This window comes from Fundulus heteroclitus, chromosome 18 (assembly GCF_011125445.2).
Source record: "Fundulus heteroclitus isolate FHET01 chromosome 18, MU-UCD_Fhet_4.1, whole genome shotgun sequence".
NCBI lineage: Eukaryota > Metazoa > Chordata > Actinopteri > Cyprinodontiformes > Fundulidae > Fundulus > Fundulus heteroclitus.
Window position 1 is genome coordinate 3,314,727 of NC_046378.1, and position 576,716 is coordinate 3,891,442.

Consider the following 576,716-nt stretch of genomic DNA (forward strand, 5'->3'; position numbering starts at 1 on the left):
CGAAGCGAGCAGCTCACAGTTTGGCTCTTTAACTCGGCTGGTGTGTTTAAAGTGTGTAGTCACTTTATTGTAATTATAATGTGGTAAAACTTTGTGTGTATGCCCCTTAAACACACTGCTCATAGGCAGTACTCCCAAACAAAAATAACTGTAGGGCCTCAGTGTGACCAAGGCTCAATTATCCTTATGGTATAATAATAATAATAACAACACAAAGGGCTGTTTTCCCTCCTCTAGCATCAATGCACAAGCATCTAGAACATTTTAGAATTATGGTAATATTTCAGGAAGCTGAAACTGATGAGAAACAGTAAGATGTTTATTTTTCTGCTTTAAGGGATTTGAGGATGTACATAATGCCTTATTGGGGCCATTGCTAAAATGTAATGTTTTCCTTATTTCCTGTACACAAACCCAAACTCTTTTGATCAATTTCTAAGTCTTTCTGGTGTTTTATGATTTGATATTATCTATAAAGTGCACATTACAGTAGTTGAGAGAGGCTTTTCTAGGATTCTTTGGCCTGTCTCCCCCATGCCTACTCCTGGCTTATTTAGATTAGATAGATAGGGGGAGAAGGGGGGCACCAAGACTGGTAAGGCACCCAAAGAGTCGTGCTTATCTCCAACATGCCTGGGCAGGGAGCAACATTACAACTATTGGTTGGTAAGCATTAAGATGGTGGTTCAGTCTTGTGGTAGTCATCGGGGAAAACAGAAATTTGCTTTTATTTCAAATTCTAGAAGCAGTTCTTCCGTTGCCGATAGATTTTCTTTGTTTGTTTTTTTTTACAAAAATTATAAGAGATTCCCTAGTACAATAAATCTAATGAGGTCCTGATGTAAAAAAAAAAAAAGTTTTCCAAAATGAAAATAGTTAATTCATCTGAAAACCTTTAAAGAATCTCTGTTAATCAGTGTAGATCAGTCCAGTTCTGATCTTATTAGTGTCACTGTTTTACATTTTGGAACACATGAGTAGTTGACAAGACTTTAAAATCATTTGCAACAGCCCTTTAGCCATGTTTTCTCACATTGCTTATACTTTGTGATTGAAAATGCAAGTTAAGCATTAGAATACTATTTTATTTAATACTTGCCATTGCCCCTAATGGATCGGCACCATGGGTAATAAGCCACATTTGGAGTCATTGTTTAGCCCACTTACTTATATTAATCTGCATGTGTTTGTTTCCCAGGATGCTCATTTGGAGGTCGATTCTACTCCCTGGAGGACACCTGGCACCCAGATCTCGGGGAGCCCTTTGGTGTGATGCACTGTGTCCAGTGCCACTGCGAACCTGTGAGTCTTGTTATATTCTGACGGGACGCTTTATTATGTTAGATTCACTGTGTCTCGTGCACCAAGTCAAAGGAACATTCACGCTGCTCATGCTAACTGCTGTATCTGTTTGTCTGGCAGCAAAAGAGTCGGCGGGGGAAGGTGTCGGGTAAAGTGAACTGCAGGAACATCAAGCAGGACTGTCCCAACCTGGACTGTGACGACTCTGTCCTGCTTCCAGGACAATGCTGTAGAACCTGTCCCAAAGGTAGTCAACATCTCTCTCACACTCAGCTCCTGCTTCTCACAAGGGATCAAAATTTGGGTTGCTCTACGTGCATGTAGCTTTTAGCCTGCGGTGCTCTGGAAATGTTTTTTGCCACTTGATCTTTTCCACATTTTTAACGTTACAACCACAACCACAAAGATTGTACGTAATAAAGGAAAACTTTACCTGTTATTAATTTTGTTTTCGAATAGAAATCTCAGAAATGTGTAGAGCGTTTGTGAACATCCGTTTCAAGCCTTGCCAAAGATTCTCAGCTTAATTTAGGTATTCACATTGACTGAGATATTCCAACACAACAATATGCTTTTATGCAAATCATTGCTGCTCTGCATATATGTTTAGGGGCGGTAATCTGCCAGAAGGTGAAAATCAGCCCCAGTCTTAAGCTTTTTGTCACCTGCAAGAGATGTTTGGTCTGTTTAATTCTGCTCTTGCACAGTTTTTTCAGTTTATTTGGAAAGCCATCAGGATTTGTAGCTTTGCCATCCACTTTCTATTTTCAGATGATGGATCGAACAGTACTCAAAGCTTTTTCTATTAGCCTAACCATTCTTTAAAGCTTCCACAACTTCTTCCCTGGCTTATCTGCTGTGCTCCTTGTTCTTCATGATGCTGTTTGTTCACAAATGTTCTCTAACAAACCTCTGAGGTCTTTATAGAACAGCTGTATTTATACTAAGATGATTAGGGATCTTCTGAGGATAATTGGTTTTATTTAGGGGTATCAAAGTAAAGGGGTCTGAATAATTATGCATTCTACATGTTTTGTTTTGATTTCTGACATAATGAATCACTCCTTTTTCTCTTCGTCTTCTTTTTTGACCGCTTATGCATTGGCAGTGTTGTAGTCACAGGTCAACTAGTTGGCTCTCAGAGCAGCTGTTGGATGACCTCAACTGATTTTGGATTCATTTGTTTTTGTTTTGTTAAATGCACATTTTGTGACCTTAAAGCTGCAGTATGGAGTTTTGATAAAACTGTCTGCCTCTGATTGGTTGTTTCTGACCAGGAGCGGTGTGTTTCTGCCAATGGCAGTTACAGGAGCTATAGGAGCTTGATTTTCTTTCGATCTGTCTCACATTTTCCTGTCAACACATAATGACAGTTTTAATAAATATGTAAACAAATACATTTCTACAAAGGTTACCTGCTACAGCTTTAAGTGAAAGCCACTCACCTTGCCTCCGCACTCCTGCATACAGAATCCCACCGTATTACGGAGTTACAGAACTGCTGTGCATAGACTAACATACGCTGGGTGGGTGTTTTCCTACCATGTGAGTCTGGTAATGGAATGGAAAGTAACGGTGGAGCACTGTTGGACATTATGGTGTGTGTGTGGTTGTAAGAATTTTGCACCCCCCTCAATATGTGTGTGTGTGTGTGTTGTGGTCAAGTTTTAAGTAAAAGGTCGAGTGTGTTTGTCTTAGCCTTGGCACCATTGCACCTGGTATGTTTGTGCAAGTGATGGAAAATGTGTGTTTGTATACGCACGTGTGTGTGCCTGTTATTACATGGTGCACCTGAAGATACAGTATAACTAAGCAGGAAGAGGTGAGAGTGACGCAATCCAGAAACCTTCAGAGGGGTGAGGAAGGACTGGGAACATGTGTGTGTGTGTGTGTATATATATATATATATATATATATATATATATATATATATATATATATATATATATATATATATATATATATATATATATATATATATATATATATATATGTGTGTGTGTGTGTGTGTGTGTGTGTGTGTAAATCCCACAGTTGTAAAGCAGACAGTTCAACCAGGCTGGTCAGAAACACTCTTGGGAGAAATAACATTTGGGTGACTAAGCGGCAATATGTGGTTTTCATTCTCAGAATATGTCAGAGGGGCTGTAATTGGCTGAGCAAGCCCCCCTGCATGTGTTACTATGTGTTTGTGCATGCGTGTGCTGAGCTGTGAGGGCTACACATTACATCAGGATGCGCAGCAGTTTGTGAGGAACAGTGGGTCTTTGTTGAGATCGCACGCCAGTGTCGCCTCCAATACTCTTGAAGCTCATCAGCTGTTAGACACAGCGCTGGGTAGCTGTTCCTGGCCAAGAAAGGAGGGGGGAGAAAGACATAGCTGTCAGGAAGATGGAGACATCCGTATTAGACTGGTCATAGGTCTAGTCAGTCAAGATCAGTGTCAGTTCTAACAGATCTCTCATATCCATTTGTCACACTTCTTGCTCTATGGTTAGGGCTTGGGGTTCCTATGTGGGCCAGACTTTGACCTAAAACACCCAAAAGCAAATCCAGAACCTGTTGGGGGCCTTAAATAACGCCTGTGGCCTGGGGTTTTCTTGGCATCCCTGAAAATGAGCTTGGGAAAGTTGCAGGGAAGAGGGATGTCTGGGTTTCCCTCCTAGATTGCCTCTTTGACCCATCTTTGATAATTGGGAGGTAGTTGATGGGTGGCACACTGACATCTGTTTAATGAAGCATATTTTGTTAAAATCTGCAGGTTCAGATGGCAAACAGCAGGCTGACTCTATGCTGGAAAGCTTTGAGTATTTCCACGAGAAGGGCAAAGAGGACGACCTCCACAAATCCTACAACGACAGATCCTACCTGAGTTCTGAGGACACAGGCCTCGGAGAGAGCCGCACAGGTACATCTAAAGCCCCCATAGACAAATAGATCGTTCCCAATTCATCCCTATGTTGTGCAGGAGGGGAAAGGTAGATGAAAATATGACATATTATATATTTGTTTCTGCCACATCCATGTACAATGATGCCTTTTTGTTATCCTCTGCAGACTTTGTGGCGTTGTTGACAGGAGTGACAGACTCATGGCTGCCGAGCTCCAGTGGAGTTGCCAGAGTCCGTCTTTCTCTGACCAGAACCACACTGACCTTCTCTGTTACATACCAAAGGTGAAAACAGTTTTCTGAAGAAGAAACAAGTATTTTGTTTGTTTTGCCTTAAAGGTGACCTATTATGCTTCCTTTGAAACATTTAGGATAGCTGTTCATTACAACATGTTCATTGCATTTTTGCACAAAATCCTTCTCAGATATAATTTTATTAGGATAAGCTGTAGCTGGCTGCAATCCCCCCCCCCAACTCAATGTTTTCACTAACACGCTATGCTTGTGAAAATGGCTGCCAGGATGTGCACAACAGTACAGCTGTAAATCTTTGATCCTGAGTCAAGGTGCTCGCGCTTTGCTTTAATATTTCTTGTTTTTACAAGGCGACTGAAATTTGGTCCTCAACTGCATGACCAGCTAGCATAACAGCTGTTGTTATACGCAGCATGCTAACTCGCGCTGTCTACCCGGCCACCGTAATGACCCTCTACACACGACATTTTTAATAATTCTTCAAACGCTGAAATCGGGGACATGTCTGGGGACAGCTTTTCCGGAGGACAGGTTGTCCAAAACTGAGACTCTCCCCAGAAATCGGAGACATCTGGTCACCCTAGCAGTAGCGTTAGCTTGTGCTAAATGACAAATCATGTTCATGCTGAACAGCAATGCAAAACACACAAGACAAATTATTAAGTACTTACTCTAGAGACAGAACTTTCCTTCACTAGATGTTTTTTTGGTAAATTTTGCCGTTAACTATCGGTAGTTTTCAAAACAGTCCTTTGTAAAGTGATTTGCACAAACCACTGTTTTCTTTGGCAACATGGCTGGGACATAGCCATCAAAACATGTACAAAAAGTGCTTCTTTTTATTTTTATTTTTATTTTTTAAGAATAGGTCACCTTTAACCTATTTGTATCTGCTGTATAAAACATAATTTGTTATGACTGTTGGCAATATGGAGCAGGGAAAACAAAAACAAAGTGTTCTCGTAAAAATGTGCCAGATCTTCTTGTTACTGGCTGTTGTTATGCTTGCATCTCACAGAAATTTTACCCTCACTCTCCAGAATCGGCCGGCCCACTAAAATAGCCATCCTGGACTCAGATGGGACTCCTGCTTTTGAATATAAAGTCCCCAGAGGACAGGCAGACATGGTAAGACGTTACGTCCATGAGAGCAGACAAAGTTGTATTTGGTTTCACACACACACGTGTTTCCTGAGAGACGCCATGAAATCAAGCAGTGACACAATTGCTGCTCTTACAGCGGGACTGTGTGCTCGGACTCTGGTTTGTTTTCTTATAACGGTCTACATCATAAACCCTAAACTCATCCTATATGCCTCTATGCCCCATCTCTGAACTTTAAATTGATTACAGTGATTATCAGCACACAGCCACCCACACCAACAGTTCAGGTATAAGTCCGTTTTGTCTCGATAAATCAGTATACCTATACTTGAGTGGATGAGCCGTAACCTCACATGCTTGTTCACATGCTCCCTAAGGTTTGCCAGCATTACTACATGTGATTTCCTGCCAAAGTACACACATCTTCACATTCCATTTCAGACACAAACACTGTTCAGCGAGACAGGAATCCCCTAAACACAGGTCCCAGAAATTGGCCTGTTATTATTTTTAGATAAATGTCAGTGTCAATCTCCAGAGGACCTCAGAGAAAACACTACGGCCTTGGAAAAGAAAAGAGGAGGGGGTTGTAGAAGAAGGACTCTGAGGGAGAGAGAGAGAGAGAGAGAGGGGGGGAATTTTTCACACGTTACATCACTGCTTAGCGAGGCGACAGAGAGTATTGCTAATTAAAATGGAGATTACTCCTGAACTCGGAGTTATGAGGTGCCGGCGCTCTGCCACATTTCTTCCCTCCGCTCAGAGGAAGAAGTTTTGGGTTTATGTTAAAGCGCCGCGGCCAAGAGTTCAGTGCACAATCACTAAACTTTATGGATCTAGCAGATGGCAATGTGTTCCCTGTCTGTTTTTATTCACAGTGTTTCGCAAAAGTATTCATGACCTTTAAACTTTTCCCGTATTGCCAAGTTACACCAAGCTTAATGAATACTATTGGGATTTTCTGTGACAGAGCAACGAAAAGTAGTGCGTAAAAGTGACGTTAAGATATGTTTTCAAATAAATCTCCCAAAAGTGTGCTCATTTGTGTTCAGCCCGCTTGAATCAATGCTTTGTAGGACCACTTTTGGCTGTAATTACGGCTGTAAGTCTTGTCGGTATATTCCTTTACCACATAAAGAGGTGGAAAATGTTTTTGCTTGATCTTGGTAAGTTGGGACAAGCGCTGTCAGAGTGGATGGGGAACATCTGTGAACAGTAATTTTCAACATATGCCTCTGATTTTCAATTAGATGTAGGGCTGGACTTTGACTGGGCCATTCCAACTCTGACCAGCTTTAATATCTCTGATAAAGAAAAGCCTCTCCACAGCATGCTCCTGCCACCACAATATTTCAGAGATGGGAGGATGTTATGCAGGATAAAATAGCCATGTATATGTATTAATTTTCTTCCTTGCCAGTGGCTTTCTTCCTGCGATGAGATATCTAAAACTTGGGAGATTGTTGTATAACCTAAAGCTAACTTTCCCTGACCTGTCTGCTGAGTTCCTTGGTCCTCACGATGTTGTGTGTTCTTTGATGTTCTCCAACCTCTGAGGCCTACAGAGAACAGCACAGGACACTTTGTAAAGAAATGTGAATGCTATTATCATTTTTCGGCCATTAAATAATTATGCGGTACCTTTTGTTGTGTCTATCGCATAAAATCAAAATGTGCAAAAGGTGTGAGGAAAAGCGGAAAGAGGCTCGATATATTCTAGATTCATTGTTCATGTGCATTTGCGTTCTAAACCTCCGCAACATTGCGCCGTGTTCGGTGCGTGTTTGTGTTTGTCTGCAGATTTGTGGAGTATGGAAGAACTTGGCGAAACCTCTCCTGCGACAGCTGCATTCTGAGCAAATGCGCATCAGCATGACCACGTCCACAGGGAGACGAGAAGAGGTGGTGGGCAAGATCATCAAACACAGGGCGCTGTTCGCCGGTGAGACTACATGTTGGGGCTTTCAACCCAGCCGCTCCTGTTCTTGTGTCTGTTTTGGTCACGCGCTGCTGTCCTCAATGCATCAGCTATCTCTGGTCTTAAGCAAAAAAAGAGTTATTGTAAATACATGTTTAAATTTGTGAACAGAAATCTCATGCCGACGTGTATGTGTATGTGCAGAGACATTCAGCTCAATGCTGACCTCGGAGGAGGAGAATGCCGGGATGGGCGGCATCGCTATGCTGACACTGAGCGACAGTGAGAACAACCTCCACTTCATCCTCATCCTGCAGGGTCTCATCAGACACAAGGACAAAGGTAAGGGGGGGGGGGGCACAGAGGAGGGGGACATTGAAGCTTAGACATGGACTTCAAATGAAGGTCCCTCAGTTAACAGTGAGAGACACCCTTTCTCCTCAGAGCCGGTTTTGGTGCCAATCCGAGTCCAGCTGGTGTACCGCCAACATGTCCTACGAGAGATCCGAGCCAATATCACCTCTAACGTGAGTAACAATTACACATCCATCATAATCAGTTCGGTCAGAGAAGGACATTAACTTTTAAATAGATGTCATATGTGGTTTTAAAGAAAACCGTTTTTATGCTGATTATTATTAAACAGTAAAGGAGTTTAAGTTCAAAGGTTTTGCTCAGAGTGTTGGGACAATTATGACACATCGACACAGTCCCACTCCTGCTCCCCCTCCCCTTCCTTTCCCCCCCGACTACTCAAGGAGACGGATGTGGCTTTGTCACCACATCCTAGCGATGTTATCGCCGCCGCTCAGATCACAGCTCACCATCCCGATACACGACGGGGAAAATTTATGGAGGTGCAGGGAAACAAAAGGAGAGAGAGAAAGTGTGCGTGTCGAGAGTGTGGCGAGAGACAGATGGCGGCAGGGGATGAGACCCAGAGGAAGCGTGGGGGTGAAAGAGGATGCACCGCTCCGCGCGCGCGCACACCTCTCACACATGTCAGTGGTTAGTGGTCTGTGGGCTCAGATGAGGGAGAGGAGGAGGAGGGTGGTGGGGAGGTGATGAAAGGTGCGTCTGGTTTTAATTCTGCCAGGAAGAGACGATGTGTCTCTTTGGAACCGAGTGTTTACAGAACGTGTCCGTGACAAATATGTGTCGGGTCTGTGTTTAGCCACTGCTTTCTGACCTATTCAACTGTCCAATGGCTAGAAAGCCTAAGTCCCAACTGTTTAACATTTTAACACATTACAACTGCGAACATCAGTGAAACTTATTAGGATTTAAAGTAACAGACCAGCAGGAAATAGTGCACAATGGTTAAGTGGAGGGAAAATGATGCCTGTTTTGTTTTTTTTTCTTTTATGAATCAAAGTCCAATATTAAGAAAGCATCAATATGCTTTCTTAATATCCTTAAATAAAGTCCTTTGCAGAGTTTGACACATCTGCTGACCAGCATTAACCAGAAGGTGCTGTGGTCAGATTAGACCAAAACTCTGTAGCATAAAACAGTAAATCATAACATTCATATATTAAAGTGGTCCAGTCAAAGTTCAGACCGAAATTTAATTGAGAATCTGTGACAAGACTTAAAAATCCCTGTTCATGTACTTTTGTTCCAGTTTGACTAAGCTTAGGCTATTTTGCATAAAAGAATGTCTAAAGACAAAAGACTGGTAAAGACAAAATGCTTACATTTGTAGTCGCAGCAAATATTACCTGAATACAATCTCATGCCATAATTTTTTTTATTTTATCTAGCAAAAAAATGCTTTGGGTAACTCTAGCTTCTAGAGTCCCAGCAAGAACATTAAAGTCTGTCGTTGTATATAAGTATATATAAATATCTCAAGAGGTGTGGATACTTTTGAATGGAGCTGGAGGTCCGCAGTCAGAGAGGCAGCCTTGTTACTGCTGGGTTACTAACCCTGCTCCATTCACACCAGACCCCAATATATCCATCTGCACCTTGCCTCCCCCTCATTATCCCTTCCATTTCTTTCTCCAACAACACGGCCCTCTCTCTCAGTGCGGGCCCCCCTCCTCTCTTTCTCTGCTGTTTTGGCTGCTCGCTCTGTGGATTTATGCCTCATGTATATTTATATTGAACTGAGGCCTGAGGGTCATAAAAGTAACATTTCTTTAACACTCATACATGTGTCCAATTAATCCCGCATTTCTCAACTTCTTCGTGGAATACTGTCAGTCCTGTTTCAAATCCCGGACCTCTCGGCGTGAAACCAGCTGAGGCAACGCGGCCCGCGTTCTTGCCTCGGGGGCGATCGGTGCGCGTGCGAGCGAGGTGATTATGGGGTCGCGTTGTTGCGTAGAAGAAATGTTTGCGTCCTTAATGGATTCGAACTCTGCCGTGCCTTTGTGACTGTCGTTTTTTATTTAAACCCCCCCGGGGAGATTTAGCGGCCACAAGGTTTGTTTTGCTCTCTGTTCCCTTTTTGTTTAGAATAAACAGAAACAAATGGAGTTGGACACAAATCACGAGCCTGTCTTTTATTTGAAGAAGTCGGGGACGGTTACTCTGGCGACATGTCAGCGTAGCATAAACCACATGTCAACAAGATCTAACACTTTATTGTGACATATTCATTCCTGCTTTTGAAGACGGTATTTATTTTTTTTGTGAAATATGTTTTTTATGGGTTTTACTCTCCCACTTGCTGGGACGCCGATCAGCATTGGGTCTGGTGCTAAACCATTGCAATCTGTGCAGGATCCAGATTTTGCAGAGGTGCTGACAGACCTGAACAGCCGAGAGCTGTTTTGGTTATCTCGTGGTCAGCTGGAGATCGCCGTGGCAGCCGAGGGTCAGGATCCCCGGCAAATCTCCGGCTTCATCACCGGGAGAAAATCTTGTGACGGTAAGTTTGTGCAGTTGAAGGGGCCTGTAACTGGTGGGTTGCCGGTTAGAATCCCCGCTCTGACGGTCTCAGACGTTGCGTCCTTGGGCAAGACCCATCACCTGGTATGCTTTGCGCCGGTTGTGTGGCAGTGTACAGTGTAATGTTCATGCCAGCGAGTTAATGAACATTACCAACTCTACGATGACGTCTGCCGCGCCTTGTTAGTGCGCAACAGTCAATTAGCACAAGTTTATAAAAACATTATTCACTTTTTTGAATATTGATTAAAGTGTTAAACTTTAAAAAGGCCTAAGAAAACTGTTCTAAGTTTATCAGAAAAAAATCGTTACAAGCTTTTGAAGTTTAACACTTTCTAAAAGTTATTAAACTAGTGTGTAAAGTTAAACATTGTTCTTAGTCAATCTTGGCTGCTGTTCCTGTGTCTGGCATCTTTGGGTTTGGATAAAATGAGTCCACAGACCAGCAGGAAGGTTTTTCAGATGTCATGACGTGGGGCGCTGCTTCATAGTTTGATAGACAGCCGATGCGGCTCTATGACGGTGTCTTTCTTTACATTTCAAAAAGGCACGTCGAGTCACTTTTTGACTTTTCAGAATCTGACCCAGTCAAATGCAATACAGGACTAACAGTGACCAGGAGAGAAATTCAAAAAATGCTCATCCTAGTGAATGAGTGAATGCACTGTAGTGTAGAGGGCTTTGGGGTCTTCGGGACTTGATAAAGTGCTTCACACATACAGGCCATTTATCATTTGCGGTAAGAAACCTAAATGCTGACTTAGTTTTAGGGGTATGGGTGTTAGACAAATCTTAAGGAGCACAGGATCGTGAAAAGGAAGGAAAGTGGTGCATGGTTTGTCATGTTTTGCTTTGATCCAAATCGCTCCATCATAACCATGGCTGTTTACGTGGGATCGTTGTCTTGCTGGAAAGTGAAGCTCCAGCCCAGACTCAAGTCCTTTGCAGTCTCAGGCAGGATTGTCTCTGTAACGGGCTTCTGTTTTCCAGCTAAAGAGAAGTATCGTTAGCTGGAAATCGACCTGAGCAGTGGGTCTGTTCAGCTCCTTTACAGTTGGATTACATTTATGGTGTTTAGAGTGAAGAGGGCTGAATAAAAATGCAGATATTTTCTTAGCTGAAAATGTTTGAAGTCATGTTGCTTTTCCTTTTACTTCACAGTTTGGAAGTGAAAGGAAATTGGTCTATTGCAGAAAGTCCCAGCCAAATACCATCAAGTTTGTAGATGTTAGGAACCAAATCGTGAAAAGGTTCAAGGGCTAGGAATACTTTTCCAAAACCCCTTCAGCTAGTTTTGGGCAGCAGAGAAACAGGAAAAGAAAAACAGTTAAAAACATGGTTTGTGTTGCCGTGGTGCCGTGGTGCCGTGCTCGTCCATCTGTGGCTGGTTTTGTCATTCTCCATAAATACTTCCTTTCTGCCTCCTTTCTTTCAAGTCTTATCAATGTGGGCAAAACTATGTTTATAGACCTTATGTTGGACTTGGTTTCTCACCGAAGCTCTGCACACGTGTGTCTGTGTGTGTGTGTGTGTGTGTGTGTGTGTGTGTGTGTGTGTGTGTGTGTGTGTGTGTGTGTGTGTGTGTGTGTGTGTGTGTGTGTGTGTGTGTGTTTAAAATCACAAGAAACGGGTTTGAGGAATGCTGCAGAAGGCCTAAGTGTCTGCAAATATTAAAACATGAACACATGGCCTTTTCTGTGCGACTCATATTTGAACGTAATCACTACCATTAGTCCGCCCGGCGCTGCGAAACCCTTTGATTTTAGTTTTTATTGTCACAGACCAGGATTTATAACAGAAAAGATGCTTGTTTGTAAAACGTGTACACACACATGGCTGCTGCCAAGGTCAGCGTACTGGACCTGATTCACCGTGTCGGTGTTCCAACATTTTGATTAGCAGTGTGTGACGTAATCTGCTAGGAATTCAAGCCCAGCGTTTTTCTCTCCCTCTCTGACTCCTCCATGTCTCAGTCCCTTCGTCCGCTGTCCTCTCTGTGCAGCTTTGGCATCAGTTCTCATGAGTGGCGTTCTTCCCTCTGTGTCTCATATTGAAAACTTTCTCTCCCCTTCTGTTACTCATTACCTCCTTGTCCCCCTCAGCTCTGTCTTTTTCAGGCTTGCTTCATTCACCAAACCATAGCTCAGTCTCAGACATAACCTGCAGCAAGTTCTTATGCAAAGTTCTTTGCATGGTAGAAAATGTTAGAAGAAAAGCAGACACAGCTTCTGCACCGTGATTAAATTTGATCTTTCACAAAAAGAGATGAAGCTATGACCAGACATAACTCTGGTGTGTGCTTGTGTGGCAGCAGAGTACCGGTAGGCGTTATAAGGCTCCGTCCCTTTGTTCAGCCAACTAGAAAACTGTAACATTACACACATCTTTGCTGCATCTTACCTAGTTTCTCTTGTTTGTGTTTACTGAACACTGATGAGAGAAGAGATAAGGTGCCTGTTGTTGTTATATAAATCTGTCTTTGTTCAATTCAGCTATCCAGAGTGTGATGTCCAGTGGCGATGCACTGATCCCAGGGAAGACCGGCGGGGTCGGATCGGCTATCTTTAACCTCCACGATAACGGAACGCTGGAATACCAGGTACCAGTCTGTTTCACTCTAAAACAATGTTGGTGTTTCCGTCTCACTTAACTTTCTGCTATTCCACAGCAGTAAATGTCAGATTTCAGGTTGCACAGCTTTAGAATTTGGGACTGCATGCATTTATTTCCCTACTGGTTGTCCTGCTGGAAATACGAAAAGTAGAAGTCCCCCTTCAGACTGTGTGCTTGCCGTGCAGACTAAAGTCTAAATGTTTGCTGTGAAACAGGTTTGTTCTTCAGGTTAGATTTCTGTTGATGATAAAGGTAACGCGCTGAAAGCGCCTCGTCTAAGGTGTTTGAGTTCTGCACGGTTCAACTCAGTCTACTAAGTTTTATTCAGTCGTGATAAAAAAAAACAACTACAACAGTCTCAGTACAATAGTTTAATAGTTAATCAAGAATTTCTTGAATTTAGATTGAGGAAAAACAGAACACAAACATTAACAACATTAAGGATTAAAGGGGTAAGCAGCATGCGGGTGCTGCTAACCTAATCTGAATATCTGGTCACCAGCAGGTGTGAGCACCTCTGTACAAGCAGAGCTTTGGCCTCTTTGTTGCTGTTGAGGGTTCAGGTTTGCCGAGTGGGAAAGACATCAGCACTGACTTGAGAGAAGCCACTGTTTCTGTCTCCAAACAATGGGATGCTCATCATTCTGCTGGGAGAAAGCTAGATAACCAATGAACAACATCTAAGGCAGGTGTCACCCTAGGTGTAGGTCATGCAGGGCACGCAGAACTCAGACTCCACTGAGCACCAAAGCAATGTTCAGATACAGGTCACCCGTTCACCTATATCTGATTATAAATAATGGGTTTTACAATGCTTCAGTGTTGTGTCTGCATTTTTTCAGTGCTTTTCAAAGTATTTGTAATATTCCTGAAAAGCACATGTAAATATTTCTGGGTGTCCTCCGTCCTGCAGGTTCAGGTTGCGGGTCTCACGAGCGACGTCGTGAGCCTCACAATAGAGCTGAAGCCCCGGCGTCGGAACAAGCGCTCGGTCCTCTACGATTTAACGGCGGAGTACGGCAAAGCGGCAGGGCGGGCGGCGGGCAGCTGGAGTCGACTGGAGGCCCGGCATATCCACATGTTGCTGCAGAACGAGCTCTTCATCAACGTGGCCACGGCACACAACCAGGAGGGGGAGCTCAGGGGGCAAATCAAGGCCCTGCCGTACAGTGGCCTGGAGGTGCCAAGACATGGTGAGGACCGCCGGAGCGGTGAGGGCTGGAGTTGTGGCAGACGCATTAATAAACTGCTTTATAGACAACAATAGAGTGAAACATTTTGTCCTGCTCGCTGTGTCTCTTCCAGAGCTGCCCACTCCCCTGGCTGGACATTTTGTGTCCCCTCCAGTAAGAACCGGTGCATCCGGCCATGCCTGGGTGTCCGTGGATAAACAGTGCCACCTGCACTACGAGATAATTGTGGCAGGTCTTAGCAAGGCGGACGACCTGACTGTGAACGCCCACCTCCACGGGCTGGCTGAGATCGGAGAGCTGGATGACAGCAGCACGAGTCACAAGAGGCTGCTGACGGGTTTCTACGGCTCTCAGGTTGGTCCGTTTACACATGCCACCGTAGATGCAACTACCCGGGTCAGACGTTTAATGTTTGATTTTAAACCAGGAATACTGGAAGTCATGTTTCATATTAACAGCCATAAACGTGTTTGTGTTGCACATGGAAAGCCAAACAATGCTAAAGTTTCTGGTGAAAGAAATCACTTAAAAACATCTGTCCAGAACAATCTCTGCTCCACACATGAATCCAACAAACCTTGATAAAGTCTTATATCTTAACGTGTTTCTCTGTCCTCCAGGCTCAGGGGGTTTTAAAGGACATGAGTGTTGAACTACTGCAACATCTGGATCAGGGAACAGCCTTCATCCAAGTCAGCACCAAGATGAACCCTCAGGGAGAAATACGAGGACGGGTATGTGATGACAGCTCACACTGTCACTAATTTGAATGTCTTTGTGCGCTTCAGCGATATATTCAGCCCCAAACACGTGTCATGGTAATTCACATGAGTGGCTAATTCTGTTGCGTGTTTCCTTTGGGACCGGAGAAAGCACTGAGATTTAGCCAGGACAATATGGCAAGTAAAGGCTTGAAAAAAATGAGAAGCGTTTGATGTTTGCTGAAAGGCTGTGAAACAGTCGGAGAGAGGCCTGGTAGACCTTATCCACCAAAGGCTTTTACCACCATAACATCAAGTGTGTCCCTTTTTAAGAGGCAGGAGTCCTGCAGCTTCTTCAACCACCTGAATCTCTCTGGGTGCATGCGATTGTTTTCACTGCCAGCTGTTGTTTCTCCACCGAGCGTTTAGTCGGCTTTATTGGCCTACAGGGACACACAAACACACCACAGTCGGCCGTAAACCTCGCAGGTGTATTGGTTGATCACTCTGTGCGGCCCTCTTTCATCCCAGCTTTATTCTCCGCTCACTTCGCCCGCCGGTTCTTATTTTTCGGGCCCTCCCTCTTCATCTGACTCCGTTTGCTGTGTTTTATTTGCGCGCCCTTTCCATTCCCAGGTCCACGTTCCCAACACCTGCAAGCTCGGTGCCCCGGCGGAGGTGGAGGAGGCTGAGTTTGACGACGTTTTTCTGAACGACCCCGAGGAGCTCAAGAAAGACCCAAATACCTGCTTCTTTGAGAACCAGCACCATGCTCATGGCTCGCGCTGGACTCCGAGTTACGACAAGTGCGTCACATGCAGCTGTCAAGTAAGGAGAGCAAAAAAAAAGGAAGATAAGGCAGATTGTTTGATTGTTTGAATAACGGATGTCTTGATCAGGATGTTTTGTCCCAGATGCTGATCTGAGTCAAGAATAGGCATTAGGATTAGGAGATAGAAACATCTAATCTCATACTCTGTTTCAGTCAATGCCATTTAAAGGAGAATAATGCAATTTGTTCTGTCAACTTCACAGGCTATGCATTAATAATATAATTATGTACCTTGTAACTCACTCACCAATGATGTTCCAGTGCTGTAGAGTTATCTGTCTATTTTTCTGGACAGAGACAGATGTTTTTACCCCAGCTCTGTCACTTGTTTGTGTGGAACTCTACCCGACAGCGTTTTTCATTAACTCACATCTTGCTGCACATGACAATGTTTGACCCTTTGGGGCATGTTTATCTCTGTTTTGATATATACTCGTTGATCATTCGGTTTATGACATATCTCAGTGAGGTCCCGGCGTCTCCAGGTGAAACGCACTGAAAGGAGTGGTTCCGCTTTAAAGACATGTTTAGGGTTGTCTAATGTTTCAGCCGCTCTCTGCGCTGCTCCCCTGGCTCTGCTCCCCTGGGTTTGCTGGGAAATCTATAGACAGGCAGAGCAAAGTCACATAAAACATGGACAGACTGAAAGCTGCAGCAGAGGAGCTTTATTACGCTTAACATGATTGTGAAGGTTCCAAAACAGCTGGAAAACCCCAAACCTAGATTTGTTGTACCATCAAAATCCTGAGCATGGCCTTAAATACACATTGTTTATAGCAATGCAGATGCCAATAGGTCACAGTGGTGCAGCAGACAAAATCTTTAACAGAAGACCAATAACAGGTATCAGAAGTTGAGTTTGATCAGGGAATCTGGGCCTTCTCATAAAAATAAAAGTTTTGATCGGGACCCCGAGCAGATAACTAGAACTGCATCTGGCCATTCCAACTTGATGACGTTATGTGTGGAAATGAATGATTAAAACCCTTTTTTTTTTCCATCTGTAGAAGCGAACAGTGATCTGTGATCCAGTTATCTGTCCAGAGCTGACTTGCTCCAGAACCATTCAGCCCGAGGACAAGTGCTGTCCTGTCTGTGATGGTATGGTCAACATTATGCTTGTGTTTTTTGTTTTTTTACGTTAGTCGTTCTCGTCAAAGTGTTCTCCACGGCCATCTATAAGATTCAAACCACTTATCTTTTTATGACCGTTTCCCATATGTACAGAAAGCAGGGAGCCTAAGGACGTGAAAGCTCTGGAGACCCTGGAAGAACATCTCGAAGGTGGGATTACACATCTACTTTAGAACATATTTACCCTCTTGTGTCTTGTATGTTTTCTGACTGCTCTCTGTGCAGTTTTATTCATGGGATCATAGCACACACGGATCCCCTGGTATACCTCGGTAACCCTCCTCTCTTGTATTTTCCACCACTCAGGTTGTTACTTTGAAGGCGACCAGAAGATGCATGCCCCAGGAACCACATGGCATCCCTTTGTTCCTCCCTTTGGATACATTAAATGTGCTGTCTGCACTTGCAAGGTAATAAACATCAATAAACATGCTCACATCTGGCTGAGTTTACATCCCAGAGGCGCTCTACGGATCATTTGTGCTGTATAAAAGACAAATCTCCTCTGTTCTTTAAGGATGTCCATACTATTCAAAAAGGAAAAAATCAATACTTTTCCAAGGAAAAGGTGATGTAGTGGAGAACTGTTTCCAATCTGTTGTTGTTTTAACCTCAGGGATCTACAGGGGAGGTCCACTGTGAGAAGGTGACGTGTCCCGTGTTGACCTGCAACCACCCAGTGAGGAGGAGCCCCTCCGACTGCTGTAAGGAGTGTCCTGAAGAAGAGAGGACGCCGGCGGGCCTGGAGATCAGCGACATGATGCAAGCGGACGGCCCACGGAACTGCAAATTTGGAAAGAACCTTTACCAGAACAGCGACAGCTGGCATCCCTGGGTGCCACTGGTGGGCGAGATGAAGTGCATCAACTGCTGGTGTGATGTAAGCACAAGGGATTTCCCCCGAAAACAAAGTCAATCTGATTGTCCCCCCAGCTAATGCACAAGCCCTGAATGTTGCTCTCTGATTCTGTGTTTCTCCACAGCATGGCGTTACGAAGTGTCAAAGGAAACAGTGTCCGGTGCTGACCTGCTCCAACATCACTCGTACAGAGAGCTCATGCTGTCCCGAATGTGGTGGTGAGCAATTCAGTATTTTTATTAGAGCGTAACAGGGGACTGAGAAAGACCGTAATAAAAGGGCAACAGTGGCGCGCAAGCTAGGAGTTCGGCCGGTTCGAACCCCAGCTCTGACCGTCTCAGTTGTTGTGTCCTTGGTCAAGGCACTCTTTATCTCCTTTGCCTGCTGTCGATGGTCAGAGGGCCCAGTGGCGCCGATTGTCTGGCAGCACCGCTTCTGTCAGTCTGCCCTGGGCCAGACTGACAGAAGCGCTCTTGTTTTGGTCTTGTTGCCTTCTTTTGAACTCGATATCATCTCATGCATTTTTTTTTTCAACCTTCCCTATAGATCAAAAAGAAGAAGCTGTTCTGATGACAAAAACACCAGGCAAAAGACGAACCTGGAGACAATGATGAAGAGGAATGCCCCCGCTCCAGAGATGAGCCCCAAAACCCCTTTTTCTGGAAAAACAACCCCCCCCCCTCCTCCTCATCCCACATGGACATATTCCCACAGCTGCACACTGGGATCCCCCGTATCTCTCCTGACCTGACACCCACCCTGTTATCAGCTTCAAGATTGTAACAAGGAGAGCCTTGCAGAGACTAAAGTTAATCCTAAAATACGGACTTTTTAAGCGACGCATTGAAGCTTTGGAGGGAACCCTCCTAATGTTACTCACATGCTGCCTTCGGAGCTTGTTGGGAGTTTAACCGTTGCTGAGCGGGTAAAAGGCGAAGCTGTTTATCGGACTGAAATCCAGCTGGATTGTAAATAGCGAGTGTTGGGAGAAGAAAGCAGTTTGTATCGACAGAGCTTCTTTCTGAAGCACAGCCATAGCTACTGCAGCTCCCAGTGGACACAACGATGGAAAGTGTTACTTATGATGGGCCGAGTGTGTGAATGTAGGTACCCGTGTCTGTTTCTTTGACTTTCTTTGGTTTCTTTGATAAAGTGTGAGCAAGTGAATAGAGGGAGAGCATCTGTGGCCACCTGCCTACAGCTTTCGTTTGTTGTAAGAAAACATTTCCACTCTGTATGACTCTCATTCCTGTCAGGGTCACTCCCCTTTTCTGGGATGGGACATTAAAACGCCTTCTGTTTATATCATTTCGCCTCAGCTTTGGTTCTTCCTGTTTTGTTTTAAGCTATGTTTTTTTTTTTTCTTAGGATTTTCTTTCCCCAATCTTTGTGAAATATGAGGCAGGTTTGTATTTTGTATTTATTGAATACTGTTGAAACAAAATAAAACAAGGGTTTTCTTATCAAAAGAAGAAATGTCTGCTGAGTTTTAAATGGTGTTGCTGTCTGTCAGTTCATAAACCGAAGAGGAAACCCTCAGAGAGGTGGAGGCCTAACATTCAGTCGGACAGACTTTGCTGATTTTAGCTGATTTTCTCAGCTGAACGTCTGAATCGACATGAATTTACTTGGTTGATGTTGGATGTGAGCTGATTCATCAGGCAGCTTTCAGGCTCCCTGAAGTGGAGTAAACCTGTGGATTTTGTTGCAGGCAGCGCGTTTCCAGGTCTTACAGTTTTATGGAACTTGTTCTAATTGTCTCATGATCAGCTGATCAGGTGGACGGACACAGCTGTCAGCCTCCAGCTATGTGATTTAACCGAGTGCCACTGATGTCTGGACGGGAAAACAGCAACAAACCTAACAATGGTTCCATGTGAAAGTGTGAACAGTTTAGATCCAGCAGTGCAACATTTTCAGCTAGTTTTAAATACTGACTTGGTGCTATTCCTTTCTTCAAACCCGCTGCAGTAAAAAAAAAATTCTAATACCATCATTACTGAAAATGACGTCACAGAGCTACCCTCCAAAAAATTCAAACCACCTTTTTTGTTTATTTTCCTTTACCTTCCATCCTTCTGACTCTTTTAGTTTGCTTTCTTTCACTTATGAGCTTGCTGAGACAGCCGGCACATGTGATCACCAAGGTGTCACACACACACACACACACACACACACACACACACACACACACACACACACACACACACACACACACACACACACACACACACACACGGAGAGAAAAAGACAAACACAGAGAGAAATCACACAGACGGAAACATAAACACGCGTTCACAGACTCACACATGTCCAACCTCTGGAACACACGCGTTGCTGGAAGGCCAGCAGTGTTTCCAACACACTGCTGTATGGTTGTGGCTGCTGCACTCTTCTGGTCAAAATACATTACTACACTTTTTATTTAAATCCTAATATAATATAATATTCATGATTTTTTTATTCATTTACTGTGGTTGCACGTGCCCTTAAAGAATATGTGACGTGTGATTTGGATTGTAAGAAACCGGGAGAAAACCCGTGCAGAGCGAGCATGAAGACTCTTTAGAAGAGTTTTCTAATTTAAAAAAAACATCCATCTTCACTTTCAGTTTGCTTGATGACTATTATCACAGCACTGTAGGAGCTTAATAGGGACTTATATTACTGCATGTTTTAAACTTGTCTGTCTCTTTCTTCACAAGTTAACTATTGTGGAGTAAGTCAAACTTTGAACTGGAGGAGGAACCAAATAAAACTTAGTGAAAAGAGATAATGGTCACAGTGTCTATAAAACACATTCTTGGCTACATCTTAAACCTAATTCTCAACTATTGTAAAACCAGCAACTACATGAAATGAAGAGTTGGCTTGCAGGTATTAAACCCGATTCAATGGTCGACTCAACTTAGTTGCTTTTTACAGAGGCCTTCCTTTAGAAAATAGTAACATTAAACTTCTGTTTTATGTCCTCGCCTTGTCATTCATAAAACCAAGCAACTCGATCAGATCTTAGTACGGGTAAATGCTGTGGAAAAGGTTTTTTATCCCCTTAGAAATCTCAGTTTTCATGTGTTGTGATCACACATAAATGTTTCAGATAAAAGGAATTTTAAAAGCAAAGATAAACTGAGTAAATACAAAAGGCCCTATTTCCAACAAGAATTTTATTTCTTAGGGCACAAAAAAACACTATCCAAGCCAGCCTGGCAATGTGATATGTATGTATGTATGTATGTATGTATGTATGTATGTATGTATGTATGTATGTATGTACAGGACTGTCTCAGAAAATTAGAATATTGTGATAAAGTTCTTTATTTTCTGTAATGCAATTAAAAAACATGAAATGTCATACATTCTGGATTCATTACAAATCAACTGAAATATCGCAAGCCTTTTATTGTTTTAATATCGCTGATTATGGCTTACAGCTGAAGAAAACTCAAAAATCCTATCTCAAAATATTAAAATATACTGTTAAACTCCAGCAATGTAATATACTGTACAGTCCTGTATGTATGTACTGTATGTATAAAGTAATTTCTCTGAACGGGTTCTTTTTTGAAACATGTTGTCTCATCTCTAAAAGACTTATGCTATCTGAGAAGTTAAAAGAAACTCCACAAGCATGGAGGAACAACAAGGGAGAAAACTGGTTGCTCATATGCAAGAGAGGACCATCATCCTAACAACTGATTGACCTTGCATTGTTCCCAGAAGGCTGAGTCATACTCCCAATAACAGCATTGAGATGCATCAGGACATGATAAATTATAATTGCTTCACTTGTTAAATCATGATTTAGATGTGATTGTGATCATTTGGTTGAATTTTACCTACAATTTCCTCGCATGATTACCGCCAGATATGTACCATCAATTACTTATTTAAACGGAACCTGTCTGACAACATGAAGTAGACTAAAATATTTCATATGTAACACACCGTGGTCTGATCTGAACATATTTCAGATAAAAAACTAAGAAAAAAACCCAGACATCCATCAGTCTGGAAAGAGTTACAGAGCCATTTCTAAGAATTGGGTACCAGGGTATGAGGCATTATTCATGCATTGATAGGGGGAAAATAGAAGGTTTCAGGAAAAACAACATTGAAATGACAGTCAGAAATAACAGTGGTGATGATATGGGCCCGCATGCTGCATCATGACTTGATTCAGCCGACTCAATTATAAATTCTGTTCTCCAGAAGAACCTAAAGGAAAATGTTTGACCATCTTGTTAGTGTAAGCTCAAGCAGACTTGTACTATGCAGCAGAACATTGATTTAAAGCACGCCAGTAAGTTCACAAATCAATGGCAAAAAAATAAATAAAACTAAATGAAGAATGTAGTAAACGTTCAGTTGAGATGCTGTGGCATGCCCTTATACAAGCTTTTGAAAACGCTCAACTGAATTGCAACAATCCTGCAAAGAAGAGTGGGCCAATATTCCTCCACAGCAATGTAAAAGACGTACTGCCATCAAAAACGCACAGATGTTGCTGCCAGAGGTGGCTCAACCACTTAGCTAGGTCTAGGGCAGGGTGTCCAAACTTTTCAGCTTGTGGGCTGAAATTGTCACGTCAAAAAGACAAGATGTGTAACTTCTAATGAATATAATCTATTAAGTAAAAGTTATTAGAAAAAAACGGAATATTTACAGTATATATCTACATTACTAGTTGAATACAACAGTCTGCCAATATCACTGATGTATAGCATTTGCTAAACCCTAAAAGTTCCTTGAGAGTATCCTAAGTACCACTGAGCTCACAATCAAGAGACTGCTGCCATCTCAGCAGTGTTTAGCTGTGACAAGTAACCCTGTTAGTAACTTTAACGGAACTACAAAGCCAGGTCACAGCAATAAAAGTAATGTTATACTCAACACTGCTGTGACAGTTGACTGAATTATCATTTTTTGCATATTGTAAGATATACACACCAGTGAATAGAGCAGACAGACAGCCAGGCAGGCCTGACCACTGATAGTGATCAATGATTGTTTTATCAGCGCTTGGACCTACTCACAGTTCCTTTTTTAAAACTGGCCACAGATGCTTAATGATTTCTGAAACCTGAAGAGTTTCCTGAAAACATTGTGTGAAATTTCACTGTTCTGATCGTTCATATGTAGCCAGGTGTTGACAGACGGTACTGTTGCCTCACCGCAACGAGGAACTGGATCGCCCAGTGATAGACTGGCAACTCGAGGGAGCATCCCGCCTCTCGCTCAGCGAGAGCTGGAGAGAGGCAGCAGTGACGGTGCAAGGATACGCGGTTAGCCCTAACCCTACCCCTAATCACATAATGTCAGGTCCTGGCCCTGCTGATGATGTGTGTGTGTGTGTGTGTGTCTTTGCAGCTCACCTATAATCAGGTTCACCACCTGCACCTGCGACCCTCTGCCTCTATGCAATCAAGTCACTCCGTTGCACCTGTGCTCCTCTGCCATAGAGAAATCAACTTCATTAATTTACCTGTATTCCTGGCTTAAACATCCGGTTCTCTGTTTGTCCGGTCTGGTGTATCATATAGAGGAGTCCTCAAACCATCACCAAATTGTTCCTGGATTGTTAGACGGAGTTGTTCTTGAAGGGCGTTCTGAGCTTTCTCTTCAGTCGTGGGAATGTTCTTGGGCAGATTTGGGCAGATTTGTGAGGAAGCCCGCTCCTGTGAGATATTAACCTGCTTATGCCAAGTGTCCCCATGGGTGAGATTACTTAGTTTTAGGTCCCTGGGCATTCTGTAGTTTTACTTGTGTTTTGCTCTTCCTTTGTATGGTTTATTATCTGTGGGTTCTTGTTTCTGTCACCAGTTAGTTATCCTTTGTGTTCCACCTCCTTATTTATTAGTCCCTTGTAATCATGTTCCTTTTAGATCTCCGTGTCCTGCCTGTCACGTGCCTGGCTTGCACCTGTCATTGATAAGTGTCTCATTGTCTCCACCTGCGCTCCTGATTTCTCCTTTGTCCTCCCCTCTATTTAAAGCCACCTGTTTCCCTTCACTAGTGGTCAGGTCCTCTGTCTTTCTTCCCTCTGTTCTGCAGTCGCCAGTGTTCCCTTGCGTCCTTGTAAGTGCTCCATTTACGGTTAAATAATCATACTCCATCCTTGTCTCAGCTCTGGTCTACATGTTGGTTCAGCAACAAACATACCAAACCTGACAGCTTAAGTGTTGGTACGACCCATGACTCCTTGGAGGCTTTTTTGTTTCAAATTATTTGTCTTTTCTTAGCCCTGTGATAGGCTGGTGACCTGTCCAGGGTGTACCCCGCCTTTCGCCCAGTGACAGCTGGAGATAGGCACCAGCACCCCTCGTGACCCCACAAGGGATAAACGTGTTAGAAAATGGATGGACAGATGGATGGATGTCTTTTCTTACCCAGACAGAGTTCCTTTCTCATAAGGCATTGGCCTAATGAGATTTCCACACTGGTGCACCATCTAGTAGTGCACTAAAGGAATTATGAACGACTTTGCCGTAATAGCTACTATGGAAGCCTTGGAGTATAATAAGTGTGACAATATCAACATGCCCTCCTTGCATTAACTACCGCTAATACCGTGTTAAATGTTTTTTGGCTCGGTTGCCTAGACCGCTTGTTTTTTTCTAAAGTTGCTTGTAAATTCCGTGAGTCACTGTGCTTTGATCTAATATCTGAACGTGCAGTCGCTTAAGTGACTATAAACACCAGTAAAGAGACCCGGCTGGTCTTACTGCTCTACTACAGACAGTGAACAGGCCGGCTGATATCCCTCCACGTACTGTGCTTACATACCCTTTAGGACAAACTAACTTACCTGTCCAGCAGGTAAGTTAGTTTGTTTGCAGATTGGTTGTTAGTTAGCAACCTCCACATCCGTTCTGAGTCCGTGCTCCCTCAAAATTATCTCCACTCCACCTGGTAGTCATAGTTACGCCAATATATCTTGTTTTTTTCCCCCAGTTAATACTTTTTCTTTTCTTGGTTACTTTCTCTTCCCTCCCACTGGACACAGAATGTGGATGGTCCTCCATTTCAACAGAAAATGGCAAATACAATGATCCATGGTTATCCTTTTCTACTCCTCCTCCACCAACAACGTGTCTTCATAAAGCAGACAGATAGGAACTGCGTATGGCTGACAGTTTGTTCCCTTTCGGCTTCTGAAATGAGAAATACTGACGGAACATGCCGTCTCCCAGTGGGTGCACCGACACCTATGTATTTATAAACTACTAATTCTAAGTTATGAGAACGCTTTCATTTGTGATGTGTGTTAGACTTTGCCAGAATATGTATTTATAAAATCAATACTTGCTAATTAAAAGTCAAATTAGTTCCACACTATCCCTTTAAGTTCCCTTCAACAACACATACTGTTACATTGCCACAGTTATGATATACTCGTGACATTGCTTTGTGTACTAACCTTTCCATTTAGATGACCAGATTTCATCTCTTAATAATCAAGTTATCTGGGAGTTAATAATATGTTTAATAATATGTTATTTGAAGACCCACAAGTCTTCAAATAAGGGGAACACAGTGCCCAACTTCACTCAGAAGGATAAATCTGATCAAATGTGTCCTGTTGGTAATAATCTTATAAGTGTGAACTGAGTTTACCAAAGGAAATGCTATAAAAGTCAAAGTAAAAGATGCCTTTGACTGCCGCTGCTGAACAGGCTCCAGCTGAGTGAGCAGAGCCTCATCAATATTTTAGCGCTGCTGCCCTCTGCTGTGAACATCTGAACCGACATTTTAACACCTGTAAAAATGAGGATTTACAGTGTTTAACTGGCTGTACTTTCACGAGCCATATATAGCACTGTAAAACGCTTTCCAAGCTTGCAACACAGCTGCAGCATCCTTGAGGAACATTATGGACCTCTTTACATTCGCTGTGCTCCACTGATGCAGCTGAAAGAGAGAGAGAGAGTCTTCCCACAGTGAAAGGCAAAGTTACAGAGGGGATCATGTTTTTTTTTTTTATCTCTGCTGATTGCTACAGCCTGATTAGTTTTCCAACCTTCAAACTGCAGGTAGGTCACGCTGAAGCTGGAACAAACAGTTTTTATCATATCAAAAGGATTTTGACTGTAATCTCTTCAGAACCTCCCCTCTGTGTTGAGCCTGCGCCTGCATCAATGAAACCCCCTCAGGGCCGGGGATGAAAGGAAAACACCTGATGCTTCATACTTGGCCAAACACCTCGTGTTGCAGAGGGCAAAAGCTTTTTTTTTTTTTTTACCTTCTCCCTTTGTAAAACTTGCAGGACGGTTGACTGAAGAGGTCACTCGCACACATCTATCAGCTTCCGATCACGGAGCGTACCAGCCTCCGCTGACAGTTTGGAGTTGATGATGGATCCCTTTGTTTTTAAAGGTCTGCTAAGTTTCTTGGAACATGACTTTTGGAGATCGTTGACTGAAGGAGGACCAGCACATTTTCAGTGCGCCTCTGCACATTTCTTCTGCTTTTGTTCTTATATCAACCTTAGATATTTCAGATAGTCACACAAAGTTTAACAACAGACAAACAATGCCTAAATAAATCCAACATGTGAATTCATTTATAAGAGAAAATAGCTATGCACACCAACCTGGCCACATGTAGAATAACGATTGTTGTTTAAACCTAAAACCTATGTTGGTTTTATGCCAGATGCAACAGACCTTTGTTCTTTTTGCTCTGCAGAGCCTTAGAAACCTTCCCATGCTATTTCTGTCCAGTCTGTTTCCTATTGCTGAATCATGAACTCTGATCTCATTTAATGTCCATGAGGCCTGCAGGGCTTTAGTTGTTGTTCCAGGTTCTTTTGTGACCTCCTGGAGGAGTCCCTGATGTGCTCCTGGAGTAATTTTGGCCACTCCTGGGAAGGTTATCTGCTCCATGCTTTCTCAAGTTGTAGATAATTGTTCTCACTGTAGTTCTCTGAATCCTTATAAAGGACTACGCAACCCTTTCCATTATAATAGATGTCAATAACTTTGTTTCTCATCTGTTTCAATATCATCAGATTGGAACATGATTTGTTTTGCTCTTTGAGATCTCTTAGCCGACTTCATGTTGTCAAAGAAGTTTTATTTTAGTGTTTTTGTGATTCTACCAGTCAGAGTAATCAGGCCAGGTTGTGGCAGGTAAAATTAGGCTGCACAAGACCCCCACAAGATAGAGTACCTGAGAGGCTAATAAAACCCTGTTTCCACCTAAAGACCCAGGATTTAAATACTTGGGTTTTTTTTCACCCGGGTGAAAGAAATCCTGGATAATTTTTGTGCTATCTGTTTCTACAGCTCTGAAATGTAAATCAGCCTAATGATGTATTGGAAAGAAACTGGACTACACCTCCCATCCAGCTGGAGGCAGACAGTAATACTAAACCATAGGCCAAATAAGTAAAGTCCAACTAAGATGCCCATTTCTCGCCATTTGTTCACAAAACAAGATGAAGAACCCACAACTAGTGTATGTCTTCTTCCTTTGGTCCATTCTGAGTCACAAAAAGTACGCTGAAATCTGAATGTCATATAAAGCAGAAAACACGCAGGTCTTAATGAGTCTTAATGAGTGTCCGTCAGGGCCCGGGACAACAAAGTCTTTTTGGGCCCCACCCTCTACACCAGTGACCATCACTGGTCAGCACACACCCTGCCCCTCTATAACACCAGAGTTCAAAATCCCAGGTAATATCTGATAGTACTTACAAAGGAAAATTGTTTGGTGTTAACAAAAAGCCAAAGTCACCAAAGCTCAGATGGGATTCCACTAAAAGATTCCAGTGGTGTTAAAAGGTGGACAGGTTCACCTGGAGCGGCTGTTCGTGGGGTTTGAAACCAGATGGATGACGGACAGAAGGCTGAAGGTGAGGAACAAGTTAAGTTTGGGAGACAGGTTCCAAATTTATTCTAGGCAGGTACCTCTAAAGAGAACATTCAGGTGTAGAGTGATCAGCAGCCAGTTCCTTAAATACTGCAGCTGATGATGATGAACTCAGTTATGTTCCGCCCTCCAGTGGCCACCTAGAAGATTGCAACAAGTAGCACAACCCCAGACCCTGACACAAAAGCTCCATCTAAATACCCTTAAGAATAGCTCCTGCTCCTGGCTGCTGCTCCATAATCCTTCACAGGGTCAGCAGTAAGAACTCTCCCGTGTGGAACAAAGTACCTTAGGACTGTTGTGCCGATTTCGGACAGTCTTTAACTCCAACATCATTATGTGACGGAAACACACATGAATGATGCAAGTCAAAGACTCAGAACTACAAAGTGTGCGCTCTCTTCTCTCCAGACATTTTCATTGATTTCCTTAAGGGACTGTGCTTATATTCATGTCATGCAAAGGATTGTAGAATATCTTAAGACTTCTCAGCACCGGCATGGACATTCCAGGGTTCCAATGCATAACTAGCCACAAGACGAAGCTTTCAGGTTCCTTTTCCTACTTCCTTTCTCACTGATTGCACTTTTCGGACAGCACTTATCATGGCGACCACTGACGCACTTCCGCTTTGGCTAAAGAGTTCTTACTCAATAAAGGTATTCGGATGGAGCCAAAGGCTGCATCTGAAAGGGTCTAACTGATAAATGTTGTCCGAGTCAGTAGGAAGGAGGTAGGAAAAGGAGTCTGTATGCTTCCTATCAAAGCTTCTTTAGCATAGGAAGCTCACAATGTCCCTGACCGGTGCTAAAGAGCTATATGGAATCCCACAATCCTTTCCATGACATGATATATGCGCACAGCCCATTATTAATCAGGGACTGGATAGCAGAAGGTGGTACATTGGTCACTTGTCTCATTCAACAACATTTTAACATGAGTTGTTTGCAAATGATGCAGTTGTATTTGCTCTGTCTCTGAAACTGTGAAAACTATTCTGTTAGCATTAGAAAACAAATCCCCTCTCACAGCTTCTCCCACAGGATGAAAACCTTTCTCTCGTTGCTGCAGAGACAAATCCAAGCCAATACCTGGGAGGACAGGAAATCTCCAAAATTGTGTGCCTGTCAGCTCAAATTTAGTTACGTTCGTCAAGTGTTTTATTTCTCTCATTTGATTTGAGAATATGATTCTTATACTTGCGGAGACAGGAAGAGTGGGAAATGCATGCATGATTGATGAAAAGAAGAACATTTTGATTTAACAGAGTTGCGCTTCCAGGTGCTCTGTGAATAAGAAGGAAAGTGCAGCCTCAGGATTCCTTAATTTGGAGAAGCCTCAGTGAAAATATGCAGCGTGTGTCAGAATGAAGAATAGAGAAAGACACCACTGTCACCTCCTGACGGCTTCTTGAAGGATGGATGAACAAATGAACAGATTAATAAATGAATTCATTCATTCATTCACTCATCAATGAAAATTCTCTCAAGAGATTAAAGTGCACAGCAGGATTGAACATCACTAACTATTAGCGATGGCTCGTCATTGTCTCGGACATATGGTGCAGAGGATGGTGAGTGGAACTGAAAGGTCATTGAAGTGTACTCTGCTTTGTTCAGGATCTGTTTCAGAGCAGTTGCGGGAACACGGAGACTTCTCACAGCCTCTCCGTTAACTTTCTGACGGGCTTCCAGCAGACAAACAGCATCATTGCATCAACAGCAGAACCACCAAACTGCCACAGCTTTACCCTTCCTGCTATTACTCCCACTAAGATCACGTATCTCACATTATGCACTCTTTTCCTATTGTATATACTTAGAAAGCCCCCAAAAATGTGTATTCATTGACAAATACTTTTATTTGTTTACTAGTATACAATGAATTGAGAACAAACTGATATGATGAGTTTATGGAAATATTTGTAAAGAGTATACCAAAGAAGAGCCTTTGACATTTTAGGCCCGACAGTGATGTTGTATTGTAGCTCTAAACATGTGATCAGAAATAGGTAAGCGGACACAAGCATTTTTTTTAAATCAGGAGTGTGTGATCCTCACAGGGGGCTTCACCACAGCAACACCTTAGTGGAGTATTTAGTTTGTCTGCATAATCCTAAAACGTCCTTTTGTTTTCAAAATGCAAGTTTTCATGAATCCCATAATGAGAGGGCTTCACAGCGAGCCTTCACTGCAGCTCTCTCCTTGTTCAGTGTCACACAGTAACTATAAAGGTCTAAACATAGCCTCAGTCCAAATGTATTCATCCCTGATTTGTCCACAGGTAGGCTGCATCTGAAAATGCCTTTTGGGTGAGGACTCTTCAGCCAAAGCGGGAGTGCGTCAGTGGTATTGTCCCTGACTGGCCCATATACTAGAACACATTACAAAATACAAGAGCGTAAATATAATATTCATAATTAGGGCTGAAACTAACAAACTATTAACAAAAAAAAAAACCTGTGTCCTAAACAACCAATAATGTCTGTTGCACTTGTTCTGTGTAACTACAATGAAACAAAAGGCCAGACTACAGACCATCTAGGCTACACAGGCAAACACTGAGGCGTACATTATTTGTCAGGTGAGCGCACTGTAAGTAATAATTTTTAGTGGCAAAGATGAGGACACTGGAAGGCCGGACAAACTGCTGGAGATTACCAACAATACCAGCCATCCCTGCACAGCGTCATCAGCTGTAGAATAACGCAATACAGTTCTCTTTTTATCATGTCCTTTTTATAAAATTCTTATCTATATTTTCTTTATTTAGCTAAGAGTTTATTGTTTTTTATATACCTGTTTTCAAATATACTGCTTATAAAATAAAAGGTAAACTTAGAGTTACATTGTGTTAAGTGTTCCCTTTATTTTTTCAGTAGTATATTTGGTGTTTTTCCTGTTTGTAATCTTATTCTGCAAACTGCTGGAAATGAAATTTCCCTGAGAGTGAAGTAGTCTAAATGAGTGTGTATGGATAATCTTAAACTTTTGGCCTCCACGTGACTTCATGCTGGTCTCTGGGTGCAGCTCCCTGCACCCGTGGGCCAATCTGCACTTTTTATGTCATTCCTCATCCAGTCTGATTAATTCATGATACCTGTCAATCAAAGCCACGCCCTGGCAGCTCAGATGCACGGGTGCAATCATCACACACACATTTAAATGGAAGAGTCAGACAGCAACAACAACAATACAGGAGAAAGGGCCGCAGTAAACGTCATTTATTTATAACATAACAATTTCACAAGGTTTTTACTGGAGGAAAAAAAAGTGGATAAAGGAGTTTGAACTTGACCAACCAGACTTCAAAATCCAGTAGCAGGCAAGGGAGCGTGGACAGATTTATGAAGTAGAGTTTATCTGATTATTGACCCTGATGATAAAATAATTAGTTATCAGATCAGTGTCTTACTTTTTTAACACCTTCTCTGAAAATCATTATAAGTAAAACTTGGGTGTCTTTTTCGACAGCTCCCGCTCCTTTGAACGTCATTCTAGGCAATTGGTCCAAATCATTTATATCATTTAAGGAATATTTAAAGGTTAAGATAATGGGAGTCACAAAAGGAATTAGAAATGGGAGTGTGTGCTTTTGGTCTTTTTACTTCAGGTTTAGATCGCCTTCAGACCGTTCAGGACGCTGCAGCAAGACTCTTAACGTGGACCAATAGAAGAGGAGCACATCACCCCTGTTCTGGCCTTTCTGAACCAGCTCCATGTACGGGATACATTTCAAAATGTTGGTCCTGATGTTCAAGGCATTTCGTGGCCAAGCTCCTGAATATGTTCAGAACTTATCATAGCCTCACTGTTCCTCTTGGAACAGTGAGGCTATGATCACCTGGTCAGGTGATCTGGTCAGATCACCTGACCAGAGGTTGTTGGTAGTACCACGGATTCGTTTTAGAAATTGTGGAGATTGGGCTTTTCAGGCCAAGCTTAGAGGCTCTGGAAGTCCCTCCCACTTTCCCTGCGCTGCATGAACTCCACCAACTCTTTTAAGACGCAGTTAAAGACATTTTTATACCGTCAGGCCTTTAACTAGACCGCTAAGTATATTTTGATTTGATGTTTCTAATTATGTGAAGCATTTTGTGAATTTGTCTTTGAAGGGTGCTATATAAATACATTTTACGTTGTTACCACCCCGATCTCTTGTCACATTTTTTAACACCAGTCCCCAGTGGTGTTTCTACAGTTTTCTTCCTCATTCCAAAAACCCTCAGAGGCTCCCCCAGTCTTCCTGCAGCAGTCCTTCCCTGCTGCAGTTGAGGCTACTCCCCATACAGTCAGGGTGGATGTACATGTGGTATTTTTTTCTCTAAAATAAATCACTGCATTCAAAAGGATCTCACTCTGAACAGTTGCCCACTTCTTAATTTTCATTAACTAATAACCACAGTTTTTGTTATGATGTTCTACAGTAAATTTGCCCTTTACAGTACTATCCCTTATGCAATTTTTATATATATATATATATATATATATATATATATATATATATATATATATATATATATATATATATGTATGTATATGAAGCTTCATTGTTTCCGAGCCTTTTAACCTGTGACGTCTCCAACTTGGGGAACTTAAGATCTAGATAGATCTAATTCCAGATTCCAAAACACAGTGACTTGGATGGGTGTGCTTTGGGACCTCAGCTGTTGTCTTGTCATCTGTGTGCAAATAGAATGAACTTGTGGAGAGCGCCACAAATTACTTTATTGACTTCTCAACTCTCTCTGTGCTTCACGTCTGATGGATGGCTCTAAGAGAAGACTCGGGGGTCGCAATGTGGGGTCCCAAAGACAATTAGTGGCCCGGTTTCTCATGACGGTTGGTTGCAAATGGAACTCGCTAATGAAAGAAATCTCAGCATGAGATTATTTGGTTGGTTGATTTATTATTTTCACGGGGTCACACACAGCCGTCTGTACGGCTAAATTTAACACAATAGCTTTTGAAGAACAAGTCCATCTTGCGCTGATGAAATGTGGGCACAGTCAGCACCCCACATCCAACATCAGAGGAAGAAAATGTTTACTTTTTATTTTTTATGTTTCCATACATGTTTCAGATCATAAAATACATTTTAATCAATTAAAGAGAACCTGAGTAAATACAAAATGCAGTTTTTAAATATTGATTCCATTCATTAAATAAAAAAAACTGTCAAAACCAAGCCTTTTGTTTAAATAATATTGGTGACCGGGAAAAATCCCAAAAAGGTATGTCTTACATTAACCAAAAACACCTTGATGATCCCCGAGACTTTTGAATAAATATTCTGTAGACTGATGAGACACAAGTGGAACTTTATAGAAGGTGTTTGTGCTGTTATGGCTGGCTGTGTTAGTTTTAACACAGAATTTCAGAAAAATCCCATCATACTGAGTCTGACAGCCACACAAGGTGTGATGGTCTGGCCTGCTTTACTACCTCAGGGTCTGGGTGACTTTCCTTAATTGATGGGACCACAAATTCTGCTATTTACAAAATATTGTCCTGTCTCCAAAAAATAAATGGAAGGCATTGGATGGCATAATGAAATTCAGGAGTTAAATTCTACTGAGATAATGTGATGTGACCATACGCTGACCATATGCTCAACAACCTGCCAGTGTTGCTGAGTTTAAGCAATTCTGTAACGGACTGTGAGTCAAAATTTCCCCACAGTGATGGTAAACACTCATTGGCAGTTATCTGAAATGTTGGATGGCAATTGTTGCTGCCAACCAGTTATTATGTTTAGGAGGCAATTACTTTTTCACAGTTGTCCAAGTTGGTTTGGAGAGCTTCTTTCTCTAAATAAATTAAATATTTTTTGCAAACTGCATTTTGTATTTACTCAGATGATTATTGACTGGTATCTAAATGTGATTTATGTAAAACAATCAACTGTGATAGAAGAACAGGAAATACTTTTTCACGCCACTGAACATTTTTAGCTTCATTATTTCTCAACAAACTCTTTAAGCTCTCCTTCCTCCATGTTTGTTGCATTCACAGCCTGATCTGGTGCATAAATATGGAGCACAGTCTCCCACCTGGGATTACTGCTCAGACAACACAAGGCTTTCCTTCAGTCCATGAATAATCAACAAAATCAGATAATGCAAATATTAACCAATTTTTCGAACCAGATTCTTGAAATTCTCTCAACTTCCTGGTCAGTCAGCAACCACTGAGCTATATTATACACTGGAGTGCTAATCGCCCGCTGTTAGAACGAGTCGCTTTGAAGCCACCAGCCGCCATATTGGTACTCCCTATTTCCCCCCAGTAACTAGGGAATATGTGCGCTACAGCATCGAATAACGAGGATTTTCTCATGTTCAGGGGGAGCTTAAAACTTTTAAAATGTCAAATGCCATATACTTTTATGTTATGTTCTAAAACTATCAAGTACTGAGAAAGTCATGTGCTGAAATACTTAGCATTTTATTCATTTAAATATATATGTTTAACATTTCTAAATATATAAATAACAATATACAAAGACATATATTTACATATATGTATACATATATATATACTTATATATACATATATATATATATATATATATATATATATATATATATATATATATATTTTTTTTTAATATGAATAACATGTAAAATATTTCAGCACCTAATTTCCTAGTAGTTGATAGTGTTAGTACATCCACTGACTGTAGAATTACCTGTGAAACGTTTTCACACAGCCAGAAAACTGCTTGTTGTTGCAACCAATCCTATGGGATTCTGTGAGCGTAGGGAGTAGCAAGATGGCGGCCAGTGACTTCAGTTTTTCGGCAAAATCAGCACTCCAGTGTATAATATAGCTCAGTGTCAGCAACCCATTCTCCCTCTGCCTCCCCAGCTGACGTGGCCACGCCCACGCCCCCTGTTGGCCAGGTAACGATTTCTCCTACATCTGAAGTGTTTTCAGGAGAATTAGAAAAATGCTGTGGGTTCCTCTTGCAGCGTTCAAAAGAATGCTCTCTCCTGAAGCTAGGGATCAACAGTCAGCTAATAAATTGTGGTCCCTCAAACAGGGTATTCATTTAGAGGCCGCTCTCAGTGTAGGGGTGAGAGCTCTTGCAGCTGCTTCTGGTTGGGACTAACCTGCGCTTAGAGGCACATTCAGGCATGCTCTTAATGATGAAATGAAGCACGAACTCTCAAGATGAAATGAACTGTTATGGAAATATACAATCAGTTTTTGTATTAATCATGTATTTTTCTTAAAGCAGTAAGAGTTACCTAAATTTTAAACACTATTGTTAAACTTTGTGGCCTGGAGTCTACAAAGGATGGAGTCTGCAGGCTCACTCAAAGCTATACATTCACCCAACCTTCTTGTGGGATACCAGGCAAGTAAGAGTCACATCAGGTTTTATAGTGGGTAACCTTCAAGAAGGTTTATGTTTTAAAAGTTTTTTTTATTGCTCTTTAATGTTTATCTTGGTAAGCTCCTAAAAACATCTGGCAAAATGTATCAAGAACCCAGCTCCTTAGTTGACACTGGGATGCAGATCTGTTTTGCTTGTGAGAAGATAAGCGCAGATAGAATAAGTGTGTATGACATCATTCAGTCACGTACTCAGTGACTGAGTATATAGATGCACCTCTGGGCTGTTCTTCAGACACACGCCTGCAGCCGACACGGGAGGGTGGACTCTGTGGTTTATTACATGAGTCTTTAGGATAAAGGTGTAAGTGTGTGTCTCCCCTTGGAATTCCAATTGTAATAAATATATGTATATTCCAAGTGTTTTGTCTCTGATAATTGTTTTCTTCCTTTGCTGCCAAATCTACAAACTAGGTGAGGCCAGACCCTAGAACCCAAGATAGATAGATAGATAGATAGATAGATAGATAGATAGATAGATAGATAGATAGATAGATAGACAGACAGACAGACAGACAGACAGACAGACAGACAGACAGACAGACAGACAGACAGACAGATAGATAGATAGATACACACACACACACACACAAATATATATATATATATATATATATATATATATATATATATATATATATATATATATATATATATATATATGCTGCAAAAAGTAAAGGGAATATTTGGAGTTACATTGTGTTATTTGTGTGGTCCCTTTATTTATTTTTTTGAGCAGCATATACTCCAGGCAGTTGCCTGATTTGCAATAGCTCAAAATATGATGGATTGAAAAAAAAAAACAGACTTATTTTAAGATAAATATCTAAAAGGGGAGATTTTTATTTTTTAAAATAATGTGTTTTTAAAAACCATTTAGTCTTTTCCTTCCAATGCGGATTCATACACTAGGCTACTTTTTGTTGGTTTGTTCTAGTAAAATATGTTGATGTTTTTGATAAAAATGCGCTAAAGTGCAGGCTTCGGAATACTTCTGTAAGCCATTGCAGGGAGTCGTAATTTAACCAAGCGTCCGCTGTTTCCAGAGGACAGAGTGAGTGGATCGTGTTGAGGCTTCAAAAGCCGCTGTGTGGGAACGCCAGCCGCTGCACTCCCGGGCGCAGCAGAAGCAGACACTTCTGCTCATCTTCCGAATGTTCCCATCTCAACTCGGCTGGAGAACCTCCCACAGGTAGCTCTCCTCCGCGCTCTCATCCCGCACCAGCGTGGCGTGCCTCCCTCGGAGATGCGCTCGAAGCTGCGCCCCCACCACTCCCCCTCAGCACGCCGCCTCTCAGGCTGTCCAGTCCCGTGGAAGAGCGCGCCGGGAGTCTGCACATCTGGATGGACGGGCGAGAAGCGAGGGAGGCTGCGTCCATGAATCCCTGTATCTTTCCTGCGTGCATCTGATTGTGTGACTGTGAGGCGATCCGGTGTTCTGTCTGCAGCGGCAGCACCCGCATTGCAACAGCGCAGCATGTTGCCAGCCTCCAAAGAGCAGCTTTGTGTTGTCCGTCTGTTTTGTTGAAGAAATGCGGACATTCCCGAGCAGCGCGCTATCAGCCAACGGCTGCGTGTGTTTCCCCACATTTTGACTGCGATCTGGAAGTTGAGGCTGCAGCAGTCGGCAGGATTCCTCCCGCCTCGCTGTCACTGGTGGCCGCCGAGAAACACTCAGTCAAGTTCTCAGAGGAGTAAACTGTTGCATTGAGTCAACTTTGTCTGTCAGTGTTGGGATCTGGGACCTGATCGGTCTCCGGCCTTACCTCCTCCCTCCTCCATCCTCAATCTTCACCGTCAGCGCTCTGAGCGGGAGAGATGGAGAGCAGCAGGTGACTCACCGCTCACCGCCGCTTCAGGACGCCTTCGCTGGACGCACTGGGAAACCAGCAGAGAGTCCCAGGACAGGACGGTGAGTGCGCTGCGCACCGTGCGCCCTCCTGCATGCCTGCCGCGGAACGCGCTGTGTGTGCGTCAATCAACGGCAACAGGCCACACGGTATTTAGAGGGGCGGCAGGAGTGAGGTCCGCCCTTTTGGCCGCTCCAGTTCAGCTCAGCACACGATTATAGGCTGGACGGGACAGAGAACCAGTAGTTTACTGCTTTCACATATTAGTGGAAACTACCAAGGAGATAAACTGTCATTTAACATCTGCACTGTTTCAGACTTGTCCCATTTTTATTGCAGTGAAAACCTGCTCCCATAAAACTTTACTTTGGTTACAAATTCAGGTTACACTGGAAATACATCGCCATATAGGAAGTCACTTTTTATGTGGACAATATGGCTCACCGCCCTAGGAGACATTTGGGGGTGGGGGTGGCTGCAAGAGCATTCAAAATATTAAATCAAGGGGGTAATTGGTCAAAACCTTTTACATTCATACATCCATTGTCTTTCGAGATCGGGTCGCAGGGGCAACAGGTCCAGGAGGGAAACCTAGACATCCCCCTCCCCATCATCCTCCAGCTCATTCTGGGAGATCCCAAGGCATTCCCAGGGCAGACAGGACATATACACTCTCCAGCAGGTTCTGTTTTTTTTTTTTTTGTTTTAATGTAACGTCTTAATGTACTTTATTAGTATTCGTCTGACAATCCAAATGAAAGCCATTGTTGAAAGAAAGAGTTTCTGTGTACCAAACCCCCATGCAGGGCACACAGCCACGTTTTTCTGGTCAGGTGTGAGTAATAATAAAAGCTACGTTTGCACATCACCCTGAACACAGTCTCATTAAAAATCATAGGTTTTGCAATAGATCTTTTTCTTTGTTTGAAAGAGGGAAGCTTTGCAGAACCTCCAGCTTTTTTCACAATGTATTGACTTAGAGACTCCGAAAACAAAGGTATGCTTTTTTTTCTACCGATTTCTCAAATCCAATTGAGAATCTGCGTAAACACTTAATATTTGCTCATGACAGATATTCTCCAGCCAATCCACTGAGCTTGAGCTCCTGAAAAGCATGAATCATTTTAATTTCATGTAACAATAATACTCCACAACTGAGGTTATTAATCATATAAAAGGACAGATATAGTACAATAAAGTTTGTGTTTGTAACCTGGCAAATAAAAATAAGAAGTTCTAAAGTTCTAGGTGTGTGAGTACCTTGGCAATGCAGTGTAGATGCTTTCAGTACGGTGGCCCTGAGGTGCAAAGCACTACATTAACAAAAACATTACAACATTAACGGAAGCACTAAAACATTAGGGAAAGCACTACAACATTAACAAAAACATTACAACATTAACAAAAACATTACAGCATTAACAAAACGGAAGAGGTACGTACCAGAGGGAAACCTAAGAAATCGCTGATTGGACTACAGCTTGTTTTTACTTTTGAATCGGATGTTATTCTAGCTTTAATGTGTATTTCAGTGACTTAAATATTGTGAACACATTTCTTTAGCATTCAAAGAAGCTTTTGTTCAGAATCATGGTCTGTAACAACAGGGATGCAGGAGAATCCACAGTTTAGCCTTTGGCCCCTTCAGTCATTCAGTGTAGCTCCAGATACGGACATTTTGATCAGGTGGGTGTGATGCAGCTGTGGACTGATTTGCTCCTTGTTTAGGATTTAAAAGCTACATCAACCTTTTAAATCAGCTTTGTTTTCTCTTAAGTGTGGGATTCCACTGGGTTCTGTTCTTGGCCTTTTTTAAATTGACCTTTATTTGCTTCCTTCCTTTGATTTCTTCCCTCCCTGCTATGCTGATGATATGCAGCTTTGCAATACTTTAAAACGGCAGCGTCTTTCACAATCTTAAAGTATTGTTTCAAAGTGACAAACTCCTTTTTCTCGGATAAGTTTCCCCAGAATGAAGAGACAATAAAGGTTTCTATGTGCCCTGGATTGCTCACATTGAAGCTTCTGTTTAAGAATATAGTGTTGACTTTTGGTGTTAATTTATCATTTGAACATGTCAAAGGAAAGTGTTCTTCCTTTTTTAGTGTTGTTAAAAAGTCTGTTATTTATATTCAATTCTGAGAAAGGGGTGGTTACTCCTCCTTTCCTTTCACATAGATTGCTGTAATTCCTTTTTTTACGTGCTTGAGGAGAACTTCTCTGAATTATCTGCAGTTTGTCCAAAGTGCACCTGCTAAACCTTTGAATAGATCCTTTAGTGTTCCCATGTCCCACCTGTACTGAATACAGTTAAAGGTTCTGGTTTGGATTTTTTTTAAAGGTGATGCACCTTTATACGTTTCAGATATTGGAACTTGTGTCCCCACCTGTACTGATGTCCCACTTTTCAGGGCCTCCTAAATGTCCCTAATTCAAAGGTAAAAAGCTTAAGACAACAAAACCTTTGCAATAGTAGCCCCTGCAGTCTGGAACTCCTTATATTTTTAGACTGACATTTGCATTGCTTATGATTGAATTTTACAGTAGATCATCATATTTTAGCTTTTCATTATATCTATATTAATAAGATTTTAACACACTGTATGCTATAACTGTTGGCCTTTTTATTTTTATTTTGAAACGTAATATACCCTTTAAAACACTAACCTACATGCTAGTTTTTTTAGCCTTATCTTAGCCAGATCAAGTTGCTGGGCCTGAAGCAAACCATTGATGAAAAGGTTCAACTTCAGAAAAACTGTAATAATCCATTAAATTGCAATTTACTCACAGTCAGCCAATTTACGTACACACAAAGAAAGGATGGATGGACATAAATAATTATAGAGCTCCAGCAAAAGTTATATAAAGACTGCAGCCTTATGTTGTAAAATACTCAAATAAAACAAAATATATCAATCAAATGAAAAAAGTCAGTACAAGAACTGCTGAACAGTAAATAGTTTAATACCAGCATTGAGAAGTCTGAACACAAGTAGAAGAGAGAGGAAGGAAGAGGAGTTAAGCAAAGATTAAATGGGGGAGAAATCAAAAAGGGATCAGTAGAGCATAAAACATCTAACGCTGTTTCAGGCACTAATACTATTTTTTCATGCACTGTACAAAAAAAAAAAAAGACTTATGACCAGTAAAACAAGATGTTTTTTAATCCAGAAAGGTTATCTCAAGCCATCAAACATCATTGCTAAAGAAGTTGGATGTTCACAGAGTGTTGTACATCTAACCCTGTTAATGGAAAGTTCAGTAGATGGAAAAAAGTGTGGCAGGAGAGGGTATGAGCCTTCAGAAAGAAATAAGATATAAAAGAAATAAGAAAACTGTCATCTTGGCTGATACGGTTTTCTTGCTTTTAAGAAAGTGCAGACTCCCAGCTGGTTGAGCAACACATGAGGAATTAGAAACACAATTTCAACATTTTAGATCTGATACATGGGCATTATTTATCAGATCAGATATTTTTATGAATCGATTTGCTGTGCAATCTAGCATGAAACTGTGCTTAAATCCAAGCTGATGTGCAAAGTCAGCAGTGTAGGATTTTAACAAAATCCTCCTTGTTCTTGATGGCGACCTGTGGGAACTTTGGAACATGTCAATACAAAGTGTGAAAATGGTTGAATTCTCAACTTTATGAAAGAGCTTTGTTCCTGTTTGGAAATCCTCACACACACACACTGGGTCCATCCAGATATCCTTATTGGTTGAGGACTGTTTGGCCGTAGCAGAGGTGCATCAGCAGTCGCCACGAGAAGTGCTGTCCAAATTTTGCAGTCAGTAAGGAAGGATGTAGGGAAAGGAGGCTGTAAGCTTCGTCCCACAGCTAATTTAGCATAGGAACCTCGCTGGAGCTATAAGGAATCCCACAATCCTTTGTGTGACATGACGTATAAGCACAGCCAACATTACAGACATTAACGAAAATGTCCGGAGAGAAGAGAGAGAGCACACTTTGTAGTCCGGATTGGACTGGCATCATCCATGTGTGTTTCTGTCATGTAATGCCATTGGAGTTAAACGTTGTCTGAGATTGCCACAGCAGTCTGAAGCTCCTTCCCTCCCCATGATAGACTCCTTACTGTTGACCCCATGAAAGGTCAAGGAAAAGGAGCAAGAAACAGGAGCTAGGAGCTATTATTAAGCTGTTAGACTTGCACACAAACATTTGCACAGGCCTGGCCACAGTGTGGTGGCTGCAGCTCCGCGTGTCATAAGATGCATATGATAAGTGCCCATCAGCAGCTGGCTTTCAAATCACAAGGCTCTTCTAGCAGCTTGTCATTACACGCATATCAAGTACATTTTAACAAGGGATCATGTGGCCTCATTTTTTAAGGAAATAAAATAACAAAAAAAACACCATCTCTAATTTGTGCAGATGGCATTCTCAGTCATGCTTCTTCTACATGAAGGAAACTAAGAAACTGTCGGGTCAGCGTTGAACCTGCTGGAGGCAACAAGTTGGCTATTGGTTCCAGCACTGAGGGATCAAAGACAGAAGAACGCCGAGCATGAACTCCTGCAACTGAACTTCATCTGTACCTCCATTGTTCCACTAGGGGGCCTAAAACAACCATGAGCTCACCCACCTAACCCTGGAAAGAAAGAAAACATACTAGCAGAACCCATTCATTCGTAGCAGGCATTTAGCTATTTATACTGAATATTTCTTTTATTTTTTAATGTATTTTGTTTAATTTAAGCAACAGTTGTTGCAATCTATTGGCCAATTCTACTTCCTTATCAACCAATGACCTGTTGAGCAGATGCTTATTCATGTGTGGAGGACCTTTTCATGATTTAGTGGAACTATGAAGCCTGATACCTTGGTTCACTGTGGAAATTATTCTAAAACCAGCTTCCAACACTGCTAAAGTCTGAAGTTATAATTTCTGCTGCTCAAACTTTGACTAGACCACTCCACTCTGAATATTTATACTAATTACTCCTGTGCCAGATTTCTTTGTTTTATTTCTTGCTTTTATATCTATTTTCTATTCTTGATATGTTTCATGTTAAATTTCAGGATCAGACAAAAATAACTTCATCAATTAATTACCCTATTGCAAGCAACCTTTAGCTTTTCTATCACATAGTAGTGCTCCTTGAGTAAAGTACCCCGGTAATGCTGTGCTCTTTTCTGTCTCTGCTCTGTCTTCTCTAACCCCCAGTTGTTCAGGGCAGAAGATCGTTCACACTGATCCTGGTTCTGCTGCAGGTTTCTTCCTGTTAAATGGAAGTTTTCCTCTCCACTGTTGCTACATGCATGCTCGGTATGAGGGATTGCTGCAAAGCCATGGACAATGCAGACGACTATGACTCTATGCAGTCTGCGGGGTTTCCTCAGATAGAAAACTTTTGATCAGTCTGTCTGTATGGTTTGATTGAACTGACTCTGTAAAGTGCCTTGGGATGACATGTGTTGTATATTGGAACTATATAAACAAACTGAATTGATCTTAATTTTCTATGGTGAAATGGCTATCCCAGCCATCCTGGCCCTGTGTGCAAAAGTAATTGCTAATCTCTGGTTGTGCCACCCTTGGCGTCCGGATGATGTCTGGGTCACTCCAAAACCTTTTTGAACCATTAACTTGCTGTCGTTTTGTGGCACATTGTACCTTTACATCCCTTTCAAAGCAGTTTATCCTGTCAGTCCACAGAACATTATGTCACAAGTGTTGGAGATGATTATGACTGGTGTTTTTTTAGAGAGTGTTGGATTTTGGCTGAGAACTTGCCTCTCTCTCACATTGATTAACCATCACCACCGATGGTTAGATAGAGCAGGCTTGGCACCACTGAGCCAAGCCTGCTCTACAGTGTTTATGATCTTTTGGGTTCTTTTGGATGAGTTAATTTTGGTAGGAAGGTCACTCTTGGAAGGTTCACCACTGTTACATGTTTTGTTCTTTTTGTGGATATTCCCTCTCACCATTGTTCTCTGGAGGTCCAACTATCTAAAAAAATTACTTTGTAACCCTTTCCAGGAGATTAAAAGTCAATGACTTTGTTTGTCACCTGTTTTTTGAATTTAGGTCAGAAAAAAAAAGTATTGTGCTTGAGATCTCAGCCAACTTCATGTCGTTAGACGTGTTCCGTTAAAAGGGATCTGATCCGGTCTGTGTATGTTAAGAGAAATTGAACCAAAAATGTGGTTAAATGTTGTCTGAAATAAAAAAAATAGTTTGACGATCAGAAACATTTAAGTATTCCTTTTATTAGGCACAGACATCTGGTCCATTAAAGGAAAAAGTTGGAGTGGAGGACAATATTAATGCCAGCATTTTATACTTTGTAGCATCAGGCTATTTTTTTGTTCAGCCCAGGACAAAGCTCAGTCCTTGACTGACCATTGAACTGTGCTGAGTAGGTGGGTGAGAGGAGTGTAATAGACAAGCTAGCATCTATCATGGAACACATCTCGCACCCCCAGTGAGGCCATCGGAGGTCAGAGCAGCTCATTCTGCAGCAGACATACCTATTCACCATGCAAAAACCCTAATTATTCAGATCATTCATCTCCATGGTAATCAGATCAACAGATCAATGGGGCAGTTGCTATTTTTCATATTATCACAGATCATATCTGTGAACACTCATCTCGGTATCTCTGTATAATGAGTCTTCTAATTAATCTCTAGAGCAGGGGTCTGCAACTCTTTTCAGTCTAGGATGGTCTTGATCAATGTAGGTGCTGTGCATGGACCTTATTCCATGTCAGTACCTTCGGGGTGGCGTGTGTTAGAGGGTGATATGGCAGTGGATTTATGCTCCTGTCCCATCCCACTCCAGCAGAACTTTTTTTGTCCCATCCTAATCCCGGACCAGAGTAAAAATAATACCTTCCCAATTGGCTGACTTCAGAATGGTTCCTGCTCCTATTTTCTCTTCATTTATTCTTTTGGAAATATTTTGTGCACAGAAAATACATGTCATCATGAGGAAAAAGCAGCATGCAGAAATCAAAGTAGCATCTCTGGACATCAGGTCAAAATCTGAGCACAAGCAATGGAATACTGAACCTAAGCAATCTCAAATAGGTTAACAGGTGGGCTTAGGTCAACCAAGTGTGGATTTCAATCCTATCATAAATTCATGGGCACAGCTAAAAAGATGTGTGTGAGTGACACCTTCTGGAAACTCTTTTGTCTCGACTGGAAAAGGTGAATATCTTTGTGATACCAACAGTGAAGCATCCTGATGCAATCAATATGTGGAGCAGTTTCTCATGCTTCATTACAAATCTGCTAACAGCAGTGTCATGAATGAAAAGTGGAGCCAGAATACCCAGAGAATATTTGGGGATGATCATCATAGTGGATCTGTCAGGTTTTCACGAGTCCGACTGAAGCGCAGACAATAGCTCGGGACATGCATGATGAGTCGAAGATGCTTTATTAAATTAAAGTGCCAGTTTACAATCACAATCAAGTTTATTGCCAAGTGGGTTTGCACTTACAAGGAATTTGACTTGTTGTTGATGATGCAGACAATATATATATATATATATATATATATATATATATATATATATATATATATATATATATATATATATATATATATATATATACAGAGCTATATACACAGTAGACTGTGCATTAATGTGACGCAGAAGGTCTGGAGATGCTACGTTGGTGTAGCTTGTAGGTCCTGAACAGGGGAGAGAGACAGTGTCCGGTGTCAAGGGCGGCTCTTGGCCTTGTTGATAAGGCTGGTAGCAGATGGGAAAAACTGTTCATGTGGCGTGAGGTTTTGGTCCTGATGGACCGCAGCCTCCTGCCAGAGGGAAGTGACTGAAATCAGCCACAATCTTCTCTGCACGCCTCAGAGTCCTGGAGGCGTGCAGGTCCTGGAGAGATGGAAGACTGCAGCCAATCACCTTCTCTGCAGACCGGATGACACGCTGCAGTCTGCCCTTGTCCATAGTGGTGGCACCAGCATACCAGATGGTGATGGAGGAGGTGAGGATGGACTCAATGATGGAGGAGTAGAACTGCACCATCATTGTCCTTGGCAGGTTGAATTTCTTCAGCTGCTGCAGGAAGTACATCCTCTGCTGGGCTGTCTTGGTGAGGGAGTTGATGTTCAGCTCCCACTTTAGGTCCTGGGAGATGATCCCTGGAAGCGGAAAGACTCCACAGTGTCAATGGTGGAGTCACAGAGGGTGATGGGGGTTGCTGGGGCTGAGTTCTTCCTGAAGTCCACAACCATCTCCACTGTTTTTACAGCGTTGAGCTCCAGGTTGTTCTCCCTGCACCAGGTCACCAGATGGTCAGCCTCCCACCTGTAGGCAGACTCATCACCATCAGAGATAAGTCCGATGAGAGGGGTGTCGTCCGCGAACTTCAGGAGCTTGACAGACTGATGACTGGAGGTGCAGCTGTTGGTGTACAGGGAGAAGAGCAGAGGTAAAAGAACACAGCCCTGGGGGGCCCCAGTGCTGATGAGCTGTGGGTCAGAGTCATGTTTTCCCAGCTTCACGTGCTGCTTCCTGTCAGAAAGAAAGTCTGTGATCCACCTGCAGGTGAGAGCATTTCCTGAAGCAAAGCTGGGATGATTGTATTGAAGGCAGAGCTGAAATCCACAAACAGGATCCTGGCGTAGGTTCCTGCAGAGTCCAGGTGCTGGAGGATGTAGCGAAGGGCCAGGTTGACAGGATCACAGGAACCAGGAACACAGATGGATGAAGATGGAGGACCTGACAATGTGTCTGACAAAGTGGACTGAACTTAAAGGGAAAGAGATGGAGGGAAACAGTAGTCAACAAAAGTCAAATCAGGTAAATCTTATTTGGATAGCACATTTTTAGATAGAGATAGATAGATAGATAGATAGATAGATAGATAGATAGATAGATAGATAGATAGATAGATAGATAGATAGATAGATAGATAGATAGATAGATAGATAGATAGATAGATAGATAGATAGATAGATAGATAGATAGATAGATAGATAGATAGATAGATAGATAACTTCACCATCTGGTGACAATAGAGGTCCATTTTGATCCTGGCTGTTCTGTTACACAGTCAGACTCAACTGAATTTATGTTGTCATCAAAAATTATTCTAAGTATAAATATCTGTAAGTGTCTGCCTTCTAGTATGACTTGATTATCTTGTACCGATTTATTTGGATAAATGTCTCTACATTTATATAAAGTTTATCTGTGCATTTTGCCTCTACCGTCATGACAGTAACAATATAGAGCAGAGAACAAATATGTAACATGCTCCTACAGTTGCACATTTCATGTCATGGCTGGGGGGGGGGGGGGGGGGGGGGGGGGGGGGTGCTAAGTGCTATCTGAAAAAATATAAACAGATTCAAATTTTTAATTCCATCTTAAAACAACAAATTCTGGGATATATTTATGCATTAAAATAGACCAAATAAGCATGGTGATGGCCTGCGCTTTTATAGCACTTTGTCTTGCCCAAGGACTCAATGAGATGGTTAGAGCGGGGGTTCGAACCAGCAACCCACCGGGCAGACTCCTAGCTCCTGCGTCGCTATTGCCTCTGATTTAAGCGTGGTTTTTTTATGTTTTGGAGTTTATTGCCTGTGAGGAACATACATTTCAAATGCATGTTATTATTCAGGGCTGTGCAGTTTTTAGCAGTGTTGTCTCACAGCACAAAGGTTCTGGGTCCAAACTGGCTCCAGCTATTTAATTCAGGGCCGTGCCCTCTAGTTAAGTCTCGTTGAATATCACTTTGTTTTCTATATATTTTATGGTGACTTGCCCTAAAATTAATTGCCCATAGGGACATGAATAAAGATCTGAATCTGAATAACAGTCACTCAATTGTTATTACATAAAGTTCTTTACAAATGGAAAATAACCAGGAAATGACATTTATAGACAAAATGGCAAAGCTTGTTCCTTTGAAAGAAACTGGTTATAACGTCCTGAAAGTCATGTTACAACTTTTGCTTCTTTTTAAAGAGTTACATTATTTTCCAGGATGCATTGTGACGAACCAAAAATGATTTATTTCCTTGGGGCAACATGGTACCATGGAGGAATAACACTAATATAATTGTCTCCTTAATAATGTGAAGTTCCTTCAGAGTTTACAGAGAACTTGTGTTTTTGGATATTGCACCCGTTTCATCTGTCAGCTACTAACAGAGATGTTTCTTATTGGGCCAAGTCATCTTCCCCCTTCTCTCCTAAGAATCTCTCCCTCACCTTCACTCTTGGCCTCTAGGCATTTTTCATTACTGCTGTAGTTTAAGTCAGGCTATTAGACTGCTAAAGTCAAATACCTGCAGGACTTGTTTTTTTTTTAATCAAACGTCAATCTCTATAACAAATCTATAACTCTAATAGGGCTGTCAGAGAGCATAGAAACACAGTGAGGCAGTTCAGACCAAGACAAGCGTGGAGGTGAAGGTGCCAGATGGGTGGGTGTGGGCTTTCTGAGTTAACTGTATTGATCTAGCTTATTCTGTGATAGTCCGACAACTCCAAAGATAACGCCAAGATAACTCAAAATTACTTTGCAGCATCATATGGATGTTACTTTTGCAAATAAAAACGTTTTTGACTCGATTCTTCTGATCCAGCAGCAGAGGTGGAGCTTTGGAAATGGAGACTGCCTTAATTCTGCGGACACAAATACGCTCGAGTACAGGAATGTGTTTTTCCATTTGAGTTGGATAATTATTTCTCTGGTTGCTTGTGCACTCACTGCGGATGTTGGAATGTTGACCACATCTCTGTTCATCTCCTGAGGGAACACTGATGGTGTGGTAATAACATGCAGCACCCAGAACATGGAAGTAAAAAGACTGCTAGTTGAACTTATTGCCACGATGCATTTGAGGAGGGGGAGGAGGTAGGTTCAGCTGTAAGATGCATGTTCAACAAAAAACTGAAAAATCCAAAATGTCAGAGTCAAAGATGGTGTAACTCTGTTAAAACGAAAATCTCTCTAATGGACTAACCATGTCATTTCTGGTGTTATGCATCATTCTCTCAAGTGCAGCACCACACTGTCACGTGACCACAGTGACCAACCAAGTAGCAATATAAGCCAATAGTTTTATGCGGTTGGAAGGCCAAAAAGGACATATGGGGAGAGCTGCTGCAGGCGGCAACTACCACGACCTTTTAAAGACGTGCGAGAGAGATTATTGGAGAATATGGAACGTAAATGGCCAGGTAGCGAGCTGCCAAGATGCCCAGATCCTGAAACAAGAACACAAGGATTCAGACTGCCCAAATATCATCCTGAAAGATTTCCCTGCTCTGTCAGGGCTGGCAGGAGGCTTAGCAGCCAGTTAACTTTCCTGCCTTTTTATTAAAAACTCTCTGCACTGCCCTGCTTTGGGGTCTTTTCCAGCAAAGGCTGCGTGACTCAGTTTTTTTGAGAAAACCACTTTACACACATGAACTACCTTCTTATATTATATGGATCAAACGACCCATGTGCCAATATTGAACTTTGGGTGAGAAAACTTGAACTGTGAATGATTAGTTTGCACAAAAATATTGAACTTGAATTGAATTAATTGTGCTACTGCACTGTAAATATGTATCATGAATGGCCATTCAAGCAGGTTACTAATTACTGTTGGTGTGTGCTTTGTTTATCACTGTAATGTATGGCACCGGCAAACTCAGACTTCAGTCTGTGTCTCTGTGTCCATTGTCCACCCTCCAAACTGAGTCTTATCTACAGCACAAAATCCAAAGGTGTACCACATGGAGCGAGACAAAATGATCAAGTATGCAAAACAGAAACAATTGGTGTAGAGACACAGAAATGATAACATAAGACAAGGGAACATCTGCTGAATACCTAGAGTTAGAAGAGGTTTCTTTAGAAACAGGAGACTTAAGCAGTAGAAAAGAGTTAAAGAGCCTTCGTCCAGACCTTCAGAGGTTAGCGTTGAGGCATTGTTGAGCCATCAGAAGAGAAGAAAGCTTAAAGGTGACAGTCAGTCGTTGGACTGTGGCTGGGGTGTGCAGCAGTGAGCAGTTCAGAGTTTGAACTGGAGTCACAGAAAGGTGTTCTGGAGTCCAACGCCCTCTTCAGAGGGACATGAAGAGGCAATGCTCTTGAAAGGTACTGTATGTTGAGGGAGATGAAGCAGTAACAGCAGATGTAGAAGTGTAAAACTCCATCACATGCCAGGGAGAGGAGTGGGGCTCACACATGTTGGATGGAGAGGCGGGGAGCTCTGAGGAGAGGTGTGACAGATTACCAGAGGCTGGCTAAAAGGTGGGACATCCGTAGGCCAGGTTTTCTGGTCTTGATGGCAAGTCCTATACCACAGAAAGGCGCACAGAATATATAAAGGCTGCAGAATTTCAGACTGTTTCAGATTTACTCTGACTACAGTCATGGCCTGATGAACATTTGGTGACATGTTTCCATGGTGAACTTGAGAACAATTAAAGACATGGTCAGCGTCTGAGCCAAATCCTACCTGGTGCTGAACCATTTTTGTATCAGTGGTGCTTGGAGTTGGTCTCAGTTTGTTAACTGCTGCTCATCTTTTGGCTTATCAAACAAAACTGGAGACAGAACTGGTGAATTTCCTGGCCACAGGTCCAACATTTTAATGTTCAGATCTTTGAGCTCCTTCATTGTTACGTTTCCCTCATGACATTACAGGGCCTCATCATGCTGGAAAACACACAAATCATTACAGAGTTCTTTCTGGATTGTTAGAGGCACTTAATCTTTTAGAACATTATGATCCCACTTTTTTTTCTTTTCTTTTTTTTTTTTTAAACAATTGGAAATGAGCCCACGCCCAAGGACAAGAAGCAACCCCACACATGAACTGTACTAGGATGCTGTTGGTACAAAACAACTGCTAATAGAGTTCAAAACAGAATTTACAGTGGTTCTCACCTTTTCCTGTCAGACTAATTTTCTTCTCTAGATCAAAGATTACTAACTAAATTCAGAATCTTCCAACAGGCTGCCAAGGTCTCTAGATCCCACATGCAGCATGTCCTCGCAGCTGTCCTGATCCTCTCACACAGTGCTGCACCAAGATGCCCACTCCTTCTCCAATGCATCCTGTGCTATGGTGACCAATCTGCTTTGCTTTGTCCAAACTCCAGTGTGTGTAGCCAGAGCGCCCGCAATGCTTAAGGTGGGAGAAGGACAAATCCTTCTCCAAATCCTGTCACTGTGTCTCTCGCTGGCCTTTAGACTGCCGTATCATGGAACTAACAGCTATCCTCCAACAATCCCAGAATGCTAATTTTCTTTTTGCTAGATTCAAATACTCCTAACTAATGTCAGAGTGTGCCGACAGGCTGCCAGAGCTTGGAGAGCCAACACGTTTCAGGGCAAACAGAATTTGAGGTCCAAAAGAATAAATAAAGAACATTATGTGCTGCAGTTATCCAGAAATTGCTGCAGAAGCTTCTTGTTGCACCCGGCTGAACTCCAGAACTTTCTCTGCAGGTATTACTGTCACAGTCTGACATCACTTCCACATCTTCAAACATTTGCAGAAACCACATTTATGTATATGTTGTATTTTTTCCCGTGCTTTACTATAATAATTTTTGATACAAAAAGTGCAGTGGAGGGCTCTTTATGCAAAGTCCACTGACACATGCTTCTGTAAATAGCTTTGGCTAAAAGGAGAAGCTTTAAGTAATCTGTCAAATCAACATAATTTGTTTGCATGCAAGGTATAAAATTATTTTGCTTTCTCATTTAAGTTTGCAATCATGTCTTGTTTTTTTCTTCTTTGTTGTAAACCTACATTTCTAGTATAAAATAGGTCCAAACATGACCTGCTGCACTGAAGCAGGGTGATGGCATTTGGATCAGTGGCTGGGTTTGTAGTGTCAGCCTGATATCCCATCCAAGAATGATGTCAATGTTGGGTCTGAAGCCTATATTGGATCGGGTCCATCTCTATGCATTACCTCTTCTGTCGCCTCCTATTCTGTCATAATTTCCACATGCTTGACTTCTCTTGCTGACCCCTCTTCTCATACCCCTCCCCTGGCATTTCATTCCTTCCCAGCAGAGATATGAGAAGAGATTAGACATAAAGGAGATAGAGGTTCAGAACCAGGTAGTTTCAAAGATTTGCCAGAACCTACTGCAGCTATCTAAATATTAGTTTGTTTCAGGCTGGTTGTGTATTTCTGTATTTCCGCCAGGGAAGGTGCATACTTACAGGCGCTTGTGCTTAGGTACACTTTCTACTGCAAAGGACATTGCTCCTTCCTCACTGTAAGACCCTTGTCTGCATACTTCTAGGATTTAGACGAGTATTTTTTCTGAGATTTGTTCACAGATTACAGGTAGTATTCAACCAGAATGCACAACTTAGAAAAATGAGACGAACCTATGATAGATCTGGAAAAAGATTTGACATGATTTGTTTAAAAGTGATATATATAGCCGTGTTATATGCTTAAAAAAACACATTTAATCATGATAAAATAAAGTTATATACACCAAGCCTCCATCCTGATAATGTTTTGATGGTCCTTTTTGTGGACAAAAATAGCCTCGGCACCAGGTGCGATGAGTGGATATAAACATACGTGGCGCCATCTCCTGGCAGTCTAGAAGAACCATCATAATGCCGGCTTGCTTAATTAATAAAACAGTATTAAATAATGCCAGACCAAGCATGACCCTCTGCAATGCCTTACAATAAAGCGGCAGCTCGCCGTGATCGAAGCCCAGCCGTTATTAATTAAATATACCCATCGACAGCAACTCTAAGAGCCTCATATCAGAACATTTATTCACGTCAGTCAACTCTGCGGTCACATCTGAGCCTCGGCAGGTTTAGCATCTGCTTCAGTGAACAACGTTCATACTGTCTTCCCAGCGACATTCCAGTCTTTTCCCTCTTGGAATCATATATTTTTTGCTATTTTTTCACTGAATCTTGGACCATTCTTCATTGTTTTTAGGGGCATGCTAATAGCCGTTAGCCTCTTCCTTGTTTTAACCCCTGATGCACATGCACAGTGTTGTACTTCCTCTGTTATTAAAAATAAACACGAAAGGCTTTACTTAGTTTTTGATGGAACAAAAACTAAGCGTAAAACACCAAAATAATTACTCCTACACCAGCAGCTGATAATCTTTCATAAAAACTTTGTATGCAACCAGAGTGAGCTACTGATTCAGCTTAGTCCTCTAATTGTAATGGATATTTACAACAACATAGGGAGGATTAAAGTAAGAAGCTAAATGTGCTTTCATGCTGATTCTTATCTTGCCTTGTATGTTTGGGTAGTTTAACACATATTGTATGTGAGTTTTTTGACTGTGCTTCTCCACGGCTTTTTATGGCCACATCCATAACCTTAGAGCTCCTTGTGCATCATATTATCTAGTTAAAGTACATATTTTAAATAAGATATTTATTTTACTGTCAAATGCCACCACAGTTCTAGTGACTACACACACTGCTTAAACAACAACCCTGACAATGTATACTGGTGTACATTATCGTTAGCTAATAATACAATCTGACTAAAAGGTTGTTAAGAATAAAATCTAGTTGAATGATCCGAAAACTTCAACATAATCTAGAATTAATAGGGCACATGTTTTAATTGTGAGACTGTTCTTCATCAGCACCTTTGAATGGTTTGATTCAGAATGATCTAACAAGGTCAAACTGACTGTCCAGCACCCTGGACAGCACCATCCCAGGTGAGGGTTACGAGTGCTGATGTTCTCTGAGTGCATTAAGGCTCTAGTCTTAAGCCATTTACTAAGGATATCTATTGTTTTCAACACAAAGAAGGAAATCACTCCATCCCCTAAATGTTCAGTCTTTGTCCTAATTTCCCAGGCCTAGTGAGAGACGATCCAGAGGAGTCAGAGGTCAGAGCATTGTGCTAGTGTCCCAGAGGTTTTGGGTTCAATTCCCAAAGACTGCAACTCTGGCTCCCTGAGCAAAACCCTTAGCCCCAGATATTGCTCCCCAGGCACCATACAGTTGCAGCCCACTGCTCCCCAAGGGTTGGGTTAAATCCAAAGCAAGTTTCATTGGAATGTACAGTATGTTGCAATAAAGATGAGGACTATTATTATACTACAATATAGAGCTAAAACAGTGAACCAAGAAGATCTAAAGACCTGAAAAAACAAGTTAGTGTTTAAAACATTCTCTGGTAACAATCTGATGTTATTAGATTGCAACATTTTAACCGTGGCCTTTACAGAAGTGACTGGAGTTTTGGTCAGATTTTATCATTTGACAAAACCAGCGTACAAAAATAGAAATATTTGGAAATGGTCAAGGATGTTACTTTGGAAGTGCAGAATAAGAATGTTGGTGACATTTGATGATCAAAAAACATTAAATTCATCCATCCATCCATCCATCCATCCATCCATCCATCCATCCATCCATCCATCCATCCATCCATCCATCATCCATTAATTTTCAACACTCTTACCCCTATTGGGGTCGCCAGGTGTGTCAATGGGCGATAGGTGGGGTACTCCCTGGACAGGTCGCCAGTCTATCGCAGATTCAATCAATCATTTATGATTTTTTAAATATTTTAATTTACGATTTGACTTGAATTCACCATGAAGTTAAAACGAGTGTAAAAGACGGTGTAGTTTGTGGAGAAGTAAGCTTCAATGGGGAACCTCGGCTGGACACAGCAGTGCATTAGTGACTAATGGACCCGGCCCATTTTAAACATCTTCCACAGTACCTGAACAGTGGGATAACTTTACTTTATCTTTCTGTTTGGTAATGTAAGACTATTATTTTAAGCAATTTTTACTAAGCAGTGAAAATTGTATTTCTAAAATCTGAAATCACATGAAAAATGTATTGTATATTAATATAACTAAGAAAATATTCCAGCATTTAAAAGTGTCAAAATCTGAGATATAAACCTTAATGATTCAACCCCTACTGCCGGGTATACTCCATTTTCTGCAGGATCTATGAATGCTCTGGGACTAAATCCACTTAAGCTATTCAACTATCTGTCAAACAGCCAAAAATAAGTGTCAGCAAAAAAACTGTATTCAAGATGGCAAGGTCAGAGCGGAACAAAGACTTCACAAGGCAGCTCCCACATGCAGAAAAAAGTGCTCTGTCACGCTGTGGATCTGTAGAAACAGGTGAGGAGGAAGGTTGGAACAACAAGTCTATTTGGAGTGAGAGTTAATGTTGACAAAATACATATCTATATCCCGGATGATTGATTCTCAGTTTGACCCCAAACCTCTATTTAAGTCAGACATTTCCAAAATATGGCTGTATTAAGTTTGTGTGGACCCCCCTACTTGTTTTTCAAGAAAGATTTGGCCCCCATCACCACAGGTGTCTGGTGCAGATGGAAACATATTTATTATATATTTTCAATCAGGGCTTATTCATTACAGGCAATAAAAAATATTTTTAAATGTTAGGTACAACGCAAGGTATTCATAATTTAATACCTACACTTTTTAGGTTGTCTTTAAATTTCTAGTAAACAGGACCACATCTATGCGATGAATTTAATTGAAATGCAGACTTTTGTGCATTAAAATGTGCTTAGAAGTTTTTTAATTAAAATTGGCTTAAACCATTTACTGCCAAGGGCCCATTGGTAGGCCCTTGAGCCCATAGGAGCAAATAGGTTTTAGCAGAGGCTGACTGTTAAGGGGCACAGCAAGTGTTTTCAAAGACATTCTGACACAAATCCTGTTCTTAGCTCTTAGATTGCAAGAACAAACAATATTAATTTATTTTTTAGTTGTTTTTCAATCGAGCCTAAAGTAATTTGCAAACTGGGTGACTATATTTTAATGCGGCAAATTAGTAAGACACCCAGCAAAACTTCTGGAATGACAATGATTTACACATCCTTTTTCTACAGAAAATCTGACAAATTTGTTTCATTAAAATGATAAAATTTTATAGAGCAAGTTAAAAACAAAATCACACCCTTAATTTTTGGAGGGTCATCTTCTTTTATATGCTTTTATTTGGCCCCAGATTAGTTTTGACTTGACAATTTTGGCCTAATGTCTTTGAAAGGTTTGAACACCCCTGATCTAAGTAATGACTTCTGCACCTGAGGACTCCCAAACTAATTCACAGCTTGTCAATTAAGGGTGAATGTAGAAAAAGACTGCTGCACACGGAGGTTACAGATTTCAAGCTAATTAAGTCATTCACAGTGAGCAGGCTTCTGGAGCCGGTAGTATTTAAAAATGCAGCACATTCTCTTAAATGTGAACGCCATAGCGTTTTCATTCTTTCTGACTTCCTCCTAGCAGAGGTTCCTGCAGCCAAATATATTTTAAAAAAGCTGCTTATTTTAGAAAGCTGCCCAAAGGGGAAGCAGTGTGGATAATGACACTTAAACAGGACACAGATATAATGTGTCAGGGATGTGAAGCCACAGATTTAGGAGTAATCTGAGGTGATTTAAAGGCATCACTGTGGGTGTGTTTCTGCTGCAGGAGTCTTTTCCACGAATCGGGCTTTTTCTCTGAGCACCTGAGGTTGAATGAGAATCTCTATTTAACTCGGCGTGCATGGTTTTCAGAAAAAAGAGAGTAGTTGGAATTAAGCAGCTCATACTCAGAAATAATAGAGAAACTCCTCACAGAATATCCTTCTTGTTGTGACACGACTTTACAAACCAGTTCCCAGTACTGATTGTAGTGCTCACATTCTACTGTACATAAATGGAATCACTGCAAACTCAGTGGAAATCTGCATCTACAACAAGCTGCAATGAAGCGCCAACAGTTGCAGCTCCACACTTTGGAGGATTAAACCAAGATATTAGCAAATGTTTATTTTCAAAGAAACAATAATCCTACTGGAATTAGCATTTATTGGAAGACAATTTCTTTTTAGTCTGTACTTCTCCAGGGAAGTACTAGTACAAAAAATCTGGATCCTAAATATTATTAAAGTATAATAAAATATATTTCATCATACTTTAAAATATGACCAGTTTTGTTAAAATGTGTTACAATTTTAACTAAGATGGAAGGCATTGACATAATTTACATTACAGTAAAGTAGTGAGCTTTTCATCTTTGATCACAGAATGACTTAGCAACACAGGGAATAGATTTATGGTGGTACTGGTAATAGAATATTTTATTGTTTAATTATAAAAGTTTGTCATAAGAATGAGAGCCTGTGTTATAAGCAGATTGCTTGCATAAATAAAGATAAAATAACAATCAAATAGCTTATAGATTGGTAAGATTTACCAAGACATTGTTATGATAGTGATGGTAATTCTTGCGGGATAAACGTTAGGACATCCACATTAAACAGCTGTGCAAAATAAAATGAAAAGTCCAAGGTAGAAACCTGCTCCTAGTTACTGAATGATGCCAGGATCAAATTACACAGCGTTGCATGAATTCTTGTGGTATTTGTGCATTCACAAACACACGACAATCCATCTTGTCCTGCTCCCATCTCAGTCGTTAGGGCCCGAACCTAAAACAGTTCGGGCCAATCATGTTGCAGTATCATGGTTTAAGGCGGGACATACAGCTGTAATGAAAGCAAGAGCTGCCACGCCCACAGCCAAACCAACATAAACATGGCTGCGCAGGAGGACGCACGCGTAGCTGCTGTTAACACATCTGTTTGGTCAGAATTCACGATTTCTTCTTTAAAAGAATGTCAAGGAGTGCCTTGACCAGCTTAACTTGTGGTTTCTCATGGCGCCTGCTGCTTAAAGTTTTATTTGATACTGTGATTGGCTAAAACCAACCTTTGGTAAGTGGGCACCAATCTGCTGAAGTTGGATTGGAACAGGCCCAGATTGATACTGTGCAGAACATAGAGTGCTACACATTATCTATCTGGCTGGCCAGGGTACAAAGTACACTCACTGCACACATAATTAACACTGCTTTTATAAAAGGAGAGAGGAAATTAGAAGCTGTAGAAATTAGTTTTGAAGTATGATAATTGAAAATCATATCACGGTATAATTGGTTAAGACTCATTCTGAGTGTTGTGTCTCAGCTCATTATCATACTGACTTAAAAACCTGTTGAGGCACAAGCCTAAAAGTACTTTGACCTGCAGAATATCAGTAGACTGTGTGCTACAAAGCCAAGTTGCTAAAAAGTTAAACAGGGAAAGCAGATTATTCACAAAAGTCCTGCTAAAAGTTAACTGACTTAGTATTAGGCCACTAGTGACTCCTGGAGGCAGACCAGTCCTGCACTGCAAAGACAAAACTAAAACTAAGTCAAATTTTCTTGAAATTAGTGTATTTGTCCTTGATTTAAGCATGTAAATAAGATGTTTTGCCAATGGAATGAGATTTTTGCGCCTAAAATAGGAACAACTCATCTCTATCATCTTATTTCCGGTGCTGTATATCTAATTATCTTAGTTTAGGGGTCAAAATACTCACTCCAATGGCAGATAATCTTATTTACCTGCTCAAATCAAAGACAAATACACTAATTTCAAGAAAATTTGACTTAATTTTAGTTCCATTTTTGCAGTGTGCATGCAGTGCAAAAATCCTTCCATGCACGGATCTAATAAGATAAGATAAGATAAGATAGGCTTTATTGATCTCACATTGGAGAAATTCACATGTCACGTCGGCTATTACACATCGGAAATCCTACCATGATGATTATTTAAACAGTGACAATTTTTGCTCCAGAGTATGGGCTGACTTTCCTGACGTTTTAGAGTGTAACCACTATTAAACCATTAAAAGTAATTTTATTTGTTAAATCGTGGTTTCATAATCCCCTCATTTATCAGACATATGTGGATAAATAGAGAAATGCATTGGTCCAGTTTATTTAGAAATCTGTGACGGGTAAACATTCCCATGAAGTTGGGAGTGGGTGTTCTTATTTCGTTTAAGAAAGGCAGCAACATGAAACAATAAAAGTTTATCAGTGCATTAGCTTTTGACAGTTACTTTGTAACAATTTGCGGGTAGATGTGACCTTTGTTCTCTTTGTTTGACTGAATCTGAACAAAGTTAACACATTTTAAAGTGAATGTATAGAGGCTATAGTGCACTGCAGATTTATTCCCCAGCAGGAGTCCGGCAGCACAGTACTAAGCAGAAGCAACACATCAGTGCAAATCATTTACCTGATTTACTCTGAACCTCAAACATTCTTGAAAATACAAAAGAAGAGTTCAAATAAATGTTAAACGTCCCTCAAAATAAAATCCTGTGAAGACAGAGTTGACATGTGTTTGTCTGGCTACCCGTCTCTTATTCATGCCAGTGCACTGTGCCCCCCCCCCCCCCCCCCCCCCCAATATTTTATCTTATTTTAATATTTTAATTGAACATTTTGGTATCTTTCAGCACAAATTGGCTCACAGTGATTAATTAAAGAAAGGAGATTCTCTACCAAACACATCTTACGCTGTGGGTTGACATGCAAACAAAGATAAGGGCAGTGGTTTAACCGGCCACAGAAGGGTTTCTGAGCTCAGCAAGCATTTTAGGAATAAGAGGGAACTCTGGCCACAGATTAGAAAAACGTTTTCCAGATGCTACAGCTTTTAAGTAGTGCACCATTGTCGACGATGCATCCAAAACAGACAACCTCTCCTTCCTCTGTGTCGTTGCACCTTTCTGGCAGATCCGGTGGCAAGAGTTTAGCCGAACAACATCCTCAGCAAAACCCAACGGATGAACAGCGCTACCCATTTCCATGCAGGTGGAAAGTTTGTTTGGCAGCTGGGTAGAGCTGATGTTTACACACACAGTGGAGAGGAGAGTAGTTTATTTTTTGCAGCCGTAAATCCTAAGGAATCGTTCTAATCAAAAGGCTGAACACCTCATATCACCCGTAAGGTTTCATGAAGAGGGCAAACTTTTGCTAACTTTCATCTCCAATTGAGGGCTCGGTGATGGAATCAAAAAAGCAGAGGTCAGCTTCTCTGCACAGAGCTGATAAATGGCTTTCTTTATTCACGCTGCAGTGTAAGGTCACATTTCATGGAGCAACTCCCGACTGCGTTCAGCAACGCCATCTGGAACCTGTGTCACTGTATCGATTACGGAGGCGTGGCGATTTCTTCAGGTGAAATAGAGAAAATATTTAAACTAGTTGACAATTCCATGATGGATTCAGATAAAAAATGATGCTCATACATTGCCCTGTTAACATACAGACCTTGCTCCAAGAGAGGGATAGGAACACAAACCTTTTAGATGAGGACCAAACCCCAACGTGTGCCTGCGGGGCCGAGAAGGTGGTGTTCTGTTTTAATAGTCTCCATTAATCGCTGAATCTTCATAAGCTTCTTAAGATATTTCTGCTTTTCTTCCCCAATGTTATCTGCTGCACCTGCTGTAAAAGTTTTAGATCCGATATATATTTCTTATGTTATTTTATTCAGCCATATCCTGCTTTTCTCCAGATAGCAGCAAACCTTCAATAACTAATCAAAGTTTTAGTAGCATTGCACACAGAGGCAGGGGTGGTTACACTTCTGTCTTCCCCATGGGTGTGATTGCTTAAGCAGTGACAGTGGTGATAAAAAAAAAAAATGGGGGAAAATTAGAAGTCGGGGATTAAAACACACCAATGAACTCTACTTGAACATAAATTCACTTGCCTGCTGCTAGATGTTTAAGTCTGGTCCAAATACCTGTCAGCTTTTTTCCTCCACCAAAAGCCTTGAGAAATCATTGTTTTGTAAATAAATGGCGTAATTTTCTTTCACTGCATCATTCTCTCCAGGCCCGTCCTGTTATTGTTGTCTGACTCTTCAGTTTGCATTCATATATGTATGGGAGACATTTGCACACCTAAGCTGCCAAGGGTGTGACTTTGACTGACAGGTTTCATGGACTGTTTTGATTGGATGAAGAATGACACAGAAAGTGCTGATTGGCCATGGGTGCATCCTTCCCCATCCCAAGCCCTGAATTTAATCTTTAAATTACCAATTAGAGACCAGAGTGAAGTCACATGGAAGCCAGAAGGTTACAAGTATACATGAGCTCATCTGGCCGGCACCCCTCGCCATTAAAAGGTATGCAATCAGGCCTAAACAAGAAAATAACCCCAAATAAACCCAGTATGGAATAGGACTGCTGAAAAATGAGAAGTCAGACACATTTTATGTGAGAATACGTGTAATAATTACCTTTATATTTGTAATTTATGTTTACTCTGGCAATACTTTATGTAATTTTTATGTGGGATGACACCATAGCGCCCCCTGTTCACAAGAATCCACTGCTATTACTAACAAGCCTTCTTGTAAAATACGTTGTTGATATGATGATGTTGATGTTGATATTTTTTGCGAGGGGGTGGGGTTGGGAGTGCTTTAGCCTGCACAGTTTAGCTTTTCACCAAAGTTTGTGACAACCACTGCACAATTATCAATTTTTTTTACTGATTTAGGCTAAGTATTTTACAAGACACTATGTCATCAAAGAGACTTTTTAGCTACAATGTCCAGCTGTAAAATTAACGTTATATTCATTCTCTTCTCTTACATTGATTATAAGGTAAGAGAAAAGCAGCAGAAGCTAATATGTTGGAAGAATATCTGTGTGCATTTCACTCAGATTCCCCATATGACTTTCCTTGTGAAAGTTCCACTAATTCTTACATACCCACAAGGGCAACTGCATTTTGTTCTTTAACTCGAGGCTGAAAGAATAGAAAGTTCTTGGTGGCCAGGGCATTTCAGACATGACAAGAACTGAAGTGCAGAACTCATATTAAGTCTTCATAAGTGTCTCCCATTGCAGCACAGCCACTTCATCTCTCCCTGACTGCACAGACTTCTGCCCAGGATGTGCATCAAGAGCAAACTACAAGAACTCCCAAACCACATGAAGTCATTTAGGTCTTGCAGCTCTGGTAGAAAACAAATTTCTTGGTTTTTACAGAGTATGTACTGGCCTTAACTTATATGTTTATTTTTTATCTCTCTTTTTCAAATGTAGTTCTTTAAATGTTTTTCACCAGTAAATTTTAAAATTCAACCGGTTGCATTTTAGAAACCACTATCATTTAGTTGATATTGTATGATTGGTAATGAAAAATGTTTTTTATATGTCTCTATTATGGCAGACATGTCAGTCTTTTTGTAATGTCATCAAAATCATGTCTGTTAGAGCATTATTATTATTATTATTATTATTATTATTATTATTATTATTATTATTATTATTATTATTCATCCATCCATAATTTGTCTATCCCTTGTGGAGTCGCGAGGGGTGCTTGTGCCTATCTCCAGCTGTCAATGGGGGAGAAGCGTGGTTCACCCTGGACAGGTCAGCAGTCTGTCGCACTATTATTATTATTGTTATTATTATTATTATTATTATTATTATTATTATTATTATTATTATTATTATTATCATCATCATCATCATCTTGGGGCAGCAGTAGCCTTTATTTGCCAGAAGGCTGACAGGAAATGAGGTTGAGAAAGAGTGGCAGAGATGCTGCTAGGGTCCAGGGGCTGGGACTCAAACCCAGGACAGCCACATGCAGGAGTGAGGTTTCTGTCCATGGGTTGTGTGTTCCGCCCCTGTGCCACCACCGCCCCCAGCTGATTTGTACTGGCAACATTTATGTTTCGGGGGGTCAGGAAGTTCATTATCCAGCTTCCAATGCTCTTCAAATCTATTTTTACTCTGATAACCCTTCAGTATACTGATGACAAGCTGATGATGCTTTCTTTCTATATAAAATGAATTTGCTACGTCATTGATTAAGGACTGACGATATCTAAAACCTTCCTATTCTGCCCTTTTTTAATACAAAACCACTTTTCTATAATAGAGATACACTTAGCACTAATTACAGTCACAAGCATCATTAACTGAGGAGCTTCTTCCACAGAACGTTGTTCTAGACTCTCACTGCACGTCACTTCGAGGCTTGAGTCAGAAAATCTCTTAAAAAACAAAGCAGTGAGTCATAGGCCGTCCGCATTTACGGTGGAGCACGGAATCCTGACGAAGGGGTTAAACTTGTTAGGCGGACTGGCTTTGTTTCCACTCTGCAGCAAAATTACCTGCCAGTTACCGTGAGCTTATGACCAGAGGTGAAAACTCCCTTTTCCTGCTTCTGCTGCAGCTAACATACGCATCAGGCCTACTGACATTTGCCGACAGTTCTTTTTAAAGCTCAGCAAATAATGTGAATCTTCACCTTTAATGACTTCTTATTATGTACTCAAATCTCTTTCTTTCCCAAGTTGTCTGGAACAATTTTACTTTCAGCTCTGGTATGTTGTCTTGCAAAAGTGTTCATACCCTCTGAACTGTTCAACATTTGGCTGTCTTAAACAGGAACAGGTAGCCTGGTCATAGTTGAGCGCTAGATGGACGAAGCTATATTCAGGGCAGTTCAGTGAAAAATGTATGTTCAAAGATGATCTCTATACACAAGTTAGAGCTACTTTTACAGAAAAGTCCATCCCTAGATGAGCAAAGCCTTTAGAGGCGTGCCCTAAACACCTACAGCTTTATGGCAACTTAATTTGATTTTTTTTTTTTTTATTTAGATTTTTATTACAGACTCAGAGTCCAGATTACATACAAAGAGAATACAAAGACAAAATAAGAATAAAAAGTACAAAAAATAAATTCCAAAAAAAAAGGTAAAAAACAAAGCAACTGGACTTGTTTTCCGTAGTTGAAGACGTTTCGCTTCCTCTCCCGGAAGCTTTCTCAATTCAAAAAGTCTGGAGTAATGATGAGTAACAAGCTTTATACCATACCAAACAAAGGCCTGTAATGTCTTAGATAACATGCGAATTCAACCGAAACAGGACCACCCCTTAGTAATGGGCGGTCGTAAAAACCATTAAGCCAGCGGAATGGGCCGAAACTGGTCCACTCCTCTGTAACGAGGAGTCGTTAGAGTTGTTATTGGCTTGGCTTAAAGGAACAATGTTTTAATCACCTGAATGAGGGTGAGAGTTAAGTTGACGATTGGCTGGAATTAATCCTATAGCTGTGTTGTAAGTTTTTGAGAGTTGGAACCTAAGGCCTCCTCCTCTGTTTAAGGTTGGTCTTTCTCTCTTGACGTAGATGGCTTCCTTCACACCCCTTTCAAACCATCTGTCTTCTTTGTCCAAAATGTGAACATTTTGGTCCTCAAAAGAGTGTCCTTTGTCCTTTAGGTGTAAGTGGACAGCAGAGTCTTGACCTGAGGAGGTAGCTCTCCTGTGTTGAGCCATGCGTCTGTGGAGAGGTTGTTTGGTTTCTCCAATATAAAGATCAGAACATTCCTCACTGCACTGAACTGCATACACCACTCCGCTCATCTTAGGTTTGGGGGTTTTGTCCTTGGGATGCACCAGCCTCTGTCTGAGGGTCCTGTTTGGTTTGAAATGTACTGGGAATAACAATAACACTCTAACGACTCCTCGTTACAGAGGAGTGGACCAGTTTCGGCCCATTCCGCTGGCTTAATGGTTTTTACGACCGCCCATTACTAAGGGGTGGTCCTGTTTCGGTTGAATTTGCATGTTATCTAAGCCATTACAGGCCTTTGTTTGGTATGGTATAAAGCTTGTTACTCATCATTACTCCAGACTTTTTGAATTGAGAAAGCTTCCAGGAGAGGAAGCGAAACGTCTTCAACTACGGAAAACAAGTCCAGTTGCTTTGTTTTTTACCTTTTTTTTTGGAATGACCATGACCTGGATGACTGAGAATCTTCACCAGCATACAAAAAATAAACTATACAAACACATGACTTCTAGCCTTACAAGAGGCAATCATACCAATGTCTCCAGAGTACAGAAGAGTACTTTATTGCACTATATTTAACATTTGCCAGCAGTAGTATGATTTTATTATTAGATTCATTCAAGCGACAAATAAATCTATACATAAGTTTTCTCAAGACAGCCATCAAAGTGCTGACTCGGGCAGATACAAACAGTTCACTGGCACTGGACCATCTGGGTTTATTTAACAAAAGTCTAAGTGCATCATTGTAAGCCACCTTCAATTTTTGAAGACTGGCTTTTTTAAAATTGCACCACAAATGTGCAGTATACAGTGATGTACAATATGATCTAAACAAGTTCAGCTTCACTTCATCCGAACAGAATCCAAATTTACGGACAAGAATATTTGTCTGAGCGTATAACATTCGAACCTGACGGTAAATGTCCTCATCATCAGACAGACAATCTGTCAACATATGACCAAGATATTTCACTTCAGTTGAGACTTTCAATAAAGACCCAGACAGTTTGAAATTTGGAAATAGTCTATTTTTGTCCTCCTTAGTGCGACAGATCAAGATGGTGCTTTTTGAAGGATTGAACTTAACATCAAGTAACTCACCCTATGCAGAGCAGACATTAAGCAGCTTCTGAAGACCAGCTGAACTTGGGCTAAAAACCACTAGGTCATCAGCATACATCAAATGATTAATAATAGTATCACCAACCATGCAGCCGGTTCTACACAGGTTTAGCTGCTTAGAAAGATCATTCATATAAAAGTTAAACAAAATAGGAGATAAAATGCTTCCTTGTCTGACTCCATTGTTGACATGAAAGGATGCAGACATACAGTTGTCCCATGTCACTTGCATAGTTTGATTAGCATACCAGTAGGACAGATCTTACTATATACTTAGGTACACCAACTTGGCACAGTTTTAAAAATAGTTTTCTATGATTAACACGATCAAAAGCCTTAGTGGCGTCTAAAAAACACAGAAAAACTGTAGAATTTTTGCTGTTGTAATTTATCAGTAATTCTTTTAGTCCATATATATACACATATCAGTGCCATGTTTGGGCTTGAACCCAAATTGATTTTCAGTAGACATAACTATCTTAGCAAATTTTGGCAGAAGAATAAGTTCAAAGACTTTAGACAGTGTATTAGCTAGGGCTATAGGTCTGTAATTATCAGAGCTGCCAATTTTACCAGCTTTGTTTTTAATCACGGGAAGTAAAAGAACCTTCATCAAGGATTCAGGAATAAAACCATGCATAATAAAACCAATAAAACACAAGGCTAGCAGAGGGACAACCCTTGAACTGGCAAATTTGAGATGTTCAGCTGATATAAGATCCATTCCTATAGATTTATTTACAGACAGTTCTTTAATTGCTTGATAGACCTCGTGTGTTTTGATAGTTTCTACAGGGCTAACTTTGTCAACCTGGAAGGGTTCACTCTGTACACAGGTGAATAACTTGCTGTAGTGATGTTGCCAAAAATCTACAATCATGTTCGCCCCAGAAACACCATCAATAGTGTAAGGGAGAGAGGATTTATTGTTATTGATAGTTTTAACCTCGTTCCAAAAGGTTTTTGTATCCTTTCCTAAAAACTTTTTTGCCAAGGAATCAGCCCTCATGGTTTGCTCATTCTGTTTAATGAAGCGTAATGCATATTTGTATTTAATTGAAATGCACAGCCCAATTTTCACCTTTTTATTTAAGTTGCTATTAAAACCCACATATCATTATTAGAATTATAATATCTTTTGTTAGTCTATCACAAAAAAAAAAAAATCTAAATAAAATACATGTTTGTTTTTGAGTGGTACCAGTGGCCTTTATTTGAAAGTTGAGGGGCAGGGGGAAGACATGCACCAAAGGTTCACACGCCAGGAATGGAACCCGGGATGGATACATCATGGACTACCCGTGCGCCACCACCGTGCCAACATTCAAGGTTTTAGTAGTGATGTGACTACATGTTAGAAGATTCAGGACATTTGGCTACTTCATGACACTCCATTAATGATTAAAACGACATTTTGGGCCAATAGCTGTGTGAAATGACTCAGATTGAAAACATTACTCACTTCAGATATAAATTGCACAGTATAAATAGGTATCTTGAGACAGTAAAGTGCTGAATTGATTATTCATTAAACATTAACATGTGTATGAAGGGATTATTTTTGTCCCAGTCTCCTAATTTTGTCAGTCTCTGGTTATTCCGATCTTTGTGCTAATTGTGGAATATTTTGTTTTTTAAAAGTTACAACACATACTTTTTATCTTATGTTGCAAGTATAACATGCAATACATTTTTATTACATTCCAATTAAGGATCCTACTTTACATTTTTTTTTTATTTAGATGAATTTCAGTTGTTTCGGTGCAAAATCATAGCAGAAAAGCCCTAGGCTGGGATTCAAACCTAGAAAGAAAAACACAAGTGCTGCTTTAGCATCTTGTTCCTCTATTAATGCATTTACCATAAAATTGTTAGAAATAATGATGGAGAAATAGCATATCGGGATTTCAGATCCCCTCCAAAGCAAACTAAAAGTTTCACATTTTACAATATCTTTAACCTTTCCAGCAAAGTCAATGCTGATACAAGTTGATATGATAGACCATCAAAAGGTAGCTCACAACTTTGATATGAAAGGAAATGACACATGATACTTTTTTGATAAATCAAGATGCACATAGAATAAACAGAATCCACATGGACTAAAATGGCAGCAACTAAAAAAAAACATACACACGAGAAAAAAAATAAAAAAACAGAATGTAGACCCTCAACCAGCTCAGAATCAGCATAAACAGCAAATTAACAAATAATCAAGAGCTGTTTTGAAGATAAAACAAAAGAAATCTTAGTGCAAAATTTAAAAACTGAAAATGTGAAAATCATAAAGAACAAACCACTTCCTTTAATGGGCTTTTTTAAACCCCCTCTGCATAATCAGTGGTAATAGCAGTATAATCACACTGTAAACTCTGAGCCAACAATTGTGGGCAAACTGCCAGGCTTGCAGGACCGTGCAGCAGCATCACAATGTTATGTTGAAGTGTCGCATGGAGCGCCGCAGCACGTGGCACAAGGACCCTTTTCATTTCTTTATTGTTATGACTCGCTAAAAGAGCACCCAGCTGTTGATCTGTCATCACAGAAACTGCACAGAGTCAGCCAGCAGAAAATCATCGGTGTAAAGCAGTGAGAGCTGGCACCTCCACCAGCCACAGAGACGTCGGTTTCATTATTTCAGCTTCATCTCTGACTGGGATTTCAGAATGCAAATTCATTGAAAGGAAGAGTTTTTGTTTTTCTTTTGCCTACAGTCAAGCCTGATTTAGTCAACCAACATCAAAATGTCATACTAGGATCAGGGCATTTAGGAGTGTGTTAAGTTTGTATTTTTAATTCCAAGCACACTTTGTTTAAATGGCTCAGGTCTAAATGTGGACACTAGAGAGCATGTACCACCAGTGGTGCAATAGAACCTTAAAGGCTGGCTATGCTCTGACATTTCAAGGCTACCCAGTATTTTCTGAGCGTCCTGTGGCTGATCTGCTTGCATAACACCCCATCTCTACTGTCCTCCTCCTCCTGTACTTTACCAATCCTGTAAATATCTCTTCCACTCCAGCTGCAAACCTTCTGCCTGATCTACCTCTTTTCCTTCATCATATTCCACACCCTGTGTCTGAGATATCCACCTTCTCTCTTCTATATGTCAAAACAGTCTCAGCTTTGTCTCCAAGTCCAGGTTCAGCTTCAACTGTCACTTATAAATTTATGTCTAATCCCCTCTCAGTGAACATCCAACCATCTCCAGCTTTTCCTCCTCCTTTCTTAGCGCTATCATTTCAAAACCTTCCATTATGGCAGGGGTCACCACCACCTTCTCTTTTACTCCAGTAGGAATTGTGCCACTGATCAACCCTGATACCTGCTCCCATTCAATCCACCCAACCTGCACTCTTTTCTTCCCTTCTCCTGCGAACTGCTCCACAGGAACTAAAGCATTGACACCTTGCAGCTTCACTCTTTCATCTGTTTCTCTCTTAGTCACTGACACATTTATTCTGTTCTGCTTTGCCTGAGTGCCAGTGCTCTATTTCAGAGCATTCCTCCAAAGCAAACATTGTATCTGCATGTAGTTGTCATGATGGCCACAGAGGACCCAGCATCCAGTCAGACAAGTAAAGTATGTTAGAGAAGGTTTATTTATGGACAGGCTTGATGCAGTGAAGTCCCTGTGAATTTTGGCACTGTTTCACACTTGCTATGGACACATTGCTCGATCAACACAAAACACACGGTGCTGCATATTAGATTGAGCCAGGTATCTTCTACTTGGTGCTTTGTCAGGACCAGTCAAGGAGGTTGTTTCAAAGCAAGGTGAGCAACCAAATTTACCTAGTTTATTTCAGTAACTCATTTATTCTCAACCATGAATCAGTCTTTTTATCGCATATTCCTGTTCAGTGTAACATTCAGTGTCCGTAAGGCTAGGCTATTTAACTTTTGAATGTTAGCTGCTAACTAACTCTCTGTGTTAGTTTCACCGTTGTTGATTTCACCAGTGAACATTCAAAGAATCACGTTTTTAAAGTTGTTATGTTACACGGTTTCCTTTTGTTTTATGTAATTAGGACTTTTGTATCTCATTGTCAATATGTCAGGAGAGTGCTTGAAATCAACACAATTTTTAACCTCCAGAGTTGGGAAGTCTAAATATTTTTAAAGATCACATTATAATAAAATGAAATCGATTTTTTTTTTTTTTCCCAGTGTCCTGTCTAGCAATATGGCAATAGGAATTGATGTCTCAATGCCAGATAGAGCTCGACAGATTTTGCTTTTACAAGTGGAGCAAACGGCTTTCGCCATAGTGCTCCACTTGATTTATGCTTGTAAATAGCTTTATTATGATTCCTGCAAGGAGAATTTCAAATTATATGGACATGACAATGGGAGAGTAAAGGAAGAACAAAAAATGAAAGAAAAGAAAAAAAAGAGTAGAGGTGAAAGAAAGAGGAGATAAAAGGGAGAGAATGATAAAACCTTCTTTGTCTGCTCCATCACCTGGAAAGAGACACAAAAAGAACAGCACAACCAACAGACATAAAGCAACAGATACACTCGAATAACACCTAGATGCCATTGCTAAATCATATATATTATTATGTAAGCTGACATGTGTAATGAGATATTTGAAAAAAGAAAGTGAAAGAACATAAATAAATAAATAAATAAATAAATTATAAGATTACTGTATATAAGTGAACACTTAATACCTGGGACCCAGCACCAGTGGCAGATGTGAAAGTGCACTAGTTTAGGTGAAGATTATCCAGAAATAGCTTGATAGTGATTGTGGAGAACCGAAGACCCACCTTCCCCGAGCACAGAGGCAGGCGTCAGGGGACCCGTAACCCCGGACTCCCAAAGGGGTCCCTAAAGCAGGTCGCCCAGGAGGGGCCGACACAGGATATCTGCAACCCCCCCCCCCCCCCCCCAAGGAAGGAGCAGAGACGACCCCGAGGAAATCCCCTAGCCACCGCAATGCCGACGCCCTCAAGAGCCGCGGGGACGAGCCCGTGGGCTCCGCCGGCAGCTAGCCCCGCTGAAGTGGTCCCGGCCATGGGCCCTGAGGGCCAGAGGCCCCAGGGGCGCCCCGCACCCGCGACGGGGGCCCCGGCCGCCCCCCGGGGGGCCAGGCCCCGCGAAGAGGCCGCCGGGAGTGGGCCTGCGCACGCCCGGGAGCCCGCCCCAAACCCGAAGCCAAGCAATGCGCCAGGGGGCCAAGACGCCCGCCAACGAAGTGGAGGAGGGCAGGACGTGGGGGGATGGGCTCCGCACCTAGCGGAGACTTGAGATGTTCTTGGGAGAGGGAGCGGACCACACCCATACCTGGAAAAAAAAAAAAGGAAAACTCATTCACCCCATCCCTCCCTTGTGCCCCACTCACCACACACAGAGAAAAAAAAAAAGACGCTGTACACACATTCTTACATAACACTCACATCCAACACTGACCAAAAGGGGGGGGGGGTCACCCCAAATCGACTATACGACTGCCTGTGCCCGACCCCCGGCCCCGGCCCCAGACCAGACGCCCCCCGGACCGGGCCCCCCCCAGAGGGCGGGCCAACACGACCCGCACGAGCCACCCTGCCAGAGCCCCCCCCTCCCCCTAAATACCTAATAAACCCCCTCCCTCCCCCCACCTTACTTTGCCATCCCTGCCCCCCGCCCCTCCTGGGGGGAGCGGAGGCATCAGCCCCAGACCTGGCAAGCCGCTGACTACCCACTGCAGCCCCCCGCCAAGACCCCGGACACAGTGGCCCGCACCTCCTCCAGGCCCCAGACTCCTTGCCGCCATCGGAGAACGGGGGTGTGCAGAAGACCCCGATCCTCCCTACGCCTGCTCAAATGTTGTGTTGTTGCATGTTGTTCTCAAGTGCGTTTAAAAACTGGGAGCGCCGAAGGGGATGCACGGCACAGCCCACCCCCCTTCCGGAAGGTAGCTGTTGCCAGCGCACACCCTCCAGGCGACTGCCCAGAACCCTCAATGTCTAAGTGGGAGAGGAGGTGAAGGGAGCCGTCCGAGGTGAGGCCCACACAACATAAGCCCCCTCCCAGACGTCTTCCCCCCACCCCCCCCCCCTACCATGGCCTATATGAGTGTGCGATGTGAAAAATGTTTGAAGTGAAAGTGTCTAAGATGCATGATAAAATTGGGGAGAGGGGCGTCACCAGAAAGTGGCAACCTCCAGTAACGCCCCCTCCCTCAGGACCTACATGTGTGGCGGCGTGATGGAGCAGGCAGAGGGAGGAGTCCGGGGATGGGGAGCAAATGACTGAGAAGCCAACCCAGGGAGCCAGCTCCCCTACTGACTCCAATAGGCACCCCCGCTCCCCGAAAGCCCCACCTAGAGAAGGGGGCCTCGCCAGCGGCACCACCGTAGCCCGGGGGCCAGGGAGAGGCCGCAGGGCCCGCCAGCCAACCACCCACCAGGACCAACACCTCAACCCCCCCCAGCCCACCCACCAAGCCTACTTAAACTAAATAAATAAATAAATAAATAATAATAAATAATAATAATAATAATAATTAAATAAATAAATAAATTAATTAATAATAATAATAATAATAATAATAATAAGAGGGGGGGACCCTGGCCGGCCGGCCCGCACGAGCCATCCCAAACCCCACCCCCCAGGTGAAACCCGCACCGGAAGACGACACGAACCAGGGCCGGGACAGGGGGCCGGACACAAGCCCACCAGAACGTCAACTCCCCCCAACCCCCCCCCCCCCACCCGAAGATTTAATCCCTCCCCAACACTAACGTTCAAACAACTCACCATACATTCGACAGTAGACATCCAGGCTGGGTAGGTCCCTACTCCCCCTCCTTTCCCCCTCCCCCCACTGGCAGAGTGCCTATCCAATGAAGGAGAAGAGCATCTGCCCAGAGATGTTAATGACCATGCCCCCCTACCAGCTCAACGGGCCCCGAGGCCCCCCAGCGCACCAGAGGCCCCGTGCAGGGGCGGACACCCGGGCGCGCGCCGGCCCACACCAAAAGCGGCACACCCCCCGGAACCGGAACCCCCGAGGCCCCGCCGGGGCCCCGCCGGGGCCCGCGCCCGAGGGCGGCGCGCCCCAGGGACCCCAGACCCCCAGACCCACCCCGGCCCCACCCAGCGGCAGCACAGCTACCAGGTCAGTAACCCACGTCCGTCAACACGCAGCTCCCAAAAAGCGCCGCAAGCGGCTGCTGTAGGCCACCCGTAGGCCTCCCAAACTCCTCCAAGATGGGGGCAACAGACCCCGGAGCCGGATCCACCAGGCGCCCTACTCCAAGTGCCCCCAGGGCCCCAGGAACCCCTCCATCCAGCCACTGCGCCCTGCAGGAAGCAACCCACCGCCCCCTATTCCACTAAGTGATGGTGTTGATCAGAGGAGCCCAAAGAGACCAATCAGATGTGGAATCAGATGCTGTCTCTAGATTAATATGATCCAACAAAAGATCTCTATACTGATTGATACTGAGATTTTGTTTACTTTTCCAATTCATGAGGATAGTTTTCTTTGCGATACATAAAGCAGTAAAAACCATGTAAACTATTTCTTTTTTCAGAGGACTTTCCTCAAAATTACAGAGCAGGCAAACTGATGGGGAAGGTGTAATTTTACAGCTCAAGCACTTTGATAAGTCCTTACATATCTGTGTCCAGAACCTCTGGACTGGTGTGCATAACCATAACGAAATCGATTTTTTAAAACTCTTAATTTTTTTATATATTCTTAAAAGCGACATATCTCGTTTTCTTAATATAGTTAATATCTCTATATGGTTCTTGGTTCAATTAAAATATTATTAAATCTGATAATTTTGGCTGTACCTTTATTCAGTGTTCATTTGATCACACGTGAAATCCGCTCTATATAATCTATTCATGCGGGTCAAAAAGAAAAGAAAAAGAAAAAAGACGAACGAGCAGACAGCTGTGATGGACTCAGGAAGGTGGATTTTTGGTTTCAGCAGACAGACATGCGACAATCTAATAACATAAAGCTAATATTTTCGTGACACATGTGGAAATGACCACAGAGCCGTTTACTTTCTCATAACGTGTTATATTGAGTGATCAATCGAGTTTTAACCAACATAGCAATCCTTGATGATTGCACTAACAAGTGTTACATTTTCAGTTTTTTCACACTAACTGAACGATAATGTAACGACACCATTGCTACATTTCATTAAGAAAAGTAAAACATCTTCATTTCCACGCCTAATAGGTTGGAGATGAGGCAGAGTTGACTGGATTCATTTTTCCAGCTGAATGCGCTCCTGACACAGGGGATACAAATTCTGGCGGGGATAAGTGATAAGTCGTTTGGCACGACAATCAGCGTGTTAGAAAATGAATGAAGGATGGATGGATGGATGGATGGATGGTCTGGGCTATTTGTTTTTCCTTGCCATCAAGATCTCAGCCAGCTGGCACCAGAAAATGCTATTATTGGGCTTTCTTCATCTGGAAACAGATGCAAACAACACCTTACAGGCGCAGCCATGATGAACTGGTTGAACTTCCACAGCTGACAATACAGCGATCTGATTGGCTGAGCAGCAAATTTCGAATCACGTGACCTCTTGGACTGGAGCGCTACAGTTTACTTTTTTTTTTTTTTTTATCGGCTTAAACTTATTAATGTGCAAGTGAAAATGTGGGAACATTGGTGTTTTGAGATCACTGCTATGTGTAGCAACTAATCCCGGTGGAAGAAAGTTGCCCCCTGACAGTTCATACGAAAAGTCACCGTACAGATTCTGGCCCACGGCCTATTTGGATTGTTTGTCTTTGAGTTATTGTCACTGATTCATAGTGGGCAATCTATTCCACCAATAGAGTAAATAAGTATACTTAAGAAAGGGCTTCTTGAGTGACTGAACATTTCTCAGGGCAGAGGTTTATATTGGGGTGTCTAACATGAGGGGTCAGCATATGTTTTTCCAGATAGTGTACAAGTGAAGGGTTAGAAGAAAAAGGCGCTTAGAATGAAGTATTTTGTAGTATTTTGAAAATATAAAAAGAACAGTATTTTATTTTGATAATTTTTTTGGCTGCTGTATTGATACATTTTTAACGTGGGTATATTGTATTTAATTTGGAAATACATTTTGATGCATTTGTACCCATCCCTGTTCAGCTCCTCATGTTGACTAGTCTCCCCTCCTCAGCTCCCCACTTTTACAGCATCTTTAGATTATCCTGTGATACTGTTACCTGCATTCAATGCCATGCTCCACTTCTCCCTCAGTATATCTACTCATCAGTTCCTACCGTTCCCCACTGGCTCCACCTACTAAACTGCCTGCTACTATGCATGTACTCTGTCTATTTACACATACTCCTTAACATGATCCTCAGTGTCCAAGACCTCCATTTAAGTTTTCTCTATTTTTTTTTTTTTATTAAAGAATCCCTTTGCTTGTCAGCTTAGTCTCTGCATTTGGATGATTTCACAAGCCAAGCATGACAGATACAGTCATCTGTAATGCTGGAGCGTTGTGAACTCGATGTTCAAGCCAACACAGAGTTACGTTTACAAAAGTTTATCGTAATTAAAGATGGAAGTTGACAGGAGACTGATAAGTTGAACAGGAACTGAATGACCAGGGGTCTCGTTTCTAAAACTTTGCCTGGAATCCATACTAAAAGTGTATGTACACCAAGAAAAAGAAAATGGCAAGTGGCACAAAATATTCCGATTTATTAAACCATGCACGTAATTTTCCTTTATAAATCACTGTAGCTGAACGTTGGTGTACCAGGTTCCGCCTCAGGTTCTGCCCTCAACACATTGGCATTCAACCATAAATGTTCGATGCAAAGCACCTCATGAATGTTAATGTGGATTAAAAATGGGTCAGCTGGTTGTTTTTTCATCAGGGTGACGTGGCAATCACAGAAAACTGTGGAAAAAAATCCTAGGAGGAATGAGAGGTCCCCACCCTGAAGGTTATAGCAGAAAGCAATGCTGAAGTAGCCAGTCATCATCATTGGTCAGAAAGTTTTTGTCCGCTGAAACCGCATTCCTTCCTAATATTCCCCTTTACAAGGTCTTCCAGCAGTACCAATGCATCCACCACGCAGCATTACGCACAAATATATTTGACTGTTTACGGAAATTAAAGTAATTGCTACGCCCCTTGTCACAGTTTATCCATTAATCTCACCCGGCTGATCATCAGGGAGAGGAATGGGATGGTAGAAAATCCTAATGAATTGTTATGTGGACTTTTATTTCAGATTTTAGACAGCTTATAAATATTGTATTTATTTTAAAGGTGCTTATTTATGTGTCAGAAGCTCCAGCATGAATAGCACAGCGGTTTTAAATGCTTATGATGAAGTCAATCTGTGATTAAAGTCTGATACAGAGTGAAATTGAACGTCAGAGGAATCATGATGCAGTTTGGCTGCATCGTGATTCTCCAAAATGAGCATACGCCTGGGTCAGAGCTGCTGTGAGGACTGCTCATTTTCCCAGCAAGTTTTTCTTTTTTAAATAAATCCCAACTTTTGCACTAAAATGGTATGCATGTTTCATGCCCCGTTTTGTGCATATGCAAACTTTATAAATGAGACTCCAGATGAAGCAGGCTGAGACTGACTTGAACAGGTATGCAAGCAAATGTTGTTGACAGAACCAGAATTGTCCAGAAGCTGGCAGAGCCAGACTCACCAGAATTTGCAGGCAGAATCAGATTTGGCCAGAAGCTGTAGGCAGAACCATATTTGAAGCGAGAGCAGAGTGTTTTTACAGAATATCCAACGGCAACATTTTTCAAGGCAGACTAGTGAGGGCAGCGCGAGGACTGGTTCCAGGGATAACACAGGCAAAACAAAGAGAAGTCGCTGGAGAAAACAACACATGCAGGCGATGAAACTAGATGAGACGCTCTGGCAGGCAGTGGTTGAACGAGGCAGGTATAAATAGTAATAATAATAAATTTTATTTGTAAAGCACTTTTCATTGTTAAAAGTAGAGATGTACCGATCCATTTTTTTTCCGATCCAATCTGATACCTGGACTGAGCGTATTTTTCCGATACCGATATTACTGTTGAATGAATAAACCCTATACCTTGCCATGTGAGTGAAGTCATCTGGCTTGAAAGAAACATTGTCAAAAAAAAATGTTGCAACTGTCGTAAACATAAAATAGGAGTGACTAGATTGAAGTAACTATATTGCTGTGTATGATATTGATAAAAAAAAAAGAAATGACTGGATCGGAATGCTGGATTGGCATCAATCACCTGATATCCAATCCAGCTAATCGGTCAATATCAGAACCGATATCCAGACTGGGTATCGGATCGGTGCATCTAATAAAAAGCAATTCCAAGGTGCTACAGAGAACAACAACATTAAAAACAGCTTTAAAAGCCAAAGCACAGCAATACATTTAAGAAAAGGCTTTTCTTTTAAATTTAGATCTTTTTAGGCTTTTTTTTATTTTTAAAGAGTCTGGTGTTTGAGGAGCCCTCAGGTGGTCTGGGAGGGAATTCCAGAGGTGAGGAGCAGCTGACCAGAAGGCCCGATCTCCCATAGCCTGGAGCCTAGTCCCGCTGGGATGTAAGGCGGCTTTGTTTCCTGAGCGGAAGTTACGTGAGGAGGTTTGTGCTGTTGAGGATCTTTGAGGTAGGGCGGGGCATTTCCACGAATGCACTGATGGTAAGTAGGCAGAGGAACAGGTGGAATGACTTAGTGGCATCAGGGGGAGCTGATTAAGTGCAGAGCGGTGGCTGGAATGGTGACAGGTAAGGGTGTAGCATGGAGAAACAGTCAGTCCAGAATAGTCCACAAACAAAAACAAAACCCCCAAATCATTACAGTTAATGGTGATTTGGCATATTCAGCTTAATATCTTGTGCAACTTCTGGACACAGGAAAATTAGTATACAAGTCATGATGAATTAATCAGTAAATCATTACCAAAATCCATGAACTATGAATCAACTTGCTCATTTCATTAGATTGGTGCATGCTTTAAATATAGTCAATTCTGAATCTTATTTCACTATTGCTTCATGCATTACTAATGAATGCAGAGTGTTTGTCTGTTTTCATGTTGAACGCCTCTTATTTCTCATCCCACTGATATCCTGCTCCCGTTGATGGGGCTGGTTCTCTGTTACCGCCACTACTGTTGCTCAATTAGCCATTAAACACTTCCTGAATGTGCTGACCAGCTGGAGCTTTCACTCACCAAGAGACTGTCTGTTCATGGTTGAGAATATCTCTTTGGTTGCTCTCCAACATGTCTGCTTCAACTTCCACTTAGATTCAATCAGAGTTTTTCCTTACACCTCCCTGTGAACACATCACCTCTGGAGTATTCTCACTACTCAGCAATAATGATGCCTACCTCCTCATCAAATTGACAGTCCATCCTCCTCTGTCCACTGTCTTGGTAGCAAATGTCAGAATACTCACCTGTGCATCACCATTTTCAGCTCCAGGATCACATGCAACACCCATTTTCTTTCACATACCTTCTGCAAGAAAACAGAAAAGATTTTTCTCTAAATGCCTTCCATAAAATTATTCATCCTATCTTCAAAGCCTAGAAAACATACCTGTGTCCTCTTTCAGTTCATCCTGCACCTCATTCAATGTGCCACTATAAGTGAGATCTAATTTTAACTTACGTCCATGTACATCATAGGAAGTGTAAAAGGTTCCATTATGATGTGGAAGCATTTAGGTAAATCAAACTGGGTTACCTTAGATGGTAAATGGCTTGTACTTGTATAGCGCTTTTAACTAGTCTTGATGACCTCCAAAACGGTTTACACCACAGTCTTAGTCATTCACCCATCTGACCACCGCCAGCAGGCAATGCGGGTGAAGTGTCTTGCCCAAGGACACAACGACAGAGGCATTTAGGGATCAAACCAGCAACCAGCCAATTGCAAGACGAACCCCTTATCCTCTGTGCCACCATCGCCCCTTAGTTAAAAAAGCTCACCAGATCTATTGCGGATCTCATATTAATCAAATTTCATCTCAAACACCAAACTCAGGGAGCAACGCCAAACACATCAGTCACCCAGGACAAACATAGTGTCCAGCTAGAATGTGGCTTCAAATATAGTATATTTATGTCACAATTTGTCAAGTAAGGAGGCCGAAGTCAAGAAACATATTTTAGAGCAGCGCTTAGAGTCCTAAGACACTGGCACGTGACCCAGGGATTTAAAAGTACTTTGTAACACTCACAAGGAATTAAAATTGATTTTATGAGAGAGTGCAAAACATGTCTACAACTTGAAGATTTAATTTCTTTTACTGGAAAGCAAAAAACAAACAGGTGGACTTCATTTCTCTAATGACATCTCTTTTGAAGGTAAATGGTGGCACCAGAAGATATTAGAGTGTTCATAGCAAAGGGCTCCTGTTTTATTTATTTATTTATTTATTTATTTATTTATTTAATCATCATTTATATCACAAACACACAATCTTGTGCCAAATATGCCCATTAAAAAGATTAAGAATTTTTAAAATTATCAGTTGGAAAATAAACTAAGGGGTGAATACTTTTACAATGCTCTATAGATGGCATCAGTTAAGCATATTTTAACAGAGCTCAGAAGACTCTAGTTGCATCACCCTTAACTTTCATCTATCCCCCTCTCTGAGCTTTCTTCCTTTTTTTCTAAGACAGTTTTAATATATGGCAATGGCTTGTGGGTTTTGTTGCATTGTTTGATGCCATTAATTTTGAACATCTAATGAAGTTATACAGTATATGCGTCACACAGTTAAGATTAAGTATGTGCACAAATTGATATAAGAAAATGGTAATAATAATAATACTTAAAGTATGATTCTGTGCCCATGTCTTTGGTGGTCCTGTATAAATACTCCTTGGCATGACTCCGTGTCTGCCACTGCCTACCTGACTCCAGATATCGCTGCACTTTACTGGATTCCACCTACAAAAAATAAAAATAAAAAGGTAAGTATAAGAAAATACACAAAAAGCTACCAAAGCTTCAATTCAACCCAGTTTTTTTCTTTAATCACGAGCAGGAATGGAGCCATTTTTAGAGCTTACCATCTGAGTTTTCTAAGACAATAAGAATGGTCTGGATGTCAGATTTATTTCCTCCGATGTTGATCTGTGAGCCAGTACAATGGTTAAAAGATTGTCAGCTATGTCTGAGAATGTTACAGAGCAGCAGGAGCAGGATGTGATGCAGTGCAGGTGGTTCAGCATCCAGTACAATGAGTAGGCTGTTTGATGATGTCTCTGTAATGAGGAAAGAAGCCATCTGCAATGTGAAGGGAAAAAGTACCATTGGTAAAGCTGGCTCCATGGCAGACTGACATGTAAAGATGATCCAAACACAAGAGGGGACTGGCACCAATTATGTGAAGGCTCCTGTTATAAAGTGAGTTTGTTGCTCCTGACTGTTGAACACCATGGTAATGACCTGAAGAGCTGTCTGAAGCCTTTCCGAAACCTTTGTTTTGGCATAATCTAAATACAGTGTCCCAGTAAAGGAACCTCAAAACAGTTGTGAAGCACGGAGGTGGAAGTGTCATAGTTTGGGGATGCGGTGCTGCAGCAGAACCTGGCTAGCGCTCCAAAGAATGGCAGCAAATCCAGCGGGATGTGGCTCAGAATTGAGAAATAGAAAGTTAAAGCCCAGATCTTGGTCTCACTGAGATGCTGTGGGCTAACTTAAAAACATGAAAGACATCCCTCCAACTTCTCACAGCTGAAAATGGAGAGTGGGGCAAATTCTCCCGAAACTGGTAGATGGTTACAAGAAGCATCTCAATGATTATTTCAAAGGGGGTGACATTAGTTATCATGGATGAGGTGTTTCAAGTTATTCCTCAATCAGAATCTCTAATTTAAGACATTGTTAATTTTTTTGGTGTTTTCTTCTAACTGAATCACTTTCTTTTCCAGAAATAAAGATAAGAAATATTAGAAATATAAATATGTGTAAATACAACACAACACAATGAATACATAAACCATAATAAATTGTTCGAAAAGGAATGGGATGAAGTATAAACTTTTAAGTTTCCCATCCCTAATGATTCAAGTGACCTAAGTTGCTCATTTAACTAATTACATTCACTCTTCCATATTAATCTACCTGTTTTTTATCTTTCCTCGTCTACATATTTATCCAAAAGTAATTTTTTGTACCTTCTCTTAAACAAATTTATGTTCACACTCTGCTTTAAACACGGCTTTAAACTATTCCATAACTTCACTCCACTACTTGATATAGTCATTCTTTTCATCGTTGTTCGTACCATCTTCGTTCTGAATACTGCATCTCCTCTAAAGTTATATTTTTCATCTCGTTCTTGAAACAATTAATTTATATTTTTAGCCACAAGTTTGTTTTTTACTTTATACATTACTTGCGCTGTCTTAAATTTTACCAGGTCTGTGAATTTTAATGTATATAGCTTTAAAAATAATCGATTGGTGTGCTCTCTAAATCCTACTTTGCAGATTATTCTTATTGCTCTTTTTTGTAGTGTACATATGGATTGTAATGTGCTCTTATAGATGTTGCCCCAAACTTCAACACAGTAAATCAAATATGGCAAGAACAATGAAAAATAAAGCATTTTTAGAGATTTTGGGTTCAATATATAACTCGCCTTACTAAGAATAGCACAGTATTTGGCAAGCTTATTTTTCACATAGCTTACATGTGGTTTCCAGCAGATCTTGTGGTCTAAAATCACACCAAGAAACTTTATTTCATTCACTTTTTTGATTTCTTTATTATCAATTAAAATGTTTCCATTAATCTCAGAATTCTTTCTTCCAAATATAATAAACTTTGTTTTGTTCAAATTAAGAGATAATTTATTTTTGTCAAACCAAATTTTAAATTTATTCATTTCTGTTGTAATTAGCTCCAAGATCTGCGGTAAACTTTCGCCCGAACAAAATACATTTGTGTCATCTGAAAATAAAATCAATGACAGTGCCCTTGAAACTTTACAGATGTCATTTATATAAATGATAAATAAGTTGGGGCCCAGCACTGAACCCTGTGGTACTCCACATGTAATTTCCAAGAGCTCTGATTTATGTTCCCCTATTTGAACAAATTGCTGTCTATTTCCTAAGTAGCTTCTTATCCAATCTAACCCAACTCCCCTTATCCCATACCTTTCTAGTTTGGTCAGCAATATGTTGTGGTCAATGGTATCAAAAGCCTTTTTTAAATCAATAAAAAAGTACCCAGAAAGAACCCATGCATGGGCAGAGAGAACATGCAAACTCTATACAGAAAGACCCCAGGCTGGGAGTTTAAACCCAGGACCTTCTTGCTGCGAGGCAGCAATGTTACCAATTGTGCCGACCTATTTTTAAGCCCTAGGAAAACATTTTAATTGGGGCATTTTCAAACTGTCGTTCTAAATTTTAGGTGCTGATGTTTATATTCTGTGTGAGAAGTCCTGTGCTCTTGGGAGGTTTCCTGCTGACCTGAAGGACCTTAGAAGTGGCTTTTTTCACTTGTGCCTTGGGCTGGCTCAGGGTTGTACACGTTAAAAAGAAAATGCTCAGACAAAAGATAATTAAATATATAAATAAAAAGAAAGAGAAAATGTTAAAAAGTTACAGGTGTATCACTACTTTTGCAAGACACAAATTGAAACATATCTGCAAATGATGACAGTAAAATAAAATGATGTGTTTTACTTATCCCTCTTCGGCTGGCAGTAACTCAAAAGGAAGCTGCTTCATAATATTAAAAGACTGCTGAACATACCAACGCTTCTTCTGACTGAGAGTGCTATTCAACCAAATTATATTACTTGAGGCATCCACTTGAAAAAGGCAATTTTCAAGTGGATGTAGCGGAGGTAAAACATTTTTTTTTATTATCTTTAACATGATTACAATTAGCTGCGGGAGCTTGCCATTTTCTAAAACTTCCATCAAGGTTACATAACTGTTTAATAGCGAAAACCAAAAAAAAACAAAGTTGTTCTGTTTGGTCACTTAGCTCTGTCTGGTTCCTCCTTAAGGGGAGTGGTACCACCCCTCCTCCTGAGCATTCAGGTGACTAGGAGAGTAATGGCATCTTCCACTGGTCTGGTATGTCATTACAGGTCCTACGGGTCTGTCATGTTGTTACAGTATTCAGCAGAATGGAATGGACAAGCTGAAATGTTGGAAAATTACCCTCTAATACAGTTTGTGTAAGGTTCACATTCTCCACCTTGTGTTAATTTGCTCTGCCATGTGTTGTTGTTCGCATATATATATATATATATAAAATCTTATCTAACACAGGCTTTCTGGCATATTATAGGACCGACTAGGACCGAATTTTTAAAATGTGTAATTATTTTCATAAAAAGATGCCACCTCTTCGGTCATCTGCTAAGAGAAGAGGGGTGTGAGCAAGCATTTATAAGGAAGTTGGATCATTACAAAGAGCTGGTGCCGAACAGCAGAGATGAGCCAGAGATGATGCCAGACATGTTTGTACCCTTTGGAGATCGGATGTAGAGGTTTCCCTGCTGGGAAGGTAGGGTTTATAGAAAGTGAGAGAAAACGAGCTGGGTGAAGATTGGCTGAGGCAGCAAAGAGAGCCTCATGTTAGCTTGTTAGCTCGCGATAAGATTTGCCAGCTCGGACCCGGAAGTTTACCCATGAGGTGAGACTTAACAACTGGATGGAACAGCAGGGAGGAGTTGAACTCGCCACCTCTGCTGACCCGCCATTTGGAGAGAATTATGTTTAAGGGTCTAAACACTGCATGATTGTTGGTAACCATCTGATGACACAGCTTCCGGCTGATGGCTCCGGATATGCCAGATGACAAAAGGAGAGGTATCTTTTGATGTAAAAAAAAAACAAAAAACAGAATCTATGGAAATCCAGTGACTGGATGACGACCACCCAGCCTTTCCTGGTGGATGGAGAGATGCTAGTGATGCTGGAGAGACAGATGACCTCCAGGAAAGACTGGCATGGATGTAAGGGGCTGGGAATTCCATAAACTGCACTCACAACAGGACACACACTCACAAGAGGGCACCAAGCAAGCTAAAGAAACTACGAATGGAACCCCCTGAGTCTCCCGATTTGTTGGTTTTGGCCAGGATATGTGCAAGGACAAAGAGAAGGCTTAGAGGTAAGGTACCAAAGGTATAATGCTCCTGCGGTAAAATCTGCAAGAACTTGAGGGGCCTTAAATTACACACTACTCATTAATTACAGAAAGATGCGTCTTTGTCTTTGCAATTTTATTCAAAGGCATAGAGCATTTCGATGTCTCTGTCCCGTTGCAGTCAAGAAACAGAGCCAGAGGACAAGGGCACACTACATTTTTTTTACATTCTGGGTTAACATAGAAAGTGGGAGTAGTCTTCTGAGAAAATAGGAGTTCACACACTGGTATGATCCAGATCTTATCTAACACACCCCTCTCTGTGTCCTTGGTTTAAGAAAACACAATAATAAATCTGTAATCATGTGAGCTTCTTTCACACGGGAAAGTTATGCAGGTGCATCTAGACAAGATATGATCAGAGTTATATACATCAATTACATTTTCCACAACAGTCTCTGTTGCAAATGACATATACAGTAAGTTGTTTAGGCAGAACAATCTGGGAAAGATAGCCTATAGGATTTTTATTTATTCTCTCACAGAATAAATTTTTATTGACAGTACTAATGCAATTGGAAATCCCCCAATTTGCATAAACTGATTGGAGAAAAATAAAAGCAAAATGATTTAATTTTGGCAAAGTGGTTGTATCCTCTAAATCTGTTATTTAAAGAGTCAACTTTTTAAATTTTATGAATATGTATGTTGAGGACCAAAGTTAACAATGGTAATAAATAATACTATAAGTTGATCCTCATAGTATTAAGCTTTTAAAGATCAAACTTTGGGTAGAAGGGACACAGGGCGGAGGTGGAGGACAAAATGAGAAAACTCTAGGGAGCGTCTACAGGTTGCACAAATATGCTGGCACAATGCCAATAGGAGGCTTAAAAACAAACAAATTGATTTCAATATTGGTCCTGAAATAAATGCAGTTTTGATGAGCTCTAGTTTCTTTGTACCAGTTAAAAATCGCACCACTGCATTTTGGACTAGCTGAAGGTATAACAGAGTAACCTGGCTAATTCCTGTTAAAATAGAGTTACAGTAATCCAACCTGGAAGTTATTAAAGTAGAGATCACTGTGTTTTTATGCTTGTCTAAGCTTAAGGTGGTCCTGGGAGGGGAAAGAAAGGATTAATAATGTTCTGTGTATTGACAATAATATGTGTAGTAACAATAAGATCAGATTTGATCAATTAAAGATTTCAAACTACAGATGATCAAATAGTAGGGAGCATTTTGCTGATGAAAAACGAATGGTGTATTAATATTGGGAGATGTGCCTACACCTTACTACCTAATACTGGTCCCAGTAACGCACTTACAAAGCAGACATGCTCTGTGTGTTACTTCTCCAGTCTCTCTGCCTCACTGACCTTTAATCACCAACTAGCACTCCAGCTATACGGCAGCTCCAACACAATCTAGTCAGTGTTTGATCAAACATTTAGTTTTTCCGTGGAACACCACGTGTCCTAGTCAATTCCCTTCATAAAAAATGCAACACAAATCTCAAAAACAGATTAAATAAAATTACATTTTTGGAAAACACAAATCACACATTATTTGTTCACATCTTCCCACAGCTTTAGAGTAGGAGTCATCCTAAATCAATCTAATATCTCTGACAAAATATGTCCAACTGAGGATTCTGTAAGTGTGTTTTACCCCTCATGGACTGATTTATCACACTTAGACGCCTCCAGCCAACAAGCTGTCCTGCGGTTAAATAATAGCTGTTAGGTTTTTGTGAAGGGAGGTGAGTGATTGCGTTAACCCCATGACAAACATAGTGTCATGAATTTATTAACAGAGAACAAGTGGACAAAAAGAAATATCAGGTTGTTGTTGTCACAGGGTGAAAATACTTGAGTCTCATGGATGCAGCACAAGTTTCACATCAGGTAATTTTCCATTCTCACTTTGGTGTTGGACACTCGTAGGTTAATGTTTCCTCCTCATAATACCAAAAAATGACAACAAGATTCTTATTTCCTTTAAAATATAATGAATTTTAATGGTACTTTTTGTTACCAAATCATTCAAATAAAAAAAATCACCTCAATGAATAAATAAATAAATAAATATTGTTTGCTTGTGTCCACTTTACAATACAAAGATCCAGACTGAGCTAAACTAGACACGATAAGAACTATTCGTCCATCTAAAATATAAGGCCTTTTTAAGTTTTGTGCTGCTAGCTTTCAGAAGGTTTCAAGCATTGTCCAGAAAATAGAAAATGTGAGCAGTCTCCATTCAATTAGTGGAAGCATTGGATGCACGACCTGGTTCTTGCATGCGATCCTCAAACTTGCTTGGCTTTAGGATTGTTGCAAAACCAGTTAAAACTGGATACAAACATAGCTCTTGCTCCAAAACCCATATCTATTGTCACATCTCAACTTGTAATAAGTCAATATATTCTGTTGTGCAATTACACACCGTTTTAAAGTTATTTAATGTTTAATAAATAACTCTCTGTCTGTTAGGTATTTATATTGTTATTGTTATACTGTTAGGATAATATTTGAAAGGGATGATTCGAGCACTGGCGGTCTTTTAACAGCAAACTCTGCACACATGTACAATAAATGAGTGACAACTTCTTTTCAAGTTCAAGAATTTATTAACAGAAATAAAATGAACATCCAGAGAACATCACTGCAGTTCGTCTGAATTAAAACTATATTTCAATCAACAAATCCTCTCTACCAGGCTAGTGAAACTTAATTAAAACTACTAAGCACAATGGAGATAAGACAAGCTAAGCTAAGGAACTATGTACTGTACATACAAAAGAAACAAGAGACAAAATAAAAGTGGGTAGTCATCATCATCAGAGTATCATCCCGATCCAAACAAAGCATTATTTAATAAAATAACATTTTAAAGAATAATTTTCTCAGTAAGAATCTGTAAACTTTAGGGATGCTTGATTTTATTAATGAGATTATACCTCCAGGAGGCTAGGAGTCGCTGTAGCAATCAGTCGCTAAAATAGGTTACTTCTTAAGTTATACAAAACACCTTTAAGTCGACATTAATATTCCATATTAATGTGGTGATAATGCTCATAGCATTATCAAACGATAGTGGAGCGAAACGAAACAAACCTTATGTTTGAAACAAATTGTAGTTGCATATCCGGGAAGAGCGAATGTTACCAGAAGCTAATAGCATTAGGCTAGCAGACATTCGGCGCTAATTTTAAATTTTTTTATTTTCGTCACAATGAGTGGACCGGATAACATACACATTAATATCCCATCAATGTATAAAATCCTTGTGGAGATTACGTTTCTTATAACCATAAAAACACACTCAAATAACATCAGCAATGGCATGGTATCAAATTGCTAATGGGAGCTATGTCGGTCAGCTCCATGTGTTTTAAAACACCATGTTAACGCATTACGTAAACCTTCTAAATAAACCATTTAACTTTCCCTGTTAATTTCTCTGCCAAACCTGTCGGTGCCTCGGTGTGCCTCGGTTCACTTTGGGTGTCCAAGGGAAAGCAGTGGTCCAGGAAAACGTTGGTTATCTCAGCAGCGGGCTAGCAGCTCTGCAGCTAGCCGAAATGTTTGTCGTTGTAGGCCGGCCTGATGTCCTGCATGCAGTCTCTGAGCTCTCTGCTTGTCTGGTGAGGGAAGGCGACTGAATCGCGCCGTCTCGAGTCAGCTTTCCTGTACCAGCTGAGGACAAATAAACAAAGCTGGTTCAGCATTCTCTCACTCCAGCATTGCGCAGAAGTGAGACTGCAAACTTATCTTTAATCCGCCCGGTCAGGTCCCTGAACCCAGTCGGGTCCTCTGCTCCGTAGAGGACAAGTTTCTACTCATCGCTGTCCCAATGACACAGCGGGAACTGAGTTTCACAGAAGCACATTTTTACTCAGCTTGTGGGTCTGTCGAGCCCCATGAGGCCCACATGGCTGGCTGGTCTCCCCACCCACCCTCTCCTCCAGAGTCCCAGGCAAGAAGTGGGAGAAAAAAAAGAGGTGTAGTCTGCTCTATAGCAGGGCATCCAGCTGTGAGAGGCTGTCTCTGCGTGGATGTGTAGAATTCCTCTGCTTACAACCCATCCCGACTTCTCCCCCATGGTACATGTTGTCAATTCAATCTGAATTCTAGTCCATGGCTATGTGGCATAACAACTCATACAAACATAATCCATACAAACATCTCAGTTTGTCTCATCTCTTACTGCTTTATCATGGACAAGTGAGACTAGTGAGAACAGTTGACTTAACCTTCCAGGTTTAAGCAGAATGTTTAGTGGGGGCGCTGTGACTATTTTTCATACCAGACTCTTGATTTTTGTCTTAAATGAAGAACCATTTAAGACAATGTTCTTACAACACACACTGCCTCTGTGTCCTTGTTACCTTGAGACTGTAAAAAACTGCAACACGAGCATGTCATAGGGTGACCATTTCGATAACACCAAAAAGGAGGACATTATCCGTCATATCAATAAATTACTATGGAGTACATAGGAGCCTGGTATACTAACAATTTTGAGTGGTTTAAAGATTAATTTTGTGTAGCTGAATTGGTTCATGGTATTTGTATTTATTCAATACATTGTGGTGTTCATAAAGTGACCTCTGAAGTTAATCATTTTAAATGCAGAGTGCCACAAAGCATGATGTGTGGACTTAAATGTGGAAAAACAATTAACAGGTAACATACATAATAAAAAAATGCTTTAAAAAAGCCTAAATAGCCTGTCATGTAAACAACAAAAGACTCACAGAGAGGCCGTCCATCAACAAAAACCAGACCACAGACCATGAACATGCTGTGGAAACTCCAGTCAGCGAGCTACAGCATGAAAACAAAATGCTCCGGGCCAAACCTTCAGACCAGGAAGGGAGAATCAGGCACAACAACATCAAAATTGTCGGTGTCCCCGAAGGCAAAGAGAAAGGGAGGCCGACCGAGTTTGTCTCCCATTTAACTCCTAAGCTGTTGGGGGATGACATTTTTACCAAGCCGGTAGCCCAAATCACCGCAGGGCTCCAGATCCAGCACGATAACTACTTGGGTACACCTTCCGCAGGATAAAGAAAAGATTCTGCGGCTCGGGAGACAGTGGTCGATGGATTACAGAAGTCAGCGTATTTTGATATTTCCCGAGGTGATGACACAACGGCGGCGCTTCCGTGAGGTGCTTCAGTTGCTGAGGGAGAAAGGAGAGTCGCTACTCGCCGTGCTTCCCGGCCAGGCTCCCCGATCATTACCAGGATCAAGTGAAGGTATTCAGCAACCCAGTTGAAGCTCAGAACTTTGTTGACCAAAATCTCTGAAAGGCTATATTTTAATTGTGCAGTGAGTCTAAACATGTACTGAGTTAACTCTTAATGTGACATTTTTTTACTGGTATGCTTCACCTGTTCTGTGATGTGTGTGTCATAGAGGGGCTGTAAGTTGGAGGTGTTTTTTCTCCTTTTTTTTCTCTTTGCCTGGTGGTCCCTGATGTGGATGAGGGTAACTTTGCTTCATTTGGGGAAGCACTGGTTGGGGGTTTTGTTCATGTATCTGTTAACTGTTTACTTGAACCTTTTTTGCTGCTGGCTGCCAAACTTAATGATGACGTTGTGGGTTTTTTTTGCAACGTTGTTATCTTTTGCTGCTTTTTGTTTAATCTTCTCACTCCTTCAGGGTACCTTAAATGATTAGCACATTTGTCTCTATATCCTTGGTCTCTTGGAATGTTCGTGGTTTAGGCCACCCGATAAAGCGAGGTAAAGTTTTTGCACATTTGAAGTCACTGAAATCTGACATAATATTTTTGGCAGAAACGCACATTAAAGCCACACAGCATAGAATACTTAGAGCAAACTGGATTTCACAGGTCTACCAGTCACTTTTTCATCTAAGGCCAGAGGTGTTGGAATTCTTTTCCATAAATCCGTACCTTTCCGTTTTCACTCTTCCATAAGGGCAAGGCAAGGCAAGGCAAGGCAAATTTATTTGTATAGCACAATTCAGTACAGAGACAAACAAATGTGTTTTTAATCTTGATTTAAAAGAACTCAGGCTTTCCACACTTTTACAGTTTTCTGGAAGTTTGTTCCAGATAAGCGGAGCATAGGAACTAAATGCTGCTTCTCTGTGTTTGGTTCTGGTTCAAGGTATGCAGAGTAAGCTGGAGCCAGAAGACCTTAATGGTCTGGAGGGTTGATACACTGATAACAAGTTTGTGATGTATTTAGGTGCTAAGCCATTTAGAGATTTATAGACTAACAGAAGTATTTTAAAGTATATTCTTTGAGATACAGGAAGCCAGAGGAAGGACTTTAGAACTGGGGTGATGTGCTCTACTTTCTTAGTCTTAGTGAGGACGCGGGCAGCAGCGTTCTGGATCAGCTGCAGCTGTCTGATCCACTTTTTAGGCAGACCTGTGAAAACACTGTTGCAGTAATCAATTCTACTAAAGATAAATGCATGGATTAGTTTTTCCAGATCCTGCTGAGACATTAGTCCTTTAATCCCGGAAATGCTCTTCAGGTGGTAGAAAGCCGACCTTGTAACTGTCTTTAGATGCTTTTGGAGGTTCAGGTTTGTGTCCATCACTACACCCAGATTTCGGGCCTGATTGGTGGTTTTTAGCTGAAGCGATTGAAGCTGTGTGCTAACTCTTGATCTCTCCTCTATTGGTCCAAAAAATATTACTTCTGTTTTGTTTTTATTCAACTGAAGACAGTTTTGGCACATCCATGCATTGATTTCTTCTAGGCATTTACTCAGTGCCTGAATTGGTTCATAGTCACCTGGTGACATGGTAATGTAGAGCTGTGTGTCGTCTGCATAGTTATGGTAGCTGATGTTGTTTTTTATGATCTGAGCTAGAGGGAGCATGTAGATATTGAACAGGAGGGGACCTAGAATGGACCCTTGGGGAACCCCACATGTGATTTTGTCATTTCTGATGTAAAGTCACCTACTGATACAAAAAAGTCCCTGTCCTTTAAGTAGGATTTAAACCAGTGGAGAGCTGTACTAGAGAGGCCAATTCTAACTGATTCAAATTGCAGGTTTCTAATTTTATATGGCTATATCAATTTATTTCACATTGTACTGGTTAATATCTACGGACCAAACACAGATGACCCAGCTTTTTTTCACAAGGTGTTTGATCTGATCCTGGATGACAATTCAATTCATATATTGATTGAGGTTGACTTCATTTGTCATCTGGATCCATATCTGGTTAGGTTCTCCTCCGCTCCCCCACCCAAAATCCTTTCTGTGCAAACTTAACAATTTGATAAGGTCGTTGAAGGTGGTGTATCTGGACACTACAGCACCCATCTGACCACGAGTACTCATTCTACTCTCATGTACACAGATCATATAAACAAATTGATCACTTCTTAGCGGATTCTAGATTGATATCAATTATTGACCACACTAAGAATCACAGCATAATGATATCAGATCACAGTCACCGTTAAACTTCAACTATCTTATCCTGGGCAAGCCTGTAGTTGCTATTTTAACCCTTCTTTGCTCATAGATTAGGAATTTAAGGAATACAACCCTTCGCACATTTCACAGTTCACAAGAGATTAATGAAAATGGGGAGCTGAATGATTCAATACTGTGGGAGACTCTCAAAGTATATATTAGAGGTCAAATTATTTCTTATGAAACACTGAAAAGGAATAAGTGAGGTAGCCCACAAACATAAACCTCTTAAAAAAAGTGGTCTTGGTCAGCCTATTTTTGAACACTACTATTGAGCAGCTAACTAATGGGCTCTTACCTATTGGAAAGGTGGAGGCAAACTAACGGATAGGAGCCCTTTGTGGTTACAACTAGAAGCATCTGCAGTCAGAAACTCTTCACTTCCTGCTCAAGTATTTTCTGGTTCTACCCTGGTAGATGGATCAATTAAACAAAATCTGACCTTGAAGCATGCTTTGCGAATATTGAGCCAGATAAAGGTGGCCGGTCAGTTTCCCCGTGTTCCCTTAATGCTCCAATATGCCAGAATCATTCATTCAAGCCTGGAAAACTTGATGGGGTGTTTACGGTCTGGAGGGAGAGGGGTATCAAAACATTTTTTAGATCTGTACATTGATGGCAAATTTGCATCTTTTACTCAATTAAGGACCACGTTTAATCTTCCAAATTCAAATTTCTTTCGATGTCTTCAAGTCAGACATTACACTAAGGAAAATTGCCCACACAAATATGTAATTCACTCTTACCACTTATCCTTTTCTTGAAAATCTCTGGCTCCCTCCAGACCAGCTGCTGGTATCGGAATTTGTGAATTGCTTTACCAGTACTGTTGTTCAGATCACATTAGGGACGCCTAGGCCAATGACCTGAATTCAGACCTTCAGACTGGATTTCCTTATTCATGTGACTTTCCCTTGCTCTGGGCGGGTGACAACTTTGTCTGAACAGTATGGCTATCTAGTTAAAAATGCCTGGCAGCCTTTTTTGTTTTGTTGCTCTTTGTTGCCATTTTTTCTCCTGTATTTCCTGTTACAGTCTGTGTAAAACTTGAAAACTATAAATAAAGTATTTTTAGAAAAACCTGAATGTTTAGGATATAATTTGTTGCTAAAACAGTGTAGGTGATGTTAGAATTAAACTATTATTGAAAAAGACTTTAATTGGTATCTTGAGTAAAGGTTTTATAATGCTTCAGATTCAAAATCCTGCCATATGATTTTTACTGTGCACCCATTTCCCCAGCAAAGGCCATTTTACATAACAATAATAATAATAATAATAATAATAATAATAATAATAATAATAATAATAATAATAATAATAATAATAATAATATGAACTGATCAGAAATATTAGTTTAGTATTACTAAACTAAAATGATCACTTTGTCCTTAGTCTTGTCCCTAATAAAACAAATCTATCCATCCGTTCATCTATTGTCTACACCTGCTAATTCTTCCAGGGTCACACAATACAAAGACACATAGGGCAGACAACCATGCACACAATCAAACTAAAGGAAAATTTAGAGAGACAAGTTACCCAAACAGTTATGTTGTTGGACTGTAGAAGGAAGCTAGAGTACCCAGGGAGAACATACAAACTCCACGCAGAAGGATCCCAGGTCAGGATTGGAACTGTTCAGTTTTCGCTGGATCCTTAGTTAACCATAGTTAACCATGGTTAACATGTCGGTCTATCTGTCTACAACCTTACCTGAAGTGCAGTGTGTGTTCTGTTCATTACAGTTACTTACCTTTTTGATGGCTCTGTGTCGCCTTCGCTGCACTCTTGGTCTGCGACAACTGCAAATCACGACAGTTTTATATCTACAAATCTATAGCTGCCAGAAATCATGCGCCTGCTTCAGTGAATTCTCACTCTTTCTTACTGTGCTTACAATATGCACAACACTGAAGGGTGTCCATTTCTCACTGAATGGTAATGAAAAAGAGCAAAAGAAAATTTAGTTAAGGCGTAACCAACAGAAGAATTTTCTTTTACTTTAAGAGCAGCCCTGGGAGGTAAGCCATTGCCCATTTCATAAACCACCACTGTCAGCATCCATGAAACACCTCTAAAACGTGGTGCTGTCTTATCAGTCCACTATATTTGGACTAACTTTGCTTATGTTATGGGGTGAAAGCACAGTGGAAAAAAACTATGGTTGAAGTTCTGGATAACTCAAAATCACTTATTATCTTAAGCGGAGACCTTTTTTTTTAACTCTCCCTTACACAGTAGGCAACACTCCTCAGCAAACCCTAGGCTACCATACAGGTGGAGTAGGAGAGACGAGTCTTTCAGCATATAAAATACATTAACAGCACGGTAATCTAAACTAGTTGACTCACATCATCCATGTGCGATTCCATCATGTAATGACGTTAGAGTTAAAGGCTGTCCAAATTCGGTACAGCAGTCCGAAGCTCCTTACCTCCCTACGATAGAGTTCTTACTGTTGACCCTGTCAAAGGTCAAGGAACAGGAGCTATAAGCTATTATTAAGGGTATTTGGATGGAGCCTATGCTTTGGAGCTGGAAATGCAAATGGTTGGGACTGATCTCTGGACTGGGTTTTTAAAATTGAAAACCACTGGTCTAAACAAACACCCTAGGAGAAATTGAGGAAACTTCCTCTGAAATTCAGGCTGATTAACTTCCTGTAGATAAAGGGTTTGGGGTAGCACCATGGCATCACAGCCCTCCACCTTATTCCTTTAACCCATGATTTGTATCAACTTTGTGGCCAGAATTCATTCATGCAAACAAACAAATTGTCGATAATTTAAAAGAAAAAGTGTCTTCCCCCTCTCTGTCAGCCTACTTTCAATAAAAAGTGCCACTAATGCCACGAAAAACTTTAAAAAAATATATAATAAAAAAAACCTGTTAAATATACATTTAAAAATGTAAAGATAACAAGCAGTCCGCACCATAAAATACACAGGTAGGTTGGTAAACTGGTTTACAATTTTAATGTATTTTTTACTGAAAGATTCTGGTAACCACAGCTGCCAATGTTTTTCAGTGAAAACATGTCTGTAAACCAGTATCAGCAGTTTTAGCCTATCTACTTTGTTACAATTTTTTTGTACCCTGTGTGTACCTGCAAGACCAAACGAGGAAAGGTTTGAGGGACTTTTGTCACCATCCTTGTTAAATATCGTCCCAAAGAGATAATTGGTGGTGCCTATCTCAAGCGCTGAATGGGCGAGAGGAGGGGTACACTCTAAGCAGGTCACCAGTCTGGGCAACACACAATCTGTCTCACATACATTTCCCAGTAAAATACATTAAAGCTTAAGGTTGTAATGTGACAAAATAAAGGTCCACGTGGCCTGAACAAGTTTGTAATCGAACAAGGTTAGCTGTTAGCCACCTTTTCATAATATTTTATTGGCTCATTTAAAGAAAAAATGATCAGGAACAAAGTAACTGAATCTTGCAGTCCTACAGCCACCATGACCCAGATCCGGATAACTGGTGGAAAATGGCTGGCTGGCTGTTCCTGATTCTTAGTATTTGTCTTTATCTCATGCCTCCAGTCATTTTCCAAAGCAGATTTAGAGCTTCCTGGAACCCTTGCTTTACTTTGAAAGAGCGTCTTATGAGAGAAAGGCTTGTTGTTGATATGAAACGCCTATCACAGCACTATTTGACAGCATAAGTAAAGACTTTCCGTCAAAACTGAAGTTGCAGAGGGTGCTTACCTCCTCAGTAACTTTAGTTTGCTCTGATTGGTTGGGTTCAGAGTTCAGCAGCCATTGTACGTTAACTTTGACTTTATCTAAAATTAAAAACAACCACAACAGCAACATGAGCAACAACTATTATTGTTTTTATCAGATAAAAATGAATATGCCTTTAAGGAAATGTGAATCGTAAAATTTCACTAAGATTGACTGATATTATTGAACCATATTCTGGTAAATGTGTGACGTAGAGCAAGCTCACATACAAGCGTTTAAGCATCAGGTGATTGATTTTTAAAGGACTTTCAAACACGCGTTGCACAAAGCAGTCAGTCTAATCATTAACGCAACAACACACATTTTGTTACAACCTTTAAAGCTTGTGTGTGTGCTTTTTAACAGATTTATCTTAAGGTATGCTGACAGCTATGAATAGGTTTCCCATATTTGTTTCACACCAGTGCCAGGGAACATCAAACACTTCAGTTTCTCAGTATCGAGTTTCTGGAGACAAATTGAATCAAGCACAAGTTGGACGTCAGAAAGAGCTATCCTTTGCTCAGCTGACCTAAAGTTAAAATCCGAACTTGTATAACATCTAACACTTTGAACTATTTTCTGCTTACTGATCCACAATACAGTGGATTCACAAGATATATATTTTGTACCCGAAGGTACAGTTCTTGGAAAAGTACAGTATACAAAAGGATCTTCTGGAAGATACTCTAGGCTTTTGTGTAAATTTGTGCTTACAAAACGATCTCACACTATTAAATGTACATGGATCAGGCTTATGACTCATTTTCACGTAAAAACAAATGATATATTCTTGGCACTTTTTATTTGGTGCTATGTATAATAGAAAAAGTTCACATTTTGTCTTCAAAGGGTTAGAAGGAGCAAATCTAAAGATTTGAGCGATTTTGACATGGGTGAGATTATGATAGCTTCTGGGTCTGAGCATACTTTCCCATGTGTGGGGATATTCTGGTCTGTAAGGATCAGGATCTACCAGAAGTGCTCAAAGGAAGGAACAGAGATGAGTCAGCAAAAGGGTTATCAGACAGCCAAGGCTCACCTGTGTTGTTTTAACAGTTGTTTTTGCTGTGAAGCACTTTGTAGTTTTTCTTCTGTGAAAGGTGCTAAAAAAATACGTTTGTGTACTTTTACTTACTAATAAGCTCTTAGGGAGTGAAGGATGCCTGTGAGGCCTGATCTGTGATCAGCTACTAAAACTGAAATTAATAAAGAAATTAAAACAAGTTTTGTTTGAAACTTGTCTAAATACACACTTCTTGCCATTTGATGCTTACAGAGTTGCGTGACCACAGACCAGTGAGTGTACCCACTGCCCATGGTGCTGCTTGAGCAACGCTAAAAGCGAGCAATCAACATGTGAGCATCCGAACTGGACCGTAGAGCGATGAAAAAAAAGGTGGCATAGTCTAATGAATCACTTTTTTTTTCCTATAATGCAAATGGAAAGATAGGTGTCCATGTAAGTGTCACTTACCCAAGGAAAACATGGCACCAAAAATGCACTATGACCCAATAAAGTGTTTTGGGCAATATTCTGGGGAGAATGTACCAAAGGATTGCTAAAGATCGGGTGCACCATTCCATGGAAACTGTATTTCCTGATTGCTGCGAGCCATTTTCAGCAGGACAGGGTCCTGCCACAGAGCAAAAAGGATTTAGGAATGGTTTGACAAGCAAAACCATTTGAGTGTGATGTGTTCTCCTGACCTCCAGATTCCCAGAAATTAAGTTCACTTTATCATCTGCACTGGTGTTACAAATCCAATTTATGGGGGACCCATTTCAAACTTTGCAAGACTTTAAGAATCTTCTGCTTACATCTAGTCCATGCTAGCATAGGCATGCTGCATGATATATTACAAATATATGGTCATCATGATATTAGTGAGTGCAATATTCATATTGAAAATTATTTATGCAATAATTGTTGGCTAATATAGTACAACTGTAATTAACTTACATTTTAAATGCTACTGTAATATTTAGCCAGCTGGCTCCAGTCTCAGAGCAGCAGATACTGTGATGCCATGCATCCTTGTGACCGCCTGCTTAGAGTAGCTCAGTGTATCAAGTTCGGTGTCACATAAAACAGTATGATATAAAGACTTCTTACCGCAGAGAAGTTTGTAGTGTGACATCACGTACCTGTATGCCCGGAGTCCATGCAGAGTACACCTCGAGTACACCTCGAGTATGCACGGACCTCCAGGGAGTGAAGTATGCCCGAGTATGTGGGGGCCTTTTCAAGAATGCACATCTAGTTTCGACATTACAGTCAGGCAGTCTTGTAGACAACTCAGGGGTCCGATCATATAGTGACACAGTGTACCATAATGCTCTGAATATCCACTGAGCAGAGCGGCTTAATTCCTTCCTTACCAAAGTTGTACTTCAGCATTTTGACAGATTTCTGAGTGCATTGTATCATATAAAATCAGTCAGTAAGCACTACGAGTACGGTAATCATATATAAGGTGCACTGGATTATAAGGGGCACCATCAATTTTTGAGAAAATATAAGGATTTTTAAGTGCGTCTTATCGCCCCGAAAAATACGGTATATGTTTTTATTGACAGTTATCTTACCCCAAAAAGAGGCTTCTGTAGCACTTAATGGTATGCAAAGGAGGTCATAAAATGATTTGAATCAGCTGAGCTGGAACACAGACACACCTAAAACTTGCAGGACAGGGGTACTTGAGGACCAGGGTGGGGAACCACTGATGTAAACTATAATTTTCTAAGTTAATGTCTCAAAAATATTAATGCACTATTAAAGATTTATTGTACGATAATCACAGATATAGTATCATCTGTTATTTAAACCTTTAACCTGTAGCCTAAATCAGCAATAAGATGCAGGTAAGAGACTTTTTCAGAAAAAAACTAATTCTCAGAATGAAAGATGTACATTAGTGGTGTTGAACGTTTTTTTTTTTCATGAGCTTGGGCTGAGTGTTACACAAATAAACATGTTCACACTCTTGACAGCATTCCATTCAGCTGAGTTACAGACCTGCTTCTGTGTCCACTGCCTTGTAGGTATGGATACTTCGAAGCTTTATGAACCTACTATAACCTGATAAGTTCTTGCAGGGACATGTCATTGAGTCTGCTGCGGAAAAGGCCAACTGCTTTATGTCATCCCAGCCCACCCTGAATCAAAGACAAGGTTTTAGAGGTTTACATTTAACTATTCTGAATAAAGGTTACAATGCAAATATGCTCCCACACTAACAGTTGGGTAAATGTCGCTTAGCAAGTTAGATATTAACCACACATTACTGTAGTAATCAACAAGATTCTGGCATATTTCTAGAGGGATATTTTCCCACTCCCCTTGGTAGAGTTTGGTAGAGTTTATTTCAATTAACTGGTTTCCTGTCACGCTATTTTATGTAACAAAGTCAACACATTTTCAACAAGATTATGGACAGAGATTTATATATCCTATAAGTTTGGTGTTAGACCTACACATGCCCAGCTTTTGACCATCTTTTCTCTTGCTTTGAGGGGATAACTTGGAGACAGTCCACCTATTTCATTGTTTCATCCACTTCATTAAATGCTCAAGTACTGGTAGCAAAACAGCCCCACAGCATGAGTCTACCATCACCATACTGGACAAATGGTATGTTTTGGGTTTGAAAGCCTCCAAACATTGTTCTGGTTTTTGTGGCCCAAATGGCTCAGTTTTTCCCCCTCCTCTGACAATGTTTTCCCAGAGGTCATCTAGCTCCCTTCTGGGCAGCAACAAAATCTCAGTTAAGCAAAGTGTCAGCTATGGAGCAGGAACTTCTTTCTGAATCAGTGCCGTCTATGTCAATGGGAATTTAAAGCGTGCTTCACTGTAGACAGTGATACTGGTATTGCTGCAGTATCCAGTTCAGAGTAGAATGAGTGTTTCATAGACTTCTCTTGAACATCCAAACAAATGCACTTTCATTTTTAGGTGACAGTTTGGATCCTCCTTCAGATCCTGGCAAAATGGTGACACACCAAATAACTTTTTTTAGAGTTGCTAAGACTAATACTTGAAACATGAAGTTGCTTAAAGATGGCTCCAAATGAATCTTATGACTGATGTAAAACTGCAGTGCGAGTTTCTTGGACTTTTCCAGTTGGTCAATCAGTGAGTATTGTCAAACAAGTCATTTTTTACTCTGGGAAAGAGAACCTACCAGCTGCAAGTAATAATTACCAGAGAAGTTAGGCAGTGGTCTTGTCAGATTAGGCGCCACTTATTAAAAGATTGAGGTGAATGCATAGCTACATTACACAAATAAAACAATAAAAGCCCAGAATTATCAAGACATCCATGCCGGCAGTGACAGCTTTCCCTGATAATGACTAGTAACTACAATCATGTCCATCCGTTCTTTCTCCAGCAGTAAATGGGCAAGGGCCAGGCGACCTGTACACCCTGGACAGGTCGCCAATGTACCACAGGGCAACACACACACACACACACACACACACACACACACACACACACACACACACACACACACACACACACACACACACACACACACACACACACACACACACACACACACACACACCAAAGGGCAATTTAGAGTACCCAATTAACCAAACAGTCATGTTTTTGGACTCTGTGAGGAAGCCGGAGTACCTGGAGAGAACCAGTGCATGGGAGAACATGCAAGCTCCATGCAGACCCCAGGTCAAAACTAGGGTTCCAACCCAGGACCTTCTTGTTGCAAGGCAACAATGCTACCAACTGCATTACTGTGCCACCCCAGCTAAAGACATATGTTAGTAAATTAGAATATTACTGATGAGTTAATTCATTTCACAAAGTGAAACTAGCTGTATTCCCGTTAATTCTGTTCATTTTGATTATTGCTGACAGCTAATAAAAAAACAAAATTCAGTTAATCAGAAAATGGTAACATTACAGTGCAGCATTTTAAAATAAATTACTTTTAATACAGAGAGGTGGGCTCAAAAGTGTGTCCATGAACTCTACAGAATATGCGCAAAGTACTTGTTTGGGCCTCTTTTTGCATGAACAACTGTGTCAGTGTGAAGTGGCACTGAGTAAGTGAGCCTATGGTCCTACTAAGGAGCTAAGGAGCCATGGTTGCTTAACAGTGGTCTTAACTTTGTGTGTATTATTGAGTCGATTGTCTGTAATTTCCTTTGACTATACCCCATAGATTCTCTGATGGGAGTTTAGGTCACAGTCATACCGTGCCCAATGAAGCTGCTTTTGTACTTTTTGTAGTGTGGGCAGGTAGCGAGTCCTGCTGGAAAAGGAAGTCAGCATCTCCATAAAGCTTATCAGCAGAAGGAAGAATGAAGTGCTCTAAAGTTTATTGGTAGACAGCTGCATTGGATCTGGACTTCAGAAAACCCAGTGGACCAACACCAGCACCCCCAAATCATCACTGAGTGTGGAAACTTTACTATGGACTTCAAAACAACATGGATTATGTGCCTCTCCACTCTTCCTCCAGAGTCTGGGACCTTGATTTCCAAATGAAATGCAAATGTCACTTTCTACCACCAAGCAACAGTCTTTATTTTTTCTCCTTAGCTCACAAGATTCTTGTGATATTGTTTGTAGTTGAGAATGCAACATTTGTAGTCCTGGTCCTGGATAAATCTGAGTGTGGTGACTCAGAAACAGTGACTCTACCTTCCACTCAAACGTCCACTAACGCCAGCTTGATGTTTTTTTGGCTCACTCTCCCTCTCACTCTGGCAGATGGTGCCAGTAAGTATCCACTAAACAACTGTCATGTCTGACCTGTGATTGTGTAGGCCTTAACATGGTCCTAACATAATTTGTCTATATTAAAAGTCATTCTAGTTTGTCTTATGTAATATTCTAATTTCCAACAAAAACAGAATGTGTAGCAGGGAGGTCAGGTTAAAGGTGGGACTAGGAAGAGGTGAGAACGAAGGAGATGGAGGGGGGGGGTGGTGGTTAGGGGTTAGGGAAAGAGAGGGTGATGGGGAAAAAGAGAGAGGGTGAGGGAATTAAAGGAGGTGGAGGAGAAAGATGGATTTGGGGGAGAGAGAAAGAGTGTAGCCCTGAATATATATTTATTATTATCACCTTATAACTGTTAAGGTAATGAATGACAATTGTATGTAGCTAGCAATAATTTACAGAGCTAGCATGATTTGACAGAGCTATTTTCACAAACAGTTTGGCTCTATACAAGTTACTTTTCAATAAAATATTAAATAATTATCTAATAACCTTTTTCAGATAAACCCTGTTAAGGCTATGACTAGTAGCAGTGTGACCATGGCTGCATATAGTCACACTCTTTAACAAATCTACCAGAAGATCTTGAAAGATCATCTTACCTTGTAGTCATTGTGCATCTTCTCTTCTACACAAGGCATCATGGACAGAAAAAACATTTTATTAATGACAACACTGGGCAAAATATCCAGGTTGTGGTAATGTACTCTACATGCTGCAGACACATGTATGTGGCCAAAAAAAAAAAAAAAAAAGATTATTACGCACAAATGGTTTGCCCAAAGTGGTGATACTGCAAATTAAAGGATATAATTCCAACCCTTTTTTGTATTTATATGTTTATTACATTATGAAGATGTACAGCAATAATTTTGGGGTAAAGGGTTAAAAATGAAGTTTATCACTTCAGTCTATATTAGACTGAAATGTTGTATTAAATTATGAAGTAAAGCATCAAATGCAAAGACAACAGTAGCCCTAAACACCCCGAAAACACCATGTTTTTTTTTTTTTTTTTTTTTTTTTGGCGTGACAAAAGGCAGTTTTGTGAGAATCACCCACTGGTCATCTTCTGATGGCTACTTCCAACAGATTAACTGACCAAATCATCTTAAACATGGTTAGATGGGCATGAGAAGAGGTTTATTGCACCAATGACCTCCACGGTCTGCAGAGCATCTTAGGGATACTGTGCGAGGAGAGCATGCAGAGAAAACATCTGCAGGATGAGGCCTTCATGCCAATACAGACCAGGTTCCCAGAGGAACAGATTTAAACAGTGGTATTTAGACAGTTGCATTGGAGAATTTGGGCAATACCGGTCCGACACTGTACCAACAAAGTGTACCTAATAAAGTGGCCGGGCGGAGTAAAGCTATGCTGTTGCATAAAACGCGGAAGCCGCAGCAGTCACCGTCCACCTAGGCAGAAGAACCTCACTGATATTTTAAGTGGAAGCTATCCCTTCCTGTTCGCGAACTCACGTGAATAACCCACGCGGCTTTGATTGACTAGACGCGGAAAGGAGGCCGGGCTCCACTCCGCATTCAAGTCCCGCCTCGCCTTGAAGCGTGTTTTTGTCCTGGAACCTTAAGCTATAAAATGAAGGGCTTCCCCACTCCGCCAGGGACAGCGCGTGAAGCTAGAGTTCACCTGGTGAAGTGCCGCGCGGACACTTGAGGCAGTCTGATGCTTTAACAGCGGGCGCGCGGAGAGAGACGTCGCTGAGCGGGTTCCCTTCCAAAGCGAGAACAGTCACCGGGCTGAGGACGGAGCAGAGCCATGGCGGGGGACGGTTCGGACCAGCGAGCCCTGCAGTATGAGCAAACTTTGGTGAGTGCCACTTGTTGCCGGCCGCTCTGACATTTACACCACCGGGTTCTGACTGCGGTCTCCCGAGCCGGGGCTGACGGACCGAACCGTCTGGCCGCCGGGGCTGACCTAACCTCCCGCACACATCTGGGTAGCTAAACTGCAGAAAGTGGATAAAAGTTGAAATGAGCGAAAAGACAAAGACGCGGGGGAAATGACAGGAGCCGAATGACACATTGTAACGTTTGCGTTCTAAAAAAACACAAGTCTGGGTCTGGGAACCGGGGGGGAGGCGACTGACACAGGTTTCATCAAATTTCAAACGAAGTTCAACCTGTTGGGCTTTCTCCGCTGTGTGTCGCTTATGTGTTCCTCGGTACTTTATTCCACGTACACAGGCGAGGCGACAGGCTTTTAAGATGTTAAACGGGACACATTCATTGATTTGTCGCCTGCACAATATGGGACAGAGAGCCGAGCTGCGGGGTGTGAAAACATCTGGATTCAGGTGCTGCCCACCTTTCCTGCCTTTTTAAGACTAGACTTTGGTCAAAAGTGCAGCAAAATGATCGAAAAGGACCTCAGGAAAGTTTGCAAAAAAAAAAGTAATAAAAGCCTGCAGTTATACGCTGAAGATGATTCACACGCTCTGGCAGACTTGGATATCAAATTTATTTTATTCAACTAAAAAGTTTGTTGCTGAATGGCCGTCTCCCAAAACATAATAAAGCAATCTATAAGACATTTCTGGGGGGGGAAAAAATAACTACTTCTTGTTTTATTTACATTACTGCAAAAGATTGATGCCATGCCAGGGAATACTTACACCCTTAGTAATGAATGGAAAAGCTGTTATTGACAGTGCAGCAGTCAAACCCTTCTACTAATTGCAGTCAGACCAGCTATTTGCAGGTTTCCTCTGATGTTTTGATGATTTCTCTTCGGGGATGAGCTCAACCCATTTGTGGTTGAAAGACTTCCCTGCAATCACCCTAATCTTCTGCTCCCCTGACAGATTCTTAGTGGGGTTCAACTCCTGGCTTCAGTCAGAATTTACAACTTTAAAACCAGACTCTAAATCTAAATCCTCCAGGGGTATGACACATGTTGAGCCTAACTGTACATTTGACATTCAGTGACTAATTAAACTTAATTGTATTTATTTTGAGGGGCTATAAACTTTATTGAACCTGTCAGGCTCTCAGCGTTGCTGATAACCAGCAGTGCGGTGTGCTCTGAAAAAATAAATAAAATAAATAACAAGGATATCTATCATTTGGTCATTTGTTTTTTATCATCCTTCCTTCAAATATTTGCTAGATGTGCTGAGCAGGCCCCTTAAAATAAACTGTGACGTGTGCGCTAAATGTTATTCAGGCGTGATTAGCGGCATGTTATCTTGATGGCTGTCCCAGAGGTTGCTGTGCGTGTCGGAGGTTCAGCGCGGCGGCTCCATTGAGATCAGACAATGGACGTGTTCATCGCGGCGCTGCTGCTCAGGCGAGCCTCGGCGTGGACACGATGTTCAGTGGCGGAGATGCAAGTGGCAGCCTGTGGGACAGTTGTGCTGTACGGCCAATAGTTATGCACGCTGCATTACTATTGGCCGTCTAAAATAAGATCTGCATGCAGCTTTGAACTGTTATCAAGTTGGATGTGTGACAGCGGTCACACGTCCACACTAATGCCTTCAGGAAGCATTCAATGTGTCTTCATACAGACCTGACACGTTTTCAAGTTTTAGTGTGTGTGTTTTGTTTTTGTTTTTTGAGAGTGGGGGGGACTTTATGTGATAGATCTACAGAAAATGCTGCATAAGTGTAAAGTGGAAGTGGGTATTTTAACCTGATCTTTATGAATGAAACTCAAAATGTGGCTTGGCTTTGTATCCATCTTCCCACCAGATCAGATCGGATGCTTTAGAAAAGCACCCCCCCCCCCCCATAGCTTGATTCTGCAACCATAACATTGCAGTGTGTGGAAGCCCTGTTCCTGCTGGTATCCCATGCTGGTTTCCCACCCCTCACAGCATTTTGCATCTATACCCAAGGTTCATCTGAACCTTCCACAGGTTTGCTGTGTCCCCTACTAGCTGTTGGCAAACTGCACTCGCTCTGGCTTTCTTTCGACAGATGCTTCCTACTTGCCGCTCTTCCACAAAGGATGCATTTGCAGACCCTGTTTAATATCCATTTTATAATGGACAAATGGCTCCGACTGAGAAAGTTGGTTACATATTGCTGCCGTTTATTTTCTCTGTGAGGTATTGTGCTATAACCTGAAGAAACTGTGTTAGAACGGGCTTTATCCTTCACTTCAGAATGCTTGGAAATCTCTTTTGTGGAGCACAGATTCTCAGCACGTTCCTCACACCGGTAAAGAGTGAAATCAGCGCGGAGGCCGCAGAACTTTTCTGGATGAATCCTCTGTCGGTGCAAAAGAATCGTCGTTTTATTTCTGGCTTTATACGGCCCAGAAATGGTGGCACCGAGGCTTTACATTAAGAGCAGCCGCAGCTGTAACACCACTCTTTGGGCCTCTGTTTCCTTTATTTGAAAAAGTTTCTTTATGAAAGGAAAAAGCCCCCCCTCCCCTGTTTGTGTGTTCTGGTAATCTGTGTGTGCGGTTGTGCGAGAGATTACACAACTTGCGACCCGCTGATTCAGCACTGGACAATCCGTCACCCTGGCAGGTCTCGTGCTCGGCCCTCCGGCCCTCTGCAAGGGAGAAAAATAAATAAGTAAATCTCTGCTCATCCTGCTGCAAAACGGCAAATCAAACGGAAACGGCTGCAAAATGAGAGTAACCTCGTTTGCCATCAGCTCCCCCCCCCCCTCCTTCCATCTCTCGCTGTGGGCTGTAGTAACATGGTGTCTTTGTGTGATATTGGCAGCCGTGACGGTTATGTGGGTTTTGTTGTGGGCAGCGGATGCTCAAAGAGGCCAGTGTGATTCGGTTGTGAGAGGGAATGAAAAAGCTGGCTGTAGAGAAAAGCTGGCGGGGTCGGGAGCGCCGAGCACTTGGAGGGGAAAACCTGCCTCAAAGTGCCGTTGACATCAAACCGAGACGTTTGCTCGCATTCATAAGAGCCCGATCTTTGGATAATCCTGCTGTACACTTAGATTATTCACCCTCAAACAAGGCAATCAATCATAAGTCATTTGTTTTATGGCCAATATTAGACTTATGGTCTCATGTGATCAAAGGTAACATTTTATCACGTACTATATAATCTTGGCCTCTTTTTGAAGTGTTTGTGTGTTTTGAAGTTAATAACTCTGACTTCACGTGGCACACATGTGTTCCCTACCGATAAAATACCTCTTTATCTTATTTTTCATCAGAATAACTTCAATAAAAGTGCAAATTTATGGTTGACACACTTAATAATTGTATAATCATCATGACAAAAAACCTGAACCTCTCCCAGCAGCTTAATTTCATTTGCCCATCTCTGTACGGTGCAATGAAGGCGTCGGATGAAAGCCTCTATCAGGCAACAAACTGATGGTACCATAAGATGCTAAAAAGGTTAAAAATTGGGATACCCCGGGTTTTGTGAGTTTTTGGTTAGAAAACAAGGACATTTATCCAGTAGGCAGCACAGATTTATTCTGGGATGGACAGCTTAATCTCGTTGTTTTCCCTCTCATGTGTCAAGTTCACTGGTCAACTTGGAAAATTCCAGTACCTTTTGACACGTGCTGCGTTTAAAACGCGCATCATGCAGAACGTGATTGATGGTTTGCTAGCTGCCTTGTTTCCCGAAGGCATGCAGGTGAGGTGACCCGGCCGTCAGAAAGCACCTCCTTTTCAAAGCAGCTCTCTACATTCCTGCTCCCGCATGTCTTTGAATGTTGTTGAACAGCCAAGCTTGGGGACGTTTGAGGATGTTTACAGTGGAACTCGGAAAGTGTGAGAATATTTAGCTCTCTGGGGTGACCTGGTACCCATATGGTGTTGTAGGGGCGGGATTCTGCCGTCCTGTCATGTGTCTATTTGATTACAACATAGAAGGGGTCGGTGCGATTTTTAAAATGCCTCCACCGAAGCAACACTCACCCATCTCTCCAGACAATACCTCCTATTTCAACAATACAGAGATTAATTGCCTCAAACAAAAAAACAAAACACATGATTTGACTATGAAATACATGTAAGAAAAAAAAAATCATACCCTCTGGGTTGAGAAAACGTCTTCTGGGCGACCTGCTGTTTCTCTGCTGCGTTTTTAGAAATCTCCTTCATAACTGAACCCAGGTGACTTTCCATCACTGCTGTTGTTTGGCGCCCCCAACAAGCTAGCAGGCATGGCGATGTAAGAGCTAGCTAAATAATGACCGTAGTCTGCCTGAACTAAATACTCAGACTGGCAAACGATCTTGAATAATCTCTAAGATTTGACTCAACTCAAATGGCGTGAAAATGGTTCTAATATATGACTATAATTGTGGTTTGTGTTTTTAGGATCATTTTGTTATGCTAGTGTTTTTGTTAGATTCCCGTAGGAAAAGTTTTTGGACTTGGACCTTTACGGTAAACACTCGTTTGCGCTCTCGTTCCGAACGGTGCAAACAGCGACCAGGAGAGCCTGTAAGTTTTCTGGGTGGGGAGGAAAAGGTGTAATAGATGTTGAACAAACATCGCCGCACTAGATCTAGCAAAGGACCTGTTGGTCAAATACGACCGGTGAAACCAAACTGTAATTTTCCGTTCAATTGAACGTGGAAAAATGTCCGTGCTACAAACGTCAGAGCTTACGCATTTCTTCAGCGGGGGAAAATTTTTGGTTGTTCATCTCGTTCGGCTTTCTTCCAAAGCTTACTGGGTGTGTTTCCTCTACGTCGTACATAACGTGAGGAATTCTCATAGTCTTTAGTTAGCCATTAAAGAAACCTTTCATACTGCAGAACAGGCTTGATGGACATTTTTAGTGGTTCTGAAGCCAAGTTCTTCTTTGGTTTGAAGCCAAAAATTGCTACACTGCAAATACAGAACTAAAAATAAGTCTCATGTTCTTAAAATGTGTGTTTTCGTCCTTGATTTGAGCAGGTAAATAAGATGATCAACCAATAGAATAAGATTGTTGCACTTAAAATAGGAACAATTCATCTCCATCTTATTGCAAGTGCAGTATATCTAATTATCCTATTTTAGGATAAAATACTCATTCCATTGGCAGATAATCTTAATCTTATAAAACACACATTTGAAGAACATTTTACTTATTTTTAGATTTGTTTGCAGTGCACAACCTAGCCGGACAGCATTTTGGTTTTGTTCTTACCGTGTCTTGGGATCCTTTTTTGGGCAAAGTGACTAAGCAGAGAAACATGGAAGTGAAACATCTGCAAAGAGATCGTCTTCATGGCTGCGGGCACATGCGTTCATGTTGTTGGTGCCGGCTTTTCTGTGGCAAAGCGTCATTTTGAACCTCTGGTTATCTTTTACCATTAGATTTTCTGAAGCTTTCCCTCTGGTTGATGTCATTTTAGTGGATTTCTAGTGGAAATTTCCCTTTCCTCTGGCTCTCCAGATCATCTTACCTCATGGGTAAATTCTCCTTTTTGTTTTTGCAAGATAGGTCAACAGCTCCTTGACCCTTTCTTGCTCGGTGTGAAGACAAGTGTTTGCTTGACGTGGGCCGGCCCTATCTGCAGATAAGCATCAAAGGCTCTTCACAAAAGTCGCCCCTTTGTTGCAAAAATACTAACAAATTGCTTTTATTTACTTTATTTCTTATCCAGCACTGTTTTGCTTTCTCCTCAAACAGCCATGATCAATAGCCCCGGTCAAGGGTCGTGCTTGAAGGAAAGTTTAGGCCAAACAATTACACAAAGAAGGGTTGGGCTCAAAGCAAGGAGCTACTTAATAACAGGGAAGCTGGCAGATGCTCAATAAGGTGGAGCAACGGTTGGCCGTGTGTTCAGGTGAAATCACAATGGTGTGCGTTCCACTTGCTCTTTGTTCTCCAGCGCCTTGGATGTTTTGGCTTTTGTTGATGATTAATCGCCAAGAGATAGAGAAGTGAGCGACCGGGCCTGAATGATTACACACGAGCCCTTTTCAAGTGTTGAGGCAAGCCTCTTCATTAGTGCCACTAAAATCATTTCAACATGTTTTCAAATCCTTAAGCAAAGATGGTACGTAGGAGAGAAAAGCCAGATCTCAGTCAAATGGATGGCAGCTGAGGTGTTGCTGTCTGAGGCGTACAGCCTGACCGACAAGAGGTCCGTGTGAAGCTTCATGTTAAATGCAGAAATGAAAAGGGTTAGTGTTACTGTTGGGGTTCAGTGTTTAAGTATGGATCTCATTCAAGCATTCTTCACGTCTGGATGAGGATGGAAAAAAAGTAAATCCTCAGGTGTTCTTATGAAATAAATGTGATAGGATACCCAAGTTTTCCATCTTTCCACCCCTCCATCCATCGATTTTGTTGCTCTAGTGTTGTCCCGATACCAACATGTATTTAGATACATTGATACTTTTTCAAATATCAGTCAAAAGTTAAAAAAAAAATAGTCAAAAGTGCATGGATTAGGCCATACTTAGACAATTTTTATTAATTAGGAGATCAAAGTCTTAATACTGGCAGAATAAAGGAGTGATGCTATGAGGGTAAAGTTGTGATATTACCAGAAAAAAAAAAGATTCTATAATAGGAGGAAAGCTTTGATAGTTATCAAGATCTGACGTGATCACCTCAAACAAACTGCAGACACAACCTGAGCCGAGCATTTTAATGCAGGGGAAAGACTGCGCTCTCTCTCCAAGCAGACATTTATTTTAGTGCAATGATGGTTCTGTGAAAAAATAATATTAACATCCCACTTTGTAGAGGAGGGCAGGATCAGTGGCAGCTTTGGACATGTGTGATTCATGTCACACATGTCCAACACCTGCTTAAAGATCTTGTATTTATGTCTAGAAAAGTCACTAAGTCCGAATTATTTGACTTGAAGTGGGTAAATAAGAGAACATTGTCTTCAAGATAAAGCCTGGTGTCTGCATAACTTACTCACTGTCAGTACTGTTCTTGCTTGCGAGATTACAATGTGCTGAAATCAGTTAAAATTATTCCAAAAGAAATGCTTTAATGGAGCTGCAGAGATCCATAACTCATCAATGGGCCGCGCAAAACCATGCAGAGCGCTGCAGATGCGACCCGGACCGTTTGGACGGCCCTGTTCAAGCAGCACAGCAGCCCTAAACATACAGCAAGAGCTACAATGGAATGGTGGAGACCAAATCCTATTCAGGTAGGCCTGGCCATGTGGACCAAAAATACTATCTCAATCTGTTTAGGCTGAATGCTGATAGACAATATTTATCTGTTTTTTCATAAAGTCATTATCAAAAGGCATCTCTGAATCAAAGCTTTATCCCAAATGTCTGAGGCACAAACAGCTGTAGATAAATATGAGATACAGCTGAAAAATAAGCTACTGGAATACAAGTATAATTTTAATGCAACATAGAGCATCTCAATACAAACAATATAGTCCCATTTTTGTTTTTAGAAAATCTTGATATTTTTAAAATCTTCATATATTGTCAAGCTCTATGTTGATGTGTTAGGCTCAGTCAAAGTCCAGACCAGATGGGGTCATTTTGATAAGATTAGGCACAAATTTCAGTGTCGAGATGTGAAATGCACTCCACAGTTTGCCAGTTAAAAGAAAATCTATCTTTAAAACCATATACGATTTTCCTTTCATCTAAAAGTCAGTGCTTTGTGTTGGTCAATTGTAGAAAATCCCAATAAAATACTTGTGGTGATTACATGGCAAAATGGGGGAAAGTTGAGGAGTAGGAGCCCTTTTGCTTAGGTGACTGGGTGTTCTGTATGGTTGCTCTCTGCAAACCCAGTTCCACAGAACCAGCAGCTGATGGGTGGATTAAACGACGCTATGAACCAAGAGGGTAAAATTGGTCGACTTTGCCTAAGGAGCTGCCTTTTTAGAGATGATGTGGGGATTTCTGACCAAATTTGGACCTTGGATGTGGATTCAAGTGTTTCCTAATATCGAAGCACCTTTCATATTCAGTTTTAGGGTGAGTTCTTCTGAGCTTCTGGTGTTGTCCTCTCCACAGAAACACGTCCACCTGACCTGTTGCTGGCAGCAGTACTTGGTGACACTCAGATGAAAACTGTCTAATACAGGCTCGCCTCCTTTCTCCGCATCCGTTACTCCTAATCAGCAGAAGCCGATCTTTGCAGTGTTTCACATCCCGTCCTCTTCAGCGCCATTCCTATGGGCATTCTCTTTCCGATTCAAGACATTTGATGTTGTCTCTCCAGATGGAGTCAGGCCCCGCTGGCCTGTAGGTGAACAGCATGCAAGTTTGTTTTTAGAGCGTCCGTATTTCCACAGCCCTGTTCAGGAGTCAGTTGTTCTTGAAATACTTGAAGTTAAACAGTGTTTTGCAGCTCATACATTGTTTTATATTTAAGGGTTATGACTATAAACTGTCCAGCGGTTAGATGGAGAGCACAGCTGTTGCTTTATCAGACAGCTCCTGTAGATCATTTAATCAGAAGTTTACCAGAACCATTCTTTCTTTTTTTTCTTTTATGGTTCAAATTGATCCAGTGGGAACAGAAAAAGGCAGGTTACCTTGAGGTGGCCGCTAGCTGTGATAGTCTCAATGTTGACACATCAGAGGATGTTCAGTTCATTATCAGCTGTGTGGTTATGCGTGTCTACGCTGAGATTATGCATGTCCTGAGCTGAGTTTACTTTCAACAGCTCTCCGAAAAACTCATCTATGTTGGTGTATCCTGTTGAGGACATAAGATTACAATCAGCTGCATCTACCTTGGCTGCTTGAAGGCCTTCAGCTCGTCCATATGGGATACAGGATACTTGTAATGAGCTTGTAAGGAAGATCCAGGAGCTGCTGAAGGGAGAATAAGGCTCAGTGGAAATGCTGTTTGCATTCATAGTTCATCTGCTAGTGTGCATTTTGTAACTGAACTATCTAGACACGATAAGTTTATTTATAAAGCACTTTTCAGTAGCAAGGTAATTCAAAGTGCTGTCACTCACAACTTTGGCCAATTTTACATCTCTAGTTAAACTTGCTCCATCTATGGACTGGCGGGAATAGTACAAATATCTACGTGAGCCAGCGTGTCAGAATGTGTGTTCAGCGTGGTTTGTGCTTTTTTTTATGTGGAGGTATTACATGAGACTCCAAGGTTAACATTCAGTATGTGCCCACATTAGTATGACCTTATTTACCCTTTAAATACAATACTATTTACCTTTAGTAAATGTAGCTGAGAGTTATTGACATATACCCCACTGTCCTGTTAGCTTCATCATCCAATGAGAGAGCAGCTCTTTGGCTCATTTCCTCTTTGTTCCTATTGACCTGCTGTCATTGGTGACCTTCCACACTGTGGCTGGTTGCCTCTGTTTATATATCCACACCATCATCAGTCATCCTCTACCAGTAGGGTTCCGGATTGGCTTAGTGTGTGTGTGTGTGTGTGTGTGTGTGTGTGTGTGTGTGTGTGTGTGTGTGTGTGTGTGTGTGTGTGTGTGTGTGTGTGTGTGTGTGTGTGTGTGTGTGTGTGTGTGTGGTGAAATTAAGAATCTATCAGAACCACTGGACGAGTGAATGAAAGTGAACCATGTAAGATCAAATCATCTTGTAGGAACAAAACATTTTGGTTTTAGTTTTATTTATTTTATTTTATGTTTTTGGACCACTGAATGGTGATTGAGCTGGACGGTGATGCAGTTGCTGGCAGTGCTGGCCTTGGCTTCCTGACACAGTCCAAAAACATGACTTTTGAGTTAATTGGTCTTTTTATAAACCCCTTTTCTGTGTCACCATCTCTTGGTGTCTGGGACTTTGTCTAGCTGAAGAAGTGACATTGGGTTGTAGCCGTTGATGTTTACACCTCAGTCAGTCATTCACACATTCACACCCTGTCGGTGGTGAGCTATGTTAGCAGCCACAGCTGCCCTGGGGCAGACTGACAGAGGGGAGGCTGCCATACAACGGCGCCACCGGGCCCTCTGACCACCGCCAGCAGGCAATGTGGGTGAAGTGTCTTGCCCAAGGACACAACAACTCAGTCAGAGCGGGGGATTGAACCAGCAACTTGCCAATTGCAAGATAGTGCTCTGCTGTGGTAGAGGTCCGTTTACCCTTAAGGACACCAGAAACCCTCCTGATTTTATTCTGTATCAATTTGATACTTGAGCACAAACTACTGCCTGCTTCACGGCTAACTTGCTAAATTTTCATAAGCTGTTTAATTTGCACATTCACATGGATTAGATGCTTAACTTTGAATAACTTCAGAATGGAAGTAAAATAAAACTTGTATTTCTCTAATATAATTTTTTTTCTTTTGTGCCAAAGTGTAGGGACTGTGTTAAATAATTGGGATTGCAAAATTGTCTGCACGCGTACCTTTCCTCAACGTTGTAAAGAACTCTGTCTTCTGTTCATCAACTCCAAATTAAAGCAGTGGCTATGTCGTTTTCCCCCCCGTCTAATTGCTGCTGGCGTGCCCTCGGTGGAGTGGAATCAAACACACATTTGGCTGTCCATAGGCTTCTGAAAAAGTTGATCAGCTTCGCCTTTGGCAGCAGAGGCATAGAGCTGATGGACTGGAGAGCAAGACAGGAGATGCTTTGATCCATCGAATACTGGCTATCAACAAACGCAGACAATCTAGCACAGACATGAGTCTGCGTGTCACACTTGATAAGTCCCTGTCAGCATGTAGCTGTTGGGCAAAAGGATACTCTGAAAGAAATCCCACCTGTTACTTTCTGCCAAGTTTGTCACACACACCGCTTGTTGTATGAAACTAGTGGTGATGAAGAAAATTGTGCTGTACAACTCGCACAGTTACTCTTTTTTTTAACTGTTCTACTACAACTGAACCGAGCAATCAGCATCTGGGCAAGCAGAACCTTTATAACAGGCCTGGTAATTCCTACAAGAGACTCTGAATTTGTGGACATTCCCGCAATGCTTGAATTTGGCATCAGGATGAATGATTTTGCCATTTTTGCATCTGAAAAAGCTGCTTTCATGTAGAACAAACATTGAGCTCAAATGAAATTATATTTACTAGTGTCTTTTTTGTTAAAATACAAGCAGTTTTGTTTTTTTTTGCTAATTTATTTGCTGGTGAAATATGTCGGGACAATTTCTCAGCATGATCAGCTGTGAATGGTAGCCGACCGGTCAGAAACTCAGAAGTCTGACCTTTCTCTCATATTTAACCATTTAACCCTGCACAGTGCTCCTTTTTAAATAATTATATTGCATGTGCCGACTATTGCTAAGACACACTTTGGTGTAGAAACAAAACACACAGTACAGTTGACATATTTTAGACACTTTTGTGTTCTGATATCTGCTGGCATCTTTCACCACTTTGGAATGCTAAGCCTGCATCTGCTGACTCTGATTTTTGTTCACACCCCTAATGAGCCCCGATCAAAGCAGTTCATACGTGGCTGGTTTACAGTAGCGCTAATGCTGCTAATCCCACAAACGGCTCAAACAAACATCTCTGATGCCTGGTGGGATCGGCTCTGGAGCAGATATTGAGTTGTGATGGATGTTGGACATTTAAGTATAATCTACCTTACTAATGTACAGGTGGGTTTTTGATGCATTTCTGTCTGTCAGGGACTCTGATGCAAAGACGAGCCCTGCTTATGCTTTTTTTTTTCCCCCATTTATGGCATTTAAGGCATATGGCGTCACTCCTGGAATGTTCCTTTTATGTCAATGAATCCTGTTGTTTTTTTGTTGACTAAAAGCATTCTGTAAAGGGAACTAACCGATGAGCAAAGTAGAACAAAGGTTTCGGAGCTCAAACTAAAGCTCAAAGATTGTCAACTAAGAAATGCACAGATATCATGTAACACTTTGTTGTCTCTGAACAAACAGTCTTGTATAAAACACGTTTTCCATGATGAGCCAGGTCTTGTTGATAGTGGACTGATGACAAACGGGTTTTACCTCCTGTGTCTCTAGAAGTCCTTACGTCTGCCATCTCCAAGAACAACTAAAACTGCTTTCCAGAAAGACTTACCACTGAATTCCCAGAACTGCCTTATCTCTCTGCCTGTCATAGACTGAATTGGTTATTCTTTGATGGTCCTGTTAAGTTATTGCCTTGCATTACAAAAGAGCTGCGGTCTAAATCTCATACCTGTTTGTTGGATATGCCTTGCATTTCCTGAGCCAGTTTTTCTAATCTGGGTTCAGCTTCTATAGGTTTTCTGTTTTTTTTGCCTTCTTCTGCCCAAAATATTTTCCCCAACCAATATAGCGTTTGTGCATTTGATCTGTCCCTGCTGTTGTTTTTTTTTCTTTTCCTGTAAACAAATTCCGCAAGATTCTTCATCCCTGGAGAATGACTGGGTGCCTTTGAACGTCCCTCGTCACTCTAACCGCAGCACAAGATTAGTCCTCCCACAGCCACACACACACATACACACACACACACACACACGGCATGGAAGGGCCCACTACGGATACCCTGCATAGACTGAACAACACGCACAAATGGAGGATGCACTTTGAACACACGCTGACTCCTCCGCTTTGTTAGAAGGGCTGCCCACTGGTGCCCAGCTGCAGTTCAGCGAGCGACTGCTTCGTTCAGGAGCTGATTCGCCTTTCACTCTCCTCTTTTTACATTTTCCCTCATTTGTTTGTTTCACATTCTCTGTTATTTTTCACCTCCAAGCTGCACTTCTGGCAACATTGTTTTCAGTTTGCCCAAATTTAATGTTATTTTATATGGTTGAAATTGCAGTGTAAATAAATGTTTATACCTATAATGTATTGCCACCAATTGCCTCCAGAAATCATCACATTTTAGTCAACCAGCATAAACGCGGCTTGGATGTTTGTTAGAGGGCACTAGTGAACACGTAGCATCTGTCTGAGACCAAATAGCCTCAGACAGATCAGGGTGAAAGTTGTGGAGAAGTTTAAAGCAAATCTGGCCCTTATGGAGGAGAGAGTAGTTATTTTTATAGTTTGCCTTGTGCTGTGTATGGGACACAAGATACATGTGGTACAAAGTTCGGCAGATTTGACATCTTATCTGTCAATTTGTAAAAAATATTAATTTAAATGCAGTTAAGCAGAAAACTAGCATTCACCCTGAACGCATCATCTCCATGTTGAAACATGGTGGCAGGAACATCATGCTGTGGGGATGCTTTCCTTTAATTTGAATTCAATTTTATTTATATAGCGCCAATTCACAATACATTTCATTGCAAGGCAAAGTCAAATTTCGATCAAATCATACAGACAAATTGGTTTGTCTGTATGAAAAGTTTCCTATCTAAGTGTGACCTCAGGTACCGGACCACAAAGAAAGGTTGTAAGGATTAACAGAGGCAGAGGTTCCAAGTGAATATGGTTTATTGGTTTTACAAGACAATGGGAACAATTAACAAGTTTTACCGTGCAGGGAAGAATAACCACCTTAAAACGTAGGAGCCTATGCTGGCCTGGAATCCTGATGGCCGAGAGGAATAGTTAAAAACCCCAATTAAATTAACTAGACCATTTGGAGGAGAACTTCTAAAAAAACAAACAAAATACACCTCGGTGTCTCCCAACAAAAACACACTCACACCACAAACCCTGGTGCATACAACACAAAAGAACTCTCCTCCCACTAGTCCCCTCAATCTGATCTGAATAAAACCGGCATAGGACCTCAGGTGAGATAAAACCAGTCCGGGGAGCTAAACAATAAAAACCCTCCTCTGCATTTGGTTAAAACGAGGAATAAATAGCTAAAATAGGGTCTAAGCAGTGATTAAAACAGTAAATAAAAACACAACTGAAACAGTAGCAGGCCAACCTCTAAGGTGGAACCCAGTCCATGGCAGTCTGTGCGTCTCTCTATCACCGCCTTGCCTTTTGCCAGAATCCTTGCCTCAGATCTGATCTTCTCAGAAATCTACCCCCCTTTAAATGGAACAGCTGATTACCTGCCTCAAGTACCAGCTGTGCGCTGTCAAGCATCCTCCATATATGGGCAGGAGGAAGGGTGTGCAGCACCATGCTTCTGGGCCATAGTGCCCCGGCTACATAAGGAAACCCAGTAGATTGCATCAAGTCTTGACAAGCAGCATTCACTTGTCATGAAAGAGCGTAGAGCCATGCTAGAGGACAGTTGTCTGCATTGTCCATGGCTTTGCAGCAATCCCTCATACTGAGCATGCATGAAGTGACAGTGGAGAGGAACACTCCCTTTTAACGGGAAGGAAACCTCCAGCAGAACCAGGCTCAGTATGAACGGTCATCTTCCTCGACTGACTGGGGGTTAGAGAAGACAGAGCATAGATACAATAAGAGAGACAAAAAAGCACAGAAGCACACATTGATCCAGGAATCCTTTCTATGTTATATGGTAATAGCGGGTGAGCCGTCTTCCCTGGATGATGTCACAGCTAACAGAACACCAGACCAGGTGTACCTATTGTGAAGACAAAAATGACAGAGAACAAAAAGTTAAAAGTTGAAATGACAACAAACAATGTAAATTGGAGAACAGTAGGATAACTCAGCAGAGTGGGAGAAATAGGCCCTGATGTCCTCCAGTAGCCTACGCCTATAGCAGCATAACTATAGAGGTAGATCAGGGTAACATGAGCCACTCTAACTATAAACTTTTTAAGATTAGTCTTAAAAGTAGACGGGGTGTCTGCCTCACGGACCAAAACTGGGAGTTGGTTCCACAGGAGAGGAGCCTGGTAGCTAAAGGATCTGCCTCCCATTCTACTTTTAGAGACTCTAGGAACCACCAGCAGACCTGCGGTCTGAGAGCAGGAACAGGTAAGCTGGAAGGAGTTGAAGAGAAGAAATCAATGCAGGGTGGTCCTGGGGGAAACATTGTTAGACCAACTAAAACCTTGGGCCAGAGGTTGCTGTTCCAGCTGAACAATGAGCCTCAACCCATAGTGAGAGCTACATTACAGTAGACTTAGTTGGATCAGAGCATGATCCTCCAGACATCAGCTATTGTAGAATAATAAAAAAAAAGTATGTTCACATGTTCTCCATCCGATCTGAGCCGCTGATTTTACAAATGCATGCAAATCATTTTGAAAATAATGGATGCTTTAGAATCCACGTAATCATTTGTGCTGCTTCATGTTGTTCTTGCAGATCTCAAGAATCTCAATGAAATACACAGAGGCTTGTGAACGTGATTAAACAAGGAACATTTTAAGAGAGAATGACTTTGCAAAGCACTTTAAATCCATTTACTTTTAGTTCATATTAACAAAGCTATTAATAGCACTTAGGGATTTTAAAACTTAGTTTAGTTTGTTTTGTAGTACCAAGCATCTCGTAGCACGATTCAATATTAAAAATAATCCAGTATGAGCTCCCAGCTGTACATTGAGCTGACCCAAATACTCCACTCCTCTTCCAGGCTTCACTTTTTGATGGATGTTATTTTGTTGTTTCACAGATAAACTGATTCTATTTTACCAAATGATGTGCAGTCCTTAGCTAAAATATTTAAGGTAGGACTAAGACAGTTGTGTCTAGGCTAATATTGTTCCTGCGGCTTGATGCCATCTGGGAACGCATAATTTAATTTCAGTCTCCTTTTGAGGTTGAACGCTTGAAGAGGTCTGCGCTAATGTTTCCTTGACATTCTGCCAAATAGTTTATTTTGGTGTCTCCTGAAATATCCAATCGATTCATTCCTTTGTGAAGTGGCCAAACATTTCTTATTGTAATGTTTTTATTTAGGTCTCCTGAAAAGCACCGATTTAATTTTTTTCCCCCCTTCCAACGTGTGTTTAGAACATGAGTTTAAATGGATCGAATAAATGACTCACATCGGACCAGGGTTAGATCATCATGTCAACTTGTAGTATTATGCAACTTTTGGAAGCTGCTTAGTACTTTTATAATAATGTATAATCTGTACTTTTCAGTCAGAAACAGACACCGGCAACAGTGTGTTTACAAAGCGAGTCCCCTGATGTCTGGTGCTGCTGTTGCATCATCCCTCTTTGACCTGTCTGCCTGAAGAACCCAAGGCTGAGGTGTCTGCATGTTGTCTGATGTCAATCTCTGTAGCGTTAGCTTTGAGGATCAGAAGCAACCAGGACAGGAGGGTTATATCACATTTGGCATTCAGCTCTGAGAACATGCACACAGACTCATGGCGGCTAAGTTCACCTTTCCGATCTGGGCCCACAAGTGTCATCGTCTGAGCTCTATCCTATGAAGTGTTTTTCCAGCACTTGAAGTGAGAACACCTTTCCCATCTTTGTAGAAGATGATCTTTATAAAAAAAAATGCAAACACATTCCCAGAATATTAACTACCGCATCTCCTCCGCTGCTGAAGCTTTATTGACATCATTGCTTTTGCTTAGTTCTTTCCAACAAGCTCTAAAAATCACTGGTTAAGTTTTTTTTTTAATATATTGTACAATTTCCAGTTCTTTCAATCATATTTCAGAGAAAACATCAGCGACTGGAGTTTTCTCTGGCTGCATGAGGCGTGGAGTCACTGAGGTGATGTGCACCTCAGTGACTCCACTTATTCAAGTAAAAGATAAAAGAAATGTTTCCTTCTCTTGCAAGAAAAAAACAAACCAAATTCAGCCATATGAATAATAAAAAAATGCCTGCCCACGCCTACTCACAGGGTAACTTTGTGAAGAGTTTAGGCTTTGGAAAATCTTGGATGAAGGACTGGAGCATAATTTAGTGCCTAAAACTGCGATTCCCAAACGTCTGTGTCCCAACCAGGTGGATCCATCCCCAATCCCCCACTTCTTCAAAAGAACAAAACAAATGCAACAAGCTTTCTTTTTATAGCCATATTAAAGGTGGCATTTTAAATCATGCTCAAATGACCAGAACACACAATTTTTTTTTATTACAAAAGTTGTAGTTGCAGTGACAATAACAAAACCATCCTAACAAAGGTTATGAAAATAAAATTGGAACATAATTTGAATTAAACTGCAATAAAGTTACACGCTAAAGACTATCCTCAGCTCCCCTCACCCCCACCGCCGGTTGCTGGTTTCCCTGTTCCGGTCTGAATTTTCCCACCAGCAGCAGCGTGGTTATGACATGCGCATCAGTGCTTGTAGCGGTTCACATTCACAGCACCATGAGCAGCGCTGTTTGTGTGTCTAGGACTTGGTGCTGTGCAATCGATACAGAAACAGAGACCATGTCACTCAGTTTATTCTTGTAAATAAAACTTTCTGCCCAAATTAAATTTTCCCTCTACTGACGTAAACAACGTAAAGTGAGGAGAGAGATGGAGAGAGATTTTCTGATTCCTGCTCATTTTCTTCTCCCGGATCTGTTGCAATTCTCTGGTCTGTTGCCTCCGATTCCTCTCTCTCTTGGTTCCCCTCCTCCTTTATCACTAACTTTGACCTTAGATGTCTCACCTGACTGCCTGATTTCAGCCAATTGGGCATATTTGTGAGAATGAATGAAGTAGAGGGCACAAGCTGGGTGCGCATATACAGCACAATGCATAGAAGATAACTTCTATATTTCATCTTAAAATGTAGCGTAGAAGACTTCTTCTTCTAAACAAATGCAATTTTTGTGGGAATACGTTTTTATTTATTTATTTATTAAATTTACAGTTTTTAATTGTAATTTTTATAAAGCAAATGCTTGTTTACACGTCTTTATGGTCTGGGGAAAAAACACAGTCAGACCTCCATTACATTTGTATGCCCCCAGCGGCAGCTCATGCCACCCCCCCCCCCCCCCCCCCCCCCCCCCCCCCCACCCCCTCAATGGTGCACACACCCACTTTGGGAATCCCTGGTCTAAAAACAATGAAGACACATGTTTTTGTCGTTCAGTTTGATACTTGTTTTTCCCTTTTGTGATTTATTGCTACCGTGCACAAAATGTGCATTTATATCTACATTTATTGCATTGCTTACTTTGACGCAGCATTAATGCAGCTTAGTTGAATGAATATGGACTTGGTCTTAAATCTTTTTCATTAACTTTTCATCCTGGACCTGGACTTCTGTTACTAAGGTATGCTTAGTGGACCGACCATCCATCCATCCATCCATCCATCCATCCATCCATCCATCCATTTTCTAACACTATCTATCTAGTTGGAGTAGTGAGGGGTGCTGGTGTCTATCTCCAGCATTTAATGGGCGAGAGGCGGGGTACACCCTGGACAGGTCGCCAGTCTATCGCAGGCTTAGTGGCCCAAAAGGCCTTAATTTAATACTATAGCCAGTTGCTGATGTTGAATTAGGACATTTAGCAGAGCTCAGATAGGACTTGGACAACCACACTCTTGGGTCACAGCACCACTCTGGAGTGTTTTGGGCAGTTTCCGGTGGAAATGATATCTGCAAGATGTTCCGAGTTTTAATGCAGGGCACTCTCTCCTCCCTTCCACATGGGAGAAGCGCTGCATAAGAGAATGAGCAGCATTGTGCCGATTAGACAGCAGTGCCACCTGATGCCACCCCTGGGCGACCTGGTTGGTACATTTCACAAAAGAGATCCGCTGAGGGACTGAATGAGGATCGGGGATGTAATGAGTGGGAATAATAATCTCTGTTCTGCTGCGGTTCACCGTTATTAAAATGTTTGGGTTGTAAACATCATCTGAACCTCCTGCTACCACTGAGGATTCTGTATACCTTGTCTGTTTGCGCTAGTTTCTGCTCTAAAGTGTTAATGAGGTTTTTGGCATCACCAGGAGGGAGAATACAAATGTTAGCAATAAATCTTGTTTCTGTAGAAAATGCTTTGAAACTGTAGTACTTGCTGACATACTATGTCCACACCGGATACACATAGCAGACGACTTTTTCTGTAGTTGGATCATTTCTGCAAAAGAAATCCCTAATATCAGCGAGAAAAACTGAGACCTGGAAGGAATTCAGATTATTTGACGCGTTTCGTTTTTGCATTATTATAGTGTTTGAACCCAAAGTTCCATAAATTGTTCCATAAATTCTCCTGGGTTTTCCTTACTTGATCATAAGACTAGCAATATTTGGCTCATCTTTTATCCAATATATAAAAGTGGAAATGTTAAACAAATATGCCTGATACTAGATTTGTTCCTAACACACAGAAACTTCTGTCATGACTGACCCTCACATTCCAATCATTTCTTTATTACATTAACAGAATAAGATAGATAAATGTGACAGTGTTTGAAATTGGATTTTTAAAAGTACATCTTTTAATCTATGTAGTTAAAGCTGTGTGTATGTGTTGCTGATAAAAGCCTTGTAAAGATGATTGCAGTTCTCTCTAAGATGCTGTTATTATAATTAGTTGACTAGCAATGAGATCATGTGTGATGGAACAAACCCTTTCATAATACAACACACTTTTAAAGTGAGATGTATAACCCTTCAGTCTGAAATGGGCCACAGATTAGTGTTCTTAGGATTTAATAGCCAACAAAATTGGTTTTGGTTTGAAATTTGCCCGGTCATGCTGTATTTGCTAAGATAAGATAAGCTTTATTGATCTCACATTGGAGAAATTTACTTGTCACACATCGATCAAGAAAAAATAAAATAAAAAAATAAAAATACAAAGGAAATAAAGTGGAGATTTGGGATGACTATGTACATTCAGGGTGGCTTATATACAAATGGAGTGACGTTGTACATTAAGTGGTACCAGGTAAAGGACAACAGTGAGGTAGTGAGATAACTATGACAGCTGAAGTCACTTATTTAACAGGATTATTGCACAGGTTATTGCACAGGGTGTTATATAGTAATTGCACTCTAGTTATTGCAGTTATAGTGCAGCATTGTATAATCGGATAGCAGCAGGGATAAATAACCTGCAGTAGCGCTCCTTTTTACAGACAGGATGTCTAAGTCTGGCACTAAAGGAGCTGCTCAGCTCCTCTACAGTCTGGTGCAGGGGGTGAAAGGTGTTGTCCATGATGGATGTGAGCTTGGACAACACCCTCCTCTCAGCCACTTCCTTCACAGAGTCCAGAGTGCAGCCCAGAACAGAAGTCCTTCTTCACCAGCTTGTTCAGCCTCATTCTGTCCCGCTCTGTGCTGCCAGGGGCCCAGCAGACAACAGCGTAGAGGAGGGCTGAGGCCACCACAGAGTCATAGAAGGTTTTTAGCAGGGGCCTGCTCACTCCAAAGGACCTCAGCCTCCTCAGGAGGTGGAGCCGGCTCTGGCCCTTCTTGTATAGAGCGCCGGTGTTATGTGTCCAGTCCAGCTTATTGTTGACGTGAACACCCAGGTATTTGAAACTCTCCACAGTTTCTATGTCCTGTCCCTGGATGTTCACGGGGGAGTGAGGTGGGGCTCTTCTCCTGAAGTCAATCACCATCTCCTTGGTCTTACTGGTGTTTGAACACAGGTGGTTCTTCTAACACTAGTGGACAAAGTTCATGATGACTAGGGCTGGACGATATAGAAAAAAAGCTTATCGATAAAAAAAAAATGCATCGATAATTATTGAAACTATTTAAAACCATATTTTATGTGCAGCTCTGCCTGGACATTTTATGATATTGCTAAATGATTTAATTTTAATAAAGAACACAAACAGAGAATTCCAATTAAATCTTTATTTAACCAACTTTTTTAACCATAACATCATTTTTTTTTAAAGAAAGATAACTTAACAGACCTGAGTTATGTTATTAAATACTGACAAAGAATAAGCTAAAGTGACCAGTAAAATGACCAAAATAAATATACCAAATAAATAAATAAAATAGCCTATTTAGGTGGGAATAGTACACTAGTTATTTCTCAGGTTTCATAATTGAGAGGCTGACGCATGGCTGAGGTCTGAGGTTGTGGCGTGTAAGGAAGACACACACTGCAGCTCATTTTGCACTGATTCTCTGCATTAGTTGCACAATTTAGGGAGCGCTGTTAGAGAAAAACTTGCAGCCCGGAACTTTATATCGCGGATCAAGAGTGGAGAGTAGTTGTTTGAAGGCAGGTTTTTCAACTGCAGAGAACAGCAGCATATCCATCACTATGAAGCATGTTACTGCATGCCTGATGTCCTTATGCCACTTGGACGCTTTTTTCATTTTATCACAAAGATGGAAGCCCAGTTTGGCTGCTATATCTGCTTTGTTTTGGAAGAAGTTACAGAAGATTTCTCAGAAGACACGGAGCCACGCGGGGCTGACACAGCTCGCGCTGCTGTGGGTGTGAGCGGCTTACGTGAACAAGTTGGTTGCGTTACCAGACTTTGTTTTTACCGGTTCCTTGCAAGTTTTACAAATCACTGTGGTTTATTTCTGTAACACTGGAGAACTAGTAAAACCCCGTTTTGGGACCGTTTCCTCTGCCGCTCCTTGCTGCGACATATTCACGTGCTCTGTGTTGTGGTTTGAGAGGGCGTTGCTTTGTGACGGCATGCCTGGGTCCACGATTACGATTGGTCGAGAGGAAGCAGTGACTGTAGCATCAACTAATATAGGCTGAAAGGAAGGAAGGAAAACTGTTTCTATCAAACTTTTATCAACCATTTTTTTTTCCCTGTTGCGCCACACGTCTATCGATCGATATATATTGTTATTGAATTATCGTCCAGCCCTAATGATGACCGACCGGCACTCCAGCTTGTTCCCTTCAGACACACAGCCCATGATGGCTGAGTCATCAGAGAACTTCTGAAGGTGGCAGTTGTCCGTGTTGTAAGTAAAGTCCGAGGTGTAGAGGGTGAAAAAAAAACAGAGACAGAACGGTGCCATGGGGGGCCCCGATGCTGCAGAGTGCCACCTCTGACTGAGGGCGGTCAGTGAGGTAGTCGATGGTCCAGGCAGCTAGATGTTTGTCCACCCCAGCGTCCTCCAGCTTCCCCCTCAGCAGCACCGGTCTGCTGGTGTTGAAAGCGCTGGAGAAGTCAAAGAACATGACTCTCACAGCGCTCCCAGTGGTCTCCAGGTGGGTGAGCGCCCGCTGCAGCAGGTAGATGATGGCGTCCTCTACTCCGATGTTGGGCCGGTAGGCAAACTGCAGCGGGTCCAGGGTGGGGCTCACCACGGTGCGCAGGTGTGCTTGGATGAGGCGCTCCATGGTCTTCATCAGGTGGGAGGTCAGGGTGAATGGTCTGAAGTGGGCCGGTTCCCTGGCGTGCAGTGTTTTGGGAACCGGTACCACACAGGAGGTCTTCCACAGGGTGGGGACCACCCCCAGGCTGAGACTCAGGTTGTAGATGTAGCTGAGGACCTCACAGAGCTCATCTGCACCGGTCCTCAGCAGCCTGGGGGGGATGCCGTCCGGTCCTGAGGCTTTCCTCGGTTTCAGCCTCATCAGCTGCCCTCTCACCTGCGTTGGTGTGACTGTGAGGGGGGAGGAAGGCAGAGCCGAAGGTGTGGATGGCTTGGAGGTTGATGAGAGTGGCAGTGGGGGGGGAGGGTATGTCTCTGGGGGGCTGGGGGTTGGAGGCGTGTGGAGAGTTGAGGGCAGGGAGGGGGCCAGTGTGTGGGGAGTCAAACCGGGTGAAGAACCTGTTTAACAAACTTGGTGTCACTGTCTGCAGCCCTGCTGGTCCTCTGCCCAAAGCCGGAGATCTTCTTCAGGCCTCTCCACACGTCCCTGACGTTGTTCTGTGCCACCTGCTCCTCCATCTTCTTCCCATAGTTCTTCTTTGCAGCCTTGATCTTCCATTGGAGCTCCCGCTGGACTCTACGCTGCTCCTCTCTGTCCCCTGAGTAGAAAGCCCTCTTCTTCTTGTTCAGGAGGACTTTCAGCTCAGGGGTCACCCATAGGGGGGTGTTCGGAAAGCACCGTAGCCGCCGTGTAGGCACAATGCTCTCCACACAGAAGGTCATTTAGCTAGTGATGCATTCAGTCAAGCTTTGGAACATGCTCCAGTCTCTGGTTCTGAAACAATCCCTCAGCTTCTCACTGGCCTCATCTGACCAAACTGTCACTAACTTCATCTGTACTATTGTGCTATTGTGCTTATGAATTAATGTTGATGAAGTAGATCTGTCCGTCATCAGCGTTTTGCTCTTCATGAGCTGACTTGACTGCAGGTCGTACCTCGTCTACAAACGGGAACTAGATGACAAAGTTGCCAAGATTCAATTTAAAAAATGAATAAATAAATAAATCACAGTTCACAATCTGAATCTGGGTTTCCTCCAAGCTGAGGTTGAGCTCATGCAAACATTAGTATAGTTGTGGTTGCAAATGGCCCATGCAGATTAACTCTAATTTAACTAAACTTGTGTGATCAGCCAAACTCCTCGCAGCTCCTCTCTGCTCTGTCTGGGTTCCCACTGCAGCAGGAAACGCTTCATGTCTTTTTTTACTACAGGTGGGTGTTAAGCTTTTTGTAAGCTTGTTGCCTACGGCTGTGTTCATCCTCCTGTGTGTGTGTGTGTGTGTGTGTGTATGTGTGTGTGTGTGACTGCGCAGCAGCACTTGGTGTGTGGTGTTCTACTGTAGCAGCTCATACAGCGACTGCACCGTAGGGAAACTTGTACTATATTCATGGTACTTGGATCAATACATGTTTTGCCTCCTCTACCTTAACAACTCTGTCCCCTCCACCCTCTCATAAACTGTGCGTGGCTGCTAGGCATCCCACATCCCACTGCCAGGGTCGGCAGCTCACGCACATCCACTTCCTGCTAATCAGTTGGCCCAAGCTCCAGCAGATCTGCACCTCCGCTCTGCTCCGCTCCTCTTTAACGGAGGAAGAACAGCAAAATGCCACAGGCCGCACAAACACAAAGTCGCTTCTACCACAAGAACGCCACATGAACGTCAGATATTTTGTCTGGCCTTGTGGTTGCGCAGTTAGAGAAATGCATGTCATGACGCAGAATTTCACACAGAAGACACGCGACCTTGGCAGCACTGTGCTGTTGATGCAATACCCTGGTTGTCAGTCAGTCTGATCCTTGTTTCACATATCAACTTTTATTCATTTTCAACCCTTTCTATGGCCTTGCCCTATAAGCGTAGCCTTTACCAGTAACTGTCCTAAACCCACCTTAGCCCAGAAAAAAGGGAGGACCAAAAAAAAAGTCCTCACTTTACGTCAAAGTCTTCACTTTATTCATAAAATGAGCAACACATGTTCTCACTCAGCTGCAAGTACAAGTGTACACACATATAAAGATATGAATGTGGACATTGGTTACTGTATCACTTCTTGTAATATGCATGAACTGATAAAGATTAGCCCGTGTTAATACCTCACTGATTTAACTTGGGCTTTTAACTCAAACAAGCAGACCATGTGGGTAAATAACCAACACTTAAGATTTTTGGCTGTTGCTTTCGTTGTGAGGCATTCAGATTTGGATTGATGTGCCCAGGAGAAAGACATCACTGTGGTCTTCCATAAAAGATCCAGTTGACCTGATGGCAGCTGTCAGATTGCTGCACCCACGTGGGAGTGTACCTCAGGCTCTTCTCACTCCCGACAAGCAAAGACGTAATGGCAGCGATAGTGAAGCTCACGGTGTTAAGAGGCACTTGTGCCTTATCTACCAACATTAAGGCAAAAAAGATGAGGAAAAATGTTCGTACGAGTCGTAAATCAATTTATCGAGTTATTTCAAGGTTACCGCGGACAAATCAGCATTAAAGATAAAGTTAAAATAGCCAACTTATACGCACCTATGTATATTAGTAACTTAAAATAGTGCTTGCAGACTGAGCTATCATAGCAAGAATTTACATTCAAAATCTGTATTAGGAATGTAAAGTTTACTCTACAGTACCAAATAAACGCTTTGTGCAAAATCAGTCCAGGGATTCAGCTTATGCAACCAGAAAGTCACAACATGCATACATTCACCAGAACACATAAAGCACAGCAGACCTAGTGATGAGCATTGCCCTTTAATTTAACCACTTAGCGTTTATGAACAAAAATGAAGGTACCTCTGCACAGGCAAACATACTTTAGTTTTCGTTAATCACTGTTGTGTTCAGCTGCTCATGAGTTGTTCTGTCCCGTTGACGGGGAAACCAGGAGTGAAGTGAGGAGTACGGCTTTGCTAAATGTGGACATTTGCCTTCATCACTCCATCTGGCCGTCTGCCTGACCCTAACAGAAGGTCAGCTACACAGCCATAGTGAACCTTTACATTTACGCTTTAAAAGTGGACCAAGAACCGAATGTTATTCTGGAGAAGTGTTTAATTTGGACAAGTTAAACAGCCAGCAATTATATTCTTTTATAGCAAGAAATGTTCTTCCATTGACCGCTAAGAAGGATATAAATAATTCTTGATATGCCATTTTTACTTAAACATTTGTAAAAACATTTTTTATTGATAATTATTTTATATATTCTGATTACCTATTGTAAACAGCTTCTTGGTTGAAGAAAAGTTATTTTAAATCTAACCCTAACCCAGACAACAGCCAGGGAGAATGTACTTCGAGTATTTTCCACAGTGGAGAGTTTGCTCTCATAAAAAGGCATTTTAATTGATTGAGCTGTTGTAACGCACCACTTTATATTGTAAAAAAAAGTAATTAGTTAGATTACTCTGTTGCTGAAAAGCATAGCAGTTACTAACGCCGTGACTCCCAACACTGGTAATGACTGGCAGATCACAGTTCAGGAGCCATCAAGCTGAAAACTGGCTAATTTCCCTTCCCCTGCCAGTTTATCTGTGCATCTCACTCAATACTCTGCACTCGTAATGAAATATTTCCTATGAGCTGTGCAGTTTTTCATAACAATTACTCTCCTCATTGTCTTTCGTCACGCAATTGCATATCTACATATACGGTGGTATTGTTGAGTCCTACCATTAAAAAACAAGTGATCACACTCCCCATTATGTATTCCAGCTAAATAGCCATGGAGACCAGATGACCTCATTTCTAAAATTCAATCATTCAATTGCAAAAATGGAGATCACTTCGTTCTTGCTAACTCTAGTCTTGATCTGGTCATTCTTGTAAGTCTGAGTTAATGTCTGAGAGGTGAGAAGTCATTTGGAGTTTCTGCAACATGTAGGAAGGGTATGACTTGTTGTGTGAGCCAAGAGCTGTTAAACATTGAGGTTATTTTTGGACACATGCAGGTTAAGTTATAATCTGCAAGCTTGGGAGGTTATCTACCTCAGGTCATAAAAAGAGGACAAAGTGGCTGACCTGAGGAAGTGAGTGACTTTAAAATAGTTTAGAAGTATTTTTTAGCACCAAGTCTACCTGGAGGTGTTATTTAACCCATGTGCGCTTTAAACATTTTCCGTACTAGAGCAAAAGAGGTCTTACATACAATTAAAGTTCTTAATTTGTTTATAGTGCTTTCAGGAAGGAAGGAGTGTCACTTTTTACATCTGTACTTACCTGACAAGCACTTGGACATGCCCATTTTTTGGAAGGAGCACAAATGTTTGTGCAGGAAGGAAAGGTAGTGAGGGGATCTGTGTAACCTCTCTGGCATGTTCAGATGGCACTGCAATGACAACAGGCTCAGCTGGGAAACCCAAACACCCACATGCCCAGTGACGCACTCCCAGCTTTTTCTGGGTGTTACAAGACTAAAATGGGTAAATAAACCCACTAGTGATTTCTGTCTGCCTTGGGATCACTTTCTAGTGGGATGTGAAGAGATAATCTCCCAGGAGGCATCCCTTTGAGATGCCTGAAACGCCTCATCTAATGCTGAGGAGCAGGAGCTCTACCTGTAGCTCCTGTCAGATAATGGAGTTCCTTACGTTTCCTCGTAGGTTGAGGACAGCCACCCTCCTGGGGAGTGTCTTCATTACCCCAGGCGAGCCCCAATTTGTCTGTCCATCTCTTGCTCCATCACTTGTTAACATAACACTAAGAGGAGTAGGTTATGGACCCAGTAATAAGGTTTTACTATAACTATCAGTACTAGGACAGGGTTCGAGTGTGTGGTTTTGCTGCTTCAGTATGCATTCACAGCGTTGCAGAATGCGGGGCGAAGGGGGAACCCAGACAGAACCCTGTCATCGGGCTGTTCATCAAGCTCATAACAGCTAGCGTTCGTAGCCCGTTATGCTGAAACGTACTGGAGAGAACCCTATAGGGCAAGGGAAGTCCTAAAGACCAAATCAATCTGTTGATTAATTTTTATGCTTTTTATATTTATTTCTATTTTTTTATATATATATATATATATATATATATATATATATATATATATATATATATATATATATATATATATATATATATATATATATATATATATTTTTTTTTTTTTTTTGACAGACTTGTTTTTCGATCTAAACCCTACAGACCTGGATGTTCCCTGCAGTTCATGTGGTCATAAAGTTTAGGGTCTGAATAATCGACACCAAGCGTCCCCCCAATTCTTTAACTTCCTGTATGTTTTTAAGGAGCGCTGATCAAAACCTAGCTTGGTTGGAAATAACATGAATGGTTTACTGGTTTGTGATGAGAGAGGGAGGCAAACTGCAATCATGCTGTGCACTGATAAATCAGTGAGCTGGCTCTTCACACACATGCCCTTTGAACTCAATAAAGTTGACAGAACCATTCCTTTGACCCAACAAGACTGCGTCTCGGCCTCTGTGCTAGTAGCTTGCTAGCCACAGTAACTGACTTAGCCCCATTTTGATGGATCAGTTTGATCAAGAAAACTCTACTTACCTTGTAAACAAAATCCTGCAAAATGCTACAACGCAGCACCGAAAACTCATAGATGCTTGACCTTAAAAGGAGATTAATTAGGAATGTATTTCTAAGCGTGATTGGATATGTTAATTTCCTTTCTCTACCGCTTATAATTACTTATCCATATGCAGCTCCATACATCAAGACTCATGCTCACACACCTTCAGAGTCTAACATGAACAGCTCTTCAAGCAACCACGGATTTATAAGGGGGTGGCTGAATCAAGAGAATTGATTTAATCAGTCAACTATGGGTACGCTTCTCCTATTGACATCCCCTTGCTTCAAGATTGATTGGTGTCATTAGCTTTAAATTAATTGCAGCACACACCTCTCTCCTTCTCGCTCTTTATTTGATTTTTAAAAGTTGAGATGTATTGAGAAGAGAGAATGCATAGGTGTCTACAAGACAAATCAATACAGTAGTTGCAGTAGTGTGGACAGGTGTGGCAGTTAAACAGAGTGGAGCCACATTTACCACACATAGCTGTTACAGACCCACACATTCAAAATTACACAGTCATCAGCGGACCTGGGAAAGCTCTTAGTGAAATATGGAATGATGGGGATGGGTATCATTAAGGATTTATCAATACTACTACTCTTAACAATACTCATCGATCCGGTATTTTATCTGTACCAATATCAATACCATTTTATTCAAACAAGACTGGTTTATGTTTGAAACATTTGGAACATAAAAAAACAAAATACAAGTACAAAATAATCAATATTTTATAGAAATAGAGCAATAAAAAACATTATATAAATAACTTTATCTATATATAAAAGGCTAAAACACTACCTTGAATAAAAAGTATGTTGGAGAGAGAAATATCTATATTGTCCAGACAAAAATTATTAAAAACACTCTAAATATGCTAAAACAAGAACTCTATAAAATAATTTCGAGTATAAGATATTTTTACCTAAATGCAAACATTGATAACAGTTTTCTATTATCAATTTTAACCAAAGGATAGCAGATGCCCCCACAGTGCGTGAGCTGAATATATGAGAGGCTGTGTGAATGAGTTACAGGGAGGGATCCATTTAAGTGCAACAGTTTCGAAGAAAAACATACCATTACCTGTTAAAGATTTATAATATATTTACATCCTGCTTTGTAATCCAGTGGAAGCTTTGCTCATACGTGACACAGTTTCAATGGGAAACAGACTTCAAGCTGAGTTTTCTGCAGCAGCACAGCGATGCTGACTGACTGACCGCCTGTCAGAGCTTTCAAAGCGGGATGGTCACAGCTGATGGTTTGCTGAAGAGATGGTAAACTCAGAGCGATCGGTGCTTTTACTTGTTGCCAAACTCTCAAATAACATGGAAACAATCACTAGATCCATTGCTTTTCACTTTTGAATAAAAAAGGCACTAGAGCAGCCAGAAAAGTTGCTAAATATTGGCAACAGTCAGTGTTGATAGACGTAAGCGAAGCAAACATGTGAGAGCAGAACATTGGCCCCTCCCACCCGTCCCTTCGGCGTGTTTCTTAAGGATAAGATCAGCAAAACAATGTTGTTTCGGTTGGAGTCTCCCTGAAAAGTTGAGTGTGACCTTTTAAAAATACCGTTAAGAGGACCGATAAGGCTGAAGCTTGTCGGTCTGTGAGGACCGTCCGATGTGGCTCGGGCCGTTTTGATACCAGATTTCTGTACCTATCCCTAGTTACCAGTACGGACATTTGAGCTAGAATAGTCAGAGTTCTCCTTAACTTTATGTAAAATCTGCTTTGTTATAGATATTGTCATTTTTAAATCTATATAAATGCAAATGTGAATAAACAGGAAGAGTAACGGAATAAAATAAAGTTTTAGATGCAGCTCACTGGTGGATTGTGCTGTTTTAGAACATGTGGTCCTCAGGGGGCTACTTGTTGCCCCCTGGTCTAGACTGTAAGGAGAAGCACGAGGGCAAAGACCATACAGCAGTTCAACAGGACAGGTTCCACTCAGAACACACCTCCACATGGTCTACCAGAGAAGTAGAGTTCATGTGTTCAGGCTCAACCAAAGGTTGTCTTTTGAGGGGGAGGGTCAGCCCATCTGTGCATAAAACATGGCGGTGGTCCCAGAGAGAAGCCTCTTCTAAAGGAGATGCAGAAGAAGAACCAGAAACGTACTTGAGGACATGGATTACTGGAACCATGTTCTGGGGTCTGATGAGAGCAAGACAACCCTGTTTGGTTCACATGGTATCAAGTATGCGTCGGTGAGGAGACAAGTGTCTCACTCTATTACCAGAAAAAAAGCTTACCCATAAGAAAACATCCCACTTTGCAGAGGGGGATCAGCAGCAGCTTTAGATATGAGTGATTCATTTGAAATGTGAACACACAGAGGAACGGTTCTCCTTGGGCAGGCGGGCTGCAGGCAACAGCAGTACCAAGTCCTGACTTCAGAGCTTGGAGGGGGGGAGGGGGGCTGGCAGCAGCACTCACTGCTCACTAAAAACACTAAACTGCCGACCCATTGATGCTTTTACGTGTGGTAGCCAAAGTCTCCAACAACACAGAAAAGTTGCTAGGGTCGCAGAGCAGTATTCCAACATGATAATGACCCCAGATCCAACCCAAAGACACTCACTGAGATACTGTAACTTTGTGTGCAATTTTTACATATCAGGTTAGACGTAAAAGCTTAACTTGGAATGAAATAAAAAAGTACTGCTTCTAGATGGTTATTGTTTGATATTTTAACTCTAAATCAGGATTATCTTTAAAAAAACATTCTATACATTGAAAGTTTCAACACTTCTATATAAAAAAACTACAACTTTTCCTACTGCTACCATGCAAAAACGTTTTTGCAGTTATATTGTCTATAACAATAATGTTTTGATTTCGGTTTTTCTGCACTTTATACAGAATCAAGGCATAATGAGCTAATTAGATGGGCGATCCACACAAAATTTGAGATTTGGCAGTTGTTTTTTTAAAGTTGGGTAAAAGTATATTAACCTTAATTTAAACTGCTAAACTAGCAGTGCACAGCAACAAGTGGGGGCAGGGCACATTCTCTGGCATCTTAACAAAAAGACCAAAATATAGGAATGAGATGACAATTTCTTTTTATTTTTTTTGCGGTTTTCTCCTGAACCTGGTAGGACATGAGCAGGAACTGTTGTCAGAGCCCTGGTAAGCAGGCTGTTTATAAAAGCCACTATAATGTTTTGTGGTTCACAAATGCTATGAAGTTACTCAGATTTCTTCTTCTTTGCTGCTCCCAGCTTGAGCCAAGGGCCGTTTTGTAAATGGGAAAGTTCAACCACAGCTTCAGCACGTCTCAGCCGTACAAGCATCCAGTAGCTGAAGGCAACATGTCCCCCATGTTGAGACAATAAAACGGTAGAATATTTTTTAAGAGCAGAGTTTTGAGCTGTAAGGGCTTTTGCGTGTATGTTGGGGGGTACACTTAAGACTGCTATTATTGAAAAGGATCAGCGGCCTAATATTGGTGTGTTTTTGATGGGGTTTTTGCTCCAACAGGGCTGCAGGTGAGCCTCTCTCTGCAGAGGGTGGACTAACAGCCCTCTTACTGCGGCTTATAGCCATGAAATCCTCTGTAGATGAGATCCTGCACATGTTGCAGTCGGCTCTGCTCCCTGCATGGCAGAGGAATGATGAGCTCTGGGCAGATTTAGTTAAAGATTGCTCTGTTTTAGGTGTGGAATTTGCTGCAGGACACATTACCTTTGACATGGTTTAAAAGACAAACCTTGAGCTGGATTGTTTAAGGGCTGGGCTTTCCAGTGGTTTTCAATATATTCTGCACCTTTTTCTCTATTATTAAAAAAACAAAAATCTATATTTGTAAAAGTTATATTTGTTTAAATTCAAAATCCATAACCAAATCTCAGCTTACATTTATAGTAGCTTACATCTATTTTTAATAACAGATGTAACGGTTTGTTCTCTTGTTACAAAAAAAAAGAAGAAAATTACTAGGTGCAAACAGATCTTCATTTTCCTATCTGGACTTGCTGTGGTCATGGCATCAAATGTAGTATACTGTTTCTATTAACAGTATGCAGTAGTTTTATCAGATTGATGCATATTTTTGTATTTAAATGAATGCTTGGCTCATTTCAGATGTTTATCTTCATCATAGCAGAAGCTGGTTTCCCGTGGGATTTGGCAATAAAGATGCTCGTGTGTTTATTTTCAGACATCCATTACTCATCTCAAAAGTCACCGTCAGCTAAATGGATTCAGTGGAGCACTAGATGAAGTGGTTTTTCTCTCATGTGTCCAGGTGCTTGAGCTTAGTGACTGTTTTGGAGATGGAGGGCTTATGGAAGGTACACCAAAATAATTTTCCCATGGCCACGCATCAAACACTGATGCCAGATCAATAAAGTAGTTTGTTACTGGGATTATTTGGGAGCTTTTCTTATTTAGAGCGACAGTTGGCTATAAAAGCAGTTCCTAATGTCTGCTAATGTCGGAAAGCTTGCCTGCAGCATGATGGAGCTCCTTTTCTCCATGTGGTCAAAATAAGCCCAATAAGCTTATTTGACCAATTTTTTTTTTTTTACACTAACCCATACGAAAACTAACATACCCAACTAATCCTACAAGAGGATTTGAAAATAAATATTGGCAGTGCACTGCAAAAACAGATCTAAAAATAAGTAAAATGTTATTAAAGTAAGTGTATTTATCCTTGATTTGAGCAGGTAAATAAGATTATCTGCCAATGGAATGAGTATTTTAACCCCTAAAATAAGATATTTAGACATCCTGCACTTGAAATAAGATGATTGAGATGAATTGTTCCTATTTTAAGTGCAAAAATCTTATTCCATTGGCAAATCATCTTATTTTCCTGCTCAAATCAACGACAAATACACTAATTTTAAGAAATTTTTACTTATTTCTAATTCCGTTTTTGCAGTGTGTGCAACCTAAAGGATAACTCGCCCCCAAATCACCATTTTTTGCCAATAAACTGTTAACATAGTCGTCTTATAGTGCTGTCTACATATTCTGGTAATTTTTTGACAAATTAGTGCAGGATTAAATCAGGATTTGTTGAAATCAGCGTGGCATCCTCCTAAGGTTAAACAGATATCTTGCATTGAATTTCGAATCTTATCGGAGTTGGTTGAAAAGTTTTTGTGACATCGTTTGGAGAAACTGACGTCAGTAGCTCTGCAGCTGTGGGGTACAAAAGCAGCTCCGTCTTAAAAAATAAATAAAAATGTAGGTCTGTCTTGTGCCTCTGTAGTGAGCACTGTTGCACTTTTCAGACCCTCTAGCAATTTTATTTTCTTCAGAAATGCGACTAGCAACAAATCTAGTGACGTTTTATGTTATTGCCGACTTTTCTGAAAGCTCTGATTGTTCTGCAGTGACTGTCGAGGCAGCAGCGACTTTGCGGTGAGCCACTTTCCTCAGCGCTGTCTCACAGGCAGACAGCTGCTGCCTCGTCCTGAGACCCACCTGCAGTCAGAGCAAAGAGAGCAGAGAGGAGAGCTCTACACATTGCAAATGAATCATGATGCGCAAAGCGGACGGAGATCCCGTACTGGATTACAAAGCGGGAAATAGATATGATAATATATGATTGGACCGATCCTGTCCTGCACTGCCTCGGCAGCACCGGCTTTGGGCATTGCTGAGTCAGCGCCTTGCAGCTCAAGCCTATAAGGCTCTGGCCCACTGGCTCTGCCCTCATTCCCTTTCCCGCTTATCCCCCGCCCACTTCGATGGAAATTTTTCAAATTTGTCTGGAGTGGGATTATGCTTTTACATGTGGGCTGAGTTACACTTCAGCCTTTTTTGTGAAAATAATCCCAGATTTCCAGTCAGATGTTTAAAGTTTAATAATTGAATCATGAGTCATCAAAGTATCCCTAAACAGTCATATTTAACACTATTAGGAGCTAACTATATATGCTCACTAATGGGCGAAGAAAAATCTGAATTGCTGATTAGGGCCTTTTAGGCTTAAAAAAAAACTAACTAATACTGGTCAGTAGCTGATTGATTGGTGCATCTCTACCCACAGCATTGTTCTGCTGTCATTGGTTGTAAAGCTACGGCTGAAGCTGATCTGTGGGTAGTCTTTAGGTGATCAGATGTTGATCATGTTATGAAAATGCTTCACTGAGGTCAGAACATTTTACTCTGTAGAAGCATTTATGTAACAGGAACTGTTACTGTTTGGTCTCTTACAGCCACACCACCCCTGCCTTTACCATTCATCCCACACATTGAGACATATGGAGAGAAAATGAGGCCACCTCAGTGAGTGTGTCATTGGAGTAGAACTACTAGCTGATAAATTCCCATTACGGGAACGCCTTAGCCGACAGCGGAATAAAAATAGCTGAGGAGGAAAATCCTCTGCTCATCATCCCCAACCTTAAAGCGGCATTTCAGCCACTTCAGGGAATCATAAAGCTCGTGGAAAGACTAAATCAGCAATCTAAACCAGGGTATTCCCAGAGTGGGTGTTGGGACCCCCCTCCCTGGAGGTTAAATGATAAAATGGACTGAACTTATTTTGTCATACTGACCACTGAAAGCGCTGTAGGTTGATCTAGCTGCATGTCCACCGTGCTGGTCACAGTTTCGTTTTGCCCAATTCCTGTAATTCGCATCGCTTGAAAAGCTTTGTTTGTGTTGGCGACCGTTAATTACATAACGTTTAAACCAGCTGCTCCATTTACCTTGTTCGCGTTGGATGTGAATGCACCTCAATGTTCTTTAAGAAACCTGCAGGCCTTCAGAGAACTGCTGGATTTATATTGAGATTGAATTACACACAGGAGTCTGTTTGCTACTCAGGTGTGCTGTGAAGGCAACTGGTTTCACTGGAGTTTATTGAGGGGTATCAGTGTAAAGGGAGCTAAAAAACACAATACCGTGCACCCCACATTTCAGACTGTTTGGTTAAATGTTTAATCACTATTATGCCCTATGTAGTGTTTTGTTATATGCAGTCACAGTAAAATACCCTGAAGCTGTGGTTGTAATGGGATAAAATGTATAAAGGTTTAGGGGGTATTCCTACTTTTTGCAAGGCGCTGCATCTCTTGTCAGGGCTGAGGTAGCCGGTGGGATGTTTGTAGGTTAGGAGGATGGAGACCCCATGTTGCCTGAACTGACCCCATTAATCCACCTCCACATTCCCACAGCTGGGCTGCACATAAAACGTGACCTTCAGGGTTGGGCTACATGTACATGGAATCATAACACACAAGGTCCTGCAACCACCAGCAGTTTAGGTAGAGATGGTCTCTGATTTGTGCCGCCTTACTTTAGTTTACAACCATTAATGTACAGGCTCATAAATCAGAAATAACAGTTGAAACCAGCCTTAGTTTTATGGTCCATCATTTTTATAGTTTGAATGCTTATAAAGTCGTTGCATGTAAGTTTTGATTTCTCCAACCTTTTTAGAAGGAGGTCAGCTGAATAATGTAAACATTGGTCTTAACATGAGGAACAAGGTACTCCTCTGAAAACACCTCACATGTTGACTTTTAGATTATTTTGAACTGATTGTTTTGCTGCGTGGACAGTGATTGCAGTGAGGAAGGGTGGAACATGAGTTTTACTTTCAGACAGTGAAGGTGAAATGATGCGTGGAAAGATGATGCATTCCCAGTAAGAAAATGGGGGAGACAGTGAGGACTGCAGGGAGGAAAGACATTTGAGCACAATGAATCGTTGTTTTCTTTCTCTCTCTCTCTCTCACACGTGCTCAGTCTGGACGTGGGAAGACTCGGCCATGGCACAGGCCTGTACCGGCCCGAGCTTTCACACAAACACACGAGAGCCGGGGACACAATGTCCAGCAAATTCATAACTGAAGTCTGGCCGAGCAAACACAGCTGTGACAATAAGTGTCACAGTAACTCGCGCTGATGGAGGGATGCACAAACACTTTTAGAGTGGGAAAACAACAGGAAAGGACGTGTCTAAAAAGAACCAAAGGTAAAGGATCTCTCAATCTCAGCTTCTGAAGGCAGAGTTTACGAGATCCTGGGAAAACCTGAGCTGGTCGTGCAGTTTGATGGAGAGTGAAATATGAGAACCATAACATAAACAGGACTCCAGTGTGAGTGAAGAAGAGAAAGCAGTATGTGGGAAAATCTGATACAGAGCCAGGTGAGACAATGAATAATAAAAAAGTTTCAGAGAATCAAGCAGCTGCAAAGCCCCAAACACCCACCCCAACACACACACTTTCACACGCAACTTTACCCAGAAGACGGACACTTTAGTATAAAGTGGGCCACTTTTGTCAATATGTCAATATTGGTAATGAAATTAGGGCTGTCCGAGACAATATCCCATCAACGTGTGTGTGTGTGTGTGTGTGTGTGTGTGTGTGTGTGTGTGTGTGTGTGTGTGTGTGTGTGTGTGTGTGTGTGTGTGTGTGTGTGTGTGTGTGTGTGTGTGTGTGTGTGTGTGTGTGTGTGTGTGTGTGTGTGTGACAGCGTGTGAGAGCGACACAAACCCGCAGCCATCAGCATAAAGCTGCACTGCACCACATCGGCTGTACCCCCCTACCCATTACTTTAATAACACCTTTAACTCTAACTATTGAAGCTCTCCTTACGTACTAAAAAAATAAACATTTTAAACTATTGGGCTAATTATATACAGTATGTGTGAATATTATATGTACATCTAATCCACTTTGAGTCCAATTAATTATTTATCTCTAAACAAAAGGAATCAGACGTGTCCCTTTTTGTCAAATCATTTTTGCACATTTCAGTGCAGAAAATATAATTGTCAAACCTCTTTCCATGTAGGAAATAGAACTTGACTGTTATCTTGTTTTATTAATTTTTAACAATTTTGATGTTCAAGAAATGACTTGCTTTGCACTCTGCAGATGATCAACATTGAGTCGAGGCCAGGAGTCAGTATTTACATTTTTTTTGTCCTTACACCAAACCAAATCATTTGAGATATAGAGTCCCGGTGCAGAGCAGTGACTCACATTTCCTCAGTATTATATGGTTTACAGCAAGGATGCACTGATATGGAAATTTGATATTGATATCTGTTTTTAAAATTGCTCTTATGGCTGTTAATATTTACAGTATGTGTTTCTCTAGCCTTTTGACAACATAAAGAAATTGACTCCATTGCTGCCACTGCTTCTCTGCTTCAGTTAAACACCTGTCAGTCCTGCGCTGCGTCACCTTTGCTGTCACATGGCCATACCAACATCTAATGGCCAACCACAACCCCTCTTGAAACACAAATGGCAACAACGTGGAAATAAACATCTGTTATTAATATCTGCCCAAATGTGTCTATGGGACCAATACCGATAGGTTACAAATCAACTAATATCGACATTGGTATTGGTGGACGTCAACATATATTGTGCATCACCGGTTTACGGTAGTACTGGGGTTGTGTGACGCTTAACTCGCATATAATGTTCCCAGTGCTGTAACCTGTGGGGTGTGGATATCCACAGAGCTGGCCTTTAGCTGTTAACACCATTGTGAAGGGTGAGAAACCCAGAGTTGCACAAATGAAAACAGATCTTCCAAATTCTGATGACGGAGCTTGCGGGGGATGTAACGGAGATAAAACCACCAAAGGTACAACAGCTTTTGGGATTTAATTGGGATATCCCTACAATAACAGTTTATCAGAGCAACAGCGCTTCAAAAATACTCCGACTTAATCTTACATTGTCAAGTGATTTACAAGTTGATCATTTGTCCTTTTTTAGTGTATTGTGTCAGGAGCCAAACGCTGTGCAGGTCGGTGTTAAAAGTCCATGAACGACACCTTAGTGCACACACAGACGAGTACACACACACGCTCACAACTCATTTTTAGATCTGTGACTAACTTCCTTAGCTTCATCATGTGAGATGAGATTAGTTCAGTTCAGTTTACTCACACATCCCAGCCATGCTGGAACAATGAAAGCATTTACCAACACATTGCTGAGGTAGAACTGAAGGAGAACAGAGAGAGACAGAAGGGAATGGGGGGGGGGGGTTATCCCAAGTAATCCTTTCTCTTCTGGTATAAAGCTGCTTCTAAACATCTGAATAACAAGTCTCTAAGCTGCCAATTAAATGCAGAACTGGAATAAATACATACAAATACAGATGGCCACACATTGTTATGGATTATTCATCTATAGTTCAGCCAGATGTGTTTGGTTCAATCTGAAACATAAGGCTCCTATTTACTCTTTGCCGATACCTCTAAAAAAATTACAGTCAGTTGAATTCACAGGTCACCCAATGGGTCCACATGTGTGTCAGTTAACCTCAGTATAAATGCAGCTTTTATGAGAAGGCCTCAAAGGTTTGTTAGGGAACACTGGGGAACGAGGAGCATCAAGAAGACCAAGGAACACGGCAGACGGTTTAGGGAAAAATGTGTTGAAGGTCGCTGCCTGTGCATGCAGGCGTCTGCTAAAAGTGGGCCATAGTGGCCGGTACTGGTGACAACACTTACGTCGCACAGGATGTTTGGTAGACAGGAGAGAGAAGAACAAGTTGGGTACAAACCTGCTGGCAGCGCTACAGAGGAATGGTTTAGAAACTTTGTGTTCAAAGTGTGGACCAGACTGACTTTGTGCGGCCCCCGACTGACGTTCTAGGAAGCTACAAATTTGGCCTGGCAGCACAAGTGGATGATGCAGATGGAGACTTTTTATTTTTAATTAGAGTAAAATGATTACCAACAAGTAAACATTTTATAATGGAAAATATACATGCAACACAAAGTATGTTTTCTTTTCTTTTTTTTGATCCTTTTGAGGCTTTTTGCATTCTCTTCATTTCAGTTGTAAATATGATCACATCTGTCCAGTGGCTTTAGTTGCACCAAAGTGTGGGTGACTTTGTTTAAAGAAATCCTTTCAAAAGAAATCCTGCATTTCATTTTACAAAACTCTTTTTAAGTGTTTGATCTCCAATGATTTACACATCCCGTTCCTACAAATCTGACTGCTTTATTTGTTCAAGGTTTTAACTAAGCATGCCTTTTAATTTTTTGAGTGCCTTTTGATTTGACAATTTTGCCCACTTGCCAAAAGGTTTTGATACTACTGATGTAGAACAAAGCCTGATCATATGTTAGAATAGCCCAGTCAAAGTCTAGACCTAAATCAAATGTAGAAGTTATGGTCAAAACTGATAATCAAATACATTATATCCAGGCTGACAGGTCTTGAGCCGTTTTGCAAATTGGACGGTGCCAAGATTTCGTTTTCTAGACTGAAATCTAGGAAAACAGTTTGGTGTGGGTACATTACACCTTGTAGATTGAGTTGTTACGGTAATTACTGCTCCAAGGCTTTTGCAATAGGTCTTGAGTTTTATTTGCAAAAAAAAGTAGAATTAATTTCATGTATCATTCTTTTTCCGCTTAACAATTATCCATTGGTTTGTTATTTTACCAAACTAATGTGGCAAAGCCGTAAATATTTTTGAAAGGCACTGATGTGTCTCCTCAAGAGGAGCCTTGCCCTGCTTCACAGGGCAATGCCAGATCTCTGATGGCTCATGAAGCTCAAACACTTGAGGCAGAAGTGCGATCTTCTGCCTCAAACAAAGTCCTCTTGGTATGCTGCAGAGAAATGAAACGGGTCCTATTCAAATCCAGTTATACATGGTCCCGTCTGACTAAATCTAGTCAGTTTTTAATCGCATGCAGCCCAGCTTATGCTATTTCACACCAGTTCTGCATGAGCCAATTAAATCCTCTTAAGGTTCATTTTTACATCTTGGTCAAGCTTGGTGTGATCTTTTCAAAGTCATCTGAATAAACTCACTTGGTGCCAACTTCAGGAACAAATCAGTACGAGTCCTGGCTTCAAAAAGTGCCAGGACATCTTAGACCTTTGACGGCGGGACAAAGGTTGGATACAAGTGAAGTACTTGGAAGGAGCCAGCGTGGACTTTGCCAGTAGAGCAGGGTATGCCCAAGTCAATATGGGTTTTCTTAATGGGGCGACAGGAGGGTGCACCTGCTGCTCACATGCCCCCACTCCACAGGTGAATGTCCGTGCTTTGCTGCGTCATGGCCAGTTTTTGTAGCTCTGAGCAAGACGTGGCATTAATGCCAATGTGCAGCTGCGCACTGAGGCTTCTGGTGCCAGACACGCAGACAAAGAGAGCCAAAGGGACAAAGTTGGTTTGTATCCGTGCTTCGTTTTCTCAGAGGAAACCTGCAGCTTATTGGATGGAAGCAGAAACCCGGGGGATGAAAGTAAAACGAAATGGAACAGCTGGAGCAGAGATGATTTCTTAAATGGACTGTTGGGAATGAAGAATTTGGTACGTGTGTCGGACAGATGTGAGGACCTGCATCATTAATTACTCACGATCATTCAGTGTGGCCATCTATACTTTTTCATTTAGCACCGGCTCCGTACTCCTTCTGTGGTCCTGGGCTTAGTGTTGCACATTTACGCTCTAAATTCAGCTCACACTGTAGGCTGGTTTCTGTACACAGGGTCAAATGTCACAACTCCACACAAACACACACGCGCGCACACACACCAAGCCAGCATTCACTTCCTTTACCTTTCTTTGCAGTCCTTGCGTGGCTGCCATACACCTCCAGCAGCTTTCTTGCCCATTTGTCGTATGTCCACCCTTCCTTGTTTTCTTCCTTCTGTCTGTGCAGCTCTAAATCAGTGTGAGAGAGGCCCAGACGTTGGCATGGCAGCCTGGCACAAGCACACAAGACTTTTGAGGTGCCCCCTGGGGTGCCCCTCCGGAGGAATGGGAAACTGTTACTTACTGTACATCTCTTTCATCCCACTTCTGCTCCTCGGCTTTTCTTTTGGACGTCCTCTTTCTCCCTATTGAACATACCGTGTACAGTCCTGCTTTACAGCCAGTTTATGGGAAGAAATATCTTAAAAATTCAGGAAAACTAATAGGTTCACATATATTCTTACCAAAGGTTTGGACAGTTCTGCTCTGGATGCGTAGAATTGGCTAAAGGTCTAACTCAAAGTGAATCCATAAATGTACGCAGCAGTTTGGGAAGTGAGAGTGGACCTCAACTGTGTATTCTGTGCATCTCCTGGACTTCTGTTAGCCACTGCTTGTACCCCCTTAATTTCTCCCTCAGATAACTTCAGTGAAATATTTAAGGAAAAAAGAATGAATTCTGCTGAATTGTGGTTAAGAGCAAAATAAAACTATTATTTTAAAACTAGTATTGTGTTCTTAATTGTTTGTGGCAATATGTTGCAAGTCTTTGTGGGGCGGAGCTTTTTGACATAATTTTGTTGGATAAAAACACAACACACTTTTGTTTTCCCCCAAATCCCCAAGATTTGCCTTTAAGTGTTTTTACTGCCTGGTTTTAGCTCAGGCAGCGTCCTTCTCCTCTTCACCAGAATGCAAGCTTTCCAGTTAAAGGTTGGAGATCAGGGGAAACCTTCAGGGTGTAGAACATTATATACATCTCTGTTGTGAAGGTGGTGCAGAATGGCTGACCGCTGAAGAAACGGCAAGCTGACCGAGCGAGGACGGACAGAACCTTGGCGAACAGAGGATGGTCAGCGAACCAGATATCCATACAAGCATGGATCTAGTGTTAATATCACAAAATGCCTGTTTAATAGCTTTGACTTGCAAAACCATAAATAATCAAAAGCCTTGAATCGTAGAAAGCGTCTGCATTTCTATTTTCTTGTTTCCTAAAGACAGTTTTTATAAACAGAAAGAAAGTCGGACTACCTCTTTATTCAAGAGATTAGGATTATCATGACCTCAAAGACTGCGATCCTGCAACAACTTGCTCTCAAGATGAGACCAATGCTTCTTTGTTTAGTGTCGTTACTTTTAATGTGAAAAGTAACGGCACTCTCAGTCAAGTCGCGTTTGTCTTTTTTTCTTTTTTCCCTCCTTCTCATTGGTCCCCACTCACAGAGATTGCTAAAAAGGTGCTGAAACACTTTCACGTCCTCCCCTACCTGTTGTTGTCTGGATTAATGTTTTTAAATGGGAGCTCGACTATCAGGACAGAATAGCAGTTTATCTGCTCTCTGTCTCGGCTTTTAGAGCGCCTCTTCTTTACCCACAGCACAGCTCGCACACACACTCTGTCCGGGAGCTCATTAGTCCAAGTGAGTCGTACCGCACTGAAGGCAAGCGGTCATTTGGGCTCAGCTTGCTGGACGGCAGCCAGTGTGTGTGTGTGTGTTCAGATCACTTGTGCTGTTCATGTATATTCTGGACTGCTCATTTCGGGTCTCCTTTTTGCCGGAGCTAGCTTGTTTGTAATGGGCTTTGAACCTCACGCAATGCTGCGCAAGACAAGAAGAGAAGCCACTGGTCCGGCTCAGTTTTGGTGACCTCATGTTAAATTAGTACAAAGATGTATTCTTGTCTTTTTATTACTAGATCTGTTTGCTGATGTCCTCAGACAGCAAAGAAAATGCCAGAGTTTAAAAAACTATTCTCATTGGTAGTTGACACTCTAGCCTAACTTGGCCACTTGATCGGGAAACTTTGGACACCTAATTTTGCCGTTCTGGGTCAGATGACCTAAAATCCTAAATATTAATCCCTGTTATCTTGTAGATATGGGCCAGCTGCCGTTATGGAGGTATTCCAAGGTTTTCAAACTGCTCAAGTCGCTCAAGTCATCGTGTGGCTAGTGCAGTTTAAAGAGCTTTAAGGGGCTGCCACAGAGAGTGATGGCATTTCTCTGGCTATATGAAATGGAGTAAGAACCTAGAGTAATGCAGCACTGCTCTTTCCCCATATGTTGCTTAGCACTGCTGCTCAGCTGGTTTAAAAATATTCCCCTGATTACAGAAAGACAAATTCCATGGTCTGGCAATTTTTCCAGTCAGGAAAAAAAAAAAATCACTTGTAGTTAATACAGTAGATGCTTTGTTGAGTTAAGGTCAGTCTGCAAGGGAAAGGCACTTTTTCCCTCACTCCTGACTAACACTTTGTATCTTCGGCTAATCACTGATTTATCCGCAAGTCCCACGAAATCCACCAACTTGTCTTCTCATCTGGACTAAATGAATAAAACAGTTTAATTGCATTGGCTTCTCTCTGTTCTAGGAGAACTTCTTTAAAATTTTAGTATTTTAAGAGTGTACTGGACTGGCAACACAGTAAACTAAAGCTCTCTGAAATAGTCCCAATTAGAAATGATCCCACCAAAGTGGACAAAGCACCAGACCGGCCCAGGACTGCGATCCATGAATAAAAGTTTCTCAACATTTCTCTTTTGGCATGCTTTCTGCTCTGGTTGGGTACGACATGCCGGGTTCTTATGCTTGATTCTCTGTAAAGTTATATAGCGGTTGTATAATGTTTTCATTCATTAGCTTTCTACATTGTGTTATATTTTTAATTTGCCTGAATAGCACTTTGGTTCAACTGAGGTTGCTTTTCACTGAGCTCCAGTTTTTAATAAATGAAATGAATGTAATGCTCTAACTGTTTTATATTACTTTAGCAGTACTAGATGATTAGATTAGTTGTGCTTTCCTGTATTAAACAGAAACGTTTGTCATGAAATGCTTTTTGGTGTAATTAAAGTTGCGGTAATAACGACTACCAAGCGGTAAGAATGGTATCCTGGCCCGTGTGTGATGTCATGTATGATGTCTGTTCTTAAGGTGGAAGTACAGATGCAGCCAATCAACTGTAAGTGACACGTTTCTCAACAAATCTTTTCAACAGCAAACCAAAGTGGTGATTGATGCAAGTTTATGAGTCTCTTATCCTTGCTTATCATTCAGTCTCAGTTTTTATCAGCCAGCCTCATTTCCAGTTGTTGTTGTTGTTTGGACGACATCATCGCTGTGCACCAAGAGGGTTTTCAGAGCCATGGACTTCATTATATCCTGGGGGTCATCCCAGTTCCTAATAGCTTTGTTCTTGTGTTTACTATGTGCCTTCCGTGCCCTCTCTCTTGCCCACATAATGAGGACACTAAGTGCAGGACAACCCCTTCATCTGGGATCAATTTACCAAAGCAGCCAGGCTCGGCCATGTGGCCTTTTCTGACTATGCTCGGCGTAATGACAGGCTTTCAAGCGGTAATGTCTTTGTTTTGGATGGGTCTGTTTGTTTTCTTCCTCCACTCAGATGCAAATTTCAGAGGGGGTGCATCTGAGAAGGCTTATTTTTGCCCTGTTTTTGGGTCCTTGGAGTTTCCGTCCCGTTTGAAGTCTGCTCGTTTAATTAAAACTTAGGCTTGACCATCATGGATGTGGCTGAGAATGCCATGCAGAATGCCATCTTTGCACGAGCAGCGGTTGGTATTCGATGCCAGAAACCCCAAATCTGTCCCACTGTTTTACCATTTCTCCCATATTGGGCTTTTGCATGGAGCCAGCGAGGTATAGGGACTCCTCACAGTCCATCCATCTTCTTCTCTACGAAGAGGAATGTGAGATTGAGGCTTGAAAAGGCATCAGGAGGCCTTTTACGTGTGCTTTTGAAGTCTGCTGATTTTGTTGCTTTGTTGCTTTGAAATAAATGGAGTCACACAGCATTGTAGCAGATTCTCTCCACAGACCAAACTATTGGCTGTGGTTCTGTATGTATAGTTGAGAGAAAAGAGGGCACTGCCTCATTCTCCTCTACATTTTTCCTGATCAGGACACAATTAAAAAAACTTGTTTTTAGCAGGTTCTAAAATGATTTAAATCAAAACTTCTGTGGCAACGATTATTCGGGAGGGGAAGCCATTTAAGATGATGATGATGATGATGATGATGATGATGATGATGATGATGATTATAATAATAAGAATAAGAATAATAGGACAATCCTTTTTTCACAAGATCACACAAAGTGAGGCTCAAAGAAGCTGCAAAGGCTCCACTGTAGATTCCACTGCAGGAGCAACCCTGTTCTCACCTCGTTGATGAAGGCCTTGTAAGAGACCTTGTAAAGGACGTAGTGTGTAATGTCAGTCACCTAGGACCACTTGAAGTGCTATTTAGAGGAGAAAAATACTGGTAGAAGATTGGATCCCTGAGCAAGACCACTTGCTTTAGTGTTAAGCGTCTTGATTTTTTTAAATAAGAAAGAATACAGTACCATGTAGTAGCGTTGTCAGCTCCAGAAACCCGTTATCTCTTATTTTAAGTGACTATAAGCCACCAAGTTTAAAGTGTGTTTTTCAAGCAATACTGCTGTTTGGACGCTTTATGCAAGAGGATGGAGGTGATCATGCTGACATAAAGCAGAAACACTCGTTGGCCGTCAAGGTAAACCTTTCCATGTCTGACCAGGTTTATAAAGCACTCACCCTACCACTTCTAAGCAGGAAGCAAATAAACAAACACCATTTGGTTGATTGCACTTCTTGTTGCACATACTTTTAATCCAAAAGGAGAACGTCTCTTTGGACTGAAGTGAGTGGAGATGCACATTTCACAGGTTGTGGGAAGTAGGGATCTGACTATATGGAAAGGCAGACTGTTTATACTTCTCCTGGAGGACCACGGGGAAAAAAACTGTCAAAAGGGGTCAGTCAGTAGTGAATGGTTGATAGAAAATGACCTAAAAAAGAGCGCATTCACACATTAATCTTCAACTTAAAGCTCTGGTACCAATGAATGAGTTCTGGTAAAACCATTGCAGTCTGTGTAAAACACTTTGTACATGTTTTATATGACCAATGTTTTTAATGCAAGTTGTATTTCTTTATTGTTGCCGGTGATGCAACTCTGCTGCTCCCCTCTTGGCCAAGTCTCTGTCGTAAAACGAAGGTTTTATCTCAGTGGGACTGACCTGGTTAAATAAAGGCTTAATAAAAAATAAATTACAACCCGTGGCTCTGTGAAGGTACGGGCGGCGTTCCATCAACACGTATGTAGAGCTTTTATACAAGCAATAGGATGCATAGTATGAGGAATAAGTGGGAACTAGGCGATAATCTGGACACTCTGGGTCATTTGGAAGCGAAGCAGAGACACGTCCCCTGTCTGGACCCGGCAGTGGTTCTGTACAGTTAAGCAATTATTTTCAGTTTTGTAATGATGACTGTGCACGTTTAGCATCTGAGCCATTGTTTAATGTCAGTGTTTGAGCTGCTGGGATCTCATTGACCTTAGTGACACATTTGGAGGCCCTTTCCAAACAGCGACCATGCTGGATGTGCGACAGGACTTGCTCAACATCTGCTTGCAGCTGTGGGAAACGGCAGCAGTGAACCTTCCCTCAAGTTGGCCGATTTCTCACTTGGATATGAAGGTTTCCTGACTACAACCCCTACCTACTTATATGCCCCATGAGCTAGATCGCCCTGGTCCTCCCTACATTCCCTCCCATACCTGCTTCCACCGACTGTGCTGCAGGTTGAATTCCTGTCTGAGAGTCAGCCTGCTGTAATCATTGACCCTAATTAAACTACAGTGAGCTGTCTGGCCTTGTTCACATAAACTCTGGGCAGGTGTATTCAGGTTTGTGTGAGTGTGCCTAAAAATAGCTTTGTGTTTGTGTACACCGCAGACACTGTTACACGGTGCACCAGTGGAGCTCTGTGTGTTTGCGTCTATTTGGGTGGAAGCGTGAGTGGGTGTGCGCCCGCATGGTATTCAAGCACTTTCTTTAGTCAGGCAATAGGGGCTGAGTTCCAAGAAACACAGCCTGCTTCCAGGCCCTGTTTTATCCCAACATGCCTGGACATCTGAGAATTTAAGCACAAATAGCTCTGCATCCGTTGCTTTGCTCTACAGTAAGAATAGCGGTGTTTGAGTCAAACAGGGAAGAGCCTTTATTGTGCAATAGACAAATCTGCACCTTTTTATCAGCAGTGGTTTTATGAAGACTTTGGTTGGTGACAGCATGATGCTGCTACCTGTGGCTAAGTGGCTAACTATCTGTCAGGACTAGGAGAACTGTGTATTCAGGATGATGTACAGTGCTAGTTTGCTAGTTTTCAGCAATGTTTTGCATGTAGGCCTAAAATTCTTTGTCCCATCTGAGCAGAGCATGACTCGCATGCTCGCTGTGTCTCCTGCATGACCTGTGGCACACTGCAAACATATTGCTTCTTATTGTTTTCTATTGCAATGGCTGTCTTCTTGTCACTGTGCTATAAGGCCACATTTGTGGAGAGCTGAACTAACAGTCGTCCAGTCAGCAGATTCTCCCAGCCAGCCGAGCTCTGACGATGCAGCTTTCTGCAGCTCCCCCAGAGCTGTTCCCCTTTGCTGCTTCTGATGATTGGTCACGTTGTCCGTTTAGGAGGAGGGCTATAACTTGGTTATCTAACCCTTTCCATATTCAGACGATGCATTGAATAGTTTCCATTTACAAGTTGTTATTGTTTTATACCCTAACCCTGCTTCAAAACACCTGCTGGCTGCTGTGTATCTTGTTCTTCATGATGCTGGTGTTTTCCCCCACTAATGTTCTTACCAAACCTTCAAGGAACAAAGGAAGCTGTATTTATGCTGATCAACTGAAGTGTGATTAGAGCGTGAGAAAATGTTGACGTTCAAGACTTCAGCAAGCTACAGTGTTTGACAAAACGTCCTGTTAACTTTACTGAAATGGTTTTAAAGAACCTTGTTTTGGGTGGCAAGAGGAAACCAGCAGTCGTCTTGTTCCTGTCTGACGGTGCTGGAAACAGAACAGCAAGTAAAACTTGGAGCTTCCTGTCTCTTGGACTGCTGACTTGACATCTTCTGAGTGTGAGCATTTACATACAGTCAGAGTAATGCATGTGTTTTAACGGAAGATTTTTTTTCCATAAGTCGACTATGATAAAGATGTAAGGCCTTTGAAAACCAAACATTTACTCTGGTTTCTAGATATGATGGCCACAAGCTCCGGACAGTGAGAAGTCCACTATTAACACTATACTGTCAACATCAGTGCACCACATGTCACACTGTGTGTCCACCCTTAAACCAAAGATCCCAGTCGTCTCAAACTCACATCCTCCAGGGCCGGCATCCTGCAACCTGTAGACCTGAATCAAAAGGCTAAACTACTCCACCAGCATGGAGTCGAGCTCTGCTAATGTTTGTGCCAGGTGTTTTGAAGGAAAGACTCATGAAAAAGCTTTAGGCCGCCGGTCCTCGAGGACTGGAGTTTGAGACTACTGCTCTAAAACTTGTGGCGGAGCAGGAGGCTTCTGTGTTCTTCAGTAATTATGTCTGCATCACAACTAGGAGCCTCATCTCTTCATCTGTGTGCTAAACGAGTCCCTTTCCTCCTCCACAGATGTATGGGCGTTACACCCAGGAACTTGGGGTGTACGCTAAAGAGGAGGCGGCCCGGCTGAGGGAGAGCGGGCAGAGGCGGTCCATCAGCGAGCGCAGCCGGACCCTGGACCTGCTGGAGTACGACAAGGGACGCTGCGCCAAGTGCCGCAGTAAGTACCAGCAAGAGAAATGTGGGCCACGTGGCGCTGCAGGAATAACTTTGGAATTGAAAGGAAACATGGTGTTCATCTACAGTTGTTGTTTCTGCCTCTGTTCAATTAGTGATTGTTTCAATGACAGAGGATATTATTTATTTCTTTAAGCCTTTATTGACAAAATCTGAGTCAGAAACTCTGCAACCACAGATTAAAGAGTGTAGATCTCAGCTGAAGGTGAAGATTAAGGAACTATATAAAGCCTAATGGGCCGTTCTCTCGCCTTCTCTGCCTGGTTTTCAATAGCTCAGAGTCAGAAACACAATGCTGGGAGCTCCTCTTTAGGTCTGACCTAGACAAGGTTTCTCAGAGGCTCTAGCTGAGGGAGCTCAGATCATTATGGATGTGAGATCAGGAAGCTTGTAACGCGCCATCAGACAGTCATCAGAACAAGAATTTCTTGCTGGTGATGTGTCCACAGCACGTGATTATTCAGAACCTTGCAACACATTCGGGATTCATGTGAATTTTCCATTACATTACTCTGGTTTGTTAGTAGTGATAACAAGGGTGTAAGTGTGTGTGATTTAGTTGCATAAGGAAATTAGATAAGACAGGGCACACAGCAGGATAATGTGGGCCGTAAACAGTTAGCGGAAATCTCTGAGATCCACGTAGAAGATGGAAAAGGCTCCTGGCTTCAGCTTACTGACTAGCTCTGGTTCTTTCCTCCCTGGGATGTCTAACCTCTAAGACAAGTACAAACCACACTTTACTGATCTTCTTGTCTTTACAAAATGTAAAATCAGAACTATTTCTCTCCTGTCATGAGATTATTCCTGGAGTCTTAAAAGGAGCATTTCGGCCACATCACCACCTTCCTGCTGTCAACACTCAACAACCACTACCTTGCAGTTGCTGAGATCCTTTAGGTGACGTCGTCTACACGAGATGTAACCCACCTGTTTGCTCTCACCTCCACTTTTGTAACCCCAACTTTCAGTTCTAGACTCTAGCCTTTCCTCATCTCTCTCTGCCTACCAACATGTCTTCCTCCTCTTCTTCTTTGTTGACCAACAGTAGCCCAATTTCCACAGGTACGCTGTCGGTCACCAGCACCATTGGCGGTGCACCTCAACTGATCCGCTATAGAGATCATGTTATTGACTCCCGTGGTAAATTTGCCAAACGTTTGACAGCGGATATCCTTCCTTTTGCACCCCGCTTTGCATTTATCCGGGCTTGGGACCGTCCCACAATAGGACACAGGACACTGCGTCCACTTTGAGACGGCATTACCTTCTACCTGTGCCACACAATGCTGTAGCTGTCCATACTGCCGTAAGAGTCGACGTTAAGGCATCACCGTTTTCTGAGCTGTGCAGCGGATATTTTGTGTAAAGTTTCTTTAGCAAAGGTTGTCAGCTGTCTCACGCCACCTGATGCAGAACTACTGGGACAATTTCCCAACAGCTACAAGATCCAGACTATCTCCAAGACTGTAGCACAGGGGATAATGTGTTGTGAAGTCTTACAGGATGAATATTACACCTATCATGAACTGAATATTACATGAACAGATGTTGCGTTCTAAACTTACTGGATCTGTATTGTACACACACACACACATATATATATATATATATATATATATATATATATATATATATATATATATATATATATATATATATATATATATATATATATATATATATGCAACCAAAACATTTTATCTCTGAAACTATGTTGAGCTTTACTGCAACTGACCTAATCTCTTTTTGCTAATATTTATTTTCTCAATAAGGATTCCCAAAGTTTGCCTGTATAAACATCTCACGAGCCTCCTGTCACTGCTTATTCTGTGAAAACAGAGAGCCCTCTAGTGTTGTCAAAGAATAACTGCAGGCCCTTCTCACAACGATTTGTCCTGATGAGCAAAGTTGTGTTTGCGTGTCCTCTGTGCTCATCTTCCTGATGAGCTTCAGTGTTGTTTTGCTGGCAGCTGATGAATCAGCTTTCCATTAGTCCACCACCTCTTGTTCTCTTTAGATGGATCCGAACCCAAGTGAAGGTGCCAGTGATTCAATTGATTAGTGACTCAGCAGGCCGCCGCAATTATGAGAGATGCCGTTTGGACAGCAGTTCAGCCATACGCTCACTTGAATGCCCGTAGGAGCAAAAGGCAAATAGAGACACATGACGAGGAAAAGCTATTAAACAAGTAGAGGATGAATGTACATGGAAAACTGACACCTGCACACACTTTGTCATTCTATGGGTTTTATGCCTGCAGAGGGTGTGTGTGTGTGTGTGTGTGTATATACACAAACATCAAGAAACACACAAGGCGTAGATTTATCTTTATTTTATGCATGGCACACACACACACATCCTTGTTTGAAATACAAAGTGAGGACCATGCCTCGACTTCCATAGATTTGTATAATCTGACCCATTCCGTTTAATCTGAATGAATTTGACTTTGTAAAGTGCCTTGAGACATGCTTCATGAATTGGCGCTATATAAATATAATTGGATTGAATTATAGGGCTGGCCGATAAATCAATTTAATCAATTAATTTCAATTTCCAATTTATTGATGTTTAATTTTGTGAAAATCTGGATTTTATTTTGCCAGTGCACTCTGTGGGCTTCCATCAAGAGAACAGCTTGCAACGCTGAATTTATGTTTTGGAAAATATATTGCCAAAATATTACAAAGAGGAAATTATTTTTTACCATAAGACGTGACACTTTATTGATTTACTTATGTTTTATTTAGCTTGAAGTTACCCAAGTGAATTGAAGCCTGTTCTAAGCTCATTAAGCAAAACCACTGGCGGCAAATATATTTGATTTTCATTGTTTACAACAGCAGGGCCGCCATCTTGTTTTATCAGCATGTTTCACAACTTGTATTCAGTTACACTTTGAATTCCGGTCGGTTCCCTGATGAAATGCTTGATTTAAAAGCAAGTTTTTAAAAAAAATAAAAAATAAATACATTATTCAAAAATTTTATTTTTGAAACGAAAAGGAGGGGGAAAAATTGATTTATCAGATGTAGTATAATATAATTGGAGATTTTATTTTAAAGCCATATCGCCCAGCCTTATAGACTTCCATTCATTTTCAAGCCTTTCTATGGCCTAGCCCTGACCTTTACCAGCATATACCTAACTCTACCTTAAACCCAATTGACACCTTAGTGCTAAAACTAACTCCTAGTCCAGAAAAAAGTCATGTAAAGTGAGGATCTTTTACTAGTAAAATTTACTAGTAAAATGTTCTCGTTCAGCTGCAAGTACAAGGACACACACACACACACACACACACACACACACACACACACACAAACCACAGCTGAATAGATGACAGCCTCCATTGGGACAGAGATGGCTAATGATATGCTGACAATGCTGCTGGCTGCACCATTCAGCATTATTACACAGCGACAAATGAGGAAGATCACACACATGTGTGTGTGTGTGTTTGTGTGTGTGTGTATAAACTCCACTCCAGACATTCTTCACAGTGAAACACAGAAACAGCAGAGCAGCTTGAGCAAGAGGTATCCTGTCTGTACAGTTGCATCTCAGAAAAATGTGAATGTTGTGAAACAGTTTGATATCTTTTTGTGACTAATTTCAGAAAGTGAAAGCCATACATTATATTGCTTCATTACACATTTAAGTAAAACATTTCAAGCCGTTATTTTGATAATGATGGCTTACAGAAAATGAAAATTAATTGTCTCATAGATTTAGAATATACATCAACATCAATAAAAACAAGCATATTTGTTGTATAAATGTTATGCAGTGTTCATGTTATGGCCTATGCAATATTAAAGGTATCAGTATATCAATATAAAATTATATTTTAAACAGTAATGTCAGGCTTCCGAAAAGTCTGTTTGTATCTATGCACTCAATACCTGGTCGGGCTTTCTATTTGCATGAATCTCTGCATGCATGGAGGCAACCAGCCTGTGGTTCTGTTGAGGTGTAACACAAGCCCAGGTTGCTTTGATAGCTGCCTTCGGGTCACTTGCCTTGTTGGGTCTGGTATCTCTCCTCTTCCTCCACACAGCAGCCTATGGGCTCTCTGTGGGGTTCAGGTCAGGCCTGTTTGCTGACCAATGAAGCACAGCACCACCACGGTCACTGAACCCGCTTTTGGTATCTTTGGTAGTTTTGGACTGGTACCAAGTCCTGCTGGAAAAAGAGCAGTTCATCCTTCTGTATGCTGACACGTTGTATGGTGATACTGATTTTGAATATTTCCTGGTAGTTGGCTAGGTGCTCTGTGGACTTCAGAAAACCCAGCGGACCAACACCAACAGATAACATGGCATCACTGACTTTGAAACCTCAAATTGGGCTTTAAGCAACATGGATTCTGTACCTCTCCACTTTGACCAGGCATAAAAATATCGTTAAACCTCCTTAACACTAATCTCCAGCTGTGCTTCTGTTTTCACTGGTTTCAGGCTATAATCTGAACTTCTTTGACTTTCTTATTGAAACAGTTACTGCAGTAGTTGGACCCTAGACCTGCAGGACCCTAATGGCCCACATTTCCCCTGTAAATTCTACAATTTCTTCATTTAAGGCTTCATCTGCACCAGTGGCTGCACCCCACATCTATCATTCCCTTACAAGATTGGGTTCAGTCTTGCATCAGCAGCCAGGGCTTCACCTTTGACCTTTTCAAGGCTGCAGAAAAGCTGAGTTGTTCAGTTTTATGAGACTGTTCATTTGTTCAAGATCAAACAAGCAGCAACTTGTTAGCTTGTTGAGATTAACGTGTTGCAGCTTTAAATTATCATGTGATCCAAACACGCGTCTGTCCTGTTGTCACATGAGCGCCGTCATATTTAGTTTCTATTTTATTGTTAGAATTAATTCTGCAAGGTTTACTTGGGATGTGAGAGAATTGCTCAACTATTAAACAAGAAGAATAGGTAGAGCATATTATAACATCAGTCTCATAAGACTGCATCCAATTACTGTCAGCATGTAACTTTATCTGGCCTTTCGGACTCCCAGTTCAGAGAAATAAACGGTTAAACAGCGATGGACAAAATACAAAGGATTTGTAAGCACTGTGTAAATCGCCACAGGTAGAACAGTTAATGCAGCTAAAGCTGGAGCCGGCTTCAAAGGCTCGTGTCGGCACTAAGCTGTGTAACACCACTCACAGTTTGAGTTTTTTTCAACCTTTTTATTTTGTTTGTACAAACAAAAAAGAGCAGGATTGATGGGGGGTAAAATTAAGGCCAGGGTAATTACTGCATCATGTAGATTGGTCATAACTGGGCTAAATTAGTTCTGCGTAGATTAACCGCTCAAACACCGACATTAATGAAAACTGGGAAATTTTTTATCCTGAAATTCTATTTTTCTCAGCAAGCTAATTGTGTATAATGATTTAGTGTCTTGGGAGCTGGAAGTATTGTTACACTCCTAATTTTGATTTCTATTTTACTCCACTTAACTAGTCTTTCTCCACTGTAGCCTACATCTCTGTTTGTTCCAGGTACTTTTAAACTGTTAGTAGTGGCAGCCACAAGGTGCAACAGAGAGATGATTAAAATTTCAGTTGTACAGCACCTTTTCACAAAATATCTTCTTTAGGCAGGGAGAAAACAAGCTAAATTTTCATCCATCCATTGTTCTCCATATAAGTTAAGTTTGTATTCAACAAAAGACTAACGGAATTCAAGTCAATTTTAATTGATTTCTCCCTAAATAAATCTAGTTTAAGTCAAGAAATAAAGTCTTATAAACCATAGTCCAATGAATCGATTTATAGCCCGTTATTCACAAAGATTTTTAGAGTCCTCTCAGAGAGCTTCTGCCTAGCAGTCTTGGCTTCAGAGTGATTCAGATAGCTGCTAAAATCAATTCTGACAAAGGCGGTGACAGAAATTTTTGTCTTAGTGAGGAGGTGTGGTTACCCCTGTTGCTATGTGTGACGCTGCCTTCTAAGAGCTGTGATTGGTTGATACAAGAAACAAAAAAAAAGACAAAAACAAATGTGCTCCTAGTAATCAAAGCAAAGAAATTAACAGATTAGACTGGATTAAGAAATGTGACATGATGAAATTTAGCAAAATTTAAAGAATTGTCACACAGCATCAAAATGTTTCAATACACCTTATTTACATCCTCATCATTTTGATTTGCTCTCTATTACTCACAACACTGGTGATTTTACTACTTTATCTATTTTATATTAATATGCACTCACCTGTCAGCATTTTACTGGCATTGCCTGCATATATAAAGCGGCCGGCAAAACGGCCTACATAAAATGGAGAAGAAAAGGTGTAAAAACCAAAGGAGCAGCACATCTGTCCACGCAGCTCCAGGGAGGAGACTAGAGGAGTGTACAAAGGTAAACTTGTCCCGGGGGCACAGTGGGAAGAGGTGGACCTTTAAGCACATTTCCACAGATCAATGCATGTTTTTTTTTTCTGTACATCTTGGTGCTTTTACTAATCAGCCTGGAAAGTGAGAAGCTCTCTGTGCAGCAATCGAAGGTTGGATAGGAGAAGGCATCACACCAGTGAACTTCATATGACCATTTAGGCTACTGACATTTAGGCCACTTCTGCTTCCTAAGAACCACCCTTTCTCGAGACCGGAGATGCTCCTCACACATACATTGTTGGGATGAATGCTCAGCAAAGACTCTATTTCCTGTGGCAACTGAAGACTTCCACCCTTCCACAGGATCTGCTGGTCATTGCCGTCATTCAGACAGGTCCAAACTGCAACGGACAATTATCTCTGCAGAGTGGATGATCAGGGTTAACCTTCCGTCCATCCAGGACTTGTACAGGTCTAGGGTCAGGAAAAAAGAGGCGGCTAACTTCTCTGCAGACCCCACACATCCTGCACAGAAACTGTTTGGACTTTATCTTCAGATCAGCGCTATTTGTTAAAACCAGCTGCTACAGAGACAGTTTCTGTCCCCAGGCTGACAAGCTGATGAACATTTATAGGAGTTATAAGTAATTTATTTACTGTAAAATCAACCTAAACTATTCTAATTTGTCACCTGGGATGCAAGTAACATTCTTTATAAACCAGGGGTCACTAGCCTGTTTGAAACTGGGAGCTACTTCATTCGTGTTGCGTCATACGACAGGCTGACCTTTGATCTAGTCAGCTTCACCTTAACATTATGTAAAATAGCCACATTTTTAATGCTTTGTTATAGATATTGTCATTTTTAAATCTTTATAAATAAAAGTGTGAATAAACAGGAAGAGTAACGGAATTGTGCTCTTATTGTAGAGCAGGCTCATGGACACCATATGGGGCCCTCGGGGACTACTTGGGTCCCGTGGGGGCCATGTTGGTGACCCCTGCTATAAACAATAGTCCTCTTCATCAACAATGTCTGAGTCACATTTTTCTCATTTCAAACCTAGAGGTACGGTCAGGAACTATTTCGGTTCAGAGTGTGGCCTGTGTTTACTCCCTGGTTCCTGAGCCAATTTTAGGAGATTTCCCAGGGTTCCCAGCACAGAGCGCAGCAGTTGGTATTTTATCTTGGCAAATGAGCAGCAGCCTGCAAACATGGAAACCAGTAAGAGAAGCGGACCAGAAATGGAATACAACATCATACACCTGTCCTGTGGAAGTAGACATTCACAGAAGGTGACACACACCGTTTTAAAAACAGCCTATTAGATTGTTGTGATTGGCAAGCTGTTGTACCGATTTAAGCCACATGGTGTCAGTATTACTTATAGCTCCTAGATTGATATTATGCTTATCCAGCCATTTGTTCTTCTGTTGTTGAAAATGTATATATGCACTAGAAACTACAAACTAGAACACACAAAATATCTCTAATTACCTTTGTGTGTATTGTACTTAAAATGCCTCTATTTAAAATAAAGTGGAACCGAAGCCATATGTTCCTTTTTGGATAAAACACCTTGGCAATTTAGCTTGATTCTGATTCTAACAGGAAGAGAACTCCAGCAGAACCAGACGAGGGTAGCCATCTGCCTCCATCAGCTGGGGGTTGAAAGGATGGCAATTAGAAACAGACACAGTTAAATAAGCTAAAGCATACATACATGCTGCTCAGTGAATGGCCCCATGGAAGTTGTTCAGGTCTTTACATCTGCTAATTTAAAAATAACAAAGTTAAAAGAGGCCAACATGTTCAGACTTTTGTTTGGAAAGTGTGCAGCTGTAATGTAGATTTTGTTTTTTTAAGAAGTTTTGCAGAAATTTGAACATGTGTTCATAATTTAAACCTTTAGACTGGTTGATTCAAAAATGAAATAATGAAGCATTCCCTTTTTAGGTAGCTATTAAGTGGAGGTTTTCCCTTGAAACAGTCTGGCCTCATTAAACCCGGTTGTTACTCTGAGCTGCAGAGCTGAATGAGTTTTCTCCCCCTCAATGCCTCCATTTGGAGAGCATAAATAGGAAAACAAGTGCCGCAGGAGTGAGCATATGGTATTTTCACCAACTGTTGGCTGTTCAACCAGCCGGTGCAGTCTGTGGGGAAACGGCTGCTGCTGTGCACCTGTCAGTCAGCAGGGGGCGGCGTTGAACTTTACAACGTTGCATTGGGCGGTAGGTGGTAGGTGGAGGAGCTCCGGCAGAGATGAAAAGTGGAAGAAGTGGGGTCCTGGCAGGGCCTCTTTTTCCTCTGCAGTTTATTTATTTATTTATTTTTTTATTTAATTTTTTTTATCAGTGTGTGTCCTGTCTGTAATCCTTGTGCATTCGGGAGCACCTGTTCACACTTCATCAATGGATCCTTCACAAATGCTGGACATGAATGCTTATATATTCTTCTAAATGCTATGGAGGGATTTAATCTCTTTATCTGAGAAAATCATTCAGCTTGAAAACCAGATCTGACGTTTTATTTTTTCACAATTTTTGCACTTTTGTTTTAAAAGTGGACGGCTTGAGATTGCAAAATATACCAGATTTAAAAAGTTGTTACACAAGAGGCATGATGGCTAGCTCTAGAAGACTTGAGCACATTTTGTTTTACAATCACCCCCCACCCCTCAGAATGTGTGCAAAATGTTCAGCCAACATCCACACAGAAACACAAGCAGCATGCAGCAGTTGAAGGTAACTCACCGTGATGGCGCAATTCAAATGCTCAACGAATAGTTCAATATGCCACTAGGGAGGAGTGTAACACCACCTGCCTCAGTTTTAAACTCATGGTTTCATATGCTTCGATCAAGCAAGACAATAATTATTTTATACTTTAATCAGTAGAGAACCAGGATTTAAAAAAAAAAAGATGTTAGTTTTTATGTTTCGAAACATCAAAGACGGCCTAGTAAAGAACTCAATACAGATTTGGTTGGATTATTTGGATTCCTGGCAATCAGGTGTTGTACATGTCTGGGTACATTATAAAACATCAAAGCCAGGATTTTATTAAGGATTACATTTTATTAAGGTTGTTCTATGGTTTTAATAAGACTGGACTGATATTTGAGAACAAAAAACACTTGCATCTCGTTGGGGTTGTTTGATAGATGATGCAATCCAAATTAGGAGCATTCTAGACCTTAGCTAAATTTTCTCTGGCACCAGTGGTGTTTACATTTGGCTTCAAGTTGTTTCTGGTGAACATTTAAATTAAATGTTGCAAAATGCTGACAAACCTTTGGTCAGTCCTTCTTTGTTCTGCAATGTCACTGTACTTGCTTAAGGAACCTTAACGTTCCTTGAAAAGCAGACATTGGTAGTAGCTGGAGTCCACCCAGTTTTTTGTTGTTGTTGTCACTTTCAAACGTTGCTCAACAGGCAGTGGCTCTGTCCACTTAGCTCTGGACATAAACATTCTGCATGTGTTCAGCTTTAGAAAAGTGTTTTCATTTAGAATATGTGTGTGCAGAACCAATAGGGTGGTATTGGAGATTTTCTGTACGTGTTCATGTACCGTTACACCCCTACTGCAAAGTCAATTCAATCTGGTTCTTACAACATTAAAAACTGCAACAGCAAGTCTAAAAAGTTGATATTAGTCAGGCTGTCTGCTCAGGTAGATTACCGGCAGCAGCTTTACACACAATTTGCTCGTTTTTCCTGTGAGGTAAAACTAGCTGCTTTGTTTCAGCCAGCTGACTGGCAGTGCATAGCTGCAGCTGTGGGAGGGTCAACGCTGTCTGACTCTGTGCTCGATACAGCTGGAGATAACTCCTCCCACTTTGGCCCTTCCTCTGAGATCTAATAAAGGGCTATTTAAACCCTCGTGGTGATGTGACAATAAATTGCTGTGTTTTTGAAATTGTAATATCTTTTGACTTTAGCCTACCTAGACTCCAGAAACCAGCCCATGCTTTTTTTTTTCTCCTTCATGTTCATTGCTTCCTTTGTCTGTGGAGACAATGAGAGAGATGGGGTTACCTCCAACATTTGTAAGCATGTCAGACTCCACATGAACAATTCTCTCTCAGGCTTGTTGTTCACTGCTGATGACATTAACCCCCTCATCCGTGCCCAGCTTCCCAGATGCAACACACACAAATGCGCGGTGTTAGCAGCTGTGACCATGAGGTGATGAAATCCACACAGCTGCCGTTTTGTTTTGCGTCTCCTGACTCTCCCCTTCTCTCACTTTCAATCCACCTTGCACTGATATGTCATATAATTGGCTCCAAGACGACGCACACGCATTTTGCCTCAACAGGTGTGATGTCAGCACGAGCTCAGCATGGTACCACATGTTGCCATGGTGACCGGCAGGCACCTAGCGACCAATGGCGTTCACATGCTTTTGTTCATCCATCTCATTTCTTGTCCGTGTTGTCTCTTCGCCTTCATCGCCTGTCTTCTGTCTGTTCCTTTGTTCCTGCGTGTTCCTTCACCTTCCTTTCTTTGAACCTGATAGGAGTTGGACTGAAATGTCAGGTCAGAAAAACCACCTGATGTAACGTCTAGGTACAGACATTTTTCAAAGGACACACATATTCACACCTAACAAGTGAGACTTCGGTCTTTCAGACAACGCTCGTACATCACAATCGAATGGAGCAAACTGTTACCTGTCAACCAGGTAAACTACCACCATGCACAGATGTGACAGGAACATGCTCCATTTGCATAAAGCCCACCAAGATCAACATCACAGCAGCGCTGGTCTGCGATGACACAAAGTTCGGTGCAGCTCCGACCTCGTGTGTTGGAAGCTATTACAACCTTCGTCTTATTACAGCAAGTTAGCACTGGACTTAAATGAATAACTTGCCTGAAACAACGTCCAGCTGAATGTAAACCTCACAGATACTGGAGAGAAATCAGCTGAAGTCCAAATCCTGCTGCCTGAAGCATTCAACCAGCCCAGAACGCTGCACAGCAAATGGGATGCAACAACACAGTGGTACTGTGGGGATCAGAGGGAGTTTCACTACAGCAACATTTTATGGACAACACTAGGTTGTCTAAATATCAAATCATCTCAAAGAGGTTCCAACTGCTTCTCAAATGTCTGCAGAATCTTTCTAAACAACATTAACCATTTTCAAATGGTTTTATTGTTATAACCGCCATCCATCGGCTATACCACCTATGATTTTTTTTAAATAAAAAAATCAAACCCAATCTCCAGTCAGTTCTATAGTTGTCATTCTTTGTTTCTCCTAATTGGTACATTTTTGGTTTGCTTCAATCTGTTTTCCGTTGTTGTTGTCCCGTTACACCTCTATATGGTCTTCTTTCTGTTTTCATCACTGTAACAGTAGATCATTGATAAAGTTGATCAGCAGGTTGTCCTGCGGTATTACTCTGACCTGTGATAGAAGAACACATTCTGCCTGACCATGTGCATTCAGCGGGCTTTTAAACACTACAGGAGCCACGTGTTTTTGTTAATGTGTGGGATTGTCGAGCTCCATGATGACGCATGACGGGAGCATTCAGACGTCATTCACATTCAGACCAGCCAAGTCCAGGAAACAGGACATGTCGCATGCATGCAGGGTTTCACTGCAGTGTGTGTGTGTGTTACAGGTGTTAGTGGAACTTTCACTTTAATATATCAAGTAACCAAGGAGACTGGAGCCTGATCAATATTTGATACTCTGACACTTGAGCTGTGTGTGGTTGTGTGTGCTGCTGTTACATTGCTTTTACTACACAGATTGTGGCCCAGGTCCAGCTGGTTTGTCAGCACACTGAAAAGTTTCTGCCGGGTAAATTGCCTCACTTAGATTTTGCTACCTCTGGGATGGCCGGTGGAGCCAAGATGGCACCCATTAAAGCTGGGACCAATCACGTGGTGATGTCATGTGTAACATTTGCACAACTGTCCCAAGGTGGTTGCAGCCTACATCGGGTTTCCTTTCCACAGCGGAAACCCTGCCAAAGCATTAGCTTTCCCTCAGTCAGGTGGATTAAGACTGGTGGGTAGTGTGTGTGATTTGGGTTGTTTTTCATGAGAAATGTTTATTTGAATTAAAACACATCTGTATTGCTAAAGATTACATTGATGACAGATTAGGGTTGTTATTCTGTCCATTGCATTTTAGCCGTTAGTTACCCTACGGCATAAAAAATACTTAAATTAATGTGCATACAGTTAAATGCATGATGTGAATAACTGTGTCCTGTCACTGTTCCATGAACATGAATACCTCTTATGATTGGGTCATGTATCTCACTGGGTGGAATTTGTATTAACGTCATAGCAGAAATAATGAACATTAATCGATGATGGTGGGTTCTGAAATATAAACAAAGAAAAAACAATTTGATTTCTCTATTCATCTTTTATATTAGTCTCAAACATAAAATAATCATACATTACCTATGTACTACTGGATTATAGTAACGCCAGTTTGTGTGGGAGTTGTTACTAATGTAAGACAATTCAAAATTAGCTATTTTTATTATCAGTGACTTCCAAAATATAAAAAAACAGTATTTTCTCTATGCTGAGTGATGTGAGGAGCTCATCTTTATAGAGAGAGTGGGGCGTGCGCCGATGCCAGTGGTAGTGACCACAACCCTTATATGGAGGGCTTGGTCCTCCCGGGTTCGATTCCGGCCTGAGGTCCTTTAACACATGTCTTTCCCCCTCTGTTAAACTCCCTTTCCTGTCAGCCTACTTTGTAAAAAATTTGCCACTAGTGCTGTAATAGCCCATAAAAAGAATGAATAAAAGAGAGAGTAAGACTTTTAGCATATACCGGTAAGGACAGCAAAGTTTTCTTCTATAAAGGGTTCAGCTTCTTTTGTGAAACATGCTGACTTTGACGATGCTATGAGTCTGTTGGAAATCTCAAAGTTGAACTAAGGACCTACATTTTCTTGGGAATATACACAGAGGCCGCTGCTTACTGAAAGGGGCCTCGTCACGTACTATAACTTTACAAATTTCTACGGGAGTAGCTCACTCTGGTTGCATGAAACTGGTTGCATGAAACGGTCTCCAGAATCCCCTGAATGTTGTTTTGGGGCCTACAGTTTTTCTATTGTTAAGTGATTCAGACAGACTTCACTATTTTAACTTTCATGAAAGGTGTGTAAAAAAGAAGCCTTAGGCCTTGTACACACATAGCAGGGTATTTATAAAAACTGGTATCTCCCCCACATCGTTTATAAAAAGATCGTACTCAGTTTTCACCCATACAAACTTGAATAAATTCACCACTGACCGCTGTTTGAAACATGCCAGACGCATAGGGGGCCATGTACCGCAAAGCTAAAACCTATGCCAGCCAGTCAGAGTCCTTCAAAATAAAAGCAATGCCGAACAGCATTGTGCCTGTGTGAAATATCTGACCTCCAAGCACTTTTCTCCTTTGCGTGTCAAAGTGTTGGAGCAGCTGTGCTTGTAAAAACAGACAAAAGGCCTCAGAACCAGCTGTACTTTTTAATAATGTCCCATGTATGCTTTTACTTTGAAGTCTCGATATTGAGGTGAAGACAGAAAATTCTTTGGAAATAAATGACCAGAGCTGCTGTAGGTTAGTGAATTTGTCCAGGTTAACATTGATTAGACTCATATTGTAAACGATCAGTCACAAAAACAACGTAGATATCAGCTCCTCTCTGACGGCGTTAATTTGTCACTCCGTTGTATGGCCAAGTCAATAACGATGGCTGCATATACTGTATGTGACGTCAGCGAGGTGATGCACCGAACCCTTAAACTCTGTCTTGTCATATACACACACAGGCTCAAAACCAGTTTTAGAAATTTCCACTTAGGCCGAAGTTTTCAGAATCATTTGTTGTTGTTTTTTTAGTTTTTATTTAATTGATGGGGAAAAAAGAATCATTAGTTTTTAGGGACGTAAAACGCCGTTAACGCGTGGATAAAAGACAAAACAATTAATCAACTGGATTAACTACCTAAACATGTTTTATGAGGATTAGAAATGCATAAAAAAGAAAATGCAAGTATTTGGTATTCCTGTTTAAAAATAAAATCAAATTTTTTGGGGTTAAATTGCAATAACATAGCATGTGGACACTTGAACAGTAGCAGTAAAGGAAGCATCCAGGGGCCTGGTAATGAATCAGTCATTTAATTCAGGTGTGTTGACATGTAATGGAAACCGTCCCATGAGGCCCAACCTTAGACATCACTATGGCAGGGTGTCCTACTTTCATTGCTAAATTTTAATTAGTAAAACTGTATTTTTGGAATGTATGAGTGTGTTTGTGTCTATATATATATATATATATATATATATATATATATATATATATATATATATATATATATATATATATATATATATATATATATATATACACAAACCAGAAAGCTTGTTGCTGTGTTCTGGTTTGCTGCAGGGAACCTATCCTGAGTAGATTACATGTTGCTGCTGACAACAGTCTGGCTCTTTCTTTTGGACATCTATCATCTCTCGACATGGACTACGAGGTTAGACCATCCATCCCGACGGCCGTCACCAGTGAAACTCACTAGGTTGCCAAAGTCATTGAGTTTCTAAAGCCATTGGGAGCTGTATTAAAGAATGATGCTGCACCCAGTTCGAATTCCTCTCAGCCTGTCGAAACACTTTGAAAAATGCAAGACTGTGGGGGTGAATAATGTGAGGAGAGCAGGGTAAGATGGAGCATGCAGCCACGAAGAAGGGTGGTGTCTGGATCGTTCCTTTAACTTAATAATAAACTGGTGAAGAAATAATTGATCTAAAGTTTAACCACATTAAATAAGCTTTCAGAGGCAACTTGTGGTGCTTTTCCCTTTAAGACAGCGTGAGGCCCAAACTGCAGCATGCCCACTTCTCCAGCAGTCGACAGGAGATTTAGTAAAAACATATTTTGATGGATATTTTGATTAAGTGCAGTTTGGGCCACAGTGCAGAGGGACTGCAGTTTTCCAATGAGGTTACCTCATTGCTGTTGACAGGCTTTACTGCTGCTGCATCCACACAGGGCAGGGTTTTATTAATGCCATCGTTAATTTTTAATAGCTGTGATATCAGCACATGCTTTTTACAGGACAAGTCCTCAACGTAACACTAAGGTTTATTATACGTCCACAGAGAAGTCATTTTGCTACCGACATTTTTAAATCTTGGTTCAGTTTTTTTATTGCCTCCTTTCTTTACCTTTTTGTATTAAACCTGATTTCTTTGTTGTTTCTTCTTCCTTTATCTCATTATCCTCCCTCTCACTTTCCCTCTTTTTCCAACCTCTCCTTCACTTTTTCCTCTCTGTTGGCTCCGACCGGTCAGCTCTCTTGGCTTCCCTGTTGGCTGACAGTCCATCACCTTTTCTCATCCCTCTTCTTAGGCTGTTTGCAAGCTCAAGTGTAAGGGTTAGTGTGTGCCTGCTGCTCCACCCGTTTGATGTTCTGACTTATTTCTCTCTAATCCTCAGCGAGACCAGAGCCTGTTCCCCATACTTTGCTGATTTGTAGCCAAACTGGGCTGAAAGGTGCAAACTGTTTACCTTTTCTTTCTTTTTTTTCATAAAATATGCGGCGTCAGGGGGAGGTATAGACGAAGGCAACTTTAAGTCAAAATACATAACATGTAAAAGTAATCCGTTTGCTGTGTTTTGCATTTATAATAACCGTGCAGTGATGGACTGATGTTGTGAAGGGCCTAATAGCAGCCAGTCACAAGTCTGTGATCAAACTGTAATTTATTCCAGCACCGCCTTCACATTTATGTCAATTGGCTTAATGTGTGGAATCCAAACATCCGCAGGTGATTGTTAGCATGCATCAGCGAGTCTCATATTGGAGTGCCATTCTTTAATCACGCCTCAGTCTCTCAGTTCTTCATGAAGATAGCATGCAGTTCAAAAGGATTAGCACTGCTTTTCTGCTTTTTTCTATCGGGGCAATATTTGAGCAGGTCCTCCAGTTACTTGCTAAAGTGCTCATACACCTTGAACTTTCATTTCTACCCAAAACGTTCATGTTTTATTTGATAGCTTTTGTGTTTGAAACATCATATGCGATGCAGAACTGGACAACATGCTAAACATTATGTTTGGTTGAACACCCTGAAACCACCATCCCCCTCCGTGAACCGGACTGACAGCATCCTGCTGGGGGGATGCTGCTGTTGGGCTGAGGGAAATATGGATGTCGTTAAATACATGGCAGTCCTGGAGAGAAACCTATGGAAAGACTTTAGACTGGGGTAGAGGTTTGCTTTTCAGCAGATCAGCCACTATCGCTTGGCTTAGAGATAATCATATTTATGTTTTAGTGGGCTTTAAAGATTGCTGCTCACAGATGCTTTCTGTTCAATCAGACTGAGCTTGAGCCATTTCCTCAAATTTCCTCAAAGGACTTACAGCTGTATTAGCAGTGAAAGATGGTTCTACAGGACTTAGTGGGGCTGAATACAAATGCATGCCACTCTTTACGGATGCTTTGTTGTCAGAAAAGTTTGAAATACGCAGATCATTCTCATTTGACCCTCTAAATGTTGTGTTGGTCTATCACATGAAATAAAATAAAATGCATTAAAACATTAAAGCTATACCTACCCCTGCAAGAACGTCAGAGGGTTGGAATACTTTTGCAGACCACTGCAAACTTGATCCTGCCACAAAGTAAAAGACGATGGTTACAGAGGCTGCCAATGAAATCTTCTCCTGGTTTCCATCCTTTCTTTTCAGACTCTCCCTGTTTATCCTCCGGTGCCTCGTATAAACATCTCAACATGAATCTTGGATGTCTTTGGGCTCGTATTGCCCCCTCACTCTTCCCGGTTTAGTTTTTGCATTTGTTGAGCTGGTGTGTGTAAACATGCCCTACATCCATCACAAAGTGATGACATTATGTAGTTTACTTTTCCATGCAGTGATGAAATGGGGGAAAAAATGGGGTCTTGGAGGAAAAAGTGCATATACCCAAACTGCTTTGTACATTGTGTAACACTTTTTATATGGTTTGTCTGTTCTCCAGGGTCAGGGTACCCGTATGTTCTGGAGGCCCCAGCCCAGGATTTTATCTCTGGTAAACAAACAACGAAATGTGTTATTCCCAGTCTGCCCCCATCAACTAAAAACTGAGTCCTGAAATTCATCTCTTTATTACTACAGCTGCACTGCTGCTCCTTCAATAATCCATACTAAATGGTCGTTAAATGTTGCTGCATTGCTGTAATGCTTGCAAACAGTTTCCAGTGCTTTTGTGATGTGCTAATCCCCCTCATGCTTAATAATAGAAAAAAAACTCTGCAGACTTGAACATCGGTGATTGTCTCAATGCAGGAATAAAGTTTGATAATGCTGCATAACGAAGCCCCGAAACACAGCAGACTTGTGGCTTCTTATTAATCAACAACCAACGTGAAAAAAAAAAAAAAACTCACTATGCCTAACATTACTATTTTGCTGTGTCAGAAAAAAAACTAACTCCACCAGCCTGGTCTTATTACTGCTCGCCTCCAGCCCTAATGTGGAGTCATAAACAACATCTTGATGTGTTTGTGTGTGTTTGTGTGTATAGGAAAGAGGGAAGGAACCCTTGTGGTTAGCTGGGCTGTAAACAATGATGATCAATTACTTTTTCCTCATGTCTGACAGCTACACTTTGTGAAAGTGATCATACTCCATTACACTCTTTATTTATATACATATATATATTGTTTTATTACACCCAAAACTTCAGTGTATTTTGTTTAAGATTTTAAACAGATTAACACAAAGGAGAGCATTTTGTGAAGAGGAAGCAAAAATTATACTTTTATAAAAATCTTTTTTAGAAACAAAGTATTTTTAAAGTCCAAAACTGTAAGTTGTCCTGGTAACAGATTCTTCCACCTGAGCTATATGGTCCTGCAGCTCCTCCAGAGTTAACATGGGCTTCTTGGCTGCTTCTCTGAGGCTCTCCTCACTCAATGTTTCTTTTCAGGCAAACAGGTGGATAGGTTTGCAGTTGGATGATACGCTTTCCATTTTTAGATGATGAACTGAGCTTGGAGAGATGTTGGAGAAGTGTCATTGTTTTCACCTAATCCTGCTTTAAATCTCTTTGCAACTATCTTCCTGACATTCCAGCTGTGTTCCTAAGTCTTCATGTTCACCAATGTTCTCTAACAAACTTCTGATGCCTTCTGAGAATAAATTACAAAATGGCATTGAAGAAATATTTAAGCCACCCTTCTCAGAGCTTTTTTTTTAAAAAATTAAACTGTATCCTGTTTTCATCCACTTACGTTTTTTGAAAATAGTTTTGATCTTTCAGATAAAATCATTAAAATACCCTGATGTTTATGGTTTTAACTTTACATAATGTGAGAAAGGTTAGTAGGAATGAAAAAGTGCATATACATTTCAACATTTGTGTTTCTCCTTGTTTTCTGTTTCATTACTAGTATGTTGTGCAATGTGCTAGTTCAGTGTTTTTATATATAAAAACAGTGCTAGATTAGAACAGTGCTAGATAAATACATAGGATATGGATTATCCTGTCACTTTTGAACGATAGTGCAGGTACTGGGTGTGCTGTAGATTGGCTCTAAGACTAGTTACGGTAGCGTATAAAAGTCTAAATCAGCACACTTCTGTCTGCAGAGGACTGCAGGGAGGAAGTGCTGACTCTGCGATGTCAGAGCTGTGTGTGTGTGTGTGTGTGTGTTTATGCAGGGTAGGAAAAGGACAAACTATAGCGTTATAGAAAGCTGGAGAAATGAACGGATGCTGAGCAGTAATAGAAGTAAGATTTGAGATGGAAAGAGGTGGAAAAGTTAACACAGGAAATGGAAGAAAAGAGATGAGTGGAGGAGTTGATTGCAGAAGTCTGAAGAGGAGACGGATGAAATGAATGGAGATGGAAAGAGAGGGGCAGAAAAGAGGGAATGAGAGGAGCATTGGGGAGAGTCGGCAATGCATCCTGTGGCTTTTGGTTCACCGGGCTGCTTTCCAGGAAATGAAACGACTTACCTCTCTCATGTGAGATCTCTCTAAGCCATACACACACAAGAGGGAGATTAATAATTCTCTAATAAATTTAACCTACACACACATACCTGCCCACTAGGTGCACGGTTAAAAAAATAAATAAAATTACTCCATAAAGTTAACACCATGCCAGGAGGGAAAGAGCTCAGCAATGATCTTAGAAATATGACCAAGTCTTCTAGTAATTGGGATACTATTTTAAGGCAATTTCTATGTGATTAGGAGTCCATTATTCCACAATGGGGAAAAAAGACCCATAAATTGACAATATTTAAGAGTGTCGCCTATCTTCCCTGCTTTAAATGTCCATCAAGTTTAGCCTCAAACCAGACTATTTGATTTTCAAATAAACTATCTGGGATGGGTCGTGATGAATGATGAAGTCCATTTAAAGACTTCTTAAGTTAGTTGCTGGTAAGATTTCCATGAAGATGAAGGAGAGTTCCTAAAGAGTTTGTAGCATCTGGGCCAATCACTTTAAAGGTGCTTTTGATCAATCTAAGAACAGGGACTCTGAGTTGGGCTAGTACTGCAGCCACGGGCCCAGGGCGGCATCAACACGAGCCCTTCTGTAAACCAGAGTTTTCCAGAATTAGCTGTGTGGGTAAATAAAGTTGTAGGTCGTCCAGCTGGACAATGATCCCAAACTATAGTAACAAATGTACGACGCAGTTCCTGGAAAATAAAACCAAGGTGTTGCAATGACCCCATCAAAGCCTTCCCGTGCATGAATCCGTACACTCAACGGATGAGGTATTTGCTTTTTATCATGACTATACAATGCAGAGGTGATAATATAATCACCCCTGAGACAGTCTGTCTGTTCAGTGATTAATAGTATTTCCTGTTACTAATGCTCAGTAAAATGTCTACATGTTCACGTTTATCGCATCAAGTGGTAGCTTGTTTCTGTGATTCATCTTCTAATCATAACAACATGAAAACTCTATAGTAAAATGACTGAATATGTACTGAAATTAACGGTTCCTGCAATTTAGTTGATTTGTGCCTTTTTGATTTCTAGTTATTGATCTTTACCAAATCGCCACCCGAGGAAAGAAGGCCACCTCAGGAATCAAAGGGTCAGAGGAAAGCTGGTTGTTGTCATTTCCCGAGACTCAGGGGAGACAGAAGAGAAGTGACTTCATGGAAAGAAGGGAAAAAATCAGTTGGCCTAAGACCCTAATGCATTCATTAAGGGTGATGTAAGGACCATTATATTGATCTTGTGTTTATGTGAGGCTGACAGCGAAAGATTAATCAATGACTTAAAGGAAGAGGTTCAGAGCTTTTGCTCAGAGTTTAAAAAGCAACAGAGATGCACCAATGCTTTGTACTAAGCCCCTTTATTCTTATACCCCTGGATAAAATCCAGTATAGCAAAGTGACTTCAGAAGTCACCTAATTAGTAAATCTGGTAATCTCTTTGTATATAAATATTTATATTCCAAGCCTAAAATAATTAAGGGATCTCCTTTTGGCAGAAAAACATCAAATCTAGCATGAGCAACAATTGCATAGGTTGTATCAAGAATGACCCAGTCAGAGTTCAGATGGAAGTTCAGTCTTGAATCTGACGAGACTTGAGGGATCTGAATTGACGCTCACAGATGTTCTTCTGCCAATCTGACCGAGCTTGAGCTAAGAGGAATGGGTAAAAAAAAGGAGTATCTAGACATGCAAAGCTGGCAGAGACAGCTACCAGGCGTTCAACCTTTAAAACTTGGTAGCTGGACTCACAGAGAAAGGAGGTTCTACAAATTCCTGTATATTTAAGCACTATTAAAAAAAAAACAGATCTGTTCATCTGCAAGAATATCTGGATAGTTCTGATCACTTATAATTTTCTCAAAGCACATTGCATAGGCGTCTGACGGATGGACAAAATGAATGAATTGATCGGTGCTAACTGGAGCTCCTGTGATCTGTTTTTGTGAAGCAGTTTGTAGCAGGCCTGCAGTCAAGGACATTTAAACTAAGCTTTATTTATTTAGTTTTATAAGCGTTTGCAAACTGCACACAAGGATCAATAGTGCTGCAGCTGCAGGGGGAAACTTCATGTTACCCACTCCATTGCTGTTGTGCTTCCTGCTCTTTTTGTTCAGACACAGCAGAATCGTGCTTCTGAATAGTGTAATCAATCTGTAACTGTAGCCAAAGGGCAGATGACCCTAAGGCTCAATGTTGTCTTACCGTAGTTGACGGATAAAGTCAGTGTTTTGTTAGATATGTTAAAACAGAACATGAATTAAACCGTGAACCAACACAGTGAAACTCTATTGCTCTGCAGATACATCTAGACAGAGATGGACCTAAACAAAAGTAAGACAATATCACCATCCTGATTAATGTAATTTTGAACTGGTCAAGTTTGGTATTATAACTCAGTCATACTCTTTTAAAATGGTCTAAAGCTCATAGGTCAACTCTAACTGTAATGGATTTTAAATTACTGTATTTGAACCACTGCCTCTGGCAAAAGAGGAAGAAAATCCTTCTTTCAAAGTAATATTTTAGGGTTTGAAATGTTTTTCTGTTCTCAAGCACATTCCCCGATGGATCCTAAACAGATTTTTAAGAGACAAGGCACACGCAGAATAACCAATCATTTTCAACTGGTTTCCTACAAATAAATGGAGACAAGGTTGTCAATAAAAAGCAGGAATATTGTGTGACCTGAAGCAACGGGAAAAATGTAATAAAAAAGAGCTATTTTATAAGAGGCAGAATGACAGTCTCTGTGTGTCCAGTGTGATTATGTTTGCTCCAGATAATATGGAATATACTCCATATCAAAATCCAGTAAAACTTTACAATAAGATACACAAAAATTTGGTTAACTACTAGGGAGCACCCTGGGAACTTATCACACACTGAGTAGTTAACCAGTACTTACTAGGGAACACACAGCCCAACCTTATTAGCCAGTACTATATCATATAAATTTGATCTAACGGATCAGTTTAAGATGGCTATTATTTGTAAGAGTTCAAAGAGGTAATGGTTACTATTGGATAATAGTGAGGTACTGATTGAGTAATGATTGGTGGTCTGGTACTGTAAAGGTTGGTTCCTCAGTAAGTACTTGGTATGATGTTTCACTACATGAAGTTAACAAAATAATAGCCAGGAAATGATTTAGTACTCAGTAAGTGTTACTCAGACATAGTTAAGATGACAGCAGTACAACTGTATACAATTTCTGATTAATAGGTTTACTAAAGATATAATCCAATAACATCAGTAATCACTGGGAAACAGGTTTGGGTGGAGGGTTTATTCAGAACCCACATGGAGGATTTCGCCTCTGTTTCGTTGGTAACAAACCAGTAGTCCCCTAATAAGGCTGGCCTGTGTGGTAACCAGCAAGTACTGGTTAACTACCAACTAGTGCATGATTAGTTCCCAAGGCTTTCCTTATTAATCAAATTGTGTCTACCTTGTTGTAAAGTGTTACCCAAAATCCAAAAAAATAACTACAAGTATTTGGATTTTGTGCTGATGGTTGGTACCCAGGGTTGTTATTGGAGCTGTAAAATGCAGAAAGATGAAAATGGAGGAAGATACAAAAATGGAACAGGCCAATTTTTCAAAATTCCATTTAAACTCAAATAGGCTGTTAGTAAACTCTTTAAAGTTTTGAGACTATTGTGCTAAAGTCAAAATCTTGGATTAAATGTAGGTTCTTGTCATTTTCTGTCAGGCATTCATAATCTCCTGACCATCTAATGGCATAGATGAAAAGCCTTTCTGTCTTTGAATATCAAAGGGTTTTTGAGCAGCATGTACCTCTCACAAAACTGGGTCCATTCAGATGGACACAGTGAGGCAGTCATTTTAAGGGGGGCGGAACAAAGAAGACCCCCCCTGCTTCTCCAGACGACACTGTGAGGAGACCATGAAGATGCAGGAAGATGCTTGAAGAAGTGCAGACCCTTACTGATGCTGACTGCAGCCCAATAACCAGAATACCAGATAACATAAACCATCTCAATGGCCACACCTCCTCCTATGCACCAAACTTGCCCTGTTGGTGTAGTCTGATCTAGAGCGCATGAAGGCACAAAAGTGAATGTCGAATTAAAATATTACAAATTATGTTTGAAGTTATGCAGAAGTGTTAAAGCGCACTGCTTTAACAAACAAATTCAGTGATTGAAACTTTCATTATAGCCTCGGATGTTTGGTACGCGATAATCCTCCTGTAATGAGAATTAGAATCCAAAACAGAAACTCTGTTTACTTCTTGAAAACATCTTTAGTGTTAATTGCAAGATATTTGTCATCCCCACCCTGCTTGGGCTTTAAGTAGAGAGAGAAAACAGTTTGCTGCCTAGGTCTTAACGTTACCCTCCTGCAGACAACTTAAACACACACCCCCAAAGCCTGCAAATAAAGGACACCCAAGCTGTTTATGTATAATAAGTTGGCTGATTTGTCCCAGCCTCCAGTCTGGGATGGTACATGTGTGTGCGCACAGATACACCATTACACCTCATTAGGCAGACATTGTACCGTAGCCATAAGATTGGTGCCACAACAGTCGTTACTCGGCGAGTGATTGAGCGCGAGACGAGACGCTTTGGCTGCTCGCTGGGGACCGACGCAAGGGCTGTTACAGAACATTTACATAAGCATCCCCTCCCGTTTCATCTTATTAGCATAGAGAACACATCAACACGAAGGAAGGAGCGCAGGAGGAATGGATAGAGGGATTAATCACTAGACGAGTTGGGGGAACGAGATGGGAGCGCAAGACAGAGATGTTGCATTTGGAGGGAGCACAGGGATGACGATGGTCTCATTAAGTAGCAGAGTAAACATTTACTGATTCATAGTTTTCTATTTTTATTTCTTTCACGACATTTCCTTCTCGTCCGTAGGGGCCAATTTGTTATGTAAGCTTTAGCGCTTTCCTTTATTTCTTAATCTCAATTTTCACTTGTTGCCTTTCTTCCCACCCCCGAGTTCTGCATTGAATTGATTACAGAATTAGTCATTTCGACTGAAATACGATTTAATGCTTGTTTTATTCAGGACGGGCTATGTCCGGAGGAAGCTTTAAAGAGGTGAAATCTTTAAACACCGCTGACCAAGCTGGGCTCTTGTAACCAAAACATTATAGACCACTTTCAAAGATTTTTAAACTTTAATGTTTTTCCTGAAGATTTATTAATACACCTGGATTATGCCATTTAATACTCACACTGTAGAATCATGACTCTCCGAATCTCTGAAGCCCAAAATCTGGGATAGTTTCATGATGTATTTAGCAGTTCACCTCAGTAACGATCAATGGCCGATAACACTAATAACTCCAAACCCCACCCCCAAAATACTTAACAGCCAGTTATAATGATGGCATGATTCCCCTGGACAATGCCAGCTATACTATGTCAAATGATGTACCCCCCAACTACAAATTCCCTAACAGGACATATAGGTTAACAATAAAATGATAACAACCCCTATGGAGTGGCTGTGCCTGTGGTCAGCCTTAAACGAAGATAACTCCATTAAGCTGTGCACACTTACTGATTGCCAGGTGTAGCCTGTGCCCAAAACACTGTACCTGTATCCATCTATTGAATTAAGCAGCTTTTCTGTTTGTGCCATTGTCAGTAGTAATGCCGACAAGGGCCTCTTCCTTGACATCCCATGCAGACAGCATCGTGCTTAATCCTGGTTCAACCATCTCCCCCGTAGCAGCTGGAAATGATGCCGTCTTAAGGACTCTAGTATGCAGTTTCTATTCATCATTGATATAATGTTCAGTCAGACTAACATACGGGTCCATCGTGCCACTGAACCAGAGATCAGATGTGGCTGCAAAGTACTTAATAGCTGCTCCTCTTCCTCCTCCACCAGCTCTACCTCTGCTGCTGCTTCAGCATTCGAAATTTCCTTCATTCTCTCAACCTTACCGTGTCTTTCACTTCTTGTTACAGACTGGGTGGAATGGAGTCACGTGACTACATACTGTACACGTAGCGCAGATTCTTAAAGGGACAGGACCATAGCCTACCTATACACGGCAAAAAAACTACTTTTAATTATTTTAAATGGCAAAATGACGTCTGTTATTGTGGTAAATTTTGTTATCTGTAAATCGCCCAGGCCTCTTTCGCACATATTTTGTCTTCATCTGCTTAATTTTTTTCACTTGCACACAGATGATGCAAAATCTGATGCAGCAAAGTTGAGACGCTTTGTATAAATCCTCCAAATAATTGGAGAGCTTATGAAAAACCTTTAACTTAATTATGTGTGTGTGCAGTTATTGACGGCAAGCATCAGTTTTAATTGAGTCCATCCTGAATCGGTCAGCATTGGCATTTAAAACTCAAACGATCGGCATGGTCACATTTGTCTGTCTGTGTTCCTTCTGATCTAATTAAGCAGGTGGTCTTAAACACAGCGAGGCGTTTCTAATTGAATCTCTGCCTCCCGCGTGAAGCTTCCTAATGAATGTGGAGCCACATAGACACGAAGAGGGAGCATGCCTCATTGCCATGACCAAGCAAAATTGATGTATTAATGGTCAGCCTTTTACCTCCATACACCCTTAGAAGGCTGTCACCTTGCATAATACATGAGGGGGGGTGATTTGAAGAATTGGGTTTTATGTGGAAGCGATAAAGAGGACTCTGCAGCGGTGGTGCTTTTCTTCAGCGGTGTGAGAGTGTTGGCCCTGCTTTTCCTTTCATTTTCACGGTACTATCACAGCAGGATGGGACCAGTGTTGGTGTCCTGACATGTTTTTTTTTCTGCCAAAAAGACACACAAAACCAGTCTGCTGCTGTTCATCTAAGTATTCAGAAGTCACACAAATGTTTAATTTAATACACTTTTCTATTTTATTCAGTGTTCCCCGTCTTTACACTTTCCATTGCTCAGAATTCCTTCCTGGTGATGGGGCTTCGGTCAGCTCAGCCTCCTTTTTTAGCTTAAATCACAAAATTTTAAATTGGATCTCGGCAGTAAATTGATTTTATCGATTCATTTAAATTTACACTTTATAAAGATTTCAATTTTGGGAAAATATTTTTTTTTTATTTTTTGCCAATGCGCTCCTTGGGCTTCCTAGAAACTTTGCCCTATAAAAAGGGGGAATTATTTAGGTAATAGGTTGCAGTGTTAAATATATTTTTAAGAAACATACATCATCAGAATACTCTTAAGATGAGGCGCAAGTTAGTTTGAAGTTACACAAGTGAAGTGAAGCCTTTTCTTAGATGTATGCTCATGTCTAGCTCAGTGTGTAATAGCACTAGCAGCAAACATTTTATATTTTCCCAGATGATTGAAATAAAAGCATGTTTTAAAAATGAATTTCTCTAATTTGTTTTTATGAAATGAAAGAGGGAGAAAAAGATTTAATTAATTGGATTTGGTATAATCCAATTGGAGATTTAACTTTTAAGCCATATCGCCCAGCCCTAGGATTTGTTTATATACACCTAGAAATTATTAAAAAATAAATAAAAAAAAAATAAAAAAATTCTGCACACCAAGCCTCTTCAATTCCCTCTGACTTCCTGATTTTCTGAAAGCCCTTTTAAAGTCATGTTTGATTGGAGCAGTTTTAGTGCAGCCATAGTTTGTGATTAATTGGCAAACAATGTATAGAAAGGAGTGACGCATGGCCGCTCTCTAATGTGGCTCCCTAATGTCAGACTGAGGAGCTTGATGCACCGGGTATCCAAGGCAACCTAAATTAGTCTCAGCAGGTTTGTGGGCATTATGTCTCTTGGTGAGGAGAGACTGAGCAAGTGGGCATGTAAGAATAAAGAGGAATAGAAGGAAGAAGGGCAGAGAAAGGAAAGAGCGTGCAAAGGATGAGTGAAGAGCTTCAGAAAAGACCTGAGAGGGAGAGATGAGATTAGAAGCCAAGTCAGAGGTTGAATGTGATGAAAAGATGGATGAAGGGAATGGAGCGGGAGTCAGGCGATAAGAGTCACCGGGAAGCAGCATGCTGCTTATTGCATGCCATGAAGAATAAAGGCAGCAACTAGTCTGCAGGACTGCTGTGCTTCTGTGCTTGCTCAGAAAAAAGCCATCAAGCAATACCAGCACAGTAGGCTAACTAAATTACACCTCCAAAGAGCCAAAATTACACTTGATGTTGGAAACGTGCACATAAACACTCTGCAGAAGCACAAGGAAGCCAAGCCTGTATGCGCGCATACTGCCAGACACACAAACACACTTTTGTTACATTGACTGGATGACAGAAGGGGTCCAGGAACACAGACGGCCCGTGGGTGAGATGACGCACAAGCGTGCACGCGTGCACTCACACTACCCATAAGTCTAAATATACACATGTACAAGGCCTGTTCCTCTGATCTGTCACAGAAGTGGAGATGGAGTGATGGAAAGCAAAGGCAAATCTGTGTGATAGTGGAAGCACTTCTCACAGCGTGTGTGTGTGTGTGTGTGTGTGTGTGTGTGTGTGTGTGTGTGTGTGTGTGTGTGTGTGTGTGTGTGTGTGTGTGTGTGTGTGTTAGACACCTCAGTTCACAGCTCAGGGTGTTAATTGGGGAATGTGTGCACGTATGTGTAGCTGTGTTTTTCTTTCAAATCCCTGCAGCATCTTTTTTCTCACCCCTTCATCTGCTGTCCCTTCCCTCCTTCTCCTCAGTCTGTCATTCAAACACAATGATTGGATGCACAGCACCTTTAAATGTTTTTGCTTGTTCTTCCCATCAGTTTCTGCTTTATTGTCACATACCGTAGCTGTAAAAAAAAACAACTCTCCATACACCTAGAGATATTGCTATGGCACATCCTAAGGAGTCTCCATGGCCATTTCCTGCAGCGAGGGCTGAGAACATGTCTGAATGCCCCAAATGGGCCAGCCCCGGTGAAGTCCAACCTGCAGTGGGGGCCAAATCTGACTATCTGCAAGAATACTGACACAGCTATTGCTTTGGTCACACAGGGTCAAGATGGTCCTTAAAAGCTTTCTTTGCATCACATACAGCTTCCCTCATAAAATATACAGTCCAGGGGCTGTGCGGGGAGCAGATTCCAGATGTGTGGACTGGACATCCAAACTCCCATGACGACCCCACCATCGTTCACCTGCTGAATGAATGCCATACGGAAAAGAAATGCATATAATTCAGAAAAAAAATGTTAGGGGAATCCCTGAACATGTCACTCATCCCAATACATAAATATTTTGACTGAAAATAATCTGTTTAAATTACATCAAATAATATGCAAGTAGTTATTTTGGATCACAGTGCTAGAGTTGCACAATATTTGACAATATCCATGCTGGCAGTATCCTAATCAGAAAGGACTACTCATTTGATGGGATGACCTGATCTAGATTTTCATGGACTATTGCTCAGGGAGAGTGGTGGAGATTGTGATGAATTGCAATATTCAGCACTTGTATGGAAACCATGTGTTTTTTCTAACATCATGCAGCTCTACTGCATCCTTTGGGTTTGACAGAATAAATGCATCATTGATATTCTTATGGAAAGTAACGGGACTTAAAAGGGCCAGTTTTGGGAAAAAAATTCCCATCGCTGAATGCTGAAATGTATGTTATCTGAAACGATAACATACATTTAATGTTTCCATTCAGGATCACAGTGCACAGGGTAATAAAGTAATGACAGAATTTAAGCAGAGTTGTTCAGCTCAGGGAGCTAAAGAAGAAGCAATAGTTGTAATAAATTATGAATACTGCTGCACTCAGACTATTGATTTTGCCATCTTCTTCTACTAAAGGAGTCTAAGTGGAATTTTTTTAGGTAAGTGAAAATCTGCTGAAAGAAATGTCAGGGCTTTTTTTCTGCAGAGGACAAAAGAGAAGCCCTGGTTTAGAAATTAGGCAGCATAAACCTTACTGTGCAAGCACGCCCTCATGAGACGCCTGTATTTCTCTGTCATGATCAGTAATCTTGTTTGTCTTGTACAGTGTACCATGGGTGAATTAGTTCTTAAAGCAGTATATGTAACCATTGGTCCTACACTCGTGCTTTGCAAACGTGTTCAAATGCTTGAACTTTTTGCATTTTGTCAGATGGTGTGAAGATGCATAATTTCAAATCGAATTGAGATTTTAGTTTTGAACACCTCTTCAATTACTCTTTCTATTTCAATCCAGTATTGCTTTGTTAAGGGGCAACCCCAGAACATTGGGAAATTATCTGTTTTATGGCACCACAAGATCGCCAGCATTGGGTATCTCCATATTTTCATCTGTGCCAGAGTCGCAAAATACCTTATTGTGTTCTTCCAGCCATACTCTCTCCAAACTAATGAATTTGTGGTTTTCCATTGATATCAACTTTGTTGTGATCCTTCCCTAGCACCTCAATATTAGCTTCCCTCTCCCATATTGCTTTCACATATTCAGTGTTGTTTGCTTTCAAGTCCTCCAGAATCTTATACAATTTGGAAATAGCTTTTCGTTCCATCATTGACTTATAGGCTTCAATTATAACCTTTATGATGCTTGGCCATGTTGATTCTAGATTCCCTTTTCTAGTTTCTTGTCCTAAATAATGTCATAGTTGTAGGTATCTATGAAGATCCTGATTCATGAGGTTGTGCGTCTCCTATAGTTCCTAAAAACTCATTAATCTCTGCCTTCTTTTTTTTTATTTCCGCCAATTGTTTTTTGTTCTTTTTCCAGTCTTTTTAAGTCCGTTTGTAAACTTTTAAGCATTTCCTGTTTATTTTTTTCCCTATATGCAGCTCTAGTAATCATTTTTCCTCTCATAAATGATTAATATGCATTCCACAAAATTAATGGAGATACTTCCCCATTATCATTTTGTTCCACATATTCCTCAATCTCCTTTTTAATCACCCCCTTAATTTTTCCAGTTAGCAGAGTTCAGTCTTCAAACAGTTGTTGTGTAATCTTTAAATATATTTGACAGTAATCAGACCGGTCCATCACTCCAATATCACAGGCTTCTATTCTACACATATTCCTTGTATAAACTAAAAAATAATCAATCCTTGAATGCACAGAATAAGGGGCCGAACTATAGGTATAATCTCTTTTAGTGGGGTTAAGTTCTCTCCATATGTCTGATATTCCAAGCTGTGATAATATTTCCCTGATTTTTTTTTTTTTTTTTTTTTGGTGATTGCATTATTCTGCTGAGCTCTTCCTGATGAGTTAAATTGTTGATTAAGCTTTTGATTTAGATCACCTCCTCCAATAAGCATCCCGTCTCCTTATGTTGTCACCAGATCAAAGACATGTTTAAAGAAAAACCAGTCTGAACCCAGAGGGGCATAAATATTTTATAAAGTAACTAATTCACCTTCTAGTCTACCCACCAGCAAGACATATCTACCCTCTATATATTTTATTACCTTAATTGTTTGGAAACTAATTACCTTTGAAATCAAAATGAGAACTCCCCTTCTATGGCCTGATTTGTACGATAATGAAAACTCCTGAATATAGCCATTCCTCTTCAAGTTTTCATTCTTTGTCTGTTAAATGGGTCTCCTGCAAAAGAAAGTGCCCCTACTCCTTCTTTCCTCATTTTGCTCAACACTTTGTTTCTTTTAATTGGGCTACACAAACCATTAACAGTATAGGAGGCTATCTTGATATGATTATTCAGTGACACCATTTTTTTAAGCTTTGTTTTGTGCCATTTGTATTCCAGCCTCTGTGCTACAACAACCAAACTTTGTGAACAAAAAAAATTTGAAATAACAAAGAACATTTATGAACTCCAAAACTGAGGTCTTACAGACTCTAACCTTTTCTGAGCTCAAATCCAACTTGGAGGGAATGTCCCTGGACCCCTCATGACCTAAAACTGCCCTGTCAATCAGTCCAATCTGTAAAAAAATTGAATCCCAATACAAAACAAAACCCCGACTTGTACTTAAAGAAGATAATTATCTTTTAAAAGACTCTTGTCCACAGCTGGAAACATAATTTTATCCACATTATCCACATCCTTCCTTTGTGGGAACAATGTTGAAGCAGAAATTTCTATTGTCCCATAATGTACCAGATATGGCCAGTTGGGTACTTTAGATAGATGAGCTTACACTTGGGACGTCTCTGTGGATCTTCTAAAAGCCAGCAGTTTCTCCTTGTATCCCAGTGTGGAGGACTGCCTGGTTCTGACTGCGCTCTCCTTGGACGGAGCGCCACATCCGACATTCCATCTTCTCAATGGGATCCTCTGCTGGTTTGATGATGCCAAGCCAAAATCCTCTGATGACCATGTCTTTAGTTGCTACTGCTGCTGAATTGTAGAGGCAGGTTCCTCTCTGGTAGAAAACTTGAAACTTTGCAGAAATCTGATTTTGTTCTCTCTCAGAACTCTCTTTGCTTCTGCATATTCCTTTTTTCTTTCCATTACATCAGGGGCATAGTCATGGTCAGCATAGACTCTTTGACCATCAAAAAGAAAACCTTTTTTTTCTCCCAAGCCTTCTTGATAATGTCCTCTTTACACTTGTAGCTTAAAAGTTTTGCTATTGTTGATCTTGGTGGTGCATCCTTGGGTGGGCTGGGTTCTAGTGCTCCATTGGTGGTAATTCTACCTTTTCTGGGAGTAAGCCTTCCACAAACTTGCTCATGGACTTAGCCCCGTTTTTGGCACCCTTTTTAACTCCGTGCAATCAAATGTTATCTTTCCTGTCCCGCCCTTCTTGGTCAGTTTATTTGTCCTGTAGCTGTCTTTGAAGTTTGAGGAGTTCACACGCCACTTCCTCAATGCTTTGCATCCGCTCCTCTGTGTCTCCAATTCGTCTTTCTGCTTCATCAATTCTGCTGTTCATCCTTCTAAGGTCTTCCTTGATGTTGTTGAGGCTATTTACCGTCTCGCATCTAAATTCCCTTATCTCCCACACAATACCTACCAACTCTGACATTTTCTCGTGTACTTGCTCTGTTTCATGTATGAGCTCCTCCGTTAGTGGCGTCTTCGATACAATTCGCTCCAATGCTAGCTCCAGATGCTCTTCGACTCTGCTTAGTTTAGCGTTTCCAGCCTTTCCTATGGTTTTCCATCTTGACATTATCAGCATTTACCACAGGCAATGGGCTTTTTCTCTTTTATTTTTTTTTTCCGGGAGAGCTGCTTGTCTAAAATGTCGGCATATTGACCCCGGAACCTGAAGCCAAAATGCTCTTTTTCAGTATCAACCCACTCCTGGACTTAAATGCAGCTACAATCTGGGAAATGCTGCTTGGTAACATGTTATTTTGTCTTCCTACAGTCTGCACAGTTCGCTGCCAGAAATTCCTGATCTCACGGGTCGGGGAGGACTGGATCTTCCTAATCCTGCTTGGGCTGGTCATGGCCCTCGTCAGCTGGGTAGTAGACTTCTGCATAGCCATCTGCCTTCAAGGTAAGGGAAGAGAGAAGGTTTTTTTTCTTTTATAAGATTGCTCTACTTGTCTGATTTGACGCTCGAGTGAAACATTAATAAGGGCCTTGTTAAACTCGAATGTCTGTGATCAAAAATTTGAGGCTTGACAACCGATTTGAAACACTTAGAATGTGTTTTTCCTTTAATGGAAAGCGATTTCAGGTCTGCCAACACAATTCATCTTCACTTTGGAATATGTTGCAGACTTCTCACTTTACTGCTGAGTAAGTAACAGGAATAGACTGACCTATATTAGTTACTTAGATGGAAATACGTGCCAGACTCACTTTCAATGAACATGACAATCTCTCACAAAGGTCAAAACTCATATCCATCACGGTTACCTGATGTGAAATGCAAAGAACAGATTGTAAAATGTTCCAGTTACCCTGGAGCCTTTTGGAAACTCAGTGAATGTTGATGCTTAGGATAATGATATACTGCTAGAAGGATTAGAAAGATCTTATTATTCAATCCAATTTCAAAAAATATGTAACTCATTATGGGGGTTTCTTTAAAAAGTTGTAGATCCTGATGTCTGCAGGCAGCAAGGATCCTTTATAGCGGTCTGTCTTACAGTGGCTCTAGAGAAGCTTCTGACTGAAGAACTCTGTTGTTGTAAGACAGTCTGATGAAGAGGATACTCAGGGTTGTCCATAATGTTCTTTATTTGTGACCGGCCACAGCAAAACCATGAACAAGTCTCCCCGGGGCCGTTTTGAGTAATTCACAGTCAGAAAAAGTGGACTCTAAGCTTTCCAAGGATGTCAAAGTTGCGGAAATCAAATGAAGTTTGAAAAAGATATAAACTTTTGATTGTTGGCACTCTGCAAAGATGATTAAGGAGAAAACAAGCCTCAAAATTTCTTCAGAATCACCCCAAGCCAGGGGGGTGTTAGCAAAAGCTGTTCGTTTGAATTATTTAGCATACCTTGGAGCAACAACTCCCACCCCTTCATTGCCTGTCAATAGAGCGTCCAAATCAAGGGTCCTACATTACACTATTTGTGTTAGATCTGTGCATTGAACAAACATCATATACCGTCCAAAATATTACAACACCAAATTGAATGGTAACACAAAGACAGACACTCATACAAACAAAAAAACTAAGTACAAATCATAAACAGTAATCATTTACAAAGGTGTTAAATGTCAAACAGTAAGTCTGATAGAGCAATCTTCCAGGTTTAGCAGCAATTAATACTACAAAAGAAGACCAGAGTTTAGGGGTTGGTGATATGCCTGTCTGCTGATTACGCAGGAATGAATAGAGATGTTCACACCTATACAGTATGTTTTTTATACTATTGAGCTACGTCTACGGTTGAAACAGCAGAAATATATATTTTTTATGTTTTGTGTTGTATTAAAAACACTTACCAAATAGTCTGGCACTTCAATCATGTTTGGATATTAAAAATGGAAGGTTGAATGATACACAGCTTTAATTCAGTATGATGCATTATAATAGTTTTTTCATAATAGTTTTTTTTTTACCTTTTAAACTCACCCCATATCTGATAAATCCCATGTTTTGGCGCTCTCTTTCTGTGTCTAAATAATCCATCCATCCTCAGGGAAAAGTTTGCAGTTCAAGAGTGTGTCCTAAGTGCACAACTGCACCGTAGTCCAAAGCGTACTTCATCTTCCTCATTTTCAGTTAACATCATCTAGAAACTAGGAATGCTCTCCATCTGCAAACGGTATTATTTACGCTGATTTCTCCTGATACAGAATCGTTTTTAAAGTTTACCATTTTAAAACCTTTGAAACAGTAATTTTAAGCATTGAAGGGTTACTTAATAACATCAAGTAGCATATTTTGCAATAAAATGAAAATCTGTTTGTTTTTTTTTTGTCACAAATTGAAGGTTTTTCACCTTTTTTCTCAGTTTGGCTCCACTGACTTGTTCATAGTTTTGAGGTGACAGGTCACATTTTATGAGGAAACCCTCTTTGCACAAGTATAAGGGTACTGTGGTGTAGGGAGAATTTATAAAAGGTGAACAGAGGTAGATTAGGGGGGTCGGCAACCTTGACAGTAACCTACTTTAACCTCCACAGTCTAACCCTGCATTAGGACATGACCTCTCTGGTTTTTGCATTCTTTGTCTGTGCTGCGGCTCTAAATTAGTTGTGTTTTTTAACACTCCTGCTCTGGCTCTACCATTGTGTTTCTACAGCACAGAAGTGGATGTATGGTGGTCTTGACAGTAACGTGTTCCTGCAGTATCTGGCCTGGGTCACATACCCCGTGGTCCTTATCACCTTCTCTGCCGGCTTCACTCAGATCCTCGCCCCGCAGGCTGTTGGTATGTCACACACGGAGGCGTTACACAGAACACAATACAGGACAGAAACCAGAAACACAGACACTGTCCGCATTTATGCAGAACTCTGGGACAGTGTACCCTTCTTTCTGTTTACTGAGTATTAAAAGATTATTTGTTGGCCTCTTCATAACCTTTATATTTGACCAGAATTTTACAGCTGGTGTATCATTTCTAAGATTTAATAGTTTACATGCTGTTCCAGTTAGAGGGTCACATTCAATCAACATGTATAGCCTGCAATAGGGGGCATTTAAAGAATAATGACCTAACAAACAATCTTTTCTCTAATTTACAGAGTGGCTCAAAGTTCTACACATGAGTCCAAATATATACAAGCACCTTCATAACCTTAACATTTGGATAAATATCCCTTAGTAAGTGGCACATTGACGATGTACCATGAATGAGCCACCATTGAGCAATGCAGCAGTACCACTGGCAATAAAGCAGCCCCTCAGCATGAAGCTGCCTCCCCCATGCTTTACAGTGTGTACAGAGTTGTTAGGTTTGAAACCTTATTGTGAGGAGTCCATGTGACTCTATTCAAATTGGCGAGGGGTTTGAGTTTTTCACAGTTTTGTGTTTGATCTTAAAATTCATTGGATTTTTAAGATCAAACTTATAAAGCTTATCTTGAACAACTTATAAAGCTTATCTTGAACAACTTTAATGTCCCTGATGACTGCATAGGAAACTGGAACTGTCTGTAGTGTTTCTGTCAGAAAACCTCACATTTGTTCCTTAGAGCGTCCTCTCTGTCTCTGTCCGAGTGTGGAGAAGGAGCGTAAATCCCCCACCAGTCTTCCAAATGCATCAGTATGTCCTGGCATTCACGTTGGGTGCATTTGAATGCAGCACAACGCAGTGTGTAAGTACACTCCTGCAGCTAAGGAGGAGACTTGACTGTCACTAATAGAGGCTAAAAAGATGGCTATGCTCCTAACAATCTAAAGCCTTATCAAGCAGAAATTATGTCAACTATTTTCCTCTACTGCACAGGGGAGGGTGGAGCCAGAGGAATAATTACATTTTAAAATGATAAAACACCAGCTTGAGAATTTAGGGACTAGATAAAAAATGGACTCACAACAAGCCTCTCATTTATGCAAGAGCTAACTCCTGAGCTGTTAGATTCTGAAGGCTAAACATCTAATAAAAAAGAGGTCGTCTGGGTTGGGATCAGGGTGAGGGGTTGGGGCCATACTATGGACCGGGTAGGTCGGGTTTCGGAGACTGTTGGGGTAGATTGTATCTCTCTTTGCAGGTGTAGAATCAGACTCAGAGGATATTATATTATCTCCTTTTCCTCTCTATTCTTTTTCACTTTCTCTCCCTTTTAGCATTTTGCCTCCTCTGTTCCTCTCCTTTTTTCTCTTCTACTTACCTGTTTTTGTGTCCATTGAACATGAAATAGTCCCAGCATAAAATCTAATAAAGCTTTCTGCATGTATAAATCAAGCGGAGCACTATGGCAAAAGCAGTAAGGCTCCAATTGTGAAAGTAAAATCTGTTGGGTTCTCTTTGGCATTAAGACAATTCATAACGTTACACTGCCAGACAGGACACACACACATCCAAAAAAATAAGCCATCAGCAACATGTAAGATGTTTTTTGCTGTGCTAAAGATGAAAATACTGTATAGTTGAAGGAAAAGTGGGAAAAGGACGCAGGGATTCTGATTTCACAGGAGAAATGGGAGTAAATTTGTTTTTTTCAAAGTACTTCAACCTGTTCTCTTGTCTGGAGGTAACACTGTTGGAAGAACAGCATAAGATATTTTAAGTCACAAAATGAGGAAAATATAAAAATGGTGGGACAGATTGCTGGAGGAGTTTGTGGATTAAGAGGAGCTTATTTTCATCACTATTTTGGCACTACCTACAACTGAATCTGGATGGGCAACGTATCAGTAAAATCTAGAACTTGCTGTTTGGATGAGGAATACTACTTGATTTTGTGAATATCAATCTTGGTCAAGTGAATGTTGAGAAATACAAGGCGATATAACGTTAGAAATTCTCCACGTGAGAAACCAATAACGAGGAAATGGCCCTAAGATTTTTCAAAATGGAAAAGTTAACTTATCTTTTGTAGACTCAGTGACACGTTTTTTTTATAGAAGTCGAACACCAATAGATGAGGATCAAAACCCCTAACGAAGGCCAACTTGAAATGATATCCTGAAGCTTTGCTTTCCCTTACGTCTCTCTTTATGTGGAACTTAAGTAACACAAGGGTGAGCTGGAATTACTAAAAAGTTACAACTTCTGAAGGCAGGATGTTTATGCTGGATTTGATTGCAGAGGGCTGAATACAAATATACAGAATATCAGATAAAAAAGGGTATCATCCATCCTTTTTCATTTACCTGGTAAGACTACCAGTGGAGATGGGTACCAGCAACCCCACAGTCTCACACCCCCACCCAGAACGACCCTGTAAGAGATGGGCTTGTTGATGCGTTGGATGCAATAAAGGAAACTTGTTAGACAACATTTAACATTCTGCAATTTTCTCAAATATTTAAAGTCCTAGGACGTAGTGGTGAGTCATAACAGGGCAATTTCAGTTGCTCATTACTCAAAGCTGATTGTCCAGCTGTAAGCACCTCCTCTTCTCTCCTGCAGGTTCAGGCATCCCCGAGATGAAGACCATCCTGCGAGGCGTGGTGCTGAAGGAGTACCTCACTTTCAAAACGTTTGTGGCCAAAGTCATCGGGCTCACCTGCGCCCTGGGCAGCGGCATGCCCCTGGGCAAGGAGGTAACAGTCCCCAAAAAAAAGGTCCCCACTTTACATCAAAGTCCTCACTTTACTAGTAATATGATCAAAAAAATGTTCTCGCTCAGCTGGCAGTACAAGACCACACACACACACACACACACACACACACACACACACCCTGAGGGTCTTCAGCTGGCGCATCACTGCAGCAGTATCTGTAGTTTTGATTCAGCGCAGGCATCTTCCTCTTTATTTGTCTCTCCCATTCTAATTTTTTCACTCTTAATCTTGTCAGTTCCACGTCAAGCTCTGGTCTCACTGAATTTTAACTTTCTCTGCAGACTTTCTTGTTGTTGATGTGGGTTTTTTATTTTCATAGAGCTTTTGTCATATGTGACTCAGCACAAAGATGAAGGCTAAAGTGGTGCTTAACCTGAAGTGATTGCATCTGTCTCATGTCTTTTATGCTTCTTTCTGTCAGGGTCCCTTTGTGCACATCGCTAGTTTGTGCGCTGCTCTCCTCAGCAAGTTTATGTCTCTGTTTGGAGGAATCTATGAGGTGAGTTTCACAAATTGTAGTATGACTCATATGGTTTTTCCTTTTCCCTCTTCTGCTCAGTTCATTTCAGTCTGTTTCATTGGTGGTACTAACGATATTAAGATGTTTACTATTGCCCTAGTGCCCTGTAAAGCAAGTTATCCAGACCGTTGGAACACTAAAGACCACAAAGTAGTGTATAATTGTGAAGTGTGGGACCGGGGACTGAAGATATCTCTTGGAGGATCTCCTTCATCTGGTCTCTGTATCCTCTAATAAGGGGGACGTGTCTAAGAACTTGGGGAAGATGAGTACATTACAATGACTGAGGTCTCCAAGGTAGTTAAAAAAGTCAACAACATATTCCCTAAGATGCTGAAGGCTCTGGTTATTGTGGGAACATTAGTGGACATTAGTGATATAATGCCAAGGAAACAAAGTCCAATGAGAACATAGTTGTGGAGAAGTTTAAATAGGGTTAAGTTATAAAACATCATTTCAAGCTTAGAACATTTCACAGAGCTCTGTTTAATCGCAAGGTGTGAAAATGGAAAGACTATGCGACAAGTGCAAACCTAGCAAGACATGGCTGTCCCCCGGCAGGCCTGGCCAGCAAAGGAAATTCAAAGAAGTTGCAAAGAGGCTTATGGTAACTTTGGAGGAGCTGCAGAGATCCACAACTCATGTGGAAGAATTAGTTGAAAGAACAGTTTAGTCATCAATATCAAAAGTATGAAGAGGTTCAAGGAGGCTGAATGGTTTTGCAAGGCACTGTATACAGTGCATTAAAGTTTTACATACAGTTTAGATAATATACACACACACACAATTCTAAAGGTTTTTCATTCAGAAGACTTGAAATGCAGATTTTCTCCCTCTTCCTTAGGCATTGCTATAGTTACATAAAGTCAACATGCATTGATAACGTGTGTTATAAATGTTTAAATACACTTTATTTGTCAACAAGCAGCATATTTTTCATGTATACAACTTAGTTTCTAACAGATTTGTATTTCAGTGTGGGAAGTGGGGGGTTTATCTGTCGGGAGAGCAGCGTGAGATCTTAAAGCAAGCAGAGAGTCTCTCTGACTCTCATCTTTCCCTGTGATGAGATGTGAGCCCCTCTCTTTGGGGAATTCTAGTGTTGGAAAAATGGGAGGGTTTGAGTGCAGCACTGAGGGTAGTTGTATTTAAAACTCCCTCTCTCTTCACCTACTATATGGTCACAAAAACCCAATCAGCAAGACTCTGTGCTGCAGGCCATCTTTTTGTGTATCTTTTACAAACCCAGTCAAAGCATCTTTGTAGTATCGTGTTGTTTCCAAGAGATGGTTGGAAGGTGCTACTGCAATGTCACACAAACAAAGACTGAATAGTAAACCGCCTACAGTTGTTCTAGAAGATTATGAAATATAAATAAAGGGAATAAATCTAGTATTTATGTTTGAAAACGGATGCTTTTCTGAATATCAAGCAAAGTATAGGACCTCAGGTCCTGGAAAGGACTCTGTGATCAAAAACCTCGTCCCATTTTTTGAACTGACTTTAAGTTCCCAATGAAGACATTTTTGGATGAATTTGCATCACTGTTGTAACTTGCGTATCTCAGCAGGCTTACATCAACCTCAACAGTGATGGTAAAGCAGGACATAGCTCAGGCGTATAAATACAGACACTTCCAAGCCACTGCAGTCACACATCTCTGTGATAATAAACCCAAAGGGCATCTGTCCTCACAATAATAGTTACAACTCATCAGTATCACTGACTCAGTATGAGATGAGGGTGACTGATAGCAGATGGCTTGATCTGGTGTTGGTGTTAGTGCCATAAAAGGCACAGTTTGATGTCATTACAGAGCAATTACCTGGTTTTCTATGTTTTTAGATTTGTTTCATTTCAGAGGTTCCTTATTGTGATTTTCTATTTAACCAGGGACACGTGTTTACATACGCCGAACTACACCTTTCAGTGGTTCTGAGGGTTCTAAAATGCGTTTTAGCTGAACGAGGCAAAGGTATATGAACTCAGTTACATCGGTTAGGTTGTGCCGCTTATTCACAACATGTCGTCTTAAGGCACTTCACAAAAAAGTCCGCCTCCACACAGATTTCAAGTCAAGTACATATATTCCAAATTGATCCTTGTTCTCAAACAGTGCCGTCAGGTTTATTGTTTAAATTTGTTAAAATCAAAACCAGCATCTTGAATCGAGTCACTGACTTGCAGCATTCACTCCTCCTGGAATGGCATGTAGCCACAGTGGACCATGGCTTGCATTGTGTCATTAACTGAGCAGCACTTTCTCATACGCAGCATGCATGTAGGGACAGAAAGGAAAACTGCCCTTTAACAGGAAGAAAGTTCCAGCAGAACCAGGCTCACAGTGAACGGCCGTCTGCCATGACCGACTGGGGGTTTGTTGCAGATCACTAAAGGGATTGTCATCAGTGATTATGATTAACTGCAGCTTGTAATTTCTGACAGTTAACATAAAAAAACATTTGTTTGATAGAATATTGGGAAAAACTAATTTACTCCAGGAAGATGCAAACTGTTCGGATGCATCTCCACTTTGCCAAGGTCTGGAAGAAAACCATAATGGTCACAGTCAGATAAAATGGTTCGGCTTTTTAGCAGAAACCCAGGAAACACTGGTACTTGATTCTGCATGGAGTCGGACTGGGAGGGTGGAGGTAAAACTGAAAATGGCCGCTGCCCACGTGTAAAATCCAAAGGACTATTGGAGAAAAATGTTTGAGCTTTTTGGCCACAAGGATTAAAAAGTATGTTTGGAGAAGTTGAGGGGGAACATTCACAACTCAAAGATCCCTTTATCACCTGTCGAACACAACAGTGGCAGCATTATGATGAGGGTCTGTTTCACCAGATGCTGCCTCAGTGTAACCTGTGAGAAACACCAGAGTTATTATTTAATATAATAGCTGCTGCATTTATATTTGTCTTCATTTAAAGCCTTACGTTCCTGCAGTTTTGTAATGCATCTTCTGATGCGTCATGCTTCAAACATTCACATTATGTTGCCTTCATCTAATGTTCCTAGTGGCTCCTCGTCCCTGGAGAGCCATGTGTTGAATTTTATAGCATTCTAATATAGAGTGTGCTGCACGAGTGAAGTGTCCCACTGCAAGTGGATCTGGTCCTCTCCACAGTTCTAAGTACAGAATGCTAATGCAGCCTGTGGGCTGTGAAAAAGCAGCTTTTCTTTCCAAAGTGCTCTACTTACAAACATAAAAAACCAGGATGAGTGCCTCATATGCATGTGGAGAATGTCATTTTCTGTAGAGGGCTGGTTGGGCCTATTTGCATAACATGTTTTTATTCAGATTTGTGAATGTGAGGTGATGGAGTGTAAATGCTAAAACATTAAAAAGGTTGTTCTGATTCACACCGTTTAATCATTTGATCTCTGCGTGTTTAACTCTGTCTCTCGCTCTCATGCCACACGAAGGAGCCGGGTCTGGTAGGGATTAAGGTAAATCAGATGCACGTTTTCCAGCATGCCTCCCTTCCTTTCTCCTATTGAATTGACTGACACTGTGAGAAAGTTAAACAGTCCATTAATCAATGTTTCTCACAAGAGGTCAGACGTTTTAAACACTGCAGCTAAACCAAAAGTCACCTGTCATTCACCATTACTTCAATCCTTTTTTGGGGGCAAAAGACAGGCAATACACTTGTCTAAATAAAAGGAAAGAAGTTGTTTTAATTTATCAGCTTCTGTGAATTTCTTGTACCCACTTTAGTTGCACCCCCCCCCCAGCTGAAATATTCAAATCCATCAAAATTTGGGTCAGCGTAAGCTTCAGTTCCTCTCTGCTGTGAAAAAACGTGTGTCTGTCAGAAGTAGCACCACTTGCAAAAGCTGGATAAGCTTCAGTAAAGTGAGAGAAATATACAAGCCTCTAACCTGTCTTTCGCATTACAATGCTGCTTGAAGGACTTCAGTCTCCTGGGAACCAAGGTAGGTAAAATGAAAGGGTCAAAGAAAGAAAAGCAAGTAATAAAACTCCATTTCTCAGGATGCTCCTTGGTCCACTTTTCCTGCAGGAAAGCCGAGCAATCCTTTCATTTGTTTTAATTTATTTGGCTTACTGGGTTTTACACTGAAACTCTTCACCGAAAGGACTCGTCATTCTCAAAAATGCAAAGAGCTAACCAGATGTTTCTGATGTTCTATGAACATTTGTTGGAGACATTATTTAAGCATAAGTTCAGTTCCCTTTTTTAAACTCGTGCCAATGCTGCTATATTTGGCAAAGCTTTCCCTGATGAATTTTTTTCTATTGGAATTTCAGCTACTATTTGGATACATATATATCAAGTTGGTTTGTAGTTGACAGCATTATTAACCAGCATACCAGTTCAGTGATTTGTCAGAAATATATATACATATATAGAAAAATAGGTAATACTAAGGCTGAAAAATCTATTGTGCATTCACATACAAATGTATCTCATCCTGTGTTTCAGAATGAGTCGAGGAACATCGAGATGCTGGCGGCAGCCTGTGCAGTGGGAGTGGGCTGCTGCTTTGCTGCCCCCATAGGAGGTTTGTTTCCAGGGGGAAAACTGTCACTTACTGTAAATTCTATCAAATTAATCTAAAAAATTATTAAGCAAATAAATGAACAGCCTTTGACCAAAATCTGCAATTTTATGCAAAAATGCATAAAAAGCATTCTTTAACCTCGAAAGGAGGTTAAAGGAGCTATAAGTAAGACTGACACCTTGTGGCTCGAATTGGTATAACAGCTTGCCAATCACAACAATCTAAAATGCTGTTTTTATGTATTTATTTTAAGTACAATACACACAAAGGTAATTAGAGATATTTTTTGTGTTCTAGTTTGTAATTTCTAGTGCATATGGATATATACATTTTTAACAACAGAAGAACAAATGGCTGAATGAGCATAATATCAATTTAGGAGCTATAAGTAATACTGACACCTTGTGACTGAAATCGGTACAACAGCTTGCCAATCACAACAACAATCTAATATGCTGTTTTTAAATGGTATGTTGCTATGGTGAATTTTTACTTAAAGGGGATATTATGTTGTATTCTGTTCTATTTTGGGTCTGCTTCTCTTACTGACTTCCATGTTAGCAAGCTGTTGGTCTTTTGCCAAGATAACATACCAAATGCTGCACTCTGTGCTGGGAACTCTGGGAAATATAATAAGATTTTGTTGACGAACCAGGAAGTAAACATGGGCTACACTCTGAAACAAAGTAGTTCCGGACCGTACCTCTAGGTTTGAAAGGAGAAAAACGTGACTCAGACATTGTTGATGAAGAGGATTGATTGTTTATAGGGAATGTTACTTACATGATGTAGGTTAATTTTATAGTATAATACCTTATTGTTTTTTGCAAAAAATAAAATGTTGACGATTAAATTAAATTAAATATTAAATATTCAAACAATATTCAAACAACATAAATAGTCTAATTGAGATATATTAAAACATAGGTTTGTTACAAGACAAAAAACTATTTTGAAAGACCTCAGTTTAAAGCTTTTAACCATGGAGCTAATTTGTTAAAGTAAAAATCACTGAAATATCTGATCCAAGAGTAACAAAACTCCCACACATGATTTTTTCATTGTATCTTCATTTAATTTAAGGAACTTGCTCAAGGAAGTTAATTTCACATCACACACCGTAATGCATAGTTAATTTGGATAACCATCACACATTTGGATATATCACCTTTATTTCCATTTTTAATTAAGAAACATGTCTGTAGAAAAATGTCATAACTGAGTGTTTCTACCTTGTGTTGCAGGTGTGTTGTTCAGTATTGAAGTAACATCCACATTCTTTGCTGTGAGGAACTACTGGAGAGGATTCTTTGCAGCTACCTTTAGTGCCTTCATCTTCAGAGTGTTAGCTGTTTGGAACAGAGACGAAGGTAACATCACTGTGCTCAGACTATATCTATCCTCTCACTTCCAGGGTCTCAACATCAATTACTTGATTACAACTTAAAGTACTGCTACTTGTTTACACACATCTGACTAATTGTATTGCTAAAAATGTGAGAGATTTTAAGTTCATATCCTGGACGAGCCCCCAAATTAGTTAGCGTCTGCAACTTAAAATGGCTCAAATAAAAATATTTTTTATCTGTAGTTGTACATTTGTGCATATGGTGAAAAACTAAGATGAAGCTCTATTTAAAAGGTTTTGAAATCTATATTTCAAGAAGTAGTCATAGAAGGGAAAGTCAATGTCTTCAGTTTTTCAGGGGTCATTTTATTAAGGATTAAGCTATAAAATAAAAAAGAGAAGCAAACCAAAGCTTCCATGGTTTCTGCTATATCCCATGTGGCTCAGTGTCATGTGGAGAGCAATCAAGATACCAGTATCTAGTTTCAAGGTAGAGTTCCAGGCTGTGTTGTCAGACCAAACTTATTCTTGAGGTTGTTTGGCCAGGAAATGTGTTGGTTCCTTCCGTCTGCATGTCCAGCTCCACCGCATAGACGGGGATTAATGTTTAAACCAGTGGTCTTAAACTGCAGTCCCTGAAGGCAGTTTAGTGTTCTACAACTTTAAGATGTGTCTCTGCTTCAACACAACAACACAAATATGAGCTCATTAGTAGACCTTGACCGCATGCTAGTGAGATAGTTTAGTTTGATGCAGATGTGTAGGGCAAGCGACACATCTAAAAGTTGCAGGACACCGGAGCTTGAGGATTTGACTTAGAGCCCACTGGTTCAAATTCACTTTGTTGAGTGAACAGGATGAACGAAAACTAGACAGCGTTTTTACTTTGACGCTGGATTTACCCACCTCTGGTGACAACATGGTTTGACTCCACTATCATTAAAACCAGGAGCCCCAATCATAAACCAGGCAAAACTAGTGTTTGGATTAATGCCCTGAGCTTGTTCATCTAATGACTAAGTTATCACACAGGAATTGCAGGAGCCATAAACCCAATACTCCACTCATACTTCTAAAAAGTAAAAAAAAACAGTTTCTCATATTCTGAATGCAGCAGAATATGAGAAACTGTGGTGGCAGATGGAAATGTATCATGACTGAACAGGGAAAAGAATTAGTTTTCAGCACTGCACTGCCAACTCAACAAGCTGTGGGTCCCCAGTGATCTGCTAGCTACTACTCGGTATATTTCCTGCACCTAATTTTCTCTAGCCATCTGTCTACTGTGGGCTGGCTGTGTGAGGGCAGGAACTGGTCTGCAGGGCATGTTGGCTTTTTGTTATTAGAAACATAGTATGACCTGCTGTTATACTTGCACAGAAAGCTAAAACACCTAATTTGTTTGTGTAACATGTTTTGCCTTGTTTTATTTTCTGACTTGTTATATTTTTCTACTCCCACAGAGACCATCACAGCACTTTTCAAAACCCGTTTCCGTTTGGATTTCCCCTTTGACCTCCAGGAGCTTCCTGCCTTCGCTGTCATAGGGTGAGTGTTTCCTCCAAGTCATGGGTCTGCGACCTTGGCTCAAGACCCACAAGATGATCTGAAAACCTTCTATAATGCTTAATAACCTGGGCTAACAATCATGAAGAACCAACAAATGCTTTTAAATGTAGCTATAGTAAATAAATGCTGGAGTTAGCATCTTTTCAGTACTTTCACAACACAAATTATTCTGAAATAATTCCATTGAACTTTCACATCAGAATGATACTCTAGATTTAATAAGAAAATAACAATAAAAATAGTTTTCTTTTTTTCCTTACATAATTTTCCACAAAGATTAACATCCCATTGAAGAAAATGCAGCCATACTTCTTTGGCAAAAGTTAAAACCTAAAAATAGAATAACTGGCAGCAAATTCCCTTATAGTAGGTATTTATCAAAACTGAATTCTTATTTTCAAAAGGTCATGTAACACTAGTTTTATTTAGCTGGACTGAGGGCGAAAAGGGCTCCTTTGACTGTAAAGGTTGCAGACCCCTGCTCTAGGCTGTTCACAGCTTGCAATCAGTGATCATTGATAGACTTAAGGGGAAAGCACACCGGTGGCGTCAGGCATTCTTAAGGAGAACATAAAACACAAATGCCACCACATTCTAGTGCCCAAAACTGTTCTTTAGCACTTGAGTGAAAAGGTTGAAAAATGTTTTCAATGGAAAAATATACACAACTCAAAAACTCGCCCTTATAAACACAAGGACACAATGAAGATATTTCCCAATTAATTTCTTGAGATTGGGTCTTCTAGTAACAATGTTTAAGTGAACATATAAAAAGGAAATGCTAAGCTAATAATTTGAAGTTGTTCTTTTAGATTTCCATTGTGGACATTTGTATGGCATAATCAACAGATGTGTGTGTCATAACTAATTTATAGCGTGCAATGCCACCTGCTGGCATAACTACATAACTGCATTTGACTAAAATTCGGTGATCCGTTCCGCTTCAGTGCAATTCTGTGTGACAAAGGTTTCCCTATACACTGTGAAAAAAGCTGCCATACACACAGTACTACAGTTGTTTGTTCAGTCTATCCTCTCAAATTAAAGTATGGTACAAATGTAAACCTACCAAGACATGGCCTGTTTAGAGTTGGTTATTGTTATGTGTGTTACTGGCCTCTGCCAGCTCAACGTTGTAAAAGGGATCTCCATCTCAGTGAGACTTTCCTTAATTAAATAAAGGTTATATACAAATAAAAAAGAAACAACTCCACAGCTCTGTAGGGAGAGTCTGTTGGCAGGGCAGTTATTAGTCAGGAACTTTACAAATCTGATCCATACAAAATGGTAGTAAGATAAAAGCCAATGCGCTGAACATATGGACCTACAAGGAAAGGTCCACACAGGACAAGGAAAGCTGGCCAGAATTGATAGAAAGTTTGGTGGAGTTAAACGGAGGACAATCCTGAAAGAAAACCTGACAGGAACAGAGGTTCACCTCCCAACCAGACAACAACCCTAAAAATAGAGGCAGCGGTATCATGCAATGCTTCAGCTCAGAATCACCACTCAGGTTGTTAAAAGTCCTGCTAACCACCTAATTATTGGATTCAGGTGTGCTGAAGCAGAGACGCGTGTAAATGTTGCAGGAAATGAGCGCTTGAGGACTGGAGTTTTATGCCCAGATTTACATCAACGCACTCAAGGGTTAGAATTAAGCCTCCACAAATTTAGTGTTCTTGCAATACCGCTGTACACAATATGCATATCCTAAGATTTGGATACTTTTAGAAAATTCTGTAAATTCTGGGTGAGAAGTTCTCACGATTAAAACATATTTTTATGGTTTGCTAAATGGTTGTTTAAAACCGATTTTGCCAGGTCATTTACACGTTAGGAGTCATCTTTTTTGGTTAAGTGCAGAAGGAAGCAAATCAACAATTCCCTGTGCCAAAAAAAAAAAATGTTGTCCTTCAATCTTGACTGGTGATCCCATTTATTATGGCACCTTGTTGAGTTTTATTCAGGAGCTTCACTTCCTGTAGCATGAGGAGGGATTTCCTCTGGGATGGGCTGCATAAGTGTCCTAACATGGATAATTCAGTCCTGTTCAGCAGCTGCCTGTGCTATGAGGGATGCCCTATTTTATCCTGTCGTAGCCTCGGGGCTTTTTCTGGCTGTGAATGATACAGAAAGCCCTGCAAAATAGCTGCTGCAAAGACGGGAGGGATGCTCTCTTCCTTCCAGGCCCCGTTCTTCTACCTCCTTCCATCCAGATGAAAGCCTGTGCTTGTGAAGAAGCTGTTTACAGGCTTCAGAAGAACATCGCCCTTTTCATCGTTTGGTGCTTTCTGTGATCCCTTATGTCCGAAATATTCATTCTAACTTAGACATCAGTGACTCCTGTGCCTGAAACTGCCCCTGCATTGCTTAGTCTCAGTTTTACGCCTTTTTACGCTTTGTGCCAACATGTGTGAGGGACAGCATGCTTATCCGTTCATCTTCCTTCACCAGGATCCATGTAGCGGGGAAAGTCGGTCATTGTTTCAGTCAAACAATGATTGACATGCTGCCAAGGGCATGTCTTGGAAGAGTTACTTCCCATTCTACTTAATGTTTGTTTCACCTTTGAGCACCAAGTATTTGGCTTGGTGAACCACAACCTTATTACTGCAAACAAAAACATTCACTCATGGAAAAACATGCACTCCCTGTTGAAACCTCCAGAGGCTTTAACATACTAAAACGTGCTCATATTTGCATTTACCATAGTAGACCATTATCCCGGCAGGCTCTGTGTGATTTTTATGAAGCTGTCGGAAACGTTTCTTCAGCAAATCAAAACTTGTTCATTTGACATTTCCAAGAGAGAATGGACTGAATGTGTTCAGCATCTTCTCGGTCATTTTCATGTGTACAATGTCCTTGTTCAGTAAAATGTAAGTCAGGTGTTTGTATTTAAGGTATGAATTATTGTATGGGTCTACAATAAGTATGGATTAGTTTAAGATTATCATAGTAAAATAACCATGATTAAAATACCTAAGCATTACAGAATCACAGTATTTATACCATATTTTTTAATAAAAATGTATGCCATGTTCTTTATGGGTTTTAGTTTAAAACAAAATTATCAACGAATTGTACCGCTGCTGAGATGGCATACACTATTGATTATAACACTTATTATCTATAACATGTATTTCTGCTAGGGCTGTCAGTTTTAACGTGTTAACTTTGTTAGACCATAACGCCGACATTTTTTTTGAGGCACATTAATCACGTTAATGTTTTATTTTCCCGCAGCGCTCTCCGAAGTGTTTTTTTTTTTTTTTTTTTTTTTACCCTCGGCGCTTTCCGTAGTTCCAAGAATGCTAGAGACTGTAGCAAAACAGACCCAAGCTCACTGTTGCCAAGTCCGCTTATTTCATGCGACTTTGGGCTTCTTTTTTCTAAGGCCACTTGATCTTATTTATTTCCACATTTTAACTTTATCAAAAGCAATAGCTATTTCCACTACAGCTGTTCAAAAAGGGAGCCAGCAACATAGGATGGACTTAGCTGGCATGACTACCTTACATGGTCTATTATTTGCCTTTACACTTAATTATCTCCAAAATTGTTTGTGGATTCTTTACCAAATACTAAAATACTTACAAAATTATTTTTTAAAGTGGAGTGGTGGCCTAGTGGTTAGAGCAGGGCGCTTACATTCTGAGATGGCTGCAGGGACCCGGTTCGAACCCTGCAGACTGCCATTATGGGTCCCCGAGCAAGGCACTTAACCCAGATTGCTCCCCTGTAAAGCTGCCCATTACTCCCATAAGGATTGGGGAAATGCAGAAGACAAATTTCATTGGAATGTCCAATTGTAGAGACAAAATAAAGATTCCTTTTTTTTGTTAGTAATCAACTACCAGCAGTTAGTCCTACAGTAGCCTCTGTTTGCTGTTTGAGATGCACAAGTAACATCCATACATCTATTGCCAATACCCGCCAATCTGTCCAGGGTCTCGTTGGGGGGCGAGCTGGCACCTGTGTCTCTTTGTTACGACACTTAGAAACTCTAAGTTACGACATTCATAACTAAGAGTTTCCTTACAATTCAGTTTATTTGCATAGCACCAATTCACAATACAACGCCTCAAAGCATGTTACAAAATCAGTTCTATGTAATCATATGGATAGATTTTATGAAAAGTTTTCTATCAAAGGAAGCAGCAGATCGCTTTGAGTCATTGACTTGCGTCGTTCACTCCTAGATGAGGCTGTAGCGACAGTGGACAGTTGCTGCCATTGTCTATCAATTCAATTCAACATTTGTTGTTTGCTGTTGTTGACTGCTTTCTGCAAACTGATGTCCTTCAGGGCATCAAGACATTAACACTTCCATTCCGTACTTCCATATCCAAGCTGCATTTTTCAAATCATATATATATATATATATATATATATATATATATATATATATATATATATATATATATATATATATATATATATATATATATATATATATATATATATATAATTTTGAAAATAATTTCAGAAAATAGGACTCTCATGTAGGTAATGCATTTTTTTTTAAATAAATGTAAATGCAAACCTTTCCACAATCCACAATCGTTCTTTTATTATGGGGACTTCCACAGCTGCCTCCTTTTCCTGATCCTCTGATCCAGGGAGATATTTGTTTCTTGCTCTTCTCCAAGCCTTCTTTGAAGGAACCTCTATGGGTGGTTTGCATTAAAAATAAAAAGTGACAACAGGTTATGGAGGGCTTCAAATGACTCCTCCATTACCTAACACCTCCTCAAGCAGAACCTCCTCTGCCCTAGCTTTAACTTTTCAGAAACTGTAATTCTAACAGCTAAACGCTCGGTTTGTTTTAAAAAAGAGGCCGGCCAAAAGCATACCTGCTGTGTTTTCTTTATGCTTCGCCAGGGGGGTTAAAGACTACCTCATCATCCTGGTCATTATTTATTCAAAGGTATTTGATGGAATTAATAATGCAGCAAGATGAATTTATAAGCATTAGACCGTCTGCGTAGCTGCCTGTTCTCCACACACTTCTTTCCGGTTTCTCTCTCCTCTGGCTTCCATAAAGAGGACTCCCACAGCGCTTTTAAATGCGTACTTATATAAACCTCTCCTTTGGCTTTTTCTCCTGCTCCCCCGCACATCCCCAGCTGACAGCGTCTGTCTCACTGTTAGCTGTAATTTTCTGTTTTTATATTCAATCATTTTCCTTCTGTCATTGTATGTCTTTGTTCCGCTATTGTCCTCTCTTTCTTCTCTGTATTTACATTATGCAGTTCCTCCACATCATCTCCCTCTCTGACCGTACGTGCTTTATGACTTCACTGCATCACATTCGCACTTACTCCTGACACGCGCCTCCAGCGCATTAACAGCCTCATTACGGTCCCATTGTTTTTACGGTGGCCAAACGCACTGAGAACTGCGCACGGAGGTGGTTCTACAGACTTGATGGCTTGCTTTGTTTACTCTTGAACTAATTTATTCCATTTAGTTTCACTTTGATCATACAAAGTGCTCCCTCATGCCAAGTAAGGAAAACACAGAACTAAGTCCCCCGTTTTCTCTCTCTGCAGTATTGCCAGTGGATTCGGTGGTGCTTTGTTCGTCTACCTGAACCGACTGATTGTCCAGTTCATCAGAAAACAAAAGACCATCAACAAATTCCTCATGAAAAAGTAGGTACATGTGATGAAGTATCTGAAGGATATTTCAGAAGGGTTGCACTCTCTACCCAGCTCCAAGTTTTCTACATTGTTTTGAATGAGTCATACCCTGTAGGATATACTAGTGGGCAGGTATGAAACAGTCTGCTGTATTTGGGGATATTTTAAAAAATCGCCTTCAAAGGTTTTATTGTTTTGCTTTTAAAAAAAAAAAAAAAAAACTACTTTAAGTTAAAGGTATAAACAATCAATCATTATTAGGGGTGTTATAGGCTTATGAGATGATACAAAATGTTATGGGAATGAACCTCCTATTTGAAGGTGAATGTTTCAAGCTTGACCACCTGTTGTACCTATGTATGACTTAGTCTAGTTTGAAAGGAAGTAGTAACTGAGTTGCCCTTTGTTGACAGTCAGCTGTTCACAGGAAAAGCTGACTAGACCCAGTCAAAAAAGCATTTTGGACCAAGCATGTGGCAGCATGTTGGGTAGAAAAGAGACAGACTATGAACGATCAGCAGGAATGCTGCGCCTGGCTAACTGCTAGCTTCTAGCAAGGCCACAGCACAGTTACCACCTACATCAGGGTTGCCTTTCAGCCATAAAGGGCTATTTCAGAGTTGTTTTTTTTAATGAGTGGCATATGTTTTGGATTCTCAAGTAAAAAATTATTCAGTTAACTAGATAATTTTACACTGAAAAAAGAGCCTTTAAAACTCAATGTAAGATTTATTAAATGTAAACTTCAAAACACAAGCATTTTATGTTTTTGGTGATATTTGGACTACTTTATAATACAAAAAAACGCTGTATATATTCTGCAATAATTGTAGATTTTTATAACAGTTTGATCTTTCTGAAATCTTGCCAAAAGCTCTGGCTCTTGAAAACCCAGTGTCATGCAGTGTGTATCCTGTGAACTGGCTGTATCGTTACATTTCTACTGTAGGATATTTAAGTCCAGGCTTTTATGATTTTCACATTTGTGAGCCTAATCCCAAATAACATGGAAAATCTTTAATTTTCCTGTTCTGAAAAACCAAGTCAAGGTTCCATTGATTTCAAACTGTTTTAAGGAAAGTTTGTCCAGCGTCGAATTATTCAGTTCGATTTACATCCAAGCTCAAAATTATTCATACCCTGGTGCTTTTTACTTCAACTAAGAACTTTTTCTGATGGGAAATGAGACAGACATCTGTGGAAAGATAATAATACCATGCAAAGGAGTATGTGTTTTGAAAAATAATTTATTTTTATTTACAATTGATAACAAAAAGTTGCAAATGTAAATGGAGTTATACTCTATCCACTTTAGAACTTGATCCAAGTTCTAAAATATATTTATTTGCTATAAAACCGAGTAAGGAGAGAAAGTGAACTAGTTTACGTGGCTCATCAAAACCCAGGTTTGCTATTGTCAGTTTTTGCAAAGCATTTTATCTTTAAATGTTTGTATTTTCTGTCGAGTTTTCAATTAGGCTTCTTTAATACAAAACTACTTGTTTTATGGTTTTAAATTAATAATACATATACAGTGATGAGCTTGAAGGACACACCTTCATATCCACAACAGTATGAGCTTACACTAACTTAACGGACAGTCACGGGTTAGCCATGGCAAGACAGAACAGATGTGTGAAAGAGAGTGACCCAAGTGGAGCTGTGAGGTTACAGGGTGCAGAGATAAAGCAGGTGGAGCATTTCAAATACTCGGGGTCAACAGTCTAGAGCCACAGTTTGGAAAAAAGTGAGGAAACTTGTCAAAGCAGGTTGGAACGGGTTGAGAAAAGTGTCAGGTGTGTTGTGTGATAAAATTACTGGCGAGAATGAAAAGAAAGGTGTACATGACGGTGGTGAGACCAGTGATGTTGTGTGGTTTAGACAGTGGCACGGAGGAAGAGTCAGGAGGCAGAGCTGGAGGTGGCAGAAAGGAATATGTTGAGATTATCTTTGGGAGGGATGAGGATGGATAGGACCAGAAGGAAGACCAAAGAGGACATTTCTGGATGGAGTGAAGGAGGACATGAAGGTATTTAGCCTGAGAAAGGAAGATGCAGATGATTGGGTTAGATGGAGACTAAATACTCGCTGTGGCAACCCCTGAAAGGGAAATGCCAAAAGTAGAAGAACAGATGAAGTCACAGGCTGACAGCTACTGGATATCACTTTGTAAAACAGACTTTGCACCCCTCATTATTACTTTTATTTATTATTATATATCTCAGTCACTTCTGCAATAATAAAAGCTATTAGGTAACAGCTTTTGAAAATGTGTTTTATAAAAATAAATTGTCAAATCATTCTCTCTTACAGATTATAATGTTGCAATTAAACCTATGTGACAATAATTACAACCTGTTTTTTAAGGGAACAAAAAGTGAAAAATGTACAGTTGAATAAAAATGTATTTCTATTGGTTAGCCCAACTATTCAGAATTTTTTTTTTTTTTTTGCACCTCTTGTTCTCTCAGACGACTGCTGTATCCAGCACTGGTCACTTTACTGATTTCAACGCTGACATTCCCACCTGGATTTGGACAGTTTATGGCCGGAAAGGTATGGTCGCCACACCTTTCAAATGTTTGGATAGAGCTAATAAGAATAGTATGCTTAGCAACAAGGTTTCTGAATGTGTTGTTTCTATTGTTTTAACTGTCTTTTGTATAAACCACCTAGAGTCACATGGCTGCAGTTTTTGAGTTCCAATCTTTGGCCTTTATTCATCGAGACACATTTCAGACATGTGGCACTTTGTAATTAACCGGATGTAAACATGTCAGTCCGAATTGTTATACTTACTGACAAAAATCTGTCAACTGTCCATAAGGATTGAGCCAATTTGAAGTTAATTTAGTACGCCTGACAATCGGCAATGGTAACATAGATAATTCCCATTGTTAATGGTAGGGTCATGAGGAGCATGATGTGTTGGCAGCTTCCAGAGCATTCATCAGGCAGTCCCAACAGTGAGTGAAGGTCAGCTGACAGAGAAGGCCTTCTTGGATACATTAAAGACATACCCAGCACTTTAAGGAGTTTGATAGGCATCACATTAAGGAAGTGCTTCAGGTTAATGCTTGGCTCATAGAGTTGTGCAGTTGCTAGGTGGTCTAGCGTTGGAAACCTCATGTTTGACATGTATAAAAAAGGGTGGCTAGTCGGTTGATTTTCAGCTTGATCTGCCATCATGGTTGGCGACCTACTTTTTGTCTTATTTTTTTTAAATCAACACTCATCGTTGTTGTTTTTTTCAGTTTCAATTTGATGCTTAAAAATAAATTTGAGGAACAACAAAAGTTGTAAGAAGTCTTTTTAAATGGGAGCTGATCATCCAGCTGCTACAATGGACTTTGGTGGATGCTGTTGATTTTGTTTCTTCCTCATTTTGGACCAGTTTAGGTTATTCCTCACCCATCAGGAGTCATATGCCACAGACTCAAAGGGTCTTTACTCTCATGGGATTACACCAGGCCTACTGTTTACCATTAAATGTTGATAAATGTTATTGTAGCTAACAGCTTTAAGTAATCCAGAAAGAAAAAAAAGCTTGTGGAAGATAAAGGGTAGAAAAGTGTCTTTCTCTTTTTTTGGCCTCCGGTTATAATAGGGGGTATAAATGTGTGCGTGAGTATTAGTGAGTCATCAGTGTACGATGGAGACATGGACAAACATATTGTCCTTTTGCTCCTGGGATGACTCATGAGCATGTGTTTGTGCCTTCTCCCATTTTATCCCCTTCATCCGGTTAATTATCGGAATTAGAAAAAGAATAGGCTGTCCATCCTTTATACGTGCGCACACACACACACACAAACACACACACACACACACACACACACACAAAGGTTGGTACACACAAGTCTAGAGAGACGAGTACACACAGATTTGCTGCCTCTCCTAGCCATAGCTCCTAATAAGAATGTGATAAAGACTTCTGAAGCTCTGCCCATGCTGGCGTACTCCTCTTAAAGCTCTTCTCTTTGGAGTACCCACTTAAAAACGTGTATCTGTGATCCCTTTGTCTTCACGGCACACTCTTCATCATCATCTCTGGCAGTGGGGAACTTTATCTCCAACACTGTCTGCAGCTGATGTGGTTTTTAAACGGCTGCCACAGTATAATCCCTGACAGATATTGTAGAATTTAAATCTTTGGTGACATTTTGTAAAACCTTGAGCTCATCATCTTTTCCTGTGCTCACATTCAGAGGGTGGAGTTTGGACTAGCGGCTACTGCAAGTTTCACATGAACTGCGGGTTATTTCTAGTCTTCACTAAAACAGGAGTTAATTATGCCCTGAGTCAACAAACATGCCTACCTGTAAGGAAGCAGGTGTGAGTGAAAATTATAAACAAATATCACGACAAGTTAAAGGACAAACTTCCCTAATTCAGCTTGAAAGAACCTACTAATGCTTTGTACTTGTGTTGGTACTGCCCCCTTAACCAGATATCACTTAGATCCTGCTGGGCATTGCTATCTATACGAGTTAAATATGGAGAAAAAATGTCAGCATGTCAGCGACGGTCATGTCCTTTCATATCAGACCCAATTATTCCACTGTTAAAAGAAAAAATGGTTGGCCACTATAACAGTGTAGTTCTTTAGTTCAGGGAAAATGAAACTGGGTTTATTGTAGTGCCATCTTTCTTGGTAACTGCTTCTCTACATTGCTGGCAGATGGTTTGTCTGGCGTTCTTCCTCCATCTTCTTTGCACAAGAGACATGGATCTCTGTGGATTCTGCCTCAAGTTCAAAGGAAGACCACAAAAACAACAAAGCTGTTTGTCTTTCTGCAGATATACCTCAGTAATGGTTCTACTCCCCCTGATTGAATAGTATTCTACCTATAGAGGTACATGGCAACGTGATCAATATGTTTTTGAAGAGCTACTTATATGCTCAATAATGCCAGTTCCCTCATTGTTAAACCAACAAATTCAATATTACTGAAAAACATATGTTGCACACACACTTTCACCAACATTTTTGTTTTAGGAATTATCGTCATTTCAGTGATGCAGAACTCTCCTGATGCCCACAAATATTGAATATCGGAAGAGATTAGGGAAAAAAGACACTGTAAACTATTCAGATTAAGGATTTTAATCTATTATAGATTTTATGTAATCTGTCATAGTCTGTGGACTGATTTTAATAGAGGAAAAACACAACAAAACAGAATAAAGGCGTCAATCTTCACAATCCATGCTCTGAAGGATGCGTTTTTAGTTTGCTGGATACTCCAGTCCTTATGTACAACTCCAAGTGTCATAGATTTTGAAATGGAGTAGATTTATTTTTGCCTAGATGCCATATAAGTAGTGAAATAGCCCTGTAGTACTCTCTGAACATTGGAAGCTAGTTTCAGAGAAGTTTTGTTATGTGAATTGTGTAATCTACAGATCACTATTCAAGCACTTAAATGTTAATACTTTGTTCTTAAATGTACAGAATTTTCTAAAACCCCCAGAGAAAATCTAGAAATGCAAGTTAAGTGGGCAGGAATCCTGATATCACCAAGTGCTGGTTGCATTATTTTGTTACGTCACCATGTCTTCCAATGTGTTCAAATAAAGAAAAAAGGTTGGATACACAATAATGTTGCTGGTATTGGGGGGGGGGGGGAGCGTACGTTCAAGTTTGAGTTCCTCACTAATGAAAGAAACTACTAGAACTACCAAAACTCGTGTTGGTGTAGATTACGCATTTCGGGTTGGTATGAAAGTAATTTATTTCTTGTCTGCTTCCAAGAAGAAAAGTTGTGCAGGATCTCGCCAAACTATTGCAAGTTCTGCAAAAGTGCATTATATGGTTGCCGTTGGTTCCTTCAAGGCCCCTTTCAGGATTTAAATCCCTAAACAATACTATAACAATCAGGACAAGTGCATGCAAACTTGCATCATGCTATTACATTTTCCAAAATAAATTACATTGGATGGCTAGATGGTACAAGTGCTGCCCCCTGCTGCTGAATGGTAATTATTATTTTCTCTGATTTATAGTTGACTCAAAAGGAGTCTCTGGTGACTTTGCTGGACAACCGGACGTGGGCCAAACAGGGGATTGCTGAGGAATTCGACTACATTGGAAACTCCCAAGCCTGGAAACACCCGCAAGTCAACGTCTTTGTCACCCTGGTCCTCTTCATCGTCATGAGGGTAGGAGCAAAGATCTGGTGCCAACATACTGTGATCTCATAGCCTCCTAAAAACTGGCTTATACTCCACAACAGCTTAGCAGTGCCGTGTAAATTTAATCATACCCCCTGTGCCATTTACTTTTATGTTATGATTTTATGTTACATAGTAAGACAAAGTGGTACGTCATTATGGAGCAAAATTGGATGTAGTTTTCAAACCTCTGACAGATCTGAAAAGTGTGTCGTTTGTATTCTGTCTCTATGAGGTAATACTCGGATGAAATGAGACCCATCTAGCCCTGTTTGCTGTTTAGGGGGCTCCTGAAACCAATTTGGTCCACAAAATATTATTTAGAGGTATCTATTACAACATGTGACACATTGTCGTATAGTTATACAGAAATTATTACCTTTATAAGGCACTGGGATCTTGTCCTCTATTATGGTCTATTAGGTCCCCTCTTTAGTTATTACATTTTGACATCCGAAATTCTCAAAAAACAGAAAAGTCATCAGAAAGTACAAATTGAACATCAGTATGTAAAGGTCCCTCATCTCTGATGTCAAGGGAGGCTGTTTGGATAAAAAAAAAAAAAAAAAAAACTTTAGAAAGTGGCCTATCTCCCTCTCATTACAAAGTTCTTTTCCCCTGCAGCCATTTAAAGTTTTTGACCACTTTGACCTCTTATCTCTGAATAAAGAAGCTGATGGAATCCATGTAAAATGAAAAGACCAGAGCATACAGAGTGTTCAGCCGCTGACCTTAGCTTAGTCCGTTCCGTCTCAATCTCAAGGTCAAATGAAAGCTGTTGGGTTTAAGGAACAGAATCCAGCTTTACTGAAAGTGTGGCTGTGTGATCGTGTTATTGTGTGTAAAAGAAGATTACTGGGTGAAACTTCCTTTGGATTCTCTTAACCTTGTAATGGCATGCTGTACGTGTCCTGTTTGTAAGACAGACATTTGGTGGTTGTAGATAAAACTCATTGCTAAAATGTTGGCGGTGAGGAAAATGCTTTGTGGATCTTTAAAAAAATCTGTTTAGATTTTTTAATCGTGTCTGTGGTGTACTAGAGGAGATAACATTCCAAATCTTTTATGGGCAAAACATTAGTCCGTATTTACTGGGTTTATTCTTCAGTTATGTGGGTCATCGCAGCAGCAAAGGGGCTTAAGTTAGAGGAAACCGCAAACCAACCAGAATTATTCTACATTACGTTTTCACTTCCCTTTGACATGCTGTAAATCGATTCTGGGCCAAATCTTGACTTCTGGAGACCTATTCTTGTTGTAGTAATGCTTTGAATTCGTCAGTTTGTTGGCCTCTGTTTTTCTACACGCTCTTTAAGATCTACCCACAGATTCTCAGTGGGTTTAAGTGGGTGGTGGTCTGGCCACAAGGGGAACAGTAAATATTGTGATCTTTGAGGCCCTTAGGAAATGTTGGAGAATGCACAAGAACATTAAGGATGGTGGAAAAAACGTCTCTTTAATGGCAGTTTGATCCCAGTCTTTATTCATGGCAGTCTTCTAAGGGAGAATCTAGAGTATTCCCCCTTCTGAGAACCAACCACACATGGATTGCTTCATGATGCTTTACGGTTAGAACAGCACACAATTCCTGGTACTGCTGACTTTTTTCTTTAGACAAAATATTTTTCTGATGATATAAATCAACCAAAAGGAAAATTTACCAGGGTTAATACCACTCCCGCTTTTAATGATGTTGATGTTTTTCATAGCTGCTATCCTTGTCATAAAGCTATTGCATCATTCTACGTGAGTTTTCACACATCTATTGAGGAACCTTGGCAATGGTGGTAACGCAGTTCTCTAGTAAGTTTCTCAAGAGGAGATGACACTGAAACCGTTTTCGCTGCAGCAGAAACTGTCAGGTTGAAGCTTGGAAAGTGTAATTCAGGGCTAATATCCTTAGTAGCAGTTTGACTACATGTGAGAATTTGATGCAGAGCATCTAAGGCAGCACATGTTCCTTTGACAAGAACCAATACTAACACAAGACGACAATTTCAAGGCGATTCATCCCTCATCTTTAGATCGATTAGATTGATAATGCTTTTAGCTGGAGTCATTCAAAGCTGCACTTGATCTTATAGGCTGTGATGTTAGAGACCTGCTAATGCATACCATATCATTTTCAATCTTTGAATCAAAAAGAAGATAACGCAGCAGGGATCTTGAGTAAGGTTCTTTTTTTAATTCCTGATATTGATCCAATTGTCATTTAAGAATTAGCTTTTGCTGAGCTTGATGCCAATACACCAGAGCCAATGCTTTATTAGCATCAATGCCTTGTATAGGATTAAAACAATTACCAGCTGTAAACCTTAGTAAAATATCAGACTGCACATGGTCAGTTTTTACATGGTCTCTGTTAGCATTGGGCTATGTATTAGTGAATGACCTTAACAGTGGTGTTTTGGACCATATCATTATCATTTCCTCTTGATGCTAGCCATGTTGTAAAAATGGTAAATGGTTTGTACTTGTATAGGACTTTATCAAGTCCAACAACCCCATAGGGCTTTACACCACAATTAGTCATTCACCCATTCACACACATTCACACCCTGATGATGGTGAGCCATGCTAGTAGCCACAGCTACAGTCTTCAACAAACTCACTTTTTGCTTCTGCAGAGGACGCTATTCTATTGTTAGGATGTTTACGCTACATTTTATTGTGAATCATTGATGATCTGTTTTGTAACACATTTGAATTCAGTTGAGTGATTGCTGTTTCAGCAGCTTTCTCCAGTCAAGAATGTGACAATAAGGCACACTTAAAATCCTTAAATTTTCTCAAAAATTGGCTTTATGTTAGAAACAGGGCAGTAAAGTCCAACTACTCTGTTGTCACAATAGAGACGGATAACTCTCTCTGTCAGGAGAGAGCTGTGTACGCAGAGGGGCGGAGTGATATTACACACTTGGGAAGAATATTTAATGTGCCTTTATAATCCTGTGTGATTTATGGTCTGAAAAATACGGTAGTCATTTTTCCACAGTAAACATCATTCTAGATACTGGAAAAGACTTCTGTCGTTTGACGTAATCCAGTTTTGTTAGATAAGCATAGCAATTGGTCTGCAATGCATTTCTGTTAGTCATGAAGACAGAAATGGGCCTTTTTTGTATCAATCTTCTGTGTTTGCAGCAGACACATTCGGTAGTTACAGACCATTCAGCACTAGGAGGAATCAGCAGTAGAGTTTGATCTGGGACTTAAACGTTGATCATTTGATGCTGCTGTGACTAGGACATTTCCACTCCTGGGATTGAATTGAGACATCCCTGCTGTGTTACCTTTAAGTCAATAGTTTTGCCAATAGCATTTTTTTTGCCACACGTTTCCTAGGCAATAGTCATATTTTATGTTGTCTCTCAACTCCCTAAAAGCTGTAAACATATCTGTTTGTGAAAAAGCAGTGGAACAAGAGGGGACGGTCCATCCCTGCACAATTTGAATTGAAAGTAAGTCATTGGAGGCTTGTGCAGAGCTGGGGAGCAGAATAGCCGCCACTCTGCTCTGTTGTTGCTGTAACATGATCGCAGTCTTCGTTTATCCCACAGAGCTGATGACAGAGCTCACCGGTGACAGGTGCTGAGACAGACGTTCGAGATGTAAGGAGCAGAAATATTCACCAGAGGATCGCTGTCAGTTATCGCCGCAGCTGCAAAACTCTGCTGCTTTATGATAGGAAATGTTCGAGAGTCCGTATACTTGAGGTATAGACTGTAAAAGACCATGCTTGGATGTGCTCAGGTAAGGGGAGTTAAAGGATTAATGCTTCAACTCCTCCAGGTTCTAGTGAGATGGAAAGGAGAGACTTGGAATATCAATATCACACCAGTGCAATATACTTTGTGAGAGGAAAAGAAGTAGGTATAGCTCAGCTCTATAGCAAATATTTTACCTTCCAGCGTCCTGTGTCTCGTACACTGTCAAGCAAACAGAAGTTTGAGCCACATGTCACACAGGCTCATCTGTGAACATGCTGGTGCTTGAATCCTGATTGGATTATTTGCTGCTGTTTTTGAAGAAATATAAATGTTTCTTTTTCAATAACAAATGAGTACAAGGCTGAATGTGAGTTTGTGGCTGTACTCTGAATTTCATCCATAAAGTAAAGTACCCACAGAGAACAGTGTAAATGTGTGTGTGGGTGTGGAAACAAAGAGAGTGGGGCCGTGAGTGCATCACGTGGCCCCTGCGCTTGATGTGCGGGTGACTAAAGACAGATTTGAATCATTGCACATGTAACTACAGCTGCTGTTGTTGACTTACAGAGAGACATCTTCAGCCAGTTCATAACAGGCTCTTCAAACTAGAGGTCGACCAATTTGGGCATTTCGTTTGCTATTAATGATTAGTTTTTTTAAGTTATTGTCGACCGATTGCCAATATTTTACACCAATTATACTTAGTTTATTTTGCCTTTATGACTGATAATAGTTTATTTACCTTTTGAGCAGGGTTATGATGTGTTCTTTCTCCTGGACCTTGTACAGTAGCAGGCTGATGTAAGCTCGTTGAAGCTGTAGCTTTTTTTTTTCCCTTCTGTAATTCTATGAACCTAGTGGTGCAGACATATAAAGGTGGCCACAGATTAGTCAGAGAAGTTGAGCAATCAGAAGAAGTGTGCAGAAGTATATTTACATATAAATTGGACACTTTCCCCAGTATTATTTTACTTTATAACCTGCCTCTTAGACAGTTTGTAGCTCATATTTGCTCATATTTTAGCCATAAAGAGAGCAACAGACAAGATGCCCCCCCCCCCCCCACACACACAAACACACACACACACACACACACAAACTTGGTGCAGAATTCATGATGTCCACTATTGGCATCAGCTCCAGCCCAGTGTTTCTCCACCATCCTTCATAACAGTGAGTCTGTGTCGAAGCGTACATGTACACTGTTGTGAGCAAACAGCCCGTACGTGTGTGTGTGTGTGTGTGTGTGTGTGTGTATGTGTGTGTGTGTGTGTGTGTGTGTGTGTGTGTGTGTGTGTGTGTGTGTGTGTGTGTGTGTGTGTGTGTGTGTGTGTGTGTGTGTGTGTGTGTCAGAACTGCATCCTAGGCTGTGGAAATGTTCTCCTGTGGCTCCGCCAGTGATGCACACATGCACCACAAGTAACAGCTTGTGTCAGTGTGTCTATGAGCATGTCTCCATTTGCGAGAATCCACTGTTTTGTTTTTATTTTATTATTTTATTTTTTCAGAAGTTGGCTTACAGCCATACTAACCACTGTCCTCTGGGGTCAAGCTGTAGCTCTGTGATGGTGCGCAGGGCACTGTGCACTGTTAACACAACGGCGGCGGCACTGAGCTACCAAAAGATGTCGGTTTAAAAATCAGCAATTCAGGTGCTTGTCAAGACCCATTGCACACACTATTAAAATGGCTGCACTGTGTATATGAATTAAAAGTGTTGCAAAAACAGGACAAATATATGAAGGGTCGAATAGTTTTATAATTTATAATCACTTTGTTTTCTGTCCATGGTGATGTGACATTAGATAAGTCGATATCCACTGTGACTGCTGCTGAGCACAATGTCCAGGAAAATGAGGATAAAGTCACACAGGGAACTGTGGATATGTAACACTTACTGAAGGTTCTGCTGTCAGAGTTATGTAAGCAGAGTGACGGATCATGTGATGGTTCTGCAGTAATGGCAGAAGCTGATTCACAGCAATTGTTTCTTAGCATTATGACAGGAAACGTCTCACTCAGAGTTTTCTGTCTCCATATCTTTAGAAGGAGCAATGTCAAGCAGAAGGTTTGATTATTTAAAAAAGTAAGCGTGATTGAGTCAACTTTTTAACAGGCTTCTCATTCACTTGCCCCCCGCCTCTGTGTTTGTGTGTCCTTTAGCAAAATGTTCTCCTTTCAGGATCATTTCCCTCATTGCAGTGACATCCATCCTCTGTAGATGTGTACACTATGCCTGAACAAGGTTAATAAAGTAGCAGCACTTCATGTAGGTGACCCAGGCAGTGCCATGCAAAACCCAGCCATAGCCTTTAAAATCTTTTGTCCATTTTGTCACACGACAGCGACAAACTTCCATGTATTTTAATGGGACTTTATGTGACAGAGCAAGGGAAGGTAGAGGAGAAATTGTTTTAAAGATGTTCTACAAATAATCTCAACTCACAGCCTTTGCAGAACTTTGACATCTTTAGGAGGCAATTCAGCCATTAATCCAGCTGTAATGAAGCAGGGACACGTGTGTCCTACCACTAGATTGTAGCTCTAGCTGTATGTTCAGGGTTGTTGTCCGGCTGGAAGGTGAACCTTCACCTTGTCCCAAGTCTTCTGCAGCCTCCAACTCCAGTCTTTCTTCCAGAATTGTCCTGTGTTTAGCTCTATCCCTCCTCCTATCACATCTGACCATGTAAGATATCAGTATGGATTGTACAGGTACATCTAAAAAAAAAAAAGGAATATTGTGGAAAAAATGTGTGAATGTTTATCACTCATTTCATAAAGTGAAACTCATATCTCTATACAGGTTTGTTACACATAAAATAGAATATTTCAGGCCTTTATATCTTGTCATAGTGATGATTAAGCTGTAGTTTATGAATGATTCAGTGTCTCAGTAAACTAAAATATTGCAAAAATGTCATGTTTCTGAAAAGTATTTTTATTTCTATGCACTCAGCACTTAGTTGTGCCCCTTTTACATTATTTAAGAATCAGGAAACTTTATTGTCCCAATGTGTCACTGTGAAGAATTTTTGGAGAGACGTTGGTTCAAGAAGCACACAAACAATATATACAGTATGTTACACACACAAACATATATATATATATATATATATATATATATATATATATATATATATATATATATATATATATATATATATATATATATATATATATATATATATATATATATATATGTTATTGGGATGTGTAACACAATCAATCTTTTCAGCAGGGGACGATAGCCCTCACAGCTTTTGCGAAGAAGCTGTTTTTGAGTCTGTTAGGTTTGGATGTGATGTTCCTGAAACATTTCCCTTATGGATGTGGGGTTAACAGTGCAATGTCCAGCTGGGCGGCTGTGCTGTCCTCACCACCTGTGCTAAGTCCTTCCTCTCCTTCACTGTGCAGCTCCCATACCACACAGTTATGCTTTATTGCATCAATGCAATGTGGCTTAGAGGCAATCAACCCGTTGTTCTGCTTAAGTGTTCAGGAAGCCCAGGTTGCTTTGAAAGCAGCCTTCGGGTCAGTTTCTTTGGGTTTTGAGCTATACCTGTATGTATAAGTTTTGTAATGTACAAACAAAATGAAGAAGTCAAAAGTGGCAACATAGATGTAAAGGATAGCAGACCACAGTTAGTGTATAGCCACGTTATATACACCTATTAGCCTCATCTGGTCCGCAAATAATTAGTGTAATCAGTGTTGAAGAACAACTGTAAATGTGCAAAGAGACCACAACCTGTCAGGGTTGTAACAGGATCCCTACAGTACCATGTGGAGATCCACCAATTTTCACTGTAAGGGAAGAACATTGGGGGTGTTATGCAGTTCTAGTCATTTCCCACATGGGTCTTCTCTGATCAGAACACCTTCTCCCCAATGCTTACTGTATCCTGCACATGGCTATTGGCAAACTGCAGATGCAATTCTGTTATTCTTTCTCCAATTGCTTCCTTCTTATCACCTCTGTAAAGCCCAGATCTGAGGAGTTTGTAAATAATACAGGGCTCCCACCTGGGCTGTGCAGATCCTCCAGAGTTACTCTTTGTTGGTCTATCACACACAATCCAGATGAAATGATTGAAGCTTGTAGCTGTAATGTGGAAAAAATGGCAAAACCGCTGAGAGGTATGAGTACTGTTGCATGTTAAGGTAAGGCATAAATGGTAAATGGAATGTACTTGTACAACGCTTGATTACGTCCTGAGGACCCCAAAGTGCTTCACCCTCAGTCACTCATTCACCCATTCGCACACTCACAGTGGCGAGTTATATTGTAGCCACAACAGTAGCAGGTGAAGCGTCTTGCCTAAGGGGGTTTTGAACCAGCAACTCACCACTGTGTCCCCCACGTAGTTCAGACTAAACACTCTTTGGCGCCGTCCACCTGAACAAACCTTGTTGAGCAGTGGAACATGTAATTGTTGTCATGCACTGACTCATGTCCTCCTTCCTGCCTCTATCTCTGTCACACTGACACACACTCGGCATTCAACGCGAGGCTGTAATGGCTCCATCTAATTACAGCCTTTGGTTTTGCTAGATTCAGCCTGGTGATTTTCAAAGGCGAGATTGCTTCTTCTCTGTAATGAGTAGCTCTTTTATTCAGCCTGGCAGCCATCTTGTCTTGTTGGTCCCTTTTTTTTTCATGCTGAAACTTACGAAACACTCTGTTTCCAGCAATGGAGAGGAAAGGTGTATGCACAGGTATCCACTGTCAGGGATCCTGATCAGTTTCAGGCCACCTAACATTTAGCTACTTGTCCTAATTAAACAAAGAAGGTGAGATGTTAGCAGTTCCTGTGAAGGGTTTAGCTGCAGCGCAGCTCAAATACACGCCGTGCCCTCACAAAGCTGCAAAGCAATTTGGCGCGCTTAATAGTTAGATGTTATTTTTAGTCTTGTGCTATTATGAGCTCTTGGGGCGATATGGGCATATTAATACAGGTGTGTGTCCTCTGCTGTCTGTGTGAAAATGGCAGTGTGTGTGCTTTATAGTGACACACAGCTGGCTAGACTGTAATTGGAGTGGGTATCAAAGAAGGGCCCCTGAGGGTCCCAGAGGCCCCGAGGAGAAGTACTGTCCTCTGAAAATGTTTTTCACACAGTAGCATAAGGTGCTTCCTGCTGACTTGGTATAAATGTCCTCTGATGTGCGTCATAACTGATACCCTTGACATCTGGACCCTTCTCCATACATTATGTAAATTTCCAATTTGAATCACTTTTCTTTGATTTAAGTAACATAAAATGAAAATCTTTATACTAGTTAAATGGAGAAGTTGTGTTGTTCTGTAGATCAGAGCACCTTTATGTGTTAGAGTGGCTGAGTTCAAGTCCAGACCTAAATCCAATTGAGAGTCAGAAACCTAACCCGAAAACCGACACTTTCAGTCTCTCTCTTTCCAGTTTTCTTGTTTTGCATGAAGAAAGCTAAACTTCCATTTTGTAGATGTGAAACGCTGGTAGAGACATAAGCTGGTAGAGACATACTCCAAAAGACTTGCCTCTGAGTGGCACTATACAGACTTATGGGGGGTGAATGCTAATACATGCCCCTCTTTCAGATGTTTATTAGTAAAACAGTTAGAAAGCTATGCATCCTTTTCTCATTTCATAACTTAAACGCTTCACATGCAATCAGAGAAAGCTGCACCTGAAGTGTTTATAATTTCAAAATGCACTTCATACATTTCAGTCTGTTGTTCTCTAATATGTTACAGAGAGACTTTAAAATTTTGAATGGTTGTGTACTTGGTATGCTGGTGCGTACCTATCTAGTTTTAAAAAATATCCATTCTGGGTAACAGGAAAGGAAACTCTTTACACAGTAACACAATTCTAAAACCTTGATCATTGTCCTGTTTCTAGTATCTTGCTGTTAAGTTACTTAAAGCCTTCATCTAATGCCAGTTGCATCACAAGTCAACTTCTTGTTAAGCTGTAAAGGTTTAACTCCACCTATTAAACCATCAATTCTTTACAAAGTTATCACTTTGTTTTTTGTGATCTGAAATGTGCAAGATAGTACTTGAAAATACTTATTTTCTGGAAACTTTAAAGGAATGTAAGTTTTCCATCCTTTATATTCCTAATTATTATATAGATTTTGATGCACTCTGTGTGTTCTGTGACTGTGAGGAGAACCGACCTCAGATTTGATTGAATTTGCAGCACCTAATGTAGCTTCTTTGTAATATTCTGGTGTTGGCAAATTATCCAAACATAAGTATGTTTAAATAATGGTTGACATCCAAAAACATTCACACAATGAGGGTTTTATGATTGCACCTGCCGTTGAGGTAAATATAGGCAATTTTACCAGCCTTACCTTCAATACAGACACACAGTCGACCTCATTCTTTTTATATCATGTCTGATGAAGGGAAATGGGCTACAAGCCTCACTTCAAACATGGCCAGTCACTAATGATAATAATGATATACCCTGGCTAGGCTGTTTCATAACCACTTTGACATTACAATAATTAACTTCCAGCTGGGCTTGTCTTATAACTTCAAATGGGTTGTATTACATTGAGGGACTACAAAATCTGGCATTTTAGGTCAGAAATGGTCTGACAATGTGGCAGATTGGGGAGATGGGGGTCTCATTCTTTCAATGTGTCCTCCCCACTCTGCGTCTGTTCTTATCAAATAAACAAGTTGAGGACTGTTCTCTTATTAGAAACATATGGCAAACACTAAACGTTTCCAGAGTTGATTTTATTCTTAGCCTGTGTTTTGACAATTGTTATAGGGAAATAGGGTAAAAAAGTGTCAATGAAAAGTTCAACATAAGAACAGTTTTCCTTCCTTTTTCCTTCTAGCCCATCATGTAGGTTAATATTACAGTCGTTACATCCTCTCAAACAATCACAAAAGCCGACCCAGGAATGCTCTGTCACCAAGCCACGCCCCCATCAAAGAGTTCAGAGGGCATGCGTCTTTTTCTTTTTTTAAAAACTTGCAGTTTTGGTAAAAAGTTGGTTGAAAAAAGGGTTGAGTTTGAATTCAGTATTTGTGTTCTGTGTCTAAAAAATAGGTCGCTAAGCAGCAGCATAAAATGGCCAGGACTGCACTTAAAATACATGTTCAGAATGTTTGGATAATTATTGATATTGATCAATATAATTTATATTTTATCAATGTGCTTTTATTTGATATCTTCCAGCCCGCGTACAGATACACTCTTAGTTGCTCATTATCAGGGATCTCAGGGATTTCACTTATATAAAAGTTGATCTCAGCCAATCCCCTGCAGACTTATTTAAATATTTCTATATGTCCCGTTTGAGACAGTTTTCTGTTTGCTTGGATCCAACTTGGTGTGATGTTGCAAACCTTTACAGACCTTGCCCACAACTTCAGTAGAAATAATATCCATTATTGAATTCTGAATTGAATATATTAACTACAGTACTTCCTCTTCCTTCAAATAGTATAAGCCTGAAGCAAATCTATAAATAATACATCTTATTAAAGCCACCTTCAAAATTCATACAGTTCATTAGAAATATTCTAATTGGATTTTGATTTAGGATTCCTTCTGCATTTTTTGGCAGCTCATTGAAGGTTTTTAAACCATCCAAACTATTTACGTTTCAGAGTTATTTCCTTTACTAAAGCCTTGGCTTTCTGAAGTCTCCAATCCATTTGTGGTTGGAAATCCTCAAAATGTCTGATGGCTGTGGGCCTCTTCTGTGAGACGTACAGTGAGTCGATTAAAATCAGATTAAATGAAAAATTAATGATTCCTCTGGCGGGGGGAGTGAGTCATTGCTGCTGTGCAGGATTTGTTACAGTGCTGGTTAGGACATAAAATTGAGCGTAGCATTAGTTTTGGCAGGGATTGTAGTCAAGCTTAACCCACGTCTGAGCAGCTGATGTTAAAGCTAAACCTTCATCAGCTGATATTTTCCCTTCCCTCCATCAGTTTGTTGGTTAATCTATTCAAGCGCTTTCTTTTTAAACTGTTCCTGCTTGTCATGATGTTTCTGCTGGTATGCATATCGAGAAAAGACTTGGACATGTTTCAGTTTAGAGAATTCATGGTGGTCTTGATTCCTGCCAAAATTTAAACCAACAGCATCCATTCCCCAAAATTAGCTTCTCCAGGCAGTAGCCTCAAATCGCAAAAGAGAGCTTATTTGCTGAAATAAACAGAGTTTTAATCTCCAAAGAATCCTGGAAACCAGGTCTGGCCGTTGCTCTCCAATGCTGTGTTTACAATCCTGTAGGACAAAGTCACACCTGGAAATTGACTGGAAGAACCTGAATTGGTCCATTTTTAACTTAACTGGGGCCATCTGGTTGGAAACTCCATTCTGATCTTTCCTGACCAGTGATCACACCAGACTGATCACTATCAGCTCACAGCACTCTTGAGTGTGGAAGGAGTTACTGAGTGTCAAACGTAATCATTTCTTGTATTTTAAACAGAAACAAACAGTGTTGCCTGCTGTTAGCTGAGGAGGCATGACAGTGAGAGAGTTGCATTAAGGATGTGCATTCTCTAAAGCAGGGCAAGTTTATTTGCATAGCACATTTCAGTAACGAGACAATTCAAAGTGTCTTGTTACTGTTAAGGATCAAACATGAAACTGTAATTTTAGAAACGCTAGTCCTGGTAAATCTCTTATATACATGATGTCACAGCTGGTTTACACTGGAAGCTTTGCTTTAAAATACCAGTCACTGCTTTACAAAGACTGCTCTCTCTTCTACGTTTTTGGTGCTAGCTATCCAAAGCGTTGGAAACATTGGATGTTAGGTTTGGCCACTAAATTTTGATCTGTGCATTGCTGTCTCTGAGGTTTTACTGTATCTTGAAGAAATTACGTTTAAGTTAGGGCTGGGCAAGTTAACGCGTTAATTTCGCGTTAATTCATTAGACTATTAACGGCGATATTTATTTTATTGCGCATTAACGCATGTTGCTCACATGCTTTCAGTCAGTGTCAGTCAGCAGGCACACGGCAGCACTCTCCCGCTCCCCCTCCCCTCTCGTACATGGCTCAGCGACGCCAGCCAATCAGCACGCAGGCTCAGCCTGGCCCGCCCACTCAGCTCTCACACAAACTTAGCAAAGAAACAGCTGAGGGAGACCACAGCAGGGGAAAAACATGAACAGAGGAAGTAGCACCGTTTGGCTTTATTTTAATACCGTAAATGAAATCAAGCTGTATGTTTTGTAAAAAGCCGGTTCATTTCAGTGGAAACACAACAAATTTATCTAAGCACGTGAAAAAACATGAAAACGTCAAGCCACAGAAACGGAGAGAGGAGACGAAACTTCTCTCACTGCCCCGACAGACCCACAGACAGACGTCTCTGACTGAGGCGTTTCAGTCCTCCAGGGAACATCCAGGTAGATCAGTGGATGGATGGATGGATGGATGGATGATGGATGGATGGATGGATGGATGTTACTGGAGCCCACACATAACATGTAATTAAGACCTTGAAAGAACCCAGTACATATATTAAAAAGTGTTATTTAAGTTAAGATAACATTAGCTAATCCTTTTTTATCCCACGACGGGGAAATTTATAGGATTAAAGCAACAGGCAGGTGCACACAACACAGACAAAATTACATAAGGATTGAAATATATGGTGGATTAGCGAAAAAACACTGAACATAACATTATTATTATTATTATTATTTAATTGTAATAATAAAATAAAAACCACAAAACCCAAAAGGTCAACAGTTTCATGATACATCAAGCTTAGGGACTGGCTAATATACAGCAGGTCAAAAAAGGCCATAGTTTGGCTGCAGTGCTGCTGTTCTCTTATGAAGAAAAGATCAACTAGTGCACTAAATTCAATAGATGGGTTGAAAATATCCAGTATAAAATAAGTGCTACAAATGTTACAACACTTTTGTTCATATGGCAGCAGAACATTAAAATAAAAGTGCTCTTTACACTACTTTTGAATTCATTCTTGGAGTTTGTAAATACAATGCGATTAATCGCGATTAATCACGATTAATCAGGGCGATTAATCGCGATTAAATATTTTAATCGTTGCCCAGCCCTAGTTTAAGTATAGATCATATTGATAGTTCCTCCTTGATAACCTTTTTTGTCCAACAAACAGCTTCCATGTCACCGTACATCACATTATTCCAGGAAAATGATGCAGCTCTGTACTTTTGCTTTAAACTCATTATGCATCCTTAAGATTAAACCTACAGAGCAGGACTGTCAACCAGCGAAAACACTCAATCTGTTAGATGACGTTACTATAGACTGTGTACTTTGCCCAACAGTGAGGATGCAGCACTTATTAAAAATACATAGAGGGACAGTAGGAGCCAGCAGGGGTCGTTTCATTAGGTTATCTCAGAGGCAACCCTGAGCCAGGGGGGATTTGTTGGCCACTGTAACTTTGCAGACGTCAGAGTGGTTGCCATGGTAAGGACTGCTGTCCTATGGGGACGGAGACGACGCAGCCGGCAGCATCTTGTCACGTTCACCTGTGTTCAAGTGGGTTTTTCTATGTAAACAAGCAGCTGGATCAGATTACCCTGTAATCTACACCCTGCAGACGAGGTGCCCTTTACTGATTTCAGCTGAGTAAAGGCCGAGCCCGACATTACAGTTATATCAAGACTAATGTGTACAAAAGGTGTCTGTGCAAAGTCACACTAAGGTATCTTGCCAGTGATCAGACCACTTCCGTCTTATTTCACTCTCTGGTGCCGTTATTTCCCAGTTGTTCATGGCCATTGTGAGTCAATTATTTATACATTTTGCTTTTATAGCATAAAAACAAAATGCCATTACTCTCTAATACTGTAGAGGGATATTAATTTATTGTTTGTTCTTAAAGAGTAATCACTGTTAGTAATCACTATTCTGTTAGACCACAGAAAGGGCATTTGTTGCCCACACTTGTTTAATTCCTATCCATTTTTGTCACCATCAGTGTACATTGTGCTTCTTGTGTTTTATTTAAATGATTACCCAGCTCTGTTCTAGTGTCATTGTTTATTCTTCATCTCTCCACAGTGGTTAGCATTGTCTGACATTTTCAAAATGATTTTTTTTTAGAGAGGGGGCTTTTTAAACCTGTCAAACTACTTGAGACAACAAGAGATTGTTGGAGGTGGAGTGACGCAGACTGTAGGTGGCAACATAAAGTGGAGGTTGGCACATTATAAGAAAAAAGATTGATTTGACTAAAATCTTTTGTGATACACTGAAGGATTTTCCGGTTTAAGAACAAGTGTCCTCTTTCTTTTTCGACCATTACATATTTTTATATTATTGTATTATTCATACAGCTGTACTTTTAAATCAATAAGTCCCACTCCAAAATAGAGGATTTTTCTTTGCATCAAAAGCAGTTAGTACTTTTTATAAAAATATTCTCACCGTATGATAGCCATGAGTAAAAGTACATTTCACAGCATAATGGTATTTAAAAAAAGTGCAAAACATAAATTGCAACATGACATCACTTTTAGTCACAGCAGACAAGTCACAGTTGTTTTTATTGCTTCTAAATTAACTTATTATTGCATTTTTATCTACATTTGTTATCTACAACATCTACATTTGTTAGTTTGATTTCCAGACAACGACATGAATAGAAATTTGAAAAACCATTAAGTTTGGTAGTAATTTTTAACCCCTTATTGCAAATAGTGTGACACATTTAAAACAAGCCAATATTGGCTTGTCTAGTAGTAGGGCTATATGCTGGGTAGCCGGCCAGCACTCAGCTGTTTGACAAACAGCTGCTTTACGTTTTCTTTGTGTGTGTTTTGCATTATCTATTTTTGGAAATTCCTTAGAGTGGTAGATATGATGGTAAACATTTATACCTGTAATTTAAATCATACTATCAATTCTTTTTTTTCAGGAAACCTATTTGCCTGTCAGCTGTGTTTAGTTTCTTACTTGGTTAAGTTTAATTTTACTGATTATTTGGTAGCCATGTTTTCGGCTCAGTGTGGGTTTTTAATACAGCCCATTGATGTCCAACACCTACGCTGTGACACACTCTGTGGCGATCTCGTCAGAGCTTGTGGGCTTGGCCTTAAATTTAAGTCCACAGATCCTTCAATATGCCATATCTCTCATTCTTGTTTCACTGTCTGGGTGGAAGAGTAAATACATGATGGAAAAGGGAGTCTGAAGAGTAATCCAGTGTCTGCTTTATTTTCCCCGTGAGGCTCATTTGGTGTAATCAAATGTTTGTCTGTCTGGCTGTATGGAGCTTTGATTCTTGTCAGAGTATGTGTTATGGTGTGTGCCGCGAGGGTGTGTGAACACCTACGCACATATGTGTGTTTGGTCGGGGTGTGAAAATGGTGGCAGTGCAGGGTTGTAGGACGACATGCATTACGTCACCATGGCAGCCGGCCTTAATTACTGCTAACTATAGATGGAGCAGAGGGACCGGAGAAAGGAAGGAGAGAGACGGAGCAATGAGAGTAATTAAAAAGTCTATTTGAAACCAAGAGATTAATACAGCAATGAGATTTGTCTAATGGCTTGTACAGTACTCCAATTCACATGCTGCACTTTGTGCTTCCAAATGTTTAATGTGACAAAGTCTCAATTTTGTGCGGCAGAGATGAATAAATGGGTTGCCCTATATTGAACCAAGCAGTGAATTAATAAACCAAACTGACCTAATTAGAGGAAGAGTCATTTCAGATCATCTCACAGGTTGATCAGAGAAAAGACATCAACCTTGGGTTCTTTTCATAGCTGATCATAGCTTTTGATTCTTAAGTGTTTGTAGTTTGGGTTCATTTACAATGTCAAAGTAGTATTGGTCTTAACCATAAAGAGAGGTCCTTGCCTATAAATCTAGATTTTATTTTCAGTTAATAAAGACCTAAAAGCGTAATCTTTGCCTTTAGCTGTACTATGGCTGGGTGATATAGCTTAAAAATAAAATCTCTGATTTTTATTATACCAAATCCAATTAAAATATGTTTTTCTTCCTTTTCATTTCACAAAAATAAATTAAATAAGTTATTTTAAAAACTTGCTTTTATGTCAAGCATTTTGTCTGGGAGCTGAGCTGAAGTCAAAGTGCAACTAAATACAAGCTGTGAAACATGCTTGTAAAACAAGATGCAGCCCTGCTCTTGTAAACAATGAATATATAGCAAAATGTTTGCTGCTAGTGGTTTTACACAATGAGCAAGAACAGACTTCACTTGTGTAACTTAAACCTAACTTACAAAAATAAGTAAATTAGTAAATTAAAGTGCCTCATCTTATGGTAAGGTTTCCTCTTTACAAAAGTTTGACAATATATTTTCCTAAACATATATTCAGCATAGCATGCTATTCTCTTCATGGAAGCCCAATGAGTGCATTGGCAAAGTAGAATTCCAATTTTTCCATAAATTAAATCTTGAATTCTAAATTTAAATTAATCAATTAAGTAAATTTATCGCCAACTCCTAAGATGAATCTAAATCTTACGCTCCAAATTATGAGGCAGTTCTCATAGAAAGAATAGAAGAATAAAAATATCTTTACTGTTCTATAATGGGGAGATTTTGGTGTAACGGTGGTAAAAACACAGACAGGGTACAGCAGACTTACTGAATTACGTAATGTGAATGAAATGATAATTTTAATGTTAAGCAGAAGAGACAGAATTCATCATAAAGGGAAAGAATATTGCACATTCGCAGTAGATGACACAGCTTAGTCAGGTAAAAATGCAATGTTCAAGTTAAAATAGAAGAAAGACAGGAGCCAATTTACCAAATATGAGAAAACTGTGCAATATACAAATATAGTTTGCATGCTGTGAGTGCAGCTGTAAGCATGTGCATTTACCTACATAAAATGCAGGAAGATGAGAAGCAGTCAGTTTGCATTATTCGGATGCTAATTATTTGTTTTAAAAATAACAAATCCAAACCTGTGGTGACTTGTCAATAGGGAGCGATCCGGTGCCTCCTCTATCAAAATTCCAAGAAAAAATGTAAATAGAAAACATCAATTACAAAGTAAAAAAAATAATTATTCTAGCTGTTCTCTCACAAAATGGCTCAGACCTTTGATTTTTCAGCATTTCCATTCCATTTTGAGTTCATTTTGGGTAATTGTTTTATGCAGGCCGCCTAGTGTCAGTGTTTCAATGTCGAGGCGCACTGGACAAACATTTGTATGTATGCTTGCAGCCTATTGGCTTCCATGTGACATCATGCTGGTCTCTGACTGGTTGGTAAAGATTCTCCTTGTGGCATACATCTCTGTTCCCAGGCCAATCAGTGCTTTTTGTGTCATTTTTCATCCAGTCAGATTAATTCCTCATGCCTGTCAATCAAAGTTACACCCCTGGCTTTAATTGGAGAAAATAAATGGATAAAGGAACCTGGATTAGACCTTCCAGACTTAACAATTCAGCCGCAGGCAAGTGGCCATGGATGGATTTATGTCAAGTAGAGTTTATTGTGATAATGTATGACCTCTAGTGCCCTAACCCTGGAGTGTTAAAAACTGTTTAATAATAACCCTATATTTTGTATGTGAATAAGCATCTGCACGCATGTAATACAATGCATTTTTTACTCGATTATAAATGGTTAAACTGGGCAGCTGAAATGTTGTCTCAGCTGCCCCTTCTTGCGGCAAATAGTCCAATCCAGTCCAGTCTGGTCTGGTCTTGTGGGTAAATGTCTAAGTAGCATCCAGGGTTTCCTGCAGCGCTATCTTGGCGAGGCGGCCGCCTCGCCAAACTCATGCTACCGCCTCGCCAACATTCCAAAAAAAAAAAAAAAAAAAACTTGATATGCTTGCATGTTTATTTGAGGTTAACACGCGGTTTTTTGTTGTTGCTTTCGCGCGTGCATATAGTGAATGGCAGGGAAAAAACACATGGATACCCCCCCCCCCCCCCCCCCCCTCCGCCCCGCTCCACGAGTCGGTCCGTGAAAAACTTGTCGTCTGTTTTCCTTGTCTTGAACCACTGAATAACATTAGCTTCTGACTAAATTGATGGGGTGTTACAACATTTATGGTTGCCTTTGTTTGCTCTGTGTCAAGGATGTAACGACTGATCCTATATTAAAACTGATCAATACTGTGCAGAACTTACATGAACGTTAATGAGAGAGCTCTTGTAAGGTCTGCGTAGCTGACTTTGAAGACTCACACCTGTTGATTGTCCTTAAACACAGGCCCACCTACACACGGAGCACTGCTCACACATTATCAGCACTGGAATTTTGTGTGTGTGTGTTCCTCTTGCCTAATTAGCCATCCTTTCTCCTTGCCTGCTGTGGTGTCAGCCAATCAGCAAAGTCTGCTCATTACCAGAGCTTTATTTCAGGCTCTTTGTCAAATAAAGAATAAATGTGACAGTTCTATCTAACCTCAGCAATAAGCCTCGCATTGCCACCCCCTCACTGCTGATCAGAGATTCAGCTTAGCTATCATGTCTGGGCACAAAGTATGAGACTTGGTAGCTAATTGAAATGCCACCCTCTTCTTTTATTTTATGTCTTTATCTTACTGTGTGTGTGTGTGTCTGTGTTTTTTTTTTCTCCTTAGTTCTGGATGTCTGCCCTGGCCACCACCATCCCTGTGCCCTGTGGAGCCTTCATGCCTGTATTTGTCATCGGTAATGAGCAATTAACAATATGTGCTTTAGAACAGTGAGCAGAGCTTTATCTTTTTGGAACAGGTGAGAGTAGTCTTTTAGGAAACAACACATCAGCCTCATCAAAGACTTGGCTCAACAGCTAAAACTGGAGAGGGACAATAATTTAATTTTGATGTTTTTGAAGGTCTAGTTATAGCATCGACTTGTCGTCATTACCAGCTTTAACATTTTGCTTTTGGTGCACCCAAAAGAAGGTAGTGACTGAACAAACAGTCCTTACATCTGAGCAATGAAAAAGCCATCAGTGCAGGGATTATTTAGATGCAGGATCAGTTATGGCAGAACTCTGTTTGCGTCCTTATTGTAAGAAAATCATTTGTAAAAGAGCAAGTAGACTGAGTCTGCTGTTTTTTTTTTTTTTTTTTAGATATTTGTAGATATAGAGATTTAATATAAATTTTAAAAATACAGAAACATGCAAATAAACAATTAAAATTTAGGATGGAATTTTTTTGTACAATATAATAAAAACACAATTTCTTACCAGGAATAAATAAGAACACTTTTAAACTTATTCCCATATAAAGTGGCTAAAATTACACACATGCGATGACAGAAATGTTTATCTTGGTGAGGAGGTGTGGTTGACCCTGTTGCTAGGTGTGAAGCCATCTTCTAAGAGCTGTGATTGGTTGATACAAGAAACAAAAATCCAAAAATGCTCTCCTAGTAATCAATGGAGAGAAACTAACTGATTCAGACTGGATTAAGAAATGTGACATGATGATGAAATTTAAGAAGATTTAATAAGCATCAAAATGTTTGAACTCACCTTATTTACATCCTCATCATTATTTTGATTTGCTTATGTTTACTCGGCATACTGGTAATTTTACTTAATCTACTCCACTCTTCATTCATGATGCAATATTTTTCCTATTATTAATTTACCCACAATAAAGAGCCGCACCTTTAACCCATCAGGCCGCTGAAACGAATGAATTTCCCTCTATGGGGATGATAAAGTCTATCTTATCTACATATTAATAATTGTATAAATATTATAGAAGTTTATTTGCTCATTTCATCCACTGTTTAGGTGGTGGATCAGCAAATTAAGCTTACGTTACACACCCAGTGGATTTCCTGCTTAAGAGCTACTTTTAGTCTGTGCCTCTATTCTTTATTAATACAGGCACAGATCTTCTGGAATAAAGTTCTTTGGAAAGATGAATCAAAAGTTGAAATGTTTGGACACCAGAACAAAGCACATGTTTGGCATAGACTAAAAGTAACATTCCAGGAAAATAAAGGCTCATACGATGGAGCATGGAGGTGGAAGTGTCACGGCTGGGAGACATTTGGCTGCAGGAAGATCTGACGGGCATGACAATTATAGAAACCACCAAGATATATAATATGTACCAGTTCATTAAGAAATCTCTTCCTCCTGAATGGGAGGTAGAGATTTCTGGAAAACCAGCTGCTTGTGACTTTTCCTTTTTAGACTCTAATCCACCAACTTGCATCTCCTGTGTCCATCTGATGCCATTTATTCTATATTTTTTCTGAATTCTAGCAATCATTGCTTTGCAGAATAACATGAATCTTTACGTACTGTTTACATGTCTCCCTACTGCTGTACTCTTATGATGGACATGTAGCACTGCAGAATGAAATATTTAAATGTGGCTTCTGTGTTTTTGGAACCAGATGCAGTCCTTGTGTTGTACAGTATTTGATGTTTATCGCTGTAACATGTAGACAGACACCCTAGGCCTGACTGACTTTCTTTAACTGTGTGTGTGTGTGTGTAGGAGCAGCCTTTGGCCGTCTGGTTGGAGAAAGCATGGCAGCCTGGTTCCCAGATGGCATTCATTCAGATGGGTCCATCTATCCCATAGTGCCAGGAGGCTATGCTGTTGTAGGTATGTTGAAGACTCATTCATTTATTAATGGATAACTTAGTTTTTTTCTCTGTTTATGCTTTTGAGTAATTATTTATGTGTTCCTTCGTTCCTACAAGGGTTGGAGTTGAACAGAATAGAAACTAAAATAACCTATAATAGTATAGTAAAGAATCAATAGGTTTATTTGCCATTGTAAATGGCAAATAAACCATCAGTGTCATCAGTGTCATCAGTGTCATCGGTAATGAGCAAGAATCAGTGGTAAACATTGATTCAGCAAATTTTTAAACAACGATCACACATATTTGATATGTCTTAAAGTTGAGTGTGTAATAATACCATTGTTGCTGTGGTGCCACTTGTTGACTGCTGGTGCTGATTATGCCTCTGCTGCAGGTTCGGCGCCTGCCGTTTTCTTTTTTTCTGGGCTTGCCGATGCTGTTTTGCTGTGCTGTAGCTGATGACTCAGCCCTTTGCACGGATAACATTGTGATGAGCCTCTTTCATCTCACAGCAGAGCTCGCTCTGAGGACTGAGCATTAGGACGGGCGGAGGGAACAGCAGCATTTAGCTGAGGGTGGAGGGGGGGGGGACAAACACTTGCGGCTTAATTAAGTTACGGGAAAGAACAATGAAACCGGTCTGTGCTAACCCTCCAATCTAGCACCTGTTTCCTCATCCCCTTTTTGTATTGCTCTCTCTTTATTTTAATTCTCTCCCTCGCCACTGTTTCCCTTTTTTCCTTTGTTTAAATTGGACTCATCCATTTTCTTTGTTTGTATGAAGGTCTCATTCACCCCATGCTGCTTTGTCTGTTTTTTATACCGCTCTTTTTACACCACTTGCGTGAAGGATAAAAATGTTTGAAGCAGAGATTTCCTCTTGTATTTATTGAATTAGTTGTGTGGCTTGATTTTTGCCTTATGGGTATATAAGAGAAGATTGTGTTGGGAAGAATGGGAATTTGTTTAGCTGAGCTGAGGGTTTGGAGAGTAGTGTTAGATCTGCTAAATAAAACTGATAACAGGAGGATTCTTAGGAGGGTTGACTAAACGTATTTCATGTGCTACGTTTAGTCATGGCTTTTAGATTCCTTGTATTGTTTTTACAAATGTTTGACTTATGATTTGTGCAGAGATTCACCGATCCGTAAGTGTTGGCCCATTTCTAATTCCTGGGTTTTGTAAATCCTTAACCTGCCAATACTGATTTTTAGCCCATTCAGATTTTGTTGAGATGCTAATTAGCAGTATTCAGAATGTTGTTTTTTTTCTTGCCTTGTTGCCGTGAGTTGTTTTTAGTCATTTATATTAGAAGGGATCTGTGAGAGAAACAGTTTAACGATTATTTTACAGCAATGACCTAATGATTAAGCAGTTGACTTTTTAAACAGGTTTTTCCCAAATAGAATGACTGATATTATGAAAACATCCTTGCCTTGACTCTGAGATTTTCCCAAAGGATGACAGTTTTTTCTAAATCCAGCATGTTGTGTTACTGACACTGGTTGAAATTCGAATACAACACACGTTTATTGTACTACAACAGAGCCTTCTTGTTATCTGATGGAAGTCTCGCTCTCTTGCATCCTGAGTGAACAACTATTTTTTAGGAAATATTATTTAATTTTAAATGGCTTCATACGTCTCTGTGCTTTTTGTGCTGCCCATAACGACTACCCGTAAAACATTACCAGCAATCAAATGATGGCTAATGCAATCAGCCCCTTTATTGCTTCTTTACTAGTGTCTTATCAAAACCTCTTTGAATGTATCATCCTGCCATTGCTCCTAAAAATTATCCAGCCACTCTATTGGTAAAGGGTAAGAACTGAACCTTAGTGATATACAGGCATTAGAATCAGATTCCACAACTCCAGAAACACAAATCTGTTGCTAATCCTCTATATGGCAGCAGAATTCAGCTCGGATGCTTTTACTGTCAGCTCCCTTCCCTACATAAATCATTACTTTATGAAAGATATTAGTGTATTGCCTTTATAAACAGTTAGAACATTCACACAGACCAAACTTGCTAATAGGTCAAGGCACAACTTCTCTCATGAAAAGAAGGTTGTACCTGAATATAACTGATATTTACAAACTTTTTGTAAAGTACAGTGGTGTGAAAGTGTGTGTCCCCTTCCCGGTTTCTTTTACTGTCAGTTCTTTCTTCTTTTTTGTATGTTTGTTTCAGAACATCAAACAAATTTATATATTAGTCAAAGACAACACAAGGAAACACAAAATACAGTTTTTAAATGAAGGTTTTTATCATTTAGGGAAAAAAAATCCAAACCTACATGGCCCTGTGTGAAAAAGTGATTGGTACTGAGAATTTCACTCACCCCGCTGTCCTCCCACATCCACAGGTGCTGCAGCCTTGTCAGGAGCTGTCACCCACACTGTTTCCACCGCTGTCATTGTGTTTGAGCTGACTGGTCAGATCTCCCACATTCTGCCCGTGATGATAGCTGTCATCCTGGCCAACGCCGTGGCTCAGTCTTTGCAGCCGTCGCTCTACGACTCCATCATCAGGATCAAGAAGCTGCCCTACCTCCCAGAGCTGGGCTGGGGTCACCACGAGTACGTACAACATCATATACTGAAGAAACAGCAAAAGCAAATTTGCACTAGCGCATTTATTTTCACAAGTAGTACACTGTACGGGAGGTGCAGCAAGCGAAATGTACTTAACAATGTGCTTATAGTCTAATCTAAAATCATGCGGAAGTCTATTAAGATTATAGTGACACTTTCTTTAGCTTAGACTGCAGGATCTGTTGGGGCTCTTTCTTAAAAAATACTGATGAGATGGTCTGGTTCAGTCTTTTGATTCTTAAAATTAGTGAAAACATACATTTAGTGTAGCAAAAAGCAAGTAAACGTTTCTGTGAATACATTCCTTGTTATTGTAGGAAATACTTTATTTTAACTATCAACCCTTTGTGCTCTTTTTGAGAGATGTAGTTAAAGATCTTTCGTAGCCCTGAATCATCGGTTATTTGCTGTAAAGTGGACTTTAAGAAACAGCTTGTCCTCTTTAAAGATAGACTATATTTCCGCTTGTCTGTCTTCACCCATATGAGTGACATCTATTGTGTTTAGGATGCTGTCGACCAACTTTATTAGCTTTAACAGTTTCAACTCTTCTGCAAAGACTTTTCTCTGGGTTTGGAGTGTGTTTATGGGAATTTTTGACCATTCTTTTAAAATCTCATTTGTGAGGTCAGACACTGATGTTGGATGAAAATCTTATCTCACAGTCTCCGCTCTAATCATCCCAGTGTTGTTTTATCGGATAAAGTCAGGCCTCTGTTCGTGGAGTCAAGTTCTTCAAATAGCAAAGTCCCTCATTCTTGTCTTTATGGGCCTTGCTTTATGCAGTTGATGCTCACTCATGTTGGAACAGGAAGTAGCCATCCTCAAACTGTTTCACAGATTTCGAAGCATAACATTGTTCAACATTTCTAGGTATGCTGAAGAAGAGGTATTTTCCTGGAACTAAGAGGCTAAGCCCAGCTCTTAAAAAACTGATATTACAGATCCCTTTGCTCCAAACTGAATTCAGCTGCCAAAACCCAGACTTGTATATTACTTTCCCAGATACATTACTGTACTTCTCTAGAGTGTTATTACAGATACATCTCAAATAATTTGAGTACTGTCATATTGTCACTCATTTCAGAAAGTCAAACTAGCATATGATACAGATTCAATAAATATAGATCAAAACCTGGTAATTATTGTAAATAACTAAATAATTGTTATAGTCTACAGGTATTGAAAAGTCAGTGTCTCAGAGAATTAGAATATTGTGAAAAAGTTAAGCATTGGAAACTTGTGGTGTCACTAAACAGTTAATTAAATACAAACACCTGCAAAGGTTTCCTCAGTGAGCTACACAATCCTGGGGAAGACTGCTTACTGGACAGATGTTCAGAAGACAGACTTTGGCACCCCTCACAAGGAGGGTAAGCCACAAAAGGTCAAGGCTAAAGAAGCTGGTTGTTCAAAGTGCTGTATTCAAGTATATTGCTAGAAAGTTGAGTGGAAGGAACAAGTAAGTTAGGATAGGTGCTCCAGTAACAGGGGTAACCACAGCATAGAGAGAAAGTTTAATGGACAGAGGGCATCCTATATCACTCTTCATGGTGGAAGTCACTGAGCTCCTGAGAGCAATGTATTCTTTGACCATTGTTTTATAGATGTCTGCCTGAGTCTGTGCTGGTTTCTGGCCAAGAAGGTTATTGAAACTCCAGAATTTAATGATTGCTTACCAGTTTAGTACAATATTGATCAATATAGAGGCTTTTACATGATTTCACACCTCTGAATCTGGACTAAAGAACAAAATGTGTCCTAGGCCTAACTTGAGAAGCTTGAGGCCCAAAGGCAAATCTAGTCCTTTTTGTATCATTACCTGGCTGCGAACATGCAGTACAGTAACAACCAAAACTAGAAATCAGAAGATGCCATACTTTAAAAGCCAAGCTCTCCTCAACCTACTGGTATACACAAGCTTAGCACAAGCAGATTTAGTTAATTGTAAGTGCTTTCCTGAAAAGCAGCAAAGCCAAGGCATTTTCTGGAAACACACTGGAGCCAGAGTCTCTATGGCTGGGCTTCTTGTTTAAAAACTCAACATTTATAACACTGAAACTGATAACATTATATTTGAACATCTTTGTAATCTGATGTGGTACATTCAGCATGTATAAACTTAAAACAATGATACAATGTATAAATGTGAATGCTTATCTTTCATTTATGAATTATTTAGATGTGTAACCAGGTTTAAAATATGTTTGTTTATTTTTAGTTTAGGTGCCGTGTTAAAACTTCAAATGGTACAGTCTGATGGATTTGAATCTGTTGCAGTTGCGGTTTATGGCACAGGTGAACCGGGCAGACAACCGGGGCAGCACTTTTTTCCTTGACACATAGGGAGCACTATGAGCAGTTAAAAAAAAGAAAGAGAGAAAAGAAATTAAAAATAATCTGCGCCCCAAAAGCGGTTTCCCTTTATCTATCACATCACTTTGTGAGGAATTGGTGCCCTGTGAAGTTGAAGGCGCCCTGCTTGCTGTGAGAAGATGCTGCAGACCTGCACACGGCTCAGAGGCTGACAGGCTGGAGGCTAAATAAGACGAGGAAAGGCCCTGGGGAGGTTCACCTCTGGGTCTCTCAAATGGACCGCCGGCAACTGGACTGTGGGGATCCACTCTACAATGCAACGGTCTAACGGAATTAGTGGGCTATAGTCAGTCAAACCATGGGGCTGGGTGGCCAGAGAGGTTCGGGAGGATTCCCAACCGGCCGGTCTGTTTCAAGCTGAACCAGCCGGTGGTTGAACTGTTTTATTTAAAAAAAATAAATAAATCTACCCAAAAATAAAACACAGCCGTGGTGATGCATGGACGCAAAACCTGCCCTCGCAGCCACAGGTTGCACATTACAACATCAGGCTAAGTCAATCTGATATTTTGCAAGATACAAACAGCCCCTCATAACTTTAAAGAAGCAAGAAAAAAACTGGAGCGAGTTAAAGTAGCAAAGATGCTGGAATGAAAGGAGAAAAAAAATGAGTGGAGTAGAGAAAATGTCTGCAAGATGCAGCCTGTGCACAAAACAAACCAGTTAAGTTTTTACCGCCTTTTTTTTAACTGTGGGATGGCTGTCCTTTTCTGGACGAGCTCAGGTCGGCGTGATTCCAGTCATCCAGGCCAGTAATGGACCGAGCAGCAAGACTACAGGTTAGCAAACATGCTACATGGTACCATCCCATCCCAGACTTGGCAGATATTAGAAGTGGGTTTAGGATGTGTTCAGGGGACACGGAACATTAAAGGTTACACTATATGTATATAAATAATTACTTTATCAGTTCATACTGGCTGACCAGGAAAAGAAAGACATTACAGGAGAGAGTCTGTGTTCAAAGGATAATATTTCAATAACTATAGGCTACGTCCTGTTTTCGTGTTTCTACATTAACTGTTTTTACAAGCTCAGGAAAAATAGAAACAAGCTGAGTAATGCCCTTACTGTGTTTGTGTGTTTAGTGCTTTCCTTATATTTATTTCTTATTGTTTTTATGGCCGAACACTGCATTCTATAATGTTTATTATTGTTGCTGTTATTGTTAGTTGTGGCTGAGGAGGCCATGGAAATGATGCAGAGACAGAATAATGCCAGTCCTAGGAGGAGGAAGAGGAGACAGATGAGGAAGAACAGGATATAGTGAAGGAGAAGGTGATGGAGGAGGAAGGAGAGGAGGGGGAACCACCTAAAAAATAAACAGCCAGGTACATGGCTGGGTTGGTAATCGGTGTTTTCATTAAATCATATAAAACCTGAAAGGCTTTTTGACATCTTCTAGCTAATAGGCTGAAAAGGTTGATTCAGTTCTATTCCAGGTTGAATTTGAAAGGATACCTGTAGTTAATATTTGCTTTGATTTATATGATAAGCTGCTTTTTTAGAAAATATTTATAAACTGAAAAGTAGTTTTTTGTCTTTGCACACACAGTGAGGGGTTTCTGCCCGGGGAGTAATTCAAAATAGAATCGCCACTGATCTTGGCACCTTAAACGAACATGGGTTAAGGTGCCTGATATTCAATAATTTCTGTTAGTAGTTGTTAGTATACTGTATATCATATGCATAGCAGGTGCTGGGTGTTCCCACAGATTTACCATTCTATATATTTACGCTTAGCATTTAACAGCTTTTCTTGGAAACCTGCAAACTGCGTCAAGGGAATAATAGCTTTCATGCATAATTTACTAACTAGTCTGCAACAAGGACAGAGCAACGCGTGCCCCTCTGAAAAGCTTTTTTGGGTAAAATTATTCAGTCTGTCACGTCACTTAACCACCACCTCAGTTGACCCTCCTGTCTGTCACTATCTTATGTAGTCTCCACTATCTCTGTCAGTCCCTTCTCCTTCACCTCTTCAGATTATCTGCTGGTGCTGGTCACATGTATTAGTACCCCTGGTAGAGATGTCTAAAAAGACTTCAGATCAAATCATCCAATGCATGAGCATGTTCACCCACTGCATTCTTTTTGTAAGACTCAGCCTTCACTTTGAGTAAATTTATTCAGTGGGACTGCCATTGTATGTGGGCATGGGTGACAGAAAGAATAGTCTTCTATTATTTTCTGTTCATAAAGGATTTTTGCAGCAAACGTAACAAACTGTAGGCGAAGTGTACACCCACCTACCAGACTATTTTCTGAATTCCAGCGTTAGTTAACACATCTATTTAAAGGACAGCCATGATTTGCTCATACAGATTTAAAACCTAGACATACGTCCTCAATTCAGTTTATGTATATCGTGCCTATCCACAACATGTTACCTCAAGTTACTTAACAACAACAAAAACGAATAGTCAACAAGGAGATCTGTAGACTGCCTGCCTCCATAGGGTCCTGCAGCTAAGATATTTCAAAATTAGTAGGATGCTGCCAGCTATCAATTTTAATAGCTCTGAAAATAATCATGAATAAAAAAAATTACAGTTGTATGTGTGAATTATCAAAAATTTAAAAGTAAACAAAGCTCTGTAGGCTTGCTTACTGACTGCAGTGTAAAACCCAAGCAATCAAATTAGCCCATTTGCATTTATCTTTAGACTTTTAATAATTTATTGCCTTTTAGTCATTATTTATACATTCTTCTGTGTAAGAAGCCAGTACTGCATGGCCCATCCTGAACTGCCTGATCCACTGCGGAGAGGAGGCTTCCAGAAGGCTGCATGAAAAACATCAGTCAAACAACTCTGCACTGCTCCTAAAGCAGTAGGGGACTTAGAGCTGCTCTGAAAGAGATTTTTTTAAATTGTCCAGTGGCAGATTACTTCTTCTGCAACAGTTCTCAGTATTCGATTTCATTTGCAAAGTGAGTTTTTCCAGTGCTTTGCTAATCTACCAAGGCTGCAAAGGCCTAGCATGTTCAAGTGTATAGGATCATTTGAACACAAGCCAACATAAGAAAACTGTTGTAAAAATGAAATTTCTCACTATGGAAGAGCTAGGAAAGGAGAAAATAAACTGTTGGACTGATGAATGAAGTGTTTACTTTGAAGCTACACTGTGCCCTAAGGGGTTCAATTGCCTATAGACAATGGATGAATGGCTATGTGGCTATTAAAATGTGGATAATTATGCCTAGTTTCCTAGCGTAGACCTAGTTTTTAGTGTCATTGAGCTGAGCTAAGCATTGATCTCCAGTCATGCACTTTTTTTTTCCTGTACTAAGTTGGAGACCATTATGGCCAGATTGATGTAAAACTTGCTCTGTATTCCAGTGGTGTTGACATAAAGTCGTCTTTCATCAGCATAGTACTACCTGTAAAACCATAAAGGTAGAGGTAGGGAGAGTAGGATCATTTTGAATAGATGTCTTGAACCCAACAAAGCATAAATATCTGAAAGTTAATGTGTTATTGTTCATTTCTTTCCCAGTAAGTAACAATGCTACCACAGGCTGACTCCATTTTGTTTTTCTTAATGTCACAAAAACAGTAATAGTTGTATCTTCTTCAAATAAACTTACTTGTGCTAAACTTAGGGCTTGTTCACATGGAAGGATTTTTATCCCAATCTTTGCCCTGGTCTTACCCTTCTCAGAGTCGCCGACTGTCGATGTGGCTCTTAAAATGATCTTAAGAGATAATCCCACCATATGTGGTGTGGTGAGAGTGATCTGGTTCATTCGGTGGAACCTTGGGACTTCTCCAACCTCAAATCGATATATTCCACATGTTGGATTGTCTTGCCCCAATATCCTAGCCTGTCTGGTGTTTCCCGAGGACAAAGGAGCATGCAGCCTGTTGAATGTGAAATGTATCTGTATCAGAAAGCGTGGTGATGAAAACCCCGAGACAAAAAAACCCAACTCACCTCCTTAGTACAGCAAACCTAAAGCCCCCGGTTGTGTTGTCTCCACTCCTTTAACCAATGGCTTTACTTTTTGTTTTTCCTATGTTAAAATCAGTCCACAGACTATCGCCATTATTCTTCCTTGTTGTCCATGTTTATTTACTCTGAACTGATGTTTGATTGTGAGAGGTTTGGCAAGATTTCCAGTCTGACAGCTGAATGATCCTGAGTGAAATCTGTTTGTGTGTGGTGTGTTGTGCTCGCCGTCTGACCAGACACCACACACTGTATGAGCAAAGATGTTCTTTCTTAAGTTTTCACCTGTATTGCCTGCTGGTCATGGTCAGAGGGCCTGGTGGTGCCGATGCATAGCCGTCTGGCCTCTTGTCAGTGTGTCCCCGGGCAGCTGTGGCTACTAACATAGCTCACCACCTTCAGGGTGTGAATGTGTGTGTGTGACTGACTGTAGCGGGAAACACTCTGATGACAGGTTATCTTGTCATGACAAAGTTAGGAACAAGATGGTTAATCACAATGTGGCTTGAGGAAAGAAATGACCCCAAACACATCAGATATTAAAACCTGATTATGTTGTTTTGTTTTCAATCGCAGAGTTTTCCATCTATGACTTCTACAAACACATTATATAGGTAACGCTTGCATATTGCCTGCTGCACAACACGCATGCAACATATTGGCATAGACTTTATTGAGCTACACTGATACGAAGACAATTGGATTTTTTTTTAGACTGGATTTGCAAATTTCATTCCACTGATTTCAGTACTAAATAAGGAAATCATTATACAACTTCTCATCACAGCTCTATTGTCACTTCCTTCTATGTTTTAACACGTTTTTCCACCTCACCACCTCACAGCAAGGCCCAGGTGTAAAACCTGAGCCTTGCTGAACCTTGTTAATGTTGGTTGGAGCATGTGTACCTTCTAACTGCAAAAATAAAAGTGGTGCAGAGTCTTCTTTTAAACACGTTTCCCAGATGTCAGTCTTGTTTAACATCCATGGGATTCATTAGGACAACCAAGTGAACCCGGCTTTCAAGTTATATAATTGATACCTAATGCAAGATGCCTGATCAGATTATTTTCCCAGCTATTCCAAGGAAGGCTGGTTGAATTAAGAGAAAAACAATTATATTTCTTCCACCTTTGATGCCTCAAGGGAAATTTGCCTTGGCAGCTGCTGTGGCCAGTTCAGAGGCAAGAATTTACATTATTCTCTCTGATCCACATGCAAATTAACAAGCTGTCAGCAAGAACGGTGCAAAGAATATTTCCATAAGGCTTTTTTTTTTTAATGTTCAGTATGTTATAGGTCTTATGGTAAAGGAACCAGTTTATCTTTTCCTTACTAATTTGACAAAATGTTTTATTTTTTAGTCCAAGCAGTGAGGAATGAATTTTGAAATATTTAACAGCAAAATCTTTAGGATTTGCTCCAGGTCCCCTAACTTTACACACTTTTGTGAAAAAGCACTCTCTGTAAAAAATGTAAGCAGCTGCAGTGCAGCTGGCAGTGGAGGGAAAAAATGCCTCAAAACTAAACTTCAAAGTGATTGAGCTGTTTTTAGTTATTTAACATCCAAAGTAAACGACATGTAATGAGCCTCTTTAACCAGCATTTTACAGTTTACTGAAAGAAAACAAAGCCTGCTCAAGGCTTTCTAATGCTGGGATTATTTTTTATTTATTGCACAATTAACCCATTTAAACCTCTCAATATAAATAATGTAGTTGATCAGACATGGCCAAATTAAGACCTACAGGGTCAGAGTTTTATACACCAGACGCCAAATGATTGGATGATCAAATATGTACAGAAACAATCATACTTCCATGGGTTTTGTCAGCAACAAAGTACACACAAGTATCAGGGGTGTCAAACTCCGGTTCTTGAGGTCAGCTGTCCTGCAACTTTTGAATGAGTCCCCGGTCCAACACACCTGAATCAAATTGCTGAATTAGCGCTTCAGTATGCAGTCAAGTTCTCCAGAGTTCTGCCAGTGACCTGATTATTTGACTTGGGTGGGTTGGACCAGGGACACATGTAAAAGTTTCAGGGCGCTAGACCTTAAGGACTGGAGTTTGACACCCTTGCTATATGGTGGAGGCAACAAACACTTGAAACAGCCAGTTTCTAAAACTGTGACTCCAACATTATTTTTCTAAAGGGGAACACAGAATGCAGGATCCTCTCTGCTATGTCTGTGCTTAACATTTATTTACACAAATTTGTTTTAAAACAGCATCTTTTTAGTCTTTTCAGTTCCCAGCTAACAACTTCCAAAAGGTCTAGCTATTCCGTTTGTCGTCATGTTGGTCCCATTTCTTCTCTGCTGATTTTTCTTCCTCACATTTTCCCTGAACTATTTTTGGAAAAACTTAAGTAACAACTTGACTTCACACTGAGAGGTGCAAACAAAAAGAAACGCTACACAACACTTGCACGAAAGCTCTACAGAGTAGTTGCTACCAGCTGGAAGTCTCCACTGTTGTTAGGATGATTTATTATTTTAGTTTTCTTCATCTGACGCAAAGATTGATACTGATCAACCATTGTGCTCTGCAAACCGTGTTAGATACTTCTTCTGGGATCCGATTTTATGTTATTGCTGTAATGCATGCTTCATTCAAGGTAGTAGAAGTGCCTTTAAAATGGTGGGAAAAAAACTTTATTCAAGACACTTATTTAAAAAACGAACTGATTAAAGAGTCTAAATATATAAGTTTAAATATTTTGTGTATATATGTATATATACCATATTTTTCAGACCATAAGGTGCACCGTGAATTAACATGTCTGTGTGTCTGTCCACATATAAGAGGCACCGGATTATAAGGCACATTACATATTCTTCCCAAGTGTGTAATATCACTCCGCCCCGCCGGTAGGGTGACCAGATTTCCCCGATTTCCGAGGACAAATCTCGTTTTGGATGACCTGTTCCCACCAAAATATTTACCAGGTCTTGCCGCTGTCTCGACGTAGTAGAGCTTTGCCGAACGCACCTTCCCTGCCCCCCATCAGCAGTTCAGATAAAACAAACCAACCCCCAGGCAGAGATTCTGTGCTTAACAAAATTTCCTTAAGTAGGAAAATACAATGGCCGCATAACATAAGCAGCGCGGCTTACAGGCGTATTTTTAAAAGTGTAAATTTACACCAGACGCTGCAAAGTTCACTCCACAGCTGCGTGATTCTGCGGAGATAAGAACTTTCGTCATGGAAAAATAATTAAAGAAAGACAAATTATCAGTATATGGGCATGGTATTAAATTATCAGTAATATTTCCTATTTTTTAATCCTAAAAGTCAGTGTCTTGACCATATCTGATTAGAAATCGCATATTTTAGTTTGTTAGCTTGTCACAGCTACATCATCCATGCTGCTTTACATTCGATGACTCTTATTTTGGGATACTTCCGGAAGGGAACAAGATGTTTTCCTGTTTATTCCCTGCCAAACAGGAGCATATACACGTCTGAAATTAGAACTTCAATATAATTTAGCCGTCATGTAGCGTTATGCTTCTGGTGTGCATTTTTTGACTGATTAAAATGAAAAGCTAACCTAAGCGTAGAACGCACATATGCTGCTGCTTTGCTTTACTTTACAACGCGTCTGGTGTGTTTCATCCTTAACACCGTTCTCTCCTAAGAGGGAGAGCTATCCGTCTGTGTTGCGAGGACAGAGTAGTTGGACTACACTGCCCTGTTTCTAACATAAGGCCAAAATAAACAAAAGTTTTATATTGAATTAACTTACTAGGTTTATTGTTGCTAGCGTGCTGAGCACAGGCTGCCTCACATGAATGCACTTCTAGTCTCGACATTGAAGTCAGGCAGTCTTGTAGACAGCTCAGGGGTCCGATCAGTCAGTGACACTGTGTACCGTAATGTTCCCGAATATACATTGAGTTCAGTGGCTTTGTTGCTAACCAAAGTCGTACTTAAACATTTTACCAGATTTGTACTTAAACATTTTGTACCACTTTTTTTTCTTTTTTCTCCTTTTTTTCTCCTTTTTTCCCCCTTTTTTTCCCCCACATTGTACCACATTAGATCGGTCAGTGAGCAAACTTTAATCATATATAAGGTGCACTGGATTATAAAGTGCAACATACATTTTTGAGAAGATTTAAGGACTTTAAGTGCACCTTATAGTCCGAAACATACTGTGTGTGTGTGTGTGTGTGTGTGTGTGTGTGTATATATACACACACAGGCACAGTCAGTTTAAATACATCCACCAGGCAAATATTTTCTTCATCCAGTGGTCTCATATAGAGAGCTTTATTGATAGGATTTCTTCATTTTCTTAAGAGGCATTTTGGACTAGCTTTGTGCATTATATGTATTGAATTGGAGCTTGGAAAGCAGGGCCATCAATTTTGTTTTTTTGCATCTGAGGAAAGGTCAGCGCAGTGAGTTGTCACGGAGGTTGGGCCGGAGTCTGTCCTGGCATGGCTGATGGTCTTGGCAGCGGAAACCATTAAGCGACAGCTGTCGTGTTCACAGGTTTTGGCCGGCTCCAGCAGGAAGAGAAATCTGAGTGTTTATAACTGATGTACTGGGGGGGGGGGGGTTATTTTGCTGAGCCAAGAGGTACTTGCACAGTGTCACCCAGTTCCACACACGGCAGTGCAGTAACATCTGAAAGATGTTGACACTGTGGCTTTTTATCGTGTTGACTGGTCAGCTGAAAGCCTGTGCAGTCATCAAATCTGCAAGGGCAAAAACTTAAAAATATTCTAACTCTTGCTTAGTATAAGCTTTTATGGACAGTTGAAAATAAAGACTTGAGAGTCATTAAATGTCAACACATTATCTGCTAATGAATACAGTTTATTTCCTTATCTCTTATCTCAATAAAACAGTAGACTAATTTCTTTATCACCTTGTACATGGCATTTACTCTTCTTTCCATCCATGCTCATCTCAGGAAGTATAACATCCGCGTGGAGGACATTATGGTGCGGGATGTACGGTACATCACACTCAACTGCTGCTACCGAGACCTGCACAACATCCTGATGTCGATCCACCTGAAGACCCTGGCACTGGTGGAATCTGCTGGTGAGACAAAATCCATACATTACACACAAAGCACAGAAATCTGTTTCCTATGATCTGTTGGTGTATTATGAAATCACTGTTCTCCCTCTCAGCTAAATTTCATAATTTATGAAATTTAGCTCAAACTAACCAAAACCATCAGGATGTGCAGCACCTCTCCTTTGTGTTAACAGCCTTGAAAACGTTGGTAAAACATCAACACCAATGAGCCAGAGTACACATTGTGCTGCCAAGGTTACCGTTATACAGCCCAATATGTCCCCGTCTGATGTCTTCATCAGTTGTGGTTTTCATTTGCCTTGTTTGTAAGCGAAGCTGTAGTTAAAGGGGTTATGACAACAAATTACATTTTTCTGTGGTTTTTGGGGGTATAATATGATATTTTGTGCATCGATGAGGCCGTGCGAATGTCAAGAGCGGATACCAAAGGCCCTGCTCAGGGGCAGTCAGCTTTGTTTCTTTGCTCAAAAACTGACAAATCAGAGAACGGGTTGTCTTTCTACATAATACATATTTTCCAATTAGAGCACATCATCAAGCAAACAACGTTCCTCCCCCCTCCTCCCCCAGCTGATACACCTGGTGGCTTATTTAATGATGCGAGTCATGCTTGCATGTCTGAGTACACCACTTGAGAATAGAATAGCTACCAAAAAGGGGAGCCGTTATGCAAGAGGGTGCTCAAAAATGCCTGGAGGTTTCCACTTACTCCCCAAGGATGAGTAAATCACAGAAGAGTGGCTGAAGTTCATTCATGGGAAAGTATTTGATACCATGTTCAGCACACTTTACTGAAGACTGTTTCCTTAACATGGGTGCATTCATGTCAGGGTTTTCAAACAAAATGTTTTTTTCATTTTTTATTCTGTACCAACACTGAAGGTGGCGAACACAACTCTGTCATTACCTATATATTTATTTAATGTCTAAAGGCTGTAAATGTAAGGAAGGTGCTTTCCTAATTGTAACTGAAAAATCAGGTTGACTGAGTGAGTGATCAGCTAAACCTGCACAACGTTCCTGTCACAGCTGTGCAGCGGCCTATTTGGCTTTGGACTTTGGTCCCACTGTGTAGATGATGAATTTTGGCGCCAGGTTAAAGCCTTTGTTCAGCTTGGCCTCGCCTGTCCAACATCCTGCAACACACCAGCCATAATACCATAATATGGATTTGAGTTGCCCCGAGACTAGAGGTGTAAATGGAGGGAGCAGGGACGTGTGGGGGCATTTAGACAGTTTTCCAAATTTGGTTGTAGCCAGTCAGTCAACCAGGTAGAGCCACATTTTACCGTGCGCGACCATTTTACTGAGGAGGCAAATCTGGCCTGCCAAAACAACCCCCTACAAATGGGTGAAGTTATGTTTTTTTTATGAAATTCTTTGGAGAATTTACATATGCAGCAACATCAACTACATGAAGTGGTTTATACAACGATGTCACCACTCATTTAAAACTGTTACAAAGCCTGTGTAGCCAATGCAGATCCTTCAGGTGACAAAAATGAAAGATGGCTGTTGATTAACTGTTTTACTTGGTAGTTCAGCACATTGGGTTTCAATAATTTATTCATCCATCTGAGATCATCTGACGCCGTTCTCAAATGGTTTTCTTTCCCTGAATGAATCCTATCACATTGGAGCAAAACAACTCGATTTAATGAACTATATCACGCTACAGCTAAAATTGTATGACCAGCTGAACAAGAGGTATTAAGTTTGTGCTCTTTGTGTGGTAGGCCATGGCTCTCTGGACATAACTCTTTACTGCCCTTACAACAGACCCAAAGATATTAAAGTCTCAGATCAATCTAAACGGTCCACTTATGGCCTCTATTGCATGTTCTGATTCCTGGTGTCCATGGGCAATCTCTCACAATGTCCCACCAATCATCCTGAATAAACTGTCCAATGGTACAATCCCAGAGTGGACAGAATCTGATGGTTTCTGTCTCCATGGTAGCAGAAACTGCAAATAATGTCAGATATTAGCTCACTGGCCACTGCTGTGTTTCTGCTATGTTGATTGCAAATTTGGTCTAAGAAGTATGTTCCGTGGTATGCATACTGAATCAAATAACAGTACATCTGAGTGGCGTTTTAACTATTCATTTACAGTGAAATATCTTTTTGTCTTGCTCCAACCACATTGTTCAACGTATTTTTCTTGGAACTTATGTGGCAGACCAACACAAAGCCAGTAGAAGGAAAATGAAGAAGGGTTTTATAATTAAAATCAGAACATGAGGTGATATCTATTTACTCAGATGTCCTCTAAATACAATCCAGCGCAAGCACCTGTCTGAGGCGGTAAGCTGAATCCACCTGTGTGTGTAATTTAGTCTGTATAAATCTGTCTAGTGTGTTCAGGCCTCAGAGGTTTGTTAGAGAACAGTAGTGAACAAACAGCATCATGAAGGATGTGATAAGAAAAACATCTTAAGATACCATACTTAACACATCTGTACCATGAAGAAAAGCCATAATAAGTCATGTTTTAGGTTTACCACAAACCACGTAGAGAACACAGCAAATATGTGGAACAGGGTGCTCTTGGTAGTTAAACTTTTTCACCGCATGGTCACTGCACATGGTTGTAGCTGCATTATTCTGTTGGGATTGTTTTCATCATCAGGGACAGACGAGATGGTCAAAGTTGATATTAAGATATATGGAGCTAGCATTGCAAGCTAACTTTGAGGGTGACACCGCATCCAGAGCAGTCAAGAATCTTGTCTTATCACCTGTTACGGTGGTGACATGTTTTTGGTGTTTTTTAGACAGACACCGGCGCAGGATGCACACAAACGATATATACAGGCAGACACTACAGACATAGCTTAAAGCATAAAGGTATGTTAAAATAGTCAAGTCAAAGTCCAGATCTAAGTGGAATTTACAAAATGGACAAACCTAAAAATTAATTTAGAAGTTTAGAATGTGACTGAGCTAGAGCTAAACATTACAGGTTTTTAATGGTCATAGCTGGCACAGCCATACACCAAAATGCATGCAACTGAAATTGCAGCAAAAGTAGACATGGGTCAACTGTAGTGCAGGAGCTAGGAGTCCGTCTTGTAACCTGGGGGTTACTGGTTCGAACCCCCACTCAGTCATTGGGCCAGACACTTCATCTGCTTTTCCCTCTGTTGGTGGTCAGAGGTGCAGTGGTGCTGACTGTCTGGCAGCCTTGCTTCTGTCAGTCTGCCCCAGAGCTGCTACAATGTAACACCACCGTCAGCATGGGAATGGATGAATGACAGAATGTAGTGTGAAGCACTTTGGGGGTCCTCAGGATTTGATAAAGTTCTATAAAAGTAAATTTACTATTCTGCAACATTAGGGGGCTGAGTATATATGCACACCACACTTTTCAGGGCTTTCTTTGTTAAAAAAAAACATTGAGAACTCTGTATCATTTTGCTTCTATTTCACAAATATATATTCACTATTTCGTGTTTTGTCTATAACATAAAACCCATGTGTGGTTGTGCATATGAATATTCTGCAGTGTAGACGGTATATGCAATGTAGTTCAAACTGTCTTTTTTTGGAAATTGAGTCATGCTTTTATGAGAAATCTTTGGAAACAATGTCTCCAACTACTCTTGACCCTCTGGCTCCTGTCAGGTTTGGGGTTTTGCATTTAGTCAGCTCTTTCCTACAGCTTCATTCTCGTCAGACTTTGTTCCACACATCAGCACAGCATGCATCAATTTTTAAAGAGCTGAATAACATCTTAAAGAGGTTTTGCAAATCAGAATTCATAATACAGTGTGTCCAACATGTCGGGGACCACATTGTTCATTGTTGCTGATGTTGTACCCCTGTTGTGCCCTCCAGCTGGTATTAAACTCAAAATTTCTGCAATCTCAGTGCTGTCCTAATCAAAGTGACTGATTGATAGAAAAAACCTGCCTGGGCACAGCTTGCTGATGGCCTTAGTCACCTCATTAAAGTGCAAATTGGGTATTTCAACACTGTTTCAATTATACAGCTGTACAGGAACAATTAGCTGCGGCATTTAGCCTAACACCTAATCTGCAAGCACCGTCACAAAGGCAGTTACTTAAAGCAAGCAACACATGCACTCTTATCACTGGACATTTGCTGCATCCTGGGCTGCTGTTATGCAACTATGCTGTACGTCCATTTGTTTGGATTTCCTGGCCCTCTGGCCTCTTGTTGTGACAAGCTCTTTACACCACCTCTTCTTTTGCTCCATTGCCTTTCTCCTTTCCCTCTGTTGCACGGTATTTCTCCATCAACTAACCTCCTCACTCTTTTTATCCTCCCAGGTTTTTGTATCCCTCTTGAACTCAACTCACACATCTTTGTCTCCTACCCCAGAGTCAATGATCCTGTTGGGCTCCATAGAGCGTGCCCAGCTGCAGTCGCTGCTCTCCCAGCAGCTCAGTCGCAGCAGACGGATGGAGTACATCAGAGAGCGGGCTGCCACGGAGAAAAAACACCTGTCTGTTGTGTCAAACAACGACAGTGACGACGGCCGCCAGCGGGCCAGCCAGGAGGTCCGCTTCCAGGTGAGAGGTCCTTATTGACAAGTAGGATACGTAGACAAACTCTTCTTTTCATGCGTCAAGAGAACACACTGTCTACCAAGCAAAGAATTACTTTGTACTGGAAAACTTGTAAATAGATTCCACCTGTATGTGATTTAATCTCCGTATTAATCCAGCTGTTCTGTGAAGGTCTCAGAGGTTTGTTAGTGAACAAGTATTTTGTCATTTTGTCTATGACCTTGGTCATAGAGAAAGTTGTGGAGAAGTTTATGCCATGGTTAGATTAATAAAATGATGTTAGAACTAGTCAATCTATATTTTTAAAGTGTATAAAGCATATACCAATTTTAAACCTAAGATATGGCTTTCCACCTAAACTGTCAGGCAAGGAACGGATAAATTACAGAAGAAGCTTTGAGGCCTTTGTTACCTCTAGAGGAGCTGCAGAGATCCACAGCTCAGGTGGGAGAATCTATTGAAAGGACAGCTTTTAATTGTACTCTTCAAATCAGATTTTTATGGAAGAGTGGCACGAAAAAAAATTAAAATTAAAATCCGACAAAACGCTGTATCACAGAAAACTAACCCTGCACGTTAGACTGAAAACACTCAGAAAGCAGGCAAGGCCGGTTTATTTGTCGCACATTCCAGTAACAAGAATATTCGAAGTGCTGTACATGAACAGAACATAAGAACACATTAAAGGAGAGTATATAGCAGCAGGTCAAAATAAGACTGGAAATTTGGACTGCAAACTTAATCTAATGATGTTTCAGTGAACTGCAACAGTTTCAATTGAACGTTAATATTAAAGGAAACTCTAAACAAAAAGGTTTTTAATCTTGATTTAAAGGAACCCAGGGTTTCAGCACTTTTACAGTTTTCTGTGAGTTTGTTCCAAATAAGTGGAGCATAAGAACTAAATGCTGCTTCTCTTTGTTTGGTTCTTGTTCTAGGTATGCAGAGTAGACATGAGTGATCTGGAGGGTTGATACACTGATAACAAGTCTGTGATGTATTTAGGTGCTAAGCCATTCGGTGATTTATAGACTTACAGAAGTATTTTAAAGTCTATTCTCTGAGATACAGGGAGCCAGTGTAAGGACTTTAGAACTGGGCTGATGTGCTACTGAATAGGAAGGGACCCAAGATGGACCTTTGGGGAACTCGGCATGTGATCTTTGTGACCTCTGATGTTAAATTACCTACTGACTCAAAAAAGTCTGTGCCCCTTAAGAAGAATTTAAACCAGTCAAGTGCTGTAACAGAAAGGCTGACTCAGATGTTTCTTTACACTGTGAATCATGGTGGAGGCAGGATCATGCTGTGAGGATGCTTTTCTTCAGCAGTAACAGGAAAGCTAAACATTAAAAAATGTAAATTAATAAAGCAACAGCAATGCTAGTTAGTATTAATGTAAAGGTGGGAAAGCTAAATGCAACATGATGGTGGAATAAAACCTTTCTGGCTCTTCCTCTTCTGTTCTTTTTCGTTTGTTACAAATGGTTTATAGTAAAAGGATAACTAAACACTCTAAGCACAAGTTAGAACAGGTTTTCTTATTTACTTTAGAAAACGATAACAGAAGTTTTTAAGGCAAATGTCAACTTATTCTGTAAGTCTTTATTTAAGGACATAGCACAAAACCTTGCGGGGATGCTTTATTTTAGGTCATCCAGAATCTGCACCCACCAATGTTTAAAAAGCACCTCAGGTCCTAATGGATTCAGCAATTAGAAGTTTATTTGTTTACTCCGCAACGCTTGGTGTCCCACCAATATTACCCTCCTAATGCAGACAATCAGAGAAACACTTCTGTCTTTCCCAGAAGATTGTGTTGAATAATGCATTCAGTTAGAGGAAAACAGACACACAAGTGTAACTTTAGGGTATCTGGAAACTTCCCAGAGATCTTTAGCTGTAAATAGTTTAACTTCTTTCACATAAGCATTCTGCTTGCATTGCTGAAACTACACTTTTCCCCCACTTTCTGAATGTCATTAACATAGCTGAGTGGAAATGTTTTTAGGTCATGAAAACGGCAGAAAGGAAATCCACTGAAGTCATGAAATTCTACATCAAGGCCGACCCCACATGCAATCTCTGAACTTTCTTTCCCTGCTGGCTTTGTCTTTGGATGCATTTTCTTTTCTGTCTTGCCTCCTTCGCCCCTTTGATTTGTTTCTATCTCATCACTCTGCTAAAAGCACATCCATTTGTCTAATGAGCCCAGTGTTGGTAAGAGCGGAGGAGCGTTAAGGCAAGGTTAGGTGGTTGAAATCTTATCTCAATGTCTGTGTGTGCATAGATCTCTACTGAGGAGTCCACCTTCAGTCCAACCCGTCCAGCTTCTCAGAAGCCCCTCAAGCCTGCACTGAAAAGATCATCTGTGGTGGAGAGACCCACTGAGCTCCCCACAAGTAAGTAGCTACTAAAGTAAAAATAATCTTTTAATCAAGGTATTACTACAAGATTTCTACTGTGAGCCTAAATTCCCATTTGTGGAGGCACTTTACTCAAATACCCCAGCTAGTGGCCACCAAAGATGTCCTGACTATTAATTGTTGGATAGTGCATAACCTTCATGCAGACACTCGTACTACAGAAAGCACAGAGAAAACAAAGTAATCAAAACCTGCCTGCCAATGTGCTCAGCAGTTTCAACAATCTGTTTTGTAGCTTTGGGGTAACAGACCTCTGATGTTCCAAAGGTATACAGTGAAAGAGAGAAAAGCTCCACAAAACATCTTTTGCTTACTGGCTGGAGTTAAAGCTGAATTGCCTGGACTGATGTCGATCTCAGAGGTGTATGACATGAGGGGAAGTCATTTTAATACTTTATCACACCAAATTCAGTATGGGGTACTCAAGCAAATTACTAAATATGCACTACTGAATCAACCATGTACTTTAAGTTTGATTACCTCTATCGGTGTTTTATAAATTTTGAAGTTCTTGAGATGCCCTGTTTCCTTGACAGAGTCAACTGATAAACCCTTCTTGTTAACCAGGCTAACAACACTCACGAAGAAGTCTACTGTTTGGGAGCAGAAAATATGGCCGTACACCATGGTCTAACAATGAAGTTAGCTTCTGATTCTGAGCTTCTTATTGCCGCTAAAGATTATTTCACTGTTCATTTAGGTATTTTGGTGTGCAATGGATCATTTCTTGTACAGGATCTAAGATCTGTATCCTGGTCATATATTGAACACAGGATTGCGATTTAGGAATCCTTTGCTTTATATTTTTATTTAAGTAACAAGGATTCTTGGTGTTCCCCAAAAATCTTGTTAAAATCCTGTCTTAATCTGTATAATGTGTATTGCTTGTGATATTCAGGGGTCTCCATACAGATGTTGGCAGATTGGCATGCAGAATCCATATCACTGTATTTTTCTGCCTTGATCAGGCAAAAGCTGAGAGAACTGATGCTCAAAAGTAAGCTTCTTCAAAGGAGGAGTTCAGCATTCTCTGAGATGCTCGGTGAAGAGTAGCTGCTCCTTCACATCATAGAGAAGGTGCTTCACACATGTCGCAGTGTGATGCATACACAATGACACTGAATCAGCTGGAGACATTCCAGATCAGAGCTGGAGGCGTTGGCAGGGAAGAAAGCTGTAGAGAGTTTCAGTAAAGACGACTGTCCCGACAATATCAGTCATGAATACCCAGTAGAACCTAAGTGGCTGGATCAATCACGCTCTTGATCAAACCGGCTCAAGCAATGATTTTGATTGTTTCTAACTTTCTCTTGCAGGCCCTCATGATCATTCCGGCATTGCGTTGAAGAGCCTGTTCTGCTCCAGTCCAGACGCAGAAGCTCTGGAGGTGAGAGAACCAGTTCCGTGTATGCAGCCAAATAACAAGAGCACCATCACAGACACACACACACACACACACACACACACACACACACGGTGACTCACATCCTGCCGTTCACACATTCCGTGCACCCACACAGTCCTATCCTATCTCTCACATACAGTCCTTCACGCTTTACAGTACAGTACCTCCCACTCTCTCTCACACACATATTCAGAATACACTCACACAGAATCTCGGGTGGCTTCAATTTAAAATCTTACACTTTGTCTCAGCCTTGTTGCTCTTTATTTCATCTTGCAGCATCCTGCTAATTGATTGCTTCACTGCAGTAAAGTTCTGTCATATCAAAGTGGAAATCTTTTCCAGAAGCTTTTTCTTATTATTATTGTATTTGCAAAGTCCAGCTGACGTTCAGGTTGTTAACTTTGTATGCTTGCCTCCGGTCAAGAAAAACAACAATTTGGAGAGCCCCGTGTCTCCTGAGCAAAGGAGGCCATCCAAACGAGTCCGGATATCAGTTGTGGTAAGAGCCACCGTTCTGGGCTCCCAGCATGCCTGGAATCCGCTCTGCAACAAGTCCATCCACCGATCGACCAATTGTCACACAGCCATTCCATTTCAGGGCTAATCCCAAATGCCGATGGACCGTGATCTGGGCTGAGCTCAGCCAAAGCTGTCCCATCGTGCCAACAAGTGTAGAGCATCCGCTTTCTGATTCCACCTGTAACCTGACCACTGACCTTTCACTGCTTTTAATTGCTGACATTAAAGCCTCTGGCTTTCATCCATGCAGCTTAACCAGTTTTCATTGGTCTGTTGGTCAGGAGACGTCATGCAGAACACTTGACCACTAACATACCACTGCTGCCTTTTGTTGATTCCATTACTTCAAAGTGTCCTGGCAACATTGGTTAAAAAAACACCAAAGCGTAAACACATAACTAAAAGTGAAGAAATTACTGTAAAATTTGGTTCAAGAAAGTAATTGGGTAAATAGTATTTTTCCATAATATTCCACAGAAAACTGTTCTTAATGTGGTAATTTGGCTGACCCATAAATACCAAAGAATGATATCCAAAAGAATTAACATTTCCCAAACTTTACCATGTAATTCCTAAACCTAACCACTCATTACGTTTTTTAAACTTTGAACACAAATTTGTTTTGAAAGCAAGTTAGAAAAGTGAAAATGATTAGTCATTTAATGCTAGATCTGTTTAGAGGCAAGACATCAGCTGCTGTTCTACATCTAGGAACAGAAACCAACTTAACGTGTTATATTTTGTTCTAAATGTCCAAAAACATTACAGAGAGCTGATTGTACATGGCGACAGTAAGGTCCAATTGGGAAAACTACAGCAAACAAGTGGCGTTCTGGTCAAATGTTCAGTATTTTTCAGTCAAGCATGTTGTTCATCAAGTGTGTCACCCGAGGCGTCCAATCAGTGACAGCTTCCCAGAGCAGGCCCCGCCCTGTTTCTGGTGTGACAAAAAAATCCCTCACAATCTCTTGTAACTTCTTTGAAAAACTGCCAACCCATGCTTAAATTTTACAGAGGAGCAGAAAAGGCTGCCAGATTGAATCCTTTTGTGCATGTAGCATTATATATCATCATATCAGGTATTTGAATGGTTAAGATATGGCAGCACCAGAAAAAAATAAAATAAAAAAATGCATCCTCTGAAAATGTCACACTGTGGGATTTAACCCATTGTGCAATTACTCAAGGAGCAATGCATGCCAATCAGTGAAATGAGCATCTGATTGTGAATCCAGAAAAATGATTCCACCGGATCAGTCGGCTTTGCATGACAAACAGACAATTTCAGTTCCTGAAATCAAACAGTTTATCTTCACATAATTGGGCGTTCTGTCTGAATGCATTCACATCTACCTGTTTGTAAGCATCCCTAAGCATCCATTAATACTGTTCTCCACTCATCCCATATCATCTCATTCATTAGGAGCCACCTTCCGGCCTAAAGGGCTTTTCTGTGGTGAGCACGTTTATTTCTCCAAAACATTCCTGCATGGCTTGTGTATTAGAAAGCAGCGGTACATATAAGTTAGTGTGTAACACCTCAGTTCAGATTCTTGCTGATTGCAAACTATGTTCCTGTCCTGCACTTCAACAGTTTGAGTGGAAAGTAAGCTGTGAGGGTGTTTGTCTAATATCACATTTAACTTTTTAATTGTAGTTTCCTTTATAGTCTCTGCAGGTTTTGATACCATTTGTTAGGCTTGACAACAATACCAGAAATTTCAGTGATGCTATCCTCCTGGTGGATGCAGGGACACACTCGTTAAAATTAAATGTTTATTTGTGCTTATGCCACACTTGGCATTTCGGTGTTATCAGCACCCACTGTACAAGGTTAAGCTGCCCTCCGTCTTATTGTTAATGTTATATTCTGTACCAGTTTGTCCATTTCGAGCATCAAAAGCGCTGATTTCTTTAAACTAACAGTGGTTGGAAACGTTCAGCTCATTCTCTAGATCGGCCAGCTACATTTAAAAGAAACTTTCCCTTTGAAGATGACTTCATCAGAATAAAAGCTCACATCCTTTTTCTGTCAGTTTCAGTTCATGTTGTGTTAGTGTGGCTCTGTTAGAAGCATTATTGATTTGTATTTGAAGTGCTGAAAGGGCTCCATCAGCCCAATTATTGAAGTGTACAAAATGTTAATCATTCTACAGCACAGGGATGTCATGTCATTACTCATGCATCGCTTCAGGCTGTGTGTGTAAAACCAAAGTATGCTGCTAATAAATGACGCTGATCAGTTTTGTGCACAGGAAACGAAAGCCACTGACAAGTTTGTGTGCTTCAATCATGCACTTATTCTATCAAGCTGGTTAGCACCAGTACCATATCCAGTTCTTCTCCATAATACTATTTTCTCAGCAATGAATTTTGCTATTTGTTTCTTTAATGCTGTATATGGCCACACAGTAGAAGTCACACACACCTTAAAGGAGCTTGCCGGCTGTTTCAGTTTGTCAGATCAGTCCATTCTAGTTACCCAAGGAATGATTTTGCATCAGTTGTGTGGCTGCATTTACAATGGCATGTTTTCCTTGGTTTTCAGGTTTCATTGTTAGATAATGATCCTAACAAACTAATGTTCAAAACAGTAACAAATGCTATCAATCAATGCTCCCAATGCCTGTGAATCCCACTCCTGATTCCCACTCCTGAGTGGGACCAAGGCTATGATGATGACAGTATTTACCGTTTGAACCAATAGGAAAATTCAACTGCAATAGCCACTGTTCAACCCTAATAGGGGTTGTGCAGTTTTACCAGTTTGATTATGTATTTTATTAACAATTATAACTGCCAATTATAATTTGTAATATGTTATTCAAATCAAAGGGTAGCTACAACAAAAAAAATTAAAATGGTTGTGATCAAAGGCTATCAGCCTTTAATGATTATTACTAGCAATTGGCTTATTAATTAACAATTATCAACCTTATTTAACCTGGGAGATGGGTGTCTAACCAGTTGTAGAACTGAGTTAGGCTTGCCCTAGTGAACGTTAATAACCTTAAATTACAATTGCAATTGAAGTTATTAATCATTAGTCGTTAACCATAAGCAAATGAAAATGTCTAAGTATATTTGGTGAACTCAAAAGACAAATGATTCAGTGCTCTTAGAGACCATTCGATCACTGAGTTAAAAATAATCAGACAACCATGATTAGCTTGTTAGAATTTATTAAACCAATAATTCCCTCTTACAGCAATTATTATTATTATGTTTAATAACAATACTTATTAAACATAATAACAAAACCATTACTAAATAAAACACAATAATAGAAAACAAATGAAAATAAAGGTCAGTAAAATGGATTAATTGTAGAGGTAGCAATCTGTAATTAATTTCAGTTGATTGAGTCCTGCTTAACTACACATTGAGCAATCAGCATCAAATAGCAGCATTTGGGATGTAAACAGCATTGAAAAGGATTTTGGCTAATAGCTTTGAGGTAGTGTAATGGCGGACCCAATCTAGGCCTGAAGCTTAAAGGTGCACAGCCACGTTATTTGACTTTTTTTGTTTATGTCAGTAGCTCACTCTGGTTCCATACAAAGTTTTTATGAAATATTATCTCGTCATCCTGACATATTACTTATTTTGGTGTTTTATGCTTTGTTTTTGCTCAATTTGTTAGTAAATAAAGCCTTTTGTGTTTATTTACAATATTAACGGAAGTACCTACCGCGCATGTGCATCGTGGGTTAAAACAAGGAAGCGGCTAACAGCCAATAGAATCTACCGATCAGCACAGCTCTTTCTCACAAGACCAAAACAAAGCAAAATAGCAGATTATAACATAACTTCAATGACACATTACAAATATTCACCAAATTTCAACAGACTCCCTTTGGAGTACTCATGCATTAAACTCTACTTCTATTAAGATTCTGCCCAGGCACAAAGATCGCTTTTTAAGTGTGTAAAAAAAAAAAAGAGAGCTCTCTTTATTTTGGTTGCTTCCCACGGGAATATTGTTGATGCACAGCTAAGTGTCCCTTTCGGCCAGTCTTTTTGAAGAGGGGGGACGGTTTTCACTGGCGTGTCTGGGCAGGTGAACGCGCTAGATTTCAGCTGCCCAGACACCCGTCAACTCGTCTGGGTGGCTGTAGCCGGCAAAAAGGCAGCAAAAAGGCACAATGCTATGTTGATTCCTATAGGACGCGGGATTTCCGCAGTCTTCTACTCAGAGTTAAATTAAAGTCTAGACCTCCTCGTTATCACCACAACAGAGGGAAAGGTGATGTGGCAACTTTGGTCTGGCAAAGTGCACGCTCACGGGCCCACCACGCAGAGTTCAGCTGAATTTTTTTCCAGTACAGTGGAGCAACTGTGTTGCCTGCTGGGAGTTGTAGTTCGTCACATTTTAATGGCATAACAGAGCACAGCACTAAGATGGTTTTAAGCTAAACAAGTTCACATCAAAATGTAACATGTAATGTTGCGCGGTAACATTAAAGTAGCATCTTAAAGCCCGGTTATACAGTGTATCTAAATGATTTTGGGATGATTACACCTTATGATAACCTAGATACAGTTTTACAAACCCTAAAACTACCCTGAACAAACAAAATCTGACATTGCTTAGAGAACTTTTTACATAATTAAAACCCTGATATGCTCTATATGATCTATACAACATTTTAGAAGGAAGTTGGATCATGCCGAATTTTGAAGACCTTCATCAATGTGAACCCCTCACAGAAGCTTCTATGCTTTTAATACCGGCTGGTTTATATTTCTCAAAGTAACTATTCTGCACCTGTACCATGGTCTGTTTATCTACAGCATGGTCACAATGCTCTCAGACCTAACTTGTCTTGGTGACAGGTTCATGTTTCCCTAAAAGTGCAGCCTTGGGCAATACACATAGTGGTAGATCAGACTCCCCAGATACAGAAGCTGATACTGCTCTGGTTCAGTTCTTGACCTTTGCTGCATGTCGAGCTTTTCTCTCTGCTGATAGCTGTAAATAAAGACCACTGGTGCTACAAAACATTAAAAAACCTGCATCTACAAAAACCAAGTTCCTTGGCTCTCCGCCCAACCAGCACAGCCAAGCCTGGGTGCAGTTTTGGGTTTTGTTTAAAAAAACTGCAAATCATTGTCTAATATTTGAAATGTTACAACTATATTACATTTTCTAGCTAATTTAGTCAATGCTTTGACCACGGGAGGCAAATTTACACACAGCAGTTGTACATCACATCAGATTTTCAAGTCTGTCAGTTTTTGTTTATAGTGTTTATTATTAATTGATGGACAGCAGTCAATCTTCCTCATCTGCCACCGCCAGTTATGATTTAATCAATGATTGAAGGGTCCCCCTGTGAAGCTTATTGCCCAAGCCATGCTTAGACAGATGGAGCAGGATTTACACTAAGGAATCCTTTTATGTTTAGTAGACTAAGGAGCATGTTGGACCTTCCCATATTGTTTAATTCTTAAAGAAATTGATTCAGGTTTTGCATCGCTGCAGCAGCCCTGTTCTCGGTTGTTCTGCCTCTCTGTGATTTGTGTTCCTCCGTCGCACATCTGTGTCATACTTGACGACTTTTTCAAGACCCTCCTCCTGTTTTGTTGCTCTGTCATTGGGCCCACAGTCCTCCCCGCCCTGCATTGTTCTATTGTGTCTGTGAAATATTGATGCAGGGCAAATGACATCAGGAGCCTGTTGCAAAGATTGATGTTTCCCCCCCTTGCTGTTTTCTCTGATTATTCTTCTCCCACTCTTACTTCCTTTATCCCTTTTTATTTTAGTTTAGTTTTTGCTGACAACTCATCTCTTTCTACATCCAACGTTTGTTGAGTTTATGGGAATTATTCATAAATATTTTTAGTCTTTTGTTGAAGTGAAGCATTAATGCACTAAAACACGCTGTCTTTACCTCTCTGCTCTTCCTGCCTGAATTAAAGTTTCAGTAGTTGTTTAGCCATTTACTCTGTTGCTTTAGAATCTGTTCCGAAAGAGAAAACTAAGACCAGAAAGGGATAGCGAATGTTTAAAACAGCACTAGATGTCTATAAAGTCTTTGATCGTCACAAAAATAAGATGCTTTGCTTCCGTTTGACAGATAAGCACAGCATGCAGTGCTTTGGGGAAAAGCATCCGTTCAAAGTTTGATTTAATTGGCGAGCAAAGTGTTACACAATCATAAAGTGAAAGGAAAAACACATGAGTTTCAAACTTTTCTCATTCATTAAATCTGAAATTGCCAAGGGCATTTGTAATTAGCTTCCATTCCTCTCATACCCCAAAATAAAATGCTTCAGAAGATATATAGTACTGGAGTGAGTTTATATATACTTTTGTAAGGTAAAAATGGCTGCAACGTGTCTGTAAAATAAATCAAACCAGTGGGCCAAACACACAATTATTACCAATGACTAAAATCATAGAATCTACAGAAGCTTATCAAAATGGAGAATGTGGGATTCCACAACTGGTTTAACATGTTTATCCAACATTATAATGAAAAATATCTCCAGAATCTGACAATTATCCCTGAAGCAGAGAGATAATGAGCAAAGTCCCCACGACATCTGGAGCCTCCAACTGCCGAGCCTGATTACATACGTCTCCGTGTTTTGGCATCCAGCTGTACGGACTTTGGGACATTCCATTATAAATGCAGTTTGAAAAGGGAGTTCAAGCTTCTTTCTTGCTCTACTTTACAACTCTGCTGCCATTGATTTTTGTTCTGTCAGCATAGACATCAAAATTGATGGTTTTGGCTTGCTGAAACTGATTACAGCAGCTGTTTATAACATCACATTTGGCCTAATTAGAATGCAAATGTGTACAAAGTGGAAGTTTACAGATCGGGAAAGTGAGAGTTTGCTTTCTACAAATTGGTTATTGCATAAAGTTTGGTAGTTAGACGGTGTTTCATGTCGAGGCAAATGAGCTGTTTATGCAAGCTTGGTCTAGGTTGGGCTAAAGGATTTGTGGGGGGACTAAAAGGTAAAAATCTTTTATTTAAGGCTGAACTCTGAAAAACCTATGTTTGTTTCTCCATACAGAGCAGCATTATGTTTCTTTGAGGACGTGAGGACTGGATAGTGACAGAGTGAAGCAGGACATTAGAGATAGGAAACATGATTTATTCTGGTTATGTTATAACTGGTCATTGCATTTGTGTGTAACTTTAGTTAAACAAGATAAACAAGCTGGAAGGGTGAACGTATCTGGAGAAAATGAATGCATAGTGTACTAACCCCACCCCCACCCCACCACACAGTGCAGTGGAGACAATACTTGGTCTCATGGCCCCAATGACACAAGGTTTCACTGATCTTGTCGACAGTCATTTAAAGATCTGATCCTCAGAATTTGAAGCATACAGAATGTTTTTTTTTTTTTTTTTTTAGAAATGTTATGGATCATGAAAATAAAAACAAGCACAGTCAAACGTAGATACAGAGAAGCATTTCAATGTGGAAAGAAAGGCTTGTTCTAACCATTGGCAAATTGTCAATAACGTAAAAGGTAATTTACGTTCTGGCAGAATGTGTCTAACTTTTTTTTTTTTCGTATTCTTCCATTTGGGGTTTATTTGGAGTTATGTTCATATGTTTCAATGGCAAGTGGCACCGGACAGATGACTGTGGACGTATGTTTTTATACGTTTGGTTTTCTTGGGACTGTAGCTGGTTACTTAACTTTTTAAACCCACCTTCCCCATTATCAGTACTAGCTGAGCCACACCTATTTTATCAGTCTTTAAAAGCGGTCACGTTTTTTTTCTTTCCTAAATACCTCGAAAGAGGTGGTTGTAATGTTTATCAGAAAGTCCCTAATTTTTTTTTCACAAATACTTTTGGTTTTACAGCATTTTTAACACACGAAATGCCATTTAACTGTCTATCACACATTGCTGACTCTCTCAGAAAGATGCTTCGCCAACTGACCCCAGGGTCAGTATTTTTAAAACTATTTTTAAAGTCTGACTTTTTAAACAAGATACAGCATGTCTCTGTCACACCTGTGGTGGTTGAATAATCCCAGTGCGTAATGGAGCTTACAAAACTTTCACTTGCTGCTACTCTGCACACAGTGAGCCCAGGGACTTTCTCACAAGCTGCAGCTGTGACCAATTAACAATGTAACTTTCTGCAGCCCTGTTTTTGTTTTTTTTTTGTATCACCATAGCAAGGCAGTGGAGTGAATAAGTCATTCTACAAGTTTTTTAAAAAGCGATGAGTCATGATTTCTGGCTTTTATCGATTTTACTTTTACTTTATTGATTTATGCTGTGCACAATGATACATGTTGATAAAACACAGGGGAAATCTTATTACCAAAGGCTTTTACATGTGCAGAAGGAGTCCCACAATGGAAATCAGCACTTTTATTTGACCTGCTTCTCTTTTGAGGTGAAAAACACATTTGGAACAGTTTTGGCATGTTTGAATAAATTGTGCATAAGCCTCTCTGCTCCCAAAGCCAATCAGAGGAATTTATCAAAGTCACACCACCGGCAGCTTAGATGCGCAGGCAGGAGTGTCACTCAAACATACAGACGAAAACAGAGGAATCGGAGAACAACAACAATAAAGGAGAGAATTGTACAGCAAAAGAACATTTGTGAAATTATTTACGAAATAACTTCTTGGGGCATTTGCTGAAGGAAAAAAGGATAAAGAAATTTAGATCTCACGTAAAGATCAGTAGCAGGCTAGCAACCATGGGGGGATTTATGGTCAAGTAGAGTTTAGTGTTGTAATCCCCAAACAAAGGGTATACTTATACATAGGTTGTATTTAGGTCACTGCAGTGTTTCTGTTAGCAGCAGTTTGTGTTGTACTTGAACTTTTCTACGGCTACTACTTTATCAATGGCTTTATTCTGTTGGTTCAAGTCAAGTAGTAAACTTTGTAAACTGTTAACTTTGAAAAACAGGTAGTGTTTATGTACAACTTTATAATTAGGCACTATTTTGGTTTTTACATTAAATTCCATAAAACTTTGAGGTTTGTGGAAAATTTCAAGAGGTATTAGTAATTTTGCAAGACATTGTGGATTCTCAACATCATTTCTACCACACACGCAAACCCAGACATGGATAGACATTTGTGATGCGCTACGGGAAAACCAGGAACAAGTCGTTAGGGCACAAACGGAGATAACAGAGAAAAACCTTGAATTTTTTGAGAAAGTGATTTTCGTTTTATTGCAAAATGTGCTCGTTGAAGTTATGCGTATCTTCTACATATTTTATAATCTACACTTTCTCATAATACGGCTGCTAATATTTCCAAAAATTCCTGTTTTGCATTCCCAGACTCACCTCTGTGTGTTTCTCTGGAAAACACGAAAACCTCCTGTAAACAGTGTGACACGTGTCAAGGACAAAGACTGTTACCCCATATTTGCCCATCCTAGAGAACGTTTTACCCCTGGAACAATGGCATGCATCGCCGAGGTGTCCTTGTGTTGTGCGTCAAACAGTGTTATCATAGAGACGGCTCAGTTGAAATGCTTGCAGGTGTTTTGAGAGCTTGGTTGTTTAGTATTATAAACTCCAGGCACATCTGGCCTCTGCTTGCATTATGCTACAGTAGGCAACAGTTGCTAGGGTTAGTGACCGGTCAGCCAGAGCACCAATAAGGTTGAATAAGCTCTGAGCTCCCATCATGCCGTGGGCCACCCTCCATCTCTCTATTGCTCTGGCACACATTTGTTCTTCTTCATTCCGTCCTGTTAATGTAAACGGCCGCATTCAAGTGCATGTTTATATTATATTTTATTTCACAACCTGGGCGCACAGTGACGCAGTGGAACAGGACTCATATTTCTGGTATCTTATGACCACATAGCAGGTGAGCAGGATGGTAAAGGAGGTAAAAAAGAAAACTTGCAGCAAAGCATGTGGTCACCAAGTCCTCATAATAGTAATTACACATTTATTTATTATGTTGTTTGGAAGTGATTTTAAAAAACCAACTTCATCGCAAACACAAATATGGAATTTGCTTAACTCTATTTGGGATTCAACGGAAACCACGCGCTTTGCTCAGAGGACACTAAGACTGGGCTTTTCTACAGCAAACCCTCAGGTTAGGAGGATGAATACGTGGAAAAGAGCCTCAAGCCCACTGTTATGTATTATGGAGAAAAATTATGCTTTGGGCCTCCTTCTCTTTCAAAGTCCTGGGAACCTTGTTGGTGGGGCTGACATCAGGAACTCTCATACCAAATAAAAAATGTCAGTCTTTTAACCTAAATACTATTGAAAGCCTTTGGAGCAAGGTGAAGAAAACTGAAGACAAAAGATCCTTCTGATCTACAGAGAAAATCCAAAGAGGGATGACTCTGTGTGCTCCAAACTTGTGAAATGCTACCTTTTCTCCACGGAATCAATATAATGAAATTAATGGTTGGATTTTAACTTCAGTGTGAGAGTATGCTGCTGCAATAAAGTTTGAATTATTCAATGTTTATACATCTTTACTTAGTATGCCAATATGTCTAAATCTGTTTAGACAGAGCCATCAATATACCGTTACAGTAATGGTCTCCTCGCCAACTTCTGCAGGTTTTAATGTGGCTGGTTGCAAAGCTTGTGGTTGTTGGTTCAATTCCTGGTTGTCAAACAAAGATACCAGGCTTTCTGTTGAAACTGGGCCTGGACCTCTCTTTATAATCATCCGCTGTGACAGCTCCTACATCACATCCCACACGCTTCTAAATGTATTCTAGTTGTTCCTTTAGTCTCATCCCATTTCTGTCCATTTGTCACAAGGCAGTGATGGAGTATAACATGTTTCATGCCTTGCATGTGTCTTTGTCTTCTGTGTGCAGCTGTAGCCTAAAGGGTATGACTGAAAATTAGCAACGTTTATAATAATAACCCAGACAGAAAATGGAGCTGTCTGTCTACCATTTGTTGACATGGTGTATTTTTGTATTTTATTATTTTGTTCTCTGTGCGCTCCTTCGTGGGACTGTGTAAAGCTAAAACATTAAAAACACACTGACTAATATTTACTGATTTCTCTCTTGTTGCTTCTCAACAGGATGATGGAGATGTGGAAGACGACATGACACTTAGAGAGGTAAGACACACAGAGGGTCAAACTTCCCAACCAATAGGAGTACTCGATCATCAGGAACAAATACATGTACATATACATTTTCATGGCGCTTACAAAGAGGGCTCTGATGATGTCTTTAAGATAATCTGAGTTAAGGGGTTGAGAGCTAAGCTATGCACCCTCCCACTCCCACAGAAAAAAAATATTGTCCCGTCCCGATCCTGGGACAGAGTAAAAAGGGGGGGGGGGATCCTGTCCCATTCCACTCCCTGTAAAAAAAATGTGCACATGACCTTAGATTTTTGTCTAATTATCTCATTTCTAAGTATTAAATCTGAAGCTATGTATAGTTAGTAGGCATGCTTGGGTAGCCTTTAAAATAATTTCTTGAGTAATTGTTTGAGTAGTGCTGCTGTTTCTTGAGTATAACGTTTAGACAATCTAACTACCTGTAGTCAGAGCTGTACTGAAAACAAAGGCACATAAAGGTGCTCCCCACCCAACACAACAGCCCTCCACCCTCTCTACATCAAACATTTGTCTGCTGCAAAATAATTTACACAATGCTGACACATGTTGTGTTATAGCAGATGCATTTGCTGAAATATGTCCTTTATTAATACATGCCTGTGTTTAATCCCCATCACTTAACCAACACTGCTATAACAGAGTATTTTTTTCATCATGAGACAAATAAGGCTATTCTTAGTTCTTTATTCAATCAGCTAGTTCTAACATCTTCTGCTCCTTCTTGCCAGGCTGTTAGGAGCTATTCTGACCTCCTCAATCTGTCCCCACTGGTTCATGTCTCTCTTTCTCCTCCACTTCCATCTCTTTTCAGATTAATTGAAAAAATAATTGATAGATTAATAAATTACTGAAATAATTGATAGCTGCAGCCCTAGTTGCAAATCAATCATATTTGGACTTTCACCATTTTTTTCTACCGGGTACCGGAATATCTGCCACATAATTTATATCTATATTTAAATACATGTACCAATGCTGCAGTAACAAAGCTCTGTCAGCCAGCCCGTTAGCAACTTTCCCAAACAACCACACATGTAGATTTAAAAAAGTTATCTTGAAATGGTACAATAGTATTTGGGATCATGTTTTACAGACTGTTACTCTGCTTATTTTGGAGGTAATGGTTGATGCTGATGTCGCACAGAGGGATTTCTTTCATGTTTCAATACAAGGAGCTATACATTTTGATTGAATCTTACCACACTTCCAAGCTTATATTGTTCTAGTGAAATCTCAGCTTGCACTTGATGACTTCACAGTCCAACAAACCTTGGCCCTCCGAGTTTTTCAATGTGCCCGAATGGGTCAATTACCCTGCAGTCTTATATTTTTGGATATGACATCATTCATAATTCATCCATCAACAGCACCTCTCATTTCCTCTCTGTCAGACACACATTCCTCACACTTTTTTTCCCCCTTTGCTCAGTCACATATCGTTCACCTTTCATAAATCTGCCATGTCACTGCTACTGTCTTTGTCTCCCTTTGTTTGCCTCTGGTGCTGAGCAGCATTTCAGTGTAGCCTGCCTTTGATTTATAGTCATTCAGCGCTGCATCTGTACCACTAAATGGATGTGGTGTGTCAAATTGTGGTTTGGAAAGTTTGATGCTTTTGTCATCTGATCAAAGACTGATATTAGTCATAAAGACTTCATCTGCTACATGTCATATTCTGAACACATTTATGCTTCACTGTCACAGCCACAAAGATGTTCAGCCAATAAAGTCTGGCTCTAAATGGGAGGCTTAGCTGTTTTTACTCGAAATAATATTTAGCACCTGTAATGCCAGGTAATTGTATCTTAGCTCACTAAATTTTACCTTAGTAAAGACTATACTGAATGTCCCAAGCTCCTTTACTATTGCAAAACACTTCTCTGTTTTTATTGTTTTTCTGTTATTTTTTTAATTTTATTTCATTTTTGCTGATCATCAGTGATCCTCCAAATCTGTGTGATTTCCAGATCACAGAGTGGGAGGAGAGACAGCTTGATGAGCAAGTCAACTTCAGCACCTGCAAGATTGACCCTGCCCCTTTCCAGCTGGTGGAGCGCACTTCCCTGCATAAGGTCTGATTGGAGCTGCAGCTGCTGTTTACCCTCTTTGTGCATAAATGTGCATCCTTTCTGCTGGGCGCATTTCCCACTGTTTAGAGGCATGAACCAACCGCCACTGTAAGCTGCACAGAGCCTTTCGGTGTTATAGTATTCACACCCCTTGAACTTTTTTTTTATATTGTCATATTACAAATGTCAGTGCATTCTATTGAGGTTTTATGTTAAACCAACGCAAAGTAGCACATCGTTGTGAAGTGGAAGGAAGAGAATACATAGTTTTCTAAATATTTTACAAATACAAATCTGAAAAGAGTGGTGGGCATTTGTATAAAGACCCCTTTACTCTGACAACCCTAAATAAAATCCTGTACAAATATAAAGTATAACTGCTTTCAGAAGTCACCTAATTAGTAGTACTCTTCTGTGTGTAATTGAATCTTAGCATAAATCCAATTGTTCTGTGAAGGCCTCAAAGATTTTTTAGTGAACATTAGAGAACAAGAAGATGGTCAGCATCATGTAGACTAAGGAACACATCAAACAGGTCAGAGAGAAAGTTGTGGATTAGTTTCAAGTGGAGTTAAGTTATAAACCATTTCCCAAGCATTAGACATCTCACTGAGTTTAGTCCATCATCTGAAAATGGGAAGAACCTACAAACATATGGCCATTCCCCTAAAAATTACAGGCCTGACAAGAATAGCATTAGTCTGATAATCTGTGGCAACTCTGGAGGAGCTGCAGAGATCCACAGTTCAAGTAAGTAGAAGAATCTATAGCACTGTGCAGCATAGAAATGTGCCAATTTGTTTTATACTATCACCTACAGTGCTGGTAAACTACTTGTAAGTTTGTTTTGTATCAACTTCATGCAGCAAAGGCTGGCATGAGCAAAAATATCCCCATGTTTTAAAAAGAGAATGCAAAGTCATGATTTCAACATTGTTTAGGTGAAATGCACCAGCAACCAAAATGGCTATAACAATTTTTAATACATCCAAACTATAACCAGATATTCTTACTCAACAGAATGTATTTGAAAGTAGTCAAAGACTCTCAGAAGCTCAGTATCAGTCTTTGTATGATCAGAGTGTCGGTTGTTTAAAACTGTTTCTTAAAGGAAGACACACCACTGGGAGAGGTTTTCAGCTTTCATCTTTCACGCGCGGGGAAAAGCGACTCAGATTCAAAGAGCACCTGAAAAGAATCCTAAAAGGCTTTGTGTACAAGCCAGTCAGTATTAGAGCTGGGAACAGAAAGACGGTTTGTTTGCCCTTCAGGGGGAAAATGTTCAGTGGAGACAAACACAAAAAAAGCTTAGCAATATTTTTATCTAGAACTTTCTTTTTACTTACAGTTAATTTCTAACGCTGTGAGAAAAGGAAACATGGTCTAATTTAGAATATGGGGTTTTGTAAAAACAAAAATCAATAATCATTTGCCTGTTGGGGCTTCCATACTTGGGAGCAAAAAAGTAAATGAAAGTTCATTGCAAAGTTTTTAGCTTTTTTCCCACAGACTGAGCTAATGTTTGTGTGACACCTAATGTTATTTATTCCCCCTTCATTCCTCTGCTGCAGGGTGAAAGTAAACTACAGCAGGGCTGCATCCAGACCTCACTAGGAATACTGTATTGGTAACATTTAGCATCTTACAAACAATGGAAAAGGACAGTCACAGTTAAAGTCTGTTCCTGCTGAGTGAAAAATGGAGCTTCACTCCTTCTCCTGATTTAACTTTTTTTTTCCCCCTGCTACACATTTCTGCTCCCTGGAGGACGCCCACCACCCGGCTACAGCCACACAAACACAGCTATGGGTCGAAAAACTTCCTACCAAGCATACATGCACAGAGCTGCTTTGGCTTGCCAGCGGCTGTAGCAGCACCTAATGTCCCTCATTTATAATGCTACCTTGGCTCTGTAAAGTCTTTGGGGCTCTGTATGAATACTCTTTAAACATTTAAGGGAGAGGGGACCTGCACCAATCCATCTCGCTTCTCTCTTTTCACTGCATGTTGCAAAAAGCCAATATCACGCACAATCTCCCTCAGTATATTAAACACTGCCACTAGCTCAGCTACCTACTGCTGCTCTCCAAACCAGCTGCGTTTGTGTGTTAAACTCTCTACCTCCCATCTATCTTTAGCTTTATTGTTGTTTACAACAGCTCAATAGAGTCGAGATGCGGTGACTGTGCCGGCCACCCCATTATAGACTGGTGCATCACATTGACAATGTTCAGACTGTATTTCTGAATAAATTCTAAACTATGTCTAAATGACCCCAGATTTTTCAGCAGTAATGTGGTGTTGAGTTATTAGTTAGCTGACTTCTGAACTGGATTTATTTTTCTCCTTTTGGGGGTAAGATTAAGGGAGCTTAAAACCCACACCTTTTCCAGGTTTTAATTTTTTCTATCTTGCATAATTTCCTTTCACCTCAAAACTATGTGCTACTTTGTGTTGCTCCATCACATATAATCCCATTAAGATGGTAAAGTTTGTGGTTCTAACGTGACACGGAAAGATTTATGGAGTATGAATGAATACTTTTGATGGGTAAGAAAATATCTATATAGGTACAGAATAGTGGAAAATCAGATGATTCTCTAAAATATTTTCTCACTGATAGAAACTTAAATTTACACTTAAATAGATGAACAAAGCACAAAAACAGTAAGAATAAATGTTTTGTGTTAATATTTAATATACATGAAAAGATGAAGGCAGATTTTCTGATAATCGACTCATTTGTTCATCAGTGATAGGTGGTAGGTATTCTTTTGACATCTGGGTCCCGAAGGATTTTGGAATACATATAAACACAGGTTTTGACCATTGAGATCTTTAGTTGCTTATAATTACTGTGCTGCTGATCAGTTCATTGTGAAAAAAAACCTGTTCTGTATCCTCAATCAATGGACCTCAATTAGAACTGATGCTGCTGTCTTCAGTAAATCTCCTCAGGGATATCTATTTGAAAAACTACATTACAGCTTTCTGTGGCCTAAAAACACTCAACAATTCTTGGCAAAGCCTTTATGTTCTTTGCACTATGGGATCAATTTCATACAACCCATATGGAGAAAGTCTCCCTTGGATCTAAAACAAAAGTGCAGCTTGCCTCAGTAATGAAAGCCATTTGATCCAGCAGAAAAGTGGTTGGACATTAAGTCTTTTTACTTTTACTCTAGCTGCACTAATCCACCCTACTCCAATGTGAAATCACCACTACAGACAGAGTCAAAGAAAACTTTGTTGATCCCCAGTAGGTAAACAAGTAGCCATGATAGTAAATACTATAATCAGGCAACAATTTCAAACATAGCCGAAATATTTTTTTTTACCTTTTGATAGTATTTGCAGAACATGCTAGCACTGACACAACAGTTGGGTTTTGCAAACTTTGTGGCAGCAGTTGTTTTGTGCTGAGATGTTACATAGTTACTAATTTATTGTGCTGAGTAAATAAATGTATATCAATTAGTCCCTTGTCAAAAGTATTTTCTATACTTATATCATCAGAACTGGTAAATCTGTGAAAGAGTTTATCTGAAGTAATCTGATCCATCCAATTAGCCGATTGATTGCTGTAAAAGTTGGGCAAATGTGCTAGAATTCATTGACTTCTTGTGTTAGCAATGGTTCCCTTCAAAGGAAAGCATTTAATTATCATTTATAATAGCCACATATGGGAAAAACAAACTGCTTTCAAAGATATTGCCCCTGCATTAACTTCATGGTGAGACGTTAAATTTCAGTGAAAAGGAGGCTTCGGGAAGTCTAAGATTATCCAGCAGGCACAAGAATTATCTCCTAATGAAACAAGGGCTGTAACCAGTGCAGGGTATCCTCACCATCAGCAGGAAGTACATCTGCACTTACAGAGTAGCAAAGACTTTTGGACAACAACTGGGAGAGTCAGAAAGGATCCATTTCATTCTAAAAATCTTTAAGAAGTAACTCAATTCTGCAGGCAGGAGAAGGGTGGACAGCAGAATACTGGTGCAAAGTTATTTCCTCTGACACATCCTTCTCTCAGTATTTGGCACATCATGAAAATCCTTTGTGTGAAGAGAAAAGGGTGAATATTTCTGCGAGTCATGTATCAACAGTGAAGAACATGATACAGTCTATATGTGGCTGCCTCAAGGACTACAGCTGGAAATCAGCCACTGGCTAAATCTGGTGTAGTGCCTCTACTCTCTCGTATGAATCATGTCCGTGTGCATGGTCCTGAATACATGGACTCAAAATATTACTCAAAGGATTTCTGCTGGTTATGATGAAGAGTGGAGTTAGAATGTTGTTCAACTTTGTCCAACAATCTAGGCACAATTTAGGAATGATCAGCATGTTCAGCATGAAACTGAAATGAAGATGTTAAAAAAGGGACACTTTGGACCTGTGGGCCAGAAACTATTCCAGATCTTTTCCGATTGAGAACAATTGCTCAGTTTTCAGCGGGCACAATTCAACAGATTGCCATGATTCTCATAGTATGACAACATTGAGTAAATATACCACAACATTACAGTCTATAGACTGTAAATTAAAAAAAAATTATATGATCTAATTGCTTTTGTTCACAGCAGAAAAGCAACGTACTGTAAAGAATAGAGCTCACCTTTTGCCACAGCAGTAAAATGGCTTTCTGCTAAAAAGAGAACTAAAGCAAGGATGTCAAAAGGGTTTGTTGTAGACAGACTGGAAGTGATTAAGAGGATGCTGTTATTGTTGGTCTGGACACAGGAAGGGGAGTATGAGCTACAAAACGGTAAACATTGAGCTTACTGAGCGGCCTGCTCCCAGCGAAACAGCTTTGTTTGTCATGTGGTTTTAATCTTTTTGATCATTATTTGAGATAGTGTATCTTTTTTACTGCTGTTTTGGTGTCTTGCGTTCAGAGTTGAATAATCATTTAAATTGTTTATTTCTTTGTTGATGCATGCAGGGTTTTCCCCAGAAAACTGACAAAGCCTGGCAGTAGTTTCATTTAAAATAAAGAGGTGATGCGGGACAGTTTTGGCAGATGTGAATGGGGCAGTTTATATTATACATTATTTAAAGCAGTATCTTTAAATAATTATTTTTTTAGTATAAATTATTTTTGAAACATTGATTGTTTTGACAACCCTACTATATACCGTGTTTAGTATCACTGTTACTGATGTATTTAAAAGAAGTATTTAAAATAAATAAACTAATTATACTTGGCCTGGCGGGGGGACATGTAAAGCCTTGTTTCCCACCAGGTATAAATACGATGGGGGGGCGGGGGGGGGGGGGTACTCTGCACATTCTAATGTAAACAAACAGTATGTTGCCTTCCAGAGCGCTGGTGATATTCACAACATGTTTCTAAACTCTGCTATTACGCTGAACATTCCTGTTGTATTTGTAGTAATAACAGAGAATTATTCAAACGTTGCTGAGAAAAGTCCTTTAAGTTAAAAAAAAGCAACACTAAGGAATATTAGTAGCAGATTTGTAGTTGTTGTCCTATGGCATTTTTGCACCATTTTGTTGTTCTTCTCTTGATTAACAAATAACAAACTACTTAAATGTTCATTGCTTCTTTGCAATATAACGTAGGGAAGATGTCTGCCAAAACCTTTGAGTATGACTCTACAATAGTATGGTATTAGCATTTAGTGACACAAATGATCTTAATGAAAATAAATCTATCTCTATTTCTGTTTTTGCTTTTTGGGCTGTGAATTAAATACAGATTAAAGGTAGGCATCTTCAGTGAACATCTTAAAGTTCAACCATTTAATACCCAACTTCACAATTACAGAGTAACAAACATAGGCTAAGAAGAAAAGGGATAAGCAGATTTGTTAAGTGTCTCGTTAGAATACTACTCCAGTGATTAAACCACTTTGGCAGCAGATTTTCCACATTTATGCAGTGAGCAGCTTTGCCCCTATAAGAGCAGTGTTAAAGAACACATTGTTTGGATCTGGTGAAGATGTTACTGTTCAGAAAGATCAAATTGTTGATTAGTGTCAGCCAGACAAAAAAAAGCACTAACAGAACTGTTTAAACTCAAATTATCTGCAAAACTGTCTGTGGCATTGTTAAAATATGAAAGGTTAGTGGTAAATATTGAGTAAAGACATTGGTTGGATAAAGGATTCAAGTGGGGGTCAGAGACTATTACACCCACTGCCTACAACAAAGGTCTGGTCGGGTGGTGTCATTGTACTGGCAGGGTTGGTATATGTCAGGGTTCTACAGCGGGCTAAATCCTGGTTCAGTTCTAGATATTAATTTAGCTGACTACCTGATAATACAGAATTGATCTTTTTTTCTGTGTGTAAAAGCCTTCCAAGGACATCATCATTTAACCTCATTCAGTATATTTATGAAGACTTTTAGAAGCAGTCGAAATTCCCCTTCCTGCTGTGATATTGCTGCATGTTTTTTAGTAAGAGCAGAGTGAATAGACAGCACTTCAGGAAGTGTAAGCTGAATGTTTAAAAAATTATTTCATATCTGTTTAGGGTCAAGCAACAGCGACATTAATCAACCCCTAAGACTACAAATGAGTCATTTAGCTGGATGGGAACAATATGGACGTGTTGGTAATAGAGCTTTCTCCTCGTGTTTCTGAAACAAGTCCACCAGCTTGTTGCTAACCTTATGTAAGTGCCATTTGAGAGTACCTGCCGCTATTAGACCCACTTGTCTGAAGGCAACAGTCTGCTCATCTCACAGTGGCCCCATAACATAACAGCGATTTAGACGAAAAGCCGGCTAAAACAGAAAGGCTTAGTAGCTTTTTATGTAAGGTTGACTCCATTAGGGATCTCTGTCTGGGTTCAACATAATGGAAAAGTTCTCAGTTCATATTCTTGTGATTTATAGTTTCCATTAGACAAAAAATGGTGTTCTCATAGTATGAATACATTCAGCAAAGTTACAGCGGTTTCACTGTGCTTCTGCAATAAGATAATTTATTACATGATCTTATTGATCTATCAAGAAGTTATTGTGCTAGTGCTTAAATCATATAACATGATTACAGGTTTAATATTGCCATCTTGGGTATTTATTTATTGTGTTGATAATTAGTCTCATGCATAAACAAAATAGTGTTAATTTCTCAGAAAATTTCAAGTGCTTATGTTTCAAGATATCCCATTTTAAGGCTGTTCGTATAGAGTGCCACTGGGGACATAAACAGCCGATAACAGCTGGTTAATTAGATGGGCTATCTGCTCTGTCGGTGAGTCTGCAGTCAGTTGCTTAAAGCCCACTCTGCCTTTTTAAAAATTCGTACAGTACTTGATTGTGTCACACTGTGCATGCTACTGTCCCACTGCAGAGTAGAATATGCTGGACTGCACGATCTGTTGCTGCAGGAGAATTGCATCAGAAAGTTCAGATTATACTTTCATTACAGTTGGTTGCTGAAAAGAGGGGAAGGTTGAAGAAAAGATGTGGAGGGGCCCATTGCTTGGCAGAAGAAGACAATAATTAGACTTCTGCAGCTGTCACACTCTAGCATTTTCACTGAAAAATCGACACTACTTGATATTTGTCTCAGACTGGCTTTAAAGTGAGCTAAATCGATGGCTTAGCGCCTCTGTCACACTGAACAGCCACGGACCACTGACTTAGGCTTATGACTAGAGGTCTTCTCGCAATTCTTTCACAACAGACAAGTTTGCCATTGATGGCTAATGATTGTACAAGTGGGACCCTACAATAGCTTAACAAACAGCATAACCTCACTAGGACTGATTGGTGACTTTTCCAGGAAATACCTCAAAACAGCCGCATTTGCCTTACAAGCAAAGGAAATATGCAGGAGCTTTCCTTCAGCTAACTGACTAGCAGTGCATAAACTGTACATCATGACTTTTTTTGGTCAGCTCTAACTATCAAATAAGAAAGATGTGCTGGTATAAGCCTTCCAGCAGCTGAATTTCCCTGTATGTGATTATACGGAATGTTTTGAGGCAGACTGATAATGAACCACAGGACTGAACCTTTCAGTGTTGGTTCTCCTGTTCAGCTTCGCCTTCCAGTTTTCTCACCTAGCTATTTGGCATCTCCACCCACAGATCCAGAGCCAACGCGGCTGTTAAACCTCAGTTCTTTGTGAGCCCCCTTGTGTTACCTATTGCTCTGATAAAGATGCTTTGCTACAAGATTTGGTTCATTATCGTTCCATAGCTAAGATGACAAAAGCTTTTTTTTATGAGCAGTTTAAAAGGATCCAATTTTGCGACTGCAGAGTTAATTAGCTTTAGCTAATTAGCAATTCAGGGATAGTGTTTTTATTTTTTTTTTATCCCTTCTCAAAGCATGAATGTTCTTAGAAATGTGGCCCGGGGTTGTCCAAAGTCTGTGCATCCAATTTAGCAGAGCATGTTCAGTGAGTGTCTCATGAATGAAGTGTTGGATAATTAAAGTCAGTGGTGCATTTCCCTAAATGAGCTCCGTTTCAGGCCTGAACCCCTGACAGTGCTGTCTCTGGTTGGCTGTAAAGATTAACACCATGTCTCGCTCTCTCTGTAGACTCACACCATTTTCTCCCTGCTGGGTCTTGACCACGCCTATGTCACCAGCATCGGACGTCTCATCGGGGTGGTTTCACTCAAGGAGGTAAGCGTTCTCTCCTGGTCCTGAGGCATTTCATATATAATTGTTGCATTAGCGCTGGCAGCACGTTTGTTTTTAAAACTCACTGTGCATCCATTTAAACAGACCTTTCAGTCATCTTTAGTGATTCCTCGTTCCTCCGCCTGTGATTTACTGTGACAGACATAAGGCTCCTCCAAATTACTGTCTCTTATCTTTTGTCTCCGTCTGTTCTCTGCTCACGTCCCTCTCCTTCCATACCTCCTGCCTCCCAAACGGCTCAAAACCGCTGTCTTTTTGAATTGGCCAGGAAGTGGAGAGAGGGTTGTTGCTAAGTGCAGTCACCATTTTCTGTGACATTTAAGGTTTTCTGTGCTTTGTTCCATGATCAGACAAAATGTCCAAAGCAGAAAAAGGCTGTCCTCCACTATAGACCTCCCGGTTGCATCACAGCCAATATAATACATACACTGAAGAATAATCACAGGAAGCTTTGTTGCATTTTTTATATAGTGCATTGTTTCCCACCTTCACCAGACAGACTGTTGTTTTTACAGTCACCAAATAATTAGTTTAGCCTCAAACCTGTCAAACTTTGCTTGAGCTGTCGGAGCAGTTAAGCTTTCTTTAAGGGTCCTCACACTCCTGTTGAGGAGACTGAATAGGTTATGTGACTCTAAAGCCAGTACATTAAAAAATGCAGAAAAAAACAATAACATGCTTTCCAGCTTTCAACTGAAAAAGTTGGTGAATCTTTGGGAAATAATCTCTATCTGTTTTGAATAAAAATCTGTTAAAAACTGAAAAAAAAACAATTGGATAAAATAATGATTGCGATCTGTCATTGATAATTAGTAGGCTATAATAAAAAAGATCTCAGATCTTTTATTGTGGTGAATAAATGGGAAGCTTAAGATGGAAGCTGAAATAGCTGGGCAGTTTATATAGTTAACTAAACTAAATTGGCCAATAGAAACAGTATTTAGTAAGTTTGGTGGGAAATTTTGTAAATGAATTAAATCTCAGTAATGCATCTTTCCATTTATTTCTGCATTACTCTTAAGATGGAATAAGAGCTGACTCTTATCCCACCCCCCTCATATTTGGCTGTGAACTGCTGCTGAAAGCTGAAGGTTGTGGCTCCATGATGCCTACAGAACCACATCAGCTACTAAAAACAAAGATGAAACCTAGACGTTCACACACCAGACACACTCTTCCTGATGCCTTGGGATTCTGTACTCACAGCAGAAATAGTTACTGGCCACGGCAGGGTGCCTGAGTAGAGTCTAACCGGGAACAGCTTGCTCGGCTTTATGCCAAAAATGGACACTTAGTTATACATAGAGTAAGCTTTCCCTAAACCATCCATGGTCCTCCTGCCAGAATGCATTGAGGGACACAATTTCCAGATCATGTAGGATCCTATAAAAACTATTTTATTTATTGCCAAATTCCACTTTTCAGTTCAACAAATTGCCATAGAAGCTCACATTTAACAGCTGTTATTCAACTTTCATACATATGCCTGAGCTATGTGGTTCAGCAGAACATTAAGTGCCTTTATAAGGTATTTCAAACTATTTACCCTTCATTCAAAGAACAAAACCATTCTTTGTCCAAAGCAAAGAATTCCACATAGTTCACCTTTAAAAAGGACATCTTCCTACTTCAGAGCTGAACACAACATGAAAAATGTCTCCAAGAAACCTGCAAACAACCTTATGCACACTTGCTTAATGAACAGGACCAGTGTTCATTTTTATTTTCTCTGTCACAGACATTTCCATTAAAATACATGATTTTGTATTTAGCTCTCGTGTTCTGGCAGCACCGTGTTTGCAGCGCTGTTCCTAATATGAATTCCAGTTTTCTATTGTTCTATATAAATGTCTTATCCTGCAAATAGAGCATCAAAATCTTCAATAAACTCAATAAACTCATGCCGCGCTTTTACTGATTTAGTTGAATGTTATAAAAATGTTGTGTGGATTCATGAAAAATCCTAGGGTATTGCTCTGCCCCAAACGTTATGGTAAGCTTGGAGTTTTTTTGTTTGTTTTGTTAGTTATAGGACAGACTTTTTTTTTTTGCTGTCTGAATGTGTGTGCGTTAGTGCGTGCGATTGGGTGAATGTGGCTATAGTGTGAAGCACTTTGAGTGGTCAGTATGACTGGAAAAGCACTGTACAAGTTCAGTCCATTTACCATTTGCCATAAATGTTTTGAATTATTAATAAATACTGCAATTTCATCCACAAAACCATAGAGCCCTACACATGGACTGGACTGGGTACATTTCCAGTCTACTTTTCCACAGTTAAGATGAAAGTCACACTGCTCCCCCTAAATCCAAATTTCAAGAACTTTTCAAACCCTACCTTCCATCTTTGCCTTTAAATCGTACTTATTAGCAAAATGCCGAACAGATTCAGAGTCAGGTGCCTGTTCCTGTCAATCACTCACCATCTCCAGCACTATTGGAGTGTGTCATTTCGCTACTTCTCTGGATGCATTCGCAGCATCGGAGTGTTGCATGGTGCAGCTCAAAGGGGGCTGTTCATCAGGTTAATAACAGCTAGCACTAGCTTTAATGTTGTCTGGAAGGTTTATAGCTGCGCTGATGCACATTCAAGATCTTTATTTACTTTTCTATGTTGCTCTCAAACATCCATGTTGTGCTGACCGTTGCACTAATTTTTAAGGAGCGTAACGGTCTAATTTCAGCGTTCAGCGGTCCATTACGCACAAATGCACTGGTGAGAACCCTGCATTCACTCACGCACTCACACCCTGATAAGCTACATTGTAGCCATGGCTACCCAGGGACAGACTGACAGAGGCAAGCATCTCGATACATTCATTGTAGTTCAGACATTTTGCACATCTGTGTGGCCACTAAAGTCTGCATCATATCAAATTGTCTTCAGTCTCAGTCCACAAGTCTTTGTAGATCAATGCATAAAAAGCAATTGTCATACATTTTAAACTGATTTCTTCTTCTTCTTCCCCTACAGTGCAGCTAGCAAATCTTAGTTTTATCTCTTAGCCAAAAATTCATTAACAGCTTTGTTTTTGGTACCTTTCTTTTCTAAACGTCATGTCTTTGTCTTTGTAGCTCCGCAAAGCCATCGAGGGCTCGGTGACGGTGAAAGGCGTGAAGGTGCGTCCGCCTCTGGCCAGCTTCAGGGATAGCGGCACCAGCAGCAGCGAGAACGAGGCAACTGAGCTCCACAAGCTGTGGGACCGCCACAGGAGCGTGTCGCTGCCAGGGGACCAGGTCACCTCAGAGTCCGATGAGAAGTCTCAGTGAGGGGACGCTGGGGACAAAAAGCAAGAGGTGCAGGTGGGGGAGGAGGAGGTGGAGGATGCATGGAGGTCTTTAATCTCCAAAGCCACAAACATGCAAAACTCCTCAGGGCTACAGATCATTATTTAATTGTAGAAAGTTCTGCTACGCCGGCCTTCACCCCTCTCTCCTTTTTCTGCCACTCTACCTCCTCCAGCACCACCTCCTCTGCTTCTCTACCTACCTTTACTAGTGCTTCCTCCAGGGGCCTTGCAATGACCCAGCCAGACACTCCACTGGAAGAGCTAAACACACAACTGTCCCTGGCTCTCCATTTACCCTTGGGGTCCCACAGTAGAACATGTCCATCATCTCCAAAGCTGGGACTGTGTGTTTTTTTTGTTTTTTTTAAAGGGATTTTTTTGGTAGACTTTTTTCCTGTTTGTGTATGTTTAAAGTTGGAATCAAGGTTTGGAGCTGCAAAATCTTTTGAGCAAGTCTTCCACTTGACCTCTGAATTTCCCCAGTGACGACGAGGAAGAATACTGTAATGTGTGCTTGATCTGGAAGTGTGAATGTATGAAAGCGGAAAATGTGAGTGCGCATGAAGAGAAGCGTAGCAGATGACTCTATCTTATAGGATTTTTTTACTGCCTTTAAAACAAATTTTAGTCTGTGTTTTTTCTGTGACGAAGTCTAGTCCTGACAAATCAGGTGGTCTGAAAGAATCTCTACAGTTTGTCTCAGTACCAAGTATTCAACTGATAAGGGGACAGATGCTGAAGTGGTCATCCCTTCACTGCGGGTCCTAACGGTTAGGCCGAGTACAGCGAACCTGTCGGCACCATAATGTACACTCCTTTTCTACTGTAGCTCTGTCCTCAAGCTCCCACAGTGGACATTCTCTGCAAATTAAATCTGACTCTCAGTCAGAGATTCGCCGAGGGTCCGGGAAGATGAAGAGGGGAGGAAGGAGGAAAGGCGGGGAGCAAATGAATGTTTGGAAGAATGAAGACGTTACCTACCAAGCTGCTCTGGATGCTCGTCAATCTGAAGTTAACCGCTGCATGAGCTGATATTACATCATATCAGAGAAACAACACAAACTACACTTGTATACTTATATAACGGTACAAGATGATACACTGATACGATATTTAGTGACAACTAAAAAAATATATATGACCAGCGGGGAGCATTTTCATTCGTTCAGTCGGACACAGTAACTAGAGTTTACCTGCTGCATTATTACTAGATTATTGTTAACCAGGACCCTGAGGCATGAATGTGTAACTGTGCCATGTTTTCTGATCCCTGACATAACGGAAAACATTAAATACTTCATAGTTAATAATTCATGCCCTCCATATTGCTCCAGGCTTCCATGTTCCCTCTGTTCATTTCTCCCAGCTCCTCCCTCTTTTCCAGTCCCATTTGCAAATGTTTTAGTCCCAGGCAACAATTTGTGCTGCCATTTTATTACATTTAAAAACACTCCCAGCCTCTCAATGACTTTTATAGGCTTAAGTGCATTTATATAGATTTTGGCATCTTTCCTTGTTAGGTTCTGCAGAATCGAAAGCATTTGCGGTGACAACGCATGGCTTTGCATGACAGACAGCATGAGGCATTTATAAATTGAATGTACCAAAAGCAACAGAGACTAGGGGACGGATGAATGATGTCATAGATTTGCCATCCTGTGCCTGTATTTTCTGCCATTTTGCAGCATCTCCCTCTTATCCAGTAACTTTTAGTCATTACCTGATTCTGAATAGGGCATGGGGTCTTTGGGGGTTCAGAAACTTACAGATTAATATATTTAATATCAATCCTGTTATGAGATCATGATTTAATGTCTTAATCGATCGTACTTGTTGTCTCTTGTTTCTGAAGAGATTTTTCATCTTTTATATTTATCTCTCGTCATTTTCTAATGATTTAAATGCTATTTTTTTATATTTAACATGCTGTCTGAAACATTTCTACGGTTCAGATTCATTTGTGAAGTGCGAATACACTAACAGGGCGATGGCCTGTGGCGCGTGCCTGATGGCAAACAGAAGAACCAGAATAATGAAGTTAACTTTGAAGGAAGGAACTCGCTCGTTCCACAAGTGCCTCCTTCTCTTTATCAGCGGGACTAAACAGCGCAGAGCTGCTTTTCTCCTCACACGCATGTAGACCAGGCACTTCTCACGCTCGTCCCCAAATATGTAAGTGGCTTGATGATGTTTCACGGCAGTGTGCGGCTGTCACTATAGCAACCGCGGTGTCTGCTCACCCCGCGGGGAGCAGAGCTGAAAGCGCTCCACTCATTTGGTTCTGTTCATTTGTTTGCGCGTCTTCCTCGGTTTTCATTGTTCCGCCGTGTCTTTTCACCTCGCCGCTGACGTCTCGGCTCATCTGTGGCGGCGCGAGGTCGCCGGCTCTTTATCAGCCCGCATTAATCACAGTAGAAGTTGTACATTTTCTTTTTATTGATGGATCTGCTTGTGGGTAATTGATTTGTGCAATAACAGTAGTTCATCTCATTTTCTAGTTCGGTTGTAATTGATGACATGAATGCAAGATAACCTTATTTTTGTAAAGAAATCTGAAAAGAGTAAAAAGATTTATGTATACAAGAAGAAGTAGCATGGTAAGGTCTTTGACTGTAGAGCAAGGTTTCCCAGAAGCCTCCGGAGATTAAAATCCACACCACAACATTCACTTGCACTCTGGATGCCTCAGTTTGGCTTTTTGGAAACCTTCTCTGAAAGACTGTGTGGTGAAGCTGCTGCGTGGACTGTAGCTGATGCTCTCATCCAAGCCTCCCTACACGCTGACTCCGAGTCAGTTTCATCATTCTCTCTTCCCTCCTCTCCTCCAGTCAGAGCGGCTTGGATGAGCCCAGATCCTTCATCCACTCCTTTACGGACTGTACATTACAGCAAGCCATGTGGTCCAAACCAGAGCGAGCAGGGAACAAAACTCCAGAGCTATTTTTCAGATGGAAAATTGAAACATTGTTTTTTTTGTACATCACAATGAATAAATCTGATTTTAACAAACAAGTGTTGGTGTTGGAGAGTGCTTTCTGTCTGCGCGTTTCAGTCATTCTGCAGCTGCGCTCCTGTCCTCTGTCGCCTCTTATTCCCCTTCAGCGACAGCTGGAACGCACCTGAACGGACGCTTTTGTTTTTCTCTCCTATTCCCCATGGAGACAGACACAACACAGCGCTGCACAGACTTTAAGATAGTTTGGTTTGTCATAGTTTATGCCTCCAAATGTAAAAGGCTTTTTTTTTTCACTGCTTATCCACTCTAGTATCCTAAAATTAACTTTGTTCTGATCTCTCAATTCTCTGGAAGTCTAGATTGATGCACAGTAAACAATTTAAGTATCCTGAACACAAACAAAGACTGTTTCTGTTTTAAAATACAAAAAAGTAAGGTAATCAGTGACAGGAATTGTCACTTCTGGGTCGCCTTCTTCGGCCTCTGAGGCAGGACCTCAGGACCTGTGGATGATACAGTATGTCTGACATTAAAGTATCAGCCGTGCATCGGTTTGCTCCTGCGAGAGAGATCTGCCCACTTGCCTTGCAGAGTCAGATTGGGAAATTCCCTCCAGCTTAAAGGATCAGTGAAAGGGGAAACATTTTCCAGCAAATGGACTTATGGTTGCAAAAAATATTTAAGTAGTTTGGTTTACGACACATAAATCCACAGGAGGAGATTTTTAGTCCTTTAAAAGTTTTAAATCAATCCCTTGTTGCTATTTCCACCTTCATCTATCTCTAACCCCCCCCCCCCCCCAAACCCCCCCACCCCCTTATGTGTGACTGTAAGTTGTAAAGATTGTCACATCCGTTTCGTGTAAACAAATTATGTCACTGGAAATACTGCTAAATGACACATAGACCAAAGAAGAAAAACATGTGGCTACACTGTTTTAAAACTATGAATATCTTTTGTAGGGGCTAAAAAGCACACGGTATCAGCTCCGCTTTGGTTTAGAAGTCATGGAAAAGTTAAATGAACAGCATGAATGTCAGAACATTTGGTTTCGGCGTGTCAGTACAAGATGAGTAGCGGCTACCACTTATAACCACTTTCTCTTGAGGCACGCCTGTTTCTGCCAAATTAGTCTGGGGTCAAACTAACAACCAGGCAAGCATTTATAATCTCCTAATTGACCTCCAGCGATCACAGAGAACATCGGCGCAGACCTGCTGTGAACAGAAATCCACCTGCTAGTTTCAAAGGAAAACCATGATACTCTTTGTTTTGCTGCATTGATTTATCCCCCATGGACCCCTCCCGCAGAGAAGCATTTGTTAAACTATATTCCTGTTAGCTGTTGACAAAATAAAGTGCAAAAATCAATCAATCCAGCAGAGAGAGAGAGAGTGAGACAGAGAGACATCCCTTTCCTTTGTTCCTCATCTAAATGTCCTCAGTAAAACAATTCCATTAGAAACGGCTCAGACAGGTTTCTGTATGAGGCAGCCATCCCCTTCAGCTATAGGCTGAGAACTACTCTCAGCTGACTGCAATGAACAGGGAGCTCACTATTAATGATGTTTGCAGACATATATGAGACTACTTAACAGATCATAAAGTAGTTTCTTCATGTCCAAACCAGGCTTTAAAATATCACATGACAGCTGGTTGACAGAGGTCCTCTATTTGTTGACTCACTGCCACCGGTGTAGTGCAATACAAGCTCAAGTTATCACCCATCCACCGCTGTGCTTTTGGCTTAATGTCTCTGAGCTGATATGCTCAGTTTGTTTTTTAGGTAGTCCAGACCCTGTTCTAAAATAACAGTGATGGTCCAGCTAAAAGGATATTGCTCCAGCTCTGATCTATCTAAAGGGCCATCGTTCAGGAGGTCTTGCTTGTCAAGCGTCTACTGAGACGGGGTTCCATGTTTAAGAGAGAGGATGTGTTCTCCTTGTATCCCTTCCCAAAAAGCCCCAGAATAATAATACCTGTAAATGCATCTCAATCTATATTCACTATACATCCATTAAAACAGGAATAAAGACTGATGGTGGGACTAGAATAGATGGAAACATCTATATTAACATAATACGCTAAAGTGTTATGTAGATCAAACACAGCATATTGTCCTTGACTACTAATGTGTTCTGTTGCATTACTTAATGGATTCCACATGGTCTGTATGGACAGCCGGTGCATTGCTCCGAGCTCCTGTTCAGTATTCAGCCAACACAATGTTACATTATCATATAGACCAGTGTCTTTTATTAAATCCATATACACCTCTGTGCCATGGCTAGAATGGTTAGACTGGAATAAAACACATTTACAGAACCTCAGCAGCAGGTGGTGATACCACTGATGAACCACGTCCTTCAGAGGATTGAGACAATCTGGGATCCTTAAGTCATCCCCTACCCCCTAACCAAATAACAGGCGTGGAGACTGAAGAAAACAAACCAATATGGGAAATCTGTAAAACAGAATTAGCAATTTTATGAAACTACTGCGGCCCATTAAGTCACACCATCCCAGGTGATCCCGATATGTCCCAGCAGTTGCTTGAACTACAGAAGCATTAACATATGACGAGAATTATCTTCGAGAAACTTGGAAATAAGTTCCTTTACCTTCCATTAAGGCATCTATTGTCACATCAAAAATTGTTTCTTCATCTTTACGTGAGACATGGTTCCATTATGCTACCCTGAACCTTAACCCCTGGGAACCAGTTACCCTGAACCCTCAAACTCACCGGGACTGTCCGTGTGAATTTTGACAACAGCGTTTTTTCTGTATATTAACTGTGATCTCTAACGCTAATAGCTCATACTTTTTAACCGTAGCTGTGATTTAGACCTGGACATTTCAACTACTTTTACACCCCGTCAACACGATGTGTGCTGACGGCATCAGCAGACGAAGATCTGTTCGTCTTTATAACAGAAAGTTGGTGGTGGTGTGGCAAGAGTTATATGTTTTTTTTTTTTTTTTTAAAGAAGCAGCGCCGGCAGAAAGTCACCAGGGTAAATCCAGAACCGATTTTTAAAAAATTATAAACACTTTCCAATAAACATGAACAGTCCTGGTCTTGTATATTATTTTAACAAGGAAAGGAATGTTGACAAAAAGCTCAGGTTGTAAAGGAATGGACCAGGTTCTTGGGTTTGAGTCATGCTGACCTGGTGTTCTGTTTTTTCCTTTTCTTTTCACTTTTGTCATTTGAAAAATGTCAAAAGTAAAATTCTTTACATTGAGACATGCATTAAATGTCTAAAACCCATTTTAGACTTGAAAAAAGCTTCCACCTTTCAACCAGGTGATTATTAAACCTTGCCTGGGCATCCTGAAATCTTTAGACATTGTTTAGAAGTATTTTCATTTAGAAAAATTCTCATGAACATAAACATTTTGATTTTCAGCTGTAATATTACAGCTGAAATCTCAGCGATATCACTTTGTGTAAAGTCAACCAAATCTCTATGCAAAGATGCATCTGTAATAATGAGTTTTTAAAGGAGTTTCACACACTCCCCATTATAACTAAGGGTTCCACAGCCATAGCTTCTGGTTTCTTTATACAGCAGTTATGCTCTGAAACAAAATCCCTCCTCACTCAAAGGAAATTTGTAGGCGACTTGGTTCTTTCAGATCTTTCCACCTTCCAGTCCATTGATGTTTTAATTGGAGCATATGAGCATAAACACTGTAAAGAGTCAACCCATCTATGATGTTTACCACCCTCTCAACACAATGGTCATTTTAAAAGTACCACCTCACAATAAGGGTCATTTTCATTAGTTTAAAAAGCCCTTTATTGTTGCTTGGTTGAATACATTTTTCTTAAATCCCCTTTTCTATACAGCATGGATGTTGATGTGGCTAATATATTTCAGTACACAGATCAGAGCAGGGAGGGCGAACATACCTCATGTTTTCCAGGCTTTATTCTCTATAAATGAACATGCAGAGCCAAAGACACTAAGTCTGGTACAGCTCCCTACCTTCATTAAATAATCTCCAAGCTGAGCAGATTCACTGAATATTTCCTGGACCAGTTTGGACCTAAGCGAACGGCATCTGCGCATGTTTTTGCACTCTCCGTGCCCTTCTGTTTTCTGCCTGTGTGAACATTCACTATATGTAAACAAAGACAACAATCTGTTGTTTTGCTGTCTGAGGACAGCATCTGGGCACTGATCGTTACCGAGTGTTCCTGTAAAAGCTTAATGAGCTGAACATGTTCATTTGTTGGGCAGGCTGCTGCTCGGTCCCTCAGCGGGTTGAAGCAGAGAGCAGTCGGACCTCCTCCAGAGGTGTTTCAGCCTGCTTCTATGTGTCCATCATCCATGTGAGTGTGGAGAATATGTCTCATAGTTTCTAAAGTCGCTGTTGCACCTTTGCTCTAAGACCCACTGTGATTGATGGCATGTTTATAGCAGATTTGGCCAGTGTGTTGTTCAGCTATAAGTGAGAGCTCTGACGACATAGAGGAAAGAGACCTGTGTACAATACACATTTATGGGATTATGATGGGTGAAGTACTTGTTTACAGCCGCCAGACCTCTTAGTAAATCCAGTAAATACTTTCATATCAGCCAAGTCTTATACCACCTCCACTGGCTCCCAGTGGATTTAGGGGGCTGCTTTAAAATACTTGTTCTCACCTACAGGGCTCTGAATGGCTCCTGGTTATTTGTTTCAGCTTTTAACCAAACAGTCTGCTGCTCGTGGCCTTCGATCCCGAGCCCAGAATCTCCTGGTTGTTCCCCGTACAAGGCTAAAAATCAAGGGCCTTTCAGTCTGAGGCGCCCAAACTGTGGAACCATGCTTTTAAAAATCACCTGAAGCTGTCTTTTTCTACCAGGATTTATGACATTAGTTTATTGTGCTTTTTGTGCTTGTTTTTATACTATGTATATTTTCAGCATAACTTAAGTCATACAAAGATCTGTGACTTTGTCTCTGTGAAGGGCGCTTTATAAATAAACTTCTGTACCTGGTTACACAGCCTCCTTTAGTAAAGTGTTCAACAAAAGTGTTCCCCGCTAAAGCACTTACTGATCTGTATAACTGTGCTGTGCAAGTCAACGGTGTGATAATCCAGGGTGCAATGAAGGGAATGTAGTGAAACGCCTGATGTGTCATGAATGAAACTATAATCCATATTGATTGATAACCCTCCCTTGAAATAAATAAAACTTATCACAACAAAAGCACAACATTTTAGACGTAGCATTTCACCAAATGCAAACCAAAATCCAACTAATATTTAACATCTTGTGGAAAAACCTTCAGCAGTTGCAGGAGCCAGTTTCTGTGTGACATGTTGTTCTTTCAGGTTTGTGGGAACTTGAACTTGCAGAGTGCTTCTCAGTTCCTGTGAAAACGGTTCTCCTACTGTTCTCCAACTTTGCATTATTTATTATTACAACTTCTAAATTTTTGTTCTCTCTCTTTTTTTTCTCTTCATAGTAGGTACACCTGGTCTGGTGTTCTGTTAGCTGAGACATCATCCAGGGGAGACAGCTCATCCACAATTACCATATGACATAGAAATGCAGACGATGGTCCAATGTGGCTATACGCTCTTTCATGAGGAGTGAATGCTTCTTGTCAAGACTTGATGCAATCTGCTGGGTTTCCTTAGATAGCGCTATATTAATAAAACCAAATTGAACTGAATTAAATTTAAGGAAAAGCACACTGAAATAAATCCTGAAAATCTATTTTGTAGATTGTAAGAACCACAGGACAAGGAGCTTTCAAGAACATTCAGCACCACTCAAATATTTAAACAAATCTAGGTCTGCAATTGAGCCTGTAATGCTAAGCCAGTTTTGACTAGATGAAATTCATAATGATCTCAAACCAGGTATTGTTTTGTATAAATCATTAACCCTTGAAAATGGAACAGATCAAATAAAAAAATACCTTGACATTCCTGTCCAGAATGAGTGTATTTCTGTGTAAGCAATAAAATGCTTTTGTTCACATCAGATAACAGAAATATAATTCTTGCAGATGCATGCATGTGTTCTGTGGAAGCAACCAATCAGAGCTTTATCTGTAGGTGACCTGTGTATTTGGATGGGTCTAAAACTCAACAAGCCACCCAGACTAATTCCAAGAACACAACCTGAAACATGAATTATTGGAGTGAAAGAAGTCTGATACTTTTAATAAAACCAGAATGCAGCTGTTCTGTAAACATGTTTATTTCATTTGGAGCTTCAACATCGCAATCTGTCGCCTTGGCAGATGTTTGATGCTAGATGGATGGGCACACTATCTGAACTGTGGTTCTGCTGTGTTTTAATCAGTGATACATAAGATAAAAAAAACTTTCTGGGAGAGTAAAACAAGGTGACATTCATTCATAAGTAATATTCATAGGTAAGCCTCGCTGCTGTAGGTAGGGACTCCCAGTGGCTCTGGTCCACTCGGCTCCGTGGTCCGACGCACGGTCACCTGCAGGGTCCCGTCGGGTTTCAGGGTCCCACTCACTGACAGGGGATCCATGTCCTCAGGGAACAGGGATTTATGGGTGAATGTGTTACTGATGCTTCCATCATCCAGAATCTGCGGAAGGAAGACAGAATGTCAGAAAATGAGAAGTAAAGAGGAAAAAATATATGATGATAGGAAGACAGGCTGAGAAGAAACAGGAACACTGGGTGGTCAAGAGAAGAGCGAGGATGGGAAGAAGCCTGAACCACGTGAAAGAAAGAGGCAGGTTTGTTGAAAGTGGGAGAAAAACAGTGAAATGTTCAGCATTTTAAATGCACAAGTTAGGACCGAGTTTTTGTGGTCATCTGTGGTAAGAAACTAGATTTACTTCAGACTGATGAAGTTTTTGCTTCTGCTGTCTGTCATGCTATGACTCAACAGGCCAGTTTGTTCTGTATGAGGAGCCTATTGACTTCTGATGATTATCCACTACTCCACTGATTAAAAACTGATCTCAAAGGAGCAAATCATGAAATTTACATAAAATATTATACAACTCAACTTGAGCCAAAAAACTAAACAAATGTGATTTGTGAAATATAAGGTCTCTCCCTCTAAATACTCTGTTAGTTAATGAATTGATTTATGTTTATTAGACTGATTTGTTTTGTCTCACAGAAACCGGGCTGCAAGAGGACTACGTTAGTATAAATGAGTAAATTCTCTCTATTTTTTTAAATTTCCACATTCCCAAAACTACAGGACGAGGAGGAGGAGTAGCAACTATTTTTCAATCTGATTTATTAATTTGTCCCAGACCAATTAATAACTACAATTCTTTTGAACATTTAACCCTTAGTTCCCCTCATCCAAACTGCAAAGCAATAAAACCTCTTCTGTTTGTTGTTATACAAAGACCTATTTGGAGAGTTTCAGTCAGGCTTCAGAGCTCATCATAGCACTGAAACGGCTCTGGTGAAGGTCACTAATGATATTCTCATGGCCTCAGATAATGGACTTGTGTCTGTACTTGTCCTGTTAGATCTCAGTGCTGCATTCAATACAATTGATCACAATATTCTCCAAGAAAGACTTGAACATATTGTAGGGATAAAGGGGAAAGCGTTAGGCTGGTTTAAATCTTATCTGTCTGACGTTTGTTCATGTTAACAATACATCTTCTTCAATCTCTAGGGTCACTTGTGGAGTACCTCAGGGTTCAGTCCTTGGACCAATTCTACTTACTATATATATGTGTCCGATTGGCAAAATCATCAGAAAGCATGGGATTAATTTCCACTGTTACGCTGATGACACTCAGCTATATTTATCCATAAATCCTGATGAATCCAATCAATTACTTCGACTAAAAAACCCGGATGACCTTAAATGTTCTACTTTTAAATTATGACAAGACAGAAGTGATCTTTGGATCATAGTCTTTAAAAAATAAACTTCTTAATCAATCACTTAACCTGGATGGCATTAAACTGGCCTCTGGTAATAAAGTTAAAAACATTGGAGTTATTTTTGACCAAGGCATGTCATTTAAATCCCATATTAAACGGGTTTCCTTTTTTCAACTCCATAATATCGCCAAAATTAGAAATATTCTGTCCAGGAGGGACACTAAAAAACTAATCCATACATTTGTTACTTCAAGGCAGCACTATTGTAATTGATTACTATCAGGTCATCCACAAAATGCAGTTCAAATCCTTCAACTGATCCAAAATGCTGCAGCAAGATTTCTGATGAAAATTAAAAAGAAAGATCATATTTATCCTATTTTAGTTTCCCTTCATTGGCTTCCTATTAAATCAAGAATACAATTTAAAATTCTCCTTCTCACTCATTTATCAGAGTTCTGATTACCCCATATGTTCCTAACAGAGCACTTCGCTCTCAGACTGCAGGTCTGCTGGTGGTTCCTAGAGTCTCTAAAAGTAGAATGGGAGGCAGATCCTTTAGTTATCAGGCTCCTCTCCTGTGGAACCAACTCCCAGTTTTGGTCCGTGAGGCAGACACCCTGTCTACTTTTAAAACTAATCTCAAAACTTTCCTTTTTGACAAAGCTTATAGTTTGTCAAAGTATATAGCCACTTATAGAGTGGCTTAGGTTACCCAGAGCTATCTCTGTAGCTCTGCTGCTATAGGCTTAGGCTGCGGGAGGACATCAATATCTATCCATCTCACTTACTTCTACCATCTTACTTTTCTCCAATTTTGCATTATTTGTTATTTTAACGTTTAACTCAAGAATCAATGCAATCTGCTGAGCCTTCTTAGATAGGAAACTTGTTTTTGACCAATCTGTCTGTCTGCATGATTTCATTGAATTTACTTTGAGATGACATGTGTTGTGAATTGGCACTATGTAAATAAAATTTAATTGAATTGAATTGATTAAAGATTTATTCCAGATAAAGAAAGATGGGATGGTTTATTTCTAAGATGTAAGTAAATGCAAGTGTACAACAACCCCTTAAGGCCCACTTTAATATTTAGCCTGTTAACTTATTTGAAGCCTCAGCAGAGACAAGGAAGTTCAAAAATTGCACGCTTGCAGTTTATTCATCTTCCTAAAATACAGAATAAATGACCTTGTCTCGTTTTCCTGCAATAAACTGCATGTTGGGCTCGAGTTACTGGTATGTTTCCCATTTTGAACTAGAAAAGCTGTAACAAGCAAAGAGGGATTAAAAACTGCATGGATTGTTTTGAAAAGTAGACATCTGGGTATACTTTGGATTTTATGAATTTAGCGCAACATAATAAGAATCTACTTCAAACACACAAGGGCCTGATTTGGTAAATAATTACACTTCGTTTACACGGGATGTCACATTCATCCTATTTTTCCAGTGACGTGTGCTTGAAATTGTTATGGTTCTGTTATCTGAAAATAATGATATGTTTCTCCACTTTTACGCACAGCTGACATCCCATTCTAACGGATTATGCTCCACATCCAGAGTTTTTTCAAAAAAATTAACTCTTTTGATAAGAACTATTCTAATTGGACTCAGTTGAAGAATTTAACCGGCTCAGATTCTCCAAATTCTTAAGCAATTATAATGAATTAGAGTCTTTTAAGTAAAATCTGTCCTAAAATTTGATACTTTTAGAATACTACTAATCTAGGTTACTCCTCTAACTCATCTCAGCTCTTAAGGCTAATCAAGGTGGGGGGAGGGGAGGATCATGCTAGACTTCATTTTATACGATAATGATACTATTCATGGTTTGTAGCAAAACTGATGCAGGGAATTTCAAATATCCCTGTTGACCACTAAAGCTTGTCTCAAAATTTAGGGTGCTGGCTTTATTTTGAATCATTTTATAAAGAGCATATTAACCTTCTGTGCATGAATGACGACTTGGCAGTTGTAGGCCATCACCACTATATCATGTGGCTCGAACTGGCTGAGGTCAGCTGTCATAGAGTAGGAGTCACCGAGACATCGCACCCCATTTCCTGTCCCACTCTGCCTGTTGGCCACGGTGCCACCTACAGGAGGAGCAGATACAAAACAGCTTTTTGAGGTAATGTAAATTGTACAAGCCTAGTTTCCTTTTTTAAAAACAACAAAAAAAACACAAATTTTATAGATTTGCTTATGTTTAGTAATTAGATGTTTGATTTATAAAAAGCATTGCCGGCAGGCAGGCATTTTTGTGAAGCATATATTTTTGAACTTTTCTTCTTAGTGAGAAAAATATGTGTATGTAGAAAAAAGAAAAACATCAGCAACTTCTTTGGGTTTGGTTTAATATTCTGGAAAAATTCTCCCTAAACATGTTAACAGATTCGTGTTACTCAGATCAAAACCATGGACCAAATAACTGTTTAATCTGACACATTTTATCACTATAAGGTAAAACCGTCATTAAAATAGAAAACTTTCTAAAAAAAAAAAAAAAAACGCTAAACCTCCAGGATTTGTTACCTGATGAGGGGCTGACCTCATTTTTAGCTGTTCCCTGACTCTCTTTACTGTGTCATACACAAGAAAGAAAGGCACATCCGTGGGTAAATGGGTGATATTCTTACCTGGAGGTCCATACGACGACCGGCTGTGTCTGCTGAAGTTGGGCGGACTGCTGGGCCCCCCGGGGCCCTCCTCCCCGAACAGACTGGAGCAATTGGTGGAATCAATAAAAGGCTCAAAGAGAGCTTCCAGGGAATCAGACGATCCATTAAGTGATCCATCTGATCGATAGGAGCTGGAAGTGCTATAACGTGACGAGGAGCGATACGAGGAAGAAGATCTCTGGCTGGAAGTTGTCAGTGAAGCCATGACTGAGGTTTACAGTAGCCCTGCAGAACTGATGAGAATGCACTTCTGTCCCAGATGCAACCAGTCTGTCCTCAGGTCCGCTTCTCAGTAACAGCTAAAGAGCAGCCTCAGAGAAGTTGTTCACCAGCAGCTACTGACCTCATACCAACCATCTGGGGGTCTTTGCTGTGGGGTTAAATAAAGCCCTGCTGCATTATGGGGCATAGTGCCGGCTACGATGCAAGCCATTCTGACTTTAGCCTTAAATGGCAGTTTGTCCAGGCACTTGGGCCAAGAGTGTAACGGACAAACTGATAATGAGTGGAGACCGCTTCCTATTGTCACACGCAGAGATAACGGCCGCCAGAGCTGCTGCAGATGTTTCTGGCATGTAGCCGGAAATAGAAAAGCCGTTGAGAGGTCAGGTCGTCCATACGACTGACCCTGCACACAATGTCAGACATGTCAGGCTAATTTATTTTCTAATCTGCAAACAAATTAAAAGCATTGCAGATCTGAAGCGGAGACTGCTTGTCGAGGGGGCAGGCTGTGAGACAGCATAAAAACATAAACTGTGCTTTGTATTTTTGAATAGAGTTTTCTGTGCAGGTAACCATCTTGGAATGGATGTAGAAAGTTGCCAGAAGGCCAGGTTTTTGTGATGTTAAAAAAAAAATGTGTTGATGATCAATCATTTTCAGGGTGTTTCTACAGTTAATGAGACATAAATCATGCACAACACAACTAACAAACGGCTACATTTGTTGGAGGCAAAACTATGTTTTGAAGTATGTGCACCCTTAAACTACACCTTTTGATTCAGTTTCAGCATCCAGTCTTATTTGAGTCAGCCAGCATCCCACACTGGCCCTAATATCGCTTCACTCTGCCAAAGTTCTCCAGATCTATCAGACTGTTTCCTCAGCCCTCAAAGATTTCCTGTCAGATTTAGTTTGGACTCTAACGAAGCCTTTCCAAAACCAATTCCCTTCAGGTGAGGCCATTCTGTGGCTGATTTGGATGTAAAACTTGGACTCGCTGACATCTGAAGGTGCCTATCTCCAGCAGCCACTCTCTGGAGAGGTCGGCAGTCCTTCACGGGACATCACAGAGACGCACAGGACAAACACCTGTGCACCGCATGGAAGTGTTACCAAAAATCAGAAGTTTAGTTTCATCAGATAATGACCTTACTGGGGACGTTTGTGAGATCTGGAAGCTTGTCTTTGGAAGAAAAGGCATTTTTTATTTCAACCCTGCATATAGTGTAGTCTAGGAAAATACAACCGGTCCCTCGGCACTACCACTGACCTCAACATGTTCCAGAACCAGATTCCATATGGTCTTTTTTACCAATCATGGTGAAATATCCTGTTGTAGAAGTGTTACTGATGATCCATATTTGTTCCATCTATTGATCTCCACTGTACTATGGTAGCTGTTTTTGGAACCCTTCTCCTGACTGCTGACTGCAAGGGGATTCTTTGCAACCTCTCTGCAAACTTTACCCAAAGGATACAAATGAGCAAACATCAAGAGACTCCTCCTGGCACGCCTGAACTTTATTTCCTGTCAATCAGATTCAATATGGCTGACGACAGGTGTTCGATTAAGAAGGCTGAATGCTGGAACTGAGTTAAAAAAAAAGCGGTCAAAGGTTGAAGGGGTCAGCAGCTTAAATAACCAGTTTGTTACAGCATTTTCTTTCAGTTTAATACAGGATAAATCTGTTGCATTAAAGTAGAAAAAGATTTTCAAATCATTTATCAGGGTCTCACCGCAAAAACCTGGCAGTATGTTAACGGGGGTGTGAAAACTTTCTACCTGCGGTAACTCTGTGATGAAGTGTCTCATAATCACTGACATCCACGACTGACACAGAGGTGAATAGTTTCAACGACGTATGATTGTGTGCTCGTGTTTTCATTTAAAAACTAGTTTCAGCTGCATTGTATTTTGCCCTGCTGGACTGTTCAGCCTTAGCCATGCCAGGGAGGCGCTGGGTCAGCTATCAAGCTGTACTCCTGCAGCTGAGACAAAGCTACATCGCTGTGACCCAGTGTGATCCTGGGCGAAACACCGGTATCTGTCACGGTGTAAAATAACATACATTAAACCCTTAGAAGGCATAAAAACTTTACTCTGTATAAGGTGCTGCTATCAAAAACAGAAGGATGATAGAAAAAAAAAGACAAAGTGTGAGAAAGTGCATACTCAGCTGTTTCCTGCAGCTTCTCTTAGAGAGCAGCGGAGGAGTTCATCCTCAGCTCCCTCTCTGGGGAGCGCGTATCTCCTCTGGGAATGGTTTTAGCCCTTCATGACAGAGCTGCCTCTCTCCTGACCCGTACCAGATGGTGAAGCGTCGGTCGGAGCACCACGGCGGACTGGGAGTAGATAAAACGATGGTGTTAATGAGGCAAAAAGTACACCGAGAAAATCATGAAAGGTCCTTTTAGGTGAGCATGAGTGAATCATTGTTAAATCAGCCTCAATATATCAGCTCCTGGCAAGCATTGAGGAGATGTAGAAAATTACGATCCACACAGAGCATAATGCAGTCTTGTCAGTTTTAGGATGGAGTTAAAATATTTCTGATTCACGACCATCAACCTGATGCCAAAACCTGGGAGAAAATAGACGTGTCCCAATATGACAGCAACTTCTGCATTTATTTCTTTTTACCATGTTTACCAAAAAAAAAAAAAAAAAAACTCAACCATGCTTGTTATCATCAGTTGGGAAATATCAGCATGCGTTAGAAACCAGGCTGGTTTAGCCTGTAGCTGAAGAGGATCATTCATGCTGGCTCCGCATGAAGAATGAACGGATCAAATCTGTCCGCCTCACTGGGATCGTGATATATTTGAACTGTTCTTTTTTCATGCTGTAAAAACTGACATTTGCCTTAAGTTCAATGCACTTATTTTGTCCTATAAACAGAACTTAAGTATGTGTGTTTTCCAACGTTTAACCTATTGTTGTAAATTGTCCTGACTTTTCTTAAGGTAGGAATAAGCTAATCTGAAAGTTGACTTTACTAAAAGTTTTAAGGCAGCTTCTGATCTTCTGTTTCTACGTTTAAGAGGTTTGACATTTTTTACAGCATATTGTTCCTTTTAATAGTAGTACTGCTGCTTATATGTAGATCGAATTCATCATATATTGTTTGTAAATATGTAAACAGTAATATTTAAAGGAAATATTTAACTTGTTGCACATTATTAAGACGTTTCTTCATATAACCGGTAACAGATGGATGCATAATGCAAGAATTGTGTGCACAGGTTTAAATTAATTTAGGATTTCCTTCTAATCCATCATAAAGCCAATAACAGCTTTTTACATAATTATGGCTAGATATTTCACAGATCTTAGGAGAAATAGTCAAGTTAATTTTAATAGACTGGTATCTTGGCACGGCTACAGCTTCAGAGTGTAGCTGCTCCTTGCTTGCTTGCTTGGATTTTTCACTACGTTTAACTTTTGTCACCTAGCCAGAAACTACAAAAAAGGTTGGATAAAGCAGTTTTAGACTGAAGAATTTACGTATTTTATTCTTATATTTTCCTGTTTGGACTCTGAAAAAGACCAGCCGATGCCAGCTAATCAGCACAAGATGCCTCCCTTCACCTCAGAGGACTTTGACAAGCTTGTACAAAAAAAAATTGCTCTAATGGAAACAAAATTCATCAACTTGAAGTAAGTTCGTAGGTAAACAGATTTGGGAATGACACAAATCTCCCCATGATTTCGAACAGTGACAACCAGCCCAGCAACTCCAACTTACAAATCACCGATGGAAATGGCAGTAAACCCCCCTGCAGCCCACCTTGGAACATTCTGGGCGCAAGGCCAAAGAATCAAGGAAGAACCCCACAACTAGACAAAGAGAACTGGCTGATATTACAAAGGAAACAACGTGCCGTTATCAGGAGTAAACCTCCTGGAAATGTTGGAACTCCAAAACAGATTGGCGGCACTTCAGCGTTGCATCCAGGAAGGTAATCCTTCTCCTGACAAGAGTCTTCATTCTAAACGATCTCCTCCCGAGTGTGAATTTACTCATAACACTCACTGAAGCCCTGGGTGACGTTTACAGAAGAACATCTGACGTATTGAAGGAAGATTACATTCCTCTGTTAAATATAGTTAAAGATCTTGATATCAAAGTGTTTCTCAGCGGACCCCTTGTGCTCATTTATTGTGGAGGTGAGATTTTATTTTTTACATTTCTGATGCTTGACAAATTTCCGGATCCATGGAATTTATCAACAGTTTTCTGGGAGAAGAGACATCTCTTCACCAAAGACGGAGTCACTGAAAACTGAAACAGAAAGTGAAAAACAATTAAGCCTGAACAGAGTTTTATTTCTATGCTTTCACAATTTACTAAACTAAAATAAATCAAACATGACCCCAATGGAAAAATGTCAATGTAAAACATCAAGGAATTATGAGAGGATAAATTAAACTTCCTTGCTTTGATGCTGTTGAGTAGGTTGAGAAGCTAGAGCATCTAGCATTCTGGGTCTGATGAGACACAATTCCACAATAACAGAGAGACTGGGAAAAATGGCTTCTATGAGAGTTCTTGAAGGTTTGTGCCAAATGTGCCGTAAATGTGACCCCAAGACTTTTGGGCAAACATTTTGTGGACTGAGAATAAAAGTGGAACCTATCAAGAATCAAGAATCTTTATTGTGACTGTGTAACCATATTGACATTTTGATGAGACACCTGCTCAGAATTCACACAGATTCACAGAGAAACTCCTTTGAACGCATCAACAACACTTCCTGAAAGGCTAGAAGTGTGCAAATAGTCCTTATTGATAGGTATGTGTCATGTTGCATCTAAGTAACGCAGTACGCTTCTTACCGACAGGCAAACATGGTGGTAGTAGTCTGGTGGTTTGGGACTGGTTTGCTGCTCCAGGATTTGGATGACAGTAAAATGCTTCGCACCAGAACCTGAAGGTTTAAATATTGTGAACTTAACCTAAAGTGCCTTTGGGTTACGCAGCAGGACATCAGATAACTCCTTTCTGAAAGGCTCAAAAACACTTAGAATAAAGGTTTTTAGAGTGGCATAGTCAAAGTCTGGACTGAAGTCTGATACAGATTCTGTGCCATTGGAGCCATTTGTGCTTGAGAATCCCTCCAATGTGGCTGGACTGAAGCAATTATGGCAAACGGTTTGTAAATGACCTTTATCTACAGGAAATGATCTGTCTGTGTTTGTCTTTGTGTCATCAAAAGCCAAATTGATGATCAGCAACATGTACATGCAGCAAAAAAAAAACAAAAACAGAAGAAATTTGGAAGAAATAAAGAACTTTCTCCCAGCCCTGAAAATCTTGGCTCTACCCAGAGCTACAGTAGAGGCTGTGTTCTGTAACATATGTGTTTATGTAAAAGCATTTTATACTGAACCTGACACATCTATGTGAACTTTTCTTTACCCACACAATCAGACCAGTTATACTATCACTGAATTATTCATTTCAGACATTTTAATATGTCTGACGGTAGCATTAACCTGTCCCATCCTCCCAGAGCTGCTCTGAGATGACACTCATTGTCTTTTATGGATTTTCTTATTTTGCAGATTCTGGTATAATTGAGATCATTATTGAATGTTTCATGGCTGTGGAGGGACTCCTTTACAAAGTGCTTAAATTGATACAGCTAAAAATATCTCCTTCAAAGAAGCAGCTTTCGTTCTGCTTTCTTGTCTCTGTGTTTCAGACAGAAAAGGCCACAGAAGTCTTCAGGTTCAGCAGTAAAACCTCATATACCGGGATTTATTTAAGTTGTTGCCCAGATATTACTGCATATCTTTGATGCACAGGCCGAACGACAGCCACTCAGAACCGAGGCTCAGAATCAGATTTTTCAGTGGTGGAGATGGGATCCGATCAGGGCTGCCTGAGCCAGGGGGATCAGACGCTGCTCCGTCCTGCTTCACAACCCCGACAAGATGAGATTTAGAGCCAAAGAAAGGACTTTTCTTAATGATGCTTATATCTGCTCTTTTTAGTGCCTCGAACAACTGTTAAACCACATACAGTATAGGGTGCTTTGATTTAAACAGACTATCCATTCCCTTTGTTACTTATTTTGACTAAATGTTGAGGATTCTATGGTTTCATGTTTGTTAAAACCTGGTTAATCACAACGAACCTCCCATCTCATGAGTCTTTCATCATTCACATCCGTACACTAAAAATACAAAGTAACATTGGCATTGGCAATAATCCTGACAGTTATGCTCACACACTGTGGTTATGTGTGCCGGTTCAGAGGTTGTGGGGCCAGATATGTGAAGACTTGTCAAAGTGTCTGTGATGTCTGAGATTTCACCATCCCCCTCAGTTTGCATGCTGGGTAACTTGGCTTTCACTGCCCTATGTATCACTAAAAAAACTATCATCATGAATTGAAAAAGTAAAATGGTTCTCAGTATGAATCAATATGGATCTCTTTTGTTGGATTATATCAGCCTTGAGGTCCTCCAGGGTGGCCTCCAGTGACTACTCTTTTGGGGTCTTTACTGGCAGACATGGGTTACTGGCCTGGTAGCTGCGTTGCTCATGGGTGAGTTAGGGGCTTGGGATTCATTGGCTTTGCCGCCCTTTGGTGAGGGTCCTGGCGTGGCCTTGTGGGCTTGGGTCCTGGGGAGTATGTCGCAGAGGGTTTGGACAAGTGCATGCTTGGGTGTCGGTCCCTACCCGAGGCCTCTGATGCTCTGGTGGGCCTTGGGGCCCCTCAAGCTGGTGGGGAGTTTAGTTGCTAACATCTCATTGCAGTGCTCTCCCCTACAGGCCATTCTGCTGGCACGGTGATGTGCGTTTCTTTATTGAAATATGAAATGCATTAATATATACATGTATTTATTTGTAATGCCACATCCCTCTTTGTTTAAGAACATAAAAAAGTGTTTCAGCATGAAAGCATCTATTTATTGACTTAATTCATAATATGACTCACCATGTCTTTGTTTCACAGCATAAAATGAACTATTTCAGTTTGAAACCATGTAACTTACAAGACCATGTGGCCTAATGGACAAGGCGTCTGACTTCGGATCAGAAGATTGAGGGTTCGAGTCCCTTCATGGTCACTTCTGAAGGATTGGTTTGCAGTTATTGTTTGCTTATCAGAATGATGTTCGTAAAAGACTTTCTCATTAGGAAAATTAAAGTTAGTTTGTACTAAGCTAGACAAAAACAGACGGTATTGGGGGCCTAGTGGTTAGAGCATTGTGCTTGTGTCCCAGAGGTTCTGGGTCCCTGAGCAAGACCATAATGCCAGATTGCTCCCTAGGTACCACACAGTGGCAGCCCACTGCTCCCAAAGGGGATGGGTTAAATGCAGAGAACAAACTACATGCTACAATAATGATTACTTTTATACAATAATATGCCATACATTTGTCTGTTAAAGGTCATACATTTATGAAATACGTTGTTTAAACATATTTCAGCATTAAAACATGTTTTTTTGTTTTTTTAAGTGTGATATCGTCCTAGCCTGACATGGTCACACTCAATTCTAGTCAGAATTTGAGTCTGATACTGCTCCATAGAGCTGTGATTATGGGGCGTGTTTCGAACGAACCAGGAAAAAACATTCCTCTGCACTCGATTGGATAGACCTACAACCAATAAGAGCAACGGAGTGTGTGACGTATGTTAAGCGACGCATAGTTGTTGTCAACGGAACTCAACGGTTAGCCTAGCATAAGAAGATGAGCGTTAAAAGATTTTTGCCGGTGTTGCAAAAAGAATGTAAGGATCCAAGGAGTCCTTCAACACACGAACCTGTCGATATCTTCTAGAACAGACCTAATAGAAGAATCTACACACCTCAACTCTCCAGCGGCAGCCATCGTTGTTGTAAACGAATTCAAAGAGTGTGCTTTGGTGACGTGGTTACGTTACTGTTGATCATCTGTCCATCATCGTATAAAGCCTGCCCTGACAATTTGATTGGCCCGCCAGGTTTGGGCGAGCATACTCGCGCTACTATTGAGCAATGCCAGACCGAACTTCCCGACCTAAAACGTTGTGGGTGGGACTAAGTTCGGAATGGCACCCAGGCTAATATCGTCCTGTATCATAACCACATCTCTGCCATTTGCAACAAACCAAACCTTGTGAAAAAGTAAAAGTTCAGGGTGTTATGATTTATTTTAGTCAGGCAAACAGTTTCCTCAGTATAAATCAATGCACTGAGAGACCCATCCAAGATGGCAGCCATGCTGAAAGGTCGACCCCCCATTGACTGGATCTTGGATCTTGGATCTTGATATACAGATAAACTTTATAAGTAGCTTCAGTTGTCACTTTATACAAATTGTATTAAACAGTACTGCATATTTTTCATCTATCTCTGCAAGCGTAGAAGCAGACTCTGAGGACATTATCTTGTTGCTCTTTTTCCTCTACTCTATTTTTGTCACCTTTTCTCCTTTTAGCGTCTTTTCCTCTTCCTTTCCTTTTCTTTTACCTTTCTGTTTCGGAATCCATTGAACTTGAAATAATCCCAAAAGACATATCTAAGATCATCAGTAAATAAAATCTAATAAATATATATCAAGCGGAGTACTATAGCAAAAGCAGTGATGCTCCACTTGTGAATGTAAATTTATTGGGCTCTCTTTGACATTAAGACAGAAATTCTTCGTGCTACACTGCCAGAAGAGGGCACGTTAAAAAAAAGACCTCAGGCTGGGGTTCAAACCCAGGACCTTCTTGCTGCAAGCCAGCAGTGCTACCAACAGTGCAAACCCAGTCTCAGAATAAATGTAATTTCAAGATTTGTGTTCTACCTCCAGACATTTAAAATGTCCTTTCTTCTCATGATCAAGGATTTCCTCCAAGGCAGTTTCTTCTTCCCATCGTTTGCTTTAAACTTTTTTTTTTTTTTTTGTTGCCACACAGCATTGTATGTTTCAAAGATGTGTTTACATTTCATGTGGCTTTTCATTGCAAAAACATTTAATTTCAGAATTTTAAGTCTGTGATGTCTGTAGGGTCACAAGTATAAGAAACTACTTTTATTTGTTAGAAACAATCTGTTTTATCTTTTAGTTTCCTAGTTCTGTTGATTAAATAGTCCTTCAACCTTAAGCAGCTTGTTCACGGAGAAGAATATTTGTATTAGTTTTTGTTTCAACTCAAGCATGGCCACCTCTCATGAAAAACCCTTTGCTTCTGCCAAATGGACCAGCCACCTCCCATGAGAGCTGTGATGTCATGGAAAAGTGAAATATGCCTGCAGGATCAGCAGTATTTACCATTCTTCCTGTTTTATCTGTCTGTTGCTGCCATAAAGTCTTAGCAACGATCATGTCTTTGTGTCAGGGAGCTAACTGCAAATGGATTTAAACTGTGTTAACTGTGCTTAAATGGCGTTAATGACGTAACTGCAGTAGTTTATCGCGTGATCAGTCATAAAGCACTGTACTGTACAGAGAACCACTGACAAAATGACTTGTGGCCAAAATCCGGCAATTTTGATTCTAACTTAATTTCCCCCTTTGTAGCTCGTTTGAATCTAAAAGCTTGTATATTTCTCTGATCAGTAAATGCTGAAAAGGCAGCAGTAGCAGGTCACACTGACGGGACTCTCTGGTGTGAAGGCTGGTCCAAAACAGAGGAGGCGCAGAGCTCTAAGGAGCTATTTAAAAGGTAATCGTGTTTCCAAGAACTCTAGAGAGTGAGACTTAGAGCAGACAACAGGAAGGCTGCTCTGTTTTATCCTTTTCACGTTTCAACCTCTCTACCAGGGAAATTTGGAAATGCTGGAAGCCTTTCAGAACTGCAGGTTTTGTGATGCTAGCTGCGCCAAACATGCCGTTCCCTAACATGAGCTGCTAAAGACGCTTCAAAATGTAAACGCTGTATTTATTTAAAACATGAAGGAAAATTTTAATTCAGCTGAAATCAGTATCAACAAGTTAAAGCTTTACAAAAAGCAAAGACTGAAAATCAGCCATAAACGTCTCTACAGCTATTCAGGGTTTAATCTTAAGAAGACCTCCACCTCACAGAAAAAGACACTCACAAGATTTGCATTTTTTGCAAAGAACAATAACATTTTTATTTATTTTTGAAATAATTCAGATGCAGCAAACAAATATATTTATTTTTCAATCCAAGGTGGTAATAATTACATTCAGCCAAAAGAGAAAGAAAACTATTCAAAGAAAGAAGAATCAAGACTGAGATTTGGACGGGTGAGGGGGAGGCGGGTGAGGAGGTGGGTTTGACTGATGCTGAGGGTGAAATGAACCCCGACGTAGACGATGGCTCAGAACACTACATTCATCTTTTTCCTCTTCCTTTCAGCCTCTGCGTCGCTGTCTCTGTTGGGGAGGCTGTATGGCTTTTCTCTCTGAACCCTCTTGGCCCTCTGGACAGTAAGTCTTGTTCTTACCCGTCATTATAGGCTGATGTGGGTCAAACACAGACCACAGCTGTCACTTCCTGCTGCAGTTTTGACTCTGCCTTGGTTTTGTTGGCCAGTTCTGACCCAGTATTCGCTGATAGGGTGTGAGGAGAGCGGTCCCCAGGCCCATCTGCTTTGTTCTGAACAGGTAAGTAGGTTACAAGGTGACAGGGGCGCTACCACCATCAGAATATGTGCACGGCCTCCTGCAACACCGTCCAACAGATGTTGCGGTGTCTTTTTATGGCGCTGGTTCTCTCTGCTAGTATCTCACACACACTGAATCTGGAGCACTTCTCTCTCATAAGTATCCAATGTCAGCCTTCGCCTGAAGCAACGAACTAAAACCGATTGCCCAGGGACATTCACACGAATGACGAGCAACATGTTTGGATAGAAAGATGTGACTGAGTGGGGGACAGTGAGGATTTCCTGTTGTTCTGGGTGACAAACTGTCAAACAAAGACACAAGCATTTTCTGGGAAAGCTGACCTCAAAAGCTGCCACGTAGAAACTTGTGCTGGTGGCAACGAGTTGGGGAGAAAGGGTTTGGAAAAGAGTGAGCGGATGAGATGAAGGGGAAAAGGGAGAACAAAAACCGACAGACAGGGGAGAGATACACATCTCCCGATGTTCAGTCGTTTTTCTAATTGTAGGCTAATTGCCTTTCGGCAAAGGTAGCACTTAAACGTCCTCATATTTACGTAACAAGCCCCCCGTGGGGAAGGACGGAGCGACTGAGGGAGAGAAAAAGAGTGAGGGCGGCAGAATGAAGGGAATAGACTGTAACAAAGGGAGGTGGGAGGAGAGAAGTGGAAATTAGAGGACGCTGATGGAAGGATGGAGAGGGGGCACATTCATCAGGCTGTCTGGTGTATCAGCAGCACATCTTCTGCTTCTATCCAATCTGTTCTCCTGGGTATGAGCAAATAGTGTCACGGTTCTCAGAAGCACACAGATCATAAACGCACACATGTCCATGATGTCCAGGATGCCCGTCTTTGCCCCGCAGAAGCAACGGTCCCGTTCAGACAGACATGCACAGCGAGCTGATAATCAGAGTGGAAAACTGAGGGAAGGTTGTGGAACAAAGGCAGGCTAGCGTCACCACGCTCGGACAAAAGCTCGACCTCGCCTCGCCAGCATCGTCCCGTCCGGCTTTTAATGTCAAGCTAAAGGACAGTGACGCAGGTCGGCCCACTGCAAGCTCTCATCACTGCAGGAGGTGCAACAGGATTGTCTGACGTCTCTGTCTAACCCATTCACTTCACTGTGATCCCTGTTCCATTTGGACCGTGGTCTGAGCGACACCAAGGAGGATGTAACGGCGATGATGCAGTTTGAGAGGTCAAAGGTGATGTATGAAAGGCACAGCTTCAATGGTTCCCCCTGAGTTGTCACGGTCTTGTCAAACACTCGACACGAGCCCCCGCTGTTGTCTGTAAATTAAACCAGCTAAGGTTCGGCCTCGTACAGGAGCTCACCTACGCCGAAACGCTGTTTTAAAGGGAATCGCTGCATCGGAGGGGTTTTGGAATGAATTCATGGTGCAAGCTTGGGCCGCTTGCTGACATCTTACGAGACACAATCAGACGCACTATTTCACAAAATTTCAAGATACAAACAGAGTCAGGATTCTTTGAAGAAAGAGCAAAGAAGCGGGAGTCAAGTCTGTGCTTGGATTACGCTGTACCGTAGAAAAGAGTGACTCACTCCAGGGTTTCTCTTGAACACGTGTGCACACATGCAGGGTGAGAGTGAAAGAGGAGGGGGACTGGACACGTAGGCATGGGCTGGTATCAGATTCTCAGAGAGCCATGGTTTCACAGGCTCAGGGGTATTAAAGCAAAGATTTAAAACAAATATCATCCAGTCGCCTTTTTATTTGAAACAGAACAGCAACAATTCATTTGGATGCTTAAATAAAATAATGTTAGTGTGGTTAAAATAACTGTTCCATTGTGAAACATAAGTACATACATTTAAATGTTAGATTAACTTTTCAATTAGTCAGGTTATCTGCTCAGGTAGAGTCTGTAGCCAGCTGTTGTACACCAGTGCTTCTGCTGACTGTTTGTCTTTCCATGCCACAACTTTTCAAACAGCTAGCTTTATCTTTTGTGTAAGGAAACAGAGCAACCAGCAGGGTCCAGCAACAGGTGGGGGAGGGACTGTGCTGCAAGCGTCAAATAACTGGAGAAACCTTTGGTAACTCCAATACTTTGATATCAAAGTAGAACTCAGTGAAATGTTTCATTCACTTTGACCAATTTTCGCCACATAAAAAGGACTTTAAACCATCCCAGAGAGCATTTCTACAATGAAAATCCATGTAAAGATTGTCTAAGTAGCCCATACAACATCTAGCCTACTAGTATTTGGTCTGTTTTTTTAACTGGTTTTGAACATTCATAAGAAATCTACATGTAGACCTGCTATATGGGAGAACAAAAAGCATTTGAGAAAGAGAGGAATGAGAAATTAAATTCAGGATCACTAAGGGATTGTCTTTACTAGCTGAGCTGCACCAACACGTACCATGAAAAGTGATTTAGGGAAGCGTGAATGAATACATTTTTAAGAAATATTCTGTCTGTGCTGCATCATCTCCGTGCCATGCGCAACTTGGTTACGGAGGCGCTGCCACTGTGAGAATGTCTGGATTCATGACGATTTTAATGAAATCTAACCGAACTTTGTCTCTGGTGAGAACCACAGAGTGTCGTCCTGTCAATGCAAATTCTGTACAGCTTGAATTCCTAATGGATGACATAAACAAATAAACTAAACTACAGCCCTTTGCTGTACATCATTACCCCAAGACTGCGGTTTAAAATCTATTTGGATTGAATCAAATGAGTGCCGATGGGGTTCAGACAGTAATTTCTGGCATTTTCCATGGTTTGCAGATTTGTTTGTGGATGTCACAAAAAATGTTTTAAAGTCTATCAGGCGGTTTTGTTTAGACTAAACCTAGAAGATTTGTATAGGCTTAAATCAAGGTTATTTCTAGATTTTACCCCGACTCATGTCTAAATGAGGTCCAGGTTTATGCTCAATATTGAAATGAGGTCTGTTTCTGACTGGAGTAGGTCATTTGGAAACATTTAACCACCTCTGAAAGTGTAATTCTTAAAAACCTTGATCTATCGGTACAAGTAGCTGGACCATGTTGTGCTATGCATACAAGCATAAAAACTGGAACGATCGATAAAACATATTACCATTATTTAAAAGAGGAAAGTGACAATTATTCCTAAATCTGCTAAAAAATATTAGCCAAACAGTGTTATATATAACTTAATAAGAGTGATGGATGGAACTGCTTTAGTTTTTCAACAACAGGTTGGGGAGGGACTCTATGCTCCTATTCTAAAGGGTACAGCTAAATAACTGTCTGGCCACTCCAGACCTTTCTCTGGGAGCTCGCTCATGGATTTTAAACCGTAGGAGCTCTATGAACGGCCTGGAAACCATAACTTTGGCATTCTTTGGTACCGGAAACCAGCCCGTGCCTATGTGCATGTGGGAACGAATGAATCCATGCCCTGGTCCAATGGGATTTCCTGAGTTGTATGAAAGACGCTTTCTCTCAGGGAGCACATCAACATGGAGAGGATGCTGGAGGCTCTCAATGTGTCACATTAACATGTCTTTTTGCAAGCATCATAGAAAGGAAGAGGACAGGGGGAAAAAGGCAAAGCTTTTCAAGAGTCAACATGAGAGGAAATACTGAAGATCATTAGGAAGCTTTTAAATGATGGAGAGAAAAACAAGAGGTCTTCATGAAGAGTATGATAAATGGCCAAAAAAAAAAACAGTATCACAGTATCCTCTTTTGAAATACAAAAGAAAATGTTTTCACATTTGTATGTTGTTGTTTTTTCCCAGTAGACTATATCACACAGTGATAACAAAGAACAGGAGAAATCTACAGCCACATTAGCTTCGTGCAAAAAACCACATACACTGGCACGCCGCATATAGGCAAAGAGATCAAAGCAAGACAATGCATACAAAAATATAGAAAAATCTCCAATGCAACTCATCTCTGCACAGGAAAAAATGCCAAATGTCCGTCGCTGCGGGAACTTTCTCTCTTTGTGTTTCCTGTCTTGCTGCTGTGAGTCCTTTTGTTTCTCGGGAGCAAAGTTCAGGTGTCCTCCGCAGAAAACACCGGGAACGCCGAGCAGCTGTCCATCATGACGATGACGTGAACAACAACATGGCTGATAGAAAACTAGTACATTAAAAGCATATCATTTCTCATATCATCTGGAACACAGGATTTTTTTTTTTTTTTTTTTTTTTACATACATACCAGTTCCTGCCACTTTGAAGACATTCCAGCATTTGCTCATAATTGGTAGTGGCAGGGTTAAATAGTTTGGCATACTCAGCAAGCCATGCCCAAAAGGATGCGATTTACTTTACTACAAAGGAATGGGGAGAGAGGCTGGGGGGGTTGTGGGGGGGGGGGGGTGAAGACAGGTGCCAGGATGCAGTGTCAGCCTGTTCACTCATGGGGAGGAGGAGGGATAGACAGAGGTGATAAACCGCACCTGACTTTACAAAAACGTGCTCGAGTCCAGGTCAGCCCATTGATTTCAGCACTTGCAAGTAACATGCAGATAAAAGTCAGAGAGTCGGACTCTCAGTCGATCCGTCTGCCTGGAGCAGCGTCCGTTCACCGAACCGGGGGAGGCATAGCCGAAAAACAGCGGGCGTCATACCTGAGAGTCAGGCACCTGGCTGACTGCGCCTAGTCCAGCCCTCGCTGCTCTCACGCCGATGAAAAAGGATTGTTTGGACGCCTTCAAAGCAAAAAGTGTTAACTGGTGAAATAGGGACTTATTAGATGGCGAGGAGAGCTAAAATGCTGCAGGTATAAGGCAAAGACAGGTGATTTACGCATCAAAGGGAAGGAGGGGGTCTACAGAGAGATTCAAAATGTTCAAACACCATGATGAAGGGGGGGGGGGGTGTTTGCTAAAAAATAAAGAAGCCCCTCCCCGAATACTGAGGTGAGAAGACAGGAGTCAGTGGTTGTTCGGCTCTCCTGCTCTCTCCTCGAGTTCCTCCTCTTCCTCCTCCTCATCCAGGGAAACAACCCCTGAGGAGGCCACATCAGACACCCTCCTGCGCGGGTCGTAGTCAGGGGGGTACTCCACCCCCTGGCCCTCAGCCTCCTCCTGGCACACAGTGCCGTCATAGTCCTTGCAGGGGGTGTCGTCATCCTCACCCGGTGACAGATACGTCTCAGAGTAAGACATGGAGTAGCAAGGAGAGTCCAGACCTCCATAGGACCGGCTGACCCGGCTGCCCCGGCCGCCCCCACTCAAGCTGTGGAAGCCGCAGTCTCCCCCACCGTGCCCACAATGCCCCACCCTCTGAAGTCGGGCCAGCAGCTCCTCCCCCCCGTGCAGCGCGGACAGGATCTTTGCGGCAAGCTCGGCGGCGTTGTTCTGGCCACGATGAGTTCCCAGGTCGCGCAGCAGTGGATGCTGCTCGTCGAGGCTGCAGAGGCTGGAGCACAGTGTGTCCGGAGAGCCCGCCGTAGGGGAGGGCTCTCTGCTGCCACCTCCCTCTCCCAGCCCTCCTCCGCTCTCGGAGCAGGGCCTTCGCAGGCCCAGGTGCTGGCAAAGCTGGCTGTGGATCAGGTCCTTCAAATACGGTGGATAAGATGACAATTCTGGAGAGAACAACACAAACATTAAGCATGAAGTCCTGCAAGAAGAAGAACAACAATAGAAGAGTAATAGGGAATCAGAAATAATACTTTTTTTGTGGGGACGTTGCAATAACTAACAATGTTTTTGCATATTAATGTGCTCCCAGAGGAAACTTTTAGCATTAGGTGCCGCAGAGAGCAGCTTGTTGATGAATGCTCCTTTGTTTTCTTTGCATCTTGAGACTCACCAGCAGATTCCATTTAGATGAAAATCTTACAGTCAAAACAAACAAGTATAAAGATGCTGTGCCTTGCAAAAGCATCCATAAACCCTGAAATAGTAAAAAGCCTATAAAACTGATCAATGCACATACATTTTATTCCAATCAGGAAAATACTGCCACGCTGAAATGAGCTGTAAACTAAACAAAGATGGTTTTTAGAGTCTGGATGTCTGCGTGCGTGGAATCTCGCTAAATATGCTCTGCCGGGAGGTAAGAAGCTACCGGTGAATGTGAATGCTGTTAGCTGCGGCGCGGTGTGTTGGTGGATGTGTGTAATGAGGATGAAAGCTTTGGTGCACACGCTGCTGAGTGCCTGTGTAACCCACTAACACACAATCCTTATACGCAGATGCTGCCTCTGCAGCAGAGGAAATGATATTAAACTTGCAGGAGGGGTATCAAATTGCGCAGACAAACAGAAAAAAATGTCAGGAGAGGATGAAAACTGGGGCACTGGGACAATGAAAGACAAAGAGAGGGAGGGAGGGGGGGGGGGAGAAAAGAGAGATGGCAATGGGAGAGGGTGTCTAATTTAGCTATAAATCAATGAGGTGTGATTTGGCTGCTGTGTGTGTGTGTGTGTGTGTGTGTGTGTGTGTGTGTGTGTGTGTGTGTGTGTGTGTGTGTGTGTGTGTGTGTGTGTGTGTGTGTGTGTGTGTGTGTGTGTACCTGTGCTCTGTGTGGCGGGCTCGCTGGCAGGCAGGAAGTCTTCATCGTATGAGTCATCATTGGACTCGTCGCCGTCCACAGAGGACCAGGCCCTCAGCTTAGCCTCGGCGATGGCAAACTGCTCCGCCACACCTGCAGACACCCAAATTGCACACATGAACTCGCGAGCAATTACACGGTTGGCATGGTAACAAGGAGGCTGCATTGTGCCTGGGCGTCAGTGCAGCTGCCTGCTGACTGACAGATGTGCGTGGGGAGCGGTGCACAGCGCAGCATTAGAGTGGACACAGACAGCATTCCCATTACGGCCGCCGTTCCCCAGCCGTCACGGGGCCGGGCGCGCTCCGGATAAATGTCGCTCGCTGTTAAGCTGTGTTCACCACTGCTAATGGTGCAGAGGGGGGGGGGGGGGGCAGTGAGGTGGAGGAGGTACAGAGGAGAAGAGGAGGCTGCTTCTGTGTCTCTCCAAAGGCCGTGAGGGAAAGTTTAGTGGAGCACGCAACGCTTATGTGTTTCTGACTGACGTAAAGAAAGGCTCAACTCTTGAGACTTCTCTAGAAAACAGAGTAAAGTCACAGAAAACACAAACTCAAAAGGTGGAGCGTAAGGAAGGAGGGCAAAACACACTGACTTACCCCCACAACTCCGCAGCGTTTCAACAAATCTACAAAAAGGCGACACATTGACAGTTTTTTATTGTGGAGAAAAACATTGTTGGACAACTTGTTCCCTAAGACTGGAAATATAATGTCTGCTCTCTTCTTATTTGTTACTCTTTTTTATTGAAATAAATTCCCTTTGTTAAAAGTTTACACAATTTCATCACAAAATGTTCCGAGTTTTTAAAAACACCAGCCAGACATCATTTTCTGATCCTGAGCGTATTTCCTCTGAGACTGGTGGCTCGAAGGACTCACCAAACCCTGCTGAGCAACATGTTAAAGTCCAAAACATCACACAGCCTATGCACCAGTGACCATAGTTTTGATTGGAGTGTCAGCACAATTTATTACTTCGCAACATGTCCCCTTTAAAGTAAGCATGTACCGGATACTATTATTAGATAATTCAGATCACATTATGAAACATTTAGCCGAGACCGATGGCTAAATGTGGAAGAGCGGCACAGAGAGGAGCTGAAACGCTGGTCATCACATTTTATGACGCATAAAACCATCAACTGAAGAAGGACAGCTTAGCCACATAGATGATAGCTGGAACTGGGATACCTCATAGGTCGAATTTACCCACAAATTATAGAAAAATAGAGAGTAAACATGATAAACATGAGCCTAGCACTTTAGTTCACTGCCTCGCATGGGAACACCAGGTCATTATGGACTGTAGCTAGATACATGTTAAGAAACACCAGACTGGGCTGTAGAAACCATTGGGACGAAATACTTGTCTGTCTGAAGAAGTCAATACTGGTAAAAGAGTTAAGTGGACAACAATCACATGTTTAATGAAGACTCCTGATGAAATATATTGATATTTTACTGCATATGAAAGCTACAGAGGTTTTACACTTATACACAGCACAGAGCTCTAAGAAGTACCAGCCTGGGTCTGGGTATCAGTGATAGTGAAGTATCACTGGGTATCAGTGAATGCTTATTCTGAGATGACTTGGACCTGTGCTGGGGACAGAAAAGTCCAGATCGGGACATCCATGTCAAAAATCCTAGTACCAGCGTGGTGGGACTTCATCTGAATATCAAACATCAGTTCCAAAGAGCAGCTCAAACACATCAGCTCTTTACTTTTGTTCTTGGGGAACCTCTGTAACCTAAACTGGTGGTGGTCCATGGCTGCCAAATCCATCAGCGTGATGATGGGGAGTTTCAGCGTATGAGCATCCATCACCAAATCACCAGCTGCAGTGAGGGGCACACATTTACGCCTTACACCCTCAAGCATGTAACGGCAGTGAAAGGCCAAGAGAGGAGGCATGTTTGTGAGTATATGTTTAATGTGTTAAACATAACCAATGAGCTTTAAGATCTGCGTTCAAGGTCTGGGGGCCCTCCACTCAGAGGACCTCCCTCAGACCTTAAGCTCAGATTCCTTGTTTCCTTGGTGTCACTCTGCTCCCCCTCCTTCCTCCCACCTCTTCGCCCACCTGCTCTGTATTCGTCTCCGTTCTCCTCCCTGTCACGCCTTTGTTCCTGTCGTCTCTCTCAGTAAGATTCTCTGTTGGATCACCTCGCTCTCCTGGTTCCTCGTGTTCTCTCTTTTTCCCTTCCCAGCAGTCTCTCAGCCCTGTTGTTCACTTCTCATTTTGATGTTCTTCTCTTCGGTCTTCATCTCTTCATGTCTCCCTCTGAGTAGTCCCTACTGCTCAACGCTCAGTATTCATGCGACATCTCCCACAGGTAGAGATCGATGCTCCCATTCATCTGTCACTGTAGCTGGGCCCTGAACCCTTCTCTCACCAGCACATCCTCCCACAGTTGGAGCTGCGCAGGCTCCCCTTTAGTTCTCCTTTGAAAGAATCTTCATCATGTGCAGAGAAGAGGAAGAAGGTGACCGTTCACCAGCCGCAACCATTCACTTTAATATCACTGACCCACATAACAATACCCAGAAGCAACCGTCGGACGGTTCACACCTCCGCGTGCTTCATTAGTTTCTGATAATGGATAAGCTCGGCAGGCATTATCCCTGACTTGTATGCCATCTTGCTTGGACATGCCTTTTCAGCTCTTCCCACAAATTTGCCCTAGGCTTAAGAAAAAGGTGTTTTTTTTTTTATTTTTCTTATGGATAAACTTTACATACATAAGCACACTATCACAAACACCTACAGGTGCTTGGATCCTGGTATTTACAGACACACTTCCATACAGAAAGCCCCTATTATTATCTTGAGCTGTCACGTTATACATGTCGTATTAAATAATACTACATATACTACATTGATGGTATCAAGGCGCTACTTTATTTTATCTGTAATACTGTATCTACTGATTGTGCTGTTCTTTTTACATCTCTGGTTGCAGGTGAAGAAGCAGACTGGTGTTTTATCATTCTCTCCCTTTTATCTCCTTCTTTCACCTTTTCTCCTTTTTTCCTTTTTCCTTTCTTTCTCTCTTCTACTTTCTTATGGTAGTGTCCATATAACACGTAATATTCCCTGTATAAATTATAATAAAGCTATTTACATGGATAAATCAAGCGGAGCACTATGGCGAAAGCGGTACTGCTCCACTTGTGAAAGTAAAATCTGTTGGGCTGTTTTTAGCATTAAGACAACAATTCTTATTGCCACATTGCCAGATAGGACACTATTAAAAAAAAAAGATAAAGGTTTTGTGATGGCCTCTCCAAAACACTGACCCTGATGTCCTTAAAGAAGAACTAACCCCCAAATGGACGTTTATGTTTTGCTAACAAACTTTATGCATTGGGTGTCTTATAGTGCTGTCTACATGTCCTGGTCATTATTTTGACAATTTACTGCTCATTTGTCGAAATTCTGCTTTTGGGTCTAAAATTGTCTATGCGGTGCCCTCCTCATGTTGAACGAGTGTACTGCATTTGAATTGTGAATCAGTATTGATACTGACTCAAAAGATATTGTGACTTCACCCAGAGAAACTGACGTCAATAGCTCTGCTATCTTGTATGCCTCCATAGTGAGTTGGAGTGGGAATAGTGAGCTTTGTGATCGTTCTATCGATTTTAAGGGCAGCAGTTTGTTAACTAGCATTCAGTTAGTTTATTCAGCATTTATTTACCATGTTCTAGAAGACCAGACCATGCCCAGTGTATCAACCACTAACTCCAGACCACTAAGATCTTCTGACTCAAACCTACTCTGCATATGCAGAACCAGAACCAAACATGGAGAAGCAGCATTTAGTTCTTATGCTCCACTAATCAGGAACAATCTTCCAGAGAACTGTAACTGTGCTGAAAGCCCGAGTTCTTTTAAATCAAGTTTAGAAACCTATTTGTTTAGAGTTGCCTATAAATGTTAATGTTGACACTTGTAGTCCAGCTTGTCTTATAGCTTAACCTGCTGCTACCATTCTACTGTATTTCCTCTGGAATGTTTTCCCTTTGTCTCTGTAAAGTTTTTCTTGTAATGTTTTCTTTTTTTTCTTTGTTCATGTATAGCACTTTGAATCATATTGTTACTAGGTATGGGTACCTTTCACATTTGAACTGATACAGGTACCGATACCCGGTATCTGGGAATCGAAACCGATACTTAACGGTGCCTATTTTCAGTACATTTGTGTGTTTATGTAGTAATAAATGTTAGTTTATTAATAAAATCTCTTAAGTTTTCTATATAACATATTTATTGCTCAATATATAAACTTGTTTAGATCTACAAATTAACCTTATTAAATAATTTATGATTTTTTTTTTTTTATGTAGTGTCCTGTCTGGGAATGAAGTGACTTGCCCAAGGACACAACAACTGAGACGGTCGCAGCGGGGAATCGGATCAGTAACTCGGCACTTACTGGACAAACTCCCTAACTCGCCACTGTCACCCCTCAATGGGGGGAAATCCAGGAACCAGACAGCAATCATAGAACAGAGGAACAAAGGAACCAAGGGTAATGGAGATAATCCAGCAAGGAAGAACCAGAAACCCAGAACTTGAATACAACAGGGAAATAATCAACTACATGGCAAACAGGAGAAAACAATCAATGAAACACTAAACACCAGGAGGAAGAATCAAAGGCAGGGAACTGAGGAAGGCACAAAACACAGAGGATCATGACAAAATGATGATGCAAATGATGCAAAAGGTAATATGTATCACTTCCTCATATTCAAATCCTCATTGCTGCTTTTGACAAAATCAGGCCTTATACACCGTAGGCTGGGCAGGATTTCAGGGTTTATGAAACAAATAAGGACATATGTCTTCTTACCTCCTGCACATGTCCACAAATGACCTAGTCAAACATCTTAAAAGATTTGTTTGGCATAGCTTCTCTGATTTACAAGCTAGATTTTCCATCAAGTATGTGTAAACATCCAGTCACTGAATATTCAGCCACTTGCTAACACTATCCTCCCATTCAGTAGCTGTACACGGATCTGGAGGCCGCTTGCTGTTTGTTAAGCTACGTTTAGGCGCTGGCATTTCTTGACAAGCCTCCTCTAGCCACCTAACGTCTGTTGCCACGCTGCATGCACAGCCATCTTTGTTTACAAGCAGTAAACGGCTCCATAATACCGCTCCTTGGCTGGTGATGTCAGTCACTGCGTCTCTGTCTCTTTCATTCATCTCTTCATTCATGCACACTGAAGAAGAGTAGAAGTATGTTTGTGTTTGCAGACCTCAGTGTTTCAACAGAACACCACCACCACCTACACATCCAGTTCCCTGGATACCTCCTACACACAGATACTCACAAACAGTACAGCAGTGTGTTCTGGGCCACTCTCTATCGCTCTCTCTCACACACACACACACACACACACACACACACACACACACACACACACACACACACACACACACACACACACACACACACACACACACACCAAACACTTGCTTATCACACTTTTGCACATGCTGACTTTATTCTACAAGTTGTACTCTAACATTCACTCAGAGTCACACCATCAGTGGAATGAAACTTGACAAAATAAATAAGAGTCAGCACAATTGGCAGCAACCTAATGAAGCAGGCGCCACTGGTGATGCAAAGTGACGAGATGCCACTGTACATAACACTAGGAAATGAGCACTGGTGTAATTTTCTGCACAACCAAGACACTCATCTAAGTATTTCAAATGCACTGGGTGGCTGGTTCAAATGACTGTATGATGCCGACCACAGTTATTGGCATCCCAGGTGACGCGCCCTTAAAAGAAATTCCTCTTTAACTGCAGCAGTATCATTTCACACAAAAAACTGTATTAGAAAGTTTTCCTGTTGAATGATGTGTCCCAGGTCAGTTTAATATTGTATTGCAAGTTTTTTCATTAAATTGTGGCTATTACAAGTTGCCCTTTGTTCGTTCATGCTGTGTTATTTGCTGGATCAGAACCAGCAATAACAATTTCTTTAAAATACAGGCAACTGCTAAATTGCTTAAATTTCTCCTTTATTATTTTTTTAATGTTGACCAGACTTAGGGAGAGTACCTTTTACTTTAACGCCTGGTGACCATAGGCTGGAAGGTGACCCATACTTATCTTCCCACCTGGCACAATGAAAAAGGATAACGGAGGGAAAAAAAAAAGAAAAGCTCACTGTTAACTGCAGCAAAGAGTGATTTATTACAAATGCCAAGAACAACTCTCTATATGCCATCTGGTTGTTTGGTTCTGATGCCAACAAACATATTTTCTGTCAACCCAGCATCAAGGTAAGCATGTGGGTTTTTTAAATAGAACTGTGTTTTTTGATCAGATGTGACTACGACTGGGTATGTTTGCCAACAAAACACTCCAAAGGTTGGTAAGAGAAGAATTAATATGTGGACAAGCGCCCCATGCCAAATGTTAAGTAAGGTGGAGGATCTGTGATGCTGTGGGCCTGTTTCTCTTCAAGGGTCCAGAAACCTTGGTAGAGTGTACACAATAATTAAGTCTTTTAGTAACCAGGATATTTTAGATGAAAATTCAAAGCTTATGCCAGAAAACTGAAAATGTATCCTCACTGGATCTTTCATCAGTAAAGTAATGGGAGAAAAACTAAAATCAAATCAGTTCAGAAATATTTGCATTATATGTATATATATATATATATATATATATATATATATATATATATATATATATATATATATATATATATATATATGTATATATATATATATATATATATATATATATGTATGTATATATATATATATATATATATATACATACAAGATTTTGCTTCCTCTCACTGTCCCTAGACATAAACCATATAAAACCCTGTAAGGTGGGGGAGAGAGGATACCATAAAAGAGGATCCATGACTCAGGGTTGTCTGGAGAGATTGTGCAACAAGGAATGGTCAAAGAGTGGGAAATGTCATTAACGAAAACCATAGTACATCCAAATTCTGTCCTATTGGAATAAAGGATGATGTACTGATAGCAGCTGTGCTAACCATGGTGCCATCAGTTATTGTGTTAAACAATTATCTGAAGATGGGATTTGTTTTCCCCACTGAATGAAAGCAGTCAAGTCAAAGGTTGGATTTTCCTTAACTTTTCATGTTGAGATTACACCTTTTATACATCTGTACCAGCATGGCAATAAATGCTGCTGCATCTGTGAGAGAGGAATAATATTTGATAAACGTGTTGGAGGGGGGTGGGGGTCTAAAAGAGCAGAGACGTCCTGTAAATTATCATATCTTAAAGAGTAAAGCACAAGGAACCAGAACAGAGAAGGCATAGAGGAAAATTGCTCAGTCACGGTGGCAGTAGCCAGGGGCAAAACCTTTCTGTGCAAATTAACCTTGAGAGTCTGCATTGCAGGGACAGAGCAAAAGAATGGATAGAGAGCAGATAGAAAGTGAACACGACGGAAAAAGAGGTGTTACAGAGGGCAAAGAGGAGCATTAAAAGGGGGAGCAGTGTAGGTAGAAGAGCAAAGAGATGAGATGATGAACAAAAGGGGCAAAAGGGATTGAAAGAAAGTCAGAGATGAGATGAGTCTTAATAGAGAGAGGACAGACGGACTGAAAGAGAATGCTTTCAGAGATGAACAAACCTCAAACAGTTTATGTTTGAGGTTTGAGATGAGAGAGTTTGAGATGGGAGAGTTGGGGCAAAAACACATTTAAAGCCATTCTCTACAGAAAATGTGTGCAAGGCATGTTTATCCCTATCCCACAACTGAGGGGGGGGGGAATTTCCATTTAAGAAACTGATTGGTGGCAACATTTGTTTTGGCTGTTAAACACGTAGGCCTAACCTGGCCAGCTAAATTAGTGTTGATGTGTAACACTCTGCACGTTATCAATCTGGGCCTGCTCCCATTCAGTCCGTTTGGGTAAAGGGGGAAATTCAGCAGAACTCCCCGAGCTGACTGGGTGAAGTGACACCTAGTGCCCACCTACCAAAGGTATCAGACTGAAACTTAAGCAGCAAATGTCATGAGAAACCACAACACGTTATGCTGGTCAAGACTGTTCTTCTTTCAAAGATGAAATTGTGGATTCTTACAAAACAGATGCGATAGCAGCAGCTACGCGTGCGTCCTCCTGCGCTGATATGTTTATTTTGGTTCGGCTGTGGGCTCGGCTGCACTTGCTTTTGTCACAGCTGGTATGTCCGCCTTAAACCTCAATACTGCAACGTGATTGGCCAGAGTCGTTTTTGGTTCGGTCACAAACAGTTGAAGCGGGAACAGTACAAGATGGATTCTCGTGTGTTTGTAAACGCACAAATACAGCAAGAATTCATTTTGCAGGCAAGGTTAATGTACACTAGCATGTGTAGCAGAAAAAAAACAACCCCCAATATATACATATCATGCATATTTCTGTATGTTATGTAACATTTGAAATTATTCATATTTAATTTGACATTTCACTTTCCCATTTTTTTCAACTCTAACCCTCAACATTCGAGAGCGAGAGCAAACTAGAAACTTAGAAATTCCAAAATTTTTCACGTTTCTTTTAAGTCCTGCATCATAGGACTTATACTCATAGAAGTTCACAGAACAATGCCTCCAGCACTTCCTATCTTTCTATGACTGCAATGAACAATGAGAAGTAAATTCTCATTTTATCCCAGGTAGTGCACAGACAATGAACATTTTTGACGTTTAATTTTGAAACGGCAACATTTTATATGTGAACCAACTATAACAATGTCAGGTTGTATGCTAAACAAACCATTTTCATCCAATTCATTTTTGGTGTAAGCTGTGATGCACTGTTGGTAAGTGCACTGGATTCTGATCCTGGACAGGCCCCCAAATTTTACCAACTTGGAATAAGTTAGTGAAGAGTTAAAGTCTGCACATTGGTCTGCACACATTTGGTTAGTATGAATAATTCTACAAAAATTGGTTTGTGTTATGTCCTGGACAGAAAACAACACAATACAAAGAAAAAAATATTAATTAAATGTGGTGACACCTCTTCCTGCCAGGGCTCTTTTGCAGGTCCTGATCAGATGTGGCAATTCCCCAGGCTGGGAGCTACTGACCAGTCCTCCCAGCTGACTGAAGACTACCATAGACTGTCTCAAACACCGGGACAGAGGGAAGCTCTTCAACCCTGGTTCCTGCTTGTTGCCAACTTGTTCCTACACTGAACAACACTGCTAAGACACTCATGATCCTAACTTAATTTAGTAAATAAATTATTTGGATTATTTTCCTTAAATCTAGCTGTAGAACACTATGCCGTAGCATCTGCTCCCAGGCATAGGGTGTGTGAGAAAATAATAAAAAATGATTTCAAACTGATACTATTAAGAAGCATTTACTGATCAGGACATTAGAATGCAGCAGAAGTACATTTTTACACGTGTCATCCATGTGTTTCAATCAATACTACAAAGTCACCCCGATGCCTCTTTAATATTGTGGTTGACTTTGTTGAGATGTGAATCTGGCTGAGATCCAACAACAGTCTTATATGTGGCCTGGCCAATCAGATAATACTCAGTTTACACTCATTTCTACATGTAACATGACAAAGACATGATTTCTTCTTTCAGATAATGTAGAGAGGTACATCTTTATCAAACATGTGAATCAGGGAAGTGGTTACCCCATAGTCCCATATAATTGTTAGAACAACCTCAGGATTAATACAGTCACCAAAAAAACATGTTTTTAAATTATTCTTTCATACAGTCTGATAGCTCATGATTCAGAGCTGAGCACAAAAAAAATCCACAAAATAATAAACAGGCTATCTTACCAGCAGCAAAGCGGGCCTCTTGCTCTCCCTCAGTGAGATCAGAATAAGAGTTGAAGTCTGACTCCGAGGCTGCTGGCGTGTCCATAGGCTTGCACCATCCTTTCCACTCTATCAAATGGGCTACTCTGCCCTGCGCCATGGCTGTAGGCTTTGTCACATGGTCCTTGACCACCTGTGAAATACCTGCAGGACGCATACGAGGGGTTATCCTAAAGCAGGTCCAATATGTACATGCAGAGAACATTTCATTGTACTATTACAAGCTGTTATGAGCCATTGCACTTACCATGCAGAGAAGACCGTGCTAAAGCAGCAATCTCTTGAATGGTAAGAGCTCTTCTTGATTTTGGTAGCATTTCAATGGTGTCATCAACATTCACCTGAAATGAAAAGAAATAAATGAGCGGGCCATGAACTCGCTCAGTAACTCAGCATGAATGTGAGCCGTATCTGAATGCTATGACTCAGAGGAAAACCGTGTGCTGCCTTTTTGGTGGAAAGGAGACTCCTGTTGTTAAAGTAGGTGGCATATTGTGATCTTCTTTAAGGCCTCAAAAACCGAAGGATTTTCTTTGTTAGACCCACAGACACACATGGGGAACTTGTATGAGTCACAGACAGAATGATTGAAGGAGGGGCATGTTCCTGCTTGCTTCCATTGCATTGGGAATATAGTACCTTGCAAAAAAAAAAGTACACCAACTGTACATTTTCTCATTTTAAAATGATACAATGTGACAAAGTTTATTGAGACTTTATGGGACTGATGAACCCAAAGTAATGCATACTGTCATCAATGGCCTGGCAGTATGCATTACTGCTAGGGCAGTTCACTGTGCATGGGGATTCTGGATTTCCTCCAGAACCGACCACAGACCGTATGGATGGATAAACGCATATCATCAACTCTCATCCTAAACACCCCAGGGTGTGTCCTCAGTCCCATTCTCTAGTCAGTATTCACTCACAACCTCCATTCACTCCACCTCCATTGACTCCACCTCCACTGAACCTCCATTCACTCCACCAACACCACAGTCAAGTTTGCTGATGACTCCACTGTTGGGAGTCTGATGTCTTATAATAATGAGTCGGCCTTCAGAGAGGAGGCCCAGCGCTTCAACAAAGTTTATTTCTTTTGGAAAATCCTTTTGATGAACACAGCATGATTCTGCCAGCACCATATGTTACCTTGATGATGCAGTGCTAGTTTTCCAGCACACATAGTGTTTTGCATATAGACCTCAAAGTATTGGTCTACTCTAACCAAAGCACGTTCTTCCATATCTTTGCTGCATCCTTCTGGGATCATAGAAGAAAGGTATTCAAATTCCCACTTTTCCATAAATCTTTTTGCCCACGGGCTTCTTACCCCTCTGCTGTATTCTTTGGTCCTCTCGATGCTGCTTGTTCTCTTACAAAAGGTGGATTCCATTTGCTAATTAATTTTTTTTCTACATTACATTAGTTGCAATGGATTCTATTTAGATGTATCAGAGTAGAGGGGGCCAGATAAAAACTCCCAATTAGTTATCCAGCACAAATGAACAGAAGTTAATGGTTGTAATGTCAAAACCATGAAGAAGTATGTATTCTTTTTAAGGGATGCATCTTAACTGATATTTGTATGTACATTAATGTGAAATATGATGCATTATAAAGTCTTCTGATCTATATATGATTTCACACAGAAACTGTTTGTCAACTACTGTAAGTCACAAAGGTTCGAGGTCACTTGACGCTACGAGCTTTCATTAGTGGTTTCTTAACTTAGACAGCGGGCTGTTAGGAAAGCAGTAGATTAGTTATGGTAGCAGTGATTACTCTTCTTGACTTACAAATTATTGCTATGTTATGCAGCTGCAAATGTGAAGGCAGGCAAGACATGTAAAGGGCACACACAACCTGGATTGATTTATTTTTTCACGCTATACACACCCAGCTGTCATCCATCCGGGCTGAACTGGACTAAATCAGACAGGCGATTAAAAGACATAAAAGAAAAGGATACAGGTTTTCATCCGAGTATTGGTTCACAAAGACTCTAAGGTAACAGGACAGGAGACAATAACCTGACACCATCCATCACCCCACCAGCCCTGAACTCTGTAAAGTCAAACCACAGAAGGGGTATCAGGTGTTGACAACTTCCTTTGTCTGCTAAGTCTTTATAGCCTCACCGGTCCTCACGTGAGGAATGGGCACATCAACAACCAAAGGCCCTTTCTGAGCCGACTCTTCCAAGTCATTAATACGGGTCAATGCACTTGGCAAAGTGAGCAATGTGATAACTGTGTTGAAAAATATTTCTGCAAACAGTAACTGTGGTTTCTCTCCATAAGACAAATCTGGGGATCCAAACATGTTTACATTTTTCATGTAAAAAAAAAACAAAACTTTGCACACTGAAAATTGGTTCTCAGTCCTTTATAATAATTTTAAAAATCTAAAATATTGAGGTCAATGTGAATTTATGGCAGTGGACAGGTTTTGAATATGGTACCTGAAAACATGAAGCTGGAAGGAAGGAAGGAAGGAAGGAAGGAAGGAAGGAAGGAAGGAAGGAAGGAAGGAAGGAAGGAAGGAAGGAAGGAAGGAAGGAAGGAAGGAAGGAAGGAAGGAAGGAAGGAAGGAAGGAAGGAAGGAAGGAAGGAAGGAAGGAAGGAAGGAAGGCTGCAAAAGGGAGAAACACACTGAAATCAAATCCAAGGCTCCTCCAGGCTGTTCCAGGCTGAATAGGAACCTTGCTGATCCCAGATGTCTGCCTGAGTTTGTATGAAAGAAACATCGTTGAACTACTAAACTGCTTACTGAGATGGCTTTAAAACTATTGTCACTGAAGTTAAATCTGACATTCCTCCCTCTCATTAATAGTCACCACTGACTGCAGAATGCATTTGCTTTGCAGACACAAGACACAAATAATTAACATAGGTCATCAAAGGCACCACGGCTTTGACCTTTCAATTCCTCCTAATAACAACAAAACAGCAGCCAGAATAACAAGCAATTGGCAAATATAATCTTGAAGAAAGCCCCTGCAACGTTAATGGGGATCCCGAGCTTGAGATTGTATCGCCTGCTGCCCCGAGGCAGGATAATCCTCTTGTGCCACAGAGCAGCTTGCAGATCTGAGGGGAGGATAATCTGGAGGAGATGTGACACGTAGCCTCGAGGAGTTTTGGGATGATATATTCTGCTTAGCCTTTTCTAAAAAAAAGAAAAAAACATAAAAATAAGGGTGTGCTAGTTAATGTTATCTAATTTGTTTTCAAGGTGTAGAGCTAATAAAACATTTTCATTGAGGTGGTCTTAAGGGAAACCTGCAGTCTTTTTCTGGTATCTAAATTTTTATCCTTCCTGTTTTTAAAGCCATGAAAAAAAAGTTCAAGGCCAGAATACAGAATTTGCAACAATCTCACATTTTGCAGGAATGTTTTGGTCTATTTTTGGTAAGTTTTATATTCACATATATAGAAGTATGACTTATTTAAACTTGAGTAGAAGCCAAGGCTTGTGTATCATCTTTCTTCTGGCTGACTTTGTTCTTCCATTGATTCCCTCCCACCTCTGCTTCTCCCACTGCCCTACTGAACTGCAGAGCGAACACAGAGGGCGCCCACGTGAGTCGTACTCCGCAGACAGACTACAAGACAGCTGCACAGCAACGATTCCCACCACACGCTCATATTAATAATTAGATAAAGTCAAAGCTCCCTGGAATTAAACAGTCTCTGTCAAAATTCAACAGTAGTTTTCAATTGAGACTCATGAGAGCAGCACAAAAAAAACAAGTAAAAACAAGTATGGTACATTTAGTGACAGTCAACCAGTCATTTGTTCAATAAAAGCATCCAGGGGGACCATGGTAACTCTGGAGGAGCTGCAGAGATGCACTAATTAGGTGGGAGAATCTATTGACAAGGCCAATATTCAAATATGTTTGCTGTGCAGGGGACACAGCAACCACGTGAAAGAAGAGGCTCTGGTCAGATTGACCAAAATCAAACTTTTCGGACAATATGCAAGGCACTGCACATCACCTTCTATAAAACATACCCGCTGTAAAACACGGAAATGGCAGTATTATATATTAGGGATGCTTTTCATCAACAGTGAGTTGCTGAAGCTTTTAGTTGTAATCTGGTAAAATATAAAAAGGTTCTAGGGATATGGATACTTTTCTAAAGCACCCAATACAGATATGCAAGAACAAATTCTATAATGTGGCTTTCATATAAATAACTAATCATACATTAACCAATTAGCATAGTTTGGCTGATGTCTGACAAGAAGGAGCTTAATTATATTTGTTTTAAGCATTTTTCAGTCTCTGTTGCTTTAATAGCCTGTTGAGTCAAATGCTCTCCCCCTGTCTGTTCGGCAAACATCAACTGTGAAAAACAATGATGCTCCTTTATTCAGAGGCCCTTTCTCCTGCTGCAGGGAACCAATGCTTGGAAGCCATTATGCCAAACTATCTGGCTGCACGCAGCCATGAATGGATGCGTGCAGATATCCGTTTCACGCTGTGGAAAATAATGTGAGGATCTTTATTCTCCACTGGCACAGCACACTTCCACTATTGTCTCCATTTTTTCCCCCCTCTCAAACCCTCCCTGTTTCTCTTAACTTTTCCACAATTGGAACATTTCTATGGCAACCAGTCACCGTGGAACAATTCCTCTCTGCATGCATGCGTGGCTGACGCGATGATGACGTTGCAGACTCGAAACGTCGGCTGACGACCAACCACAGCAGCAGCTGCTGCTCTCTGTGTGAAGTCAAAAATCCTGGGAGGAGACGATGCTTTCACGTGTATTGTGTAGGAAATTATCAGCCGTCAGACTACATCCTCACATCAAAGACACAGCATGTCTGTCTAGGATTCTGGGAAATGGGAAGCATTAAAGAGGACCACCTCTGTGATGCGGCCAAGCCAGCTCCTCTTTCATGGTGGCCAGTGTTCAATAACATACCCCCACCCCCTTTCCATAAGGAGGGACAGGCTGGCTGTATTTCCTAATGGATCACTTCAACGCTGCTAATCATTGCCTGGCTGGCTCACTGCGCTACATCAGGCTCACAGATGGTGTGGAAAGATTAAAAAAAAAAGAACCGCTGGAGACATGATCATTATTACAATCATCATCCCCTCTGGACCAATGATAAGCATTTTTCTAAGATCAACCCCATACAATTAAATAGATGTAGCATTGTAGAACCTCTGGGTCAAATGTTTCCACGTTCGATGACAAAATAATGGACAATGCTGGGAAAATGTCTTGCACCCTTTGTGATTTATTCTGTTTTTCCTTTCTTTGGACAACTTAAATTGAGCTTGGTTGAATTATGGATGCTGACCTGAACCGGGGCACGTGAGGTCTGCAACACTTCAGGTGTTCTTTGTTGTTTTGTGACCTCCTGGATAAGTCATTAATATGTCATTGAATAAAGTTTGTAGGCCAGTCTCTCCTGGTAAGATTTACCACTGTTCCATGTCTACTCTTTTTTCAGTAGTGGGTCTCACTGTGGTTCACTGGTATCCTATAGTCTTAGAAATGGCTTTGGGACCCTTACAACACTGATGGATACCAATCAGGGCACAATGTCTTTTTGTCTATTTTTCTATTGCAATAAATTGATTCCAAATTAATTGGATAATTGACAAGCTAGCCAATTCTGTTTTCACAGTGGACAAGTTTGGTTTGTATGGTGATATTGTAAGTTTAAAACATCCATCCATCCATTTTCCATCACGCTTATCCCTGTTGGGGTCGCGAGGGGTGCTGGTGCCTATCTCCAGCTGTCAATGGGCGAGAGGCGAGGTAAACCCTGGACAGGTCGCCAGTCTATCACAGATTTTAAAACATATTTAGTTACTTATTTCCTTTTAAGTTATTTTGTTCTTATATTAAACTTTGTTTGATTATCTGAAACATTTAAGGATGACAAAAAAGCAAAACCAGAATAAAATTTTAATACAGTTGCTGTACAGCTCCAAAAATATCATTTATTTTCTCCCAGAACAACTAAATATATTTGTTCTGCAACAAGGATACCCTGACACTTGTTAAAAAATAAAATAAAATAATGTGTGGGTCATTTAAGAAAACATGTCTTTGCAATTAAGGTGTTGTCCTGGTGGCCTGTAGTTTCAAATAATTAGGAAGAGGGGACATAATTGAGCTGATTCACATTAGGGTCAGTCCGTATGGCTTGTAAACACAACTCGTGTTATATTTACTTTCGTGGTAAAGAAAATGACATCCCACTAAGAGTCCACATGAATCATCAAACAAAACAAAAATGTTAATTACATGAAAACTAAATTACTAGAAATCAACTGGTTCATGTTAATAAAAACTTTAAAAAGTGAAACCTAATCCAGGGCAAAAAAGCATTTTACAAACTTGGATGGCTTGAATAATAAGGTAATTATCAAACATGGAAGGTTAGGAATATAATGTTCCACATTGCACGATGAATTACAGAGAGTTCGTCATCTTTGATTACGGCTATCTGGTAGATGCAGGAGTAGGCTATAATACAATATATAGCAAGCAACCTGCTTCAAATCAAATACAGTTATGCTGTGCCTTCCAAAAGTATTCACACCCCTGAGCTTCTTTGTATTTTGTCATGTTACAACCAAAACCTTGAACCTATTTAATAGGGTTTTAGAACAAGGAAAGTAAACTTGTGAAAGATGGTGCTGTAATCAGATGAGACCATAATTTTAAACACACTATTCTCACATTCAAACATGGTGGGGGTCGCATCATGCTCTGGGGATGCTTTTCTTCAGCAGGGACATGGAAGCTGCTCAATTTGTCAAATGTCGAAAGCCATGAGTTATTTCTTTCGCTTCACAAATATGCATTACTTTTTCAATTAAAACCCCAATAAAATACTTTTTTGTGTGTGAAAAAGTTCAAAAGGCATGAATACTTTTACAATGCACTGACCAAACAGCCTACCAATAAATTGAAATTAACTGGCCTAGGTTTCTGGATTATTTAAAGAAAATCCACTTCTGAAGCTGATACAGAACCACGCTAGGTGTAAAGTCAGTTAAATCAGGGCACCTCGCTGAAGTCCACAGCACGCAAAGGTGCACTGAGTATCAGTCTGCGTGACAGGCAGGTCCGCGTGCTCCCCAAAAGCCTGACATCAGACATGGAGCTGGACGCGTTCCAGTCCACACGCAATGAACCATCAACAGCCACTGTCAGGGGGAAGAGAACCACGTGAGGATCACAGGAAGCGTGTGCTTTATAACTCATAGCAGCTCTGGACCTCACGCTCCAAAAGGTAATAAACGGTTTACATTGAAATATTAGCATAACATTTTAATCTATCCACTAGGTTTACAGTTGACTGTTTTTTTTTCTTCCATTGGAGCAAAACATAGCTATTCATCAGTTTTAAGCTAACTGTAAGTATTGCTCTAAGAAATGCATTTAACTGCATGCCTCCATCAGGACAGTCAAGGCAATGACCAAAATGTAGCCTGATGGCGTCTTATCTCACTACATTCTCACTGCAGTCTCTCCAAAGCAAACCATTCACCAGCTATTTACCACGATGGGGGATAAAATGTTGTTTCCTTTGTGTCAATCAGCTATTATCTGCTTATATTGGAAATCTGATTGGGTATTAAGGAAATGTCAGCAGAATAATTCTAACTTTTAGTTGAATATATTGCACCATGGATATGCTGGAGGTTTTAATGTTGCTGTACAAACAAAACCTGTTCCGGTGGGTTCTGTCAGAAAGCTCTTTGTAAATCAGATATGCTGAATTTTTATGTAATGTGTAATTTCAGTTTAAGCAGGTTTATTTGGAGTAGTTTTTGCAGCTTATTCAGCAGAGACTGTGGGCTGCGTAGTGAGATAATACTGTAAGTTGTGAGGTGGATGTGAAGGTCTGGTTCCATGCACCTTTTAAACCATGCTGTTCATGCTGTGGTCAGTGTGCCTCAACCTTCTCCTCTTTATAGTTAAAGAGATAGTTCAGACTTTTAAAGTAGAGGTTATGTGAAGTTAGTATTTGTCCACTGTTCTAGGGATTTTTTTATGCTAAGGCTGTACTCAAAATATCCAAACTATCCATTTGATATTTTTACACATAATTAAGTTAGGTCTTCCACCTAGGTGAGAGAAGTTATGTAAGGAAATGCAGGTTTGCTACCAAGACGGCTGACTTTGGAGCATAAATCTCTTTTCTTCAAATTCTTCCTTATAAAATCAAATAAAAACCAACAGGTTTAAAACATCTGCTTCATTAAGGCTGGCTACATGACTCACTCTTGCCTCGACCTGACTCAATCCACAGAAGACCTATAAGTGCTGATCCACTGCATGCCAAGAATCGAACTTCCCCTCTGCTGAGCATTTCAGCACCTGGACAGCTCCCATCAGCCACACGTATATGCTGCCTCCAGCCTTAGCGCTCTCCCTTATCAAATCAGATTTTGAAAAACGAGATTAGGGGAGGTGGGCCTCTAAATGTCAGTGCCTAGCTCTCCTTTCCAGCCCTACACTGCAGGGAGCCGTTTCTGGTTACTGTCTGTGAAAAGAACAACTCGCTCGATTAGCCACCAACATCCATCTCAAACACCACAAGACTGATCAGTCGGCCAATCCCCGTATCCCCCTCTCCTGCCTGCTCAAAGACTTGCTGTTTAGCTCCATCAGCTCAGGTTGCCCACCAGCAGAATTCAATATGTGCCATTTAACTGGGTGTGATGAGATCAGTTGTCTGGAGTGTATTGTGTTGAATCTAGGCCATCTCAATGAAAGTAACTGTCAAGACTAAGAGGTGCTCACGTGTTTTCTTCAGCAGTTTCCAGAACCTGGTGGTCATTGGAGCTAACATTTACCTCTTTACAGACTATTAACACCACTAGTAAAGATCACTGAAAGGCTTAAAATGATTTAATTGTATATTTGGGTGAAAGTAGCTCAGGAGCTAGGAGTTCATCCTATGACCAGTGGGTGGCCAGTTCAAATCCCTGGTCAGATTGTCTTAGTCACTTCACCCGCTTTGCCTGCTGGCGGGGATCAGAGAGCCCCGTGGAATCCTTTCTATTTTATATGGTAATAGTGGATGATCTGCCTCCCCTGGATGATGCCACAGCTAACAGAACACCAGACCAGCTGTACCTACTATGAAGAGAAATGTGACAGAACTAAAAGTTGCAATAACAACTAACAATGTAAATTGGAGAACAGTAGGATAAGTCAGCAGAGTGAGAAAAATAGACCCTGATGTCCTCCAATAGCCTAAGCCTATAGCAGCATAACTATAGAGGTAGCTCATGGTAACATGAGCCACTCTAACTATAAGCTTTGTCAAAAGGAAAGTTTTAAGATTAGTCTTAAAAGTAGACAGAGTGTCTGCCTCACAGACCAAAACTGGGAGTTGGTTCCACAGGAGAGGAGCCTGATAGCTAAAGGATCTGCCTCCCATTCTACTTTTAGAGACTCTAGGAACCACCAGCAGACCTGCAGTCTGAGAGCGAAGTGCTCTGTTAGGAACATACGGGGTAATCAGAGCTCTGATATATGATGGAACTTGATTATTAAAGGCTTTATACGTGAGAAGAAGAATTTTAAATTTTATTCTTGATTTAAAAGGAAGCCAATGAAGGGAAGCTAAAATTGGAGAAATATGATCCCTCTTGTTTATTTTCATCAGAACTCTTGCTGCAGCATTTTGGATCAGGTGAAGATTTTGAACTGCATTTTGTGGACTTCCTGATAATAAAGAATTACAATAGTCCAGCCTTGGAGTAACAAATGCATGGACTAGTTTTTCAGCATCACCCCTGGACAGAAGGTTTCTAATTTTGGCACTATTCCAAAATAGACAGCACTGAAGCCATTTCTTAATTGGTTCTTTTAATTGGAGTTTCCAAAAACGACATAATATTGCCACCACGAACAGTCTGCACAATAGAAAGAGGTAAAAAAAAAATGAAAAGAATCCAACACTGCTGCAAGGCATCAGGGGACCTCCACAAGAACCAACAGACCTTATCTTGATGCCACAAAAAACTTTTTTGTCATACCATCAAAAAAACAAGACAAGAAGTATAAAATGGTGGAGTACGTGAAGTATGGTGGAGGATATTTGATAGACTGCGGGTGTTTCTCTTCCAAATGCCATGGGAGTCTTGATGGAGTGCATGAATGGCATCACATATTTTTTGCAATTCCATGGCATGTTAATCAAAAATCTAATGGACTCTAGCAGTCAACTATACCAATCCAAAACATGTGGGCAGATCAACACAAAAATAGTTAATCAGACACAATATCAAACTCATCCTTGGCCAACACAGCCGTCAGACTGGAATCATATAGAAAACCTGCGAGGTGGGTTGAGGAGCAGAGAGCAAAACAGGGGACCCAGGAGAAGAGAGAGAGATTCTGCAAGCAGGAAGGGTCAAATATCCCTCTCTTAGTGTGACCCAAGCTTGTGAGGACGTTATATCCTGTTGGCAAACGAGGGCTGCAAAAAATATTGACAGCTTGGCAGCCAGCATTTGAGCCAACTATGATTTTGTTAAAACAATTTCTTTATAATTGGATTTCATCCCACAACTTAATTAAATGTACTCAAATCAAAGGTTGGATTTTTCACTTCTAGATTAGGCCTCTACAATAAAAGATGAATTTGTTTTAAGGCTTCTTCCACATCGTTACAAAGGGACCCTACAATCATTCCACTCTGTGCCGTTTGTGCAACCTCTGTTGGCACGTCGGCAACAAGCTGTCTGAAATATGTGCGAATTTGTCACGAATCTCCTCCCGCAGAGAGGACGGAGAGGTTGCTTTCTAAAAAAAAAAAAAAAAAGGACAGGACAGGACAGGACAGGACAGCAATTTCAACAGAACAAGGACGTGCTCTAATCAGGTCCCCGTGGTTGTTGATCACTGATCTGATGAAACCGTAGGAAACGTGCGGGGCTTTGATCAGACCGGAAAACGGGTCTGAGACAAAAATGCACAACTTTGTGAATAATCTCGTTAGTCTCACTGACGTCTGCAGCTGTGAAATGAAATCTTCTTTATTTTGATGTAAATTGTGCTCCTGGCGCTCAGAAGCGCTTCTTCTCTCGGCGTAGTTTCCGTTGTCGTGGAAACTGCAGGAGGGGAGATCTCGGCTCGGCCGCGTCGCCCTCTCCCCCTCTCTCCTTTTATTATAATTTTTTCCTCCCGTCTTTTCCTCTTTTTTGGGTAATCAAACCTATTCAGTGTAGCTCTAAAGCCAGCAGGGTGATACTATCAGCCACGCAGAGCGACAAACAGGTGGCTGCTGTCCGCTTGCAGCCTGCTGCTCGGTCTGGGTTTGTGAGGGACACGTCCTTTACGCACTGCGCGACAAGGAGACGCGGAGAAAGGGTGTCACGGTCTCCGTCGGTTAAAGCAGGGTTATTAATTGGAATCAAAAAAGGTTATTAGCGAATAAAGGTCGCAGGAAAATTAGGGGGAAAGCGCTGCGACTGTTTTTTTGTTCCGAATCAGATGGGAGCAGTTGATCGATGGATGTGGGTCGAGTCTGTTGTTTGGTTTCACGCGTGGGAGACAGGCGTCATAGAGTAAACGGGGGACTTGTCTCTTGGCAACGTTCAACCTTTAGCTGCATAAATTGGGATGTTTAAAATGTACTTAACTTGAACCCCTTTTAACAGCCAAGAGCGTTTCTGATCACATTAAAAAAAAAGCTGGAGGTTTGGGGTCAGCGCAGGAGCAAATAAAGAACCGTGGTCCTACCTTGCAGCTAAACTGGGTCAGCGCGGTCAGAACCATCGTGTCAGGATGAGCCTTTCATGAACCTAACAGCCGTTTAAATAACGCATCCATCGAGGCAGGAGCTCCTCTGTCTGTGTGTGTGCTACTGACTGGCGTGCTCCCCCTGACAGCGTCTCGCAACTCTCGTAGCATCGCGATGCTTAGGCTGCAGGATCCCACAAAGCCCACTCTTGTTCAGTCAGTACAACTACATACATGTGCGTCTCAGTAAATTAGAATGTAATCAAAATTAGAGTTATCTCAGCAACTCAATCTTAACTGTAAAACTCTGTTATCAGATCACATAATATTTAGAGTGGTGTATTTTAAATGTTTATTTTTCGCCCGTTTTGGTTTACAAGTAGTCAAAAACCCAAAAGGTAGTTTCTGAGGAAACGTTTACTTTTTATAAGACCAAAATGAAAGATGATTTTCACTACAAAAAATTTTATTTTGCAACATACACAACCACGGGGAAGACTGACAGATTGGCAGCTGTCCAGCAGACAGCCAGTGACACACTAAGCCACAAAAGGCCATTTGTAAAGAAGCTGCTTGTTCATATTGTGGATATCAATGGAGAGTTGAGTGGAAGAAAAAAGTCTGCTTTGAAAACTGTGCATGGATAACAGGGATGAGCACAGCCCCACTCAACATTTAGGAGAAGATTTGCAAGGTGTGGAATGCAGCCAGAGTCAGAGCTTCAGGAGTCCCGCTGCATCAGCACGGCATAAGTCATAATTGTCGCATTCTTTGCGTTAGGCCACTTCTGACGCATATATCTTATTTGTCTTATGTGATCTTTTAAAGTATTTTTTAATGAAATGTGTGTTACCATTACGGGTAAGCAATAATCATAGAAATGATCAGCGATAAAAACTTTAAATAAATCACCCTGTGAGCATGTATGTATGTATAAATGGATAAATGTCAGTTTTTGAACTGTTTTACTGAAAAAAGTATTTTGTATTATCTTCTAATTTACTGAGGGGAAGTCTTGGTTAGCGGTAGCTGCATGCAATTGACAGAGTCTACATTTTTCTTGGGATTTTGGTGAAGGAAACAATACAACTGCCATTTCATCTTGCCTTTTTTCAGGCTCTAAACAGTCCATGCTCTTGAGAGGTAACACAGGAATTCTGATTCAGTTTGTTTGCTGCTGTGACCTCTACATGTTGTAGTTTTCTGTAGATTTTACGTCATACATTGGGATTAAAAACAAAGAGCCATTCTACCGCTTGGGAAACATTGTGTTATTTTCAGGTTCCTATTACAAGTGATGAGAGCAAAAGGTGTTTTTGTTTTGTTTTGTTTTGTTTTCTTCAAATCCAGAATAATACTGTAAAATTCTCTTTCCTTGTTTTGTCACTTTCCTGAATGTGGCATTGGTTCCACCGACGGGGGCCCTGGGAGAAGCAATGCCCAGAGCCAGTGGACGTGTGTGGGTGTGTTTATGGGAGAGGGGGAGTTTTAGTTGGACATATTACGCATTACAACTTATCAGTATCAAAACACATTTATAATCAACTTGTGCAGTTGTTGTGACTTTTCTTCCCCTTCAGCAGCACCCTGAGAGGGGTGGCGGCACCCACACGGCTGCTGCAACGTAACACACCATGCATTAGCGCAGCTAATTTCTGCCTAAAGTCTGCTTTGACTGCATATCATCAAGACTCACCTTACTCGCTTGACTACAGTATTAGATTTTGCAAATTGCTGCCTTAAAGCATATAGTCTTGGCTGTTATGCATGTGACTGAGCAGAGCTGCAAAGTGTGTGGCATTGCGGAAAAGAGCTTGCATCCAAAATCCATACTTACACAGCCGCTGCCTCACGTAAGGATGCAGCAAAACAAATGCACAAAAAAAACACAGGCTTCCTCCATCGTGCTGTCTTTTTTTTTTATTCAGGAGAGCAAGTTAAATCACTTCTTACCAACAGGCGCTTTGGCGCTGATGCAGCCCATTCTCTCTGCTGCATGTAGACCCCCCTTTAGAAGCGCAATCTAGTATATTTCTTCCCGCAGTTATCCTTGTGAAAAGAGACGCGGAGCGTACCTCACTGATGGAGAGCCTCGGTCACTGTCCTCGTCTGCGGAGGTTCCGCTGGGTTCCGCTGCTGTGCTCACACCGCCCGATCGAAGCCCGTAGGACAGGAGGGGGCTCTGGCCATCACTTCTGCTGAGTGTTGCAGCGTGCTTCTTCTAAATCCATACACACAAAGTTTTTCTTCAGCTTTTGTTTTCAAACGTCTTGTCTCTCTTTGGAATCTTAGCCCTGCCTCACCATGCGCAGGGCTCGCAGACTGCGCTTTCAGCACCACAGCGGAGGGACGGCGGCTTTGTCTGCAGGCAGGTGCGGCAGGAAGGGTTTCTGCCCCAGTCTGAGAGCTGCAATGCTCTGTTGTGGGTGAGCTGTTCCTGGGGTTTTCCCCCTACTCTCCGTCACTGTCTGTCGAGTCCACGCCACACTGTGGACGTGGATCCCCTGTCCCTGGTCTGGGAGTGAAGAGTCAACACATTGATAGAAAAAAAAGCCATGCGTAACCCTCTCTTATACCATCTGCGCCAACTTTCCGCCTCCTGAATGTGTTTTTTTTTTCTTGCCGTGTAGGAGCGGAAAGAGGTGGGATTGGCTGGAGTCACACGAGGGAGGAGCTGTAGGTACACGCAGAGGAGGAGCAACTTTTGGATCGCATTTCCTGTCCGTGTTTACACCAGCTGACACAACGATTATAAAAAAGAGCGATGTTGTTGTTTCAGCAACTTCGACATAGAAAGTAAGGAAATCGATTTCACAATATTGATAAATAGCCCCACTGGGAATTTCTACATTGAGATGATGAAAAACAAGAGATTTGCATATTTCTGATTTAAACGTGCGCTTTCTTATGAGACTGTGTTGGCCAGGGATGAAGCATGATGAACCACATGTGAGCAAAGTGACATCTCCCAGGACACCATAACCCAATTTCATAACCTATATGCTCACATTGGATTAACAGTCTGCAGCCCCATTACGACCCAAGCCTCCCCTCCATCAGGTATTGTTACAGGAACCTGCAAATGTATTTTTAGAAAGGGTCCGTCTTGAGCTTTTCCACGTTTTCTAATGTTGCAACCACAAACCCGAGTTTGTTGATTGGGGTATTTATATAAGTAGCATATGCTTGTGGAGTGAAAAGATGGTCTTGTGCCAGATTGTTCGTTGGGTGTAGTTCTGAACTTTGATTCGGCAATTCTAACACATGAACATGCTTTGAACTGAACCATTGTGGCCCTGGACCCACAGAGCAAGTCTTCACGGTGGGGATGAGGCTATTTAGACTTCCGCTCAACTTTCTCCCTGACTGACCTGTCTGCTGTCCTCTTTGGTCTTCGTGGTATTTGTTCACCAATGTTCTCTCTAGAGAACCTCTAAACCCTCCGTAGAACGTCTGGTATCCAATACTGATATTGAATTGCACACAGGTGGACTGTTTACTGCGAATAGATGATATGACGTCTGAAGGCGATAGGTTGCACTGAACCTAAGTGCATTATAGTAAATGGGACTAAATTTATGCATACCTCACTTTTTTAGAATCTTTTTTGTGAACATTTTTGAAAACCATACATCCCTTGCATCCCCCCTCACACCTATGCACCGCTTTGTGTGTCATCCTGTAGTTCTTGGCAAGACAAAAAAAAGTAATAACAGTCTATGGATTGGCCTATTTGTAAGCAACGCAAGCTTTTCTTGAGGCAGGTTGGCGTTGAACCATCTTCCTTCCTCTTCGTCTTTCCCTAAAGCCCACCAGGGTTTTAAAGATAGTATCGCAGAGCCGTTGACCTGCGCGCTCTTCCGCGGCACCGCCACAATCTCCTGTCGAGAACAGATCCACTCAGTCCTCCTCCCCAAAATAGGGCCGCGTAACGCTCTCTGGATATGAGCTCGATGTACTATTTGGCTTTAAAGAGCCCAAATGCCCCCGTGTTTCAGTACACCCACTGAATGTTATTGATAGTTCACGAATGCGATGCCGTTTATAGAAAGTAGGGCTTCAGCCACGTACGGGGATGCAGGAACAACGCATCCCTGCAGGATTGCGTGACGTTTTGGGAAGGAAATGCTGCCTGCTCCGACAACTTTAACGAAACCCAGTGGAAGTTCAGTGTTAGATGTAAGGAACATTTATTGCAGTTTTTCTTTTTTATAGGCTCAAGTTGAATAAAACCAGACCGATAGTGTACTGTTCAAGTTAAAGCGTTAAACAGAAACCCAACAACAACAAATCCCAGAGCGGATTTTGTGCGTAAATGCGCACAATGTGCACAACTGGGGAAGTAAAACCAACAAAGAAAAGCTTCAGCTGTCAGTACAACAAACACTTCAAAAGAGGGGATAATAGATCTGAGCTGTGCGGGTCTGTTTGCCAATTAAACAATTAACAGTGGGAGGACTGTCAGTCACACATGTTCTTCTCCTGCTTTTACATTTTACAAGATGGGAATCTTCTGTACCCACTCTCCTTCTGCTGCGCGCACTCAGCCCTCATTTCATAACACATCCCGAGCTGCGACATAAGAGCCAGAGCCCACGGAGGCCTGCTCAGCTCCCCCGTTCGCTGCATTTACCTGGTGCTGCAGCGCCACCGGCAGGGCAGCCGCGGTACTGTCAGCTGATGGAGCCGGGGGAGCGCGCAGAGCCTGTTGCGCCGCACAGCGTGGGACTGCAGAGCCGAGGAGCAGAACATGTGGAAGATGTGATTACCAGAAGACTGTGTGGCTCATTTCTGAACAGCTGCTAATGTCAATCTCTGCTTTTTAAAAGCGAGAAACGTGATGTCATGACCAACTGTGAAAATATATTAATGACTGCTCAGTAAGGCGTAAAATACAGTTAATGACCAGAAATCCTGATTTTGAGGTTTTGATGGCATTAATTGTAAATTGTGCATCTAATAACGGTTCAAGATTATCTTGCTTTTGGTTAATGTTATATATCATATGCACCTACAGTACTCTGCAAAATTATTCAGAGCCCTTAATATGTTCCAGATTTTGTCACAATACAACCAACCACATCAACTAGTACTTCATTGTGATTTTATGATAGACCCGCCAAGTATTCGCCTACATAACTGTGAGGTTGAGGACTCATAAACATCATTTTAAAACATTTACAAATAAAAATCTAGACAATGTGGTATCTGTAGTCAGTCACCCTCAATATTTTGTAGAACCGCCTTTTTTCCCATTAGAACCACACATATTTAGGGTGGATTTAAGTCTGAATTTAGCCTGGTATGCCTCGGCCATTCTAATACATCAATATGCATGAGTATCCTGTGCCTGCAGAAGAAAAGCATTCCTACAGCAATATACTGGCACTGTGAAAAGGATGTGTTCAGTGGGACATATAAATAGACAATGAGATTAAATTACACACAGGTTGTACTCCATTTCAGTTACAATAGATTTTTTTAGAGCTGTTGGAGTAATGGGGGTTGATTGCAAATGCACGCCACACTTTTCAGATTTCTATTTATTTTTTAAAAAAAATCTGAAGGCCATGAACCACTTTTGTTTCTTTGTGTTAACCTGTCACCTAAACTCCCAGCAGATGACATTGAAAGTTGTGGTTGTAATTTCACAAAATGTCAAAAGCTAGAACGGGTCTAATATGCTTGTGTGAGGCACTGCTCTACATTCAGCACTGTCCAGATATGCCCTGGCTCCAAGTGTGGGTGTGAGGAGGTGGCATGTAATGAGCCGATGAAATTGTCCTGGTCATGTACAGTGAAGCCCAAAACTATTCATGGCCCTGACAGCTCTAGGTTTAAAACTATTTTTATTTAACCAAGAAGTTTGTTTCTTATAAGAATATGACAGGTCCCTCTTAAAGGATGAACAACAAATAGGGACTATCATTTATGAAAAAAGTCTGTTTTATTTACATTTTAATAGAAATGGTATGTCAAAAATTATTTGGAAATTATTTGGACCCTTCTTAATATCCAATGGAAACATTGTTATTGGTATTAAAGCAATGAAACCAGTGTTATAGCTGATAACCATCTTTTTTACATTTCCTCTTGGTTTTTAAGGGTTTATCTCGGATGATGAACTCCAGGTCTTTGAGGTTAGAAGGCTTCCTCGTCATCTCCCTAATCATCAACTCCCTCCACAGATTAGCTCTCAGATTCAAGTCAGGACTCTGACTTGGCCTCTCCTAAACATTAATTTTACCTCCAGTCAGAAGAAACATGTTGGTAAAATTGAAAGATAGCTTTAAACCCAATTAATGTGGGGCGCATCCGTCTCGGCCACATTCTATGTGCTTTAACCGGGAGCAGAGATGAAATAGTACTGTTCCTCCTGCCGAGCAGATTAGTAATCTGTTCCAAACCTTCAGGCTCTCATTGCTGAAGATAGGAACAAACTCTTAATTAACGTTCGGATTTTCATGGGGCAAAATTTAGAAAAGATGCTATTATAGATTTGAGAAGCAGATTGGGTTGAGTGAGAGAAGCTGCATTTTTGTCAGAAAAGAGTTTTGGATGTCCAGAGTTCAACCATGAAAATGATAAATAAGCAGGAAAATAAAGAGACATGTTCAATTTCCCCGTATTTCTCCACTGCGGAACAATAAAGGAATTCTTATCTTATCTTAAATAACTTGTACAAAACTGAGATATATACATATATTACGAGCTAACTTTGAAGGTGAAGTTCAATCCACCTCTTGAATAATTCTCTTTGTTGTTTCTTTAACATACGCTCCTTCTAACGCCTTTCTCATTTATACTTCCATTAAAAGGTCTCTAATCGAAGCTCCTTTTTTCCACTGTCTGATCTATTACTGAGGTTGTGTAAAAGATGAAGATCTGAAACAAACATGATGAGGGCCTCTGGCCAAGCTAAACGGGGACACGGAGAATCCAAATCAGGCTTAACAAACTCCAATCCCCACCAGATGTCCAGAATAATTACTCCAATCTGTCACAGATAAAAATAGACGAACTTTAAATATTTTGCATTATTAATGGGCTGCCGTAGTGATATCATGAAAGCACACCGCCTCCAACCTTAATTAGCGCAGCGGATATTGGAGGAAAGGATCAAAGCAAAGACGAGCCATTGGACGCCTGTTGCATCACAGGTGGGAAAATTATAACCTTCTGCAACTGAAATCTTATTAGTCAGCTTTACTGATCCTACATACATTTTTCATCACTTCTGTAAAATATTTAATCATGTAAATGTAGTTTACTTGATATATACATTTGCAGAGGGATTGAGCAGGGTGGCTGCAGGAGGGTGTTCTTGGCACATTGAAGGAGAAACTATAAATTCAACACATTTTGTAGCCATCAGCAAGTTTCTAATGTGAATCTGGCAGGATGTTTGACCACTCCCTGTACTACAGATGCTTGTGCTCATTTAGATTGGTTGATTTACTGCCACAGATCTGTTTTTTTTGTTTTTAAGCAGAGTTAAAAAAAAATTTAAAAGGATTTAGGTCAGCGCCATTCCTGAAGGTTAGCGTTAATCATTTTGTCATGATCCTCGGGTGTTTGGATTTTGTCATTTCTGCTTGGATTCTGATCAGTTTCAGGTGGTTAATAATTGTTGTTTAGGTCTTGCCATATAAATTTCGGTCCTCGAGTTTAATTTCTAAATTCTTGTCTTCTGCCTGTCTTGTTTCTCTTATGTGAGAAGAGCTGTTTAAGTGTTTATTTATCCTTCAGCGTTTTAGTTAATCTTCTGTGTTCTCTTTGTTTAGAACTGTCTGTCATTAAAACCTCCACAGCATCATGTGCCCTGCTCTGCCTTTTCTGTGTTTGGGTTTGCAACATAAAATCCTGACAAACTGCTTCATTTCAAAGCTAGCTTTGATGTGTGTTTGACACAGCTGGGACAAATGATCCCAAAGTTTCAAGCAAGCCAATTTATAGCAACATTGAAGATTTTGGAGGTAGTACCACTGGCAGCAAAACAAACCCTCATTATGATAATACCGTCATGCTTGAAAGTTGGCATTACGTTCTCAGGTTTGGAAGTCTGACCTGACTTCTTTTAAACATTCGCTGTTACTCTGGCTATCTAGCTCAATTTTTGTCTCATTTGACCAAAAAATAATAATAAAACTTTCTCCAGATGACTTTTGACTCGTCTTAGCAGGAAACTGCAAGCTTGAGTAATTTGGAGGTGCCAGTTTTGGAGCAGATGCTTCTTTTGTTGTTCAGCACTGACTCTGTCCAGGCTTCTGTTAAGCCTGCTTCACTGTGGAAAGGAAAGGTTTGCTGGTTTACCACCGGTTTTCAGTTGATGGCGGGTTTTCGACTTGGTGGGTCCATGGTTGGTCTTGAACCTCTTGATCAACGTTGTTTCATCTGAAGGTGCCACTTTTGGGTCAAATCTAGATAGGAACTAATTTTGGATTGGATAAAGCAACTAGCCTTGGGATTCTTGAAGGATTTTCAGATTATCAAATAATTCTGTTTTTTTCTTCATTTTATAGCTGTGCTTGTTACCATTAGTTATTGTCACACCTTGAACTCTCGTGTGGTTCAAACGTTTTGATGGAGGCCTTTCATGGGATATTGTGTGGACATTTCTCCATCTTTGATAAAGTTAGTAGAGGGTTTTGACACATTTGTTGCCAACATGTCATATTGAAGATGTCCCTAGACACACGTCATCTTCTACTCTTGTTTCTCAATTGAAGCTGCCCTTTAAGACAGGGCAGTAGGTTTCAGGAAGTCAGCAATGTTTAGAAGTGGGACACGTCAATGTCATGTCAGAACAGAAAAAGTGACGTGTGTAGGTCCCATCTAAATACACAGTTATGACCTTCCGTCTGATCACCACGGCCAAGTGTGAAATGTCTTTCACTGTTTTTTAGTCAAGATGAGACTGATCTGCCTACAACATTCAGGAAACTGCCTCCCTGCTGCAGTTCTGAAAACCTTTGATTTCCCGTCATTCCTGACAAAAGATTTTTCTGTGTGACACCATCAGCAGTTTCATCAACTGCTGAACCGCAAATAACTCAAAACAGCTAGTATCGTTTCACTTATCAGCTATAGTGTTGAGACGGGGAATTGAAAGACTGACTCCATATAAACATCTAAGGCTATTGGACCAATACCTGTTGCCCAGTCCCATCCTTCAGAGCCACCCAGGCCAGTTGTGGTGACAGCAGGTCTGAACTCCTTGGGAAGAGAGAAAGGTGAGGAGGTGGTATACTATCCTTCACTAGCTGAGTGCCTGAGAGCCAGGAAGTCAGAGCGGAGGTTTCCCAGGACATGGAGAGGCCTTACACGCCCTAAGAAGTCAAAGTGCTGATAAAGCGCTGATTCCTGAGTCCATCATGACTGATCGTTTAAAGGGAAAGAATAAAATTCACATCAAATTTGTAATGTGACTATTTAATTAATAACAAAATGTATGATAATGATAACTTGTTCCTTTTACAGTAGTATAATCTAGTATTGTGCCTATATAGGCTGTAACTCATTAAGTGCATGTTATGAATAATTTTAGGTCATGAGTACAAGCATGTTCTATAGGATTAAGTATTAGTATAAGTAAATTTTTTACCTATCTGACAATTAACGTGAGAGGAGCAATACAAGATCGCCCACTGTGTGAACAAGAACCTCTAGCTAGGCCAAAACAGAGCTGCAGGGTTAATTTATTCAGGATCAGTCTTTTTTTTTGTCTGTGGAAACATCCAAACTTTTAAAGCTTGATTATAAAAAGGTGCCACCAGTTTATGGTTTAAGGTTTAAACAAGACTGTTTTACTTCATGATTTGTGTTTTTCTTTTTTTTCTTTTTTACTTCTCACGATGAAAGCAGATAAACCTATAAATGTCAGTACAAAACAGAGTTAACACATGCGTCATTAATCATGGTTGATTTTATTAGTGAAAAACAGAGACCCTGAAAGCTCCCAACTTTTGCACCAGATGAATTAACAAAGCAAACTGTAGCCATTCAGTCTCTCTTATCAAGACGCTTTGCCGGCGGCAACAGATCCTGAAGCTACAATGGTGGCCATCCTGACCATGAGCAAGTCACTCACTCCGTGCCCATTCTGACCTCTAAGGCCTCCCTCAGTGGGAGAGGGTCTTACATAAGGGGGGTCTTACATGAGCACGGTTAAGGCCAGCAGCAAACTGATGAGGCTGCTGAACAGAGCTGCTGAAACCTGAACAGCCCCAGACCTGTTGATGGGGTCCACAGGCGGTCTGGCCTCCCCCTGGCAGTGCCTCAGGTCGGAACCCACGCAGGCAGCGTAGCCCATAGCATGGGCTATGTAATTTTGCTCATGGACCCCGCTGAAGAGGTGAGCCATGGGTCCGCGGGCCAGCACTGCCACATCCTCCCCGCTGTGGGTGGTCGACTTTGCAGGGGCGGCAGAAAGCTGGACGTAGTCTTTATCCTCTATAAAAGACAAAATATACAGAGAGTTATTTAACTGTCCAGTGTCCAACCTGCATTCGCTGTTAACACACAGATCATGTTCTTACTAATAGAGAAGGCTTTGTTTGACTAATTACATGGTTTGGTTGCCTAAATATGAAATATAAAAGGCTGCAGCCAATAAATGTGCAAAACGGCACAGGTAGCAAGAGAAAAGAAAGGCTAAATTGATTTTACTTGAAAAGCAACACAACCACAGGGATCTAGTGGGTCAAACCACCTGACTGACAAGAGTTTTCATTGAGCAAAAACAAAATAATCAGAAAATTGTGATGCACATTAGTTTTTAGCTCCTCTGACTCAATACTAGAATAAACTTTTAGCATCAAACCTTTTGGGGTACACCTCTCCCAGCTTTGCATATCTGGAAACTGAAAGGTTTACTCATTCTTCAGTGTAACATATCAGTCAGATTAGATGGACGGTGCCTGGGAACATTAAATTTCAAGCCTTGCCAAAGGGTCCCCATTGGATTTAGGTCTAGACTTTGACTAGGCCATTCCAGTACATGAAAATAATAGAACCCCAAACATTAAGCTCTGGCCGTATGTTCAGGCCTGTTGTCTTGCTGGAAGCTGAACATCCAACGTTCTCTTATTTTTGGCCACTAACTAGTTTTACTTCCAGCTTTGCCCTTTCTTTAGCTCCTTCCATCTTCCCTTCAACTCTGACTAGCCTTCCTTTCATGCTGAAGAAAAGCTTCCACAGAACGATGCTACCGCCACTTTGTTTCACCATAACAATGGTGTGCTTAGCGTGACGACTCGAGCGCTGTTGGTTTTTCACAATTTGTGTTTTCAGGTGAGTCAAAAGAATTAAGCTTTTGTCTCAACTGACTAGAGCACCTTCTTTTACGTGTTTAGTGCATCCTGAGCAAGGCTCGGGACAAACTACAATCTGGACTTGCTTTATGACTTGCTTCTTAAAAATTGGCACATTTCTTGCCACTCTTTCATAAAGGTCAGATTTGTGGCTTGCACAAGTAATGGTTGCCCTGTTGTCCACAGATTCTCAGATGATGGACTGAACAGAACTCGGTGACTTCTTTAAAGGTTAGGAAATTGTTTTAAAACCCAACACTGCCTTAAACTTTCCTGACCTGTCTGCTGGATTTTTACAACTTATTACAATATGCACACCCCAAATTCTTATTTGTCAAGCATGTTAAAGAATGTGTGATTTTTTTCCCCCTTCAAAATAATGCAACAAAGTCTCACATACGTTCCCCATAAAACACATTAAGTTAGTGGTTGTAAGGAGACAAAACAAAGGTGAATTTTGTAATTTGTCAGAATTCCAGCTGCTATAGTATATCTGTCTGTCTGAGGACAAAAAAAAAACAAAAAAAAAAACAATGTGCCTTACTGGTGGTGACATTGCGGATGTCAGGGCGCTTGCCATCAATGATTTTGTGACCAGGTCCGTTGCCGTACATCAGCGTGGTGTAAGGTAAAAAGTCTGTACCCCACAAAGGAGATTTACCTGGAAAACAAAAAGATTAGTCCTTTCTGAGTTCTACCCACATACAGCGGTTACAGAAACACACGCGCACAGAGGAAGGAGGGGGTTTGCGCATCCCCAGAGTGCTCCAGGAGGTCTCAAGCTTGTTGAGTATCTCTGTGTTTCTCTCCAGATGAGCCATTAGCCTGGCGAGTCTCCCTGCTGATGAAGAGCTTCGAGTTTCACAGAGCCATTAATCACTGTTGCACTGCTGGGAGAGGAAGGAGGAGGATTGAGGAAGGGGGGGGGGGGGGTGAGGGAGGTGCAGAGGGAGCTGAAAGGTGGAATCCGCAAGAAACAACCACACAGCTGTGGCCCAATCAATACAGGCTTAGAAGGCTGATATTGATATGTTTGTGGGCTATCTTTAAAGAGTGAGAACTTATTTCAGTACATCCTTCAGATATCGGGGGCTTGCCTTGGATTTTGTTGGAAAACGTCTGTAAAAGTCCAGTTCAGGTACAAAAAAGCTCGCTGTGATTCAAACGATAAAGGAAGCAGAGAGAAAATCGAAGCGCTAAGCAGAGCTGCTTACAGCTCTGTGGAGTCATATTAAAGAAAGAGGGATACAGGTGAATAAAAATACACAGAGCGCTCTGCAGAAGCAGGAGAGGTGGAACAAAAGAGGGACCCGTACCACCACTTTTCTAACTTCACCTTTTCGTTTCTAGTCGAGCTTGAAGATCATGATAGTTGCATCCATTTCCACGCCCAAAGTTGCGAAACATGCAAGAAAATGTAAACCAAGGACCAAGCAACAAATAATAATACAATAGCCAGCCAAAACTAAAGCATCATAGCAAAGTAATCAGTGAGGATGTGAAAGCAGTAGCTTGGAAACTGGGGGTGTGGGGGGGGGGGGGGGGGGGGGGGGGGGGACTGCTCCTTTCCCGGGGATTTAAAAGCACATTTTGGCTAGTTCAGTCTACCTGTAGCTCACCACAGCAGCTAGTGATCCCTCGGGACTATTCTTTTAGATAGAGGCCTGAAGTTCTGAGTTGACTTCTGTTCTCTTGACCCGTTTATTTTAACATAACCTGTCAATTTTTCAGGCATCTTTGAGAAAAGTAAAATGGCTTTCTCCATCTTTAGCTGTATGGCAGATGAATGTTCACTTTTGACATCTCCTCACTACAAAGCTGTTTTTGTCACAAAAACAATCTGTTTCCTTTACACGTGTCATGCTATTATGCATACGGGTCATTTATTTCTGTCTTAATAAGGTGGTGTTCTTTTTGTGTCAGGAAAGTATGCTGTTGAATTAATATGCTGCTTTAAAAAAACAGGAATGCTGGTTATGATTGTTTTTAATTTCATACTTTTAAGAACTTCAGGTTTTCTGGATCTTTCTTGTGGCCCTTTAATTGAGAAGTTACACCCTTGTCTTCATTAAAGAGCTGAATTGTCTCACTGTAAGCACAAAAGTTATGGAATAGAAAACACTGAAAGCCGATGGTAAAGGGGTCAACAGCGTGAGGGGAGGGTAAGGAGACTCTCCATCAGGTAAAGAGGTTCTGCTATAGGAGAAGGTGGGAGTTAGGGAAGCATTGTGGTCGATGCCTGGAGAGAGGCAGAGGGAGGAGAGACGAAGAACAGGGAAGTGACTGAAATAGAAAGGCGAGCAGGAGAGAGGCTGCCAGCTATGTGTTTACCTAGGCTGCAATCTTAGGGAAGAGAAAGCAGAGGAAATGTCAGGCTGCTGATGGCTGAAGCACTCTGAAGCTGTGAGGAAGCAGGTGCAGTCACACACACAACCACACACACACACACACACACACACACACACATGCCTGGAGGCAGAAAGGAATGGGAAGAGACAGGCTTAAGTGGGGGAAAAGAGAAGCAAGCACCTCTGCAGGCTCAACGTCAGAGCAAACATTGCACCAAAACTTTCAGACAAACATTCAGGCTGAAATTACTCAGAATGCTCTGCCCTCGAAAGGGGAATCCGTTGAAGGTGATAGGGTGGGAGTGGTCGGCCGTCGCTATAGTGAGAGTTTCCTCCTCTCTGGTGAGTTCGAGGCCCTTGGCGACGGCGTCATCGAAAGCAACGGCCTCATGGAGGGCCATGTAAGCCCGGCCTGCGTGGTGGGCCTGGTCGATTCTACCGCCTGGACACACGTAGAACAGAGAGGCTTAAAGAGGAAGCTGCACGGGGGGCATGGAGAGGGATAGAAAGCCCGGCCTATTTAGGCGACAAGAAAAATAAATCTAGTGTTACTAATCAAATTTCTCTTCTAAACTGCTTGTTTTTAGCTGAGCTTTTGACTTTTGAATCGCAAAGCAACCTTCCATTCTACTTTGCCTTAGTCTACAGTTCTCATCTTTGTCTTTGTTTCTTTAATCCTGTAAAATGTTATATGAAAATGTTGCAAATAGTACCAAAAAAAAAAAAAAGATATCTTACCAGGAATTTGGATCCTGAGTGCAGCATAACTTATGGTTTTATCTTTTCGGACGCTGAAGGTTGAGGGGGTTGGTTAGTGAGCTCATGACATGAGTCATGTTTTTAAAAGTTATGGTTGAAAAAACTATTACAACAACACTCCAAAGCACCCCCCCCCCCACCTGTTGCTGTTCATCATTAGTTGGCCAACTGAAAAGAAGATTGCAGCAATTCTTCTTTGCCTAGTTGTAGATGAAAGACAAATTCAGCTGTTTGAGAATGTGTCTTGTCTTCAAAAACCTGGACAATCATAGAGTGGAAGCCAAAGGAGAGCCACAGATCACCCTCAGAGCTGCTTAAAGACTGACTGCAGCGTCTCTCAGACCAGATAGCTGACTACTTAACTGGCTCATACCAGTTTAGTATGTTTGTGATATTCTTTAAAGAGCAGCATGCATAAAGGACCCACCTAAAAACTACTGAGTTTAGAGGTTTTCAATCTTTTTTTTTTTTACTTAAGTGTATCAAAATTATAATACTAATACGTTTAATAGATAACACTTTTATAGTTGTCATGATTTGGCTTTTTGTTTGTTTTGTCTTTGGACTTTTCTTCAGCCTGTCACCTCTCAGCCACTATCCTATCAGCTCTGCCCCAGTCAATTAGCTCACATCAGCTCCACCTGCTGCCAGTAATTACTGTCAACTCTGGTCACCTGTTCACCGGCCTACATAGACCTGCCTCAGCCAACTCATCCCTACCAGAACGCCTCTTCTCTTCTTGTCCAGTGTGATGTGTCCTGCCATTACCAGTTCCTGTGTGCTCAGCCAGATGGACTCTTCTATTAAGGTCACCTGTGTCTGAATGCTGCAGTTCTGCCTGTTTCCTCCATGAGTTCCAGCTGCTTGCTCTGCCCGTTCTGGTGGTTTAATGGTCTACATCGCCTGTTCTGGTCTTTCACTACCTACATCCTCTGGTCTCCTCCTCATCCCTGACTGCCTTCACCTTCAGCCAAAATTAATCTGCCTGGTCTGGTTCTGTTTCTCTGCCTCACCTGTCATTATTCATCTTCTTCACAATAAACCTTTTAAATGTACCTCTGTGTCCGGCTGAATATCGGGTTCACCAGCCGTAATCATTACATTTGTAGTATTTATGTTATGCTAACCTAGCACCAGCAGGTGTAATCATTGTTTGTTTAGTTGTTGTTTTTTTAATGAAAGCACTGCATTTATTTTATAATAAACAGAGAACAGTTAAATCAGCCATAAATCTTAAAGGCTATAAACTGCATCATGGCTTACACAATATATTATAATGTAATAATTCATAAAGAGAAAGAAAAGGGCTAACTGGGTTGACTGGTCTTAAATTACCATATGTGTAGTTTGTTCTAAGTATGGCATTTCTCAAATGACACAAAATGATGTTTGAAATAATCATAAATAAAAGAAAAACATGATTCCTTTTCCATTCAATGACACAATAAAATGCTATTTTGTGTTGGCTCATCCCATCAATCTCAGCCCAAAATACAGTAAAGTTTGTGGTTGTGATGTGTCAACAATTTTTTTTTTTTTTTATGAAGTATGAATGCTTTATATTGGAAAGTGGATTAGAGGCCAGCTGAGATCTCTGGGAGCTGTCAGTGACTGGGTGCACCATATGCCTGCTTCTATTTCTGCATTTGCCTGTTATTTTTAAGCCATTGTGAAGGCATTGGTTGAAGCAATGTGTCCCCAGATTAAAGGAGAGATGGATAAGGAGGCCAGCGCAGCAGCCGAGTGAAAGAGAAACACATCAGCCCCTCCACCCCCCACTACAGCATGCGCTGCGGCAAACTCGTTGAGCTGTGGGCAGAATCGATGTCAAGCTACCGGATCTACTGCAGGTACATCCTTTCTGAAGTAAAGCGTTCTGAAAGGCAGAGATGGAGCGGCTGGCATGAGAATAATCCCAAACCATCCAAGACAGGTGAAAAAAAAAAACAACAGAACAATTTTTACTGTGATCTGTGAAACCGTTAAACAACAAAAAATTGTATCTGCAACAAATAGAGGCACCATCTGTACAAGAGCTGCCACAAGATTAAAACAGTTGTTCCTTACCCTCCACTAGCAGGAAGAAACCTTTTGGGTTTTTCTGCAGGATCCGGATGGCCTTTTCTGTGGTTTCAACAATGGACGGGTCCTTGCTTGGGTCCCTATCTACCTCATAGCGCAGATCCCCGGGTTCAAACAGAGCTGCGAAGAGACAGGCAAGCCAGATTGGAATGATGCATTTTAACCTGGGTTTAACCAGAGGCCCAGCGCCGCGGCTTTTATCCCACTACTGTCTTCATTTTCATAGCATAAGAAGTATTGAATCACGGTGGGAGGCAGGAGATGACAAGATCTCCTCCTCCTGATAGGTCAAAGATTTTTTATTTATTTTTTTTTGTCATAGTGTCCTGTCTGGCAATGTGGCAATAAGAATTATTGTCTTAATGCCAAACAGAGCCCAACAGATTTTACTTTCACAAGTGGAGCAGTACGGCTTTCGCCATTGTGCACCGCTTGATTTAAACATGTGAATAGTTTTGTTATAATTCATGCAGGTATTTCATGTTATATGGACACTACAATGAGAAAGTAGAAAAGGAAAAGAAAAAAAAGGGAGAAAAGGTGAAAGAGGAGATATAAGGGAGAGAATGATAAAATGTCTTCAATCTGCTTCATCACCTGCAAAGAGAGATGTAAAAAGAACAGCACAACCAACGGATATAGTATTACAGATACAATAAAGTAACACCTTGATACCATCGGTGAAGTATATGTAATATTATTTAATCTGACATGAATAATGTGGTAGCTGAAGATAAAAATATGGGCCTGGAAACCAGCACCTGTAGTTGTTTGTGAGAGTGCACTTGTATATGTAAGGTTTATCCATGTTAAAAAATGCTCAATAGTTGTAGTGAAGAGCCAAAGACCCGCCCTCCCTAGAGCACCGAGGCAAGCGCATGGGGACCCAAAACCCCAGGTGCCTAAAGGGACCCCAAAGTAAAGGTGCCCAAGAGGAGGGGGCAACACAGGAAATCTGCCCCCCACCCCACCAAGAGGAGAGACAGCCCCAAGAAAGTCCCCCAGCCGCCGCAATGCCGAAGCCCCCAGGAGCCGCGGGGACGAGCCAGTGGGCTCCGCTGGCAGCCAGCTACGCTGAAGTGGAACCGGCCATGGGCCCCAGGGACCCAAGGCCCCGGGGGTGCCCTGCCCCCCGATGGGAGCCCCGAGGTGCCAGGCCCCGCGAAGCAGCCGCCAGGAATGGGTCGACACCCACACAGGCATCCACCCCTAGACACCGAGTACCACCAATGCACCAGTGGGCCAAGGCGCCAGCCAGCAGAGGGGGGCAGGACAGGGGGGATGGGCTCCACACTTGGCAGAGACTTGAGATGTTCTCGGGAGAGGGAGCAGTTCAGACCCCCATCCCGTACCTGGAACAGACGATCCCCGGCACAAGTCCCCCGGGGATGGGTCCAACATGACCTCAACGGGCAGCTCAACCAGAACCCCCCCCCCCCCCCCCCCCCCCCCCAAAAAAATAACTTCCATACCCTAGCCACCCCTCCCCCCTACCCATTACCGGGGAGAGCAGAAGTGTCAGCCCCAGTCTCTGCAAGTCACCTGGGCCCTACAACAATCGCCAGCCAAGACCCCGGATCAGGTGGCGCGCTCCAGACCCCAGACCCCAGTTGGCAATCGAAGAACAGAGGTATAAGAAAGACCCCGATCTAGGTCAAAGATTTTTGAGCTGTCAATGCTCTATTGTTGAATGAGAGTTTTCCTCATGTCCATGTTTTAGAATACATCATTTGAGCTGAAGTTGCTTGTTGTCACCCGATGTTAAGCAACAACGTTGAAAAATCTAACTTAAAAGTCACAGTAAAGAGGTCCAAACAGGTCACATCTACATAACATTGGTCTCCTGCAGATGTTTTCACCAGCTGATCAAAAATGCTGCTGTAGGGATTTACACGCCGATGGTACTTCAAAAATCCAATCTCGAGTCCCTTCTGGTCCTCGCCATGAACCGTTTCCATATTTTTTCAAGTAAACTGGAGGCCTATGCAGTGTTCTCAAAATAGTAAATATCTGAAGAACAAATGTGAAAGCACTGATTAAAAACGCAAATAGTCATGCTTTGAGGGCACTGGCTGCATTTAGCTATATTTGCTTCTGTAAACTGTGTCTCCAAGTCACAAGCACAAGACACAAAAAGTTGATTTTTTTTCCCAAGATACAGATTAATTCACCTAAACTAAAATTTAAAAGGAAGTTGAAAGACAACTATAAGCACTGTTGTGTGTTCAGGAGTGGAGCTCACGTTTTTGAAAGCTTTGAACTGAACGTTTTTTTTATTTCTACTTGAGGAACGTGAAGGAATCTCATCTTGAACTTATTTAATGATGCTCTGTTTGGAAAAGAGCGGACGATCTAGAAGATTTACACTGGTTAGTTAGGATATTCCACCTGAAGTCACACAATTTTGTGTGTGTGTGTGTGTGTGTGTGTGTGTGTGTGTGTGTGTGTGTGTGTGTGTGTGTGTGTGTGTGTGTGTGTGTGTGTGTGTGTGTGTTCCTGTTTAGCCATCAGAGTGTAGCATATTTGCTCCTTAAAAAATCTGCAGGCAGTTACAGAGCTTCCTGATAAAATATACAGGTATTCAAGACTAGCATCACCAGGACAAAGTGGAATGAGTCCAGTAAAACCCAAGGGCATAAGGCTCATGTTAATGGGTGTTTTACTGAAGGCCAGAAAGCTGGGTCTTAACCTTAGAGAAATGTATAATACATCAAAGGAGAATCAACAAAACAAGGGAAAAAATATTTACCCATGAGGTAGTCTGTGGCTTCAGGGTCAACAGCATCAAAATCGGTTTTATTCCATACATAGTGAGCTACCTGTAACACAAGAACAAGACACTTAATAGAGTAGAAGTCAATTGTTTGATCATTCTGTGTTTTACATGTTTCTGTAATGCAAACAGTTTAATTTAACAGTTTGTTTTTCTCGCATCAGTGAATAAAGCATTCCAATTAAAAAAGTCCTTTTTGTGACGTCCATCATCAGACCTGCTCTGAGGGCTGCAGATAACCTCAGGCTTTAAAGTCAGTTTAAATACGTTTTTGGTCCTGCTTTCATTTGTGAGAAAAGCCTCTTAAAGCCTTAAATTTTCCCACTTGAGCTAATTTCCATACACTAGACCAGTAAACTGTGTTTAGTTCGAGTTTTACAATTAGTGAGTCAGCGCTGGATATCTGAAGAGCTACCTTTCCTGTTTTCATGCTCTGCCACTCCTGGATTAGGTTTCGTCCATCTCTTCTTTTCCCCCAGGAAGACAGATCCCAGGGGTACTCTGGGTCTTTGGTGTACCTAGGTGTCATGTACTTTCTGCCTCCCCCAATGATCACCTGGGGAAAAAAATGCACATGCTTACACTTAAATACTTTTCCAAAGTAATGACTCCTGTTACAATATAACCTACATCGATGTCTATGTTTCTGATCAGCTGGGATGCTATGTCAGTGCAGTTGTCCTCCTTAGCTGCAGCAGGCATGTCTGCGTCGCTGTACCACTTCCTGCTGGCACTGTGGGCGTAGGTGGTTGCTGGGGTGGCATGCTGCACCCGCGTGGTCGTTACAATGCCAACGGACTTACCTGCAACACAAAACAGAGTAAAACTAATATTTTTATACCAACACAATCACACAAGTGCATTTGTTTTAATGTGACCAAATGAGTCACATTTACTGTTGCCTTGCAGCAAGAAGGTCCTGGGTTCATCCTGGGACTCGAACCAGGCATACATGGAGTTTGCATGTTCTCCCTGTGCATGCATGGGTTCTCTCCGGGTACTCTGGCTTCCTCCCACAGTCCACAAAAACATGACTGTTAGGTTAATTGGCCTCTCTAAATTCTCCTTAGGTGTGAGTGTGTGTAAGAATGGTTCTCCTGTCTGTCTCTGTGTTGCGATAGACTGGCGACCTGTCCAGGGTGTGCCCCGCCTCTCACCCGCTGACAGCTGGAGATAGGCACCAGCACCCCTCGTGTCCCCATGAGAGATAAGCGTGTAGGAAGATGGATGGATGGAGTCACATTTTTTAAATAAAGAATACTGTCAAAGTGTAGAAACATTTATTTCCCCAGTTTTAGGTTAATATCACATTTAAACAAAACACTGTCCACAGTCCAAATTCTGATCCCAGGTCATACAGATAAAAAAAACTACTGGTTTAATGTAAAGGAAATAATTGCTTTGTATTATTGATCCTCATTGCCTTGATATTTAAATATTGGCACCAGTCATAGAGAAACTGTTCAGATTCTGCCTTTGACCGTTGCTGGGTTTTGTTTCAAATCACAAATCACCAAATCTTCCTTCCACATTCTTAGAAGAAAATGTCAGTTAATATTTGTAAATGTACAACTAGTACATTAATTAATAAAGAAAATTTTATTATACATTGAAAACCCACACTTTTAACAAGTCAGGGTTCAAACAATAATCCATTAATAGCAAAGATTGTTACTTCTCGACAAGCTGCTCTTTTTGTCTGTTTATGTTTGCTGCTCCTGTCTGAAGTTCAGTTTATAAATTTTAGCTGACACTGCTTTGAACTTTAGTGTCTGAACTCAAGAAGCTTTGTTTCTAGTTATCGATAATGTATATATATATATATATATATATATATATATATATATATATAATATATATATATACACAGACAGACAGACAGACAGACAGACAGACAGACAGACAGACAGACAGACAGATAGATAGATAGATAGATAGATAGATAGATAGATAGATAGATAGATAGATAGATAGATAGATAGATAGATAGATAGATAGATAGATAGATAGATAGATAGATAGATAGATAGATAGATAGATAGATAGATAGATAGATAGATAGATAGATAGATAGATAGATAAAGCTGATTTGGAAATCAGTCTCATGGGTTAGGGTAATATGAGCAGAGCGACTTTCAGAACTTCTGTGTTCAAATAACATAACTGTAAAGAAAAGAAAAATCACACCTTTGTTATAGTTATATTTTTTCAAAATGTCTGGAGTAGTGTGGAGTTCCAAAGTCCAGTTGTTTTGTTTTTTTTCTTTACTTTTTTGGAATGACCATGACCTTGATGACTGAGAATCTTCACAAGCATATGTAAAACTTTCATATTGTGGCAGGATTATATATTTTTTCAGCATTATTAACAAAGCTCATCAGATCTAAGACATCTACTACCAGCCCAGGCCTGGCCTGCAGAGAGAAAAAACTGTCATACCTTTGAGATGGTTGGCTAAAAAAAAAAAAACAAGCAAGCAAACAAAAGGACAGCTTTGACAGCTTTAGCCTTTATTACCATGAACATCATTTTAAATGTAGGAAGTATAAATTTTAGCATAAATATTCAAGAATCAGTTTTGTGCGGGTGGAAGCACTTTGAAAAGTGCTTTTTAAATAAACTTGCCCTGTCTTGGAAGTTCAGCGGATGACGTGCTTCAGGCAGGTTTAAACGAAAGGGGGAAAAAAAGCTTTTGTACTTGATGGGTTCTGAAGCTTAGTTAGTTTTAGTTCTTAAAAGATTTGAGGTTTCTTACAGTAAAAATATAAAAAAAACACTACTTTAGACAAATAAATACATCTTGCGGCATCTACAAAGACAGCTAGGCCTGCTCCTCCACAGAAGCTCCGTCCCACAACAAATTGAAGTAGGAATATGGCTCGTCTGCAGTGTGTTTTAATGATGTGCTGCAGAGTCCTTCTCAGGTCAAAGACTGAGAATATCTTCAGTGTAATAACATCCCTGTATAAAAACAGCGTAACAGCCCCTGATATCTGTGGAACTCGATCAGGGTCAAGGTGCAGTCAAAGAGCTGAGCTAAGCTGTAAAACTGAGGTTTGTTGCAGCCCTGAGGGGTTCTCTGGTGCAACACCCAACTGTGCCAGCTCCATAAAGATTCATTTCTGTTTTATTTGTGGACAGCCTCCATTCCTATGTGTAGTCTCTGCTGCAAGTCTTTATGTCTATTTCTATCCAGATTTGATCTTTTTTTTTCAGTCATTATTATTCTTCCACATTTGAAGCCATTCCACCATTTTGTTTTGTTATACTCTGTCTTATTTCCGCACAGCACTTATCCACTTTATATGTGTACGTTTCTGATGCTTTTAACAGCATGTTACAAAGTGTACTCTTAATTCCACTCTTAATTACAACAAAGCTCATCTTCAGAGCTTCACAAATTAAAACTATTTTAGAAATTCACAATATCAAGAGGATGTGCATATATGAGAAAATGTAAACTTAAAGGAGCAATAAGCAATAATTTCATTATTTTACATAGAACTAAAAATAGCCAAAATGTGAAGACCTAAAGCTAATATTTCAGATGGACTTTGACATCACACTGCATCTCTCTGTGTTTTTCTCCAGTATCTTGTTTACATTTTTTAACCTTATAATCATCACTACAGTAATATTCTTTTGCAAGTATGTCTCAACAGGCCTACTTGTTTGCTGCTGCACCTTTAACTGGACAAAGCTTAACCTGTGGCTTCTGCTGGAGCGTGTTGGACATGGACCTAAAGGCACGCTGGATTATTCCTACACTCAGTGGATCGTTTTCCATTAGTTACCAAAAAGACAAGCAATCAAAACAAATATAGCTGACCAATCTGATAATTACACGACCGCAGGTATATGTGTACTAAAGAGTAGGCAAATTCTTTAAGGACCACCACAAAATAAATGTCAGCTTCTAAAACGGATAAATAGAGCTGCTGAGAGCGGATTGAGAAGGATTTTGGCTTTCCAAAATAACAAATTACGTTCTTTGATGATGTGATGCTAGGCCTGGCTCTTGACAACAGAAAATTACAAATTGTTACAACAACAAATGCGCTCTCTGTGATTTAGAAGCACAGAAATTGCCAAATCAATACCAAGTTTGAGGGGCATAGTCACGTATTCTGCTCAAATTTCTACACCAGTAAATTTGTCTGGTTGCATACAGTGGATTTTCCATTAAACGACTACACCATGATGGCTTGCTATATTTTAGTTCTGTGTTTTACACTTTGTTCTTACATGTTAAAAAGCCAGTCTGGTAGCTGCAAACAGAATTCACCTGATGCATCCTGGGTAAAGGATCAAAGTAAATAGATGAGGACTAAAATGAAAAATACAACTTTATTAGAACTGTCTCCCTATTGTAACTGGGTACCAGATAGAACGAGTTGCAACACAACTAGCTGCTTCACCAAGTTAGATCAGTTTGTTTATAATGAGACCAGTCATACTCCGCATTCTAGGTGTGCAACAAAACTTCACGCTTGCACACAATAGGTTCACAAGAACAACACAAAATTTTAGAGATAGGTTTAGCAATAAACCTTTTAACTTTTAGTAATAATAAACTAGGAATTCCCTTTTTTAACAAATAAAGTTTTTACAAATCATAACATTTGTTTTAAACAAATTGTAATGAGAGTAAAATATTCCAGTCTAGGTTCCCATATGCTGTGGTTTATATTTATGGCCAATTCTAAGGTGGTCCTAATGCCTAAAAAGCAGGAGAATGCTTCCTTTGTGCATTTTCCAAATAACAATTCTGCAAATCTTAAACCATGTTTAGGATTTGAACACTGAACCAGAATTTCTGTTCATTGTAAAAAATATCAAGTCTAAATATGATCAGTTGAATTCTTTGTGATTTTAAAATAGAGAGGATTAATGTTCTTCACACTAACATAAAGGAAGTGTGTCAACAGAAAACACCAAAAACTAAATTCAGCATAATTAACAGTTAGCCAGTCTTGGTATTCTCACAGTGCATACAAAGCATCTGTGTCTAAACTTGTTCTCTGAAACAGTTTCTGCTCCCCAAAAGAATATTAATAACTCTGTAAATAAAACAATGCAAATCAAGAAATACTTCCTTTCTTACTTGAAAATAAGAGTCTTCAACACAGGTAAATGCTGTAAGGCTTAAAGCATTCACGTTCAATTGTGGAGCTCATAATTTTAGCTTACACCTACTGTGTATACCAGATAGATTGTACCATTTGATTGGTTTGTTTTAGTTTTTTTAATCTTATAACACAGCTACTTTATACATTGTCTGGTTCCTGTTGTGCCGGAGACGCTAGTGCAGCCATCAATTAAAACCAATGATCGACAGTCACTTAAAAGTGAAAACAAATATTTTAGGAACTCGAAAAGTGGTTTATGTGGTGCAAAAGAACCTTTAGCTTGTTTATTAGACTATTAACATCATCCGCCAAATAACCACTGATTAGATAATTAGAATGCACAGAGCATATCTGAAACCAACTGTGGGTACGGTGAGGCTGCACCTACCCACAGCTTATGCCATAAACCTTCAAATTAGGAGAAAAAAAAATTTCATCCACTTGCAAAAAAAGATTATGGGGTTATTATGTCCTCAGAATTGATATGGTGACCTTACCGGCATCTTTGGCCCACTTCATGATGGAGGTGACCTCATTCCCCTTCTGAGTTCTGCAGACCCCGTTGCGAGCTGCTGCACTGACTCCAATGGTGTTCAGGTTCGTTTTTACTCCACACAAATACGCGGTGGCCGTGGCTGCGCTGTCTGGAATCTGGAAGTCTACGCTGTAGGTCTGCACAGAACACTCACCCCAATCAGCAATAGCACTTATGAATAGTGGTACTGTCCAGTCCTCTACTGGTGTATTGTTAATCTTTTAAGATCCAGACAGGCTGTGGACTGCTAGAAAGGCACTTTCTCTATATCATCAGAGAGGTGAAGTTCAATTTGATTCCAATGAAGAAAAAGGTCAGTGCTTCAGTGTGAATCTTAATCTCCAACCATACCTTAGCCTTAAACAGGGTTTTAAATAAAAATTTGGAGCGAAGCCTCTTTTTTTAAACTCTGTAGGAGGTGAAAAGAAAGACTGACTCCCTGTGCAGCTGCAGAGTTGGTTATGTCTACTGTTATTGTTTTTGTCTTGCTAGGACCTGGGACATTTCCAGCAGACCCTGGTGGGTGAAAAACTGGTGTGACATCTTGCATAAAAAACACTGGTACATAAGGGAATGAATAGTTAGAGCAGAATGGAGGAGGTTAGATCAGACCAGAAGTTTTCTGAGAAAAAATAAATTCTGACTTTGATAAAATCACCCATCTCTGTCTTGGTAATTATGGAAAGGAATGAGAGTTTTTTCTCACTACACAGGGGGAGGATATGTTTGCTGTTCAACAAAAGTCACCTAAAGTTTCCCTACTTATACCTATAAATAAAATTTAATTGAACTTAATTGAACAGACAGTAGTTAATTTTCATGAACCAAAACAAAAGTCAGCAATTCACAAGCAATGACAATAAAGCCAAGACCGGTACACATAAATAAAATCTTGTATAGCATTTCCATATAAGGATATGTGAGACTGAGCAGCTCTTCTAGGAAAGATTTATCCATTGGGATTTTTTGCTGTTGTTTATGAAACATAACTGTTCAATGCTTTATTCTGCAGGTCTGCAGTTTCATAACAAAGTTGGTGATTTTCATATGTCACTGTGCTGTACCCACCTTAGCCAGCCCCACGTGTGGAAAGGTATCCATGGCCATCACTGTCTCTTCTCCAGGCTGGTTCTGCAGCTGTCCCTTGAGGATGCGGGCTGCAGTGTAGGTTGTTAATCCCATTCCTGAGGCACACACCACAACCATTTGCATACATTCCTGTTGTATTGACAGTATCATTTACACCGATACAACTGCACACCCTCTGCTCATCTTGTCTTAGATTTTCTCTCTGTGCCAGGAGAATAAGGAAAATACTTACTGTGCTTTATGTAACTTACCATCCCCAAGGAATAGCATGATGTTCTTGGCGACATTGGTGTTCAGCTTCCTGTCCAGTACTGATTGTAAAGTCTGCCTGGCCTTTGACCTCCAGAACTCTGGGTTCTCCTCCTCAACTGTGGACAAACATGCATAGAAAAGTGGCTCTAATGCAGAAATACTAATGATGTTATACAACATCTCATGTGGGTTTTTTTTTTTTTTTTTTTTGCAATCACTTGGTGGGTGAGAGTCTGAGGCTGCGAGTCTTAAAAGTAACCATCATAGGTCCCTAAAAGATTAGAAATAACTGATAATAGACAATAGAGACTAATAAGGGACTGATTTCTGGGTCTGCAGGGAAGCAGCAATGCAGAACAGCCTATTTTTTAATAAGCAGTAATGCTTACCACAACTGCTGTTGTACTGTTACAGAGGAACATGAGACAGCTGGCACTCAATTTCCAATTCTTTCTGTTTACATAAAAACTCTCGTTAATGTGCAGCACAGCTAGCTGTTACAGGAAGTTAGTAAAGAAGGAAGTTTAACATTCCCATCGGCCATGTTCGTCAGTATGAAGGTAACTCAATTTTGGTCCATAAATATTGTATTGTTAATGGTTAAAATAAAGGGTAATGCTTAACTCTGGTTCTGCTGTGTTTTGGATATCTGTACGTTGCAACATCTGGTTGCTTGAATTGTTTGTTGTCAGCTATGATCAGGTACCAGGACTCTGATTTTGCTCAAAGCATTTAATATATAAAGTAAACTTTGCACTTCTAATACAGAATTTCACTGTAAATCATTGCAATGAATAGCTCAGTGGTAGCATGAAAACATCTGCTGCAGTCTGCAGTAAGTATTTTAAGTTATTATAATATGTGTTTTAACTTGGGTATGAGTTTGCCATTTTAACTTGGGCTTAACATCGATTTGTCCGTGGTTACCTTGAAATAACTTCACTGACACGATTCACCATTTGTTTGGAATTTTTTCCCCTGTCTTTTTGCCTTATTGTTAGTAGATAAGACAAAAATGCCTCTTTTAACGCTGTGAGCTTTACTATCACCGTTATTACAATGTCTATGTACAATGTGATCTTACAGTTCCTCTCTCAGTGCTTTATAAAACTGTTCATGCCCCAAAAACTTTTCCCATTCTTTCGGGTCACAACCACAGACCTCACAAAGTCAGTTGCGTGTCATTTTGTGTTGTGTTTTAAATAGTTTTTACAAAAACAAATAAAAAAAGGGAGATGTGTCCAGCAGACAGGTCAGGGAGACAGTGGTGGAGAGGTTTAAAGCCGGGTTAGGTTATAAAACAACATCCCAAGCTTTGAACATCTCACAGTGCTCTGTTCAATCCATCGTCTGAACCTGGAGACAGTAGGCTACAGCTGCAAACCTTCCAAGACATGGCCGTCCATTAATGTCTGTCTAAAGTCATGGACCAGCCAAAGAGAGTATTGGTCAGAGGAACAGTCATAAAAAGAAAAGTCATAAATAATCGTCCGTCCGTCCGTCCGTCCGTCTTCTTCCGCTTATCCGGAGTCGGGTCGCGGGGGTAGCAGCTTCAGTAGGGAGGCCCAGACGTCCCTCTCCCCGGCCACTTGGGCCAGCTCCTCAGGAGGAATCCCAAGGTGTTCCCAGGCCAGCCGGGAGACATAGTCCCTCCAGCGTGTCCTGGATCTTGCCCTGGGCCTCCTCCCGGTGGGACGTGCCCGGAACACCTCACCAGGGAGACGTCCAGGAGGCATCCTGACCAGATGCCCGAGCCACCTCAACTGGCTCCTCTTGACGTGGAGGAGCAGCGGCTCTACTCTGAGTCCTCCCCGGATGACTGAGCTCCTCACCCTATCTCTAAGGGAGAGCCCAGACACACTACGGAGAAAACTCATTTCAGCCGCTTGTATCCGGGATCTCGTTCTTTCGGTCACGACCCAAAGCTCGTGACCATAGATGAGGGTAGGAACGTAGATCGACCGGTAAATCGAGAGCTTCGACTTTTGGCTCAGCTCTCTCTTCACCACAACGGATCGGTATAGCGCCCGCTTCACAGCAGACGCTGCACCAATCGGCCTGTCGATCTCCCGCTCCATCCTCCCCTCATTCGTGAACAAGACCCCAAGATACTTGAACTCCTCCACTAGGGGCAGCACATCCTCCCCAACCCGGAGAAGGCACTCTACCCTTTTCCGGTTCAAGACCATGGTCTCGGATTTGGAGGCACTGATTTTCATCCCGCACTCGGCTGCGAACCGCTCCAGTGAGAGCTGTAGATCACGCCCTGATGAAGCCAATAGGACCACGTCATCCGCGAATAGCAGAGACGCAATCCTAAAGCCACCAAAACGGATCCCCTCAACACCTTGGCTGCGCCTAGAAATTCTGTCCATCAAAGTTATGAACAGAATCGGTGACAAAGGGCAACCTTGGCGGAGTCCAACTCTCACCGGAAACGAGTCCGACTTACTGCCGGCAATGCGGACCAGACTCTGACACCGGTCGTACAGAGACCTGACAGCCCTTATTAAAGGGCCCGGTACTCCATACTCCTGGAGTACCCCCCACAGGATCCCCCGGGGGACACGGTCGAATGCCTTCTCCAGATCCACAAAGCACATGTAGACTGGTTGGGCAAACTCCCATGCCCCCTCCAGAATCCTGCTGAGGGTGTAGAGCTGGTCCAGTGTTCCACGGCCAGAACGAAAACCACACTGCTCTTCCTGAATCCGAGATTCGACTATCCGACGGACCCTCCTTTCCAGAACCCCTGAATAGACCTTACCAGGGAGGCTTAAGAGTGTGATTCCCCTGTAGTTGGAACACACTCTCCGGTCCCCCTTTTTAAATAGGGGGACCACCACCCCAGTCTGCCAATCCAGGGGAACTGCCCCCGATGTCCACGTAATGTTGCAGAGCCGCGTTAACCAACACAGCCCCACAACATCCAGAGCCTTAAGGTACTCCGGGCGAATCTCATCCACCCCCGGGGCCTTGCCACCGAGGAGCTTTTTAACAACCTCGGCAACCTCAGCACCAGAGATGGGAGAACTCGACCCAGAGTCCTCAGGCTCTGCTTCCGCAACAGAAGACGTGTTGGTGGGATTAAGGAGGTCTTCGAAATATTCCGCCCACCGAAACACAACGTCCCGAGTCGAGGTCAGCAGCACACCACCCCCACTGTAAACAGTGTTGGTACTGCACTGCTACCCCCTCCTGAGACGCCGGATAGTGGACCAGAATCGCTTCGAAGCCGTACGGAAGTCTTTCTCCATAGCCTCTCCGAACTCTTCCCACGTCCGAGTTTTTGCCTCGGCGACCAGCCGAGCCGCCTGCCGCTTCGACTGCCGGTACACATCAGCTGCTTCCAGAGTCCCACAGGCCAAAAAAGCCCAATAGGACTCCTTCTTCAGCTTGACGGCTTCCCTCACCGCTGGTGTCCACCAGCGGGTTCGAGGGTTGCCGCCGCGACATGCACCGACAACCTTGCGGCCACAGCTCCAACTAGCCGCCTCAACAATAGAGGCGTGGAACATGGTCCATTCAGACTCAATGTCCCCCGCCTCCCTCGGGACGTGTTTAAAGTTCTCCCGGAGGTGGGAGTTAAAGCTCCGCCTCACAGGGGACTCTGCCAGACGTTCCCAGCAAACCCTCAAAGTGCGTTTGGGCCTGCCCGGTCGGACCGGCTTCCTCCCCCGCCATCGGAGCCAACTCACCACCAGGTAGTGGTCGGTGGAGAGCTCCGCCCCTCTCTTCACCCGAGTGTCCAAGACATACGGCCGCAGATCAGATGAAACGACAACAAAGTCGATCATTGAACTGCGACCGGGTGTCCTGGTGCCAAGAGCACATATGGACACCCTTATGCTTGAACATGGTGTTTGTGATGGACAATCCATGACGAGCACAGAAGTCCAACAACAAAACACCACTCGAGTTCAGATCAGGTGGGCCATTCCTCCCAACCACGCCCCTCCATGTCCCACTGTCATTGCCTACGTGAGCGTTGAAGTCCCCCAGCAAAACGAGGGAGTCCCCAGGAGGGGCACTCTCCAGTACCGCTTCCAAGGACTCCAAAAAGGGTGGGTAGTCTGAACTGCTGTTTGGCGCATAAGCGCAAACAACAGTCAGAACCCGTCCCCCCACACGAATGCGGAGGGAGGCCACCCTCTCGTTCACCGAGGAAAACCCCAACGTGCAGGCACCGAGATGGGGGGCAACAAGTATGCCAACCCCAGCTCGGCGCCTCTCCCCATGGGCAACTCCAGAGTGGAAGAATGTCCAGCCCCTCTCAAGGAGACTGGTTCCGGAGCCAGAGCGGTGCGTCGAGGTGAGTCCGACTATCTCTAGTCGAAACCTCGCGCATAAGCTCAGGCTCCTTCCCCACCAGAGAGGTGACATTCCACGTGCCAAGAGCCAGCTTCTGCAGCCAAGGATCGGAACGCCAAGGTCCCCGCCCTTGCCCATAAATAATCTTGTATTCAAAATAATAGTTTCAAGGTTGTTTGTAAAGTGATGTGTTTATACAATAACAAAAACTGGACTGGAGTTAGGAGACCCTGTTGTCAATTCTAGAAGTGTGTTGGAAGCTACACAAAGTAAAAATGTTGCACCAAACAACATCAAAGTAAGTCATTCCCTCCTCACAAGTTCCAACTGAGAACAATGGCACAGGAGCTATGTTAATTTACATTTTACAGAAACATTTCAAAGTTGGTATAAAACTGGGTATTAAAAAGGTTTCTGGCTAAAAGCAAACGCTAAGGTTTTCTTTCCTTGCCTCCATCTACATGAACCCACAACAGCTTTGGTTCTATGACGGTCTCCCAAACAACACACAGCATTTAGACAATTATTTTTTTTAAATGGTTGCAAGTAGAGTTTGTCCTTTTATGGAATCACCAGTCTCAGAACAGGTGTAACTTTATGCTTTGAAGAAACATCAAAGTAAAGTGTAAGGGCGATCACCGTGAGCAGGAAGCTCCTCGGGGACCTGAATGCGTGTGTTAGGAGGCCTGTTTGTAGCCACAGCTGTCACATCTCACTCTCAGGCTCTCTTATCTGCTGCCATACATATCTGTGTGCCATAAACAGTTTAATATGGCGGTCCGCAGCGAATGCGGAGAAAGCTCTCCTCCAGCTCTCTGTTAACCGAACTAAAAGCATCTGCAAGCGTCTTGTGAAGCGAACAGTAAATGGTCTCAAGGTTGAGAAGTAATGGGGAACTCAGAGAGTGCTGAAAGAGAGGAAAGTGAGTCTGCCATCTGCTATTCATCTGCCTTGATCATCTAACATCCGAGGTTCAAAATAAGTTTTAAGTCACCGAGAAGAGGAAAATGATAAGAAGCTGTCTTATTCTTGGCTGAAAAGAGAATCAGACATCAAAGTTCTTTCCAAGTCACGGTGATCATGAAAGACATTGGAGTCTGTTGGTTTGTGTGAAACCCGAAGAAAAAAGAAAAGTGAGTGAAAAAAAAACTTTCAAATGTTGTGCGTGCTGCTTTCTCTCCTTAAAGAAGCTGCACAGTCAAGCGAAGGGTGGTGAGGGTAGAAAGGAACGTGACACGCCGAGTGGGCCACTGAGAATATTATTGGCACTGCAAATTATTTAGGCTACATGTAAACTAGTTAGCAGTGATGCTCCGATCCAATCCCAAGATCCAATCCTAAGTATCAGATCCAGCTCCAAATAAAGGTGATGGTAGTGTGTTGGATGTTATGTCTGTTTTATGTTTGCATTTCTGATTATTCCTGGCCTATTTTCGTCTGCATGAGTTTTTTAAATGATATTAGACCCAGTGTACATTATCCAGTTGATCTAATAAATCTGTGTTTCTCTTAACAATGAAAATGTTCTTGACACTTTACAAAAAGAACCATATAAAAGTCTTTATTCACTGATTCAGCTCCCAGGTCGTGGCCTACTCAGATATCTGTGGATAGAGTTCCATGATTTGGAGCTACGGAGACAGCAGCTAAAACACAAGTCACTAAAATGCCCAGCGTCAAAGCAAAGCTCAGAATTCATGAAACGGAAAATATTTTGTTTCCAAATTTCACAGACAGCGAACACGACTTATAATGAAAAAAGGTCCCAGCTGATTTGTCAACAAGTCAAATTAAAACAGACAATAAAAGTGCTGTCCAAATACAAATGTCTGTTTTGATATTAGCAGCCAGGCGATCCAGAGCTTTATCCAGAACCAGAGCCAGCCCACTGCGTGTCTCTTATTACCTTGAATCTGTGTGCCAGCACGTGTGCAGTGCTGCTGCTACATGTGGGCTGGCTCTCCTCTTTTCCCTTGCTTCTCATCTGAACATAGGAGAACCACCCAAGACTTAGAGCCTTGGGTGGTAAACAAATGCTGTATTTTGGACTTTTCAATTACTTTAAACAGTTTAAAACATTTTATACTGTTCAAAGATTGAGTGAATACTTCAAATGTATGCAGAGAGCAAATGTTTACAGTTCTGGCCCCTCTTCTCCATACCTTCTGCAGTTTATTCTATCTTACTGGAAGTTATGGGTCAAATCCTGAGTGATGGTGATCGCCTTGTCTTATTATTGCTTTGAGTTTATCACAGTTGGTAAAGTTATGCTTATTCCACTGCTATTGCCTTTATACACTTGCAGATCTTTAGTCTGTGACTACAATACTGGATTAATTCAAATTCTGCTGAGATTCCAGACCACATTCATGCATAAACCAGCTTTTAGAGGGTTGCAATCTTCTGTTGTTGAAAGTGGGGGATATTGTATGAATGGAGATCATTAGTAGATCATTAAACATATGAATAGAAATTAAACCAAGTTTGGTTCTGATTTTATGTTTTGAGTGGCAGACTGAAGAAAATATGAAAGGATTAAATAAAAAAAATCTGTGGAATAGTTTGTTTTCAGAGCAGCATCAAAAAGAGCCTTAAAAACCTCTCAAATATATGAAATATGGAAAAAATTAGAAATAAATGTGAGGAAAATACTGTCTCGTGCAAAAACAGTCAGATCACAAAAACTTTTTGGTCTTACCCTTGGCTCCCGAGGATCCCAGAATCCCCAGCAGAAACAGAGCAGCAAGGGCCACTCTTGTCCACTCCATGGTCAACTTTCAAGCTGGAGATCGGCCCCTGCAACCTTCTAGAAGGTCAGCTCAGTGACTGATGTGTTATAGTTCTCCAATCACACCTGAAGCCAGTTATCTTTATTAGGATGGCATAAATTCATAAAATCTCCAAAGCTTGTGACCACTGACTGAGAACACCGTGTGGCTGGATGAAACAAAGTTTAAAGCATTTATGGGGCCATTATTTATGACGCCGAGCTAAAGTTCAAGGGTATGAAAGTGAACAAGGAATACAGCAGTGAAAAAAAAAAACGTGCACGCTTCCAATCATAAATGCATTCTATCTGACAGAAAGTGCAGCCAGCCATACAATTATGTAAGTGAGAAACAGAACCCATAGGGACAAGGCTGCATGGCAGAAGCCCTGAGACAATCTATTTTCCAATGAATACATTAGAAGGAGAACAACACGTGTACTGACAATCATGTTTTTATTCAACTGCTTTTTCCAATTCCTCCATCCCTGACAAAAAGTTGCAAAAAAAAATAAATGTTGTAGGTTCAATTCGGCAGATATCGTCACAGACTGATAATGAGATATTTATAACAGCTGAGTTTGTTATCTAATGCCTCCTGTGAGATCAGTCAGAGCCCTCCCAGTTGTAAATGGGCGGCTGGTGACAAAGCCTGCTGGGGTTTGTCAATACTGCAAATAAGTTGACAAATGAAAGGGTCATCTTGACAGATTTTGTTAAAAGGAAATCTGTCTGAACTTTACAAGAGCCAGTCAACAACGTTTACAAGGCTGTAGTTGAAAAGTGGCTTTCAAAAGTCTACACAACCGGTCTTTGCACTTTAATGAATCCACAAATCATTTGACATGTATCCTGTGCAATCTGAGAAAAAAAAAAACATTTGTTAGGAAAACATAAAAAAGAGGCTGACAACAACAATGTAGCATAACGGCTGGTAGGATCTGACAAAGATGGAGATGAACCTGTGGGTTTATTTAGGGGAGGGAAAACTGGAGGGCAGGAGAAAGTAATTAACAAACAAGCAACAGGCGAACAACATGAAGTGGGAGAGCTGCAGGAGAATGATCAAAAACAGAATACATGAGAAACTAACAGAAATCCCTTACTAGAACGAAAATGTACAGAAGTAACAAAAAAGGCCAGTGAGAAACAAAAATCTAAATAGCACTAGAAAGGAAAAATAGAATTCTGAATAATTTTTCTTGTCTCAGTTGAGCAATACTAGTAGATGATGACCAGCTTTAAAGTTATACAGTTGATTAATTTCCTCCATTATCCCTTAAGTTTGTGCTGGATTCATACACGGGTACATTTTATTTTTAACCAATCTGCATCTAGCCGGAGTTGCTACTTTATGACTGCACAACAACTACAGTGATTAACAAACTTATTTTTCATGTGTTATCAGGTAAACCCAATCAGAAATCAACAGCATAAACATAAAGAAACTAAATGTACTTTTTAATTAAAAAAAATGCAGAATACCAAAAAAATCAAACAAAGAAACAGTACAAACAAGTACAAGTACAAACAAATTGATTACTTGACCATTGAATCAAAAAAAAATATATCTGATCTAATTTAAAAATGTCAAAAGATGATGAGACAGTGAAGGAGATGATGGCAGGACATGAAGGTGAAGCAGATTGCTGGGAAACTGCATCCACACCTAGAACTGCAGTTGTCCTGCAGATCTGCCAGCAGAAAACGATGAAAAATGGAAAACATAATAGAAGAGAAACAACCTTTATTAGCCCTGCGTAGGGAAATTCATCTGCCTTCGCAGCAGCAACGTGAAATGCAAATGCAAGCATGCAGATGCACACAAAGGTAAAAACTATAGACAAAAAATCTGACTAAGAGACTTACAGTAAGGGCAAATTTGCAACATATAAAAAATAGATATTGTACAGTTGCATAATCATTGCGCAACTGATAGGAAAATAATCAGAGGTGGAGAATCTGGTTTCAGGAAAGTAAAAACCCTGCCTGGTTTTCATTCATCCTGGTCACTTAACCAGGTGGTTTTAGTCCCTGTCTATGCTTGGAGCTTGAAATGCAAATGGTTGGAACCAATCTCTGGACCCGCTTTTTATTTTCTGAATCTGGATTCCTGAACTCTGAATAAGTTCATATTTTCATTAAATAAGGTGGAACTTAGTAGAAATTATCATGCTGCAAAGTTGCTAGGAAGACAACTAAAATGAATTGGTATTGTTAGGAAAAACTGCCATTACAGTTTAATTAAATACCTTTATTAACTAAAAATGTCGAAAGATTAAAAAAAATAACACATATTTTATGTTCTAGTACTTGCAGCTTTACATCTCACTTTTAGCCGCTGAAAACACAAGAGAGGTAGCGGGAAATGACAACTTCACATGGGTGTGGTGTCAGAACAGGACAGTATCTGCTTTTTGTGACCAGCAAGTCTTAAGGTATGTTCACACTGAACACATCTTAAGACTGGCATGTTTAGAGTGATGCGAATGGTGCTATTTTGTCGAACAGAGCAAAGATAAACTGCGAAAGGTGTGGTAGGTGCACAGATAGAGGGTAGCGAAAATGTGAACAGAGCAAAGCGAAACTTTGCTGGAGTTCAAAAATCTAAACTTTTCAGCCAATTTATGTTGTGTTAAGGGTGCTCTTCAACGTCATATTGATGCACAAAAATGTTTCTTTATTTGTTATGTATTTAGACAGTACAATTAGGTTATATTTCTCTAAAGTAATGAGGGATTTACTCACTGAAAAGCCTGAAGTTGTCACGGAGAGAGGTCTGTGCCCCGGGTGGAGATGTGTCCCCCTACTCTAGGCAGCAGCACATCATGTTCTGTCCTGAAAATATGGAATCCTGCTGGAAGTGATCCTCATCCAGACACAGCAACAGGTGGTGGTAATAACCAAACCGGGTGTGTGTCTGGAGGATCTGGTGGGCACCGTTGTTTGGGTTTCCACATTACATACAGCACTGTGACCCGCTCTGTAAAAGCCATCCCCGCTGCTCTGAGAGTTGAACAGACGCAGCAAGCAGATAAACACTCTTACGCTGTTCACACTAAGCATGGTTCTGGTTCTGCTGGAGGTTTTCTTCCCTGTTAAAAGGGAGTTTTCCTCTCCACAGTCGCTTCATGCTTGCTCAGTATGAGGGATTGCTGCAAAGCCATCAACAATGCAGACGACTGTCCACTGTGGCTCTACGCTCTTTCATGAGGAGAGAATGCTGCTTGTCAAGACTTGATGTAATCTGCTGGGTTTCCTTAGATATGAAACTTTTTGACCAATCTGTCTGATTTGATTAAATTTGACTTTGTAAAGTGCCTTGAGATGATATGTGTTGTGAATTAGTGCTATATAAATAAAACTGAATTAAAATGAATTACTATTTGATGACATGGTGAAGGTGGCTGGGGGAAAATGGCTGCGTTGTCAGCGTGGATTGTTTTTGCGAGAGAAAGGCAAAATGTCAAGCATCCAATGGCATCCAATGGCGGGCGATCCGGTGTGAACACACCATTTGGAAATAATCATTGGTAATTATTTCACGATAACGTACTCTACTCGCTTCCATACTCTGTTAAATAATCTAATATCCTTCTGCAGAAATCCTGGGCTTTCTCCAGATCATGACATGTAAATCCATGTGTTGTTCACAAAGTTCCCATTAGTGTAGCCTAATGAGTGCATGGAGTCTTTTGCCTTAGATCCTGTATAGTCATGAAACCACATCGGGCTGTTCTGGAAGTGGTTTTAGCTGCACTATACGTACAGTGGGTATTTAATATGTTAAGTTTGGACTCAGCATTTGTTGACAGATGGACATCTAATAAAATCAGAATCAGATACCTGCTGGTGTGGTATGTTTTTTGTGTTTTCGTATCCAAATAAGAGACGAATCATAATGATAATAGGCACTAAGATTATTTTAGTCCAGTGAAACGTAATTTAAATGCCAGTGTTAGCAGCCAATGCTAAAGTGTGGGGATGTGAGATCACTGGGATACACAAAGCCCAGCAAACAAGTGAATGTATGCTGATTATGTGATATCTAAAAGAAATTGGTTGCACTGGACTTTATTTAGGTGGATTGGAGTAAAGGGGGCTAAATACAAAAGCACCGTGTCTTTGTCCCTTCAGCACATGACTCATTCTCCTTGCTGAATTTACTGATACTCACCTATATGCAGACACCTATCTCTGCACTTTGGTTACAAGATGTGAAAGTGGTCGGTCAGCCTGTCAGCAGAACAGCCATCGTTTATCTCAGAATCAAAACTAAAACAGGACCATGACCCAACTTGACCATTGATGCTTCCAAAAAAAAAAAAAACACCTACGTCATTATGAAAGTAACGAGCTCATATGACGGTGTCATGAATCATAAACTCCACGGCAGATGGTGTGAGGTGAGCAACAGTCTGTCGTTGTGCAGGCTGCAGAGAGCCACACCGGGGAGGAGCTGTGATGCAGCATCATTAACAACATGTCAGCCGCTTCCACTCGCTCCACAGACTGCCACACCAACCCATTCACCTGTCACACTCTGCTTCTCCTTCACCGTCTGCTCAAGTGCACAAAATTCAAATTTTAATGAATGTTCCACACAGAGAGAGAGAGAGAGAGAGAGAGAGAGAGAGCTGTTAAAAATCAGTATTAACCCCACATTAAACACTAATTCAGCTATTAAACTCTCTTAAAGATACCTTACAGCTGAAGTCAGTAAAAATACTTTTTTGTGGAGGTGTACGACAAAGTTAGTGGAGCACACAAAATGTTTAAAGGTTAACATTTAGCTAAACTAACATTTGGGAGTGTTTGTCTGGAACACAGTGTTTTACATCGCTCTGCACACCGACTGCTATTTGTCTTTTTGGACTTGAGGATTCTGCTGTTCAGCTTACCCTTAAAATTTAGCTTTCTTTTTATATATCGTGTTTTTTTTATTTTTGAGGGTCATTGTTTGTGTCTCCCTGGCTGTCGTTGATCTATGGCTGTGTGTTACATGTAGATTCTGAGCCAGTGTCTGACCAATATTTCATTATGGTTACATAATGACGATAGAGACTCTTGATTATGTCTTTGTTCCAGGCTGAAGGGTGTTAGATTAGTTTAAAATTGGCTCCAACTCTAACCGAAGTTCTAAAAATATGAAGTGAAAAGTAAAGTTATGTCAAATTATTACCAGTAATTGTTTCCTTACCAGCACTAGATATAAGAATGGTCTGTTGTGTAATGGCAGACTCTTTATTATCGGCCAACACAGTGCTCTGTCCCACTGACTTGAACATTTCCCGTTTGAGTTAGAGTCGGTTAAAACAGCCAGGGTAGGTCTCACTAGCTTCCACCAATCAGATTCTTTATTTCCATTTTCAACAAGCTCACAGAGGCATGAAATCTTTCTACCACAGTACGAGGACCTTCACAGAACCTTCATTTTAAAAAAACTGAGCTAACCTTTAAAGGTCACAAATGGATGGGTCGTAAGATCAAGTCATAGTGTGTTTATTATTTAAGTCTTTAGCCTAATTCATGTTGTCGGCTTAAGCGACGGCTTGATTCTACGTGTCAGGCGGTAATCAGGTCCGGCTGTGGCTAGTAAAATAGAGCAAAAAATGATTGTTTTTTTTATCACAATAAATTTAGGATTTAACAAAGAGGGGCAGTTATATTTTAATGAAGATCCAGATTGGTTTGGCCTGCTTTTTTCCCTTGTAAAAATTAATTCATCACAAAAAAAAAATGCTTTTTGTGTTTACTCAGGTTATCTTTGCATTATATTAAAATTTGTTTGGTGATTTGAGACATCGAAGTGAGCTGAAAAAGCAAAAACAGAATAAAGAGAACAAACACTTCTTCAAAGCACTATACTTACAGTGATAGCCACATTTGACACCACTGTTTTTACAATTTCGTTTTTACACCATTAGCATGAATAAAAAGCCTTAAGTCGACATTAGGACAAGAACAACTTTACTGGATCTCATGAAACAGTAAATTGCGCGTTTAGTATAGCCCAGTAAACTGGAACTATTTATGACCTAAATGGACGGCGTGGGTGTGTCCACCTTAAGCTAGTGGTTTAATGTTGTTGATCTAGTTTAAATTTGAGATCAATCTAGCTCATTTCCTCCCATCCACCCACCCACGATCCTTCAAGTCACCACAAACTCATTTCCAGAGAGAACACGGCTAATAGAGTCTAAAACTAATCGGCTAGATTTTTCACGTCTTGGTAAGAAGCAGGCTCCTTTCAGGTAAAGGTCTACAGAAGACTAATGAGGATTACCTGACAGACCGGTTAAGATTGAAATGCACATGTGTTAGGATGATTTAAAAAAAAACTGCCACAATAACAGACAGACTGAAAAGCTTATGTTTCATGCTGACCCACGAAGCTGCACCAGAGAAATGGTTTCCGTCTGGTGATCAGCAGCAGTTTCTGTTCTACATGAAACAAAATCCTTCAAATATGTTAAGGCTCATTATTTCTCCTCAAAGTACAGTTTAAACTGCCTGTAACACATCCTTCAACTGTAAGCTGGTCATGGGAGCTATAAAAGCAAAGGGTTGGTGCCCTCTAGAGGCCAATTCAGCGCACTTGCATGAAGCAAGTTCAGCTCAACAGTGTTTAACAGAGTGGAGCTGTATCTTTCCAATATAAACCATAGTCTATCTATTTTTTATTATTCTTAAATTATATATTTTGTAAAGCACCAACTTCTCAAGAGGAAAAGAAAGTTGGTACAAGAAGCAACATATTTCCTCTTCAGTCCCAAAGACATCATACTCCAAAAACAGAGCATATTAATTTGCTTCTAGTACATTTTAGAGTTCATTTTAAAATTCTTATTTTTAAGTACTCAAATGACTTTGCCCCTCTCTTAGCTTCTTCATCCCTACTCCCCCTCTCAGCCCCTCAGGTCAGCTGAACTGCATCTCATGGAGGTACCGAGCTCTAAGAGGGGCAGAGACTTTTCTATTGTTGGTCCTCAATTGTGGAATAACCTGCCCCAGCACATAAGAGAGACTCCTTCACTGCCCACTTTTAAAAGCTCTTTATAAATAAAGATTGTATGGTATGGTAAAGCCACGCGGAAAAGGTCCACAACCTCTACTTTAATCACTACGTAACCTGTTAATGGAGTTAGAGGCGTGATGAAGGAAACATCTGAACCCCTTAAATTAGAAGTGTGGGGAATAACAGTCCTGAATCCTGAGCTAGAGGCTCCATACTAAGAGGTAAATTGAGGAGCTTCTACATTATCTCGGCCAGTTGACAAGTATTCAGAGTAAGAGTGGGTCACGGTGAGATTTTTAGCCATGGGAATATGTGAAACCTGAGACCAGCTGACTTTGAAAGCAGGCTGAAGACAGAGCCCTCGGTCCAGCTAATTAAAAATGATGGCCCCACTCTGGTTACGTCTTACGTGGAGAGGTCGACTTTCAGAGAAGCAGAAGTTCTGCTGTGGACAAAGTGAAAAGGTACCGGTGGTATAAACCATCAGAGTTTGGCTGAAAGACATGTGGTGCTGGAACACTGGGCTTACTTTGTGCAAGTCAGCTTGCTGATTCCTTTCGGGCCAAGATAGAATCTGGAGCGGTCCAGAACCACACTTTCTATTTCTAGCTGAGGACTTACTGAACCCACTCCCCTCTCTGGCTCTGAGATTTCTGATACAAACCAATGCTTTCTGTCACAGTTCAGCCCCAAATTTCCCATACTCCCACCAGATCAGGGTTTTAAGTAACTATTTCAATGACAGACATAATATTTCCCCCTGAAAATAATGTGAATGTTTTGGTACGGCCCAGTTAGAGTCCCGACTTGAATCTGATAAAGAATCTGTGGATAGGGATAAGGACTGAGGTGATGGGAAGGAGGCCTTCCAACAGCAAAGACTTGGAGCCGATGGAAAAAAAAAAATGGTCAGGAAGTATAAGGGGATTGATCACTATAACGTCAATTAAGATTCTTTTTCACTGAAAGGTGAAAAGGATATAACAAATTGGCTTTTTTTTAAATAAATTACTTTTTTTCTAAAGTGACTGTTCTTTTTGTTGTTTTAACACCTGACTCAGGTCCAATCATGAAATTATTTATTGATTAAATGAAATAGAAATTTGAATTTTGAATCTAAATCTGCCTTGGTTGTGAATAATTTTGACCTGAACCGTATATATCTAAAACAAAAAAAAACTCCAGGACATAAAGCAGAACTAATGATAAATCAGGAACATTTTAGAAAAACGCATGCAGCAGGCGCCTCCCGGCAGACCAGACCTGTGTTTTGTATGCTGCTGGATTGTTTCAGCTTGGTGTCCACCCATCGGTCTTGTATGCGCCTGGACTGGAGGAGGAAAGCTGAGCATCCTTAGAGGAGCTTACATGAATCCAAGACAAACAGGCCCACCTAGTGGTGGATTCATAGGAGATCTATATAGTCCTGGCCATAGGACTTTGCATGAACACTTTGTGTGTCCTTCAGGGCGTTTAAGCACTAAATTACAGTCATACAGCTACTTGGAGGGTTCATATCATTCAAAGTTCATCTCTTAAATACATTTTGTTTTGCATTTGGAGTCTCTAGGAGGCATACATTCCGTTTAGATAATATTCTTCAAGCCTTTCAGTTTTTGCTATTGTCTGCTGCTTAATACCTCTGAACCAACGCTGCTCCTCGTTAGTATAGTGGTGAGTATCCCCGCCTGTCAGTGCCATGTTTCCTTCTGAAACCTACACCTACTATGAGCCTTAACTTAAACAGGAGGCCTTGTGGTTAGAGCATTGTTCTTGTGTCCTGGAGATTCTGGGGTCAACTCCCACAGACCCTTAGCCCCAGATTGCCCCCCAGGCCCTGTGATAGCTGCCCACTGCTCGCTGAGGGATGGGTTAAAGGCAATGACAAATAAAGATTTCTTTCTTTCTTAAACAAGGTCATGTTTGGAAATCTGCCATTTTTATAATTTTTCTCGCAATTTTACAATCCAAGCCCAGGGATGCTGAAGCTACAAGTATAAGTTAAGTAAGTATTAACCCATTCAATTCATTACATCGTCCCCCGGCAGACTACAAAAATGGCCGAATGGGGTGGAACACTCTGCGACCTGGAGGGAGGCGGGATGGGAAGTACCGTCTTTGCATTTAAAGAGACCGCACCAAAACAAGTTGTTCTCAGGCAACTGAAAGACGGGTTTGGCTGTGTCCGACAATCGTTTTAGTCCGACACAGCCAAACAAGAGGTCCAGTCCAGATGAAGGGATCGTGAAAGCGACATTTGAAAGCAGCTCCCAGAGTGGAAAGTTTGAAGCAGCCCCCTGTGGTGGCATCATCTGGACCCCCTCCATGTGCATAAGCGGCTACAGACTGACGGGTTAATGCACGCAAGCCACAGTAGAGTTTGCCTCTCCATTAACATGCATGAGCAAACACAAACAATATAGTTGCGCCGGTGTTTCACACACTATTGAATTGATTGTGGATTTTACTCCTCTACTGCATTTGCATGGACCCCCTCAACGTTGGTCCACACAAATGCCTGGTTTCTCTCTCCTGCATTTGTTGTTTTCACCCTGCTCTTCTTTATTCTTTACTCCTGAGGCAGCGCCATCATGCTACTCACAGGCGTGGCATCAGTGTTACAGCGCCTATTAAAGGCTCCTCCGGCTTGATGCGGGTTTAATTTTACGCTCAAACTTTTCTGTGCAGATACAGTTTTGGGCTCTGTGTAGGCATAGCCTCAGACACACCTCAGAACAGGGGAAACCAGGGGCTGTGGAGGAATTCAGACCAAAGCATTGTAGTTCCACCTTATATGGAGCACAACTTAATGATTTAAATGTGAAAAGGAAGGCATTTGAGGAGTTAAAAGACTTCCAGCCAAGAGGGACCACAGATTACCATGATGTTTAACCACAGACAGGTCTCCGCTCCAGATCAGTCAGACTGATGTTGCATCAAACCAGTTCTGCAACAACAAACATGCAGGCCAAATAAAACCACAGACTTGGACAAGAGCAAGGAAGCAATAGGTCAGTTTTCTTATCGAGGGGACATGTTTAAGACTGAGGATTACACTCAAAGAGTGCACAAGATGAGTGCCACAATTTTGGTATAAATGTCTCATAGTGATGATGAAATTTGGAAAAAGTGAAAATAATTTTCCCCCACAGAAACCCACAGGATTCTGATCGACCCCTGAACGATAAAACCAGAAACTTGGGAGCTCTTTTCCACAGCAATATTTAGAAAAAAAATTGTTAACACATGACATAATGTGTTCACATCCTTTAACCTAATCAACTCTTATGATTTTCTATAAACATTTTTCACCACTAAATGTTTAGTGTAGTAAACTGACATAATATTATGAAGGCCCCCTCATTCTTTCAGACAAACCATGCATAAAAACTGTTTTTTCTTTTAGTTCTCTCATTTGATCTCAAAATTTTTGTATTTTAGTTCTTTTGCTGAATAAAATTGTAATGTTCCAGATCAGGCCACGTGAAAGTTTTTTTTTCTTTTTTTTCCTCTTTCTCCAGCTCGTGTCCTAAATTACAACATTGATGAAAAGATTGATGTGCAGGAAATCGGAAAAAAAAAAAAAAAGCTGCTTTGCCATTTGGTAATGAATGCAGCACCAGCACAGCAGAAATGAAAAACACAAACTTGTATAAACAATAGAGAAACAGCAGCGGTTCCTAACGGTTTAAGGCTGAAAACAGCTCATGGCAGCAAGTGATGTGTAAAAACAGAGCTAGACCTTTTTTGTTTTTCTGTGTATTTTGGCTTTACATCTTCAGCAAATAAAGCTTGTTCTTTGCTAAATGGAAAACTAAAGAAAGCCAAATTAATAGAACTGTCTGATTATCTGCAAAAGGTTAAGCAGCTTTCTATAAAATACGCATTTAAGCTTTGTTTTCCATAAAATGTATTCACTGCCAAAATGCAATAATTTCAAGTGAGCGCTGGTTATATCACCCCTTTACCATTTCGTAGGTTACTGCAGTATTCTGCAAAGACCATGTGTCAACTCGTGCATGCTAGGGGGGGCGTTTTGTACTCGCTCTGATAAGGAACCATTTAAAACAAGTTTATATATTCAACCCAAAGTAGTGGATTAGAGAAATGAAGTGTGTGACTGACGTAAACTACATGTGCCAGCAGGCAGTCACTCAAGTTATTTAGATATGCTCAGGGGTCATAATCAAGGGCCCACAGAGGGATTGGACCAAAAAAAAAAAATGGGAATACAAATAGTGCAAAACAAACCTTTCAGATAAAATAGATTTCAGCTTCCGATTTGTCACAGATTTGAGCCTTTTCATTGCTGTTTATTACATTAACTTACCAAAACAAGCAGCAGGCCCAGGTCTAAGTAGCTGGATATTAAATTAATCTAAGGGAAGAAATGGCAATGCCTGGGTAGCTGCAGACCAATCAACAGACGTCGAATGTGCTGCACAACCCAACTTAGATAAAAAGCTGTAAACCTTGTTCCTTTAGGAAACAAAAAGTATGACATGCCTAATCATGTAGCTTCTATATTTAAGTAATGATTTCTAGATTTTATCAGAGAATAGCCACACATTTGGACCTGTTGTGTTCAGGACCTATCCTAATAACGTGTGCAGGGTCGTTGATTTGTCTCAGAGATAGACCGCTGCTGTGCTTAAAGCCTGAAGAGTGAAACCCCACAACCAAAGAGAATCACAAGCCTTTCTCTCCCTCCTCAGCCAGCTTCATGGAGCCAGACGCTGAGGGACTCTCTCTCTGGAGTTCCCCGAGTGTTCCAGCAGAGCTGTTTAGAGAGGAGCCATTTGTGTGCCGTCAGCACATTGAAAACATGGGGGTGGGTGGGTGGGCGTAACAACCAGAAGGTCTGGCCATGTTCTCGCAGGCTTGTGGTCCAGGTTACCGGTTACATAAGCTCTTCCACTGACCGCAGCACTCTGCAACCAGAACCAGCTCACCGTCTCCTTTTCCGCCCCGCAGTAACTAATGGAGCCCAACGTCCGGCTCAAAGGCAAACCTCATGTTTCCCCGCACTGACACAGAGCGCCTAAACGCCAGCCTGGTCCAGCTTTCTTGGTTTTGGGTAGCAAAAGGCAAAAAAAATGAAATAAAAATAAATCATCAGCTTCCATCTGCAACAGCGTCCACTTTCATTTTTCTTTAATTAAATATCTTTTTAATAAAGTAAAGCAAAAAAGTATTTACAATTTCTCAATTAAACTGTAATCAATGGGTTGGATAATTACAAGCACCTTCTGCCAGCTGAGGAGAGAAAAATATAAATACAGGGAAAAACTGAAACTTCATTTCAGAGGAGAGGGCGTACAGTAGCCTCTTTTCTTTGAAAAGAAAAAAGAAAAACTAGCCATCTTGTATTTACAGAGCTCTCCTGAAATTCCACTCGTGGAAGCAACAAAAGGCCTTAGAATTTGCTGTTAAACTTTTCTCTTTTTTTTTTTTTTCCTTTTTTAAAAGTCATCTCAAAGTGATTCCGTTTCATCTGTGGGCGTTATTCAAATTTCTTCTGTGACTTTTCACTTTTTTTAAAATCCGATGACAGGCTCTGGAGGGGGTTGCAGCTGCAAACCGGCTCTTTCTCAGTCCAGTTCGTGTTTCTGAGGTCGAAGGAGACGAGCCGGACGGCTGCGTGCGAGAGTCAGGCGGGAAACGTCGTCCTCCTGTAAACGCCGTGCATCGCACCCTTTCCCGTCCGCATCAAGCCTTTTTAATCCACAATCGTTGCTCGTGTCTGAAATGTGTCAGACCTCCCTCGCTGCTTCTCTTTGTAGTTTTGTTATTTTCTTATAAAAAAAAAAAAAAACACTCATTCCACTCAGCCAACACTGGAAATAACAAAAAGCTACTGGTCTACACAAGCGCAGTGAGCAGATCAGACGCACTGTGAGCCGCGGCCGGCCCACATGATAGAGGATGAATTCGTCAAAAATATAGATGGGATCAGCAATCAGCTTTGCCTTTTGTCGCTCAAGAGGCAAATACTCTTTGAATAGTGTTGCTGTGTTGAGAAAAAGCCATTCGCAAACAAGCTTAAATATCACTGCAGCATCTCCAGCAGCTTGTAACGATTATCTCTTTTATATATGCTCTCTATTTAATCCTGTAGTCCTCTCATCAGAAAAAAACAAAAAAAACAAAAAACATTCTGTTTCCCGGGTAAATACAAGAAACCCCAAAACAAAAAAGGAACAGAGAAAATGACCGAATGTTCGATCCATAATACAATCTCTCCCATTTGAAGATTTCTTTTTCTCATTTTTTTTTTTGTCGGTTTATGCAGAAGGTTGTTTTTTGTTTTTGCCAAGTCGGGCGCTTCTGAGCTGTCCACGAAACATTCGCCGCCCTCCCAGGGATCCTGCGGGTCCCTGCGGCGCTCCTAGCTGTTGTCGGACTCATCCTCGGCTTCTCGGAGCCACGTGAAGAAGGCGGTGACGGACTTCAGGGCCACGCCCTTGCCCTGCTGCTCGGCGGGGTCTTTGCTCGACTCCCACTTGTAGAAGGCCTCCTCTTTGATCACGTCCTCGTCGTAAAGGGTGTCGAAGAACATCCGGAGCAGATCTGATGGGAGGGCACGCACAAAACGTTAAGGAGGCGACAACCTCAAACCTAAATTCTGAAGCACTTAAATGAGCTTCGTTGAATCTGAAAAGCCCCCTTTACTCTGACCCCACTAAATAAAACCCTGCCCAACTAGTTGCCTTTAGCAGGTCCCTTCCTTAGTATTATTAGTAGTTTGTGGCCTGAGAGGGTTGTTAGTGGACATTAGTGAACAAGCCAGGAACCCAGCAGACGGGGCAGGGAGCAGGTTGTGAAGAAGCTTAAAGGAGGGTTAGGCTATGAAACAATAAGCCAAACTGTGAACATCTCAGAGAAGACCAGGATCCCCGTGAGAATTTTTGACAAGACTGGAAGATAAAGCTGCTCTCCCTCTAGACTGATTGAGCTTCTACTTTCCTAAGTAGAAATAAAGAAGGTATTGACTCAGGGAGCACTAAATACAACTGGCTGTCAGGCATTTTAGATCTTACTTGTGAAAAAAAATAAAGCTTTTCCTTCTACTTTGCAATTATGAATCCGTTTGTGTGGATCTAATACCTAAATCCTAGTAAGGTCCATTGAAGTCTGTTGTTGCTATCAGACCAATGTAACAAAACAAGGTAAAGGGGTAGGAATCTAGCTATTTTAGGCAGTAATGGGGGCTAATGTGAGCTGCTTACTGGCAGGCTGCTCCATCTGCACCATCAGGGCCTGCAGGCCGTAGAGAGCCTGGAGCTCCTTCTGCTCGTCCTTCAGGTACCTCTGCAGCAGCTTGGCCCTCAGCTTGATTACTTCACCGTCCACCTTGTAGGGGTTCTCACCTGCAGGGACAACAGGCTCAGGGGTCAGCTCAGTGGCAATTTAAGGTCGTTGCTCATATTCATAATAGCTGGGAGTGAATTATATCCAGTTAACCAAAAAATGGTCTTTGATGAGAAGAGTACTCACAGATAATAGCTGACTGGCAGACGCAGGTCATCAGGGTTCGGACAAACATGTTGGAGGACATTTGTTGCTCGTCCAGGTTGGCCTACAAAGAGAAATACCGATCCACAGGTGAACCAAGGAGGTATAAAGAGGAGGGAATAAAAATGAGAAAGCAAGCCTGGCCATATAAGTGCCGACGGTTCTCCTGACACCTGTCAGCATATATCTGCATATTTCTGAGAGAATGACCCTGCTGACTGCAAAGACATGTGTAAATAGAAGATTTTGGCAGTTTCCTTCAAATCTTAAGATCTAAAAACGTTCTAGCGGAGCTAAAAAGGTAAAATAAATACGATGCTGCATACGAACCTCGATCCAGTCAAAGATCCTCTCATTGTCCGCCTTGTCCTGAAGCAGTCTGTCCAGCTGTTTGGTCAGCTCCTCCGAGCTCATCTCCTTCCTGCTCTTCTCCGACTCTTCGCCCAGAGTGAACTCAACGTTCTGCGGAGAGAAGCGCAGCATGCTGAGCACGCTCTCTCAGGCTCCCTGAGACGCTCGCGTAATTACTCCGGTCGCCCACAGTGGAAAGAAACACTGTGGGCTGGCACCGCCAACACTCATCATATAAAGTGGGGAAGGAACTACTTCATGTTTCAAGATTATTATTAAAAGAGCAAGAAGTTCTGAGACTTTTTACTGCCTCAGTTTCTATTATTATTTTCTGACGCCCAAACAAATATATTTGGTGTGAACGTTCAGTATAGATAGAATGCATAAACTGGATGTTTTTAGCTTTAACCAAGGAGCTCAACTCTTCTGGTACATCATATGTTTCTAATGAAAAACCAATAGAATTAGAGATAAAGGCAGCATATAATGTTTGTCGATGCTAAGATCGTTGTATCAAGCGGACTAACCTGCTCTGTCACAAACTTGTTGACGTCCACGTCTTCAGGGAGGACGTCTGTCCAGCAGAGGCCGGCCTCTCTCCACATGGTGCCAGCCTTTTTATGGCTCTGGTGGGATCAAAATGCACGGTTTTGTTTCTTTAAGCGTGATGGACCAACACAAATAAAGACCTCACATGGTTATCCATCATAAGTTTACAATGTTCAACCGCCTGTTTTAGTTTGGCTTCACCAGAGTGAGACTTTACAAATGTTTGCTATCTTTCCCATAGAGTAGATGCTGTTCTTACCATTTCTTTGCAGAGTAAAGTGAGGATGTGGACCAGCAGGACTCCAGCTTTGCCCATAGGCATCAAAGGCTTGGAGATCTCCCTGAGGAGGTCAGCACAACATTAGAAACTTCACAGAAGGCGACAAAAAAGGCTCAAAGCTTATCGAAAATCTAAGGTGGGTCCTGGATCTCACCTGAACAGTTCTCCCATGGGAATTCCTCCCTCGTGCAGCATGGGAGTGATCAGCTCTGCCAGGTAGAGAAAGATGTGGGGGATGTCTATGGCCATGTCTTCTGCCACCTCCAGAATCTCCTGAAACCTGGAGGCATAGCTCATCATTAATGTTTAGCTTTATTATTAAATTAACTAAGTAACAGTATAATAATTTACCTATTCTCTCTAAACCTTAAATGATCTAATAGCTCATGACATACAGGGTCATTATAAGCCTGTCAACACAGACACTCAATGACCTGTTACTGAACCAAGACCGACGGCAACAGAGAAAACAGCTCATGATTTAGTCGCATCTTTAGCAGAAAGAAAAACTACAAGAGGATGCTTAACTTTTCACACATTTCTAATGCCTTGTCGATTTGTTTTTATCTGACTAATACCAACACTAGAGATGCTAGAAACCTCAGCCGGTGGCCAACAGCAGCCGGTGTTTGGTCCGATTAGCTCTGACAGAGTGGAAGTTGTTACCGACTGAAGACTCAAAGTCAAATATTTTGGTAAAATCTGACTTGAAAGAGAGCGAGACTTTCAGCAGCTAACAGGAAGGCTGAACGGAGTAGAGCCAAGCAGATGTTTTATCTTTGAGCTTTTAACTTGTTAAGGAACATGCTGCTTTTCAACCTGAGCCTTTTGGAAAATCTCAGAGCAAAGACCTATTTTCTCCAAAGCCGTGTTTCCCAACCTGGTCCTCGGGGCACGCAGCCCTGCATGTTTTAGATGTTTCTCTGCCTCGACACCCGCGAATCAGGTGACTGCAGTTCAGTGAAAGCCTTGGAATGAAATCAGGTGTGCTTCAGCAGGGGAGCATCTAAAGCATGCAGGGCAGTGTGCCTCGAGGACCAGGTTGGGAAACACGGCTTTACAGAGCATAAACAGGGACAGTGGTTTGAGCCAGACTAATGCCATGGATAGTTCACAATGTAACTGTAATCGATATTTAGGAAATGGCAGAACACATAGTTGGTTTATTCTTGTATTGTCTTAAATTATAGTTTTAGAGTGAAATTGGAAAGTCAAATCTAGCAAAAATCATATCAGAAAAGAGCCAATAAATCTGACTGGTGCGTCTCTAATTGACCTTCTATTGTTTACCTGAGGGGAAACTTTGCACCAGTTTTCTCTGTCAACTTAAAACTCTGTGGCAATCAAAGTGAAATCCCTTTAACTTGGTAACTCCTAAGCTTCTCTGTACGGACCCTTTATAGTACTGCTGTGTTGGGAGGATGCCGGTCTTGATGAGCTGGTGCAGCAGCTGGCCCATGTGCTCCCTGGCGATGGTGCTGCGCTCCAGCGTGGACTCCAGGCCGTTCCGGACGAACACAAAGAGCAGCTCGGGGCTGTCCATCTCCCGCACGCACTGCAGGGCTTCCTGTTGGGACACACATGCACGGAGCTGATTCGGCCATATTTATTCTTCGTATACCGGCCGCTGAGCGTCGGCTGAAGCCTGAGTTTTTCAGATGGGAATGAACTTAAATTAAAAGTGTTAATAAATGTTTGTGCGAACCAGCGGGGGAGACGCGGAGTTTTAGTTGTGGCTGTTTAATATGTGGAGGAACTCTGGGATGTGTCGCAGTACCTTCATGTCGTTTATGTGCAGGTACTCTTCGATGATGGCTGTGGACTTCTTTTCCATCTCTTCAACCGTTAACGCGGGCTTAGCAGGGGTCTGCTGAGGCGGGGGAGTGGCAGCCGCCTGCCGTTTCACTGTTTCCACACAGAACAGAGGCAGAGAAGGTTAGCAGAAGTGCAGCTTCTCCAGCAGAAAACAGCTTTCCCTGTAACTCTTCATCACCTTGCTCTTTGCTCTTGTCTCGCTCTGCGCTGCCGCGGTCTCGCTCTTCGGTCACGCTGGCCACTCGGCGGACCGGATCAGTCGAGCCACGCTGATCTCTTTCCCGGCTTCGCTCCTCCTTCTCCCGGCTGAAGCTCCGTTTGGTGACCTGTATCCGGTTTCGGTCGCGGTCATCTCTTCGGTCGTCCCGTCGGTCGAAGCGGTCGCCGCCTCGGTCGGAGCGGTCGAAGCGGTCGCTGCGCTCTCGACTCGAGCTGTTTCTGTGCGGATCGCAGTTACAGCGCAGGTCAGACAAACGGCTCAGTCCTACGCTGCTCTTGGTTTTAAAACGCGAACCATTAACCGGGGAACGGGAATTGTCGCTCACCTCTGAGGAACTCTTCTGTCCGAGTCTGAAGATGAAGATGAAGGCTGCTGCAGGGCAGAGAACCTGTTCAGAGTGCTGGTGGCTGGACGGTTTCCAGACTCTGAACCTGCAGATAGAGCAACATAAGAGCTGAGTTTCTGCTTACATCTATCCCAACTCATTAGTGGCAAATGGACTCTTGGTAATAAAACCAAGGAAATCTACCGGGATCTGAAGGTTTGGCACTGGTGCCACCGCTGCTCCCCTTCCCCCAGCTCCCCCAGGTGCCTTTCCCTCCAGGAGCGAGCAGCTGATTGTTCAAGTCAAGAACAGGAGTCTGAAAAAGAGAGTCCTTTTTAGGGAATTGATTGGTGATTTTTTTTTTAAAGTGCTGGTGAAGTGGCACAGCCTTTAATGTGATGTTCAACAGAAATGGCCCTTCATTTCTTACCTTAGTGATTTTACTAAGGCGAGAGGTGTCGATCGGTCGGTTCTTGGAGATGGGGACTGTGTTCCAGCCCTCATCCTGAGGCGCGGCTCCACGACCTTGGTTGTGAGGACCACCTCGACCTCCAGAACCTCTGTCACCCATTCTGCCTCCTGAGCCTCCACCGGACTCCTTTCTGGAGATGAGAGCCTGCTGCACCTTCATCTGCTCCCGGTGTTCCTCCAACTCGGCCTCTTTGTGGATCTGGTCGATGGTCTTGGGGCCCTGGTCGCCTCTCCGGGGTATCCAGTTGTTCTGAGGGAGGATGGAGACACAATCAGGGATTATTGACCTTATAACACCAAGTAGCGTTGTTCAGCTAGGGCTGAACAATTAATCGCATTTTTAATATAATCGTGATTTAAGAAAAAGCAATTTCCAAATCGCAGAGGTCTGCAATTTTTGGCTATGTAACAATTATGGAATTAGACACGTCCATTAGGTGTCGGTAAAATGTTTAAAGTGGGTTTGCCTCCACATGGAAGGGAAGACAGTTGCAGCAGTGAGATAATCTAATTGTATTACTCGATTTAGAGTTTATATAGTCATACATAGCATTAAGTTCAGGTCAATCAGTTTAATACATTGACTGGTTACACTTTATGTTCAACAAGGATTGATATCCAAATCAATTAAAAGCTGTTCTCTTGAATAATATTCTGATTAATAGAAACATTAAAAGTTCTTGTTTTAAATAGTCCTTCTTTACAAACATCTTAATTTATAGGCCATTTTTTTTGCTTGTGGTTAATGCAGCGAAAAGTCAAAATTGCAATTTTGGTTGAAATATTTCGTAGGCAGAACGCAATCATTTCTTCTCCGAGTTTAGATGCTGTGGGTGTTTTAGCAACTAATCTGCACGACGAGGAAACAGATTGATTTGTTGTTTGTATATGTTTAAAAAGACATGATGAATTCAACTGGAAATGAAAAAAATTGCATTAAATCGTAATATTAAGAAAATTAATCGCAATTAGATTATTTTGCAGAATCGTTCAGCCCTATGTTCAGCCCGCACTGATTAGGACATTTCCCTAAACTAAACGGGTAATATTAAAGGGATGAGCTGGCCATCCGAGAGAGAACCCAAAGCAAACGTCAACTTTTCAGAATGAGCAAGTTGTCCAACATCTACTTGATGGCATTACAATTTGAATCTTTATAAATTCCCTTAAGGATAAATGGAAAAGGTTTGGCCATACCCACTGGTTTAGACGCTGGGCCGCAGTAAAATATGTGGATCCCAGATGCCAGATAACTGCAAACCCACAATGCAATGTGACCTCCATCGTACTCAGAGTGCCGGTAAGGCTGTCTGGAGTCGACAAGGCATTCGCTGTGTCTGGTAAACTTCTTTCACTGTTTTGACTGCCAGCCAGACGGTTAATAACACCGGCCTGACGACGCAGCACTTCACTCGTGGTGCCAGGACTAAAGCCCTCTGGTGCACCAGATTACATCCACACTGAGTCGCTCCATCTGCCTGTTTAACTTTTTTTAAAATGAGAGGATGATAACTTAGAATAAACAAGAGCTCAGCCATCTAGCCCACTGTGTTTTCTTCCTGTTCTAATACATTTCATTGTTAAAAGGGCGGTTTATCTATGCCATAATACCATGACTCCAGCTTGTCTATGTATTTTGGCGTAGCGCTGTTTTGTCTTCAAAACAGAAGTGTGTGAAATTCTTCAGTGTGGGCTCCAGGGAGGCTTTTGTTGAATCCAGGCACCCTGTTCCCTTGTAGAAATACAACCTCTAAATAAAATGAGCCTAACTGTGATGGTCCCACTTTACAGAGCAGGACATGTGAGGATTTACCCGTCGGAGGTCCAGCACATCTTGTAACATGAAGCGGATCCTGGAGGTGGTCTTCCTCTCCTTTATTATTTTCTCCATTTGATTGAAGTACTGGTCCATCCGAGGCTGGAGACAGGCACAGCGGTTTAGTAAGCTTGCTCTTTTGTTTTCGCCCATCAGCATATGTACTGTTTGAGGAAGTTAGTCACTGTAAATATCTGCTTTGGGTGAAGATCTGCGTGTTTTCTGTTACCTTGGCCTTCTCAAAGTCCAGGTCCTTGCCGATGGTGGACAGCAGTCTGCACAGGCACTCCAGAGACTCTTCGTCGTGGTTTTTGAGCAACTTGACAATGCAGTCGTGCATGATTACCTCTGTGAGCATTTTGAGCTTGAAAAGCTCGCCGATGAACTTTATGTTGCCCATAGAGCGCCGCCTGGCCTTGTCTTTAGCGTCTGCTAGCTCCTCGATGAGCCGCTGTTTCACCTCCTCCTACGGGAGAAACAGCAACATAAAACGACAATCACACTTCTGGCTGGATGGAAAAGAAAAGTTAGCAGCAAGTCTTTCAATCTTGTGGATATTTCTTAGAACCCTTCCCAGTAAATATTAATCAGAGCAAAACGTGTCAGAATCGTGCCACAAAAACACTTCCTAATCAGCTGCTGACGTCAGTTCGTATGCGTTTATGCAAGGGTTCAGTACCAAATCCTAATATCGTGAACCGGTTTCTTTACCCCTGAGGCGGCTTCCAGCTCCTTCTGCTTCTTCTCAAAGATCTCATCGTCATCTTTATCCTTCTCAAACTCCTTCTGGCACCGGTTTAGCAGCAGCTTGCGGAAATTCACGTTGGCGCCGGGCTTATCTGGGGTTGTGACTTTCAGCTGAAAAAAAAAAAAAAAAAAAAAGCAGCGACAATACACGTTAGGAAAGAAAGGGAAAAGCAGGCAACACAACCCTAGATCTGGCATTGTGCAACACGGCTCCTCAGTTCCTCAATCCCATCATTTAGATCAGTGGCCCAGACACGTGGCACTAAGCTGAGGTCATCACTGGAGCCTCCAAGTATGGCCGAGATTCTCATTTGGTCACATTTCGCCAATAAATGCATATGAAGTACAAATTTAACATTTACTTCCTACGAATATGGTTATTGCTCCATCACTGAGACAGAATATAGTTTAAGGATTAGGTTCATTCTTGTTTTAATAAACTATTTCATGAAATATATACTATTTCTCAAGGTCTTCAATGTCCGTAGCTTAGTCCGTAACGCTTTTATCAATTTTTGTTGTACTGTGGATATAGACTGTAAAATGATGAGATTTCAGCTTTTAGTGCTGATTATCAGGAAGTTTTATTGAATGAAATAAACCAAACTGATCAAACAGTCATTTAACCTGTTGGATGCTTGTAACAGGTCAAAGAATTTGAGGCCTGGAAGAGGGAAGGAGTATAATTAAATGGGACGGTCATGACTTCCTTTCGATCCAACCCAAAATAATTAATTCAGACAAATCAAGTATCTCACAAACTCCTCCCACAAACCTTGCAGACACCCCCCTTTTCCTTCCGATACTCAGAGTGCAAAACTCCTGAAAATTACTCAAGCACAATGTGGGGAAAATGTGTGTTCTCCACCAGCAAAACCATTCCTGTTTTTGGGTTCATCTCTTTAAAGCCCAACAAGCGCACTTGTTGTTCATTTCATTACCACCAACACAGCCAACACTGATTATCCACCCCTCTACTGCCGACCCCATCAATATTCATCCAGTTTAACCGACTGGATTTTATGCTCTGATTAAAAAGCATTCCTTTTGACCAGCGAATTTATTTCACTTGACCTTTTTCACATTTTGATGCATTAGGACCTCAAACCTCAGAATGAGCTCTTTAAGTGGGACCCCTACACATTTAGTAATGTCCACAGATGATTGTTATTATTAAAATTTATTATTATTCCTAATCATCATTATTAGGAATAATAATTGTAAAACAGTAGATACATTTATTTTATTTTACTTATAGGCTGTGTATTTGGTTTACCCGATTTTTGTTTTGCTCATTCTTCTTTGGTCCAAATTTGGTCCGATTCAGTCAGATTATAAAGTGTTTCTCAAAAAATTATTTTCATGTCCTGTCACAGATTCCCGGTTGCATTTAGGCTGGAATACTGTTGATGTAAACCTGTGTAGCTCTGGCTGTATGTTGCAGGCTCCTCGTCTTGCTGGAAGGCAAACCGCCTCCTCAGTCTCTATTATTCAGCTTCAAACAAGGTCTCTCCCAGAATCGTCCTTTATTTAGCTCCATCAATTTTTCATCACTTCTGACTGGTTTGCCTGATGCTGCAGAACAGAAGCCATACCGTGGTGATTAGTGCCACTACCATCTTTGTTCATGACCACGTCCACGTTAGTTTTCTCCAAACAGCAGGTTTATTTTGGCTCCATCTGACCAGAACACCTTCTACATCTTCCTCAATGGGTTTATGGGAAAAAAACAAATGGGACGATTTCCGGTTTTCTCTGTGCCGCCCATTCACCAAAGCCAAATTTGTGGAGTGCACAATTAATAGTTGTGTTTCGGACAGAATCACCAAGCTGAGCTCAGCGGTGGTTCTCTGCAGCTCGTCCGGTTACTTTAGGCTTCCTGGCTGCTTCTCTAAGCGCCGGGTCTTGGTAGGTCTGTAGTTGAGTCATACTGTCTATTTTTAGATGATGAATCAAACGGCCCTCTGTGAGATGTTCACAGCTTGAGATATCATCTTATAACCCAACCCTGCTTTCGACTTCTCCACAACTTTCTCCCTGACTTGTCTGCTGCGTTCATGATGCCGTTTGTTCACGTTTGCACTTGATTTGATAGAGTGGTATCAAAGTAAAGGAAGTTGAATATAGGCACAAGACATACTTTTAACGTTGTCAGTTGTAAAAAAATAAAATGATTAAAACATTTCCTTTTTCACTCTACTTCACAGCTGTGTTCAACTTTGTGTTGGTTGATAACCAAAAAATCTCAATAAAATGCATTTAAGTTGATTTCTATGAGAAAGGTTTGAGTTGCCAGCGTGGGTAAATGTGGCTCTACTTACCCCTGAAAGACAGCGGCACATGTTTGCATAGGCCACTGAAAAGTCTGGCTCGGAGATGGCCTTCTCAAAGGTGAGGTCTATCACGCCTTTTAACCTCTCCTCTGTGTCGACAGTCAATTCTTGCACCTGCTTCATTAGCTGCTGGAACTTTTGTGGGGTGAGTTTGTTGAGGATGCTTCGGACCCGCTTAAAGAGCTCCTTGGTTTTCATCTGCTCGGGGTCGTTCTCCTGCGGCTCCTCTGGCTCCCGGCTCTTAGTCGTTTTCTTTACTGTGGGCGTCCACGCCTTCTCTGCCTTGTTTAGCTGCACGTCGTCGTTGAGCGACATGCTGGTGATGATCTTCCGTTGCTCTTTCCTCTGGACTTGCTGAGAGCGTCGGGGCCCGCCGACTCCAATGCCCATTCCGGGGGGCTGGAGAGGCAGAGAGACGCGGTTTTATTAACGGACGGATAAATTTGTGCATGCTTTGACGGGTCACACCGAGGCTGTACACTCACAGGTCCTCTGCTTCCTCCTCCCATTCCAGGCCTGCCAAGGTTGGCGAAGGAGGGTGTGAAATCAGGACCACAGTTTATCCCTGGGAGACGGCTGGGGTCAAGTTGGCGAAGAGGAGTCTTGTTTGCCTGAACAAAGAGAAACCAGGAATGGTTTATGCTAAATCCTTTAGTGGAACAATTTCATCTTTATCATCTAAGTTGATAAAGTCCCTTTTAAGTATAACTTGTATGGAGTTAAAGGGGGTGTGAAAGCATAATGACCCAACCCAAAGGTTTGGGATTGCAGTAAATGGTTGGCACCTTGTCCAAGACGACGTCACTGATGGCGGGTAAACCCTCGGGTTTGTTCATGCTGGCTGAGATGAACTGGAACCCAAGAAGAAACTCTCGGTCGTATTTCTTCTTCTCTTCTTTGTTAATTGGCTTCCATTGTTCTGAAGCAGAAGAAAAAAAAGTCAGTAACCCAAGCACCACCCAGCCCAAACGGAGCTAACTAAGGATCGTCAGCAGTATCAGTGTTCAGAGACCCACCCTCTTTGTACTGGTACTTCTTGTCGGTGGCGGCTGGCTGAATGTTCTCCGCATCCAGCTTGTCCTCCTTATCCTCCCAGGTCAGGTCTGACTCCTCCTGTGCAGGAGGGGCTGCAGCTGGGGGCTGAGGCTCTGGCGGCGGGACAGGCGCCGGCTCAGGCTCCGGTTGAGCAACTACCAGTTCCTTCATCAGAAAAGTCAGTTTGGAATATTAAAACAATTAAAACTGATATTAAACGTTATTTGTGGACTATTTTAAAAGTGTGTGGCCTTTATCTACAGCTGGCAGACAATGTGCTGACAGAACAGGGAAGACGAGCAGCAAAGGTCAAGCGGTCAAGCTTCTGGGCTTCCTTCTCTGTCACCACACACCAAATAAAGAAAAACCACAGACAAGCTGCACAACGCATCACTAATTTAGCGTTATTGCAATATCACTGTGCACGCAATGGGCATATTACAAGAAACTGCTTAGACTGCGATAAAATGTATTGCATTATATGACAGGGGTGGGGGAAAAAAATCTAGCTTTCCAGCATAAAGACGAGGAACCATACGACAGGGTTCCACCTGGAGGCAGAATTAAAAAGGCTGATCTCACTTACCACTGTAAACCAGAAGGCTACTGCGCCAACCATGCCAAAGCTCCTTACAACGGCATCGTAGCCTCCTGCATCGCGATCAAACCACAGACTGAAGATCCCCACCCCTATTACTGAAGTATGATGCATTCAGGCGCTCTATAATTGTAACGTACTTGGTGGCACTAGTTGCTTAGTCCTGATTAACTGAGCGCCAGCATTTAACCTTCATGTGTTAGAAGGTAAGATGGTGGCAAGGCGGTAAAGCCGTGAACAAAACTGGGAGCGAATGCCACGAATAAGTGACTCGACACCGTCGGCTGGGTTTCCTAAAATACTTCTTTGCCCCAATTTGAATAATGAGGTTAAATTGACTGTAGTGTTGCGTCATCACAATACTAAGATCTCCAACTCTACGATACTAAGACAAATACTGGATACCATTTTTGATACGCTGGCAACATTTATTCAAGGCACGCGGTTATTTCTGGTTAAGAGCAAAAAACCTAAATTACAATATGACAATGTTTTAACGTCATTAATTAGGGAAAACGAAGTAGAGGAACAATGCAGCCCCGATGTAGAAACTGAGGGTTGCATGTGTTTTTTTGTTTTTTTTTCCTGGATGTAGCTGCCATGTTAGCAGAGCTGCTTCTAGCTGCAGCTCATGGTTTCGTTCAGGCGAAGCTGCAGGAAAGCTGGGCTGTTACTGCAGCACCGCTCCCGGAAGAGGAGCAACAACTTCGCCAAATGTGAATCCCAATGTTGTTGAGCTGAAAATAATGAGCTTTACTATTTTTCCAGTAGCTGGATAGACAACCCATTCTCTGGATTGGATCTTTTCAATGAACCCGTTGCTGTTTCTCACAAACTAATGTCTCCAGATTTACTCAGGACAGCACAGCTGGTATACACACTACCTCCATCTTAACAGTCTGCTTTTGAGAGAGCTCTTTAACCAACACAAAATAAATATATTGGTCCACCATTAAGCAACCAGCTGCAGATTACTTAAAACAGGCCATATATGCTTAACAACTAGGTTCCAGTGAACACACCTCCTTAAAGGCATCTAAAAGGTCTCCAACCGCCTCCTTTTTGTTCAGGTCCTTCATCTTCCTCTTCTTCTTTGGCACAGACACAGCAGCTACAGAAAGGAGCACAATCTGCCTCAGATCACTGCACCGATCTCAGAGGATACACTGACACGCTTGAAAAGGCTTTGAGAGAGTTTATCAAAACAAAAATTAAAGTCACACAAACGCTCCAATTTCAGACAGAGACTGACCTTGCATAGTAGTTTCTACAGGGGTTGGGATGACAGTAGGTGGACTGGGAGTTTCCTCCTTCTCCTCTGCTGTGGGAGGAGGAGGAACAGATATGGTCTCAGACGCGTCACCAGGTGGGGAAACTATCTCCGTAGGAGATGGCGTCTCCTCCTTGGCGTCGGTTTGGGGCTGTGGAGCGTCTTCTTTAACTTCAGGGACGACCTTGGTGACCACGTCCTGCACCTCCGCCTGAGAGGGTTTTGTTAGGACAACCGCTTCGGTAGGAACTTCTTCGACAGCGGGAGACGACGCTACTTGGTCAACAGCTTCGGGTGCGGCCATAGCGCTTTGTGCCGCGGCTGCCTCGGCAGCAGAGCTCAGCGGGACAGTCTGCTGACTTAAGTCCGGCTCGGCTATAGGGCTGTCGTCGCGCTCAGGCGTGTTGACTGCAAGGCCGTGGGGGTTCTGTGGAGCTGGGAGTGGGAGGCCGTTTTGTAAACGAAGCTCCTCGGGCTGAACAATGGGAGATTCAATAGTGTCTTCCAAGGTAGTGGGGGGTAAGGTAACCGCCGGCTTTTCTAGGTCCATGTCTGCCACGCCGTTAGCGCTCGGGGCCTGAGCACTTGATGAGTCTAAAGAGGCTTTTACCTCGTCTACGTTAGCCTCCTGCTCCCTGGATTCCTCCTCTTTTACTTCGTGGTGCGCGTTTTCCGTTTTGTTCTGTGCAGAACAGGTGGGGACGGGGTCCGGGAGGGGTGCAGGGTAGGCAGGGACCTCGGGTGCTGATGGGGGGGTGGGTGTGGGTCCTCTTGGAGGTGGGGGAGCATCCATCACATCTGCAGCAGGGGCAGAAGGTGCAGGTTTGCTGAGAGGGGTGTTTGTGGATTGTGAGGGTGGAGGGGGGGTAGACGCCTTAGTGAGAGAGGAAGGGGCTTCAGGGATGATGGGGTCGACCTTAGGAAGCTCGGGGGTCTGTGACAAAGAAGGTGGCGTAAGTTTCCCTCCGTCATCTGAAAGAAATTAAAAATAAAGCAGAAAAACCATTAATAACTGTGGTCACCAAGAATCAACACTTGCTTGATAGTTTAAAGTTTTCTGAACTGGTCCATCTCCACCCAAAACCAGATTTATGTGGCACCCACCTGGCCTAACCAGGGCTGTAGGAGCAGCTGAGACACTCTCACCATTGGCCTGAGGCAGCACTGTATTATCTGATCCAGATACGGCTGTCTGTTGGGAGACGCAGGCAACAAAAACAACCAGAGATTAGTGCTGAGGACGACACATTTTCCATTTTATAAGGGAAAAAAAGAACTATGGGGGTTCCCCTCATTGCTTTGAAATGTATAGTCTCCTGCAAAAGGATTGAAATGTATTAAATCGGAGGCAACCAGACTTCTGCTCAGTTTCTTTGAAAATGTTTTAACGACTATCCAGGAGTCTATTTTCAGTTCTGGTAGCTCGCACAGAGCAACCTGCTGCTGGTGAGCTGCTGTTTTAAAGGACACTAAGGCCCATCCTCCGAAGCATATTCTAAGTCACACGCAGACCCACCCACCATTGTCCTGGATCGGTGGAGGCTATTGGCTGGTGTGAGTGGAGTACTTGGTCACCTGGATCATGAGGAGATTACAGCAGCAGTCTGCTCATGATGCAGGTGCGTCTAAGAGGATGGGCCTCCATGTGCTTAAAACCAGCTGCACTACAACTACAAGTGTGAGCCGCCAGAATTGATAAAAAACAACAACTCCTGGATAGTGGGGCTGGGCGATATAGCTTAAAAATAGAATCATCTTTTTTTTTTTTTTTTTTCACCAAATGCGATTGATTGATTTTCTTCCCTTTTGTTTCATAGCGACTAAAAGCCCAAAAGACAGAAAGCTGAAAAGTAAAAACATACTTTTGTTTCAATAATCTCATTTGGAAATAAATTAAATGAAAGTTGCTCATTCTAGGGTAAAAAGGTTTTCTCTTTGGAGTATTTTGACAGTATATTTTCCTAACCATATATTCAACATTGAGCGCTTAACAAGACAATTTCCCCTTTCCGGACTGATATAGTGCAAGGTTTCATGGAAGCCCAGGAGAGTGCATTGACAAAAAAATAAAAAATTAGACTTTCCAAAGTTAAATCTTCTGAAGTTGCAAATTCCAATTAATCGACAAGATAGATTTATCGCCCAGCCTACTGGATAGGTGTCAAAATGTTTTCAGAAAAACTGAGGAAAAGTCTGGATGCCTCCGATTTAAGTCAGTTTGCTGTTCCATAGGCATGATTGAAAAGCAGGCCACGTTTAGGAGCTGTTTTAGCATATTTTATGAGGAGTTGATTTAACATCATCAACCGACACAAAGTAGCACTTAAGCAGAATTAAATTAATGACAAAACATGGCTCATTTTTTTTTTTACTGTGTAATCTACCCTGATGCCATTAAATAAACCCAATCCCACTGTCTTCAGATGTCACCCAGTAAGGAAACTGTGTCCATCAGTAACCTAATCACAGCATATAAACAGCTACCCGTGGAGACCCCAGAGGTTTCCTAGAGAACATTAATGAAGGCTTTTCTTAGACAGGGCAGATAGATGAAGCTCAATGAGACTATAAAAGAAAATCTGTTCTGCCAAAGACATGAGATTGAAGTGGCCCCCAGCAGAACAGTCATCCTAAACCTACAGTCAGAGCTACAGTGGTGGGGTTTAAATCAATAACCGTCCATGTGTTACAATGTGCCAAAGTCTACACCTAGTCCAATGGAGTCTGCTGCTGGAATGGGCCGATGTTCACAGACGCTCTTCATCACATCAGCCTCTTCATGTGCAAAGATGGTTTCAATATACCATAGAAGACTTGCAGCTGTTAAAAGGTGGTCCTCAAAGTATTGGCACAGATGATGTCTTTTAGAGATTTGTAAAATAAAAAATTAGAACCTTGTATTCTAGTTATGTTGGTCTAAATAACAGTTACTGAAGTTTGGGCTCGTAATGAGAAAAACTAGGAGGGGATTTAAATACATTAGCAAGGCATTGAAACAGCAGTCTAACGTCCAGCAGAAGAATGAACAGTCAGTCAGCAGACTTAGCTGTTAGCAGCATGCTAATGCCAGAGGTATGTGAACACATCTGTGCTCAGTCTGTATGGATGCATCTGTCCCATTGGACTCATCACGTGCTACTTCTGCTCACCTGTGGGGGCGTTGGGGTAGAGCCACTACGGCCCCCTGACATAATCTCCTCTGTGATGTCCTGGCCTCCTCGGTTAGGATCTCTTATTCTGATCTATGGAGGAGAAAAGAGCAAGTTTAGAGCTAGACACGGCAGGAGGCAACTCATGGTAGCTTAGGAATATTCAACTCCTACCTCACAATTTAAGATTTAGGTTGGAAGAAGAAGGATAAGAAATAAAGTTTTACATTTGATGAGAGGTCTGTGGAGCAAAGCCAGCAATTATCCGTCTCCTTCGTTCAACTCATTCAACAAAATCCACATCTCTAACATTCGACACACAAACTTCCAACACACTCTGCCTTGCGAATCCCCGTGTTGCTCAACTGACTGAGCTTTCCGAAGTCAACAGAGAAGCAGTCTGACACCGCAAATCTAATCAACCAACCTGAAGCCAAACTGTGAAATTCCAGTGCTGGTCTAAACTGGTGTGAAAATACTCGACTCTGACAAAGGCAAAGGCATAATCAGGTTTGACAAAAGCAGGCCTCCATGTGCGCACACGCACACACACGGCACACAGAGGGAACAGCTAAAGCGAGTGAAAAGCTGCTCTAACACACAGTGCGAGCATTTCTGCTTGGCTCCGATCTGCCGATCATGTGGCATTTGTAAACTCTGACTCATAAAAAGGAAGCCGAGAGCTACCAGACGGGACAAAGATCTGTAAAAGTTACAACCCAGCTGCTAAAACGCTTTTGCTCTCCAGCCTAATTTTTAATGAAAGTGCAACAATGTTTGCTCAACACTACTGACCTTTACCTGGTCCGCTTTTGTTTGCAAGTCCTCCTCAAAAGCAGTACAAACCCCGGTGGGCCTCTTTCATCCCAGGGCTGGAGGAGCAGCTCCTGCTGGCTTCATGGTGGACTTTCAACTCCACAAAGCAAGTTGGGGGGGAGGTGGATATAAAGTAGTTTCGCCTCGGTCTCGCTCGCATAACACGCAGCCGGGCCGAGAGTCCAGTAGAACAGGACCGTGCAGAGCTGGGCCCCGACTGTCAGTGAGCTAGCTAGCAGCCTGATCAACCCTCTCTCCTGAGCTGAACTGAACAGGGAGGGAAAAAAGGGAGAAAGAGACTGGCCTTGTAAAGCTGTGGAGTTGGAATGTGAACCCCCGCCCACAGAGTCACACACTGTTAAAAGGGCCCTGAGAGAGGAGGAGGGGCGCTGGAAGAGGAATGGGAGGGTTTCTAGTTCTTTTTTTTTAAAAGTTAGCCTTATCAAATAGGCAGCGGCTCGCTGAAGAAACTCCCCCCCGTCTCGTAACACAGGCAGGCTAATGTCACTCTTCAGATTTTACTTTCAGCTCACGCCATCTGAAAGAAGAGGAACCTAGAGCAGGAAGAAGAGGGGGGGGGGGGGATGCCGCAGCCGCTGCAGCGGAAGGCTAGCCCTTTAGGCTGGGAGGGGGGGAGGAGACCAGGAGCCACGTGGACCTCAGCTATGTGCTGACATGTCCTTCAGCCCCCTCCTTTCAGGACTCTCTCGGTGGGAGCTGAAGCACGTCCACAGGAATTCTGAAAAGGGGGATTTACTTTGCTACAGCTAGCAATGCACAAGTTAAAGAGCTACATCTGGTTAGCTGCTTGTAGGTTTAATATAAAAAAGTTGTTACTAAATGCAAAAAAATAAAAATACCCAACTAGTCGTTGGGATCAAATGAAATCGCTCTTTTTCTCCAACAGGCTCAACCACAGCCTTTTGCTGAGCTTTACATGCTCTCCCTAAGAACCGTAACTTTGCAAAGTCTAAAGTACTGGAGGACCACGCCTTTTCTCAACCACCTCCATGTTGGTGATTCAGCCTTTTAGAAACAGTAGGTGTAGCTCCACAGATTCACAGCAGCGGGCTGGAGCCATCCCTCCAACGGCACTCCACACTCGCTTTATTCAGTGAGATTAACTGTTCGTTAGATGAACTGATAAATATCTAATTGGAGAACGGCTCTTTACACGAATATCCAACAATTCAGAGGTTCCAGTAGCAGCTAATGAGCCCTTTGATATTGACAATCTAGTGTAGTTGTCATGATGCTAAAATTTAAAACCCAATACCGATACTAAGAAAAAGACCCAATGCCTTTTTTGATTTGGCAGCAACATTTATTTGAAGAAAAAGTTTTCTTTTTAGTTAAGAGCAAAAAACAATTAATTTAATAAGTTGTTTAAATAAATGTTTTTACTTCCTTAATTAGAACAAAACCAAAAAGTATGGAACAATGTGTGTTAATATCCTCTATGGAAGTATGGAGCTTGGAATCAGTTGTGCAGTTTTATTTTATTATTCTTGCTTAGTTTGCCACTGTGTACCTCCATTTGCTGTTGATGCAAATAATTGTTACTACTGTGGGAGTCAGCTCCTCAGTCCTTGGTCCTCAACTGGACAAAGGGGGATCACCTCCTCTGGATTGGGGGAGAGAGCGTCAGTCTCTGCTCAAGTGTAGTTAAAGTATCTTGGTGTTTTGTTCATGAGTGAAGGTAGCAGAAGTTGCCCCAATGTGTCTGTCCATCTCTCTTCCATTCCTGTGATGTGGGCGATGCTCTGGACTACGGCTGGATGATAATTCAATAATATATATTGATTTATAGACATATCGATGATAGAAAGAAAAGGGCCAATAAAAAGTTAAATAGAATAACAGTTTTTTTTCCTTTTGCATTCTAGCCATGCAGGTCAATATTAGTCATTACATCCTCCCAACCAATCACAAGCGCAGACCCAGGAACGCTCCATCACCAAGCTCCGCCCCTTCAAAGAGTTCAATGAGCACGCATTTTTTTTTTTTTTTTTCAAAAATTGCAGTTTTGGTAAAAAGTTGGTTGGTTAAAAGGGTTGAGTTTGAAATCAGTGTTTGTGTCTGTATCTAAGCAACAGCATAAAATGGCCGTGACGGCACTTAAAATATATGTTTTCAATTTGTTGATAATTATCGATATTGCTCAATATGATTTCTATTTTATCCATATGGTTGTTTTTTTTATATATATCGCCCAGCCCTACTCTGGACTGTTGTGGTGAAGAAAGAGCTGAGCCAAAAAGCAAAGCTCTTCAGTTACCAGTCAGTCTACACTCCGCCGTCACTTATGGTCACAAGATCTTGAGGCATTGACTTTAGGATTCTGATCAGGATTTACCCAGGGCGCCTTCCTTTGGAGGTTTTTTGACCACGTGCCACTGGGAGGAGCCCCCTAGGGAAGACCCAAAACTGGCTGGAGGGACTATATATCCCATCTGGCCTGGGAACAACACCCTGGGATCCCCTAGATAGAGGTGGAGGATGGTATCTTGGGATTTTCTCCACAAATCGTTGCCCCTGCGATCCCAGATAAACGAAAGACAATGGATGGATGGACAACAGTGGGACAAATAAAGGAGCATCCTTCAGCATCCACCCCGTCTGCCTCGTAGGGAAAGTTCCTCTGAACAATGCTTTTGTGTTTTTTTGCTGCCAGAGAAAGTACCACGATTTGCCCAAATGGGTCAATTTGCATTATTTTGATGTAAATAATTATTTATGAACAATTTTTTAGTATCGATGTTATTGCAATATTGATTATATTGACAACCCTAGTACATAGGTCATCACTGCTTAATTGCAAATTTGAAATGTAACATTCAGCTAGCCATATTTAGACGAGCATCTTTTCTCTAGATTTGTTAAATAACCTAAGTTTCAAAGAATCAAAGCAAGAAGGCTAAAAATTATTAAAAGAACCAGAAATGCATAGGATTTTTCCACCTCTGATACAACTGTTACTTGCCAACATAATGTAATGCAGTTAAACCATGACGAGTAAAACACAAACCGACTCTGTGGAAAAAATATATATACTTTCAGCTGCTTCTATTCACATCGGAACATTGACTCCTGTTACATTTTTTGTTAAAAGCAGCCATTCACCTCTGCATTGAATTACAGGTAGGCGGAGGTTTCCACAGAGTGCATGTAAATCTTTATGTAGGGTGCCAGTTTGTTAGGTATCCAAGCTACTCCATTTGGAAAAACTATCTCTGACTTCCTCTTCCTAACTGGAAAAATCCCCAGTAAAGCTCTATTCCTGTTAGACTCAAAGTATTTTGCCAGAAACAATTTCTTGTTGAGTGGACTTTGGTTTTACATTGATTTATTATTTTGTGCTTAAAACTAAATTTCGTAACCTTTGGGCAACTTTTAGCTGCATCTTAAATGTCTTTTTTGAACATATTTAAATATTTCTTGACATCAAACATGGAAATGAAGATAATTCATAAGCTACAATTCTGGACACAATTTAAGAACAAAACCAGTAAAAACGATGATAAATACTTAAAGTTTGAACATGATGCTTATGAAGTTGTTTGAGGTACCTCAGGATTTCTTAGTAAGATTAACTCCATTAGTTGCTTTTTTTTTTTTTTTTTTACGAAAAACTGCCAAAAATAATGTTAGAGTACAACACAAAATCATGATACACAAAGTTTAGTCCAATAATAATTAAACTGCCTGCACAGAAGATGACTTATGACAGGAGTGTAATATAATCAGGAACACTGTGCTTATTGTACATGCTCTGTTCGGGCCTGGAAATTTCTGACGAGTAGGAAACGAATATCATATTCACAGATTAGCGCCAAAAAGGTTACAAAAGCTTTAGAGCTACAGGGATAAAACTGATCTTTCCAACTGAACTAAAAAGAAAAACTTTCCATTTTAAGTGTTCTTCTAGATCTGCATTACTTATGATCAAGCTGTATATGCAAAAGTATATTCATTATTAACTAAATGGTGATAGTTCAAAGGCAATAACCACATTCCCTGCAAATTAGTACCAGGAGCAAGTTAATCAGGTACGACAGACACGGACACAGATCTGCCAACTCAAAGCTACAATGCCACAGTTTACAGTTTGGCTTGTTTTGTGTTACAGAACGCTGACTCTACCTGTTTGCGTTCCCGTTTGGTAGGGATGTGCTGAGAAGGCTGAGGCGGTGCTTGCTGCTGTTGAGGGGCTGGGTTCATAATGACGGGTGCCGCCGGCACAGAGGGGGGGAACGGAGGCTGTGCAGGGTAGTAAGTCCCTGTTGTGGATAAAAACAGAAAGAAGAATGTAAAGCAACACACACTCACCAAATCCTACAGGGGTAAAAACAAGGGTCTGAGCCACAGGATATGCACACACAGCTCCTCCCGCTCTGTGGGAGCTAGTCTGGTCCAAATATGTCATGTTCCTTAGGTTTTAAAGTACTGTAGGAATTGTCTTAGAGAAAAAACTAATACCGGTCAACTTATATTGACATTGTGGGTTCATTAGACTTAAGACAAAAACAATTATCTTGATTTTCCAGTGCTTTAGGACAGTATTCCATCCTTATAATACAGTAGTAAACAGGCCTAAGTCAGATTTAAGCCTTTTTGCCACTGTGATGACCCAAATAACTGAGAACTTGCACGGGCATCTTATAATACAGCCTTTTCTAAAATGGATCAAGACCATTTCTCCACCTGAAAATCTCTACATACAACATTTTAAGTGAACGCTCCTATTCAGTGATTGTCTGTGGGGTGTGGCATTGGGCGGCGGCATTTAAAGAGACGGCACCAAAACAAGTTTCTCTCAGATGATACTTAAAGCAGAGGCTGTGAGGCAATAGTAACAAGGAATTTAGCTCAAAGCATTGCAGTTACACTTTATATAGCCCATAACAGAGTAATTTAAATGTGAAAAGGAAGGCATTAAAAAGCATACATCCCCTTTAATTGAGAAAAACATCCCCACACCATTGATGGTGCCACCAGAACGCATCAGTGTAGGAATGGCAAGGATTAGGGTGATAAGCGGTGGCTGGTTCCCTCCAAGTTAAATGACAAAGAGTTCAATCTTTGTCTCATCAGTGCTGATAATTTTATTTCTCATGGTCCGAGTATCCTTTAGAAACCTCTAGGCAATCTGCTGGTAGACTGCCATGTGACAAAGAGTGGCTTTTTACTGGCCACTCTACCAGGTTTGATAGGCGGATTGCTGCAGAGATGGTTGTCCTCCTGGATTGTTCTCTCTCCACAGTAGGGTTGGGTGATATGGCTTAAAAATAAAATCTTCAATTTTATTATACCAAATTCGATTAATAGTTGGTTTTCTCCTATTTTTTTGTTTCACAAAAATAAATTAAAGAAGTTATTTCTAAAAAAAACTTGCTTTCATGTCAATCATTTCATCTGGGTGTTGAACCGAATTCAAAGGGGAACTAAGAAGGCGGTCCTGCCGCTGTAAACGATGAGAATATGACAAAATGTTTGCTGCGAGTGGTTTTACACAATGAGCTAAGAACAAACTTCACATTTAAGAAAAAAAAAAAAAGCAAATGAGTAAATTAAAGGGCGTGTATTATGGTAAAAATATAAGTTTCCTCTGAACAATTTTTTTGACAATATATTTTCCTAAACATACATTCAGCATTGCATGCTTTTTTCTTGATGGAAATCTAATGAATGCACTGACAAAATAAAATCTTGATTTTACGAAAATTAAACCTTAAAAATGTGTAAATCTGAATATATCGACATATCGCCCAGCCCCACCCCACAGAGAAACACTAAAAACCTCTGACAGCGTGACCATCAGAACCTACATCTTCCTGACTAAGGCCCTTCTTCACTGACAGCTATGTTTAGACAACCGGGCACTTCAGGAAGGGAAGTCTGATGGTTCCAAACTTCTCCCATACATCTGATGATGGAGTTCACTGTGCTTGTTGGAGCCTTCAAAGAAGGAGACATTTATCTGCATCCTTCCCTAGATTTATGGCTTGAGACAACCCTGTCTCAGAGGGTGCAGTCAACTGCTCTAACTTCATGCTTGGTTTGTGCTCTGATTTCCATAAGCAATGCTGGTACCTTATTTAGACAGGTGTATGCCTTCCCAAATCTGGTCCCAAACCACTGAATTTAGCACAGACTGACTCCAATTAACAAATTATTAAGACTTAAAATGTCAGTAAATACAAAAGCTTTTCAATAATCAACTTTTTTCCACATGCTCCTCTAGACCAGGAAAATAAATACGTAAAATGAATTTCCAGACTTTTGCAGACTAAAAGACTATTAGGAACAACCCAGACATAGTAAGGAGTGGATTCACAGACCATGACACAGCAGGCTCTCACTGCACCGCCATGGCCAGCTGACCCTCACCCCCTTAAGGCCAGCTTCATGGACCACATTAAAAAAAACATGTCTTCAAAAAGCTGCCGCCTACACCTTCAAAACCCTCAAGTTCCCACTTGTTAGAAAAAACAACAAACATAACATTATGAGTCAAATTGTTCTTTAACACCAACGTAGCCATTTATAGACATTACCTGGCATTTTAACTGGTTTGTGACAGTTCTGGATCAGAGGGAGAAAACCAACATTTCAATCAAAGAGGCCTTTCTTAAGGCACAGCAACAGCTCGGTGCCACTCAGTCTCCCTCTCTTTCAGCGTGCCTTTCAGTCTAACTGACATTACTGAGTCTGCATTGTTGACCAAGAGCAGCACAGCCTAAATATAGTCAAAAACTCACACAGGCTCATGCACGAGTCTGCGCAGGAGGGAAGGAAGGGAAGAAAGAGCAATGAGACGGGACCCATTAGCAGAAAGAAAGCCAATAGGTAGAATGACAGTTTTCCTGGACAGTGTCCCTAAACTTTAAGAAAAAGAAGCATGACTGGCCGTGCTGGCAGGTTGGGGGTTTGGGGGGTTAGGGTTAGGGACTTGCGCATTGGGGAATAACACCTACCCTCAGAGTCCTGCTGCTCCTGAGAACCACGGTTCCCCATGTGGAGCTCCAGCTGAATGCAAAGCAGCGTATGAAGGGAAGAAAAGAGGGGGCTTCTCTCCAACCCCCCTCTCTAACTTGCTTCAGTATACACTCTACAGGTTTCCTTCCAGACTGACTTCTTTTACCGTTCAGTCCACCGTCTCAGCTTTGCTCCTCCCACTGACCTTCCCAGTTCCTCCCTCTGGACTTCACGGGTCTGAAGGCTCCCCTACCTCTTGTTGATGGACCAGTCATCTGATCAGCAGTGGTGACGACACCAGAGCCAACACTAGGGGGTGGGGGGTTTGCATATCAAACCACTCTTGGCATGTGGGAGTCCTAAAAATGGTCATGAAGCCACGTAAGATCAGTGCACGTTTGTCATCTGAATTAATAGTCAGAGACCACATAGCACTAACATCTCAGGTGTTTGGAAGGCTTTTACTATTCAAAGCCTCCAAAATCCAAAGACCTGTTGACAATCAACAATACTGAATTATCACAGACAGCAGAGGACATGAGTTATGCCCCAACTTTCTCTAAACAGCTAGGATTATGTCCAACAAATGTCTGGAAAAATAAAATAAAATCAGGGAAACTCAGACAGCCTTTGTTATTGTCTAACATATATGGACTTTTGTAAATGTTATATCAATTACCCAATACTGAGAAATTAATGTCAAATAAATAACCATTACTAATGGAAACAAATACCTTCTGTAAAATCACATAAAAGAATGCAACTTCCAGTGAAGAACAAATTAGGACACCCCCCGTATTTATTCCCAATTAAAAAGGCTAAAATAGCAGATGGGCATAGCCCATCAGGTAGAGCTGATCAGAACATCATTAATCTGCATTAAAAAAGAAAAACAAAACAGTCTAAAGACTTCAGAAAGAAGATTATGGGCCTGGTGAATAGGTCTCATAACAATCTGGAATCAGCCATTCCCCTTCAGGGATTTCATGTCAAGTCTGGTGTTCCAAACAAGTTTATCCAGAAATCAGACCACAAGAGGCTAAAAGAAGCATCCAAAAACCCTTAAATGACATCTACAACTACTACATGACTGTACAATCAGAAGGAGCTGTAACCTTCATAGGAAGTATGTGCAAGTTTTCTTGCTCTCGAAGAAAAACACGAAGGCCAGACTTAAGTTTCCCAGACAGAACCTAGACAAAGACCAGCAGTTCTTGAATTAGGTTCTCTTGACAGATGACAGTAAAACTGAATGACGTAGCTACCAGAACAGCAGCCAGGTTTGGCATAAACCAAATGCAGCATTCCTGGAAAAGAACCCCATGACAACTGTAAAGCAGGGAGGTTGGAGGTATTATGGTATGGGGATGCTGTGCTGCAGCAGAATCGTAGAATTGACCATGAACTTCAACATGAACTAGAAGCTACTTTAAAAAAAACGTGAGACAGTCTGTTAAAAAAAAAATAAAAATAAACAATCACACATTTTGCTTAATGAGTAAAACAGGGTAGTTCTTGTGTTCATCTATAAATACATTACTTTTCTAGAGATAAATAGATTCACTATTGTGCTCTTTTTTCAAAGAACTACATTTTAATTAGTGCCGTCAAATGATTAAAAATTTTAATAGCGATTAATCGCATAATTTCAATAGTTGACTCAAGATTAATCGCATATTTTATCTTTTTATTTCTGAAAGTGCAAAAGCCTATTTGGGCATTTTAATATGCAATGTTGCAATAAAAGACACTAGTAAAAAACATGCTTGTACAAAAAAATATCTTCATTTTTTATTTTCAAGCATTTTTCAGAATTGGAATGAAAACATCTGGTGCCATAAAATGTTAAACTCTGGCCAATAATGGCTAAATCACTAATCATAATGCCCTGATGTTTACACAATGTGGAAACAAATGTGGAAATAGATAAACATTTCATGCCGAAATATCTTTTTGCCTCTTAAACAAAAGGGTAGAAATGGTATTAAGCATTTACATATAAAGTAATACTAATTTTACATTTTAGAAACAAAGACAACAATTTAATAAGCATTAAAGTACGGATTATGGTTGGGATTCTACAATGTTATCAGTGTGTAAAAACTCATCTTCAGAACCAATCTCTGCTCAAAATGGTGATCTGCACCACAAAATCTACTTTCAAGCAGTCATCAGTTATTGCACCCGTAAACTGCAGAAAATACGGACAGAGTTGCTCTTCCTGCCTTTACTGTCTCGGCTCCTCTGTCAGTCTAGGAGGATGCGCTCCAGCGCGTTATGAGATGGAGGGATATTTACTCACTGTGTGTGTATTGCTGCAGCGTTACTTATTTTAGAGCCCAAATAAGCGACTTCACTCTCAGAAACAAGCCCAAAAAAACTGCAACCTGCAACTCATGAAATTTACAAGCGACTTCAGAAAAAAGAAGCACAAAGTCGCATGAAATAAGCAGACTTGGCAACAGTGAGCGTGGGTCTGTTTTGCTAGTCTCTAGCATTCTGGGAACTGGGGAAAGTGCAGAGAGTAAAAAACAGCCAATTAACGCGCTTTAAAAAAAAATTTCGGCGTTATGGTCTAACTAGGGCTGGGCAAGTTAACGCGTTAATCCATTAGACTATTAACGGCGATATTTACTTTAACGCGCATTAACGCATGTTGCTCACATGCTTTTATTTTGTGAAGGTCTGTTGCTGCGGTGTAGGGGTTTGAATCAGAACAGTAGGTGGCGATAATGCGCCAATAACCTCGCTGTCAGCCAAACCTCGGATTCAAGCAGGAAGAAGTAAGGTGCTGGCTGGTTAAAGGAAAATGCTGAAAAAGACAAAGCTGACATGCGGAAGGCGGTGTTTCCCGCAGGAATTTGCTTAGGCGAGGCGGTGAGTTGGCGAACGGAACAAGTTTTGTGCGGAGCGGAGTCTGCATCGACGCCGTCGGTGAAGTCACTTTCACTTTATTTTTATTTATTTTTTAGTAAATTATCCAACATTAAACACAGGAAACAGTAAAAAAAAAAAAAAAAAACGATAAACAAACAAACCCACAATTTACCAAAAAAAAAGGAATAGGCTGAAGCAAAGCTTATTATTGCCTACCCTGTTTTACACTTACAAACCTTTACGACCTACCAGGTTCTTTACAGTACATATATAAGTCGCTTCTCGTTTCAAAGTATCCATGTATTTTTGCCTGTTTTCCCCCTGCCATTCACTATATGCACGCGAGAAAGCAACAACAAAAAAACGCGTGTCAACGTCAAATAAACGCAAGCAACGCAAGCATATCGAGTTAGCAAGCATTTCAGTTTAAAGTTCTTCCAGCATGGAATATGACAGAAACAAGTTAGTTGTAACCACTGCCAAGTTAAACTTTGGTATTGAACATAAAATGGTAATGCTGCTCCCTGCTGTTACCTCAGAAATTGCCTGTTTTTGGTAGATTTTTTCCCATAAAGAGAATTCCCTGTCAGTGGCAATAAGCTTTAATTTATTATTATTGCTATTTTTTGTTTTACATGTTTAAGTTGAGCTTTACACTAAATATGTGTTACTGATAAGTGCTACAAATGTTACAACACTTTTGTTCATATGGCAGCAGAACATTAAAATAAAAGTGCTCTTTACACTACTTTTGAATTAATTCTTGGAGTTTGTAAATACAATGTGATTAATCATGATTAATCAGGCAAATTATGCGATTAATCGCGATTAAATATTTTAATCGTTGCCCAGCCCTAGGTCTAACAAAGTTAACGCGTTCATAACGCGTTAAAACTGACAGCCCTAATTTTAATGGTATTGTTTTAATGACTGTATATGATGTGGTGCAACCCTTAATAATGTGAGACCCACAATGCATGTGTGAGCTTTACAACAGATGTCGTAAGTAATACTGCCAATGACTCTATTACGAAGTTATAAATAAATAGATGTGAACAAGTGACAACAGAACACATTTTAGTAGCAGCGATTGGGACTGGGCCAGTTTCTACACGAGGCATAGAAACTGATGTCATACATTACAAGTACCGTATTTTCTCTTTCAACAAACACATCCTTATATCAGAGAAGTTGTCTATTTAATCTGCTTGTTGTCTATTTAAAAGACTTGTGAATATCTGAGATGACACGATTAGATCATTTGAAATGAAGAGCAAAGAGCAGTGTGTGTACTCCAGGTCTGCAGTCAGGCCTCTGCTGATGAGCTACAGTTTCACAAAGACAACACATACCTGAAATGCCTGCCAGTGAGGGGTCAGCAAGTTTACTGCAAAGCAGCGGCAGCAACTGTGCTGCACTGACACCGCGTCACCTCTAGATGGGGGGATAGCACACCAGGAACGCATTCGTGCCTATGGTGCCTTGCAGAAGTATTCCTACCCCCCAATACTTTCACTTTACATTACAGCCAAAAATGTTAATGCATTTCATTGGAATTTTATGTGAAAGTACAAAACACTGCCTTAATTCCTTAGAGCCAGCTTTTCTTACAATTACAGCTGCACTTTTTTAGGGTATTTATCAGCTTTTCACATCTACAGACTGAAATGTTTCCAACTCCTTTTCGAAATAGCTCAAGCAAGGGGTGGGCAATAATTCAATATATAACTATTCAATATTGAAATATTGACATTTCCAAGACTTCAATATACATATACTATGATTACAGCTTTTGTCACTGACTGACGTTCTGGGTTTTGAGTAATTTTCTGTGTTTTATTTTTTTATAAATATTTCTAAAATGTTATACTGGAGGACTTTTATAAACAAGGTAAAATAATTGTCATAAGTTTGTACAGGGATCTGTTGTGGGCATTCTTTGCAGTCTTTCTAAGGCTTTTATTTGGTTTATGTTGATATTGTAATATATTGTATTGACCAAAATTAAGAAATATATTGTGATATAAGTTTTGGCCATATCGTCCAGCTCAAGCTTAATCAGACTGGATGGTTAAAATATTTTACATTTTATTACATATTCCTAATTTGATTTAGGTCTGAACTTTGATAAGGTCACCTTGTAGCTCCAACACTAGATTTTTTGGTCTTAGTCCTGTTGTGAGATGGACTTTCACTCCCGTCTCAAGCGTTTAGCAGTCTTTAACAGGTTTTCTTCTAGAGTTGTCTTGTGTTTATCTGCATTCTTCATCCCATCACCTCTGATCAGCATCCTTGTCCTGGCTGGAGAAAAGGATTCCCACAGCACAATACTGCCACCACCAAGTCGGAGCACAGGGATGGTTTGTTCACAGTCATGTTTAGCATTAGTTTTCTGCCACAAATGAAGGTAAACATGTTTTTATTGAGCCTCATCTACCCCAAAACCTTTCTTCTAAATACAACCTGTCATCTTTACAGCTTTAATTAAAACCGAGATTAAATTGCACACAGGCAGACAGTTACCCTTTAATCAGGGTAAAGAGGGCTGAATACAAATGCCTGAAACTATCAGGTTTTTATAGACTTTGTTTTGGTTTCCCATATCAAACCCCAATAAAATACGTTGACGTTTGCGACTGTGTTGACAAAATGTAAAACAGCTCAATGGGCATGAATACATTAGTGAGGTACTGTGTGTAGAGATCTTTGCCTATCCTTTGCAACAAGTTGCACAAATTTTCTAACCTGTCACGTTTTAAACAAGTTACCCCAAAGACATGTTTGTATGGCACAGTTGAGGCCCCGAGCAGAGCCTCTTACCATAAGTACCATATTCAGCAGGGCTGGTGCCTGGGTAGAAACCTGGGGTTCCAGCTGGGACCGAGTATTGCTGAGGGGTGGTCACATAAGTTGGTGAGCGGTACTAAAAGGAGAAAGACAAAAAGGGAAACGGTGGTGAGGGGGAAATAAGGAAATACAAACAGTAAGACCGGTTAAAAACAATTGCCCTGCATTATTTCAGCCAAGAAAACTGTCCATGTTGCATCTCATTACCTGTCCTATGAAATAAGCTGCCCCTTGTGGCGAGCTGGAGAACTGTAACTGCTGTTGGGGGATCATCATCATTTGGGAGCCAGGTCCCGCCTGGTAAACATGGGTGGGGGTCACAGACCGGGGAGCGCTGCTGGGTGGGACGCCCCGGGGCCCGCTGCTGGGAGGGAGGCTGCCCCGGCTGGTGAAGTAGGGCTGAAAGGCAGAAGACAGGTTTGTTGGATGAGGAAGGCTGAGACGGAAAGTGAGCAGGAAAAACTCAGGCCATAGAAAACATGGATAGCAAGAGGATGAAAAAAAATTTATTTTGTTTTTTTTAAATGACATTTTTGCTCTCACTGAAAAACATCTGATACTCTTGCATAAATGTATGTTCTAGGCAAGACAAGCTAACACGTTCAGCTAGGCTAACAGTTTGTGTATGAATCTATGGCCAGGATCCAACTGGAAACATACTGGCCCTGCCTGTCAGCAGGGAGAAAGCAGCTAATACCGATTCATTCAGAGCCTCCTCATTGACATTCTGCTGCAGGCCTGGGAGCTAACCACCACAGCCAACAGACTAACACCAGGCCAAGAGCAGGCCTCTGCCAACTATTACACACAAACACACACACACACACACGATGAGAAAATAAGGCAAGTGGGGGGGGAAAAAAGAGGAAATTGAGTTACCTGTAGCGACCTGAAGCTTCCCTTCAGCAGCACAAACAGATCAAACACAGACACACAGCACACAGAAAGAGTTGGAAGGTGGAAAGAGCAACAGAAAGCATCTCAATCAGTTAGAGCAGGGGAACGATCCTTTCTCAGCCAAGCAGTGAATCAAAGGACATGCAAAGAACAGTCAATCCCAGGAAACCAGGAGATGTGGCATGAGAAGCTGAAAAACATTAAGAATCTTTACAAGACAGACAATTACTACCTAAAACTACACATATTTGAACCAAGAGCCAGTGGCTGCCCTTTAATAACAAGTTCTTATTCTGTAATACTTTAATGAAGGCTGTGAAATCCAACGTTCAAACCACTTGCTTCAATAAAATGCTTAACAAGGCTAAACTGTAGTACATTCAAACACGCTGAAAATGAACATAAAAAGGTGCTGCTGATGGCTGAAAACTACTTTTTTCTCTTCAAAAATCTAGTTCATTTACACTGCTCAAATAAATGAAAGGAAGAGTTTGAAAACCCATCAGATCTCAATTTGATGGGCTTGATTACAGCAGTTGATGAAAACAAAAAGCCCAAAAATGATCAACTCAAAGACGGCCTTAATACAAATTCACGAGGAAAGGAAAGGAAACGGAAAGAACGACGCCACAGCCTCGTCCAACTAACTAAAGTATTATTGCAGCAGCTCAATCTCTACTGAATTTACCCAATCAATGTTTCACAAGTTTAGCGACTGAGTAAGCTCTTCCTTTCATTTGTAGGAGCAGTGCACATTTAAGATGTGAAGACAGGTTAGTCATTTACTTCCTTATGTTTGCATATTTCACCTAGACGTCCAGAGGTTTTACATTAACAGCAGAGTTTGTGGTGTCTTTAATGAATTATCTAGAGACTACCTAACGAGCAGTCAGTTTCTTAGACAGCAGTCAACACAGTGGCAGGTTGGAGAACCTGGGCGGGATGTGAATGAGGGAGTCAAACCATCGGCTTCTTATTGTGACAAATAAAGGAAGCGAATGTTCACCATCCAACATAACTCTGGTTTAATGCACATGGCATATTCTACTGACACAGTTGTGTGGATATGTTGTGTCCTGTATCAGCTGACTCAGTTTCTTCAGTCTAATTTAAAGGAGCATTGCGCAAGTTCCAGCATTTTTGCAGACGTCTGCCCCCTCTGGCAGCAAGATGAAATGACACCAGTGTTGTGCACGTGCATGGGAGATGAGGAAAAGCATCTGCCGCTGCGACTGCACAGCTGTTTTGTTTAGGCGTCATTTATTCTGAGGTAATAAAGTTATAAATATTGAAGTTGGCGAGTGTTCTTGCGCTAATGCGTCGATTGCTGTGGAGACACAAAGTACCCAGGTGAAAGAGAGAGCGTTACACCCACTGGCATGCCCTGACTATCCAGCCTACAGAGGCAACTGCGGTAAACGGAGGAAACTCATTTTACATGTCAGCAAACGTAAGGGCATGTATGGAAAAGAAAATAATGTTCAAAACGTGCATAATGCACCTTTAATTAGGAACCAAGAATTCAGCTATTGACCAGCCTTTGCCCTGATTCTATAACCTGACTCATGCCAGACGTATGTCGCTCCGCCTAGCTCCACTCACATACATTTTATGGCCCATAGAAAGTGATTTCTCCAACCAATTTTATTGTCTGGCCAATCAGGACGCAGGGCTGGAATTTCATAGATGTGACGTAGTGGAGATGCGACCATGACGTGAGACTGTTTTGATTCAAACAGCAATGGCGGCTCGTCGAGGAAGCAAGCGTTAACATTGATGCTGCTATTTCTTCCGTGTTGTCCAATCTACCTAATATAGTTTCATTAAAAGAACATCAGAGAACGCCTCTGAAGGCTTTTGTTGGTGGAAACCATGTTTTCGCCCTTCTCCCGACCGCATTTGGCAAGTTTTGTTTTCCGGGGCGCGTCCGCTGCAGACGCGCCCCGGAGCGTTTAGCATGAACCATGTTAGGAGGCCTTTAGTCCTCAACGTGGTCGGCCCGGGATCGACTCCGACCCGCGGCGCTTTGCCGCCTGTCTCCCCCCCCACCCCCCTTCCTGTCAGCTCACTGTCAATAAAACGCGTGCCACTAGAGCCGCAAACACATAAAACACTTTTTTATTTCCTGCGTCGCTCTCACAGCGTCACGGGTTAGCTTCGGTGTGAGTGGTTGAAATAGCACGTCGATAAAGATGACAGACAAGTGGCTTATCCAATCATATGCAAGGATATTTGATAAGGCCCAGCCTTTAAAAAAGGCAATTTCTATGGAGATGTCCCAGATGGATGTGAGTGGAGCTACGCGGAGCGACATGCGTCTAGCTTGAGTCAGGTTACTGATTCTAAGCTTGACCAATCTCCTGCTCTATCCTTTCGTCACTCGTGAATAATATATCAAGATACTTGGACTCTTCAGCTTAAGACAGAAACTGACCCCCAGCATGAATGGAGCAGTCCATCTGTTTTCGGATAAGAACCATGAGCTCAGACACAGAGGAGCGGACTATCCTCCCAGCAGTTTTCCCACTTAGCTGCAAGCTGAATCCGCTCGCCTGAGATAAGGTCACAGGGGCAACAAGTCTAAGAGGGGAAAAGAAGACATGCTTCTTCCCAGCGACACGCTCCAGCTCATTCTGGGAGATCCCAAAGCATTCCCAGGCCAAATGGGACATGTAGTGAGAACTAGGACCACCCCTGGGTCTCCTCCCAGTGGGATGTGCCTGGATAACGTCCAAAGAGAGGCGCCCAGAGGCATACTGATCAGATGTCCAAACTACCCCAACTGGTTCCTTTCAATGCGAAGAAGCAGTGGCTCAACTTTGAGATAAATGCTAATAAATGCACGCCTAAAAAAAATGTTGACCTCAACTTTTATTTCCTTAAACTTTTGTAACGTTTGATTTGTCTCTGAAGACAGATCTGGAAATGTCGTCACTCACACGTCCACACATCAGCAGTGGAGAACATTCTAGTTCCAAGTCCGAAAACCAGGAAACTTCACTAAATGTTGTGGTGCGAGCTCTTTAAAGAAATACAAAACACAACGTATCTCTCAGCATTTTACCCATTTACACAAGAAGAGGTCGCTCTATACTGTGCGGGCCACAGGTCCACAATAAATAAAGTGCTAGTAAATAGTTTATGCCTATAATTTTTACTATGTTCTTCATGTGTAGTCGCCATGCTAGATATTGAGCACAGGGCAGCATGGAGACCTCTAACTTTATGGGGCATTGATGCATGTCTGACTGGAAACTCAAGATCCACAAACAATGACGTTAAAGGTGCCATGACATCGCTGTATAAACCATTTCATGTAGTTGATATTGCCGCATATGTAAATTCTCCACAGAATTTCATTAAAAAAAAAAGTCACCTTTTTGTAGAGGGTTATTTTGACAGGCCAGGCCAGATTTCCCTCCTAGGTAAAAGGGATGGGTACGGTAATGATGCCTAGTTGACTTCACTCTGACTGGCTACAACCATATTTTGGGAGCTATTCAAATGCGCCCACATGCCCTCGCTGCCTCTAGCCACACCTCTCTTCTTGGCGCAACACTCCGTCACAAATCCATATTATGGTATTATGACTGGTGGAAGTGTTTGTGTTGCAGGATGGCGGACAGGCAAGGACAAGCTGAACAAAGGCTTTAACCTGGCGCCGCGATTCATCATCCACACAGTGGGACCAAAGTCCACGGCAGCGAGGCCTTCACTGCAAACGCAGCGTAGAGCTTGCTGGAGCGCAGCTTCAGACAGTGCTTATAAGTTTAGAAACTAAATAAACTTAAAGGTAATGACAACGTTGTGGTTGCCACCTGCAGTGTTAGTACAGCAGTTTTTTCCAAATCAGTTTGTTTGAAAACCTTCAGGAAACAGCTTCAGTAAAGTGCGCTGAACATATGAACAAAACACAGTTTCGTATTGGACCTGCTTGTTAGTTTTAGGTTGGATAGTGGTGCTCCGTGGCTTCAGCGGCCAGCGAGCGGACAAAGAGCCTCCCTGTATCGGCTCGAACAGGAGGCAGACACAACTTAAGCTGCTAGGTGTGAATATCCAACCTAAAAGTACCTTCGCCAGGGTTTAAATTGAGGTAATAATTGTGTGGTACCTCCCCATAAATGAACTTCTGCCACTCTGATTCTCTTATCCTTCGGGAGTAAGTGGAAGCTTCCATTTATTTTTGAGCACCCTCGGATATAACGGGTCCCTTTTTTAGTAGCCATCCTCTTGACTGGAGCAGTCAGACATGCTACCACGATTCGCCATTAAATAGGACATTCCTAAATGACGTCAAATTACTAAATTTAGACGCATGTGTCGCAGCCATCTTGTGGTCGTAAAACAGAGCAGTAAAGCTTGAATAGTTTACTTGCTTAAGTCAAATAGTGAACAGATATGTCCTGAATATCGCCTCAACATATGTATTATGGCAACAACAAAACACCGCTGCGTTGGGTATCCGCCAGAGTGACTCTCGATATGATGATCGTGGCCATATGGAGTTTTATCCATTGATTTGATTCTGAAGGATTGACAAGAGATTTCAGTTTTGGATACCACCTTGCAACTGTGAGGACTTTACTATGGAATCTGACCAAAGACGCCTATATCAAGACGCCTATATCTAGTCGCTGCATTTCCTCGTTGACAATGCGCCACTTGAACGTCCAGACATGATACCAGCGACTGCGATGTCTGTGCAGGTAGGCAACATTTATGTGGCTTTTTCTGAGCAGAAAGAGTGAAAAAGCCACAATCCATGAAGGTGGTCATGTGAGCTTTAGCATTGCATAGTCTGCTTACTTTAAGACACTTTGGGCTTGTTCTTCTCTAAAGTCACTTTAAACTTTAATAAGTTGGCGGTTGCGGTTTCTTGGGTTTGTTTTAGAACATTACCATCCGGGAAACCAGGCTGTCCTCCGGGCAAATGTGATATCATTTGAAGAATGTCCTATTAGCCGGCTGATGTACCAGCTGGGGGAGGAGGGGAGAGGGAAGGCTGTTTGTATGATAGTGTGCGCTGATTGCAGAATATGAATTGCGTAGAAATATAAGCCATTTTCTGATCTGACTATTTTTGAGCAAAGAAACAAAGGTGTCCGCCCATGAGCAGGTCCTTTAATACCCGCTCTTGACGTTCTCACAGCCTCATCAGTGCACAACAAATCACATTCCACCCCCAAAACCACAGAAAAATTACATTTGTCGTCATGGCCCCTTTAAAAGATAAAAAAAATAAATCTCTCCTCGCTGGTTGTTGAATTGATTTCAACATTAGGGCAGAAATTAATTGCTAAATATATTCCTCGGTTCATTGGTCAACAAAGCTCCAGCCAAAGAGTGAGGGAAATTTCAAAAGTTCCTACCTATCTGACATTTGGGGGGGGGGGGGGGCCGGTAAAGAACAGTTCAAGGTAAATAATCTGGTTAAAGGAGACAGGGTCCATTTGTTGGAAACACGCATTGATGCTGCTTGTTTTCAATTAATTGTTCTTAGGTCTTTTGTTCTGAGCAGCGGTCAGGTTGACTCCATCATTCCAACCTTCTCCAAGCATCACTCTGACCACAGTCTGCTGCAGGTAAGCTGCCAAACCCACAGAATTACACCACTCAATGCAACCCAAGAAAACCTTTAGGTGAAGGTTAGAAAGTAACATCCTCAGCAGCACTACAAGGCTGAATACTCGTAAGGATCTGAACTGTCTCTCAGTATATAACTTGTATTTTAATGTTCTTAGTGGTAGTGAACTTTACAGATTAACAGATGTGTTTCAGTTTTAATATATGTAGTATGTTCTGATTTTTTTAGGTGTTTATTTAATACATCGTAACTCCTAATCTTTAACTCCTAAATCATTTACGCAAAGCACCACAAAGGACAGGAACCCCCCCCAACATCTGGTGTTAGTCAGCTGTGCTGTTAGTACCTGTTGGTGTAAAGGTCGGGGCCCGGGGGCAAACTAGAGGAGGAGGAGAGGCAGACAAGACAAAAGGTTAAAGACAGAAGCTCAAAGTTCATGCATCACACTCCACTTAGAGGTATACAAGAAAAGTCACAAGCCAGTTTCCCCACTCCAAAACATAACCAGGACAGCCCACAACCACCACTAGAGTGGCAATTACTAAAAACTAACTGGATATCACAGGTTTCCAGAACTGATGGATACCCATTAAACTTACAGCTTCGATATAGCACTATATGAAAAAAGTGCTCAAATTCTACGAAGTCATGCAAGATAAAAATGATTTGTGAGATTGAAGGCTCTGCTGAAATCAACAGCGGTGTGGAATTACCAGATCAACCATACAAACGCACGGGCATTCTTCTCAGACATTAACTAATCAGTCCTGAATTGATTGTTCCTTTAATTCTCCATAGGAAGAGGTCAAATTATGCTGATACAGCCTTCTGAAAAATTCTGACAAAAAATGTTTAAAGAAAAAATTTGGACGGAGACCGCAAGGATGCTGAAACAGTTGCAGGACTACATCCTTTGATATGTGAGAGGAAGTTATTTATTTCATGGGTAGGAAAATCACCCCTACAGGTGTGCAGCTGAGAGGCAGGTGGGCGGTCACGCTTACCTGTCGGGGCTGTGGTGTGGGGTTCATTTGTGGAGGTGCTGGGGATGCAAACACAACAGAAGGAGGCTGCCCAGGGGGGAATGAGGGCTGAAAGAGACACAAAAACAAAACGAAATGAAACACCTGAAAAGTAACACTATAAAGGAAGACGTCCCAAATGTTTATGTTCACAAGACAACTGCATAGGAATCCTGTCTCTTGTGATAGATGGGTACATATATTTTTATATTTTCAGTTGTCACACATTCATATTTGGCTTGACAATAGATTCACTCTCTAACAACCTAACTTGATATAATAGTCTGAGATGGCAAAGCCAATCAAGAGAAATGGGAAAACAAGGATGAAGAAAAATTAGGAAAATATGGGTTCATTACAAAAGATTATGTTAACATTATATTAAAATACTTTTGTTTCCTAAGAGCAGTTTTTACTCATTAGGTGTAGTCTTAATGTTAAGGTCTGTTTAAACACAAAGCCCCAACCAGCTCCTGCTACCACAGTCTTTAGTCTAAGAGATGTCAAAAGGATTGGTATCCCAATATATAACAAATATTTTTTCTAAGATACTCATTTGCATAAAAATCAATATAAACTGACCCATTTGCGCTTTAACAACAGCTTATTTCCCTGCGGGCCCTCATCTCAACAAGGATCTGCTGCTAGAACTTTAAACTGCGCTAACATGACAAGTTCAGATAGAAAAACATGTGAGACCCTACTTGTTGACAAGGCAAACAAAAATCCTTGTTTAGAGGCAAGACTACACTTAAATGCAGTACGATGCTACATGCTAAGCTAACGCTACAACACTGATGTTTGAGAGTGAGGTAAAAAGGTCAGTAAAGCTCCTGGATCTGCAACAGTGAAGTAGTAAAACTCCCACATGACATAATAAGAAATTCCTTTATTGTCCCACCATGGGGAAATGACAGTGGCAAAGACACAGAGTTACACACAATATTAACGAAAAAATAACTAATCTAAAGTTAGTTCTAAAGAAAAGCCAAGAATAACAAGTAAAAACTAAAAACCAGAGTAAATATTGCACAATTATGGTTAATATGTATTACTGAAATATTCAGGAAAAAAATCCCCAGCTTATTTACAGAACTAAAATAATTTTAATATGCAATAAGCATGACAGAACAGCAGCATCTCGGAGTAGCTAAGATGTGTGCGAGCTAATGCTATCTGTTCATATTAGCTTCATGGACACAAACAGCCCAATGACAGGGTTCTGTCCTCCGTCGAAACGCGCATCCTAGGTGTACAGTTAAAAACAACGCAACGCTCTACTTTGGTACAAATTAACAGGAAAATGTTAATAGGCCTTTTATACACACAAAAGCTCTGTTTTACATCACCAAATACGATTAATTCTGAAAACTCCAACCAAAGTGGAGATTTAAGAAAAACCCATTTTGATGTTTGCATGTGTACTTGGTAAAACAAAATTTTCAGGTGCATTCACACCAGCCCCGTCAAGTCCACTTTAATAGGACTCTGGACTGTTTGGTCAAAAACGTTGGTTCGTTTGGGGAGGCGTGAATGCGGACCGATAAAGCGAACTTGGGTCCACCTCAAAACCTAGATCTTGGCTCGGTTAAACTGAACACTGAAGATCGGACGGGCGGGGGAGCAGAGACAAAAACAAACGTGCTAGGGTGCTAATTGGAAAAACTGTGAACAGTGGGGGCGTGTGGTGCTACAGGGGTGGGCCTGCCTGCTAGGATAATTTATAGAAGAACCGCTTAACACCTTAACAGGCCCTACAAAACTCCAAAAAACACTTAAAGAATATACCCAAATTAAAGTATATGCTGCTCTTGGACCCTTTGGATAGAGGCAAAATCTTGGTGTCTCTTTACAGGTAACATTTTAAAGTTTTTTACTTAGAAGTCCAGTATAGTGTTCTGGTAAGCAGTTTTTAGTTATTGAAGTTGGAACACACAAATTGTCAATTTTTTTCCTCCCGTTATTAATTAAACACACTGATCTACATCAACTTTAAGAGCCTCATATCAGAACATTTACTCAGGTCAATCAACTCTATGGTCACATCCGAGCCTCGGCAGGTTTAGCGTCCGCTTCATTGAACACCAACGGTCATACTCTATTCCCAGCGACATTCCAGTCTTTTCCCTATTGGAATCATATTTTTTTTTGCGTTTTTCCTAGTGGATCTTGGACCTTTCTCTATTGTTTCACCGGGAGATGCTAATAGCCATTAGCTGCTTCGTTGTTTTATCCCCTGATGCGCATGTGCAGTACGTACTTCTGTTATTATAAATAAACACGAAAGGCTTTACTAACAAAATGAGCAAAAACAAAAAGCATAAAATGCAAAAATAGCTAATATGCCAGCAGGATGTGATAATCTTTCATAAAAACGTTGTATGCAACCAGAGTGAGCTACTAATTTTATTTTCATATATATATATATATATATAAATAAATAAAAGGCAAACAACGTGGCTCTGCACCTTTAAATAAGGTGCAAATAAGAAAGAGCCATTGTATACTCTCCCAATTCGGAGGGACCACATACTTGTTTTAAAGGATTCTGATTGGCTGACACAGGTCTTAGCTTTGAGGTATACTGCTCCCTATGTGTTTTGCATGTTTAAAACAACACTCAGTGGTGTATTTGTGCAGGTTTGTGTGAATAAAACTTTTCTGAAACGATCCTGTGTGTACGACCTTTTCAAAAAACAATGTGGGGAAGATATTTGTTTTTATAAAGTTTTTTATGGGTGTACAAGGCCTGTATAAACATGTTTCATATGTACTAGATCCAGGCTTTTTTATTATTGAAGGACTTGTCCCACAGTAGTAAATGTTATTTGTATCAGCATCAAATAAACAGGTAAAAAGCAATTATTAATTATAATAAGGCAGTTAAAATAATTATATTACATTACTCTTAAAGGATATTAATTCTTATTCAAACACACTATGTTTTAGCCACTGTCACAACTGAATTTCCCTATTATGGGACAATAAAGTTATTTCTTTTCTTATCTACTTTTTTGCCAAACAAGGAAGTGACACTTGAATTTGACTCGAGGATGAGAAAAGTAGAAGCATGTAAAGTTAGGTCTTGCGTTTAATTGGGGCTCAGACTGCCACTAGATCACATGACCCATTCATAGACGACTCCGCACCTCTCAAGTTCAGTTTCCACTACATGTAATTGACTGTGGCGCACCACCACATCAAAATCAAAGCCACTACACTTTTAGAATGAATTAAAAAATTATGTTAAAACAATGTAAAGCATGTGATATAGTATACTGTATATTTGCACACTTATTTTAATCAGAATCAAAGTTTAAAATGAATTTAAAAATCATGAAATGTTTGAATTTACTCCATTTTGAAAAACCAGCCCCGCCGGCTCCTGTTGTCTCGCTGCGTAGCTGCTAGTGTATGAAGTTACTGCCGGCTACTGCACTGCTCTCAGTAATGAAGGAAAACTAAAGACGACAGTTCACTGTGGCCAACTTAGCAACTCTGCCTCTGTATCTGGGGACTTTTCTGGCCCCTCTAGCAACTTTTTCTTCAAAAAAGCGACTGGAGACTAATCTAGTGACTTTTCTCTGTTTTTGACGATTTAGCAACTTCATGTGAAAGCGGCAATCTTTCATGAGGGAGACGCAGCTTCTAGAGCTTCCTACTTCCCTCGGTGCTGTCTCACAGGCAACTGCCCAGTCCTGAAAGCCCTGCATGCAGTCAGAGCAAAGACAGGAGAGTGGAGACCTGCTCCGTTCTCACTTAGCAAATGTATAACATAAAGAAATCTTAACGTATGTTGCATTCCAATGACATTTTAGCGCCAGTGACGTAGGCAGAGGTGGGTAGAGTAGCCAGAAATTTTACTCGAGAAATTAGCCTTAAAACTCTGATCAGGGGATCTTTATGTAAAATATAGCATTACTGGGGAAAGAGCATTTTCTTGTAGTAAACACATTGATAAAAATAATTATTAACTAATCAACTATCTGGAAATATACTTACAGAACGGCATAAAATACTCATTATGGAAAATCTGCCAATATCTAGCATCAATGTACCATTTGGATTATTATAAAAGCAGACAGCTGCACACATCCAAGAGATGTAGGGATTTTGACCTGCAGAAGCTCTGCTGTGCAGTAAGTAGAACAACCTCTGGGCCATAATGTGGTGCTGTGGGTAAAGCAAATGCCCCATAAACACATTCACAGATGCAGCTGGTTTGATTCTCAGCCTTGGTCATTTACTGCACGCCATCCTCGTCTCTTTCTGACTCCTTTCTTTGCCTTCTAGTATTGGCAAATAGAGACCACTGGTGTCGCAAAAAAACAACCCATTGCATTAAACTGTAGATCACTATCGGACAGATTCCAGTTTGTTCATGTTAATAATAAATCTTCAAACTCTAGGGTCACCTGTGGAGTACCACAGGGTTCAGTCCATGGACCAATTCTATTTACTATATATATGCTTCCGATTGGCAAAATTATCAGACAGCATGGGATTAATTTCCACTGTTATGCTGATGACACTTACCTATATTAATCCATAAATCCTGATGAATCCAATCAATTACTTTGACTGTAGTCATGTCTTGATGACATCAAAGGCTGGATGACTATAAATGTCCTGCATTTAAATTCTGACAAGACAGAAGTTGCAATCTTTGGACCAGAGTCCTCAAAAAATAAACTTCTTAATCTGGATGGCATTAACTTGGCCTCTGGTAATAAAGTTAAAAATCTTGGTGTTATTTTTGACCAAGACATGTCATTTAAATCCCATATTAAACAGGTTTCCAGAGTTTCCTTTTTTCACCTCAGGAATATCGCCAAAATTAGAAACATTCTGTCCAGGAGTGATGCTGAAAAACTCGTCCATGCATTTGTTACTTCAAGGCTGGACTATTGTAATTCTTTACTATCAGGAAGTCCACAAAATGCAGTTCAAAGCCTTCAGCTGATTCAAAATGCCGCGGCAAGAGTTCTGACGAAAATTAACAAGAGGGATCATATTTCTCCAATTTTAGCTTCCCTTCATTGGCTTCCTGTTAAATCAAGAACAGCATTTAAAATTCTCCTTCTAACGTATAAAGCCCTTAATAATCAAGCTCCATCATATATCAGAGCTCTGATTACCCCGTATGTTCCTAACAGAGCACTTCGCTCTCAGACTGCAGGTGGTTCCTAGAGTCTCTAAAAATAGAATGGGAGGCAGATCCTTTAGCTATCAGGCTCCTCTCCTGTGGAACCAACTCCCAGTTTTGGTCCGTGAGGCAGACACCCTGTCTACTTTTAAGACTAATCTTAAAACTTTCCTTTTTGACAAAACTTATAACTAGAGTGGCTCATGTTACTCTGAGCTATCTCTGTAGTTATGCTGGTATAGGCTTAGGCTACTGGAGGACACCAGGGCCTATTTTTCTCACTCTATTGAGTTCTACTGTTCTCCAAAACTGGAGAACAGTAGAACTGTTTTGCTTGTCATCATTCCAGCTTTTAACTTTTTGTTCTCTCTCTTTTTCTTCATAGTAGGTACACCTGGTCTGACGTTCTGTTAACTGTGACATCATCCAGGGAAGACGGCTCACCCGCTATTACCATCTAATGTAGAACAGATTACTAGATCAATGTGTGCTTCTGTGCTTTTTGTCTCTCTTGTTGTGTCTCTGCTCTGTCTTCTGTAACCCCCAGTCGGTCGAGGCAGATGACCGTTCATACTGAGCCGGTTCTGCTGGAGGTTTTCCTTCCCGTTAATGGGGAGTTTTTCTTCCCACTGTCGCTTCATGCTGGCACAGTATGAGGAATTGCTGCAAAGCCATGGACAATGCAGACGACTCTCCCTGTGGCTCTACGCTTCTCCAGGATTGAATGCTGCTTGTCGGGACTTTGATGCAACAAACTGGTTCCCTTATATAGGACATTTTTGACCAATCTGTATAATCTGATTGATTGTTACTTTGTAAAGTGCCTTGAGATGACATGCTTCATGAACTGCCGCTATATAAATAAAATTGAACTATTGTTAATACCATCAGGGCTGAGATCTGATGCATCCAACCAGGACAGTAGATCAGCTGCCGTTCTATATAGAAGACTATATAGATTACTACTATTAAAAGATGCCTGCATGACAGCAGCCAACAGCAGGCTGGAGCTTTCTTTAACACATTTTCTGCCATCTGATGAACCTCAGGGAGACGGAGCATCTCATACTTCATGAGTCCCAAAGGACTTACCTGTGAAAGACCAGGGGAGGGGGCAGGATGGGGGGCGGAGGGGGGTCCCGTTATAGGCTGTGGTGCTTTATTCATTTCATGGGGTTCTGCATGGAGAGGCAGACGTGGACCTGTGTAAGAATCTTAAAAAAAAAAAGGAGACCTTTAAGTTGGTGTGCAAGAAAGGTAAAGATATGATCACAAACCAACCATTAAAAAAAATAATGCTTACATGTTTGATTTTCCTTTAGGTCCAATGAGTAGTTACAGTGCGGAAAGATGCGTTTCCTGCAAGACAGAGAAACTCCGAATGACCACCATGTTCTGGGTTTGTGTGCAGATCGTAAAGTTCACAGCATTTAATTAGCTGTTCCTCAAATGATGAACTTACTTTAAAGAACAAAATAAACACTGAATACAAGTAGGTAGATAAATACAGTGTTCCATGTATTATTTTTATTTTCCTTCTTTGGCACAGAACTAACAGCCCCGATAATGGAACGCACTAAGCTGCAGAGAGCTGTATTCCACTTAAAAAGTCAGAAGGGTGTATTCATTAGTATTCAAAGCACTGAAGGCTGATACCCCTAAAGAAAATAAAGCACACCAATGACTTCTGCAGTCATTTAAATAGTGATCATAGTCCACCTACGTGTAATATAAACCCTGTATAGGTCCAGCTGTTCTCTAGAGAATATTGGTGAGCAACAGCATTATTCATCAAGACCAAGAAAAAGGGATGAATACCAACACAGGACATGACCCTGAACACACCATCACTGTAATGAACTACGGTGATGGCAGCGGCAACGTGAGGGGAGGCTTCTTCAGCAGGTACAGGTCAGAGTCAATAGGCTGGATGGATGGAGCTAAATACAACGCAATCCTGACAGAAAACGTGTAAAATGCTGCAAAAGGATTGAGACTGAAGCGGGGATTCCCTTTCCAGCAGGACAAGAACCCAAACCATACAACCAGGGCTACGATAGGATGCTCTCCATTCAAGCTTATTGGTGTATTAGGTTATAGACCTAAAACCCAACTGGGAATCTGTACCAAGAAAATGGAAAATTACCGTTCCACCCACTTTAAATGAACTCTGGCTCCTTTGCAGACAGGAGTGGTGATGAACTTCAGTCACTATTGCTACGTTCACACTGCAAGGAAATGCGACCCAAATCCAATCTCCATCTTTTACACGACAGAGTGGACAGCCCAATTCCGATCTTTTCACCCCCCAAAAAAAGTCAGACTTGTGCCTCTTGTATATGTGGTACTCATTCCGATAGGCATCAGATTTCTTTTCAAAGTGTCTGCACTCTGAACGGTCATGTTGCATTTTTATCTTTCACATCTCTCTCCTTTGATTTCAGCAAACAAAAAAAAATCAGAATTGAGCATCAGGACCTGCAGCGTGAACGCATTCCCCATGAGACTTACAGCTGTGGCTGAAGCAAAAGGTGGTCCTACCAGCAAAGTGTCTCGGTGGGGCTGAAGCCATCTGGAAGCGGCACTTCAGATTTACATTTGGGAAAGTTTAGAAACCTCAGTGACATTTTACTTCTATTTAGTAGTCATGAACTACTGTGTTTTGGTCTGGAGCAAACTACCTGGTTTGTATTTTAAACATGAAAGCTAATGCAACTGAATGAAAAGTCTAGGTTGCCATACAAGTTTTCCTCAGGTTACATAAATCTTTCAGTACTTGATATTTATTTATAGCTACAGCCTCTATTTTTCTTTGACACGCTCGTACCCCCCCCCCCCCCCACACTGACAAAAGGAAGCAACGTTGTAAAAGTCATGAGTCATGGTGATTATGCGCGTTTTCACTGATCTTACCAAAGCTATACCCACACAGCTAAAAGATGACAACCACATTTGCTTTCAGCTGAGTAATAGTTTCCATTCAGCCGGATGGCATCTCTGGCTTGGGAGGAAAAAAGAAAAGCTGGTAAAGATATTAACTCTTTAGGTTCTGGGGGAATTGGCTCACACAAAGAAATGAGAACGGGGGAAAAGCTGTTGAGATTTGGCGTCTCCAGCAGTGACCTGTTGGAAGTCAGGGTAAAGGACGGAGGGAACGGGCCTCCTTCACAGTCCTCAGGCTGTGGAAGGACTGGAAGGAAAATCAAATGCTAAATGAACCCAGGGCTGACTGGCATCAATAAAACACTGAGACTCGTGGGCTTCCCTCTGGTGTGCTGGAAACCTTCTGGACCTGAAGCACTACTCTGCACCGACTCGTCAGACAGTCAAATATTGGACAAGCTGACAGTTATGCATGCAGAAAAATAAAAAATACAGCTGAAAAAGTCTCGCTTTAGCTGCTGAGTTTTACCGACTGAAGCAGAGCTCCTGCTGCACTCCCCACTTTCACATGCAGCCCTGTCATCTGAGCTGCTTCAACACCAAGCACCACAGGGGTCCAGACCCCCCCCCCCCCCATTTCAGAAACCTCCCCCATTGCATAAGCCTCAGTGCGCTAATGACCCCATAAAGGAAGGCAGCGGAGCACCTGTTTGCTGCAGACAAACTTGGACCGCGTTTAAAAAATACAAACACAAACCCAGCACTGAGACGCATTCAGCCAGTGTTCAAATCTTTGCATCAATCCAGGTCTGATCCACAATTCTGTTTACTATATTCCTCAAACAAAAGCTCAGATTACGTCGTCCTAATATGTCCCCTCTTCAATTTTAAAATATCCTTATGATTACAAAAAAAAAAAAAAAACAAGAACAACTTTCCATCCTTTTAGACAGATTGCTCCGTCATCAGTGCTGCTGTAATCGATGAACCAGCCTGGAGGGATTGTGACTGCACTGAAGAGCAGCTGACACCAGGCCAGAATCTGAATATTTACATTTTGCTGTGGTGGTACAATGTCTATAGAGGAGTTATGACGCGGTTACTGACTCTAAAGTGAAACAGCTATGCTTTGGTCTGAATTCCTTATTATTGTTGCACCACCCGCCTTTCTTTTACCCCTGTTCTGAGGGTCCTCTGAGAGCAACTTGTTCTGGTGTGGTCTCTTTAAATCTAACAAAGGTCCTTCACACCCTGCCCCCCATGCAGGTCGCAGAACGTTCCAATAATACGACCCAAAACAGAATATAAACATATCTACGCAGCTCCTGGGGTCTCGTTTTCTGCACTCATAGATACTCCAAGTATACAACAAAACGTATTTAAAGGGCTAAATACGTGGATTCTGCATGATCTGTCCCCTTTAAGACCACTAAATTTATCCATATACCATGGCTGCAGTTTTAAGCTTATTTAACGAATGCAAGAAAAGGCGCAGAAGTTACTGAAGCTTTGCAGCGGCTGCATGAGCACATAGAGAACTACATAATCGCCCCTCCTCCCCCTAATGCTGCTGACTGGAATAACGCTGCAACAATTTTCCCTTTGAAGCGATTTCAAGAAAAAGATGAAGAATGGTGTGGACCCTAACCGCTCTTAAGGCAGAATTTCAGCAGAAAAGGCATTTAGATCATGAGTCTAGGGCTGGGCCTTTATCGAATTGTTTTATGGTCATTGTGACAAATCTCTTAAGATGTTGTGTTTATCTTGAAGATAATATCCAATTACGGATGGCTGAGGAAATCAGGAAAACTGCCAGTATAGTCAGGATTGTTACTTATGCCGTTTTCTCCACTGCTTGTTTCTTGAGAGCATCAACAAGTGTCATTAGATTCAGATATATACATTTCAATGCAGTTACTGTCTGTAGTTTAGTGATAAAAAAAATGAATAACACTTCTTTATGCAACTGGTGCCTTGGTGAAACACATTTCAAATTTTGCTTTAACATGTTTTGTTACATTTGTGCTTATTAGGCTATAAGTGACATGCAGTCACAGCTACCTCAAAAAGACTGCAAGAAGCTGTAAATAGTCTTATCGTTACCACAATAGTAGGACACTATATCGAGATCAAATGTAAAAGTCCATATCGCCCACCCCTATGAGACACATCCTGTTTTTTTTGTATAAATGCCATGAAAACCTTGGATTTTTACAAGATTATCATTCTGTGAGATTCTCATATCACCCTCTATACCAGTGGTTTCTTTTTCCTGCTGAAGCTGCAGGGAAAGAAAAGAGTAAGACACAGAAGAAAACCAAGGGCCACACAGGACAATAAGAGGGCTGGTTTCAGACTCGCCGTGACGGACTGTTTGCAAACGCAGGATTTCAATCTTTTTCTAGTCAGTCTACACAACACAGCCCATTGCGCCGCTGTTGACTTTGTGTTGGGGTAATATTTCCTCAACAGAAATAAGATGGATAAGAAGCAGAGCCGTGAACCTTCTGTAAACCTTACTCAAAATCTACCCAAACAGCGACACGGTGCCGCTGCTAAATTTCACCTTGGAACAAAACGGCCGTCAGACAATGACGAGAGGAAGAAAAGACTGTGGACGTCAGGCGGCCTCTAAACAATAAAACACTCATGTTGTTGCTGAGGTGGCCGGTTGCACAACAACAGCTCCCTGGATGCTGTGAGGAGCCTCTGACCCATGTACAGGAAATGTAAAATGACTTGATTACCTCCATGTTCCATTCACTCTGGCAGCAAATGGTCACCTGGAAAGTTTGCAGCCTGTTGCTTCCCTGCTCAGTTCTGATCGGGCCAGAACACCGGTAAGATTCATTATTTTTTAGTAAAACAACCTGACGACGTGCCGGCTTGACTCAGCAAACATTTAGTTATATTTTCATTGTTTACGACGCCGGGGCCCCATCTGGTTTTACAAGCGTGTTTCCGAGCTTGTATTTAGTTGAATTTTATCAGGTCAACTACCAGACGAACGCTTCAAGTAAAAGCAAACTCTTCAAATAGTTTCCGTAATTTCTTTTTGTAAAACAAGGAAAAAAAATAAATGAATCAATTAATCGGGATTTGGTTTAATAAAATCGCAGATTTTAGTTTTAAGCCATAAGTCATATCGCCCGGTACTCTACAGCGTTCAGAGTACCGACAGGTATAAACATATAAACAGCATTTATTTAGGCTCATTAAAAACCAAGCGTAACGGTCAAGATAACATATAGAGCTACATAGAGAAGTGTGTAAAGTTCTTGAACGTACATCAGCACAGCTATAAACCCCCTGAACAACATTAAGCTAACGCTAGCTGTTATTAGCCTGACAAACAGCTCACTTTAATCTGCACTACACAACGCTCCGTGGCAGCAACGCATGCAGAGAAGCAGCAAAATGACACCAGCACACGTGTGTGCACCCCCCCACCCCCGCTGCCAGCTGTCCACCGTCACGCTGAAATAAAACCCTGGCGAGGACCCGGATCCCTCACCGTCAACTGTGCTCATCGGCATCATGTCACCCATCTACTGCGCAATGCTGTCATTGCATCCGGGCCTTCCGAGCACGGCTGAAAACTGCCATTAGGTGGTAACTTAAGGAGCGTGTTGAGTGTTTACATTTTAAAAACAGAACCGCAGTTAATGTTGCATCCTTGTCAAATAAATAATCCCACATGCAACTCCGTTTGGATCGCTCCACGATCTGTTTCTGCTATCACTTAATCGGATGGAGCAAACTTCAGTCTAATGAACCATTAACTGACCATCTTAAGTCAGTTTTTGGTTTGCATCTCCACTGAGTACTATATCAGGTACTGAGAAACTAAGAACCAGAAGTGATCCACAGCAGTCTCGTTGAGGAGGCTGTCTGTCGGAAGTCCGCCGTCATCTCCAGTCTCTTGAGCGGGTTAAGCTCCAGATGGTACCGACCGCACAGGTAGACCAGCCAATCCGCCTCCTGTCTATATGAAAACCCGTCACTCTCCTGGATCAGACCAATGACAGGTGAGCCATCTGCGAACCTCAGGGGTTTCAGCTGAAGTGCAGTCATTTGTGTACAAGAAGAGGAGTGAGGCGAGAACACAGCCCTGGGGGATGCCAGCGATGACGGTTCTTGTGCAGAATATACTCCCCAATCTCACCTGTCGCTGCTGCCAGTCAGTCAGTCAAGAACCAAGTAATCCTCTGACAGGTAGAGGCTGGTACTGGGAGCTGGGTGAGCTTCTGGTGGAGGATGCATGGGTTGGAAGCCAAGCTAAGGTCAACAAACAGGAACCTGGCCTATGTCCCAACTGACTGGTAAGCAAAGTGCAAGAGGTCCAGCAGGGGGCCTCGGATGCTTCAACACACCAATTACTTTACGCTCAAAGGATTTTATGACCTCAGACATCAGGGCAACAAGTCTGTAGTCATTTAACACCACATGGGTGTGTTTCTTGGGGACCGGGATGAGGATGGAGAGTTAGAAGCTGGAGGGAACGTCACACATCTCCAGAGACTGCTGATTTCAGACTGGTGTCAGTCGGTCAGCCTATGCTGTCGGGCAGAATGGGAAACAACAGCAGGCCCTGGAGCTTTCCAGTCTTCTGATGCTGAAAGAGCCTATTGACATCTTCCTCAGCGATCTTTTGTGGAGACAGGGGGTCAGAGGGGACAGGGTTGTAGAGTAGAGTTATTGTTGGGGTTTTTTTTGGGGAGGGAGGGGTGCAGGTAGTCCAATTCTCTGGGAGTTTGGTGTGTATGGCTGGTCGGCTGGTGACAGGAATGGGCCCATTTTTTAGCTAAAACAACTGTAACCCGACACTAAAAAACCTGATGTATTACTGTCAGTTAACAGCACAGCAGAACCAAGTAGTGAAACTAACACCCTTCTGTGTAGAAATTAAAACAACTTCTTCTAGAACTACATGACACGGTCACTTTCACTCTCAATACAACACCCAGGCTTTAAAATTAGATTAGGGCTCCTTGCTCTGATAGCCATAAATACAAAACTTAACAACGGCGCTTCCTCAACTATGCGGGTAAATACGGCCAATGGTCAGCAGCGATTATTCGTTTTAAGTAGACGCCAGGCTATTGACACACAGTCCACAGTAAACATGGTTTGCCTCCAGTGAATGTTAGGGCCTCTGCGACAAGGCACCACAGCACCTGCCATCATCTTCTCCCTCCCTCCCTCCCTCCCATCCCCTGACAGCTTTTTTTGCCAAAGCCCACTCATGCATGAACTCGGGGCCTGTGGCAGCAAAAAAAAAAAAAGCAAGACCTGCCTGTTTCTGAAACGCCATGCATTCGTGCTGTGATTAAATCTCTGCTGTGAGATTCCGGCAGAAGCATGTCTAAGACCCGAGCATGAGAACGGTGGGCATCTGCCAGCAGAGAAAGACCAGAGGTAAACATGTCTATGTGAGCTGCATGCGGTCTATACCTTATGCACAGTCAACAATCTCCGTTCTGGACTCACATCTCTGTTATGGTCACATGTCTGCGGCCATGAGCATCAGGATCACCATTTCTGCAGCAATAAATGGCCCAAAACACATAAATGTAAGCCTTCCGTCAGCACTGATCTCAGCCGGTTATGGTTTTGACTACAATCCCCGTCATACAGGGGCCAACGAGCATTCAATCCGAAGAGAGGGGACACCTCTGTTATGACACAGGGGCGTGTCTGTCTGGCGACTCACGCAAACAACGAGCCCCGCTGACGTCTACAAACGAGCATCTGTGTTAAAGTCATACACATGAAACACTTTTTTTTTTTTTTTTCCCACAAAGCGAGCATCAGGAAGGCCGGGCTGCTGCTCGGCGCCTGGTTAGCCACGCTGCTAACTTCCCTAGGCCCAACCCGGATTCACCACGTGGTTTCTCCCGCTGTTGGCGCGATAAGCCGCCCGGCAGCCGAGCCGGCTTCTTGCCTACCACGCCTAGGCCCCCCATTTTTTTTTTATTTCCTCCTGTTTAAGCCATGACAACCACGCGTGTCTCCAAAAAACAGCCATAACGTCAAACCGAGCCGTCGGCTTTATAGCACGGACGCGATGACCGGTGAAGTTTGACATTGATCCGAGGATCGATCACAGGATGGGGGGGGGGGTATTTCTCTCCCCCCGCTCACACACGGATGGCGATAACGCGCGCGTGGGGTCGGCACTGCAGACGACAGCGCGCAGGATCACAGAACTTGGCACATCTGGCGGCAGCAGCACCCTCCGCCGCTGCAGCGCTGCAGACCGCGGGTCGCCGGAGGATGCTCGACCGCCGCCTGTCCTGCCTTGCCCTCGCTGCAGCTGCTGACCAGAGGGCATGGCAGCCGGCAAGACTTCACGGGGAGGAGCAAGAAGGCGATAAACACCCTTCAGATTATTTTTCACTACACGTCCCCCCCCCTCTGCCCGCGTGCTGACATATATGACCACAAAACAAAGCTGTCTGCCTCGCGGACAGGTACCGGGGTCGGGCTGTGATGTTTACACCCTTCACCGTAGAAACCACACGTCTCACACTGCTGCCACCAAAATTGCATCGTAATCACATGGCTTCTGATATTAAATCATCACCGGCATGTTCTTGGTTGAAATTATCCCAAATGTTATTAAATATATATATATTTAAAAAAATAGAAAAAAAATAGGGAGAACGCCAGACGTATGTCTCGCCACTTTCTGCCACAGCTAAAACAAATACACACCGACCAAAGTGGCTTTAATGCTAGCTTAGCCGCGGTATCATCGACGCTAGCCGCCGTGGTGCCGCTGTCACGTCGCTTCGCCTTATATCGAGCGTATATCGCCGACTCTTCGTCGGCCCACGCGAGCCTGGGCTCGTCCTGGCAGCGCGCCGTGGCGCTAGCTTGCTAGTCGGAGTAGCTGCAAGCGAAGAAAGAACACCCACGTCGTCTTAGCACGCAATGCTAACTAGCGCTAGCTAATCCCTGGAAACAGCAGGAGCAGGAGTCAGCAGAAAGCACTCTAAAAAAGTCCCACCACAGGGCTGTGGCCCCGGACCAAAACTGTGACACCGACATTTAACGGACTCCCAGACAGCCTGAGGCAGTATCCCGTGGCAGGAGTGGGAAAAACTGAACATTTTAATAAAGAATTTGGCCGAGGAGCGCCGTGTTACCTTTCTCTCCTTGAGTCCGCAGAGCCGGACGGACGGAAAGCTCCCCGGAAGCCGGTAGCTACTAATTCCGGCCAAATCCAGTCACGTGAAAATTTCCCAGGCAGTAATCATCAATCGCGCTGTGGATGCTTTCATATCATCACTAATCTTTTTTTATTTTATTTTTTTATATTAACAAGCGGGAATTTGTTTGGGACCGATAAAAGTGACTTTAAGCTCCAAAGTTTCCGTGTAGATAAAAAATAAACCAAGTGACTTAGGCAAAGGGTGGAAGTGGATCTCTAACGTTGGGATCGCTGGGATTCATTCCTGTCCTTTGGTCAATTCGTGGACTTTGCGCCCACCACTATTATTTACAGTTTAACCCAGTTCACAGAGCCATGTGTCCAAATCCAAGTTAGCTGGGATCTATCCCCTGGCTGTTTGTTGTCTTCTAGGCCAGTCATGTCATGATATTAAAACAGGAAAAAACTTTCAGGCATGTCTTGTCAGTTATAGAAACATTAATTGATCTAGTCTGGATGACACAGATTTGAAACACAATTGTTTTTTTTCTTTTGCACATCACACCTTCAACTGCTTGATTATAATTAGACCCGTTCTGTCTAGGCTTGGTTTTCTACAGTTCTTCAGCCAATGGCGGTTTCTGACTTAGAAAATAAGGTTCTCCACCCAGGGCGGCAGGCCTGATGGGCACCATTAACAGTAAGCAGATTTAAAAAAAGTGTTATCCCTCAGTTGCATCTCACAAGAGTTTGCATGTCCAGTCAATAGAAACGTCACTTACGCCGTCTACAGGGATACTAGTAAACCAACTTTACATTTATTACAACATTCCATACTTTTTAAGACTCACAATTTCTACCATTCTTTTCTGCATGACTTACAAATGACTTCACCATAATAGCTACTACAGAAGCCTGAGTATACTAAGTGTGACAATCTCAACACATCCTCCATGTACTATCAGTAGCTAATACATGGAGGATGTGTGAAATCATCACGTGAAATGGGTTTAGGCACTGTTGCCAAGACAGTTTGTTTTCTTACCAAAATCGCTTGTAAATTCTGACACACATTTTTTGGTCTCATTTCTGCACGTGCAGTTGCTTATTTGGGGTCTAAAATAAGTGACTGTAAACACCTGTAGAGACCGGGCCTGTCTTAGAGTGAACGGGCCGGCCGATATCCCTCCGCCTACTGTACTTACATACCCTTCGTGGCTTGAGGGAGAAAGAGGCGAACAAAACGATCCGTTTCTGCTGGGAGGACAGAGTAGTTGCTGGACTACGCTGTCCTGTTTCTAGCATAATGCCAAAAATCAACTTCACTTTATTCTGAGTCCGTGCTCCTTCAGAATTAATTAACTCCACTCCACCTGGTAATAATAGCTGCGCCAATATAGACTCTCGTTTTTCCCCAGTTACTTTCTATTCCCTCTCACTGGGCAGAGTATGGATAGTCCTGCATTTCAACAGAAAACGGCAAATAGAATGAGCTACTACTGTCTTTGTCTCCTGCACCAGGAAACGCTTAATGCTGAGTGTGTCCCCTTACTGCTTCTGAAATCAGACATAGTGATGAAACATGGCGTCTCCCACTGGGTGCACTGGCACCTATGTATTTATAAACTACTAATTCTAATTATGAGAATGCATTCATTTTTGATGTGGCATTATTAGACTTTGCCAGAATATGTATTTATAAAATCAATACTTGATTTTTGCTTATTAAATGCCAAATTAGTTAAACACTGTCCCTTTAAAAGATTTGAATACAAAACATTAACTTTAAACCAGCTTGTGTCAAGTTTTATTTGTAGGTCCCATTGGCTTTGTGGCATCTAGACCAAGTTAGATTATGCAGATTTATTTTAAATAACTAAACTCTGCAACCTTTATTTTGTGAAAATTCCTGGAAAAAAAAAACCCAAAAAACAAAATACTCCTGGGCAGAATCCTGAACTAGAGATGTGGTGAACAAAGTAGTTCAGTTTCATGCATACCAGGTTAAAAAAAAAAATCACAGCATTTATACAATTTAAGTTTTTACATACTTCAGTTTCCAGACCTAGAAGATGATAAATACAAGAAGATTAATATTATATTAGAAGATTAAATACTTCTCAAGGCTGAGTAGGAACCCTGCATTACTGTTAAAAAAGTGCCTCAAGTGTGTTCCCGATTTTCAGCTTCCGAACTTGGTATTAAATAAAAAACTTGTTTTTTCTAAATAATCTGCACAACTATGTTCATGATGTTTTAATGATGTAAAGCACTTTGGACCGCCTTGCTACTGAAGTGTGCCAATAACCAATAAACCTACTGGCACTGAACAGTATTTTTTTTGTAGTTCTTAATATTTCTGATCGGTTATTGCTTTGTGCAGAACATGTTGGTTTGCTTATGGTGGGAAGTGTTGGCCTAGTGGTTATCGCAGTGTGCTTGCGCTCTGAGAAGGTTGCAAGTACCCGGTTCGATCCCCACTGCCTGCACTCTGGGTCCCTGAGCAAGACCCTTAACCCCTGATTGCTCCCCAGGCGCCGCACAGTGGCAGCCCACTGCTCCCCAAAGGGATGGGTTAAGATGCAGAAGTGAATTTCTCCATTGTGAGATCAATAAAGCTCAATAATAATAATAATAATTATATAATAATAATAATAACAATAATAATAATTATTATTATTATGTCCCCTCTAGGGTGGGCAAGACAATAGTTTTCCAAAACAAATTTTTTTATGTTTAAAATAGCCAAAAAGTACCAGTTTCCCTTGTAAAAAGTGAAGCTGATGAGCACTCATGTACGACTGGTACAACAAACAAGGTAGTCACACAATCAATACATTTCTGTCAAACTGATGTATTTATTTTTGATTCAACCTTTTACAGCACTGTAACAAAAACCAAAAGAAAAAAAAGAAAAAAGGTGAAGCAGAATACATAGTTTTAAATGCTCTAGTTACAAAAGAGGGCCGTGGATGTTTGCCAACAATATCACCGCTGTTGGCTAGGCATTAGTTAATCATTGACTCAGGAAAGAAAACTTTACAGAAGAGTGACAAACGGGTTTCGTTTTAATAAACTGGTCCAAGAGTCAAAGAGTTGGGTCGCCATGTGTTGGGGGAGGTGGATCAAAATTAGAGCAATGTGGAACCATCTAGGTAGAAAGGATGAGGTCCCAGAATGTCCTCCCTGTGTTACAGCAGTCCAACCTAACACCACATCCATCAATTTTTAATGACTGCTGGAGCTGGGTCACAGACAACAAACGATGACAGGCTTGTTTTGAGTCCTTTCAGCATTGCAATCAACAACTAAACAACAATTGCCAAGGGCCTCAAAGGAGAACCCTTAGAAACAAGGAAAGGCCAGTGAGAATGGGTACAGACTAGGTCTCGTAGTTGGGGTTCTTGCGGAGGATAACAAATCCCTCCAGGATTGGCGTGACGGGGAGGTACTCCTCTGTGGCCAGCTCCGCCCTCTCTCCGTGAGCCAGCAGCACTGGTGTGGTGTGAGTCTGGAAACCTGTGATGGCCTTGGGCTTGCCTGCCTGGCCTACCACATCGACAGCCTGTGGACAGAAAACGCAAACAGACGTTCAGCTTTCATTTTCCTCCATCTTCTTCCTCCAGAAGTTGAGGTATATCAAGTTTATCGAGGACGACAGGCCTTTCAGGGTGAAGTCACAGATATTGGTGGCAAAGAAATGTCTCTTAACTTAAATCACAGAGGTAACAAATATGTCCACCATAGAAGGGGTTCATCTACAGTTTCAGAATAAATGGTAGAAGGTTTCATCTTGAGGCGCCCAGAAAAATCGGCAGCTGACCAGAAATGATTTATTCGCAGCTCGATTGGCCTTGAAAGGTGACTCGTCAATCGAGAGGGATAAAGATTCACTTTTCCTGATGAGCAAACAGACAATACCTAAGTCCCAACAACAGCAGTCTTTGGAGTAGATGCCATTACAGAGTTAAGAAGACTCAAAGTACACTCAAAGAGTATAGCTAAAAGGACTAAGCCCTACTTAATAAAAGGTTTTCCATGAAATGTTCAGGAGAGATCAATACTTTCAACAGATAACAGGAAGGGTCAATGGAAGGAAGCCTGTTGGAAACATTAAGAACTGAGGTAAGGATTCTCCAGAGGGAATAAACGCAGACTAATGTTTACATTTAGTAAAGGCAACCACACCTACAGCTAATATAAGATGCTAGAGACGTCTTCCTTTAGGCCGCGTGTTGTTTTATATCAGCTGCTCTCACGTAAATTACCTTTCTAAATCAAGAGTATATGATCAGTCTCAGCAGGTAGGGCTTTTTCTATCTTCTTCCTCTAAGGACTTTTTTTTTTTTTTTTTTTAAAGACAAACCCTAACTGGCTAAAACCGGTTATCATCTAATCTTTACAAAAACTGGAGCAAGACTAATGACCACAAAGTTCTGATGGGTGCATCTCCACCAACCTTTCCTGTTTAATAACGTAAACAAACAAACTTCCATGGATTCTACTAGGATCTTATGTGACTGATGAACACGCATTGGTGCATAACTGTTAAGCTGAAGGCAAACGAATCATGGTTTTAAAAATATCGTGCACATAAAAATCCAAGAAGTGGAGTTGGCATTTACATTCAGTCTCCATGATAACCTGAAAATAACCCAACAAACTGCCTTCAGAAATAACTGCACACCTTTTCCTAAATAAATGTCAGTGAAACTGATGTATGCTGTGTAGAATAAACCCAAAATGGCAGATAAAAGCCAGATTAAGTAGAACTTGCTTTACTGCATCCTCCTAAATCTTCTGCCCAACAATATTTTACATGAGTTTGAAGAATTCCAGTTTGAAAAGATTTTTTCTCGTTTTATAGGAGGCTAATTATTTCTGGCTTTACCTGTCCGACCCTGACAGACACGGGCAGTGGTCGCAGCTCCTCGTCGAATGTAACCAACATGCGGGGCTGCATGGCAGCCACCAGGCCATAGAGGATGTAGTGAGACTTGCCCAGGATGACTGAAACGCACACAATGAACACCGGGGCGTAAGTTACCGCAGGAGACCCCCAGAAATACAGAATCTGACAAGATGGTGACAAATAGGAGTAAAGAACCAGGAAAAAAAACATCAACTCACTGTTCTTGACGTCAAGGAAGGAAACGAGCACGGTGAGCAGTCCAGCCACAGCGACCTGACTCATCAGCTGCCTGTCACTATGGTAGGGGCAGAGCGTGAGTGTGCCTTTGCCCAGGTGAGTCAGACCCTGTGGAGGCACAAGCAACAATGGCTCAATACTCACAAACACACAGAGACAGGTACAGCTTTTCTTTTTTTAAAGGTCCTCTGAAGTCTGATGCTGGCTGCCCATTATTTGGCCACACACCTGTGCCAGGCGGACCATGAAGAGATTGTTGGGATCTTTGGCGTGATACTGGGCCAGCTGTCGCAACATGGCCGCCAAGCGGGCGTTGTTTGTGCCTGAAGAAAAAGAAATAAATTCACAACTTATTACACTGTGGAAATGACAGAGAAGCAACTTGAAGCTGTATTAAGTGCCATTTCCTGTAAGAAAGATCAAGGTTTGTAAAAGATTGAGTTTGTAACAGATAATCCCGTGTTAAAAGCAGATCTTAAAGGGACCTAGTCACACACCTCGACTATGAATTTCTACTGTTTTCCAATTAAATGATCGCGCCCTGATGCTTATTATAGTTTATTTCTAGATTCAAATATTTACATTTACCATAACGAGATCACATGGCAGGAAGTACGATATTGCACACGCACGCAACGAGTAAACAAGGAGAAGCAATGGCGCCGAGAGAGTCAGCAACGTCATTGCTGGACGATCTACTGGCTTTTACTGCGGCTGCATCAATTGTCACCATCTTGCTTTCTGACTGATCCGTGGTACTATTGGAAGATGGCACAACAATGTTTGTCTGCTGATCACGCCCGGTCCAAAGCTCTGTTCACGCCAGATGAATATATGGCTTTAGTGGGGTTTTCAAAGTACGGGACTAGGCCCTTCAATATTCTGATAACAGCTAACTGATGCTAACACTTACCGCTGCCCACCATGCCCATGGCAAAGATTGAATTGTGGGAGACCTCTGGGTCAGCATCGTGGGAAAACTTGCTGAGAGTGTCCAAGATGTTCAGACGAGGGTTGGACACGGAGATGAGCGCGAGGGCCAGCGGTACCGCTCGCCTCAGGGTGGGCTCCCCATAACGCAGCTGGAGGAGTGAATAAAGAGAACATGAGCATCAGGCTGTGTCCATTTCCACTGACAAAAACAGGAACCCTCTTAGATTTAGAACACAAATATGAAGCAAAAAAATGCAGCTTTGACCTAAAGTGTTACAGGTGTGAGCAGATATGCGGGATTCATGTTTATAGAGCAGAATACCAGCTAAAACGAATAAAAAAAACTCACCAGGTGTCCAAATGTTCGCAGAGCCATTTCAGAACCAATTTCCTCGCCCATGGCAATCAGAGCGATACCAAGAACAGCAGCGCCCTGAAAGGAGAAACACATTTACATGATATGCATTAGGCCAGGTTATCAACCGTCGTGGGCAAACTGGGGGGCAAAGCTCTGGTTGTGAGCATGAATCTCTGGTCTGTGGTTGGTCAGTGTGACACACAGACACCTGATATAGAGCTCCAGCAAACCAACAAATATTACGCAGTGTGATATTTTTCTGGGAAAATCCTGCAGTGTGACTGGCGGCACCACCAAAGTCTGGTGTTTGTCCTCTTTCACGCAGCCATGGGCACGTCTACAGCTTTTCCCTTCACTTCTTCCTCTTAATGTTCGCACGCAAGGTTGTTGAAGCTGCATGAATCAGTCGGGACTTAGATTTAAGTCCACCAAGAGTGGAGCACAATGTACAGTTCTGAAACAGCACCAGTGAAGGTATGTTTCTGTGCTTGTCCAGCTCCCATTGTAGTTTGGAAATGATCCAGACAGAACGGTGATAGGTTAACAAGGCGCACCGATACAGCTCACGTCCTCTGTCCGTGTTACTCCACGTTGCAATGCGGCTGTTGTCCATCCATCGTCCTTACCAGCTTATCCTAGCAGGGTCACGGCACCCTTGGGTGAAGGGTGGGCTACGACCTGGACAGGTTGCCGGATGAAGCGCAGCAGAGTCACAGGACAAGCAACCACGCACTCACAGTCAGAACTAAGGGCGACTCAGACATCTTGCTAAGAAACCAGCTCTCATACTAAAGATTGGCAGTATGGAGAAATCCTGAAAGTTTTGGTACAAAAAATAAAAATAAAATCAGATGTTCGAGTCATCTGAAGTTCTTTCCCGTGCGTAGACGGATCAGCGCATGTGTTGCCTTGATAAATGCCAATTTGCGTGGAATTGGACGCAGCTGCACATGGACCTTGGACCGCCCCTGGCTACATATGCAAGTCAATATAAATACCAGGAAGTCACGTCACGCGTCCAAATAACCATGGCAACAGAGCTGTCAGACAGTCACAGACACCTTGAGGGATATACAGTTTCCTGAGTGACATCAGCAACTCATTAAGAAAAATATGACGTTTTACTGGTCGGACCGTTTTGTTCAACAATGTTCATCAAAATCAAACCACGTTTTCTAGCTGCTGCATTGAGCTTTATTATAGCTTAATGCTCATTATTCTAATGTTCACCAAATCACTGTAATGATGTGAATATGTCTCCAGTACTTCATTCAGGAAGTCTGTCCCCATACACACAGGCAGTCAGGCTGTTACATAAAAATTACCCATGGTGCATGGAGCCTGCTCTTGTTTCCAGAATCAACTATTATGATGAGAATAGTTATTATGACAGTAGGGGAATCTTGAGTTGAGCAGGATTATAGCAATAAGAGTGCAGCCTTTACTCTGATAACATTTGGAAATGGGCTCCTTGCCTCATGAGAGCAACGATTCAGGTGACTTTTATGTTTCTGAACAACATGGATGAGATCGTCCCAGAGGGCAGGCTTGGGGCGGCTCAGGGACGCTAACTACCCGACCTGTCAGTCAGCTCCCTCTGAAAAGCTCCGGTTGCAGAAGCTGCAGTGGAGTTAGAACTTGAAATGGCGACGCAAGGTTCTTCATATTTTCTCTCTGTCAAGCTGGAGCCAATTCAACAATTTCTCTGGACAACCTGAACCGGATAATAAATCCACTGATCATCATGCGTCAGCAGGATCTCTGAGCACAAGCTCCCTCTGCATTCTTCCATCAGCGATGCCATCGATCCACAATTACGGCCGACTTTATGCAGCCATTTATGGACGTGTGAATGTGTCCACCGTAGGAATGGAAACAGCCGTTCTGTCAGAAATTATCTGCTGATTCGACCCGGTTTTAATTTCGGTGAGAATGAAAGAGCTCGTTAGATGGTTCACATGCATTTCAGCGCACAGACCGATGCGCATTCCCATGTGACCAAAACTGAGGAATGTTCACAGTTTACATCTGAGGTCGTTTCCATCATTTCGATGCGCGTTAGGTTATGTATGAGGCCAAATGTTATTCTATTTCTTTGTACGGATGTATACCATAGAAGCTCAAAAACACCAGGTTCGCTGCTCCTTGAGTGAAATAAACCTGAATGGAGTTATATTTTAGTGGATCAGGGTGAGTTTTTGTACTTTGTGGGTTTTTTTTATTGTCGATTAAAGAAGTTTGTGCAGCTGTCGCACATTTTCACTGCAGGTCAAGAATTGGTGAGGATTACCACACTTTTCACGCATCTTTAATTTTTGTACATGGCAAGCTGGCCGTTAAACATCGCGGCACAAGTTTTTTGTGCGTCCGCACCCTTCGTACACGAGGCCCCTGGTCTTCAGTGGTCATATCAACTTTAACTGCACATGGCACTTTGGAAGAAACGCTCCAAACATTTGTTATAAATAGAGAGAATCCTAAAAATGATGTAGACTAACAATCTGGGCGTGCAGATTGTCATCTTCAGGTTGACGTCGTCCTTACCTGGTGAGAGCCCATATCAGCAGTCTCCTTCTTGTCTTTGTCCTTTTTGTCCTTCTTGTCCTTGTCCTCATCCTTGTCTTTGTCCTTGGCTTCATAGTGCTCACTGCAGATATGCAGAAGCTGCTGCACTTTCAGCACATTGCCAGAACCTGGAGAGATGGGAGCGTCAATTTACTGCAGTGTTTTAGGGTTAATCAGCTGCTGCATGTTAGACATGCATGGTTCAAAGAAGCCTTAAAGCAGCTATAGGTGTAACACAAAACGTACCTGCATATGCACAGATGTCCACTAATGTGTTAGCAAAGCTACGGAAAGGCTCAGGAACAACCTGCAGAGCTGCCAGAGTCGTCTCAATGGCTTCCCCCTTTCCTGGGGATGATAAAATGGCAACAGTTTGTCAGAAATTGACCTAATTAAAGTAATTCAGTGCTTAAAACAGTTCGTATTTAATCCTTTTCTCCTCGTGGTACTGTGTAGAAGCACACCTAGGTGGTTGAGTCCCAAACCCAGAGGCAGCCAGCGAGCGTAGGTGTCCTTCAGCTCCTGCTCGTTCTTCTCCATGATGGTCTGGACGATGGTGGAGGTCACGTCTCCATTACATGACCCCACAGCGATCATGCCGCATGCCAGCGCCGTCACACCAACCACCTGCAGAGTTTACACAAACACTGAGGTGACACTGAACTGACCCCCAGTTAAGCAAAAGGTGATGGGGAATGTTAGGTCATACCTCCATGCTTGATTTGGAGTCTCCCATGACAGGAAGAAGCAGAGAGAGGACGTCTTCTCTGTTGGAGCCGGCGTAGGCCAGGCCCAGTCTGGAAGCAAAGAGAGGAAACTGCCATTAATGTCACAATCCAAGATGATACTACTTCATGGTTTTGTGCCGACAAGAAGAATTTTGTTAGAGGATGACAAACAAGTATTTCTCTCTACAAATAAACCTCCTCACCCAAAGATGGCGCCTATCCTCATGACATTGCTGTTGTGGAGAACGTAATCGGAGAGCAGGGCCAGAGCTGGGTCACACTCGTTCCTCACACCAGAGTTCACAATGCCACAGGCCAGGAGGGCGCCGGACTGCAGACCGTGGAAAAGAGAGAAGAGTTAATCAGGGAGGCCGCTTTCATCGCTGCTGCCAACATGAAGCCTAGCTAGACGTGAGCATCCAGGACAGTGACTGTTCTAGATGCACCACATATGGTGCTGAAACATGCTTCCCCCAACACTGCCGTGGTAAAAAAGTCCTACTTTCCTAGACTTATTTTTACTAAATTCTCGGTCCTTTTCTACGGAAATATTTACTATGAATACAAAACTTAACTTTCCATTTATGGCTGATATTTCTACAGAAGTCATGCTTTAAATATGGAACAAGAAAACAAAATGTGTGGTGTTGAGCATTTTTGTCAAGTGGAAGGAAACAAGGAAACTGATTTCAAAATGTTCCCAAATAAAATAAATAAAGTGCAGGACAACCAGTCGCCTGTCTGTTGTGTAATCTCAGATCATATCCGACTGTCCAACCAAGTATTGACTCAATGGGCCTAAAGACAATCTGTCACTTTAACACAGATTTTTATGTGTTGACATAAACTTTGAATCCCATCAATCTTTTTTCTTTCATTTCACAACTATGTCAGTTTGTCACAGTCTTTCTATTAGAAACACCACATTTACTGATGGTAATTACTTTAAATGCTCTTTAGTAAGCTACCAACAGAGATACAACCATAAGTGGAGTCATGTGACGTGTCAGAAGCTCCACATGATCAGATCAGCTAAGCAGGTCTAAAATGGCCTCTAAGACAAGGTTTTCATAGACGACTGCAAGTATTTACTCAAACCTCAGCAACAGAGCCCATCCTAACCTGACCGTACCTTAATGTAGTCCTCAGAGGAGTAGAGGTATTTGTCAATTTGGGTCAGACCACCATCCACATCCCAAAGGAGGATCATACCCAGAGAAGCAGCAGCACTCAGCATGCCTGAGGACACATTTTTAGTTTTTTTTTAAACTGTACAGCCGGCAGAAACACACAAGATTTACTGAAAACAATCAGATAACTAGTCTGAAAATGATGTTTGTGTGACTGGCGTGTGCTCCTCTACCGTGGTCTTTGTTCTTGTACAGCCACTTGTTGCCATCATCTGTGAGCAGCTTATCCTGCCCGAAGGCGGCGTTGACAAAGCCGTTGACAAAGGAAGAGGCCAGGTTCATACGAGCCGAGTCCACCTGGGATCCGCTGCCACCAAACCCTGACACGTGTTCAACAAACGTGATGAAACGTGTCGCAGATGAAGTAGAAACCTTTTACTGGCCCGACATGCCACTTATTAAACAATGGCTCTTAAACGGTTTTTAGCACAAAAACCAAGACTCAGTTTTTTAGCATTCTCAGGGCTTATCAAGCTAAGTATAAACACAAAAGTTAGCTATGGTTTGATGGGAAAGATTTCTATTTTTTGCAGATTTTCCAATATAGCACAGGAGATGGAGGGATGGATTTGCAGACGTGTGTAGACTGTGGCCAGCATGTCAAACCGTCTACATCTGACATCACATGAACTGACAACAGGCGGTAAACACTGGGAACTGGACTCACTGTTGTTCTCCAGGTGAGTTTTGTAGATATCATCTGGGACTTTGGGTTCCATGATATCCAGCTGGAAAAAGAAAAAAAAATGTTTGCAGTAAAACTGAAAGTGGAGTCCTCCATGTTTATCTTTCATTTACAGGCGGATGCTTTTGCAGCGATGCGGCCAAGAGCTGTTTGAGAATCCAGCGTCTGATTTAAAGGCTGAACCGCTGACAGCTAGGCATTAAAATGACTAATTAAGCCACAGTTTTACAGCAGGAGTTCATATTATTTACATCTTTAGCACATCATCTAAATTCCTACACTGGTCTAAACAGTCTTCAGCTGTGTCTGTGGTTAAAAATCTATTGATTTCTGGTGTGACAGCAGTCATTTATTAAAAAAATGGGTTGCTGCCATCTCCTACCTCTCTGGCCAGGGCCAAGAAGTTGCTGTTGAGCTGCACGTTGGACATGATCTCTGTCAAGTCTTCACAGTCTTCCACGTCTTCATTTAGCTCCAAGAAGACACCGTGACGGCCCAACATGAAGGCCATCTGCTTCTGGATGACTCTGCAGAGAGAGGAGACAGAGGCTTTGCATTCAGAGCGACTCCACAGATAGGGAGGAGCACTTTGTTACTCAGCCGTAGCCTGGTTGTGTCTCAGTGAGGGTCTTACATGTCTTTGCAGGATGTGAAGATGTTTTCAACTAGCTCCATGTCGTTGAGCATCAGGGCCAGGCGCAGGGCCTCTGGATAACGGTTAAACTTTCTGAAGATGTTCAAGGCACACCTCAGCAGCGCAGAGTTCTCAGGTTCAGGAACATAACTCACACAGCTAGAACAGAAGAAGCCAAAAATCAATAGTCAGATTTCTACACAGCGAGTCTGTCAGGCAGATTCTACAGCAAGGTTTAGGTTTATTTAGCAAAATGTAACCCCCCCCCACACACACACACCTGGTGAGGTACAGGCAGACTTTTCCATAGGCGTTTTCATCGATATAGTCCTCCAGCATGTCCAGCCTCTCGATCTCCATCAGCAGGTCGCACGCCTCGTGTTCTGCATTGTGGGCCATGTTGTAGGGCACGATCTCCTTCACCAGCTTCAGCAGCGTCTCCTGCTGGGTTTTGTCACTCTCCTCTACCTCCTGCCATTCTTTTGCCACCTCACCTGCAAGGTGCCTAACAGACAGAGGAGAATTTGCAAAAACAGGGAATCATAAATATTTGCCAATAGATATAAAAAACACAGTTTTGCATAGTTTTTAAGATGACCTTTATCTTGCCCTCTACAAATTCTATACTGCATATGGTTGACTAGGGATGTGCAAATAAACACATGTTTTAATCCCATCTAGTTACAAACCATCAGATAAACATAAAGGATCTTAACTAAATCACTTTGGCACGTTCCACTTCCTCTATGACCGGCATTATGCAGAAAGCAAAGAAGAGGCAAGCTATAAAACATGGTAAGCTGTGGAATATGTGGAAACGACTTTCCCTCACATATCAAGCCTTTTCAAAACCTTTCTAATGTCGTTCAAGGTGATAACAGTGGCAGACTGTTCCCAGCTCGTGTGATGTGGCTGTTGGTCATTACACCCCCTTTGCCATTTTTGCACAGTTATGTTCCTTTCTACAGCTAATCTACAACAGAAAATGTAGTTTCAGGACCACAAAGAACCTCAATTAGGAGGTTCCTCCTCATCCTCCTAGAAGGCCCCCATAATGGTATTTGATGAGGATGCTAATACTTTATAACCACCAAGCTAAGCAGGGACGTGGAGCTGCACAATTTTAGGAGAATATGTAATTGCAATACTGCTGAAAGTGGCAATAATGATATGGATTATGGCCACCCCTCCTTTTCAGAACACGGTTCTTTCCGTGAGCTTTAGGCAATACACCTGGTGTGGATCTTAAGACCCATTAGGGTCCAACTAGCCGGCCAAATAAATAAGAAATATGCAGAATGTGAATGCATGCCAGTTAAATGATTATATTTCAATAAACATTGCATCTAACTTGCAACTGCAATAGTGCCCACACTGCCATCGTGACCCGCTTCGATATATGATGCTGCTCTACAAACATCAGAACCCAAATAAACGGAAAGTAGGAGTAATAAAGTAATTTAATGCTACAGTAAATTATAGATCCCAAAAATACAAAATGATTAAAGTGATGGACAAGGATTAAGACATGGTGGGGCAAACTACGGGACCCAAGTGTAATCTGTGGATACAAGGTGCTAAAAAGGTCAGAGCTGACCAACTTAGCTGAGGCTCAAGTTCCTCCTCAAATTCAGTGTTTAAAAACACAGAATTTAGAAAAGATATAACACATTTCTTATAGCCACACACTTATTTTGTTATTTAATGTCATAACTGTGTTTCCATACTTGTAAAGCAATAATAAACATCATAATTGATCATCCAGCAGCAGTGAGCAGTGAAATTGCCACAAATTCACAAAAACTGAAGGAAAAAGTGAGAAACATCACAGACTGTATTTACTTTGTTTATCTGCAGGTTTTTCCATACGGAGTGACTGATATCTAAGGGGACGTGATTACCTGACGTATTCGTGTCCCCAGGAAGCCAACTCCTCCTGAGAGCTGACCAGACGGTACTTCAGGCATTCCCTTTCTCCGCTCATGGTCATGGCCAACACAGACACCACATCAGCACAGAATCGCTGCAACACACGGGATCTCAGTCATGGAGATGTCTTCAAGTATTAAGAGATCAATACATCTGAAGCATCATAATGACATTTTCTAAGTTTATATCATTCCTAATTTGTTGTATATAAAATAGGAGACAAACAGACAGAGAGTTGCCAACATACATGAGAGTTTAAATTGTCTAAACACTGGAGTGTTATTGCTCTAATGCTGTAGAGCCGTGGTGTCAAACTCGTCCTCGAGGGTCGCTGTCCTACTTTTAGATGAGTCTCTTCTTCAACACACCAGACTCCAAGCTTAGCTTATTAGCAGAGCTCTATAGAGCCTGGCTGAACGCTAGTGAGGCTCTTTAACCCTTTGGTTCAGGTGTAGAGGACAAGGAACACATCTAGCTGTTGCAGGACACCGGCCTTCAAGGATTTGAGTTTGAGACCACTGCTGTGTGTGCTGCTGATGCAACAGAAGCACACACAGTATTAGTTTGATTTTTACCTCAAACTAATACTGTATAGAATTGTGCTCATCCTCTAGTGGTGGTGGTGACAAAAGGTTAGGTCCAAAAGGCCCTTCTATGATTAGCATCGTTGTTCAACCTGCAGACAGCAGAAAAGAGACATACCTTGTTCTCGCCAGGGGCCATGCTCTCGTAGATTTCCTTCAGCTTGCCATAGTGTGGGCGCAGGAATTTCAGGGGCTTTGGTACTGAGGTCATGGAGGTGGTTGATGAGCGGATTAGTCTGCGAAGCTCTTCTAACGCCGGACGGTACAAAGCTGTGTTCTTCTCCTAGAAAGAAAAATAAAAAAAAAACTTCTCAGCTACAAGGTCTGGACATCCCCAAACATGGAAGAAAAGAAGTTTCTGACACTCACACTCAGCCTCTCCACCATCATCTCCAGGTCCTCCCGTAGCTGCTTGTCTTCCTCCGACTGAAGAATTAGGACATGGGTAAAAATGTTATTCTATGAAACAAGACCGGTTTTCAGAAGTAATGAGAGCCAAAACTGTGGAACCATGAAAACGTTTAAAACAAATGGGGGAAAAAAGCATTTAGTCATGTTAAGTTGTGCTTAACGTAGCACAGTAACATCTTTTAGAAAAAAGCACATCCTCTATGTTATACAGTTCTACTTATCAGGATGTGACAAAGTGAACAAATTATTCTCCTTTTATCACTTTAAATGGTCAAAACTCTGCCTCAAGCAGAGGAGTTTAAGTATCTAGGTGCGTTGTTCCTGAGTGCTGGTAGGATGAAACGGGAGATGGACAGCTGGATTGGAGCTTCTTCTGCAGTAATGTGGCCGATGCTTTGGTCTGTGGTGAAGAATGAGCAGAGCCAAAAAGCAAGGCTCTCCATTTACTGGTCCATCTACGTTCCGACCCTCACCTATTGTCATACGGTATGGATCATGACCTACAGAGCGAGATCTCGGATACAAGCTGCTGAAAGGAGCTTCCTCTGGGAGGGGGGGGGGCAGCCAGACTCAGCTTCAGAAATACAGCGATAGGCTCTGTCATCTGAGGGGAGCTGAAGTAGAGCTGCTGCTGCTTCTCTGCATTGAGAGGAGTCAGTTGAGGTGCTTTGGACATCTGATCAGCTTGCCCTATAGGTGCCTCCCTTTGGAGGTTTTCCAGGCATGACCCAGGGGGAGGAGACCGGGGAAGCCCCAGAACTCGCTTTAGGGACTATATATCAACCCGGTCTTGGATGAACGCAAGACAATTGGGTGGATGGAACTGACACACTGTGGAGGGGTTTTAAGAGAGATGTGCAAAGATAAATGTCTGCAAACCTTGGAATTCAATTCCTTCACAATAATCCTGGTTACTAAAACACAATTGCAGCAAAACTTGACTGTGCGAGGTTCTGGAGGATGCGGTGCAGACGTTTCTGTTTTTGTTTCATCTTTAATAAATATTGACAGTGTAGAAACTTTTGTGGGTTTCTCACAACTGAGAATAGATTAAAATAAAAATATAAAAACTTGTGCTCAGAAATGTACTCTTTCAACTGGGTTCTTTCACATTTCCCTTTTCAGAATCAGTTCGTTTTTCCAGGCCCAAATTCTGTGATAATTTTGACCCCTTTAAAGCAACGCAAATCTCCCCATAAATTCATGCCAGATATTTCTACAGAGACTAGGTGTTACATTTTACAATGCAGCTAAAAAAATAGAGCAAGGAAGGAAAGATTTATGGACAGATAGATTGATGTGTTGATGGATGGAAGGGTAGATGGAAGATGGATGGAAGGGTAGATGGAAGATGGATGGAAGGGTAGATGAAAACATGGATGGGTGGATGGCTAGATAGTTGGACAGAGATAGTGGGAGAGATGGATGGAGTCAGTGGATGGACGGAGAAATCAAAGAATATAACAAAAATTAACATATTTCGTCGACTTAGAATTCCACACCTATTGGATTGTTTTTGGTCTATGGCAATAGTTTTAAATTATCCCATCATATTTCTGATGAACGTGTCCAACTTGACATCGAGTGTATATGGGTCCATAAAACACAAACAAAGCAGTTAAAAGCGACAGGGCCGTCAACATAGATATCCATAATAAATATCCTTTATTATGGATATCTATGGCCGTCAATACATTTCAAATAATTTGGCACCAGGTTCCGCTATTTCAAAAGAAGTTTCATCCCAAATACTTTTATATTAATATGAAGCACATTATGCTGTGGGGGTTATTTTTTTTTATAGACCTGAGCTGCTGTGTCATACAGCAAGGTCTCGCTAGCTGGTAGCACAGCCAACACAGTGCTGAGAGCACGGCGCAAGCTAGGCTAATGGTAGCTAACGGGGTTGAACTTCAATAATTTGTCCAGATACAGTGTGCAAATGGAGAATAGTGTTGACATTGTATACGGGGAATGTCTATAGTTAAGAAAATTAAAATGCATGAGATGTTGTAGTTAAATACCCGTGACTTTGGCCTGCTCTGCCGGTGTTGTCAAAGCGACGGTGACTAAGGCAAATCTGCTCCAGCCCCTGAGCTAGTTTTTCAATGAAAAATATGCCCAAACTTACCAACTCTTGTTCCTCTTTCTTTTCCTTGTCTTTCCCAGAGGATTTCTGTCCCTTTTCCTTATCCTTGTCCTTCTCTTCCCCCTTTTCCAGGGGCTTAGTATCTTTCTTTTTTGCTTCTTCCATGGTGGCAGCTATCGGTAGGCTAGTGAAGTTTGGCGAATGGTAACTGACTTCTTCTGCTAAGCGAACACAGCGTGTTTCCCCTTAAGCGCCCCCTGGCGTCCGGCGGCGATCTATCTTTGTTGCTCGTGCTACTTCACGTACCATAAACAATGTAGGAAAAGAAAGCCAGCGTCGTGAATCTCCAGCTTTTTCGTCATTAAATTCAGCTTTTACTTTCATGGATTATTAATGCTTCCATCATGAGAATATTTGGATCAAATACAATGACTAAAACAATTCTTATCACCCAAAAACATTTAGGACCCAAAAAGGGTTTATGCGAGAAAACAAACAGTTATAAACAAAAATATCTGTAAGTTGTACTTTTCTACACGCTGCTGTTAGCTGAGTTGACAAATTGCATACGGCCATGATTCGTATGTAACATATGAAGCTCATAATTCCCATGTCTTTCGACGGTACTTAAAGTAGCTGTAGCGCTGGTCACATGACTCCATTTAGATGAATCACATGCCTCAGTCTGTTTCCCTGTTTGTGCCACCATGGCTTTCCAAACGCATGATTTACCTCTTTGCAAAGTGTTAGCAGTCTGCTTTGCGCTGTGTGGCCTTGCGGCTGTGGGCGAGGGTCGGTTCAGGGGCTTCAGGAAGTTTGAGGTGGTGCAGGGATCCAACCAGGAAGCTGTGTCTGAGGAGTTGTGGTTCACACAGAAACTGGATCACTTCAATGGGGCAGACAGCAGAGTGTGGAAGCAAGTAAGTAGCTGCTGTGGATTCAAAAACATTTAGTTTGCTTTTATTTATATCAATGAGGGGAATTTGAGTGGAAGTGCCATAATGTTCATTAGTAACTAAGCTTACACTGCTTTCAAATGTGTTCATGCCTCTTGAACTTTTCCACAGAACAAAAATGAGTGCAGCCTTTCAGAAATCACCTAATAAGTACCTTAAGTCAACCTGTATGTGAGTCAGTTTCAGTATAAATGTGGCTATCTTGTGACGTTGTAGCTGCGTACAAAATATGGTCTGCACAAACTCTGCACACGGCCTAAAGACAAAGTGAAACATGGCGGTGGCAGCGTCATGCTGTGGGGATACAGTCTGAGCTGAACAGAGAGCAATCCTGGCATAAAGCTGTACCGGGTTCTGCTTGTACAGAGCTTTAAGCAGAACAACATCAACCCTATACATACAGTCAGGGCTGCAGTACAATGGTTTAAACTATAAAGCGAATCATATTCATGTCATGGGATGGTCCAGACTCACGGTGCTCCAAGTCCAGTCTGACTGAGCTGGTGTAATTTAGCAAATAATAATTGGCTACTTTGGACTGTGTAGGTACAAAATTGGTGGGGTGATATTTCAAAAGACTTAATTGCAGCCAAAGGTGGAGCTGATGTTCTAAATCAAGAGGGTCATAAAAAAAAAATGTATGCCACATTTTTTACTCGTTTTTATTTGTAGTTTTTTTTTTGCCAACCTGGCATCCATCTTTGACCACTTCACATATTACTCCTAGTTGTAGTTGTTGTATTTTTTTTTTTTTGCAACTTGACAGAGGGAAATAATTCAATGGATGTTAATACTTTAGCAAGACGCTGTATTTTCATGCCTGAATGTTTTTACTCTCCCCGCCGTTCCTCTCACAGAGATACTTTGTAAATGAGGCCTTCTACAAGCCTGGAGGTCCAGTGTTTCTGATGATTGGCGGAGAGGGCCCTGCAAACCCAGCATGGATGAAGGAAGGCGCCTGGCTCACCTACGCTGAGAAACTCGGAGCCCTCTGCTTGATGCTGGAGCACCGTTTCTATGGGAAAAGTCACCCGACAGCGTAGGTTTGCTACTGCTGCATTTGCCACGCGGGTAACGCTCAGGTTCCTCAGTTACAGGATGAATCGGTTTAAGCTGCAATCAGACAAATGCAGAAGTCAAATGTCAGCCACTTTGCTATGTAGAGCCATACCAAAGAGACCAAGCAAAACACGAAGAATCAGACCCATTATATTTAGAATAGACAGCTTCCCGTTCAGTGATTCAACAGGAAGAAAATATTTTAAAACCTCTTCCAGCCAACAGACTTGATGTCAAGTCATATGACATGGGTCTTAAATCATGGCCACATTTATCAGCACCCCTGGTAACGATGTTTAAAAATCATATGCCCAGATATTCGTCTGAGACTCCTCTACAAAAGTATCTACCAAGTATATAATAGTATCCCACATTTTCTATTTCAAGAATAAATTCCAAATTTCAAAAATTGTGCCAAAACGGTACAAAACCGTAGGGGTCTGCCTGGATTTTTTTCAATCTTAACATGTGTACCCTCTCAGGTGTTTGTTGTGTGGACACTAAACTTCCTACAGATGTAACCAAGATGTTGGAGCTATAAATTATTGTGTTTTATTTCCTTCTTTACAGCAAAATTAAGAAGTTTTGTATGTAAACATCTGCCATAAGAGTTGTGACGTGTTTTATTTTATTTTATTTTTTTTCTGTGTACCTTTTTTTTAAAGCTGTGGTCTGAAATTGATGGCTAATATTTAACTGCTTTAAAATCAAGTTTTGAGACTTGTGTGACATTTGGTATCATTGTGTAATTTTTATCATGTAAATGGAAGAACAAAAAACAATATTGGCCTTAAGGATCGGTCTCAAAAAATCAGCAGCACATATTGGGTGAATAGTCAGAATAATCAGCTTTGGCCTTAAAAAATGTGCATGGGTCGACCTCTAGTCACTAGAAAACTGCACGGGGAACTCAGCTTCAGTCTTTCAAATCAGACGCTGGTCATTTGACTGAGTGGCTCAGGATCGGTACAACGCTCAATCCCTATTAAAACATGGGATCAGCACTTTTATTTTGTAGAAAAAAATATGTTCATTGGGACATTTTAGCTTTTCTCCAATGTTAAAAGCGTCAACATTATAGACGTGAAAACAAGAAAAAACACTGGTTACAATATTAACGTACAATCTGGCTTCATAACTTTGACAGATTAGCTTTCCACAGTCACCACAGTGAAAACCTTCCCTGTGTTTCAAGGTTTTGTCTGTGGTGACCCCGAAAGGATGCAGCCTAAAGAATTGGTTTTCAAGACATTTAATATTTTTTAAGTGAGTTTCTAGTAAAAGATTATAAGCAGTAAATGTCTTCCTTGCAACAGATGCCTCTCTTGGCATCTTCACATAGAAAAAAACAGGATTAGCTGGTCCTGGAGGCTGAAGCTGACCACAAATCTGTGAGCGACCAAGGCCACAGAGGAAATTCCTTAGAACAAGTCCAGTTTTAAAAAACATCATGTGAATCAAATTTCTTGCAAATGCTGTTTTCTGATCCATTAAGACTATCACACATGAACTGGGATTTTATTTACACAGAAGCTCATGAATGATTCCATGGAAAGATGGAGGGAGGAGGTGGGGTTCCCCCAATGATCTTCTTGTGTTAAACGCCTCCTCAGATTAGAGCTAGGGTTTTCAGTCACAGCAACTGCTTAGACAAAGTGAATAATCTCATTTTAGTTGTGCAGGCTCTGAATTGTGACAACTGCAAAAATGGGAACAAAAAACTCCTTTTGTCATTGTACGGGTTGCTAACTAATTGAATAAAAGCGGGAAGTTTACGGCAGACTCGCTTGGCATGCTTAGATCTGCATAGGTATGTTTTTTCTGAAAGATATATTTAAAATTATTCAATTATTTGTATCTCATATAATAAGCCATAAACAACTTTCTGTTGTTAAATTTATATAAATATATTTACTGAGATTTTAAATTATTAAATAAGGCAGAATTGAACCGTTATAAGGTGAACGGCTTTTATTTGATTTTTTTTTAACTAAAGGAAACCCTCAAACTAGAGTAAAGATGGCTGTAGAAACCAATATTTTATGAGCTATACCACTAGGTGGTAGTCCTACATCTAGATGAGAAAAACTATGTTCCTGAAGCACGCTTGTAGCCCCAAGTTCAAGAAACCGTATTTTAAAAACATAATCAGATGATCTATTAGACCTTTTAGCTTATAAGTTCAAATAGAAATTATTAAAAAATGCTGCTTTTCATTCAGGTTTCAGATTTTGGCTGTCTCATCATTCTGTCTTTCATAACGAAGTGTTGTTTTTTGCTTCTTTTTAATTGGCACGTCAGTTTAGTAAACTGATCCTTCCCAGGATACCTTGCTGTTGCTGATATATGCACAGTGCAGTCTGGTTTTGAGTTGGTGAAATAATCAAGACCTTCCATTTAGAAGAAGAAGAGACTTAGGGTATCTAAGTGACAGGGCGTCTTGCTCCAAACCTTTATTTACCCCCATCAAAACCGCCTCATGTGTTAACTCAGGCTTGAAGCAGCTGTGCGTCTTGGACAGGTTTCCTTTGCAGAACTGTGTCTGTCTGCAGTTCAGCAGCAGCTGCAGCTGTGAAAAGGGCCTGAAGATCACAGGCATCCAGGTCGGCGCTCACATCAGCAGCCTGCGACCAGAGATGTTCAGTTTTCTGATAACCACACAATTATATGTTCAGAAGAACAAAATAAAACTGCTTATTTTCAATAAGTTTGGCTTGCAGCTATTTCACAATGAGCCTTGGTTTTTTAACATTGAACATCTTGTAAAACAATTTAAAATGTCATTTTAAATCATACACTGACCTGTCTTCTTTGCCCAACTCCCCATTTAGGGACCTCAGCACGGACAATCTGCGTTTCCTCAGCAGCAGGCAGGCTCTGGCTGACCTCGCACACTTCCGTACTGTGATGGGGGAGACCCGGGGGCTGACCAACAGGAAGTGGGTGGCATTTGGAGGGTCCTATCCGGGTTCTCTGGCTGCTTGGTTCAGGCTCAAGTACCCTCACCTGGTGCACGCCTCTGTGGCCACCAGCGCACCCGTGTTCGCCACCGTCAACTTTCCAGGTAGGAGGAGCCCTCGCGTGGTGGGGGAGAAGAGCTGTATGGCAACTTTCTTGCAAAATGTGGTCAAATTAGTTGGTACCCTTATGACTATGTAAAAACGCTGATTGGTTTCTCCTGAAAAGGGAGTCAGATCAATTAACCTGTTGGATGCGGCAGAGTAAACTCGTGAAAAAAATAGGATTTGTTGTTTATAAAAAAAAAGTGTGCTAATACAGTTTAGACATATCATGCTGTGAAAAAGTATTTGCCACCTTACAGAATTCTTCTGTAAAGTAATTGTCCCAATTAAATATTTCAGTTTATCAAACTAGTTTTCTGTATTAGATAACAATAACCTGAGTAAATGCATTAGCAGATAGTGATGATACAAAAAGCACCCCCCCCACCACCACATCCCACCTTATTAATCATGATAAATGTCACATGATGAGCCTAATTTCTAATAATTTCACCTGCCACACCCAGTCTAGCTGTCAAATCTGTATCATCAAGAAATCACTTAAATAGAACCTGTAGAATGACACAAAGTAGGCAAAGCAATCTCTAGAAGCAAAACATAATACATAATAACATAATCATCTTGTATCTTTGTAGAAAGATGCAAAGAAATCCAAAAACTGCTGAGAAACAAAGTCTTTGACGCCTATGGGTCCATCAGTAGGGCTTTGGACCTCCATCAAGCCACACTGACATTCATTCTGCACAACTGATGAAAACCTGGAGCTGTGCTGCAGCTTCCCAGCAGTGCCCAGCCTACCAAGGTTACCCAACCTGGAAGTAATTGAAGTCGGCCAATCCCTACATTGCTGATCAGCAGCTCGGTTAAAGAAAGTGGGAGATTTTTTTCTCTGATCACTGAATGCATCAAAAGTAAAAACTGCCCTAGAAACATACTGCTCTATTTCTGAAAGCTGAGCCCCAGTCAAAGGTCCTCTAACAGGAAAAATACCCATAAACGTTGGATTGTTTTTTTAAATAACCCTTCATCAGCCCAGATATTAATCCTACTGCAATCTAATACAATCTTGAATAATACCAACTTTCAAACCTGAGGTACCCTGTTCGGGAAGAGTGAACCAAACTACATGTTGGTAAACGCAGATGTTTGATGGCTGATACTATAGATCATGCCACAAAGTCGTATAATTAAAACACCCTAGGGCTGCATGTTACGTGTCAGCACGTAACATGCAGTGATGTTGGTAAAAGTGCCGATAATAAGAGATGCAGGAGATGGATACACTGGATGGGCATGTACAGCCACAATAATCAGGGAGGCTGTGAGCTTCAGCTGATGTTCTGTTGGTACTAATGGGCCCAAAGAAAGGATCCCCCTCACCATTACATTACCAGCAACAGCCTGAGCTGTTGATGCAGGGTAGGATGGGTCCATGCTTTCAGGATGTTTACGCCAAGCTCGTAACTTCTCGTCTGAATGTTGCAGCTGAAGTCAAGACTCACCAGACCACACAACATTTCTCCAATCTGTTATTGTCCATCGTCGGTAAGCCTGTGTGTCTTGTTGCTTCAGTTTCCTGTTAGCTAACAGGAGGCGTGCCCGGTGTGGTCATCTGCGGCTGTCGGTCCATCTCCCTCTGAAATCAACGAGGCATTTCTGTCCACACAACCGCTGCTTCCCGGATATTTCTTTCCTTTTTTGGACCATTCTCTGTAAACCTGAGACTTGGTTGTTTGGGAAATCCCAGTAGATCAGCAGGTTCTGAGCTACTCAGACCAGCCTGTGGGCAACCAACCACCAGAAGTCACTTAAATGCTCTCATTGTCACCATGTATTAGCAATGAATACAGTGAAGCAGTTAACTGTATAAATAAGTAAAGAATTTAAAATGACATCAGATTTGTTTTAAATCATTAGTATATAATGGTTTTTCCAGTTTCAAATTAAATTTTTTTCTTTTTTTTTTTGTGGACACATTTGTCCATGTCTTTGTTTCCAAAATGTGTGTTTCTTTCAGCCAACAAGCAGGCCGAACTTGACTTCTGTACAAGTTTCAGCTTGAGCTGCACAACAAACTAAGCGCTGTAGACTAATCATGCACCGTTCTTTATCTGTGCGCGCCTGGTGTTTGGCTAAGCCTGTTGTTTTCCTCTGGGGCTGCAGATCAGAGTGGTTTCGATTATGGACTCGCTTCCAGGCTGTTCCACCCACCAGCTCTCGCTATCTTTGAGACACTATTACACACATTTGACTCACTGTACCTGTGACCTGAAGGAAACGCTGAGACCAAACGCACCGAGAACAGTGGGCAACATGCTCTGAGGTTTATTGTTATTCCCGAAACGGGGGCCGGATTTAGTCAGCTATATTACCAGCAAGATAGAGGCTTCAACTTGAATTTATTCATGAATTTGCTCTTCCAGAAATTGTAGAATTCCCAACATTTCACCGTTGACCTCGCTTAAACTCGTTTTGAATAAACACCCGCTCAAGTATTTAAAGAGAACTTGGTGCACACTCTGGTCTGAGGGTGAATTTAGAAATGGGCCTCAGGAATAGCCCTCTGTGTTTATCTGAGGCTACGTTGTGTATTATTGTGGCGGTGCTGGTTTAAGTGTCCTGTGTTCTCTCTGCCTCTGTACTTTTTCAGAGTACTTGGAGGTCGTGTGGCGTTCGCTGGCCTCAGAAAATGCAGACTGCCCTGTGCTGGTGAAAAAGGCTTCAGATACACTCGTGGAACGCCTTGAGGACCCGAAGACGTTTGAAAACATCACCAAGGATTTCAAGTACAGTGCTTTTACCGTCTTAAACTATATGTTTCTCTGGCAGTACTTTGTGAAATCTCAGCTGAAATCTTTCCAGCACAACTACTTTTGAGGTTCACAGAGCGAAACATAAAACCTCCAGCAACACTTGGGAGTATTGAGAAACCAGTTTTATCGACAGACCATGGCATTCCCTGACCCCCATAAAGGCCTCCAGCCAAAACAGTTAGTTTTTCTTCTAATAAGCTTCTCAATACTTGAAGTTGTGCTGGCAACATCGCTTACTGAAATGTAAACGGACCAATAAAGTGAATAAATAGTGTTTAGATTAGATTAGATTCAACTTTATTGTCATTACACAGGTACAGGTACAAGGCAACGAAATGCAGTTTAGGTCTAACCAGAAGTGCAATAGCAGCAAGTGCAGGATATACAATGCTTCCATAAGTACAGGACATGGGTTTTTACTGAATAAATATAGAGATGGAGATGGATACTATTATAAACAGAATTTTACTGATAGATTTGTCCTATGAGTATAATATAATACATAGATAACTAGTATTGTGAACTAAATTTACAGCTGGATATGTACCGAATATAATATACAGGTGGATATTACTGTGAATAGAGTTTTACACATATGTACAATAGCATGATATACTATAACAGAGTTTACATGTACTATGAATATATGTACAGATGGCTATTACTATAGGCAGAATTGTGAGCATGATATACAGGTAGCTATTACTATAAAATGAATAAATAAAGTTTGGACGGAAACTATTTCAATTAAAGTGTAGTGGAAGGTAATTGCATATTACAGTTAAAGTACGATATTGCAAATGTATATGTGGTACTGTGAATAAACAGCCGGCAGTGCAAATCAATATTCAGTCATAGTTAGTAGTGTTGTTAATGTTGTTTCTCTCAGATTATGACTGTCAGACATGCTGTCTGACAGTCCAGAAAGTCATAGCATGCAGATATCATATTATTTTAATATACTGCTGTACAAAGAGCCTTTAGAGTTCACATCACTTATTTCTGTTTGTTGGTCTTTTCACTGTCCTGAACTCAACTATTAGGACATGAACTCAGGTTTAGTTGACTAGTTAATCCTACATTCACCCTCTGAGGTATACTTCTATAAAGCCTCTGATATATCTCTTAGTAGTTGTTCTTGGTAGGCTTCGAAGAAAATAACTGCTTTATATGATGTTAATACATTATCTGTCTAATGTAGATATAAACTGGCCATTTTGTTTAGACTTCCTTGCTTTGGCTCGATAGGTTGGCACACAAAAGTAATTGTGGCCTCCAGCTTACCGAACACGCACAAGAGCCACGCTGACCTAGCCGATGTAGCTCCCAGCAGGAGAACTAATGGACTTCTATCAGAGGGTATGTGAAACTACCCAGAGGGTTGAAGCTGAAGACAAGAAAAAGAAAGAGAATGCCTCTGGGCCTTCTGAGCCCTCTACCCTGAAACTGGGCCTACAAAATCTTGACATGATCTCTGCACTGCAAAAACAGAATTAAAATTCAGTAAAATTTTCTCAAAATTAGTGCATTTTTCCTTGATTTGAGCAGGTAAGTAAGATCATCTGCCAATGGAATGAGTATTTTTACCCCTAAGATAAGATAATTAGACATCCCGCACTTGAAATAAGGTGATGGAGATGAGTTATTCCTATTTTAAGTGCAAAAATCTTATTCCATTGGCAGATAATCTTTTTTACCTGCTTAAATAAAGTACAAATACACTCATTTCAAGAAAAATTTACTTATTTTTAGTTCTGTTTTTGCAGTGTGAGAGGCCCTCATTCCTGGGGTCCGTCTGAAGGGTTAACACACTGCGTTAAATATATTATCATCCCATTGAAATGGGATTAAAATAAGTTTTGTTCATTTTTGTCGCATCATTTTTTAGAGCCTTTTTAGGTAATTGAAGCTTCATAGGCTGCATGTTACTGCAGCATCTATCGTCCGTATTATCTCACCCTGTCATTAGATGATTTGCTCTTTGTTTTCCTTTATTCTCCCGATACCACCGTGAGGTCATTCTCTGTCTGCCGTTCCTGCTTTAAAGACAGTTTCCTCTGTTATTTTAAGACCATGGTGGGTTGTTTTAAGTGACTGCGTGGTCAGACCGCACCATGAACAAGCAGGGGCGGTTAGCCTTGCTGAACTAATACCGTCATGGAAAAGGCAGAAAACTGGCCCGACCTCACTGGAAATCTCCCGTTTCAGCTTCCAGCAGACGATAGAGAAAACGTTCTCATGCCGGCACCCGCACACAAAACGTGACAGCAGAGGGCCGGAGGCGCGTCCCGCTTCCAGTCCACAGCCACCAAAGGAACACAGTCCTTGCGTCAACACACGATTTGGCACCCATAAACACGCAAAAAGATTTTTAGGGAGAAAAAAAAGATCAATCCTAAATTTAACAGCACAAAGGGCTCCAGAAAGCTGTAATTTTACCGCCACAGAGACATTGTTGGATCCACGTCTCAAGGAAATAACAGACCTGTTTTCCAGATGACTCCAGTCAGGTTACGGAGCCCTGTTCACCGTTTGATTAAACCTAAACCTAAATATCCAGACCACAGTTTTGCTCTGTTGAAGGAGCAGCAGCAGGGGTTTCCCAAATGTGGAGCGGGGGCCATTTGCAGCCTGTGGCATCGATTTGTGTGGATACAGTCTGAAATTCAATAATGCTATAAATCTGGCCAGCCTACACAGGTGGTTGATAGGAGGAGAGCTTCTTTTAGGGTGAGGTATTCACTACAAGGTGAAATGTTCTTAAAATGGAAAGGGCATCACAAACTATTTGTGTTCATTAGCCGTGTTTAGTTTGATTTCTTTTCAATCAAGAAGCTTTGTTGCCATTATGTGTTACCATAATGACATTTATGATGAGGCAGACACTGGCTCAGAATGCACAGTTACACATAACATGCAGACATAACAAAACATAATCTTTGGTGTTTTTTTTTTGTTTGTTTTTTAAAGAAAATGTTGATTGCACAGGCCAACAACAACACTCCCTGAGGGGCTTAAGCGCTCGTATAGTCCTTTGCAGCAAATTGAATAATTTTCAAGTCAAAAGTCAGACAGCAGTCTACAGTACTGTGCGATAAATGTAATTCATACATTTCATTTCATTTCATTTCATAGATACTGGGCCAGAGGCATCCAGGAACTTTTACTGAAAACAGACTTGGTTGCAGCTATTCATGAAACTTTGCTAAATGCAGTTTTTGACAGGCGAAAAAGGACTTGTGTGCTGCTGTTGTTATTTATGTGGAGAATAGATTGAAAAGTTTCGTAAACCAATCAAATAGAAAACATTTCAGTCAGAAAAATGAGGCAACTCTCTAGTTATAGCTACGCAAAACACTTACATTTTATTTCTGCAGTGATTTATCGATTCCTTTCTACAAAAATCTGACTACTGTTTTCTCAAAACATTTAGTTTATTTCTTAGGGGTTAAAAACATTATAATTATTTTTACATTTTTAGTTATGGATGAATTGTTGCTTCCAGAGTGTGTGCAACTTGGTGACTTTGGCTATAGGACAAAAGTGCACAAGGACATGTATCCAAGTGTGTGTCTGTGGCTAAATCCAGAATTTATTTTACCTGTTAAATCTGGATTCATAGAAGATGCTTTTTGTCTTTTTCCTTTTTTTCTCCCTCTGATTCCCCCGCCCCACATTTTCTTCACTCATATTCATTCTTCTCTGATTCACCTGGATCTTTTCTTCTTCTTCTTCGGGTTCTGCTTCTTCTCTCCTTTCCCGATACCAGTTTGTGTTCCCCACTGCAGATCCAGTCAGAAATGGACTCGGCCTACTTATTGGAAATGCTGGCTGGCAACTTCATGGATGTGGTCCAATATAACGAAGACAACAGAGGATTTGAGGTGGGTTGGGGGGGGGGGGGGGATTGATGACTATAAGACAGCAGAGACAAAGGACTCACATCAGAAATCCTCATATTTAAGTCAAATGTGAGTTTGAAACTCAAACCTTTCATTGTGTGGTGGTGGATTTATTCCAGCTTCATCATCCAGCACATGTTGATTGGCTCCTGGGAAAGGCATTTAACCCCAGGGTCTCTACCGATCTGTATGCATGAAGGAATGAATGAGTGCCTATTGTGAATATGGCGATTATGGCTAGAAGAGTGCTATAAAAGTCTATTTACCTTTTTAAATGACCATACGTAGCTAAATGTTACCTGAGGTTTAATTTTAGTTTTCTGAATGACAGTTTTTGTCAAAAGCGTCCAGTCACCACTGTGTAAATTACAGCATGGCCCAGCTAGCCAGGGAGCACAGTGGTAATCTGTTTCTGTAAGAAAGAAGAAAGGTGCTGCCTCTGAGACGACCTGAGTCCTGCCATCACCTTCTCACTGAGCAGGCGCTAAACGTTGCGTCAGAAACCAGAATTTGTAAGGCTGGAGACTTTTCTTTATGCTCGGGTGGTGTTGATACCAGGTTTCAGCCATCCAAGCGTAACACCATCACACTAAGACAACTTTAGACTGCATGCTCAGCACAAAGCTGGAAGTGGCTCTTTTACACATTCCTCAACTGAAGACAGAAATAAATGTAATCACTGTGAGCTACAAGTTTAAGGGGGGAAAAAATAAAAGGAAAAACTGTACAAAGTTATATTTACTGGCTTTTATTCAATATTGAGAAGTTTGGTTAATCAATGTATGCATTTCTTTACTTAGATGATGTCCTATGGCTTAGAAATGTATTAATTTGTTGAATTGCAGCTCGTTCGGCTCTCCTAAGGCTGCTGCATGCTGTGGAAAAGTTAGAAAAGTATTTATAAGCCTTTGACATTGAAAGGAGTTGCCACTTGTTGATGTCTACAAAGACGACATAACAAAGTAGCCTCGGCGAAGCCCAAATAGCCGGCTCACCTTGGGGTGCACACACCTTTGCAAGCAGACTACAGTTTTATCTTGTTTCAGTTGCTGAAATAAACCAGCCACATCATCTGCCCAGACTCACCCACCGTTTCTACTGGATGATTTTTCTCCTCCCCGAGCCTTTTCCCCCCCTTGGTTACTTCTTTCGTCGCTCCCTCCCCCCTTTCCTCCCCATTCTATCGCCTCTCTGTCCCCCTGCTGCTTTGACGGGACGTGAGTCCGGTTACCAATAAGCCGATGTGAAAAAGTAACAAAAGACTCTTTGGTCTCTCTGGTTTCCTGTCGCCCCAAGCCAAAGAGACGCTTGTAAAAGAACTGAGGAGCAGTGGGCTGCGGATTCCACAGCGTTAGCTAACAAGCACAGCCCAGCGCCGACTCTCTGACACAAAGGGGCCGGGTGCAGAGCGAGCCACCGGGTTTTAGGTACCGCTGAGGAATGCGTGGAAGAGAGAGGCGTAACTTAATCGGGAGAGTCGGCACGCTGGCTCCGGAAACGAAGGGTTATCAGTGGTGTGCTTTATGAAACTCATAGGTTATCACCTACCGTGGCTTTTAGAAGAACTACCAACACTTCCTGTGTTTACTCGGATGGTGACGGGTGAATCGCGGGTCATTCAGAGTTGCCCCGTGTTTTCAGCTTGCACACATGCTGTACTGTAATCGCTGCCAACGGTGTTTGTCTGCCCAAACGCCTCAGTAGATGACTCATTGCTTCAGGCAGGCGTCTACCTGGATGGGCCCTGGCACACGGTGGGCAGCAGCCAGGGGACAGGGAGCCTCTCTGAGGAGCGTGGTAGCTTCTGCGCCTGCCGGTCTCCACCCAGAAACTGCCACGAGCTGACTCTACTAATTATTAACTTTTAATTTTATTTCTCCCGTCTCATGAGGAATTTGCAACACCACAACAGCCGGCTTGTGACGTTTTGCAATACACCTCTGACGCAGAAAATATCCCACAATGAACAAACAGGAAGGGTTTTTTTTTTTTTTTTGCTCTACCTTTGATCTGCCAACTTCAGAAAGATCTTTATCCTTTTATCTTGATATTACAAATATCTGTACAACAACTCTGTCTGAACTACCTGCCGATCCTGCCTCCTGTAGATATTTATAGCCATAGTTGTATAAAAATGTGGTGTTCAGTGATTTAACTTTTTTTGGTTGAGACTGAAAAAACAACTTCTGGATTTATTGATATCTGATGAGCACAGACGTTTATGGGTTTCTGCGGTCCTCGCTTCTCCCCGAGAACCACGATGAGGTTGATACTGGATCAGAATCTGAATCTGTTTTATTGGCCGGGTTTGTGTGTACATGCAAGAAATTTGACTGCGGTTGTAATGCGCGGGAGCTCTGGGAACTTGATGTTCTAACCAAACAATGCGTTTTCATTTTAAAATGTTCACGTTTCATCCACACAGACCCGTGTAAATTCATCGTTGACCGTTGTTTTAAACATGCCAGACGCAATGGGGGCAGTCAGCCAGACAGTCCTTCAAAATAAAAGCGGTGTTGAACAGCATTGTGCCTGTGTAAAACAGCAGACATTCAAGCGTTATTTCTCCTGTGCACATCAACATATTGGAGCAGCTGTAATGATTATAATGTTCCATGTGTGCTTGTAACATCAGTTGGAAATAAACGACCAGAGCCGCTGTAGGTCAGTGAATTTGTCCAGTTCAACATTGATTAGACTCATATTGTAAACAATCAGAAAAACAATGTAGAAATCAGCTCGTCTTTAACAGCATTCATATTTTACTCCATTGTATGGAGTCAATAACGATGGCCGCATGTATGTGAGGTCAGCGCCATGATGCTCCGGACCCTAAAACTCGTCTTTTGATGTACACACGCAGGCTCAAAGATGGAGTTTTCAGAATAATCAGTAAAATACTGTTTATGTGTAGATGAAAGGCATACCCGCATAAACGTGTATCCGTTTACCCAGATACCCGGCTACATGCGGACTACTGGCCTGAGAAAGGCAGGTGTATACATAGGTGGAGTCCCTGGTGGAATGGATTGATGATACTTAGCAGCAGCAGGTGACGTTGTTTATGTAGAGTGGGTGGCGGCTGAGATGAGCGTGGAAATGATCAGGATCAGTCTGTCCAAAACCTTGAATCATGACACTGGTTCCACTTTGTTCTCTGCGTAGAGATGTTTAAATGCAAATATATGACCTTAGAAGGTCATTTAATGTCATCATTCATTAGTAGCATGAGTACAATCATCACACCGTTAGTAAAGGTGACAAAAGGTTCAACAGAAAATAAGCTTTTACTGTAGCATAATCTTCCTGCCGTTTCTTCAGACTGCAGTCTCTAATTTGAGTCGATTCTTCAACCAACTCCAAATATAATATATTCAGAAGATATAAATGTAACAGAAGTTTTTCGTGTGATTTATGTCTTGCATAATATGAGCTGATCAGAATGTTGAAGAATCTTTAATGATTCATGATTTCTCGTTTTCTGGGTTTTAAATATGACTTAGGATATGACCCCATTTCTCTTAGCCGCTGTGCAGAACAGGAAAGGCAGGAGAACATGCTAGTCAAGTCAGGCAGATGTGTGTTGATGTTGATCATGTTAGGCAGGGAAATAAATGTATGAGAACTGCAGCAGCTCTATCTTAGGGTCACGAAGACTCTATAACAATCCAATCTACATGTCAGTAGATTGGTTGGTAGAGAAGGCAGCAGGGGAAATCCTAATGAGTCCCGCCTAAGGCTGCAGTGGTCTAATTTTTTTGTCATCAATCATGGACTCAATCAAATATTCCCTTTAGTTAATCAAGCAATCCAGTATGCATGGGCTGTGCTACCTGCTTTCAAACGTATTATCCTGGGGGCCATCTGCTAAATTTCTCAGTAAGAGCAGTGTCTCTCCCTTTCATCCAGGAGAAATGTGCACGCTCAGAAGGACATGGCCCACAGCCATCCACCAACTTGGTAAGCTATTGTGCATATATCAAAAACTCTTTCCAGGAACTTATTATGTTAAAAGACAGGAGTCACCTGGGTTTTAAATAGCTTAATCCAGAGATTAGATGTCAGGATGTCTGTAGCAGCAAGTTGCAGGGTTTTTATTTTGGTCATGAGGCACTGGAGTCTCCAACAGGTATGTAGAGGAAATGACCTATGTACCCATGTGCAACCTGCCTCTAACTTTGGGAAATATTATGAGAGAACACTGCTGCTGTTAAATATGACTAACATCATCAGTGGTGTCACATGTGCATATTTCAAAGTTTTCATGAAGTTTCAAGAAATTGCAGATCTGTTGTCTTTTTTTTCCCATGTTACAAGTTTTGAAAAGGTGAAGAATTTGCCTGTTTTATTCTTTTTTATTTTACCACATTTACATGAAAGTTCAGCAGCAAACCTGGAAATAAAAGCACTGAATGAGCTAAGGCAGTATGGTTAAAGATCAGAGGTGGATAGTAACTAGTTACATTTACTCGTTCACATTTACTCAAGTAACTTTTTGAGCAAAATGTAATTTTTGACGACTTCACACACCTGTTAAAGATGCTCCTGTAGCTTTACCACACTGCACTTTTTACTTGAGTGATATTATTGTAAAGTATTACTACTCTTACTTGAGTAACATTGTTGGCTACTCTACCCACCGTGAGTAACTTCACTGAATAAAGAACAGACTTGTTTTGACCAAAACGCACCAGAGAGACAGATTATGTTAAAGTGAGTCTTCTCGTTCGTACACCAGCTTTGTTGTTGTATTCTTATTTTTCTATCTGCTGAGCTCCTTGAGCCTTTTGGATGTCAAGTGAACATACAGTTAAAAATAGATATTGTTATTGGAGGAACCTTGCGCTGTTCTAACAAACAGTATGTTGTTTAAAGTACTGGGGCACACCAGTAGATGAATGTTTGGTGTAGAGAAACTTGACTGGCCAGCGCAGAGTTGGCTGCTTTTTACTGTTACTTGAGTAAACATATGTTGAAGTAGTGCCGCTCTTACTTGACTGCAGCTTTTGGCTACCTCCGTTAAAGATGCTTCTGTAGCTTTGAACCGTCAGATCTCCGTTGATTCACGAGATCCTTTTGTTTCCAGCTTCCCAGGAATGTGCTCATATTTGTCTCACCACCTCCATGTCCTTTCATAATAGGAACACACATATAAACATCATCTGATCCAAATGTTGACGTTAAGGATCACGTCATCATGTTGGAACTATTAAATGAGCTCTTGAGAGAACATTAACCTACCCTTTTCTTTCCATTTCTGTTGTTGCGCTGCTCCTTTGTTAACACAGGGGGTTGTGGGCACCAACGTAACCATCAAGGTGCTGTGTGGCGTGATGAGCGACGCCTCGCTGGGAGATCCTTACGCCCGCTATGCCGCTGTGGCCCGCCTCATGATGGAGACGTTCTCTGTGAAATGCCTGGACACCAGCTTCAGTAACTACGTCAGAGACATGACTAATACGTCCTGGGATGGGCCAGCCGCTGGTGGAGGTGGGTGCAGTCACTGCAGTTACAGCTGTCATTTCATGTGTCTACTAGCTTTGCTCATCTAGAGACAAAGACTTGTGCCCATTCTTCTTTACACCATAGTTAAAGCTATAAGAGTATAAAGAGTTTAAAGCTATAAGAGGGCAGATGGTGTGTTCGTGTACACCAGTTTTCTAGTCTTGCCACGTACAAGTGAATTTGTGTCTGGACTTTAACTAGGCCATTCCAACACATGAACATGTGTCAGTGTAAGTCATTCCATTGCAGATCAGTCTGTCTTTATTTGTCCCGCTGGAGTCCATCTTCCAACCCCACAGCATGGTGCTGCCACCACCGTGTGGGACGGCGTCTTTAGGGTGATTTGCGTGTAGACGATACGGTTCAGCTTTGCCCATCATTCTGCGTGAAGAATGTGGTAGATGGCTGACAAAATGTAAACGGTTCAAGAAATATTCAGTTGTAGGTTTGTCGTGGAAGCCATACTTAGGATAGGAGCTGTTTTTATATTGTCTGTGTGTTTTGTATTGTTTTCTTGGCTATGTGCATGACTTCTTACATGAGAAGAAAAATACAATACATGTTAAAACTTTCCACCAACAGTCAAAAGGATGTTTAAGAGCCAGATCTGGTTTGGGGTCTTTGCTACCGAAAAGCATGGAGGTTGGGATGTGGTTTAAAACATTTAATGAAGCAAGATTTGGGTGTAGCTGAAAGTCTTTTTTTTTTTTTTTTAAGGAAAGGTCAAAATAACAACAAGGTTAGTTGTTCCAAAACAGGAAACCTAAAATTGGATCACTTTACCGCTGGAAAAAGTCTAGAGAAATCCAGGGAGAACATTTAGGTCGTTGTCTTTGTCCTGAAAGGGAGCAGACTTTATTTAAAGTTTTAGAAATGCGTACGTTGTAAATGGAAGGGTGTTCACCCATGTTGGAGGACAGCCTTAACCGGGAATGTTTTTCTGCGTTTCATCAGATGTTATTGGCCCACACTCCACTTCAGCTTTATGAGCTGGACATGAACTGTTAGAAAAATAAACAGTTCTCTCAGAAAGCCATTGTGAACCTTCCCCAACCACCCTTTCAGCTTACGGCCTCATCTGAGCTCCTTCCACTCTTTATTAGGGCTGTATGACTAAAAGGACTGCTTTTTTTTAATTTATTTATATAAAAGCCATTTAAGCTAATGTTCAAACTGTCTGCTCTCTGTTGTTGCCGCCTCGGTTTCTCAGTACTAAGTGAATATGCAGCAGTGATTACATTTTTTTATGCATGTGTTGTCAGGGAGACAGTGGGTCTATCAGACCTGCAGTGAATTTGGATTCTACCAGAGCACAGATTCCCCGAACCAGCCATTCAGCGGCTTCCCTCTCGGGTGAGTGCAGCACACACTGTCTCTATGCCTAATAGGTTCATAATTAGGATTCAGTACAGTGCACCTGCTCACCCAATCACCTTTTATTAGTTTCACATCATCTGTTGTTTAATGCATCCCTTTCTGCTTTTAAAAAAGACGCTGCATTGTTTGCAGTGCCTGGCAGGAGCACTCGTCTCTTTGGAGCTTCTTTACGTTTGCATCTACAATTGTTGACGTATATTAATAGTATTTTATGTGACAGCTGGACCGGGTGCAGCATATTTGGAATTTGGAGGGGAAATGTTTTGCCCTGTTCTTGATGCTTTTTACTGTCCTGAAAAACGTGGAATGCATCTGTATTCAGCCTCTTGAGTCAATATATTCTTGACCCACCTTCAAAATGGCAAATGTTTTGTTTTACATAAAACAAAATGCTAAAACTTACAAAATATACACACTCAATTGTGCACACATGCACACACCATAATGACACATTTATTTAAAACAGGCTAATAATAAATTTCGTTCAACAATTAGATCAGCATATGTTTAGAAGCGAACCAGAGGTTTGGGAGAAAGGATTCTTCTTCTTCTTCTTCTAATAATAATAATAATAATAATAATAATAATAATAATAATAATAATAATAATAATAATAATAATAATAATAATAAATAGCTCAAGCCCAGAAAGATTGAATGGAGGGTGTCTGTGAACTTGAATTTTTAATAAGCGAAATGTCATTATTTTAGATAGAAAGAACTAAAAAAATAGCTTTGTGAGAACTAAAGGTATCTTTTTAGATCACTATGGATAAACGTCGCGCATCATCTCTCTGTGCTGTTCTCCAATCTCTTGTTAACATAGCTGGGCCGGCTGTGCATGCACGTACGTGCACGTGAACAGCTGCCCCCTCCTTGCCCATAAAATGCCATCGACAGGCGTAACATGGCAGAGAGCACGCCCATCGGATCAAACTGTTCTCTTGCTAACAGCATTATAAACTTAGGAGTTATGACATGTTCCTCTGAAAGGTGACGCTGCTTTAGGGCTGGACCATAATTCAATAACAATATATATCGATCGATAGACGTGTGGCGCGATAGGAAAAAATAGGGTCGATAAAAGTTCGATAGAGAGTTTTCCTTCCTTCCTTTCAGCCTATCATATTAGTTGATGCTACAGTTGCTACTTGCTCTCAACCAATCGTAATCGCGGACCCAGGCACGCCGTCACAAAGCAACACCCTCTCAAACCACAACACAGAGCACGTGAATATGTCGCAGCAAGAAGCGGCGGAGGAAACGGTCCCAAAACGGGGTTTTACTAGTTCGCCAGTCTGACAGAAATAAACCAGTGATTTGTAAAACTTGCAAGGAACCGATAAAAACAAAGTCTGGTAACGCAACAAACTTGTTTCATCACGTAAGCCGCTCAGCTGCTCACACCCGCGCAGCTCCTCGATCTCTGCAGCCCCGCGCGACTCCGCGTCATCTTCTTAGAAATCTTCTGGAACTTCTTCCAAAACAAAGCAGGTACAGCAGCTAAACTGGGCTTCCTTTTTGTGATAAAATGAAAAAGCGGCGTAAGGATATCACGCATGCAGTAACGTGCTTCATAGTGATGGATGTGCTGCTGTTGTCTGCAGTTGAAAAACCTGGCTTCAAACAACTACTCGCCACTCTTGATCGGCGATATAACGTTTCGGGACGCAAGTTTTTCTCTAACAGCGCTCCCTAAATTGTGCAACTAATGCAGAGAATCAGTGCAAAATGAGCTGCAATCTGTGTCCTCCTTACACGCCACAACCTCTGACCTCAGCCCTGCGTCAGCCTCTCAATTATGAAACCTGAGAAGTAACTAGTGCACTATTTCCACCTAAATAGGCTATTTTATTTATTTATTTGGTTTATTTATTTTGGTCATTTTACTGGTCACTTTAGTTTATTCTTTGTCATTATTTAATAACATAACTCAGGTCTCTTAAGTTATTTCTCTTTAAAAAAATTCTGTTATGGTTAAAAAAGTTGGTTAAATAAAGATTTAATTGGAATTCTGTGTTTGTGTTCTTTATTAAAATTAAATCATTTAGCAATATCATAAAGTGTCCAGGCAGAGCTGCACATAAAATATGGTTTTAAATATTTTCAATAATTATCAATATCGATCAATATGCATTTTTTTAATTGATAAGCTTTTTTTCTATATCGTCCAGCCCTCTGCTGTCTTGCTGTGTTTTTATCCTTAGCATATAGGCTCATACGAGCTGATGGGTGAGAAGGAGAATGGGTGCCAAGTGGTAGAGCGGAGATAGAGAGAAGCAGGGCTTTATACGCATCTTGTTTTGGTCTACAGACGGTGCTCAAGGTCCACCTAGTGGTGAAAGACTTTGACTAGGCCATTCTAATGTAGAGAAGAGTTTTGTAAACCATTCCATGGAAGTCCTTGCTGTATGTTTAGGGTTGTGGTCCTGCTGGATGAAGAACCTTTGCATGTCGGTCAATAAGTAACATTTTGGTCTTGTCTGAACAGGGGGCCTTACTCTACATATTTGTTGTGTCCCCTGCATAGCGTGTGGTAAACTGTAATCTGAAATTCTCATGGGTTTCTTTCAACAATTGCCTTTTTCTTGCTATTCTTCAATAGCGGTCTGATTTATGCAATTCTCAACCGATAGTTGTTTCATTGACAGAGTCTCCCATCTGAGCTATGGATCTCTGCAGCTCCTCCAGAGTTTCCATGGGCCTCTTTGCTGTTTCACTGATAATGCCCTGCCTGTTTTTTTTTTTTTTTTTTTTTTTTTTTAAGTGGAAGGCCACTTGGCTATTGTGCCTTGCTATTGGCATCCATTTCCTTCCACCTCCCAATTATGCACTAACTAGTGTTGGTCTGTCATATAAAATACCAACAAAACAACAACATAAAAGTTTCATGGGGTATGTTGAGGTTTTCCAGACGCTGGATCTGTTACTTTTTTTTCTCTTCCTGATTATGAATCCAGTTATCAGGTGAAACAGTGTGCAAGCTTTTACAACATCAGCGCTGAGGAGGTGGCAGAGGCCGTCGCCCAGACCAACGAGTATTACGGCGGCTACGAGATCCGCTCCAGCAGAATAGTGTTCCCCAACGGCTCCATTGACCCATGGCATGCTTTGGGGATCACTCAGGACATCACAGCTGAGCTCCCTGCGGTCTTCATTAAAGGTGAGGAAATACTTTGATTCAGCTGACATTGAGGGGGTAATGACTGTACTCATTTCAGCCCAATTCTAACGAGCTAAAAGAGACAAATAACAGGGTTTGAGATCTGTAGCTCTGCATTAATCTGTGGGTCTACTTGGTGTTTTCTGCAATTCCTTTATTATCCTATAATAAAAACCATTAAACTAAGGACAGGGGCATGGTTTGTCTCTGTTCTTTGCCATTAGTATCTGTTAAAGCGACACTCCTCTATGGTTTGTGTGTTTCTCATGTTGAAAAAGAGGTATATAATGTGAAAATGAGCCGCCATTTACTATGTCTTTATTAATCTGCCCAGAAAATGATACATTTGATTTGGTGCATGTGTAAGCTTTTGTGAAACATTAGAAGAATGCATTAGTCTTTTGCTAAATCATTTAACTTGACATCTTGTTTTCTAATATGGTTACATTTTAAACAAGGTTTATAGAAAGTATTTGAGAGCTTTAAAAGCTAAAAATCAATTGTTAGACTATTCCTACAAAGGCTTTATTTCATTCTTACGTACTAGAGTAGATGATCTTGTTAACCATCACTGAAATCAACTCTGCCTTGAAAATGACTCATTTTCAAGGCAGTACTAAGATTTCAAATTTGTTTTTACAAAACTTCCATAAGTGTTTTTTGTACATGTCTTGTTTTCCCCTGATCCAGGGACGGCTCACTGTGCTAACATGTACCCAGCGAGGAGCCAGGATCTTCCACAGCTGTCTGAGGCTCGGGATCACATCTTTCTTCTCCTCCAGCAATGGCTGAAGTAGTGATTGAATGCTCCTTCAGCTTTAAGAAGCAAATGCATTAATCCGGATCGCTGAAATTAGAAACGTTACAGTGCTGCCAAATTTTTAGCTCCTTGAAATCTTGAAATGCGCCTTTGCACAAGTCTTAGGTAGAAAAGGTTATGGTTTTGAATATATTAAACATGGAGTTAATAAAGTTTTTTTTTTCTTATTGATATCAAATTTGTAATATTTTTACTTCTCTGAGGTGATTGTTTTTATAAAGCCATCATTTGTCAGTTTATTTTTCCTTTGTTAATCAAACACTGCTTAACCAATACTTAAATCATACAGTTTCACATTTGCAGGTTTTGCCATTAAACAAACATTTGATATACCGTCAGTCGCTAAATTACTGTAAAGATTCGGAATATCAAAACATTTTCAATATGTTCTTAAAAAAGATGCCCAGTATCAATATATATTGTGTAAATTAAAAAGTTGTCATTGACTCGCTGACCGAAAATTTAAACCAATCAAAATCAAGGTTAAGAACACTTTGCCTGTTTTGGATCTTAAAGAGACAGGAGCAAAAAATAGTATTTCATTAGTCGTGTTGGAGCAGAATAAAGGGAGGGTTACCAATGTCAACAAAGGCAAATGTGTTCCTGTTCACAATAAAGTTAAAACAGAAAAGATAGTTTGGATGTTTTTGAAAGGGAATATCTGCGGAGGTTCTGAGCAGTCAGTATCTTACCCAAGTGGGTAATTCTGACATGTTCTTAAATTTTGGATGAACACAGCAGAGTCTTCCTTGAAAGCAGAAGCTAAAGGCGGTGAGAGCGGTACCAGGGTTAAACCAGATTCCTGCCTGACTAAAACCACTGAAACAAGGTGTGGACTCGGGTCACGTGACTTGGACACAAGTCAGAGTGGAGCCTCAGTTTAAATGACTTTGTACTCAAATCCATGATCGAGAAGAGCAGAGGAGTTGCAGCTACAAAATAATAAAGTTGATGAGTTTTACAATGAAGTTTTGGGAAAGAGTAGTGAAAGTTAGACTGAGGTCAGGGGTGAGCAGCAGTAGCTGGTGTGAAAGAAAAAGATGCAGAAGATAGGATTAGATGGAGAGAGATGACATGCTGTGGCGACATCTGAAAGCAAATGGCTAAAAGAAGAAGAGGCCAATTGATGAAATAACATAATCTGAACTCAATTCAGACTTTAAGACCGTCTTCTGTTTGGCTTTTTTACCTGATATCTTACAACAAAACAAGTATGTTTGTGTTGCTGTCACATTTCTTTGATCAAACCATGGGAATGGCTTCACAAAAATGAGACCTGGGGTCATTTTATTAACTTAAGTCATTTACAAGGTAGTCAAAAACAATGAATGGTAGTGTAGAGAATGTATGGGTGAAAAATCATGGAAAGAGAGGCAACAACAGGCAACGTCCTTCAACATTTATAGCTACAGAAAGAATGAGGTAAGGGCTAAACACTAATCTATTAGTGGTAATTTTAGCTTAACAGCAAAGTATATTTTCCTGCTTGCCTATTTAATCATTGAAGCTGGAAAGTCATTTTACATATGACCTAAAATCTTGCAAGTTCTCAGTTTAAAAAAGGCAAACAAAGTAGTTAATAAATATATATATATATATATATATATATATATATATATATATATATATATATATATATATATATATATATATATATATATAGCAGTAAAGATGTCCCTCCAGCGTGTCCGCCCCCTCCCCCCCCCCCCCCCAGGTATTTTAAATAAAATCACATAAATATAATTGTCAGATTTTCTTCATAATCTAATAGCAAAACATACTCAAGGCAAACGAGTTGCTACGTGTGCCTGTATCCCTTTAAAAAGCAGAAGAACCTTCTTGAACCTGTCCAGAAAGCCTCTGTTGTTTCTGGTATAACAGTTCAATCTATTTTTGGCACATCTCACAACTACAGACTGTGATTTTTAAGAAGGGATAGTTACACAGAAATTGTACTTTGTCAGTAGGGCATAAAAAACATAATAAAAAAACATTTTTTAAAGTTTTGAGGTTCAGTTTCCCATACTTGTTCTTGTAGATAGATTCACCTGCTAAGTCATATTAATCATTTTTGGAAGCTTGTATTACTCTGTGATTAAAATGCATTATTTTGAAAATGTATTTGACTCCTTACAGATGTTTTGCTTTGCTATTTTGTCTCTTTGTCTCTTAAATGTTTCTGATCATCAAAGTAATTTTAATATTAGACAAAGGTAACCTTAGCATCAGAAGTGGGTAGGCAAAAACTGTACTCAACTAAGAGTAGCACTACTTCAACATATTTTTAAGTCAAGTAAAAATAAGAAGTAGCCAACTAAGAAAAAAAAAAAAAAAAAATTAAAAAAAAAGTATTCGGTAGGTTACTCATATTTAAACGTGACGTAATCTGACAGACATATAAAGTACAAATTCTGGTATTTTAAGACTAATTGATTATTTATATATATATATATATATATATATATATATATATATATATATATATATATATATATATATATATATATATATATATAAAAAGTCCTTAATGAGCTCAGCAGATAGACAATAACAATACATCAACAAATCTTGTGTACAAGTAGACTCACTTTTACAAACTTTATGTGTCTCTCTGGTGCATTTTGGTTAAAACAAGTCAGTTCTTTATTTAACGAAGTTACTCACGGTGGGTAGAGTAGCCAGAAATTTTACTCAAGTATGCTTTTTAATAATATGACTCAAATAAAAGTAAAAAGTACAGTGCAGTAAAACTACTCCTAAAAGTAAATTTTGTTGAAAACGTTACTCAAGTAAATGACCCACCCCTGCTTAGCGTATAAAAATATCAAGAACGGATAATAAAGTTATTGACATCATTCTTGAAAGGGTTAAACAGACATTTGTAATTTTTTTCTGGAACTCCAGGGAACCACAGAGTGCTGTTGTCCACAAATGGAGAAAATATGGAAGGGTGGCAAAACTTCCCTGTAGTGGCCGACCCTCCAAAAGTACTCTAAGAGCTCACTTACGACTTATTCAGGAGGTCACAATAGAACTCTGAAGAACATCTAAAGCACTGGAGGCTACGTTTGCTTCAGTCTGGTGTGTGCTGGGTGACGGTGTCTGTGGATGGAGAAGTGGTATTTAGCGGTCTGATGAGGGAGAAGAGTCATCATTGACTCTTGCTGCTCTGTTGATGTTGCCCAATACAGCATCTCTGAAGGAATGTATCTACAAAATTTTCCATGATATCGTTTCCTTCTTGGATAAAATATAAGGGTAACATTGCTCAATGCTGATTCGTCCTATCAGTAAACAGCACACTTGTTCCAACTCATACAGTTCAACGTGATTATTTAAACGCATATTTTTGAAGTGTTTCTGGACCCGTATTTCAGAATATGGGTTATCTCAGAGTTCACTGAAATCCACAGTGCCGACTCATCCTTTCACTGTTCCAACTCATGTTGCAACAGGAAGCAGTGAGACGAGGGTAAAAGTGTACAGCTGAGGACGCACGCAGTTCTCGGGTTTGGCAGAGATACGTGACTAACCAAGCACGCACACGTGTGGTCCTGCTCAGTAAAAGTTGCTGTAATCTGAAGTTTAAAAGTGTTTTTTTTTTCTTGTCTGCTCATCAGAAGTGTTGTAATAACATCACCAGAACCGTGAACTGTTGCAAAGGTGTCTGACTGGACCGCTCTGCACTGCTCCCTTCTTTTGCCTTTGCCTCCGTGTTTGAAATAGGACATTGTGAAAGGCTAGACAGACCTGATTATCATGCAGGACGTGTTTATTGTTTTTACTGGCAGTCTCCTGATAATTATCCAAAACAGACATTCTGACCCAACTTTGCTCTACATTGTTTATTTCTAATTCCTCCCAGCCAGACACACAGTGCAGCCCAACTTTCTGCCCCGCAGTAAGCCCCTGTGTTGGCGGCGCCCCATGCAGTGGAAATGGATTCTTAAAATCCTTACTCATTCGGTGTAAAAGCAGTATTTTAAAGCACATTTTCAGCCCAGCAAAGTTCCACATAAAATCTGTCTTACACTGACTAACTAATAACATCTGATTTATATGAAAAATGAAAGAGAAATCAAAAGAAAGTATTAAAAGATTGTGGGATTATATACAATAACGTGGATACCAGAGCTGGCAGGCTGACGGCCTCATGTCCGTCGGGGGTGGAACCCGTTCAGACCTGCATAGAAATAGACTGTTGGATGATCTGGCAACCGCCTGATAACACTATCACTCCACTCGGGATGATCTAGGTGTTCTAACTCTTTGCAAGCTGCATTGTTTACATACCCATCACTGGCCTGCATCTTTACATTAAATTAAGAACTTTCCTTCAGAGTAATTAAACCTCTCTCATAGTTTTACTCAGTATGCTCATTTTGAGAATGCAATAAAACACTAGAATTTTTTTTTTTAAGTGCTGTTAACCTTTCAGGATGACTAGTTGAAAATTATCTGATCCATATAAGTAAAACGTTGGAGCTGTTACACTGTGGACACAACTAAATCACTCCCTTCTCTCTGTTAATCCAAAATGCTAATGTTCATCCAAACCTCAAACAGGAACGTTCAAGAAAGTAAAAGTGAGGTTTTGGCTTTCTTAGGAGAATATATGCGCACAATTACTGCGCAACGATAATTCTGCCGTATTATTATGCAATTAAATGAAAACCACATTTTGCCATCTCACTGTTTTTTTTAAATTATTATTATGTGAGAATTATAAACAAACAAACAAAACCTTCCACTAAACATTTCTAACATTTAAAAAACAACATTAATAACAATGATAATAATCAGTGACCGACATTGTCCCCCTTCTTTTCATTACCAGCGATAAGCCTTCCATCATGGAGTCTGTCAGCTTGTTGATACGATCAACTCTCTGTGCAGCAGCAGCCACAACATCCCAGACAGCGTTCAGCGGGATGGATTGTTTTCCTTCTCTGTAGATCTGCCCCAGGTCCTCAACTGGGTTCAGGTCAGGTGAGGAAGGGGACCATGTCAAAAGTTCTTGATCGTTAACGCCTTCACTGGCTAGCCACACAGAGGAGTACTTGGATGCATGTGAAGGAGCATCGCCCTGCATAAAAATCATTGTCTTTTTTAAAGATGCAGACATCTTCCTGTCACGCTGCTTGAAGAAACAGTCTTCTAAAACTGACAGTAGGTTTGGGAGTTGATTTTGAGGTCGTCTTCATCCCAAAAAGGTCCAATCAGCTCATCTTTATTAATACCAGCAGATACCAGCTTCCACCTTCCTGACATCTGACTCAAAGTGGAGCTCTGTGGCCGTCACTGATGCGGTCCATCTGGTCCGTAGAGAGTCCCCCTCACTTCATCAGTCCATGAAACCTCTGAGGAATCTGTCTGCAGATATTTCCTGGCCCAGTCTAGACGCTTCTGCTCATGCGTCCTGTTTGGTGGTTTCCAACCTCGTCTCTGAACACGGAACGTCTCGCAGATCCTGCAGGGAGATACGGTTATGGGACTGGAAGATAATGCGTTGCCAGTAGCTCATGCTGATGCTGCAAAAGAAGATATTTTTAAATAAGGGTTGAATCAAAAACAAACCTCAAACTTGATAGCAGTATAATTTTAGGTGATTTGAAAGTTGTTATTGTGATAACATGTAATTATTTTATTTTATTGATAACTGACGTGATTTGGAGATGCCCCCCAAGACATCATGGTTTTAAACATCCCTCTCTCTGTTTTAACCGATATGCAAAATTTGAGCATATTTCTGACATGCCGGTTTAATCAGTTACATCAAACTAATCTTTACTAAAATTTATGCAAAGTGCACTGTCAAGCACAGTGAAGAGCGTAATTTTCTCTGGAAGTCAAAATACTATAAAAGACGAATAAAAAGGGATTCTAAGTGGAGAAGAGTCAGACAGTGCAATATGTCCAAAATTGGTCAAGCTGCATTTGGATGAATCACTGCATTAATGGATTGTAGCATGGAGGAGATCAGTCTGAGGCTTTGCTGAAGTGTTCACCAAGCCCTGGTTGCACTAACTGCAGCCTTCTGCTTGTCTGGGCTGCTGGCTCTGGTATCTGGTATCTGGTCTTTATCTATTTCTCATGAGTCTCTGAGATGCCCATGCCTTAGCGACGCACAGATGTGGCTGTGCAGTCTGGAAATTCTGGGAGTGTGAGGAGCTGCTAAGTCATACTGGAAAATTAAATCATCTCCATGAATCTTGTCAGCGGAGGGATGCAGGAAAAGCTCTAAAACATCCTGGCAGATGGCTGCGCTGATCTTAGATTTGATAAAATATAGAAGATGATGTGGCTCCTCACATCATGGCTGACTGTGGAAACTTCATACAGGGCTTCAAGCTGCTTGGATTCTTCACTTCTCTTCTTCCAGACCCTATGATGTTGAGTTTTAAATGAAATGCAACATTAGGCGTAATCTGAAAACAGGACCACTGGGTAACAGTCCAGCCCTTTTTCTCCTTTGCTGAGGTTAGATGCACTACACGATAACACAAGGAATGTGATAGCTGTCGCTCATGTTCTGGATATGATTGGCCTAGTCTAAAAAGAGGACTTGGGAGTAGTCCTTTTTCTCCTTAACCCAGGTAAGAAACCTTTGATGTTCAGAGTGGTTTAACACTAGGAATGTGACAGCTGCTGCTCCTGTCCTGATACATCTGGATGTGGTGGCTCACAGTCTGAGCCTTCTGAGTCTTGCCTCTCTTAAGTGGGCTTTCTTTCACATGCTGTAGTTATTGCCATATATTGTGCACCTTTTGCTATTTTTTTTCCTTCCACTCAACTTTCCACTAACATTCTTGACCAGCTGGCCTGTTTAACAAATGTCCCGTGGTGGGTAAACTTCCTTGTGTCATCCTTCTTATGACTGCATGTGCTAATGTACCATTTCTGAACCACAGATCTTTTAATATTGGTTATATTTAACATTCTAATTTTCTGATAAACTGAATTTGGGGATTTCATCAGCAGTAAAGTGTAATCACCAAAATCAACATATAACACAACATGAAATATAACACTTTTCTATGATACTCTGATTTATGAAGTTGTCTACTTAATAACTTTTCCTCAAAGGAGTTTGAAAGCAACACCTACCGGATTTTCGTGGAACGCGTCATAGAGGCGCTTTTATTTTGGAGGTGTGAGCGGAAGTGTCCGTGCTGTGACGCGGAGCTTGACGCCAGCGGGGCAGCAACGCTCCCAGTCCGTTGTTTGGCCAAGAAGGCGGAGCTGAGGCGGATAAATTGCTGTTTGAAAGCAGAGCCGAGCCCAGTCGGAGCGCTCAGGTCGGCGGCAGTAAACACGTTTGCTCTCTCACGCTGCGTTTCGGTGCGAACCTTCGCTTCTCGGTTGGGCTCCAGTTAGAACCGGACCGACGTGAGGTGTCAGTGTCACCTGGGGGATAAGTCCAAACAGAAAAACGTCAGAAGGAAAACAACAACAACAAAAAAAGGTAAGAAGGAACGTCGTTTGTTAACTTTTCTCCCTTGAAGATGGAAAATGATAAATAAATATAGGTGGCTCGTAAAGGGGCGCAGTGGCAGCAGCTGGAACTAGAGTCTGCACAAAAAGTTAACTTGGTCTGTCTTTCTCTCTTTTTTGGATGACTTTTCTCAATGTGCTGCATTCATGTATGGTTGCAGTCCGCACTTTGCATCGATTGCCTATGCGTCTTTACTCTAAATTCGGCTCAAAAGTCATTTTTCTTTGTGGTAAAGACAAAGGCTTACGCGGAGACATACGTGACTTGAATGAGCATTGTTTGCAGAGAAAGTGCCTTCCTCCACCTCCCGAGGAGCTGCTCCGGCCCCCCTGCTGCTCTCACGTCTCGCTTTAATTAATGACCAGCAGGATTAGCTGGTAGCGTCCGTCAAACAGAGGGGATTTCCCCCCGCGGCGTGCCCACCTTTCCGGGGGAACGGCCAGGGCCGAGCCGAGCATTTATGGGGGCCCTGAACACAATTCTACCTGGGGTCCCGCTTCCAGGGAAACTCCCTGCCGGGGTAGTAAACATCTGTGCTTGGTGCAGGTGCACATGATGAGTTTTTGCTAAATTATTAAGGGTGAGGATTTACTGGTTGTGCTGAAAGAAGAAGACGGTCGCAGTTGTATTCTTATCTGATAACATTTTAAATGTGATTGTCTTTAAAAATCAAAAGTCTCCAGTTAGATGAAAGGATTCCTAAGGGGGGGACACTGCAGAGTTACTTTAAGGTCTCTTTCTGAGCCACCTAACATCTGAATAAAAGAAAAGATGTTTTCTTGACTTCTTCACAGAGCTGTTTATAGAATAATTGTAGTTTATAGAATAATTTCCCCACAGTGGGAAACTCCTAGGTGTATCAGCAGCAAGTAAGGGTACAGCCCACAACAGGGCCAAAAAAATACTTTACTGGCTTATTTGGATTAAATGAAATGTGATGCCGAGTAAGACGATTGTGAAAGTCTACACAACGTGCATGTATAATTCAGCATAAACATTTTTTTTTTTGTACACTCCAAAATCCAAAAAGTACACCATCTCACCAGATGGTTATTCTCCACAGCAGGGTCTCGAGATCATCCAGATGATACAGAATTTCTGATTACAATGTCAGAGAGATACTTGTTTTTAATATAGCAAGTTTATGCCTTTTTAATCATGGAAAAAAAAAGATTTTTCGTGAAATTTACGACTTTTCAACATCAGAAAACATCCACGTTTTTTTTTCCTCGCAAATGCATTTTTATCTGAGTTTTTTTTTGTGGGAATTTACTTCAATAATTAGTTTTTCTTTAATCTACAATGACTGTAATGTAAATTCATTATTTTTTTGGATATTACGAGAATAAATATGAGAATAAAGTCGTGATATTATGAGAATCCTTCTAGCAGATTGTCAACATTTTCCAGAGCCTACAGGTTTCATGACACCTCATTGGACTCTTCAGACGGACAGAAAAGAACAACTATAGCTGGAATATGTTCATCTTCCTGTTTTCTGCTGCTGTGCTGTAGGAACCTAGCTAACCAGCTGCCATATCGCCGTTTAACTTTCCGTCATAGACGATTTCACCGCTTGGTGCTTCCTCACTGATGCTGAAAATCCTTCACTCCGTTACATTAAAGTGATGTTGGTGTTTATGGTGCGTTCGCTGATTGGAAAATGATCAGATTTTTATTATCCAACAGACTGATCACCCACCAGGGCGGATGGAGTGTAAAAAAAAAATAATACAAAAAATAAATAAAAATGTCCCTTTCAGGACTATTTCACAGTGCATCTCTAGGGGTTAATGATGAGCCCAGACTGGCTATCTTCAACGGACTCTATAGCAGAATGGGGATTTCTATCCAAAAAAAAAAAAACACGAGTTCAGTCATATTATTATTTCCAAGTAATACCACTGGAAAAAAATTTATTTAGTGAGACTTTGTACAACTCGTGGAAGATGAACAACTTCAGTTGAGAACTCCCTGCAGGTTTTCCAAGCAGCCGTGAAAGCTGATTGAATACAGGCACCGTGTTTAGAAAATGTGACCTAGGTTCAAACAAAGATTACAAAACAGTAGTATTTATAGTTGTCCCGTTGCCATTTTTAAACGAAACCACTACATGATGTTTTTGTATGACCCTCATATAAGCCTTCGTCATCCGGTTTGGGGCGCAACCTATTTTTTTTTATTGTGTTTGGAGCCGGGTTTTAACTCAAACTATCCAGTTACTTGGTTTTGTTTTCTCCCTGAAGGCCAAATGAATGTAAATCTTAAAGGTGACCGGACCAAACGTGTCGTATCGTGTGGGCGTTACGTAAGCGCTGTTGCAGTAAAGCGGAGTGTACTTCCGTTGCTCATCGCCAGCAGCCCTGATGTCTGGCTCCTGCGGTCATACTTGCTTGGCTTTAACCAGCGGAGCAGGCTGAGGCAGGTTCCCTCGGGGTGGTCGTGAAGGTTCGGTGGAGTCCAATGAAACACGAGCAGAGAGCGGCCTTCGTGACGGCAACAGTCAGCCGTACTAAAGATGTTTTGCCCCGAGGACAACGGAGGGAGCACGCGATAATTACCCGTTACTGAGTAAACCACGTTATGTGAAAGGCATGGGTGGTTGCGGAGGTGACTCTGAGGAATGCAGGCTGGTGCTAGATTAATGTTTAATGACTATAGCAGGCGTGTTCTCTGGGAAGCCATGGACAATAAGCTCATTCAATGTTTCATTATCTTGTGTTTTCTCTCCTTCAAGGTGCTGCGGGGATCAGAATGAAGCGCATCTCCTTACTCTGCCTGTATGCGCTGGTGGCCCTGTGTGGCCATCAGGGCGTGCTGTCCGCTTCTCCCTCGTACGGTGAACGGGGCTCTGATCTGGGCATACAGGTGTTCCAGCAGGTGGTGCGCTCAAAGCCTCTGGAAAACGTGGTGCTTTCGCCCCACGGCGTGGCCTCAATCCTCGGCATGCTGCTGCAGGGAGCCCACGGAGAAACGAGGAAGCAGATCGTCAGCGCTCTGCGTTACAAGAAGAACGGTAAGGAGGGTGTTGGAGCGTGGGAATTTGGTAGATGAGCCGAAATCTCTCTGGTTTTCAGTATTGATCAAAAAGACCTCTTGTTCTGCACAGGTCCTTATAGGATGTTGAAGAAGCTGCACAAAAACTTGACTGCCAAGTCAAACCAGGACGTGGTGCTGATCGCCAACGCCATGTTCGGCCAGAAGGGTTTCCCGATGGAGGAGAGCTTTGTTGCCACCAATAAAGCAAACTTCCAGTGTGAGAGCAGGAACCTGGACTTCAGCGACCCCACCGCGGCAGCTGATTATATCAACGAGTGGGTCAGCAACAAGACTAAAGGTAGCCATCATGCTGTTTGGTGCCGCCCATGTCACTCTGGAGACATACCTGTAGATGGAAGCTTTAATTATAAGCTACTAATATGAAGATGTGTGCTTTAAGACCGTCACCGTTATCTGGTTAAGACTCTTAATTTGAAGTATGTTGACATAGTCTGCTAATAAATACTTATGAGCTGGCTAATAATATCTGGTTGTGAAATAATTGAAGAAGCCAATTTTAAATGATCGTTATCAGGAAGCATCATTTAAAATAATTTTTCTAAAGAGAAAGGAATGCTTGATGAGAGATTACACACAGTGATAATACAGTAAACTGTTGGCTTGTCATGACAGTAAAGTTATCATTCGCTTCATAGCCTTCTTCCTCTCTAATCTAAAGGGACAATGGTTTCTAAATGACTCTCTGAACTGTTGTTCATCATCTCTATACATCAAAATCTCAATCGTTGGGCTGATTATATTTTTCTCTTTCCACAAACGTGTGCGCCTCAAATGGATGAAACAGTTGTACATGGTTCAAATCCTGTCTTTCACATCTTTGTTGCGTTTTAAATAACTAAAAAAAACAGACTCTTAAGCACATTTTTGGATTTATATTCTTTAAAACACAGCATACAATTTACCAAGCCTTTTATTCTTATTTTTGAAAGGAAAAAAACCCAGACTGGTTTAGCAAGGTATTGCTGAAGTCCCGTTTTATTCTCATGAAGCTTGTCGTCTCTGGCCCCGTCTAGTAAGCTGGTCGTTGCAGCCCTAGTTTAGCTCTAGTTAACGGCACGGCTAACGCTTTCAGGGAGCTTGCTGATTTCTCCTGACCGGAGAGAACATCTTTCAGGTGTCGCCCACACCTCTTATTGCTGTGCCTTCATTTATCAGACCTACAAACCGTTAACAGGAACACATTTTCTGCTGCTGAATATTATGTCCTATGAGTCTGCAGTATTACTTCCCTTTTCCCTCGCGGTTTGAATATATGAGTGTTTTTCAGTTCTGTCAAACCGTACTCTTTACTATTGTATATTTCTGCAGGCCACATCCCCAGCTTGATCAAAGCAGACATGCTGGATTCATCCCTGACCCGTCTGGTTGCTCTCAACTCGATCTACTTCAAAGGCTTGTGGAAGTCCTGTTTCCAGCCCAACGACACCAAGATGAGGTCCTTCACCGGCGGTGACGGGAATGTGTACAAAGTTCCGATGATGTCTCAGCTGTCCATCTTTAACTTGGGTGAGCGTCGTTGTCTCTGAGCATGCTCAGGAGCAGGCGGAGTTCATTAAGGAAAGATGACATGTTCACACGCGGCTAATGTGCCGATTGTGGACAGAGCTTGTAGTCCCACATAGAGTTATCCATTATTTTTTTTTATTTTTGTCAACTCAAAAACTTTTAACGTTTATAGGCTTGAAACCTTTATTGTATTGGTGTTGATTGCAACTTTTGTTGATTCAGGTCCAATCAGATAGCCTCGTGAGACCATCCTGATCTCGCAAGCTTTCAAGGTTTCACTCGCAGATCAGTCTGGCTACTTTCCGTTAAAGAAAATTTGGAGCCGTTCACCAAACGAACGTCCAATCAGCGTTGGCTTTGAGGCGGGTTGAGGTGTGACGCAACGAGAAGCGCGACAGTTCAGTCTAAAGAACATGGCGGTTTCAGCCGATGAAACTAGCGTTAGCGTGGCTATCGAGCAAGTTTTATCGGAATTACAGAGTATTTCTTTGCTGAGCTAACGAGCCTTTACCTGCAGCAGCAAGAGTAGCTTGGCTTGTGGTTGTCGTCGCTCTGTTACGAGCGACGACGAATCTGATTGGTTCATTTGGCCCGTCTATCACCAACATAGGCCAATCAGCTAACCGGTATTTTCGCCCCCTTCCCAAAATTACTTCAACGGAAGGTTTCCAGATGGATATGCGGAGCAAATCTATCTGGTGGAGTCAGGTAACCAATCACATGCCTTTCCAGGGTGCGTGCACTGTATTATCTGTTTATTGACTCATTTTGGGCTATTTGAGTCTTATTTTGCTGGTGGAGTCACAGTCTGTGTGTGATTCATGCTCCCGATTCTGTTGAGTTGTAAAGAATCACAGGCATGTCGCGTCCACAAGACGCTTTTAGTTTTGTGTGAAATGCAATGATGCTCGAGTCAGTCAACTATATTTAGCCGTGCTGTCAGAGCTGGGGTGGCACTGAGAGTGCGGGGGATAGATTCTCATCCGGTGACTGTAATTAGCGGCCATCTTCAGCTGTACAGCGTACAGTTCTTTTTTCTGCTGCGTGTAAGTATACCATGTTCAGAGCCTCGCAAAAGTATTCGGAACACTTGAGCTTTCTCACCTTTTGTCATGTTACACCCAACCTCAGGATGCTTCATTAGGGTTTGTTTTGATAGGTTTATACCAGGTAGTACATCATTGTGAAATAGAAGGAAAATTTAATTTATACTACTTCCTAAGGGTCTCCCACCCCCTCTACTAATTTCATGTCGCTATAAATCTAGCTGTCCGGTGAAGGCCTCTGAGCTTTATTGGAGAACAAAGGGCAGTATGAAGGAAGCAGTGATATCTGTCAACGTAAACTGACAGGAGGGGCAAGGAGGCCATCAATCAAAGAAGCATCAATGTCACCGTTAACTCTGGAGGAGCAGCGGCGGTCTGCAGCTCAGGTTGGAGAATCTGTTTGGCTGATTAGCTCTACGTGAAATCATTTCTACTTCTCCTCGGTTTTTATTTACATTTAGTTGTATGGATAATGTGAACATATGAATATTTAAAATTTAAAAAAAATTAAACCCTATACATGCATTCAATTTATAAAACTATAGTTATTTTTAAGTTATTGTCTCCCAATTTTACATTTAACTACGAAAAACGTAAATTCCCCCACAGTTACACACAATTATTAGCAATGAAGAGGAATAAAAAAGGAACAAACTAGTCTAATCAAGAAACACCAGGAATATGAGATAAAAAGTAAATACCAGAGTAAATATTGCACACTGTAAAATATTTAACAGTGGAAAAGGCCTTTATACATAACACACAATATTACACTGCCTGGCCAAAAAAAAAAAAAAAAGTTGCCACCTGGATTTAACTAAGCCTCCCATTGGATAATTACTGCATGGGCGATTATGTTTCAGCTGGCAAAAGGTTATTTAACCCCAACTGGTGCAATAAGTTGCTTCTCATTTCTAAAACAACCGTGTTGAGCGACAGATACCGAGGTCGTGGAAAAGATGTCAGTCTATTTCAGAAGGGTCAAATCATTGGCATGCATCAAGCAGAGGAAACATCTAAGGAGATTGCAGAAACTACTAAAACTGGGTTAATAACTGTCCAACGCATTATTAAAAACTGGAAGGATAGTGGGGACCCATCGTCTTTGAAGATAAAAATGTGGCCGGAAAAAAAATCCTGAATGATCGGCGATCACTTAAACGTTTGAAATCAAATAAAAGCAGTATAACTCTGGGCTTTGTTTAATAGTGAAAGAATCAGAATCAAGTTTAATCGCCAAGTAGGTTTGCACTTACAAGGAATTTGACTTGTAAGTAAGAGCATTCCCACACGCACAATGCAAAGGGAACTCAAAGGATTGGGACTGAAAAGCTGTGTAGCCATAAGAAAACCACTAAACAGTGAGGCTAACTGGGGGAAATAGGCTTCAATTTTCTAGGGAGCATAAAGATTGGACTCTGGAGCAATGGAAGAAGGTCACATGGTCCGATGAGTCCAGATTTAACTTGTTCCAGAGTGATGGATGATAAGAAGAGAGGCAGGTGACGTGATGCACCCATCATGCCTAGTGCCTACTGTACCAGCCTGTGGGGGCAGAGCTGTGATCTGGGCTTGCTGCAGTTGGTCAGGTCCAGGTTCAGCACCAGCATGAGCTCAAAGAATGAGGTCAGCTGACTACCTGAATATACTGAATGACCAGCGTACAATCAATGGATTTTTTTTCTTCCCTGATGGCACGGACATATTCCAAGATGACAATGCCAGGATTCAGAGTGGTTCAGGGAGCATGAGGCATCATTTTCACACATGGATTGGCCACCACAGAGTCCAGACCTTAACCCCTGAGAATCTCTGGGATGTGCTGGAGAAGGCTGTGAGTGGCGGGCAGACGCTGCCATCATCAGTGCAAGATCTTGGTGAAAAACTAATGCAACACTAGGTGGAAATGAATCTTGTGACATTGCAGAAGCTTATCGAAACAATTCCACAGCGAATGCGTGCCGTAATCAGAGCTAAAGGCAGTCCAACAAAATATCAGAATCTGACTTTTTTTTTTTTTTTCAGCCAGTGGTTAGGGTTATATGCAATGAGCGTGATAGTGCAGCATCGTCCTGAAGTAGCTAAGGTGTGTGCAAGTTAGCTTAGCATGTGGGAACATTGTAAACAGTTAATGTTCGGATCAGACCCCGTGTAACCATTAGCATCATGTAAACAGTTATTGAGTCTGTTGTGAGCAGCAGAGATTATAAAGCAGCTGCTGGGAGGAAGGACCTGCAGAAATGCATCTTGGAGCATCTGGGATGCAGCAGTCTGTCAATGAAAGAGCTCTCTAGGTCTGCAACAGCTCCATGCAGATGATGATATTTTTCTCACAGTCCTTCTGTCTCCTACTTGTGTTAATGAAGAAAAGGTGGTCAGTGGCAGCCCTGGTCTCTGGATGTACAAAGCTGGTAGAGTCGTATCCCAGAAGGCCTGCTGCTCTCAAGGCAGGCTAATGTGGTTCTGCAAAGTACTGAGACGTAGCGGCTCAATGCTAAAGACACACCACATGTTTAGATTATTTCTTCCTTTTCTTCCTAAATGTGGCAACGTTCAAGGGGCATGAATTCTTCTGCGCCTTTATGTTGTACGTTGGTTTTGCCTAGGCTTATTGTCCTCAAGTGTATTTCCCTGTTCATTAAAAAAGAGAAACATTTCTGACAGATTGTCATTTCCTGCACTCGGTGCAGAATTACAGTAGGTTTTGTTTATATTTTTATAATTTTCAAACCTTCTTTTTTTTAATCTGGGCTCATTATGCAGGAATGACTCATGTCTTGGAGCCTGCTGCTGTTGAGACATTTGATGCCTATTTGAGCCCAAATTAACCCTCATGCAGCATTTTTATTTTTGTAGCTTGACAAGTGTCTGTGTCTGAGGATGAAAACAGGTTTTAAAAATATCTGGACATTCCTGCATGTTAAATACGTTCTCCAGCTCTCAGCTGTTTTCTCAGTCTTGTAGATGGAGCGCTTAAAAGTCAGTCTTGTACAAATAAAACTCCTTTTATATGTGGGTTTAAACAAGCTTTAATGAGGGACTGAAACGTCTTAGTTTGTTGAGTTTCCTTTTCAACGTAGACCCTTGCATTTTTACCTTGCAATGAGGAATGATATGGTCCCTGCTGAGTCTATGGCTGCATACAGCTGTTCTCATCATGAATCAGTTGTAGCTTCTTTTAGCTCAGTTTACAGGTTGTTTATACTTCCTGTTCTACGATCCAAAATTCAGAAGGCACATTTCTAAGTAATTTCAACTGGATTATTTTTTTCCACCTCCACTTTCTTAGCTGATCGTAAAATTTATCAAACGGATACAATAAAATGCGTTTTTTGATTTTTAATTGAGAACTTTTTTTGGAGAATCTGTATGTAACAAAACCCAGTTTTCTGCATGCCTTAGGACAGTGATTGCCAACCCAGGTCTTCAAGGACCCCTGTCCTGCATGTTTTAGTTGGCTCTTTGCTGCCACACACCTGACTTAACGGAATGGGGGATTTGGAGGCTTGAGCTGCGCCTGGTGTCATGCAGTGATTTGAATCAGGTGAGCTGGAACAGAGATGTGTCTAAAACATGCAGGACGGGGGTCCCTAGCTGCCTGGGTTGGGAGCCCCTGCTTTAGGAGATCTGGCAGCATTTATTGACGCTGAGGTCTTAAAGTTAAAAATAAAGGATTCATGGGATTCAGCTTCAGATTTGTAACTGGGATACTGGAAGACAGATGTGAATCCCTGTAGAAGGTCAGAGCTCCCAATGTTGTTGTTTTTTTTCTTTATTGGAGCTACCCTGTTGCATTGTTCAACACATACCCTGTTCTCTGGGGTTTTTGTCTGATAACAACGAACAAATACGAGAATCCAGCTTGCAGGCGAGGTTGGGTCATTTCACCCATTTTGTGGTTTCATATCTTTTTATAGTTTCATGTTGTACCCAGTGTTTCTAGGTACAACATGGAGTTAGTTGTCTGCCATGGGACATTTTGAAGCATCCATGAATCCATTGGTTTGGCCCCCATTGACAACCAATGAAATTCTCTATTATTTTCTACAATAAAGAAAAGAAGGTATATGTTTACAATAAATGGTGTCCTCCAGCAGCAGGTTGTAGTTGTTTGTATTGAGTTAGTTGTCCTGAACTATTAAATTTTATGGAAGTGGGCTGGCTCAACAGGGTATCAGAACCAAAATGAATGGAAACAGATAGGGTTGCACCGTATTGGGGAAACTGTGCTAGGCCAGTATTCTTGTTAAATTTATCGATATTTTTTTCTCGCTCCTTCTGTTTCTTCTAATTTTATGTTTTCAATCCTGACACTTTTATGACCATTTATCGCCATAACTTCTTTAAATACTAAACTACAAAAAAGGCAAGAGGTAAGAAATGATTTAGTACCAAATTGTTTATGAAATGGAACACCTTGGTTACAAATTATTGAGGGGAATTTAGACCCAGACCCGTTTTGTTTATGATGAATGTATGTGGATCCAATCCTTCAGAATAAAAAGAAAATCTATGATTTTATGCAAGATAATTCCAAAAGGCTTGAAGACCCATCTTCAAAGCACACGTGCTGTGAAAAAATCCTGTCAGTCTTGGCTTTGGCCCAGCAGTGGATTATTTCTCGTTGTCTCATAAATACCAGCTTGAGCATTATTCATGCGCTACAGACATATGAATAAGGTGGGAGGCTCAAACCTCTGCTGATTGTCATCATTAGTAACTTCCTTGTGATTCACATCTTGATTACCTCTTAGAGGAATTTTACTGTTGGCCTCTGGTGGAAAGCTTCCCTGTTCTTTCAAGTCTTCCCTCTTTTTAGCCCCCATGTGGCTCTGCTGGTTCTGTTAAGCTAAGCTAATAACTTTGGAGCTCTTCTCTGGTTGCTGCATCTCTTTTACAGTCTGGCTCATCTGTGGCTTCTGCTCATTGTTTTGCCATATGGTGCTGTTTGGTGATAATTTTTCCTGGGATGTAGAAATAAAGAGGGAGTTAAATTTGTTCCTAATTACCGACTGACAATTTAATTCCCTTTCTTCAATAGGTTAATTGGGGGATATCTTTAGAAAATTATAGTAAATCGGTAAGTGAAAATGTATTCTTTCCAAACTAACTCCTTAACCTTTGTACGTTTTTTTTAGGCATGGCCACCACACCTCAGGGGATCAAATACAGAGTGATCGAGCTGCCTTACCACGGCAACACCATCAGCATGCTGATCGTGATCCCCTTTGAGGAGGACACACCTCTGTCCAGCGTCATTCCACACATCAGCACAGCCACCTTGCAGAGCTGGGCCAAGCTCATGCACATGAGGAAAGTCCGCCTGCTCATCCCAAAGTAAGTGCCAAGCAGACACGCGCACGTAGAGCTGCGGCTTTGGGCGAATTGAACGGTAACTGTATGGTGCCGCGTGTCTGTCTGCAGGTTTTCTGCAGATGCAGAGGTGGACTTGAAAGCTCCGCTCTCGGCGCTGGGAATCGCAGACATGTTCAGTCAGGATGCGGCCGACTTCACACACCTCAGTGAGTGAAAGCGGAGTCAGGGCAAACCAGACGGTGACACATGCACGCAAGTAGAAGGAATATGGTTTTGCAGCAGATTGATTTGGGTATGAGTAAGTGTAAAAATCAGAGGAAAGTGTTTCTTGTAGAGCGCTGAGATCCAGTAAGAACTTGGAAAGCGTCTTGACTGCTCAGCGTGAAAACTGAGTCAGGGCTGGTCTGAGGAAAAAGCTGCTTTAAACAAAGAGTTCTAGTGCCACCATGTGGTGGAGCAAACAGATCTGCTTTTTAAGGTTTTCACAGAAAGATTCACCAGAATTAGTGGAACTAAAGCGCCACTGCCATCTTGTGGCTTGAAGTGAAGACTAACAAACCCTTGGCCTACAGGAAGTCGTCGCTTTTGTTTCTGAAGGTGAAATGAACTGCTGCTGTTCTCTCAGGTACCGAGCCAGTGTACGTATCCAAGGCCCTTCAGAAGTCAAAAATCATTGTGAATGAACAAGGAACGAAGGCAGCCTCTGCCACCAGTAAGTATTCCTCTATGGTCTCAAATGTTTCTGGTCTGACATAAAACTGTAGTTTTAGAGATTAAAACGTTCTGCAATCAGAATTTGTGTGTGTGTGTGTGTGCCCCACTAACCTAAACTGATGTGTTGTCTAGCTGCTATTTTGATGGCCCGGTCCTCTCCGCCTTGGGTTACAGTGGATAAACCCTTTCTGTTCCTCATCAGACATAACCCAACAGGTATGCACTGTTTGCAGAAGACGGAGGAGTCCATTTTTAGATGTTTTGCATTTGCCTTGACCTTTAGCACCAAGACAATGAACCGTCTTCGTTTCTGTTTCCAGGCACCGTTCTGTTTATGGGCCAGATCAACAAACCGTGAGGCCCGCTTTCCCAGAGCAGACAGGCCTGCTAGTTCGTTTAGCACAACCTGACATGCTTACACACTCCTGCGCATGAACGCCCAAGCACAAAGATGTACTGTGGCTGTTGACGTTTGAACAATGTGGACGTTTGGTGTTATTTGTTTTAAATATTGCTTTTTATGTTTATCATTTTCTGCAACACATAACATGCTCTCCAACATGTTTTGCAGACTAAGTTTTCCTGCTGTTTTTAATTTTTTGGTGTACTTTTTTGACTTTATCCTTTTTTTTTTTTTTTTTAAGACTTTAAGTGTCACATGTGTAATTTCTTAACACTGGAGTATGATGATCAGTTTATTTATGGTGTCTGTTTCAGTTTAAACGTTTCTATCTCGAGTCATTTAACTCCAGTCTGTCTGTTTCCCTCTTAAGTTATGGCAACGTCATCACGACTTAAAAGACTGCATTCTTGCCTACTTTAAAGGTTGTTTTTCTCCTTACTGAGAAAGTCTTCTGTTGCTTCACAAGTGGAAACAAAATAAAAATCCATACATTTATAACACCAGTCATTTGTGCCTTGCTCTTGTCGTGATGCGTTTCTATTGTAAATCATACAAAAGGATGATTTCTAGTTTCATGTCAGAGGAGACCAGGGCCTTACGTGATCTGAGACCTTTGTGAATAGATCACATCTGTTCTACGATTGAACCATTTTGGCTGAATAACAAACTGTTCTCTTAATTGAGAAGCATAAAATAACTTTTTTTTTCCAAAAGGAAAGCGCCTTTCACTCTGGGACCATGTGAAAGTATTCACACCTGTTAAACGCTGCCTCATTTTTGCCCTGTGGCAACGTGATGGTGATTGATGATATGAAAATAGTGCATCGTGACATGAAAGGAAGAGGGCTGATGGGTTTGAAACAAATTTTTGCACATGCAAAACTGAAAAGTGCTGTTTGAAATCTGTTCCCTTAGCGATAATACTCCTAAATGACACGGACCCTGCGCTTCCTTCAGAAGTCACCAAATTAGTAAGTCAAATCCAGTGGTGTGTGTGAGTTGATCTCTATTTAAATGCATGCAAAACATGTGGTGGAAAACTAACAGTTTAGTTCAGGATGACATGCATTATCAGAGTGGTTCTCAGAGTTCTTTGCCAAGAGGCGGTATGTTAAATTTCCAGTGACTTGTGGTTGCCAACTCCTTGAAAGGGTTTCCCACCCTACTGACATGATGAATCATTTTGAAATGATTTTGAAAACATTAACTAGAACCTGAATTTAATTAGACACCACTTTTTGTTTCCAAATATGGGAGTATTTCTTTGACATCCTGAAGCAGAACATGATCCCCTCACTTTGGAAAATGGGCCACGGGGGAGTATGTAAATGACCCAAAGACACCCACTGCCTTGCTAAAGAAACTGAGGGTAAAGGTCTTGGACTGGCCAAGCTCGTCTCCAGACCTAAACCCTGTGGGGCATCTTCAAACGGAAGGTGGAGGAGCGCAAGGTGGTATGCTCACTTTTGTGAGGTACTGTACATATGTAAATACAAATGCCACACTTTTCAGATCATTTGCAAAAGAAGTTTGAAAACCTATGCATTTTTTTTTTTCTTCCACTTCACAATTATTTCCTACTCTGTGTTTCTCTGGTACACATAAACCTGATGAGATACGTGGAAGTTTGAGATTATAATGTGACAACATGTAAAAAATAGTTTTTAGGAACGAGGATAGTTCTGAACGTGGAAATGCTCTTAGTAACGTCTGAGTAACAAGAGAAGTGGTTCTGGCAAAAAAAAAAAAAAAAAAAACTGTCAAATGTGCTGCATTTTGTGGTCCATACTTTCTGGTGCAGCAATCAAATATTTAAGAGTCTGGTTACTCAATTCTTATTTAAAGGGTTCAGTTCTGGAGGTAGACATGAACAGCACTGATGAGAGTAAGTAAATGACTAAGATATTTTGACACCATCTGCAAAAGTGATATGTTTTGTGGTGTGTGTGTCGGGGTGGAGGCAATAACTAAAAAATAAAAAAAAAGGTACAAATTCAATGCAAAAATGTTGAAACCTAATATAACTACTTGGCTTGAATTAAACACTGAAGATTTATGATGGTGAAACATAACCACCCTTTCCAAAAAACCTCTTCTGAGTGCTTCAGCTGTTGCCAGATGTTCCTGACATCCATGCAGCGTTCTCACACATGGCCAGAAGTGGCCACAGTTGCCATAAATTGTATTAAAGTAAGAGTAGCAATTACTTGAAAATAATACTACACACTGATAAGTAAGAAGTACTTTTCAAAAACTAAAATAATTAAAGTAATTCCCAAATATTAATCAACTCTTTGGTCCTATTGCCAAATTGTTCTTTTGTATCTGTTTCCAATGATGTGATCAGACAAAAATATTACATAATGTGCAAATTCTGACTGTTTCAAATAAAATGAATGAAACTAAATACCATCTCAACAATATTATCTCCCTAAATCAACATCGTCTTCGTTTGATCCCACTTGCAGCAGTAACTTCTTTGTCTGAACAGAGACAGTCATTGATAGGAGACGTTAGATTGTTTTCCCTTGCCCTGAAAATGTCATTAGAACAAAGAAGCTGGTGTACATAGAAGAATAAGTCTCAGTTTACCTTGACGTGCGAGTGCTGCGAGTGTTCTCCCCTGTGTATGCGGGTGTTCTTTCTGGGTACTCCGGCTTCCTCCCACAGTCTAAATACAGGTCAATTTCTTAGTCTAGATTGTCCTTACATGTCAGTGTGTGCATGGTTGTTTGTCCTGAGTGTCTCTGTTTCCCTGTGATGGACTGGTGACCTGTCCAGGGTGTACCCGGCACCAGCAACCAGTGCTCGGATCAGTAGGTATAAACAACTGATGGATGGATGTGTGAGCGTGCGTCTGTCTGTGCATGATTGGTTATAAGGTGGCTGTTCTTTACTGGGTGGAGTGGCCAAAACTGTCCTCCAGCAGGAGGAGTAGTGTTTGCCCAAATTGATATTACTCAGGTAGAGGATAAAACGATGGTGCATGAAAACTGTTCTTTGAATAATAAAAGGAGTTTAACTGTAATGGAGTTAATGTGGCATATTTACAACCAGTCTGCGTACGGCTCAAAGGTTTTGCTACAGTTGCGGAAATAAATACAATTTATCCCAAAAAAACACAATTGAAGGAGTAGTATGATCTAAACATTTCAATTAAGGGGAGAAAACAAAACGACTTGTCAGGTTGGGCCTTGTGTCATCAGAGGGACATGCACACGGAGGCTTGTTTTGGGAGGGTAGATCTTTATTAAATAAAATTTAAAAAATATAGCACAAAAAATTAAAACAACTGACCACCATATGTTCTGCTGGTAAGTAACTGCATCACGTGTGGATCAGACTGATTTTACAGGAAGTTGCTTTAGAAAAGTTTGCTCTGTATCTGTATTTTTGGCTATTTCCCCGGATGTGTGTGTGTGTGTGTGTGTGCGGCCTTCTCGCCGTCATTACGGTAATCCCGGCGGCGCCTCTCAGCGGTCGTTACGGTAATCCTGACAGCAGCTCCGGGTGTCAGCTGATCCTCCTCTGCTGGCGAGCGAGGAGGAAAATCCTCTGAAGGCAAACGGCGCTTGCTCGGTAGGCGACACCATGGCTGCAGAGATTCACTCCAGGCCCCAGACGGCCAGACCGGTGCTCCTCAACAAGATCGAGGGCCACTCGGACGCCGTCAACGCGGCCGTCCTCATCCCGAAGGAAGACGGAGTAATCACGGTCAGCGAGGACAGGTGAGTCCGAGGAGTCAGGCTAACGGGAGTTAGCGGGCTCGGTCTATTTACTGGCCGTCACGGTGGTACCCTGGGGGGAGCTGGAGCAGAGGAGGCAACGTGTTTTTCCACTCAACGAAGCCGCTTTCGTTCGGGAATTGGATGCTGGAGCTAAAGTTTGCTAAAGCTTGGTTTAGCCTTAGCGCTAAGCAGCGACCTGTTCGTGTCCGCCGCTTTTAAAACCAGCGAAGAGAGTGAAATTACCGAGGCTCGCCGTACAGGTTAATCTACCTAAACCACCGTCTGCATCCAGTTTTCAGCAGTTTTAGCCAGGGGACAGCTGGCTGCTCTCTCCATAAAACTGAAACTGAAATGATCTTGTGGCAAACGGTGAAACTGATAAAGACCTCCCGGCGCAGACCCGCTGTATGCTAGGTGAAAGCCAGGGCTGTTATTTACAGGTTAGGACTTGTGTCCTCCGGTCCCTGAACGCCGCTCTCGCTCAAACAGCGCCCTGAAGGCATCACGGTAGCAAATCCACGGCTCGGTCTCACTGCGGGGGGGAGCCGCCGATTTTCACTGGATTGCTGTGAGATGTTGTCACACTTGGTTACGAGCAGCAAAGCACCCCCCCCCCCCCCCCCCCCCACACACACACACACCTGCAAGCGTGAATAGAACAGCTGCTACAGTTTCGGTCACACATCAGCTCCACTTTAAAAGGAGAAGTCAGTGGTGTGGCCTGAAGAAAGAGGCCGCGGCTGCGTTAGATCACACCAACGCTGACTGGGTCTGGGAGAATAGCTAGACATTTTAAGAGAACATGGAGTCACCCGTCTACTCCGATGTACGGTGGCGGGGGTCTTATACCATCCACCAACAGGGGGTTCAAGCAGGCTGCGTGCCCATCAAAAGCTCTCCCCCTGAGCTGAGAGCAGGCAGGTGGTAAAACACGGTGATGGCAGCGTCATGCTGTGGGGATGCAGCCGGGAATCTGGTCAGAGTAGATGGGGAGGTGGCTGGACCCGGCTGCAGCGTGCAGCCACCTCCCTATGACCGAGCGGGGGCTGTTTTGAGCTCTGGATGTGCAGCGCTGGCGTAGAAACATCCCCGTAAAGACTCAGACAGCGGTACCTGCAGCAAAAGGCGGTTCTATGCCGGCTCAGCTTGAACTGCGCGTCCATTCTCAGGGTCGATTCAGCCTTTTATTCTTCTGCGTTAGGTGTAGACGTTCGTCCTGTCTTGGTTCTTGAAGCTCAGCGGACGTCGACCGTTTCAGACTGACTCTGTCTCCCTTCGCTTCCCCCTTCAGGACCATCCGCGTGTGGCTGAAAAGGGACAGCGGTCAGTACTGGCCGAGCATCTACCACACAGTCTCCTGTAAGTAAGGCAGAAAAACTGGATTAGGCTTTGTGAATGCATACCCTCCACCGCTCACTGCACACGTCTGCTTCTCTCTCCCGGCAGCGCCGTGCTCTTGCATGTCGTACCACCACGACAGCAGACGCATCTTCATAGGTCAGGACAATGGTGCTGTTGTGGTGAGCAAGCTTTAACCCTACTTGGGGGGGGGGAGGGAAAGGAACCGTAGGCTGTTTTTAAATTTCAATATCTGTTCATTTGATTTGATAGTTGTTGTTTTTTTTTTTTTTCCTGTGTGCTACTCGTTGTAGGAGTTTCTCATCTCGGAAGATTTCAACAAGATGAACCACGTCAAAACATACCCAGGTGAGGACAGATTAAAAAAAGAAAAAAAAAAGAAAGGCCAGCTGTGGTCAGGGAAAAAATAATCTGATCAATCTAAATAACATGTTAAAGAGAATGAATCCATGTTACGTAGGTTGGCGGTTGAGTGAACCAATGATGTGGCAATTTTGCAGACTTTAAAATCCAGTTTAAAGCCTTGAATAAATTCATCTTTAATTGCAGCAGATGAAAAATAATCCAAAAAATCCACCCTTACGTTTGGAAAAAAAAAGTCATACCATGAGAAATAATTGTTTAAAAAAAAAATCACAGAAGTTTTAAAAGGTTGTCACTTTAACAGCAGTGATGGATGATTGGTGGTCATGTGACTGAAACACAACTAAATGAACTGTTTCTTCTTAGAAGTGTGGAGAACTTGTATAAAAGGTTTCACTCTTGTTGTCTGAGGCGGTTTGATGTTGCTCTAAATAATAGAAACGCTAACCTGATAAACGCTCCTATGTGCATGACAGAGGGGGCTCCTTCCAGGCTGAAGGTGTTCTCGTAGTCATTGCATGATGGGTCGGTGAATGAGGCTGACTTGAGTCGTATGTTTTGGCTTCTGCAAATGGGCCAAGTAAAATGCTGATGATAATCGAGCATTATTGAAGGGAACTCCGATCCGGTGACACCATAAACCAAGCATTACATCTTTAGTTCCTGTCTCATCTGAAGATGATTGCTCCTGTGAGCTGATTTATGTAGAAAACCTCAGTTTGAAGAAGAGGCTGTCCGTCGGTTCCTGCGAGAATCCACTGGTCACAACTTCCAACAGCTTCAAGCTAATAAAAATCATCGTGACTCACAGTGAGGGCAGAGAAGACGTAGGATGCTACTATGGCCTGATAGAATGGGTAAAAACATGGTATGCATCTCATGTGTTACCTTAGAGCTGAAGACAGGATAACGTTAGCCGATGCATACCATGTTTACCTGTAATCAGAAACGGCTTTAATGCGGGGAAAGCGGGATGGGGAGGATTATTCTTTATTAAGTGTTAGACTGATTGCATTGGAAAGCCTGCGTTTGTTTTAATGGTGCCGTTGTACAGAAAAAGCTGTCGCTTTCATTCAGCAGACAAAGAAAGAGCCCAAATCCACCAATAGGTTTTAGACTTTAAGTCAGAAATGTTTGCCAGTTAAATGTCTTGCTTAGGTGCTTATCTTTGTTGAATAGTCAAACAACAAACCATAAAATAAGAGTACATAGGTTAATGGAAGAGCCAACTCCCAGCCGCTAGATATGAGAGGAGGGTAATTATTAATCTTGGAAACTTTGAGGAAGTAGGCACACCTCCCTTCTCTGCTCTGCCGATGAACTTACTGCTCTGTTTGTTCTGCAGTTAAAAACTTAGACATTTGCCTTGTAAACAATGAACGGCAAAGTGCTCAAAATGAAATAGATAAAACATTACGAAATAATTATTTACTTGAATAAATAAGATATAAATATTCAAAGTGACAATGAAATTGTGAAATAACTGAATACTTATAGAATTATAATCTCATCATTATAAAATATTTTTCATTGTTCTTGTATTTCACATAAAAATAATTTCTCAATAATATAAAATTATTGTCGAGGTATTTTTATTCCATCAGTTTATATTTCATAATGACTCTTTCCAGCAGAATCACGTCGCCTGCCAATCAAGAGAAACGGGGCCTTCATTAATCAGCCAAATGTTTATTTCTATGTTGATAGTTGATATTTGTCTAATTTATTAGTAAAACTTTTTCCAATTTAAACACTAGCCCTATGACTTTCTGAGCAAAGTGTATATTGTTTTACTTAGAATAATAACTAACCAAACAGTGATGTTAGGTATCTGAATTATTTCTCATTGTGGAAAGCCAGCAGCAGTTGGAAAGCAACGTGTCTGGAGAGAGCATGTGGGAGAATTTTAAAAATCGAGCGAAATATCAACACACCGAGCAGGGGGTATTTACGACAGTGCTATTTTCAAAAGGTCCTGTCGGGGCGCAGGTCCAACCCACTGATGCTGATTGGCAGGCAAAGTGATTCTGCTGAAAGGTGCCATTATGAAATAAAAAGGCCATCTGCGAAAACAACTTTATGAAATAAAATTGGACTTTTAAAAATGACATTTTGAAAGAAAAACTGCTGGAATCAAATAATAATGCCTCAATAATTATTTTATTGTGAAAAAATATGTGAAATAATTTTTTATATTATCATGCACATTTTTAGAGGTAAAAAAAATTCATAATAATGAGGTGAACATTTTATATGCATTCAGTTATTTCTCAATTTCATTGTCACTTAGTATATGTATCTCTCATTTATTCAAGCGAATAGTTGTTTCATAATGTTCTATTTATTTCATTTTGAGCACTTTGGCTAAGCCCCGGTGTCAAAGCGCTGGATACGCATCAGCTTAAGTTAACACATTTGTATTTAACTTGCTTAAATTATCAAAGGGGGGGTGGCTATAATTTATAAGCACATTAATTACTAATTAGGATAATAGATGCTATTGTAAATTGTCCTTTAACATGAATTTTATTCCCATAAAACATTAAAATGCTCATCATATAATAGAAATAATGTAAGGTGGTTAGAAAAACATTAATTGAATCAAATTAACCAACAAAGGATCTCTGTGGGTTCACATAGAGAATCTACAGGACAAAGACTAAATACAGTCGTAGCGATAACTTGGTGGCTTCTTTTTGTTTCAATAAAAAAAATCTGCTGGTCTTTACCAACTTTTTCAAGCGACAAAATGAAACGTTAGAGCAGCACCACAAGATAATTCATGTTTATTAAAGATCTTCTGTGGATGAACACAGTGGACTTCAGGCTTCTCTCACCTCCTAATAAAGATCTATAAAAATACCTAAATAAACTTTTATTTGAGTTGTTTAAACTCCCTTTATCTCAATCATATTTATTTAGTGTGAACCCCGCATTAACAAAAGAAAAATTAGAATTAAAATTTGTACCTGCTATGCTTTGTGCGAGCCGTTTGGCTAACAGGACAGCACTTCACCAGAATGGATCAGACCGCTCTTCATGCGATCTCTAAGGTCAGTAGCTTCCAAACATTTTACCACGTGGGTCAAAATCTTAAAATTAAAGCACTCGTGAGCTACAAAAAATGTTTTTTGAATTCCTACTTGCTCTACAATAGACTAAACATGCCATATTTTAGTGAAATTAACAATCAAATGTTTGTAGAACAGGGATCTGATCTCTTTATTAATAGAAAGGTGCTGCTATTTCCTAAACAGTTTGGGTTGTTTCTTTTCCGTACTGTAGAAAAGAAAATGACTTTTAGTTTATTCTCAGCAACAAGGACAGGAAAAGGGTCACTCTTCCTTAGCCCTCGGCCTTTTTAAAGAATGGGCGCAGCAAAGACTGCTTTATAGTAAAATAGTTTCCGATCATATTCACTGTGAAACTGGAAATGAACGCAAAAAAGGAGCGTTTGAAAAAGAGAAATACTGTGTTCTACTCAACATTGTTCATGTTTGGAAGATTTAGGTTTCTCCTTAAAAATCTGGTTCATTAAGATTTTGTGATTAAGTGTTCGTCTTCATCAGTGGACTGGGCTGGGCCACCAAGTGTGTAACATTCTTGAATTATAGTCAGGGACTGCACAGACACAGAATCCGTCCAAAGCCCACACTTTGATGACATGCGTAACTATATTCTATGAACTCTACTTAGTTTGAATAGTTTCACTAGATAAAAATATTCTGTTTTTTAGTTTTTACTCTGGCATCTCTAATTCTCCAAACAGGTGGCAAAACTGTTGGAAAAAAAATACCTCACTACAATTAAGACTGACATCGGTTTTGGACAACTTGTTTTAATCTTTGTTTTAATTTTTTGCATATAGGTATCGGTTCAGGGAGCAAAAATTAGCCGATATGAATAACTGATGTTTAATCTCAAATTGCAGCCATTTGTTTTGGAAGAGGTTTGGCATGTGATTTACAGTGATAGGGATACAGCTAGGCCTGGGTGATTTAGACTAAAAATAAGATCTCCATATTTTTAGTCTGAATACCGATATACGATATTTCTCGATATATTTTTGTTATTTCGTAAAGTAATTTGTAAAAAAAAGGCATCACTGAATCAAAGCTCTATCCCAAATATCTCACAGGATAAAGATAAATATAGATGGATAAATATGAGAAATGGCTAAAATAAAACCTACTGGAGTTATTGCCGTCAGATGGCCCAACGATGTTTATGTCTGCTGATCTAGCCCGGTGCAAAAAAAGGACAATTAAAGACCATCAGGATGAACAGTTAGCGTATATTGTTTTATTTGAAGATAACTATGTTTTTGGGTGTGTTCTTTTTATGGTCAAATTATGGGACTAGGTCCTTCTTAACAGATCTGCAATTATTAGGTAATATTTTTTAACTGATCAACAGTATATATATATATATATATATATATATATATATATATATATATATATATATATATATATATATATATATATATATATATATATATATATATATATATATATATATATGCAAGTTATGCATATATATATATATATATATGCAAGTTATGCATATAATGCAAGTTGTTGATTTTTTTGACTGAATAGTTGACTGATTTTATTGATCAATGTTAGATTAATTGATAGGCAGCTATTTTGTTCAAAACCACAGTGTTGTAACAAGAGGGTCTATTCATAACATGAAGGACAATATTTTTTACAATGAGCTGAATTTAAAACTAGCACACTATATTTTTGCAATTTATTGTCAACTGTATTCAATACTCACTGAATAATAAAAAAAATGTGGTTTTCTTACACATTATCAAATTGACACATATTTCTACAAAACTAACAAAACAGAAACCTATTGGCTTCCTGAATAGAGACTGAGTAGAATGGGATAAAATATGTGAAACAGCTGTAATCCTCACAAAAGCCCCCACCATCCCCCGTGCTTACTGGCATCATGTTACAAATTCTTTGCGTAATGCCCTCCGCTTTTCTGTCCTCACCTCATCGCCTTCTGAGCACATCAGCAATGGCACTATTCAGGTGGTGACTTAAGGAGCTTGTCGAGTGTTTGGTTAAAAGCCCACTTTAGATAAAGCCCATTTTCCAGGGATGGGTGGTTTAAAAGCCTTCAGGATAACTCTTAAAAACAAATTGTTAGAAAAAAATACAATATTTTCCAACAACTTGTTGTTGCTAAATGTCCGTGTGGCCCAACCAAAAACCTGGGCTTTGCATCGTGATGTTAAGAAACGATAACAGTGAACAGGATATTGTGTCATGATCTGAAGGAGAACCAAGGAGACTTTTACAGGGGGATGAAGTTCTTTCTGAAAACACGTCTCACTTTCATTGCATTGTTGGTATACTGTCCAAGTGAAAAACTGGGAAAGTGTTCATCATAAACTGTATTTTGTTTTAGTTTAAAAACCACTCGTATAAACTTGTTAGCAAAGGCAAATGCTAATAGGCGTCCTAGTGGAAGCCTGACTAAATTAAAATGAGTTGTAAAGGTTTGGTGTGTTCTAAAAATATTCTGCTTCCTTAACCTGACTAGTTTAGGCCAATACTGGCAAAACTGGATTGAACCTAAAAGGGAATCCAAGGATCTACCATCAAGAACAATGAACCTGCAGAATGGGCAGGAGACTGGAGTGCAGCAAGGAGCCCCTTAGGAGATCAGAGCACATGAAAAGAGCTAATTCAGCTCTTGTCAGCATCTTGTTTGACCAAATCTAATCTCATTGCCTGTTCAGCACTTAAGCGTGGCTGTTCTTTCTTTCTGCGCAGCTCACCAGAACCGCGTGTCGGCTATGGTGTTCTCCCTGGAGAGCGAGTGGGTGGTGAGCACAGGCCATGACAAGAGCGTCAGCTGGATGTGCACCCAGAGCGGCAGCATGTTGGGGAGACACTACTTCACCTCCTGGGCCTCCTGCCTGCAGTATCCTTCCATCACAAGCTCTGTGTCATGCATGTAAGCAGTAGGGACACAAAGAGCTGGTTCAGGTCCTGACTCCTCGCCCAGATACGACCACGAGACGCAGCACGCCTTTGTGGGCGATTACTCCGGACAGATCACTTTGCTGAAACTGGAGAAGCAGACGTACTCAATCATCACGACGCTGAAGGGCCACGAAGGTAAAAAGGCTTTTAGGAGGTCAGGCCACTGAGCTCGGGAACAAGCCCGCCTGTGCAGTACCGGTCAGAAATGAACATAAAATGATCAAATAAATTCTTAATCATCCAAAATGAATTACATGCTCTGGCTTCAGTTAACTATAGATGGCTCAGATTTTTTTCACCCGACTTTATAGAGCAGCAGAATGTTTTGTAATCTTAAATCCTTTTAACAACGTTATATTCTCTGTAAAACCAACTTCACCATTTCTAGTGTAAATATGTGATGTGCAGGCGATATACAGTGGCATAGCAGTATTTTTTTTTTTTGAGTTTTGGAATATGAAGTATGAAACTGGCTCATTTGGATAAAAGTACATGAAAAAGATGCTTCCTCCTAATACCCCCCCCTAGTTTTATTTTTCCTATATTCAAAATTCTGAGTTTCTAAGAGCAAAAAAGGTGAAATAAATAGTGTTTTTATGTTGATTTCATAGAAAAGATTTAGTCTAGTTTTCATGTTGTGAGGTGCTGGGTCTTCCACCCTCAGGTTTCCAGGATCAGTAAGTTGCTTCTACTGTTCTGTGTCAGGAGTCAGCGAAGACCTAAAACATGTGCTGCTCTTTCTGTCCCACTGAAAGTGATGACAGAGCAGGGCTGGACGATGTAGGGGAAAAAGCACATCGATAAAATAGAAATCATACTGATCAGTAATTATGGGAAAATTAAAAACATGTATTTTAAGTGCAGCCCTGACCATTTTATGCTTTTGCTTAATGATCTATTTTGAGATAAACACACACTGAATAAAAACTCAACCCTTTTTTTTAACAAATTTTTACCAAAACTGCAAGTTAAAAAAAAAAGCACTCTCTGAACTGTAGAAGGGGGCGGAGCTTGGTGATGGAGCGTTCCTGGGTCTGCGTTTGTGAATGGTTGGTAGGATGTAACAACGATAATATTAACCTGCACGATAGGCTAGAAGGAAAAAGAAAGGACCATAATTCAATAATTTATATATATTGTTATTGAATTATGGTCCGGTCCTACGGCAGAGTTTTACAAAACCTCAGGGACAACTTAGTAAATGCGGGTCACTTGTAGGTCATGATAATGTCGACTGAATGCTTGTATTGAGCAATGGCAAGAAAACGTTTAAACATGAAGCTAAAAAGTCTTGTATTTAGAAATGAAACCTGTGTAGGAACCCTGCGGTTCTTCATGTTTTTAAGCTGATCATGACCTGGTATGTCAACACAACATCTTTTTTTTGTTTTCTACCTCATTGTGACTTGAAGCAAGGAAAACACTGAACAATGGGGGCAGCTCCTGGGAAGGTTATTTAAAGACTGAATGGAGCTGTTTGGAAAGGGTGTGAGACAACTCCTTTGTAAAAAAAAAACACATGTCTACTCTAACACATTTCTGTGCTAGAGTAAACATTCGGTGGAGCTTAATGGATGAAACGCTGAAACAGTTCGAACCTTTAGGACTTTAAATACTTTATGCTGTTTTCAAAGTGTTTTTGAACTCTTATTGTAACTGAATGCTCTTCTCCTAATGATTATCGATATTTTACATTTGAAAGGCAATATCAAACGAGAACAGGGACATTTCTTCACGCTTAATAGAGAGAAGAACATTTTTATCCCAGGTCTAAGGAGATGTACATGATATTGTTGCATCAGATGTTAAAGCAGCTAAAAGTTGAGCTGGAGAGGAAATGATATGGATTTTACAACGTGTGGGGTTAAAGCTCAGTTCTCTTTCCTGGCCCTTGTCAGTATTGCTACAGTCCTAAAATGTGTGTGTGTGTGTGTGTGTGTGTTTTGTCTTTTTTGATATCCTGTAGAATAAAATGGCTTTTTTTTTGTCCAGCTTTTAGTACCAAATTTTGCTAATAACCTGCCACAACACACATTTGGTTGTTTTTTACTGGCATTTCTCTCTAAATGGTAAAAAGTAAAGTTGTCTCCTGTTGGTCTACTTATACAAAGTACAATGTTTTAGACTTGATAAGGAGTACACATGCTTTTCAGATTTGGTTCTGGGTCAGTTTGCCTCTTTATTAAGTCGTACCCACACATAACCATTTTAGTCCCATTTTTACTTTCTCCAGCTTGCTTAACACCAGCAGTGTAGTGATCTTCAATAGAAAACACATACTAGTGATCATGAGAAAAAAAGGACTAGATACACTACTGTTTGATTCTGTGTATTGTATTGAGTTTTTATTTGATCGACCAACACAAAGTAATGCACAATTGTGAGGAGAAAGGAAAATGATACAGCCTTGACAGATTTTTTTTTTTTTTTTTTACAGAGAAATCTGAACTTCATAAGCATTCGCCCCTCTTTACTCAAAACATGGCTTCCTCTTTAAACTGAAATAAGCAGTCACTTAAAAAAGTAACTAGTTATAGTTACCAGTTACTTCTCCCAAAAAGTAACTTAGGTTCTCAGTTACTGCACCGTCAAAGTAAGTAGTTACTTGGCAAATAACTATGCAGTTACTTTATACAGTCTAAAATATCAGAGAATCTGGATGACTTTCCTGTGTTTAGAACTTAAAATACTATTGAGTTCAATTATCAAATTTAAAATGCTCCAGTAATTCAATGGACTAACGATCTGAAACATTTGTACACTAATCCTTACCTTTACAGTGTGTGTGGTGGGACAATTGAGTCGAGTCAAAACACTATCAATAGTAATATATTTATGTAGATATGATTATGTTAAATTTTTATTATAAAAGAAACTAGATGTTTGACAACTTGAAAATTATTACATATTAACATGCAACAGCTGGCTATAAAATGGGTATAGCAGGAAGAAAATAATGCTTTTCAAACAATATAATAAATAAACATACACAAAGTAACAGTGTTACCGAAAAGTAATTAGATAATAAAAATAGCGTTATTTTCTCGTGCCATTACTCCTAACACTGGACATAAGTAGCAGGGAAGCAGCGAGCAGGGCTCATGGAGAAGTTGTCTAAAGCCACAGCTTAGTGGGGACAATCTGTTGGCAGGTCAATCATTAGTTGTGCCATCTGCACAAACCAGCAATAAACATTTTTGTCACGGTAATGTGACAAAGTAGGAAAAAAGTCTAAGTGGCTTAAAGTAGAAATATGGAATCTGGCTGTTTTTATTGAATAAAAATAGGCAGATGTCCTGTGAGAGTTGCCCTTTGTCACCGTCTCTGTTCATAACTTTTATGGACAGAATTTCTAGGCGCAGCCAAGGTGTTGAGGGGATCCGTTCTGGTGGCCTTAGGATCCCTGTTTCGCTATTCGCGGATGACGTGGTCCTATTGGCTTCATCGGGGCGTGATCTACAGCTCTCACTGGAGCGGTTCGCAGCCGAGTGCGAAGCGGCCGGGATGAAAATCAGTGCCTCCAAATCTCAGACCATGGTCTTGAGCCGGAAAAGGGTAGAGTGCCTTCTGCGGGTTGGGGAGGATGTGCTGCCCCTAGTGGAGGAGTTCAAGTATCTTGGGGTCTTGTTCACGAATGAGGGGAAAATGGAGCGGGAGATCGACAGGCAGATTGGTGCGGCGTCTCCTGTGAAGCGGGCGCTGTACCGATCCGTTGTGGTGAAGAGTGAGCTGAGCCAAAAGGCGAAGCTCTCGATTTACCGGTCGATCTACGTTCCTACCCTCATCTATGGTCACGAGCTTTGGGTCGTGACCGAAAGAACGAGATCCCGGATACAAGCGGCTGAAATGAGTTTTCTCCGTAGTGTGTCTGGGCTCTCCCTTAGAGATAGGGTGAGGAGCTCAGTCATCCGGGGAGGACTCAGAGTAGAGCCGCTGCTCCTCCACATAGAGAGGAGCCAGTTGAGGTGGCTCGGGCATCTGGTCAGGATGCCTCCTGGACGCCTCCCTGGTGAGGTGTTCCAGGCAGGTCCCACCGGGAGGAGGCCCAGGGGAAGACCCAGGACACACTGGAGGGACTATATCTCTCTGCTGGCCTGGGAACGCCTTGGGATTCCTCCTGAGGAGCTGGCCCAAGTGGCCGGGGAGAGGGACGTCTGGGCCTCCCTACTGAAGCTGCTACCCCCGCAACCCGACCCCGGATAAGCGGAAGACGATGGATGGATGGATGGAAGCAGGCAGATTCAATGATCCAGCTGCAGTGTGTATCCATGATCTGGAACAAAACGCAGCAAAGTGGTGGCAGGGATACGTAAAATGTGTTGAAGCCAGAAAAAGCCACAGGGAAAAGGTAGACAAATCTGTGCTGCTAAGCAAACTTCTTTTAGGAATAGACTCTGCGTGCATTATGTCAAACGTTGTGTTGAGTTGCCAGAGCTTAACGGAGCCTGAGAAGCAACCGCCCCATTTGCAGATCCATTTTGGACGAGGATGATGGAAAATAGCGTCAGACGTGCTGCTCTGCAAGCTCCCACCAGGGCTTGTTTTCAGCTTAGGTCTGGCAGCCGTGCCGTTCTCATGCTCATCAAGCTGCTCAGTGACCATTTCAGCTCTTCAGAGGGGACTGTTGTCACTGTGGAAAATTGTCCCTCATCCAGATAAATGGCCGTAATCGGAGGATAAATGCGTGACTCACAGGAGATTTGCTCTGTGTTCTCGTGACAAATGGAAAAATGGGGGGGCCAGGATGCTTCGCTGCGTGAAACTAACACTTCTCCAAGCCCAGCTCGTTAAAAAGCAGACTGGGGGCTCACGCGTGTGACCAGATGACAAGCTCTTCTTGTCCGAAAGCTGATCTTACCACATACTGGCCACTCTTCAGTCAGACGGACGCCCGTGTTGCCATGCGCCCCGACTGCAGAGCTGGGCTGAAAACATGCAATTAAACAAAGCCCGATGCTATCCCTGCATCAAGCCTCCTCCCTCTCCTCCTGATCCAGGCGTGTGCTTTGATGCCTCTGATATTGCTCGCTAATTGGACAGCTGCTGATTGCTTTTAATGGCCACAGCTCTGTGCACGAGCTCAGCTCCGGATATTTCATTCTGATCACCGAAGGCTGGCAGAACACGTGGAAAGGTCAGAACTCATGTCTTTGGACTCCCAGAACAATTTGTATCTGTTTTTATTGGTTTCATGGTTGTCCATTTCTCGAGGTATTAAAATCAGTTGTTTGCTGTAACAACATTCATGTGTGGCACATTTGCTGGTTCCCCTGATGGCGACACGACCTCTTCTCATCCAGAGTTGTGGGTTCCCTCCTGTGTGCTCTTCTCTTTAGCTCACCCTAAAGGTTTTCTCCAGGGTTTACTCTAAGGACTGAAGTTGGTTTTGTGTCGGGTGAGCCACTTCTCTAATCAATTAATTAATTAATTAAGCAAACCATTTTCAGTTTTTATAGCCGACGCCCAATTTTCCTTTAAAGTCTCCTGGTTTCCGACAAACCCGTGATTCCGTGCACTTTAACAAGATTCAAGGAGCTTTTGGAAGAGAAACGGTCCCGCAGCATCACAGATCCTCCTCTGTCTCAAACAGTAGGATGATGTGCTGCTCTGCACGTTCATCCTGCGTTTCACTCCAAACCCGCCTGCAGAGTTTGCTGTAGAAAAGCTCAGTCTTAGTCTCATCTGACCAAAGCAGCCAGGTACCATCACAGCCACCGCTCCTCATTCAGCCTAATGGATCAGTTTCTAAAAGACGGTGGCCTCCCCCAGATCTAGATTTCTTTAAATTTTTCTGTGTGAGATGTATGAATTTTAAATGAAGGGTAAAGGACCCGATGTAGGAGGAAACTGGCAAGACTCCCTTTCCAGCCGTTATAAAAATCTATCAGCATCAAAGACATTAGCTCTGCTTTCTCGCCTTGTTGTGTCCAGCTTGCAGCTTGCTTGTGTCGCCCCCATATTAAGCCGTTTCTCCAGCTTTCTCCAAAACCCAAACATTACTCAAGGCACTGTGCAGAGAAGCTTTCAAAAGCAGCTGGATCACAGGATTCTCTCTGCGGTGCATATCAGGCCTCCGGCTGCTTGTCATCATATGACTGCTACCAGTGTTACAGAGCCTTGACTGTCTCTGAGCTGTTGAGGGTTGCAGCAGTGATCATTTACTGGGCTTATTCAGGCTTCATGGGTCTGGTTTCAGGGGTCAGCGTTCTGCTGCTCCGCAGCCACAACCATGGCTCTTTTTTAACAAGACGGTAAAGGACCGTTGCTTTTAGAAAGTTTGATGTGTTTCTTTCATTTAAAACGAAAGTTACGTATGTAACTACGGTTCTATGAATCCCGGATGACCGCCAGAGGCGGTGCTGAAAGCACTGAATGTTCCCTTCGGGCACGCGCAGTTCGAGTAATTATACCAACAGAGTCACACCTGTGACGCCGGATGACCACTCGGAGGCTATATAGGCTGCTGTCATCCTTGGCTCTGTTCCTACAGAATCTTCTCGCAGAAGCAAGGATTCTGAGTGACAGAGAAGCTCTGGCGGTCATCCGGGATTCATAGAACCGTAGTTACATACGTAACTTTCGTTCTATTTCATCCCTCCTGACCGCCAGAGGCGGTGCTGAAAGCACTGAATGACTAATGCCAACTATGTCACAAGGAATCCTGAGCACATACCTCACTGAGAGGGCCCAGCAGAACCTTGTAAAAGGACCTGACCCAGTGGATGAGGGACAGTCACATTGACGTTGTAGAACCTCGTGAAGGTGGTCGGGGAAGCCCATGATGCAGCAGCACATATTGCTTCCAGAGGGACCCCTCTCAAAGCCGCCCAGGAAGCAGAGACGCTCCTGGTGGAATGTGCCCTCACCCTGACTGGCAGGGAGCGGCGACCTACAGCGTAGGCGTGGCAGATGGCACTCACTATCCAATGAGACAGACGCTGCTTGGAAAGAGGGTAGCCTAACCTCGGACCCCCATAACACAGAAAAAGCTGGTCTGAGCGTCTTAGACTTGCGGTGGCAGAAATATATGCTTCCAATGCCCTTACTGGGCACAATAACTCAGACCCCTCGGTTGCACCTGACTGGGGCTGAAACCGAGCCAACTGCAATGGCTCGTTACGGTGAAAAGGAGACAACACCTTAGGCACAAATGCAGTATTAGGCCACAGGGTAACACCGGAGTCATCTGAAGCCCACCTGATACATGTAGGGCTGACAGAGAGAGCATGTAACTCACTGACTCTCTTAGCCGACACGATAGCCAACAGAAAGGCGGTCTTGCAAGAAAGCCACTTGAGGTCCGCTTGTGCCAAAGGCTCGAATGGAGGATGGCACAGGGCCGCAAGAACCAATGGTAGGTCCCAATCGGGCACTCGTGGAGCCGGCAGCGGGCGTAACCTACGAGCACCGCGCAGAAAAAGAGAGACCAGATCATGGCGCCCTACTGTACGGTCGTCGACAGGTAGGTGACGACATGAAATTGCCGCAACATACACCTTAAGGGTCGAAGGAGAGCGGCCCTTATCAAGGAGAGACTGGAGGAACTCCAGAATTGTGGGCACCGAGCAGGTAACCGGATTCTCATTGTGGGCAGAGCACCACTGAGAAAAAAGACGCCATCTGTTGTCATACTGCAGCCTAGTGGAGGGCGCCCTAGCACTCAAAATGGTGTGTCTGACAGGTTCTGAACACCCAGTCAGCCTCCCAGGGGCCAGGCCCACAGCTGGAGACGTTGAGGGTTGGGGTGCCATATCTGTCCCCCCAACTGAGACAGCAGGTCCCTCCTTGTTGGAAGACGCCATGGAGTACTGAGACACAGACTCCGAAGCAGCGGGAACCATGGGCGTGCTGGCCAGAACGGAGCTACCAGCAACACCCTGTGGCCTCCCTCGAGAACCCTCCGTAGAGTAGGCCAAATCAGCAAGAGGGGTGGAAAGGCATACAGGAGAACCTGTGGCCATGGATGAGCCAGCGCATCCTGGCCCAGTGCGCCCCCGACCCCTGTCAGGGAATACCATAGGGGGCACTGGGTTGACTCCTCTGTGGCAAACAGATCTACCTCTGCCTGGCCAAAGAGGTTCCAGATCTTGCGCACTACGTCGCGGTGAAGAGACCACTCTCCCGGAGAAGGTGCCTGGCGGGATAGAGTCTGCAACCTGGTTCTGCCGCCCTGGTAGATATGCTGCGCGCAGGGTGGACAGACGGGGAAACGCCCATTCCAGGAGATCCCTGGACACCTCCAGGAGACGTGCTGACCTGGTGCCTCCCTGGTGGTTGATATGGTAAACAACAGAGGTGTTGTCCGTTCGAACCAACACATGCCGTCCTTCTAGGTGGGGCAGAAGGCACCTGAGGGCCATGTGCACAGCCCGCAGCTCCAGCACGTTTATGTGCTCGGTGCGCTCCCTTGGTCCCCAGAGACCCCGAACCGCTCTATGTTGCCACACGGCGCCCCAGCCCTTGGGGCTGGCATCCGTGGTGACCACTTCCCTTCGAGACACCACTAACCCCATTGGAACGCCACAGGACAAGAGGGTCCTGTCCTGCCAATGAGCTAGGGCACGGAGGCACAGCCTCGTCACCATGAGCCTGTGACGTCTGTGCAGCCTGGCATCTAGGTGAAAGCTGTTGAGCCACCGCTGCAAAGGGCGCAGAAGGAGCAAACCCAAGGGCACGACACGAGTGACCGATGTCAGTTTGCCCAGCATTCGCAGGAAGATGCTGTAAGGAAACTGCCTGCCCAGCCTGAATCGACCGACAAACTGGAGTATGTCGTCCACCCTGCGAACAGACGGACGGGCCTTCATGGTAGTGGAGTCCAGATGCATCCCAAGAAAGGTGGTTGTCTGAGATGGAACCAGACAACTCTTTGCAAGGTTGACTTTGAGGCCCAACCGTGACACCTGTAGAAGAAGCCGGGACGTATCCCGAGAGGCAGCTACCTGAGTGGGAGCACAGAGAAGCCAGTCGTCCAGGTATGGCAGAATCCTTACTCCGGAGGCCTGCAGAGGAGAGAGGGCCGCTTTCACGCAACGAGTAAACACCCTCGGGGAAAGGGAGAGCCCGAATGGGAGCACCCGGAATTGCCAATGGCGACCCTGATAAGCAAACCTGAGAAAGCGGCGATGTTCTGCCGCAATAGGTACATGGAAGTAGGCATCTGTCAGATCTACTGACGTAAACCAATCCCCTGCCACGACAGTCTGAAGGACCTCTGCTGTGGTGAGCATGTGGAATGGAAGGACTTTCAGGTACTGATTGAGTCCCCTTAAATCTAGAACGGGGCGAAAACCGCCAGTCTTCTTTGCCACGAGGAAGTACGTGGAATAGTAGCCTCTGGGTTGCCGCAGAGGATCCACAGCCTCGATTGCTCCCTTGGCTAGGAGGGCGGAAAGCTCCTGGTCTAGTGCCAAGGATTTCACCGGGTCGGTGATAATGGTCATTTTGACCGGGCGTGAGAGAGGGGGCCGCCGTCGGAACTGGAGTCTGTAGCCATGGGTTAGGGTGGCAACCACCCATGGATCCACAGAGTGAGCAGCCCAGAAACATAGCTGCTGATGGGAAAAATGTCCGACGGCTGGCCCGGTGGCGTCATCTTCTATCCCCTCGGCCTCTGGGAGCCCTGGGGGGAGGACGTCCAGGATCTGAGGCCCGGGTCGGTCTAGCTGGGCGGCCGACTGGCCTACGAAAGTCCCTGCTGGGTCTCTGCCGCAGATCACGGGGATAGGAACCACCAGATCCATCACCAGTCTGAGGCCGTGGCCGAACGCTGGGGGTAGTAGCAGGGCGCCCTGAACGCTGAGGAAAGGGGGGTACGCTCCTGCGAAGGCCAGAAAGCTGCTGGCTGGTCTGACGCGCCTGAATAGTCCGCTCCAGTGCCTCCAGGGCAGCTGACCCAAACAACTCCCCTGGCACGACCGGGACACCCCTGAGGGTCCTACGGCAAGCCTCCGTGAGAGGAGACTGTGCAAGCCAGACCTGTCTACGAGCTTGGACAAGGAATGACATGACTCGACCGAGCTCTCTGGTCATCAGCGCAAAGGCCTGCAACGCTGCATCACTAAAGCCAACCGCTGCAGCTGCACCACCAGCGTCCTGAACGGATGTAGAGAGGGCGAACATGAGGTGCGCCAGGGAGTTGCCAAGACGTCCCGCACGCGCTCCTGCATTGTATGCCTTACACAAGAGGTCATCTGTAACCCGGCATTGAGTCCGTGGGCACCTGACCTCAGGACGTAGGGCCTCATCTGGTGACACAATCAGTGAAGCAACAGCTGGTTCAACTGCTGGCATACGGTCCAGGCCGGCTTTCACCGACTCGTGCATGGCAGCCAACACCCGACCGTCTGAGGAGAGCCGTGATAACGCTCTCGGGTCCCGCCAGCAAGCATGCAACTCCTTAAGGTACTCCTCTGATGGAGGTACAGAAAATGGAGTAGGGGCCCGTCCGCGCCTGAAAAAGGCACTCCCGGAGTCAGACACCTCTCCTTGCGGGAGTTCTAGCTGCAGCTGCTTCAGGGCCATGGACATGACATCCCACATGGAACTGTCACTGGCCTCCCCAACTGCACTCCGGGATGAAAACGACCCATTGTCAGAGGCTTGAGAGGACCCTGCCTCCTCCTCATCTCTGAAATGAGAAGCAGAGGCAGCCAGAGATATGACGTCCTCCTCCGCAACTAGTTCAGGCATGGGTGGGGAGGAGAGCCCAGCCACTGGAAGAGAGGTATCAGACCGATGTGTCTGCAGCAAGGACTTCATCTCTGCCAACTCCGCTGACAACTGTTCCACCCTTGTGGCCAGGCCCTGGTCAAGTTTGGCCCGTCTCCTCCGAGGAGGGGGTGCTGAGACCGCAGACCCACCACGGCGCTTAGAACGCCTGGGGGGATCCACCTGTCCAGAGGGCGGAAGGTCAGAACCCTCCTGGGGGCACAACTGTGCCAACCGGGCCACCCTCACTGCATGTGGCATAAAACTGCAATTCATGCAGGGGTTCTCGGACAACGCCTCCACAAGGTGCTCATGTCCAAGGCAGGTAGGGCACAGGTCGTGGCCATCCTCTGCCTGGAGGGCAGCCCCACAATCCCTGCAGCTATGGAAGCCATCCATGTCTAAGGTCGGCAAGGCTCAACCCAATTAAATGAAAATGCGCTAAAATCGGGAGAGGGGGCGCGAACGCAGCCGTCACCAGTTATGGCAGAGCCAAGAAATAGGCTGCAAACACAAGGAGGCTGATATTGGGAGAGGGGGCGAACACGCTACCGTCACCAGGTATAAAACCAATAAATCAAAGGCGCTAACAACGTTAGCCGTACTTCGCACTTGAGTAAATCAACTTATTAGTCACACTGGGAGAGGGGGCGAACACGCTGCCATCACCAGGTATAAACTGGTAAACCAAAAGGAGCTAACAACGTTAGTCATTTTTTTGACCTCGGTAAATCAACTTATTAGTCACACTGGGAGAGGGGGCGGACACGCTGCCGTCACCAGATATAAACTGGTAAACCGAAATGGGCTAACAACATTAGCCGTACTTCACACTTGAATAAATCAATTTATTAGTCACACTGGGAGAGGGGGCGAACACGCTACCGTCACCAGGTATAAAACCAATAAATCAAAGGCGCTAACAACGTTAGCCGTCTTTTACACTTCAGTAAATTAACTTAGTCGCACTGGGAGAGGGAGCGAACACGCTACCGTCACCGGTATAAACTGATAAACCAAAGAACTAACAACGTTAGTCGTCTTTAGACCTCGGTAAATTAACTTATTAGTCACACTGGGAGAGGGGGCGAACACGCTGCCGTCACCAGGTATAAACTGGTAAACCGAAATGGGCTAACAACATTAGCCGTACACAATCAACAGCCCTAGCTGTAGGTAACAGGGTAACGAAAAGCCGTGAGCTGGGAGAGGGGGCGCGAACGCTACCGTCACCAACAAACAGCTTACTTACCTTCCAAAGAACTTCCACAATCAACCCGTTGCAGCCCTGGGAGGGCGGAGGAAAAACCGCAACTCCGCGCGTTGGGGCGTCACACAACGGGGAAGTTAGCGAACCGCTTGCGAGAAGAAAAAAGGAACAGAGCCAAGGATGACAGCAGGCTATATAGCCTCCGAGTGGTCATCCGGCGTCACAGGTGTGACTCTGTTGGTATAATTACTCGAACTGCGCATGCCCGAAGGGAACATTCAGTGCTTTCAGCACCGCCTCTGGCGGTCAGGAGGGATGAAATAGAACTAGTGATGCATGATATTAAAAATTTCAACCGATATCGATAACCGATATTTTTCTGCTGTTCATGGCCGATACCGATTCCGATACAGATAAGTTCATATTCAATATAGTTTTTGCATAATCTGCTTGTGCTATGAAAAAGAAATTATTTAGCAGCTGTGGCTTATTTATAACAGCAAAGAAAAGGTTTTGGCTCTTCAAATGCTTTTTTTTTTTTTTTATACCATCACACAAAAAAGTTGTAATTTGCTTTTAATAACAAAAGACATAAATCAATTTGGAATACAAAGAGCATCCCTTAAAAATTACTGAACAAATCTATGGCTTAACTGCAAAGGCATTTGTGAAGTCAAAAAATAATAACCACAGCAAAGGTCAAAGAAAAAAGTGAAACTTCTTAAAAAATGTTCAGAAGGCTATCAGCAAAGGTATTTCTGGAGTCAAGTCAAATAATTTTCGAACATGAAATTATCTGTACTAACATATGCATATAAAAATTCAATAAAGTCAGTAAAAGTGCATTCTCAAAAATGAGGTGTCATGATGACGATTTTTCAGGTGAGCTATTAGGTTTGTTGTGTTAAAACCCAAATCCTTCTTTCCTCCTCTTGAAATTCTTGCTGAACAGGTTTTGCAAACTGCAATGCTGTTGTCATCTTCTAATACCCAGTTTGTTTATTTATAGTCAGGCAATAATGGAGCCAAGCCTGGGTCCTGATAGTAAGGAACGCAAAATCCACAGGTCTTGTCCTGCTTTGGGGCTACTCTGCCTGAATAAAATTCCACCACATTTAATTAATTTATCGGCTATTTTTATCGGAAGAATTTACTTATCGGGCCGATATAAAATTCCAGCATATCGGCCGATATTTTATCGGTCCGATATATATCGTGCATCCCTATTTAAAACTTAACAGTAGAAATAAAATGGTGGTTCTTTACAAATGAAGACAAGTAGATGTCTATCAAAAGTGATGAGTTGTCTTTTATTTGGTGGGGCCTGTAGCATTTGTGGCTCTAGATGAGTTGTATTTAGCTGGACTTAGGGCTCGTTGGACTGTGCAGGTTGCAGACCCAGGCTGTGGTCGGAGCTGCTCGCACTTCTCCCAGCTGGTCACACCTTAAATCTCCCCTGATAAGCTTCAGGAACGGATGGAAACCATCTAACAACAGTTTTTATCGTGTTGCAGGGAGTATAGGAACCCTGTGGTGGGACCCTGTCCAGAGGCTGCTTTTTTCAGGGGCCTCAGACCACAGCGTCATCATGTGGGACATCGGGGGCCGGAAGGGACGGACGCTGCTTCTGCAGGGACATCAGTAAGTGCTCTGTATCCTGCACATGTGGAGTGAACTTGCTTTGATCCTAGATCAAGAATCTAGAAAGTGGGACCAGAGAAATGTTTGTCTGTGATCGAGGCTTTAAAGAATTCACCTTTACTTCCCTGGTTTCATCGTTTCTATCTGTGGACTCGTTTTCAACCCGTCTTCTTCAGAGACGATTGCGGTTGCAGCAGCTGTTGTCTCCAGACACCGACTTGTTTTTGTTTTTGCATAATACGTCCTCAGTCATAAATATTTCTTCTCCTCCCATCCGGCCTGTCATTTTCAAACAAAGCCTGAGAGCGCTGATGAACAAAAAGCCTTGAAGAATCCAGTCATTCTGTAGCAGGATTTGCAGACATTTGGCGCTGACATATGCAGAAACATATGAGCTGTAGCTCTCTTATATTCATAAGAGTCTTCATAAGTCTTCATCCCCTTCAACAACTTTTGCAGTGTAAATTTTAACATTTTGTAATTCTGTCCTCATTTCGAAGGGTAATCTTTGCAGAGACGTAATAGCTGTAAATATACGCATTCTGCAGCTTTGCCACTAGATGTCAGTGAATGCTACACATGTTGATCTTTGAGGGAGTGAAAAAAAAGGAGGCTATTTTCAATTGTTGATTAGTATAACCTGTTATTATCAGGTTTACGATCTAGTTTACATAAAGGACGTATGATTGTGTGAAATGAGTAGTAATCCATTAATCACAGCGATTGTCAGCAATCACCTTGTAAACGTACTGGATGCGTCCTTGCTTTTACAGGCGTATAAATAAAGATTACTCCCCCATCAAGGTGGAATATAAAATGAACATTGATGTCATGAATTTATTGCTAAAATAAATGTCCAGCATGTTTTCAAAAACTAATCATTCCGATTGCACTTTTTCATTGCCTTGCAGCCTCAAACGACAATGTATTTTACTGGGATTTTGTAACATAACAGGTAAACAGAAGGAAAACGACACATTTAAATAAAAAAAAAATAAAAAAACATCTGAAAACTGCGGCATTCATTGGGTTTCAACATTTACGGCCTCATATCTTTTGAGATAACGGACAGTGTATCATAATATTGCATTGAAACACATTAGGTTTGCGGTCGTAACGCCTCAAAATGTGAAAAAGACAATTTGGTAGAAACAGTTTTTCCAACACAATCTAAGGCTGCATCAAAGCCATAATGATGTGAGTTAATCTGAGAAACTAATCCCGCTCTGCGTCTCCCTCAGCGAGCGCGTCCAGGCGCTGCGTTATCTCCAGTTCACCAGGCAGCTGCTGTCGTGCTCGGCCGATGGAGGCATCGCCGTGTGGAACATGGACACACAGAGAGAGGAGGTTCGCATCACTCTTCGACACTTTTCATTTCCATGCCTTGACAAGCCAATTTTCCTCTAAAGATCCACTTTGTCTGCGTCTAATGGTGAGATTTCTGCTGCTCGTGTCTCTGCAGGCGCCTCAGTGGTTAGACAGCGACTCGTGTCAGAAGTGTGAGCAGCCGTTCTTCTGGAACATCAAGCAGATGTGGGACAATAAGACCTTGGGACTGAGACAGGTAGCAGCCGTGCAGTGTCCCCCGAGCATTAAGGGCTCCAGTCGGTGTCAGAGACCCTGCTGATGCATACGTATGGCTGTGTTTGCTGTGTGCAGCACCACTGCAGGAAGTGTGGGAAGGCCGTGTGCGGGAAATGCAGCTCTAAACGCTCTACCTTCCCCATCATGGGCTTTGAGTTCCCGGTGCGGGTGTGCGACGCCTGCTTCGACACCATCAAAGAAGAAGAGTTAGTATGGGCCTCCTCTGAAACGTACTCGTGTTTTTTTTTTATCCCGTGCAACCGCCATGAAACGCTGTCGTTGTGTGTCTGTGGTGCAGCCGAACGCCGTTGGCCACGTTCCATGAGGGGAAGCACAACATCGCCCACATGGACATGGACCCATCCAGAGGCCTGATGGTCACTTGTGGAAGTGACCGCATTGTTAAGGTCAACAACAGTGCTTTGATACCAGATAATTCATGCATGTGATGGCTCTGCTTTGAACCGAGGGCCTCTGATCCGTCACTGAAGCTAAAACTATCACATTCATAGATCTCAGGCCGATCTCAGAATTGGGTGTTTAAAGTTTTTAAATTAAATGAAGCTAAAATCTTGACAAACTGTCTTTTACTACTTTAAGAGAGGGGTGTGTTCACATGATGATTAAATCTTTAACTACTTTCAATCTGTGAAAATGTGAAGGCATCCCTCTTTGAAAATGTAACTAAAGTTCTATTTGGACCACTTTTAGATCATATAAGATTTGGTCTGTTTATTATTGCAGAAAATTGTCCAAAATCAGAATTTAGGCTCTCCCTTATTTAAATGAAAATGTTTAGGTCGAAAATTACATGAATTAGCTTCAATTTACCGGCAAAACACTGCCCAGCAGCGCTGATGGACTCTATAGATGATTATTTTACATTTCTCACACCAATGTTAACCAAATATCCAAATTTCTTTATATTCAAAGCCTCAAAGTTCAATGTATGTTTTGGAATTTTGTCAGACCAACTTAAGGTAGCGCCTACTTGTGTTGTGTAGTAGAAACAAACGCATGCACAGGTAATTTGAAGTTTGACATCCATTTGCAATCAGCTAATTTTACTCTGATACCCCTAAATAAAATCCAGTGCAACCAGTTGCCTTTAGAAGTCACCTGGTTATCCAATAGTTCATCTGTTTGTAAAGGAATGACTCTAAATGCACATGGTAGCTCTCATGGTGAAACATGGCAGCGGTAACATAATGCTTCTTTTCAGCTTGGACAGGGGAAGCTGGAGGTTATGGGAAGGTGGATGGAGCTAAATGCAGGTCAGTCCTGGAGGAAAAGCTGTTTAAGGCTACAGAAGACTTGAGCTGAAGCTGCAGGTTCACCTTCTAACAGGACAGCAGGGCTAACCGTGCAGCCAGAGCTGGCTTTAGATCAAAGCATATGTATCCGAATGGCCCAGTTAAAGTTCAGATCTAAATCCAGCTGAGAATCTGTGACAAGATTTAAAAGCTTCTTCAAAAACTCTCCGTCCAGTCTTGACTGAGCCGTTTTCTGAATAATGGGCAAAAAGTTCAGTTTCTACGCGTGCAAAGGAGAGATACCCCAGAGGACATGGAGCTGTTTTACGATGTGTTGACTTGTTGCATTGGATAGAAATTCCAGTAAAACTCATTGAAGCTTGAGGCTGCAACATGACAAAATGTGCAAAAGTTCAATGGATGTGAATACTTTTTTAAGGCACTGTAAACCAATTGGGTTTGAATTGAATTGAAACTTTTTTTCTTGCACCGTATCGACCAGTTTAGCCTCTTTAGTGTAACGTTTTAAGATCAAGAGGAAAACCAGGAACGCTGTGGAGCCTGCGTCTGTTAGTCTGCACCGTATCTGGTTCCTCTTCGTTCTGTTTAACGTGGATTAACGTCCAGGTCGTGAATCTGGTTGATCGCCAGTCGATTTCTGCTTTCACTAACACTAACGATGTCCATCTCCACAGATCTGGGACGTGACACAGGTGGTTGGCAGTAGCCTAGCAACAGGCTTCTCCCCACGCTGATTGGCCCAGCCCACTACACGGTACCCTCGTCTGACTCGAGCCCCCCCCCCCCCCCCCCCCCCCCCTCCTTCAGTGTCATGGAAACCTCCTCTGTACAGCCCGCCTCGCCGTCACGCCTGGGGTCTGCAGCTACAGCCTCTCGGTGAAAGTGCGTGCACCCCCCCCCTCAACATCTCTTCCTCTTCCTGTAACACATTTTTGCTCCCTGTCAGCCTGGCGAAGGCTGACTGATTTAGACTTTTGCTCCGATCCCAAACAGAACCCTAAGCACAACGAAGGATGTGTGTCCGTGCGTGCGTGTGTGTGTGTGTGCGTGCATGTTCTGGTTTCTCCTGGGGGAGGAATGGTATTGCTATTAATGTTTACACTGACTATATCCCATGCTTCTTTGATAAAGGTCCTTTTTTTAAATTCTGCGTGCACTGTAAAGCTGGTGTCCTCTGTTGCTGACCGGCCGTGGCTGTAAATGAGCTCCCGTTTCCCGCTAACGGCAACATCCCAGGCTGGCCTCCAGAAATCTCCCCCTGCTCTGTGTGTGTGAAGTGGACGTTTAAAATACATTTTGTTCTGATTTCTTTTTCACTAGCTGGCCTTAAGTCACTAACTCAGGAGGTTTTCCATCAGTAAGTTGTCTCCAGTCGGGCTTGGATGATGCCAGTCGTAAGGGTTTCTAAACTTTATTGCTAAGGGGGTTACTAAAACAGCCTCCTGATCCAGTAAGGAGAGTCTATTGTCAAACATTAGCGTTATGTTGCAGTTTCACGTCGAAAGCTCGCGGGGTTACCTTCTGAGACTTTCGGTCTCCCACAGGTGGAGGAGAAGCAGAAAGACTGCACACAGTTCAGTTGTGTCCCTGAGGTTCTGGAAAGGAACACCAGACTCCATGTAGCCCCAGCTGCTGAGACGTTGACCTGTCCCTGGTCACATCTGTGTTCCTTTAAAGGCCTTAAGAAAAAGAGGCGCCGCTGAAAGCCTTCTGAGCGCTTTGCCAGCTCTTACGACTCTTCATTCCCGACCCATTCACTCTCACTCGTCTCCTTACCTCTCATACTGTCCTATGTTTCCTCCTCGGTTGTTCCCTTTTCACACAAATGTGTGCATCAGAGATGTCTCTCAACATTCTTTGCACTGAATTGCACACGTTGTACCTGTTGAGTCAGATCTCTCTCTCTTTTTTTTTTCTTCTGTAAGTTTGGATGCAGGAGTGTAGCTTTCCTGTAAATAGCAGCTGGAATCATCTAACCTTAGACTAATGCTCGCCTTATCATAAGTGGAAGACGATGAGAATAATCCTGGTGGAATTCCTGATTTCAGAGTGGATTCACATTCCAGTGTGTTTTGGCTCATTGGTGTATATTTATATTTGTAGCAGAATATATGTGTAACTTCTGTAAATTTAGCTTTCTGTGCCCATTGATTCCCTTGTAACACGTTAAAACCAGTTCCTCCCTCATTTCCAACGCGCATCATGCTGACGTGGTGTAAAGATGAGCCACGTTATCAGATTCTGTCAACACTTGGATGTGAACATGGATGGATTTGTTAATAAAGTCACGTCAGAAACTTGATCAATGCTTAGATATTTCATGCTATTATGATTGTGTGCTGGGTAAGACGTAACAATCCAGTGTTTATGTTCTGTTTTTTCTTTTGATTTCATACGTTTGAAGAAACTTGCAGATCATATGTAACTAAAAGTGAGGGATGTTCTGGAAGCCTCTGATAAAACGATTAGAGTTTTTGGCCCATTGATGGATACTGGGAGATCAAGGATGTGACTTGTCTTAAAGCTAACTGAACTAGCTGTAGCATCTGCATGGTATAGTTACTATTGTATCCACTGTTTGTAGTTAGTTGGGATAAAAAAAAAAGTGGCAGGTACCAGTTTTAGTTTTAACTTTAAAATCATGGATTCCCGTTTTCTTCTTCTTACAGCATACAATATTTTTTTCTTTTTTCTTTTTCTGGCAGAAAATGTTATAATGCAAGTTTTTCCTCCAAGCTATAGAACCACATGTAGCCATCTAAGTTGCAAAAGCAGTAGTAGTAGGAGTAGTTCAGGGTGTTTGAAACGAGGTCTTGATAAAAGGTTGTAAGTAGACACCATCTTACCTTTTGGCATCTTCATTTAATATACTATTCCAGTTGAAGCCAATAACTAGTTCATGACATCTTGAAATACTTCAAAATACCATTAGGATTTTTGTGAAGCCCATGTTCTGAACCTTTAAACCTTCCTGGTGTAACAACATCCTGCTAGTAGATTTCAGTTTTCCCACAGCACATTAAAACAACCCAGAAATGTCCAAAAAAAGAAAAAGATATGCAGAACGATGAGACTTTATAGTGTAACTCACCCCCCATATCAACTTTTTTGCAGATAAATTGGGCCTAAGGGTGCTATTTTTATGTTTTCTCCTTATTATTAGAATGGGCATATTAAGACTACATCATTGCAAGATGAAGTAAGGTAAGAAGAAAGCAGGACAGGTATTAACAACGGTCTTTTATGGAGCGCTAATTGCTACTATTGTGTGTGTAGATGTGTAGTGAGAGACAGGGGAGTGACGTGAGAGACGGATAAAATGCGGCATGACCGTTCAGACCGTTCAATTGGGCCGTTAACACTGCCATGAAAAAGACGGATATAGGTTGCATATGGGCAAAAAGATTGGATTTTGGTCGCAGTGTAAACATGTTCTTTTCTCTGACTGACTTTCATTACAGGTTTAAGTGAGTAAAGTGTATTAAGTGCCTTTCACAGATAAAACAATCACAAAGCGCTGTACAGAAAACCAATAAAAATAATAAAAATATGATCAAATCGCAAAAATAAACACTCAACAAAAGGCCTGTTTAAAAAAAGAAAGTTTTAACTGCTTCTTAAACCTATGGTCGGCGATTTTTTTCCAGAAGTTTCCCCAAGTCCCTTTTTTAATAACTCTGCATGCGCAAGACCGTCTTATCTGCTGTTCAGGGGGATTGCGTGGAAAAAAAACAATCTCCCAAATCCACTCTGGTTTCATTTCTTTCTACTGAGGCCTTCCTCTTCTTCTTCTCATAAACTTAAATGTTGTTTGTTTCTTGCAACTCTGTCATGTTCAAAGTATACGGTGAGAGCAGCGGAGCTGCAATGAACGGCTAACACTGAAGCTAACCGGCACATAAACACTAGGAGGGAGCATGAGCAGCCAGCTAGCAGAAACTACAAGGAACGTGAACGCGTCAGAATGATTGGCATGTGGGACAATCAGTAGATAAGGTCATACCCCCAGAATTTAAGGGACCAAAACTGACAAATCCTTGCTCTGCGGTCTGAAGAGCAGTGATTGGTTAGAGTTTTTACAGAGTCAACTAAACGTAGCTGCACAGCCTTAGTGCCATGGACTGAAAGGCTCAGTCCCCCTTTGTTTCTAATCTGGCACGCGAAACACCTAACAGAGTCTGAGCTTCTGAACGAGCAGAGGTATATTTTGGGAAGATTACATAAATAATCAGGGGCCTGGTTGTTTAGTGCCCTAAGTGTTGGTGTGAAAATTTTAAAGCAGATCCTGAACTTTATTGGTAGCCAGTGTAAAGAATATAAAATGGGGGTGTTATGGTCTTGCTTTCTTGAAGAAGTCAGATGTCTATTGGCAGCATTTGTTATGGTCTGAAGGCGTGCAAGTGAAGATTTATCCATCCCAGTAAAGAGAACATTGCAATAATCGAAGCGCGGTGATGACACAAATGCATTAATTAGTTTATCCAATTCAGCTGATGAGACCACATGTCGCAGTTCAGAAATGTTCTTTAAATGAAAGAAACAGGAGCGAGACGGAGATTTCACATGTGAGACGAGGCTCAGAGAAGAATTGAAAATTAAACCAAGATTTTGGATGCTGAACTTCGGAGTTGGACAAAATGAAACAAGAGCCTGGCTGATTTTAGAATGAAGAGCAAGAGGCGCTATAGTCATTCTTAGTTGTTGTTTTGGTGGTTAAAGCAAGTTAATTGCTGGAAAACCAAATCATCGATCTTGGATAAACAGTGGACAAGGGTGGACAGCATGTCTAGCTGATGAGGCTCAAAAGACATACACAGCTGAATGTCATCCGCATAAAAGTGATAAGAAACATCATTAAAAGATTTAATAACACCAGCTAAAGGAAACACATAAAAAGCAAACAACAAAGGACCCAAAACCGACCCCTGTGGAACCCCACAGGTTAGAGAGGCAGTTCTTGAGGAGTACTTGTTCGCCAAAACAGGAAACATTTCTCACAGGAACATCGTTGTTGACGTACCGCCTCTTACCTCCGTTTTCAGTACCTGTCTTTTATGTCCGACAACAGGAGAAGGGCAAAAATATTTATGAGACAAACTTCTCGGCAGGTTGCGGGTTGCTCTTCATCTCTTGCAGCTGCAGAAACGGACTGGCAGAAGGTCTTAATATTTTCAAAGCAGAGAAACCTATTTTGCACAGAGTCCGTAAGTATAGTCAGACACAACATAAAGCATAAGTTCAACACAGTTATGGCCCTTTACCAAGCAACATCATTTTCCATCAGACTGTCTAAATAAACACTGGTCTCTAGATAGATATTCTCATAATATCTTTGAAGCTCAGAGATTTTTTTTTTTTCTTTTTTACCAAATAGGAGTCATGTTTAGATGGTAGAGGTCCTCTTTGGTCTTGGCTCCTCTCAGATTAGCTGTTAGCTTCCACCTCAGAGAGCAATTCATCTGAAACTATTCTAAATGAGTAAAAGAGTTGTTCATTTCTGGCAAGATATTATTTGCAGCTTTTCAACAAGACCTCACTCTAAAATCCTCAAACATCCCTTCAAAAGACACTTGTGACCTTTAAACCTGCTGAAAGATGTTGAACCCTTTCATCTGGCTGGTGTATTGTAGAGTGAGAATAATATCAAGTTCCTCACAGCTGCCTGCTACTCGTACAGTAATCTGCATATATTTATGTATGTACATATACAGCAGGTTTAAAATTAAGAAATGATCCACACCAGAACATGGGATCTGCAGTTTAGTTTGTCTCACACTAGTCATTCCTTTCATTGTTAACCCCCACATCGACTGGGGTAGACCCTCCTCTTTTAAAGACTCTTAATGTGACCGAGGCCGTTTTCGCACACGCAGAAACTCTTTATTCAGAACTCGTGGGACGATCTTTCAGTTCCTCCAGAGGGTAATCAGTGATCTGCAGGATCATTAATGAAGCTACCGTCCAATCCGGAGCCTGAAATGCCTCTTCCAGTCATTTCTTCTTATCTGGTCCTTGGAAGCAGCTAGGCAGATGTCTGGGATGTTAAAGGAATGATAAATGGGGGAGGGAGGGGGGGGGGGGGTTGCTGTTTGCGGAAATAGCTCACGGACCAGATCTTGAGATTGCCTGCGAGTCTCAGGAAGGAAGCCGTGGATTTAGTGGTGTTATCGGGGGTTTATGTCCTCCTCTGTCACATAACAGAGCGGTCCCTCACTCCTCCTCTTTGGTTCCGCAAACCCTTGAATCATGTCATCCTTTTTTTTATTTATTTATGTTTTTTCACCCCCAACACAATGGCTCATATCTAACAAAATGTTCTTAAAAACAGCTAGTAAAAGATACTTGCCATTCCAACAGGGTTGTTGTTAATGTACATCTGCAAATACCTGTATTTTTAAATGCTTCTGTTGATAATTCAGAACTGACTTGGGTCTCCGTGTGCCCTGAAACCAGAGCACAGGGAGGATAAACCACACTTAATAAATATATCTGATTTGTTCGACTGCTGTTTGTGTATTTTCTTTGGAGAAATGCAACTGAACAGAAACAGGCGAAACGTTTCAGTTTTATTTTATTGATGCATGTGTTCACGGCATTCAGTCAAGGCAAAGCTAAGGGGAGAGGGTCAAAAGCTTTCTTAAAGAGGCTGGGCGGACATCAAGTCACAGACCTGCAGACACGTTGCATATGTCGAGTGATGCAGCTCGCTTGTGTTTGAGAGGACGCGTCACCTCCAGTCTGGGTTCATCTGGTATTGTACAGTAGCTCCACAACACAACACGGCACATACACAGGTTACTGACAGGGCTATTAAATGCACATCACTTGACACGTGCGTAAGTCAGAGAAACACCAGCGTGACGCTGAACCCATGACTGGTGTGTGATCACAAAATGTGACCATGGCCACATCAGATTCCCATCTGATTGACTTTAACAAAGTCACGGTTACATTTGTGTGTTTGGGTTATAAACGTCTCTCTCAGCCGTATGTATAAAAGCAGCACCACTGTCAAACACTTCTGCACACAAAAAAACAAAAATGTCCTTAAAAAAGTTAAACACAGTTAGTTGTAAAGCATTACTAATCTGCAAATCCCTCAGTTATTTCTAAATTCACTCTGCTAGTTAGGCTGGGTTTCCAAAATGCACCTCAGTACCTAAAGGATCTTTTTATTTTGTTCCACATAAACCTTTATGGCTGGAGGTGCTTTGGATAAAGTAGATGTACTCCCTGTTCAGCCTCGATCAATAGAAACTGGTGGTGTTAGTGTTGCTGACGTCTCCTGGGTGCCGCTGGCTCAGTGGGGCTGAAATGTCTTGGCCAGGTCCTCCAGCAGCAACATGAGCTTCTGCTCCTCCAGAGGGGAGCTGTGGGTCCAGGCCAGCGGCAAGTGGGCCGACACCACCTTTCGGTCTGGGTACACACAGAGACACATAGCATAGACTCAACGGGCTTTGTTCTGTTACAGTACTGTATTTTGCAGGGATTGAGTCTTCAACTGAACTATTCTAACTCTTATGCTGTACAGTATATATGTATGTGTGTGTGTGTGTATATGTACACACACACACAATGGATAGGTTAGATACAGCAATATTCAAAAAATAAATTGAAGAAAGTTCATTTACTTCAGTAACTCAATACATTATGGGAAACACCTTAGATTAACACTGACATGATGTTTCAATGCCTTTATTTCTTTAAAATTTTTCACCACCTCCAGCTAATAAAAACAACATTTATTATACTATTGCTTCAGATTAATAAATAAAAAAACATTAATGCAGAATTGGGAGCCTAATGAAAAGTATGTCAAAGAATTACTTTTAAGATGAGATTCAGGCCTCTTAGAAATTCATAATCTAATTTATTGAATATGACTATATATACACAACCATTTCATTGTGCCTCTAGCTGAATGTTTAGGGTTAGTGTCCTGCTGGAAGGTAAGGCTCCTTCCTGGTCTCACGTCTTCTGCAGCCTCCAACGTGTTCGTCTGGTGTTCCCAGCCATGTGTCGGCCGGTTTGCACAAGTGTCTTATTATTTCATTTTTCAGATAATGTATTGAAGAGTGATGAGTCAGTTTTCTAGAGTCATGATTATAATGGATAAAATTGCCCTGAGAAAGACCAAAGGTCTCTGTGGAAGGGAAAAGTAGCATTGGGCAAATGCAACAGACGTTAGAGAGCTAAAGACAAAATGAAGACAAGCTGAACACAGGTGGAGAAAAAAAATGAACTACAGGTTTATTGCGAATAAATTATTCATGCCTATAATCTGGATTTAATAAGAGAGAGGCAGTCATATCACTGTGAAATCAATAAAAACTAATAGTCCCCGGACCTTATTTAGAATTGTTGATTGACTAATCCCTCATGTTTTGTCCCTCCTGGACTCTTATCCACAAAATCCTGCAATCACAGTAGATTTTCCCTAAAGGACACAATTCAGAGAACAAGACGAGCAGTAGGTTGTTCCTGCACTTTTGCACTGCTTATGTCTCCTAAGCTTCCAGAAGCATTTTTATTCCACTGGATTATGTATTTCTGATAGTGCTGTCAAACGATAATTTTTTTTAATTGCGATTAATCGCATAACATAAATAGTTAACTCGAGATTAATCGCAAATTAATCGCATACTTTATATTTTTATTTCTGATAGTGTAAAAGCGTATTTGGGCATTTCTAATATGCAATTTTGCAATAAACGACACTAGTAAAAAACATGCTTCTACAAAAAATATTTTTATTTTTTATTTTCAAGCACTTTTCAGAATTGGAATCAAAACATTTTGGTGCCATAAAATGTTAAACTCTGGCCAATAATGGCTAAATCACTAATCATAACGCCCTGATGTTTACACAATATGTAAACAAATGTGTAAATAAATACATTTTTGGCATGAAATATTAAAAATGTATTTATTTAGCGAGCACAGTGCTTGTGTGCACTGTGCTGGCTTTGTCCTCCTTGGGGAAACTCATCAGCTTTAACCCTGGTCATCAGCCTGTTTCTATCATCACCACCTGGTCGGCCTGCTTCAGCCGCTATTACCTGATCTGCCGTCATCTGCTCGCTCCAGCTAATCAGTCAATATCATCTGTTCAGGCTGTCATCTCCACCCATTTTACAATAAACCTTTTAAAATGCAACACCGTGTCTGGCTTGTATATCGGGTTCCCAGAGCACATTTCATTCCACTGCTGGCCCTTTAAATCTGAACCGAAAATATTCAATGCAAAGCCATACACAACTTTAAAGCCTAAATCATTCCAATTAGTGTCTCAGCTTTTTATGCTGTTAAATGTCCTTTTAAACTCCACATGTATCCTTAGCAAATGTGAGGAAAATGTATTTTTTTTGGTCTAACGTGTCTATTACGATACAAAGAAAATTTGAAAGCCTGATATCTTATTTTTTAAAAGCAACCACATGGGATTCTTATTTTTAAATGTGAAGGTTCCTCACAGTTACCTGTGTCAGGCTTTAAAGGGTTAAAGTTTCATTTTCTCTTTAAAAGTGTACAGTGCTTTTATGATCTGTTCCTTTGTTCCTCCGGTAAAACACTGCGTAGGAGAGGTGCCCTACAAACAAACACGGCCCCTTTAGCTAAACGTGTTGTCGCAGTTTGCTATGAAGTATTGAGCATCTTTCAACTCGCACTAAACTACCGCTAAATTTCATCGGCCTTATATTAGATCTAACGGGAACATGACTGCAGCATGTTTTTTGTTTTCAGCGCTGAAGCGTGTTTCCTGTTAGGCCAGAAGCTCTCAGAGACCAATGGGGGCATTGTGTCTCTGTGTGTGCGTGCAAAAAAAAAAAAAAAAAAAAACCGCTCATAGAGGCACTGTACTCTCTGGCAGTATCTGGCACCAGAACCAGCCTACTCCAGCTGCAGTGGACCCAGGCCAAGTCTGTACACAAACACTCACACTATACACACCATTCAACCCACGAGAGACAAACACTTAACCCAGACTGATCTACTCTTTTTTTAATCTTTCAGACAGCTTTTTGTTTGTCCTTGGGAATTAATGTAGTACTTTTGAAGGCTTTGTTAAGACCGTTTTAATACATCTAACTGTGGTAACATACCTTGATAGAAGTGCCCGCTGGGGTTTTTGGTTGCAGCCTCGGAGATGGCGAGCCACACCACCGTGTCAGCCCCCTGCTCTGGGGTCCGGAGGCTGTCCTTCATGGAGCGATGGAAGTCCGGCATTGCGTTGGCCACTGCTGCAACGGATGGACAGATACAGACAAATACGTACCACGCAGAGGGCAAAAACCATTGATCTATGAACATGGAACACATGGATAAGTCACGGACATACGGTGCCTTGCAAAAGTTTTCATCCCCTTGGCTTTTTTTAACCAACTGTATCTTCTTACATTCCAACCTGTGAATTAACTGTTTTCTTTATGGGGTGGTCCCCACAAAGCTGAGCAAGAGGCGTCACACCATGAAGACCAAGGAGCTCCCCATACAAGTCAGGGACAAAGTTGTTGAGAAGTACAAGTCAGGGTGGAGCTTTGAAACATATCCAAATCTTTGATGTAAATGGAAAGCACGTGGTACCACAACAAAGCTGCCCACCAGAGCTCACAGACCAGGCAGGACAGAGACCAAAGGTAACCCTGAAGAGGTTGCAGAGCTCTGCAGCAGAGACTTGAGCATCTGTCCATAGGTCCACAATAAGCTGTACGCTCCATAAAGCCCAGTTCTACGTAGCTTTATGAGTTGCCAGAAAAAAAAGTTATTACTTTGTGTTAAAAATTAAAAAGCACATTTTGTGTCTGCCACATGGACGACTTCCCAAATGTCTGGAAGAAGTTGTTCTGGTCAGATGAGACTAAGAACACCATGTCTGGCCCAAACCCAACACATCCCATCACTCCAAGAACACAATCCCCACAGTGAAACACGGTGGCGGCAGCATCACACTGTGGGGATGCTTTTCAGCAGCAGGAGCTGGTGAAAGCCGATGGAAAGATGGATGGTGCTAAATACAGGGACGTTCTCAATTTAAAATCTGATGTCAGATTTCAAGATCGCTGTTCACAACATGGAGCAGTTGGAGCAGTTTAGCCTCCGTTATTTTTTCCTATTTGTTTGCTTCACAATATAAAATATTACATCTTCATAGTTGTAGACATGTTTGTTAAATGAAATGGTGCAAACAAGCCATTTTAATTCCAGGCCATGAGGCAACGCAACAGGAAAAATACCAAGTGGGTTGAATACTTTTGCAGGCCACCGTAGGTGAGTTTACCTGGAGTATCCACCCAGCCAGGGTGCATGACAGAGAAGTGGATGTTGGTGTGAGTCTTGGCCAGCTGCTCTGTCATCACCACCTGCTGCCTCTGGAAAACGGACAGGTGTACATGTTTGTTAAAGACAGGAACCATGCTGAACTGATCCTAGACGTACTACAAGTTCCCTCCTCCGTGTCCAGAATGACAAGGAATGACTTGTAGGGTTTAGTCAAGGTTTCCTCTACATCAACAGGTCCTTCTTTACTAAAGACACTGAAATAAAATGTCTATGTTCTTCTTCTGATTAGACCGATTGAAGTTGCTTTTAACCAGTTTAAATCCAAATGTATTACATTTTTTTCCTCATCTCTAAAAGGTTGAACCCATAATTAACTTTCACTACAGTGGGTGTAAAAAAAGAACACACTCCTGATAAAGTTCCTTTTTTTTCTGATGTGAAAGAACGAGACCATAATAAATAAATCGTTTTCAGCTTCATGACAGAGCCATTCTATTCTAAACTAAAATGACAACATGTTACAAATCAAATGTATCACAACTGGAGAATCAAACATTTTAATTCAATGTCAATGTCAACATCCACTCTTATTGAGTTCACATGTTATCGACTGCAGCGAATCTGAGAGAAATAAAGTTTATCTGTCCTAGTTGGACAGTTCCTGCCCTTTAATCATTTGGACCCCTTAGCTATAACCACATTTTGCTGATGGGTTAAAAAGGATCACGATGATCATGGTCACCTTTCAAAGGTTTAAGTCAGGAGAAGTCATTATATATATATATATATATATACCGCAGCCCAGTAAAAACGCCCTTAATAATTATGGGACGACAGTCTCTAAAGTTTAAAATACATTATGTTGAAAAAAGAAAAAGAAAGAGAAACTGGTGATCAGGAAGGCTGCAAAGCTACTGACAGCATTTCTGGCCGATCTGGATCTGTTCCACGTGTGAGAACACAGCTGTGTGTTCTGGATTGTGGAGTAGGATTGCAAGAAACAATAAAATTTTCTTCCAAAGGGACAAAAAGATACGACAGTCAAAATCTACTAAAACCTTGTTGGTATGGTGTCATGAGACTAAATTTTTGGGCCGCAACATTGTGCATCGGCAAAAGAACACCACTACGAGTTGTATTACAGCGTGATGCTTTGTGTTGCTTTTCTCTTTCATGGAGCTTTTTGTCTTTTAGAAAGCTGAAGTAAAGAGGGATTTAATTTCTTAGCATCAGAGTGAGACCAGGCACAGACCAAGATCAACAAAAGCTTGGCTTCACCTAAGTTTTTGAAGAGTGTAACCAGAGCCCAGGCCTGGCAGAAAACCTGTGAGGTCACCTGAAGCTCGAGAGAACCCCTTTACAGTCTGAGAATATTGGAGAAAATACTTTAAAAATACTTTAAACATGAAGTTAGGGATCAATAAGGCAATCAGACTTTTATCTCTTGGCAGTTAATATCAGCAACACTATACTGCCATCTTGTTTTGGAAAAATGTGTAAGAAGATCTCATCTATAAATTATCAACCGTTGGCTAATTTTTAATACTTTGATAAATGCACAGGGAATAGCTGCAGCTGTGACTATGGCTTAAAGTTGTAAAATAATAAAATACAGAAATACAGCTCACAACTGTCTGCCACAGGGATGGAAAATGCGGCACAACTGCAGAGCCTTGAACTTGTCAGATGACACTGAGCAGCAGGTTTTCCTGCTCAGCTCTTACTTTGTGCTGGGCGTAGACCATGGTCCCGTCGTAGCGGCCCCTCTCAGACTGCAGATTTCCTATCCTGAGCTTCTGCACCAGCATTCCTCCTGATGACACTGTGATCTGTACGCAGGAAAGAAGATGAGGCTAAAAGGTCACGATCAAGTGATTTGATTAACTTTTGATTATGCATTTTGTGGCGTTTCAAATATCTAACCTTTTTAACAAAAATAAATAACAGACATGTCTGTGTTGATTAAAAAAACATCATAAAGACTCTACTGAAATGGCTTCATACAACCAGAATCTGGCGAGACTCACCACTCTGGGATCTGTGCTCTTCTCCAGTAAAGGGATCAGACTCTTGGTCAAAATGTACACCCCTGTAAGGTAAGAGAATGGTCCATAATTATCTCCATCTCCCTTGTCAATATTTTCCCCGCGCCGCACGCTTGGCCTCTGACGTACCGAGGACGTTGACGGCGAAGCTCTTCTCGAGTCCTTCGGCATTCACGTCCCGCTGACTCATGATGGACCCTGCATTATTGATCTGAGTAGATTGAAATAACCGAGGTCATCTTTTGCTGAGGATAGAAGAGAGATCTGACGTCGTTGATGGTGTATTACCAGCACATTGAGCGCCTTGAACTTCTTCTTGAAGCCCTCGGCAAACTCCCACACCTTCTTTGTCTCCGACAGGTCCAGGATGTGGACGTAGATCTCCTGCAACACAGTTGGGCATTTGAGAAAATCTAACTCCAACAGCTATCTGTTGCATTATATTGATTAACAGAGGTGAGAAACACTGTACTTTATTTCCCGTCTCTTTGACGATGTCCGCCCTGGCCTCCTCGGCCTTATCCTTGTTCCGGCACACCATGTGGACCGTTCCTCCTGTGACAAAAATCCCGTCAGTGATGTGCAGTCAGGGGAGACAGGTGAGACTGCCTCACCTGACATCATGACAAGTAAAGTACTATTGATAAGTGAAAATCGATTTGTCCACTTGGCTGTAGTAGAAAATTTATTTTAGTATGATTTAAAAGTTTTTGTGGTCAAAATTCCTGAATTTAATTATTTTCTGTTCGCATATATGGGAGAAGGGTGATGTGAGCCTCACACTGCAAAAAGGAACTAAAAGTAAGTATAATTTGCTTGAAAATGTTCTTGATTTGAGCAGCTGAATAAGATTTTCTGCCAATGGAGTAAGAATTTTGCACTTAAAATAGGAACAACTCATCTTATTTCAAGAGCAGTTGATCTAACTCTGCAATTTTAGGGGTAAAAATACTCATTCCATTGGTAGATAATCTTATTTACCTGTTAAAATCAAGGACAAATACACTAATTTCAAAAAATTTAACTTACTTTTATTTACCTTTTTGCAGTGCAGTTCGGATGATGTCCTGCTGCACATTGGAGCGTGCCGATTGCTATCTCTCTTTGTATCACCAATATACATGTTAGATTACACATGTACTACACAAAAGTTTAATTATACTTCGTTTAATTCTCTCTCTCTCTCTCTCTCTCTCTCTCTATATATATATATATATATGTATATATATATATATATATATATATATATATATATATATATATATATATATGTGTGTGTGTGTGTGTGTGTGTGTGTGTGTGTGTATATATATATATATATATATATATATATATATATACACACACACACACACACACACACACACATATATATATATTTTTAAGAATTCAACGAAGTATAATTAAACTTTTAAAGCTTCTAAACAAAAATCTATATGCATCTGAAAATAACAATGAGGGGAAAGAATGCTAATTAGTAAAGAGTGCAAATCGTACAGCATGATTTCCTTTTGGTATTATTCAAGTGTAAACTATTGACAGCGGGTAAATCAAGAACAATGAAACAGCGATACATTCAAACTGAAGATCTATATAAATAAAGAACAGATATAAAAATGATATAAAAGTGAACAGGTGCGCTACAAAGTACTGACACCATAAAGGCAGAAATCAGAGGAAAGACCAGGAACCACATAACATGACCACAGAACTTTCAAGGATTTTGGATCTTTGGGTGGGGTGTGTTTGTTTTTTTGCCTTTTGATTTCACTTTATGAAGAAAGAGAAAATATCATGTCCCATTTTACACATTCATCTTCCATAAATGAGCATATATGGTTTGATGATTTTAAATATTGTTATCTTAAAAGACATGTTTTCATTAGCTGTAAGCAGAAATACAGCCTTTTTAAACATCAGTCTGTGAGTTATTTTATCTACATAATGTGTTTCATTTAGTGAATTGATGTACTGGAATAAATTAACATTGCAGTAAGATTCTAATTTACTGAATATGACTTTTGCAAAACTACAGTGAAAAAGACAACCCAGTGCTCCTTTGTGTTTCAACTTTAAACACGTCAAAGACATTTAATGAAATATTGACTTGCATGTTCACTTTTATTTATCATTACTTTCTGTTTTTATGTTCTTTTAGTGTTTTTGTCATTATTCTACTTCTTTATGAAAAGCACGCTGGTTGCCACAGCAGCTTTTTGAAAAGGCGCTGTATAAATAAACTTGAACCTGAACTGACTCGGCATAAGGCTTATAAATAGAAATCAGCTTCTGGAACAACTGAGACAACGTTCCCGACCAAATCTCAGCATCTACGAGTAATGTGCAACAACGAGTCCTTGCTTTTCGCCCTCCTGCAGGTAACATGTTATTGAAGCCCTCTGGCCGTGATCAGAGGAGTCCAAGGTAAGCTCATTTTGGTTCCGCTTTAATCGAGGTTGCATACAACCAGAGGTCTATGCATAGCTCTGATGATAAAGCACGGAGGTGGAAGTCTGATGATACGGGACTACATAATAAAACACTGATTTAACATTTGAAGCTTGCACCATCAATGCCAGTTCTACTATTTTGACAGGGTCTAGTGAACGTAATGCCTTCACTCGACGTCACATTGACTGATGTCCAGATAACATCAGTCAAGTTTTTTTTTTTAAGATTTATCTTACTCAACAGCTTAGCTAACTTTACACTGACTGTGTTGTATTGTAAATCACTGTAAGGGGTGAAATTGCTTTGTTAGATCAGTTCAATCAACAACAACAATGAAAAAAATATGCAGCATGAAAATGTGGATTTTCAAAGCCATGATTCTTTAACGCTATCTGCACAAATTGCAACAACACTGATTGCTGCGGGTATTAAATGACTGTGCACACACACACACACACAGATATGAGGAGTGGGACTCATTTAAACAAGCCCTGATCGGTACACTGATCTGATTGGTGAGATCTGGTCAGAAGATCCCTAGTTTTAAGATTTCCTCTAAAGCACTTTTAGGTCAATGTGGTTGGTTGGGATGTCTTTAACGTTAGCTTTAATGCAGTCACGCAGAGACAAAGGACTGCAAAATGACTTGTATCTGTTGACTCCATTTCTATTCATAAAAACATGAACTATAATAGATAATTTAGCATATCTGTGTTCCTCTTGTGTATATCAATAGGTGGATGTACGTAAAGCATTGCTGTGCTTGGATAAGTCTGTGTACATTCCTCCATGACAGCATGTATCCAGTGATTGTTCACGAAGAACTTCAGTAACACAGGGACAGATCCTTCTGCACATCATTTACTCTCCATGGAAACTAAAGTCACGACTAGCAGTTCATCTTGTTGAATTTAGTTTTCCTCTTATGTTCAGTTTTTCCCCTTCGGGGTTCTTTTTTCATTAATAAAACGTATTGCTGAGACTGATGAAGGTGCGTGAAATGCGTGACAAAAACTACCCGGAGGATCTACTGATTCTTATACACGCGTCTGAGAGTATCCACTCCAATACGGACCAGCACTTTTTGTGTCGCCGTGTTCTTATCTGGGCGGATAACAGGCACAGTACCTTTTTTGGCAACGGCCATGGCAGCAGCTTTCCCGATGCCGCTGTTGGCTCCAGTTATCATGAAGGAGCGGCCAGCCACGGACACCTCGAGGTCCTTCTCCGCAAAGCGCTTGGCTGCTGCCAGGTGGCCATTCCTGCAACACATCACCAGTCACTTTACTAGATCTCCATCAGATGCTGATCTCAGCCTCGCTGTCCAGTGCTCTGGTGTGCGTGTGTGCTTTTTCAGGTCAGAAAGTGTCAGCATAGGTCAGCCTTTATGGTGTTACTGTACTGATACAATGAAGGAGAGTGTGCCCGGGGCTTTGGGGTGAGACTCCCCTGCCGGGGGAGGACAACAGCGCTGGTTCAAGGGTGTGTGTGTTCAAAAGCATGTGTGGCACCGAGGATCTCAATTAGCCCCATTGTCCCTGAAGCCATTGTTGATGGCGCCTGAAGGGGGACATGCGGGGGCCGAGGGCGCTAAGGTTAAATGCCCCCTCTGTTCGATGGTGTCATGCAGAGAGCTATTAGCGCAGGGTCAGAGCGGGTTGCCGGGCAGCTCTCTGGGAGGAAAGATAACACAGAACAAAGGGAAGTAGGGAAACAATCACAAAAGCATCACTTGAGACAATTTGGCATGCTGTATACTGATGAAGAAATACAGCCCGGGGCTGGAAAAGATCAAATAATACCAACAAAGCAGTCAGAGAGCCTGGTTGTGCTTGGATAACTGATCTATGCATTTGCATGGCTCATGGAAGTCACTGTTATTTTTTGGTGTGATGTTTAAAGGTGGAACATTTAAATATGTGCTTCCATTGTCCTAGTCTGTTCAGTGATGCTGTGGTATCCATATGGCTGGAAACTAAATACCCTCCGACTAGGGATCATAAAATCAAAAGGCAAACAAAGATCAAGTTCTCACATGAGTTTGATCAGGGCGATCTTATTATCTCTAATTATAATCTGAAGAAGTGAGCATTAGCAGCACAAGGTTACATGGCTGGAAATTAAAGTGTTTTCCAACTTCTCTTAGCAGGATCAGGTATCATTCTCTTACGAATGTTTAACTAAGCAACACTCTGGGTGTCACGACACAGAAAAAATAGAAACACCGAATCCTTGAATCCTGAAAAGATCCTAATTATATTATCTGACAGCTCATCTTAAAAATTATTAACACACATATTTGAAAATCTGACTTTGGACCACCACCTCAGTCCTCCCACCATTCCGTGAAAAACAAAACAAATAAAAAAACAATTAAGATGAAAAGAATAAATAGTAAACATTATAAATTAGTAATATCAAAAATGGAAACAAATCATTGACATTCAAGAACTAATCATTGTAGATCACATAACTTTGATAAATGATATCAATAGCTGCCAACAGATCCTCTAAGTGACCCTGTGCATTGGTACTATTAGTAAAGTAGTATACACATACCATACAAACATTTTCTAAAGTCTGAATCTTAAAGGTTTTACATTTCTGGACCAAATACGTGGGAAGCCTATTTAACATGTGACTGTTTCATCAAATAGTTTGACACTTGAATGGTTTCTCTGAACACCCAACATGATCTGAAATCAGTTAATGACCTAAATGGACTTCCACCTGTAGGGATGCAAAGCTGAGCTGGAGCATCAGCATCAGCAGCATCAGCATCAGCATCAGCAGCAGCTCACGGTTCCCTGTTTTAGCATCTAAAACACAGACTAGGCGTTGATGAACAAAGCTGGGTGAGAAACTTACTTGGTGAACTCGGTGAGTCCTTTGAGAAACCAGGCGGAGTTGCGGTACAGAGACATGCTGCGGCTGCTCTGGAAGCCTCTCACTCTGACAGCTTGTCTCCTCTCCTTTTAGTCTGAACCAAACCCACGTGGAGCAGCGCTGAAGAAACTTCTCTGGAGCGCAACTCCAGCGGCCCCCTAGCGGCCGCACGGAGACACGCATTCACATATGACTGTTACAAAATGCTCACATCTGTGTGTGTGTGTGTGTGTGTGTGTGTGTGTGTGTGTGTGTGTGTGTGTGTGTGTGTGTGTGTGTGTGTGTGTGTGGAGGCAACTTTAGGGAGGCTACTTTAAACCATGACTTTACATTATGTTAGATCGATTTAAAGTTCTCAGAAGGATGGATTTGATTGATTATAGATAGACAGATCCCACACATCCCCACAGCCCGTCGCCTGATTCTCGTTGGGTTCGCTCCTTCTTGGATTGCCGGCCCAAGACACGCAAACACCGTCTCCTCGGTGCGCCGGTGTGTAGGTGGGGCGGACCCTGCGTGGCTCCCCGGCAGCCAATCAGACACTGGAGCGCAGCTGGGTGCGGCTGTGACTGGACAAGGTGTGCACGCACTGATTTATGAGGAGATAACGTCCCTCCCTCCATTGGCTGCGCGTGTACAGAAGGGCAGAGCGCTAAATATCGGAGCTTCTTGCATCTTGACTCTTGGTAGTTTTATAGCAATTTTACCAAATGGTGAGTAAAACGCAGCTGTGTTCCTGTTTGTGTTATAACGTGAATTTGTATCAATGAGTCTTTACACGCTGCTTAAGTTGGTGTTGATGGGGTTGATTGCTGGTTGGGAAGTAAAAACTGCAGGTGAATGGAGGCTACTTTACTTTGTGATTTATTAACACAGACCATGCAGTCTGAAGGACTTGCCTTTTCCTAAGGTGACATATTCATTTCTGAAACCCTTTCTAGATCATGTCAAAAATGAGCAGCCTACATTCTCAATGCAGGTTTTCTGCCTGGCAAATGAATGCAAATACGTGACCATCTCTCTTCGGAATATTTACAGAACCAGTGGCCCCGAGGTGCCAGATCCAAGTTTGCTCTAAAGACATGTTCGGGTTTATGGTGTTGCAGACAGCTTGCAGCTGCGCCCTGGGGCAAAGAGCTCTCATTAATTACCCTTGCACAACCCAAGCCTTGTATTTACTATGTCATTGCTCTCAGAGGTGATTTACACGTGCAGTGTTTCCCAGGTGATCCTCCCTGTACCTGGTTGTGCAAACGCAGTCTAGTCTGACTGTGGTTTCTCTGGCAAGGAGTAGAGTATTACTGAGTGTTTGATTTGCGAATGCCTCTTTCTAGTCGGCTTTCTAAACCAACAAACGCAATCTTAATCCTGGTGATTGCTAAAAAAAAAAAAAAAAGCACCAAACATGTGTCCCGACAGCATAAACCCTTGATTTGTGTTAAAGGAATAACCAGACAGTTATTTAATGTGTGCTTACATTGGTTTATGGCCATGGATGAAGTGTAACCATCTGTCCCGCCTTCTGTACCCTCTCCAGTTGCACTTCCTGTTGCTCTTCAGTCGGCAGGGAAAGCTGCGGCTGCAGAAATGGTTTGTGCCAATATCAGACCGAGAGAAGAAAAAGGTGATCCGTGACATGATGATGTTGGTGTTGCCTCGTCAGCCTCGCACCAGCAACTTCCTCCACTGGAAGGACCTAAAGATTGTTTACAAAAGGTGGCAGCACAACGCACAGCATGGCATGCAACACTTCTATAAACCCTGATGGGTTCTGTTCTCTCAAACGCCAACTGTGAAAAGAAATTCATACATTTGTGTTTGATTTGTGTTTTTGAGTTTTTTATGTTTATCTAAGAAGTTATGTTTTAGCCGACTATTTCTATAGTCATAAATACACCTGACCAATAAACAACAGATAACCACAAATCTAGTTTGTCTAACTACAATTCTGTGTTTTGTTGTTATGTAGTCTTTGGCATCATTTTACCATAGAACTGGGGAACCTAGTATCTGGTCTGGTCATTTTATTATTGGCTACTATGCCAATAATTGATAAACCAATTGAAATACTTTGTGTTTTCTTGTTCTTGATTACAGATATGCTAGCTTATATTTCTGTACTGGCCTGGCGGAGCAGGATAATGAATTGCTGGCTTTGGAGGTGCTGCACCGATATGTTGAACTGCTGGATAAATATTTTGGTAATGTAAGTTGTCCCCTCATGCAGCAGTTCTGAGTTCCTTTGATTGTATATATACATATGAACAAAAAAACACTGCTCTCTCATCCACCCCTCATACTGCTGAGCAGGTGGGTGGGTCTCCATTTCTCAAGCTCAGGTCCTCTACCAAAGGCCTGGGAGCTTTAGGGTTTTTCTTAGGATCTAAGTTGTTCCTAATATTGGGCTCTTCTGGACTGAGATGTCTGATGTTTCTCCAGGTATTTGTTGGAGCCACTTCTCCAGAGTGGGGGTTACTGCTCCTAGTGCTCCAATGACCCCTGTTGTCTTCACCTTCCAGGCTCTTTCTAGTTCTTCCCTGAGCCTTTGGTATTTCTCATTTCTCATGCTCTTTTTTTTTCCTGTGAAAAAAATCACAACAGGTGTCCTCTGTTGCTTATTGATGATCACAATGGCCGGTTGGTTGGCCATTACCGTTTTGTCTGTTTGTATTTGGAAGTCCCACAGGATCATAACTCTGTCATTCTCCATAACCTTGGGAGGTGACTCCCATTTTGACCTGGGGGTCTCCAGTTGGTATTCTGAACAGATGTTTCTGTACACTATACCAGCTACTTGGTTATGGTGTCAATCTAAATATCTATCTATCTATCTATCTATCTATCTATCTATCTATCTATCTATCTATCTATCTATCTATCTATCTATCTATCTATCTATCTATCTATCTATCTATCTATCTATCTATCTATCTATCTATCTATCTATCTATCTATCTATCTATCTATCTCGCTATCTACTATCTATCTATCTATCTAGCTATCTCTCTATCTCATCTATCTATCTAATATATAGTTTAATAACTAAACAGATATATATTTAATATATATAAAATATTTTATAATCTATATATCTATATATATATAATATTATAATATATATATATATATAATATTATATAGGTATATATCTATATATATATATATATACATATATATATACATACATATTTAATATATATACATTAATATATATACATATTTAATATATATACAATATATTAGGCATTTTACTTTAACATGCTAGTGTTCAATAATTAACTGCAGCAAATCATCTGAATTACTGCCGTGCTAAAGGAAAATACAAACTGGGGAGGAAAAACCCTTCAGCTGAACTCTCAGAAGACTAAGGGTCTAATCGCTGTGCTGGAGATCAGGGTTCCTCTGCTCAGGCAACAGATCATTAAAATGCTGCCATCAAGCCAATCCTCTGTGTTTATTCATCCAAACAAAGTCTATTTTTTGTGATCAAATGTTTTTATTGTGCATCTCCAACATTTAAAATTATACACACTAACAACAACAGAATGAGTGCAAATGGGATATATATGCATATAACCATGATCGCAAATCCCCCTTTTATCTTAACCAAAGAATAAGCCGCTTCCCATGCTCTCCTTGCTGGCTGCATGCATCTCTCCATTATAGCAATAGGTAGGAGAGAGTTGGCCCATTGTTGCCATGACAAAGTATGTGGGGCTGCCATCTCAGTGCCAACGTCTTAGCTGCAGTGAGACCCGCCCACAGAATGCGCCTTTGACCAGAGGAGAATCCTAGGGTAGAGTTAAACAATGTCCTACCAAGGTCAACTAAAACTGGTCTGAGTCCGAAACTCCAAACTAAGGAGGCTGGAGTCAAAATTAGGAATTTAGGATAGTTATTTGTCTTTTTTTAGTCTAATCTAAGCTACTGTGACACATTTTACACATGCAAAAAAAAACAACAAAAAAAACATATTGATGGCCTTTAGTTGGTCCAAAAGTTTGCAGCAATGCAAAACAAAGGAGCTCACATCAGTTTTGTTTTAATGTCTTTGTACAGCTAGCCCGTATATTTTGTCATTCAGAATAATCATCAAGTCTTGACTTTAACTTTTATACTTTTTCTTATATTGCTGAATTTCTAACTTATAGAAAATAATTAATATTATAACTCCCAACACACTCAGTTGCTCAAACCACAGTCAGGTCTCTGTCCCATGGATCAGATGTAAAATGAGGGGAACGCTCTTTCCAGACTGTTGCACCTCCACTGTGGAACTAGCTTCTTTTGTTTTTCACATTGTCTTTCGAGTCAGGACTCATTTAACAAGCGGCTTAATACATTTTTATTGAAGTAATTTTTGAAATATTTTTTAAATCATCTAAATCCTTTGCTTTGTGTTTTATTTTGCTGCTCTGTCTTCATAAAATACTTTGTGTTTTTTTTTTTCATCTGTGATAGCTGCTTTGTGAACAAAATGTCCCAACTTTGTAAATTATTAAGCAGTATTTGTCACTTCAGGTGTGTGAGCTGGACATCATTTTCAACTTTGAGAAGGCCTACTTCATCCTGGATGAGTTTCTCATGGCCGGAGAAATTTTAGAAACGTCCAAATTTGCGGTGAATCTGTCTATGGAGCAGGCGGACACCCTTCAAGAGGTACTGCAACCTTTACCAAAACTACATCTCATGTTGCTTTCCTTGTTGCACATGAAAAAGCGTTTTTATGTTCTGCATCCACAGACAATGGAGGAATATATGAGCAAACCTGCCTACTGAGACACAAGAAGAAGAGGGCGCCTTTTATTCCAAGACTCCCAAATGTTTTTACGACTGGGATATTGAAGGCTGATTTTTATTCATCTCAGGGTTCCTAGAATCCCAGATTCATTGTTCAGCCGCATGTTCTGTGTGTTAGTGAGTAAATGGAGTAACACAACACAGTAAGGAAAAAATAAAGTCAATGCTTTATTAACCTCAGGAATGTCACATATGACCACAGTTAAGAAAGAATTACAAAAAACACACAAGAATTGAAGGAATCGAGTTGTGACTGTCTCTGTTTTCTGCGTGTGTGTGTGTGTGTGTGTGTGTGTGTGTGTGTGTGTGTGTGGAACAGGTAAGGCTGGTGAGACATTTACTGTGTGTATCGCCGAGCAACAAATTTGTATTCAGCAAAACATCAAATGAAAGTCTGAACACTGATTATTACTAATAAATAAGAACTTTTTTTTAAACCTACAGAGCTGTGTAAGTTGAATGTGTTTCATTCTTCAAAATACTTTATTTTCACTCACCCCCCCCCCCCCCCCCCAACACCTAAACAATATAGAATCTGAATCTATGCCCCTGATTAAATTCCTTTTACAACTGTGGCATCGCTTTCTTCTGTTTCTGGGTTCAGGTAACTCAGCACTTTCATCACAGCTTCATTCTCCAAGCTCTGAGTTTGTGTCTCTCCGCCCCTCTCCGCGTCCTCTGACTGTCTTTTTTCTTTCGGGCTCTTCACGGTGTCCATCAGGTCAAAGTATTCCTCTATTGCCTTTTCTAAGGAGCCCCCCGATGTCTGTCCAACTTCCTCTCTTTTTTGGGGGGCCTTGTTTTTGCTAAAGTCAGGTTTGGGGTACCTTGCCAGCATCTGAGCTGCTAAATAAGCTGCCAGCTCATCCTCGTCGACGGTGTCGTCGTAGTCATCTCTGAAAGTGTTGGGAAGGCGCCGTTGCGTGGGTGCGGATTCCCTCAAACGCCCGGTAGGATGAGTGTGAAGTTGTGACGGGGAGATCTTGTGCTGCCTCAGCTTTCTGGCAGGAGCTGGATCCTCCTCCCCTTCCATTCCCAGTATTTTGAGGATTTCCTCGGTTCTCAGCTGTTCCGGGGTCTTTCGCGCATAAGGTGGGCGCCTGTTGTAGAATTTGGCAGCAGGAGTCGCCTTCTTTGGGGAGATGGGAGAGAACTTGCTCTCTGATGGTGATAACTCATTGTTTTTTCTCGGCTTGCCTTGATTCATTTGGTCTCTGGGTCTGAGCAAGTCCATCAGGTCTTCGGGAGGAATCTGGTATTTTTGGGAGAGAGCAAGAAGCTGATAGATGACTCGTGGGTCAATATTATCTCGATACTGATTCTGAGGCACCCTCCTCACAGTCCTCTCCTCTTCCTCGGCTAGTTCTCGTTTCTGCTGCTCTTCCTCTGTTTTCTCGAGCACTTTTAAGAGGTAATAGTCCACCAAGTTCGCCACGTCATCCGCATCACTTGATCTTTTAACTGGAAAGCTGTCATTGCCTTCGTCATCATTATCATCATCATCATCTTCAGCTTCTTCATCAGTGTAATCAAGCCCCCTATCAACGTCCTGGTTACCGCCCCTCTCTTCATCCTCCTCTTCCTCCTGTTCGTCTAATGGACCCCAATCTGTGAGATCTCTGTCTATGTCGTCATAATCTGCGTTCCTTAAACTAAACATATCTTCATCTTCCTCTGTTTCATCCTCCCCCATGTCATCGTCTTCATCCTCGCGCTTCTGCAGGGTCTTTGCGCCTGTCAGCTTATCCAGCTCGTCAAACACGGACTGCAGCGTGGCCAAGTTCTGAGGCGTGTACTTCTCTTCTACGTTCTCTTTGGTGCGCTTGAAGCTACCCTCACGTCTCGCATCTTCCCCGTCCTCTTCCTCACCCCCCTCCCCTTCTTCCTCATCCTCAAACAACAAAGGCAGCTTCTTGTGGGCTGTTGTGTCTATTTGTCTCTGTGGCATTCTGGGATAACTCAAGCTCATTCCCTCTGGGGCTGGTCGGAGCAGAGCCGGCCTCGCAGCCTTCTCCGTTTGCTGGAGAGTGTTGAGCACAGCTTGGAGCAACTCCTCACTTTTATCCTCCCTTTCCTGATCCTCCTGCTCTTCCTGCTCATCTTGCCTCTGTGTCGGGTTAGAAGCCAGTCTCAGCATGGCACGCAGCTTTTCAGCGTCGTCCATACGGCTGACATCGTGCTGTGCAACGGGAGGTGCTCTTTGGTGGAGGCTTTCGATGTACTCCAACGCTTTCAGCATATCTGTGTCAGGAGCCCGGAGGACATCTCCTTGCTGTGAGTCAGATTCACTTCCCCGGAGCCTGTGGTCTCGGATGGAGGCACCGTCAACACCAGCGAAAGTGAGGAAGAGGGAGATCAAGAGAGGGCTGGCCAAGTAGATGAGGAACGGCCTGCCTGTTGGTGAGGTCTGAGGGAGTGACGGCATGGTGACGTCTGCAGGAGGAAGATAAACAAGTGCATATTAGCAGCACCGACCTTCACCCAATACAGTGAACAGGTTCACAAGGCTTTTTTTTTTTTTGGTTTTGTTAATTATTAATAATTAATTATTCTGATGACGACATAACAAAGAACTGAAAGATGTTTGCCATGTGTTCCCATTAGACCAAATAATTATAGTAAAGTATAAATACCTTTAAGACCCTTTTTATTGACCTTTTTTTATCTTTATCTATATTAAACCTGTTTTAGTCAAACTGTATAATAAATCTTAAAAAATTAAGAAATACCTGGAAAACAAACACATATGGTTTTGTGCAACAAACATTTCGGGATTACAGTATTTTCCTAATAACCCTCCTGTTGGCGGCTTTTGAGCCTCACATTAGGATGCAGCCTCCTTTATCCAGCAGCAGCGGCAGCAATATTCAGCTCCCGTTCAAATCGCATCAGCCGTCAACTTGCTGCTCTCCGGACTCACGTCGCCGTTGTTATGGTACCCAGTAAAGGTGGATTTTCACATGAAACCTCTCTCTCACCCTTTATGAACCTCCCAACATCCAGGTGTGGCTGTTTTCAATCATTCAATTCAGTTTTTTTTATCTGAGATAGTGTAATGAACTTCGTGTACAATAGAGATGACCAAATGGATTGAGTTTGTATTTTAATAATATTTAATAATAATGTTTAATAATAATGTTTAATAATAATAATAATAATAATAATAATAATAATAATAATAATAATAATACATTTTCAGCAGACTGACATTAACAGTTTTTGTTATATTTGTTTACTATTTTCAATTGATGATCATACTAATGCACTAAACTTAACTGAGCCGTTGGTTTTAATGAGTCAGATCATCTGTCAGATAATTATCAGCTTTTACAGAAAGCAAACGGTTCAGTACAGCAGAATCCAAAGCTGCAGGAGAACAAAGGCTCGCTGCGCACGACACAATATAACCTCCTCGCTTCAGTGTCTGTAGCGGAGCATCAGGTTGGAAAACAGCTGTCGTGGTAAAACCCAGTTTATTTTTTTTTATCAAGTATTACAGAATAAATAAACCCTTTTTTTGCCTAAAGACAAACATTAAACAGGTTTAGAGTGGAACAGACTCAGTTAGGCAGTTAAAAACGACAACCAGACCTACCTTCTGTTCTTAGTTTGTGTCGAGGCTCGTGGGTGAGTTGAGCATCTCTCTGCCTCGCGCTTCAAGTCTGGTTTAAGCACCGCGGACAGCTCCCCGTGTTATTAGAGGCGTCCCCTGACTCGTGCGTCATAAGATACGCAACTCTCTCTCTCTCTCTCTCTCTCTCTCTCTCTCTCTCTCTCTCTCTCTCTCTCTCTCTCTCGTCTTTTTTTTTTTTTTTTTTACTTTGCGCGCGCCCGCAAGCACATTTACACAACAGGCAACCCCAACGCACGCGCGAGGTTCGTTTGAGTCAGCCAAACAAACGGCCCTGCGCTCTCTGATGTGAGAAGGGATTTGGTTCATGCAGCCGCCACCTCTTGGCGGCTTCTGTCGCAACTCATAATGAAATGAATAATTACAGGACTATATTTAGAGCCGCACCTCTCTTTGAAGGTTAGAGCTAGAACGCCGTTTTTCATGTTGTTGTCTTTTCCAAGTGCTGCGGTTGAAGAAAGACTGAAGTTCTGCTGTAAAAATTGGCGCAGAGGTGTAAAGTAAATTGGCACCAAAGAGGGTTAGTTAACTGGAGTAGTTGTGACTTATTTATTGTCAAACCCGGATAAACAAATTGGCATCTGTGGCATCCTAGTATGTGGAGCCGAGGCCTTGGAGTGATGCTGTCATTGACTGGTGTTGTGTCTCCGCTGCAGCAGAGGGACAGAGACAACTGAAGTCCGCCGATGACTCACATATGGACTCCGCCAAAGCCCGAGACGGGCGGGGTGACAGGACTGCAGAGGTGTGTGTGTAAGTTTACTTGTGTGTAAGATAGATAGAATATACTTTTGCCAACAGCCACTGTGTGTAGTCTATTTTTGGCTCCCTGTCAAATCGTGCCAACTAAGGAGCTGTGTGTGTGTGTGTGTGAGAGAGAGGTGTTTTTGCAGTTTCATTCATAAATCCTCCTGCTTGCTGCATTTGATTATAGCTCCAGCTATCCTCCACTGACCTTCTTATCTGATGTTCAGATGTTTTTCTTGCTTGCCGCTTAGTCCCGCTTGCCGTATAACAGTGCCTTGCACAAGTATGAATCCCCATCAAACTTTTTCACCTTTTTTCACATTACAACCAAAAACCTTAATGCATTTTATTGGAATGCTATGTGACAGACCGACACAAAGTAGTGCATAATTCTGAACTGGAATAGAAGTGCTCTTTCCATGGCTCTAGTTTGGTACAAGTGCCAAGAGCTGTTACTGAAAGAAACTTAGGAGATGCCATTTCTAATTTACAATAAACCATCAAGGGGACATGACAAACAGTTATCTTCCTCGACCGACTGGGGGTTAGACAAGATAGAGCAGAGACACAAAAGCACAGAAGCACACATTGATCCAGGCCGAAAACTAAAACTGCACATCACATGAAACATGTCATACCCACTGTTAAACATAGTGGTGGCAGCAAGGGGATCTGTGGAGATCCTTTTCTTCGGCAGGAACAGTGAACCTGATCAGAGCTCCTGAGAAGATTGACAGAGCTAAATATGGGACGATCCTAGAAGACAAACTGTTTTAGGCAATGTAAGTCTCGAGTTTGAGATTGAGACTAACCCTAACCCATACATTCAGAGTTACAGAGCGATGTTTGAGATCATAAGATATTCATGTACTGAAATTGACCGGTTACAGCTCCAAACCTAAATCCATGTCACAGACACTGCCCAACCAATGTGGTAAAACCTGAGTTACTCTGCAAAGAAGAATGAGCACCAATGTCAGCCTGTAGATGTGAAAGCCTAGTAGAGACAGAAGGACTTTCAGTAGCAGGTGGTGCAACAACATATCCACACAGGAGGGACAAATTCAAATCAAAATACATACGTTTTTATTCAGGACTTTTGTTTGTACAAGGTTTTGAAAAACACCACTTCACAGTTATGCTATACTTTGCTTTGTTAACATACAATCTCAGGACAATACATTTACAAGTGCTTGTGAAAAAGTTCAAGTGCCATGAGTACCTGGACAACGAACAGTAAATTTATTTTGTTTTTACAAGTCAAGATCTTTTAGATCGTCCAATGGTGACTCACAGATTATCTGTCCATTGAAATACAAACTAGGCAATGGGCAGGTGGGGGGTGGTGGTGGTGGTGGGGGGGGGGGGGGGGGGGGGCTGCTGAGTCATATAGCAAAATCCTTTCAGATTTATTATGAAACTTTAAAGGCTTAGTTGTGTCACATTCACAACATTTATCTGGATTTTTACAAAGCCCAGGGGGGAAACAATAAAGCCTAGCTTTCCATTTTTGTTACTCAAGGTATATTAGGACCCAAAAACCCGCATAGCAAACCAGAACAATAGAGGATCCAATGTCTGTCCAAGCCGAACACAGTTTTCTCCCCTCCCCAGTTTTCCCTCTAACAGATACAGTGGATGCTCATGCTGCACCAATTTCATACTGATAAAGCCTGTGCTGTCAGGCTAATTAACTATGGTTGTGTTCCTGGCAGCGGTACTGGTAAACAGAAACCAATTACAGCTCACTTCCACCCACTTGTTCACTAAAAAAGACAGAAGACTTTTCAGGTTGATTCAACTTCCTGTCTTCTAATTAACAATGCCATAGTCTCATTAAGCGGAAATGTTGGGGGTCAGCTCCTTCTCAGACAGTGAATTTAAATCTATTTCCAGGATGGAAGCGCCAAGAAGATGGGCTAGATCCTTTTTTATGTGTGCAGTTCACCAGCCATCTGTGTGCTGTTCCAGCTTTCCTCCTTCATCGCAAAGGCATGCAGGCTGGGTTAAATGATGCTCCACACCAACATGTTTTGGTTCTGCTAGCAGTGTGGACCTGCAGTGGCTGGATGCTGACCCCTTTGGGGTTTTTCTCAGTTTTCAACCTTATATGAAAATTTTGATCTGCCATGGAAGCAGGCATGCACAAATATTCGTACCCTTGATTTTTTTAAATGTCTGGTCAAGTTGCAAACAACAAAATTGATTAATTAACTTTAATTCATTTTCTTGTGGTCTCATGTGAAAATCAACTCAAGAGTAGTGCATCTGGAAAGTGTGGTGCGTGTTTGTGTCAGGCACCATTTACTCTGATCCCCATAAATAAGGTTTATGGCAATCAATTGTCTTGATAAGTCACCTAATTGTATGTTGTCCAGGGAGGGAGTTGTGGGGATGTGTAAACCAGAACACTGTTCAATCCATCAACCAAAAAAAAAATGGAGAGACTATTGGAAAACTGTAAGCCTATTAAACATCCCTGCTCACCTAAAATGGAAGGGTGGGCAAGGACAGCAGTACCCGGAGAAGCAGCCAGCCAGCCTACGGCAACTCTGGAGGAGCTGCAGAGATCCACAGCTGACGTGACAGGATATTTTAACAGGAAAAAGCCACATGCTCTTCAAACCTGGCCTTCATGGAAGAGTCATGAGGCAGAAGCCTCTGTCATGATTTGTGGTTATGAAGGACCTAAGGGCAGAGAGTGGCTGTGGCAAACAATGTTTTTTTTAGTATGAAAATACAAAATAAACCCAAACCCAATAAACACCTTGAAAACAGGACAGTCCGATTTGCAGCTTCCCAAATGCCACATGGGGCCACAGCCAAAATGTTGTAGAATGTGCTCTGGATTTGAACTTCTTGGTCGACATTCAAACTGGTAGAAAATTAAAACTGCACCCTAAACATCCTTCACCCTTTAGCAATGGAAGGTGAATGGAACTAAATACAGGACAGTCCTACAGGAAACCATAGGCTGTCTGAAACTTAAGGCCGAGGTGGGGGTATTTTTCATCCAGACACAGAACCAAAACCAACCTATCGGATCTACAATGGAACGGTTCAGATCCAAGCATGTTAATGAGTTAGAAAGGCCTATTGGACGTTCACAGAGCCTCTCAATCCAGACTGACTAAACTTGAGCTATTTTGCAAGGAAGAACTCATGAATATACCCATTGTGCAATACATTGAAGTTCCTTGTTGTAACAGAACAAAATGTGAAAACGTCGAAGGGATATGGACCTTTTTGCAAAACAAATGAATAAATGCTGACGTTTCTGGTGTTTGTTTTTCATTCAAATCTCCCAGCAGACGCTGATCTCTCCCAGCAGACAGCTTCTCCTCTTTTTACCTTCCCTGCCTGTGTGTTTGTCCCCCAACATCTGACCTGCTGCTTTTCATCCATTTTAACTCGCCCTGCCAGCCAATGATCCTGCGTCGTAGCTCCGGCTGTCAGGCTCTTGGCAGCCACCTTGTAGAGACAGAGTGATGCAGGGAGGTAGAGGGAGTGGTTGTGAATGGGCCTTTGACGTCAGCCTCTTTGCGGCGCTCCACATTAGCATGTGTTTGTGTGTCTGGGAACGGTCGATGCACCGCGGCTTTGCTCTTTTAGGCTTTTGTAAAAACTTGTGATCTGTCATCTGTCCGTCTCTGCAGGACCTTCATAGCACGGACATCTGCAAAACAATTTCAGATATGGAAATGGCTTTCCCTTTATGTTTGTCACCATTCCCTGAAAAGATGAAAAGCAATAAAGCCAATTAATTCTGAAAATAGCATTTTCACCCCCTCACATCTGTCTGCTGAATAGAGAAAGGGACACACAAAGGGTCTTACTAACTTATTTATATCCCACGTCCATGAAATTCTGGTCTTTCACTCAGTTGACTGATTTCAAATTATTTCAGCCAGACACCATTGTTGTCCATGAGGTCAGATCCATTGTTTTCTGCATTTTGTCTATTTTCCTCCCTGTTTAGATGAAAATAGGGAGCCCACTGCAGGTCAAAAATAATTTGCATTCACAGGAGTATGAGTCATCCCAGCTTTCTGATCAGAATACAGCAGAACCAATTAAAGCACTTTAGCTGCTTGTGGAAATCTAAATGAAATGGACCGAACCTGTGTCACGTATGAAGAATCTCGAATGGACCTAAGGCTAGAATTCATCCGTTATAGACAGGATGTATAGGTTTCACAGGTTCTGTAGCTTTGCCAACATACTTTCAGCTCTCTATTTTAAGCAAAAATACAAACAAAAAACATTGCATCTGAATTACGAAACCTGCCCTCATTTCATTTGCAAAACCATGTTGTGCAAGGTTAAATCATTTTTAAAAACAGGTTGAAGAGATAACATTTATTGCCATTAGAGAATAAACACTCTTTATTTATTATTAAGCAAATTATTTTTATTAACTGCATCTGCAACAAGTATGTGTTTAGTCTTAAATATCAATTTAATTATCACAGTTTTAAACTGACAATTTATATCATGTCCACATCTCTTTATGCCACCTTTCTTGGCCACTTATTACATAATGTATCTATTTTTTGGCGGTAGAGTGGCGTTGTCACTTTCACTTCTCCTCACTTGTCAACTATTCCCATGCACCCATCCACAGCTACTTCCTGTTAGTCTGAGAGTTAACTGTGTTAACTTCACAGTGAGCTTGTAAACTTGGAAGCAGAGCCGGCCCAAGGCATACACGAACTAAGCCCCAGCTTAGGGCCCCCAAACCATCAGGAGACTCCCATAAATGCTTGACATTTAACACAGATTAAAATAAATTGTATTTTTTTTTTTATTGAGAATGACTATTAAATTTGATTTGTTGCTTACAGCATAGAACAAAAAGAAAGATATTAAAGTGTTTAAAATGAACATGTAAGGTTTACTTTAATTGGCACGTTTACTTTGTAAAAGTACAAATAATACTTTTAAGAAGCTGCACAGGATGTTGGTGCACAGTCATCAGAAAGGCCCTGATTGATGGATTTTCATGCTGCTGATAAGATGATAAAAATATAATGGTATCAAGATCAATGATACCAAGATCTGGAGCAATCATCTGAAGACCAGTTGGTATCTAACGCAACGCAACCCAGAGCTGATACCAATTTCAAGTTTCAAGAGGAAGGACTCAGACAGATTCAGCCAGCTGTACATTATGCACAGCTCTGCTGTATCTCGCCTTGGTTTCCTCCTCTTATCTCCGTTTCTCTGCTCATCACAGGAAGTCATAACGAACTGTTCTAGTGCAGGTGGATTCTTGTTCAGTAGGGTTTTATTTATTCTTCTGTTTTCTATGACTTGGTCAGAGGGGCAACTCCACAGGTCGCCATCCAAGTTGTCTTCCTCAGGAGAAATGACTGACTGATTAGATGGAAATCCTTCTTTGTCAAAATATGTCCAAACCTTTCATCCAATATAGCGTCTATGAGGGTACTGGCTACTTTGACACTTTTTGCATTTTATAGCTTTGGTCTCTTATCTCCAGACTTTTGAGGAGACAATAAAGGAGGTGCCTCCTATGGGTACCTGCCTTCATATTTCTTTGCAGATGCTTTTGCAAACGATGATTCAATCTCATGTTCTATGATGAACTCACTGTCACTTAAAAGGTAATGTGGTTATGCTTCTCTAATAGAAGATATCTACCAGCAGCAAGTAGCTCCGTTATTTTCAAAAGACATCAAATGAGGCCTGTCATGCACAGAAATGTTAAGTGGCCTAAACTTGGATTTACAGCAATTGATCTGTGGCTCCTGGGCGCAAGATGAGGGCAGACGGGAAGTAACCCAAGCATCAGACGGATGCCAGCTAATCACCTCAAACCTTGTTGTTTTGTGTTGATTTTTGGATGCCATCAAACTGAACACAAACCATACCCATTTAGCAGATGTTTGGCACATTTTATTAAAACAAATATTTGATTTTTCTGAAACCCTGCGGTGGGTCTCCATATTTAACAACTCAGTGTTGCTGCACAGTTGTTAGTGAAAAGGAATACACCACTGGACAAGAATTTTAATGCATACAGGCCAGACAGCATGCAGATCATGGATCAATATCTGCTTGGTTAGAGTAAAAAAAAAGGGTAAAAAGGTTAGAGTAAAAAAAAAAGGGTAAAAAGGTTAGAGTAAAAAAAAAAGGGTAAAAAGGGTATTTAGTGTAGACAGATCTTCTTTTAAATCTAATTACTGTCAAGATCTTTGCTAATCTGCTAAATTAATCTTAATACAGAGGGACACCTTTTCATCTAGTAAGTATTAGCAATAGTGACATGTTCATGACAGCTGCTCTTCCATAAAAAGTAGAGAACTTTAATGAAATTTCTTCCAAAGTGTATCCCAAGGCAACCCAGAAATGTGGTAATTGACTAGGGCCCCATCTCTCATCCAATGAGTGCTGCTGATAAAAGGTGTGGACAAGGGATGGATGAATATACGGGTGAACATATCATTCAAATGAAACTCTGTTTCATGTTTTTCCTTTTGATTTACACATTCAAGGCTGAACTGGTTTGGTACATGAGCGGATGGAACTGGCTGCTTCATGATTTGTTTTCCCTGATTTATTCTATTTCTCTGGTGCTTTAAGTAGGTTCTGTGAAAGTAAACAGCAGGAGAGTTCTTTGTAGAAAACACGTTTTTCCAAAGGATGTGTTTGAAAAAAAAAAACCCAGACCTAATGGTTTGGGTTTTCCACAGAAAGAGGACTCAACACCTTTCATGCAATGGGTGCACAGATATCACATTCTAATATATGGTAGGTTTTTCTGCTCGTACGTTAGTCAGGGACACTGTGAGCTTATTAGAGCAGCAACGCTGGTCAACACCTGAGCATAAACTGCAACATATACCTGAATGCTACCAGAAACTTTAGATTTTGAATTTATGTTACTTACTTAAACATCTCCACTTGGGGCAGGACATCCTCCCCGACCCAGAGAGTGTGGCTTCTCCAGGTCAGGGAGGATGTCCTGCCCCAAGTGGAGGAGTTGAAGTATCTCGGGATCTTGTTCACGAGTGAGTGAAAGTTGTAATGGGAGATTGATAGGTGGATTGGTGCTGCGTCTGCCGTGAAGCGGGCACTGTACCGGTCTGTTGTGGTGAAGAGAGAGCTGAGTCAAGAGGCGAAGCTCTAGATTTACCAGTCGATCTACGTTCCTACCCTCATCTACGGCCATGAGATTTGGGTCGTGACTGGGTTGGATTTGTTGGTCTTCTGGGTACTTCTCTCAAGGAGCTCCTGACTTGTAAATCTACACAGCACTGATTCAAATCTGAACTGTTCCAATATTACTTTTATCCTGGATGATCATTCTCAACTGCGTAGAAACATTTCAAATCTAATGTCATCACTCTTTGGCAAATTCAGTTGCATTCTTGCCCATTTTGGGCCCCCTTTTTCTATTATGCTCTTTTGCACATTCCCAATGGAAATGAATGTAACTGTCATGAGCTACGAACCTAAAAGAAGTTGAAAATGAAACATTGTAAAAAGTTATTAAATGCCTTTTTAATGATGCCTACGCACCAATGCTCTGGTCACATCAAAAAGCTTTGCTCCCTAATGTGTTCCACAATTTTTCCTCCTTCTGCATTTCTTGCCTGAGGCAGCTGATTAGACTCATAAAAAAAGGAGGGAAGCTGAGAAAATCTGATGAAAGTAAATTGTCTGAAGGGATTATAAAGACAGAAGACCACCTTCTTTTTTTCCCTTTGCTTCAAAGGCTACTGAACTGAAAGGATACGCAGCTTCCTAAACATTAAAGTGGAGAGCTGCTGGATTTGTTGAATTTTGTTTAATAAGCAATGTGTTGCTTATGAACAGCCCAGTGCTTAGCATGCTCTTTTTCTATTATTATTTTGCTGCTTATAAAAAAAAAAGCTCATCTATAAGCCTGATGTGAGGAAGCAGCTTTAATGTTAACACTCTAAGAAATGTTTTCATTTAAGCTTCTCTGGAGACAAGAAATAATCTCGACCTTGTTTCCTCATCTCAAACAGCAGTCGTATGTGGCTACAGAACTGGAAATGCTCCGGACGCTTGTAAAAGCAACCGCAGTGCAGATTTACTGTGGAAGGAAAATTGGATGAAAATGGATAGTTTTTTGCAGGGAGTTCTATTTTTTAAGGTATAATTACAGGAAGTCCACCTTTCTCTCCAAGGGCAGATATTATAAAAGCTAAGGCTGCCCAAAGTACTGAATGACTAGAAAATCAGTCACTCGCTTTATTTTCTACGCTGCTTTCCTATAAAGCTTCATGTTGTGTTCTGCACCCAATGCTGTGGAGCTAAAAGTCTCATTCCACGTCCACTTACGACTCTCAGTTTCTAACCAGGTGTGACAACCAATATAAAGTGACCTCCATGTTTATTGGTGACCCTGTGCAGAAAGGAAACTAAAAGTACACAAAATCTTCTTGAAATGAGTGTATTTGTCCTTGAGTTGAGCAGGTAAATAAGATGATCTGCCAGTGGAATGAATATTTTGAACCCTAAAATATGATAATTAGATATGCTGCACCTGTAATGCGATGGAGATGAGTTGTTCCTATTTTAAGAGCAAAAATCTTTTTTCTTTGGCAGATCATTTAAACCTGCCTGCTCAAATCAAGAACACATATACTCATTTCATGAAAATTTTACTTACTTTTAGTTCCCTTTTTGCAGTTGTGTAAAAAAGCTTAAAATAAGTTCATCCTTCGTTGCAGTTACTGACAGGGTCAACCAGATTTTTCATTCTTCTTATTGAAAATCTCACTCCTGGTATTTTTAAGGGTTGGCTGCTCTGTGCAGGCTAACAAGACTCCAGGGGGCCTTTGGAAGAGAAACAGGAAGTCATGGATTACTAAATAGAAGTCCCTAGAAACTCTGATCAACGTAAGCAAATTAAATAATGCAAAATGCTGCAGTTACAATGTTTATTTTCTTAACATGGGATCTTTTTTGCCCCACTGAATAAATATGGACAAATGAATAGGTTTTCACAAACGTCCAGTATGGAGTTATAGCACTGCAATAAGAGATGAATTTACTTTAAGGCTTTTTACACATTATTTCCAGGGCTGCTAATCAATGAATACCACTGTGGTGTGTGTTTATGCTACATGTTTAACTAAAGTTAAGGTTTGGACTGAACTTAGCATCTTAAGTATGGACCTATATACCCACATGCTTGGTGAGCTCCACAGAGGGTGGTGTACTGGCTGAACAATTAGCAGCTGCAACAGTGGATGCTACAGCCTGGCTTGACCAGGCAAGACAGGTTGCTAGGCTATGACCGGCAACATGATTGATGAACCTTGACAGTGTGAATGTTTGCTGAAATTTAGCCCCGAACAACCTGCTGTTTTCCAGTAAAATCTAAACCCGGCTCTCCCTCACTTTCCCAGTCTCCCCCGAAAAATCTCAACTAATGAAGGTCAAACGTCATTCCCAGTAAGCACATCTGCTGCTGTTAGTCCCTTCAGCTGACAGGTGTGCTATATCAGATACAGCACTGCGCTACCTTGATCTAACATTTACATTTTGTCTCGCCAATGGCTCTCAGTCAACATGAGGAAGATCAACATGAGGAAGATCACCGATTTCCATTTAACTTTTTTCCTTTTTATTATGTGAGGACTTCAAACTTCTATGTATTTGTTAGGATAAGTCAGGACAAAACTAACCTGCTACTTCATCTGAGAACACCATCTTATGGTGGTAAATAGGTAAACTTTGTTTATATAGCACCTTTCACAGGATAAAAACCACAAAGCGCTTCACAATAAAAACGACCATAAAAAATTTAATATTAAACAGAATAAATGTAACAGCATACCATAAAAATAGTTAAAAACTAGTTCAAAGCAAGTTGGAACAAGTGGGTCTTCAATTGCTTCATAAAAAAATGAACAGAGTCATGACAGCATTAAAATAATGGCAATGCATTCCACAGTCTTGGGGCCACGGTTTTAAAAGACGGATCCCCTCTGGTCCTGAAATTAGTTTGCGGAACCATTAACAGCCTTTGGCTGGAGGATCTAAAGCTACGAGACGGGGGATATGGTTGTAAAAGGTTGGTAATATAAGCTGGAGCTTGGCCACTCAGGGCTAAAGTAAAAATAAAGAATACCATTTTAAAATGAACTCTAAAATGTACCAGTAACCAGTGTAAAGAGATTAAAACTTGGGTAATGTGCTGTCTTGCAGCAGCATTCTGCACTAACTGCAGATGGCCAAGATCTTTCTTAGTCAAACATATAAAAAAGCTGTTACAATAGTCAAGACGAGATGAAATAAAAGCATGAATAATCATCACTAATTCAGCCTTTGACACCAAAAGTCTGAAGTTTAGAAATATTTCTTAGCTGTTTTTGATTAATCTCTGAGAATGACGCTAGAGACATGGCAGAATCAAAAATGACGCAAAGGTTTCTGAGGCTTGGTTTCTACAGAGGAGGCCAATACACCCAGAAATTTCTTAATTTCTGTTATTCGGTTCTCAGGGGCAATGATGAATGTTTCCATCTTATCAGAGGTTACCTGCAAGTAGTTGTCACAGAGACGCTGTTTAATATCATTAACACGGTTTATCAAGCAGGACAACTTAAAATATTCAGTAGGCTGCCCCATACTTACTGGTGCAGCACTTTGTATTCATTACATAAAATCTCAATAAAATACCTGGCAAAATAATTTGCAGCAGTAATGGGTTTAGAAGGATAAATACCTTTTTAATGCTCTGCACACAGTACAGGTAACAGATTAACTCCTCTCCTATAAAGTGTCAGTCACTTGCACCAAAGAGCAATTTGCACTTCAAGCAAACACTTTTACACCTTATTTCCCACCTCAGCTTTTCTCGCCAGGCCTGAGGTATTATTGACAGAAGGCCACTTAGTTTTTGGTCTATCTGCTCCCGCTCCTTGTCCATGATGACGAATTGGTCCTTTAATTGCTGGTTGAGCTCCCTCCGTTAGCCGAGCGGTTGCTAAGTGCCCAGCGAGACACAGGAAGGAGCATTAGGACTGCGGCTGTCTGCTGCATCCATCTGTGACATCCAGTGGGTTAGAAACGCAGAGAGAGACAAAGAGGGGCGTCTGGAAGCAGAGCCAGGATGACTCATAGGTCAGATTTGCGTGAGCGAATGTGAAAAGCACGTTCCTGTGAGCGGATGTGAAATTAAATTTATGCCTTTGCACATTATGCAAAGTTGGGCTTTATCGTGGGTTTGTTTATGAGGGAAAATAAGCATTAAGGTTTGTTCCCCAGCTGTGGGTTGAAAACACTGATTAAAAAGCACATTAGAGAGACGGTTCTCTTTGATGCAACGTTAGCTTTTTAAACGTTTGGAAGTCTCCTATCGCAAAGCCGTTGCCCCTTAGAGTGACATAGCAGACTTGAACGCTGTGCTAATGTAGCTATTTGAATTACACCATAAAGCACAAGGAAATGTATGAAAGGGCGATTATAGGATCAGCTGAGTAAACAGTGCCTGAAGCATTCCTCAGATTCTCACCACTTCCTGCGGATGTCACACGCTGGCCATGTGGGCTTTCTGTGGCTGTTCTTCAGGCTCTCTTTTGTTGCCTGTATGCCAATCAGCTTATTAAGAACTGTATCAGCGTTAGGGCCAGTTAGGGCCAGTTAGGTTCAGTTCGGCACAGTCATTAGTTACAGTCAACTGCAAAATTATTCACCCACCCTTGGGATTTTTTTGACTGCTGTCTCACAATCTGGAATCAAAATACATGGTTGTGGAGTTTGCATCATTTCATGTGGAGAGCATGTTTACAGCTTTTTAGAAGTATATGTAGTGTTTTATATAATTTGAAGCAAACCACAAAAAGGATTATATATATATGTATATATATATATATATATATATATATATATATATATATATATATATATATATATATATATACACACACAGTGTGCGATAGATAGATAGATAGATAGATAGATAGATAGATAGATAGATAGATAGATAGATAGATAGATAGATAGATAGATAGATAGATAAGTCCTCCAGTTAGCTCAGTCATCAGCCCAGACCAGCTCCACCTGCTGCCACTAATCAATTCCTACTCTGCTCCCCTGTTCCCCAGCCTTTATATGCTGTCTGCACAGATGGAGACTCACCTCAGTATGCCAAATGTTTGAAGCGGCTCTAACTGAAGGCTGTACAATACATTATATATATATATATATATATATATATATATATATATATATATATATATATATATATATATATATATATATATATATATATATATATATATATATATATATATATATATATAAATGTGTGTGTGTTTATCCTACTCTATTTTTCAATAGAGTTTCAATATGTCTCCCCAGGATGTTTGGAGCAATCAGGGCATCATTTCTCTTACAAACATGTCCTCATCCTTGTATTAATGACATCAGAACAGTTGAAAGAATTAGATGATATCTTTAATCACTGGCTCCTTAGTCATTTCTATCGAGCTTAATTACTTGGAATAAAGAGTGTTTAAAACCGTTCTGCTAAAACCGTGACCATAACTGAGTATGTTCAGTGTAATATTGTGATACTACTTCACTTCATCCCAACCGCAACTTTTATTTCAAGTTCACAGCTATCCATGCCCACTAGATGATATCATGATGAGAGGTCTTTTGAGGAAACACTGAAACCTTCACAAAAACTTTTGTAAGTCATAGCTGGTCTCTCCAGAAGGAAAATATTAATCAGAGTGGTGGTCTTAACCAGATGGATCAGTGTCTGATACCAAAACAAGGAAATGAAATATGAAACGCTGGCTTATATGGGTGGTTTAATCACAGAGTGAGCCCTGACACTGTGCACACAATCTGCTTTGTGAAGCTGATTATAGCAACTGGCAATGATGATAATCGGCGATGTAAACATATTAGACATGAATTATAAAATACTGCTCAGTAAAAAAACTTTCTGAACAGACAAGCAAGCTGAAGATGTAACAAACTGGATTATTTTCTCACACAAAAGCTGACAGCTGTGAAAATGCCCCACAACTCACTGCGTGTCTGTCAAACTCAGTGTGTCGTACGGCAGCTTTATTGCTTTTCCGCTTTATCCCACTATGTTGCCCCTTCATGTGAGGTGTTATATAAAAGCTGTCAAGCTCTTGACTCAACTTTCACAGAGCAAAGAAGCTTTTTTCTGTAAAACCAGGGAGAATTGGACGTCTTCCCGCTGTACAGCAAAGAGGCTGACAGGTTTCTCTTGCTGTGTGAAGTCAGTGGGCATCCATGATGAGCAGCATGTCAAAATGTCTCTATTCTAATACATAAAAAAGTTTAACTAAATCATTTCATTGTTTTTCTTTCAACAATAGGTTTCTTTTTGCCTCTCTTCTAAAGACCAACTAATAGTGGTCCTATCGATGGATTCTCCCACCTGAGTTAAGGACCTCTGCAGCTCATCCAGAGATACAATGGATTTCTTGGCTGCTTCTCCAAATAATGCTCTCCTTGTCCTGCCAGTTAGTTTACATGGATATCATTTTAAAAAGGCCTCCATAATCCTTTACTTGTCTGATGCTACTTGTTCACTAAGGTTTTCCAACAAACCTGTGAAGCCTTCACAAAACAGTTGACTTTATGTACTTATTAGGTGACTTCTGAAGGCAACTGGTTGCACTGGATTTTCGTGGGGGGTATTATGGTAATAGAGGCTGAAAAAAAATGTATATTCCACACTTTACATAAAATATAGAAATCATCAGTCCTTTTCCTTCCTGTTTTCAATCGAGCCCTGCAGTGGATAAAACATCTGTCTCTCAGTGGTCTCCCATTGCCTACTGAGAGTGCAGCGAAGTTTGATTGTATTCATCTTGGAGCAAGAAACCCTGATTTCATGTGGGCAACCATTGCTTTTATGAGGCAATAAAGTTAGAAGATTCGGAGGTGAGGGGTCTAACTCGTTGACCTCTGACAGCTCTGCAGCCTCCTCAGGGACCTCCTCAGGGGCAGATTAAACTGACTGTAATTTGTGGAAATTGTTGAGTGGCTGAGAGTGTCACATTCGTTTGTTTGTTGCCAAATGGGTTTCTGGTGCCAGGGGATATTCTCCCAGTTCAACTTAACTTTTCCAATCTGAGAGCAAATTAACCTCCATTTACAATAGTGGAAACACTGACTACTGTATTTACAAGGTTCATTCTTGAAATCAGGTGGCGATTGCAACGCAGTAAAAAAGGAAGGGAAAAACATAGATGTGATTATAAATATATATATATATATATAAATACATATTTAACCCATGAGTTTAAAACAACAACAAAAATGCAAACAGTGAAACTTCCCTCAGAGTTCTGAGCTAAAACAACCAAACAAAACTGGAAGAAAAGCTACAATTTAGGAAGAAAAGCCAGACCAAAAACACAGAAGATGGGGTCACTGATTGCAGGCCTGGTGCTTCTCTCCCTCGTCTGTTGCATGTTTTTGTGTCTTTGTTATGATCTCTGCCACCATTTGGCTATCACTTTAACTACAGATGAACTCCTAAGGATCAGACAGTCCTCTCTGGGGATTTTTTTTCTCCATTTTCAGCCGACACTTAACTCTACTGATATCTTGTTTGGTGGTGCAGCAACACTCCATGGATATTACCAGAGACACAGGCAAGGAAATGGACAGGCGCTGCTCTTCAAGCTTTGGCTTCATCCTCAAATGGAATATTTTTTTATGAACTGCAAACCCTTTTATTCACCCAGAGAGTTCTCCATCTTTGTTGTGGCTGGTGTGTACACCCCACCACAAGCTGGCACCTTACAAGCAAGGCAAGACAGGTTCATTATTTGTATACAGAAGCACAATTCAAAGTTCTTAACATGATGAAAATACGTGAAAAGAAAACATTAAAAAGGGCTCTGCAGCATCATAATAAAGCAAGGAAGAGCAGGACTACAGACTGAAAATAAATATGTTTCAGTTACTAGTTTAAATATAACAGTCAAAGGCAAGCTATTGTTGTTTTACTCATGATTTAATAGAACTCAGGATTTTAGCATTTTTACGGTTTTCTGGGAGCTTTCTCCAGGTTTGTAGAACATAAAAACTGAATGCTACTTGCCCATGTTTGGTTCTCATTCAATGCTAAAGCTAATTTATTGTAGTGACTCAATTCACTTAGACTGATGTCTTCAAGCATTTATTTTTCATAAAGATGATTTTCTGCTAACAGCTAAACCAGAATCATAAAATTGAACACTTAAAGTACTATATAAGACCTTTAAACACATTTTAATACAGAAATGTGGGCTTGATGAAAAATTAACCCTTGTGTAAAGGTTGTTTCAAATGGCACTTTCATATATTTAAACATTTACAGTACATATTTATGTATTTTGTTGTGTTTTAGGTTTAATCTATCAACAAGATATGTATAGTTGATATTGTTTAGCAAAGCCTAACATTTGGAACAAAAAGCTACTGATGTCAGAAGTGATGTCAAAAAATAAATCTGTCAAAAAAACATTTAGTGCCACAGGAGCAGTGGTAAGAAAGGCTGGAGTGACTCTGGGCCTCCTGTTGTGTGGATGCTCATGTCAGTGATTAAGAAGGTTAACAACAGATGGCTGAAAGAAACTTTAGCTGAGGCCCCCTGGACAAGTAAGATGAGATGGAAGTGTGAAGTAGGAGGACCGCAGGCACAATTGCAATGTCTTTTTTAGAAGAGAGTTGTATGAGCAGATTCAGACACTGATTGGTTCAATTAACCCAGGAAAGAAGAATACCTGAGAGTAATAATGACCTAAGAATAGTTAGTAATAATGAGTAAAAATACTTAATTGGTCAAGGTAAGTACTTATTGCACTGAACAAATGGTGTAAAGCACTCCAAGCTGTTCTAGCATCCATAATATGGCCACAGATCCACATGCTCCATGTCACAGGAGTAATCAGAGAGACGGGTTCTTTATAACCATCATTTTCAGTGTGAGTGTTCTGGTTCACATGATGCTGAAGTGCAATAAATAAATACAACACAACTAACTCTGACCCCTGGACAATTATTTTACCACGTTAAACGAAACAGAATAATTTACCGTGAAGTGTGTCGCTGGATGTTTGGATTGTTGATCGAATTGAACCTTTTCCATTGAGATGAGTCAGACATGGGGAGAGGGATGATTTTGCTGCTTCTCTAATTCTGATCGTCTGACTCATCCTGTCTCAGTATTAAAGTGCATCAACAGAGCTTCATCTCCTTGCCTTCTCAACTTGTTCTCTGAGAAATCTCGATGGGGAGAAACTACAGTAGGCTTACTACACACAAACTAATGAGTTATACAAGCCTGCAATGTTTTTCTTTTCTGTAACACCTGTATGACGATAAAATCATATAAAGCAAAATTTGAAAGGCATGCAGAACCCTCCACTCGTGCTTATTCTCCATGGTGTGTATTCATGTCTGTGTGTGTGTGTGTGTGTGTGTGATGGGTCCCTGCTGTAGTCCAATGCTCTCGACTCTTTATGTTCATCTTTGTGTTTTTGTTCATGTTTTCACCACTCCAAGCATTAATTCAATATGGAAGGTCTCAACTGATAGAACTGGGGCAAACCCGGAGTTTACAGACAGTTTAGACTGCCAAAACCAGACTTTATCCCACCTGCAGCAGGCAACAGAGGCTGTGGTACCCCTTCTTCTGAGGCCTAAGAGGCTGAGCAGGGACCATAAACAGAAACAGGGTAAACGGAGCGGACTACATGCTAGGCTAAAGGCTAACTCACACAGGCCATCTCTGCCCAGTCTCCTCCTGGCAAATGTTACATCAATCACCAACAAACTGGATGACATCCGACTGAGGACTGTCTCTTATAAGATGGAAAGCTGTATAGAGATCTTCACCAAGACGTGGCTGAGCAATAACATCTCTGACTCTGCAGTGGAGCTAGCGGGTCACTCTTTGATTAACCTCCCCATGCAGCTCTCCATGGTTCCCTACTGCCTGAGGACCTCATTGGATCATTGTTCCTGTACCCAAAAGAACAACCATCACCTGCCCCACAAACATGATTGTGAAATTTGCAGACAACACCACTGTGGTGGTTCTTACATCCAACATTGATGAGATCCACTACAGAGAGGAGGTCTGCAATCTGACACAGTGGTGCTCCAGGAACAACCTCATCCTGTGTTTCCCCATCCCGACTTACCATCGCCTTCTGTATTCTGGACATGACCTGGATTGAGCCACAACCACAAACATTACTATGCCCTTTAGATCTGTCTGCCTGTCAGCCATCAGGCCTGCCTTGCGGACCTGCTTCTAGCCTCAGCACTGTCTGCCTGTCCCCATTCAGCCTCATCAGAATCCTGCAGAAGTTTTCCTGCCTGCACCAGGGGTTGATTTATTCATTTAATAAACCTTTAAAAGACTGTGTGTGGTTTGAACCTCGGATTCTCTGCTCATCAGTTCTCAGGGAGTGTTTGTACATTCATGCACGTTTTTCCACATCATTCTGTAAACTGACTGCCGGTCTTCCTCTTTTTAACCTTAACGTGTCACTTCATAAGATGCTAATGACTATTTGCACACTTTTTAGTTTCTCTGGGAGTGTTTATCTGGTACATTCATGCAAATTGCAGTTTTTCACATCACTCCGTAAATCAACTGCTTCATCAATATCTCTTCTTTTTAACTTGAACATCTCATTATTAACTTTTACTTGTACCTTCGAATCATGAGATTAAGAACTACAGTCCAAGACTTCTTCCTACTCCACAGATTGAAAATACCCCCCCCCATATATATATATATATATATATATATATATATATATATATATATATATATATATATACCCCCCATATATATATATATATATATATATATATATATATATATATATATATATATATATATATATATATATATATATATATATATATATATATATATATATATATATTGGCACATACACTGCCACATATTGACACAGAAAGTACAGGTGTGCTCAAACAAGTGATTCAGAATCTCGACACATCACCCCTGACAGCCACAGGGTCAGTCTGCTCTCTGCATGTCAGATCACAAGCAGAAACTGGAGCACAGACCTTCTTTCTTATTTGCAGCAGTCGGGCTTACTAGCAACTTTGACCATATATGGCTACCATAAACATGATGGGGATTTGGTGTGTGGTTGCCATGGTGACACATCTATAGGGAGAAGCCATTTGAGAGGAATAACCCAGCAAAGCTCAGTTTGCCATTCACAGAGCAGGTGTGTTTAAACAGCCCTGTTCTCCGTTGCCTGCTTTTGCGTCTCTATAGTGTGTGACGCCCACCTTGGTCTAGCAAGACAAAAAAAAAAAAAAAAGAGAAATTTTACAACCACACACAGTCACTCATGATGATGTTGATCACTGGAGATCTGGGCCAACCTGGCAGGAAGGCGCAACACTTCCCACAGACTTAATTAAGCGTCACACATGGAGTGAAGCAGGGAGCATTTTTGTTTTAGGCCTGGATAAAACTTGACCCGCCTGGTTCATCATCTCATGTGTGACAAGTCCACACACTCGTAATATCTGCCATTAGTCACAGTCTTCTAACAGGACCAGCTCGTTCAGTGGGTGAGATGATATTTCAGAGAGGTTGCAATCTTTCTCCTTATGTGAAAAGGTTGGTATCAGCAGAAAACAGTCAAATAAGTATTTGTTCTTTTACTCACTTTATAGAGCAAGTATAAAATTATGCACTATGTCCCAAGTGGGGAAGCTACAGCCCAATACAAACATTTCAAGTTGTGCCTAACAAAGAGACGTTACTGCTCTCCACTGAAATCTAGCCTGTGAGGGTCTTTCACTTGTTGCTTCACTGATGAGTGAATATTACAAATTGTGGTCCCTCGCTATAAGCTATGTCAATTACTTATGGGACATAAGATGATAAAGGGATGAAATAAATAATGAAGCAGAGTAAACTTGAAGGTTAAACCCAATTATCAATGTGTTCCACAGTCCACTGAAGTTTCACCATGAAGATGTTTAAAAAGTATGCAAATGAATTCCTATTCACAGAAAAAAAAGTACCTGTCATTATTTATTGACCATGCAATAAATTGCAATGTTAAAAAAGACAAAGATCCCTGCTGCCATAATTATTCAGACCCATAGGAAATTGTATTAAAAATAATAATTTTAGTTTTTGGCTTCATCAGAGGGTTTAGGAGTCCTGAAATTGTAACTCATGACTGCTTGTTTTCCTTGGGTATATGTACGTGAGAGCAATCAATAAACAGGAGCTGTTACAAACAAGGCTGGACGAGAACCCATCTTTATCTTAACATGATGAACTAGCAGGACAGTAAGAGAAGCAGAAGACATCTCCAAAGCGAACTGTTAGAGAGACACAGCAATGATTAACAACTTGGAATCACCAAGTCTTCATGACAGCCATTAGATATTATCTACATACCAACTTGCTGTTTTGTTCTGACATAAAAATCTAAGTATAAAGACTTTGAAAAAAAATTCTGGGACTTTTCCTGGAGCAATGTGAGAGCAGACTGTGATTGAACAGCAAACCTTCTAAGTGTGTGTGGTATGAAGCAAATGGTAAATATGCTGAAAAGCATGAAAGAATTGAATTGAATTGAATTTTATTTATATAGCGCCAATTCATGAAACATGTCATCTCAAGGCACTTTACAAAGTCAAATTCAAACAGATTATACAGATTGCTCAAAAAATTCCTAAATAAAGGAACCCAGTTGATTGCATCAAACTCCCGACAAGCAGCATTCACTCCTGGAGAAGCGTAGAGCCACAGGGAGAGTTGTCTGCATTGTCCATGGCTTTGCAGAAATCCCTCATACTGAGCAAGCACGAAGCGACAGCAGAAAGAAAAAAATCCCTTTAAAAGGAAGGAAAACCTCCGGCAGAACCAGGCTCAGTATGAACGTCATCTGCCTCGACCGACTGGGGTTAGAGAAGACAGAGCAGAGACACAACAAGAGAGACAAAAAGCACAGAAGCACACATTGATCCAGTAATCTGTTCTACATTAGATGGTAATAGCGGGTGATCTGTCTTCTCTGGATGATGTCACAGTTAACAGAACGCCAGACCAGGTGTACCTACTATGAAGAAAAAAAAGACAGAGAACAAAAAGTTAAACGCTGAAATGACGACAAGCAATGCAAAACTGGAGAACAGTAGAACTGAGCAGAGTGAGAAAAATAGACCCTGATGTCCTCCAGTAGCCTAAGCCTATAGCAGCATAACTACAGAGATAGCTCAAGGTAACATGAGCCACTCTAGTTATAAGCTTTGTCAAAAAGGAAAGTTTTAAGATTAGTCTTAAAAGTAGACAGGGTGTCTGCCTCACGGACCAAAACTGGGTTTTGGTTCCACAGGAGAGGAGCCTGATAGCTAAAGGATCTGCCTCCCATTCTACTTTTAAAGACTCTAGGAACCGTCAGCAGACCTGCAGTCTGAGAGCGAAGTGCTCTGTTAAGAACATACGAGCTCTGATATATGATGGAGCTTGATTATTAAAGGCTTTATACAATAGAAGAAAAAAATTAAATTCTATTCTTGATTTAACAGGAAGCCAATGAAGGGAAGCTAAAATTGGAGAAATATGGTCCCTCTTGTTGATTTTCGTCAGAACTCTTGCTGCAGCATTTTGGATCAGCTGAAGACTTTGAACTGCATTTTGTGGAATTTCTGATAGTAAAGAATTGCAATAGTCCAGCCTTAAAGTAACAAATGCATGGTCTAGTTTTTCAGCATCACTCCTGGACAGAATGTTTCTAATTTTGGCGATATTCCTGAGGTGAACAAAGGAAACTCTGGAAAGCTGTTTGATATGGGATTTAAATGACATGTCTTGATCAAAAATAACACCAAGATTTTTTACTTTATTACCAGATGCAAAGTTAATGCCATCCAGATAAAGTGATTGATTAAGAAATTTATTTTTTGAGGACTCTGGTCCAAAGATTACAGCTTCTGTCTTGTCAGAATTTAAATGCAGGAAATGTAAAGTCATCCAGCTTTGGATGTCATCAAGACATGACTGCAATCAAAGTAATTGATTGGATTCATCAGGATTTATGGATAACTATAGCTGAGTGTCATCAGCATAACAGTGAAAATTAATCCCATGCTGTCTGATAATTTTGCCAATCGGAAGCATATATACAGAAAAGAGAATTGGTCCAAGGACTGAACCCTGTGGTACTCCACAAGTGACCCCAGAGTTTGAAGAAGATTTATTATTAACATGAACAAACTGGAATCTGTCCAATAGATAAGATTTAAACCAGCCTAATGCTTTTCCCTTAATCCCTACAGTATGTTCAAGTCTTTGTAGGAGAATATTGTGATCAACTGTATCAAATGCAGCACTGAGATCTAACAGGACAAGTATAGACACAAGTCCATTATCTGAGGCCATGAGAATATCATTAGTGACCTTCACCAGAGCTGTTTCAGTGCTATGATGAGCTCTGAAGCCTGACTGAAACTCCTCAAGTAGGTCATTACTTTGTAAATGTTCGCAAAGTTGATTAGCAACTACTTTCTCAAGAATGTTAGATAAGAAAAGAAGATTAGATATAGGTCTGTAGTTTACTAACTCATCTTGATCGAGAGAAGGTTTCTTAAGTAAAGGTTTAATAACAGCTACTTTAAAAGCCTGCGGTACATATCCATTTACTAAGGATAGATTAATCATATCTAAAATAGTGCCACTGATCAAAGGGGAAACAACTTGGTTGGGTTTGGGTCTAACATACAGGTAGAAGGTTTAGATGAAGCTAAAATTTAAGATAGCTCAGAAAGCTCTACTGCTTCTAAACAGTTCAGACACAGCGCAGGTTCTAAAGATTCCTCCAACGCTGCCTCACTTACTGAGGACGAGGTAATCATGTTTGGGAGGATGCCAGTTATTTTATATTTAATTGAATCAGTTTTATTTGTGAAGAATCCCATAAAGTCATTACCGCTAAGATCTAAGGGAATGGATGGATCAATGAGCTCTGACTCTGGGTAAGTTTGGCATCCGTACTAAAGAGAAATCTAGGATTATTTTTATTCTCCTCAATTAATGATGAAAAATACGCTGCTCTAACTCTGTGAAGGCTCTTTTTAAACAACATTAGACTGTCTTTCCAGATTAGGTAGGATTCCTCTTGGTGTGTAGAGCTCCATTTTCTCTCCAATTTCCTAATGTTGTGATTTAAGGAACGCAGCTCTGAATTAAACCAGGGAGCCAGCTTCCTGTGAATAATCACCTTCTTTTTCAAGGGAGCTACATAATATAATGCAGAATGCAATGACGAAGTCACAATGTTAACGAAGACATTTATTTGTTAATGGGAAGAACCAACATTGCTGCCATCTGCAGGGTATTCCTTCAATACTGAAGATATTAAAAGGGGGACAGACTCTTTAAAGTTTGATGAAGCATTGTCCGATAAAGATCTACTATAATGGAACCCTGTTTTGGGGGTGGAGAACTCAGATTAAACTCAAATGTTATTAAAAAATCATCAGATAGGACAGGGTTGTGAGGAAAAAAAAATGTGCGTCGGTTTATGCACATTTTGAGCAACACCAATTTAATCTAGGATAGTTTTAAAAGCTACACTAAGGTTAACACATTCTGTGTCAACATGAATGTGAAAATCCCCCACTATAAATAACCTAGTCAGTGATTAATACCAAATCAGATAAGAAGTCTAACAACTGATCCAAAAACTGTGTGTAAGGGCCTGGTGGACGATATAAAACAACAAACAGAAGAGGTTTTATTGCTTTGCAGTTTGTATGAGGGAAACTGAGGGTTAAATGTTCAAAAGAACTGTAGTTATTAATTTGCCTGGGACTAATTAATAAATCAGACTGAAAGATGGTTGCCACTCCTCCTCCTCTTCCCATAGATCTGGGAATGTGGAAATTTAAATAATTAGAGGGAGTTGACTCACTTATACTAACGTAGTCCTCTTGTAGCCAGATTTCTGTGAGACAAAATACATCAATCTGATTATCGAGAATCAATTCATTAACTAACAAAGTCTTTGGAGGGAGAGACCTTATATTTAATAGACCACATTTAATTGTTTTATTTTTTTGTTTCACGGTGAGCCATGTTGATTTTCATTAGATTTTTATGATTTGTTCCATTTAGATCCGTGTTTGATCTATTCAGTTTTGGCCATGGTAAAGACACCGTCTCAATAGGGTAATGGGTGGGTAACAGTACAGAAGCTGCAGAGAGGTATGTTAAACTAAGGCTCTGCTAAGCTTACCATGCTAACTAAGTATGGAGGATGATCTGTGATGCTTTGGGCCTGTTTCCCTTCCAAAGGGCCTGGAAATCTTGTTAGAATGCATCATGGCATCATGTGATTTATATTGATTTCCAGATCCAGTGATTTCTGAATATAAATTAAAAATGGGCTCTCACATGGACTTTCAGGAGGATATTGATCCAAGACAATCTTTTGTTCACCAGACAACCCTTAGTAGGCCCATCTTGGTCTGCAGACCTACAGCCTAAAGAAAACCTGTGGATTGGGCTGAATAGAAGAGAGTGTTGGCATGGGTCCAGGACTGTGGATTATCTGGAGAGATTATGCAAAGAGGAATAGTCAAAGATCCCTTGTTTTAACCTTCTGAAATGCTACTGGAGAAGACTGAGTCCTGTCCTATTGGCAAAAAGGGGTCCAATGAATGAATCAAGGATTTTTTGGATTTTTTATGATTCATGCACTAAATAAATGTACTTAATTAAAATGATGCTACTTAAATAAGGGATTGTTTTAATTATTTTATTACATGCTCTGTGAGATTGCCAATTAACATGGAGGACCAGCCCTCTTCCTTTTATGTTTAAGCTCCTGCTTAGTAACTTGCTTTTCTACTTTAGAATTACCACTGGAGAGATATTTCACAAAAAGAAGATGTAAACACAGCTATAACAAACCTGGATAATAAGAACCTCCATAGAAGAATCCATCCCATCTAGCTCTGAAATCAAAGACTGTATTGTTTTATGAAAACAAGGATGAAAAACATTCAATGGACTGTTGCACAGCTGTGATTCTGACATTTTCTGGTTTTGTTTTGCGTGTATGACAAGATGCCGCAAAACAGAGAGTTCAGCAGATAATTAGTTAACTTGGGGATCATAACTCAGGACATGCTGGTAGTGATGCAACCAAATCTGAGCCGACATCGCCATAAGACTTTAAGACGGGAGAGATGCATTTTGTGATTCCCGTGAATATTTCTGAAATTAATAATTGGATAAATACAATTTTCCAGCAGGCAACAGCCATAATTCCTCATCACAAAAACACATCAACTGTAAATTCAACTTCGCTTCAGTCTTTTCCAGGTTGTTGTCTAATACTAAGGTTCATCTCTTTCTCTACTTTTAGCAGATTCTTCTAGACAAGCTGCACAGATGCTAATTAGCCTTTGGCTGACGTTTCCATAGTAACACTCATTAGGTAAAAGCTTGACTAAGGAGTGTTTGTACCAAAAAACAAACAATAAAAAAAAGTTTTTACACTCAGAAAGAAGCACATTAGTTATGCTGGAGGAAGGACCAACAATGGGGCCTATTTGCTGCTTCTTCTGCTGGTGCTGACAGATTGTGTGAGTGTGTTTATCAGATAAGCGACCGTCGACAAGATGTGTCCTGCACCCTTAGCTGTTAATAATTGTGTGACAGGAATTGCTTAACGAACACCTCGCGGTAGGGTGATGGGGGGTTGCAACAGAAACAAGTATTAGAATCAGCCCTGGAGGATGGCACTTTAAACAAGCAAAATATAATGAGAAGCTGTGGGAGATCAGACGCTAATGGTTTCAGAGATAGAGCTCAAAAAGGTCAGAGTCGATATCAGGACGCAGCAGAAAGTTGTGGTTTTCATAATAAGCTTCAGCAGAACTTGCTTATATCTTTAACTTCTGTTGCCTGAGCCTGGATTATTAGATTGTGGGCAAAAAATGTAGTTTGGTCAAGATATTGTTCCAAAAAGGATGGATGGGTTTTAAGATTAAGTCACAAAGGAGCAGAAGCAGAAACCTTACAATAAAGAAAAGCAACAATGCAATATCTGTTAACATAATTTATAGATACACACTGCAAGGCTTTGGGAAGGCGGTCAAATAAACCTGCTTGTATGACATAACAACAGGGAAGCTTTTCAGATCAATGATCAGCTGTACTAAGACCTTGAGAGGTGGTAATGCAGAACTGCTCTGACCTAGAACAAAGTCGGATAAATGTGTGTCAGCTAAAACCGCTGACCTGCAAATCCGTTGTCTGGAGTTATAGGTTTAACCTCATTTAATTACAATTTAACAACCTTTTGATTTGTTAAAGCTCACTAGCGAGAAAAAGGAGCCAAACTAACAGATCACTGTCAAACCAGGTGGATATGAGACATGGGACCTGCTCTTTCTTCCACATTAAATGCCACAGAAACCCATTGTATTTTCTAAGTAACATTCACTACAACACACAATAAAAATAGTGGACCTTTGCCTTGGTCTGCGTTTCATATGCCTAGGAGTTTTCCTACCCACATTTTGTCCCTTTACAAGCATAAATGACAAGGTATGAATGTAATTTATGGGGATTTTATGAGACAGACTCACACAAGGTACTCCTTAATTCTGCCCAAATGATAATTAAAATGATGTGATGATCTGGTGTCCTATCCAGGGTGAACCTGCCTCTTGCCCAATGACTGCTGGAGACAGCGGAGATGCTCTCCTTACCAGACCTGCCAGTTTGGGCAAACAGCCATTGCTTGGTGGGTTTGCAAATCCATCTTACTCTTTTAGTTTTCAGATGATGGATTGAGCATTGCTCAGTGAAATACACAAAGCTTTAGTGGTCTCTACAGCATTGATTTTTTTAGAAGAAATCTATGCATGGATGTGCCAAAATTTTCTTCAGTTGAATAAAAGCAAAACTGAAGTAATAATTTTTGGAGCAACGGAAAAGCGATCAAGAATTATTACACAATTTCAGCTAGTAACCACTAATCTGGCCTGAAATCTGGGTCTAGTGATGGATCTCAGCCTGAATACAATAATAGTAATATCATCTTTATTGTCATTGAAACATACATTAAAACTAATTTTGTTCTCTGCTTTTAACCCATCACCCTTGGGGAGCAGTGGGCTGCAATGTGCAGCGCCCGGGAAGCGTTCTGGGGTTGAGGGTCTTGCTCAGGGACCTAAAGTGCAGGCACTGGCGATTGAACCAGGTACTTGCATCCTTCTCTGAGTACAAGCGCACTGCCCTAACCACTAGGCCAACACTCCCCAAATACCAAGACGCAGCTGGGTAGGCAATTTGGGGTTAAGTGCCTTACCCAGGGGCACACCGACATGTGGCAAGGGGAAGCTGGAATCAAACCCACAACCTTCTGATTGCCAGACAACTACTCAACCCATCAAGCCACAGTCACCCTAATTACAAAGCCTGAAGAACATTTACAGGATTAAAAGGCTGATGTCTCAGCAGGATCTGGAAAACTAATCAATGCATTTATCTTTAGTAGAACTGATCACTGCAACGGTGTTTTCACAGGTCTGCCTAAAAAGTGGATCAGACAGCTGCAGCTGATCCAGAACGCTGTTGCCCGCGTCCTCACTAAGACTAAGAAAGTAGAGCACATAACACCAGTTCTAAAGTCCTTACACTGGCTCCCTGTTTCTCAGAGAATAGACTTTAAAATACTTCTGTTAGTCTATAAATCCCTAAATGGCTTAGCACCTAAATACATCACAGACTTGTTATCAGTGTATCAACCCTCCAGATCACTAAGGTCTTCTGGCCTAAATCTACTCTCCATACTTAGAACCAGAACCAAACAGTTGTTATGCTCCACTAATCTGGAACAAATTTCCAGAAAACTGTAAAAGTGCTGAAACCCTTAGTTCCTTTAAATCAAGGTTAAAAACCTATTTTATTAGAGTTGCCTTTGAATGTTAATGTTTAAGTTTGTCCAGTTTGTCTTATATCTTGACCTACTATTCTACCGCAATGTGTTTTCCTCTGTAATGTTTTTTTTCTTATTCTCTGCTCATTTACAGCACTTTGAATTGTCTTGTAGCTGAAATGTGCTACAAATAAACTTACCTTGCCTTACAGCTTTTTCCTGTCTGCTGCATGGTGCTGTTTGTTCCTTAGTGTTCTCCAACAATCCTCCGAGGCCTTCCCAAAACAGCTGGTTTAATACTGCGGCTATTTATTATTTCTGTGAATTCTTGGATTTTATTAAGGGATAGCAAAGCAAAGAGATGCACTTTTAGATTTTTATTTTTGCAAAAAAATGTTCTGAATCATGCATTTTCTCCTTTTCTTCCAATTAGACGTTGCTTTGATTAGAAATTTCAGATAAAACTCACGGCATACATGCCTGTAATGTGATAAACAGGAGAAGGCTCCCGGGGCATGAATACTTTCCTCAGGTAGCGTAGCTGGTTGTATGTCAATTGAATCATCAATGATACAGTGGCAGATTACTGGAACCTCTCTCTTATTGAAACCCCATGTGACACAAAGACGATAAATGAAACAAAGGAGAGGGGAAGACAGGAAGGAGGGTGTGAGGATGAATACAGGGAGAGGGACGGTGGTTTTTGATGTGACTCATTTCCAGACTCATTATTTGTGTGCATGTGTGAGTCCTGCTGCACACAGAGCCCACCACGGACTCCCACAGGGGGACATTAACGACAAACATCCTGCTCCACGGTGAAAGAGATGCTCCGTGCATCACATTTACTCCTCAGCTTCCCTCGGCTCACTCTTGCACCTTCACATCTGCACTTACACACTGCTCCCATTTCACAGGAAAACAGAAACGAGACAGTGTGGAAATATTTTTCACGCTCTGTACCAACAACACAGCGGTGTGTCCTCTTCAGCTTCCTCGTTGATAATAAATGAATGCTTCTCAGCGTGATTTGCTGTATTTGTCGCTCATGAGTTATTCAAGGACTGTGTTTATGTTGTGTAGGAAATGAGCTCTGGAGTGCATCAACAAGCCTGGATCTGTGTCGATTTGTCCGGGGGAAAGGAAAGCAAGTATTGCTCCGATGCTCGTCTTTTCACAGTCAGTCCCATTTATTTAATCCCTTTGGGAGCAGTGATGCAACGAATGACCTAGATGCGCATTCGTTTGGTAAAGTGAAGGTTTACTTTAAGAAACCTATGAATTAAAAAAAAAAAAACAAGTGCGGTAATTAAAATGTCTGATTTAGATGAGGATAATTGTCACAGAGAAGAAGAAGTCTGACAATAAGAGAAGAAAACAGTGCCAACACATGATTGTTCACACATTTAAAATTCAAGTCAAGTTTATATGTATAGCACATTTCAGCAGCAAGGCGGTTCGAAGTGCTTTACAACACGAAATCATAAAAACATCAAAACAGTCACCGGTTATGAGACCAGTAACGCACATTAAATTGTATCCGGTGAAAACATCAACACATATCAAATATGTTGGTCAATGGTCCTGTTATTATGGGTAAACAGGTGGGTTTTCAGCCTGGATTTAAAGGAACTCAGTGTTTCTGCTGTTTTGCAGTCTTCTGGAAGTTTTTTATTTATTCCAAATTTGCGGAGCATAGAAGCTGAATACTGATTCTCCGTGTTTGGTTCTGGTTCTCGGTATGCAGAGTAGACCAGAACCAGAAGATCTGAGTGGTCTGGAGGGTTGATACAGCAACAACAGGTCTTTAATGTATTTTGTTTCTAAGCCGTTCAGTGATTTATAAACTACCAGAAATATGTTAAAGTCTGTTCTGTGAGCTACAGGGAGCCAGTGTAAGGACTTCAGAACTGGGCAGATGTGCTCTATCCTCCTGGTTTTAATGAGAACGTGAGCAGCAGCGTTCTGGATCAGCTGCAGTTGTCTGGTTTCTTGGCAGACCTGTGGAGACACCATTGCAGTAATCAATGCAACTAAAGATAAACGCATGGATAAGTTTCTCCTGTCCTTTAATACTGGAAATGATCTTCAGGTGATAGATGGCTGACTTTGGCACAAGAGTTAGGGTTGCCGGTTTGATACCCCTGCTCCGACTGTCTCAGTCGTTGTGTCCTTGGGCAAGACATTTCACCCAAATCGCCTGCTGGTGGTGGCGCCGATGCATGGCAGCCTCCCCTTTGTCAGTCTGCCCCAGGGCAGCTGTGGCTATTAACATAGCTCACCACCGTCAGGGTGTGAATGGTTGTGTAAATGGGTGAATGACTGATTCTAATGTAAAGCGCTTTGGGGTCGTCGGACTAGTTAAAGTGCTATACAAGTATGTCCTTGAAGGTTCAGGTCTGATTTCATCACAAACCCCATATTTCAGGCCTGACCACTAAGTTGTTGTTGTAATAACTGAAGCTGCATGCTGACTCTAGTGCTTTTCTTTAGGTTTTGATAAAATATAATGTTTGTTACATTTAACCTTGGGGTACCCCACATGCTATAGGCCTGTAGTTACTTGCTAGATCTTTATCACCTGATTTGTGGATTGGTGTAATTACAGTTTTCCAGCATTGTGGGAACGCCTTTGTCTGTACTGAGAGGTTTACCAAATGAGTAACAGGTTCTAAGTAATTTTTTTTTTTTTTAGCTTTTTTCAGCTCTCTTTTGACTTGAATTCTAAGTCCAGTATAAACAAAATGCGTGAGACAGAAGGATGGACGGATGGACCGATGAATAGAAAAATAGATTTTAGCACTGAATCAGCTTCACAATTATCATCACAAGTCTGTTTCCAGACGTATTTGCTTTACCTACAAGTACTGGGCTCATTGAATGGAGAGCAAAGTAAGCAAACAAATACTTGTTTTGGGGTGTAACCAAAAGAAACCTTTTACCCAAAATTACTGTTATAAGAAATCTGTCCTCATAAAAAGGCCAGAATGCTGTTTTTTTTTTTTTTACAATAAAGCCATTATAATCAACAGCTATAGGTGCATAATGGAACACCTCAAAGTATTATTCCTCGCTGTGATATTTTACTTATAATTAATAATCAATTGCTCTACTTGATTAGAACTCATAGGATTAATCGACTGCGTCTTTTCATTTCAGGTCTGAGGTCATGAGTGCACTGTCTCCCTCCAGTGTTACCTAATCTTATGAAAAACACCTCTTTGAAATGTAAACAGAAAGTTTTGAAAGGATAATATATAAATGTTCCAGACTTCTCCAAGGGGGTTGAGATCTTGTTCCTCCAGTGACTCTTCGGAATTGATCAGAGAAGTTGGATTTCAATCTGGCTCCTCTATTGATTGTCTCAGTATCATCTGGAAATTCTTCTCAGAGACTTCTCATTTCATTGCACACTACTACTGTGTGAGGGCTCCGTTGTGACTGGGAAACTCAGAAACAGTATGAGAACAGGAAGTATACAGAACAGAAAACCGAAAGGGCCAGAGTAACCAAAATAAATCCGTAAGCGATACTCGTAAGAAACCAAAGACAACTCTGAATGCAAAAAACGTAACTACCCAAACATGATAAAGTCCACACATCACAGTATGTGTCTATATCTAAATATAGATCTGATGCCCTTAAACACTATTTGTTGTCAATTGGTACCACAACAATGAATTGAATAGAGTTGAAATGAACCAATAAACATGACTCTTCAACTCTTCAGTGAAGGATTAGCCCAAAGTTTAGGATTGTATTTATGACAATTTTTAACCACATTTCCACAAGTACATTTTTGAGGTCAGACACTAATGTATGATGAAAAGGTCCACTCTAATTTATGCCAGAAGTGTTGTATTGGGTTGAGGCCAGGACTCTGTGCTGTCCAGTCAAATTCTTCCACTCCTAACTGGAGGACCCACCTGAAGGTCTTGGAAAAATTGATTTCGTTTGGCCTACCACTTTGTGGCTGAGTTGATAGCGCTTCCAGTTGCCTCCAATACCACTGACAAATAACTGTGGAGGGTTTAGTGTAGATGAAATTTCATGACAGGACTTAATGAAAAGGTGGCATCCTGCCATGGTACCACACAGGAATCCACTGAGCTACTGAGAGCGACTCTTTCTTTTACAAAAGGTTATGGAAGCAGTCTGGATGTCTAGATACTGGAAGTCATGGAACATCAGAATTAAATGGTTTTGATAGAAGCATGAAAGCCTTTGGCAGTAGGTACTGGTACTTGATATTGCCATAGTAAACGTAATTGTTTAGTGTTTTCTTAAGAGATGAAGTGAGAGTTGAAGCCTACCAGGTCATGAAGTACAAAGGTTGGTCATTCCTATTGATTTTCCTTCTTGCAATCTGAACTTGGTAAAGAAAGCTATACCGCATTCAGGAAATATTTTACATCCAAAGTCAAAACTTGGATTTGGGAATGGCATCTCAGGTCAGAAAGCTAGCAGGACTTGCTCATCTAGCTCCAGATAAACCGGAAACATTACATTTTCTCTGCATTTTAGGTATTCTAACACCAGAGTTATGTGTCCAGTAATAAATGTCTTTCAGTATGTGGTTAAAATAATCTAATTAGTGTTGATTTAACAAGATACAAAATGTCAGAAGTCCAAATTAAAGGTATTCTGGAAGTTATTTTTTCGACTTTGAGTTCCTGGGGATCGCCTTATCTATTGATTGTCCCACATGCCAATCATTGTGACGTGGGACAATCAGTTGCTGAAGACAGCGATTGAAGACAATTCTGAAGACAAAATCCTGTCTTCAGGAGTCCTATTGAATTTTCTGACTGGAACTTTAAAATTCAGACCTCTGTGCTTGAAAGAACCTCAAAAGAAGTGTGCCACACATTTGTATTCCACTTACTGAATTAGAAGATTATAGAGTCACATTTAACTGATTGCAATTGCAAATATTTTTGGCATACGTCTCTACCAGCTTTGCACATCTAGAGAGCAACATTTTGCCCATTTATCTAAGCAAAACAGTTTTAGTCCACTTAGATAATATGGAGGTCCATCTTAAGGTAAATTCTCATTTCTAGTCTCAGATTTCCAATTGGATTAAGATCTAGACTTTGACTAGACCGTTTTAACAAATGGATATGTTCTGATCTAAATCTTTGGCTGTATGATCATCACTTTGGCTGTATGTTTAGGGTTTTTGTCCTTTTTGCAAACTCTGCCTAAGTCTCAACTGTTTTGCTGCATCTCACAGGTTGTCTCCCAGGATTGTTGGGTGTTTAGCTAACTATCTGCTGAAGAAAAGTATTCTGAGATAACATTCTGCTACCACCAAATTTCTTCATGGGCCTGGTGGGTTCTTGGCATTCTCTGTTCACCACACATGGGATTTGCAAGGGGTGGGGAGAGCTATTCAAGAACTGATGATCAAATCAATATTAGCTCATTCCTAACTCTGGCTGGAAAAGTGTTTATCGTGTTTAATGAATTGTCTCAAACTGTAATAAAACACCAGCTGTAGACCCTCCTAATCATGTCAGTGAAAGTGTCACAATCTCCTGGGATAAGATTTTCTTTTGTGTATATGGGTCTCCAAAGTGCACGTGAGTTTGCAATGCATTGTAGGATGAGTCGCCATTTTGTCAGGCAACATCTTTTTTTTTTTTTCATTGCTGATTTGGATGCCGTGCTGCGAGAGAAAGAGACGAAAAGTGCTTGTAAAATGGACCGTACAAAAGACATAAGCAATGGACTGTACCGAGACAAGCTAGACCCATTCTGAAGGTTTGTTATCTTGAAAAAATGTTCAGGATCCGTGGGATTGCTGTATATGAGCATGATAGATGTATAAAGGATTTACATGACTTGCTGCTATCCACTGCCATTCTCAGAAACTGAGCTTGCTTTCTATCTGGTCTATGGAGTTAGTTTTTATATATGTGAATAATTTAGAAATGTTCATGGAGAAAGCAGCTTTGGTTAGGTCCAGGATCTCCAAAGTTTTTGTCCACTCTGCATTTATGTTGGAAATATTTAGGGGCTCATTGTTTAATTTATTTATGAAGCAGGGAATATTCACAAAGGATCTCCTTTACCTTCACTTTGTCTGCTAACCTTAGCAGGCTAGGCTAGTGCTAGCTGGTTAGGCTAGCAACCTGCTAAAGCTCAGTGTGAAACAGGATAACAGGTTTTGAGAAACACACATGCCTGTTATTATTTTTAAAATTACCACAGTTATAACTGAATTCTACAGATAACCTGCAAGGAATTAAGACAATTTATGACATAATGTCTAAATTAATCTCCTATGCGTGGAGGAAATAGAAGCTCTCCTTTACAGAGATTATGAGATTACAGATGCTGTAGCTGCAGAAAACGGTTACTGGGAAACAACAGCTAACTCACTGACACTGAGGACTTCACAGATGTGGCATACATAAACAAATGGACAGTTATCTCGGGGCAGCATGTACATGTGGATAAACCTTGGAGCCTATGCTATTTCACAGTCTAACAGTGGGACGTCTCCCACAGACAACATGGGATGGATGGACCACTCCTGCAGGGGCCTGTTCTTGCTGATCCAAATTTACCAGTCTGATAATGTCCTGAACACAAACATGTATCATGATAAAGCGTCAAAAGGGAGGTTTGATAATCTCACGGCTGCCATCTAGAGTCCGTTCGGCATCTATTTGTTAATTCAGAGATCCAAGCTCCTTGGCTTTGATTCCGTGCTGATAAATTTAAAAATCTCAATCCATCATTGTTTTTCCCGAAGCGATCATGTGGACGAGAAAACAAAGACAGTGTTGTGGATGAAAGCTATGTAAACAAGCAGAAGCCGGTTTCCCGATAACCCCGTATCCCACAATGCTGTGTGGTTGTTATGTCAGCCTTTCAAGCCTATTATGTTCCTTAGGCCATGTTTTCTTTAGTTATTTCCTTATGCTAATTTTATTCTATGTTGAGGTTTTCTTTATCTTTCTATGGTTTTCCTTTTTATTATTATTATTATATTGCTACCATTTTAGTTCATACTAGGACAGACATTCATACTGTGGATTATATTGTGCTTAGTTTATTTTTTGTACATTTTGTATTATTTCTATTAGATTCCTTTCATGTGTTTTCCTCCACTTCTTGTTCGTTGCACCCCACCCCTCAGCTCATCTATTTTTTCATCTGTCTCAGCTGTTCCTCATTTTCTTCTGATTGCCTCCACTTGTTTCTGCCTCACTTTTCTCCACACCTCTCTTTCTATCTAAACTCCCCGGTTTTCATTTCTCAACACTGCTTTCTTATGTTTGATTTCGTCCTCCCTGCTGCTCTGTTGTTCTGTTGGAT

At 41.3% G+C, this 576,716-nt stretch overlaps 13 protein-coding genes and 2 non-coding genes across 32 annotated transcripts in view; 7 read left to right on the top strand and 8 right to left on the bottom strand.

Moving 5' to 3' along the window:
• Positions 1-19,007, top strand: part of chrd (chordin) — a 21,231-nt gene extending 2,224 nt beyond the window's left edge. Inside the window, exons 2-21 of the mRNA XM_012863237.3 lie at positions 1,199-1,302; positions 1,423-1,549; positions 4,064-4,210; positions 4,360-4,477; positions 5,488-5,575; positions 7,352-7,493; positions 7,674-7,811; positions 7,914-7,996; positions 10,200-10,347; positions 12,860-12,966; positions 13,894-14,173; positions 14,286-14,527; positions 14,794-14,907; positions 15,511-15,702; positions 16,714-16,807; positions 16,934-16,990; positions 17,147-17,250; positions 17,457-17,720; positions 17,824-17,917; positions 18,246-19,007. Of these exons, the coding sequence (XP_012718691.2) occupies positions 1,199-1,302; positions 1,423-1,549; positions 4,064-4,210; positions 4,360-4,477; positions 5,488-5,575; positions 7,352-7,493; positions 7,674-7,811; positions 7,914-7,996; positions 10,200-10,347; positions 12,860-12,966; positions 13,894-14,173; positions 14,286-14,527; positions 14,794-14,907; positions 15,511-15,702; positions 16,714-16,807; positions 16,934-16,990; positions 17,147-17,250; positions 17,457-17,720; positions 17,824-17,917; positions 18,246-18,310 (2,708 nt within the window). The 3' untranslated portion in view covers positions 18,311-19,007. The remainder of the gene's footprint in view (positions 1-1,198; positions 1,303-1,422; positions 1,550-4,063; positions 4,211-4,359; positions 4,478-5,487; positions 5,576-7,351; positions 7,494-7,673; positions 7,812-7,913; positions 7,997-10,199; positions 10,348-12,859; positions 12,967-13,893; positions 14,174-14,285; positions 14,528-14,793; positions 14,908-15,510; positions 15,703-16,713; positions 16,808-16,933; positions 16,991-17,146; positions 17,251-17,456; positions 17,721-17,823; positions 17,918-18,245) is intronic.
• Positions 19,008-100,689: 81,682 nt separating this feature from the next.
• Positions 100,690-278,866, top strand: LOC105926762 (chloride channel protein 2). Of its 6 annotated transcripts, XM_036149738.1 has the most exons (29): positions 100,690-101,030; positions 148,853-149,003; positions 166,405-166,455; positions 181,635-181,766; positions 183,974-184,102; positions 186,752-186,885; positions 187,328-187,405; positions 190,857-190,880; positions 191,346-191,369; positions 191,879-191,957; positions 193,202-193,327; positions 194,769-194,853; positions 200,430-200,531; positions 202,991-203,075; positions 206,526-206,681; positions 225,957-226,026; positions 227,826-227,936; positions 230,290-230,503; positions 241,773-241,906; positions 246,254-246,444; positions 248,732-248,843; positions 250,184-250,254; positions 250,700-250,774; positions 252,218-252,250; positions 261,820-261,858; positions 263,835-263,939; positions 272,460-272,546; positions 275,640-275,867; positions 276,028-278,866. In XM_036149738.1, the coding sequence occupies exons 1-28, from the start codon at positions 100,980-100,982 to the stop codon at positions 275,832-275,834; spliced, it is 2,844 nt and encodes a 947-aa protein (XP_036005631.1). In that variant the 5' UTR covers positions 100,690-100,979; the 3' UTR covers positions 275,835-275,867; positions 276,028-278,866. The 6 variants fall into 6 exon arrangements, with proteins under 6 accessions (XP_036005631.1, XP_036005633.1, XP_036005632.1 ...); XM_036149740.1 differs by lacking the exon at positions 166,405-166,455 and having other exon boundaries at positions 100,695-101,030; positions 275,640-278,866; XM_036149739.1 differs by lacking the exons at positions 190,857-190,880; positions 191,346-191,369 and having other exon boundaries at positions 100,695-101,030; positions 275,640-278,866.
• A 6,137-nt stretch (positions 278,867-285,003) lies between these two features.
• LOC105926746 (heat shock protein beta-7) lies at positions 285,004-290,383 on the bottom strand. Its single transcript, XM_012863182.3, has 3 exons — positions 289,306-290,383; positions 288,611-288,762; positions 285,004-285,383 (listed from the first exon to the last, which is right to left on the bottom strand). The coding sequence occupies exons 1-3, from the start codon at positions 289,550-289,552 to the stop codon at positions 285,192-285,194; spliced, it is 591 nt and encodes a 196-aa protein (XP_012718636.2). The 5' UTR covers positions 289,553-290,383; the 3' UTR covers positions 285,004-285,191.
• A 6,197-nt stretch (positions 290,384-296,580) lies between these two features.
• Positions 296,581-296,653, top strand: trnar-ucg. The gene has a single exon. It is a non-coding gene; the product is annotated as a tRNA-Arg (tRNA).
• A 3,283-nt stretch (positions 296,654-299,936) lies between these two features.
• LOC105926735 (protein FAM131A) lies at positions 299,937-330,855 on the bottom strand. Of its 3 annotated transcripts, none has more exons than XM_012863169.3 (5): positions 330,328-330,855; positions 316,756-316,849; positions 316,470-316,652; positions 306,610-306,741; positions 299,937-305,677 (listed from the first exon to the last, which is right to left on the bottom strand). In XM_012863169.3, exons 2-5 carry the CDS (start codon positions 316,823-316,825, stop codon positions 305,025-305,027), a joined length of 1,038 nt encoding a protein of 345 aa, XP_012718623.2. In that variant the 5' UTR covers positions 316,826-316,849; positions 330,328-330,855; the 3' UTR covers positions 299,937-305,024. The 3 variants fall into 3 exon arrangements, with proteins under 3 accessions (XP_012718623.2, XP_021172551.2, XP_012718622.2); XM_021316876.2 differs by lacking the exon at positions 330,328-330,855 and adding an exon at positions 330,206-330,300; XM_012863168.3 differs by lacking the exon at positions 330,328-330,855 and adding an exon at positions 328,253-328,419.
• Positions 330,856-338,159: 7,304 nt separating this feature from the next.
• On the bottom strand, positions 338,160-361,837 carry alp3 (alkaline phosphatase 3). The gene is made up of 11 exons (XM_012863238.3): positions 361,541-361,837; positions 354,531-354,647; positions 354,259-354,374; positions 353,153-353,327; positions 348,157-348,329; positions 347,942-348,082; positions 347,503-347,572; positions 344,739-344,873; positions 342,163-342,354; positions 340,109-340,225; positions 338,160-338,704 (listed from the first exon to the last, which is right to left on the bottom strand). The coding sequence occupies exons 1-11, from the start codon at positions 361,608-361,610 to the stop codon at positions 338,406-338,408; spliced, it is 1,605 nt and encodes a 534-aa protein (XP_012718692.2). The 5' UTR covers positions 361,611-361,837; the 3' UTR covers positions 338,160-338,405.
• Positions 361,838-373,747: 11,910 nt separating this feature from the next.
• LOC105926754 (eukaryotic translation initiation factor 4 gamma 1) lies at positions 373,748-427,375 on the bottom strand. 9 transcript variants are annotated; one of them, XM_036150082.1, is made up of 33 exons: positions 427,303-427,375; positions 418,572-418,627; positions 418,361-418,482; positions 412,105-412,191; positions 411,447-411,479; positions 405,499-405,519; positions 404,827-405,018; positions 404,593-404,695; positions 396,061-396,197; positions 391,102-391,194; positions 389,057-389,144; positions 387,935-388,924; positions 387,705-387,793; positions 386,066-386,249; positions 385,835-385,968; positions 385,535-385,660; positions 385,038-385,448; positions 382,681-382,827; positions 382,199-382,435; positions 381,967-382,071; positions 380,113-380,403; positions 379,887-379,998; positions 379,683-379,788; positions 379,316-379,575; positions 379,100-379,227; positions 378,717-378,889; positions 377,477-377,602; positions 377,302-377,383; positions 377,021-377,119; positions 376,473-376,604; positions 376,125-376,206; positions 375,857-375,997; positions 373,748-375,197 (listed from the first exon to the last, which is right to left on the bottom strand). In XM_036150082.1, exons 3-33 carry the CDS (start codon positions 418,433-418,435, stop codon positions 375,016-375,018), a joined length of 5,166 nt encoding a protein of 1,721 aa, XP_036005975.1. In that variant the 5' UTR covers positions 418,436-418,482; positions 418,572-418,627; positions 427,303-427,375; the 3' UTR covers positions 373,748-375,015. The 9 variants fall into 9 exon arrangements, with proteins under 9 accessions (XP_036005975.1, XP_036005971.1, XP_036005970.1 ...); XM_036150078.1 differs by lacking the exon at positions 427,303-427,375 and having other exon boundaries at positions 404,602-404,695; XM_036150077.1 differs by lacking the exon at positions 427,303-427,375 and having other exon boundaries at positions 379,683-379,782.
• LOC118566832 lies at positions 382,927-383,001 on the bottom strand. The gene has a single exon (XR_004933319.1). It is a non-coding gene; the product is annotated as a small nucleolar RNA SNORD66 (small nucleolar RNA).
• Positions 427,376-430,182: 2,807 nt separating the features above from the next.
• On the bottom strand, positions 430,183-444,727 carry psmd2 (proteasome 26S subunit, non-ATPase 2). The gene is made up of 21 exons (XM_036149641.1): positions 444,605-444,727; positions 442,432-442,488; positions 442,181-442,345; positions 441,451-441,572; positions 439,830-440,054; positions 439,550-439,708; positions 439,298-439,442; positions 438,898-438,958; positions 438,404-438,550; positions 438,173-438,279; positions 437,244-437,371; positions 437,022-437,109; positions 436,777-436,939; positions 436,559-436,660; positions 436,292-436,440; positions 433,739-433,822; positions 433,370-433,538; positions 432,685-432,779; positions 432,438-432,564; positions 432,199-432,317; positions 430,183-430,872 (listed from the first exon to the last, which is right to left on the bottom strand). The coding sequence occupies exons 1-21, from the start codon at positions 444,725-444,727 to the stop codon at positions 430,690-430,692; spliced, it is 2,718 nt and encodes a 905-aa protein (XP_036005534.1). The 3' UTR covers positions 430,183-430,689.
• Positions 444,728-445,218: 491 nt separating this feature from the next.
• prss16 (serine protease 16) lies at positions 445,219-467,361 on the top strand. Of its 2 annotated transcripts, XM_021316883.2 has the most exons (10): positions 445,219-445,482; positions 446,376-446,557; positions 449,409-449,641; positions 452,251-452,386; positions 456,183-456,297; positions 460,225-460,275; positions 461,604-461,805; positions 463,083-463,173; positions 466,157-466,359; positions 467,050-467,361. In XM_021316883.2, exons 1-10 carry the CDS (start codon positions 445,270-445,272, stop codon positions 467,154-467,156), a joined length of 1,533 nt encoding a protein of 510 aa, XP_021172558.2. In that variant the 5' UTR covers positions 445,219-445,269; the 3' UTR covers positions 467,157-467,361. The 2 variants fall into 2 exon arrangements, with proteins under 2 accessions (XP_021172558.2, XP_012718682.2); XM_012863228.3 differs by lacking the exon at positions 460,225-460,275 and having other exon boundaries at positions 445,220-445,482.
• Positions 467,362-474,445: 7,084 nt separating this feature from the next.
• Positions 474,446-487,222, top strand: serpine2 (serpin peptidase inhibitor, clade E (nexin, plasminogen activator inhibitor type 1), member 2). The gene is made up of 9 exons (XM_012863185.3): positions 474,446-474,644; positions 477,412-477,690; positions 477,784-478,011; positions 479,043-479,240; positions 485,425-485,623; positions 485,711-485,808; positions 486,228-486,314; positions 486,449-486,532; positions 486,637-487,222. The coding sequence occupies exons 2-9, from the start codon at positions 477,429-477,431 to the stop codon at positions 486,672-486,674; spliced, it is 1,194 nt and encodes a 397-aa protein (XP_012718639.2). The 5' UTR covers positions 474,446-474,644; positions 477,412-477,428; the 3' UTR covers positions 486,675-487,222.
• A 2,966-nt stretch (positions 487,223-490,188) lies between these two features.
• wdfy1 (WD repeat and FYVE domain containing 1) lies at positions 490,189-515,385 on the top strand. Its single transcript, XM_012863184.3, has 12 exons — positions 490,189-490,447; positions 491,739-491,806; positions 491,894-491,967; positions 492,100-492,154; positions 497,965-498,115; positions 498,200-498,312; positions 511,612-511,738; positions 512,980-513,085; positions 513,201-513,302; positions 513,398-513,528; positions 513,621-513,729; positions 515,271-515,385. Exons 1-12 carry the CDS (start codon positions 490,311-490,313, stop codon positions 515,328-515,330), a joined length of 1,233 nt encoding a protein of 410 aa, XP_012718638.2. The 5' UTR covers positions 490,189-490,310; the 3' UTR covers positions 515,331-515,385.
• A 5,761-nt stretch (positions 515,386-521,146) lies between these two features.
• LOC105926752 (DHRS-12_like_SDR_c-like domain-containing protein) lies at positions 521,147-533,358 on the bottom strand. 2 transcript variants are annotated; one of them, XM_012863187.3, is made up of 10 exons: positions 533,241-533,358; positions 531,501-531,634; positions 528,394-528,476; positions 528,210-528,305; positions 528,051-528,132; positions 527,904-527,965; positions 527,601-527,705; positions 525,875-525,965; positions 524,700-524,834; positions 521,147-522,012 (listed from the first exon to the last, which is right to left on the bottom strand). In XM_012863187.3, the coding sequence occupies exons 1-10, from the start codon at positions 533,294-533,296 to the stop codon at positions 521,897-521,899; spliced, it is 960 nt and encodes a 319-aa protein (XP_012718641.2). In that variant the 5' UTR covers positions 533,297-533,358; the 3' UTR covers positions 521,147-521,896. The 2 variants fall into 2 exon arrangements, with proteins under 2 accessions (XP_012718641.2, XP_012718640.2); XM_012863186.3 differs by having other exon boundaries at positions 524,700-524,837; positions 533,241-533,357.
• A 527-nt stretch (positions 533,359-533,885) lies between these two features.
• Positions 533,886-538,572, top strand: ap1s3a (adaptor related protein complex 1 subunit sigma 3a). The gene is made up of 5 exons (XM_012863189.3): positions 533,886-533,971; positions 534,796-534,974; positions 535,356-535,464; positions 537,780-537,917; positions 538,002-538,572. The coding sequence occupies exons 1-5, from the start codon at positions 533,969-533,971 to the stop codon at positions 538,035-538,037; spliced, it is 465 nt and encodes a 154-aa protein (XP_012718643.1). The 5' UTR covers positions 533,886-533,968; the 3' UTR covers positions 538,038-538,572.
• Positions 538,555-541,761, bottom strand: scg2a (secretogranin II (chromogranin C) a). Its single transcript, XM_012863183.3, has 2 exons — positions 541,654-541,761; positions 538,555-540,491 (listed from the first exon to the last, which is right to left on the bottom strand). The coding sequence occupies exon 2, from the start codon at positions 540,481-540,483 to the stop codon at positions 538,612-538,614; it is 1,872 nt and encodes a 623-aa protein (XP_012718637.2). The 5' UTR covers positions 540,484-540,491; positions 541,654-541,761; the 3' UTR covers positions 538,555-538,611.
• Between the last annotated feature and the right edge of the window lie 34,955 nt (positions 541,762-576,716).

Coding starts and splice junctions, on each gene's coding strand:
- LOC105926762 (XM_036149738.1), top strand. CDS start 100,980: ATGGCGGGGGACGGTTCGGACCAGCGAGCCCTGCAGTATGAGCAAACT. Junction 226,027..227,825: donor CATGCCTGTATTTGTCATCG/GTAATGAGCAAT, acceptor GTGTGTGTGTAG/GAGCAGCCTTTGGCCGTCTG. Junction 246,445..248,731: donor GCCAGGAGGTCCGCTTCCAG/GTGAGAGGTCCT, acceptor GTGTGTGCATAG/ATCTCTACTGAGGAGTCCAC.
- LOC105926746 (XM_012863182.3), bottom strand. CDS start 289,552: ATGGCTTCACTGACAACTTCCAGCCAGAGATCTTCTTCCTCGTATCGC. Junction 288,763..289,305: donor GTCGTCGTATGGACCTCCAG/GTAAGAATATCA, acceptor CTCCTCCTGTAG/GTGGCACCGTGGCCAACAGG. Junction 285,384..288,610: donor TCGTCATTCATGCACAGAAG/GTTAATATGCTC, acceptor TTCCTTCCGCAG/ATTCTGGATGATGGAAGCAT.
- LOC105926735 (XM_021316876.2), bottom strand. CDS start 330,250: ATGCAGCAGAGAGAATGGGCTGCATCAGCGCCAAAGCGCCTGTTG. Junction 306,742..316,469: donor AGAGGCCCGCTTTGCTGCTG/GTAAGATAGCCT, acceptor GGGTGTCTGCAG/GTGTGGCGGAGCAGTTTGCC. Junction 305,678..306,609: donor GCCCGCCACACAGAGCACAG/GTACACACACAC, acceptor TGTTCTCTCCAG/AATTGTCATCTTATCCACCG.
- alp3 (XM_012863238.3), bottom strand. CDS start 361,610: ATGGAGTGGACAAGAGTGGCCCTTGCTGCTCTGTTTCTGCTGGGGATT. Junction 354,648..361,540: donor GGGATCCTCGGGAGCCAAGG/GTAAGACCAAAA, acceptor GTTTGTCCACAG/TTGAGGAGGAGAACCCAGAG. Junction 348,330..353,152: donor GAAGTGGGCCAAAGATGCCG/GTAAGGTCACCA, acceptor TTTGTGTTGCAG/GTAAGTCCGTTGGCATTGTA.
- LOC105926754 (XM_036150082.1), bottom strand. CDS start 418,435: ATGAATAAAGCACCACAGCCTATAACGGGACCCCCCTCCGCCCCCCAT. Junction 404,696..404,826: donor CAGCTTATTTCATAGGACAG/GTAATGAGATGC, acceptor TTCTCCTTTTAG/TACCGCTCACCAACTTATGT. Junction 389,145..391,101: donor CTACCCCAACGCCCCCACAG/GTGAGCAGAAGT, acceptor GTCTCCCAACAG/ACAGCCGTATCTGGATCAGA.
- psmd2 (XM_036149641.1), bottom strand. CDS start 444,727: ATGGAAGAAGCAAAAAAGAAAGATACTAAGCCCCTGGAAAAGGGGGAA. Junction 442,346..442,431: donor TGATGGTGGAGAGGCTGAGT/GTGAGTGTCAGA, acceptor TTTTCTTTCTAG/GAGAAGAACACAGCTTTGTA. Junction 438,280..438,403: donor GTACAAGAACAAAGACCACG/GTAGAGGAGCAC, acceptor ATGTGTCCTCAG/GCATGCTGAGTGCTGCTGCT.
- prss16 (XM_021316883.2), top strand. CDS start 445,270: ATGGCTTTCCAAACGCATGATTTACCTCTTTGCAAAGTGTTAGCAGTC. Junction 446,558..449,408: donor GGGAAAAGTCACCCGACAGC/GTAGGTTTGCTA, acceptor CTCCCCATTTAG/GGACCTCAGCACGGACAATC. Junction 461,806..463,082: donor TGGGCCAGCCGCTGGTGGAG/GTGGGTGCAGTC, acceptor ATGTGTTGTCAG/GGAGACAGTGGGTCTATCAG.
- serpine2 (XM_012863185.3), top strand. CDS start 477,429: ATGAAGCGCATCTCCTTACTCTGCCTGTATGCGCTGGTGGCCCTGTGT. Junction 478,012..479,042: donor GGTCAGCAACAAGACTAAAG/GTAGCCATCATG, acceptor ATATTTCTGCAG/GCCACATCCCCAGCTTGATC. Junction 486,533..486,636: donor CATCAGACATAACCCAACAG/GTATGCACTGTT, acceptor TTCTGTTTCCAG/GCACCGTTCTGTTTATGGGC.
- wdfy1 (XM_012863184.3), top strand. CDS start 490,311: ATGGCTGCAGAGATTCACTCCAGGCCCCAGACGGCCAGACCGGTGCTC. Junction 498,116..498,199: donor TCCTGGGCCTCCTGCCTGCA/GTATCCTTCCAT, acceptor CTCCTCGCCCAG/ATACGACCACGAGACGCAGC. Junction 513,730..515,270: donor GAAGTGACCGCATTGTTAAG/GTCAACAACAGT, acceptor CCATCTCCACAG/ATCTGGGACGTGACACAGGT.
- LOC105926752 (XM_012863186.3), bottom strand. CDS start 533,296: ATGTCTCTGTACCGCAACTCCGCCTGGTTTCTCAAAGGACTCACCGAG. Junction 525,966..527,600: donor TGGTCTACGCCCAGCACAAA/GTAAGAGCTGAG, acceptor TCCGTTTTCCAG/AGGCAGCAGGTGGTGATGAC. Junction 524,838..525,874: donor TGGCTGGGTGGATACTCCAG/GTAAACTCACCT, acceptor CATCCGTTGCAG/CAGTGGCCAACGCAATGCCG.
- ap1s3a (XM_012863189.3), top strand. Junction 534,975..535,355: donor CTAAAGATTGTTTACAAAAG/GTGGCAGCACAA, acceptor TCTTGATTACAG/ATATGCTAGCTTATATTTCT. Junction 537,918..538,001: donor AGGCGGACACCCTTCAAGAG/GTACTGCAACCT, acceptor CTGCATCCACAG/ACAATGGAGGAATATATGAG.
- scg2a (XM_012863183.3), bottom strand. CDS start 540,483: ATGCCGTCACTCCCTCAGACCTCACCAACAGGCAGGCCGTTCCTCATC.